At 33.3% G+C, this 488,848-nt stretch overlaps 5 protein-coding genes across 8 annotated transcripts; 4 read left to right on the top strand and 1 right to left on the bottom strand.

Annotated features, from left to right (window-relative positions):
* The first annotated feature begins 1,835 nt into the window (after positions 1–1,835).
* LKRSDH (lysine ketoglutarate reductase/saccharopine dehydrogenase) lies at positions 1,836–420,693 on the top strand. Of its 2 annotated transcripts, none has more exons than XM_089635917.1 (21): positions 1,836–2,085; positions 42,178–42,324; positions 50,095–50,271; positions 57,298–57,450; positions 61,945–62,026; positions 65,935–65,999; positions 80,198–80,276; positions 81,694–81,821; positions 160,577–160,728; positions 182,820–182,942; positions 211,041–211,212; positions 280,396–280,466; positions 293,301–293,434; positions 347,990–348,230; positions 371,399–371,535; positions 380,534–380,646; positions 387,731–387,902; positions 407,732–407,826; positions 414,823–415,024; positions 415,898–416,083; positions 419,710–420,693. In XM_089635917.1, exons 1-21 carry the CDS (start codon positions 2,011–2,013, stop codon positions 419,826–419,828), a joined length of 2,823 nt encoding a protein of 940 aa, XP_089492043.1. In that variant the 5' UTR covers positions 1,836–2,010; the 3' UTR covers positions 419,829–420,693. The 2 variants fall into 2 exon arrangements, with proteins under 2 accessions (XP_089492043.1, XP_089492044.1); XM_089635918.1 differs by lacking the exon at positions 1,836–2,085 and adding an exon at positions 27,648–27,733.
* Positions 138,040–142,079, bottom strand: LOC149421271 (uncharacterized). 2 transcript variants are annotated; one of them, XM_089635454.1, is made up of 9 exons: positions 141,707–142,079; positions 141,310–141,409; positions 141,059–141,189; positions 140,818–140,945; positions 140,039–140,217; positions 139,696–139,934; positions 139,437–139,578; positions 139,177–139,310; positions 138,040–138,694 (listed from the first exon to the last, which is right to left on the bottom strand). In XM_089635454.1, the coding sequence occupies exons 1-6, from the start codon at positions 141,815–141,817 to the stop codon at positions 139,696–139,698; spliced, it is 888 nt and encodes a 295-aa protein (XP_089491580.1). In that variant the 5' UTR covers positions 141,818–142,079; the 3' UTR covers positions 138,040–138,694; positions 139,177–139,310; positions 139,437–139,578. The 2 variants fall into 2 exon arrangements, with proteins under 2 accessions (XP_089491580.1, XP_089491581.1); XM_089635455.1 differs by having other exon boundaries at positions 141,310–141,403.
* Positions 219,265–223,997, top strand: LOC149421270 (uncharacterized). 2 transcript variants are annotated; one of them, XM_089635453.1, is made up of 3 exons: positions 219,265–219,713; positions 220,410–222,811; positions 222,912–223,997. In XM_089635453.1, exons 2-3 carry the CDS (start codon positions 220,412–220,414, stop codon positions 223,737–223,739), a joined length of 3,228 nt encoding a protein of 1,075 aa, XP_089491579.1. In that variant the 5' UTR covers positions 219,265–219,713; positions 220,410–220,411; the 3' UTR covers positions 223,740–223,997. The 2 variants fall into 2 exon arrangements, with proteins under 2 accessions (XP_089491579.1, XP_089491578.1); XM_089635452.1 differs by having other exon boundaries at positions 219,265–219,924.
* A 1,408-nt stretch (positions 420,694–422,101) lies between the features above and the next one.
* LOC149421268 (maltase A1-like) lies at positions 422,102–442,971 on the top strand. The gene is made up of 13 exons (XM_089635919.1): positions 422,102–422,406; positions 429,776–429,955; positions 430,170–430,318; positions 430,586–430,711; positions 431,738–431,873; positions 434,539–434,656; positions 435,071–435,266; positions 436,298–436,405; positions 437,291–437,438; positions 438,552–438,649; positions 438,743–438,840; positions 441,089–441,235; positions 442,790–442,971. Exons 1-13 carry the CDS (start codon positions 422,250–422,252, stop codon positions 442,848–442,850), a joined length of 1,722 nt encoding a protein of 573 aa, XP_089492045.1. The 5' UTR covers positions 422,102–422,249; the 3' UTR covers positions 442,851–442,971.
* Positions 442,972–453,186: 10,215 nt separating this feature from the next.
* On the top strand, positions 453,187–478,611 carry LOC149421267 (salivary alpha-glucosidase-like). The gene is made up of 12 exons (XM_089635451.1): positions 453,187–453,304; positions 455,462–455,610; positions 456,452–456,577; positions 458,162–458,297; positions 467,966–468,089; positions 470,355–470,550; positions 473,821–473,928; positions 474,214–474,361; positions 475,476–475,570; positions 477,202–477,299; positions 477,547–477,690; positions 478,347–478,611. Exons 1-12 carry the CDS (start codon positions 453,202–453,204, stop codon positions 478,477–478,479), a joined length of 1,560 nt encoding a protein of 519 aa, XP_089491577.1. The 5' UTR covers positions 453,187–453,201; the 3' UTR covers positions 478,480–478,611.
* Positions 478,612–488,848: the final 10,237 nt, after the last annotated feature.

The raw sequence follows: 488,848 nt of genomic DNA, 5'->3' as shown, positions 1-488,848 counted from the left end.
ATAGCAGAGAAATATATCGAAGCACAAATGATATATTAGGATTAAAAAAAACAATATTCAAATCTCCCAGAAATTTTAAGTCCGGTTATATTAATTTTCGTGTTCTCTCTAATAATACAGTGTACCGAGTTAATAATACTACCAACTGCTTTGGGTCTATTCCAAGGCTATATTATTTTTATAAACTGTATCTTGTTCTTATTCGTAAAATATTTGGAAGGTTTTGTATTTTTCTCAATAATTAAAATTTATGAAACTGTCGTGATTATAAGAATTTATTTTTCCTAAACTTAGAATTTATTTCGCATAAACTCTAAATTGGTTGCAAATGATTTAAACATGCTGGCAGAAAACACAATTTATGTGATATTTCCATTTTTATTTGTTCCTTACAAAAGAAGTTCAGCAGGTTTAACATGTTAATAAAGAAGAAAAAAGACGAAAATTAAAACAAAATAATTGAAATTTTTCACGTAGTATTGCTTATGATTCTTGTGAATAAGAGTTTCAACGCTAGAATCGGATGAACAATGCAATTCTGTATCCGAGAAGCAAAACTTCATAACTATCCGACAGATGTTATAGAAGCTAAAATCCTTGCTGCTTTTCGTGGGTTATGTCTAAATACTATAAATAATAAGTTTTAGATGTAGTGTAAAGTGTGCCTAAATGTCATATAAATAAGTTGTTTATACCAGATATAAAAATGTAATTCTTTATTACTAAATAAAAAATACGAAAAACTGATATGTCGGTAATGATATCATTATCTCTACTTGTAATCAAAAGGAATACAATAAAACATTTCCTATTTATACCTACGGATGTATCTCTAAAACACAAAATGGAGAGCAGAAAACCGTGTTGTTTTAGCAAATATCTTCTAAATTCCTCAAATATTTTGAAAGCTAATATTAAAAGAAGTATATATTTTTGCAATTATCTATTTTAATATTAGGTACTTGCGGAAGTTAAAAGAGATTTGCTAAAAAAAACATAGATTTTCAGCTTTCTGAATTCTAAAATTTCAACGTACGCTTCTCGGGTACAGCATATACCCTTGCATAAATTATAAATATTTAAAGAATTGTAACTGCACTTTGAAATTTCACTAAATTAGGTACCTACCTACCCTATTAAAAACATGTATTTTTGAAATATGAAATGTTTTGTTCGTCTGCACAAAAATCATGATCGCATAAAGGCATGACCTGTGCGAAAATGTCCTTGAAAACGACTTTTAAAGTCTCTTGCAAGAAGCGATGCAAGTAAGCCTCAAAAACTACATTGTCCATATTAACTTACATATACCATAAAATAACGAAAAATGATTGTTATTTACGTGTTCAAATTCATTACCGGGGAATATTCATACGGCAACGAAAGTCGATAACACCTCAGTCCGTTTTATCCACGAGATTTATTTGAATTTTTAATAGTAATACAAAGCATAAGATATTAACTATATTAAAACAAAATTTTGTAATGATTTCCCATTGCATAAAACTAGTACAAAAAAAACACGATGAAAAACCTTTATATACGCGTATCAATGTTTCGCTTGGGATAATTCAATTATAGCAATATCCACACATTACCACGAAATTAAACAATTATAAATCACTGACCGTAAAAAATTACGTTAACGGCACGGGCTAAAAACACAGGGACTATGCATACACGTAAGTAGGTACGCTACTAGTATTTAGGGCAGGTTGATTCTATTTAAGCGTGTCATAATAATCTCATATTTCGCATCGAAAACATTTTGTTTGCCCCGTTTTTGACGCAAACAATAATTGAGATAAAGTAAAATTTGCGTCGCGTGTCGACGAGCAACTTCCATTGATGTAATGCTAGTATACATCGCACGGTAGTCAAATTCTCCAACACGAATATTTAGTTCTTCACGTAACGTATCATATACAAACTAAGCAAATGTAAGCGCCGTTTTACTGGTGAATTAAGTTTTGTTATATTATACTCACCCGGAAGGTGTATCGTGAAGTTATGATGCTCCCTTTAATAAAGTTCCTGCGGGATGAGTCAAGAAGGGTGACCAGTTTTTGGTGCAGATCAAAACATGTGAGTAACTATAAATCGAGTTTGTTGCCAGCCAACAAGAATAATATGCTGTCATTAATTAGGTATCTATCTACCTACTGTAACTTAGAGAGAATAATTAATAACCACTCAGGAGTCAGGGAGAATTTTAATAAATTCACTTAGAGATAGTCATTATAATTCCTGGCAACGACTTAATAATTTATTGAGCATTTTAGTTTGTGCATTAGTAGTTGATAAAGTACTAGTATTACTAGTACCCAGTATTTAGATTATGTAAGATATTGTTTTACGATAAATTAGAAAAAAGGAAAGTGTTTAAATTATAAGTAGAACAGATTTTGTAAAGTTGTAGTTATTGAATCAATTCGAAAAGAGAACACAGTGAAATAATTCAGTTTTTTTTTAGTCAGTGTGGCTTATTAGATACCTGCTTACAGGTTATGAGTTTGTAAAGTTAAAATGAGCAGAGTTCCTGGGCATGGAATTGGGCGTTGATTGTCAAATTGTAATTTTTAGAATCCTCAAAAATACGTTTGCAGGAAAATTATATACAGCTATAGTGACCATATATGTTTTTGAATATCGTTGAGCACGTTGCGAGAGAAACCCGTAAAATCAATCAAGTTACCAGATTACCAGATGTATAGGTACACAAGTACCTATGTAGGTATTGTTAAAATAGTAAGCAAACATAAACAAATATGATATCTATTCGTATGTAGATACTTAATTTTTCATTTCATTTATGTCTTGGTATGCCTGTAAATTATTTTCTAACCACATTTTACAGGAAGAATTTATTGCTGGAAAAACACGGAGAAAAATGACTATTGGTAATTTATTTAGAATCTCCCAAATTATTGGTTATTTCGGTTAAAAACGGGATTGTAGGTCCAAGGAATTAATTAACAGTACCTGTTAAAATTTTAGTATGCTTTGTCGGATAGCAACTACAACTGATATTATCGTACATATGTATAACACGTTATCAACGGTTGATATTTTGCCGTTATTTCTTATTTCAAAGTCGGAATTTTGTATACCATATTAAGACCGGGGTACCCCAGTAAGGTCATATGCTTTTAAACAAATGTTTAACAAAAAATTAGATAAAAAGAATAAAAAAGACGTCGTCATACGTATGATCGAAATTTTGTGATAGAAACAAAAAATGGCAAGCTGACAGGTCGCTTGCTGTAAATGGCCCATAGAGCCAAAACCTTCTAGATGTAATCTAGGAGGTTTTGGTAGAATGCGTTTGACGACCCGAGTGCTAATCGCTGCGTCAAAATGTTTCGACGTCGAATCTTTTTACGCTCGTCTAAATGCGGCTTGGTGAATAAAAATTAACAATTAACGCAATATGTGTTAATTTTTTCATATTATGTATACGTGGCGTTAAGAAATTAGAAAAAAATGCCGACTTTTAGTTCCACTGTATGAAATTTATACATGATAATTGTACTGGACACCTACGCCAGTGACATTGAATGTAAATGCCGCTTTCCTCTGGGGGTACCTTGGGTAAGGATTTGAATAGAAACACAACTTGCGAAAGTCGTCGGACAACTGAACTGGTTGAGCCAGTTCTTTGCGTATTTATTGGGTTCGAATTCTTAATTTCTACACGTGTTAATGTGGAGTAATTATTCTTAAATCTAAACATATACTGAAGTCCCACGGTTTGTCGTGCGAGTAATTCATCCTTGAACTGGCGATATGACACGTGTACGGTGCTTTAAATTCTTAGCAAGATGACTCATCGTGCGAGATAAACCACAAAGGATTCTTCATCGTAAAATGTGTGATATCAGAATATTCATTTTCTTAATTATTAATCAATTATTAGGTACACCCATCTGCTGTCCGGTACAATAATATTGTAAAACTGATTTTCCTTTTATATATATTTTATTTTATGTGAAAGTGCAAAATAGTCCCAATTGCTCCCAACCATCTGTAGCCAGTGAGACTATGATATACCCGATGGGCATATGGCATCCCCAATATCCCCAATGTTTGTTCTGAGGCTGAAGGTAATTGGGGATGGGAAGGCGATGGGGAGGGGGAAGATGGTAAATTCCTGGTGAATCAGATCTGGTGACAAACACGGCCAAAGCCATTTCAAGCAACGTTTCAATTCCAAATGGTCTTACACTCTGAAACGTGCCGCAAATATACTATATACTATTTTTAATTATTATTTTGTCAAATAGCACACATTATTCAACTAAAAAGAACCCGCGACCTACAGCTTGCTAGTCGAGAGCCTTACCCCTCAACAACGGAGGCCTGTACAGTGACAAAATATTATCAGGTACAAATTTAGTATAGTAGAACTAAAAGTCGGCATTTTGTATACCTATTTATCACATATGCGTACATGGTGTTCAGAAATTAGAGGCGCTCATATTTTAAGCAATTTCAATATAAAAAAATGTTTTTTCATTTTTGAAAGGGACATTTAAATAACGCTATTTAAAAGGCGCGTTTTTTCAGCAAAAATATATGAAATTAGTTACGTTAATTTTTCAAAAATCAGTTTGCCAGAACTATTTTCATCCCAGATGAAAAGATATTGAATTGAAGCCCACTTTACATGATAAAATAAATAAATAAATATTGGACAATTTTTATAGCGCCGCTTTTGTGAGTTATCACCTCAGGGGCGCTTTACAGTTGATGCACGTATTAAAAAATATACAAATATTACCAAAATAAAGTGAAGTTAAGTAAAGTAAAATAAAGAATAGGAACAGGTGACATGAAGATAGAAGATGGAGACTCTTCAGCAAGAATCCTAGGTGGTGAAGAAACTGGACCAGCTGCTGCAGCGAAAGAGTCCACCAACAGTGCCAACATGAGGTTCGTCATCCATCCAGGTATATGTCTGCTGCTAATAAAGCGCTGACACAATATCCTCACATAGATAACAGACCTTGGCAGCACCACTGAAACTCGGCTGCAAGAATCCTAGGTGGTGAAGGAACTGCACCAACTGCTGCATCGAGATAGACTACCGCGTCCACCAACAGTGCCAGCACGAGGTTCGTCATCCGTTCAGGTATGTGTCTGCTGCTAATATAGCGCTGACATGTGTCTGCTGCTAATAAAGAGCGCTGACACAATATCCTCACATAGATAACAGACCTTGGCAGCACCGCTGTGACGTTCGATGAAGATAGAAGATGGAGACTCTGCTGCAAGAATCCTAGGTGGTGAAGGAACTGTACCAGCTGCTGCTGCGAGAGAGACTACCCCGTCCACCAACAGTGCCAGCACGAGGTTCGTCATCCGTTCAGGTATGTCTGCTGCTAATAAAGAGCGCTGACACAATATCCTCACATAGATAACAGACCTTGGCAGCACCGCTGTAACGTTCGACGAGTCCATCATAGTCTCTATCAATAATAATATTTGGACGATTTATACAGCGCCGCTCTTGTGCAAAATCACCTCATCTCTCCTAGTCTATTTTAGTCTCTCTAGTCACTTCTTAGCTATCCATGCCACTTAGTACATCTTCTCGACCCTTTTAGACTCTTTCCTGGCTCTAATACCTAAACAAAATCCAACAAAAAAATTATTTTTTCTATTGTCGTGATCCGACGATTTCATACCTCTGTCTCAGACCTATAGGCTATCATAAACAAAATCTTGAACCAAAGTCAAAGTGAAGTGTATGTGTGTCATCTGAAATAAAAAAAATAACCAACAAATTTAAAAGATGCATTTATCTTATTACTTGTAATAAAATGTACTGTGCGTGTCCTATCTATCTTCAAGATAAATAAAAATGTTCATTGATCAAAATGTTGATTGTTGAATTACGCGTTAGTTTTTATGTACCTATATTAAATAGGGTGACCGGATAAATCATCACAATGATAATTCATCACATCTTTAAAAAGTTATATAAAGTCATAGAAAGTGATGAAAGAAAAACTTCATTAAGTGGGTTAAGTAGGTTTGGCTAGGTTAGGTTAGGTTAAGTTAGGTTAAACAAAAAAAAATTTTCATCGTTTCTAATGACTTTGTATTACTTTTTAAAAGTGTGTTGAATTGTCACTGTGTTGAGTTATCATGGAACCATTAAATAGGTGTTACCTGTGAAAGGTAGAAACATTTTTTTAAACAGGGTCTGTACAGACAGACTGAGTCACAGCAAGGCGTAGTTGGGTACAGTTAGTGTCTACATAAATAAATGAATACTTTTAGTTTCACTATATTAAATTTATACATGATAATATTGTCAAATTATTTTCAACTAGCTTCAGTGCTCCAAGTAATAAGTATCTTTGGTACTTATACAGGGTGTTAAGGAACGTACTTGACTTTATTAAACTAGTAATTCCTGAAATTTATCGGGAGTAAAAAATGTTAATTTAATTTTGGTCTCCGGTGACAATTTAGCTGTTTTGTTTCAACTAAAAACATAAGATATAATAAAAACACATAAATTTGTTTTTGACCACGATAGTTTTATTTTCACTCTACCGGTTTCGGAAGATCCCTTCCTTCGTCAGGAGAATATTTAAAACTAATCTACTACACAAAATATTGACACATAAATACAAAAATGTTAAGTGTTTGAGAGAGATGTCGACAAAGTGGAAGGGGTAATTACGGGAATTCCAGGAAGAACAGAGCGGTTAACTGGAAATATGTCAAGAATAGGACTATAAGACAGATTAATTTGGTTATTTATTATACTGGAGTTATTATTGATGGCTTTTCTGATTTCAAGTGCTTCTAAATTATCTAATTTTTTGCCTTTATTACTACGGTGAAGAATTTTAACCCCTGTATCTTTACTAAAAGTATGATCGGTGGAAATGAGATGATTGGCAAACTCTGAAAAATTATTGTTATTTAAACATCTTAAATGTTCGGTGATTCTAATATTTATATTTCTAGTTGTCTTACCTATGTAGAACGATTGACAATCATTGCAACATAGTTGGTAAATGCCTGAGTGGCTAAATTTGTGATCTTTATCTTTAGTATTTTTAAGTAATTTTCCCAAGTTGTTATCAGTATAGAACGCGGGTTTAATGTGGGTAGGCAAATTTTTTGTACTAAGTGAAGAAAAATTGGATATGTATAAGATTTTACGCCATTGAAAGGGATTTATGATTTTATTATTAGTTTCAGGTGTACCAAATAAAAATGTATTCGTCGAAATGAGTTTAAGTTTCTTATTCAGGATTTTATCAAATAAGTGTGTCGAGTAACCATTATTTAGAGCAATTTGTTTTATTTTTGACAGTTCAATTTCGAAATTAACAGCTGATAGTGGGATTTTTACTAAGCGGTGTACCATTGAATGATAGGCAGAATGTTTGTGTGATATCGGGTGGTTTGACGTGTTATGTATAGTTATATCCGTGAATGTCGGTTTACGATAGATGTTAAATTCAATTGTATTATTTATTGAAGTTAGTGTTAAATCTAGAAAATTAATCGATGCATTACTGCCTACCTCTACAGTGAATTGAATTTTTTTATGAAATGAATTTATAAGAAGAAGGAATTTAGTTAGTTGCCGCTCTGTTCCCGTCCAGATACAAAAAATATCGTCTACATATCGTTTCCAAGTGAGAACATTATTTAAGAGTGATGACTTACAATTAAAAATCTTATTTTCTAAGTTATTCATAAAAATATCTGCCAAAAGTGGGCTAGTAGGAGCTCCCATAGGTAGCCCTTGGCTCTGTTGGAAGACGCAGTTGTTATACTGGAAATAATTTTGATTAAGGCACATATTGAATAAACGAGACAGGTCATCAATCATATCTTTATCTAAATTAGAGGATTTTAACATATCTACAATTATTTGTTTGCAATCAGTAGTTGGAACATTTGGAAATAAGTTAATTACATCAAACGAAATTAGCTTAGCATTATTGGGAATGAACAAGTCCTTAACTGAATTTATTAAATCAAATGAGTTTTTAATGGTATATTTGGGTGAAAACACATTAAAATTGTTGAAGACATTAGTGATATGAGAAGCTATTATGAAATTCGGGGAAGCACAGCATGACACGACAGGACGAATAGGTTCATTGATTTTATGTATTTTTAAAAACCCGTACAACTTGGGAATTTTAGGATTAGACTGCAAGAATTTATTCTGGTTAGGATAATCATCTTTAAAGATTTGGGATTTGCATGCATTTATTGAATTTTTTATATCTATTTGAAATTTATTAGTCGGATCTTTTTTTATAATAACGAAGTCGTCACTTTTTACGAAGTCTTCCATTTTTTCGTGGTAGGCCATTTTGTTCATTATGATCACAGTGTTTCCTTTGTCTGCCCTAGTAAGCACTAAATCCTTTTCAGCCAACGTTTTGCGAATTTTATTGGTGCATAAAATTTCTGGATGTATGACCTTTTTAATTTTATCTTTTGTTATTAGATTTTTAATTGTCTCAGCACTTTTGTACAGAAACGGTCTAGGTTGGTACGATAGAGCCGTTTCAATGTCCACTGCCACATTTTCAATAGCACTTTGTATGTTATTTTTATTGTAATTTAAATTATATTTTAGTCCTTTAGATAGTAAATTCATCTCTTCCGGGAGGAACACGTGGGAAGAGAGATTCTTCACTCGATCAAAAAATGTATGTTCTGGTTTATCTGGACACTGGTTACTGATGTTAGGTTTACAAAGATTTTGAAGTTTTTTATTTAATTTCCCTTGTTTTTTGAACGCCTTTTCCGAGGTATACATCCTTATTTTATCGTCGAATAAAACCCACTCGACTGGATGTAAATCGTGTACTAGTTCAGTGTGTAGTAGCATGATTTTAAGTTTAATTTCGTTTCTCTGTTTAAAAGCACCTTTCAAATCTTCTTTTAACCGATAAAATAAGGATGTATACCTCGGAAAAGGCGTTCAAAAAACAGGGGAAATTAAATAAAAAACTTCAAAATCTTTGTAAACCTAACATCAGTAACCAGTGTCCAGATAAACCAGAACATACATTTTTTGATCGAGTGAAGAATCTCTCTTCCCACGTGTTCCTCCCGGAAGAGATGAATTTACTATCTAAAGGACTAAAATATAATTTAAATTACAATAAAAATAACATACAAAGTGCTATTGAAAATGTGGCAGTGGACATTGAAACGGCTCTATCGTACCAACCTAGACCGTTTCTGTACAAAAGTGCTGAGACAATTAAAAATCTAATAACAAAAGATAAAATTAAAAAGGTCATACATCCAGAAATTTTATGCACCAATAAAATTCGCAAAACGTTGGCTGAAAAGGATTTAGTGCTTACTAGGGCAGACAAAGGAAACACTGTGATCATAATGAACAAAATGGCCTACCACGAAAAAATGGAAGACTTCGTAAAAAGTGACGACTTCGTTATTATAAAAAAAGATCCGACTAATAAATTTCAAATAGATATAAAAAATTCAATAAATGCATGCAAATCCCAAATCTTTAAAGATGATTATCCTAACCAGAATAAATTCTTGCAGTCTAATCCTAAAATTCCCAAGTTGTACGGGTTTTTAAAAATACATAAAATCAATGAACCTATTCGTCCTGTCGTGTCATGCTGTGCTTCCCCGAATTTCATAATAGCTTCTCATATCACTAATGTCTTCAACAATTTTAATGTGTTTTCACCCAAATATACCATTAAAAACTCATTTGATTTAATAAATTCAGTTAAGGACTTGTTCATTCCCAATAATGCTAAGCTAATTTCGTTTGATGTAATTAACTTATTTCCAAATGTTCCAACTACTGATTGCAAACAAATAATTGTAGATATGTTAAAATCCTCTAATTTAGATAAAGATATGATTGATGACCTGTCTCGTTTATTCAATATGTGCCTTAATCAAAATTATTTCCAGTATAACAACTGCGTCTTCCAACAGAGCCAAGGGCTACCTATGGGAGCTCCTACTAGCCCACTTTTGGCAGATATTTTTATGAATAACTTAGAAAATAAGATTTTTAATTGTAAGTCATCACTCTTAAATAATGTTCTCACTTGGAAACGATATGTAGACGATATTTTTTGTATCTGGACGGGAACAGAGCGGCAACTAACTAAATTCCTTCTTCTTATAAATTCATTTCATAAAAAAATTCAATTCACTGTAGAGGTAGGCAGTAATGCATCGATTAATTTTCTAGATTTAACACTAACTTCAATAAATAATACAATTGAATTTAACATCTATCGTAAACCGACATTCACGGATATAACTATACATAACACATACAATATATAACACAATAACTACATTTACAAAGGCATAATATATTTTAATAGTCTTCCCGAAGAAGTGAAAAAAATACCAGATTTTATTTTATTCAAAAAGAAGGTCAAATTTATCTTTAAAAAAAATTAATATCACCTATCAAATGTTATAACTTCAATTCATGTTTCAACCAAAATTAACGTCACAATCCTCTTTTAAGTTTATATTTATTGTACTGTAATAATGTTAATTACTGATATAAACATGAAATAATTGTCAAATAACTCCTACGCCAAGCTCAAGAGCTAGCACTCTTCATTGGAGTAGAAATTCAACAACATATGTTTTACACTATTACTTATTTTTAACTTATTTTATGTACAATGTAACAATGTTATAAGTTAAACAATAAAAAAAAAAAAAAAAAAAAAAAAAAAAAAAAACACGTCAAACCACCCGATATCACACAAACATTCTGCCTATCATTCAATGGTACACCGCTTAGTAAAAATCCCACTATCAGCTGTTAATTTCGAAATTGAACTGTCAAAAATAAAACAAATTGCTCTAAATAATGGTTACTCGACACACTTATTTGATAAAATCCTGAATAAGAAACTTAAACTCATTTCGACGAATACATTTTTATTTGGTACACCTGAAACTAATAATAAAATCATAAATCCCTTTCAATGGCGTAAAATCTTATACATATCCAATTTTTCTTCACTTAGTACAAAAAATTTGCCTACCCACATTAAACCCGCGTTCTATACTGATAACAACTTGGGAAAATTACTTAAAAATACTAAAGATAAAGATCACAAATTTAGCCACTCAGGCATTTACCAACTATGTTGCAATGATTGTCAATCGTTCTACATAGGTAAGACAACTAGAAATATAAATATTAGAATCACCGAACATTTAAGATGTTTAAATAACAATAATTTTTCAGAGTTTGCCAATCATCTCATTTCCACCGATCATACTTTTAGTAAAGATACAGGGGTTAAAATTCTTCACCGTAGTAATAAAGGCAAAAAATTAGATAATTTAGAAGCACTTGAAATCAGAAAAGCCATCAATAATAACTCCAGTATAATAAATAACCAAATTAATCTGTCTTATAGTCCTTTGACGGCCGGCGTGGTCTAGTGGTATACGCTTTTGACTACAGATCCGAAGGTCGCGGGTTCGAACCCGGCGTGCGCAAATAAATTTTATTTGATTAATTTGTGTTATTTCACAATTAATTCATTTAAAATAATATATAGTATATTTGCGGCACGTTCCAGAGTGGAAGATACTCTCAGTATCGCCCTGGTGTAAGACCACCATTCAGAATTGAAACGTTGCTTGAAATGGCTTTAGCCGTGTTTGGTGACCAGATCTGAATAGCCAGGTACTTCCCCACCTTCCTCTTCCCCATCTCCCTCCCCTCCCCAATACCCTCAGCCTCACAACATACCCCAATTGGGGATGCCATAGTCTCACTGGCTCCAGACGGGAGCAGTTGGGACTCTTGTGCGGTATTACTGTAAAAAAAAAAAAAAAAAGTCCTATTCTTGACATATTTCCAGTTAACCGCTCTGTTCTTCCTGGAATTCCCGTAATTACCCCTTCCACTTTGTCGACATCTCTCTCAAACACTTAACATTTTTGTATTTATGTGTCAATATTTTGTGTAGTAGATTAGTTTTAAATATTCTCCTGACGAAGGAAGGGATCTTCCGAAACCGGTAGAGTGAAAATAAAACTATCGTGGTCAAAAACAAATTTATGTGTTTTTATTATAAATTATGATGAGCCACAAAGTGAATGCTTTTTACAATTACGTAAAAACATAAGAAATCAGCAGATATTGGATAGCTAGGTTCGAGCGAGGAGTTCGGTGGTTATTCGGTTGAGTGATCAGTGATGACATCATCAAAAAAATATCAACAGCAACAATGTCACCGGAGACCAAATTTTCTATTTTAAATTTATTACTCCAAATAAGTAAGTCAAATACGTCCCTTAACACCGTGTATATTAAATATAGGAAATATTCTAATTGAAAAAAAACATCAGAGGCAAATAGCCGAAATCGCATCTCACTGAAAATTCGTCCCTCTATATTGACCTCATACATTTTTGTTATATATTGCCTAGTATAGTGGCACAGCAGTAGAAACAAGCGCCTAGAGGCTTTGGGACTCTGGTTTACCAAATAAAGTGGAATGTTGCTTGGTAAAAGTAAAGAGGGAGGGGAAAGGGACACAGAAAAAGGTTGAGAGAACCCGACTCATCAATTCAATTCTGGGCACTAAATATATACAGACCCATTTCAAGAAACGTGTCAATTCTGAGTGGTGTCCTTTTATATGGCGCTGCTATATATTATGGCGGTACCTACCTGGATGACGCCTTTATTTTATTTGAGAAATAATTAGTTATTTATACAATTTACTGTACATATAATTACACTCTTGTTGTGTATAATGTATTGTGATAGTGTCTGTATGCTCGAAGTTCAAATCTACCTTACTTTGTTATTTTCGCCAGTATATCATTTACTTATTTAAAAAAAAAGTAAACATTCTTTCGGTTATACCTTGCTATACTGGTAATTCAATGGAGCATTTGTACACGGTTGACATTATCACATGAGATCGGGTCGTTTTTACGACTAGTTCTTGAGTTCAACAGTTCGGTTGTGGAACGATTTATGTTGAAGTGTTTGATCCCTCTTACAACATGGGTCTCTTTAATACCCATGTTTACTCCTTCCTCTCCTCAAAAAGTCCCTCCACCCAATACCACCCCAAAGATGACATAGGCCCCTAGGGAAAATATTTTCCTCGATGCCTCCTGTGTGGAGTTTATGTAAAAAAAACACGTTTTCAATCGCAATAATTTTTTTCGAAATTTTATCGAATAGTGAGATGGCCTGGTAAAATCAATTGTGTGTGATTTTTTCCTTATTGACAAATTAATTTGTTTTGCATTTCGGTCCCTTGTTTGTGTCTCGTGATTGTAAATTATTTATCTTAGACATTATCCCTCATCACGTTAATTTTATGCATAAAATGTTGCGCTCTAGTATTATTCGCATTGTTAAATTTATTTCTAGTGGTAATTATAATAAGTTATTTATTAAAAAAACATGTATTACAGAATATGACATGACAACCACTCGATGATAGAATTAAAATTATTAAAACTCTCAGATAAATTAATCGTTTCCGACTTGAACTTAAATGTTACAATTGTTAATGGAATTATAGACAGCCCTAATTTGCAGAGACTTATCAACTTCAACATATCGACTAGAAAATTCTTTTTAATCGCATCAACAATAGCAGGACTAAGTCATTTAGGTACTATCTTGTACCTATTATTCAGTTGGCAATACTTTCGCAGAAATTGTAGATATGTTCAACCACGAGGAATACAGTTATAAGAAGGCTATAATAACATATCTCAATAATAGTTAAGGTTAGCATTATAATATTCTACTGCGTAAGTTCTATATAATTTTAATAGAAAAAAATTACTTTATGATTACTGTTGAGATAATGATTATGTATACCACATGTTTGTTAAAGCCCACATGGGCATTAAATAAATAAATAATGATTGCAAGTTGATTGTCAGTCAGTTCTCTGAGCCATGTTTTGACGTTAGTTATAAATATACTAGTTTTTATAGTTTTTGTCTGATTTGGTAGGGCATTATACAGTTTCGTTTGGCTAAGTGAAGTTTTATTTACTTTGAAAAATATGATGCTCAAATAATGGCAACATTCAGGTTCAACATTAATGTCGATATTCATTATTTTAGCAGAACTTTTTTATTAATACTTAGAATAAAATAACTTTTTTCTAACCCTTCACGTTTTTAAATATTTTTACCAACAAGACCCAACGACATGGTGAATTTTCTTGGAATTTTAGAATGATTCCTAAGCATCTAAAATGTGCTACATATCACTTATTTTTTAAGTTAAAAAAATACTGTTTTAGAAAATAGATAAAATTTTATTTGAAATATTTGCATTTAAAAAAAACATTGATCTTCCTAAACAATATTTTTTAATATCAAACATAAAAATGTTAACAAAAAAACCTACCAGGACGTTTTGAATTGGATTGTCCGTAATTTTGAAAGAATTCAATATTTATAAAACATATTCCTTTTGTATAGGAAAGCAGTAATAAAATTGTCATTTCACTTTTTATGCCGTTTATACAATAAATTGTTTAAAATTTTTTTTTTTTTACTTTCAACTATCAATGAAAAAATGACGCCAATTCGTAATCATAAACTTTGAAAATTAAAAAAAAAATGATTCATGTAATAATGTAAAAAGTATTTGAAACAAACTGTGAAGAATACTTTTTTATCTTTCCAACGACGAACATATCAAATATCTAAGAATTATAGAAAAAAAGATAAAAATAATTTTATAATGTGTTGACACCCCGGTCAGATCTGTCCTTCAAAGGCTATAATAGAATTTGATGTTTGTGGCTAGAAATGTCCTTCCGAAGCCTGAAGGGTTAATACCACTTTATTGTATATATTTTCAATATATAATATTAAACTAAGTAAATAAATGTTTTTGAAGCAATATTAGGGCGGCAATATACTGCCGCAAACCAACGCCCACAGGCCACAAATAATCCATTTCACTGGGTATTTGAAGGTTATTAGTAAATTAAAATAATTTTATACAAATAATATTATACAAACCCTTAATTTTCAGCATTTTTATTCACATATTTGAATTTTGATTTTGTTTTCTTGTTGAATGAATGAAGTGGAATCTTGGAAGTGGAAATTAACCCCTTTCCCGACATCAGATCTAGCTGAAACTCGGCCGATAGACTCGTTATCGAAGAGAATGCATGCTATCAACTTTTTTGGTGAACAAAATTATTTTTTTGAATGAATTAAGAAAATAGATGAAATAAACATTGTTTTTTTCGGGATTTTTTTTGAGAACTTGGTTGAATCGATATGCTCGGTTAAAGGGAAGGCAATCTCTGGTTGTCTCTCTAAAAACATTTTTCATATGTCATCAATGGTCACTCTTCCGAGTAACCGCCCAAATCCCTGACTACACCTCGAGAGAAATAATATTGTTAAAATATTGTTATTGTCTAAGCCTAGCCCTAACCCAAACTCTCTAAAATCTTCTGATTTTTTATGTTTTCAGTTGAAAAAAAGTAATCATTGAAGACCAAAATGGCATCTTTTATTTATTTTTTATTTGTTATTATTATTTTTTTATATTAGCTCCACACATGAGGAATCTTCTTCATCTTTTTCATCTTCTAGTTATCTTTGAAGATGCTTTATGTATGGTATTTTTAGAGAAAGGAAGGAGAAGAAGTTTTGGGAAGAAAAGAGGTATGAGGGGAAGTAATAATTTGGGGTAAATGTGTCCAAGAAAGACGGATGTTTGGATCCATCTCTTCTATTAAGGCGCAGGACGATGGGTCGTAAGAGTCCAGTTGGAGAAAGTCAAAAGGTCTCCTTCAACCAGTCTCTCAGTAAGTGCAACCACGCAGAAGGTGGGCAAATGCATCCGCTAGTAAGATCTAGACCAGAGGTTTCCAAAGTGATCTATATAGACCCCCAGGGGTGGATATCGGCTTGCTGGGGGTCTATGTCAGTGAGAAAAAAATTTGGGGGTCCACGAGATTCAAATGGGGGTACATACAAGCGGACCCCCATTTATCTTAAGTCAACATTTTGGACTTCCGTAGATGACACCATACAAATAACACAGTTTACGTAATACTTGATATTTGTATTTTTATATTTGGTAAAGTTGTTTATTGAGGTATATAAATAAAATTACACGTTCCTTTTCTCGTCAGTATTAATATATTGAAGCAAAACATTGCACATCGGAAGCTGCGAATTTTCGTAGATTCCCAACTTGTTGTTCAACATTTAAATGTACTTCAGACAGATTTAAAAACTAAGTTTGAGGACATTCTGACTGTGGAAGTGGAATGTTGAAGAATCGGATATCATATGACAAGAAGAACTGATCGGAATAAGCACTGACAAAGAACTTAAGGGGTAGTTCTGTAGGGCCAGCTACAGAAAGGAATTCCCGTTGCTTATCCTGCTCCATTTTCATTTGGTGTAATACCATCACAAGGGTGCCCCTGTCTGCAAAATGTAAGGACAGAAGAACTATCCCACCAGCCGGTTGTTGGACAAGCAAGGGAAGGGAATCTTTTTACGAAAAAAATAAATAATTATCACATGGGACGTTAATAGTTTTAAGAAAATTTAATTCAAGGCGGTCCGTCCTCTCTGCCTACCCCTGCGGGGAAACGGCGTGATGGTTAGTTAGTTAGTTAGTTAATTCAAGGCAGGCTGGGGGTCTAGACAAACCTCACCTCATGAAGCCGGACACCCCTGCCATGTCAACAAACGTAGTAAACCTCTTGGAGTGACCTATGGCGGCGGTGTTGGTATAAATGGTTCCCAGGGCGGCAGTACGAATACCCGCCTCCCAAATTGATCTATATTAATACTACAAATAATACTAGGAATTACTGGTTTATAGTGAATAATATATTAAGGTATGTGAGTATTCTTGTTTTTTTATTCCTTATGCAAGTACACATAACCATTCGACGAAGAAGAATATTCAACCCCTCTGTTTAGAATACGAATAGATCCACATTTCTATCATTCGTATCTACACTTGGTTTGTTGACCAGATTTCCTCGCAAAATTGAAGAATAGAGATGATTCATAAGTTCAGGATATTTAGATGAGACGAATCCCATTTATCGATAGCCCAACTTCAGAGAATCAGTTTATATTTTCCCGTTAAAAATACACGCACCTTCTGAACACACTAAGGAAATTGATTCATTTTCGAATTGAAACCATTTTGAACTTTGCCTAATATTACGTATCTATATTACGCTCAGATGCGCCCGGGTAAAGAGTAGTAAAATACCAGTTCGGAGAATAATATTTTAAGTCTGATTATTTATCTCTTCAAATGATTATTAATAAAATTGTCGATGACTCCACATTAAAAACGTGGCCCTTATTCTGTGATTGACATTTTAAAACAAAGAATACTTTTTACTGTGTAAATCTGCCTTCTAAATAAGGGTATAACAAACATTTTTGCTTCTTTTCAGAAAAAAGATTCAGAATAAAACGTAAATAACTAAAGTAACAATTTAATCTCGTTATTTTGTTGACGATGTTTTTCAGAGAATAACAATTTAGTGTATATTCTGTCTGAAAAATAATTCGCGCGTAATAACGTAGGAAGTAATTAGTTCGGAGAAAATTATTTATAACGTTCATTCTTTGTATAAAACGAAAAGCGCTATAATTCCTGTTACTATTGATAACATTTTTGCACCTCGATGAACCAAACCTTACACAAAGGGTCTTACACAAATACGTTTTCTGGGAAAACTCCACTAATTACTGTTTTTCGAAAAAAAACGGTTAAAATCGTTAAACCATTATGAAAGTGAGTATTTCTTCTATCTTTAAATATGAACCAATTGAAAAATAGGCAGAGACAGTAAAAGATGTTGATGTAGTTATCACTGTGTTTATTATACGTAGACAGTAATGGTAGTATGCATGGTTCCATGATAACTCAACACAGTGACTATTCAACACACTTTTAAAGTGATATAAAGTCATTAAAAACGATGAAAAAAAATTTAAATCTAAACTATAAAGTTTTTGTTTCATCACTTTCCATGACTTTATATAACTTTTTGAAGATGTGATGACTTATATTTTGATGATTTATCCGGTCACCGTATGCATCATGTTGGGATGCATGTCAGCTAGGTCACATCACGTCGGGATGTGGATCTGTGCTCATTGATGTTGTGGTCAGCTGGTGCTGAATATCACTGATCTTCCTGGAGATTCTTACGGATTCCGTTACGGATTCCTCCACGCCAATGCGCACGGTGGCGAATTCCACAGGCCGATGCTGTACACCGTAGGAAGTGGAGATTAACGGTGGCGAATTCCTCCCTGCTGATGCTGATGCTGAATAAGAAACTTAAACTCATTTCGACGAATACATTTTTATTTGGTACACCTGAAACTAATAATAAAATCATAAATCCCTTTCAATGGCGTAAAATCTTATACATATCCAATTTTTCTTCACTTAGTACAAAAAATTTGCCTACCCACATTAAACCCGCGTTCTATACTGATAACAACTTGGGAAAATTACTTAAAAATACTAAAGATAAAGATCACAAATTTAGCCACTCAGGCATTTACCAACTATGTTGCAATGATTGTCAATCGTTCTACATAGGTAAGACAACTAGAAATATAAATATTAGAATCACCGAACATTTAAGATGTTTAAATAACAATAATTTTTCAGAGTTTGCCAATCATCTCATTTCCACCGATCATACTTTTAGTAAAGATACAGGGGTTAAAATTCTTCACCGTAGTAATAAAGGCAAAAAATTAGATAATTTAGAAGCACTTGAAATCAGAAAAGCCATCAATAATAACTCCAGTATAATAAATAACCAAATTAATCTGTCTTATAGTCCTTTGACGGCCGGCGTGGTCTAGTGGTATACGCTTTTGACTACAGATCCGAAGGTCGCGGGTTCGAACCCGGCGTGCGCAAATAAATTTTATTTGATTAATTTGTGTTATTTCACAATTAATTCATTTAAAATAATATATAGTATATTTGCGGCACGTTCCAGAGTGGAAGATACTCTCAGTATCGCCCTGGTGTAAGACCACCATTCAGAATTGAAACGTTGCTTGAAATGGCTTTAGCCGTGTTTGGTGACCAGATCTGAATAGCCAGGTACTTCCCCACCTTCCTCTTCCCCATCTCCCTCCCCTCCCCAATACCCTCAGCCTCACAACATACCCCAATTGGGGATGCCATAGTCTCACTGGCTCCAGACGGGAGCAGTTGGGACTCTTGTGCGGTATTACTGTAAAAAAAAAAAAGTCCTATTCTTGACATATTTCCAGTTAACCGCTCTGTTCTTCCTGGAATTCCCGTAATTACCCCTTCCACTTTGTCGACATCTCTCTCAAACACTTAACATTTTTGTATTTATGTGTCAATATTTTGTGTAGTAGATTAGTTTTAAATATTCTCCTGACGAAGGAAGGGATCTTCCGAAACCGGTAGAGTGAAAATAAAACTATCGTGGTCAAAAACAAATTTATGTGTTTTTATTATAAATTATGATGAGCCACAAAGTGAATGCTTTTTACAATTACGTAAAAACATAAGAAATCAGCAGATATTGGATAGCTAGGTTCGAGCGAGGAGTTCGGTGGTTATTCGGTTGAGTGATCAGTGATGACATCATCAAAAAAATATCAACAGCAACAATGTCACCGGAGACCAAATTTTCTATTTTAAATTTATTACTCCAAATAAGTAAGTCAAATACGTCCCTTAACACCGTGTATATTAAATATAGGAAATATTCTAATTGAAAAAAAACATCAGAGGCAAATAGCCGAAATCGCATCTCACTGAAAATTCGTCCCTCTATATTGACCTCATACATTTTTGTTATATATTGCCTAGTATAGTGGCACAGCAGTAGAAACAAGCGCCTAGAGGCTTTGGGACTCTGGTTTACCAAATAAAGTGGAATGTTGCTTGGTAAAAGTAAAGAGGGAGGGGAAAGGGACACAGAAAAAGGTTGAGAGAACCCGACTCATCAATTCAATTCTGGGCACTAAATATATACAGACCCATTTCAAGAAACGTGTCAATTCTGAGTGGTGTCCTTTTATATGGCGCTGCTATATATTATGGCGGTACCTACCTGGATGACGCCTTTATTTTATTTGAGAAATAATTAGTTATTTATACAATTTACTGTACATATAATTACACTCTTGTTGTGTATAATGTATTGTGATAGTGTCTGTATGCTCGAAGTTCAAATCTACCTTACTTTGTTATTTTCGCCAGTATATCATTTACTTATTTAAAAAAAAAGTAAACATTCTTTCGGTTATACCTTGCTATACTGGTAATTCAATGGAGCATTTGTACACGGTTGACATTATCACATGAGATCGGGTCGTTTTTACGACTAGTTCTTGAGTTCAACAGTTCGGTTGTGGAACGATTTATGTTGAAGTGTTTGATCCCTCTTACAACATGGGTCTCTTTAATACCCATGTTTACTCCTTCCTCTCCTCAAAAAGTCCCTCCACCCAATACCACCCCAAAGATGACATAGGCCCCTAGGGAAAATATTTTCCTCGATGCCTCCTGTGTGGAGTTTATGTAAAAAAAACACGTTTTCAATCGCAATAATTTTTTTCGAAATTTTATCGAATAGTGAGATGGCCTGGTAAAATCAATTGTGTGTGATTTTTTCCTTATTGACAAATTAATTTGTTTTGCATTTCGGTCCCTTGTTTGTGTCTCGTGATTGTAAATTATTTATCTTAGACATTATCCCTCATCACGTTAATTTTATGCATAAAATGTTGCGCTCTAGTATTATTCGCATTGTTAAATTTATTTCTAGTGGTAATTATAATAAGTTATTTATTAAAAAAACATGTATTACAGAATATGACATGACAACCACTGGATGATAGAATTAAAATTATTAAAACTCTCAGATAAATTAATCGTTTCCGACTTGAACTTTATTGTCAAAATTGTAAATGGAATTATAGACAGGCTTAATTTGCAGAGACTAATCAACATCAACATATCGACTAGAAAATTATTTTTAATCGCACCAACAATAGCAGGACTAAGTCATTTAGATACTATCTTGTACCTATTATACAGTTGGCAATACTTTCGCAGAAATTGTAGATATGTTCAACTACAAGGAATACAGTTATAAGAAGGCTATAATAACATATCTCAATAATAGTTAAGGTTAGCATTATAATATTCTAGTGCAAAAGTTCTATATATAATTTTGATAGCAAAAATTAACTTTATGATTACTGTTCAGATAATGATTATGTATACCACATGTTTGTTAATGCCCGCGTGGGTATATAATAAATAAATAAATAATGATTGCAAGTTGATTGTCAGTCAGTTCTCTGAGCCATGTTTTGACTTTAGTTATAAATATACTAGTTTTTATAGTTTTTGTCTGATTTGGTAGGGCATTATACAGTTTCGTTTGGCTAAGTGAAGTTTTATTTACTTTGAAAAATATGATGCTCAAATAATGGCAACATTCAGGTTTAACATTAATGTCGGTATTCATTATTTTAGCAAAACTTTTTTATTAATACTTAGAATAAAATAACTTTTTCTAACCCTTCACGTTTTTAAGTATTTGTACCAACAAGACACAACGACATGGTGAATTTTCTTGGAATTTTAGAATGATTCCTAAGCATCTAAAATGTGCAACATATTAGTTATTTTTTAAGTTAAAAAAATACTGTTTTAGAAACTAGATAAAATTTTATTTGAAATATTTGCATTTAAAAAAACATTGGTCTTCCTCAACAATATAATTTTAATATCAAACATGAAAATGTTAACAAAAAAACCTACAAGGACGTTTTGACTTGGATCTTCCATAATTTTGAAAGAATTCAATATTTATAAAACATATTCCTTTTGAGTAGGAAAGTAGTAATAAAGTTGCCACTTCACTTTTAATGCCGTTTATACAATTAAAAAAATATATAAATAATTGTTTTACTTTCAACTGTAAATGAAAAAAGGACGCCAATTCGTAATCATGAACTTTGAAAATTAAAAAAAAATTATTCATGTAATAATGTAAAAATATTTGAAGCAAACTATGAAGAATAATTTTTTATCTTTCCAACGACGAACATATCAAATATCTAAGAATTATAGAAAAAAAGATAAAAATAATTTTATAATGTGTTGACACCCCGGTCAGATCTGTCCTTCAAAGGCTATAATAGAATATGATGTTTGTGGCTAGTAATGTCCTTCCGAAGCCTGAAGGGTTAATACCACTTTATTGTATATATTTTCAATATATAATATTAAACTAAGTAAATAAATGTTTTTGAAGCAATATTAGGGCGGCAATATACTGCCGCAAAACAAACGCCCACAGGCCACAAATAATCCATTTCACTGGGTATTTGAAGGTTATTAGTAAATTAAAATAATTTTATACAAATAATATTATACAATCCCTTAATTTTCAGCATTTTTATTCACATATTTGAATTTCGATTTTGTTTTCTTGTTGAATGAATGAAGTGGAATCTTGGAATTGGAAATTAACCCCTTTCCCGACATCAGATCTAGCCGAAACTCGGCCGATAGACTCGTTATAGAAGAGAATGTATGCTATCAACTTTTTTGGTGAACAAAATTATTTTTTTAATGAATTAAAAAAATAGATGAAATAAAACTGTGTTTTTTTCGGGATTTTTTTTGCGAACTTGTGTTGAATCGATATGCTCGGTTAACGGGAAGGCAATCTCTGGTTCTCTCTCTAAAAACTTTTTTAATATGTCATCAATGGTCACTCTGCCAAGTAACCGCCCAAATCCCTGACTACACCCTAAGAGAAATAATATTGTTACTCTAAGCCTAGCTCTAACCCAAACTCTCTAAAATCTTCTGATTTTTTATGTTTTCAGTTGAAAAAAAATAATCATTGAAGACCAAAATGGCATCTTTTATTCTTTTTTTATTTATTATTATTATTATTTTTTTTATATTAGCTCCACACATGAGGAATCTTCTTCATCTTTTTCATCTTCTAGTTATCTTTGAAGATGCTTTATGTATGGTATTTTTAGAGAAAGGAAGGAGAAGAAGTTTTGGGAAGAAAAGAGGTATGAGGGGAAGTAATAATTTGGGGTAAATGTGTCCAAGAAAGACGGATGTTTGGATCCATCTCTTCTATTAAGGTGCAGGACGATGGGTCGTAAGAGTCCAGTTGGAGAAAGTCAAAAGGTCTCCTTCAACCAGTCTCTCAGTAAGTGCAACCACGCAGAAGGTGGGCAAATGCATCCGCTAGTAAGATCTAGACCAGAGGTTCCCAAAGTGGTCTATATAGACCCCCAGGGGTCGATATCGGCTTGCTGGGGGTCTATGTCAGTGAGAAAAAAATTTGGGGGTCCACGAGATTCAAATGGGGGTACATACAAGCGGACCCCCATTTACCTTAAGTCAACATTTTGGACTTCCGTAGATGACACCATACAAATAACACAGTTTACGTAATACTTGATATTTGTATTTTTATATTTGGTAAAGTTGTTTATTGAGGTATATAAATAAAATTACACGTTCCTTTTCTCGTCAGTATTAATATATTGAAGCAAAACATTGCACATCGGAAGCTGCGAATTTTCCTAGATTCCCAACTTGTTGTTCAACATTTAAATGTACTTCACACAGATTTCAAAACTAAGTTTGAGGACATTCTGACTGTGGAAGTGGAATGTTGAAGAATCGGATATCATATGACAAGAAGAACTGATCGGAATAAGCACTGACAAAGAACTTAAGGGGTAGTTCTGTAGGGCCAGCTACAGAAAGGAATTCCCGTTGCTTATCCTGCTCCATTTTCATTTGGTGTAATACCATCACAAGGGTGCCCCTGTCTGCAAAATGTAAGGACAGAAGAACTATACCACCAGCCGGTTGTTGGACAAGCAAGGGAAGGGAATCTTTTTACGAAAAAAATAAATAATTATCACATGGGACGTTAATAGTTTTAATAAAATTTAATTCAAGGCGGTCCGTCCTCTCTGCCTACCCCTGCGGGGAAACGGCGTGATGGTTAGTTAGTTAGTTAGTTAATTCAAGGCAGGCAGGGGGTCTAGACAAACCTCACCTCATGAAGCCGGACACCCCTGCCATGTCAACAAACGTAGTAAACCTCTTGGAGTGACCTATGGCGGGGGTGTTGGTATAAATGGTTCCCAGGGCGGCAGTACGAATACCCGCCTCCCAAATCGATCTATATTAATACTACAAATAATACTAGGAATTACTGGTTTATAGTGAATAATATATTAAGGTATGTGAGTATTCTTGTTTTTTTATTCCTTATGCAAGTACACATAACCATTCGACGAAGAAGAATATTCAACCCCTCTGTTTAGAATACGAATAGATCCACATTTCTATCATTCGTATCTACACTTGGTTTGTTGACCAGATTTCCTCGCAAAATTGAAGAATAGAGATGATTCATAAGTTCAGGATATTTAGATGAGACGAATCCCATTTGTCGATAGCCCAACTTCAGAGAATCAGTTTATATTTTCCCGTTAAAAATACACGCACCTACTGAACACACTAAGGAAATTGATTCATTTTCGAATTGAAACCATTTTGAACTTTGCCTAATATTACGTATCTATATTACGCTCAGATGCGCCCGGGTAAAGAGTAGTAAAATACCAGTTCGGAGAATAATATTTTAAGTCTGATTATTTATCTCTTCAAATGATTATTAATAATATTGTCGATGACCCCACATTAAAAACGTGGCCCTTATTCTGTGATTGACATTTTAAAACAAAGAATACTTCTTACTGTGTAAATCTGCCTTCTAAATAAGGGTATAACAAACATTTTTGCTTCTTTTCAGAAAAAAGATTCAGAATAAAACGTAAATAACTAAAGTAACAATTTAATCTCGTTATTTTGTTGACGATGTTTTTCGGAGAATAACAATTTAGTGTATATTCTGTCTGAAAAATAATTCGCGCGTAATAACGTAGGAAGTAATTAGTTCGGAGAAAATTATTTATAACGTTCATTCTTTGTATAAAACGAAAAGCGCTATAATTCCAGTTACTATTGATAACATTTTTGCACCTCGATGAACCAAACCTTACACAAAGGGTCTTACACAAATACGTTTTCTGGGAAAACTCCACTAATTACTGTTTTTCGAAAAAAAACGGTTAAAATCGTTAAACCATTATGAAAGTGAGTATTTCTTCTATCTTTAAATATGAACCAATTGAAAAATAGGCAGAGACAGTAAAAGATGTTGATGTAGTTATCACTGTGTTTATTATACGTAGACAGTAATGGTAGTATGCATGGTTCCATGATAACTCAACACAGTGACTATTCAACACACTTTTAAAGTGATATAAAGTCATTAAAAACGATGAAAAAAAAATTAAATCTAAACTAACCTACTTAACTCATTTAATAAAGTTTTTGTTTCATCACTTTCCATGACTTTATATAACTTTTTGAAGATGTGATGACTTTTCATTTTGATGATTTATCCGGTCACCGTATGCATCATGTTGGGATGCATGTCAGCTAGGTCACATCACGTCGGGATGTGGATCTGTGCTCATTGATGTTGTGGTCAGCTGGTGCTGAATATCACTGATCTTCCTGGAGATTCTTACGGATTCCGTTACGGATTCCTCCACGCCAATGCGCACGGTGGCGAATTCCACAGGCCGATGCTGTACACCGTAGGAAGTGGAGATTAACGGTGGCGAATTCATCCCTGCTGATGCTCTGCACCGTGGATGGTGGAGATAAACAGTGTTTAATTTCGGAGTGTGGTTGAATCGATGAGTTGATGCTCACGCAGTCGAAGGGCCGGCGACGCGAGTATCTCCGGTCGCAAGTATCGGTGAGCTATAAACTGAGTGTATTAGAGTACTTGACTACCTAACTAAGTAGCCGGCGGCAGACTTGGTGTTTATGTAGGCGCGCTGTTCAGTAGAGTGGTCCCAATACTTATAGAAACTCTGGGAAAGCTGGCGCCGGTTTTGGGGAAAGCTAATTCCTAATGTAGTTTTCAAAATTCTACACTGGAGCTGCCCATTTCACGTACATATTTTGATACCGTGATACTAAAAATGCTTCATATTTGAAACATAGGTACATGAAAACGAAATAATAGATACCGATGTATTGTTTTTTTAGTTTGTTTCGGTTTTTCTTTGATTGCTTCTTAATGACATAAATCTTGAATGGCGTTTTTTGTTGGCGTCCTCCTTTTTCCTCCATTGCAGGGATGTACTTATTTTAAATATTGATTTATGATTCCATGATAACCCAACACAGTGACAATTCTGGACACTATTACAAAATAACATAAAGTCATTAAAAGTGATGAAAAAAATTAACCCCCAATATTTTCATCATTTTTTCATGATTTTATAACACTTTTTAATGGTTCATTAACGTGTAATTTTTATGAGTTGTCCGGTCTTAAGTATAAACGGAAGCTAGCGTATGCACGCATGAAAAGTTTTAACATAGAACTGATATACAACATCATAGGTATACGCTGTACCTTCATAGGAGAATATCTGCATTATATAGTAAATAATAATGATGCGGGTAGATTTATATAATTATAAATAGGTTCAAAACAGGCATATGAATACGAATGAAGATTGAACTTTCCCCGGTGGACTGGAGTCAACTGTGCTAACAACTGAACCAAATCCCGATCGGGTACGACCTGCGTTTATTTCGTACATTAACTGACACCTTGCTACCAAAATTTGTTTACCAAAGTTTCATAGCATGCTGACGGGAATATCCACTTCCAAGATTTACTTTTATTCATTCACGAAAACAAAATGGAAATTCAAGAATACGTATTTAAAAAAGACTGAAATGATACAAATTATCACAGAATTGTGAAAAAACTGCCCGGAGCTGGTGTTAGGTACATATAATGGTACGTATACATTTGCGAACTTAAACTCGAACTGAGCCACGAATTACGGGAAAGGAACGATGCAACTGCAAGCGGCGTTTGGCGCCATTAAGTTGAGGTTCAGTTCGGCAGTTCGGCTCCCGTATGTATACGTAGAATTAGGTATGGTGCAGCGTCCCCAAATTGGAGAATTTTTAAGTCTGCAGGAAGTGGCGGCGGGGACGGTGTAGATGTAGGTTAGAATGTGCTCAACTATTCAGATCAAGTCACATAAAATATAGCTCATGCTATTTCAAGCAACGTGCAGTGTATTGATTCTAAATGGTGTTCTTTCACCGAATGATACTAGTCTTCCTACCACCAACCTACTTGTTTGCTGTTCAAACGTCAAATAACTTATCAACAATGAACAGGATTAACAAAAAATGAGGACAACACGATATCAATGAATACCAAATTATAATTACCTACTTCACATACGTCAATCTACAATGCTCTACAATAATTGTTGTTTTCAAGAGACGCAAACAAAATATTATTACGTTATATATTTTTCAGTTCATCTGACAACCAAAACGGAAGAAATTGTTTTCGATATTTTCGTTCAATTTAAAAACAAAATTATCATTTATTTATTTCTATGACGTCAGCCAAAAGAGTCGGTTGCAGTAACATCAAATGACCGTCAGACGCCCGAGCAAGCGCCAAATGCGTGTGAAAAGCAGAAAGTTAATGGCGTTCGGGCCATACTCTGGAATACTGGAATTCTGGTATGTCGCTTGCCCATATTAAACTGTAAGCTTAGCAAAAAACAATTTTTGTTGAAACTATTTGAAAAGTTTCAACTTGATCCGAGAAAGACAAAAATAAATCATGGTGAACAAAAAATTCACATTAGGTAGGTATATTTATTTACTGTTGAATATTTTCAATTCAAATATATATTTTAATATTTCGGTAATTCCCATGATTCGCAAAGAGTTTTTTCGAAATCAGATGTGGATAGTAAATTTTCTCTTATTTTGAATGTCAAGTGTGTAAAATTAATCAATTATGAAGTAAAATTGTAAATTTATCTGCAGATCTCCGTCCCGCCCGCTACATACACTCATTATACATACTTATAGATAACGATAAAATTCAATAATTTAATATTTACAATCTATCAAGAGTGGTAGATAGAAATTCTCATTATCAACCGTAACGTATAATAAAATTAATTTATTAACTAGCTCATGTGTACCCGGCGTTGTTCGGGGTTATGAATGTTTTGCGGTTGTGAATTCCTGTGCATAGAAAACTGGGTTCATTTTTGAAGTGGCAATAATATTATCGTATTTGTTGTGTTCCCACAAACAGTTTTCCAACTCGTCGTGGAAAGAGATTATGAATAATTGGATCTTTGTGATAAATCAGGGCATTTATTAATACTTCGCGAATTACAATGGTGACTCGATAGTCGACCTAACTAAAAGCTGGCTAATTGAGATCTGAAACAATAAGTTTGTTTGGGAGCGTTCCCACTGGCCCTGGCGACTACTGGCCACTGGCTGCCATCTTGCGGACTTTCACGCAAGCTCTATGCACTGCCCTCTATGAGTGCATCTGTGAAGCTCTTACTTCTCAACAGTATTAACAAAAAATACTTTTAAAAGTATTTATTTTTATTGATCGTGCCATTTCTACCTTGGGTGTCCTTTTTTCTTCCACATTTCACTATCACTTCATACACTCTACTTACATACCTTTTATTCTTCATCACAAATGACACATTTTACCACACTGAGTATTTGATTAATCTGATCAGGGTGTCCCTGACTTTGTCTACCTTCACCAGTGTATACCACGTGGTCACTACAAAAAACTACATCATATCGATTTTTATTCGACTCTTTTTCTCATTGTGTTAAGTCTTCCTAAAATTCTAAACAATCCTGGCACTAATAAGAACACAAATATTTTTTGAGTGTATAAGGAACAAATAAAGAAACATTCATTTTTACATACATATAGATTTTATTTTTACAAAAACGTGTTTAAATGGTTATTTATTGTTTTTGTGTTTAATTCGTAGAACTCCATTTAATTTTTTTATAAATTTAATTTAGATTAAATTTGATAATATTATTATTAAGTTCTGCAAGTGTTTTAGTTTTTTATTATTGTGACAGCTGTTTCGGCTTACAAGGCCATTTTCAAACTGTGGTTAGTCCACATTGAGACGACGTTTTTATACTATTTCAAATGTAAATTTTGAAGGTGCATACATTGATTTATTACTGGTTACACCGAAGACATGATCTATTGTTGGTTAAACCAATCTATGTTTTCCCCTCAGTAAATGGTAATGGGTTCTTAATTATTTACTAATGACTTTATTGCTATGAATTATTTGGGTGCATTATACTGCTTGGGTTTTGTGAAAATACTAAGAAGTGGTGAGTAAATTATTTTCCGTACTTTATTAATTAGTGTTAAATTTGGGTCATTCGTTCGTTTATTGATTTCTAATTGTTCAAGTAAATTTAATCTAATGCCCTTTTTTTCTATATGCAATGGTTTAGGACCCTTGTTGTTAAGTGGGGTATGATTATTCACCAAGAGATGTTCTGCGAATTTTGAGGATGTGTTTTTATTATTATAACATCGTATATGTTCTTGGAATCTAGTTGAGAATGCCCTCCCCGTTTGTCCGATGTAAGTGGCGTTACAATCGGCGTGGTCACATTTTAATTCATATATGCCACTGTTATTGAGTATAGGGATTTTACTTTTAGAGTTTTTAAGGCTTGTTCCTAAATTATTGTTTGTTCGAAAAGCTATATTTAAACCACATTTTTTAATTTCTTTTGCAATTTTTTCAGATATTGGGCCGAGGAATTCGAGACATGCAAATTTTTCTATATTTTTGTTATTTACCGGATATATTAAATTGATTTTATTTTTATATTTCTTATTTTTTATTATTTTTTCAATGTTATTTGCCTCATAGCCGTTATTAATCGCGATCGTTTTTATCGTTTCCTTTTCTTTTACATAAGCTTTATTGTCTAAGGGAATGTTAATGAGTCTATGTACCATTGAATGGTACGCTGATAATTTATGAGACCAAGGATGATTTGAATTTGAATTTATTGTTGTATCTGTAAAAGTTGGTTTTCTAAATATTTCAAAGGTATGTTTATTATTACTTTTACCAATTGTCAGATCTAAAAAGTTTATTTTACCTTCAATCTCATGTTCAACTGTGAAGCAGATTTTATTATTAACGGTGTTGGCCCAATTAGTAAAGATATCTAACTGTCGGTTGGTACCATTCCAACATATAAGGATGTCGTCTACGTATCGGACATAATATACTATATGTTTAGCTAAGGGAGATTTAAGAATTATATTTTCAATATAATCCATAAATATCTCCGCTAGAAGTGGACTTAATGGTGACCCCATGGGGAGACCATCATGTTGTTGGTAATATATATCATTGAAAAGGAAATAATTTGTATCTACGCAGATTTTTATGAGCTGGAATAACTCTTTTCTTATTACCGGATTGATGTTGCATTTTTCCAAGATATTTTCAATTATTATTAGGCATTCTTTAATGGGGATGTTGGTAAATAGGGATTTTACGTCTAGAGAAATGAATTTACAGTTATGCGGGAGATTAAATTTTTTTATTTTATTAACTAGTTCTATCGAGTTTTTGACACTGTAACGTGGTGAAAAATTTGTTAATTTTTTGAAGATGAAGTTAAGTCTTTTAGCCAGGTTTGATGTAGGGGCGTTAATAAAAGATACTACGGGCCTTATTGGATTATTCGCTTTATGGAGCTTAGGTTGGCCATACAGAGCTGGGGCTCTTGGGTTCATGACCCTTACGTTTTTCTTTGACCATTCGGTGGGAAATATGGCATTGCAATTATTTATAAGGATGTTGACGTTATTGACAATTTTATTGGTTGGATCCTTAGTTAAAATTTTAAAATCTTCTGGTAACAAGAAGTCTTCCACCTTACTGATGTAATCAATTCTATCTAAAATAACGATTGAGTTACCTTTGTCAGCTTTGGTTATAGTTAGATTATTATTTTTAATTTTATCTCTAATTTCTTTCAATGTTCGGGTTTCTGTACTGACAGCATATTTATTTTTATTGTTTATCGATTTTAGTGTTTTTTCTAAAATAACTGCCGTGACGTGTTTTGTTAAATTATTATTTTCCACTTTACGTAGAGAAATTTCAGTGTCGATAGCTAATGATTCTATTTGTTTGGGTGTTACTTCGCTAGGGATTTTATATTTAAAGCCTTTATCTAATAAATTATTTTCATCCGTTTCAAATGCAGTGTTTGACAAATTCACAGTTTTTTTTTATAAAATTCTATATTTTTCCTGGTGGGAATCTTAGTTATTTTCGAACTTTTATTTTTGTTATCAATCAAATTTTGAAGTTTATTTTGTTGTGTTTTAAATTTTTCAAATATAATTCCGTTAATATGTTCACGTGTATCAAAATCTAGGGTATCAAATTCCCATGCGTGAAGTTTAAATGTTAATTCTGAATGGATCACCTTTATGTAGTGAAGCAATGTGTCCCGTTTCCGACAGCACTCCTTTGTTTCTTCCTTCAGCCATATCCTCTGTGCTCTCACCACAGTGGCTATGGCTGCCGTAGATGTACTTTTGATGGAGATCTGCACGAACTTCGGAATCACATTACACTTCAAGCACTCTTGGTTAAACCACAAATTTTGAACTATTTTTCGATGTTTGAGTTTAAGTCGTCTATATAAGATCACAAGGGTAGCTATATCAACTACCTTTAATTTATTTATTGTTTTTGTGTTTAATTCGTAGAACTCCATTTAATTTTTTTATAAATTTAATTTAGATTAAATTTGATAATATTATTATTAAGTTCTGCAAGTGTTTTAGTTTTTTATTATTGTGACAGCTGTTTCGGCTTACAAGGCCATTTTCAAACTGTGGTTAGTCCACATTGAGACGACGTTTTTATACTATTTCAAATGTAAATTTTGAAGGTGCATACATTGATTTATTACTGGTTACACCGATGACATGATCTATTGTTGGTTAAACCAATCTATGTTTTCCCCTCAGTAAATGGTAATGGGTTCTTAATTATTTACTAATGATTTTATTGCTATGAATTATTTGGGTGCATTATACTGCTTGGGTTTTGTGAAAATACTAAGAAGTGGTGAGTAAATTATTTTCCGTACTTTATTAATTAGTGTTAAATTTGGGTCATTCGTTCGTTTATTGATTTCTAATTGTTCAAGTAAATTTAATCTAATGCCCTTTTTTTCTATATGCAATGGTTTAGGACCCTTGTTGTTAAGTGGGGTATGATTATTCACCAAGAGATGTTCTGCGAATTTTGAGGATGTGTTTTTATTATTATAACATCGTATATGTTCTTGTAATCTAGTTGAGAATGCCCTCCCCGTTTGTCCGATGTAAGTGGCGTTACAATCGGCGTGGTCACATTTTAATTCATATATGCCACTGTCATCGGTGTAACCAGTAATAAATCAATGTATGCACCTTCAAAATTTACATTTGAAATAGTATAAAAACGTCGTCTCAATGTGGACTAACCACAGTTTGAAAATGGCCTTGTAAGCCTGTAATGATCAGCCCTTTCTACTTCAAACTTTTCCTTCTCTTCTTTCTACGATACATTTTCCTTAAGTCCCGTAGGTAACTTTTCCATAAGGCTTTGGTTATATATATATCCGGGGTAGGAAGGTCCTCCCTGCCGTCTTTTCTTTATTACACACCCCTTCAAGTGTGTACATCCTAGTTTGTCTACGTGACGTACGACCTTGAACGTACTCATTTCACGTGACGGTTCAGTATAAAAAGGCTTCACCGAACGTTGTGTTGGGTTTTTGTTTCTCGGTTTAGAAACCTAGTTATTTATGTTTTGTGTGGTATCCCTTGGTTCTTTTGAGATAGAGTGAGTTGAATCCATTACCGCTGTTTTTCAAAACCATTTTATAAACCTTATCTTCTAAGTCGCCTGCTCACCCCCCCCTAGCTACTCGATTCTACCTATCGTAGGGTAATGTGAATAAAATAAAGTGTTAGATTTTATATATGTGATATACATACGATAAATTTATGGTGTTAGTTGTCGGCGCCATCCATGTATATATCTTGGGAGGGGAAGGAGAGGAAAGGAAATGAATTTTTTTCAAGTTAAGATTGGCTCCTCCGCTTACCAAACAAAACTGATGGATGATAATTTGAGCAAGGCGATCGATATCTGCGTGTCTGGATATCACAACCGGCCGGGTCTCCCCTTGTTCCAAATCGGCAACCTTCACGCCAGAATAAAGAAAACCAGGTCTCTTCACCAATTTCAGAATTGCCCCAATCTCAAACACCTCCAGGATAAACTACTTTACTGAGTGTAGAAGGGGAAAACCATAACATCCCTTTATCACGAATCTAGTCGCGAAAATGTGACACGTAAGGTCCTAAGTTACGTGCCACCTCTAGAAAACGTTGTAACTCCCACGTCGTCGGGGATTTACATCCCTTTCTAGGTCAATACATAGATAACACACGACAATCTTGTCGACATTTTGCCTGCTTATTAACGATAGGTTGTGTGCCTACCCATTCAGCCAATTATCATGTGAGATATATGTAAGGTCTACTCGAAATGCCAAATTTGGGATGAGGACTGTCTGTATTTTAATATTTGGTTCCAGTATTTATTTTATGAGGTTACTAGCATCCTCGTGTATTAGGTATGGGTAACTTCTACTGAATACCTATCCTCTCAGGTAAGGTATAAACGGATAATTGGTTTGATTTTTTGCATTTAATTTAAAGAGGCTGCCTACCTCTCGAAAGATACCTGTTGAGAAAAGTTGTTCGGTTGGTAGTTTTATTTCGGAGATTACCATCTCCCTCTTTCGACTTTAGATTTGTTTTTGTGCATCCCAATTCGTAACTTAGGAAGTCAAATAATAGATGAAAAGTATTAAATTAGAAAGTCAAATAACAGAAGAAAAGTTTTCATTTTGTTCCGTCTGGTCGCATCCGATCGCTTTCAATTTGGGACGGCATACGCTAGCAAAACTTCCCCTTTGACTGACTGTACTCCGCGCCTCTCGGCCTATATATGAAAAGGTCGTTGACTCGTCTCTCGCTCACAGCTGATTGACAATGCGTCTAGCGTATCCCTACTTATGGGAAGATTATTTGGGTTGCAGGCGTTGCAAACTCGGTTCCTGTACCTCGGTTGTATCCTATTATTATTAAAAGGGTCCTCTGAAATTTAATAAATAATATAAAAAAACTCACCCTGTTAGTCACCTCCAAATCCTCGTGTGAAACTTACCTGGTTACACTATATAGCTAAATCACTTTAATTTTCGACCTCCTCCCTACGCTTATAAAAGGGTAATTAAATATTCCTGTAAATAAAATTGTACCTCCCTAATCTGTTAGGATTCGAACCCACAGTTAATAATCTATTTGATTCTCTGGTTTTCGGTCTCCGTGGATAGAATGCCATCTCGCCAAATCAATAACTTAGCCCGATTAAACACTTCCTGCCTTTAAGTACATTCACTCTATTTTAAAACGCAATCAATGTTTTTATTATTTTCATGTTTTTAAGACAAGCAATCTAGTTCGAACTGTATACGAAATCACGTTTAAATCAACACAACTTTATAACACAATCGCGATTGCACAACACCTGGCGCCCCTGAGGTGGGTTTTTACAAAACGGCGCTCTACAAATTATCCAATTATTATTATTGTCATTATTATTAATTGTTTTCCCACTGAGTCGAATCACTTTCACTTCACACAACCACCGGATCAATAATCTTTCACTTTAATTCAATATTCCGCAATATTCTCTAATACCATTTGAATTCAATAATTAACTGCAATTTCAAACAACACTTCTGATTTGTATCCCTTTCTCGGGGCTGTCAATCCACCCAAGTTCAAACCTCGACTGTCCTCCGGTCTCTCCTTTCCCGTGGGAATCTGTTTACTCAAGGCCTGTCTGTCAATAAATCTTCCGTCGTTGTTTAAACAAAAAAAATTTTAGAGCACGTTATTTTATTATTTATCGTTTATTTTTGTGGATGTCCAAAACATCACAGAAAACATCACAAGCCGAAACAGCTGTCACAATAATAAAAAACTAAAACACTTGCAGAACTTAATAATAATATTATCAAATTTAATCTAAATTAAATTTATAAAAAAATTAAATGGAGTTCTACGAATTAAACACAAAAACAATAAATAAATTAAAGGTAGTTGATATAGCTACCCTTGTGATCTTATATAGACGACTTAAACTCAAACATCGAAAAATAGTTCAAAATTTGTGGTTTAACCAAGAGTGCTTGAAGTGTAATGTGATTCCGAAGTTCGTGCAGATCTCCATCAAAAGTACATCTACGGCAGCCATAGCCACTGTGGTGAGAGCACAGAGGATATGGCTGAAGGAAGAAACAAAGGAGTGCTGTCGGAAACGGGACACATTGCTTCACTACATAAAGGTGATCCATTCAGAATTAACATTTAAACTTCACGCATGGGAATTTGATACCCTAGATTTTGATACACGTGAACATATTAACGGAATTATATTTGAAAAATTTAAAACACAACAAAATAAACTTCAAAATTTGATTGATAACAAAAATAAAAGTTCGAAAATAACTAAGATTCCCACCAGGAAAAATATAGAATTTTATAAAAAAAAACTGTGAATTTGTCAAACACTGCATTTGAAACGGATGAAAATAATTTATTAGATAAAGGCTTTAAATATAAAATCCCTAGCGAAGTAACACCCAAACAAATAGAATCATTAGCTATCGACACTGAAATTTCTCTACGTAAAGTGGAAAATAATAATTTAACAAAACACGTCACGGCAGTTATTTTAGAAAAAACACTAAAATCGATAAACAATAAAAATAAATATGCTGTCAGTACAGAAACCCGAACATTGAAAGAAATTAGAGATAAAATTAAAAATAATAATCTAACTATAACCAAAGCTGACAAAGGTAACTCAATCGTTATTTTAGATAGAATTGATTACATCAGTAAGGTGGAAGACTTCTTGTTACCAGAAGATTTTAAAATTTTAACTAAGGATCCAACCAATAAAATTGTCAATAACGTCAACATCCTTATAAATAATTGCAATGCCATATTTCCCACCGAATGGTCAAAGAAAAACGTAAGGGTCATGAACCCAAGAGCCCCAGCTCTGTATGGCCAACCTAAGCTCCATAAAGCGAATAATCCAATAAGGCCCGTAGTATCTTTTATTAACGCCCCTACATCAAACCTGGCTAAAAGACTTAACTTCATCTTCAAAAAATTAACAAATTTTTCACCACGTTACAGTGTCAAAAACTCGATAGAACTAGTTAATAAAATAAAAAAATTTAATCTCCCGCATAACTGTAAATTCATTTCTCTAGACGTAAAATCCCTATTTACCAACATCCCCATTAAAGAATGCCTAATAATAATTGAAAATATCTTGGAAAAATGCAACATCAATCCGGTAATAAGAAAAGAGTTATTCCAGCTCATAAAAATCTGCGTAGATACAAATTATTTCCTTTTCAATGATATATATTACCAACAACATGATGGTCTCCCCATGGGGTCACCATTAAGTCCACTTCTAGCGGAGATATTTATGGATTATATTGAAAATATAATTCTTAAATCTCCCTTAGCTAAACATATAGTATATTATGTCCGATACGTAGACGACATCCTTATATGTTGGAATGGTACCAACCGACAGTTGGATATCTTTACTAATTGGGCCAACACCGTTAATAATAAAATCTGCTTCACAGTTGAACATGAGATTGAAGGTAAAATAAACTTTTTAGATCTGACAATTGGTAAAAGTAATAATAAACATACCTTTGAAATATTTAGAAAACCAACTTTTACAGATACAACAATAAATTCAAATTCAAATCATCCTTGGTCTCATAAATTATCAGCGTACCATTCAATGGTACATAGACTCATTAACATTCCCTTAGACAATAAAGCTTATGTAAAAGAAAAGGAAACGATAAAAACGATCGCGATTAATAACGGCTATGAGGCAAATAACATTGAAAAAATAATAAAAAATAAGAAATATAAAAATAAAATCAATTTAATATATCCGGTAAATAACAAAAATATAGAAAAATTTGCATGTCTCGAATTCCTCGGCCCAATATCTGAAAAAATTGCAAAAGAAATTAAAAAATGTGGTTTAAATATAGCTTTTCGAACAAACAATAATTTAGGAACAAGCCTTAAAAACTCTAAAAGTAAAATCCCTATACTCAATAACAGTGGCATATATGAATTAAAATGTGACCACGCCGATTGTAACGCCACTTACATCGGACAAACGGGGAGGGCATTCTCAACTAGATTCCAAGAACATATACGATGTTATAATAATAAAAACACATCCTCAAAATTCGCAGAACATCTCTTGGTGAATAATCATACCCCACTTAACAACAAGGGTCCTAAACCATTGCATATAGAAAAAAAGGGCATTAGATTAAATTTACTTGAACAATTAGAAATCAATAAACGAACGAATGACCCAAATTTAACACTAATTAATAAAGTACGGAAAATAATTTACTCGCCACTTCTTAGTATTTTCACAAAACCCAAGCAGTATAATGCACCCAAATAATTCATAGCAATAAAGTCATTAGTAAATAATTAAGAACCCATTACCATTTACTGAGGGGAAAACATAGATTGGTTTAACCAACAATAGATCATGTCATCGGTGTAACCAGTAATAAATCAATGTATGCACCTTCAAAATTTACATTTGAAATAGTATAAAAACGTCGTCTCAATGTGGACTAACCACAGTTTGAAAATGGCCTTGTAAGCCGAAACAGCTGTCACAATAATAAAAAACTAAAACACTTGCAGAACTTAATAATAATATTATCAAATTTAATCTAAATTAAATTTATAAAAAAATTTAAATAGTTAGTTTAATTTTCTTTGCAATAACAATATAATTATTAGTATTATATTAGGTAACGTAAAAAATTTGGAGAAAACCTTTTCAAAATTTACTTCGATTAAATTTATTTTCGATCCAGGGGTAGTGCTAAATAAATATATATCTTGGGTAAAGGGACTAATTGCTGACTAATGACCACTGGCCACGGTTAACAGCAAATCGATGATGATGAATTGATTTGTTCACTTCATTAATAATGCTTTCATTCAATTACTGTTCTGTTTATACAAGTTCATATTTCATTGGGAAATAAATTAGGATAATCGATTTTTATCACCGTGTCAGAATTTATTTGTTATACTAATAATAATAAAAATAAATCTTAATGTGCCTTCTAAACAATTTTGACAGAATTAAATGTTTCATTTAGGCTAGTAACCTAGCACTCTGTCTCACTTCCACTCACCTGACATCATAGATCACCATCCCATTTGAATATTGTAAAAAGTTTTGAAAATTTAAGCCACTATTTAGATCACAAAACACATATATAGGGCACTTCTTGTGTCGTTTTTCATACTATGGTTCGCGCCAATAGAATAGGAAGACAGAACAATACCCTAAAATAAAGTCGAAATCTAAACGACATAAGTGAAGAAGTCGTGTCAAAAGATATTCGGCGCCCGGCCCGTCGTAATGGATGGACCTACTGTTGAATTTGCCCTAACAGGCCTAGAAAAACAATTCTTTCCGTGGGGTTTAGTTTAATTATTTATGAAAAACGCATTACAAAATCTGTAATGTTTCTAGAAGAATACCCTGGGAAATTACTAATTCATCGTCTAGAAAATATATTCTGGTGCTTACCGCAAATTTTATAGTTGAAAAACGTTTATACAATTTTCAAACGTTTTACATAAATATTTTGATCGTAAGGTACTCTTTTATTAATCGCAAATTAAAATAACTTTCTTATCGTTACGAATTCGTAAAACTGCTGTTATTCGAGTCTTGTGTCGTCTTAATACGAGGGTTGTTAGAAAAGTAACCACCGTATATAAATATAAAACCCGTAAACATACAATTTTTGTATTTATTGCGAGACTCTTAAAACTATAGCCTTCCGCGATTTTTCAACAGCGTTTTACCAATAATTTTGAAATTTACTCCGCATAAAACACGGCCGACTATGAATGTAGCCAACCTGTGACAGGAGTTTGAAGATTGCCATCGTCTTTGGACTGCTGAGCCCAAAGTCACTCCTTCGTGTAAGGAAAGATTGAGCCAATACTCTGAGATGATTTTCATCTGTTCACCCAGTATCATATTTATTGTATTGTGCAGTATTGAGTCTAGTGGCCATCATCCGAAATTGAACATTTAACTAGGTTGACTGTTCAGTGATCAAGCCTGAAAAGGCTTCTTCCAAACATTTCAAAATTGGGATAACATAGTCTCACTAGCTTCAAGCAATTGACACTCTTACGCTCGATAATTATACATCCTAATGTTGGTTGTTGGTACATGGGTACATGCGTGATTTGAAATTAAATACGTGTGTAATACGTAGAATTATCAAATTCAATGAAATTTTAATATTCAAAACTGGAAGCTATTAACTATAAATCATATCAGTCAAGCGATAAAGTAGGTACCAACATTATTTTATTAATTAATAATATATTTTAGTGGATTTATTTTTGGGTATTTCTGTTTGATATGAAAAATCGAACAATGTTATAAACAAAATTAACAATATTTGGTTTTGATGGGTAATGAACCTGAGGAAAATTTAATATTTTATAAACACGTTCGGCTTCTCAATCCTACAATTATGATATCCCGTGAATTTTACGGAATTTGGCTTCGGTGTGGTGATTTGGAAAGAAATGGTCATTTCCAAATACGTACCAATTACCTTACCAACATCCGTCAGAACAGCATATGATTAAAAACAAATTAGTGGAGACCGAGGGGAGTTGAAACAATTTTCACGTTTTGTTTCATAAACCAAATACTGTAGACAGAAATCGTATGATATTAGTACCAATCGATAGGTCATTCTATACACTTGCGAATGACTAACATAAAAAAATTGTAAGTGTTAAATATTGTGGTTAAAAATCGACTTAACCGTAACAAGTCAACTTGTTTCAACTCCCCTCACACCGAAGTAAGATGAAACAGGGGTCGAGGAGAGTTGAAACATATGATTTTTGAGAAGTATTAAGGCCTGAAAAATAAAAATGATGATATAATTTAAAGGTATTTATTAAAATTAAACTTTTCAAGTGGGTAAACTTCAGATATCGCCAGATCAGGTGAATTCTTATCAGAGTTTTCTGCAGACTTGGGTACGTCTTCTGTTTCGTAGCTGATTTGAGGAGGAGTAGCCGGTAAATTGAAGATTTAAAAAACGGTCTTTTCGGGATATCCAACCGTTGGAGCCATTTCCTTAGCTTCATAAGCAGTTTTTTTTAAGATACCTGTAGAGGGAGGTATGGTTCAGGTTGTAACTCGAAGCCGCGTCTCGGAGACTTTTCTGTCGCAAAGTTACTTCTTCTGCTGCGAGATCATATATTTCGAGACTCGTCATACCTCTGTCAGTCTTTCTTTTATAAAAAGTAGGCATTCTGAAACAAAATAAACAAATTAAATCAACAAAAAAAACATTTTATTTTGTGCCCGTAAAATAATTAAAAAATAAAATTGAAAACGAGGAGAGTTGAAACAGTCTGTTTCAAATCTCCTCAGTACGAAAAAACCTCCCATTTTTATTTAATCCACAATCAATAAGCAAATACACAAAAATCAATTGTACCAAACATATGTAATAAATCGTTAGTTAATGAGCTTTCAAAACACATATAACTTAAACCAAAATACAAAAACATTATCAAAATACAGGCATCGTAAAAAAACGTTAAAAACTTACTTTTGACGATTTTTGAGACACGGCACGCACAACTCCACAACCGCTCGACTCGCGGCACCGAAGCGAACTGACGAGCCAGCAGGCGAAGGTAAACGGTTGAAAAGCGACGTTGCCAATTCGCCAACGGTTTTAAGTTCGGAGAAATCGGTACTGTTTCAACTCACATTTGTTTCAAAACCCCTCGGTCTCCCCTACTAGACGTTCACAATCTATTCATTAGGAAAATAATCTACAAAACCTGTATAAAAACATCACCTCACCACATATCTTACTTGCAAAATACAAGAGCAACAATAAACACACACTTTCAAGCACCCAATATAAAATATGTTTTCGCCAAAAACATCAATCAATCTGGCGCCATATATATTTAATATCTTCCTCACATAAAACAAAACTTAAAACATCCCAAATAATTTGAATACATAGGTTGTTCAAAAGATTTGTAATGCGGCAGACTAAAAAAATACGAACAGACATTGAAAGTATTCTAAATAACTAACACTACTTATTATAGACACACTTCATGCAATTTCTAACCAAATATATAATTTTTTGTAAAAAAAGTTAATGAGTAAAACCTCGAATTGTAATATTTAATAATCGAAGACAATATTAGCAATTCCTAAACGACTATTTGAAACAGAAAAATATACGGTTACATCTAGGACTCGAACTCAGGACCCTTGCCTTGCCGGGCACCGCTCTACCAACTGACCTAATGGGACCCCTCCTTCGGTCATATTTAACTGTATCATACTTCGAATAAGAACTAACGATATTGCCTTCATTTTTCTCACCGTACATTTTTATTGGCTGCTATCTTTATATATGATCGCAAGATTCAATTCGAACTGAATGCTATTTAGACAGTGTCTTAGATAAATATACCTATCTTATTTTAATTTTAATGTGCGACATCTATTGATTTTATCTGCAAGTCTAGGATGAATATTTTTTTTATTTTTTGGAATAACTTAATAATAAGTAAAACCGCAAATTGCAACATTTAATTATTGAAGACAATATTCGTTTAGGAATTGGCAATATTGTCTTCAATAATAAGAAATTATATAATGTTACAGTATAATAATATATAAAGTGAACGGCTTGTTTGTAATGTTTATTATCACGTTCTTACTATATTTACATATTTTTTATTTCGTAGATATAATATGTTAGCTATGTACGCAATTGTGTTAAATAATAAAACATAATAATGATTTTTGTTGTTCCAGGGAGGAAGGGTGATAGCCATAAGACGGGAGGACCAGTCAGTATGGGAGAGAAGAGCGCCATTTTCTCCAACCAACGTCATGAAACTCACCAGACAGAATGTCAAGGTCATAGTTCAGCCCTCCAACAGAAGGGCTTATCCGATGCAGGTACAGGCAAACCATTTTAAAAAGCTCACGTTTGAAGTTTGATGTATTTGTGCACACTGACAGTTGTTCAAATTGGTTTGAAATAGTTCGGTACACCCACACACAGCCCCTATTACCCCGCAGTGGCCCTTCGGTACAATACACCACTCGACAACTAGACGAGCAAGAATCTCTTTAAAATGATTTCATTAAAATTGAAGTTCAGTTTCCATTTAAACAACGTTAATTACAAATTAAGTTCGATATTCCTAGTAATTCTTTTAAATGTTTACTCTCTCCTCTAGGGATAAAATAAATTGATTACAATTTAAATACGAACACGCTTATAATTTCTGTAATAATTAAGCCTCGAAGGCGTAGGAGTTTAAGAGGTTATCTTGTTCGAGTTGTACTTGAACATAAGTTTGTTTTATGAATATGGTTTTGCTGTCGTTTTTTGTTGGTTTTTGTTTTCTTTCTTGTTTATTTCAGATCTCGGGGAGGGTGTTCCATAAGTTCCATGTAATTTTAGATGTTCCATGTATGAAAGTAATAATTAAAAATTGTAAGATGATGCGTAGAAAACAAAAAAAATAAAAACCCAAAAAGCATTCGGTACGAGTTGTTGTATTGTATGTACTTCAATACTTTATAGAGACGATTTATTAAATTGATCCACAGCTCCGAGGTATATAAGGTGGTGCAATGTGTGTTACAGAGTTGCTTTTGCTTCTGAGCTACATTTTGAGATCTAAAATCATCGGTAAATCATGTTTGCTCTAATGCAGAGTGATCTTCTCTGTCGCTCAATAACCCCATCATCATTGAGCTCCGCTGTTATATGTCCTAAGTACTTGACCTCGGATTTTGCTGTTATTTTGGTATCTTTTAGGCTCACGGATAATACTTGTAGGGCCTTCGTCCGACTTGAATACTAACAACACAGATTTAGTGGGTTGTAGACCATGTCATCCTCAGCTGCACATTTTTCGCATATCTTTAACAGCTTTCTCGTGTTTTAATAGTTGGCGACAAAATGACCATGTCATTTGCATACACAATGTTATTGACGTATGTGTTTCCCAGGTGACAACCTACATTTGCCGAGGTGAGGTTTATCGCTTAATCGTTCGTTGTGGACTTGTGGACTGGTTGGTTCTCTTGTAGATGATGCCAGACTGCAAGCATTTAATTACACATAACCTAATCGATAGTCCTGATCTTCTTCAATGCCTATTATTCCATGTTCTTAATCGCAACCGCAGACAGTCGCTTACTTTTAATCTCCCTCTTTGTAAGACCAATTCCAAACGAAACTCATTTATATACAGATCCACACATTCATTTAACTTAAATTATTACCATATTGACATTTTTAACTCGACTTTAACTTTAACTCAAACTAGAAATTCAATCCCTATATATTCCCGTCCTTTCTCCTCTTAATCCTAATCCTATGTTTCCTCCTCCCCCCTCCTTTATTTTCATATTTTGTAACTAAAAAAGAAATTAATTTAAGAAAACACCTCTATGACATTGTACATCTTATCATTAACTATTCATCAGTGGAAAGTTCGTAATTGGCATAATGAATTATGTCACTATTGTATTGTTGTATAGTTACAGATTTGCTGTCAACTTTTCCTAAAATATATAAATTTTTTCCAAATCAGTGCATGAGATACCCAATCAAAGGCTTTACTTATGTCTAAAAACAAAGCACACACCTTTGATCTATTTGCCTTATAAATAATATTAAAGGTACTCCGTTTCAATATGAATATTGCCATACATGTACCATCTGTAGATAATTTAGATTCAAAACAAAATTGATTGTATATGAGTTTGTATAACCCTTTCAAATATTCTGGATATTATTGTAACAATATATATTGGCCTACATTTGGAAACACTGGATATCTCTTCTTGTCTGGATTTAACTAATGGTTCTATAATTGTCCGTGAAAAGTTACGTTGTTCGTTGGCATGTGCGTGTTTGAAGAATCCGTGCAAACAACCTTACTAAAAGCTCGTATATTTTTTCACAGGCATTTCTAATATTTCTAATTCCCATTCCGTCGATTTTCCAGCTATCTATCATTAGTTTGACAGCTGTTTTGACAATATCTTCTCTAACGATTAGTTTTCTCATCTTTGCACAGGTTTTTCTAAAAATTTTGTTTTGTTTCTATCCGATGTTTTTGCAAAGATAGTTGTGAAAATATTAGAAATCTTTTCTGCGTCCGATTCTCCTTCATTATGGTTATCTGTGATTTAGATTTTAAGACGTTGGTTTTGTCGAAATTCTTTAAAATCATTATCCTCAATTGCACCTGATGTTTCGTCAATTTTTATTCCGCTGTTTTTTGACAGCTTAATTCAGATTTAATTTTTTTTTTCAATAGTTTTTTGTTTTCTGCCAAAGGACCTAACCAGGGTTTCCCATTTTCAATCTATTGCTTCATAATGAACCGATACATTGTCGTTCCATCCAGAATATTCCTGGATTAAATGTCAATGTATTGTAAATATTTCTGAAAGGTAATTTATGTCAGTTGGTAATGGTCATGTTCCTTGCAATAAAACTAAAACAAATTTTTATATATATGTTGTGAATGACTTTCACCGTCCTTCTCACTGATCTGCATTGATGGTAATAATTTAAAGAGGATCCATTATGTGCATTGTTTTATCTTTTGTCTGGGCTACAATTTATTTCTACGAAGATTGTGTACACTATTTTTTCTGGCCAAAAATCTTTCTCCATAAATAAACTGATTTATTTAAACGCGAGGATTGTTACTTTGGATGGGGTCGGTTTAAATGGTTTGATCCATCGATACATCCATAGAAGAAGATTCAAGAATCATCTTGGAAGAAATATTTGTTTTTAAGTCATCAGCACTCAACTTTACAATTAGGGAGATTTTGACCTCTCCAACGGTCTCTCGACCCATCGCATTGCATCACACTGATCCCTAGATTCCTACCCACCCCTAATACCATTTGCCTTCCCAGAAATTCCTCTCCTTAAAAAGACCCTCCACCCAGCATCACCAAAATTTACATAGACCTTGAGAGAAATTATTTTCTTCAGGGCCTCCTGTGTGGGGTTAATGATAAAAACTCGTTTCTGAGTCAAATATTGAAGCATACTCGTATATTGCCTTTCTTAGGGCAACCGCCTTGATATTTGACGTGGGTCCTGTACCCTTGTCAATTTTATATATTTAACGTTGGTAAAATAAATAATATCATTATTTTTCTAATTCCGAATTATCCTGAGATCGGACCGCGATCCGTTGTCTAACAATTTCTGGATTCCACGCTTTGCTTTCTGACCAATATATTGGAGTATGTGTTTTGTAGGTACCCTCATTTTATTTGCTCAATCTATATTTTTGCTCTGCTCAGTGACCTTGACATTGACCAAGGGTGATTCTTCCGTATGGTTGGAGATACAAATAAGGTTTCGAAAAGGTTAATTAATACATAATTTGAATTCAAAAGTAATTTAATAAAATATGGTTTTGAAAAGGTTATAATTTGGTTGATTATAAAGCACCCTTGACGAAAATTGAGCAATGTTAGTATTATAATAATTAATTTTTACTTTGAAAAAATAAAAACAAACACTTATAGATAACGAAAAGACAAATAATATGCAACCTACCTAAAATATACAACCTGAAAAGAACCCAACTGCTCACAATCATCCGGAGCCGGTGAGGCTATGGCATCCCCAATTGGGGGTATGTTATGAGGCTGAAGGTAGTGGGGAGTGAAATGAGATGAGGGAAGAAGAAGATAGGGAAGTAACTGGCTATTCAGATCTGGCCAGCCAACACGACCAAAACCTTTTCAAGTAATGTTTTAATTCTAAATGGTGGTCTTACACCAGAGCGATAATAGGAGTATATTTCACTCTGGAACGTGCCGCAAATATACTATTTATTATTGTTAATAAGTAAACGCGACCTCCGGCTTGCTAGTCGAGAACCTCATCCTCGACCACGGAGGCCGTCAATCATAATAAGAGCACAATGATGTTTGTATATTGTGCATTGATGGAGAATTTAGCTAGCAGAAGACTGAACCCGCTATGATTTCTTTTCACAGATATATTCCTTGTAAAAAAATTGGGAATTTTATATGAAATGACTATTTAATGGTCATATTTCACGTTATGAGTATGAAGATTGTGACTTGGGTTTCTCACTATATGAGTATGATGATTGTGACTTGGGTTTCTCACGTTATGAGTATAATGATTGTGACTTGGGTTTCTCACGTTATGAGTTTGATGATTGTGACTAGGGTTTCTCACGTTATGAGTATGATGATTGTGACTTGGGTTTCTCACGTTATGAGTATAATGATTGTGACTTGGGTTTCTCACGTTATGAGTTTGATGATTGTGACTAGGGTTTCTCACGTTATGAGTATGATGATTGTGACTTGGGTTTCTCATGTTATGAGTATGATGATTGTGACTTGGGTTTATCACGTTATGAGTATGATGATTGTGACTCGGGTTTCTCACGTTATAAGTATGATGATTGTGACTTGAGTTTCTCACGTTATGAGTATGATGATTGTGACTCAGGTTTCTCACGTTATGAGTATGATGATTGTGACTGGGGTTTCTCACGTTATGAGTATGATGATTGTGACTTGGGTTTCTCATGTTATGAGTATGATGATTGTGACTTGGGTTTCTCACGTTATGAGTATGATGATTGTGACTTGGGTTTCTCACGTTATGAGTATGATGATTGTGACTTGGGTTTCTCATGTTATGAGTATGATGATTGTGACTTGGGTTTCTCACGTTATGAGTATGATGATTGTGACTTGGGTTTCTCATGTTATGAGTATGATGATTGTGACTTGGGTTTCTCACGTTATGAGTATAATGATTGTGACTTGGGTTTCTCACGTTATGAGTTTGATGATTGTAATTTGGATTTCACATTTCTCGGTAAACCCGTTAATTTAAACATTAATTGGATAACCAACACTTGTGGGTCGCTACGTTTTGTGACTTATCAGATGCCAGAGTTCATGGGATGAGGTTGTCTAGTTCAGTGGATGGGTTCGCCTACAAGATCCAGAACCCGGATCGAAAGAAATCGGTTGATGGAGACCCTTTGACATCTTATAGAAGTTTTTTCTGTTCCGATTTCGAAGAAGACCGATGTCACCTCCGTGGTTGAGGGGTAAAATTCTCGACCATCAAGCTGGAGGTCATGAGTTCAAATCTCTGTGTGCGCAAGTAAAGATAGTTAGTTAGTAGATTAATTTGTGATATTTTTCATTTTACTAATTAAAAATAATATATATTATATTTGAGGCACGTTTCACAGTGGAAGCTACTCCTAGGGTACAGACGGATCAATGGATTTGGTTAAATGTTTAAGAAGTAAGTGAAAATTAATATTGATTCGGGCACGCATGCACGCCCAGTAAACTCTTCCAAGGGTTTATCTATTCAGTGAGTACACGTAAAATAATGAGTGTTGCTGATTTATTAAAAATCTTTTTAAATTATTCGCAATCCGTTTAAAAATGGGATTGCAGGCTGTTTCCTGATAAGCTTTTAGTAAATTCTTAATCTTTCGGAACACGTGTTCGTGCACTTGTATCTGCCTTAATGATATATAACAACGAAATACGAAAATATTATGATTTTTGTGAACTCGTGTTTCGACATCGTGATAGTAAATTCCTCTTTTACTAAAAAATAAATAGGAAACCATTCCATTCATTCGTTATTAACCAGATTATGAAAAAATTGAATAGATTCATATAAATAAGCAATAATCATTTTTCGCCGTTTAGTTGAAAAATCACATCTTGTCAAATTGTATACAACCGGTTCAAAGATTTTTTTATTAAAGATTGTTTATTCCTGTATCTCTGGAAACTGCAAGGCTGTCAGAAACCCGCTCAAAACATTATTTTTCAAACTTATGTATAGGAATACTATAAAAGGTGTATGTTTTATAGAATGTTGTGAATGCTCTAATCTTGAATGTGCCTGTGTTATTTGGTCTCCATTCTATGATGTTCTAATCTTGAATGTGCCTGTGTTATTTGGTCTCCATTCTTTGATGTTCACATTAATCATATCGAATCCGTGCAGCTTCTCATGGAGAATTGCTCGGGGGTTAGGTCTAGAAAAAGGCGATCACTCATACGATGAACTTGACGTAAAATTAAACCTTTCTTCTTTAAAAAAACGTAAAAAGGACTTTGATTTCATATGTATTTTAAAATTTATTAACAGTATGATGGACTCACCTACTTTGTTGCAACTCATCTCTTTCAATATCCCTTCTCGTAGAAACAGAAATGATGAATTGCTTTTCCTCAATCAATACGGATTAAAAAATTATGGATTCCATGCACCAATGTTAAGAATGGCCAGAGTTGTCAACTCAAGTGAAGACCTTGAATTTTTTGGTGTAAGTCTTAATGATTTTAGTCAGTCATTACGCAAGTAATATTATTGATATGGCATAACTTGTTCCTGTCTTGCCCTGACATTATCTTTATTGTTTTTGTGCCCTATTTTGGTCATAGCTGTAGTTTTTATAAAATTGTCTTATATTGTAACATTTCTCTTTGTATTAATTTCGTGTAATATGTTATGTGTTGTAATTGGACATGGTCCGTTAAAAATAAATAAAGAATGTTACGAGATACGGTCGTGTATCTTGTGTGTTATGCATCAAAACTTAAAGTAAAATTATATTTTAATTTTAAATAATTAGGAAACAAACAGTCGTTTATACATTTAGCATACACAGTAATTAAGTAGAAGTAAGTAGACCAGTAAAATTCCATCACGTTTAGTTGTTGATTTAGTATTTGTACCTCCACAATATATTTATTAATGACAAAGAAATATAAAAATAAATAAACATTATAGGGAATTACACATTGTTATAAAACAAGTAAAGACAGTTAGCAGTAATAGAGTTTTCGAATGTTTATACTAAAAACAGTAAAAAAACTAAAATCATAGAATTATTTCACAAAATAAAAAATTAAGTTATCAGTTTAGTAAGCTGCATTTTATATGTTTTCAAGTTACAGTTGAACATGTGTACATCTCTAGAGGCATTGTGAGTTTATATTAAAGATACGTCTTATTAAAGAGTTTTGCGGATATTTAGATTAACAGTGTGGTGTTCTACATAAGTCGTTCGATCTGGTGTTGTGTTCAGTGGAACGAAATGCAATCTTTTCTAACACGTATGACGAATCAACAAGATTGTTCACGATTTTGTATTAGAATAGGGCATCAGAATTTTTTCTACGTTTATATAATGTGATAGGATCAAACCGATGACCACTAAAGCGATACGATAGGTGTTTAATAAATTTGTATTGGATATTTTCAATACAATCAATGTATGTTTGATATTGAGGATTCCAAATAACTGAGGCACACTCGAGTTTGTGACCTTACATATGACATATATCAGAATTAGTGTGCTACAGTGAAAGGCTTTGTAATGAATATAAGCGTTTATAAGGTTTTTCTAAAATATGTTCAATATGGTCATTAAATAATATTTTAGAATCTAGCAGTACTCCAAATCTCTGATTGATTCTACTCGTTGTAGAGGTACATGGTTTGATTTGTGGTACATGGTTTAGTTTAAGTATAATTAATTGGCTGTTTTTTACGTGTAAAGGTGATAACATTGTTTTGTACATTAGGTTTTTACTCCTTGCCACATTTTACACAATCATATTAACATTAGTGTTAAAATGTTGCAGCAATACATAAACGCAGGCGCCATAATACAGGAGGACATCAGCGAGGCTTCAGTCATCTTCGGGGTGAAACAGACCCCGGTGGACGCGCTCATCCCCAACAAGACCTACTGCTTCTTCTCACACACTATCAAGGCCCAGGAAGTTAACATGCCGCTACTGGATGCCATCTTGGAAAAGGTAAATTATTGGAATCATAAACAATTACTAATAATAATGAATTTTAAACAATAACATCGACTGTACCGAACTTCTGTCCCTTATTAATTTTAAAATACCTTTGAGACGTACACGACATACTATTTCGTTCTATAGTACTATTTCGTTCGCTTAAATTATAAAACAAATGCAGCATCTAATTCGCCAACTAACCGAGCTCTTCATACTCTAAATAATATTTGGCTAAAATCTAACATTGACATTTTTTCAGATTCACTGCCCAAATTCAAACGTGGCATCATGTCAATAATTTAACCTGTTCAGTGCGCATACATACAGACACACACACACATACACACTCACACACTCACACAAACACTCACTTATACAATACACACACACCTATATACTACACACGTCATCTGGTAATTAAGGAATAAACGTACCACCTAGCAGACATTACAAGGAAACATATCATAGGTACCCAACATGAAGTATCTTATTCCTGTAAATTGTTTCATAATATAAAACACTGTTTGTTTCTATAATATAAAATTATATAAATTAAAAATTTATAAAAAAAAAAGTTCGTTCCTTGAAACAACTGCCATATATTTTTTTAATTTCTTATGGAAATTTTTTGAAGCCCTACATCAAGGCCCAGGAGGTTAACATGTCGTTACTGAATGCCATCTTGGAAAAGGTAATTGATCGGAATGATAATAATGAGTGCGTTTCGTAAAAGACTGATATAATTAAAAAAAAAATCTTATTGACATTTTTCGAAGTCTTATACCTCATAGTGTCTTAAATCTTGGGATGAATTACAATTTGGAAGATAAATCTGACCAAATCCTTGTATTTTTATACCACCCATTAAAAAATGTTTTTCTTTCCCAAAACACGATCATTAAAGAATATAAATACATATATTTACTAAAATAAATACAAGTAATTTATGTATTTGTAATAATAGCTTTTCCAATTGCACGTATTTCAAATTATGTTCTCTGCGTGGAATGGTATCTAAATTTCTCTAATAAACAACACACAGTGATAATATTAAGTTACCTCCTGGTAAGTATGTATTGTGTCCTGTATATAAACTGCCTGTAGAGCATATAAATAAATAATAATATGTACATTATTTTAACGCAGCATCACTTTCACCGGTCAAAAGCATTGTACACATAGTTGTATATTATTGATCGAAGATTCGTTGGATCCAATCTGTTAGCCATGGTTGTTTATAATAAGATCGAGCATTATAGAAATATTTTATACATTTGTACAGCCTTTAGGTGCTTTCTCGCAAAAACGAGGCTATAAAAATCGTAAAAATATCGCTATATTATATGTATAGATTTTACGATAGATCGCTGAAAAAATAAAACACAACCCGGAATTTTTGTCTCCGAGTAGATTTCTTAATATAAATTGAATAACTCAAAGCTCTACATCATGCCAAGTCCGAATACAGTACAGGACTAGGCGCGCTGTGCAAATTTTGAAGTGTCAATGCTGTCGTGATCAAGTTAGTGCCATCGAGCAATGACAGATTGCAAATGTAGCGATTGATACACGTTGGTACTACTGAAATGTGTGTTGTTTTGCCGCAAGCGTATCAAATGAACAGTGTGATTGGACGTACTTAGCGACAGCACTGACTTCGTAATGTGGCGGTTGCGCGCCTGGCCTGTACTCTAGTAATCCTTGGCATCAAGCAATATAGCGTCATGTTTTTTTGACAGGTAAATTGAAATTCAAAAACTCTATAGCTAATGATGGAATTGACGCTGACTGCTGAACATATGTTAACGTAGATATTCCATATAGAAAAACATTTTTAATTTTCCTGATTTAAAACCTTCTCACTTGCACCACTTGAGAGCTTAAGACACCCTTTATGCCTAATAAGGAACTTGAGTGAACAATAATATGACTTAAAAAACACCTATTCTCAAATATAACCAAACGCAATATAATAAGTATAAGAATTTCGTGCAAAGTTGCGCTGCGTAGACTACTCGCAAACGGGTTACCACTGCGGGAAACAAATTATTTTCAAATAATTTAGGTTTTTTGAAAATCTTGCTAGATATTTAAATCGGGATTTGTTGATTTCATACCGACCTGACTGGGATTGACCTCACTGTTGACCGACAAAATCGAGGTACATAAGACATCACGCGTACTACGTCACAAGAAGTTACCTACAAAGTTTAAAGAAGCAACTATAATCCCTATTCATAAAACAGGTTCTAAAAGCAACATTGTAAACTACCGCCCAATCTCAATTCTAACTGTATTTAGTAAACTCTTTGAAAAAATTGTCTACGATCAAATTTATACAACAATTGTTCGCAACATACAAAACCAACAACACGGATTTCTACAAAAAAGATCGGTACTAACAAATTTGGTAAATTTCACGGAATATTTAACGAGCAATATGGACAATAGAAACCAAGTAGATGTAATCTACACTGATTACTCTAAGGCCTTCGATAAAGTAAACCATTTCATTTTAATTAAAAAATTAAGTCAAATAGGCATCCATGGTGATTTACTTCGGTGGCTCACTTCATACCTTCGGTGCAGACTTCAATGTGTATCAGTTGCGGGAACTAAGTCCAGTTTCTTTTCCGTGCCCTCCGGTGTACCTCAAGGTTCTCATTTAGGGCCATTATTATTTAATGTGTATATTTATGATATTCACAAATGTTTTTTACATGCCAATTACCTAGCATATGCAGACGATAAAAAAATCTACTTAGTTATCAAATCAATCGAAGATTGCATTAAACTTCAAGAGGATCTCAATCGTCTTTTTAACTACTGTGAATCAAATAAACTTGTAGTAAATACCTCAAAGTGCAATAAATTATCATTTACACGTAACAAAAATAAAATTTCCTTTGATTATACATTAAACGGGACACAAATCAAAGAAGTAGATTCTATCAGAGACCTTGGGGTAATACTGGATGTGAAATTAAACTTCATTCAACACACTGATGCAATCATCAACAAAGCCAACAAAATGCTAGGATTTATAATACGTTTAACGAAACCTTTCCGCAACCTTAAAACTCTATATTCCCTTTACACAGCGTTCATCCGTCCCCACCTAGAACACTGCACACCGATCTGGACTCCTTTTTACCAAGCCCACATTGAAAGAATCGAAAGAATTCAAAAAAAAATTTTTAAACACATTAATTATAAACAAAACTTACATTTCTCAAATTACGCCGATTCTATTAATTACCACAAATTCAACTCACTTCATACACGACGTTTGGTTTTTGACCAAATTTTATTATTTAAAATTCTTAACAATGGCCTCGACTCACCAGAGCTAATGAATTTAATAAATATTCATATTCCAACAAGATCAACACGGCAATCCCATTTGTTTCATTTACCTACATGTAGAACTAACTTTAGAAAAAATTCACCAATTCCACGTATATGTGCCCAATATAATACTAAATTTCAAAACATAGATATTTTTAGCAATACACTTCACAAATATCGAATAGAAGTAACTCGTACGATCGAAAATTAATACTATAGTATGGAATGTATCCAGAGCATCTCCTATCCTCATCCTAAATTCCTATTCCTCCCCTCCTCACCTAAAATATATATATATATTTTTTTATTTTTATTTTTTTTTATGCAATAAAACTCCATCTCCAATCAATATTAATATAGGAGACTTTTTTGGCTTGACTGTTTTTAACATGTATATATTTATATTTGTATTTTATGTATAAGCTGTTTGTCTCTTACCTTTACCAATAAATAAATAAATAAATAAAGATTTCGATCATTTTGTCGGGTTTTGAAAAAAGCAATCTTTGAAAATTATTTTAACTATGAAATTGATATTAATTAAAATAATTAAAAAAAAACTGGTATTAACGTTAGAACGTGAACACTCAGAGTTTTATTTTAAAAATTTGACTAGAATTTCTCATTGCAAAGTTTTCCTAATTCTTAAGCTTACCCAAAGCAAACTTCGTCAACTGATAATATAATTTCCTGGGAAAGTTAACATAGTAATGAGTTATAAGTTAGTTATAAGCTGCAAACTACATTTATGTATAAATTAACTCTCTAATATTATGAATAAATTCATTTGAGTTGTCACAATTATGTTAATAATCACACACAAATATAAAATATCTGTAATACACTAATAAAGCATTGTAAAGATTTTTGGATCGTGGGTAATATCACTAGAAAGTTCACTTTATCTGTTCGAACATCTCTTGTTTACTACACAATTCCTATTATTCCAGTAATATTTTCAGACAGGAATGAAATGCTTTTTCCTCGCGTTATTCTGCAGTAGACAGAAGTATAAAAACTGCCCGGAAACACAGAACATGACCTATATTTATTTCTTGGATGCCAAGAGCAAGTGAAATAATGTAGCATACGTTAGTTTTGTGTTTCAACAACGCGTTTACATATTTGAAATAATTCCTTGAAATATTTGAAAGGCTAATGAAATTAAATTTGCTAGGATAAGTTGCTAACAGTGTTGTTACGATAATTTTTAGAAATGTTCCGGAATTAAAAATACAAATTTCGGTTGCGAATCTGTTTCTAACTCCAGTTCAAACTCTAAAACTAAGTATAGACTTAATATAAACTTAAGTGTCATCCTTTTAAAAATTAGAAGCCCTACCCATAATAGTATGTGTTAAATAGAAAATTATTTTATTTGCAATTTTCAAAATTGACACTGATTCGTCAAGAATTCAGAATATTCAGTATGAAGACACGAATCTAGGGGGTATAACTTCGATCGAAAATTGGAACCGAAATATTGTGACGTCGTCGTATGATTGCCTAACTTTATCCACCAATAAAAAACTCTGAAAGTCTACGGAATAAACTTTCAGAGTTTTTCATTGGTGTATAGTTTAATAAGTAGGCTCCGAATGACAATTGTACAGTCTGTATATTGGCATATCTATGTTTTTTTAGTACCAATTTGTTTCATACAAAAAGCCCAAAGATATCGATCTAGTGAGTGGTTTATTTATGCACGAAGCAAAAGAATTGGTTTCACTTTTTTACATCCAATAAGTCTAATTTGACCTCTAACGCTCATAACTCTCTTAAAATGAATGACCGGAAACTAATTAATCCGGTTCCCTCGCACTGCTACTCGCGCGATAATACGTTTCGGAGGTATAAGTACGGAAAAGCGCCTCTTTGGCTATCCCATGACTTTTCACGGGTCTGCGCCAGTACTATAATAAATAAGACTAGTTGCTGCTTTAATGTAATGAATTTATAATTGGTACACGCTGAAATCACATTGCTCGTTGCAAGTAAGTACCTACCAACCAACGGGGTCGGTCTTGTGCAGGGGTAAATAATTAAATATGTATTTGGATAGGTCATTTTGCGCCCAAGAGCAGATTGAATATAAATACAGGCTTTTCCAATATAAGGTGTTGTTTTGAATAGCCCGCTATTTCGGTAGATGTTACTTTTGAAGCTGTAATTTTTTGACATTTGACAAGTAAAAACTTCGCCATTAATAAAAATGGAACGATACACGCTTCAACAACGCATTGAAATTATTAAAATTCACTTGAGTGAATCAAATGCAAATCATCTTGAGTGATGAGGCCCATTTCCACCTCGGTGGCTTCGTCGACAAGCAAAATTGTCGCATCTGGGGCTCGGAAAACCCAAGAATTATTGTTGAAAAGCCTCTTTATTCTCAACGTGTGACTGTTTGATACGGTTTATGGTCCGGATTTGGACATTTAGAGTCATTGGACCTTACTTTTTCGAAAATGAGGCTGGAGCAACAGTTTTGGACAACGTTTACTTTCAACAAGACGGCGCTACGTGCCACACAAGCAACGAAACCATTGATCTTTTACGATTGAATATCAAAATAGCACCTCTTATTGGAAAACCCTGTATAATCACAACGGTATGGTTGTGCTTACCCGGCACATATATATTTTTTAATTTATCAATCAAACTTGAATCTATAAACAAGTGGGAACTTTGAAGTTTTCGGCTGCACATAATAATATTGGAATTCTTTGTATTGTAAACTGTTTTGTCTATTGGCTTTGTCCTCTTTTGGTAGTCTAATTTAATTTCACGTTCTTGTGTTATGTCTTCACGGAGAAATACTTTATGATACGAAACATTGGTAATTGATTAAAAATTCGGTCTAATTATTCAGTTTCCTGTTAAAAACGGGACTGGAGGCCTATTACGAATGAATTTACAAAATTCTATCAGGAAAGCAGGAATGTGTTATGGGGAAGTCGGAACACGTGGTTTTAAAAATTATAATATTTTCGAATCTCGTCCATTATTTTTATTCCGACAAGGCCACCTGCGTGAACACGTGTACAGATATATTCCGTATGACTAATATTTTACAAAGAAACATTTTTAACAGTATTTTGATAAAAAAAAGCCGTACGTACTATTTTTTCACTGTTTTTGTTTTCTCCTTGTTGTTTAATTTTGTTTAAAAAGTATTTTAGTGATAGGTTATTTATTATTTTAAGTACAAATATCATCGCGTTCATATGGGTTAAGTGTACGCAATCGAAATAATAATAATTTTTTTCATATAATTTTGTGATTTATGAACCGTACGAGGTTTTTATGTTTGTTTGAGATACCTAACTTTTTAATCAATCATATACAAAAAATTGTATAAAATATCGATAGAATTTTAATATAAAAATTGTGTACGCTTACCCCACCAATGACTCAAAGAACGGATTGTTCCACAGAATTTGAACAATTCGTCAAATTTCAAAGTTGATTTGCAAGTTATGTGAAGGTTTTATTAAAGTTCTGTCTTGATTTCAGTTTTGTGAAACAACTGGCCAGTGATAAGCTACAGGACTTGCAAATCAACTTTGAAAGATGAATTGTTGAAATTCCGTTCGACAACCCGTCCTTAGTTATTAGGTGTTTTTGTATACGGTTAGTAACAGTTGATTGCAGGGATATAAATTAATGATTGTAACTGTGTTTCAGAATATTCGACTGATAGATTACGAGAAACTGGTTGATGAGAAGGGAAATAGGGTGGTGGCTTTCGGGAAGTACGCTGGAGTTGCTGGGATGGTCAACATCCTGCATGGACTCGGCCTGCGACTTCTGGCCCTTGGACATCATACTCCGTTCATGGTGAGGACAGATCTGATACACCAACTCTCAAATCAAGGTTGTTACAACCTAAACGAAATCGATGACTTCCCAGGAATATACATGACATGACCTAAATAATCAAATTCTTAACCATTTCTTTAAACCACCGGAAAAAAAATCATTGATATTCTGAAATCTGTAATAGTGTCCATCTTTTCGCCATTCTTTTATTTGTTTAAAACAATATAAAATTTTCTTCTCTCTTAGCTATGACCGATATTTAATTTTTTTTTCTAAGGCTTTGCATATGTGTTCGCAGGGATGGAAAATTCCTCCCCTACAACACATAAGCCTCCATGAAAATTGGACCCTCAATTTCTTTGATATCTACAGAAAGCTACTTAAAGCTCTCTTGTACTATACATCCTTATAGACATATGTACTTAACTAATTAAAACGTCATTTACGAACTTGAACGCAAATATTTCCGTATTTATATTGTAATTAAATTCCATCAAACGTTGTGTAATTTTTTGATTTATGATATAGGATTTTAATTACTTTCATTTTGTGGTAACCCTCTTGGTTCTGATCGACTGACTGTCCCAAAACTGGTGTGCACCTTTATTTTATACCCCTCTCAGGTTCCAAAAGACGTATCTGAATTTCCTTTGATAATCAATTCTATCTTTTAACAACTCGCAAATCCGAACACACCTTCCCCTAATTTCAATTGTGCCTACATACGATCTTCTGTTTTCCGGCTCTGGGCGGTGGTTAGTTTTTATCTCACGACTCTAAATCGATAGGGTCCGAGTCGGGTAAGTCAGCGTTAATCGCCCAAGCTTCCTTTGTCCTCTGTTCATACAAAATGTAGTTAAAATCTCATGATTTTGCGTTCCTTTTTTTTCTCAATTCGTGATAGGTCCGTCCTCAATAACATATATATAGATCTCAATTTTATGCATCTCGTGCGAAAATTGTTAAAATCCATGTCGAAATCTTTACTACGCATTTTTGAATTTCGATTTGTCTAAATTCTACTTAATTTTATTGTCACTTATATGAACTTTTCCATTTCCACCCGTACTTTCTCTCTTTATGTCGCAGATTTGAGTTTTCCCTTTTTCTTTGAATTTTATTTTATTCGCGACGTTTTCCTCCACAAATTTCTTCTTTATTCTTATGTTATTTCTCATAACTCTATAACTAATCATTTTTCAAGTCGTATTTATTTATTTCACGGATAAATTTGAATTGTATCGCTTTTCTCCACTTGGATCATTCCTTATCACCGTTCTTTACCCTTTCTTTTATCTTTTCTCCACTTTTTCCGATGTGTGTGGTCTCCAGGAAAATTTCATACTTCATTTATTATTAATTAATATATAGTTTTCCACACTTCCATGGGAGATATACCTAATTTGACTCTGGGATATCTGTCACTTTTATTGCCTTACTCGATCTCCGCCCAATCTTCTATCTCTTACATACAAGATTTCACATATATCATACGTCTGGACATCTGTTTACGTCTCGAATTTATGTACTACGGCCGTAAATTTAATTTAATTTTAGAGCCATTAGTTTTAATCTCTTTTGCTTTATCTAAATATCCCATAAGCCCTACGTTAAATTTTATTGGTTTTCTAATCGTTTATTACCTTAACGTAAATAAGAATCATGTTCAAATTTCGATTGTTTATCCTTTAAAATACACATGAGACCGCCAACCTTTTATCTTGTTTCGATCCCTCTGTAATCTTGTGTAACTCTAATATCTATCTACCCTGATAATTATGTAAAATGTCTACTTTTCCTGAATCTAATCTATCGCTATATGTTTAACTTTACTGCCTTCCTATGGTACCCTATTTTCATGTCCCTAGGACCTTTGTAGCGGCTCAAAGTCTCTGTATTATCCTTCCGTTCAGTCGCTGCACTTTTCTAAAATGTCTATTTTTTCGCGAGATTTTCATTCAAAATTGATTTACCAATATGTCCGCTTCATCTTAAATTGATAACGATTAGTTTCCATTGTTTCCAACACTCTCACCTCTCTTTAGTACGATTTTTATCGAACTTGACACCCTGTCTCTATCATAAATAATTGCACTACAGTTGAAAATTCTGCCAGCAACTTTCTTTCGTTTTACCGTCATTCTTTTATACTATCACGTTTATAATTTTTCCATTGCATTTTCGCGTGTGTGTTTTTCAACTTGTAAAAACTTCAAAGCACTTGATTTCTATGGTTCGCTATCTCATAAATGTCTCAGTTATTGTAAACATTCCCAGGATTCGTTCCCTTGAACGTCGATTGTTTACTCTATAGTGCGTTCGCCTCTAATTTCTGTGGGAATGGAAATGTAATTAATTATCTATTTTAATGTCGGGTCCAAAGTTCATTCCTTTGTCTTTCGTAGACACACGCCTTTCCGTTCACTGATTGGTTACTCAAAATTTTATAGCTTTTTGTTCAGATCTATTGGTTGTCAAAATTCAATGTTTAATTTTTAGGCCTAGACAGGGGATTCCTTTTTCGTGCTAGACGATTTTACGACCTCTCTGCTTTCGTCCCAGAACCTCGATTTAATTCCAACTATTACAGGTGCCTACTGCAAACAAACTGAATCAATTTTTAAATCAACAGATGTCGCTAGAATGACGGTTTTCATAAATAATTTGCATATTTTTAGCAGCTATGGTTTATCTGTTTTTTCATTGTGATTTAAGCCTTTTATCACAAATCTAATCCTAGAATAAAAAAAAAACATAAACCATTTAGCGAATATCACAAAAATAAACATTTTTAACAATAAGTGTAAAATGTAATCCAAATTATCCTAAGCATGAGATTAATCCCGTCTTTAGATTTTGGAAAATAATCGTGATACGTGATAAAAGTTTCTAGAAAATAGAGAAATTCATTAATAATTTAGGATTTATCTCTTAGAAAATTACTGGAGTATTCCAGAAAGAACTAAAGATCCTTTTTTAAAATACGAAAAAATAATTTTTATAGGCTATGTCAGCTTATGTGAGTAAGGCCAAACTAAAAGAGTCAACTATGTATGATTACTTTTTTAATGATAAACTAAGGTTTATAAGATAAGGTTTTTATGCACAGCACAAAGGATAATAAATTATTATAAGCAATAATTAGTCGCCTGTAATATCAATACAAATTGAAAATATCTCCCGAGTAAAAATAAATGCCGACGACGGGAATTGAACCCTCGTCTTCTGATGTCCGGGATATATATCCAATATTTCACCAAATATGTAGATATAATAAAGCTCGAAGCCATCTAGTGGGAAATATAGCACCAACAAAGCCTTTCCTACAAACATAAAGTTGGTTGAAAAAAATATAATAAGCAGTAATTGTTGATTGAAGTACTAGTACATATTGAATTATTTGGCGTGTTGGAAATAAGCCGACGTGACTAAGTGGTCCAGAGCGTCTAACCGGACATCAGAAGGCGCGGGTTCAATTACCGTCAGCGGCATTTATTTTTAATCGGGAGATATTTTCAATTTGTATTGATATTACAGGCGACTTATTATTGCTTATAATAATTTAACTATGTCTGAAATCAATATGAGTAAGTCTCCTTCAGGGTCGGAAAAATCACATATAATATCAACATAGTGTGTATTTTCACCGCATTCAAGAATGAAAAATATTCTTTATGTTATATCGCAACTAGAGTCGAACATAGTACTCTCATTTGCTTTCAAACAATTATGAAGAAAAAGTTCATTTTTACAATAATATAAATCTCAAACCGTAAAAGGATGCGAAAAATTTCAAAAATTTTTCGAATGTTCAAATTCGAAACCACGTAAATAATAATAGTTGTCCTCTTTCTCGCTAATAACAATACCACGTCTTATTCCCTTCACACATCTTTCAGCTTTGCAGAGTCTTCTAAGATGGGGTATAGCCATGTTCATTGCTAAGACCTAAGAGTCATGTAGTCCTATTTATTTACCTTGCCTTCACACATCTTTTAGCCTTACAGAGTCCTTTAAAATGTGGATAGGTGTGTTAATTGATAAGACCTAAGAGTCATGTAGTCCTATTTATTTACCTTGCTTTCACACATCTTTTAGCCTTACAGAGTTCTAGTCCTATTCATTTACCATGCCTTCACACATCTTTCAGCTTTACAGAGTCCTCTAAGATGGGGTATAGCCATGTACATTGCTAAGACCCAAGAGTCATGTAGTCCTATTTATTTACCTTGCCTTCACACATCTTTTAGCCTAACAGAATCCTTTAAAATGTGGATAGGTGTGTTAATTGATAAGACCTAAGAGTCATGTAGTCCTATTTATTTATCTTGCCTTCACACATATTTTAGCTTTACAGAGTCTTCTAAAATGAGGACGCAATATCTGATTGGCTACGGGCAGTCGATACTTTTATGCGTTCATCACACAAAAAAAGACAACCTTCTCATTATTTTGATTATACATATTTATTAAATCAAAATTTCCTAATGATAAAATTGATTTCTTTTCCAGCATATTGGCCCGGCGCACAACTACAGAAATTCAATGATGGCGCGACAGGCAATCCGTGACACGGGCTACGAAATTTCATTAGGTTTGTTCTTTTAATATGAATAATGTATTCCGGAATGTTATATGAACGAATATCCCTCGCTTAGCATACATAAAACAATGTTGAATGATATTTATTGAGCGGGGGCAAAGCGACCAAATTTATGCAGAGAAATACAAAAGTGGAGCGAAGCGAGGTTTTTACAATGGAATATTTAGACCTTTCTGTCGGAATTTTTTATTGTTTCATATTATGGATTCTTAGTTAGGAGGTCTTCTTGATACTTGATATGACCTACAGTTTTTCGTGATGTTACAAGTCAGCCAACTCGTTACTAATAATAATTAGCATTTTTTTCAGAATAATTTATCATACGGTAAACAAGTAGGGCAGCTTCAATAATTTAAACATTGTTTAAATTTTATGTTTGATTTTTACGCCCAGCATGGCTTTCTCACTAAGTATATTAGAATAGAATTCTATTCTAATATACTTAGTGAGCTATCGAAAATTATATACAAAGTTTTTAAAGCATTACATAACGTTAAACAGATAAAATAAATATGAAACAATATTAGTAAAACATCAACATAAAAAATAAATAAAAACTAATATGTATAAGATAAATGACTAAAACTACATTACCAACGCTACTATAATTTGTAGGATTCAATAAAGTACTGGTATAGATTACTCTTAGTTCTATAAATGGATATCCCATATCATGCATCCTATTGGTTAGTGAGTGTGTCTGATATTAGGTTGTGTATGTATTACAGAAGAATGTTACATTTTGTCTTGTGTTCCTAGTCGGCACATGGGATTTAATAGCGGCGACGATGGCAGGGCTCTCAATTAAGTTGTCCATTACTCTGTAATACACACAGGTCTAATATAATTAACAATTTTGCTGAATCCATAAGTAAGTACGAAGAAAACATGTGCTGAATCTAAAATAGGGATTTGATTATAATTAATAGAAAAGTAAAACAACTTTGAAGGTTAGATATATTATCAAAGCAGATTTTTTTAGAAATATACCAACTCAATGTTTTAATTAAAATTGTAATTGAACGCAGACCTCTTCAGAGCCTTACCGATTCTACGGGGTTACACTGTTTCACTGTTTTTTTCCGAATTTTTTTTTATAATAATCAACCATTACGTTCTAGTTGTGTTTGTGATGATTTACTTATATTTTTACAGCATAAATCTCATATTTTATATTTGATATTTCTAGACTGACAATATAACCTTTTTATTTAGATTTCGTAAGGAAAGAGTTTTTATGAAAAACATTATATAAGATTCCTTGTTCGAGGGGTAAGGCTCTTGACTAGCAATCCGGAGGTCGTGGGTTCAAATTCCGGCGTACGCAAGTAAATTTTATTTGATTAATTTTTGTTATTAGACACTTAAATGATTTAAAACAATACAAAGTATATTTGCGGCATGTTCCAAAGTTGAATATACTCTTAGTATCGCCTTGGTTTAAGATCACCATTCAAAATTGAAACATTGTTTGAAATGGCTTTAGCGTTGTTGATGAGCAGATCTGAATAGCCAGGTTCCAGCCCCACCTTCCTCTTCCCTATCTCCTTCCCCTCCCTACCACCGTCAGCCTCACAACATACCCCAATTGAGGATGCCATAACCTCACTGGCTCCAGACGGTTGGAGGCAGTTGGGACTCTTGTGCGGTATTCACATAAAATTTTCGATTTTCGATTTCGCATTTTCGAAAATAAATTCGTTTTCAGCTACAACAACATCAGTAATGCAATCTTTTGTAATATTATCACTCTAGTACACCTAAAAGGCTAACTGACTTTTTTGTTAAATTAAAAAGGTAGCTGCTAAAAATATGGAAGAAAATAGTTGCAAGATGATGTTGTTAATTCGGAATTTGAACTATGAGATCAACAAATACGAAATTTAATAAATATTTCCCAATGGTCGAGTGGATAAGACACCTGTCCGGCAAGACGAGAGATCCTGGGTTCGTTTCCTAGTTGTGACAGTTATTTTTTTGTCTTGTTCTGTATCATGTTTTGTACAGGTTTATTATTATTATCTTCTCCCTCAATGATATATTACATTGTTGGGTATAACATTAAATAAAGTTTTTCCTCAAACGGAAGAACACCTGGAGAATAGTAATGAAAGCTTCAAATGCAGAGAACAAAAGATTTTCTCGTAAAAAGCAAATATTAAAAAAAACTGATGGCCTAATATCCGTTAGTATGGTCGTAGACTAGCTAAATATTTGACTGCGAATATTCATATTTATGAACATATAAAACGGTACCGTATTACGGTAACGTGGAGTGAACTACGTACATACGGGGTGGTTTAATATGTAGACTGTCCCAAGGCAAATGGGCGTAAGTGACAAAACAAAACTCGCAAAACAAGGAAAAAAAATAACGATATAACCTGCGAATTTTTTAATTATTATTAACTTTTTTATTATTATTTTATGAATGTAAAATTTAGTTTAAAATAATTGTGAATATTTTATTTTCTGTTTTTTTTTCACCACTCAATATTTTCATAACATTTGCAGGGAATTAAAAAAATAAGAAATAAAATAAATATCTAAAACAACAGTTTCTGTACAGAAAATTTTATTAAGAAAAATAACAATTATTTTATAAACTATCAGAGATATAATAATTTATTAAGAAGTTATTGAAGTTATAGTAATTTATTTTTTTTAAATTATATAATTTCTATAATAATAATTTTAAAAAAACTTAGTGAGAACACGCTCTGAAAACTCACTAAGTTTTTTTAAAATTATTATTATAGAAATTATATAATTAAAAAAAAAAAAAATTACTGTAACTTCAATAACTTCTTAATAAATTATTATATCTCTGATAGTTTATAAAATAATTGTTATTTTTCTTAATAAAATTTTCTGTACAAATTATAATATCTAAAATGAGATTAAAAGAATTTGGCATTCTCAGACTATAAAAATATTACCATTCGTTATTTCGGCTACTGGCATTATACCTAGCTCTCTCATTAAAAATGGAGGCGTATTAGATCTATCAAAAAATTATGTATAAACATGCAAAAGTCGGTCATTTTTAATACATGTAGGATAACGAAAGATTTTTTAAATATTTATGTTGAGGAATCAGTAGGATTTATAGGAGTTCTACCGAGCCGAACGCTCTGATATGAAAATATCTGGAGTCGGTGAATTATTTTCCCATTTGATCTCTGGTGAGTTGACGTGTTGTTTTTGTATTGTTTTGTATTTATTTTGCTTATATATTGCACTTGCATAATGTTGATTGACTAGATGATCATTTGTGGAAAAGTGTGTGGAAGGGTTTAGTTTTTCCTATGGGGAAGATTTAACCCGGACATAAATTCGGAAACATAGTAAGAATACAATATAAGCGACTGTAAAACGAAAATTAGGAACAGAAAAATCAGAAAATGATTCGGTCTCATCTAGGAACCCAGGACCTCAGCCTTGCCAGGACTTTACTCTACTGAGCCAATCAAAACTACTAACATGATCTTCAATTTCTTAATATTTTTATTGGCTGCTATCTTTATTATTACAAGATTCTTCCCAAACTAAATGCAATCTAGATGGCGTCTTTGATAAATATATCCATGTTTCACTTTATTTGCGACATCTATTGACTTTTTTAAAAGTCTAAGATGAATATATACATTTTTTTAATGAGTAAAACCTCAAATTGTAATATTTAATCATTGAAGATGACATAAGCAAATCTCATATTTCAATGTTTCATGTTCGCTAATATTGTCATCAATGATTAAAATTATTTTTTCTCTCTTTGACCATCCTAAAATCCTACAACTTTTGTGGTACACCCCTTTGGCTTGGATCAGTCATTTTGTAGCAGGAACATGTGAACAATATTTGAAATATTAATATAAGTTTATTACTTTTGGTTTCAGGAATGATGCCAAAGTCCATAGGACCGCTGACTTTCATTTTTACGGGATCTGGCAACGTGTCGCAGGTCAGTTGGTTTGAATGGGACTTATTAAATACAATTCGGCGATATTCCGGCCGCTTGACTGGGCTGTGAGAGCAAGTAATTCAGAACACATGTGGCGATAAAAGCTCTTCTATACAAGATAGAACTTTTAATATTTGATTTCAAAGCTGCGGTGTTAATTTTAGCGTCATAACCAAGTGTTCATTAAACGCTGTTATGCTCTGTAAATTAGATCAACATACACAAGGGTGTTAAGAGACGTATCTGATTTGCTTTAACCAATTCATGGGGTTATTTGAAGTAAAAAATTTAGATGACATTTTGGTCTCATATTGTCCTGTAGGGGTCTAGTGGTGGGGGGGGGGGTATAATGTAAAGGAATCACAGGTTAAAGTAAGACAGGTACTTCTCTTAACACCTGTATAAACTGAGTTCAGTATGTGACATTACTGGCATTCATTTGCAATACTGAGGTGAGCCATGATAAATGTATAGTAGTATTGTTACTCTTGGGTAAAGTCATTTAATACTAATTCAAATGTTCACGTCATTGACTCTACTGTTGAATTTGGTATCCATCTCTAGTATCGAATCTCGGATACCTGAACAATTCCTGACTGTGCAAAAACAGGTATTTGCCACGGTGGCTGTATTCCCCTGTCTAAACTGGCAAATTGCAACTTTGAAATAATATAGTCGTCAAATGAGAACTCAGGATAGTGACAACTTTACCCACTTTTGAAAAATGATATAAACTCAATTAGTGTATAAATAAAGTTCACTAATTTTTCTTCTTAACTCCTCGCGCACCATTCACAAAGATTCCCGATGAGAAGATCAAAGGCATTCGCAGCGTACTGTAAAGAAGTTATAATTGTGTGATGCCAATACAGTTTGATACCAGGTAAACTATCAAAGTGGGTTAGAACTGCGAGAATTATTTATCAGCATGAAATTGAACATAAACCGTGCAGCATGCATTTAACTTAAGCTTAGGGGAGATATGAAGTGAAGCGATCGATAGCTGCAGTTGAACTACATTCAGTTTTCAGATGGTTCAGCCATATTATACCAATAGTTTACCAGAAGTTAATCTGCATTATTGAACCAAATAGAAGAGTTCTACACTTCTGCAGCCGGCGCCGTAAGGAATTTTCAATTACTTACATGTTTATCGCCGCGTCAGTTGCTTTCAAACTTTATCAGTTTCTTCGGAAAGTTTCCAGGAAACTTTTCATATTGCACAAGTTATGTAAATTTTTCCAATTATGTAAGAATTAATTGGCTAACCTTAGTAAGCTCTAGATTTTTCAAGTAATTATTACACACGTGAAGTCGAAATGATTTAGTAAAAGTGCGTCGGTAAGCCTGAAGGACGGGTTGTTTCACAGAATGACAATTCATAAAATATCAAAGTTGATTGACAAGTTCTGTTTATTATTTATTACATCATTTAGGGACAGTTGCTTCACAGAACTGAAATTATACTAGTTCTTGAATAGATCATTCAGAAATTTGATGAATTGTCCAATTTGATGAATTGTTCAAATTGATGAATTGTTAAATTTGATGAATTGTTCAATTTGATGAATTGTTCAATTTGATGAATTTTTCAATTTGATGAATTGTTCATTTTGATGAATTGTTCAAATTTTGTGAATCCTAAGATGGATTGTTTTAGAAAATTTGAACAATACATCATGTGTCGAAGTTGATTTTCAAGTTCTGTGAAGGAGAAGGAGAAGGGGGAAGAAGGTAGGAAAGTAGTTGACAATTCTAACCTCGTAACCGAACACAGATAAATGGTTCTGATTGGTGGTCTTTCACTAAGCTGACACTTAGAGGACACAGGATGTATCAGCACGTACCCGAAAGACTTTTCTGAGCATAAATAGAGTGAAAAAATGTAAATGTCGTTTTGCTGTCCGTTGAAATTTATTCAATTAGTAAAAATATTAATTTATTTATTCCGGAACGTTGAGAAGTTAGTGCGATCCCACACTCCCCATAGAGAGTGTAAATACATAATAATACGAGTATATGCAATATATGCATACAAGTTGTCCTGGACGCTCACGCCAGTGACATCGACTGTAAATTGCCGGCTTCCTCTTAAGTGTACTTTGGGTAAGGATTTGCAAATAAAACACAGAATTCACGAATGTCGTCGGACAACTGACTGATTGCGCCAGTTACTTCCCTATTTATTGGGCTTAAAGTGTACAGTGTCTACACGTGTTAATAGGGTTAGTTATTTCTGAGAAGGAGTGCATGGGTCTAGCACAGAAATAAATTAATCAAGTCCCACGGTTGAGGGTATCCGCCCACGCGAAAGGTTATACAAATCAAAGAAGAGTCATCTTATGTGAGAACAGATAAACAATTATTTTAATTGTAACATTAATTTCAAATGAGCCTCTGCTCTCTGATACACAGGTAATAAAATAAATTTAATAGAATAATAATAATAATATTTGGCTAATTTATATAGCGCCGTTTTCGTAATAAATCACCTCAAGGGCGCTCTGCAATTTTTTTTTTTTTATTTTTTATTTTTTATTGTTTAACTTATAACATTGTTACATTGTACATAAAATTAGTTAAAAATAAGTAATAGTGTAAAACATATGTTGTTGAATTTCTACTCCAATGAAGAGTGCTAGCTCTTGAGCTTGGCGTAGGAGTTATTTGACAATTATTTCATGTTTATATCAGTAATTAACATTATTACAGTACAATAAATATAAACTTAAAAGAGGATTGTGACGTTAATTTTGGTTGAAACATGAATTGAAGTTATAACATTTGATAGGTGATATTAATTTTTTTTAAAGATAAATTTAACCTTCTTTTTGAATAAAATAAAATCTGGTATTTTTTTCACTTCTTCGGGAAGACTATTAAAATATATTATGCCTTTGTAAATGTAGTTATTGTGCATTTGTTGTGTTGAAAATAGAGGAATTTGGATGTTAAAATTATGCCTTAAGGATGAGTTAAATTTAAGTTTTTTTACTACAGTTTCTTTATATATTTGTAATATTGCATCTTTTTTATAGAGGTCTTCAATTTTTGGTACTTCGAAAATTTTGAACAATGATGCTGAAGAGAAAGTTGGTTTTTTTTTCAAAATTACTTTGATAATTAGTTTTTGTACCACTTTAACAGAGCTTAAAAATTTTTCATATGCACCTCCCCACCCAATGATTCCATACTGAAGTAATGATTGGACTAGTGCGTAATAGACTTTTTTCAGGTTGTTTATCTTGAGAACATTTCTTAATCTAATGAATATATAGATACATTTTCTAATGCGTTTAACAAGTTCACATATGTGTCTGTTCCATTTCATATGTTGGTCTACAATTACACCGAGGTATTTTATTTCAGTTGTTTGGTTTAGTATGGTACATGATTCATTACAAACATCTTTGTTACATTTTTTGTTGTGTATTATTATATGAATGTTGGGGTTAGTTTTGAATTTATTTATTGTGAATGGTATATAAACTGTTTTTTTTGCGTTAATTGTAAGTAGATTTGTATCGAACCAGTTTTTTAGGATTTGGATGTCATTATTTGCATTTTCATTTACAATTTTCCAGTCATTACCCTTAATTATGATAATTGTATCATCTGCGTAAGATATAACTGTTCCACTGAGGTTTTGTTTGAAAATATCGTTTACGTACATGATAAAAAGTAAAGGACCCAAAACAGTACCTTGTGGTATCCCAAAATCACTTGTGAGTGGTAGACTAGATGCGTGATTAATTTTTACAACTTGTGTTCTTTGGTGAAGATAACTTTTTAGCCAACTTAATGCTGTGTCATTAAAACCTACGATCTTTAATTTTTGTATTAGTTTGACATGAGATATGCTGTCGAAGGCTTTTTGGAGATCAACAAAAATACCAACACATTTTAATGATTTGTCTAAAGCGTCTTGTATGGTACTAGATAATTTAGCAATGGCGTCTTTTGTGCTTTTGTTTTCCATGAATCCAAACTGATTTTCGTGAATTATATTATTAATCTTTATGAACTGAGTTATTCTTTTTTTGGCAATTTTTTCAAATATTTTTGCAATGTTTGATAGTAAAGAAATAGGGCGGTAATTGGTTGGTTCTTCCGGATTGCCGGTTTTAAATATTGGTATAATTACAGATTGTTTGTACATGGATGGAAAAACTCCGCTTTGAAAACTTGTATTGATTATATGAGTTAATGGTTTTGATACTTGTGATTTTATACATTTCAGTGTTTGTATTGTGACCCCATCAAAACCAGGGGCAGAACCTCCTTTCATACCTGTAATAATTTGTTCAATTTCTTCTGGTGTTGTTGGTTGAAATAATTCAAATTTATGCTCATTATTTACTGTAGTATTTGGGTCATTTGGGGTAAGGCCTTTTGGATTTTTTTAGCGAGGTTTTTTCCTACATTAGCAAAAAAATTGTTAAATACATTTGCGGCTTCTAGAGGTTTATCTTTACAGCAGATTTTTGAATCATTATGATTTACATTGTTGATTGTTTTATTTTTTAAATGTTTTTTATCGACAATTTCATTTATGATGGACCAAATCCTTTTACTGTCATTTCCAGATAATTCAAGTTTTTGTTTGTAGTAGTCATCCTTTGTGTTTTTTATTAGATATGTAAGTTTTTTTTTATAAGCTTTGAAATGTTTTTGTAATGTTATATTTTCCGGTTGTTTTGTATATTGTTTGTAGAGTGTTTCTTTGTGTCTAATTGAGATGATTAATCCGTGAGTTATCCATGGTTTGATTGGCTTTAGTTTTGAAGATGTTTTGTTAGATTTAATATTTCTACAAGCATTTATGTGAAAACTCAGTTTTTTATCAAATATTTTGCAGCATTCTTCTACATCGTTACATTGATATATTTCTTGCCATTCTTTTTCGTTACTTAATATTTTAGTGAGAGAATTTATATTAATACTATAGTTGTATTTATCAGTATTATTAACGGCCGTTGTGGTTGGTAATGAGAGGTTTTGATGTTTGTAGTCATATTTAAATATACATGCAAAATGATCCGTTACAGATGTTTTAATTATATATTTATTAAATAGTTAATACTAGAACTACTGACTTAAAACTAGTGACTTACGTCTGAGACTTATATCTAGAGACTTACGACTAAGATCTATAAACTTAAAAACAAAAACAAAAAATCTTTGCCACTGGATATAACCTAGTGCATCTTATATATATATATATATATATATATATACGCATGTGTGATACGCATTCCGTCTCGCTCCAGCAGCATCGTACAGACGAGACAGAGCACGTATCACGTGATCCATTGAGACGTGTAGCAGTGTTATCAGCAGCTTTTCATTTTTTTATAATAACGTATACATTAAAAATTTATATAAAAATTAATTTTAAAATCATTATAATTTAATATATATAAAAAAATGTTAATATTCAAAAAAATAGTCCAAAAAGTAATCGTAAGTAAGGTCTGAAAATATTTGCCAACAATTTAAATTTACAAACAAAACAAATAAAAACGTACACATTTAAATGCAAAAAAATCTTTTATTAAAAAATTAAAAACATTTTTCAATATTAAATAAAATGCGGGAGACCTAAATGTTGCAAAGGAGTAATTTTAACTCTTTTATTTCAGACCGTATTGTGTATTTTTTATATTGAAAAAATCGTTTAATCTTTCGTTACAACAAAAAATATATATAAAAAAGAAAATTATTAAAAACATTAGGCCTCTTGCAGGAGCTCTATTTATTATTTAATGATTTTCAAAATTTATCTAATTTTTTATTTAGCAATTTTTGTTGTCTTCGTGGGTGAACAGAAACAAATTTTTATAAACTTTAAATTTGGAATTTCCATTTTTTTTTTCGATGCACCCTATTGTACATTGTTCGTATTTACGAGTAGGTACGTACTATATTTTGTATCATGCTGTGTCTAGTCGATTTGGAGAAGGATTTATTTTTTCTGTCCTCGATGATAAATAATCTGAAGACAGCATCCATCTTCCTCCGTGACAGGTTCTTTTATCGTGTTAGTAAAAAAGTTTTGTATGAACCCGCCTGGGGACTTTGATTTTAAATATCAAATAGTAGTATGAAATAGATTGACGATTTGACATACAATTCTGGAGAGTATTTTCAAAATTGTTATACAAAGGTTAAACAATGTAGAAAAACAAATGCCTCAAGGGAATAGTTTAAAAATAGAGGCTTCCACAACGGAATGACAGGCGTGAATTTCACGTACCAATTTACTCCGCCAGAATTACGCACGGACAGAATTATATATGGAAGATATGGTACATGGAAAAAATTACACATGCTTGAAAAACCCAACTAAATTTGTAAAAAAATATATATAATTCACTTGTGTCTCAAAGACACAAGTGAATAATAATATACGTAAAACTCTTTTTGATTTTTTTTCATATGATGATGATCGTGATTACCTTTTTTTGAGCAACTCTCGTGATAAAAAAATAAAAATAAAATAAAGCGGATGAATTTACAAATATATTTTTTTTAAATACATTTTAATAGGATCTTAATAGAGATTGTTGAAGAATATTAAATTAATTTTACAAAGAATAATAATAGGGAATTTTTTTTTGTTACTTTGAATTTTTTTATAATTTGTTTCCAATCTTATATTAATAGGTTATTTCAATCCAATATATTTGTAATATTTTTGTGCTGTGGTGGTGTTACTGCTGTTCGAATTAAGTGTTAAGTTATAATTGTTGAAACAATGTTTTGAAATTTGTAAAAGAGCTATTTTTATAAATAATTTGCAGTTTTTTTTTTTAATAATATTCATTGGATAATTTCTAGTGGCAAGAGATATGTTTCGAAAGCACCACCTCATCAAAAATTCAACACTGCAATACAGATTGAATAACTATCTATAATTAAACCAAAGTATTTTACGTTCGTTTTAATGGTAAAAACAGAGCAGTCCGGCTTACATAGATTTGAATATAAAATACAATTTCATGAAATGTAATTAAAAAACAACTATTAAAAAGTTACATGAGCGACAGAACACAACAAGTCAAAATTAATAACTATACTAGCAAACCACTGCCGATTACACACAGAGTTCCACAAGGAAGCATACTAGGGCCAGTTCTTTTCATAATTTACATAAATGAACTTTGCAGCATGGAAATAGATGGAGAAATAATTAGTTACGCAGACGACACAGTTTTACTATTTAAATCTAAGGATTGGAATAAGGTTTATAACATAGCGAATCTAGGAATCACGCAAGTGAAAAAATGGTTGGACTCAAATACACTCACACTAAACATATCGAAAACAAAATTCACAACGTACAGCATAACTAACACAGGACAGCCAAAAAACAATACAAACACCATAAAAATACACGAATGCATAAACACCAACATCTGCGATTGCCCCCCTCTAGAAAAAACAGAACAAATAAAGTATCTAGGAATCGTAATTGACCATAATCTTAGATGGACACATCACATCAAACAAATCACAAATGGACTCCTCAGAACAATACACATTTTCCTAAACATAAGAAACATATATAAAATAAAACAATTGAAAACAATATATTATGCACTATGCCAATCAATAATAGAATATGGAATAATTGCTTGGGGAGGAGCAACAAACGCAGCTATCGCTCAAATAGAAATCGCACAGAAAACGATATTAAAGGTAATACTCAAAAAACATAAACTAACCGACACAGACCAAATATTTAAAAGCTGTGACGTACTTGATATACGCCAATTATATGTTAAAACACTACTAAACTACATTTTCGACCAAAAAACAAACCCCAACAAACACAAAATATCACTAATAGACCGGTCAGACAAGCGTACAAAGAAAACATAAAAACTCCGACGGTAAACACTACCTTTGGACAAAGACACCATAACTACCACGCTATTAAAGCATTCAACAGTCTTCCACTTGAAACAAAAATTGAGGAAAATAAAAATAAACTCAAACACAAAATAAAAAAAATGGGTTAAAGAACAAAAAGACAATATTACAAAAATTCTATAACATAAAAGAATAAAACATATACACGCAACACAAAAAAATATATAAAACACGCAACACGCACAAACACATATATCATTATAAATGCCGATTTACATTCTCTTTTGATATTTTTCTCTTATTTTTAATTTTTATTTTAAATTTATCTTTATTTTAATGTTGTTTTTCTTTTATTTTTAAATGTATAAATTCTTAAATTATAAAATGGGGGCCTCAGCACGGGTAAACAACAGAGTGAGGCCAACATTACTGAATTGAAATATGAAATATTGTAAAAAAAAATGTATCAACAATAAAAAAAAATTAAGTATCTCAGGGACAGCATTTTTATTAGGAGTGAAAGTTTTTAGCGATAATAATTTATATCGAACTAATTTTTTATCAAGTTTACGTCTAATTCAGTCATTCTCGGAGTTTTTTTCCAGCTTAAATCCTCAGTTGATATTCCTGTGTCATCAGCGTATGGGATAAGTTTAGACTTAATGGGGATTTCAAAAATATATCGTTGACATGTATTAAAAATAATATAGGTCACAGAACAGTTCCCTGTGGGATGCCAAAATCTTTTGCTTTTTCGAATATGATACTTAAAACAGATATCTGAGTCAGAGTGTAATTCCAGTGGGTGTAATTCTCTAAATGTGTAATTTCGTTCTAGTGTCATTCCGAGAAGGAGAGAATTCCTGTATGGAGACCGGATAACTCATCAAAATGATAATTCATCACATCTTTAAAAAGTTACATAAAGTCATGGAAAGTGATGAAACAACAACTTTATTAAGTGGGTTAAGTAGGTTAGGTTAGGTTTAAATTTTTTTCAATCGTTACTAATGACTTTATAGCACTTTTTAAAAGTGTGTTGAATTGTCACTGTGTTGAGTTATCGTGGAACCTTCCCGTGTACAGCTAGGGGTACTAGGTTTTGGTCGTTGGATATTTATGACACTACAAAACGAACTTCTAGTTACCGTTTTAACCAATAACATTTATGTTAGATGAAAATATTGTAAATAATTTAATATGTAGTAATATAAGTCGTTAATTCAATACGGAATTATTGGATGGGGGGGGTCATACAATAAGATTCTGACCCCTATCAAAGTGGTCCAGAAGCTAATCCTCAAAGTAATCCTAAAAAAACCCTCCACGTATCCAACAGAAACGTTATTTACAGATTTCGGGGTGCCCGAGTCGAAGATATATTCAAGAAAAATGCAATTATCCAAATTTATAAAGATAATATAATCAAAAAATTTGAAACCCACTTATCTAAAAGATATCAATACAATATCAAAATTCCAAAATGTAATACCAAACATATGCAAAATAACTATAAATATTTAGGAATAAAGTATTTCAACAACCTTCCGATTGAAATAAAGAAATTAAAGGACATTAACAAACTTAAACTAAAACTAAAGTTACTCTTTAAGAAATAATCAACTAAATAATTGCCTGTTTTTCCCTTCATTGATATTTATTATCAGTCTATACTCATCTCCACTGTATTTAGATTTTGTCTCTTTATATATTGTTCCTATCATATATATACTTACTTATAGCATAATGATTTTATTTTTCTTATAATTAGTGTAACTCTCTCACCAAGCACAAGAACCAGTTTCTTCATTGGTGAGATTGCGAACATAAATATATTTTGTAATGTAAATATATTCTTTATGTACTCATATTATATCCTGTACCCACTTTATATATATTAAATAAAAAAATGAAGGCACATTAACGATATCGCAAAAAATTGCACAATCTTATCTTCACTCAGTGACTGGTCACTTGATTCACAATCGTTTGTTATTGTCTACATGTTTACGCACCGTTCTGCCGTCTTCATAATCTTATTTCAAATTATTTTATTCAATTACCTGTTACAAAAATGGTACCCTTATAATAGAACCTGTGAGTCAGTTTGACGATGATAAGATAATGATATTCACCGTGAAGGCTGTAATTGCAAAAACTGAAATCTGTAAGGCTGACAGTGTTCTAAACTACAAATTACTAAAAGCTACATGGCTTATTTAATGTGTGCAAAGATCATGCACCACATTTCGCGCATCTTTGCAGCACTCGGTTTTTGTCGATTTCTTACCGACTCGTGGGACGACTGCCTAAGTTCGCCATAGTAAGTTTCAGTGTGGAACTTTTCTGCGCAGGGTCTTACAGCATTTGGTTTGTGTCGATTGCTTACCGACCCGTGGGACATACTTATAATAACATTCTCGCAGACGAAACAAAATTTTGAAGCCTGCCTGGCAAATAAAACCACGTTTCTTTTTAATGGGTTAGTTCAGTAGTTCAAATAGAATTGAAATAATATGAAAATCCCTTAGTAATAATAATGATTGTAATGGATTTAGTTTTGTTTAGTCACAGAATGACGAAGAGAATTTGCACAGAAAAGTTCTTCCCAACCTTCCTCTACCCATTCTTCTCTTCTTGTCACACAATTACTAAAATCTGGGACCATAGAGACTATAACTATGGGCAAATGGATCTCTTGTGCGACATTCTAAAATTTACTTGGAATTTAGGTGTCATTTTCAAATTTAGAACGGATTGTTGAAACAATCGATAGATAAATTACATACCTACCTATATTTTTAAATCTGATTTGTCAACAAAATATGATTATATAATTAAAAAAATGCCAATTTTTTTATAAAAGGCACTGCCGGGTGAAGCAAATATTTTTTACAAAATACCCTCACAGTCTCAAAATCTATGCTTATAAATAATATCCCGTGATTTTCACGGGCCTGTGCTAGTGATTTAATAAAAGCTGACGTACCTTAAAATCATTCATATTTAAGTTCCTGTGGTAATTTGGAGCATAATTTTAAATACAGTTTTGGCTGACGCTTAATTTTTTTTTATTTAACAAGAACAACAAAACGTTTATTATTCCAAATTATCCCAGAAATCACTGATAAAAGTATGTAGGGTACTTCGAAAATATTCCACGTATTGGCGAAAAGTTACACAACATATCTACGAAACACAAATAAATAAAACGTGAAAAACTAGGGTTCAGTATTCCCATAAGTAGATTTGTAAGTTGTGTTGGCTGGTGTCGAGTGTAACAAATTGTAAGATGGAACGGCCCGCACTGAGATGGATGCGGCCCGATCTATCAACGAACTGAGCGCTTACTTTAACAATTTAGGAGGTGCTAAAACTGATATTTATTAAAACGCAATCTGACATTTTCCCTCTTCCTAATTGCTTCTCAAAATTTGTCAGATTAATTAATATATTCCGACAGATCTCCGCAATACTCAATCCATTAGAATAATGAATCTCACCCGTTTCTTCGCAGAATTCAAGACATTTACTTGATCGCAGTTTCTGCTCACAATTGAGCACTTTATACTCAACTTAAGATTTTATCGCACAGGCCTTGTTTTGCGGAGTAATATTTTTTTAGCGGAAGATAATAACAATTTTATGAGCATCCTGGCAGCTGTAGTAAAAATACCCAAGAAGATAACAATTAAATTAGATTCGCGAGATGTAAGGAATTAGTTTTAAAGTGTTTTATAACGAGGGAGTGATAAATATTTTAATATTAATATTATTTTTTGTGTGTAAGGACATTGTCAGCTTCCAGAATTCACTGTTTGTAATGGACGCAGCTCGTCGTTATGAATGCCAAGTCTAATTTAGCTTATGACACTTCTTGCTTAATCTGCATGATAAACCTTTGTTTAATAACGTCCACATAAACTTAAATGTTATCTAACTTTTCAGTGTTGCTTCCAAAATATTAAATTAATTTATTCTGGAGAGTGTTTAGGGCGAATATAAATTAAGGATTCTGATGTTTTTTCGGCAATAAAATGGGTCCCTAAATGATAATTTTTGAGCTACAAAGAGAAGACATTAATTTTGCACGTTTCAGTAAGATAAAGTAGCTGGTGTATTAAAATTTAGGGTTTTTAAAAAATGTGAATACCACACTCGAGTACCATTGCATCGCCTGGAAAAAGTTGGACTATTATTGCTAACGATTTGGTTTTCACCGGTGAAGCCACCGCGAAGAAAGGTGCTGCATTCGGCAGTAGTTACCTTAAGTCAAGCCCATTGTTCGTTCCATTCAAACATGCTTATTTAAAAACTGCATGTAAGTCTAGTGTGTATAGAGGTAGCTTATGATATCCCCAAAGACTGGGGGATGATGCGAGTAGTATTAAAATTGGGGATGGGAAGTAGAGTCGTGCAAACAAAAAGATTTTTGGAAGATCACAAGTTTAAAAAAATATTATAAACAGTCTTAATCTTAATCTTAATAAATGTTCAAAGAAAATAAAATATACGTCACGGGACGGTGAAAATTAAAATAAACAAGTCTTCATATTGTTGCACATAAAACTATTATTTTATTATTACTAAAATATAAAGGTACAAGCTAAAAATATAAACAATCATACAATGCAGTTAAGTTGAATCATGTTAATGATTTTAGTGAACATTTTGATATTGAAGAAAGCCTTACTGTAACAAGCGTTTAAATCTCTAACAACAAGCTTTACTTTGGAATTAAGAAAATATTTGAGTTAAGGTTCAGGACAACAATATCCTTCGATGAGCCTTCCCCGCACAGTGTTTTGGCGGCCGGGCAGAAAGAGCCGATGAATCACGTGGCTGGCCGAATGAAGTGTCATTGCCTGCAAGAGCGTAGTTCCATATTTCCACGCTTGATATGCAAGAGATGGTTTTCTATAAAAAAATACTGAATTTCAACAAAAAGGAAAATGTCACTAATGGTTCTACAAAGTTGTACAAAGTATAATATTAGTTCAACTACAGACAAAGTTGCTGTCGATTAAGTCACAAATTGGTGACGAAGTGTTGTGGGATTAAATTTTTTTTTATTATTTGGTAGGTAAAAAAATATATTCGACTACTGCAAAAACATGTTTTATGTATTTAACTAGGAAGATTTTCCCGTTTAAGGCGATGCACCAAGTCGTGTAACATTTGGAATCGGGCCGCTAAAAACAATATTCCTTGTGATGGTGAAAAGGTTTAAATTCGCACTGACGCCAGCCGCCCGTTTTGATTTATGGAAGAAAAAAAGCCAAAAAGTGTGTTTTATTTTATTTTGCGAAGTTTATGCACAAGTATTTATATGTTTTACGATCATTTTCTTAATAAATTAATTTTTCATAAAATACGATAAAACAATAATCGAAATAGTAGATTTTGAAATTTAAATATTTTTTTATAAATATCAAATGTTCAAATTTTTTGTGCTTATAAAAATACTAATCCAAAAACTGTACGATTATTTCAGAGGCCAAGATTTTTACTTGCATTTTTTTAAATTAAAGCACATAAAATATTTTTAAGCGACCAAATTTTTAAACCAAAAACTCATGATTTTGCGTTAATACTCTGTTGAACACGTACATTAAAAAATCAACTCCTAATGCGTACTGTAGGTAGCACGTACATTGTCGTACACAAGGTAAATAATGATGGGTTTTAAAATGGAAAATAATAGAATTAAGGTAGGGTGCAGGAGTGCCAACCAACTGCCCAGCGGGCCGGATAGGAGAGGCCAGTTTTGGTAGACCCTTTGGCATCTCCAGCTGGTTTTTTCGATTCCTCATACCATTTTTCTTCCTTTCCTATCCTTCATTTCCTTAAAAAGACCCTCCACACAGAATTCTCATAGATGACATAATCCTCGAGGGAAATATTTACCTCAGGGCCTCCTGATGGATACCAAAGGAAGTCTTCTACCAAAATTCATGATGTTTCCAAGTTAATTTTCAAGTTCTATGAAAGTTCTGTTATTATTTCAGTTCTATGAAGCAACTGACCTATAATGATATAAAAACAGAACTTGAATAGGACATTCATAGAACTTAAAAATGAAAGTTTGAAATTGATGAAATTTTTCAAATCCTGAAACCCGTCTTTAATAATTACTTTCGGTTTTAGTAAATTTTTTGGCTAATTCTGTTAAAAAATGGCTCATTTTGCTATCCGTCAAAGGGAATGGTTATTTTAAGAAGAAAATTTTTCATACACTTACGAATAAATAATAATTATAACGACCATATTAAAGATACATTTGTTGTAAAGTTAAAATAATTAGCGAAATGCCTTTTTTTCAGGGAGGACAAGAGGTGTTCCAAGAACTTCCTCACGAGTATGTTCCCCCAGAGATGCTGAGGAAAGTTGCAGAACATGGCAGTTAGTAAACTAGTTTAATAAAAATCGAAATTATTTATTTACTTTGTCACTTTAAACTTTAAAAATTCAACTTTTACATGTGTATAACAGACTGGGTCCATTTACTTTTGTACATGCGAACAGTAACTTAAAAAATAATTAGATATTTCAACATAAAAGTTAACAAAGGTGGTAAGTTCTTAAGGAAAGACTGCGCCGCTTTTTTCATTCAAATCTAAGCTATTCTTTTTATTCAAATAGTTTAGCAAATATTTACAAGTACGGATACATGCTACTTTATTTTGTATGTATTTAAATATTAAATATAAGCAATCAAATAATTCAATTTTTCATGATTTTAAGCATTTTTTGGGAGCTAATAATAATAATTTTAATATATTTACTATAATAAACTTGAAAAAAAAAGATGGAAGTAAATGTAAATTACAAACGACTGATTTACACTGGAACACAAATATATCGAATATAAATAAATACAAATTGCCAAAAAAACTGTTTCTAGAAATTTAATTTTTTTTATTTTATTTTCATGATATTACACACAGTAAGTAGGGCAAGATTATTTTGGTAATAATTACAATTGACTCAAAAAAAAAATTACCAAAGTTGCCTCCAAAATCAGTTAAAATTGTTTTTTTTTAATGACTTACATATCATAATTGAAAACAAAAATAAATAATGTCTAATTTGCTAAGGTTTTTGAGAAAAAAAAGTTTGGTTAAATGGTCTTAAATACAAATTTAAGTTTTATATGAAAAGGGCCGCGCAGTCTCTCCTCTTAAGCATAATACAAAACAAAAGTGTAAAATGAATAAATATTTGCATGTCTCTTGAATATATTATCAAGAGATATGTTGTTTAGTAGCACTGTACCCCGTGTCATGCTGTACTGAGCCATTACGTAGCATTGCTCGAAATTACTTGCCGTGCTTGATTTGGTGACCAGATCTGAATAGACGAGTACTTCCCGGACTTCTTCTTGCTCATCTTTTTCCCTTCCCCGGTTCAATAAGCGTCACAACATATATCCAACTAGGGGGTGCCATTGTTCTACTGGTTTTGGACAGTAGGTAGCCGTTTCTACTCTCATGCGGTAATCACATTAAAAAAACTAAAATAAAACTGCATGCAAATATCACGCTGTGAAATTAATAATGCAGCAAAAAATCACGGGAGCGAATCGGAAGTCGTTTAAAATTGGAAATTGAAACGAAAGATAGTGGTTCAATTGCCGACAGTTTTTTTTAATCTTTTATTTACATTTAATTTTTTTCCTTTTTAATAATATTTTTGTATGTTGGTTAGAGCGAACTATGATTTATATTAGTTGGGTATGTTTGTGAACTATGTCTACGTTCTAAGTATGTATTTTTAAACAAAATACCAAATAAAATAATGCATGTAATACTTGTCACAGATCCAAGCAAGGTGTACGGCTGTGAGGTGGGAAGACGTCACCATCTGGAGAGGAAGGACGGAGGAGGATACGATAACAAGGAGTACGAGGAACACCCTGAGAGATATATCTCCACTTTCAGCAAAAAGGTAGGACTTTATGATTTTCTATACTTATAACCATGATATATATAAGCTTACATATATATTAAACTTATATGTAAGCTTATGTGTATTGTTGTAGACAAGTATAATAAACTAATATATATATAAACTTCACCCGCCATAATACAGGGCATCCCTAGCATTACGGTTGAAATAACATTTAAAATGTGATTCAATGTAAATTTTCTTTAAAATAAAATTTAAAAAATATAAATACATCCATATTTAGAGGCAGTGGCAGCTCGAACACTTCTAAGATGGTGGGGACCGACATTTTTTACGTTTACTGTACTGAAATCTTTAAAATTTCTCACAAAAAAATGAACAAGCGCGCCTAATCAGATGCCTAAACACAAATATATTCTAATCTCTGTAGGTAGGTATATACCAATGTAGTATTACAATAAAAATAACTCAATATCTTGCAAGATTATTTTCGAACTTCTGTAATTTGATTACGCGTGATTCCCGTCCGAAACTATGAAATCCACATACGAAAATGGATTTTGTCAAATCACATAAGGTCTTTCGAATCCCTGGCCTCAGACTTACAAATCAAATTGATTATCTTTCCAAGACAGAATAATCTGTTTGAATAATTTTAAAAAAATAAAAAGATTGAACTTATTTAAATCACATGGATATATAAAGAAGAGTGTCTGTGGTGGGTGGACGGCGTGGATTTGATTTTTATACAAATCAATGATGAAATTTTGCACACTTGACCTTAAAACAAGAGAAAAGTGTTCATTATTCGGAAAACTCTCCGTAAATCCAGGATAACGCGCGGAATTTCAGCTAATTATTGTTTTTCGCTTTTATAAACATTTTATTGAGCTTTCGATTACTAATCATTTTAATGTAATTATGTCTACTTTATGGTAAATGTATTGCATTTCTTTACTTTGACGAGTTGTATATTACATACATACACCCCGCAAAAGAACTCTGGCAAAATCATAATTATTGTAGAAATTTTACGTTAATATTACACTGAGAATTAGGATAGCCGAGTAATAATCAAGTTACTTTAATAAACATAATGTATTATATCGAGTAACAGTGATATAAAAGAGATATAGGACAATCGTATAGTCCTTTTCTTCTCGCTATATCGTGTCATTTCTTTCAACCTAGAACACGCTCGTTAAAGTAATTATTTTAAGAAATAATTGTTGGCTGACGATTTTCTGCCATTAATTTAAGAGTTCAAGACGTCTTCTAATAAGCGACCTATGCTGAATGAATAATGGAAACGATAAACATTATGAATGTTCCAAGAATATACAATCAAAATGTCGAGCGTTATAAGAACGGAGCGGAGGTTCCCGTTAGTGAAATCGGAAACGAATTGATGACACATGCCAGGTCGTTTTCTCCTTCAGAAGGTTTCTATAGTTCCCTTTATCACTAAGCCCGTTCGGAAATAGTCCAATAAAGAAGGTAGCCGATCATCCTATCCTTTTACTTGACAAGTAAAGAAGACCACCAGAATAAGTCAAATATTTGAATTCTTAGGAAGGGTTGTTTCGCAGAATTTGAACAATTTATTAAAGTTCTGTGAAAGTCCTATTCATGTTCTGTTACTATCCAAATACTATGAAACAACCGGGCCATGATAAAATCATAACAAAACTTTCACAGATATCGAAATATATTTAAAGAATTGTTCATTCTGTGAAAAAACCCGTCCTTGCTGTTAATATCCTCGTGTTTAACAAACTAGTAGTTCTGTAAACTGTAGGTAGTACCTGACGTTAAAAAAAGAATATTTCTAATTTTCTCTTATTTAATAAATCTATGCCAAGATTTGTATTTAGATACAAATACCTACCTATTTAATTATAAACTATGCAGTTTGTTTTATTATTTTTAAATAACGAATCATGCAACTTATCCAAAGAAACGTCACTTTACTCAATGAAATTAAAATTTTCAAAACTTTCGCCAAGAAAGTAAGTACCATAATATTTTAAAAAATATGTATGAAATTCCAATCAAGCTAGACGATTTAACATTTGAAAAAAGAATATTTAATGAAACTTAAAAACGGCTGCCATCTTGAATTTACAAATAAACGAAATGCAATAATATCGGGTTAAATCAGGACTTCGCTACACTCAACCAACAATACAAATTTTAACTATAAAGTACAAATCGGTTTTATGAAACTTTTTTCCGGAAATTCTAGCTGCAGTTTGCATTGTGGAATTTGTGCATACATGTAGAAAAATGAGTACGGCTATATTATATACTATTAAAAATGTGACTGCATGACCATTTCCTAATAAAATATAAGTAATTCAGAATATATCTGAACACGAAGGTGCTCTTGTCCAAATAAATATAATGAACGAGATGCGAAAACATTGTTGTTTTGAAGAACACGTTTTCCGACTGACTTCCTCATAACATATTAGTGCTTTACTGAAAGTTAAGAAATTTGTTAAAATATGCCTCTAGTCCCGTTTTTAACAGAAAATGAATAATTTGAACAGATTTTTGAATAAATTAACAATATTTCATATCAGTAAGTTTTCTCCGTGTCTGTAGAAACCCTCTTGCAGTGCACTATGTAAATTGTACGCCTCGAGCTTTTATTTAGACTAACCATACAAAACGCTTTTTCATTTAGAATAGTAGGGAATTAAAGTTGTACAAACTAAAGCTAACATTTAAATTGTTTTCAATTCTTATAACTGATATAGCGTGAATAATGTCAGACAGGTTCTTAGTGGTCAGTCGTCGTTTCAGGAATGAATTTACGAGCGCCGTTCCCCATATATCCCTGCTTGACCCGTTGTGGCTCGTGGGTAGATACCGTCTACTGCCACTGATATTAGTAGGCAGTACCTTACGTGAATAGCGGACAATGGTGGTCACATTTCTTGGTAGTCCTAAGTATGTTGACGTCAGAGGCAGCCTTAGGAGGTTCTTCCTTAGAGGTAGCGCTCAAAGAGATTCTCTTATGGTTCTAGAATACATGTTATAATAATGTAAAGCTGTCCAACACAATTTTAATACAAAAATTAAATAATTGATCAAACGTCCAGTGAGAGATTTTATGTATTTTTTTAAGAAATGCTTGTCTCTAAATTTTACATTTAATAGGCTTCCTCACATTTAATTGGTATTGAATGCAACAACCCTTACTACCTACCATCTTGATCAGCAGAGCCTTCAGATTATCATTAATTAATTATTTTTATTTTTTTAAAAGAATTAATGTGTGGTATTTTTATGATGTTTAGTATCTATGGTGTGTTTTTAAGCATGGCGGTCGAAAAATTCTAAATGACTGTAATATACAATGCAAACAAATAAAAAGTAAAAACAAATTATAAAATAGAATTTTCGTCAAGTTTTTACATATTAGGAGATTTGAATACTACTCTTCAAGGAAGCGTTAGCTCGTGGTTGGAAGAGTAAATTACTGAAGATATTTTTTAGTTATTAATAATATTATAGGTACATGTATTATGTGCTGTAATAAGTAAATTGAAGTAATAAAGTAAAAAATTGTTACTATTAGTAGTTATAATGTATCTAAAACAATGTTAATAATAATAATAATAATAATAATAATAAAAGTAAGTAGGGGTAAAAGCTAGTAGATTAAAAAGATATAATTATACGTATAATAAAAAAAAAATAATAGATTATTCCAGAAAAATGAACAAATATTTTATTCCAAACTTGACGATAAACAAAATATTATTTCGAATAATAATATTCCATTGCCATCTGAATCAGAAATGCGCGATTTTTGGACTAAAATTTGGAGTAAAGATATAAAACATAACGAGTCAACTCCCTGTATAGAAAATGAAGAACTCAATTTTTCAGGTATTGAACAAATGAGTTTTTCTAATATATCGGTTGAATTGTTAACCAAAATTATTAAAAATACTCATAATTGGAAAGCCACGGGTTGCGATTGGATACATAATTTTTGGTACAAACGTCTGACTACTTTACATCCTCTTTTGGCAAAAAATCTTTCAAAATTTGTCAGTCAACCTCAAAATTTTCCAAATTTTCTAACTAAGGGCATTACTTATATGTTACCCAAAAGCGAAAATATTAATAATCCCTCTCAGTACAGACCCATTACATGTTTACCGACAATATACAAAATTTTGACCTCTTGTTTAACAGATTTAATATATACTCATTTAGATGAAAAAAATATTTTATCTGAACAACAAAAAGGTTGTCGCAGAAAACATATGGGATGTAAAGAACAATTAGTTATTGATTCTGTAATTCTAAAACAGATTCAAACTCGAAAACGTAATTTACATACTTGCTATATAGACTACCAAAAGGCTTTCGATAGTGTCCCGCACTCGTGGCTGATCAAAATATTAAATATATATAAAATTAACCCCATTATTATTAACTTTTTGGAAAATATTATGTCCTTTTGGAATACCAATTTACTTATCAATTTAAAAGGTAAGAAAATAGTAATACCGGGCATTTCAATTAAAAGAGGAATTTTTCAAGGAGACTCATTGAGTCCTCTTTGGTTTTGCTTAGCATTGAATCCTCTATCTAAAATGTTAATTAAAAGCAAGTTTGGAATAAAAGTTAAGGGTAATACAGGGGAGAGTAGTACAATTTCGCATTTATTATTTATGGATGACATAAAATTATTTTCGAATTCTGAACAAAATTTAGAGAAAATGATTGAGGTAGTTAAAAACTTTTCAGATGATATCAAAATGACTTTTGGTTTAGATAAATGTAGAACGATCCATATAGAGAAAGGCAAAATTGTAGATGGGGACGAGAGTATATTAAGAAATTTTCAAATTACTAGTATGAAAAGGGATGAGGTTTATAAATATTTAGGATACCCACAATCAAATAGATTAGACCATATTTTATTTTTTTTTTTTATTTTTTTATTTTTTTTTATTGAATAAATAGTTAATACATAATATCAACAAACAAGTCCTGCTAAGCCGATTGAATTGGCTTGTCAACAGGTGCTTAAATTTAGTTTCAAATACATTTTTTTAAGTTATAATTTACATCTTATATCTACAGAATTAACAATTTTTCATACAATTTTTCATACATAATTAAAATAAATATTTTTTTTCCGATAGCCAATTTTTCACCATATATTTAACCTTATTCATAGATTTACATTGCTTTATAGTGTCAGGTAATAAATTAAATATCTTCGGTATGTTGTATTCAAACGTTCTCTGTCCGTATTTATTATTAAATTTCGGAACTATTAACCCGTCATTGCGCGTGAATCTAGTACTGTATTTATGTTCTAATTTTTCTTTATGCTGCGGGGTAAATATATACTGAATTATGATTTTTTGCCATAGTATAGCCTTAACAGGTAAAATTTTGGCACTCTGAAACAGCAACGGTGTATTATGTCTCTGTTTAAAAATATTAGGGACGACTAGTAATTTTACAATTGCGTTTTGTACAACTTGGACTTGTTTCAGATTGGTTATACTAGTATTTCCCCATATGGTTAATCCATATCTTATAATAGATTCTGCCATTGACATATATATTATTTTAAGTGTTTCAATTGATAGGAAAAAATTTAATGTGTACATTCTGCCAGCAATTGATCTGAGTCTTTTACAGGTTTTTTTAATATGTTTGTCCCATTTGAAAAAGCAATCTACTGTAACACCAAGATAGACATATTCTGTAACTAATTCTAAGCTTTCACATTTACAATTAGTCGGGATATTTTTATGGATGCAATTAAAACTATGAGAAATAATATTAGGATTAAATTGAAATCTGGCATTAGGTGATCTTATATGCATAACTTTGGTTTTTTTAGCATTTATTAATAGTCCTGCATCATGTGACCATTTACAAAGTTGATTAAAGTCAATTTGCATGAGTTCAATTGCAATTTTTAGATCTTTATGTGATATGACCAATGCCGTATCATCTGCAAATACAAAATGTTTAACAAAAGAGAAAAGTTTTTTCATTATAGTTACATAAATTATATATAGTGTAGGTCCCAATATGGAACCTTGTGGAACTCCTGCAGATACATTCTTTGTTTTACTAAAAGTATTATTTATTTTGGTACATATTTTTCTATTTCTAAGATAATCTTTAAATAAATTTAACACATTTCCTCTTATTCCAATTTTTTCTAAGGTTTCTATCAGTTTTTTAGAGTTAATTGTGTCAAAAGCTTTAGAGTTATCGATAAATAACACAATAACATGTAATTTATTATTTAATTGATTATTTATGTAATTGGAAAAATCTTGCAGTAATTTTTCAGTATTTTTTTTTCTTTGAAAGCCATATTGATTTGGATCTATGATAGCGAATTTTTCAATGTAATTATTTAATTTATTTGATAAAAATTTTTCGAGAATTTTTTCTAACGCAGGTAGTATACTAATAGGCCTATAATTTCCCAGTTCAATGTGTTTTCCACCTTTAAATATTGGTCTAGTAATGCTACATTTAAATTCTTGTGGAATTTTTGCTTGCTTTATTATCGTATTGATTAAATGAGTAATTATTGGCCCAAGAGTTTTTATATTTCTTTTTAAATCAAACATTCTTATATTGTCAATACCTGTGCTTTTAGAGTTTTTCATTTTTTTAACAATGTTTTCAATATCAGTTATAGTAGCTCTTGGTATAAATAAACTGTGAGGCAGTTCTTCCAGTACAATATTAGTAGCTTTGTGATTGCATTTATGTAACATGTTGCTGATGCTATCCGAGAAGTAATTCACAAAATCATTTGACACAGAATCCTCAGTTCTATCTTTTAACATATATCGTGTTATTGTTTCATCACAATCGTTTTTGGGTTTACGTCCTAAAATATTATTTATCACATCCCAGGTTTTTTTTGTATCATTAAAACAGTTTTTAAATTTATTATTATAGTAGTTAGTTTTATCTTTATTTATAAGTTTATTGACAAGGTTTCGTGATTTTTTGTATTCTGTTTCATATGTTTTGTTTGTTGGTGTACTTTTCCATTTTTTATATTGTTTATCCCTTTTATTTATTTGACATAATAATTCACTGCTTACCCATTCATTTATTGCATAAGGTCGTGTTTTCGGTTTTTGCACTATCGTTTTAGAACTGCTCTTGTAAAATTTATTAAATAAAGATTTTATTTTTTCATATAATGAAATACAATCCTCATCCTCTATAAGTTTACTCCAGTTATAATCTCTGATATGTCTATCAATATCCTTTTGTGAGATGATTTGAATATACTTATTTGCAAAGTCTACCTGACGTTTATGACATTTTATATTAATAGCAGTGATAAAATGATCGGCAATATTATTTTCACAGACGCAAGCTGTTATTTTCTTGCCTCTAAATTTGGCAAATATATGGTCAATACACGTGCGAGTAATTTGTCCATTTGATACAGCTTCTCTGGTTACTACATTGATGCATTTAGTTAAATAATGGTTAGTAAGTAAGTTTTCATACGAAGTTACAATATTATCTTGTTCATCAAGCAAATTAATATTTATATCTCCAAGTAAGATAATATTTTCCTTACTATTATTTGTCTCAAGATATGATGATAATTCCGTCAGAAATGAAGATTTACTGAAATTAGGAGGTCTATAGATAGCTATTATATTGACTTTAGTTTTGTCCTGGAGTATGAGCTTTCCTGATATATTTTCAAAATGTATTGATTTTAATGTTTTTAGTCTAAATTCAAATTTGTTTCTTATATACAATATAATACCTCCTCCTGACTTATCAGTCCTGCAGTAGTTATATGCATTATATCCAGGAATATTGTAAATACACATACTTTCAGTTTGAACAGATGTTTCACATAGCATCAGAATGTCAATATGCTTCAAACAATTAATTAAATATATATGCAATACATCCCAATATTTTTGTATAGATCTAATATTTAATTGAATACAAACAAGATTATCAGACGAATTTATGTTTTGTTTTTTTATCCAATCTTCTAAATTATTTACTGTACTACTTTCTATTTCATTATCATTATCTATATAAGAAAAATTATTCTGCGCCATTTAATTCGTGATGGTAATTAATTATTTTCTTGTTTTGTTTAACAGACATATTTTGAGTATAAATTGAAGAATTTAATGTTAAATATTTAACAAAATAAAAGTGATTGTATTTGAAGCTAATTGGTACAAGTAATTTTTGATAAAGGCTTAATAAATATAAAATAAACTGTATGTTCACATCTAGTGTTATCTCAGAATATTTTTCATATTTAAAAAAAATTTTAAAAGCTGTTTTTATAATTATGAATGTGAAATGTAGTACACAGTGAAAAAATGCATGTTTAAGTAAACAAAAAAATGTTGTTGAAGGTGACGTTATGATATTACTATTAAAAAAATAATGTAATATAATAATGTTATTTTTGTTAGTTAATTTGTGATTTTTTATAATTTTTATAACGATATTTATGTAATAAAATGTAATAACACTAAATCTACTTTGAGACAGGTTTAATCTTATTTCTAGTCAATATTCTATTTTTTCTTTTGCTAAAAAGCTCATTTTTTTATACACAATACATTTCGTTTTATCGTTTGCAGAATGCCTGATGTCAATATTCCAGTTCATTTTTTTATTTTTTTTATCACAATTTTTACATTTAGGTTCTTTATCTTTGTTAGCACAATCTTTGTAGGAATGATCACCAGCACAGTGTGTACACAATGGTTTGTCCTTTTCTTTATGAAGACACCTGACAGAAGTATGTCCAAAGCCCAGGCAGTGATAGCATTGCACTAGAGGATGGGCATCCTCTACTTGTATTCTCTGGTATCCCACATAGATTTTACCGGTATATACTAGCCTTCTTCTTATTTCAGTACTAACTTCTATTATGTAATTAGATGTGTTATTATATTTGTTTTTCAAGATCTTTTTTAACGTCATCTCAATTTCTGGTTTATCTATCATCACATCCTTGATATCTTCATTCTGTTCGATTATATCTTGTATTATATCATCCTTATTATAGTCATTAGCAATGCCCTTAAGTATTATAGTTGGTCTTTTCTTTTTAATTTCTGTAGCACTGATGTCTTTGAACTCGTCTCCGATAGCTTTACTCATTTTTTCCGCATCGTACTTTGTCGAACATTTTATAAGTATTCTATTTTTAGATATCGCATTAACACCAATCACTTTGGCACCAATCTTACTTAAGTTAATTTTCTTCCTGATTTTATTTTGTATATTTTCTGAAGATTCGTCAGCATTGTTCGATGAAACTATTAATTTGTAATCACTTTCCAATATTTTATTTTGGTTTTCAGCTACTTTCCCGTATCCAAATGTTGGTTCGATTATTTTTTCCTTTGCTTCAGATAACTGAAGAGTTAGATGTCCCATCCAGTTAAATATAGCACTTGTTTTCGTTGTAATTAAGTTAATTTGTTCTTTATTAAATTTATTCACTTTATCTTGAACACAATTCAATAAATCATCAATTGCCTCCTTCGCAGAATCCATGAATTGATGTGGATTCATATTTATTTTGTGGATTATCATTAAAAATGATATTAGGATTAAATTTCAAACTAGGATCAGGAAAATTTTAAAATGCAATCTATCTGCTAAAAATTTAGTAAAAGCAATAAATACTTGGGCAATACCTCTATTAACATACTCATTTGGCATAATTCAATGGTCTAATACAGATTTAGATAACTTAGAAAGATTAATTAGAACTACGCTAACAAAGTTTAATTGCCATCATCCAAATTCAGCTATAGAACGAGTTAATTTACCTAGAAATTTAGGAGGTAGAGGTATAGTCAAAATAACTTCTTTAAAACATAATCAGGTAGAAATTCTAAGAACTTTTTTCCATAGGAAAGCTCATAGCTCAGAAATGCACAAAATAATTTGCAAGGCAGATAGAAATATTACACCTTTAAATTTATACGATGAGAATGCCAACATTTTTATAAATCCCAACCAGGAATTATTAGATTCCTGGTCAAATAAAATTTTACACGCAAAACACTTCAATTATCTCAACCAAACATATGTTGACAAATTTTCGTCAAACAAATGGTTGAGTATTGGAGAGTTGAGCGCAGAAATAGAAGGATTTATGCTTGCCATTCAGGATAGAGTCATTAATACTAAAAATTATAGAAAGCATATAATCAAAGATACAAATCAAATTGATGATTTGTGTAGAAAATGTTTGGCTTTTCCGGAAACTATAGAACATATTATATCTGGATGTTCTATATTAGCACCGTCCGAGTATACATTTAGGCACAATCAAGTTTTAAAAATAATTCACCAAAATTTGGTAATTAAACATAACTTGATTGACTGCCGTAATATAGTACCATACTATGAATACGAACCAAATTCATTTTTAGAAAACGAATTTTATAAAATATATTATGATAAAACTATACTAACAGACCGAACGATTAGTCATAATAGACCCGATATAGTTTTACATGACAAAATTAAAAAAATAACTTATATCATTGATGTCGCTATTCCAAATTCCTGTAACATTCAAAAATCTGTTAATGAAAAAATTAGAAAATACACAGATTTAGGAAACGAAATAAAAAGAATTTGGCATTCTCAGACTATAAAAATATTACCATTCGTTATTTCGGCTACTGGCATTATACCTAGCTCTCTCATTAAAAATTTAGGCGTATTAGATCTATCAAAAAATTTATATATAAAGATGCAAAAGTCGGTCATTTTGAATACATGTAGGATAACGAAAGATTTTTTAAATATTTATGTTGAGGGATCAGTAGGATTTATAGGCCCTGTTAGAAGTACTACCGAGCCGAACCCTCTGATATGAAAATATCTGGAGTCGGTGAATTTTTTTTTCCCATTTGATCTCTGGTGAGTTGACGTGTTGTTGTTCTTGTATTGTTTTGTATTTATTTTACTTATATAATGCACTTGCATAGTGTTGATTGACTAGCTGATCATTTGTGGAAAAGTGAGTGGAAGGGTTTAGTTTTTCCTATGGGGAAGATTTAACCCGGACAACAAAATCGGAAGCATAAAAAAAATAATTAATATAATATAATATAATATAAATATAATACCATTCGTTATTTCGGCTACTGGCATTATACCTAGCTCTCTAATTAAAAATTTAGGCGTATTAGATCTATCAAAAAAATTATATATAAAGATGCAAAAGTCGGTCATTTTGAATACATGTAGGATAACAAAAGATTTTTTAAATATTTATGTTGAGGGATCAGTAGGATTTATAGGCCCTGTTAGAAGTTCTACCGAGCCGAACCCTCTGATATGAAAATATCTGGAGACGGTGAATTATTTTCCCATTTGATCTCTGGTGATTTGACATGTTGTTCTTGTATTGTTTTGTATTTATTTTGCTTATATAATGCACTTACATAATGTTGATTGACTAGATGATCATTTGTGGAAAAGTGAGTGGAAGGGTTAAGTTTTTCCTTTGGGGAAGATTTAACCCGGACAACTAAATCGGAAGTTTAAAAAAATTATAATTGGATAATTTGTAGAGCGCCGTTTTTGTGAAAAATCACCTCAGGGCGCTGTACAATTTGTTTCCTAGGATCTACATTTGTTATTTGTTATTTATACACAAAATTTAGTCTACATTTGGAGAAGAAATTATCACTTATGGAAAATAAATGAGCTATCGGTTATTTTAGGATGCATTCAAATGGTAACAGTTTTCTTGATGTGATTGTCTTTAAAATATTTTTTCAAACAAATGTTTGGATTTTGTGTTTAATACTTCTAATATCTTCCGATATTCGACTGGAAAAGTTCTTCCTATATACATAAGTTAAATAATTTTTATTAAATGGAGTTTTTAATTTTGGGCATGGAAAAATATGTTTAGGTCGACTAAAGTTTTGAGTTAAAAAAAAAGTATTTTTCTTTTTTTATGATTTGAATTATTGAAATTTTAATGTATGGCACTTTAAATTAAGAAATCTACGAATAAGCAAGCCTTATATATTTGAGCAAAACACTAAAATTCCAAGCATTCCTCCAGAGTCCAGAAGTTTTACCTTTAAGGAACTTCATAAAACAAATGACAAAATAATTTGATAATATTTCAAATAAGTAATAAAGTAGTCGCTCTGAAGATTCATTAATAAAACGATGTTTTATTCTATTCAATATTAAGAACAGCAGATTATAAAAAAGAGGAGATAAACAAGTAAAAGCATATCCGGCAAACAGGAAGTGATTGACGGTTTATAAATACCCACAACAGTTTGCTGTATCCAAAGAGACTCAGCTTAACCTAACTCAACCAAAACTTACTCAGAGAAATAACTTAACTGTGATTTATTTGAGTCGACTTATAAAGTGTTCGTTCGTTTTAATCCATTTTACAAAACCTACATTTTAATATATATTTTTCACTTCCCGACGTTATTTAGAAGGTTTTCTTTCCAAGGTTTTCATAAAGTTAATATATTCAAAGACAGCGACAAATTACGGATAAAAAACTTATTTTTGCAAAGCGAGATAATAACAAAATTTTAATATTGAAGAACGCTGGGTAAAATGTTAGCATCTCTTCACTACAGTTATTGTACTCTACCAACGTGCAAAAATACGTCCGTGATAATTCAGTATTGAAAAACCTGCATTATTATGATAAAATTGTACAACCCCATCAAGCCAACCGAAAAGAAAAATGCTCCTGTAATCACTAAAATTAGTTGTTTATGCAAGTACAATAGTTAAATTCAAGTGAAATAATAAATGTTTGCTACAAATTTTATCTATATTGTGCTTGTAGGTTTGATAACACCTCGATGTTAAGAGTAGTTATATACTTGAAAATCCCTTGAATCTGTGTAAAATCAGGCAACTCTGAAAGTTTAAAGTATTTCTAAGCTTTGAATCGTAGGAAAAGTTGCCACAGGTTGGAATGATATTGGTTTTAAAGTTATTTTTTGTTATGTTCTTCATCATTCTCAATCAGTGCACAGTCGGAAAACACGATATGCTCATAATTTATACATGATTGAAATTTTACCTCCTTCCTTTTAATGATTCTCATTCTTATGCTCATTCACAATATTTGTGAGCCAAAACGCGAGCTGAGCATCGAATTATAGAAAAGTTGTGAAAATTGAACTGAAAATTATGTTTCTTCGTTCCTTTCCCATAATTTGAGGCTCGGTTAACAAATGTATCCGTACCTTTATACTATCACGTCCTATCAAACAATCAAACACGTATTATTTTATAACGTTGGAAGCTGGAAGAGAGTTGCTAATACCTACCTACTACCTACAGTATTTATTTGCACAGGTCGTTAAAAAAATGTAATAAAAGATCTCCGTACTGGCCAGTAAAGTTCTGCCGAATATTTATGTCTGTCCGCCGAAATAATTACAAGTCTTCAACAGATATTCTCAGAGAATTAAAAAATATATATATTTAGCAAATAACAAATACCGACTCTAACTGGTTACATTTTGTTTTATTTATATAATAAGTATCTAACTATATGTACTTATGATAAAGAAGAGTTTCTGTGGTGGTTTTTTTTTTATACAAATCTACAAGTTCTAATTCGAGCTTCATGAAAGTTACATACTACTTGAGATATTGAAAATCCACCCCATCCCCCACCCCAGATAATGATAATTAAGCTCAGACAGTGCTTTTTTTACACTAACCCCTCACAGAAGGCCCTGAGGTAATTAATTTCCCTCGTGGCCTAAGTCATCTTTTGGGATGCTGTGTGGAGGGTCTTTTTTTAAGAAAAGGAACGAGATTAAGTTCTGGGAAGGTAAAGGGTATGAGGGTTGGGTAGCAATTTAGGGATTAGTGTATCCAGGAGTGATTATCTTCGATCCTAGATCATGATTCTCTTCAAGACTAAGGTTTATTTATTTAAAAACAAGTACAGTTTTACAATTATTATTATTATTATTATTGAGGTATGTTATTATAGCCTTCTTGTTACTATATTCCGTGCAGTCATATATATCTACTACTTCTGGGAAAGTTTTGCCAACTCCATTTTTAAGAACTTATTTCTAGTAATTGTCCGTCTATGGGTTTTATTTTTCCTGGAATTTTCTATTTGATTCACCGGTCAGTGGCTGAATTGGCATCACGTTTAAGTCCCACCCAGGACTCGTGTGTTCAATTCCTCGATTGGCTCAGTCCTCACTCACAACACAAGCAACATTTTCCGCTTACTGTGGTGGTAGTAGGAGATTTTTTTCGGGTTATTCACAATCCGGGAATGTTTTTCGTTCGTTTTAAAAAAATCCTCCGTAAATCCAATTCGTGGGTTAAACATCGATCTATTTATTATCTTTTAAGTTATTTTCCCCAATCGCGTTAAAATGATCGTTAAATATAAACGATTCTAGAATCTAACATAAATTAGATAGGTGAGAATGAGAATTGAAATGTTTACTAATCCAACAAATTTATATAACTTATCTAACTGTTTTACAGTATTACTGTGTAAAACATGGACAATAATTTATTTCACCATGAATAATTGTCACTGAAATGTAAAGTAAGTGGTTTTGAATTACCTAAGTAAACCAGTTTAGGTAATTAAAATTACACACGAGCGACCCTTCTCAAATAGCTAAATGAACTTCTAACAATATATTTTTAGGAAATTCCGTGATATAATAGGTATGTCATGTTCACAATGGGCTCTATTATCATAAGACGAACAAAAGAAAGTTGATTAAGCGTGAATTCGTTCGTTCCTACCATCGACATAGAGAGGAGACTAGATAATATGTTCCAACACTTGTAAGAAATTACAAACTTATCTACTAATAAATATTTTGTAAACAACAAGATAGTAGCAAGTAGAAACAATAGCTTTGATTCCATGTTCAAAAATTCTACAACTTCTTCTTAGTGAGTCTTCTGGTCTCTAGTCATTAGCATAGACCACTCTCATATACGCATCTCATCTCATCTACTCCGGGGGGTATCTGCTCTATAAAATGTCACAAATAGAAAAGACATATAACTTATTTCGAAATATTAATGTTTGGTGTAGTTAGAATTGTTCATATGGAAAAAAATAAAATTCTTCCTCGAAAAAATATAATGAAATGGAATTTTTTTTTTTTACTTCGGACCTTTTGTTTATTCAGTTTTGCCGATTAAAAACCTGAAATCTCATCCAAATGCGACCTTTGTTTCTCTGTTCTAACCGAGAACCCCATCAATAAATTTGAGTTATTTTAATGAATGAATATGATACACAGTACATACAATAATAGTATATTCACGGTTCTCCTCGGTAGAAATTCTTGTTCAGTGGCGGATTGCATGTTACTTAAAATTTTTATCGTCTTCATGCTTGTACACCTCATCTTCGTGTTTGTTGATTTCCTCATCCTCATGTTTGTTGATTTTATCATCTTCAGGTTTGTTGATTTCCTCATATTCATGTTGTTGATTTTCTCATCTTCATGTTTATTGCTTTACTCACTTCCATGTTTGGACAACTAATCTTTATTTTTCATGTTTGTTGTCTGCAGGTTGTTGTGGTAATGTTATTTCAAAACTTTATGATTTCCTCATCTTCATATTTACTTCAGTAGTTTAGTCATATTTCGATGTTGTTTTTTAACTTATTTATTTCGACGATATTTTAAATTTGATTTGAAAGGGTATTATATAATTTTGTGGATTTTTTGGTCAAAGATGTATTTAATTTATGAATGTTATGTAAATTTGACGTAGGTGTTTGGTTATTGTTGATTTGTAACAGATTTTTGAGTTTTTATCAAATATATCAGGGTTGATGATAGACACTGCAATGTTGTCGAAGCTCAAATTAATTCATGTGTGAGTATTAAAATTTCTCCTCCTTGTGATCACGTTTCGGATGACCTTGCAGTTTCCATTATTAGGGCAGATGCCATTCGTAAAATGATTAAAAACCCTCTTTCTCTTTATTGCCCGTGAGAATCTTAATTCATGTTCTGAGTAAAATCGTCAAACATTGTAGTTTTTTACCCGGCAAGGGCTAATCTCGTACGTTTTGAATCGCTGTTCTATCCTTTGTGCTTTACTCAAACCTTCTGCACTTTATGTACGGTTATTTGTTAGGAAAGTATCCTGGCTGTAATTTGTCCGAATGTACCACAGCGCGATAATAATAATAATACGGGAAAGGAAAACGACAAGTGTGAGTGTGAGCTGCCGAAATGAGCGAGAGTCGCCGACGCCGACGCCGACGCCCGGGATTGTAGCTACATACAAGTACATCCGCCGCGTGAATTACGACAACAATCCCGGCCCGGCCCGGCGCATAAAGACCACGATGTATAATTCATACGACTGCCTGTAACACGTTCTGTGTGGTCGGGGTCTTGTAGGGCTGGCTTTTCGGGTTTGACCCTTATTCTGTGTGGTTCGAGCCTTGTTCGATTATGACGCGTTTTGTTGATATCTGAGCCCGGTACGATGACTTGTTTGCAAAAGTATGTTGTGTGTTGTGTTGATCAATGTTGATGTTGAAAAAGACACAAGTTAAACACGAAGTAATAAAAATATACGTGTTCATAGTCAGGAAACTGTTACGTGAATAATTTTCTTTGCACGATTTTTTATTTAATTTTGACATAGGTGTTTATACTACCATCGTGAGTTAAAAGACACCTGAAAATTTTCAATGGTTATATTTTGATATATGAGACATTTCATGTTTATCAACAATATATAGTAAAAAGTATATCAGAATGTGACCATCGAAAATTTCCAGCTTCCATTTTACTTATGGCGGTAGTATAGCTCGGTAGTGGCAATGTGTGGTCCGAATTAGCCGATTAAGGATTCGTATTATACGTCACATCACGTCCATTTAGTCGCTACTTGATATCATTATCGTGACAGCGCCCTTGGAGTGATTTTTCGCTAAAATGGTGCTATACGAAACATCCAAGAACTATTATTATTGTTTCCTTATTTGGATTGTTTAGACGCATTACATTGATATCGATAGAATGTAGAAGATGGTTAACATTTGCTGAATGATTTTATTATCTTCAGTAATTAAATATGAAAATATGAGGTTTTACTCATTAAGATATACCAATAATAAAAAATATTCATCTTAGACATACAGAAAAAAGTCAATAGATGTCGCGCATTAAAATATTAAAATGATATATTAATCTTTCGATCATTCATAAAGATAGCAGCCAGTAAAAATGTGAGGTGAGAAAAGATGAAGATAATGCGAATAATTCTTATTTGAAGTATGATACAGTTAAATATGACCGAAGGAAATAGGGTCCCATTAGCGCAGTTAGTAGAGCAGTGCCCGGCAAGACAATGGACCTGGGTTCAAGTCCTAGATAAGATGGTATCTTTTTCTGATTTTTCTGTTTCAAATTTTAGTTTAAAAGTCGATATTACTATCTTCAATAGATACAAATGGTTTAATTATAATAGGTTTGACTTTTGCACAAGAAAGAAAAACGACCAAACATCTAGACATATTTCCAAAGAACCGATAAATAAAACCGTCAGCCCCAATGTATACTTGATGGTTTTCTATTCGATTCCACTAAAATCTGAAATGCCGCAATCCAATGTTTTAATGAGAACCTATATGTTGTTACACTACACCCCTGTTTGCAGTTCCGTGAATGTAATAAAACCGAGCCGAGAGTAATGTAATGTAATGTAACGAGAGCCTTGAACAGTGACACAGAGGGCATGAAGGGCAAATTCATTGCTATATAATTACAAAACAATCAAGGTGAAAGAATGATTTTTTTAATACTAATGTTAATTACATTCAAGTAATAGAAAAGAAGAACAAAACGAATCAACATAATACAACAAATCAAAATAAAATAAGTGAAGATACCTAAAATAAATGGCAAAGTAAAAGAAATATTAAGTAAAGAAAACTACAATAAATATTAAAAATAGTAAGTATAGATACCTACAGTAAATAGCAAAATAAACAATAAAATAAGTAAAGGCACCTACAATAAATAGCAAAATAAAACATAACATAAGTGAAGGTATCTAAATAGCAAAATAAAAAAATAAGAAAATAAAGATACCTACAATAAATAGCAAAATAGAATAAGTAAAGGTATCTAAAATAAATATGAAAGTCAATGTTGAAAGAAAAGATTAACTGAGAGTAAAAATCAATACAAAAATTTAGTTATTACATTACATGAGTGAAAGAAAAGTCAGATATTTCTTATTTATGTTTTAATGCGGAATAAATGAAAATATCTACATGACGGAAATAATTTTCAAGCCTTATTAGACAGTTTGTTTTCGTCGATTTAACAACGAACAACCCCGGAAGTCACGTGTTGCGATTTGGCCATTGAGCCATTAACTAATTTGTTTCAAGTTTTCAAGTCATTATTTTTTCCAATAGCGCAAAAGACAAATACAATACAACAATTTACAATACAATATTGCGCAATATTACCAATTTACAATTAGGTCCAACTTGGTTATTAGTGTTGTTACGCATTCTTATAATAATCTGATTAGTAATTTGCATTGGTTTTAATCATATTTTCTGTTCATTCATTATTTCACACTGTTATTTAAGTGTTAGTGTTACGATACGGGGATCAAAGTGAGAACGTAATTTTTTTTAACCCCCCCACGTTAAAAAAAACTTTTTAATACTACCTACATCCAGCAAATGCACAGTAAGATAAGATAATATCGTAATAATAGGTTTTGTACAGTTCGTTCATGCCTAAGATAGATATTTTGGAATGATCCGTTCATTCCTATGTCAGAGATTTTGGTATGGTCTGTTCATTCGTAAGATAGAGATTTTGGTATGGTCCCTTCATTTCCAAGTTGGAGATTTTAGTATGGTTTGTTCATTCCCAAGTTGGAGATTTTGGTATTATCCGTTCATTCCCAAGTTGGAGATTTTGGTATTGTCCATTCATTTCTAAGTTGAATATTTTGGAATGGTCCGTTCATTCCTATGTTGAATATTTTGGAATGTTCTGTTCATTCCCAAGTTGGAGATTTTGGTATGGTCCGTTCATTCCTAAGTTGAAGATTCTGGAATGGTGCGTTCATTCCTTGTATTATAATACCTTTGGTTCATTCCCAAGTTAGGGATATTGGTATGGTCCGTTCATTTGCCATATTTTTATTGTTCAAAACGAATTTATTAGGTTTCTCCACTGGGTACAGCGGGCAAACTTTCAGCTATGAGCTCCATTGTTTTGAATAATTGAACAATGTTTTCACTAACTAGTGATTCCGATTTTACCCCGCGGTTAGCAAGCAGACGACCAGTTATGTACTTTACGTAACTACGCGTAATTGAATGCTCAACTAACTAGACTTTACGGTGATTCGAACATTCGAAGCAATATAAAAAGCGTTGTTTAAAACACAAACAAAAGATTTTTTCTTTATTACGTTCTAATTGTATTATGACAATTTTTAATTCACAAGATTGTTGACAAGCAAACGGGATAAACGAACTTCTTATTGTAATGCTACTTTTACTGTACACAATAGAATATTTTCAGTGTTTTTTTACTCGATAAAAATTACGATTATGAAGTTAATTAATTTCAAATTTATATTCAAGTTTTTATTTTTTATAAAGATTTAAAATGAAAGATTTTCTGTTTGCCACCAAAACGACATGTTCATTTTTATTCGTGAATTCGGTGTTGACGTCACGCCGGGCGAGTGACAACCGTCTTACGATCGTCTTACTAGCCAGTGGCGGTTTCTGTGTTATAATGACGTTATAGCAGTTAGTTGGAACCATATCGAAAGGTGCAGTTTTAAAATAAACAACAATATTCATAGTTTGTGAAAATACCCCATTGTAATAACGCGACTATCATATTATATAATTTGCAAGTGCCTAGTTTGGCAGTCGCATGGCAGTCGTATGGCGGTCGCATAGCAGACGCATGGCAGTCGCATGGCAGTCGCCAGATACTGAAAAACTATGTGAGCTGTAAAAAATAGAGAAAGGACAGAAAAAAAACTTTCAATTGTAACTTTCCATGAGTCGAAAGGTAGTGGACTATATTACTTAGCAAAACACAACTTTTGTTATTGATGGTTTTGTACAATTTCCTACCTAAATTTTGAAAAGGATTTTCAATGAAAAAACGTTAAAATATTGAAAGAGTAATTTAAGAAGATACCTAAGTCATTTTTAGTGCTCACCTATATCAGAAAGCCAGACGACCCCCTAGGGGGGAGTTTAAATATTGAGGTGTATAAATCTATGCATACAAATACAAATTTGTGCGACTGGCTCGACAAAATTGAACTTTTATAGCGTTTTGAGTGTAAAATTCTGGCACCAAAAATATTTTTGGATTCAAATTTGACTGTTTTGTGTCTCACATTTCAAATATTAAAGAGATGCTAACCGATTGAGAAGAAATAATAATTATAATCTTTGATTATATTTACCATGTAAAATGTTTTTAAAATTAAATTGTGGAGTAATATTCTATATACTGGGGAAGAACCGACATAGATGGATAACTTGGCGAGACTTCTGATCTGTTTTCGTAAATTGAAAAACGTCCAGTTTTTTGAAGTAGTACAAAATACATACTTTTGAACTTGGTATCTGAAGTACACATTGTAGATCCATCGTTATGGTCAAACACGCTGATTCTTGGCTTGATCTTTCTTTGTTCGCTGCTTTGGTTGCTTCAAATTCAGTTTTTCTTCAAATTTGATTATAAAATTTTTCTTTTAATCCCAACTTCTCATCTTCGTTTGCCTTTTCATAGATACTATATATGGCGCATTGATCTTTTATGACACATAAATATACATATTGTAATTGGTGGCAAACATTCAATGATTGACATGATACTGATGGTTTTGAGCCCTGAAGGAGTAACCATCTGTTACTTATACCAGGGCGGGTAAGCGGTGGATAACCTGTGATACCCCTGAAGGAGTAACCATCTGTTACTTATACCAGGGCGGGTAAGCGGTGGATAACCTGTGATACCCCTGAAGGAGTAACCATCTGTTACTTATACCAGGGCGGGTAAGCGGTGGATAACCTCCAGTTATAGTTTTCAACACATCTTTCTTTGTAGAGATCATACATTTTTGATATAGTCAACTTGCTATCAAGATACGAACGTTTAGAAGACTTCCTACAATAATGGCATTCAACTCGAGGAAAGCTGCCAATGTGAGCTTCCGCCCTTTTGATATCTTCATTACAAGTTACTCTATTTTTTATTCACGGAACCTGCCGTAAACTGCAAAGAAAAAATTTTGTTAAGCAAATTTTAGACGCTTTTGAACGTTGTGTTACATAAATTAAAATGGTTTAATCTTTCTTATGATTAACTTTTTAAATGCCTTTGTTGGAAATCTTCAAAACAGACTTATACATATTATGACACGTACATGTTATGACCATTTTTTGACTGTTCAACAATAGGGGTTTTTTGAATGGACCACCACCTTTACGATAATTTGTAAAGGGGTAACTTGGTAAGCCGCCCGATAACTTTTTGGAAGATAGAAAAGTTTGATGCGAGATGAATTTTATGGAAAACTGAGCAGAGTTTATTGCTCTTTGCAAAATAAATGTCGAGCGTTTTGATAGTGTTCTAGTAATGTTTTTGCACAAAGATCAACTTGTGATGTAAGTCCTTCTGAAAATTAATAAGGTCTGATTTTCAGTATTCCGAAATTCGCGAAATAATAACATAATTCTTACAAAGGGTCGGCAATTTCAAGACCAAATAAAATAGAATTAAGCTGGTTTTTTGAGCAATATGCTTTGGGATTTACAGCAAGTATTTTTGAAACGATAATATTTTATGGGTGAAATATAAAATAAGATCGACACCAAAGTTACTTACAGGTATATTTACAATCAATTAATAAACATAATTTAATAATGATATTTAAACAAGAAGGTGGTCAGCGAACATAGAAGCACCTAGCGGAGTGCGGTAACCATAAATAAACCAGTTACTAGAACTTAGAAACTTAGAACTTTTTGTATTGAAAAAGTCCAATATTTAACCATTGATCTGCCAATATTTAGACAGATTTTAGATAAGACTTAGACACAATACAATCGACGAGGATATAGGAAACAACAAATAAAGGGGTAACAATAGACAATATGATATTCCCTCGGAGCCTAAACCATTCATCAGCCTAAAATATTATGTTACAAAAAAAAACATAAAAATGTATATATGTAAAAGTAAAATGTTTGAAATGTCAAAACTTTCTTTCTTCATTCAGGACAACAAGGCTCCATCTCACTAAGTGCGGTCCTAGGAAGAAGAGCTTTCCTTATAGCACATTTTCTCAGACGGAAACCTTTCGTCCTGAGAAGCCGTCGTAAAAATACCTTGAAATTTCGATTCCTTTACTTTAAATAAAGAAAAAACATTTTCGAATAATGATTGTGATTTTCTCCGACAGCATTGAATGTTGACATTTCTCTGCTTACCAGAAAATTTAAAAAAAACTTAGTTACGTGCTGTGGAGTACTTTTTTATTTTACTAAGATAACAGAAATAAGAAATACAAATAAATTTACTAGCACAAAACATATTTTAAATGTGTACAAAGACTGAGAGCGGAATACTGAAGACTAACAAAATGAGATTCCTACCTGTATTTTCGTTACAATTATTTCGAGTCAAATGTTGTTGTACATCCGGATATTTACCGATGCCGTGAAGATTTAACGTTGGCAGCGCGTAATTTCTTAGTGATTCATTCGCCCTTTTGCTTCAGATCGAGAAATTGGAGTCACAAACAGATACTAAAAACTATTAAAGTTCGCGACACGAGTATGGATAACAATCTACACAACAATTATAAGAGTCACTTCAATGGAAATGGCGGTGGTATCGTTTCCGGGGAAGTGGAATGGGTAGCCTCTCTTTCTGTTACACGGGTCTTATAATAAAGAGATCGAAAGATGAAACCATAACAGTTTTGCATTGGCAGATAGCCAAGTGCTGTGAAGATGTCACTAAACAACCATGAAAGTTTCCGTGTCTTTTCTTCGGTTCCAAATTTGGTTCGAAGTGTTATCTCTTCCTGGTGGTAACCTCGGCAGTCAGGAATAGAATGAATCGGTTTGAGTTTGCTTGGACTTAGTGCTGAGACCGTGACAGTTATCCCGTCCGATATTGGTGGATGAGTCGCCAATAGAAGGTACTCTATTGTGAGATCGCAGCTGTTCCGTTTGCCACAATTTATCACCCTACGGGTTGCAATATTTTAAGTGACTCAATAATACAGGTACCAAGAAATATAACGAATTATTTAATGATGGAGAAGGAACAAAAGCAGTTCCAAAAATACCTTCATAATTAAGACGCCCCGAGTTCCTTGCGTAACACCACTTTCTGGAATGTTTGTTATTAATGGGTCTTCTACCAGCTGACGGAAACTCCTTTGTAATAATCCCACAAAACCTGTTGAACTTATATTTCTTGGACTGTATTTTATGAAATATAAATAGATCTAATCTTTCGTTATATTATTATTATCAGAAAATGCTTCTGAGAAAAACAAATATGGAAGTTATCGATAAATAATCACTAATTACGGACGATTGATGACTGATGACTTTAATGGTGATTTCGAAAGTTTCCTTATGAACGACGTAAGACAGATGCTAAAATAATAATATAAAGGGCTCCATGATCGTAGGGTAAGGTTCTTGACTACATATCCCGAGGTAGTGGGTTCAAATCCCAGTATAATAAATTGAAAATAATATATTTTATACATTAGCTTCACACAGAAGGCCCCGAGGAGAATGATTTCCCTCATGGCCGGCGTAATCTTTGCGGATTCTGTGCGGAAGGTCTTGCAAATAAAGGAGATACTCTCAGTATCACTCTGGTGAAAGACCACAGTTGAGAATTAAAAAAATCGCTTGAAATAGCATTATCCGTGAATGGTGACCATAATTGAATAACCAGGTACTTCCCCACCTTTATTTTCCACATCTCTTTCCCCTCGCCATTACCTTAAGTTTCAACACATTACCAAATTGAGGGAATAGTCTCATTGGCTCCAGGCGACTGGAAGCAGTTGGAACACTTGTACGGTTGGTCGCTGTAGGGTAGTGGGAAACGCATTACACCTTGAGAATGAGGAGCAAATCATAAAAAGTTCACATTATTACTTGTAGATGCTGCCACGTTTGCAAAGGTACAATATGCTTTATATATTTTTTAACCCATTCAATTAATTTTCACATTACACTGGAAATAAAATAGCATGTTATTTTTAAGCGTGCATAACATACTTTTTATCCATATATTGTTATTAATGGAAAGAAACTTGCGTTCTAATGAAAATTGCAAAGAAGCAATTTCTATTACCGCGGCCGTTCCATTAGCGTAGTTGGTAGCTAAATGCGTGGTATGAGCTTTCAGTATTTTTAATCAAGCGTCTCATTAATTTAAAGCGTTAACGACCCATAAACCCACTTCCACTTATCCCCATGCGGCTATTTCACGAGTTTTGAATTTTAATATTGTCAGAACGACCAATGCATGTAAGAATTGAAACAGAAATGTCTGTATTATTCATTCTGGACTTGCAAAAAGTCAACAGATGTCGCATATTAAAATAAAAATAGTTTTTATTTATCAAAGATACACTAGACTACAATTAATCTAGATTACAATTTTTATTTTTTTTTATTTATTAAAGGAAAAAGTACATATAAGTAATAAGGTTTACAATTTACAATGACAATATTTAATAAAACTCTTCCAGAGAAGTATTAGCTTGTGGTTGGAAGAGGAGTGTACATTATATTATTGTAGATATTACATAATATATAAGTATTTTACGCAAAATCAAGAGAAGTAGGAAAAAATATTATAAGTAAAATGTACTACTATTAGCTATAATATATATAATATAAACATGATGTAATTAGTTTCTGGAATAAAGACCATTATGATTATTATTATTTGTATTAATATGTATACTATGTTTGGAGAAGAAGTTGCTTCTTAAGTAGAATATTTATTAGTAATTTTTTTTTTGATATTTTATCTTTAAAATATTTTTTGAAAATGCTCAAAGCTTGGCTTGTGTCGTTTATGATTCGAATTTTCTCAGAGAGTTGATTGAAAAAGGTTCTTCCTTGTTATGTTTAGTAATTTTTTGCAAAGGAAGTGTTTAATTTTGGACATGGAAAATGTATTTAAGTCGATTACGGTTTTCAGTTAGAAATTGGTACTTTTATTTTTCTTTTATGATTTGAAATAATGAATTTTTAATGTACAGATCTTTAAAAGGAGGTACTTGAAATTCTTCGAATAAGCGGTCTGTTGGGTAGTGAGAAGGTTTTTTTAATATGATTTTAATAATTATTCTCTCCACGACTTCTATTGGATTATATGCGGATCTTCAACTAATGATGGCATATTGTAAAAATGATTGAACCAGAAAAATATATTTAATATAGGTTTTTTTTCGACAAAAAATTTCTGATTCTTAAGAATATATATATTAGTTTTCTAATCTTTTTTACAACTTGACATATTAGTTCGGGAAGAATCTTGCGATCATATATAAATATAGCAGCTAGTAAAAATATGCTTTAAAAAAATGAAGATAATGGTCATAGTTCTTAGTCGAATTAAAATTCAATATGATCGAAGGAAATCAGGTCGAATTAGCTCAGTGGTAGAGCAGCGCTCCGGCAAAGCTAAGGTCCTGGATTCATTTTCTAGATGCGACCGAATCTTTTTCTGATCTTTCTGTTTTAAATTTTCACATTCGCTGATTTGGTTTTCAATGATAAGAAATTTCTGTATTAATTTATTGCCTTGTTGACATAAAAACATCCCGGGTAATAGTATAATGATGAATATACGGATTTAGTAAGACGGCCTTCGTGTCGAGGAGTAAAGTTCTCGTTAGAAAGCCGAAGGTCGCTGGTTCAAATCCCAGCCTGCGCAAGTAAATGTTATTTGATTAATTTGTGTTATTTTATTGATTGAAAATAATACATAGAATGCTTGCGGCACGTTCCAGAGTGGAAGATACTCTCAGTGTTGCCATGGTGTAAGACCACCAAACACAATTGAAAAGTTGCTTGAAATGGCTTTAGTCGTGTTTGGTAACCTGATCTGAATAGCCAGGTAATACACCACCTTCCTCTTCCCCCCACTATATTCAGCCTCACAACATACATCAATTTGTGATGGCATAGTCTCACTGGCTCCAGACGGTTTGAAACATTTGGGACTATTGGGCGGTAATCACGTAAAAAAAATAACACAATTTAATTTAATGATATTTTTCTTCAAATCGTAGTGTATCGTAGTCAATGCGTAGTGGATGACATTACTTCTCGTTAACGGAGGCGGTCGATGACGATGGATGGCACTTAAAATATTGTTTTATTTATGTTTAAAGGAAAACTTAAATATCAAGCCCTATGAGATTAACCCAAAAATCAAAAAATGATCACAGAAGCTTTTCGAAAAAACTGACCTACAAAACTAACCATCACGCTGTTTTCCGCAGGGGTAGACAGATGCAATAGACTGCCACAAAACTCTGTCTTCTTTATGTTTCATTCGAATTCACATAATGTCGTCTCACGCGCACTGTTATGAAGAGTTTATTAAGAAGATTCTACTCTGGAACTTGGGTTTTATTAGTAGCCATAGGCCATATATACCTTCATAGGCTGTCTCAGATAAGGTTAACATTGCTTTATCGCGTCAACCGACTGCCTCAATTCCGCAAAAAATAGCAGATTTTTTTTTGTATTAAACATCTTCAGGCGAAGCTTAATGCTAAATCACTATTTTGATTAATCTTTAAAACGAATTGGTTTACATTGAGAATACCAAAAAATATGATTTAGATAAATTGAAAGTTTTCCTATCGTTTTGCTTGAGTAGAATACAAATAAAAAAATAAATTACTCAATAAAAAATATAAATGTAAACTACTAAAAAATATATTTTTTCAATAGAAATGTATGAAAGCGTAAAGGAAACAACTTTAAAAAAATAAAGTATTATAGCTAATATTATCTGTGACATTTTCACTTGATTAATTTATTTGATTTCTTTTAAAATTTTTTACAAAAAAAATTAAAAATCAGTTTTGTGCTTGAAATTGAACGTTTCTAGACTCCGTTTGTCAAGTGATTTTAATTGGCTTGTAGCTTCCTCTTCAGAAGGGCGATAACTAATTTTGTTCTCAACTAATTAAAGATTTTAATTTTTTTATCAGAATTTAGGCCAATATGGGTCCTACTTTCAATATTTTATAATAAAATCTACTTTTACTATTCTCGATATGGATCAGGCATTTCAAAAAGTTCTACAAAACTCGTTAGTCTTTTAAACATTAATATCACGTCAAAAATTCTGTTGGTACTAGGAAAATAAAACATGCATAAAGCATATTTAATGTTCTTGAATTTTATAAGAGTTTAAAAAGAAAAATATTTATCACATGAGGCTGAAATTTCACGGACTTTCGCAGAAAACGCGTAAAGAGAATATCATTTTCCAATTTATATTCCTTAATGAGTTTGTACAAAATCCCATTTAGAAGTGTTTGCACAATAAATAAGCTCCTAAAATAATTTGTTATGAATATGTACGCTTTAATTAATATCAAACAATGCAGGGAATTTCATCAAGATCATAACTGAAGCTGGCTAATGGTATAATTATGAAAATGCGTTATATAATCTGAAGGAGTATAATGCCACTATACAAATATACTTGTTCCTAAACGCGTGTCTCCGAAAGATAATGATGAAAGAATAGTGTATGTACTAATATTTCAGCAGTAACGTCTAATCTAACCAAAACACATTTCATCATACAGTTGTTATCGTTGGCTATCCGCGGGAAATAATTCCTTGAAAAGCGACGCGGGAAGCAAAACCGTGAAAACAGAGTACATGTTGTCTAGAAGATAACACCAATAATTTTTGGTTAGTAAATTGATTTCAATTCTTTGCCTGCAACCTTAATTACTTTATTTTTCCTTGAACACATAATAATGCAGGTAATCATGTATGTTCATAATAATAGTATGTTCATCTCATGAAATCGTTTTGTGGAGAAACTTTGATAAAAGTTGAAATTAAGGTTCAGAAGAGTAATACCGCAGACACATGCTAGTAACTCGCATAAAAGCATGCCAGTAGCGGTCTTTAGCTTGCTTGTGGCATGAAATGTGTGTCGTGTTGCTGCTAGTAACAAGCATGCCAGTAGCGGTCTTCAGCGTGCCTGTGGCGTGAAATGTGTATGGTGTCGCTGCTAGCACTAACTACCACGCCAGTAGCTCGTATGACGAGTCTGATTTTTCGTGTGCCAGTAGCACGCGGTGTGTGGTGAAGAAAGTGGTGGCGGACCTTTGCAAGTACTCCCAGTAGTAGCCAGTAGCTAGCGTATAATACTATTCAGTTCGTTTCTTATGTTTACCGGGACCTGCTTCTCAGCCAGCTACGCGCACGGAACCGGATAGTAACTAGCATGCCATATACTCCCCAAAAGCATGTTTTTAACTGGGATATATATCTGCAGGAGTACGCAATGTTAACGGTAGATTAACTTGGTGAAATGGCTTGCTATAAAACATTGCTTTCTTTTCCTTTCAAGATATTTCTGCACTTCGGCAAATGATTTCAGTTAACTTTTAATTCCTGAAGAACCTTAAAATTATTTACTTTGTGTCAAAACAACAGATGGGTTTAAAAGATGTAACTCGTGGGGTTGTCTTATTTCTCATTATTATTATTTCACCTACGATATATATAAAACACATTAATATAAATAACGCAGGGTCATTAGCACGATTGTTGTCATATTTGCGGTGAGTAGGAACTCTTTCAAACGTTTAACCATTTCATATTTCCTATGACTTAGCTATACTACAATTGACTTACTTTTTTTTTAATATCAACCGCGGATAAGCGAAACTATACATTAAATTAAAACCGCTTATGATAAGGGATATGACTGATATTTATGTAGGCAGTAATCATTATTGCGCAGAACTATTGTGACTGAAACTCGACAAACAAGTTTTTCGTATACTTTTAAGTGAATTGCCACAAAATTTTCTGAAAAACTTGATGGGAGAGCTAATAAATTGAAGGGTAAAAATACAACTTTTCTCAGGAGAAAAAACAAAGCGAAACAAATTAACTGTGAACTTATGACCTTACTAAAATATGAAAATCGTACATGTTGCACAGACGTAATCGAAAAATAAGATTATCTTTGAGTTATTAGTTTCAGTAGGTACATACACTTCATGGGAGTATTCCGTTTGAAACTCAAAGGTCACGTATTTTTGTTGGATCTAGAGATGATCTGCTTAGTAAGCTACTTACTATCTTCTATTTGATACATGCTTCGGTGCTTTACTTAAGCAACCGAAAAAATTCATGCTTTATGTGTTAATATAAAGCCTCTGTTTTGATTTCATTACTCGGAGTGTAAGACAACGACAGTTTAATCTATAAATGAAACAGTCTCACTCACCCTCCTTTAATAAATTTAAGTAAAGAATGGTCAGACTTCGGGATCACGAAAGACGTCCGTATCGCATTTGTTATTCGCTATTATATGCCCTGTAAAGATCACAATTGATTTAAGATTTCACAACATTTTGCCGTGTTGCGCTTCCTCCTTCTTTTGGCAACGTTTCGGACAGAGTAACAGTGTTAATCATCAGGGCCGATGTCTAGATTGTCGTGAAGTGTGTTTTTATGTACGTTAAACTGATACCCTGCTGAAAGTGTTGATCCCCTTGATGTGGGTTTCTGCGTTTAGTTATGGTGTAGCCATATAAAACCGGATACCAAATCGTAACGTAGTATGAGAACGATTGTTTTTACAATGCCGGTCATCGCCATAGAGCTATATAATTAGAGGCTCTATTGCATCCTGATATCTCGTCGAAAAGTGTTCCGCTATTATAATGCGATAATTTGGTAGTCTTAGAAGGCGTAAGTTATTTATATTTAAGATGAATAAAAACATTACTTTACTATTAAAATATTTTATGTAAAACGGTTTGATCATTTTATAAAACATTTTTCAATTATAAAATTAGTGGTAGGCACAAGATTTTTTAGATGATGAAGTAGTGATTTCCCGAAGAATCCTTCTAGAAATAATTGAGATGTTAGTAACACGTTCATCAGAAATAATTAAGATAAAGTTAAGGAAAGATCGATTCTCTAGGTCTACTAAGGCAAAATTGACTGTAGATCCGTCCACGCGCCGAATTTTAATTTAACACGACGTCATGACTTATGTCGATAAGATTCGCACTTTATTTTCGAGATTTGATAAGGCAAATTTAACCGCATGTCTGTTCAATACACCAGGGCCGGGCGTCGCATATTTCTGTACACGGCTGCATCACTTACGTCGTTAATATTCTGGAATTATTTTAGGGTGTCTCGTCTTAAGAGCGTTTGGAGCGTTGGAGGGAAAAAAGTGGAACGTATTTTAAAATGTAATATATATCTAAATATAATACATCAATGGTCATCGCAAATGAATATATAACATGATTATATAATATGCATCTCATAAAAAAAACATAATGTCGGCACAACACACATTATATTTTATCGTTCTCAGATGAAAATAACAGAAATCTGATGAAGTATTCATGACCTCGTAAAATATGATTTCTATGATGCACTCCGGATCTGAAATCCCACTCTGATGTTTATTTTATGACGAAAGCATAAAACCTCACTGCTTGCGTGAATAACAAAATGACCTTCCTTTTAGAGCTGTTTATGAACCTATGTGGATATTTATATTATGTAAGTTGTTCACGCAAATACGTTTAAAACATATATGTTTATAAGTAAGTCGTCCGGGATTGAAAAAAAAACTTTTACTATTTTTTATTTATTTATTAAGTTAAAAGAAATTTACATTTCACTTTCTTAACTTAAATAAGTAGTTTTCTAATATTGTTCTAGTAACTTAAGATTAAAAAGTTGTTTTTTAAATACATTTATACTCTCTGTTTTAAGTTTATCTGGAAGGAGATTGTATATTTGTACACCCTCGTGGCCAATGCCTCTTTTGCCACTTTCAGTCCTTACAGCATGTGTGTATAATTTGTTATGCTGCCTAGTATAATGTTCGTGTACTTGTGACGTTTGTTTAAATGTTGTGTTTGTGTGTATAAGTCCATTTTGGATTTTGTAGATTAGGAGGTATATGTTGTATTCGTACAATTTTCTTATTTTCAAAAGTTTCATTTCCTAATACAGTTTTTTTGTGGGAGTGTCCGGGTTATAATTGAAGAGTTTTTTAATAACTTTGTTCTGTATTGTTTGTAAATCATTTAGGTATGTAATGTATGTGTTTTCCCATATTTCTATTTAATAATTTAGATGGGACTGGATTAAACTAAAGTATAAGCCCCTCTTTACCTCTGTTGGTAGGAGATGGGCAATTCTACCAAACACACCAATTAGTGGGATGATTTTTGCTTTTAATTTTTCTACTATCGCCCTGACGAGAGCTTTTCATTGATAATCCAAAGGTTTTTTAGTTAAATTTATTTATTCGTCACTACCTGTACCCCGTCACGCGTTGCTGTAGCGCAGTCCGTATGTGCAGATAGAGAGACGAAACGCGTGTTGCGTGTTGATTACGCAATTTAAAAAAATATTTTTACTTGTCACAGGTGACATATATACGAGTATATATAGGTATATAAAAAACAAACGTATTCAAATGTAACGTTGTGTCAAAATTTCAAAGCAATCCTTGTAGAACTTTCGGATATTTAATATTTTGAATAATCGAAAATTAATATTTTTATTTAAAGTAGATATAGATCGATATATTATAAACACCCGCCAAACTGCCAAAGCAGTTCGTCAGGTTTAAATTGTTGCTTTAAATTGTTTTAGCTAAGTTTAATAACCAGGTTTGATGAGTTTAGTATTTAACTGACCTTGAATAAATTACAACTTTTTTTGGACAGATTTAAAAAAAAACTGTTTTATTTCTTAATATAATTTTATTGAAAACAAATTTAATGGTATTCAAAATCTTGAAAAAAATTATGGAAAGCTGGAGTAATTTAATCGCTTTAATGTATGTGGTTAGGTTACAAAAACGACACGTGTTGACCTCCTAGCAGATATCTAGCTAAACGTGAGTTTTATCGCCATTATTTTTCAAAGAAATCTTCTGTTTAAAACAATGATTATTTTGACATTTTGAATACATAGCGAGATAAAGTAGAGCCAATTACTTGTTAAATCAATATTTTTTTATCATAAATATCCCAATTATTCAAACAAAAACCTTTTTTTTAAACTTGAATGAATCCTTAAAAACCAAACCTTCTAGTGACCTCGTCATGGCTCGCACGCTCGATGAATTCAGTAACGAACAAGGATCCAATAGAACTTGAATCTCGATACATGTACTCAAGAACTTGGGTTAACGACAAACGAGATCCATTTAAAGAAATAAGGGTGCCTTTTGACGTGGCTAAAAGAAGTTACATCTCCAGAAATACGGATTACCACCGATTTGATCTCATTTCAAGATGAAGGAACTGAGTTGTAACAGTGACATGAAACCAAAATTGAGAATACGAATGATTCGTGGTTAGATATTATGTTTTTACTTTCCTTTCCTTTGGTTGTTGTCCTTTAAATGAAACCTGAAAACCAAATTTAATGTTTCCAATGAACTCTGCCCTAGAGGTTGGAGTGAAATCAAATTATTTAAAAGCATGACAGTTCTATATACAGGTTTCTTTAATAGTATGGTAGTTCCACGTACAGGTTTCTTTCTACGCTAATGTTTTCTTATATTCAAATCATGAAAATCATCATTTCCTTAAAAGAAAAATAAATCTTCTATTTTTCCGTAAGAGCACATTCCTATAAAATACTAATACATATAGCCAGCATAAAGAAACATAGAATTACTGTACAAAAGTAGGCACCACTAACCTACAGGTATTGCTGGGGAATAGATGGAAATGGAAAATACTTATTACCGAAACATATCCAATTTCCAAGACAATGCCTTGTTTAACCAAATAATACGGTTTACATTTGAAATATATACGAGTACAAGGAACGTTTTCTTTGCTTGTACTCACTGAATTTAAATTCATGGAGATCGCTGGATTTAATGCTGGAATCTTATTCCTCCATGGCTGGAATAATAAAATACCAAGGGCCAGTTGTTTCACAGAAGTTAATTTTCAAGTTCCAAGAAAGTTCTATTTATGTAAGAAATACAAACATTCATTTTATATTATGTTACATTCTGAAACACGACTGGCAACACTACTAAAAAGATAAGCCAATAGAAATGTTTTTCTGGTGTGGCCGAAGAAAGATATATCTGTATCTGTAATCACACAAGTTAACTAAACATAGCTTTTGCCATTTCAAACAAAGAAACTTTTTTGAATGGTGGTTTTTTGGTGTCTAGATGTGCTATATTTGAAATATTCGATTTTATTCGCAAAAAATCTCATATAATCTCGATGTTGTGAGCAAAAGATCTTACTTCTTTGCCGTAGAGGTAGTCGAATGATTATAAGCGGTGACCTTCGAAGCATTGCCAACACGATTGAAATGAGGTTTAGAGGAGTTTATAAAGTTATATATTCCACTATATGTTACTTTTTTCATTGGTACAAGTTCCATTTTTTCTTCGTTTGTGGTTTTAAACCTGAATTGTGTGTTAAATGCTTAATCTTTGTGGAAGTTTATGGAAATTAATCGAGCGCGAGTTTTCTCATAACAATTACGAACCATTTTGTCCCCATACGAGTGTAAATAGTACGTGCCTGCCACGAATCTTCCCTTTAATGGAGGGATAATTGCAGTCATTAGGGGGTAGTTTTTACGGGTTTGAATGAGCTTTAAAAAAGTTCTTAGACTGGCTAAATTATGAAAGAAACAGATTTAAAAATGAGTGTAACGTTAACATTTTTCATAATAATGTGTTGTAACTTTGTTTATGTATACTAGGTTCTTACTGATTTTTCACTCCCGCTAGAAAAATCCAGTTATAAAAACAAAGTCATTAAAAAAATGCTACATAAAATTACAAAAACCTGCTCAGTCAGAGGATAGGTAAATAATATTTTTTTAAATATGTACAAAACTCTTTTAAATGACAAATAATACAGCGAGAGGCAAGATAGACAAGAGCCTAAAAGAGAGACACAAGTGATATATAATGAGGTACGGTTAGCTCATTTTCTGATTTTCTTTAAATTAAAGACTAAAATGTCTACTTCAGCACACTCTAAATATGAACATATATTATTTATAAATATGATATCGCGTCTTAAACAATGGGGCTAATTCTAATAAACTATTTTAAAACTATACACAACTGATAAATAAACGTTTATCATACATAAATCATTATTTATCAGTCGTGTAAAATTAAAAACACATTTATTAGTAAGCGGGTAAGAATTGGGAAAATTTACCTAAACACTGCTAAGACGTAGTGGAGTATCGAGATGACAGCCAATAATTATATTAACTAAAAATATATATTAAATCAATCACCTCCTAATTTTAAATAGCCTTCAAGCCGTACATCATTTAATCTAAGATTCAAATTTGAAAGTTATCAATCTTACCATTTTTTCATATTTGCAGTAACGTGGATTCTAAATACGGCTTCCATATTCCTTGTAGGAAAATAAATTTAAAAAAATGTATTTCTGATTTATAAACACCGCTTGGTTTAAGACATACACAATTAACATTTTTTCCTTATAAACAAAAACAGCAAATGACAGACATAAACATAACATAAAAATAACATAAACATAACATTAACATAACATTAACATAACATTAACATAACATTAACACAACATAAACATAACATAAACATAAGCGGGAAACTGATTAATCCATGTAACATAGAGAACTCAAAAAAAAAAAATTCTTCCATCCGAGAATTTTTTTTCGGTCACTAAAGGGATAAAAAACTTTTGGAGCAGGGTCTCCAAGAAACTTTTGTGATGTTTTTCGCTCTTATGAAATATTACGTTGATTTTTGAAGAGATATAAATTTCACTTATTTGCAGAAGTTGCACGGAGAAAAATGAGTATTTATTTATTTTATTAATACATGTTTTAGTGGGTACATATGGTTTTTGTGATATTTCACCCGCCATGCTAGTCATCCCTAGCATGGAGGGTGTAATATACAGTTTTGTACAGAATAAATAAGTATAACTAATTTAATCAAGTCTCTCGTAAAATTAATGGTAATCCGTTGAAAAAAGAGATTGCAGGCCCTTAACGAATGCATAAATAGGTTTCCTGAAAAAAATTTCGTAAAATACGAATTTATTATCACGATGTCGGAACAAGTAATCATAAAAATGCCAATATTTTCACATTTCGTTTTTGGGTATCTGGTAGTGAGACATTGAAAGATAGGCGGTTGTAGTGTCACAGCATTTATTTGGGGTGAGTCAGTGGCGTAGTTGTGAGATCTGATGACTCAGGACCGATGACTATGTTACCAGATGTAAGCGGCGATGACAGTGGTGGAGTAGTCGAGGCGGTACCCACTGACGGGTCGACACCGCACAGTCTGGACCGGACTCGTGGATGTATTCAGCACTGGGGATGACTTGTAGTCTTCCGGGTAGGTACTCCAATTGGGTACTCGGTCGGCAGATGTGCGAAAGATGCAGGACAGCGAAAGTGGTTCATTTATTAATTATTTGTTTTGACGACTGAGCGTAGCGACGTCCTGTTTTAACTCGACCTTTTTGCATTTCGTCTGTCTCTAAACTTATTTGTACGTTTCCGTCTCAAGATGGTGGCCGTTTTAATGGTTCAGTAAAGTTTATTTTCTAAATGTGATATCGTCGTGTTTGTATAGACATACATGTTCGCATTATTTTCAATATAATTGTGGGTATATACCTACCTCAAAAAATATGAAAAAAATAATTGTCATTGCAGGCGTATGAAGAAAGGATGGACCACCAAACAACTCGGTCTTGACGCAGACTTCTTGCCTCATTCACATTCATACATACTCTTCTATTATTATGACTCTTGACATGGCCCGACTCAAGTATCTGACTCACTTGATCGTGCCATGTCTTCCTCAGGCATCGCCGAATTCTGCTGCCATTTAAATTTGCTCATATATTTTCCTTCAATCCTTTCTTTACTCATTTGCTCTACGTGTCCAAACCATTTGAGCGTCCCTTTCTTAATCTTACTCATCACGATTACATCAGCCATTCAGTATTTGCTGATCTCAACATTTCTAACACGATGATACATGGTTTTACCACACATACGCTTCAGGGATCTCATTTCTAGAGCATTAAATTTGGAAACTAATTTTTTAGAACTACTGGTTTTCTCAAAACTAGAAACTGGTAAAATGCTTCTAAAACTCAATACATTAGAATGATTTCAACCCATCTGCAATCTGCATCTATCTGGATTATTTGCATACGAGCGACGAGATTAGTATGAATTCTCTTGATAACCCACTGGGGCAGGGGCGCAGAAGTGCATTCCCGGCAATCGCCCCGGAATTAAGTGAGTACTTTATTATGCGCTGCGTCTGCCGGGATAAACTCCGTGGCCAGGATAAACTTCCCGGCTGTTTCGGGCTAAATGCATTCCGACCCGGCAAATTACTACACGGTTAGGCGGATTGTTGTGAGACGTTAGTTATATATATTGTATCTATGCTCAATGCTTCCACTATACAATCCGAGCACTCGGCGACGCCGACTTTATCAATAGCGTAAACTTACGAATATGTCGTGCAAGTTTTAAATAGGCCCAACCCTGCTCTCGTGGACAGTCGTATTTTAAGTGTAATTTTGCATTTCTGTTCTTTTCACAATATCTTATGTATACTTTATTCTGAGTGTGCTATTTCTGTTACAAAGGTCTTGTGCTGTTGAAGAATACTTCAAATGTTTTGTTTTGTTTATTGTTTCTTTACATTGTATTTTTTATGTTAGAATTTTAACCTCATAAGAACAAGCCTAGGTGAGATAATAATTGTACAAAATAATAAAATACAGTGTGTGGCAAGCCTACGCACGAAGTGAAACTTTTAGTATTCTTCTCTCTCTCTTTTCATTTCATTCTCTCTTTTTTTCTGTCTATTAACATATTTATAAGTAAAAAACAAATCGTTGATAAAAAAAAATTAAAAGTTATAAAAATATAGGATTCGAACCCGGGTCCTGCATAACGAGTGTCGAACGCTCTGCCTCTAGACCGCGAGGAGATATATTTTGCGTGACGCGGCGTTATCGGCCTTGATTAGTAATTTTAATGATTCAAAATAAAAATAATTAATCAAAATACCGAGCGGCTCTACCGGCACAACTTTTTTATTTTATTTTATTTATTTAATATTTGTATGTTTTTTACAATAAATATACAATTATACATATTTAAGTAATTTAAGTATTTTGTAAGCTAGATTTCGACCAAAATAACATATAGGTACCGTAAAGTAAATTAAATTTAAATTAACAAATTTATCTATTTTTTTACTACATTATTACAAATCGTTGATAAAAAAAAATTAAAAGTTATAAAAATATGGGATTCAAACCCGGGTCCATAACGAGTGTCGAACGCTCTGCCTCTAGACCGCGGTTATTACGTATTCGACCAAAATATCATACAGTCAAAATATCTAAAAGTCGCAGGACGAGAGCATTTTATCACTTTAAAAAAATATATATTATTAAAAAAATCACAAAAAGAAAAAAAAAATTGTAAAAGCGGGGATCGAACCTCGGTTCTTCACGACGACAATCGGGAGCTTTGCCTCTAGACCGCGAAGCTGAGTTTGGAGAGCGATCGAAAGTACGTTATAATATTGGCTAGGCTCCTATAGCGAAATGATCACGGTTTTTGATGACGGTCATGAGTTGGTTTTACTCCGGTCCTCGAAATTGCATAACGCGCGTAAAGAAGTTTCACTTCAATAAAAATAACACTAAGATTATATATTGAGAAAACAATATTGTTAAATTAATGTTTCTACAAATTCGGTACCTTCATGGTACTTATTAAGTTAATTCCAACCAATTCATTCCAATATAATGTACTTAACATGTAAGGTGACCATATGTTGATAATTTGATTGTAAAAAAACATAATTAAATATTTATTTAAAAAGGACCAAAAAGAAGAAAATAAAAAAGAGTTACATTATAAAAGGACAAGGATGAAAAAATATACATGTACAACATATTATGAAATTAATTTAAAAGGACAAAGATACAAAAATGTTTCTCAGTCCTCGACTAGCACAAATAAATTAACAATATTTTTAAAAGTAAACCAGAAATTAGACGACTTATATGTGCCTAATACATGACATAGATAATTCCAGGCTTACAAAATTTGAAAAGTTTTAGAACATCGAAAGGCATACGAAGAAGAAGAAATTAATATAAATGGTCAATAAAGGAATTTGAATGAACTCGTAGTGACATTAAAGTTGTTTATTAGTAGATTTGAAAACAGTGATATTTAAAATTTTTTTTAGTATGAAAAGTGATGAGTCAGCGGCTTCCAGCGGCCAGGCCGGCTGCTGACTTAGGATTTGAGGGATAAAAAAATGATAAGAATCCCTTTGTTAACTGTTTCAGTAAGGTAATATTGGGTTAGGTTAGACAAAGAGACCCAAAGGTAATCCAGTTAAACACGGGATTACAGGCCTTAAACGAATGAATTAACAGGTTTTTAACAGGTTTACTTTTCGTAAATTTCGGATAAATTATCATGTTTTTGGAACACGTGTTCAAACACATGTTCCGATATCATTTACTGTTAAACGGATTATCAATAATTTGAAGAGATTCTTAATAAAGTAGCAATACTCATTTTTCTCCGTATGTAAAATAACATAATTCTTGTCGCCTCCTTTCCGTGTGCGGGGTATGTAAAACTATTTTTCACACGTGAAAAGTTTAAAGTTTTTTTTTCTATTATTAGTAAGCCGGTAAGCTGTTCCTCGGGTTCATTTTAAAAATGGAGGTTGAGGAAGATATTTTTAAACTACTTCAGAAGGTCCATAGAATATTTTGACGATTTGATTCTACGGATAAGAGAAAATATAGCAAGTGAGGAAAATCTCTATTTTATCTGAAGAAAAACTGGCCATTATTCTGAGGCAAGAAAATAAACACTTGAATAATTAAGTTTCATAAATTATTGGTATCCCAAATCCATTGTACTGTGCGTCCGAATTATCCTATGGAGCTGTGGTACCCAGCGGCGATGTGATGGTTGCTGAGGTCGGTGATAACACGCCATTTGCGGATAATTTAGTGCCACATTAAATGTCAATTTTATGTTTGCAGTCGTCTGTTATCGGGACAATTTTCTTTGTTCATTGTACAGCGACAAGCAAAACATTGGATATGAAGCTATGGAAAGGTTGACTTGACATCTAAACCGCTTAGCAAACGCGCGGTGACTGAATACTCCCATAGCTCTCCATATACCTCGAGTCGCTCGGCAAACGCGCGTAAAATGAGCGCACTGAGAATCTCAGTGGTCGCTCGGCGGTAGCTCGGCGGTCGCTCGGCTGTCGCTCGGCGGTCGCTCAGCGGCCGCTAAGACTTCGCTCGACGGTCGCTCGGCAGTCGCTCGGAGGCAAACGATCGTTTTCAGAACTACGTGGTTTCGTGTGAATGCCAGAATGAAGATCCATACACCTCGACAAACGAGCGGGAAACGCATGACACAAACGCCCTGTCTGAAACAGCTCTTAAACTAAGGTTTTGCTACCGGTTTTTCTTCAGTAGAATTAGATTATCGCATAATTGAGTTTAACTTATTGTAAAACTATGCTTTATTCAAGGTAGGTACTTATATTTCATAATATTTTTTTGCAGAAAAGGCCGAATATAAATGATATTTAAGTCAGGCTATAGGAACGACAGTTATAAAACTACCCAACTGATAAATCAGGTCCTCGTTTTAATAATATTATTTTGTAGCGCTTTCTTTTTAAATACACCTATTTTAATTTCAATTTTGTTTTCATGAATGCAAATCTTGGAAGTGGAAATTAACCCCTTTCTCGGCATCCGATCGAGCTGAAACTCGGCAGATAGATTCGTTGTCGAACATAATGCATTCTATCTGGCTGTTAATCACTCATACACACGCGAACAAATACACATTTCTCTGAGATTAGACCACATTACAGCAGTTAATACACGAAATAAATGTTGGTCCTACCCAATGAGGATTTGGCTCAATTGTTAGCGAAGTTGACTCCAATCCCCTGGGAGAAAGGTTAAATCCTCAATTTTAATACATATTTTAATAAAAATCGTTTAGTTTATCGCAAAAAGACTTTGTGTTTTACGGGTTGATTTTTTTAATGAATACAAATAATTCAAACAAGTGAGATTGTCATAAAGTTGCAATGGAAGTTTTTTGAATGCAGTTCGCAAGCTGCAAAAACATGAACAATAAAAATCACCATGATAATTCAAGCCACACTGTGGCAGTAAATTTGATGGATTTGGTTGCCTGGGGATGCACGGGGAGATGTTAAAGTTCGCCGCTATCATGAGAAATCCCCCGCGAGTATGTCACATTATCTGTTTATAACACAGATAAACACAAGACCATCTAAAACTGGTGTCGTGAATCTCTATGGCCCTGGTGCTGAACCTCACCATGGAGATAATCACAACATTAATAATATACTCCTAATAAACACATGTTAACGAACCGGGATGCATAAACTTTGATGGTGTACTCGTAACAATGCATTAAAGTTTTCCATAAAATGATGTTTTATTTTGGTGAACACATGAAAATGAGAATCATACATCTACGATACGAGACTTCATGAACCGTCGTTGGTTCCGGCTTCTTTTTGGGGTACCTCGTTTGAGAGAGTTGTGATTTTGCGAAAGAAATCAATCCACATTTATTTTAGAAGTTGGTAAATAGTTGATTTGGATACAATTAAACTAATGTCAGTTGTCCATCATATTATGTTTACTCTGTTTAAGGCGACACAATAATCTGCAAATTTCATAACGATAAAATATATTTTTGACCGCTATCTACGAAGGTAAGTTTTTTATATTTAAGATTAATAAAAACAATATAAATTTAAAAAAAAAAATAATTTCTTTAAATTTAAAAAAAAAATTTTTTTTAAAAAAGAAAGACAAATATTCTCGGGTTACGATAACCTGACAATATTTGAAAATCTCCTACTACCGCCACAGTAAGCTGAAAATGTTGCTTGTGTTGTGATGGAGGAATTGAACACACTACGCCTGAGTGGGACCCAAGCGCGATGTCAACTCGGCCATTGACCGGTCAAATATCTTATAATAATAATATTTTATAATGATTGAAATAAAATAACTTTGTTTGAATACCACTTTATTGTATATATTTATAACCAACCGGTTTCAGTTCAACCCAAAGTGGTATTCCAACAAATTTATTTTATTTTAATTATTATTATTATGTATAACCACAAAAAATTTGCTACAAGTAAAAAAAAATAAAATATGTATATATATATATTTTATGTAAAACGGTTTGAAAATTTTATTAAATAAGCGGCAAACACCAGATTTTATTTTTCTAGACAATGAATTAGTAACTTCCCGAGGTATTCGCTTAGAAATATCAGAGATTTTTGTAATGACTAATCAGAAATAATTAAAATAAACCTCACGGATAGATCAATTTTCTAGGCCTGCTAGGGAAAATTCGACCGTATGTCCGTCCATTACACCGGAGCGCGCGCTGAATATTGTTTTACACGAATTCTTCACTTACGTCGTTAAGATTCCCACTTTATTTAAAGGTATTGTCTCTTCTTAAATAAATTAATTCGACGAGCAAAAATGTTCAAAACGGAACGAATTATCACACTGAAATGTAACAGGTTGTGGAACCTTCTTTCAGAGTGTTGAGGTTTTGTGAAACACATGATTCTTAAGGATATTAATTGTTTTTTTAACGATGAGATATAATAATATATGTCATGTTATTTTATTTTGATAATAAAGGTAGAATCATTATTGCTTGATAAAGTTACGCTAGTGTTGGTACTGTGAGAGAAAAGAAAAGCTCCTATTTTTTATATTAACTCTACATAAATAATTTCCCTCGTGACCTTTGATATAAACATTCAGATTAATGCATAGTAGTCCGTATTTGACGTTGGAAATAATAAGCAAAATTTTTTCAAAATTTTTGTAAAATTTGATTTTACCTGTGATTGTTTTTAATTCAATTATTTCTGTAGAAATGATACGTTGTCGATATTGTCGAAATCAGTCAGAATTCTTAAGGCGATACCATACGTAGTAATGCAAAATCATGTGTTTTTGGTTTGAAAATTTGGTCGCCTAGAAATGTTTCAGATGCTTTAATTAAATACTGCGAGTAATCGAGTATTTTTTAGATAAATCTATTTATAAGCCCAGAAAAAATAATGTATAAGGCCTATGAAAACTGCTTTAAAGTTCAAAATCTCTTACTTAGAACCCATTTTCGGTTATGATTTTATTGTATAATATGGCAAGTTAAGTTGTTTATGAAATGATCGAAAAAAAATTAAATATTTATGCCTGAACATCCACAAAATAAAATAAAAGGCACTTTTTTGCCACGTTTTTTTCTTGCATAAATCAAAACAGGCGGATGGTGTTAAGCGGGAATTTAAACCTTATCGCCATCTACGTAAGGGTTGTTTGTTATTGATAGCGGCCCAATTTAAAATATTACACGACGTAGTGCATCGCCTTAAGTATTCTTAGTTTAAATAACAAAGAGTACCTATCTTATAGTAAATAAAACTGCTTGAGACAACAAAGAACTTACTTCATAAAAAAATATTTAACAAAAAAAATTTCTCAAAAAACTGACTACTTGATAAGATAAAAGTACTGGGCTTTTAAAATATAAGATGAAACGGATGAACTAATGACATTATTTTTATAAGTATTAGATCTTTAAAATTTATATTCGATTTATTTCGATATCTTTAAAATTTATATTTATATTCATGTAGTGTTATTGAAGCTTCTCAAACGAAGAAAAGTTAAAATCACATTATGTTCCCAAGAGGCACATTATATAATATAAAATTACAATATAATTGTGAACAAAATGCTAAGAAAAATTAAAATCATTTCAAATTTCTAAGAACCACTTGATATAATTTATCATGTTTATAATATATTTGTGAACATAACAACAGTGCCTAATTCAGATAGGTAATACGTGATTTTGTGGTTGATGTTTAATTTATTTAATTATTTATTACTAGAAAGAATAGCAAGAGAATGAATGAATGTGGGTAATGTTATGGAGAGACTTGTAAGGAGGTAAAAAATACTATATTTATAGGTCCATAAAAATATAGCCAATGGAAGAAAATACTATAAATGGGAAAGATGAGTAATTTTTTTTTCATACCTATATCTACGAGAACTACACGTTTCAAAATGTAAGAATATTAGGACTGAGCATTTTAAATACTTATACATACATTACATGAAGTTAGTAATAAAGTACGCAGGTATTTAACTGCACAGAATGTAAATACAAGAAGAGTTACTGTTCATTTTATATTTTCTAATGTCACTGTATATGATTTATTGTTTATGGTATATTTATAATAATAAATACAACTTAAGTATTTAACTAACTAACCAACTCATAATCACATCGTTTCCCCGGAGAGATTGGGTTGGGTTGTGTAACGTGAAGTCATAATAATCATTCTTTCTCGACTCATTCTTATAAAATCAAGTACAGTAACTATATTGAAAACCAACGACTTTACACTGAAACACAAAAGGCTGGTTTCACGGTTATCACACAAGAACTTGTAATAACACTTTGTATTCTGCATAAAAGTTGAGATTGCTCCGCCGCGGAAGCCCCCTAATGCCCCCCACCGCAAATATGGTCGCAGCTGCACAAGCTACAATTAACCGCTAGTCAACACGAGCGTGAAATAAAACTTCGGAAAAAATCCAGCGCGGAAAATGGAGCCGGAAAATCTGGACGGTGACAAGTGTAAAATTGCGGTGGCCTTTGTTGCAGGCTGGAAAAAAATGTCACGTTTTGTTGAACTGCGCGGCCACAACCATTCTCTGTTCTCCTGCTCTTCGCGGGAGGAAAACAGTCACATTTTTCAAATAAATATTAAAGAATATCAACATTTTCTGAAACATTTTTTTTTAAAGTTTCGTTGGGTCGCGGGTATGTTTTCTTGCACTCTATGAACAAATGCTGGGTACAGTAGCTTCACCTCTCGGCCGCTATCATTTGAATACCGTTCAAGAGTCATCACTACTCCCGACTATCCGGTAGCATTCCCAATTACGTACGTTGTAAGGCTCAAGAAAGTAAGGATGCGAAGGAGATGGGGAAGAGGAAAATAAGGAAGCGTCTGACTACACAGATGGCTAAAGCCATTTCAATCAACGTTTGGAATCTGACAAATTGCTTTAAGAATCGGAGAAAAATTAGTAATTGCTAATTTATTAAAAATATTTTGAAATTATTTATAATCCGGTTGAAAACGGGATTGCATACCATTTCCTGATAAAATTTTAGTAAATTCGTAATATTTTCGGTAAATGTATGTAGTGTAGCGCCCTTCGTGGCAGCAGGCCGCGTTCTAACGCGTCTGCGTAATAATCGTCAACCGCTTTGTGTTTTTTTAGTATTTTCAAGGGAAATGAGGCAATATACCTTTGAAATTATTTTAAAATCAATCAATCAACATTTTAAATAAACTTATCAACCATTTATTACAACTTTATAATATGTGATTTTGAAAACAGTGTGTTAAAAGTTAATGATCGAATATTTTGCTCAAAATATTTGACATTCGAAAGGAACGTCGATCGGTAAATGCACCCAGATGTTTTCAACAAAATTCTCGGAAACTCTGAAGAGCCTAGCAAGTGTTAGCAAGCTAAGCCCAGGGTAATTTATTATCCTGACCGTTGCCTTTTATTGCGGGCAGAATGCACTGCCTCAATAATCACCAGGATGAACTCGCCGAACGTCTATGTGAGGTGTCTGCGCTTTATTAGCAGCAGACACATACCTGGACGGATGAAGAACCTCGTGCTGGTACTGTTGGTGGACTCTCTCCCTGCAGCAGCTGGTCCAGTTTCTTCACCACCTAGGATTCTTGCTGCAGAGTCTCCATCTTCTATCTTCGTATCACATGTTCCTATACTTCATTTTATTTAACTTAACTTCACTTTATTTTTGTAATATTTATATTGTTTGTAATACCTGCGTCAACTGTAAAGCGCCCCTGAGGTGATAACTCACACAAGCGGCGCTATACAAATTGTCCAATAAATAAATAAATGCATGCACCTGTGTTTGTATTGATAATATATATAATGAGAAAAAAAAGATTGTCATGAATATATGTTCCGACGACGTGAAAATACATTAGTATTTTACTAAAAGTTTATGAGGAAACCTATCAAGTCATTCGTTAAGGACCTGCAATGTCATTTTAACAAATTAAAGAATAATTTTAAGAGATTTTAAAAAGGTTAACACTATTTTTTATCTGAAATATTTTCCCGCGTAAATTGTATACTGAAGAACTGACCACCGGTTTTAAAAAAAATTGTAAGTTATTAAACGGTTTTCAAAATAAAGTGTCTTATATTATTTAATAATTATTTTTCATAAATTTAAGTAATAAACAATGAAAAATTGGATAAGATAAAATTACCAGGAGAGTTTCTTGTAAGTTGAGAAAGGAGACTTGAGGGATACGCTTGTTTGTGTGCGGTTTCAACGCCCTAAAGTTTCGCCGCAGCAGCTGCCGACGTCTGACATATTTTGCGTGATATGCGACGTTTTGCGCTACTTTGAGACTTAATGCCACCAATTAGCGGTGTAGTATTTGCACGGAGTAACGCCTTTACCCGGAGTTAACTAGAGTCTGAGATATAACCTACAAGAGCAATATTAAATGCTGCTTATCAGGCTTTTGAATAGTAACATTTAGCTTTTAATGGACTGAATAAACTTAGACTAACACTAAACATTGTCATCAGAACTCAAAGTTGTTACAATATATGAATAATTCTTGTAATTTTTAATTGATACGAACTTGTGGGAAATGAATCTTATTGATGAATCCCTTGCTTTTCTGGAAAAATAATTGGAAAACGGAAAGGGTGATTATTATGGTAGTAAGATTTTGAACCTGGGCCGAACCTTAAACATAGAAAATACATCATGATAATATTATAGTTTGTAAAAACTCCTTTTAAGACTCCTTATCTACAAATGGAGGTCATTGTAGATTTTCAATTGGACACGTAGCTCACAGTTCACCAAACAGTGGCTATCCCGTTACATACCTTAAAGTTAAGTTACCGAAGATGTATCAAGGGCGGTCTATAAAAGTGGGTGCATGGCCTTGAACCAAGCAGAGTTCCCGAGTCAGTCGTAGTGCTCAAGACCGGATACTGGTAGCGAAATATGTCGTCCCTTCTTGCGAAGCCTTAGATAAATCCTAGACTGAATACCTGATACCGATAGCGAGATGTATCGTCCCTTAAATAAGGTAAAAGAGAGCCTAGATGAAATCTTTATCTTTCGTGTCTGGTCCGGAGTTGACGCGATGTGTCGGCTCTACAGCGTTGATATATTGTATTAGTTATAACTGATTACTATTGTTTAGAAACTTTAAAGCGCCCAACGTTGGGCTGTAATAGAAAAAAAAGCTGTTATAAGTTCCAATATTACATTCAGATTAAAAACATATTATAAAAAGATGGAAAAATTAAGTTATTAGAGAAGACAATGTTGTGGTGCATAATACAAAAATAATACGAAAGAAACATAAGATACTTTCAACAAAGCACTTTAAATAAAATATTTTATTTGAACGAAGTAAAACTTAGACATCTACCGAATAAAACCCATTACAAAGTCCACGCAGTCTTTTAATAATCTTCTATATGTTAAGAAACTACAGTACTATACAACATTACATAGTGCCAATTGTGTACAGTGGTTAAAATCATTACTTTAATGTTAGTTTTACTCCACACTTTGAGAAAGGACAAAGAGAAACTTGGCATTCATGTCCTTAACTTGCTTAGAATTATACTTGCGTAAACATGTATTCAAACCAAGCAATTTGGTGGTGAGCAACTTCAACAACAATCAATAGTGTTTTCCGTTCTCTTGAAAGAAACAAAAGCGACGTGTGTTTGCGTCTATCATGACAGATTCTTTGCAAAATGAACTTTAACAGTTCGTTTATTTATTTATTTAATAATAAAAACGGTATAAATATACCATAAACAATAAATCAAATACAATGACATCAGAAAGTATAAAATGATACTAAGAACTCTATAATGATATTAATGTAAGAGATGCAGGTACACGCAAACCTTCTAAGTAGACTTTCTAGGTTTAATTAATAATTATTGAAAATATATGATATTATAGCCTTCTTGCAGTTAAATAGATCCGCAAAATTTGCTTATCTATTAATAACTTCATGTAATTTAGGTATAAGTGAGTATTTTCAATGCTCAACCCTGGTATTGATGCATTTAAACATTATTTTGGAACGAGTAGCTCGCGCAAGTACATGAAATTCATTGAGGTTAAGAAAATTAGGGCTGTCTATACTACCAATTACGATTTTGAACATATACATATATTAAGTCAGAGAGTTTTAATTATTTTAATTCTTTCATTAAATATTTATTTATTTATTCACGTCTTGAAGGCTTTTACACGCAAACATTATTGTAGGTAAGTTGTTCAGGAGTACGATAATGTAGGTACATTAAATTTATATATTTATATAGTTCATGTGAAGTATCCACTTTAATAGTATAAATGCACATATTAATTGATATTATTACTTTATTATTTTATTAAATTCAGTACTCCATGTTATTTCTTGTGTTCATTTGTGCTTCAGTCAACCCACTCTACATGTCACGTAATTTACACCTATGACTAATTAATAATATATATTGTTTGCGTATTTAGTTTTTTACGTCGTGTAGCATTTGGAATCGGGCCGCTAACAATAACAGTCTTTATGTAGATGGCGATACGGTTTAAATTACCGCATAACACTAGCCAACTTTTATGATTAATGTATTTTTTTTTGAAAAGTGTGTTATATTTTATTTTGCGAAGTTCATGCATTCATATTAATATGATCATTTTAAAAAGAACTTAATTTGCCATTTTATCTTTACAATAAAACCATAACCGAAAGGAGTTTTTGGGCATAAATACAAAAAAAAATCGAATCACACAATAAACTATGATAGAAAATGCTCGATTATTTCAAAGGCTAAAACGTGCTGTACTCATAGTTTGTAATTTAATTACATTAAATTGTATTTTTGTTGTGGTACGAGTACATCGCGTAAAATTGGAAAATAACCTCTTACAACAATAATCTGATAACGGGTACGATTATGGGTGTTGGTTTTAATTAGAATTTTTCAGTCCTTATGTTGTTTTACACCGAACCCAGAGCAAATTAATTCTTATTTTTTTCTATTTTTTTTATGCGACACCTTACAAGAGCGTCCCTGCCTGTGCAGTGTACAGACAGGGGAACTAAGTATATCTTATGCTTTGTGTAACAATATACTACAACAATGGTACAAAAACAATAATATCCTCACACGGGTGCTGCTAATTTAACGACCAGAATTTCAATTGCTTACGCCAGTTAATGCTTGCAGGCCAGCGTAAAGCATATTCCTCTAAACATGCTCCGGCTTGCATTCACCCACTACCTACATAGTAGAGAACGCGCCCGTTTAAGTGCAATGTACAGTTCGGAGAGAATGTGTCTCAGAGCAAATGATATGTGCATTCAAGCCATGCATTTTATCAGATGTGACACTGCTCCCGCCTGGCTGGCGGGGCGCTTTGTCATAATTAGTGAAACGCGCGAACAAGGAATTCCTCGAACTTTCAAACTGCCTCGCCTATAAATCACAAGAACCCCAATCTCTTCCTATTACAGTTTTCGCATGCATTCTGAATTCATTGGTCCGTGTAAAGTGCTCGTCGTTCCGATTTCACGAGAATGAGGCATTGCGTAGTTTCTACCCGACGATAAATTAAATTATTTACTTATTACCTTTACGTTATTTAATAAATTCTAGCGGGTTCTGTTTGTTTTTGTTTACCCTCTTGACCATAAGCCGACAGTTTATTTGTGTGATACAATAAGCACCAAAAGCTCTCAAAGTGTGAGATCTTTTATCATAAAATATGGGCAGTTTTCTTTCTTGAACGTCTAGATCAGCATTTCCCAAAGTGATGTATATCGACACGCAGGGGTACATTTCAACCCATTGAAAATATCGAAATATAAAAATTTTCTCCTCGTTGATTTGAAAATATTGTGGGGAATTGAAGAATTAGTGTCTCGAATTCTCTAGCCACCTCCCTCCATGGATTTGAAAATATTGTGTAGGGAAGTGGTGGATCCAAAAATATTGTGGAGAATCCAGTACCAACTGAGCAATCTAGAATACCTCGTACATACAAAGCCATTCTGAAATCTATGGAAATTTCGGTCTAAAAAATCAATATTATGAAAGCAGACAAAAAAATTGGAACGTGGCCTACGGGACATAAAAGTTTGGGGACCTCTAGTCTAGATCAACGGCTGGCTAAGTCCTCCGTCACAACACAAGCAACATTTACCGCTTACTGTGGTAGTAGTATGAGATTTTCAAATATTGTCAGGTAATTCGTAACCCGGGAATATTTGTATTTTCTATAAAAAACATTAAAATGAGAGAAACCAAATATACATTATCCATTTGAACGCGTCGAAACCTGCTCAACTACGCAAAAAAAATTCAAACAATTTTGTAAGAGAGACCACCATGATTTTCAAAATAAAATATATTATTTGAGCTTCTTGATTGGAAGGGAAGTCACCATAGAATATAATAGATGCAAGAACCATTATTTAAACTCTCGAATTTTGTCCTGATAGTTCAGCTAATGCGAAAACTTGAATACCGCCGCCTTCTCGTGTCTCTATTTAAAAAAAAGTTATTTAAACTTCGAAAGATCGTCAAACCCTAATTGCCAACCGTAAAAAAAGAAGCATCCGAAGTTACGTGCGTAAGTACCTACTATTTTTGTTTGTCGCAAGAGAAATCCTTGGTTACAATTCGATGAGCAAAAGGTTGTTTTTAAACACAAAAAATCTTTACGCTGTGCCAAAATGGCAGGATAAATAATAAAAAAATCTCAAATAACTTTCAAAAATATTTTTATGAAAGTTATTTGAGTAATATTGATTTTTTTAAGTGTCCCAGGAGCCAGTGAGACTATTGCATCCCACTGGCATAAAGCTGGAGGTAATGAGGAGGTGACGGAGACGGGAAAATGGAATATTCAGATCTGGTGACCGCGTCTAAAGCCATTTCAAGCAATGTTTCAATTCCGAATGGTGGTCTTACACCAGAGCAATACCCTCTGAAAGTATTTTTCACTCTCGAATGTGCCGCAGGTGTACTATATTAAATTAATCATTTTTAAATGACTCAAATTGATCAAATAAAATTTTATTGTGCGCGCCGAGTTTTTAACCCGTGACCTTCGGATTATAAATGTATACGTATGATTAATTTGTAATGTTTGTTTCCCACACAAAAAAAGTTATAAATATTGTATAAATGTGTGACTTTCGGTAAACCACAGAAAAGTGTTATTAGATAATTAATTTTAAAACACATAAAAATACATTATAAGTACGAAAAAAACACATTTTCACAATCATAGGTTTTTTCTCCACAAATATGCAGACTGGTGATAATTTGAATTTACATAAATTTTTAGACGTTTTTTCTATGGTAGTTCGTAATTAAGGGAGAAACAGAAGCGTGTTTCGTGATGCAAAAGTCTGACCATTCATTCATTTAAATTTCGCAATTTTGCGGAACTGTGTTACATCATTTGCCGCCGCCACGGGAACCATTTATTGAATAAACAACACCTTGGTCAAAGTTCACCCCAAGTGGTTCACTGTTTTTGGTGATTTGACAGGGGTGCATCCGGGTTCATCGGGTGAGGTGCGTCCGGGATGCGCCTGCTCACTTAATCGGGGGAGGCTGGTTTGGAGAAACCGCTTGACCACTCAAAGTGGTCTTCGACCCATCACTTTGCGCCACGGAGGGAGGGATACATTAATATGTCCGTCACTCTCCGACAAATTAATCCCTAGATTCCTTCCCAACCCTCACTCCTTTTACCTTCTCAAAACTTATTCTCCTTCCTTTCCTTGAAAAAGACCCTCTACACAGCAACCTAGCAGGCAGATTGCATATGCCCTGAGGGAAATTGTTATCTTCAGGGCCTCCCGTGTGGGGTTAATGTAAAAAATTCAATCAAAATGAATTAATTAAAAATGTGTCGGAGCATTATTTTTATTATTTATTCAAAATTGTTTTTACAAGGATACAATGGTTGAAGGTTGTTATCAAGCTGTTTTTTTTAATAATAATAATATTCAGTATTTATTTGAGTGCATTATATATATTTTTTATCAATTTAATGATTTTTCACTTGTATCAAACACTTTGTGGGTAAACATAATTTTAATAATTAAAATAAAATAACTTTGTTTGAATACCACTTTATTGTATATATGTATAACCTACCGGTTTCAGTTCAACCCGAACCTTCATCAGGGTTAATAAAATATTAACCCTGTGAATAATACAATCATACTAGGCTCATGCCCATTTAATAATGTTAATGATAAGGCATGCAGATAGCAATGAAACGATAAATTATTGTGAAAGAAATACAAGGGAACATAAAATATTTTTAGGGGCAGCGTTTTTTTATTTTATGTAAAGTTAATTAATGGTGTGATGTAATTTGATGAGAATTAATCCAAAGAACATCTGTATAAACACGTTCGCGGTTAATTAATTGTTCTTGTAGTTTTAGTTTGTTATCAGTTAATAATTTTTATTTTTTTTTTATTAGTTTCTATTTAATTACTGGTTCGATGAGAGTTACAATATATGATAATCTATAATATTTCATCTGTTTGTTCTTAGTCCTCCTCACTAGGTAGTCCTGTGCTGAGGCGGACTGGTAAATTTCTTTGGTTTTCTGTTATTTAGTTTCTATGATGTTTTTAATACATTTTCTAGTATGTCTGCATTAATTTCTTTCACCCATGTTTTGATTTTTTCCTTAAGCTTATTAACCGTTTCTATCTTTTTCAAACTTGGAGGAAGGATGTTGTAAAGTTTGGTTGCCAGATATATGTGGTTTCTTTGGCTAAAACTTGTCTTGAATTTTGGAACATCTCGTATATCCCTTTTTGAGGCTCTTGTATCATGCATCCGAGTTTCATTAGGAGATTTTCTGTTTTTAAAATGATGCATTCAAATATTCTTGGCATATATTTGTTTTAAATTTAGAATGTCAAAACACTTAAAAATATCTTTTTAGGGGGTTCTGATGGGTAATTATAGTATGGTTTTTATAATGCTCTTCTGGGCAATATCTAAGTGGTTAATATTATTTGCTGTAGCAGATCCCCATACTAGAATTCCGTACTCAAGACGGGAATGACATAAAGAATAAAATACTTTTTTGATATCTTTCCTAGGTAGTATGTTTCTTAGGTTTTATGCGGAGAAAATGATAACGATGTTGAACCGTAGTGGTTCTCAACACTGGTATGGATATTAATCCCTTTCTCTTAAATCTATCGCTAATCGATTCCAATGGTTATTTTTAAATGAAGTATTCTTTGTAGATTTGGAGAATGGAAGTTTTTTTGAATATTTTATAACTAATGTTTTAAGATCTTCTTGAGTAAACCTTTTTTAAGTACACCAGAGAGATATAGATTGTACGAAGTTCAGAGTGAAATAGTGACAAAATTAAAGTGTAATCGTTAATGTTGAAACCTTAATATCTAAATTTAGTCAATATTCTCGGTAATGTGCACTGGTCACTACTTGAAAATACCCTTTAAAGCACCGGCAAAGCCGCTTAATGTTAATAGGGTGCTTATGGATTTCAATCGCCTTTATAATTAGACGAGCCCGATATATTTTAAGCCTTCCTAGTTAACACTTTTGGCAGAAATTGACAATACTTAGGAAAAGTATCGCGGATTCATCCGGCTGACATATAAATAAATACCTTTAAAACCCCTTCAGCATTTGAGCGTCATATATGACCAGGAGTTCATAGTTTATAAAGTTTTTTTCTTTCATGCAAAAATACTTAATTTTTTTTTTAAATTAGAAGGAGAAATAATAATTCTTTCCAGTTTGCTTCAAATATTTATACTGGAATCCATAAATAAAATCCTTAAAATAGCAAAAATGAATAATTCATATTTTGCGCCGCTATCGTAACTATCGGCTTAATTTAAAAAAATATTTCTTATTTTTAATATATATGAACGAATTAAAAGTGAGGTACAGTTTTCTTACGAATTCCCCAAAAATAACGAACGTGTTATATCGTAAATATCGATTTCTCTCAATTTTTCTATTATATAGTTTGTATTCGCATTTACATATATTAGAAAATCTATAATGGAAGTCGTTAGAAAATTGTATTCATGTTAGGGAAACAGGCCTGCGTTATTTAAATTATATATATGCTGAGCGGAGCGGAGCAGCGCAATTTGAATTCATGTGAAGGAAGCAGAGCTGCGTTATTTAAATTGTATTTATGTTAGGGTGGCAGAGCTGCGTTAATTAAATTGTATTCATGTTAGGAAAGCAGAGCTGCGTTATTACAATTGTATTTATGTTAGGGTGGTAGAGCTGCGTTAATTAAATTGGATTCATGTTAGGGAAGCAGAGCTGCGTTATTTAAATTGTATTTATGTTAAGGTGGCAGAGCTGCGTTAATTAAATTGTATTCATGTTAGGGAAACTGAGCTGCGTTATTTAAATTGTATTTATGTTAGGGTGGCAGAGCTGCGTTATTTAAATTGTATTTATGTAGTGCTGCATAATTAAATTTTGGCGATAAAGGGCTAAATAATCTGCAATTTTGTAATAGTTACATGCAAAATGTTGGTCGCTACTGTAGAAGGACGACACTTATGCGATTAACCCTTCAAATCCTGCACAGAGAGAAATAAAGTCTAACTTATTGCTAAAATAGCAAAAGGTTTTGCTGCTGGTGCAAACCAGAGCATGACCATTTGGACACACTAACCTTTTGCAGAATTAGCAAAACTCGTATTGCAAACAAGGTGCAATATGTATTGCAGCTTTAGCAAAACCTTTTGCACGTACTGCAAAATACGTATTGCTAATGTTACAGAATGGTTTGGTAGTTTAGCAAAACCTTTTGCACGTACTGCAAAATACGTATTGCTAATGTTGCAGAATGGTTTGGTAGTTTAGCAAGACATATTGCACGTACTGCAAAATACGTTTTGCTAATGTTGCAGAATGGTTTGGTAGTTTAGCAAGACATATTGCACGTACTGCAAAATACGTTTTGCTAATGTTGCAGAATGGTTTGGTAGTTTAGCAAGACATATTGCAAACCTTCAAATACTTTATTGCTAAAGACCAGCTAAACATTATGCAGCTCCTGAAGAACAATCTTTAAGACCTGCACAACATATTGCTACTCCTTTATCTTGTCCATGGATGCTGTACAGAAAACATTTTAATACATTTATGTACAGGTCAACATTACAATTACAACAATGGCAAAATTATAACAGCTTGGCTCATCAAGACAATTAAGGATTAATATTTATTGAGATACAACAAGAAACATCTGCTAAAATGTAGTAAAATGTGGACTCTGTACTAAATGACTGGGTATTGCATGTATTATTAGTAAAACAGATTTATTTATTTTGTTTATTTATTTTTTTGAAGAAAATCTACAGGTATTATTACATATATAAATACATGAAATACAACTTGTACACGCCGGCATGGGACCCTAGGGGGTTGCCTGTTTCATATTCATCAAAATACAAAAATATAGGGATCACAATATCCTCCGCTTGGAAGTTTAGTTTTTTTTTTCTCCATAAGGGCCCTTGAACGAAGTTAAGGTTAAACGCAACGCTTGTTATATTCTACGAGTTCATAGATGGCGTTAATTAAATAATTTTATTAAAATACGCTTTTGCAAAGTATTTCTTTACAATATTAAGAAAAATCATTTGTTTGCGCCCGTATATACGCAATATGAATATGAATCAATAGTTTTGTTCGTTTAAAAACTCAATTCTTTCGAGAAAGGCGTACAAATACAATATTGTACCGATTATTCAATCCAATATTGTATTTGCATGCCTTTCTCGATAGAATTGAGTTTTTATATAGACAAAACTATTTATTCATATTCATATTGCGTATATGCGGGCGCAAACATATAATTTGTCTTAATACTGTAAAGCAATACCTTGCAAAAAGCGAATTTTGATCAAATTAATTAATTACGCCATCTATGAGCACGTAGAATATAACTAGCGTCGCGTTTAACCTTAACATAAATTCTTAAATCATTTGACACTGCATGCATGTACGAAGTAGTCAAAGTTAAGACATTGGGCATTTCAAAAAGCTTTTTGAGAACTTTGCGCATGGGAATAAAACTGCCATTTATGAGAGTTTTTACAGCAAACCCACTTTTGTCGGGTAACATTCGGTGACCTAAAATATACTTTTCTGGTGGTATGTAAGTGCCAAGAAGTTTAAAATGCTCCAATCTCAAATATTCTGTAGATAAATGCTCAAAAGGATTGCTTAAATGGTTAAACATAATGTTAATGCTGTCAATATCAACATTTGACGCCCCAGCCCTATCAAGTACTGTACAAACTGAATTTTTAAGTAATTCTAATGGATTTCTCAACAGTTCCGTTATGTTAGTTATGATTGCCTGTACCTGAGTTCTAGCCAATGTGGATTCGTTATAAAGACCTGCCACTGATAAATTAATACTACGACTCAACGAACTATAAAAGTCTATTGGTATTCTATTCTCTGCAGGTAATTGTTGAGTTTCTACTATGTTGGGAACGGGAGCCTCACGTCTGTTTTCATTTTCATACTCCGGGGTGTCCTCTTGCTCATTCTCGCCATTGATAGGTGGAATATTTCCGGGGTTTGGAATGTTATTTGAGTGCCGCTCGACATGCTTACGAAAAGAATTTAGTGTTTTGAAACTCCGCGCACATGAATCCTGGACACATCTGTAATCCGTGCTAAATTCGTGAACGTTATGAATGGCCGTTAAATGGCGCAAAAGAAGTTTAAACGATGTGTGGATTGACTTACACACAAAACACGTAGGCATTATATTTACGAGTTATAGTAAATAGTATTATAGATATAGATAGATATTATAGTTACACGTTCGGTACTGCAGATTGAACACCTTCTATGTCAGCAATAAGTGCGTTTACTGCAGGACACTCTCTATCGTAAGTTGTACGTATTTTGTAAACGTACTGTTGCAGCCACAACCACACAGAGTTGGACTCAATTGGGTAACAAGCATGTAGGGCCTGGAAACATTTAAATGCTACATCTACGGCACGTACCGCCGAACTTAACTTGTACATAAGTTCGTGGTTGATGACTACATAGAACGCTTTTTCGGTGTCACCAACGACGAGGACGAAAGGCTGAATTGTCTGCTTCCACTTCCTCATGTTGGCCATTTTTTGGTCGAGTTTGGATTGAAACTCGCCCATTACCTGCAAACAAAGTAATAGAGGGTATTATTTTAGGAAAGAAGGAACTAGGATTAAAAGAATAAATTAGAGCTCAGAGTATGTTGCTACAAATTGGAAGAAGGAATATTTTATACATAGGACCAATTCTGTATAATAAGCTCCCAAAGGTTTTAAAAGAAGTGACTAAAAGTAGAAACAGTTTTAAAAGAGAGATAAAGGATTTTTTTAAATCACGTTGTTTTTATAGTTTGGACGAATTTATAGTCAGAAAGGATTGCACTTGTAAATATTGTGGGAATGTAGGTTAGGATATATGCAATAAATGTGTATTTATAGAATGACTAGTTTCAAAGCCTGTAAATCTAGAAAGAATTTACAAAAGGGCGTGTACTTGTACAATGAAACAAAAAAAAAATAAATGAAATGAAATGAAATTTTGTTAAGACAAGTGTCTATTCTCTCCAGCCGTGTACCCGCAGATAGAAATTGTGTTTAAAACTCACGCGAATGTGAAGCAGGAAGCCCTCCTGCGACTCCAACTGGCTTGGCCGCCATGACGTCTTGGCCTTCGATTTTTTTAAAGAGAGGACAGGGAACATGTACGCCAAAAGTTTCAACGAGGTGATCTCGGTGCCCACTGTAACAAAATAAAACCGAAAATGATTTGCAATTCAAAATGTTTAGTTAAACTTTAATCTTTCAGCTAAAGCTGTAAAAATACTTTCATAGTAGGTATAATAGGTGTACTATAGTTACTACTTACAGTTGCTGTCAGCAAGGATTGCCTGAATCTGCTCGGACCTTTTCGATGAAGCAAACTTCAACACGGCTTCGGAAAGCTGCGGCCACCCTACAAGAAGCTTGTCCCCCTGCTTCGGGTATAAGTAATTAAAGTCGTCTTCAAGCTGAAATAAGTAAGGTCGTGATTAGTCCCGTGTTGTAGATATTGTAATCTAGGTACGTCAAATGAGGTTTCATCAATTTCTGGAAACATTAATTTAATATACAGAATATTATCTTACTTAAGCGTATCCAAGTGGGGATTTTAGCGGCGGGTACTTGCTAAAGTACTCGGAGATTGTTTCAACCTCAGAAAGTCTTTCCTTTGAGGTATTCTTCCAATAGGCTTTGACTTTTCCCCAAGGCTCGCTTGAAACTTGGAGGAATCCAAGAAACTCTTTCACCTCATCGTCGCTGAACTCAGATACAGCTATGTCAGCTGTCACTTCTGTTGCAGTTTTAGCGGCAGAAACAGAGGATGCTGTAACAGACATTGAAATAGGTATTAAAAAATAACATTTCTTGTCCACAATTAGATTTTTGCGAAGGTAATGATTTACCTATGAACTATAGTTATAAACTCACCCTCCTGCTTTTCTTGTTTTAAGGTTCGTTTTAGGCTGTGCACCTTGTTTACGAGCTTTCCTCTCGCAGCCAATTTTGGTGGCCCTTTGCAGTATGGTATGTAATATATTTCTTGTTGTTCGCATGGGAACAAGTGGCATATCTCCTTGATCCAGGCTAAATATTCGCTTTCCCCAATGCTGGAAATAAGTATACGATTATAAATAACTATACATGTATATATTGGTAAACGATACAGCTAACATGTAGCGTTAAATGACCGAGCGGCGAACAAAGACAGCTGCAGATTATGGGGATGACTGTGTTTTTATAATTTTTATTATAAAAACCGATCAACTGAAATTAACATTAAAAGGATGGAATTTATATTTAAAATTTTTTTATCATGATTGGTCAAATCTGGTGACCTGTACTACCTACTGGGCTGACAAAAAATCAAAACAACAGTGCATTAGAGTTGAATGGAGATGCTTCGTTTGCTTGATGATCTTCAATACTCAGATCGATATCTATACTTTAAATAGGATAGGTATAGAACTGTATTTGCTAGAGATCTATCATTTTCAGTTAATGCATGAAGCCATTAGGTACTACTTAACCATGTAGAGATCTACCAGTTATATCTTAATTAACTTGAAAAATGTCATGTCTGCAGTTATAAAGTTAGTCGGTATCTATACATAGCAACAATGTGGCATCCGTAGACCAGGGTTCAAGTTCTCGACAAGCCAGACATTTTTGAAGGGAAATCAACATTTAAAAATCTGATGTGTGCTTACATTCGATTGTTGTCTGCGTGGAGAATGTGTGCCCCGATCGCGATGCACAGCTTTGACCTAGCCTTCGGACTCAGTGTCCTGTTGCTTATGCAGGCTGGGATAATCTTTCCACAGATGTTGGATAGTTCCTGAAATCAGTAGCAGCCGGTTTTATAGGGCAGTATAGATTCTGTAGGGTCTAATTGAGTTATTCACAGTGTGAATTTTGGCAGAGAGAAATATTGGATTATTTATTATTTACCTTTGCAATGCAGGTTGAGTTGTTGTCGCTTGATCGCTGACGCTTATGCGATGAGCTCAGGTCACATATACCAGCAAATGTTGTATCAGCCTCCAAAACGTCCAAAACCTCATGGTCGTCTTTGCTTTGGTCTAAAATATAAACAAAAGAAAGCAAATTGGATTAGAAATGTCACACAAAACTAAAACTTATGTAAGTAGGTAAGTAAGTGTGGTAGTATAGGTCAAATAAAGTAACTATTAAATGCTTACGCAATGACGATGGCGGCAGAAATTCCTCCGATGAGTTGATAATGCTGCTTACATTTACATATGAAAACGAAGTTGACGTAGAGGGTCTTGACAGCTGTAACTAAGAAAAAAACAATTATGAAGTATTGACCTGTATTCGAATGTCTTCTCACTCAAAACTACCTTGAAATAAAGGTGAATATGATCTACAGAAGAATTGACTTTATTATAGGAAATAGATTTTTAAAAAATATATGCAAATACCATGATAAAAGTTAGGTATTGAAAGTTAGTGGGTCCCAATTCCCAATACCAACCTCGTGGCTTCTTTTCTTGGCTGGACTGGAATAGGTGTATTATATTATGTAACTGTATAGGGTATGATGATTCTGTGATTATATTATAACGATCCACATACCTTCAAAGTTATCGAGCGTCGCAGAGTCGTATCCCCACATTGATAAAGTATCTCGAACAAACTTGTCGGCCAGTCGGCCATGATGAAAAACGCACTATGCGCGCGCACCATATTCAAACAGCTGACCGGACGAGCAATGCCGATAACGGCCGAAGTGGGCCGAAGTCGAACGAACACCCGAAGTCCAGCAAAACGTATTGCTAAATTTGGCGGCAATATGGAATCTGCTAAATGTTTTGCACCGTCTGCAATACGTTTGTCTCTCTGTTAATCTCCAAAACATTTGGCAGATTTAGACAAACTAGTTTGCTAAACATTAACTTGGAGTCTAGCAAAACATGTTCTTCAGTTCGTGATGCTCCGCTTTGCTAAAAATACCATAACTATTGCTAAAACAGCAAAACTTTTTTTTGCAAAGCTGGTTTGGTTTTTATTTCTCTCCGTGTGGAAAGACATTACTAGCCACAAACATTATATTCCATTAGAGGCTCTGAAGGACAGATCTGACCTGTCCATACATTATAAAAGTTTTTTTAAATCTCTTTTTCTATAATGCATAGAAATGTGATATATTCGTCGTTGGAAAGATAAATAATTGTTCTTCTCAGTTTGTCTCAAATATTTATACATGATTACATGGATACAATCTAAAATATTGTCATAGTGTATGATTTCAAACTGGCTGGAACTTTTCACTGACAATTGTAAGCTTAAAAATTGTTAATATTTTTTTATTTTATAAACGGCGTCAAGAGTGAAGTTAAAATTTTCTAGCTAATTTCATGTACCAAAGTAATGTGTTTTATAAATATCGAATAATTTCAAATTATGGACGTATCAAGTCAAAATGTCACGGTTAATTTTTTCGTTATAATTAACATATTTGATATTAAATTTTTTTTTTTCTAAAATTTAATTTTAATTGATAAAATTTAAAGTTTCCAAAATTATCTCTTTTTACATGAAATTTCACGGGGTAGTTGGGATTCGTAAGTAAAAAAAATAATACTTGAAAGGTTAACTTGCATATTACCAAGTCTAAGGACGGGTTGTTTCGGAGAATTTGAACAATTCTTCAAATTTCAAAGTTAATTTTCAGGTTTTGTGAAAGATTTTTTCAAATTCTGTTTTTATTTCAATTTTGTCAAGCAACTACCCGATGCTAATATAATAACAGAACTTGAATAAGACTTTCACAGAACCCGGAAATCAACATTGAAATTCGATGAATTGTTCAAATCCTCCGAAACAACCCGTTCGGGTGTTTCAAGTGTTTCGAAGTCCATATAACATCCTTGACTCGGCCCACAGAAACGTAAACCAAATTTTCATAAGTATATAAAATAATTTTCCTTGTGGATTGGAGCGTGACATGCGGGGACGTTTTACCCCCGATCACGTAAGAAGAGCGCCGCACATAAAGCCCTCATTGACGAGCTTTTTACGTGGGGTCGGGCATTACGCGCGGACGTGTTTTGATTTGACGGGGAATACGCACCAAACCCCGCCTGGTGCGGGTGTTGCGCCAGACAGACGTAGACGCCGATGAAACGAGTTAAGGGGAAATAATTATATTGTTATCGGGAGAATTGTTATTACTGAGCATTGAAGAAAAAGGCAAAAGATTGCACGACCTTCTCAAATTGTATTATAATATTAACGTATATGCGTACGGTCATCTCCGGAAACATAACAAAAACGTAATGCGAGATTTACGCAAAACTTAATATAACAAATATAATACTTTTTCAAAAGGACCTTACTTATATTTCATGGCAAACATATAATCTATCACAAGCATCAAACATGTAAAGGAATCATATTTAAATTTAACAGCGATGTCAAGAAAAGACTTACTGAGACCTGCAAAAGCCAAGTTTTTTCTTGAAACAGATGGAGTTTATAAAGTATGTAGGCCAGACAGAACGGGCGATCTCCAAACGAATATCAGAACACTTTCAAGCACGTAAACTCGGCCACCCTGACAAATCGGCAATTACCGAACATTTAACTGAAAGCAGTCATTACTTTGTATTTGTTCCTGAAATTCTGGGAAGACATAAAACACAAAAACCATGCCTTATTAGGGAGGTAATTGAAATTCATAAAAAATACCATAAACATCAATAAAGACGACGGAGCGAAGCCCAATAGTTCTTGTTATTCGATCATTGACGGCAACACCAAAAACATCTTAAATTATAACGTATTACCAGCTCTCAGAGGATTTGGCGATATAGTATCATATCTACAAACTTAAGCACACACTTTATACATCTGCTCAGATGATGGACAGTGTAATGCTGTCCAAAACGTTGTCTAAAGAAGGAGGTAGCGCAACACGGCATAATACTCCAAAAATGACAAAAATTATTCCAATGAAAATTGAATAATAATTTAGATTTTTCGAACGAGTCAATAGGTGTCCCATTTAAACAAAAATCGGATATGTTTATTGGAAACACTCTCTAGGTTACAAACTAGTTCCTTAGAACTTTTGTAATCATTCAAAAATATAGCGATAGGATGGACAAAATGACATATAATAATTAAATCCCAATGGAAAAATTGTTAGAAGCGTTGTCCCCGTAAAACAAAGATTCTGGGTTCGATTCCCAGTTGAGACTGTTACTTTTTTATTTTTCTGTGTATTGTTCTGTTTCGTTTAGATTTATCAGTATTGTCTTCTTCTTCAATAATTAAAATAAAGACAAAGTGAATAAAAACCCGTTTCGGGCTACGTCAATATTATTTATTTATTTATTCACGCCTCGAAGACTATTACACGTTGATAATTGTTAGAGGTAAGTTGTAGAAAGGAGTATAATAGTACATAACATAAAACATGTTTGTTGGGTGTATTATGCATTGAATTTATGTTTTAATGTGATTGAAGCAAATAGCATGCGTCAAGATAGAATTGTATGGCGGTCTACTTTCTCTGCTTGCGGGGAAGCGATGTGAAATTCAGTTAGTTAAAATAACTACCATCACCTAAACTTAAGTTAAAACTGAAAACTTTTTTAGTTTCTACCTGGTTTAGACAGAGTTTCAAAACTACCCTTTCGAAAACATTTGTTAACTTACATAAATATGGAGTTTTATCGCGTTATACTTTCACTGCCGACCCCTGTGGGGAAACGATGTGATGTTTAGTTAGTTAAAATAACTACCACTATCTATATTTTAAGAAAAAACTGAAAACTTTTTTAGCTTCTACCTGGTTTGGACGGAGTTTAAGAACTACCCTTTCGAAATCCCTTGTCCCATTGAACGTACATATGTAAAATATGGCGTCTTCCTTTTCATATAGCACTTAACTATACCGTATTGTATAGTGAAGCCAAACTGTACAACTGATAAACTACAACCAATGACATAACAATAATTTATGTATTTACTAATGGATTACACACACTAATCCATTAAGAAATAAAAACAATCACAGTGTGAAAAACTGTATTGTTATTCGCTTACAGCCAGCCTAATAATTTTTTTTTTCAAGCTGTCAAGTCTTCAAGTTCATCGAACATCAGTTTTATTATCAAAAAGATAAATCATTGGGGCCTTCTTGCTTACTTATTTCATCAACGTTGATACATCAATATTATTGTGTATTATCTTGGCAATAAACTAGCTTCTGTTCACAATAAGTGAAACGTGGAAAAATAAATATTGTAGTCTTTCTATGCCTCTTTCTATTCTAATGGAAAATTACGAGCGCTGAGTAATGAATTAACGCGAAACAGTAATTGAACACTACTAGGAAATATTAAATCGTTATACAAAAACTAATACTATTAAAGCGAGTTTATCAATAAGCACTGTTGATATGAAAATGCTATCGTAATATTGACAGTGTAAATACGAGCGCTCATAAAGCGCTGAAAGCTACTCGTAAAGTTGATGGTTATTTTTAGTTCAATCCTAGTTATTTCAGAAAAAAATACCTAATTTACTGCTTTGTGTAATTTATTTGTGTTGTTGGGTCACCAAGCCCAAACTTGGCTATTTTTGTCTTTACGCAAAATTTCATGTTAAGTAAGTATTGAATAGCTAATATTTACGGCAATTTGTTTATTTACAACATGCATGATTTTTTTTAAAACATTTACAAGGCATTTATACATTGAATCACCATACTAGGCAACTGCCTGTTTCATGGTGACCAATTAAAAATAAATGAGAAATTTGTGCTTTATGCTCTCTGCGATCGATCATTTAATGTAAAATAATTGCATGAGGTGATGCAAAACTTTCGGCCATTAATTAAGTATCAAAGTTGCAACAATCAATCCTTAAATTCCCTTTAAAACAGGCACTGACATACATTCTTTTTTTAACGATAAACTAATGTTTATACGATAAGGTCTTTTATGCATAGTACAAAGGATAACAAATTATTAGAAGAAATAATTAGTCGCTTGGAATATCTATACAATTTTAAAATACCTCCCGAGTAAAAATAACCAAGCAACTAATTATTTCTTATAATAATTTGTTAACTGACATACATAATATATTTAACAAACTGTTAAGTACTAGATATTCGACAAATTTTCGCCAAATCGATCGTAACTCATATCTTTTAAAATAAATAAAGCATATATTTAGAAAATACTCAAAACACGCGATACAACTGCCCAAGGAATACATATCATATCCCAAAAAAATGACATTTTTTAAAACTCCTCACAGGAGGCCCCGAGGTAAACAATTTGCCCCTGCTGCTTTGTGGAGGTTTTTTTGAGAAAAAGAAGGAGAAAACACCGAGGCCATAAGAGAATTATTTCACAGCCGAGCGCAGAAAATACCCATTCTCACAATTCGAGAAATGACAACTGTGTACAAATGTTTGTAGCGCGTTTAGCTTGTTTTCCGACTGTACACTGGTGCCAAAGAGATCAATGATGCTAGTTCCTGGGAACATCTTCCACTTAAATACCGGTCAAACAAGGACAACATTCCCATCAATCATGCCTATGCTCTAAATATTAACCAGAATCCATCAAACGTTTTTTCACGTATTTTGCAGCGCAAATTTCGAATTTATAGAAACCTACAGACTTAAAAACAGTTTGTTTGATGGTTCTTTGACGCCCTTCTTTACCCGCCTGCAAGGTTAAGGGTGTCAAACTGTAGATTGGTAATGTTAATTAATCGAAAGGTGCTGAAAATTTTGAAGTAACTCAAATTTGTGTTTTAAAATGATTGATTTCAACATACGACTTACGACTTTATTTTTTTAGTTATGACGTGAGTGTCAGGGAATTTAACCCTTCAGGTTTTTTAAAAAAACATTGATCTTTCTAAAAAATACATTTTTAATATCAAACATGAAGATGTTCATAAATTATTAATTATTTATCTTTCCAATGACGGATAAATTAAATATCTACATATTATAAAAAAAAAACTTTCATAATGTATTGTCACCCCGGTCAGATCTGTCCTTCAGAGGCTATAATAGAATATGGTGTTTGTGGCTAGTAATGTCCTTTCGAGGCCTAAAGGGTTAAACATTTAATAGTTTCAAAGACAGAAAAGCTGTCCAACTTATTCTGCGGATGACTCAGATCGGAAAGAAATAAATATTAATGTTTTAATTATGTCATTATATACGATTTACATTTTTATTGAAAGAGAGATCTTGACAGAATATAAAAATATACATTCATATTCAAGCATGTGAATGTATATTAACATATCTATATCTCATTCCTGAAGCGTGTTTGTAAAACAAAAACATTCTTTGACATTCTAACGTCCTTTGTTATGTCAAAACAGTGACTAGAAAGCCACTTCATTTTTGACATTAGCTAAATGTGCCTGCCACTCACTTTATTATTGTTTCTTCAATCATAAAAAAATATAAGCTGCTTTAGCGAAGCATTTTCTTTTATGTATAGAGTTCCGAAGTTGATATTTATTGCAATATCTAACGTTTTAAAATATGAAATCTTGTCTTTGCTTTTAGAATTCTTTGTCGTTAGTAATGTAATATATTTTTCATAATTTAATTGCTTTTGTTTAGTGGTAAGCAACTCAGTTCTTTGTCAAATATTCATTGTACTAATATGTAAAGCATATAATTTATATGTGGAAGCAGTAAAAACATTCAAACATTAAGCTCATTGAGATAAACTTATATAAATGTCTTTTGCGCGTATATGGTGTGTTCGTAGTAAGGTCAAGTTTCACTCACTTCAGCTTACTTTGATAATTTTTTTAATTTTCGTATTTTTGGTAGTCGTGTCCAAATCGTGTAAATCGTGTCTGGTACCTAAGAGTCGAAAGGTCTTCTGAATTAAATGAGTTCACAAAATTTGCTAATATGCAATTATTTCCGCGCGCAGTAATTTTTGATCAATGAAGTTTTAGGTAGGCACCTACTTTGCGACAGTAATTTTCACCATTCTTCTAGAAAATATTAAGCAAAGTGAATCCCATAAAAATGAACAGATAGTAATTATATAGTTTTTATCGCTTCTACGTACTTACACAAGCTCAATGTGATTGAACGTATATAACATACAATCACGGAACATATTATTACCTACACCCTATCCAAATCCTAACTCACACAATAATAGTTTACTATTCACCATACTGAATCAAATAGCAAATATAAAGTTAATTGTTTTCAGGTGAAAAAAATTAAAAAGCAATAACTCTTGAGTGAAATACTAGTATTTATTGAATTATTTGTCGGTTAAAAATAAGCCGACGTAGCGCAGTTGTACCGTGCACCTGACTGGCAATCAGAAGGTGGGCGTTCGATTCCCGTCGGCAGCATTTATTTTTTCTAAGGAAGATTTTTTCAGGCTAATAATTTGTTATCAATATTATTTAATAATTTTGCATAAAAACCTTGTCTTGTAAACATAGTAAGTTTACCTTAATAAAAATGTTTATTAATTATTATTGCATGTAACTCTGGAAACTTCTTAAAAATCTTATGTATTTAATTATTTTTGCAATTGAAAAACAAACACTACACCGCGGGATATGGTGGCAACGGTTCCATGATAACTCAACACAGTGAAAATTCAACACACTTTTAAAAAGTGATATAAAGTCATTAGAAACGATGAGAATTTTTTTTAACCTAACCTAACCTAACCTACTTAACCCAGTTAATAAAGTTTTTGTTTCATCACTTTCCATGACTTATATAACTTTTTAAAGATGTGATGAATTATCATTGTGGTGATTTGTCTGGTCATCGGTGGCAACAATTAAAAAAATTGATTTAAAAAAATCTAAGGCCCTGTAAATGATGTGGTTTTCTTAACGGATTCTTAACAACGTAAGCGAAGATGCCATGCAAAAAAATTATGTATTGGACAGACCTGCGGTTTTGAATTTTCCCTAGTCTAAGATAAAGTGGGAATCGACATAATTGATGAACTCGTGTAAAAAAAATATTCGGCGGGCGGCCCGGCGTAATACGGTAGACTTTGATTTCGCCTAGAAAATCGATCTTTCCGTGGGGTTTATTTTAATTATATCTGATGAACGTATTACTGAATTCTCAAATGTTTCTGGAGGAATCTCTTGGAAAGTTACTGATTCATCGTTTAGAAAAATAAAATCTGGTGCTTACCGCTAATTTTATACTTCAAAAACTTTTCATAAAATTTTAAACCCGTTTTAGAGAAAATATTTTGATGGTAAGGCACTGTTTTTATTAATTTTAAATATAAATTACTTACATCTGTAGGGATCTCTGCAGAAATATTTAATAGATTTTAGTAATACGTTCATCAGAAATAATAAACATGTGAGCGTCGAGCAAACCCCCGTTATTAGAGTCTTATGTCGCCTCATACTAAATTAAACTATATGGCAAAAAGGGGCTTGTTTAAGTATGGTATGTGATACCAAATACAGCCTGGTTGAAGTTGACGGCCGGCATAGTCCAGTGGTAACGCATTGGACTGCCATTCCGAAGGTCGCGGGTTCGAACCCGGCGTGCGCAAATAAATTTTATTTGATTAATTTGTGTTATTTCACAATTAATTAATTAAAATAAAATATAGTATATTTGCGGCACGTTCCAGAGTGGAAGATACTACCAGTATCGCCCTGGTGTAAGACCACCATTCAGAATTGAAACGTTGCTCCAAATGGCTTTAGCCGTGTTTAGTGACTAGATCTGAATAGCCAGGTACTTCCCCACCTTGCTCTTTCCCTTCCCCACTTACCTTCAGCCTCACAACATCCCCCAATCGGGGATGCCATAGTCTCACTGGCTCCAGACGGGAGCAGTTGGGACTCTTGTGAGGTATTCACTATAAAAAAAAAAGCTTATGGCAGAAACTCATCTCGGCTTGGAAATGCAGCAAATAATCTCCTCGTCAGTTCTACTCGTAGAATCGCCTAGTCAATGTTGTCCCCAAGATAAAAAAAACGTGATAGTACGTGATAGGGTTAAAAAATGCAATACAATTCCTAGTCTTCCAAAGATGAAGACTGCAGCATTAAATTAATGATGGAAACTTAAAATATCCGACTGTGGGCGTATAAAAAAATAACTAACATTGTTGTAATGCGTGGTTGAATCTCGGGCAGAACCGGATCATAAATATAATATTTTAGCATGTCAATCAATGTTAATTAATTTTTAATTTGATGGCTTGGAAATTAATAAGCAGAAATTGGCAGAAATCCATAAATTTAATTGTGTTAGCTAGCGTCTGCACGAACCTTGAATCAGACGAACTTCATAAGATTGATTGTTCCCAGAAATTATACCATCTAGAAGCACTTCAATTTGAAAAGCAATAATATTACGCAAAAATAATCATTTTCACTCGAATTCCTAAGTACCTTCGTACTACTTGAAATCTGTCAAATTAAAGAATATGTAATTATTTTCTTCGAGGCCAACTTAGCAACTACCTAATTCATTTAAAATAGTGAAATCGAGTGTCTGGTTTAAACATTGATAATAGATTGATTTATATTTTTATTTTCAAAAATTTCTATTTTTACTTTTGATGGATGCTTTCCACGCTTACAAAAATGGGTGCCGATTGAGCATAAGTTCTACCTTTAAATTGAAGTGATATATTAAAATAATAATGGGAAACAAAACGCAGTCCGTGTAACTACTAAGTTCTTGAGTAGAACAAAAGTATAAACAAATTAAAGGAGAAATCATCTTCCGAAAAAATATACAAATTTAAATATGATGTAATGTTAAAAGTTATTTCTCTTTACAACATTTTAAATTATTCTTGAGAGTAATGCGTAACTAATATTTTATTGGAATTCTTTCACAGCCAACGAGATAAGTACATTTTATTCCAAGTGTCCTTTAATTAATCTTTGAAGAAGACAGTGCTTTTAAGGTGCGTAATTTACCCGCGGTATTTATCCTCAAATATTGTTTTATTATCAGGATTTGTCATTTTTTGTGTAGTGGAATAAATAACTCGTTGTATAATGCACACGCCTTTGCTGTCCTTCGCATGTTTCCAGGAAATCCCTATAAAAAGCTTAGATTCAGGGAAGAGGGTGGATGGAACTTTTCTTATCGGTTTGTTTTTCCGCTTAAATAAATATTAGTTTAAACTAGTGTAGCATTAACTAGAACTTGTTTAGTCATAGTTTCAATCAGAGTTTACGAGCTAGTTTAAGAGCTTTCTGTAGAACAGAACAAAACTCTAGACAAGAAATTCGAATCGATTACAGTGCCAATTTACTAACAAGATTTAAGTAGTTTACTGTAGTTATATACAGAAGTAGGTATACACTGTACACTGTTCATGTAATAATATTTATTTTTGTATATAATAATATGTCACTGGGTGAAACACCAGTCTTCTATCTGTGATTTCAGAGAAGGTAAGATCTTCAGTAATCAAAAAAAATTTGTTATTATGACGTATATAAACATTGGCCTAACAGAGTGAGAGTTTAAAAAACATTTCTGTAATGAGTTTATAAGTCTCAGTGTTGTCCATTAACCATTTTGAAACAGGCGTATTTTCAGATTTTTTCTTTTAAATGTCGAGCACTCAATAGTCATATTACGTTGTAGATTATTATTTAGATAAATGTGAGCTATATATTTATTGGTTTTCGTTATACGTACATTAGCCTCTTTCGCGACTTTCGCAAAGAAATTAGATCGAATGAAAATACTTATTTACTATTAATAAATTCCAAGGTATCTACTTCCTTGTTTTCAATGAATTGCGGATTTATCACAATTTATAGTGAAGCTTGACCTTTTAGAAGGCTATTGGAGAATAACCACCTCATTGGCAAACTTGCAGCAGTATGCTTACTACAAAATGTCATAATGTGGAGCTACAAACCATAAGCATTATCAATAGTCAAAAAGCGTGATTTAATAAAAAAAAACTGAGAATTACAACCGCAGCTATCAATGATACTTAGTCAGTTTAGTACAGGTAAAATAGCATAAAAATGCACAAAAATGACGAAATTCATGCATTCATGATATTATACTCATTCTTTGCGGTCGAAAGAAAGATCAAAAGAGTTCTCTCAAAACAAAGTCATGAAATACCCGTCTAGGGGATTATCAACTTGTAATTTACCGTTTCTTTACTAAAAACCTAGTTTATCTCGCCAAATATCGATACCATCGACTTGGGAGTAATCTTTTTTTTCTATTTAATACGAATGAATACATAGTAAAAGATACCTTACTCGATATAGTTTGTAAATATGTATTTTTCAAAATATCCCCCCGCCCTCTTCCCCCAAGAGGGTTGTTTCACCACTTTTTTTGAGTGGAATCTGCAGATCTTCATTTATTTCCAAAATTATTGTATGTTAAAAGTTTTACGAATGTATAAAAGTTTCAAATTTTGTCATTTATCAAACCCTATTTTACCTGTACTAGTTGGACGTTAGAGCTTTGCGAGTTTGTCGTGTTTCGAAGAAAGTTTGTCCAGACGTCTGCAAAAAAATTTGATAAATACTTTAAATTGGAGTTTTTGAATTTATCTCTCAGCAAAAACCTACTAATATATTTCATTATAACCTATAAAAGTACCTGAATATTTGTAATTCTTTCATTATCTTTCTATTATAGTATTTAAAAACGCGGAGGTCCCAACCGGACTCTAGTATATTATTTACCACTTAGTTTTTCGAAAAGAAAGTCAAAAATAATTCCTTATTTTAAAATTCTATTGAAAATATTTAGATAATTGCAGCCTCGATCAGGTTTTCCAAAGGGTTTATTCCCATGCCTTTAATAATCTGTTTACTATTTAAAATAAGGTTTCTCCGAGAATGATAAGAGGAATTTGACGTGGTTTTATATCTTTGAAGGGGTCACAAAATTGAGCTTACAAAGAAATTTCCTTTGGCAATTTCCCTTGTACGTGATTCTTCCTAAATACTTGTCTGGTCCGTTTCCTCCACATGGTTGCATTCCTGGGGCTATGGGCGCACGTTTAAGGGCTAAGGGCCTTTCAAATATAAAGAAATCGTGCACTGGAGTAGCAATATAGCTTCATTCAGAAATTCATCCACCTTTCGAATTTCCCCAAAAATAGAGAGAGTGTTAATAGAATGGCGCATTCTTAACAAAAGTATTTTTATTTAGATGAAAAAAACAAGATTTCAATTACTAACACACTGGCGCAGACCCGTGAAAAATTACGAGTAAACATATATATGATGTAAAAATTTGAAATAAAATGCAAAATAGCTGACCATTACGCCATCAAATATTGTAAAAACGGCGACATAAATTCATTTTATGGACTGAAATTAATAAAAAATATTTATATTAGAATGTTATGAACCTTCATAGTATTAGAAATTGTATTGCTATATTGAGTTTAGAGTATGAATAAAGTTTTTACACAATACCTATGAACAAAAGTCTAAGCAAAGTACAAACAAAGCGTACACAAAGTATGGATTTAACGATTTGACCCAACATGAACTACGGGTTAACGAAGTATAAAGAATGTATGAACAAAATATTATAAACGAATCCATTGATATCCGCGACTCATTCATCCATCACTTGCAAGTTATATATTCTACTGTCACTTCTTTTTCTGTCTAACCGTATGTAAGGACTTTTTCGACAAAGCTTGTTAATATTTTAAAAATATTTTTATGCTTTCCAATCCGTTACTTTTCATTTATAAGTTTCCACTAATATCAGATTACTAGAAGTCAGGATTTTTTTCAAGTGCGAAAATTCTGGGACTAACTACCATAATAGACATATTAACTGAGATTTTCTGCACTGAAAAAAAAACCCTGTATAGTAGTAATACAATTGTATGTTTATTATATGTATATACGTTAAAGCTTCTAAAAAGGTCGTCAATACAATAATAAATATAGTCACGGAATGGAAATATTGAATTCCACATCACAAATGTTAAGGCGCAAAAAACAGTATATTTCTACCAATATATTATCTGGATGTGAGCTATGTAAGACACCAATAATTTAATCTTTCATCCAAAAATATTTTTTGATATCAGAATGTCACCGTTGTTTTTCAATCTTTACATGGATAGTTAAATAGGTGGGATTGGGTGCGAAATTAAGTAATCTGACAGCATATTGCCTATTGTATGCTGATGATGCGGTGCTGATTTCTAACAGTTTGTAGAAATAAATGGATCTACAGTCTATGTGTCTCGGGTGAATGACGTGTATGTGAAGAATCAGCTAATGGTGAATGTAAATATTTCAAAAGTCATGGTGTTTGACAGAGAGAGAGAGAGTACGAAAACTGTATGCAATATAGTTGCGAATAACTGATACTTGGAACAGATTGTGTATTTGTAGGTATGCTTACGAGAGATGGGAAGGCCGATAGAGACGTTGATTAAATGCAGTTAAATGCAGACGTTGGTTAAATGCAGGTAAGCCTTTAAGATTTCCTGAGTAGTTTGTGTGATATGAACACCGGTTCTACAGTTAAGATAAAGTAAATTAATAAAAAGTTCATGTAAAAATATTTAAATTTAAAATGATAATAAAAAAACGATTAAAATCATACATGACTAAACCCAATGCACAAACTTTGGCGAAAATGCCCATAAGATACCTTCGATAAATAAATATATTTATATCGGGCTTGCTTCCTTTTCGGTTTGCCATGGGTGGCCATGAACCAAGCGGCGCATGTCAGTAAGTAAAATCCTCAAAGGCTGTGTTAGATATTATGTTATTATCAGCGCCTTAGCTCCTTAACCCGAAGCCCACTGCTCCAATTGCGCCCGCACAGGACCAGGCATTTGCAGTATGGTTGAATATTACGGTTTTACACAACGATCACATTTATATTATCATTTCAACACGAAAAAACCAAAATTAAGTCAAACAAGAGTTAATAATATCGAGGAAGACCTTTGTTATATTTCACGAACTCATTTTTACACCGAAACAAGTATAAAGTTTGCTATTTCAATGTGCCAAGTGCTCAATTTTATTTTCCCCACCTTCAGAATCCAGCGATTCAAATTTCTCACGGGAATTATTGAACCCTTGAATAGGAAATTTTATTGTTTGTTTTTAAGGAAGTCTAAAAAAGATCTGTAGTAAGAAGTCCGCGATGAATAGTATGAAATTTTACGAACTCGTTATCTGGTTTTTATGCCGAAATAAAATCCAACTTTATTTACTTTTCCATTCATAAGAAAGAAGTTCAATAGTAAATAATATTATGTATGAAGAAAGTATTGAATGACATGAAAAATCTTTTGTTTTTTTGATAACTCGATCGTGGATATAGCCACTTTAATATTTATAGGTAATATTCTCATTTTGATCAAATATTACCGATGTATTTTGACGAACTCTGCGAAGAGCTGTAAAAGCTAAGGCTTTGAATTAGAAGATTCGCGGGTTCAAATCCCAGCGTGCGCAAGTAAATATATATATTATATATATATAACTTCCGATTTTATTGTCCGGGTTAAATCCTCCCCGTAGGAAACCAAACCCTTCCACACACTTTTCCAAAAATGATCATCTAGTCAATCAACATTATGCAAGTGCATTATATAAGCAAAATAAATACAAAAAAATACAAGAACAACACGTCAACTCACCAGAGATCAAATGGGAAAATAATTCACCGACTCCAGATATTTTCATATCAGAGGGTTCGGCTCGGTAGAACTTCTAACAGGGCCTATAAATCCTACTGATCCCTCAGCATAAATATTTTAAAAATCTTTCGTTATCCTACATGTATTCAAAATGACCGACGTTTGCATCTTTATATAATTTTTTTTTGATAGATCTAATACGCCTAAATTTTTAATGAGAGAGCTAGGTATAATGCCAGTAGCCGAAATAACGAATAGTAATATTTTTATAGTCTGAGAATGCCAAATTCTTTTTATTTCATTTCCTAAATCTCTGAATTATTTATTATATTTATAATTCTTATTTTTTCATTAACAGATTTTTGAATATTACAGGAATTTGGAATAGCGAAATCAATGATTTAAGTTATTTTTTTAATTTTGTCATGTAAAACTATATCGGGTCTATTATGACTAATTTTTCGATCTGTTTAGTATAGTTTTATCATAATATATTTTAAAAATTCGTTTTCTAAAAATGAATTCGGTTCGTATTCATAATATGGTAGTATATTACGGCAGTCAATCAAGTTATGTTTAATTACCAAATTTTGGTGAATTATTCTTAAAACTTGATTGTGCCTAAATGTATACTCGGACGGTGCTAATATAGAACATCCCGATATAATATGTTCTATAGTTTCCGGAAAAGCCAAACATTTTCTACACAAATCATCAATTTGATTTGTATCTTTGATTATATGCTTCCTATAATTTTTAGTATTAATGACTCTATCCTGAATGGCAAGCATAAATCCTTCTATTTCTGCGCTCAACTCTCCAATACTCAACCATTTGTTTGATGAAAATTTGTCAACACAGGTATGGTTGAAATAATTGAAGTGTTTTGCGTGTAAAATTTTATTTGACCAGGAATCTAATAATTCCTTATTTATAAAAATGTTGGCATTCTCATCGTATAAATTTAAAGGTGTAATATTTCTATCTGTCTTGCAAATTATTTTGTGCATTTCTGAGCTATGAGCTTTCCTATGGAAAAAAGTTCTTAGCATTTCTACCTGATTATGTTTCAAAGAAGTTATTTTGACTATACCTCTACCTCCTAAATTTCTAGGTAAATTAACTCGTTCTATAGCTGAATTTGGATGATGGCAATTAAACTTTGTTATTATTATTTTATTTTATTATTTTGTGTCCTTACACAATTCACAAGTTCCGGAGTGGGAGAGTGGAAGATACTCTTAGCATCACCCTGGTAAATGACCACCATTCAAATGAAACGTTCCTTGAAATGGCTTTAGCCGTTTTTGTCACCAGATCTGAATAGTACAGTACTTCCCCAACTTCTCCAACTCATCTCCTTCGCGTTCCGTTACCTTCTGCCTCGTGACATACCCCAATATTTGGGGATACCATTGTCAACTCGCTCTAAACGCTTTGGAGCCGTTGGAACTATTGTGCTGTATTCAAATTTAAAAAAAAATAATATTGCGAGGGTAAAAAATAATTGTATAAGATAGGGAGTATATTGTATATTATATAAGCATAAAGATCGTTTCCATTCTGATTTTTGGCGATACTCAAAGTATCTCCATTAAAAACACGCACCTGCAGTACAATTTTCTAAGATTTCGATGGTTATAATGTACATTTATATATAGTTATATTATATAGACAACTTGAATAAAACAAGAAAAATTAGAAAATAATAAAAAACGTGAACTGAATTATTTCTGTACTTGGGTAAATATGAGTCCACTAGAATCAAAAGCGGTCAAAATCAGTTGAAAATGCAGTTTTATAGAAAAAAAGTTAATTTTTATGTTCGTAATATAAACGTTGTTAATCCATAGCATTTTGGCTTAAGAGTTTTGCTGTTGTAACAAAAACGGTTTTTCAATTAACCAATCGGGACGCCTTATTCATAACGGCCGCCTTACCTTATTCTCCATACAAACTAGTGCGGCAGTGTTAATCATGCATTAATTAGTGTTGCTTGGGTTGCAATAACCATTTATTTTGAGTGAACGTCACATTTTCGAAGAATCAAAACTTTAAACGACATTTTGCCACTAGAATCAACAAAGAAACGTGTAAAACAACCACACAAATGAAGGGCAAACATAGCCAGAAAAAAGTAAACCACTATCATTTTGTAGGGAAATGTCCAAATATGTCATTTATCTGAATTTGTAAGGTTTCGGGTCTAGTCGGCTGGGCCACGTATTTTGACAACTGGGCCCAAGTAAATATTATTTAATTTAATATTAATAATAATTGCTTATTTATAGTTTAAGGTACGGAGGTGGAAGTAAGCGAATGGAAAAAAAACTTTGCAACCTATTTTGAAGCATACATCATCATAGGTAGTTCGATTTTCAGAGACAAAAAGATTTATTTTGAAAAGAAACAAAACTAACATTCATTTCAGAGGATAAAGAAATTATAGATGTGACCTGTCAACTTTCAATAATATCTGCAAGAGGAACTCAACTGCAATAAAGATAAATCGTAGATTGATTGAAGCTCTTCAAATTTCAGATAATCCTTTACAATTACGATTATCCAGTTTCGCGATGACTGGAGTAACATTTATGTCCTGAAATAAATTGTACTCCAAATTAATTCCCAATATTTTTTTTGTACCTCAAGAGGAAGAAGATGATTGTATCGAAATAAAATAGTAAATGATAGGCAGAAACCGTGTCGGACTATTTAATGATTTAATTCACTTTTCTATTATTTTATTTTTTATTAGTGCATATAATTTTACCACAAAAAAATCTTTCTATGTCTAAATTCTATTTCTCGGCATTTATGAAGATTTCTCAAAATGATTACATATAAAATCCTGATATGAGTGGCTAGAATTTTAACCATTTACTGTTCGCAAATACTAGGTAGGTACTATTTTGGCCACATTATAAATATAAATAAAATAATTTTATGATATTTAAATTTTCCGACTTTATGTCCGGGTTAAATCTTCCCCATAGGAAAAACTAAACCCTTCCACAAATGATCATCTAGTCAATCCAGATTATGCAAGTCCATTATACAAGCAAAGTAAAGCCAAAACAATACAAGAACAACACGTCGACTCACCAGAGATCAAATGGGAAAATAATTCACCGACTTCAAATATTTTCATATCAGAGGGTTCGGCTCGGTAGAACTCCTAACAGGGCCTATAAATCCTAGGGATCCTTTAACATAAAACTTTAAAAAGCGCATAAATTATTTATATTTAGATATTATAATTATAGTTATTTTTTTATTTAACCTAATCTATAATAGCCCAACCTAACCAAACCTAACCTATGATAATCCAACCTAACCTAACCTATAACAATCCAACCTAACCTAACCTATATCCTAACCTAACCTATAATAACCCAACCCAACCTAACCTTACCTAACCTGTAATAATCAAACCTAACCTAACCTATCCTATTTCCTAACCTAACCTATAATAATCCAACCTAACCTAACCTAACCTATTTTAATCCAACCTAACCTATACCTCAACCTAACCTATAATAATCCAGTCTAAACTAACCTAACTTATTTCCAATCCTAACCTATAATAACCCAATATAATCTATATCCTAACCAAACCTAAAACATAATAACCCTAACTAACCTAACCTGAACTATTCTAACCTAACCTTTCCTAAAATATAATAATCCAACCTAACCTAACCTAACCTATATACTAACCTAACATATATACTAACCAAACCTATAATAACCCAACTTAACGTAACCTAATCTAGCATAACACAACGTAACCTAACCTATCATAACCCAGCCTAACTCATCCTTAACTAATTTATCCTAACCTTTAATAACCCAGCCTAACCTATAATTACCTTACCTTTTTTAAATTTTTCTTTATTTTTAAAACATACCTAATAATCTAAATATTTTTCGAGTTTGGCCAAAATAGTTCCTTACCTAGTATTTACATAGGGTAAATGGTTAAAATTCTAGCCACTCATATCAGAAATACCAATAAAAGAAAATGTCATCAACACAAATCATTGCAGCTGTCATTCCAGATAACGAAAGTGAATTTTCGATTTATGTCAAAAATTAAAATGCTAAAATTAAACATTTCCCAAATGCAGTCAGATTCCTTTTATAGTAATTGAGGTAAATCAGAAGGTTTTATTTAAAAATATTTCGTATAATCCATGTCCGGCGATTACGAATAATTACCATATATTTTTAATATAAAAGTTTTTATTCTTGTTTTCTTATATTTTATAGCAGAAGTCGGGGTCTGGGACGGGGTTTAAGTGAATCAGATACTTGAGTCGGGCCATGTCAAGAGTCAGAATAAAAAAAGAGTATGCATGTGTGCCAAGACCAAGTTGTTTGGCGGTCGGTCCTCTCTGCCTACCCCTGCAGTAAAAAACGTGATGTTTAGTTAGTTTGTTAGACTGCAACATCTCCAAAATTGTCATTCAAATCAAAACCAGCAGCTTCCAACTGTTTGTGAAAGTGTCCAAAGGCAAACAACAAAAACGGAAGTGTCCACCAAAAAATGCATATTTTAAGGAAACCGGGTCATTCAGAAATATAAATGATTTGAAATATTAATCTTGAGCCGGATTACTTAATAATATTAAATTTTAACTTCGCATTGATGAAAAAAGATCTGTAAAAACTTTTTTTTTTTTAGATTGTGAACTTTTTAAGAAAATGGACAATGCCCCCTTTGTTTCTAGGGGCCTCATATATTATATTATAATATATTTTGATCGTAAAAAATAAAACAATGATATGTTTTCAGATTGCCCCCTATGCCTCCGTGATCGTGAATGGAATCTACTGGGCGGTGGACAGTCCAAAGCTGCTCACCATTCCTGACGCCAAGTTCCTGCTCAGGCCTGCGGATACTCCTTGGCTGCCTATCAGTGTGGGTTCACCGGCGCTACCTCACAGGTTAGTCAACGGTGAAAATAAAAAATTATAGTTTTTTTTTAACGAATTAAACCGTAAAGGTCATTTTGCGCCACCCTGTACACTAGCACATACTACAACTATACATCATAGTGCTTGCATTAAAATGATGAAAAGTTTGGTATCCACGGAGACATTTTAACATTTGCATATATCGGAAAAGCCTTGATGAAACAGATTATTGGTTTACATAGTTACAAACGTAGGTACATATTATTAAAACACATTGTAGTCGGGCGCTTCGAACAATAGAATCTAGCCTATAGCGGGTGTTTTTCGCGAATAGTGCAAAAATATATCGCTTCAGCTAAATCTTCACCAGAATGGGCAGACAAATTATAGGCGAATATTTCCTCATAACTTTCGTTATTATCTGAAGACATTTTTGAAGGGTAAAAGAAAATATCAATTAAATAAATTCCACTAAAAAACACGTCTGTTTTGTAACTCTGTATATCATGACTAAAGCACGTGTATATTAGCGCCACTCTATCTTCACATATAACGAGTGCCGGGAAAAGTCATTCAGGAAATTTATTTATTTATTTTTATTTATTTATTTATATTTTACATGTATATTTACAGAATAAAAATATCCATTAACAAACATACATTATACAATCATAATTGCCTAATTAGCAATTTAAATTTAGTGATGCGCAGGTGGAAAATGTCGATGTCAGAGGCTAGTGAGTTAAGAAGGCCTATCATTCTTCCGAGAGGCATTGCTGATGGTAAGTTAGTCCTACATCTCGGAAGAATGAATGGTTTGTGTCTACGCGCTCTTGCGAAGTTATCAGGGACGTAAAATAAAATTTTATTCAAAATTTCTGGATTGTTGATGTGACCGTTCAACAAGTTATAGGCCATCATCAGCAACGCAGCTTTCCGCCTGTTGACAAGACTATCGATACCTAGCATTCCGGAAAGGAAGGCTGATGGGTATAAATAGGGATAGTACCCGAAGTCTCTAAGATAAAGATAACGTAGAAACTTCTTTTGTACTTTCTCTACCATAGAAGTGTACGTTGCATCCCCTGGACCCCATATTATTGAGCCACTTTCCAAAATACTACGTACTAGGCTAAAATATAGCAAGCGAACCACGGTAGAGCTGCAGAAATGCCTGGAGTTACATAGCACAAATCCAAGCATTCTCAAAGCCCTGCTGCATATCGTTTCAATATGAACGTGAAATGTTAAGTGTGGGTCAAAGGTTATTCCCAAATCTTTCGGTTCAGAAATATGTTTAAGAGAACATTGGGACATCCTATAGTTGTAATAAATCACAGTGTTTGCTCTAGTATAGCACATTATGGCGCATTTCTTAAAATTAAAACCTAATTTGTTAATTGATAAAATGATTATTGTAATAACATCCTCGGGATTATCTCATAAGAGTAAAGGTCCAATGAATTTATAACACTTCATAAAAATAGGTACTCGTATTCCCAGTACAACTAACAAACAATCTTTGAAATTTAACACGATAAAATTGCCTAATTATTGCAAGGGTATGTGTGTACATAAAAGAAACAACGGCTTATCTTTTTTTGTTATATGTGTGTGTAGTTTGTAATGTCTTCAAGCGTTTAGATTAAATAATCACGGGAAATAATAATAATAATTTACCTTCCTCGCCTTTGAAGTGGAGCCGGGGTAAAGAGTATTTTTACCCGTCCCGCCGATAAGCACCAGTCGGCCGCGCGGGTAAAAATACCATTCCCGCTCATAGTGTGTTAAATGTTTTTTTTTAGTTAAATCTTAAAACTAAATTTTTTGTTTTTAAATTTAATGTAAATAAGGTTAAGCAAGTATTTTATTTTTTTATTATTGTGACAGCTGTTTCTGCGTTCAAGGCCATTTTAAAACTTTGTTTATTTATGTCATTCTATCTACCCCCGCCCAATTATTTTTTTTTGCTGTCTAACATTATTTATTACCGATCAAACCGTTTTACAGAGAAAGTAAGTGTGACAATAGATTATCTATTCAGTGGGGTACTTTTGAATCGGTTCTTGAAATTGTAATTTATATATTAACCTTAAAGCACATGCGGCGGGTGGAAAAGATCTCCCAGTCCTATCGGTATATTTCGGTTCCATGATAACTCAACACAGTGACAATTCAACACACTTTTAAAAAGTGATATAAAGTCATTAGAAACGATGAAAAAAAAAATTAAACCTAACCTAACCTAACCTACTTAACCCAGTTAATAAAGTTTTTGTTTCATCACTTTCCATGACTTTATATAACATTTTAAAGATGTGATTAATTATCATTTTGATGAGTTATCCGGTCACCAGATACAATTAACACATTGACAATTCAACACATTTTAAAGAGTGATATAAAGTCATTAGAAACGATGAAAAACAATAATTTTAACCTAACCTAACCTAACTTACTTAACCCAGTTAATAAAGTTTTTGTTTCATCACTTTCCATGACTTTATATAATTTTTTAAAGATGTGATGAATTATCATTTTGATGATTTATCCGGTCACCAGATACAATATTGTATCGGTGATTCAATTCAATATTGTATTTATATGCCTCTCTTGGAAGAATTGAATTTTTATACGGAATAAAATATTTATTCAAGTTCATATTGAATATTTGTGACATATAATTCGTATTAATATTTTGAAGAATAACTTGCAAAACGTGTATTTAAGTGAAATAAATAAATTAGCACCATATATGAAAGAGCAGATTATGGATACTTTTAAGTTAACCTTTAATGTTTTTTTACACATTTTCTAGTTTTTGAATATTGCAATGAATAAATAGGTCACATTGCATTACACAATCCATGCACGAATCTAGAAATAAAATAATTCTATTAAAACAAAAAGATTGATATCTTAAAATATTCGCCAGAAAATTTAATCAAACATGAATAATTTATTCATTCACTCCTTGAAATGAAATATCCACGGGTCGGGGAATACTCACTATATGGTGTATAACTCACCGATGTATTGGCTCGTGGCGAGTTGGATGCAGTGGCTGACTGTTGGGTCCATTGTGAAGCTAATTTAATCCCCTTACGTACTCTCTATATTTTTGTGGTGGCCTGCGGTTGAATCTGAACCTACTTTATTAGGTTATGCACCTACTGCAGATGTAGAAGTATGTATTGATGGAAATCCAGCACAACTGTCCTGAACCAGCAGGATAAATACAGCCCAGCATTTGAAAATACCGTGAAAGCAATTTATGATTGATAAAGATGGGTTGGGAAAACCAAGGTTTTACGGATCGAAAATCTATGGGAATTAAAAGAAATTCTTACGAATACATCGAATCGTGGTATTCTTTAAAAAAATGAGACATGAATTCCGTGGAAGAGCATTTTGCTACTGGTTCCAGATATAGATGTAGTTATTTTCAGATACACATTACTAAACTACATTTTTAAACCAGTTAGACAACACAAAAACTCCGGCGGTTAACACAAGCTTTGGACAAAGTCACCACAAATACCAATGAGAGAACAATCAACAATCTATGAGGAAAAAAAACGTTTCACACAAAATTTAAATTTAAATAAAAGAAAAAAAAGGAAGTATTACAAAAACATTTAAAACGGAAGAGAATGAAGCATATATACGTAATACAGGATTTTAACCAGTTCCATACGTGTATTTAGTATTTTCGGTATAGATATTTTGAATAATTAATTCAGTAGTATTTTTGTCAAAAGGGTGTGCACGCCTTGTCCTTTACATACTACGTACCTATTACCTTTTAAAACCTTTCCCGTTTTTAATGAGATTCATCTAAACATGATAACGTTTTTCCTGTTGGGAAATAAGAACTCTCATGTTTCAAAGAAACTGGAACAAATAATGAATCGTATAAGAGAAGAAGCTTTTGACATTCCCGTGGAGATTTGGTAAAACCTGACCTCCCTACAAACCACTCGATAAATTATTTATAAGAACTGTTTCAAGTTGGAAGAAAGGCTCTGTTTTTCTTTATAAGTAATATAAGCATCTAGGAGAGTACCACATAAATTTTCAGTAAAATAAAATAAAAAGTTAAAATATGCCATGCTTTTTAGTAGTTGTTAGAGTTGGAGGCTGGTAATTTACATCGGTATTGCCCAGGTGAATTACCTTCTTTTCATTAAATTGGAATTAATCTCAGTAAATTGTACCCTTGTTTGGTGTTTACAGATAAATATACATTTCTGAATTGAATACAATACTTTTGGACAGTGGTAATAAAGAGAGAAAAGGCTTCAATGCAAAAAAATAATTTCATTAATTTATCAACAGTTTGTTTTCAAAGAACAAAGAATATATCTTAAATTAAATCCAAGAATAAATTTAATTGAGAACGTCGACAAACAATATTACGCCTAATTCTAACACAGTAAATAAAAACATTTCCATTCAATTCCTACCTTTATTCAGCGACAGAGACAAACGACTACACGATGATCATTAAAAAAGTAATTTTGTCCAAACATCCGTGAACTTTTGGACTATTTTCCCGATTTAGTTCTGAAATGTAAACGGTTTCATGCCTCTGAAATATTTTCCCAAAACATTTTGATCTGACAACGTTTTAAACAAGGAACTTTTAGTCTAATGTATTCGCGTATACTTTGTATTCCATTAAAATAATGTGAAAAGACAATGATATATTGCGAGTACATTAAACATTTCGTCCTTGTAGAGTTTCAAATAAAAGAAAAAAGACAGGAACAGGGATGATCTACCTGGCAAAGGGGTTGGACGTGTAGACGTTTAAATAAAAAGGGCTTTCATATTAGTAATCAAGGAAATGGATTGAATAGAGTGAATGACATTTTCTGGAAAGGGCCTCATTATGAAGAAGGTTGGAACACTAAAGAAACCACATAAATTCTTGTACAGAAAATTCTTTTTTATAAGGCGGTCGGGAGAGGTTTGAAGTAAGGCATTTGGAAAAACCAACTAACGAATGTCAGAGTAGAAGAGATATCCCTTGGGAGAAAGGGGCTTTAGCAATATAATGTAGTAAATTATTGAACGTTTTCCGTGAATAAACTACAAATAACATTTATTTGAAATTTTTATTGTTTAAAAATAGCTGAACAAAATAATTTAACAAGGGAAAGAGTATGATGGGTAAGATAAAACAAAACATAACACTTAATATTTTTACGTTTACCTTGAACAGTTGACCTCCCGTCCAATAAAGGATGTTGTTGATTTTCTCTTTTTTCTTTTGAAAAGGAAGACAAGCATTCCCGAATTACGAATAACCTGACGGAAAATGTTGCTTGTGTTGTGATGGAGGACTTAACCAACCGAAGAATTGAACACACTATGCTTGGGTGGGACCTAAACGCAAAGCCAACTCAGCCACAATTTAACGAAAATTTCGTCTGACATAATAAAATTTGTCAGAAAGTACTTAAATGCCCACTTCTCAATTTAAAACCATAAATTTTTAATGTAAAATACAAAAAAAATCAAATAAGCAAATATACAATTTTGACGAAAAATGTCATTCTCGCAATAACTATTATTTTTTTAACATTCTTCAAGCCCCATTATGTTTAACCCCTCCAGCGTTTAAGGGTTATTAAACTAAATTATGTATGACAATGCGTCCATATTTTATAAAAGTATTTTTTATCTTTTTTTCTATCAAGCGGAAATACATAATTTTGTTGACGATAATACGGACATGTTTCTTGCCTGGTAGTCAAAAAGCATGTAAAAACCTGTATTCAAATATATTTTATGAATAAAGAAAAAAAATATATAAATATATATAATAAAAATATATACATATATATAATATTTATACTGTAATCCAAAAATAAAATCCTAAAAATAAAAGTCGGTTTATATTTAAAAATTATTTTTTATTTTTTATTATATCAACGAGATAAAAGTGAAGGTTCTGTTTTCTTACAAATATTCCCAAACAAAACTAATGTGTTTTCTAAATATCGAAATCTCTCAATGTTTCTATCATTGAAATAAAAAAATTAAGTTAAAATGTGGTTAGCATTTTTGACAACATTTTTCACGGTTTATATTATTTTTTTTATTAAGAGATATTTATGTTTATTTAAAATGCCTACACCAGAAGAATACATTTATTTTATTTCCAAAACAGTTTTTGATTTTACGGATAAAGAAAAATTTACATATTTCAAATTCTTAAAAAATATTAAAAACATAAAAATTAAATAATTTTCTGATTATAGGTAAGTACCTACTTTATCGGAAGTCTAAATTCTCACAATAATTTCCAATTTTGAAAATTTATAAGCAAATTTGAGTTTGTCGATGAGGCTCGCTATCCATCACATCGCCAACCCTTCGGTGGCGCAAAGAGGAGGAAGGAACTCGAACAATGTCGAATTGGTACGTGGAATATTAGAGGAGGTATGGAAAGAAAGATGAATGAATTGTGTGACACGATGGTTAGCAAATATTTGGACATACTTTGTGTAACAGAGAGTATGAAAAAAGGGAGCGGTACAATGCAGCATAATGATAGGCTCGTCATTTGGTCTGGGAGACCAGATACAGAGAGGGCTTGTCAAGGTGTTGCAGCGCTACTGTCTCCCAGAATGATTGAATGTATGTTGCAGTGTGAATGTGTAAGTCCGAGAATAATGTGGATTAGGTTCAAAATCGGTTTGACAAGGGTGTTTCTTGTTGTTTGTTATGCCCCTGTCAATTCTGAGAGTGACGAAGAGAAAGATGATTTTTGGACTGGTGTGAATGATGTGATGAGACTGAAAAATATTAATGAAAGGATTGTAATGGCAGGCGATTTGAATGGGTGGGTAGGAATTAGACGTGTCGGATTTGAATCGGCCTTAGGTATGTTTGGGGATAAAAGAACGAATGACAACGGGAACAGAATACTTGAAGTATGTTTGGAGTGCAACCTGTTTGTGTCCAATACTTTTTTCGATCATAAAGGTATCCACCAATATACGTGGGAAAGAGGAAATGAGAGGTCAATTATCGATTTTGTAGTAATTGACTCTAGGTTGAGAGCCGTTACCGAGGACACGAGAGTTTTCAGAGGGGCAGAGGTTGAAACTGACCACTTTCTGGTGGTGTCGAGAGTAAACCTCTTTCGCGGTTGGCGCTATAAAGTGAAAACGGTACTAACTCCAACAAGAATCAAAATAGAAAAACTACAAAACGATAATGAGAGAAGTAAGTATGTGAATTGTGCAGAGATGAGATTGAATGAGAAAAAAATGGATGGTCTAAGCATAGACGAAACATGGAACCACATAAAAGTGAGTCTTTGTGAATCTGCAAGAGAGGTGTGTGGAATAAGTACGCAAGGTAGAAAGAAAGGTGATGCATGGTGGGATGATGATATTAAAGCACTGGTCTCAGAGAAGAAGAAAGCATGGTTATGTCTGATTGCGGCTGGCAGTGCTTCCAGCAAAGAGAAGGATCGAGCGAAAGAAGTATATAAGGAATGTAAAAAAAAAGTAAGAGTTGGAGTGAAAGAACGAAAGAAACGCCTGGAAGAGGAAGAAGGAATGAAAATGACAAACCATTTCCAAGAAAACATTAAGTTGTTTTGGAAGGAAGTCAAAAGGTCCCGGTGTGGCCCTGAAACCGGAAGCATGAAAGTAATAAAATCGAAAGATTGAAAAATGTTGACGAATGAGGAAAAAATAAAAGAGAGATGGATGAAGTATTTCGAGGAAGTCTTTGAAAGCGAAGTGAGTGACAGTGATTCTAGTGGCGAATCAGATATGAACGATGATGGACTGAATGTTACCGAAATTAGCATGGATGAGATACAAAGATCAATTAAGTGTATGAAGAATGGTAAGGCTGTCGGTTTCGACAATATTGCTGCTGAATATTTTAAAGGAGGTAGCCGTATAATTCTCACATGGTTGTGCAATCTTTTTAACCAATGTTTAAAGGAAGGTTACACGCCTTTAGATTGGAGAAGGGCAGTGATCATGCCATTATACAAAGGTAAAGGGTCACGTATGGAATGTGGGAATCATAGGGCTATTAGCCTGCTAAGTTCAGTTGGCAAGCTGTATGGTAGAATTTTGATTGAAAGGGTAAGAAAGGAAACAAAGGATAAAATATGGGATGTGCAAGGTGCTTTTATGAGTGGAAGGGGGTGCATGGACCAGATCTTCTCATTGCGTATGCTCACCGAGAAGTTTCTGGCAAAAAACCAGAAACTTTTCTGTGCCTTTGTAGATCTACAAAAAGCATACGACCGAGTCGACAGGAAAAAGCTATGGAAGGTGTTGTCCAAGTATGGAGTGAATGCGAATCTGACTCAGGCAATTGCGTCTCTATATGAGGGAAGCGTTGCATGTGTTGGGGTGAACGGTGGTTTTACGGGGTGGTTTGATATCACAAAAGGTGTTAAGGGCCTTCCTTACTAGCGATCTCAATCGTTGTATGAAGAATCATGAATTGTCAGATTCAAACGACAATCTAAGTTATTAATCGTCAAAATATCGATAATGTAGCCACGCTAGGCTATCATAAATACATTTTTCTGTCGAGATATATGTTTTTACTAACAATTTATTTTCGTTAAATACTATATAATGAACATCGAAGAATTCTCCTACTCATTCGGCTCTATGAGGTGGCCGTGAATGCACGCTTTCTACGGTCCGTCGTGTCAATATTTTTTCAAAGTTCGAAATTCCGCGTAATTATTACACTTCCATGAGACGTTTCAACAATATTCCACTCTATGCGTTGCGCGTAGGGACTATAATAGTGTGTCGCCTTTTTTTATGTTTCATCTGTGCGTTTCCGTCGAAGCTGTGTAGTGTCAAATAGTATTATTAAGAATCAATTTATTGTTAACATTTTTTTAGGTTTCTAGGTAATAAACAATTTAATATTATTAAGAATTAATATATTGTTAACATTTTTTCGGGTTTCTAGGTAATAAACAATTTCATATTATTAAGAATTAATTTATTGTTAACTTTTTTTCGGGTTTCTAATAAATATAGTAATAAACAATTTGATGTTTTTAAAATATAAAAGTATATAAAATATTCCAGCACTTACAATAAAATAAAAGAAGCACATCGTATAAAAATGTTTCAGTCGAAAAGATCGAATGCCGAAATCACTTACTTCGAAATTATTGCAAAAAACTTAAATCACTGTTAGAAGTATCCCTTAGCATTGAGGAAGATTGTGTCAAGCCGTATTTTACGCCTGAGAACGGCTGTACGTTGTGCAATAACGTACCGGAAGACTTTGAATTAGGAAAAATAAAACAGTTTTATTTGGATATATTGAATGGTCCAAAACATGTATTTGGAGACCACTCACTATGCAAGGAACGGGCATACTTTTGCAAACGGGATACTGTCGACACTAATTACGTACCCAAAATGACTTCGAGCTTGATAATGTCAAGAAACGCTTTTACAATTTTTGCATGCTACCCGAATTAATTGATCTTCGACACAATCGCTGCATGCCTATTAGAAATCCTGAGTGTTTAGAAAAGTGCATAATAGCGAAAAGAAACAAAGTAAAATTGGTTTCAGCTAAAACCAAAACATGTAAAAAGGAATTGTTTCGAAGAAATCAATAACATTTTATTTCATTGAAGTGTCTTCAGAAGAAATTTCATTTATATTCCTAATGTATGTAGTCCACATTTTTAGAAATAGGGAAAAGGAGGGTTGGAAAGTTCCTGGCTATTCAGATCTAGTCACTAAACAACTAAAGAAACAAACTTCCTTAACCCATATTTCGCTGACGGTTCAAAAACGCACCATCCTGGTTGCTTGGTCATATTTTGATAACTTGATATGGATTCACCGTTATTCTTTTAGGTATTTATAGAAAAGGTTTGAATTTACCGTTAAAACTAAACAGGTAGAAATATTTTTGCTTCAGTCGCATTGTAGACGCCCCCAAAGTCGGACAAAATACGACACTCAGGTAAGCAATTTTTAAATAATTATTATATTTAACATATGACTAAAATTCTTAATATATTCTAGCATTTTTTGATACAGAATTGACTCGTATTTAATAATTTGAACCCTTTAAAAAAATAAAAATTTCAAAGGTACTTATTTTACATAGTTTATTTAAGTGGTGCATTAACGCACCGTCGCGCGTCGGCGAAATACGGGGGTAAAAACCTCGGCATTATTTTATTCATAATTACCGGCATCAATCGCTAATACTGTGTTTTTTCTTCTGAATAGGATGAATCCAAAGGACTTTTTTACCGCATAAGAGGCTGCTGACTTTATCACAGAGAATTGGAATGTCAACGATGAAGACGGCGAAGAAGATATTCCAGATGTGGTCGTTTTACCACCTGAAGTCACCGAAGTTACTGATGAAGAGGATTTTGATGACAATGATTTACATGAAGACGCTGCATTTAGCCAGACTTTCGGAGATACGGCAGGAACTTTGGAAATCCACTCCAAGAGGCTGATGAGTGAACCTTCAACAACTCCATCCCAATCCCAACCATCAACATCTTCGTCATCAATGCCAAGGGAAATGCGTTGGAAGAAATCTAAACCTAGTTATTCGCGAGTGCCAAACAACGTTGAGAATAGAAGCGTCGAAGATGTGAAAAGAAAATTAGTGGGTAAATCTTGTACCGAGTTCTTTGAACTATTTTTTAATGATGATCTTATTAACTTAATTGTAGAACAATCAAATGGTTACGCTCTATTAAAAAACAAAGTAGCCACATCGTTGAAGATCAATAATATAAAAACATTTATAGGATTTTTATTATACACTGGGTATCATAGGTTACCTCGTGAAGAAATGTATTGGTCTCTAGATGAGGACATTACAAATCCTTTTGTAAGGTCATGCATGACCAGAAAAACCTATCGAGTCGTGGACATTGGCTTCTGCAGATGGATATATTTATGAATTTGATATATATACGGGAAAAAACAAAGTGCCGTGAAATACTAATAATTTGGGTATGGGAGGCAACGTTGTGAAGGATCTTCTGAAAAGTGTAGACACTCCAGGAAATCACATTGTTTATTTCGATAACTTATTTACATCGATCCCACTTTTGAAATATTTAAGTGATTATTTGTTTTTCGGTACTGGTACGATAAGAGAAAATCGACTAAAGAACATCGGTACACTAAAAACGACCAAACAAATTAATAAATTAGAAAGAGGGCAATATGATTATAGATTCGAAAAAAACAATGAGATACTGGTCGTTAGATGGAAAGATAGTGCTGTAGTTACAGTGGCATCTAATTTTGATAACGTAGAGCCCATTAAAAACGTATCGAGGTATTCAAATATTAAAAAAAGATATATAAATGTCACTCAACTCAGCGCTCTTACCCAGTATAATCGTTTTATGGGAGGTGTTGATTTAGCGGATAATTTCGTTTCAAACTATAGAATAAGGGTTCGTGGTAAAAAGTGGTGGTGGGCAATATTCTCCAACTTCTGTGATGTGGCGCTTTGTAATGCATGGAAACTATACCAAATGGTTCATCCAGAAGAAAATATGAGCCTTTTGAATTTTAGAAGAAGTGTGGCCACCGCTCTCATGAAGTCGTCAAAAGTAAATTCTTCTTCTATTGGCAGACCCAGTAGATTTGCGACAACATCGAGGTCAAGTATAACAGGGAGTAGTCATTTTTTAAATAAGGGGAAAAATAGAAAAAGATGTCGCATATGTCATTCACACACATATTTTATGTGTCCAGAGTGTAATGTGGCATTGCACCATAAATGTAACGAATTATAGCATACCGGAAAATAGTGTTTATTATAATATTTGTGTATGCTAATTTCTTATTATGTCTTTTAGAAAGGTGCACTTTCCTACCTATATATACAATATCTTTTATTTTAGTTAATATTAGTAATATGATTTATAAATGAAGAGAAATAAATCCACTTTCAAATAAACTTGTTTGGTTTCATACATTTACTTTTTACCCCCCTATTTCGCTGACGGTGCGAAAACGCACCACCTCATATTTTTGTAAGTATAAGTTTTTTCATTTTTCTTAATTTTTTATTTTCTTAATTGTGTGTTTATATACCACATATCCAAATTTCATCAAAATTTGACCACGGGAACTGATAGCGGCGAAATATGGGTTAAAAAAATGAAAATTAATAGTATTATTACTTCAATAGAAGAGAGTCCAAATATAATTACTAATCATATAAATTACTTCTTCAGTGACATTGGTCCAAGCTTCGCTAGTAATTTGTGCAGTGCTAATAAAACTATTGAGATGTGTCTGGTGAATGATTTTAAATCTGAACTTCACGTTACAGGGGACAATTTTTATTTTAAACCAACTAGCATTTCTGAAGTCACAAATGTGATAAATGATTTAAAAATGTCTTTCTCGTGCGGTATTGATTCTTTAAGTGTTATGGTGTATAAAATGCATGTATCCGAATTAGCTTGTCTCATATCTCACCTTGTAAATACAGGAGTTTTCCAATAAGATGTGTAATTTTGATATTTAATCGTAAAATATCAATGGTTTCGTTGCTTGTGTGGCACGTAGCGCCGTCTTGTTGAAAGTAAACGTTGTCCAGATTAATACCATCCGATTCCGGCCATAAAACATCATTCATTTTTTTTCGGTAGCGCAGTCCATTCACTGTTGTCCATTCTGTTGCTCCAGCCTCATTTTCAAAAAAGTAAGGTCCAATGACTCCGCCGGACCATAAACCGCACCAAACAGTCACACGTTGAGTGTGAAGAGGCTTTTTAACAATAACTCTTGGGTTTTTCGAGCCTCAGATGCGACGATTTTGCGTGTTGACGAAGCCACCGAGGTGGAAATGGGCCTCATCACTCAAAATGATTTGCTTTTTATTCACTCAAGTGAATTTTAATAAGTTCAATGCGTTGTTGAAGCGTGTATCGTTCCATTTTATTAATGGCGTTGTTTCTACTTGTCAAATGTCAAAAAATGACAGCTTCAAAAGTAACATCTACCGAAATAGAGGGGTATTCAAAATAACACCTCTTATTGGAAAACACTGTATTAGCTTCGAGAGTGGGATGTTCCCTTCTCATTGTAAGAAAGCTAAAGTAATTCCCCTTTTTAAATATGGAGATCGTCTAGATGTTAATAATTACAGACCTACATTCTTACTCAATACTCTTTCAAAAGTAATAGAGAGATTAGCTATGTCGAGATTGGTATCATTCTTAGAAACATATAATATACTCTCTAGCAATCAGTTTGGTTTCAGAGAGAATACAGGAACAAGTGATGTAGTGTTGAGGGTATTGTCCAAAGTCAAAGTCAAACATGAATACAATGTCCTGAAGGAGCTTGCAGAACTAGAAAGCATTACCATAAAAAAGTGTGGTCTTTTCATACATGAAGAGTATCCGTATATGGGTGCGACACCAGATGGAATTTCTTCTGAATACACCGTGATTGAAATTAAATGTCCTTTCGCAGCACGCAGCATGCTCATATAAGAAGCAGTAAAATCCAAAAAAATTATGTTAGCGAAAATGGAGAAATTCTGGTAAATACATCTCACGATTGGTTTTACCAGGTTCAGGGCCAATTACATGTAACAAAAAAAGCTATTTGTATGTTTGTTGTATGGACTGAACTCGGATAAAAATCGAAAAAATTTTACGGGATGACGAATTTCGGCAGAATAATATGGTTGAACAGCTGAATCGCTTTTACAATTTTTGCATGCTACCCGAATTAATTGATCCTGGACATAATCGCTGCATGCCTATTATATATCCTGAGTAATTCAAAGTGCATAATACCGAAAAGAAGTAAAGTAAAATTGGTTTCAGCTAAAACCAAAACATGTAAGAATTTTTAAGAAGATCAATAACATTTTCATTGAAGTGTCCTCAAAAGAAATTTCATTTATATTCCTTATGTATGTGGTCTACATTTTTAGAGATAGGGAAGATGGGGGTTTGGAAAGTTCCAGGCTATTCAGATCTAGTCACTAAACATATCTACGCCGTTCTCAAGCAACTTTCAATCCTGAATTATGGTCTCTCACCAGGGTGATACTGAACGTATCTTCCACTTTTGAACGAGGTACAGATTCATTATATGTAACTAAATAAAATTTATTTTAATTCTATAATATGACATACTTATATAAATTAAATTAAATTTGTTTTGTCCTCGCCGGCTTTTGAACCCGTGACCTCAAATTAAACTATACAATTTAGTATTAACAGTGCCCCGCCGTACTGCGAAACCAGGCTGGAACAAAGGGAAGCCTTTTGTAACTCTTTATAATTGTATTTATCAAAACAAAAATCCAAATAAAAAGTTATATTAAATGTTGTTACTGAGAACCTCCTCCATGAATCAAGCTATTGTAATATTGCATTACATTCTAAAATATATTTTAACATAATTTTCATAATCACAATATCTTTAACTAATAATAATTTGTTTTGCTCTGTGCGTGTCTTGTATTGAATGGAACGCACCGGCCAGCTGCCAGGTGCAGCGAGTTAGATATTCGAATTCGCGCTAGAAACATTTAGTAGCGAGGGCCGTTAAACAAGGCTGCGTAATGTCACCGTGGTTATTCAATCTATACATGGATAATTGTATGCAAGAATTGAAAGATGTGGGATTGGGTGCGAATTTGAGTAATCTGAAAGTATGTTGCCTGTTGTATGCTGATGATGCGGTGCTGATTACTAATAGTATGGATGATCTGCAGTCTCTCGTGTCTAGGATGAACGAAGTATGCGTGAAGAATGAGTTAATGATGAATGTAAGTAAGTCTAAAGTAATGGTGTTTGAAAGAGAAAGTACGAAAACAGTGTGCAATATAGCTGTGAATGAGGAATACTTGGAGCAGGTGGATGAATTTGTGTATTTAGGAAGCATGTTTACGAGAGATGGGAAGGCTGACAGAGATATTGAAAGAAGAGTAAATGCAGGTAACTCCATTAATGGAGGACTGAACGCAGTTGGCGCTAGCAAAAAAATTGTCCAAAGAAGCGAAGTTAGCAGTCCACAATGGAGTGCTGGTACCTACCCTGATGTATGGAAGTGAGGCATGGAACTGGCAAAGAAAGGATGAAAGTAGATTGAATGCTGTTGAAATGAGATCCCTGAGGCGTATGTGTGGTAAAACCATGTATGATCGTGTGAGGAATGTGGATATCAGCAAAGAGTGCAAGGCTGATGTAAGCGTAATGAGTAAGATCAAGAAAGGGACGCTTAGATGGTTTGGGCTTGTAGAGCGAATGAGCGAAGAAAGAAGTGTAAGGAGAATATACGATGCAAATGTGAATGGTAGCAGAAGTCGGGGACGCCCGAGGAAGACATGGCACGACCAAGTGAATCAGATACTTGAGTCAGGCCATGTCAAGAGTCAGAACAATAGAAGAGTATGTATGAGACGATGTATGAATGTGAATGAGGCACGGAGTGTGTGCCAAGACCGAGTTGTTTGGCGGTCCGTCCTCTCTGCCTACCCCTGCGGGGAAACGGCGTGATGGTTAGTTAGTTATGTCAACCAACTAATCAAATTAGCATTTTTGATTAAAAGAAGTTTGTTATAGAAATTTATATGTTTTTAATAAATAAATAATAAAAGCATATAATAAGTAGGTACTTTATTGATTTATCGCTTTATTACAAAAAGTTTCACATATATGTAACATTTTTTTAAATAAATACACATAAAAAAACAGTAAATTAAAATTATCAGAATTTTCGACTCACTTTTATACAATTCGTTTTCTAATGTGTGATCTCAATATTCATCACATGTCCCATTTCCAAACGGAGTTCTTATTGTATTCACCTCAGAGGGAACTCCACTTAGGGCACAAAACAATTGGGTCATTACTTGAAACAATCTCCCTTAAGTTTGACCAAGTATCGTGGTTTGGTATTATGGCTCATTAGGGTCCGACGAACGACTAACTCATTTCATATTCATTGAAAAAATTTGAATACAGATTCATCTTCCGGAATAATGTACATTTGTGGGAGAAAAGCGAACACGAGATGTTTATGGAGTGACTCGCCTCTTTTGTGTTCATGAAAAATTAATTCCATCCTTTTGTACAGTATTTTGAAGGCTCCAAAGAAGGCCTACGCAAGACAATGACTGATCTATTATTGTTGGCAGGCCCTGCCGAGATGCTAAAATTCATGGCGTCTTCGTCTTTGCCAGCGCAACGTACATACACGTTATCAACAGGGATGACACTTTCATATTATATTGAAAAATAAATACATTTTAATTCTACTTTAGTAAAACGAAATTAATTTTGTATCTACATACCATATTATTGTTCAACTATATTTTGTATGGCCAGTATTCCATTCAAAGTACCTCAATAATTCAAAAGAATTAATCAGAAATATGTTTTTTTAATAAAAATAAAGAAATTTTCTAAATTTATTAAAAAAACGGGTTAACTTTTTTTAATTAATAATAATGTGTATTACTATAAAAAACTTAAAACAGTAAAAGAGAATAAAATGTTTAAATCAATGCATGTAATATTGAACATTCAACGCATTAACACAATAAGAAAAAAAACTTTTAGAACTGGTCATTATTTATGTAATAAAACCTGCAATTTTATAATATCTTTTACATTAAGAGTTCGCCTCTGTTGTGAAGGAAATTCGATACAAATAACGAATCTACACATGTTGCGCAGCTTCTTTTATTTTAGAAATTTCATAATGGAAACTGCCAAAACTCTAAAACCCCATTAAACGGTTAGTTAATAATGTTTGTTGAAAACTTATCTATCTTTTTATGAAAAGTTTTCCTAAAAATAATCTTCAAACTCGAGTGGAGTAGCTCCGCGCGTAGTCAAACTACAATTATACTTTAGTAGAGCCCCGCGGGTAGTCAAACTATAATTAAACTTGAGTGGAGCCCCGCGCGTAGTTAAACTACAATTAATAGTGGAGCCCCGCGCGTAGTCAAACTATAATTTAACTTGAGTGGAGCCCAGCGGGTAGTTAAAATACAATTAAACTTTAGTGGAGCCCCGCGGGTAGTCAAACTACAATTAAACTTGAGTGGAGCCCCGCGCGTAGTCAAACTACAATTAAGCTTGAGTTGAGCCCCGCGGATAGTTAAAATACAATTAAGTCATATTTGGATTGTTTAATGGTTACAAACAATTTAAACATTTCGGAAATAATATTGTTAGTGAACAATTTAATGGTAATATTTCAATTGAACAGTAAATAATTTATCATTTTCGCGAACATAAAATCAATACATTTTGTAATTGACGGTATTTGGGAAAATATTTTTAATTGAAATGAAACAGAGTAGCAACCCTGTTTCACAAAGGCAGGAAGAAGAATAGGGGTGTAATCCCTCATAGAAGTAATAAATCAACGATATGGTTAACGAGTCGTGAACTCAAAATTTGGTGGTGGGAACTAATAGACACGCGTCGATATTTTGAATTATATCTCGAAAGATGATTCAATTCTGAGAAAAAATATTTTGCCTGAGATGATTTTAATATTGTTGTCCGGAATTTTCATGAGAAGATATATCAATAGAATTTTTTTGGAAATATTAACTTTGAAGCGTTTTTCTTTTCATTATATACCTACCTGCTTGAAATAATTAGATCTGCCCTAATTTTAATATTTCATTTTTTATTAAAAATTCCGTAGTTCATTATTGAAATATTATTTTAAGTTGAAATAAAAATTGTGTTTAGCTAGGATTTTCATAAAGAAAATTATTCACTTTTTAGTGTTGCCAAAGCTAGTTACCCATGGTATTTTTTTATTGATTAAAAAGTCAGATAAACAAAAGAGATAATGCTATACCTACTGTTAAGGTGAATACGAAAATAACAAGTAAAACCAACATCAAATTAGTAGACTGGCTCTAACATGAAATCTGGGTATTATTTCGACGACCTTTAGGGAAACCACGTGACTATATTTTTGGCACCAGTAGGGTTCGAGAATACTTTGAATAATCTGTGATATCATTCTTACATTGACCACCGAAGAGCGCACATTGAAATAACCAGACAATGCGCAGAAAAGTAAAGTTCGTTAGAGTAAGGCAAAGATTTGCAGCGCGGTCCATTGAAGGACGTTTCTGCGCAGGATCTGAATGTTCGTTCTTAAACGAATCGCCTGTCGTGGCGACGTTAAAATAGATTGTGGTGGGTAAATTATAACATGTTTGTAAAAATGTCTAACTAAATAGTGTAACCAAATATTGAATTTGGATAACAAGCCCGAACTTCTGTTAAGTTGTTTAGTTTTTTATAAAGTAGGTATCAACATTATTTTATTTTAATTAATTGATTAGTAATTCTTTATTTGACATGTGTATTTCGTTTGTTAAAATTTTTGACAGATATCGCGATTTCTTATATAAAAAAAATTATATTCATTCAAAAGATAAATTTCTGATTGTTTCTAAAATTGGCAATGTTTTTTTTGAGGGACGATGATCCTGAGGAAAATATTTTTTAATAATTGCTTTCAGTTTCATAAATCCTACAATACCGCGTAATTTTTCACGGGTCTGGCTTAGCAATATATTTTACTTGAAATAATAAATTTACAGGAAATTTTGTATTTTATCCATACTTACGGCAAATATGAGAGTTCAAATGAGATAAACAATATTTTTTCAGAACATTTGACGGTAGGAAAGTTTTTATGGGAACCAACTGATTTTAAAAAGCAAATATAATATTTATTTGGGAAATAAATGTGTTTTAAAAAAAATGTACCTTCATTTGGACACTAATGAAGTTTACCTATGGGAGAAAATGACGGTTAATGGTGTTTTTTCAATGCTATTGCTGGATTGAAGCAATTTCGTAAAAATTTTATAATATACATACGTTTAACAGAGTAAAAATAACTCTCCTGCAATTTGTATTATCAACTGCTGTCGTTCTGGTTGTTTTACGATTTAAAGCTTGAAAAAATATATTTTCAAAGCAGTTTCAATAAAAAACGTTTAAAGGAAAGCGGAAAATTTGAAAATCTGATAAACCAAATGCAGCAGAATAGGGCGGACGTAAATTAACTTCACATTAAGCTCTTGAATAGCAAATTTTTTAATGTCAGCCGTTCAATGGTTCTAGTTGATTCAGTTGCCTTAACCATAATTTGTACTCAAGGAAAGGGATTTAAAACATCGAATAAAATGTGACATTTATCCAAAAAAACAGTTTAAATAGTTATTATATTATTTAAAATAGTTAAAAAATAAATAAATAGATAAAAGATCAATAGTTTCGTTGCTTGGCATGTAGTGCCGTCTTGTTGAAAGTAAACGTTTTCCAAATCAATACCATCCAATTCCGGCTATAAAAATCTTTAATCACATCTCGATAGCGCAATCCATTGACCGTAACTGTTGCTCCAGCCTTATTTTCGAAAAGTATGGTCCAACGACTTCGTCGGACCACAAACCGCACGAAACAGTCACACGTTGAGGATAGAGGGGCTTTTCAACAATAACTCTTGGGTTTTCCGAGCCCCAGATGCGACAATTTTGCTTGTTGACGAAGCCACCGAGGTGGAAATGGGCCTTATCACTCAAGATGATTTGCATTTGATTCACTCAAGTGAATTTTAATCATTTCAATGCGTTGTTGAAGCGTGTATCGTTCTATTTTTTATTAATGGCGTAGTTTCTACTTGTCAAATGTCAAAAAATGACAATTTCAAAAGTAACATCTACTGAAATAGCGGGCTATTCAAAATAACACCTCTTATTGGAAAGCCCTGTACTTATTATCATAGAAAAAAAGTTATAAAACTGTGTTTTTACAGTTGCACACACATTTAGGACGGATGGTTTCGAAGAATTAGAAAAATTCTTTAAATTTAAAAGTTAAATTTCAAGTTCTGTGAAATATTTTTTCAAGTTCTGTTATAATTTCAGTTCTGTCAAGCAACTATCCTATAATGATATAATAACAGAACTTGAATAGACTAAGGAAAATGAACCGCAATTGTAGATTTTGTGGATACTAGAGCAGAATAAGTTAGCACTTCGTTCGTTAAAACCACATTGAACATAAGATCTAAATTACATGCCGTTAAAAAAGTATTCGTAAACGATGAAATAAAACAAACTATAGGTGAACATAATGTGAAAAATCATAAAATATAATCATGTGATATTAATTGGATAAACTGTACAGCTCCGTTTTTGTATAAAATCAGCTCAAAGGTACTGTTCGTAAGTTTATTGATAAAAATATGTACATGATAACCTTGATGGTTCTGATTGAAAATTATAGAAGCCGCCACTTCCGTTCGCCTCAGTACGAATACGACATATTTAAGCTTAATAATATAACATTCATGCTATTGTATCGCACCTCCCAGCCATTTCAATTAAATATCCATTATTACGAGGTAGGATCAGGCAGTTTGAATGTGAATTGGAACGATGCTCTGTCAAAGCTAACCCACTGTTTCGCCGTCATTTAACCCGCGTTGGAGCTTCAAAGCGCAAAGGACTATTATTTGCTGGCGTCAAAGGAACGAACGGTCGTACAAAGATCAACTGTTGATAATTTCTCCTGACATAATGGGTGCTGCGATGTATCATCACACGGGTCATGGCCAATTTCAATGAAACGTTCATTATTATTACATTAATTTAATACAAGTGTTGGAATATCAATGTACTAAAAAGATCAGTTATGTAGCTCAAAAATTGTTAATTACTAGATTAACGTTACTAACCGGTGTGGCCCATTTTAATGCAAAAATTTGACTCCGGATGATTTTTTTCTCTCGAACAACTTATTTTATCTTTCTTATATATTTAAGAATAATTGAAAATATTGTGTCATTTTATTTTTTATTTAGTTTCATATGTTTCAAAGTGCCATAGCAAGTGATCAAAATTTAAAGAAATTGTGAGATAAAATAGAAATTACAATTTATTTTTTATTTTTATCAAATATACAAACACATTCAAATAATTAAAAATGTAGATATTTCGAGGCTGATTGCGAAAAACAATTTTTTTAACGAAACTGAGAAGTTATTTCTCGTGTTTTAGTTGCAGAGTGGCGTCATTATGGTTTATAACATAAAAAATTTCATTAATTGATGTAGCTAAAAATTAAAAAATAGTTACAAACCTAGATGATAAATTTAATAACACAATATAATTAAGAAAATAAAAAAGTTAATTACAAACCTAAAAAAATATAACTTAAATATTATAATAATTATTAAACTTAGAACACATAAATTGTTCAAAAACCGAGCTGGCAATATTGTATGAAATAGTTACTTAATAAAATGCAACAATAATAAAATCAATCAATAAAACTCCCAGGAAAATGCTTGAGATCATTGTTTTATGCGTTCTGTTGCAATATTATTTTTACACTTCAGTGATTATTGCAATTGATTTTGGGTTAAGGGTTATTGTTGTATCGTTCGTCAGTTTTTATGCTTTTTCTATGGTAATGACGAATATGGCACATAAGACTAAAGGAACACTTTATTCTCATTAAAAACCATAAACATACAACTAGTTATAAACCTGCTCCGCGGGTTTTTGCTGCTATGCCCTGCGGGGGCACTTGGTTGGGCTTCGCCCAGTTTAAGTGATACTAACAACAGTTACATTTAATAGGTAGATATTAGGTCATTCACTGAGAGAGGGTGAGTACCTATATATTTTTAAAACACGGAAAGGAAGGAGTTAATGAATAATAACATGTTCAATTTAGATATAATAAGAATGACAGTTGTTTGGGTAAAACTTTACCTAAACTACCGTTTTTAATACGTATTTAAAAAAACATGATTCTACTTAATGCCAATAAAAAAAAAATTTTTGCATTTACGATGTTGAAAATATCGATATTTGATATTAGCAGGATTTATTTATTTGCGCGAATGCAGAATTTACTCGAAACATGAGAATTGAATTTGACCAATCAGAGGGCCAAATCCGTCCAGACGTTGGCGTAGTAGTACTATCAGATTAATTTTCTTAATTAAAATAAGTTTTTTTGTTTATTTTATTGATCGCTGAACAGAACATATTAAAAGTTTTTCTATTTTTTTCAGAATGCTGGCCATCTGCGATATATCTGCCGACCCTGGTGGCTCTATAGAATTTATGAATGAATGTACAACCATTGACACTCCCTTTTGCCTTTACGATGCTGACAGAAACAAAGACACGAAAAGGTTAGTTGAATATTTATTTCTATAACATACTCACCATCTTCTAGAATAGAAATACCGTATCTACACAAGGCAGGTAAGTCTATACATGAAAACTACTTCAACGTTTTACTTGGCCCGCACGCCGTAGTGGAAGTAACATTTTGGAGAAAGCCGTTGAAAAATGTATTGGAAACCGACATATTTGAAAAATAAGAAGTAAAGGTCGTTGACACTACCTGGTTTATTGGCTCCACGCCAGACACCATTAGTACCCATCCGTTAGTTGGGCTGGAATACTAGAAAAATTGTGGCCTTACGTACTAGTCAGTTTAGACGTAAGGGGTGTTTAACATTTTAGCCAAATCAAGTACCATTTCGTCTCTAAAAATGTATAAATATTATCTTCAAAAATAAGTTATATTTTTCAAGAATTTTTTCTAGTTATATTTAAAGTGTTCAAGAGAAATATGTTATATATCTGTAGAAATTCTGAATGATAATTACGTTAAAATACGTTATTCAATGAGTAACACTATTCGTTATTCAATGAGTAATACTATTCGGCAATTTACTCAACCACGGCAAAACACCCCCGAATCCTAGAAAAGTGCCTCAAGAGAGTCCCAACTACTCTCAGCCGTCTAGAGCCCAGTGATACTACAGCATACCCAAGTGGGATATGTTATGAGGTTAAAAGTAGTGGGAGGAGGAAAAGAGGAAAGAGTAGTTACCAAAATCGGCTAAAGCCATTTCAAGAAAATTTGCTTTTTTTAATGGTGGTCTTTCACCAGGGTGATACTGAAATTATCTACCACTCTAGAAAGTACTGTGTGAATGTAAATAATGAAATAACACACATTAATCAAATGAAATTTACTAGAGTACGCCGGCATTTAAACCAGCGACCTCTGGATTTGTAGCCACTAAACCTCGGAGAGCGTCTAATGTTATCACTACTTCTATTATTCTGACTCTTGACATGACTCGACGAAAGTATCTGATTCACTTAATCGTGTCGTCTCTTCCTCGGGCTTCCCCGACTAACTTATTTAAACTCGATTTAAATCACTGACGAGATCAATTAATAGAAATGTGTTAAAGACGTGACCATATGCCCTATGTAAGCTCAAATTTTCCTTAGAATAAACTTTGATGAAATTCTATATGATTTGAGATTTTCACGGTTAAAATAATTATTGTGATATGTTTTCGGGGTAACTCTTTCTTCAGCCAACTTTTCGGATAGCATTACAGTGCCCATCATCTGTCCGATATCTGCCCTGAAATCATCTCAACGAAGTTATTGTCAGCTCTAGACGACAGATTTTCGATGTCTGAAAATGTTTGATCATTTTCCTAAAATTGTAGTGATTTATTTTCGGGGTATTATGCCGTTTTGCGCTATATCTCTTTTAGCCAACGATTTGAACAGTATTACAGTGTCCATCATCGGGGCAGCTGTCGGACAGATGATGGAACTGTAATGCTGTCCTAAATGTTGCCAAAGAATGAGGTAGCAAAAAAGGTATTATAACCCAAAAATAAATCACTATAAAAAGGTTCTATCTGATTATTATATTTTTTTGAACGCCATGTTTTTTTTCAAAGAATGTGAAAAAAATTCAATTGCAATAGCTGGTGCATTCTGCATATTCACCCTTTTACATGTGTTATTTTTAAATATATTTCCTCAGTTTCACGCAATTGGCAGATGGAAACTTATTTCGCAATTGCTTGGTATGAAGTACAACGCAGATGAAACCATGTTGCTCCAAAAATATATAACTTATGGCAGATTAAATTGCCCGTATTTTTCTTCTTTCGTATGGTGGGGGGGTCAGAGGGGGACATTTAGGTCTGCGAGCAATTCTAGGGCCTCAGGCGTCGCCATGTGAACCTAATCCAGCCGGGGAATGAATTGAGCGGGCATTCGTTGACCACATGCCCGTTAAATTTCTAAATGCAAAGTTGTTCTAAAAAAAAAATTAAATTTAAAAACAAAAATTTGCTCAATCTTAAACATATTGTAGATAGGGTTTTGAAGCGAACAATGAAATGTTAGATGGAACCTTGTTGTTCCAAGGCCACTATAGTTGGAAAATTTGACTCAAGCTCGTGAAATTTTACGCTCTAAGCCATAGAATAATCACATTTGATAATTAAATTTTGGATTAAACACATCCAAATAAAATTAGAGTAATCCCCTTATAAGCAACCTAAGCGTCTCATAATAATTTTGCATAATTTCATATCGTGCCATTGCGAATTAGTTAATTTCGGCAGGTGTTTGAGACGGATGAGCATTAGTTGATAATCCGGTCTTTTGTCATACTTAAGGGGTGCAAAGGTGTGTATTGCCTCTCACTAATTCCAGGGAACTCACTAACTTTAAATTAACGGTTTATTAAAGGAATTAGATAGATTAAGGGAAGAATAATATATTGCTGTGTGCGTTGAGTTAATCTTGACTGCTTAATATATATTCATTCTTCAGCAAATAGTTTACTGATCGCGAAAACCTTATTTGCATAACAAACCTTGCCAGTATTATTATAAACGTATTTAAAATGTTATTTTATTTACAGAGAAAACTTTAACATGAAGTTATCTGTGTTAAAAAAATTCGTTAAAGGATGAAAGTGCCATCCAAGATCTAATGTTTTATTAAATGAGATTGAAACGGTTTATTTTTTATAGTGGCATCTGGTGTTTTTATGCTTTATAAATAATAAACTCGGAGAGAAAAAAAAACCTTTCCGGATAGCTTACTATGAAAGTCTATTAAGATATTGAGGTTTTTTTTAATTTTTATCAAAAATAAGAAAAAAGTTACGAAAGTGAACATATATCAATTTTTTCGATTTAAAATTTGCCATGATTTGCCGCCAAAAATTAATGTTGATTTTTATTCGCGAATTCGGCCGCGTTACCTATACCTTGATGGTAAAGCCTACCTATATTGATGGTTTATATGTCATAATCTTGTTGTAGTCAGTTGGTAACGTTTCGGATTGTGCGGTTTTAGATCATTTTTCAAATCATTAATTATGATTGAAAATATTAAAATTACATATTTTTAGTATGATAATCATAATCAGAAAAATAAACTTTAAGGACCAATTTCATAGAAGGTTCTATTCAAGTTCCGTTATTATATCATTATTGGCCAGTTGTTTAACAAAACTGAAATAGTCACTTGAATATAACCTTTGCAGATCTTGAAAATTAACTTTGAAATATGATGAATTGTTCAAATTCCGAGAAACAACCCGTTCTTAATCTTTTACACATTTTAACGGTATTCGTATTTGCAAAAATACCCCATTATCAGACTCATACTGTGTTACTTTAAGAGTTATATTTAACAATTTTTGAACAACATGCTCAACATTATGAAATGTAGCGGTAGCTACTTCCTTTATGTAGGTTTTCTGCGAAAGGATCACTTCTGCACATAAGATTTTGAAAAGGGTAGAATAAAAGATATTATGGCTTCGTTGGCTTGGATACGTGGAATGAATTAATGAAGCAGAATGTTAGAACTATAGGGCTATTGAAAGTAGAAGGATAAAATAGTAGGAAGAATAATAAACTTTCTTTAATATTTATAAATAATAATAATGACTTAGTGACGTAATAAAGTGTTACATTTTTTATTATTTACCATTTTAAGAATACAAAATAATGCAATTTCTTCACAGTCGTCATCACTAGCGATTCCTGTTCCGAGGCGGACTGTAGGTAGTTATATGGGTGTTTCATCATGATTTCCCCATCTTCATGAATGTTGATTAATGAAAAATAAATAAATTCTTCATGCTTGTCGAATGGAATTATATTTTCTCTTTTTTTTCAAAAAAAGAAGACAAAGATTTCAGGATTATGAATAACCTGACAATATTTGAAAATCTCTTACTACCACTACAGAAAGCCGAAAATGTTTTTTTTTATTGTGATGGAGGACTTAGTCAGCCAAGGAATTAAACACACAACTTCTGGGTGCGACCCAAACGCGATGCCAACTTAGCCACTGACCGATGTATCATGAAAATTTTTGTTTTTCTGGCCAAAAGATGTATTTAATTTCCGAATGTTCAGTAGATTTAAGGTTTTCATCCTTGTGGTGTGGGCGTGCTGATCAGCAAAATACTCATTTTTTTCCTTTAGATTTGAGTAGAGCATTCTCAACAAGAGTTTTTTAACAGTGAAAAGATTAAAGTACTTTCAGGTTTATTTTTACTATTGCTTTTTGTGTTTTAATGATCTGCTTGGTGTGGGTGTTTGAAGCAGATCGCCGTCCAATAATTCCACTTTCTATTTTTATATATTAAAGCTTTTACAATTATTATACACAATATTATAAACAATTATAAGATGAGGTCATAAATCTTTTTCTCACCATACCTATACCTATACATAGATGCTACGTGAGATTTGTGTACCAAGTGTAAATAATGTTGGAATGATGAAATATGTTTTTTTAAATTTCGTTAATGGTAAAAATGATAGTAAAATCTAAATAAAAAATGAAATAGAAAGTATTGGAATTAATCGAGGATAATATTGGTATTCCATTGAAAATATGTGATCTGTAAAAAGGAAGGTCTCAGTAACTCAGTAGTTAGAATTACCTTCAAAACTTATTCCAATAAATTAATAATCGTTACAAAAGTGTGATATTTTTCTTAAATAATGAGCAAACTACCGTATCTTATACTTTGACACAAATAGGTTTTTATTTACCACAACCCATGGATAAATTATCACGTGGTTCTTTTGTTAACAAAATTGAGTGGGTAAACAGAACCATCGAGTTGCATAACCAAGCACGAGAAGTAAACAAAGAAAATAGGTGAAGATACATGCGGTAAATGGGGGTGCTCTAAGGCCGAAGGTGGCGAGCAATATTTTATATTTCCTAAAAGGAAAGTTGTAAACCTAAAGGGTGGTAAAGGGGGGGCAATCGCTGTGCTTGTCAACAACTACCGGTTGAGCACAATAAATCACATAATCTCGCCCTCACTCGAGAGGGTTGTCACAATTTTGTGCTTAGTATTCACCCCAAAGCATATCTGACTCAAACTTACCCTCGATGCGATGGATGTAGTATTTTTCTGGAGCAATAACACGTTGAACTGCAAATTTGTGCGGGACTTTTGTCGTTACGATGCCGAGATGTTTTTGCTTCGGAAAAGTATCAGGAGCTTATCGATAGGTTTTTAGTAAGTACCTACTTGTTCACGGCAAAACAAAACATAAAAAATAATGTATTTTTTACTTGCACATACAGATGTTTAAATCACTTGGTCGTGCCATTTCTACTTCGGGTGTCTCCGACTTATTTTACCATCCACTTTCACGCCATGAATTCTTCCTCACTGTAAATCCGCTCCACATGTTCACACCATCGTAACTTCCTTTTCGTAATATTTTCACAACGCTTTCGTCATGCATTCTTTTCTAATTGTTAACCGTAGAATCGGCTCCCCGTTTCGTAAAACGCTAGTGGGCGCATGGAAAACATTTTGCCGGCCATAATTGAATACTTTTTTTTACACAATTCTCTAGGATTAGTAAAAAAACGACGAAAAAATAATTTTACTAAAAAACAAAAAACAAAAAAATTGTTTCTTTTATTATAATTTTAAGGAACTTTAAGAGAACTTGTAACAATTTGAAAAAAAAATAGAAGAAATATAGTTTTTTTGTTCGTTTATTCGTCAGATTGAGCACAAATCTTAAATCATTATCCAGACTCGCAAAGAAATAATCGTAAAGTAGGCAAATTATCTCGTTTGGCATGACTAAACATTTCAGAAAATATTATCATTTTTCGATAACGGAAATTAATAAAAAAGAATTTTGATCTCAATAACGATATATTTGTTCCAACACAATTTGAAGAACATATTGCATTTTTTGAGCTTAATAATCCATAAAAAATTTCACAATTAACTCCTCAGGTTTATTTGTTCGATTTTGCGAATAAACAGCTATTACTCGTAGAGTTCATTTAATCGCTTTTGCGAACAGCTCATACAAATTGTTGTTTACTTTACCGTCATGGTTACAAATATGATCTAGACGGCGTTAGAAAGAAAATAACTCTACGCTTTATATGCAAATCTTGAAGTTAACCACAGGGGATTAAAAATTGATACGTCTATGAAACCAAAGGTTCCTACCACAATTTGAGAAAAAAATACGAAACTTTTTTTAGATGGACATAATAATTATAATATATTTGTAGATAATATTTATACTAAAAATATATATATTTTGTTCATTATAAGTAATATTAGTTCAGTTTTTAAATGTAAAACGAGCCATTTTAAAACTATTTTTGTTTAATTTCAATATTTTAATATTTAAAAAATAACTTTTTTATTTCAAATAATATTTAGAAAGAGTATTTCATCACCTTTCAAAAACAGTTTTCAGTTTTCGGATAGGTTCAGAAATATTAAGTTTGTTTGGATTTGTTGCAAAGTGGAAATACACACAAATCCTCCGACTTTCTGGTAGCATCTTTAACAAATATAATATTCAATCTGCCAAAGCCCTGACGGGTTAAATTTAAATAATTTAATGGTTTGATAATTTGGAAGAACGGACATTCAAGAAAGCAGCAAATTACTTGACATAATTGTACATCCTTGACTAAATTACATAAGGTAATTATTATGCTGTCTGCCCTTTTCAACAAGTTACCCATTTAAATATGAAAGGAGTTAAAGTTTTTGTTCCTTAATCAAATTCAGTCTACTTTGATTAATGACTGCTAATTAAATTTTTGGACGCGCTGTGTGCGTGCCAAAAGTTTTCAAGGAAATTTAACTGTCACCTGCTTGGACACCCTTCTAATAATTTTAATAAGGCCTTAATAATATTTTAGTTTAAATACATTAAAAAAATAACTTTTCGAAGGATATTATTGTAAACTGGAAGAAATAAAATAAGGGTCGGTCAGATAAACTATACTAACGGCCATTGATCCTAACTTTTTGAACGGTCAATTTCAAGCTCCGATCAGCCAAGTGATTTGTTCAGTAACGTTCGATTCGTCTGTTTCCAAATATCTTTACCGTTGATAATCTTAAGTGGCCCCTCTCACTTTCATCGGCAATAAAATGACATCAAAGTAAAAACTTTCAATTTTAAATTAATATTGAAAAATTAATTATAGTATTAATTATTAATGCATATAATTTTTTTTAAATACTGAAATACATAAACCGATATTTTATATATTTTAAACAGACGTATGTAATATGTTAAAAATATAGTATTTTCTTGACTTTAATGATACCGTGTTTCTGTCGACACTTTTTATAACCAGTAATTTACTGAGGTAGGCTTAGTCTAGTAGTTTGGCTTCCTTAAATTGGTTGATTGCACAGTCGTCAACTTTCCGTTGGAAAGAACATAGTTGCGCGATTGAGCAGTGTTGAGCCAAAATTTTGGTTCATCTGTTAATCAGTAGGATTGGGAACAACGGCCGTAACTAACTAGTTGACTAAATATCATGCCATTTCCTTGTAAAGAGTAGCAGATACTCTCGGTATCGCAATGGTAAAAGATCACAATTTGGAATCGAAACGTTGCTTGAAATTAATCTAGCTGTGTTTGGTGACCAGATCTGAATAGCCAGGTACTTTACAACCTTACCCTTTTCCATCTTCTTACTTTCACTATTCTCTTCTTCTACTCTTCTTCTATCACGTCATACGCCGATTGAGAATGCTATAGTACCACTAGCTAACAGTTGGAACTATCATGCATTAGCGTAAAAAAAAAAAACAAAAAATATTTATTTATAGGCTCCAAACAGTTGGGAGCAGTTGCGACAGTTAAAACATTCTATTTTCGGTTGTCTGTGATATGCGTTAGTTATCTGCGTGAAATTTGGATAAATTAATTTAAATTTGTGTGAATTTAAGTGTTATTTTTAAAATTGAAACTGATTATTGCTTGAAGAATTCAGACGAACCATAGAGTAGGTACTCGTACCTACGTGTAAAGGTAGAATGGAAGATACTTTCACTATCGCCGTATCAGCAGACCACCACTCAGAATTGAAACTTTGCCTGAAATGGCTTTGGCTGTCTCTGGTGACCAAATCTTTCAGCCAGGTACTTTCCCACCTTCTTCTTCCCAATCTGCTTTCCCTCCCCGCTACTTTAAGTCTCACAACATACCCCAGTTGGGGATGCCATAGTCTCACTGGCTCTTTACGATTGGGAGTAGATGGGTGTCTTTATACGGTGTCACACATACATTTTTTTTTATAGAAAATTGCCACTATCAAAATTGGAACTGATTATTGGAACACACTATTCAGTGATAAATAAAAGTTGTGTAATATATGTTAATTTTATAGATAATTATAAAATGGGTAATTTAGTTAACAAACTACTTAAGAGTAAACATTTCTCGTGTTTGGGTTGGGGAGTAGGGCCATTCTATTTAATCAGATAGGTATGTAAATTAACCAATACCATTTACCCTTATGTTTTCTTTGTTACACAGAGCTTATTTTGTTGAAAATATAAAAAAAAACATTTATTAAAACATGATAATGATAAAATAAGTAGAAATGAGTTTTTGATTAAAAGTATATCTAAAAACTTTTATTTGTGTGTATCCATTCTGTCTTTGTGTTTTCTTGTTTCCAGAATCAATTATTCCAAAGGCTTTGTCTTAAGTATCTCTTGTTGTTGTAACTTGTGTTTGTAAGCAATGTAAATTGTGTCCATTGAGACCTTTCATTTGAGCAAACGCAAAACGGAGTTTTCCCCTGACTGCTTCTTAGTAGTCGAGGCGAAGGTCTTATTTGGTTCTGCCTCACTAAATATCCTGACCTTCTGCAGGGTCGCTGGTAGTTGATACGATAAATGTATAGATTATTTATAGAGGAGACATTTTCTTGCCAAATGTTATGTAAACATATTTGTGAAATGTAAACAATATTATGATGTTAAAAAGTACAACGTATCGCCGCAGAAGAAGCGATTCAAGCGTGATGTTTCCTATAGTTACCTAACCTACTATTACAATCAGAAGGTTTACTTGTGTTTTCTCATTGAGAAATACTTCTTATTATTATCTGCTTTACTGTTTTACTGCTTTACCTTAAACTTAAAATGTCATTGATGATACAAAAGTCCAATTGCATACAAGCCTGCACACTTAACTATAATTAGTAAGTAATATAATAATAAAGTAATTTGTTCCACAGTATATAAGTTAAGTGTAAATGGCTACAAGTCTTCCATCAAACAAACATGTAAACACGCTATAATGACATTTCCGTGATGGATGATTTGTATCCATGGAAACGTGAAATTCCCTTAGAAAAACATATATTGGCTGTAATAAAACTGGCATTTTTTAAATCAATGACTACACGTAATTCTGTAAACATATCGCGTTTTTTTTAAGTTTGAATTTACGTAAACAAAGTCTACAGCAAGCGGACGGACCAGCAACAATGATTATTCCGTTATCTAACGCATTCAGAGATACTGAGATATCTCTATATAACACTGAACTCTTTAAACATTTCCCATGAAATACCAGTCACGCTGTATCTTCAGCAACTTCCACAGTATAAAACAAGAACACTTATAAAAAAAATTGTATTTAAAATATTGACCCAACCTACCTAGGCACGGTAACTCACTTTTGTTTATTTTACAAGCGGGACTTAACTAACTTGGATTCCCTCAAGAAATCACAAAAAAGCCGTGCGGAATTAAGTTTTGTATGAAAATACATACCTAGTAAATAATATATTTTCTTTACGTCGCTGATTTATTGAGCACACAGATGGTACCTTCGTCCACGATGAAAAAAATTCCAACTGGAATTGACTGAATGAACAGTAAGGCAGTGAGTCACTTATAGCCACAGAATAAAGAAATGCTTTATGGACGTGTATCGTTATCCAAATATTTGGCCAATCGGGCTTTGAATTTCCAATACAAAATGGTATTTGAAGGGGATTGGGTAATAGTGCACGGAAAAAAATGAGTTTTGCTAATTTATTGAAAATCTTCAAATTATTGAAAACGTGATTCCTGATTAACTATGAGTGAATTCCACATTTATCGGAACACGTGTTCAAACATCTGCATTTGACTTGTTAATATACAATGACGAAATGCTGAAAAATTAGGATTTTTATGAACACGTGTTCTGACTCATAATGCGTTCTTATTTTACTAACAGTTTATTAAGAAACCTATCAATTCATTCGTTAAGGGCCTGCGATCCCGTTTTTAACCGGATAGCGAATAATTTGAACAGATTCTTAAAGAATTTGAAATTTTTATATCAATTTGTTATTGTTGTACACAAAATTTATATTCGGATTTCTATATAATAATATATTCAATTTCAATAATAATGATAAAATGTTCAATTTTTAGTGTTGAGAGATGCTGAAGAAGTTATTTAAAATATCTGTTCAAAAATGCTTATGATTACAATAAACTTGAATTGTGTTTTTAGATTCTCACGGCCAAAAGCATTTTTATTGTTTGTTTTTGGGGTGTTATGCCGTGTTGCGCTAACTCCTTCTTTAGCCGACATTTTGGACAGCGTTGCAGTGTCCATCATCAGGGCAGATCCGAAGATCCGAAGATGATCACATCTTCGGATCTGCCCTGATGATGGACACTGCAACGCTTTCCGAAACGTCGGCTAAAGAAGGAGTTAGCGCAACACGGCATAACACACCAAAAACAAACAATAAAAATTGAATTGTGTTGTTGAACGGTGAGAGAATCAATACATTATTTTAAAAAATCGTTGAACTTTATAACTTACCAGTATTTATAATATTTTTATAGGTGTATCTACTTGACGGTGAGCTGTTGTTTTCACCGCTCCGCAAGTATATTTATGGAGGTATACGATAAATTATTGATTAAATGTAACAAACGAAAGCGAAACAGGGTTTTGTTCGCCAAGGGCGGCGGGTTGGTTTACAAAGGGATGTGATGAGCACTCGGGGGTTGAATAATGCCCTCGAATATTTTCAATACAGGGTCGTTAATGTGATTTGTGGAGTGCGGTAGCCTTACTTTTCCGGCGCGGGAATAAAAAGGGATTGTTTTTGATATTTCAACACCGAAAATCTATTGTTTTCATTTATAATTTTTTTGCTGCTATTACTTTATGTAAATGACGCATTTTTAAATAAGTGAATGGAGGTCAAAAACATCTCGCTAAGAATGATCAGTATAATTCGGAACGTTGGCTCGATAAATTTGCAGATTGCAAACCGTAATTGTAAATTTTAAGTTTCTTTGGATTGTTTCAATAATTATTCATGAATATATCCCAAGAAACCTAAAACTAACAGATAGACTTCAACTCTATTTATCTTAAAAAATACATTTATATAATTATTAGTTTTGTCGTATTTCTTGATATAGTGTATTTATTATTACTTCAATCTTTCCATTACTATTTTTGATATGTCTAACTAATGCCTAACATTTTCTAAAGCCAATAAAAAAATAATTAATTAATTTCAATAAATAGTTATATAGTATTACAAAAAAACTAACAATTTACTTCAGTAATGTCATTTTATACTCCTCAGTATTGACAGATATGTAATTTTATGGTCGAGAGGTACAAAGATGTTAAAACGAACTTAATAAAACCAAAAACTGCCCACGCGTTTGAAATTTAATCAAAAGGTAGCAAGTAATACTCTTGTGTTTAATTTTTGAGATACCATATCGTGTTGCGCTTCCTTCTTATTAAGCCAACGTATCTTACAGCGCCCATAATTAGAGCAGATGTATTGTGATGTTTATTGTTCGGTGTAATGTTACTATCTTAAAGTTGTCTTGAGTTAAAATTGGGAAAACATTCATACGGTAGAAAGCTTTTAGGTTTTTAGATAGGTCGAATAAATCATAATTATAAAGTAACCCCTTGAAATAACTAATTTCCATTTTTTTGTTAAACCGTTATAATCTTGTTAGGTTCAGCTCTTCCGAGCACGTCTCATACGCGGAAGTCTTGGTTGAGATAAATAGAAAACTTCACTACGTGTTCGGGGTTATTCGCGGGGTAAAAACAACCCTAAGGTGCACAGCCATTGTTTTAACGTTCATTTTAAAAGCAGAATTTATGATTATCACAGCTGACTACAATTTCTTCAGTAAAAAAGCAAAAGAAAAAATAAAAAACAGGTACGTGGAAAAACATTGCTGGAAATTTGTTGGAAATAATTCTTACTTCATTCCTGGTTATTTGTGTCTTGTTTCTAAAGACCAAATAAAGGTAAGCTAAGAAAAAAATATGACAAATCTGTTTGCCCTTTTCAAAAAAATTATGTTCTTTTCAAAAGATTTTTGGCCAACTAATTAAAAATATTGACATTGTTGATGATCCAATAAATAAAGCCGTTTTGGTAAAGATTGGCCAGGGGCGGCGCAATGAATGTCATAAACCATGTTATAAATCATACTTTGCTTTTTCTGTCCTCTTTTGTGGAGGGGGTCTGCCGGGTCATTGCCAGGCAAAACAACGTAAGACGAATAAAGCTTCATTCACGCTATGAGTTTTATAACGCTTTGCAATATTAATAATCGCTTACGAATAATATGTAGGTTGTGGACATACGATTTTGACAAGGGTGATCTTAATAAGGCTACTAAACACGTAACAAGTACATTAATACAACTTTATGCAAATTACTTCTTATAAATGGCTGATTTTTATTTATATATTTTTAATGTGATACCTCACAAGACCGCCTCTTTCTGTACAGTGTAAAGGCATGGAGCTACGGCGCCGCCCGGTTGGGCAGCGTTGTGAGGCGGGTCTTGAAAAGGCCCGGATTATATAAAGGAGGAAAACAGAGGACGGCAACTCGTTCCACATACGAGCCAATTTACACAAAAACGAGTTGAAGAAGCGGCCTGTTCTCAAGAAGCCAACTGTAAACGGGTGTTTTGGTCGTGTACGTCGAGTTTATCCCACGTGCACCGGGGATCAATGCTGTTAATTGATGATATTATTAAATTGTTGTTACGTTTGATTTCTAAACTAAACTTTCACGAAAGTCGTGCCTATAATCGGAGAGTAAAATTGTCTCGTTTACAAACTGTTGAAAGATATTGCAACCTGGTAAAGATCACCATTCAGAATCGAAACGTTGTTTGAAATGGGTTAAGTCGTGTTTGGTGACTACATCTGACTAGTTGGGTACATCTCCATCTTTCTTTTTTCCGTCTACACTTCCTCCCCATTCCTTCAGCCTCACGATATGAATACCTCGAGTGAGGATGCCGTGTCTCACAAGCGACGGCAGACTCCTACTCGGTTATTGTAATGCGATAATGACAAAGCAACTGCAAGAAGTCTATGCGCCGAACATTTAGCATCCTTGTGAACAAGGCTTTGGGAGAAACTTTTACTCACAGAATAGACGTAATGGGAGCTTTGTTAGGCTGGAATTACAATACGCGCATAAAATGAGATGTCACTGGCAGATAATTAGAATTACGGAAATTGAATGTTAGATGGGGACGCGTTTTAACTGATGGCTTCATAAAATTTTATTGAGTCATTATTAACGGTTGAACGACCTGAAACCTTCCATCAACATCATTTACAAAAATCGATCGAATAGCTTGTCATTATGATTTTATCGTTTTGCGCGATATATCTGACGTTTTTTTCTAACTGAATACCTAGAGTGATGTAATTTGTACTTTGAAATTGATTTCTCTCGCTGAAAGATAATTGCCAGACTGTTTTTTTGTAACAAAAAAGGAATAATAACATTTTCTATGTACAAACATATGAAGCTGCTAGTTCGAAAAAACTCACGAAAGTCCTATATTGTATTCGAACTATCGTTCGCAACTATTGTGTGGAGCTATTGTTTGCAACTATTGTTTAAAATTAGTATTACATCTACCTATATTGTTTGCTCTAATTGTTTATCAAAAAATCTGTTATGCATTCGTTTATCATTGATTTGCCAGTTTTTAAAAATCAGATGCAGACAACAATGTTTCCTCTTATTTTGAAATCTCATTAACACGGTAACCTTCGTCTTGTTTCGAAAGTGAAGAGTGCTAAATTTCATCAAGCTAGTAATAAAACTCTATAAAAAACAAAACAATGCCACCACAGACTCTTCTTTACATATCATTATGTAAGTATATAATATAATATTTACATAATAAATATATTGAAAGATTATGAATCTGTACTTTATCTAACTATTTTTGTCCTATTATATCATATTTAGAACAATGTAAACCCTTAATTTTATACATAATTTGTATGCAGACATCCATCATTGTCTAAAGTAGTGTTTTTCATTCTCTTTAAGGGGAAGGTCTCAATTCTTTTGTTATATTTTAGAGGTGGTGTAAAATTTACGTCAAACTCTCTTGTTTACACATCGTGAGAAGAAATTCACAAAAAATTATGCCTTGCCACCCCACTTCACTGGATCAAAAAATGGATTTTATCTTTAGAAGAATATTCCTCCATGAGTTTTTAGATAAATTGTAAAACTTTGTGGAAAGGAAGTGAAAACAATGGCAGCCATTAGTTTTATTTTCCCGCTGATTGAATCAAAAATGAAATTAAGTTTGTTCATATGAAGGTCTCTAAATATGAACTCTTGAATAAGTGAATTGATTGTATGAATTTTTTGACCGACAATTTGAAGTTACATTAAATTTAGTTTTCCAAGATAAAAATTGCACTAGTTTTAATTTGACGATCAAAATTGTTTTTTTAAAAGTGGCTTATATTAATGTGTGTAGAAGCTTATTATGCTTAGTATAAGATTTCAACTCTGCAGCCCGCAGGTGAAAAGGACGCTATTCTCAGCTTTCTGCACTACCTTGTATACTTGCGAGCTGTGGGCCAATTTCAAAAAACGAACCATGGAAAGGCTACGGATTCAATATAACAATGCTTACCGCATAATGTTCGGACTTCCAAGTTTTGCAGCCCTAATGAGAACCAGAGTAGCAGGAACGAGGGGAAGGATCAACAACTCCAGAAACGTCCCCATCATCGAATCCCGCCAGACCTCAGGATCGAGCATCGAAAAACATTTGAGAAAAATATTGGCCCCCATAATTATCGCTCCGATATACCAATAAGCTTACAAGAAATGTAAATGATTTATGATATCACTCTCCATTCTATATATTTCCTTTTAATTTTTCTTATGTTTTATTTGCTTTATCAAACTGACATTTTATATTTTATTTTATTTGTACTTACTTGAATCTCTGTATATAACATTGTAGTTATATTTTATGGAATGTGTGGGATTGCACTCACCTCTCCACATTCTGGAATAAACTTTTTAAACTTCCGATTTAGTTGTCCGGGTTAAATCTTCCCCAAAGGAAAAGCTTAACCCTTCCACTCACTTTTCCACAAATGATCATCTAGTCAATCAACATTATGTAAGTGCATTATATAAGCAAAATAAATACAAAACAATACAAGAACAACACGTCAAATCACCAGAGATCAAATGGGAAAATAATTCACCGTCTCCAGATATTTTCATATCAGAGGGTTCGGCTCGGTAGAACTTCTAACAGCGCCTATAAATCCTACTGATCCCTCAACATAAATATTTAAAAAATCTTTTGTTATCCTACATGTATCCAAATTGACCAAAATGACCGACTTTTGCATCTTTATATATAATTTTTTTGATAGATCTAATACGCCTAAATTTTTAATTAGAGAGCTAGGTATAATGCCAGTAGCCGAAATAACGAATGGTAATATTTTTATAGTCTGAGAATGCCAAATTCTTTTTATTTCATTTCCTAAATCTGTGTATTTTCTTATTTTTTCACTAACAGATTTTTGAATATTACAGGAATTTGGAATAGCGACATCAATGATATAAGTTATTTTTTTAATTTTGTCATGTAAAACTATATATTATTATTATTATTATTAAATATATACTTTTGATTAAGACGTGTTAAGAAGTTTCAATAAACTGTTTTAGAGTGGGTTTAGTAAGTAGCATATTAATAACTTAACTCGTAAGTTAAAATACAGCTTCGTTTTCAACGCTTAAAATTGTTGAAATGGCAATGCTAAAGATTCACATTGAAGTTTCACAATGGAAAACTTTTCATAAATTATTCAAAGTAGTTGAAGAAATACAAAACTAGAGAGATGCTTCATACGCCAACCTTTTCATAAATACGGAGAAGTTATAAATACTGACGTTCAGATTAGGAAACGTTTTACAATTATTCAACCTTTTTCACAAAGGCACAGCATAAGCTTAAGAAAGTAAAATGGTAAAATGTTTTTGTTTTTTATTTATGTCAACCTTGAAAGTGAAAAATGCAAAGTAGTGAAAGAAAGAGAACGCCGAGGAAATAAAGAATTTTATCGGAAATGTGGAAGCCTTTTCATAATGTTAATGCAAAGTAATTTAAGAAATACTAGTTTTATTATAAGTAGACGACGCTTGGGTCTTCCAAATGCGATGCCAATTTAGCCACTGACCGTTTAATTTACATACGTCGAATTGCAAAAATGAATTATGTTTCTGCATCTACAATCGGTAGCCTTTAGTAAAACATTGTATATTTTTATACTTAACTGAAAACACGAGAATTCTTGTTTTTTTACTTAAAAAATAAAGAGAAAATGCTTTCACGGAACGCCTGGCAGATGTGACACAACGAAATTGATTATTTTTAGTGTAAATGAAAGTAAACATTTCTTTGATGACAAAACAATATATTCATTGTTATTAAAATTAGTATTCACGAACAAAAATATTACAAATTATAAATCATTATCGTTTAGAATAAATCCACTGCCAATTTTAGTGAGAATAGAAGCAAATATACCACACAGAGTTTTGGTGGCCGAGAGGAAAAAAGCCGACGAGTTTCGTGCAAGAGCGGTTTTACCGTCCTGTGCGAGCCAAAATATGTTTCCAATCAAAAACTTTACGATTCCCGAAGATGAAGAAATGTATGCCACGGTACTAACTATACACGGAGAAAAGTTAATTTATTGAAAATCTCTTAAAATGTTGGTAATCCGGTTTAAAACGGGATTACAGCCCGTTTCCTGATAAACTTTTTGTAAATTTATAGTCTTATATCAGAAGACGTGTTCTGCCATTGTGATTATATTTCTTCTTTTTTTTTCTTTATTAAAAGAAAGACAAACATTCCCGGGTACGATTTATCTGACAATATTTGAAAATCTCCTACTACCACCACAGTAAGCGGAAAATGTTGCGTGTGTTGTGATGGAGGACTTAGCCGGCCGAGGAATTGAACACACTACGCCTGAGTGGGACCCAAGCGCGATGTCAACTCGGCCACCGACCTGTCGTATAATATGTTAAATATGTTCGTATTTTACTAAAAGTTTATCAGGAAACCGATTTTTAAGGGTCTAAAATCCCGTTCTTAACCAGATTATGAATAATTTGAGGATATTTTTAATAAATTATTAATACTAATATTTTTATATTTTATTAAAGGTAAACTTGTGTTTTCAAGACAAGGTTTTTATCCAAAAGGACAAAAGATTACATATTACTGTAAGCAATAATTATTAGCCTGAAACACAAACACAAATTTAAAAAACTTCCGAGAAAAAATAAATGCCGCTGACGGGAATGGTTTCATTTAAAAAATAATAACATTTGACAAGTCAAAAATTTCACCATTTAATGAAGATATAATATATCTACGCCACCTAGTGAGAAATTAAGTATTTAGCAATAAATTTCCTACAAATATGAAGCTAGTTGTTTTCAGGCGAAAAAGATCAAAAAGCAATAATTGTTGAATGAAGTACTAGTATATATTGAATTATTTGGTGGTTAAAAATAAGCCAACGTAGCACAGTGGTGCCGTTCACCTGACCGAAGGTGCGGGTTCATTTTCCGCTGGCGGCATTTATTTTTTCTCGAAATTTGTTTCAATTTATATTTGTGTTTTAGGCTTATAATAATTTGTAATAATCATTTTTCTCCGTGTATAGTAAGTACGGTGGCAAACATTTCTTCATCTTCAGGGGGCTGGGGTAGATTTAGTGAGTCGCTACGTTTGATATATGAAATCGTGGGGTCTGAAATAAGAGTGATATATCAAAAGGCACGGTAAAAACTCGGGTTTTATCGGTGGAACAAGTTTAGTTTCCCTGGCCCGGTCGGCTATCTTGCTGCTGCGAGTAGGAAGTTGGGAACTTTTGGGCAATTTGTCAGAGTGGTGGGGAGGGGCGGGAGGATAGGGTGGAGGAATGAAGCGACCCCAACAGTTTCACGTTATTCTTACAATTTCATTTCGGATCCGCGTGACAGGACCTTTAAATCGTTCCTCCATTTGCTGACCGCTCTCGAAGAGTAATGCCAGTATTTATTATTATTTAAACAACGGTACTCTTTATTCCGCTTTATTTTAGTAATACTGGGAGGAAAATAGTGTAATATTATATACTGGCAAACGTGTAATCGGCGTTGCTCTACTTTTCTCTACTTTCAATTAATATGACATCCATGTATTATATATATAAACCTTCCAGAAGGAATTCTCTAAAAGTTAGTGAAAACCCTATCAAATCCGTTGCACAGTTTAGAAGAACTAAGCGCACAAACAGACAGACGCGGATAGTGACTTTGTTTTATACTATTTAAAGATACCGATGTATTGTCACGATTGGGAATTCACTAAAAGTTTATCAGGAAACGACTTGTAATCCCGTTTTTAGTTCATTATGATCTGGGATGTTCCGGGATGTTTCCCAACTTTCCAGACTATTCCAAATGAATGTTACGGGATGTTCTGGAATGTTTTGGAATGCTTTCGAATACTCTCAAATGTTTTTGACTGTTCTATAAATTTCTAGATAGTGAAACTTCCAGCCCTTATATCTTCAAAAACACGCCCTTTAGGTAAAAACGTGAACCTTCTTCATTGATGGGGGATAGAGGGCTATCAAACCATATAACTCCATTGAGCGTACCGGGACGCGTTTCTGAGTTTGAGTAGGTACTCTTAAAGTTCTGTGAATGTTGATCTTAAATTTTAGTTTTGTGAAAAACCGGTCAATAATAACATAGTAACGGAACTTGAATAGAACCTTCACAGAACTTAAAAATCAACATTAAAATTTCAAGATCGTTAGTTGGTCGAGTGGTCCGAGCGTCTGCTTCCAATACTCAGCTTTCTAAGTAAGTCATTATTAATATGTAGAAGGGATTAAAATATTGTCATAAGTTGTTGTGTTTTTAGTGCCTTATGCGTATTTAAAAACATTTATTTAAATTTATAAAAACAATAGATGGTTAACTACTATTGCTTACATAAAAAGTTTCTAGCTATAGTCATTTTTTAACACTATATTATGGAGATTTTCTGCAATATTATTAACAAGAATTGACTTGTTGCGATTCTAGCAGTGCGAATGTTCGTGTTCCGGAAAGTCGATTTCAAAGCAAGCCATGTCCCACTTTTACATTAGACCAGGATATAGAATAGTAGGATCAGATGTTTATATGTGCTCAAAGGTAAAAATGAAATAAAATCACATGTGTGATATTGAATTCTTTTGAACAGGTTTCCAATGACCTAGTTAGGTGAACAAGGAAAAATGCAGGTCTCAAATAAATACGCAGCACAAAATATTTAAGGACGTCTCAAAAATCTCAAAATTTCATTTTCATCATGGAAAATATATATTATTAATAAGTTGAATCATTGAAAAATATCGGAAAAACAACGCTCTCTCCCTCTTTTTTATACGTCCATGGGGATGTTACATTTCGGTACATTGAAATGTTTACAATTTCGTACATAAGGTTTATAAACAATGATTGCAAAAAAAAAATTTCATTACAGGGTTTAACAATTTGATTAAATAAATAAAATATTAATTGAAATTATTAATAAACAATTTTGACGTAAACACAATGTTTCGTTATTCTTTTAACACAGAATTTGTTGAATTAAAAATATCAATATCATTGGTAAATTCATTTGCTAAACTATGTAGGCGAGGAATTGGCGAGATTGCTACATAATTTGCTTGTGAATGGTGACATTAAAATAGGTCTTAATGTTTAGTGTGTCATGTAGGCACTCTTAAATTGACTAGACTGAATAGTCCGTAAGTGATTCACTCAGTATCATTAAAAAACTATTTTGATATCAATCAATTATTTGATCCGTACCGTAAAGCAAAATTTTTTTATGGATTATGCCCAATAAATACTCTCAAAGAATAAGTTGATCTTTGACATGAAACTTTCAGAGCTTTCTATTTAGGAAATCTCTAGGCCAATGCACTCACTGTCGCACATCGATTTTTCTATGGACCGTATGGAGTATTGCACATAACAATGTATTTTCAATTGAAATATTTTCAAGAGAATTCTAGAGAAGAGATTCTGATATATTACATAAGCATATTGACTTTATTGACTTGACTGAATTTCAAACTCCGAGCTTGTTATAATGAATTTTGCACAGATTTTTATTTCCGTAATTTCTAGACCAACGTTACAATATTTAACCCAAATCATCATTTCTATCATGAAACGAGTAAAATAAAGCATGATGTAATTTAGTTCGATCCATATATTCAAAATGTTCGATAAGAAAAAAAAATATCGAAAAAGAGAAAGATAAATCTCGTGCGAATCCGGCAAGTGACCAGCTTTGCTACGTTTGGTGACTTAGCAGGGTTGCCTAGCTTCATGAAGTGAGGTTTGTTCAGGTCATTGCGATAGGTGGCGGGCCGGGCCGATTGTGTAGCGGGCCGAATCGGAAAAGGCTGGTTGAGGGAGACTTTTGCATCTTTCCAGCCGGAATGCCTCAACACACAGACCGTCAGATTCCTACCCACCCCTCACATCTTTCTCCTTCCCGGAACCTCCCCTTCTTTATTTCCTTTAAAGAACCTGCACACAGCATTCTCAATCCTTTATGGAGCGTAGGTGAAAAAAAAAACAGGAAAAAAAAATACACACTTCACGTCCAGGGCCGTCTTAAGCTCCTGGGTACGCTGGCTTTAGCAGTCCCTCATTTTGGTAGGGGTTGCTAAAGATTTTCAAAGATAAAAATGCACTAAGTTTCAGGGCCATGCAATAAGTTTAGGGGTCCTTTTTGAAAGTAAAAAACCCACAGGAAAACAACAAAAACAAAAAATAATGTTTCTGTACTATGAGTTCCGGGGGCCCTTCTGGCCGGGGCCCTGGGCTCGTGCCCCGCGTGCCCGTAAGACAAAGACAGAACTGTTCACGTCTAACAAACAGAAGGGTGGATAGTATTTATTTTTTGTTGTTCTCCATAAAACGGTTATATAGTTATATTACAAAGAAGATTACATTATGTGTGTACCACCATCGTTGAAAGTGTTAAATATACGTTAAAATGTTAATAATTTTATTTGCAGTTCAAATAGTGAAGTATAAACTTAAATAGCTTCAAGAAAGTCTTTTTAGCATTTTATGTTATGAATAGGATAGCGCATTTTAATGAAATATGTTTTAAAAGATTCGCTGTACGTTATGCAGAGCAGATTGTCCCAGGAGTATTAATGAAAGCGTGCATAAATGATGTTTCAACAATATAATCCAATTAGTCCGCTACGTGCCGCTAGTCACGTCACGGGCTATTTTCTTCCAGTACCTACCATATCAACACTGGAGGCTTTTAGGTCACAGCTAGTTCATATTAAAATTAAGAGTAGGTAGTTCCTTAGAAAGCAGTAGGTAGAAACACAACTCAATCAGAGTCAGGAGCAGGTATTTTAATCAAATGCAAAACCTTAGATATATTCAAGCTCCCAAGAGTTTGCTGTATTCTGAGTATTTCTCAAGGAATTTAACTGGATATAAACTTTTGTAACGCAATTAAAATAAAATTGTGTTTTTCACTCAAATAAAGTCAGGTCTCTAACGACGAAACAAAAACATCACACAAAAACAAAAACATTTGGTTGGGCTACAACGTTTTTTTGTTTTTCATTGGCCACAGAATTTCCATGGCCCTGTCCTAATGTTTCGCGTTCGCACAAACATTTGGTTGTATGTTTATGGTAAAATTGTCGCTGGAGATACAGACTCATACGTATTATGAAATATCTTGGCAAATTACTTCCATTTTAAAAATACGAAAGGTATCCGGTGCTTAAAAATTCTAAACCCAAGATGAACTGATCGGGGTGGCAGCACGGCTAAGAAATTTCCGACCGAACTGCAATATTATGTGATGGCGTCTTTGATTTGAAAAAGGGAAAAAACATATTGTTCACGGACAAGCTAGCGATCTAAAGACGTCTGCAGGTATCAGACATTTAACGGAGGCTTTTGGCTTAGGATAATAGTTTGCCATGGATAAATTCCGTTTGTTACCCCTTTACAAAAAAAAGTTCTGTTATTCTGTTATTGTTCTGGAAAGGAGATTAGTTAAGCCCTATCTACTGGGTTATCGTCAACACGATTTAATATTATTATTCTGGAAAAGGGGCAAGTCAAGCCCTATCCACTGGGCTATGGTCAACACGATTTAATACTATTGTTCTGGAAAGGGAATTAGTCAAGCCCTATCTACTGGGCTATCGTTAACATGATTTAATACTTTTGTTCTTCAAAGGGAATTAGTCAAGCCCTATCCACTGGGCTATCGTTAACACGATTTAATACATTTGTTGTTCTTTAATGATATTGAAAATAAAAGTTTATACTTTGTGATTCCTCGGCTGGCTAAGTCCTCCATCACAACACAAGCAACATTTTCGGCTTTCTGTGGTGGTAGTAGGAGATTTTCAAACATTGTTGGGTTATTCGTAACCTGGGAATGTTTGTCTTTCTTTTTAAAAAAAAAAAAAAAAATTATTTTTCGAGTAGAAGGTTAGTGTATATTTATAATCTTAAAAGTGCGAGGGGTATGGTTTTTTTATATTGACATCAATATGTAAATGGTTTCGTTAACTTCACTACTGATACTACCTTTAAACATATAAAAAATACTGTTAAGTAAACGAAGAGTATTAGTTGAAAGCTTTATGATAAAAATTATGGCCATGTTTGAGCACTTTCGGTACACCTACTTTAAAGACATTTCTTTAATTTCGATGCTTTAGATATATTTAGCTCAAAATTGTTCTAATAGAAGTTGGCTGTATGACTTCAAATGGAAATGATTCATTTGGTGAAATGTAAGCAATTATACACCAGAGTTAAGTGTATTATGTATAATATATGTACTCTGGATGTGCAAAATGTAGTTGGTCGATTTATTGTATTTAATGATATTTATTATATTTACTAAGGTATTAAATGTATGCTTAATTTTATCTGTATTTTGTATGTAATCTGTTGGACATAAAAGCAGCACGCGCTATTGTTTCTCTATCTGCAGGCAGACTGGACAGCAACGCGTGGCGCAGTACAGCTAGTAAATAAATAAAAATAAAATAAATATTTAAGGCGATGCCATACGTAGTAATGCAAAATCATGTGGTTTTGGTAAGAAAATTTGGTCGCCTAGAAATGTTTCAGATGCTTTAATTAAATACTGCGAGTAGAATACATCTTGGCCTTTGAAATAATCGAATATTTTTTTATTTATGTCTTTTTATAAGCCCAGAAAAAAACAACGTAAAGGCCTATGAAAACTGCTTTAAAGTTCAAAATCTCCTACTTACGAACCCATTTTCGGTTATGATTTTATTTTATAATGTAGCAAATTACGTTATTTATAAAATTATCGAAAAAAATATATTTATGCCTGAACATCCACAAAATAAAATAAAAGGCAATTTTTGGCCATGTTTTTTTCTTGCATAAATCAAAACAGGCGGATGGTGTTAAGCGGGAATTTTAACCTTATCGCCATCTACGTAAGGGTTATTATTGATAGCGGCTCAATTTAAAATATTACACGACGTAGTGCATCGCCTTAATCCAAAATGAAAGATTCCTAAACGATGTTTGCTGTCGAATGACTTCGTGGTATAGTTCATTTTTTTAACCACGTAAACGTAGAAAGGTCTTTGCTTTTTTAGTGCAGTACGCGGAAAATAATTAAAAAATTAATTACTTTCAGCATGTAGGTAAGTAGTAGGCTGATAGATGTAGACCCATTGCAGCGCAATATCATATCTGGGTACGCAGATCTGAAAGAATTGTGAGTTCCAACCAGTCGGGACAAGTAAAGTTTAACCTTTGTGATGTTTTGAATATCCACAAAAATAAACGATAAATAATAAACGAACGTGCTCAAAAAAATTTTTTTGTTTAGACAACGACGGAAGATTTATTGACAGACAGGCCTGGAGTAAACAGATTCCCACGGGAAAGGAGAGACCGGAGGAACAGTCGAGTTTTGAACTTGGGTGCATTGACAGCCCCGAGAAAGGGATACAAATCAGAAGTGTTGTTTGAAATTGCAGTTAATTATTGAATTCAAATGGTATTAGAGAATATTGCGGAATATTGAATTAAAGTGAAAGATTATTGATCCGGTGTTTGTGTGAAGTGAAAGTGGTTCGACTCAGTGAGAGAACAATTAATAATAATTACAATAATAATAATTGGATAATTTGTAGAGCGCCGTTTTGTAAAAACCCACCTCAGGGGCGCCAGGTGTTGTGCAATCGCGATTGTGTTATAAAGTTGTGTTGATTTAAACGTGATTTCGTATACAGTTCGAACTAGATTGCTTGTCTTAAAAACATGAAAATAATAAAAATATTGATTGCGTTTTTAAAACAGAGTGAATGTACTTAAAGGCAGGAAGTGTTTAATCGGGCTAAGTTATTGATTTGGCGAGATGGCATTCTATCCACGGAGACCGAAAACCAGAGAATCAAATAGATTATTAACTGTGGGTTCGAATCCTAACAGATTAGGGAGGTACAATTTTATTTACAGGAATATTTAATTACCCTTTTATAAGCGTAGGGAGGAGGTCGAAAATTAAAGTGATTTAGCTATATAGTGTAACCAGGTAAGCTTCACGCTGAGAATGAGAGGTGACTAACTGGGTGAGTTTTTTATATTATTTATTAAATTTCAGAGGACCTTTTTAAAAGACGGATGCAACCGAGGTACAGGAACTAAGTTTACGACACCTGCCGCCCAAATAATGTTATCATTAACAGGGATGTGCTAGGCGAACCGTCAATCAGCTGTGAGCGAGAGACGAGTCAACGACCTTTTCATATATAGGACAAGACGCAGGTACAGTCAGTCAAAGGGGGAAGTTTTGCTAGCGTATGCCGTCCCAAATTGAAAGCGATCGGATGCAACCAGACGGAACAAAATGAAAACTTTTCTTCTGTTATTTGACTTTCTAATTTAATACTTTTCATCTATTGTTTGACTTTCTAAGTTACGAATTGGGATGCACAAAAACAAATCTAAAGTCAAAAGAGGGAGATGGTAATCTCCGAAATAAAACTACCAACCGAACAACTTTTCTCAACAGGTACCTTTCGAGAGGTAGGCAGCCTCTTTAAATTAAATGCAAAAATCAAACCAATTATCCGTTTATACCTACCTGAGAGGATAGGTATTCAGTAGGAGTTACCCATACCTAATACACGAGGATGCTAGTAACCTCATAAAATAATTACTAGAACCGAATATTAAAATACAGACAGTCCTCATCCTAAATTTGGCATTTCGAGTAGACCTTACATATATCTCACATGATAATTGGCTGAATGGGTAGGCACACAACCTATCGTTAAAAAGCGGGCTAAATGTCGACAAGATCGTCGTGTGTTATCTATGTATTGACCTAGAAAGCGATGTAAATCCCCGACGGCGTGGGAGTTACAACGTTTTCTGGAGGTGGCACGTAACTTAGGACCTTGCGTGTCACATTTTCGCGACTAGATTCGTGACAAGGGATGTCATGGTTTTCCCCTTCTACACTCAGTAAAGTAGATTTTCCTGGAGGTGTTTGAGATTGGGGCAATTCTGAAATTGGTGATGAGACCTGGTTTTCTTTATTCTGGCGTGAAGGTTGCCGATTTGGAACAAGGGGAGACCCGGCCGGTTGTGATATCCAGACACGCAGATATCGATCGCCTTGCTCAAATTATCATCCATCAGTTTTGTTTGGTAAGAGGAGGAGTCAATCTTAGCTTGAAAAAAATTCATTTCCTTTCCTCTCCTTCCCCTCCCAAAATATATACATGGATGGCGCCGACAACTAACACCATAAACTTATCGTATGTATATCACATATATAAAATCTAACACTTTATTATATTCACATTACCCTACGATAGGTAGAATCGAGTAGCTAGTGGGGGGGGGAGCAGGCGACTTAGAAGATAAGGTTTATAAAATGGTTTTAAAACACAGCGGTAATGGATTCAACTCACTCTATCTCAAAAGAACCAAGGGATACCACACATACATAAATAACTAGGTTTCTAAACCGAGAAACAAAAACCCAACACAACGTTCGGTGAAGCCTTTTTATACTGAACCGTCACGTGAAATGAGTACGTTCAAGGTCGTACGTCACGTAGACAAACTAGGATGTACACACTTGAAGGGGTGTGTAATAAAGAAAAGACGGCAGGGAGGACCTTCCTACCCCGGATATATATATAACCAAAGCCTTATGGAAAAGTTACCTACGGGACTTAAGGAAAATTATCGTAGAAAGAAGAGAAGGAAAAGTTTGAAGTAAAAAGGGCAGATCATTACACCTTGTTATAGAAAGGCGACATTTTTATACACGTTCTTTTTCTTTATGAAGGGTTACATTAAGGACGGGTGGTTTCGCAGAATTTAAACAATTCATCAAATTTCAACGTCAATTTTCAGGTCCTGTGAAAGTTTAAGTTCTGTAATTATAACACTATGGTCGAGAAGCTTCACAGAACTGAATAATACAAGAATTAAAATAGAACTTCCAATAAAATTGAAAAAGAAATTTCAATGAACTTGAAAATTAGCTTTGAAATTTAATGAGTTTTTCAAATTTCTAAAAACAACCCGTCCCTAGAAAGTAAATTTAAAAAAAAGTTTTTTTGTGAAAATTTTTATCATTTGCATTCTATTATTTTATGAACTATTCATAAAAATGTAAACTAAAAATGAAAACAAAAATAGGTAACGCGTAAGGTCAGGCAGATAAAATATATTCAAATATAAAAATAAAGAGAACTCTTTGATCGCGTCAAAAACAAGAATCATAAACTCCTGAGACATTTTAAAAAAATATTTGTTATTCGTGAACAATATTTATTCTGAAATTGAATATTTTGGAAAACCATGATTTTTTTTTTTTTTTTTTTATATTTACTCCACACAGGAGGCCCTGAAGAAAATAATTTCCCTCGGGGCCTATGTCATCTTTGGGGATGCTGTGTGGAGGGTCTTTTTTTGGAGAGGAAGGAGTGAACATGGGTCTTGAAGAGTCCCATGTTGTAGGAGGGAGGAAATACAGAGGCCGGCAGTTCATTCCACAGCCGAGCTGTTGAACTTAAGAACGAATCGTAGAAGCGACCCGTTCTCATGTGACAAGTGTCAACTGTGTACAAATTATTGAATGATTAATTTTCATGTACAACAATTCTGATATTAAAGCATGTACCATGCTTATTTTGTTTTGATGAGGGGGAAGAGAGGTCACAATTACATATTATTATTGTTAAAACTGTTGATTTGTGTAAGTTTAATTATCAAATCATTAATAATTAGTGTGAGGAAAACTTAGTAATTTACGAATATGTTATCACGATGTCGGAACCCGTGTTCGTGAAAATTGGATAAAAACAAGGAATTTCATCTTGATAATATGGATGTAATATACTAAAAGTTTATCAGGAAACCTCAGAAATCAGGATCAAATAAGAAATAGATTTTCATGAACACGTGTTCCGACATATATTCGAAATTTAATAAAATCAGGAAACCTGTTAATTCATTCGTAATACCTGCAATCCCGTTTTAAAACACTCATTTTTCTACTTGTAGCGGACATAATCCACCAAGGGCATTGTCAGAAGGAAGTTTCGTTATTATTATTAGATAAAAGAAAACAATTGACAAAGTCGAATAGTAAAAAATTTTCTTTTTCGTTTCAGTTTCAAAGGTCCAGGAGTTCTAGTATGTTCCATAGACAACATGCCTACCCAGTTGCCTCGTGAAGCCACGGATTTCTTCGGAGATCTCCTGATCCCCTTCGCCATGAACATCATGCAATCTGATGCCACAAAGCCTCTAGCTGACCACAAATTCTCTCCAGCCGTCGAATCGGTAAGTTCAAACATTATATTTGAATAGCTTATGGTGACAGAACGTAATCGTAAAAAACGTGATCTTAATACTTGATGATATTTTATTTGAGAGATTATCCGTCAATAGTAAATGAAGCTAATAAAAGAATATATCTCAAATATTAATGGATCTCTCACGAGTATACTTGTTATACAAATAATATGCTTCGTAAACTTCACGGCATACCTACCAGATGAAGGTATTTAATATTCACATCGAAGTATATTGGTATGATGTTAAAAATATCTCAAAACACATGACATTACAATGTCATTGAAACGAGTTTCATTATCAATACACCTACGTTTTAACCGTCACGTCGCGTCAGCTAAGTATAATAAATGAAAATAGATTTCAGTCTGAAATAAGTTTGCATTAACAGCAAAATCGGCGCGCAGCGCAAAACAGCCGTTTCAGTTCCAAAGTTTAGACAAATTATGTTCTGTTTATCATAAAATAAAATATATTTTTAAATACATAATTTGTTATTCTATACTTTGGGGGATAAAAATGCGTAACAATATTTAAAACAATAGCGTAAAAAAATATTTACAACACCAGTAGAACTTGCTTAAAGTTCAATTGTATCCTTTGATTCTTAATACGGGAGACGTATAAAAACATTCATTTTCACAACACCGACGATGTCTTAACCTCCTATTATTTTAATTACTTTAATAGGCACTTATACATTCCTGAAATAAATAAATTAAGTGTTAATGTAAAACTTTCCGCATAATATGCAGTCAGTGCAGTTAATGGTTTATTTGTGCGTCAGTGCAAGTCAGTGTTTGTTTGAATGTCGAAGGGAGAGGTTATTCATTTTTTGCTGCAAAAAAGTTTTGTAAACATGAAAACATCCGAAAAAAAGTCAAAGTAATGGTAAGTAGTTATAATTATAAGCATCGTCGCATAGCCAAGTTGATTTTTTGACAACATCCACCGTGTCGGCTAGCGAACACATATAACAAACGGTGTAAAATATTATAGAAACCTTCACCTGTATCGGATTCCAAAGCGTTTTACACATGTGATTCCATATAGATTCGGTATGGAAAATAGGACTATTTTTGATACCGATTATGTTCATTGTGAAGTAGGCACCATTGTTGGAGTAATTTCAAATAAATACCTACAATATTAAATATTTTAAGGATATAGGTAAATGTATTGTTATATGATAAACACATGCAGTGAAATTTCACAAAACAATGATAAGATCGATAAACTTCCCAAAATAGATAATTGAAAGTATTGTACTAATTAATAATAAATATTTTACTGAAAACACCACTCAAATAAACACTTCAAAGTTCAATGATTCCTGGAAAATAATTATAATGGACAGTTAAATTATTTAAATTTCCCAAGATTTAGTTGTAAATAAATCATTAGTATTTTAGCGAACCGTTGTATAAAATAGATATACTAGCTAGAGTATTTACCAAATAACTGGAAATTGACTGATAAATGCCTCAACAATTAGCATCGAAAATTCCACCAACTACATTAATATTCACGGCCTTTGAAATTATATTATATAAATTATTTTTAAATAAAGCCTAGCCACTAAGATCAAAAATTTCAAGATGTTCCGGTAATAGAAAATATTTGCAATGAAAAATAAACAATTATTGGGGTATGAGAATACAACGCAAAATCGGCAATGAAAAATAAAGATATACGCACATCCCGTATAGCGCTGTCCTTTTTTGTCGCTAGCTTAGTTGAGGGTTTTTCTAGATAAATAATAATAAACGTTAAATTTTTGATAATGTTATATTGCTGTCAAGACACCGGAGAGCCATTCTTTTGATTTTGGATGCGATAAGAACAGGATGTCCTTGCCTTTAACTCGAGATTTGCATAACAAAACAGTTGAAAGTGTTAAAATAACTAAAGTGATTCAAGTATTCATCTGGGTCCCCTTAATCTCCTCGCCCAAAATCTACACTACTTTGGTATCGTTATATTTTATTGTTACAGTTTATTATGTGCTTTCAATCTGACCTAATTTACTTCAAAAAGCTTTTGTTCAAACAATCAATTCTATTATAAATGCGTCCACACAGAGATTAAAAGCTTTTTACAGGAGTGTGGATTCGATTGATAGGAGATTCGACGTTGGGTGCCAATTGATAAAGATTTAGATAAGGACTTTAAGCGCGTATGTTGTGATTGTGTAGTTAATATTGTAATAAACTTAGAAGTCTCCGGATAAGCAGCTTTGTTTATAAGGGCGCCAAAATTCAGGGTTTATCACTCTACCGGGCAGAGACGAGATTCTCAACATTTCTGATGTTCTCAGCTCTGATAGGGGACTGTTTTCGTGACATACCAGGGAAAGAGATGACCCTTAACAGAATTAAACAAATAGTTTACAGTAGGTTATTGCTCCAGGAAAGGAGTAGGTAGATATATAAATATTTCTTACCCGGAGACCCACGATTACTAATATAGCTAAGCTAATTCTGTTCGTTAAACATACGTCCACATTGGAGGGTCTCATCAGGCGAACGATGATGTTGAGAGAGAGAGGTCATGGGCAACTCCTGGAGTTAATCCATTATGAGGCCCCGTGTGGGCCTTTCAAGGCTGAAATCAACCCCAAAACAAGTAAATGGATTTTTAGAGCGTCACTCGGATCATCACCAGGATCAAAACAGCCGCGGAATAACGAGATCCCGGATTCAGGATTAGTATATCACACCTGCTTAAGATCGGGGAAGGTGCCGCATTCATATACCGAAGCGCGAACCATCGGATGACCGCGATGCCAGTCGCTAACACCGGGTAGTCAAAACACGACACGTGATTTTCAAAGGATCTTCCATTATTTATTAGCTCTTTCAATACAAGCACGAATCTCCAATTCTTATCAAAACAGTGCATTCCGGAGGTTAAATTAAAACATAGTCCACGGTTATTTAATCCACCAGGATCATGTTAGATTACAATAAATATTACAAAGCGTTGAAGTACAGCAGTCCATTCTGTACCTCCACAAAAAATCCGGAATCAGAAAGCAACCATCTTTACTGCCATGCGGAGCTCTGCCTTCAATCCGGTGTTACCAATAATTTAAAAAGAAAAGCAATAAAACACCAATTTTCAATACGAATCGATCCTACAATTACTAAGTCGGATTTAAGTCGGTAAATATTAAGTAATTATTAAGTCGGGATCAAAAAACTGCATTTTCATGAAATTAATTATTTCATAGCAATTCGCTTCCGATATGAGGTATTTTTCATAGCAGAGCGAAAAATTTTCAGTTTTGGTCAACTAATCATTACAAAAAAATTCCAAGTAAAAGTAATTCGTATTTCTTTTCCAGTTGAGGATATTAATTATTAAGAATAGGTTACAAATACAAGAAGAAGAGATATCCGCTATTAGACATATCACGCTGTAAAAACATGCAAGAAGTGCTTGCTTCTGGATTCAGCAATACTTTACCACCTCTACAATTATTGCAGCAGTTAGTTCACGCCCTTCATATAATGTCAGAGGGACCTAGTCTACCTAGGACCTAGAGGGACGATATCGTCTAGGAAAAAAATTAAACATGTTGTAACTGATGACATATTATTTATTTAAGAACTACAGTCGTAAAAAGACATACAAATGCATACTTTCCATAGATATTTGCTCTCAACTGGTATCAATTATGTTAAAATTTTGTTTATACAGGAAAAGTAAAATTTCGCAGCACGACTCCCTTTTTCAACAGAAACAATTTTGATTCAAAATTTAATATGTTCTTGAAGTCGTTTAGTATTTTTAATTGCGAAGATGTGAAAGATTATGTAAATATTATTAATGGTTTCTGGAATAGTTAGTATTGGTGCTGGCTATTCTAATCTAAAGGAACTAACGGCCGTAGCAAGAATCCCTCGTATGAATAGCAAATCACATGAAAGGATATGTGGATGGTAGTTAAGCTAGCCAAAATTGCCGGTGATGTTGACTGGAACGAGGTTCTAAAGATTACAGTTTGGGTGCTGGTCATAGAGATCTCATAAGACGAACCATGCTGCTTTGTCTGGCGCAGCAATTATTGGATACGAAACAAAGAGAATTTTAAATATTGAAGACAATATTAGTGATTTTTAAACGAAAATCTGAAACAGAAAAATCACTAATATTGTCTTCAATATTTAAATATTACAATTTGAGGTTTTACTCAATAAAGTTATTCCGAAAAATAAATAAAGAGAATTTTGTTTATGGGTGGCAAAAATAAGTTGTGTATGACTTGCTATCGGGTCTCTAACAAAAGTGTGTTCTAACCAAAACGTTAGTGCTATTAGAATTTTGTAGGCTCTTCAAGCGGCATAGAATCCCAAATCATTGTTGAAGGGTTCTAAAGGTCAACAACTTCATACGGATTAATATATTCCAAGTTTATTAACTAATAGCGGATAGCGATAGTAGTGTGAATGAGAAAACATTAGAAACTCTACCCTATTCCAATAAAACCGTAGAGAAAATCGAAAGTCGGATAACCCTTGACACAATTATATAACTAATATAAGTCGATTAACTTTCAACAGATACCTCGTACGTTTACGCAAAATTATTAGTGGATTAAAGATTACTTCGTTTGCCGTAATTATAAATCTATATTTTATAACTATCAACCATTATGACAGCAAGTAAATGTAGGATTTCAGAAATTATATCAAAAGGGACAACAACATCGGAAATTTAATATTCTAAACAGTATTAAACACGTACAGTGGTCAACTTTTTACGATGCCATATGAAAAATGCCATAAAACTATTATTACTTATGGTTGACTTGTGTGTCAACAACAGTAGACCTTGCTTATAATAAAGTATGTTTCATTTTTTTTAATTTAACAAATCATCACAAAATTTTTTGCAAGATCTTAAGATATGTAAGTAGGTACTTAAATACCTAGCTACTAATATAAACCATAATTATATATATATTTTTTTTAAATTTCAAATAAGGAATTATTCACTTATCCACTATCGTTTTTGTGGCGATACAATGATTATATTAGGCAAAAAATACCGAACAAATACAAAACATAATTATGTTCCATTACTAGAGGGTACATACTATATTATAGTATTTCTTTCTCCCCCCTTGTCCTTATGCCCCCCCCCCCCGGCCCCGTAGCCAGTTACTTCATTCCTTGAGAGATGGTGAGCCACCGAAATATTATATCTATCTTCATGAAGATGGCCTAACAAAAGAAGTCTTATTTGTACACATTTGTTGTATTGTTATTTGTAATTAATATGAATTTATCATACTTACAAACGTGAAGAGTTAAAGGTTCACACGTTGTGTGGCAGTTTTCTCGAAAGTGCTTTTGTGTTGTAAGCCCCCGTAAAAATTTAAGAAAATAATAAGTAATAAACATTAATCTATATAATAGTCTAAGTCTAAATTAATAAAAGTACAGTCGAACTCAGTTATAGCGATCACGGAAATAGCGAGTTCACGGCTATTATGAGCAATTACAAAACGATATTTTAGTTCAGCCTTATCTTGATATAATTGTTGACCGTTATAACGAGGTCGATTCACTGATATACCGAGTAAATAATTTTGTCAACACAATTTCTGAATACATGAATTTGAAGTTGGGTTTGAAAAAATAGTTGGGAATTATTCTCGAAGTAAGCATTGACAAAGGGGTGGCATAGCGCGATGGAATTTCCTATCCCGTCAAGAAAAGTGTTAAGTGTTGATACTAGTGCAAAGCTGGGTAGTATGTCTAAATTTTAAAAATAACCCTGAAATATTATGTCGCAAGGTTCCAGTCTTAACGAAATACTTACACGCGAAATTAATTTAATCCATTCTGTTTCAACTGAAGTACCTAGTTTGGATGCAGGTTTCATCGGTGGTTCGCAGAATATACCTAGTTGCAGTTTTAGTAACCCGTAGTCAGTGAACTACATATTGTTTTCCTGCTGCAGATTTCGGAGTTTACATATTAAAATTTTGTATCAAAGTTTTAAACCACAAACACAGGCAGCTAGAACAACATTTGCGGGCAAATAGAAAGCTGAACAAAATTAACTATCAACAGGGATCTAATTCCGATGGTTAGATGAGAAAATAATTATATTATTTCTTCTCAAACTCTCGAATTTAGTTTACAACCTCAGTTTGCAAGCGTCCCTTTGATTGTTCCATTGAAAACAACAACTTTATAAGTTCGTTTAAGCTATGTAGTAGTTCTGCGAAAAGAGGACCTCGCTTCCAAAAAACACGTTTCTGTATATCTCTTGTTTTAAATCAAAACAAAAAAATCCTCTGAAACATCAGATTTTTAAGTAGGTATTTAAATAACTATCTTCTTAATTGATGGGCACGACAAAAACACCTTTGAAAAAAATTAATGAACCCGTCGTATGCTTACGCTAAATTTTCCCCGTACACCAGCTGATTATATTTTCGCAAGAACTGTTGTTGATTGATGTTGTTAATTTTTTAAATTGTACCGCTGTACCAGATAATGCATTTATATATTTACTTTATGTAGTTTCTTGAGGTTACCTACTTATATTCAGGGAATGTTTTTTTTCTCTGATGTAACAAAAAAATATTATGTTATACAGACGTACGGAAATCTTCTTAAGGTATATTATAATTTCCTGCTAAATAAGCGCTATTTACAATAAAAATGTCACTTTTGTGTAAATAAATAAATAATGACTTTTGATAATCAGAATTATGTCATTTAACTTGGAATTTTGCGACCTGTCGGTTCTCAATAAAGTCATTCCACTCGAACAACGAGTGGTTTGACCTACTCTTTGTTCTAGTGGAATGACTTTTGACGTTTGGCACATGTAATTATGTACCTTTGACGAGATCAAAAATATGAATGTCGACCAATAAATGTACTTTCGACAGCGATTGCGAGCGGCCTGGATTTGAGAATTGATACCCTGCTCTATCACAGATAAAATAAGTATATTTGCAAGTGACGAAATGACAAACTAGAATAATGTTAATATAGAATATTTCTTTGCCTAGTGAATAAAATATACTTTTCTTGCAAGTAAAATTTTTCAAATTACCATAAAATGGAGGAAAGTGCGGCAAGCTAATGGTACTTACTATCAATTCCATGGTTCAATCAAATCAAGACTTTTTTCTTCGTGAATAACTCTTTACACTTAAACATCATTATGTAAACTTTAATTAGGTATTATTATTCTCATAAAATACTTTACGCGTGAGTAATTTTATTGCTTTCGGTTTTGCACAACTATACAAGCACATCTCGAAGAGCCTATAAGATATATGTGAATGATTATTTCAGACGTTTATAGTTGTCACTACGGGGCTCCTCTCTCAACCTGTCAATTACCCCGCTACACGTGGAGTTGTCACCCCTTCGTTAAGGACATGGAGAATATACAAGAGGTGCTCTATTTAATATCACATGTCATCATCGTTTGAAACTTATCATTCGAAACGAAAACTCTGAAGCTTTTGAAGACATGACTCATTAGAATTTTGATCTAAACTTTATTTTTAAATCCGCTTACAAAAGTAACATTATAATACAAATTTCCATTCTTTACTCTATATAATATGCTGAATTGGGGGATCGATAATGCCCTTGAATGTTAATAATGTAAGTAAGAAGAAGAAAAAAAAACAATCCCATTAAAAATTTTTAACAACCACACAAGATCATACTTACTTTTGAATTATCCCTAAGTGACCATTTTTTGAGTTTTAAAAAAAATTACGCTTTCCTAATACTACGAAGTGTTATACCGATTTGAAGGGAAACTGATGTCACCAATTAACGTAAGACCTTTTTACTCATGAGCTCTATCCTTGAAGAGTATTTCTCAAAAAAAGTGTACATTTTGGAAAAATAAAGTGTGCCTAGAAACAGTTCAAAAATTACACATGTTTTTAATTAATCATACAAAAAAAATATGCACCATTTTGTAGAATAAATATTACACTTTAACATATCGAAGAATAAACATTACAATCGTATTAATTCGCAAATATTTTAATTTTTTTAAAAATATCGATTTTTACCTTCCATACAAAATAAAATTGCCACCCTACCCACCTCATTTGTTTATACTTCATAAAATGCGATAATAACGTTATAATTTGTGATTTTTTGTAAGTTTTAGGGTCTTAATTAAATGTAGTTTCTGTACAAAGTAATTTTCTATGGGGTTTCATAATAAATTAATAATTTATGCACAAAAAACAAAATGAGACATAGTCATTTACTTTTTAGTAACTACTCTTTAGTTACGTTTTATTAGTACTTCCACCGTAATTTTTGAACCCATTTGTAAAATTTAACATGGGCAACACTAGCCTCTTTCTGATTAGTTGTTGGTCTGACTTCTCCGCCATAACATTAATTGTTAAAATCAGTAACAACGTGTTTCTTTAGTGGGACCACTATTTCGTAACAGGAAATATTATAGCCTTTTTTCACAAAACGGTAAGTCTTTTTCTACTCATCTTTTTGTAATATGTGCGGAACGAACATTGCTAAGCTTACATATTAACACTTTTAAATTTTATCAAACCATTGACTTTTTATAACATAAATTCTTATTACAATTTCGTAACGTTTGTTATGAATTTCGTAACGTAACGAAAAAGTTCAATGTAAAGCTGAGTGTACACAGTTACAACGTGATTAAGAAAACGTAAGTATATTGTTAGTGTGTCTAGCATTTTTATGAAAGTCTTATCTAAGTTTGGTAATAATGTAATATATTATGCACAATGCACAAATATACATATGTATTTAGATATAATAGGAAAAAAATAAAATTTATTATACCATAGAGCAGATCTGTTGATGGCGCTGGAAAGTAGGTAGGTTGTAATACATAGGATGCGCTGGAAATTCCTGATGGTCAATGGCAGAGCAGGTTTCGTCGGACTTGTATGTTTTATCATCGCGATTATATGGCATTATACATAATGACAAGTACTTGAAGATCAAGCTGAGCCGTCCAATACTGGTTTTATTTTAAATAAGCTTTAGGCACTCATACACACTATCCGTTCTACAGGCGCTCTATACAATATTTATAAGTGCCTTAAGTTTTTTATAAAAGCTTATTTAAATATAAATTTATTTTTATTTACTCTGATAAAACCATAACTACAGCATAACTTTTTTTAGGAATGCCCCCAAAAACGAATGCCGAAAGGCAAAAAGCTTACAGAGAAAGACTGAAAAAGGAAAAGCCAAATAAATATGAGGAAATCCGAATTAAGCATTTAACAAAAGTTAAAGAAAATATCAAAAAGAAAAAAGAAATTCTTACAGAAGAAGAAAAAGAAGAGCTACGAGCAAAGTGGAGACAAGCCAATGATAAAAGAGCTGAAAGAAAGAAAATGGCTAATCCTATGACACAAGACAATAATACATTTGAAGATAGAAAAAATGATAAAAAAATCCTAAAGGAAAGACTACAAAAGCTGACTGAAGAAAATACTCGATTAAAAAGTCGAAATAAGAATTTAAGACAGTGCTGTAATCGGATGAAAAGGCAAGTGAACATTCTGAAAATATTATTGCATAAACAAACTAAAACTAATAATGATGCTATTTCCATTGAAACTACTGAAACTCCACGGTGTGACGATACACCATTAACGAAATCAAATAGTTTTTTAGAAGAAACTTTACCAAATGTGTCCACGCCAGAAAAAGATAAGGTGAAAAGAAAGCTAATTTTGCTAAATACAATTACAGATTCTTTAAAGACAGAGTTCAATAAAGCAGATCCCAGAGAAAAGAAAGTACTAAAAAAAGTAGCTACAAACCAAATAGTAAATAAACACAAATTAAAAACAGCTATTTCTAATGTTCTTGGGCTGAAAGGAAGAATTAGAATGACGAAATCAAGTAACCAAATTAAAAAGAAATACCAGAAAGAAATCAAAGATTTCTTTGAAAGAGAAGATGTAAGTAGATCTAGCGCGGGAAAAAACGAGTGCATAACGAGAAACAAAGAAAAAGTACAAAAGCGATATTTAATTGAACCAATATACAAGCTCTACAGAAAATACAGGACAGAAGGTGGTAAAGCATCTATACAAACTTTTTATCGGTTCCGACCGTTCTCCGTTGTGAAACCAAGACTTCAAGATAGGAATACTTGTGCTTGCATAAAGCATTGCAATTTATCTTTCAAAGCAAAATCGTTGAAGAAGCTAGGTTTGCTTCAAACATCTGACATTGATGAACTTATGAAAAATGTCACTTGCAGCAAATGTTTCAAATGCATGTACTCCGAGTGTTCTGAATGCAAAGATAAGAAACCAGATATTGATTTGACCATAAATGAAGATAGTCCCGTGCAGTGGCTTCAATGGAAAATGGGAATACATATCTATACTAAAATTGGAATAAAGAAATCTGAAGAAAAGCAGACAAAGAAGTATTCAAAACAAGTAGTGAAAGGAACTGTGATTACATTAGTTAAAGAATTTCAAGATGATGTACAAAAATTTAAAACTCATTACTTCAATGTTTTGCATCAGTACCTAGCATGGAAAAAGTGTATTGAAAACCTTGATGAAGACGAAGCTGCATTGATTTGTGATTTTTCAGAAAACTTTTCATGCAAGCAGTCGGAAGAAATTCAGGCTGTACACTTCGGAGGATCCAGGAATCAGGTCACATTGCACACTTGCGTACTTTACAGAAAAAATGTGAATCCCAAATCCATATGCTCCATATCCCCAAATAATGAACATGGTCCTGGAGCAATCTGGGCTCATTTGGATCCAATAATGAAACTATGCAAATACTTTAACATTAAAAAGATTCATATCTTTTCTGATAGTCCTGCAACTCAGTACCGCCAAAAACATAATTTCTTTTTGTTCCAAAAAAATATAAAAGATTACGGATTTAAATATGCAACTTGGAATTTCTTTGAAGCCTCTCATGGAAAAGGCCCAGCTGATGGGGTTGGTGGAGCATTGAAACGACAACTTGACAATCATATTTCACACGGCAATGATATAACCAACGCAAAAGAAGCATATGACTATTTAATGGTTAATAGCAAAGTAAAAATGTTTTATATAAATGAAAACGACATTCAAAAGATGACCAAAATGATACCTGAAAACATTGTTCCTATAAAAGGTACAATGAAGCTGCATCAAATTTCAACGGATGGCAACACGTCAATTAAATATAAATTGCTGAGCTGCTTTGATTGCAATAAAAATATCTGTTGCAATTGTTACTACACAAAAGAACACGAACTTCTATCCAACACCCTATCAGAACCAAAAGCACAATGTAGTTACATACGTCAAGCCTTGAAAAAACAATACCCACCAGCTAAAAGATTCAAAAGAACAAATAGTTCTACTACGACCGAAAGTGATATCAGTTTAATTTTACGTAGTGATTCAAATCTAATAGATATGGAATTTGAGAATGAAGGTCATTTAAAGATAACAGATGACGGAGAGAGTTTTAAAAACATAGGAGTGAAAGTTGATTTGAGATTAGATATTAAAGAGAAAACGCATTTTAGGATCAAAGACAAGGAAACGCAGGTAAAAATCTAATAATACCCCTTAGAATTCTGAAATTTCGAATAGTATCAATGGGATTATTAATAAAATACACTTCAATGATTATTTTTTTAATTTTTAGGACTCATCAAATAAGGAAAAAGGCAAGAAACGAAAACCCACAGAAAAAGAAAAAGCAACAATGTCATCTTCATCAAAACTTATATCTGCAAACCGTACTTTCTATGATACTGAAATAAAATGCCTCAAAGAAGAAGGATTAATAACTGAAGACGAAACATATTCTACACAACACGATGAAGAAAAAATAAAAAATAAAGGAAAAGGAAAAGGAAAAACAACAGTAAAACACCAACAAGTTATAGAAGAACAAAAATATCCCATTGATATAATACAAACAGATGACACAGAAAAACAAAGTAAAGAAATAAAAAGTCATATGATAGAAGGGTTAACCACTGATTTAAATTCAATGCCAATAATTTTTTTCGACGATTTAGTAACTGACGAAGTTATAATTACAGTTGATAAATATTTGTCGGATGCAATAACATTTAATGAAGCAGAATTTAATTTCAATAATTTTGATGACAACATCGGAGATGTTATAATAGGAAATAATAATGCCATAGAAAATAACACTGATATTGAAAATATGAATAATGAAAATGAAATTGAAGATTCTCACAAAATCAAAGATAAACCATGTGGAGTGACTATTCTTAAAAACGAAAAACTGGAAAATATCCATACAAAAAAGAAAGTGGTTCGTAAGGGCCTTATCTCTAAATCTCTATCACTAAATGACTATATTCATGCGCCAAAGCGGAGTGATAAACCAAAGACTGAAAAACTGACTGTGAAACCAAATGTGTCTTGGAAAGATTTCAATTATTATAAAGATGAGGAAGAAATTTATAAAACGCTAATGGATAGTGATTCAAACTAAATAATTGTATGTTATTAAATTTTTAATAGTTTAAACAGTGCCTGTTCTTTAACTTCTTAAGATTTGTTGAATATCGTGTTAGGTACTTAAATTTGGGAGCTGATAATTTGATTAAAAAAAAAATATTTGTACTCCCTTGTTTTTTTTAAGCCCCTTACAACGGGTATAACAAAATACAAGTATTTGGGTCGTGAGTTTATGTATGTTTGTAGTATGTACAATAAATAAAAAAGTAAAGGATAATTACTTACATTTAAAAAAGACGAAAACAAATTAAATTTAATAAATAATAAAAAAAGTAAAATAAAATTTGCCATTGTGTAAACAAGCCTTATGTTTACTATTTAGTTACGTCTTATGACTATTTCGTAACACTATTTCGTAACTACATTTTCGTTACGTACATTTATTTTGAGAAATACTCCCATGCCAATAAAAACGACCATGTTTTCAATATCGTAGTGGCAGTATCGTAGTACCATTAAGAATTGAAATGTTGCCTCAAATGGCTTTGGCCGTGTTTTGGTGACTAAATCTGAATATCCAGGTACTTCCCCACCTTCCTCTTCCCATCTTCTTCATTTCAATACACCCTTCAGTCTCACATCTTACCCCAATTAGGGATTCTATTTGCGTGAATATTTTTTTTAGAGGCTCCGAACAGTTGAGAGCAGCTGTGACATTTGAAACATTCTAATTTCGGTTGTCTGCGATGTGCGTTAGTTATTCCCACGTGAAATCTGGTTCAATGAACTTAAATTTGTTTTGAATTGAATAATCATTTTTAAAAATGGAATTGATTATTGTTTGAAGAATTCAGATGAGTCATAAAGTAGATACTCGTACCTACGTGTATAATTAGAGTGGGAAATACTCTCAGTATCGCTCTGGTGTAAGACCACCTTGAAATGGCTTTGGCTGTGTTTGATGACCAGATCTGATTAACCAGGTACTTTCCCACCTTCTTCTCCCCCATCTCCTTCGCCACCAGTCCCCACTACCTTCAGCCTCAAAACAAACCTCAATTGGGGATGTCATGGTCGTACTTGCTCCAGCTGGTTGGGAGCAGCTGTTTTTTCTTCATAAGCTTATCTCATAAACGGATTCCAAACGCCTCCCTCATAGATTATGTTTTTTTGTATCAGTCTCCTAGTGATGAAGCTCAGTCTATGGGTGTCTGGATTGAGTTTTGCCAAAGTCATACATCTGAAGCCTCAAGTCAGTATCAGCAGTGCCTGCTACCTCGGTTGCCTTAGACGTAAAATATATCAAACTAGCGCAGACCGAATCACAGGAAAGTCGTAGAGAATTGCAATCGTAATTGTAATCATAATTATACTCTTATTGTCTCGAATCGTAACCACTATCACGCAAGTAGCAGAGTGCGGAATCGAATTCTTTAGATCGTTGGAGGTTAAATTGGACTAATTGGATGTAAAAAGATTGGAACCATTTTTGACGGTCTGAATTCTCGACGAATTAGTTCCAATTTTGAAAATGGCAAATAATATAATTTTCCGTTAAAAATATTATATTATAGGTAAGTACTTTATTCTTTATCTTATGCTTGTTGAATTCTCCATACAAACACTTCTTATTTTGAAAATTAGAAGTGTTGAGACAAAAAGCAAAGGTTCTAGAGCTTCTGTCAGTCACAATCGAAATCATTTAAAAAAAATGTTTTGACCATTTAGATGGACATTACATCTGCCCCGGAATCGCAAATAGTATCATACTATTTTAGTATCGTAGATGTGTTGCCTACCTAGTACCGATGTAGGTTAGTAAGTTTCATCTCGCCACTTATCTGGATATGTGGCTACCTTCACTCCTCATCTGGTTTAACCCTCTGTATGCCAGGTAGGGTCTGATAGACTTAGGATATTTTAAAACAGCTGTAACCATTTTAAAAAAATTTATCACGAACGTCATGCCTTTCAATAAGTCACACTAGCATTACATGTAGGTAAGTTAGTTGTGGTGATATGCAAGTACTGCAAAAGCAGTGGCAGCAAACGCAACCGCTCTGCGATGTGAAAGACAATTGACATTCAATTAGAACGCCCAGATAGAATAAGTTAGTTCTACTCACGCTGCCTTCGGAAGCAAAAGTCCGCGCGGGTCACACATACACTACCAGATATACGAAGTAGTTAATTTGTAAATAGCTATCATTTTTCTATTTTTTAGTTTTTAAGATTTGCGCTATTCAAAATGTCTTTTTAACTAAGCGCAGATGACATTGTAGCACTATTGAGTGAATAATGAACTATAATAATAATAATATTTGGGTAATTTGTTAAGCCCCATTTTTGTGCAAAATGACCTCAAATATATAACACGTGTCTATATTAATATATGTTATTACTAACTATAGACTAGTCAAACTATTATCAATTTATGTCAACAGTTGCATCGATCGGTTCGTCGATCACTAATACAAAGGTATATGTATAATGCATTGATTGATGAACGTGTGTTATTAATTAAGTGAGTTCAAGTGGATTATGATTTACCCATTTGTTTCACTTTGTATAAAGTTCACTCTAATAATATAGAAAGAGTTGAGCACAAATGTACGTAAATTTAAGTTCATAATTCCATTTATTATTTTTTCAATGATAAACTAATGTTTATAAGACAAGGTTTTTATGCATAGCACAAAGGATAATACATTATTTCATAATTCTATTTGAACACTTTAATTTTGTTAGTTTGATGAATCAATTACGACTAATAACACTGTCCTACAGGAAAATTACGTCAGATCTGCTTGTGTTACATAGTCATTAACAAATTAATTGACAGTCCTGCCATCGTTGACACTATTAAATTCCATTTTCCGACTAGGAACACAAGACAAAATGTCAAATTTATCAGACGCACTCACTAACCACTAGGATGCATGATCTGGGCAAAGAGTTTGTGGGTACTATTAAAATATTTATTGACTCCATTCATAAAACTAAGCGTTAGCTATACCAGCACTTTGTTGAATCCTACAAATTATAGTGGCGTTGGTAATGCATTTTTAGTAATTTGTCTAATATGTAGTGTTGTTCTAGTTTCTACAATGTTTGATGTTACTGTTACACGTTTTAATCTTATCGTTTCTTATTATTTATAATTTTTAATGGCATGTAAAAGTAAAATTAAAATTAAATAAAATTGTGATTCCGAATAAATTGTTAAGTTTGATTCACTCACATCCTCATCCTATTTTTTTACATGTTGTCACGATGACTATCAACCACCCTTCTGATATACAACATGTCGTAACACAAAATATCGTCAAAGCATCTATGTCTTTTACGTTACTCATATTTGTTTAGAGCAGTGGTCCCCAAACTTTTTAATGAAACGTTTGATAATTTTAATTTTAATTCAATTGCATTTAAATACGCCCTCAAAATAAAATACAGTTACACCAAAATACGTAAATATCTCATAAAATATAGTATATAGAATTCAGATTTTGGCAAATCCCTCACTATACGTTTGCGAATTTATTAAAATAAGCATGCGGGGGGTTAACCGATCAGTTGAGATCGTTTTCAGGGGTTGGCAGGTGTAACCACATGTGCTGACCGCTCAATGGGGACCAGTTTCTAAGAACATCTCCCCAAAGTTGCCCAAAGGTCGGTCTAACATTGAGTCAAAGCTCTGTCCGGGCTCGTTTCATTTCTAAGAAATTATACTAATCAAAAATAGTAGATTTCGACTTAACATGATTAACCTGAAATCAATTGATTGATACTAATAAATAATTACTGATTTATTTGAAGTCATTTTTTTTAAATCACCAGATAAATTTGAAGATACGATATTTTCGCAGATAGGGTTGACCTGTAAGAAGATTTGTAATAAATAATTATAAAATGTCTTTTCATTTTGTTTTCCAACATAATATTACAAAACATCAACTACTTTAACTGAAAACTGATAACTTCTAACGGCTTACCTAACTTTAGCACGCTTAGTAAAAAAAAATTGTAATAAAATAAAGCAGAATTTTATAAATTATTACGAATAAATAATGTAAACAAGAAGAATTTAAATCTAAACAGTTTTTTCCCCGAAGCTATTAAATTACTCATTTACTTTTTACAGCTTATGACTTATGTTAGTCTCACACGAGCGCTATATTCTCATAATATACGTTGGCCTGGTAAGTTTTTAGATTCTCACGGCCAAAAGCATTTTTGTTGTTTGTTTTTGGGGTGTTATACCGTGTTGCGCTAACTCCTTCTTTAGCCGACGTTTCGGACAGCGTTGTCTGCCCTGATGATAGACACTGCAACGCTGTCCGAAACGTCGGCTAAAGAAGGAGTTAGCGCAACACGGCATAACACCCCAAAAACAAACAACAAAAATACGTTGGCCTGGCCTATTTCACCGTATGCAAATATGAGAGAATAGCTTTATAACCTAATCACTATAATAACAAATAATAATCTCCAATAAACACTTCTACTAACCAGGGGTAGGCAGAGTGGACAAACCGCCAAACAACTCGGTATTGGCACACACTTCTTGCCTCATTCACATTCATACATCGTCTCATAGACACTCTACTATTATTCTGACTCTTGACTGGACTCGAGTATCTGATTCACACGATCGTGCCATCTTTTCCTCGGGCGTCTCCGACTTCTGCTACCATTCGGATTTGCATCATATATTCTCTAAACCTCTGATAATTCATAAACACAGACACAAAACAATTCCAATAAACGCAAAACCAAATTAATATAAAAAAAACGAATAAATGGATGGTACATTTGTCCACAATTCTAATATGATGTTGTCTTAAATAATAAAAGATGTTTTAAAATATCTCGAGACATTTAATTAATAAGGCAAATATAAATAATTTGAAAAGTATATCCTTTTCCGAGAGAGCTTTCGAGGGTACTTATATATAAAGAGGCGCTTATGTTAACATAATGCGGTAAAAAAATGCATGTCGCGGAAACGGGAGAACTTTAGGCAAACTTCTTAAGTTGCGATATTGCTTTCCTAAGCCAAGGCTTACCAGCTTGATAATACCCAAGCTATTTTATCGAATTTCCACAACACCGAAACAATCTTTTGTGATATAAAAAAAATGTTTTATAGCCCACCATTGTAACGGCTAGTAACCGTCCACCTTGTGTACATATTTTTGATTAGAATTGAAAACTCATTTGCTTGGACTTTGGAGACATTATATCAACATAATTTATATATTTATTGAACGCCCGTTGGGCTTTTAGAATCTTAATATAGGTAAAAAAATTAACAAAAAATATACAGAAATAACAGATATGTATGTTACGGTTCCATGCTAACTCAACACAGTGACTATTCAACACACTTTTAAAAAGTGATATAAAGTCATTAAAAACGATGATTTTTTTTTAACCTAACCTTACCTAACCTAACCTAACCTACTTAACCCAGATAATAAAGTTTTTGCTTCATCACTTTCCATAACTTTATATAACTTTTCAAATAAGTGATGAATTATCATTTTGATGATTTATCCGGTCACCGTATGTTACATATTAGTACAAGATCCGATCACTGAAAAGCGCTGCCAAAGTCTTCAGTCGAGGAGCAGTGAGGCAATCGTACAATCATAATTTACAATTTCATAGATAGCCCATGCCTCTCGGAGTGTTATAAGTTGTTCGTACCGAACAACTACAGCCATGGACTGCACCATGATCTGCAATGTATCGCACATAGCAGAACGGACGTGCTGGCATGGCGTAGAATGACATAATATTACTTTATTTAAGAGAACTTTTAAATGAAGTCTCAAAGACTTGCATAACCTCTTCGAATACCTATTTATGTAATAGTTCTTCTTTTTTAAAGAATGTTTATAAAAATATGTTGTTTATGTATACTTGTGTATTGTAAACGGACAAACAGTCAGTATTACAATAAAAAACATACTTTTTACGAACATAATACGCAAACATGTCAATTAGATTCACAATTAATTATTATTGCGTTGATGTAATGACGTAGAGATGTTTTAAATATATCGAAAAGGTTTGTAAAAGTATTGGCAATTTGGTGAAATTACGCTATTGGGAGTGATGTGAATAGTTAGTGCTATGGTTGTCAAAGTGGAAAAGATGGTGGAGTCGTGAAGGTTTGACAGGGATACGGATATTCATAACACTTAACATTTGGGGGTAGTTGACGAAGTTATTCCGGGTAGGAAGTAGCGGTAGTTTTAGATTAGACATTAATGTTTTGTTTACAGGTTGTTTCAGCTTATATTAAACTTATCTAAGAAACTTTTTGGTTCTTTCTCCAAGCGGTGTAAGTATGTGTTTTGTAACTGTTTTTTCAGTTCCCTTCAGGGCCTATGACGTTTTTGGGGATGCTGTGTGGAAGGTCTTTTTAGGGAGAGCTAGGAGAGGAAGTTCTGGGAAGGAAAAAGGTACGAGGGATGGGTAGGAATCTGGGGGTCAATGTGTCCAGGAGTGACAGACATATGAATCAATCCATCCCACTGAGGTACAAGGCAATGATGGTTCGAGAGAGTCCAGCTGGAGTCTCCCTCAACTAGTCTCTCCTGATCCGGCCCGCCACTAGTAGGTAGGTAAGCGCATCCGCCACCAAGACCTAGACAAACCTCACCCCTTGAACCTGGGCACCCCTGTTAAGTCACCAAACGTAGCAAACCACTTGGGGTGACCTTCGGCAGGAGTTTTGATTATCCAATACATGGTTTCCGGGGCAGCGGTACCCATATCTGCCTCTTAAATTGAAACTTACTATTTGTTTAACATGATTTAATTCGAGTGAAATCAATGAAAGAACTTTAAAGATCAAATCTTTTGGAAAAATAAAATATATTTATTTATACGCCTAAAAAGGCTTTTACATAAAATTGATACAAAATTCAGTGTACATGGGAGAATATATGTATTATATAGGAAATACTAACAGTATATAGATGTAATCCAATATACTCGTAAACTAGATACAAAATAGGGTGACCGGATAAATCATCAAAATGATAATTCATCACATCTTTAAAAAGTTATATAAAGTCATGGAAAGTGATGAAAATAAAACTTTATTAACTTGGTTAAGTAGGTTAGGTAAGGTAAGGTTAGGTTAGGTTAGGTAAGGTAACACTATATATAAGACAAAACACTAAAACTACATTATCAACGTTTCTATAATTTTTCTCCAACTTCATCCACCATTCACTACTGTATACAACAATGTTACTGTTAAAAACTACATTACATCCACTCCGTATCTCATTCCAGTGCAGAGATAATGCGTTAATTATTCTTTGGGCGTCCCCGACTTTTTCTACTATTCAAAGCACTCTCTAAACACTGAAACCAATTAAATCAAATTTGAAATTCAGTGAAATCGGATGAATGGTATAGGAACGCGTATGGAACAAACAAAGAATCATTAATTTTTCAAAATTTCAGCGATGTCGGTTGACTTCTTTTAAAGTTTTGCGAGCACAAACATACTCAGGCTGAATATTTATACATTATCTAACGTTTACCCGGCGTTGCTCGGGTATTTATAAATGCTTTGTGCGAAAGTTTTGAGATTGTGAGGCCGTTTTGAGATATTCAATTCCGAAGGATATTTATTTTTTTATTATTTTTTTTATTAACAAAATTTTTGATACATATACAATTCAGGTACATACATAGTAATATAGAATGAAAGAGTAACAAAAAAATCCCACAAAGGCGAAGCCTGAGCGTGGGTATTATAGTGTAAGGATAAAACAGTGGTGTTTAAAATATATTTTTTAAACTTGTAAAAAGTATCTATAGAGATCAATGTGATTGGTTTTTTTTTAACAGAAGTTTCTATTTTTTTTATTTTATTTATTTTTTTATTTTATTTATTTTTTAATTTACAAATATACACACACACACACACACACACATACACACCCTCACACACACACACACACATAAAGCATAGATGGATGTATATTTCTTTGATTTACAGAAATTAATCTTTAATTTACAGAAAGACATGTGGTATTTTAGTTATTTAGAAACAGATTTATATTAACAGAATTATAGAAAAAAGTTACTCGTTTCGAAATTATTTCTTATCCAACTTTTAACATTTTTCTTATATAAGTTCAGGTTTCGACACATGTTGATGGAATTGGGTAAAGAATTGAACAATTTGGGGCAATATAGTTGATATGCCTTTGGCCCAGCCTAGTTTAGCAGTGAGGGACTGTGAACACGCATGTGGTATGTCTCTGGCTCGAGCGATTTGTGTTTTTGGTGAAATTGATAGGACGTGTGAATATAAATTTGAGACATTGAATACAATAGATCCGTCTTAGTTCCATAATTTCAGTTTCGTGAAATAACTGGTTGGTGGGATATGTCTTGGTCCTTTGGTACATTATTTTAATGATGGACTTCTGAGCAATTTCTAAGGGTTTTACGTGGTTATTGTAAGTTCCTCCCCAGGAAATTATTCCATAGGAAATAGATGAAAGCACGAACGCGTCATAAACAAGTTTCATGGTTCTTATATTGACAATGTTGCTCATTCGTTTGAATATGTAACTTAGGTATCTGAGTTTATTGACCGTCTTTTCTATATGGTAAGTCTATTTGAGTTGGCAGTCTATAGTTACAACTAAATACTTGATATATTGTCCGAATTTCACGTCTTCGCAATTTGAGCATGTCGCAAAGTTACAATTAGGGTTGTGGAACTTCAGATTAAGATTATTTTTAGGGGATGACTTTTGGGAATTATAAAAGGGAATAAAGATAGTTTATCATAATTTAGACTGAGGAGATTTCTATCAAGCCAATCTTTGACTGTTGCAATACATTTGTTGGCCTTACGGGTTGTTTCTTCCCACGTTTTACCTTGTACTGTTATTGCAGTATCATCGGCAAAAGAGAGAATTTTACCTGGTATTGCAATATTGCATAGGTCATTGATGTAGATTAGAAAAAGTAGTAGCCCTAAGACAGTTCCTTGAGGAATACCATGTTTTGTCAAGTCATAGGTGCTTAAGCTTGTTCCTATTTTTGTGCGTTGTTGGCGATTCAATATATAGCTTTTTAATAACATTGTAATGATCTGCCCTTTCTACTTCAAACTTTTCCTTCTCTTCTTTCTACGATAATTTTCCTTAAGTCCCGTAGGTAACTTTTCCATAAGGCTTTGGTTATATATATATCCGGGGAGGGAAGGTCCTCCCTGCCGTCTTTTCTTTATTACACACCCCTTCAAGAGTGTACATCCTAGTTTGTCTACGTGACGTACGACCTTGAACGTACTCATTTCACGTGACGGTTCAGTATAAAAAGGCTTCACCGAACGTTGTGTTGGTTTTTTGTTTCTCGGTTTAGAAACCTAGTTATTTATGTATGTGTGGTATCCCTTGGTTCTTTTGAGATAGAGTGAGTTGAATCCATTACCGCTGTGTTTTAAAACCATTTTATAAACCTTATCTTCTAAGTCGCCTGCTCCCCCCCCCCCCACTAGCTACTCGATTCTACCTATCGTAGGGTAATGTGAATATAATAAAGTGTTAGATTTTATATATGTGATATACATACGATAAATTTATGGTGTTAGTTGTCGGCGCCATCCATGTATATATTTTAGGAGGGGAAGGAGAGGAAAGGAAATGAATTTTTTTCAAGCTAAGATTGACTCCTCCTCTTACCAAACAAAACTGATGGATGATAATTTGAGCAAGGCGATCGATATCTGCGTGTCTGGATATCACAACCGGCCGGGTCTCCCCTTGTTCCAAATCGGCAACCGTCACGCCAGAATAAAGAAAACCAGGTCTCATCACCAATTTCAGAATTGCCCCAATCTCATACACCTCCAGGATAACCTACTTTACTGAGTGTAGAAGGGGAAAGCCATGACATCCCTTGTCACGAATCTAGTTGCGAAAATGTGACACGTAAGGTCCTAAGTTACGAGCCACCTCTAGAAAACATTGTAACTCCCACGCCGTCGGGGATTTAAATCCCTTTCTAGGTCAATACATAGATAACACACGACGATCTTGTCGACATTTAGCCTGTTTTTTAACGATAGGTTGTGTGCCTACCCATTCAGCCAATTATCATGTGAGATATATGTAAGGTCTACTCGAAATGCCAAATTTAGGATGAGGACTGTCTGTATTTTTATATTCGGTTCTAGTAATTATTTTATGAGGTTACTAGCATCCTCGTGTATTAGGTATGGGTAACTCCTACTGAATACCTATCCTCTCAGGTAGGTATAAACGGATAATTGGTTTGATTTTTGCATTTAATTTAAAGAGGCTGCCTACCTCTCGAAAGGTACCTGTTGAGAAAAGTTGTTCGGTTGGTAGTTTTATTTCGGAGATTACCATCTCCCTCTTTCGACTTTAGATTTGTTTTTGTGCATCCCAATTCGTAACTTAGAAAGTCAAACAATAGATGAAAAGTATTAAATTAGAAAGTCAAATAACAGAAGAAAAGTTTTCATTCTGTTTTGTCTGGTTGCATCCGATCGCTTTCTATTTGGGCGGTCATACGCTAGCAAAACTTCCCCTTTGACTGACTGTACCTGCGTCTTGTCCTATATATGAAAAGGTCGTTGACTCGTCTCTCGCTCACAGCTGATTGACGGTTCGCCTAGCACATCCCTGTTAATGATAACATTATTTGGGCGGCAGGTGTCGTAAACTTAGTTCCTGTACCTCGGTTGTATCCGTCTTTTAAAAAGGTCCTCTGAAATTTAATAAATAATATAAAAACTCACCCAGTTAGTCACCTCTCATTCTCAGCGTGAAGCTTACCTGGTTACACTATATAGCTAAATCACTTTAATTTTCGACCTCCTCCCTACGCTTATAAAAGGGTAATTAAATATTCCTGTAAATAAATTGTACCTCCCTAATCTGTCAGGATTCGAACCCACAGTTAATAATTTATTTGATTCTCTGGTTTTCGGTCTCCGTGGATAGAATGCCATCTCGCCAAATCTATAACTTAGCCCGATTAAACACTCCCTGCCTTTATACGTTCACTCTGTTTTAAAAACTTAATCATTATTTTTATTATTTTCATGTTTTTAAGACAAGCAATCTAGTTCGAACTGTATACGAAATCACGTTTAAATCAACACAACTTTATAACACAATCGCGATTGCACAACACCTGGCGCCCCTGAGGTGGGTTTTTACAAAACGGCGCTCTACAAATTATCCAATTATTATTATTGTCATTATTATTAATTGTTTTCCCACTGAGTCGAACCACTTTCACTTCACACAAACACCGGATCAATAATCTTTCACTTTAATTCAATATTCCATAATATTCTCTAATACCATTTGAATTCAATAATTAACTGTAATTTCAAACAACACTTCTGATTTGTATCCATTTCTCGGGGCTGTCAATGCACCCAAGTTCAAGACTCGACTGTCTCATCGATCTCTGCTCCTTTCCCGTGGGAACATGGCACTTCTAGCCCGTCTGTCAACAAATCCCATCTGTTAGCCCAAACAAAAAAAATTTTAGAGCACGTTCGTTTATTTTTGTGGATATTCAAAACATCACAGTCTCCCTTTAGTTCTAAGCCCAGCGGGTAATCTCGCTTCCACGTGTTAGTCGATGGGATTAGAAATAACTATAGGTAATTTACGTTTCTCGAATACCTCTGTATTTATTTTTTTTATTTTTATTTTAAATTTTATTTTAATTCTTCCAAAATGTTGAGCGCCCCTGTTCTTCGTTTCTAACCTAGCATCTGTTTATTTTTTGGTTCCCGTGATTATCGGCTTGTTCTACTGGTGAGTTTTTTTCCGCCCTCAGCTTTTTCAAGTGTTTTTGTGTCTCTATGGGAAGAAATTCAATATGTCATGTCACACTTGTTTATTTTCGAATTTTAAACTCCGAGTTTTGTTTAAACAGTGTTGTTTCATCTCAATACGTTATTTGTATTATGTTCGAGTGTTATTTATTTTCATGTTGATTTGTTTTTATTTTGTGTCCTCGGCGGTGATCCGATGGTTTTTTTCCGTCTTTTTATTTATGACTTAAACATTCTCTGCCTTTTAGATCTGGAATAAACAATAATTGTTTACAGTTATTCTAATATCAACGGTATAAAATATGCCATATACTTCACGATATCCGAATGCAATGTTTATTTTAGATTTGTCCCAGCTATCTTATTCTTGTGTTATAATTAATCCGATTTCGATGTTTGTTTATCCTTTGGCTTCGTTGTTTATGAACATTTTAGATGTTTTTTGTCGTCACAATGAATTAAATGTTTTCCGGGTCTGTCTGTTTATTCTATTTTGCCTTTGAAGTACGATGTCTCTGTTATCATTTTTGACGATAGGTACCATTTATTTTGCTGTTAATGTGAATTAATAAGGTTTATGAAATCCATTTTTTTCTCAACAACAGTAATGAACTCAAGCCAGCTTTTAAATCTATCTCTCCTGGTTTGCGGCATCAGATGTAATGATCTGCCCTTTCTACTTCAAACTTTTCCTTCTCTTCTTTCTACGATAATTTTCCTTAAGTCCCGTAGGTAACTTTTCCATAAGGCTTTGGTTATATATATATATCCGGGGAGGGAAGGTCCTCCCTGCCGTCTTTTCTTTATTACACACCCCTTCAAGAGTGTACATCCTAGTTTGTCTACGTGACGTACGACCTTGAACGTACTCATTTCACGTGACGGTTCAGTATAAAAAGGCTTCACCGAACGTTGTGTTGGTTTTTTGTTTCTCGGTTTAGAAACCTAGTTATTTATGTATGTGTGGTATCCCTTGGTTCTTTTGAGATAGAGTGAGTTGAATCCATTACCGCTGTGTTTTAAAACCATTTTATAAACCTTATCTTCTAAGTCGCCTGCTCCCCCCCCCACTAGCTACTCGATTCTACCTATCGTAGGGTAATGTGAATATAATAAAGTGTTAGATTTTATATATGTGATATACATACGATAAATTTATGGTGTTAGTTGTCGGCGCCATCCATGTATATATTTTAGGAGGGGAAGGAGAGGAAAGGAAATTAATTTTTTTCAAGCTAAGATTGACTCCTCCTCTTACCAAACAAAACTGATGGATGATAATTTGAGCAAGGCGATCGATATCTGCGTGTCTGGATATCACAACCGGCCGGGTCTCCCCTTGTTCCAAATCGGCAACCGTCACGCCAGAATAAAGAAAACCAGGTCTCATCACCAATTTCAGAATTGCCCCAATCTCATACACCTCCAGGATAACATACTTTACTGAGTGTAGAAGGGGAAAGCCATGACATCCCTTGTCACGAATCTAGTCGCGAAAATGTGACACGTAAGGTCCTAAGTTACGAGCCACCTCTAGAAAACATTGTAACTCCCACGCCGTCGGGGATTTACATCCCTTTCTAGGTCAATACATAGATAACACACGACGATCTTGTCGACATTTAGCCTGCTTTTTAACGATAGGTTGTGTGCCTACCCATTCAGCCAATTATCATGTGAGATATATGTAAGGTCTACTCGAAATGCCAAATTTAGGATGAGGACTGTCTGTATTTTTATATTCGGTTCTAGTAATTATTTTATGAGGTTACTAGCATCCTCGTGTATTAGGTATGGGTAACTCCTACTGAATACCTATCCTCTCAGGTAGGTATAAACGGATAATTGGTTTGATTTTTGCATTTAATTTAAAGAGGCTGCCTACCTCTCGAAAGGTACCTGTTGAGAAAAGTTGTTCGGTTGGTAGTTTTATTTCGGAGATTACCATCTCCCTCTTTCGACTTTAGATTTGTTTTTGTGCATCCCAATTCGTAACTTAGAAAGTCAAACAATAGATGAAAAGTATTAAATTAGAAAGTCAAATAACAGAAGAAAAGTTTTCATTCTGTTTTGTCTGGTTGCATCCGATCGCTTTCTATTTGGGCGGTCATACGCTAGCAAAACTTCCCCTTTGACTGACTGTACCTGCGTCTTGTCCTATATATGAAAAGGTCGTTGACTCGTCTCTCGCTCACAGCTGATTGACGGTTCGCCTAGCACATCCCTGTTAATGATAACATTATTTGGGCGGCAGGTGTCGTAAACTTAGTTCCTGTACCTCGGTTGTATCCGTCTTTTAAAAAGGTCCTCTGAAATTTAATAAATAATATAAAAACTCACCCAGTTAGTCACCTCTCATTCTCAGCGTGAAGCTTACCTGGTTACACTATATAGCTAAATCACTTTAATTTTCGACCTCCTCCCTACGCTTATAAAAGGGTAATTAAATATTCCTGTAAATAAATTGTACCTCCCTAATCTGTCAGGATTCGAACCCACAGTTAATAATTTATTTGATTCTCTGGTTTTCGGTCTCCGTGGATAGAATGCCATCTCGCCAAATCTATAACTTAGCCCGATTAAACACTCCCTGTCTTTATACGTTCACTCTGTTTTAAAAACTTAATCATTATTTTTATTATTTTCATGTTTTTAAGACAAGCAATCTAGTTCGAACTGTATACGAAATCACGTTTAAATCAACACAACTTTATAACACAATCGCGATTGCACAACACCTGGCGCCCCTGAGGTGGGTTTTTACAAAACGGCGCTCTACAAATTATCCAATTATTATTATTGTCATTATTATTAATTGTTTTCCCACTGAGTCGAACCACTTTCACTTCACACAAACACCGGATCAATAATCTTTCACTTTAATTCAATATTCCACAATATTCTCTAATACCATTTGAATTCAATAATTAACTGTAATTTCAAACAACACTTCTGATTTGTATCCATTTCTCGGGGCTGTCAATGCACCCAAGTTCAAGACTCGACTGTCTCATCGATCTCTGCTCCTTTCCCGTGGGAACATGGCACTTCTAGCCCGTCTGTCAACAAATCCCATCTGTTAGCCCAAACAAAAAAAATTTTAGAGCACGTTCGTTTATTATTTATCGTTTATTTTTGTGGATATTCAAAACATCACAACATGAAACTTTTGTTTTTAATGCCGACTTTAGAGATTTTTTTTAATAAAATTCTGTGGTTGACTGTGTCAAACGCTTTCTTTAAATCCAAGAAAATGGTTAGCGTTTAAGTGTTAGAGTCAAGGTTAGAGTATATGTTTTTGGTTAAGCTAAAGTCATCGGTGCACAGTTTGGTTCTAAAGCCGTATTGATTAGCTGAGAGGATTGCATTATATATATTGTCCTCTTCCCGTATTATGTTGATCCAGTAAGAAGTTGTTAGACTAAGTTGATCCACCTTTAACACCATATAACTTGGCTATTATGGAATACATCTGAATGAATTGACAACAGTGGTACAATAATTATCAATGTTGCCAGTTTGCCAGAAAAACCATTTGATATACTGTTAGTAAAATTTTCAAAATTTGTATGGAAATCGGATGCATAATTTATGTTGATCTACCCAAATTGGCATACTTATGTTGATCTCATATATATTGATCTATTCCCGTAGTATGTTGATCTACCCAAATTGGCATACTTATGTTGATCTCATATATATTGATCTATTCCCGTTGTATGTTGATCCAGGTAAGAAGTTATTAGACAAAGTTGATCTGTGTCCCTATATATGGTTTTACTAAATGAACCAATCAAGGGGCAATCGGTGGACTGTTCATCACAAGGTTTTATGTGATTCCGTAATCTTTTGTGATATTGAACTCAAAGTATTAGTCTCTAGAGTCGAATATCGCATGAAATGACTGTGAAATGGTACCGTTTCAAATCAAAATGACGTGTGTTGCTTGAATTGTTTATAAGAAATGTATGCGTATTTAGATCGAAACGAAAATTTCGCAAAAACAAATCCATAAAAAAATCATAACTTAGCAAGGGGAACACGGGTTCATAGGGTGAGGTTTGTCTAGGTCCTGGTGGCGGATGCGTTTTCCCATCTACTGCGTGGCGGGCCGGATCGAAATAAACTGGTTGAGGGATACCTTTCGACCATAAAAATCCAAAATGGCGGCATAAGGAATAATGTTATGTAGGAAATTTTGAACCTGTATCTTTTACCATCTCTCCTGATTACGCTTCGTGACTTAGTAGGGGAGGCCGGGTTCTTGGTTATAATGGGTAATTAATGGATGATTGGACGCAGTTGGAGCTAACTAAAAACTGTCCAAAGAAGCGAAGCTAGCAGTCCACAATGGAGTGCTGGTACCTACCCTAATATATGTTGCTTGAATTGTTTATAAGAAATGTATGTGTATTCAGATTGAAACGAAACTTTCGCAAAAATCAAATCAATAAAAAATACCTACTGCGTGGCGGGCCGGATCGAAAGAGACTGGTTGAGGGATACCTTTTGACCATCAAAATCCAAAATGGCGGCAAAAGGCATAATGTTATATGGGAAATTTTGAACTTGCATCTATTACCATCTCTCCTGATTACGCTTCGTGACTTAGTAGGGGTGGCCGGGTTCTTGGTTATAATGGGTAATTAGTGGATGATTGGACGAGGTTGGAGCTAACAAAAAACTGTCCAAAGAAGCGAAGCTAGCAGTCCACAATGGAGTGCTGGTACCTACCCTAATATATGGAAGTGAGGCATGGAACTGGCAGAAGAAGGCTGAAAGTAGACTGAATACTGTAGAAATGAGATCCCTGAGGCATATGTACGGTAAAATAAGTTGATGGTATATCTGGTGCAATATCGCACCAGAGTCCCAACTGCTACCGTCTGGAGCCAGTGAGACTATGGCATCCCCAATTGGGGTTGTTGTGAGACTGAAGATATTGTGAACCTCGAAGGAGATGACGGGGAGAAAGTTGGGAGAGTACCTGGCTATTCAGATCTGGTTGCCAAACACTAATTGTAAAATAGTACAAATTTATTTTAGTAAAATTTATTTGAGCCCGCGACCTTCGGATTGCTAGTCGATAGCCTTACCCCTCGATAACGGAGGCCGTCATTTAGGTACGTTTTAAATTATGTTTTACATTTGAAAGTAGAAGTTTATCACAATTTGGGAGGAGGGTATGTGTACCGCCGCCCCGGGAACCATTTATTTGATAACCCACACTTCTGCCATAGGTCTCCCCAAGTTGTTTGATATGTTTGGTGACTTATCAGGAGTGCCCGAGTTTATGGGGTGAGGTATGTGAGGGGCTTGGCGGCGGATGCGCCTGCCTAATAACTGCGTGGTGGGCCGGATCGATTAGTCCTCTTTCAACGCATCGCCTTGCAACGCAGTAGGAGAGTTAGATTCTTATGTATATCACTCGAACACACTGAACCCCAGATTACTACCCACCCATCAAACCTATTTAGTTCCCAGAACTCACTCTCCTTCGTTTCCTTCAAAATTCCCCCAGCACAGCATTCACAAAGATGACATAGGCCCTGAGGGTTGCGATTTTCCTCAGGGCCTCCTGTGTGGATATGATGTAAAAAATATAAGAAATAAACAACAATCTCGCTAAACGTTGGCGGTGACCTATGGTAGGGGTTTTGGTTATCTAATAAATGGTTCCCGGGGCGGCGGTACACATAATTGTAATAGTTCTCGAGGGCTCTGATGTACAGACATTATGGCTCCTGTTGATAGACGAACATATACTAAAATATCGTTGGTTGGAATCGTAGCTTGAAATGACTTTAGCCATGTTTAGTAATAAACAAATTAGAATAAATTTTTTAACAATCATAATTTAAAATTTGAAAAATTTAATTCTCACCAATCTAATCGCCGCAATTTTAATAGGCACATATTATGGATATTACGCTTTGTTTCAACTTAATCATTACAAGAAACTTACGTCGGGAGAAATGATAAAAGATACATTAAAATAAAATTTTATTCAATCAATGTTCAAAATTTCTCTTATAAAATGACTTAGACAAATCTCACCCCATGAACCCGGGCACCCCTGCTAAGTCACGAAACGTAGTAAATGATGCATTAAAGTTACATTTTTGTTTAATCAAGTTCAAAAGATTTTGTTGATCTCATATATATTGATCTATTCCCGTAGTATGTTGATCCAGGTAAGAAGTTATTAGACAAAGTTGATCTGTGTCCCTATATATGGTTTTACTAAATGAACCAATCAAGGGGCAATCGGTGGACTGTTCATCACAAGGTTTTATGTGATTCCGTAATCTTTTGTGATATTGAACTCAAAGTATTAGTCTCTAGAGTCGAATATCGCATGAAATGACTGTGAGATGGTACCGTTTCAAATCAAAATGACGTGTGTTTCTTGAATTGTTTATAAGAAATATATGCGTATTTAGATTGAAACGAAAATTTCGCAAAAACAAATCCATAAAAAAATCATAACTTAGCAGGGGTACACGGGTTCATAGGGTGAGGTTTGTCTAAGTCCTGGCGGCGGATGCGTTTTCCCATCTACTGCGTGGCGGGCCGGATCGAAAGAAACTGGTTGAGGGATACCTTTCGACCATAAAAATCCAAAATGGCGGCAAAAGGAATAATGTTGTGTAGGAAATTTTGAACCTGTATCTTTTACCATCTCTCCTGATTACGCTTCGTGACTTAGTAGGGGAGGCCGGGTTCTTGGTTATAATGGGTAATTAATGGATGATTGGACGCGGTTGGAGCTAACTAAAAACTGTCCAAAGAAGCGAAGCTAGCAGTCCACAATGTAGTGCTGGTACCTACCCTAATATATGGAAATGAGGCATGGAATTGGCAGAAGAAGGCTGAAAGTAGACAGAATACTGTAGAAATGAAATCCCTGAGGCATATGTGCAGTAAAATCATGTATGACGAAATGTGCGTATGCTGTGTCTATTCTACAGGTATTTTATAAGAGCCTGTTAAAAGAAGCTAGCAGCATTGATCCCCGGTGCACAGTGCACGTGCGTGATACTCGACGGACACATAAAAAAATCATACCGCCGAATTTGAATATAGAGACTTACAAAAACTTCCGTCTGGAGCCAGTGAGACTATGGCATCCTCAAAGGAGACCTCAAAGGAGATGACGAGGAGGAAGGTGGGAGAGTACCTGGCTATTCAGATATAACCAAACACTAATTGTAAAATAGTGCAAATTAATTTTAATAAAATTTATTTGAACCCGCGACCTACGGATTGCTAGTCGAGAGCCACCTCAAGTAGTTTGATATGTTTGGTGACTTAGCAGGAGTGCCCGGGTTTATGGGGTGAGGTTTGTTCGGTTCTTGGCGGCGGATGCGCTTGCCTACCAAATGCGTGGTGGGCCGGATCGATTAATCCTATTTGAACGCATCGCCTTGCAACGCAGTAGGAGAGTTGGAATCTTATGTTTATCACTCGAACACACTGACCTCCAGAATACTACCCACCCATCCATACCTATTTCCTTCCCAGAACTCACTGACCTTCCTTTCTTTCAAAATACCCCCAACACAGCATTCACAAAGATGACATAGGCCTTGAGAGTTACGATTTTCCTTAGGGCCTCCTGTGTGGAGACGATGTAAAAAAATAAACAACTATCTCGCTAAATCGTTGGCGGTGACTAATGGTAGGTGTATTGGTTATCTAATAAATGGCTCCCGGGGCGGCGGTACACATAATTGTAATAATTCTCGAGGGCTCTGATGTACAGACATTATGGCTCCTGTTGATTGACGAACATATACTAAAACATCGTTGGTTGGAATCGGTGCTTGAAATGACTTTAGCCATGTTTAGTAAAAAACAAATTGGAATAAATTTTTCAGCAATTTCAATTTAAAATTTGAAAAATTAAATTCTCACCAATCTAATCACCGCAATTTTAATAGGCACATATTATGGATATTACGCTTTGTTTCAACTTAATCATTACAAGAAACTTACGTCGGGAGAGATGGTAAAAGATACATTAAAATAAAATTTTATTCAATCAATGTTCAAAATTTCTCTTATAAAATGACTTAGACAAATCTCACCCCATGAACCCGGGCACCCCTGCTAAGTCACGAAACGTAGTAAATGATGCATTAAAATTACATTTTTGTTTAATCAAGTTCAAAAGATTTTTTAAGCATGGATTTGACGTTTTTGAAAGTTCCATTTCAATATAAATACGCGTGAGGCAGTCTATCCTCTTTAAGTACAGAGTCATTTTCATAGAATATGGATGTTCTAACGGAATCTAAAAAGTACCACAACGCGCGCGAAATTGGCGGTTACAAGTTACAACACATGCAAGCGGTCAAGTTTGTCAGAAATATATAGATCAACAAAATAAATCGTGTAAAATGTATATGCGACCGAAAAATGGGCGTGGCTTACAGCAAAATCTCGATGACACAAGTTGATCTGTAGGGATTTACATATGTATGCCAGCTTGGGTAGTGGATCAACATATCCGGGGTGGATCAACAAATGCAAACGGATCAACATATACCTGGCGTACCGTCGCGCGAGATCAACATAGTACGAGAGGGGATAAATATATATATATATATATATATATATAATATATATATATAAATATATATTATATGATTTGAGATTTAGCAAGAAGAAGCAAAAGTATTATAGTGACTTATTTTTGGGATATTATGTCGTGTTGCGCTACCTCCTTCTTCAAGCCAACGTTTTGGACAGCAAAGCAGTGTCCATCATACAAAACTTTGGCTTAAGAAAGAGGTAGAGCGACACGGGAAAATTTCAAAGAATAAATCACTATAAAATTCCGTAAGACGTTATTTTGATGTATCTCAAGAGGTTTAGCCAGCGTTAGCGAATGTAAGCGCTCGAAAATAATTTGTTTACGACTTGATTAGAAAATATCGACTTTTCTCTACTTTCTATAAATATAATATGCTTGTATTATATATGTAAACCTGCCAGAAGAAATTCTCTAAGTAATAATGAAAATCCTATCAAAATCCTATCAATGGAGACTTTTTTTTATACTATTTATAGATTAGAAAAGATTTTGTTAGTTAAGGCGATGCCATACGTAGTAATGCAAAATCATGTGTTTTTGGTTTGAAAATTTGGTCGCCTAGAAATGTTTCAGATGCTTCAATTAAATACTGCGAGTAGAATACATCTTGGCCTTTGAAATAATCGAGTATTTTTTAAAGTCTTTTTATAAGTCCTGAAAAAAATAGTGTAAAGGCCTATGAAAACTGCTTTAAAGTTCAAAATCTCCTACTTACGAACCTATTTTCGATTATAATTTTATTGTACAATGTGGCAAATTAAGTGATTTATAAAATGATCGAAAAAAAATTTAATATTAATGCCTGAACATCCACAAAATAAAATAAAAGGCACTTTTTGGCCATGTTTTTTTCCTGCATAAATCAAAACAGGCGGATGGTGTTAAGCGGGAATTTAAACCTTATCGCCATCTACGTAAGGGTTGTTATTAATAGCGGCTCAATTTAAAATATTACACAACGTAGTGCATCGCCTTAATAAATATCGCAGTTAAGTGATAATTGAAAGAATATTCAGATGCAAAATATTTATTTTTAAAATCTAAATTAATCAGTTTTTTCTTCTTCTTTTCTTCACAATAAAAACCAGGGTTTAACGGCATTCAGAAAATAGACCGGAAGATTTCAATATTAAAGTTTATCTATTATAATCCTTGTACCGTTTATAAATTGTAAGGACAGTTACCACAATATAATACAGGCCAACTGCCTTCCTTAATACCTTCGGGGAACTTTTATATCCTGCGCAAGGCACCGCGGAGCGCAGCTTATGTAACACAGCTTTCAAATTATTCGCTTGCTTCGGGCAAATCCTACTCAGGACGGGTTGTGTTCCCGTTCCTCCGTCCCACGATCCACGGCAATCTGAAAGTTTTATGTAATGCGTTCATTTTCAGGACTTTTCTTCGTGCATGCGGCTGAAGGGGATATTGTTTTCAGGACTTAGCTTGGTGTATTAGCGGTTGCTCGTGGAATATTTTTATTTAATGTTTTGGTTGAGTTTTGGACTAGTGTTTAAAGTTATTTACATTAAGTTAGAAATCAAGAAAGATTTTGAAAGTTAAATTATAGTGTTTAATAATATTCAAGAGACTCCCGTTTCTTGTATTTATTAAAACGCCCATTACATACGTAGATAGATACAATTTTTTAAATATTTTTATAATGAACATAAGTATATAATAGTTGTAATAATCTTACAATCATAAAAAATAAATAATACTTAATAAGAAACAATAAAATAATGTTAAGGAATTTTGCTTATTTGCATATGCGTTTGATGTTTAAAGAAATCAATGGTATTAAAATACAATAAATATTTATACTATTTTTTAAGCACAGTTGTTATAAGTTTTGTTAACACCTCATTAAGAGAACCCGTGCTGAAGTGTTCGCACGTATTGAGAAAGTAAAAGTGCATAAGTAAAAATAAATTACAGTCCTTGAGGTATTCAAGGAGGATACTGTTGTTTCATCCATGGCGGAAATAATGTATACGTAATAGGTTAACAGTGTTAATATGTCGACAGTGTTTCATTTCACACACGATGCAAGAACAACAATTATTGTAGGTACATAAAATTACAGAAACTACACGGAGAAAAATGTTCCTGTTAAAAAGTGACAGCTTGCCAACTTCCTGATAAAATATTAGTCATTCAGAATATATCGTGAGCCCGTGTACTTTTTCTATTACATATCATGTGATGGAATTCGACAATATCAGTATGTAAATATCAATATCAGTATTTGTGTGACTCATACTTTATTAGGAACTCTTTTAATCCATTCGTTATAGGCCTGCAATCCTACTTTTAACGGAAAAACAAATAATTAAACCAGATTTTTAATAAATCAGCAGTATTTCATATCGGTAAGTTTTCTTCGTGTAGTGTTGTATTTCTTGGGTTCGCAACAACTAATCATATTTACTAGGTCAGGGCTGTCCGAGTGTTCGTTATTGATTTTATATAATGATAAAACATCGCAAATTTTATTCCCTGTGACAATTGGCGTAGTTGTGACAATTGCATTAAATTGCTATAATTTATATTATTAATTCAAATCTGTATTTTGTAATTTATGTGCTTTCAAAATGTATGCTGCACTTTTTCAATTTTATGCGTAGTGCACGATTTATAACCTCCATACGAATGTGAACATAAGTCTGAAATCTAAGTAAAAACAAGCATGCGATATAACACTGTTTGGACTACCACGCTATTGCAGCGCTTCAAAAAAGTTTGCCTATGGATGCATCTACTGGAATCATCGAGTTACTTGCTTCGAGGATTAATAATGAGATACTTCTTATTAACTGAGAATGACAACTACTACAATCAAGTTTTAAGTATAGAAGATAAAATATGAGCCAATGGGTATTTTCCAGTTCATTCATTTTTTAAACAACGTCCTTGTCTTTTTTAAATCTACTTACACGGAGAAAATGAGTATTGCTGATTCAATAAAAATCTCTTTAAATTATTGGTAATCCAGTTTAAAATGGGACTGCAGGCTGCTTACGTTTAGTAAATTTCTAATAATATCGGAACACGTGTTCATTCACCTGCGTTTGTCTTATTAATAATTTTCTGGGATTTCTTATACATTTTGTTAAACAACACGTTCTTCCCGGTAGTAAGAATATGATTTAAATTTACCTTATAATTTGCATGAAATTCTTACGTTCCACAGAAAAAAAACCAATTTATCTTGGATTTTATTTCTGTACTGTACAAGGCACGCTTTGATTGATATTTAAACAGTCGTAACTGCTAAAAATAACGACATCCACCTGACGACATTAACTCCGTAACCAACGCAAGTCATAAGACAAATTTATATAATGACGAAATGCGAAAATGGTAGGATTTTTATGAACACGTGTTTCCGACATCATGTCAATTCATTGGTATTTTACTAATAGTTTATCAGGAAATCTATGAATTCTTTCGTTAAGGGATAGCGAATAATTTGAAGAGATTCTAAAAAATTGGCAATTTACATCATAAACCTATGTATATTTTTGGGGGTAGTGCGAACTGAACGCAATATTAGAAAATTAAAATGAAATATGTACTATTCATCAGGAACTCATAAATTCTTTTCCGTTTCATTTCGCATTTACTCGATGGCTTTACTTCACCGTCAGATAAGTATAAACCGCAAGTGCAGCAAGCAGCGAACCGGCAGCCTGCAGCTTGCACCATGCACACCACACAGATAAATGCAATCTGCGCAAGTTTCCGTACAGGAATAAACACCTCAATGAATCCGCAACGCATACATTCGGAGGGTGCACAACTGATGAATGTTTGATGTTATTAATTCGGCAGCCATTGTTCCCGGGTGCCATGTTGCCAGCTTTCTGAATCACAATCACTGTGATGCACCACTTTCTGGATTACTATGATTCTATACACAATGTTTCAGGGCAGTACCGCTAAAATCAGGCCGTTTTTGGTTGAGTTGACTAATTATGCATCTCGTTCCCACCCCGCAGCTTCAATTCCTCTGCTAGTTAAGTCATTATTTGGTTTTCATTATTCTAGAAAGATGGTAATATTAATGCATGAATTACACCTGCTGAGTAATCAGCCGAGACAGTGCATGTTATTGATGGATTGCTCGGCTGATGTGATTAGTACAGTCAGTACTCGGCGTAGAAGCGGGCGAGTGATTCAGGCGAGACAGTGGATGACAGGCCTAATGACTCGGTCGCGTAGGCACCCCCTCCACCTATATACTCAACTCGGCTCTTCGCTCGCTCGAGACTCGGTCAGTGCAATCAGCCGAGTCAGTCAGTTAGAGAAAATTAAAAATTCATAAACATTTCGAGTTCATCGCGAAACCATGTTCACAGCACTTTAAATCAATCACAATGAACTGACTCGCCCACTGTCTCTTCTATATGTTGTCACCTCTACTCTACAATATGTTGTTTGGCGAGAAACTAAGCGAATGACTCGGCCGAGCACTCGGCAGGTGTAATTCGGTCTTAGATATATACAAAATATAATCTTGCGTAAAATTGATGAATTAACTATTATTAACTTTATTTTTGTTTTTATTCCTTCATATAATCCGGGTCTTTTCCATATCCACAAAGGTAAATCCTTTCTTACAGCGCCAAACTTAAACCCTTCTCACAACGCTGCTCAACCGGGTAGCAAAATAGTTCCCCTGCACTGTACAGACGCTCTTGTGAAGTATCACATAAAAAGATGTTGACTATTGTAACGTTAAAATGTCTAATAGGTATTATATTTTACTTGTAGTTAAATAAAACAACTTATATAAATTGTTTTGTATTACTGTTGTTTATTATGTGAAAAATGTGCCGAAATCTATAAACTTCCCAAAAAACTAATTGAAGACAACTTCAATTAATTTTTATCAAAAATCAAATATCAAAAACCGACAGTTTTGAAACAGTGTGAAAGTTACGCTCTCTTCATATAACTTGTTCGCACTTAGTGAACGATGCACTTGCCTTTCTTCTTATTATGTTGGGGAATATGTACAGATAGTACGCATTTTAGGAACACGTTCTTCTGGAATGTCTTCTGGTAGTTAGAGACGTCTTTTGATAATTATGACAATAATATATAAAATCATAAAGTCACTTTAAAGATAATCAGACGTCATTTGCACTGACAAGTTAGTTATATTTTAAGAAATATATATTCCCACAGTTAAAACCAATTAAGACAAGCGCTGCACCGGGATTACGGTGCTGGTAAAGGTCCGGGATTTTTTGAATCCCAGTTCTCAATATCCCGGGATTGAAAGCTCTAACTAGGATGTCACGAATGCACGGCGCGTGATTCGCAATGTTTAGAAAGAGAGTGTTATATTTCGGTCGCCCAGGCGTCAATTTTACGCAGACCATCTTTGTGGGGTTAAGGACAAAATGAAAAAAGTTGTGTTAAACTTACGGTAAAAAACGTTTGTGTACCAGTTCCTTTATATTACAAATAAGCATAGGTACCGTTATTGCCACGCTAAATACAAAATCTGTTTGACCTACGACTGAATGACCTACGCAAATGGGCGGATATGTATGAGGGTGTTTTAAAACTAACAGCACAATTCCTACATCTTCTAAGCTAAATTTATTTTTTTAAAGTAGATGGTTCAAAAACTTTAATATTGTTATATTCTCGTATATCGTTTATAATCATCTCCTTAAGTTTCACGGTACTCCCCTGGTAAATGGAGAACTAATAATAACCCCCGATGCGCTCAGTATCGTCTGTGTAGAGCCGCAATCCTATAGTTGGATGATTCTGGGAACAGCGGGAAGAGATTCAGGTGCGTTTGATTATGCAAAACGCTTTGCACCACCGGCTGGTGTTTGTTTAAATATTCGGAACAAACTAATGTTTGCCGTAATGATGCAGGCGTTAGTTATGCAGTTTCTCAAATGGTAATGAAGCACGATTGTTCCGAGATAGTATAAAGCAGCGCATTAACAGAAATAAAACGGTTAGTGTGTTCATGAAAACCATGTAAAGAAAACGAAGTTACAATATTCATTTTAATTACATTCCGCAACAAAGTAACAATTTTATAAGGTTAGTTTACCTTCAATTTGATGAATGCTTTGTTGTAAATAGTCTAAATTAAACTGTAATAATATATTGAAAGAATTGAAACTGGGACATTCTTTTGTTGACACCCGGTATTATCAATAAGGAACTCAAGAGATAATTAGTTTGGCTTAAACAATATTTATTCAAATAGATCAACAAACGCTGATTCAAAATACATAAGTATTATTATATATTATTATTCGTAGAATTTATAAGTCGTCATTTAAAAACGAAAAAACACCATCTGATTTAAACACACCTTTTGGTTGGTACGTCTACATCACAATCAGTCTACCCGAGTAATGTATTAATGGTCTAAAATTACACGAAAGAGAAAATAGAAAACGAACAAAATAAATGGTGATGAAATGACAATTTTGATAAAAGTGAAAAAACACTAGGTTACGTTAGGTTAAGTTTATATCCACTTTTTCATCACTTTCAAACTTTTCAAATGTGTTGAATTGCCACTGTCCTAATTTGCCGTGGAACCTTAAGGACATTAAACAAGGGGTGTTTCATAAAATTTGAACAATTCATCAAATTTAATATTCAACTTCTGTTACGATTAAAGTACTGTAAAACAACCGGCTATGATTAAATAATAACAGAACCCGAATAAAACTTTGACAGAACTTAAATTTTGAAATTTGATGAATTATTCACATTTTGTAACACAACCCGTCCTAACTTATTGTTATCACAAATACTGCATCCCATGAAAGGTCCATGCTCATTTAATAAACCTATTTTACTGAAAGCGGTTCGATAGACGATGATGCACAAATAAATATGAAAATTCTATTCGAATTAAAAAATAATCCTTTCCTTTCCAATAGAATTGTTTTTCTTTCAAGCTTATCCTAATGTGTTTTTCATTGAATTATTTCGCTCTCTAATCTAGTCTAATTTCACTTTCTGATTCAGTTTAAAAAATAGTTAACGTTGAATTTATGAAGATTGATAGCAATGCTTGGAACGTTTGAAATAAAATATTTTCTAAAACCAACAAGCCATAAAAATACACAAAAGTTCCAGATGCTCCCACAGGATTATAACGTCTGGTCGAAATTATATTTTTCCTAGTATGGCATCACTACAATTCAAGTGAGTTAAATCATTGATCCGAGAAAATTAAGCTACTTCTTTCAGTTTAACTATTAAACATAAATACATAGCTTTTGATCGAAATGACGTTGTCAATAACAAGTTGTGAAAATTTCATAAAATTTGAGCATAGCTTCAAGAGTTTTTTTTGCATCACATAATCGGAATATATATTTAAAGCCATCTAGAGATTATTTACATGTAATAATCTATAAATATACCAAATATGTCAAGAATAAGCAATATCTGCCTGAGAATCGACAAACCAAAATTTACCTGTCAAATAAAACCGTTAGAAAACTTTGAAAATCTGATTCAGTTTTAGATCTGTAAAAAATTTAAATAATAGACATTTAAAAAAAATAATTTCGGTTTCCACAAGGTATCTAGAACGGTCGATCGATAAAAGTTTTATCGATTATGTCGGTAACTTCGCTCTCACGACTGCAGATCGCCTACAAACAAACAAACAAACTATTCAAAACGGCAAAATGCTATTAAGTAAACTATTGTTTGTACGTTACCGATCTGCAGTGGTGCTCCTGAACGATGACAAGTTACCGACACTATCGATAAAACCTTTATCGATCAAAAAGTTGGCGCTTGAATAAGTTTTCACTTTACAAAAAGCAGGAATATTTCACATAATGCACATCATCACAGACAATCGAAATTAGAACGTTGATTATAGGAATTTTATAGTATTTTAAGCAGCTACAACAATTCAATTTCTTGGGATGAATCATACCTCTTGTTAAACAACATATTCTTCCGGGTAAGTGCTCAAAAGAACATGAATTAAATTTACCTGCTAATTTACATGATAATCTTACGTACCACAGAAGGAAACATTCAATTTATCTTGCATTTTATTTCTTTACTGAATAATCCACGTTTTCATTGAGATTTAATAGGTCTCAACTGCAAAAAATAACGACATTCACCTGACGATATTCACTCCGTAACCAACACAAGTCATTAGAGAAATGCTTTATATTTGAAACATGCTGTAATTTCTAAATAATTAATTAAGTACCAACGTATATTTAAGAAAATAAATTGCTTTTATTACAGAAATATACATAGTATATTGGTTACGGTGAGGAACAAATTATAGATATTAAATATTACGTATTCTTCCTGTGACATATTTCCTTGTAATATCTTATTTTTGGAAGGTACTGTGGTGATCTCAACTGCACAAACTTTAACCTTTAATATTAATTAATAAGCTTTTATAGCAAAGCTTCAAGTATTTGCATGCATTTGAAATACTGCATTTCAAGATATTGTGCTGGACCCCAGGATGGGTAGAATTAATATAATAATAGAGTTTAGGTACACTAATTACTTTTTATTGTCACACTACTGGTACAAATTAACTGAAGAAAGCTTACTGGTAAAAATACCTGATATGTACTAAAGTAGACATACTCATTTATACAAGTAGGCATACTTAGCTATTTCATTCACATACCGATGTTTCTTACAAAAATTTAGACCTACGTTCACTACAGGTACTACAGGTACAGGTATATTAAGTAATTACAAGGTGACGTATGTAGAGTATAAGTGTGTGAATGTGTTTATAGGTGTGCGAAGTGGTTGACCGTATACTTGTCATTTCTTCAAGTTTACCACAGTATATCCTTTTTGCTTACTTAAAATTTAATATAGCAACAATATATTATATTCTTTAAAAGCCTCACAGAAAAATCCAGAGAGAAAGTCATTCCACTCAGTTAATAGCCCATGCAGTTCATTTTCGTATTCAAATACCTAACAGCCTCGTAATGCCAGTTATTTCCACGTCTCAAACTTGTTGAATACGAACGGAGGAGCACAGCCGCACAGTGGCTCATCTGTCTATAAGTAATATGAGAAACTCTTTCGAGGGGATAATATTATCCAGCTTCTGCAGAGATGCAATGCTTTGAATTTTATGAATCCGGAAGATTTATTGTACTGTAGTGCCTTGAATTGCATATGTAAGTTCAATGAACGCGAGGCTTGTGAAATGTATGTTCTCGACGACAATTCAAATAGACATATTAATTTTAGTAAATAAATAATTTACCGTAATGGGATCACTAACTTCTATTTTGACATTCTCAAGAATCGCCAGTGTTATGTGAAAGTAGTTATAGCTCACTGAGGTGGTAGGAATGAATATTGCTTTAGTTATTGACGTATAAAGATATATTTTCTTACAGAACCATTTCTTAACATTGCATTTTGAGTAGGTATATTTTTACGTTAGATAATTAAATAAGTATGAGGCTTTTGATCATTTAAGGCCCAGCGTGTACAGAATTAAAGATACATGTTGATTCATTATCGGACGTAGGTATACTAGGTGAGTCAAGTCAAAAGCTAGTCGACAAGTTTCGCACTGAAGACCCTCCGACTGGTTACCAATGCGTTACTGACTGGTTAGTGACTGCAATGGGCTGGTTAGTGATTTGCGCCAGTTGTCAGTTACTTTTGAGTAGCTCCGTGTACACAGGACCTAACACAGTTAAAACCAAATCAGGAAAATTTAAGATTCTTATTTAGGTGGTCTTTGCATCGAATATCTTCATTCCTGGAAAGAGGTAAAAGCATACAGTGAAAAATTAAATATTAAAAAAATATAAAATAAAAATACATTACAATTACCAGATACACGGATACGGGATGAGAAATGCAAAGCAAATTAGATTGCCAACAAGGAAAAAATCAAGCACCCGAAAACATAAATCTAAAAAAAAACACAATCCCGAATGAAATTACCGAGATTGAAAATTTGATTAATTTTAAAAAAGAATTAAAAAAAAGTATATCTACCTCAAATAATGATGCTTTGTTTATGATTGAATATTCTTAAAATTAAAATATTTACAGATATATTACATTGCCAAATAATATAAATTTTTATATGTAAACGGTTTTTAAAAAATATTGGCACAACCGACGATTTTTTTTATTTATTCATCAATATAAAGTTTTATTACATAAATTTTTCGACATCTGTCTCACTAGGGTTCACCTGTGTCGAGACAGACGTATTCAGGTACATAAAGATTATTTACAAAGGGCTATTATAAAATTATTGAATATATTATTTTATTTTATTAGTGAATTGTTGTTACTGTTTACGTGTAATTTGGTACACATATTTTTGTGATAGTGGGACGCCCAATACTTGTTATCTATTTCTTTATTTCATGTTTGAATTTGGTCGTTGACTCTGTTCGTCTAATAGTGGCTGGTAGTATATTGTATAATTTGCAAGCTATGTATTTGAAATGTCTTTGCCCAAAGGTGGTTTTAACAAAAGGAGTTTGGAGAAGTTCTTTGTTTTTGGCTCGGGTATTGTGTATCGTTTGAGTTGGTTTGTATAGTGTTTTGCTGTTTTGGTGAAAATTAATCAAGATGGATCTTGCAAAGAGCTGTTTTATGTCCATAACGTTGATAGTATTGAAGATAGTATCAGTGCTGGTAGAAAGAGGAAGTTTGAGAAATATTTTTATGAATAATATTTGTGCTTTAATAATGGGGTTGAGGGCACTAGAAGAAGTATTACCCCAAGCTAAAATTCCGTATTATATGTGTGGTACGATGTGAGCTATATAGCCGTATACGATGTGAGCTAACTTAAGATAAATATATATTTTTTACATGTTTATAGTTATCCTTTAAACTACGGCTTTTGATTCCAGAGTAAATTAATTTATCACGGATTGAAATGTGGATCCTTGATTAAAAATATAAATTAATAAGATTTTATAGCTAAACTTCAAATATTTGCATGCATTTAAAAAACTGCGTTTCAATATAAATCTGATGATACAACAAAGGAATGATTACTTATACTAGATTTCAGCAAAAGTGGATTAACTCACAGAACAATCGGTTTGTTCGAGTGGTATTGCGCAACTTTCGTCCGTGTAATTTTAGCAATTAATTTTATCTGGATTGTGCAGAACGGGCGACTTATCGCCGCGAGTCCGCCATCCCGTCAGTTCGGTTCAGAGAGTCACGTGCCTTACGTACATTGTCGGTAACTAGTTTCCTGAACTAAACTCTGAATCGCAATGGGACTAAAGTTTTTCTCGTTACACATGACTCTGTAATGCCCCCCGGCGAACACTCTACAATCTATTCCGCGTTCTGGTGGGTGGATCTGGTCAAAATAAACCGCTTTAAGATGCACCACAAAAAAAGCGGAACCTACGTGCAGTTACATTATTTGCTAAAAAGGTTTACCCCTCGCTAATAATGTGAAGAAGATTAATTTATATTTCTTTATTTAAAATTCACGGTCATTAACAGTGTCAAGTACATGATATAATTATAAAAAATGAAAATTAACTATTTCATTTTAACGTAAAAAAACTACAGAAAGTATAACATTTATACATGCTCTAGAAAGGAACAAAAGTACACAGAATATAGTATAGACTAAGCTTAAATTAATATTTATTGAAAGATTTTATAATATTGTTAGTATAGCCTTCTTGTACCAAAGCTCCGTGCAGTTCAAGTTATCTATTACCAACTTCAAGTTATCTAAGTGACTGTTTAAAATATTGCATTTAAACTGAATTTTATGAACTTCGCTTCTTTGAAGTGCGAAAATTGTACATAGTTTGCAAAAGCTCTATTAATAATTGAGTAAAATATTTCCTGATATTATTTAATATTATTGTTGTGGTGAAAAAAGACCAGTCTTTATTAGCAAGATATTGTTTCATTTTAGGATAGTCAGCTTTGGAAAATTATAAGTAAGGCTTAATTTAAATATATTGGTGCTTGTACGGTGGTGTACTGTATCGTACTACTACTGCGGGGTAAAAGAGTACTACGGGCGGTGTTTCAAACTATTTTGAAACAATTTGATACACCAATAAGGCTTAATTTAAATAAATTCGTGCTTGTATGGTGATGTACCGTATTGTACGACTAGTGCCGGTTAAGAGAGGACTACGGGCGTGTGTTTCAAACTATTTCGAAACAATTTGACACACTATTTTCGTATGGTGGGCAGAAATATATTAAACCTGGCGCTCTTTAAATGATTTGCCTGTATATGATTAGAAAAAAGAATTATACTTGGGTGCATTAAATTCAATTTCAATTATAGAATACCATTGAAGACCTGTGAAAAATCACGGTATAGTCTGAATTCTTGACACATCACTTCTAATTTTGAAAATTACAATCAAAATAATTTTGCGACAAAGTATTATATTTTAGGTATGTACTTCATTGCTTTTTTGAATTCTTGACAAAATCAGAATTACTCACGAGTTCATTGAACCACAGTTACAACCAAAAATTTAAATGAAATTAGCACGCTTCGTTAGGTAAGGTTACTTCAAAGTCTTGATGAACATCAAATGGTTGATCAACCGCCTTTTGAATTTTCGACAATTGCACGGTCCCCGTTATTCTAATTAATCGTGCGCTTCAACTTTAGATCAAATTATGATCAGCTATCAAGCAAAACGATCATATCATTACTTTCATCAGCTTATCATAATTTGTTCAAAAAATCTGAAAAGCACGGAAAATCGTCGTTCAAGGAGAGCCATTCAAAAGTCTAAAAATCAAAATCGCTCCGATTGAGAGTTTGATGTTCATCAAATGTGACGGATGTTTGAAATAACCCAACTTCAGTATCATTTAATCGTTTAAATTTTATATGACCAAATAAACCTTACTCTCTAGTTTTTTCTCACAGTAACGAACATTTCAAAGTTCTATAAATGATGAAGCGAATGCATTTGAATTGTTTTGAAAATTAATGGGCATGCTTAGATATCGATGGCCTAGCGCACACATGTGTTAAGTGCAATTTGAATATTCAGTTTATATAAGTAGTCCAAGTTAATTGTGATGTTCAAATATCCTCCATAAACGGCTGCTTGCACACATTTTTCACTTTTATTCAACGTCGCCTATCTATCTATTCTTATCGTTTGGTTGTTATTTTAAAATACGGAATACATTGCATTGCACTACCCCTGCATACATTCTGGAAGAAACTATTATTATTATATGATTAATGTGAATATCCGCATTTTATCCATTCTAGGTAAAATAAGTCGTGTAAATTTCTCACGAAAAATCTATCAATAAATTAATATATCTTGATAAATGCTTTTCAAGACATGTGATTATTTTTAGTTAAAACTGCGTTTAGACGTGTGCGCTAGGCTATACGATATTGTAGACATAATAAGATGTGTAAATTCGTGACACATGAGCTACCGTTTCAGAGTTTTTATTATTAACTACAAATTTCTCTTTTAAAGATAAAGAAATGCTTTGAAATATGTTTTGTTAGTTGAAAATAGATTCGCTTATCCAGAAATCACAGAACAAGACAATTTCAATAAAACAATACAATACGCGTAGGTTTTATGAATGTTTCCACCCCAGCTTTTGTTTTCTCCAAATTAAAAGAAAAAAATTCAAAATTAAATCGTTTTTTTCGCTTCGGAAATAGAGATTTTTTTTGTTATCTACCGCCAATACTTTATCCAGTTTCCACAAATCGCAATTCAAAAATAAATCATTTCCTGATACAAATGCTTAATCCCGTTTCAACCAACAATTGGCGACTTTGCGACGGTAAAGGATATTTCTCCCCGACATAAATTCAAGTGATGAAATCGGCTAATCTCCTTCAGGCTGATTAGTTTTACTCTCATTTATCAGCTACGCTTTTAGTGAGTCTTTGCAAAAGTAAATTCACGTTTAGTTTGAGGGCAATAAGTAAAAGAGGTCCTAATCATTTTAGGTTGTTTTACCATATTCGTGAAAAGTTGTTTTTTTGAGTTCGTCATAACTATATAGAAATAGTTATTAAAAGTAAAACAACAAATTATATGTTATTTCAAATCTAGCAGAAAATAGGTTTTTCAATCAGATTTAATCCCGAGTTACCACAGTTACAACCAAAGACATATAAATGAAATTAGCAGGCTTGATTAGGTAGGGGTGCTTCAAAGTCTCATCACATAGTACTTTAGGATTCATATATCTTATACTGATTTATAAATGTGGAAATTCTAATTATATAATTGTAAATGTTCTTCAAAATGCCCTGGAAAGAATCTCAGACTTGTGATGTCCCGAAAGAAACCATTCATCTGTTCTGAATGCAATTACTAATGTTATCCAAATTGACCCTGGTAATAATTTTTCTTTGCGATTTTTTCAAGGATAATGAAATCATCCCATCACTTCGAATGCAATCAACAATGTTCCCAAAATTTGTTTTGACAGCATCGCTATTCTATTGTTAGAATATTATGTACTAAATACACAATTTGGCTGTCCTGAAACGGGAATCCTTCCCAGTTGGACGAAGGTTAATTTTGTTTTGTATTGTTTCGTTTTGTATTGTTATATATATATATATATATATATATATGTATATATAAATAAAATAAATAAATAAAAAAATGTAATTTGATGAAAATCAAATGGTCGATCAACTCCATTTTGAATTTTCGACAGTTGCAAGGTCCCTATAAAATTCAAATTAAACGTGGACTTCAGCTTTAGATAAAATTATGATCAGCTGTCACGCAAAACGATCATATTATTACTTACATCAGCTGATCATAATTTGTTCAAAAATGCTGTAAAGCACGGAAAATCGGCGTTCAAAGAGAACCATTCAAAAGTCTAAGATTCAAAATGGCTCCGTATATCTAAGGCATATCGATGGCCTAGCGCACACATGTGTTTAGTGCAATTTTAAAATTCAGTTTATAAGACTAGTCCAAGTTAATTATGTTAGTTTGGGTTATTTTAATAATTTGTGCCTATTTTGTTAAACATCAAACATAACTTTGAAAATCGAACATTAATGCATCTTTTACCATTTTCCCCGACATAAATAGTTAATTTTTGTAGTAATTAAGTTGAAATCATTTGCTGTTTATATATTCTTTTGTGTGTTAAGCATGAAGCAAAATTCGCCAATTTTATCTTTAATTTGACCGTTTTTGTGCTTTTTTACACAAGGCCTAAAATTAACCAAATAGTTTGGGTAAAGTAAATCTTCTACAGGAGAGATTGCTACGATTCCAAAGGTTCACATTAAACTTGAATCAAAACCAAAATCATCAAAGGATTAAGAAACGTATTTAAATACCTGATTTACTTAGCTTATTTATCAAATATTTTATTACGGTAAAAAAATTAAGCTTCCTTTTTTCATAAGTGGCATTAAAAACCGATCCAGATAAAATTGACAAGTAGATCGCTACACTTCACAAACTCAAATAACATTAACTATATAAATACGTATCAAATCAGTTAATTAATTTTTACACATCATAAAATCAGTGAACAAATTAAGACGCTAACCTAACATATCTATTATATTGTAAACATGAAAGTAATTTCCACAACGTTATAAATTTAATATTATGTAAAAAAGTAATTTCTCCAATGCTATGAATTTTATTGGCATGCACTTCTGTTACATTACCTAAATAATATGAACTAAGCCTATCAATTCAGGGCAGCTGGACAGTCAAAGCTTCATTATTCTGTAATTGTATTTTTAGTATCTAATAAATAAATAAATGTACAATAATCAATGTAATTTCTTATGTGATGTACGTAATATTAAACTCTTTTAACTTAAATTAATATGCCTAAATTTTCTAACAGAAGGATTTTTAATGACTTTGTATTTCTTCTAAATCCTAAATGAAGATTGGATTCCTCTACGTAATAAAAGAAGTCGGGATTTATTTCAGTGCAAAACTTTTGGTACTAACTACCATATGTATTCTTCACTGTCCAGAATACTTAAGAAGGGAAATAATTATACCGAGTCAGTGGACATTTTTAATTTATCACTAACGAATATATTAAAGATTGTTACTTAGACAGTTATGTCATGTATAATAAATATGTACTGTATTAATAAATTATTTTTACTTTATGTAAAAGAACCTAAAAATGGCCTTAATAAAGTAATAAATAACACATAGATATATTTTCTAGGCAAATATCGCAAAATAATCCTAATTGCTCCCAACCATCTAATAGTGCCATCTATTGAAGCCGTGAGACTATGACATCCCTAATTGGGGTGTGTTGTATGGCTGAAGGTATTGGGGAGGGGAAAGAGATATGGAAGAGGAAAGTGGGGAACTACCTGGCTATTCGAAACTGGTCACCGAACACGGCCAAAGCCATTTCAAGCATCGTTTCAATTCAGAATGGTGGTCTTACACCGGGGCGATACTAATAGTATTTTACACTCTGGAACGTAGCGCAAATTTACAATATATTATTTTTAATGGATAAATGAATTATTGTAAAAAAACACACATCTGAAATAAAATTTATTTGCGCTCGTCAGGATTTGAACCCGCGGCCTCAGGATTGCTAGTCGAGAGCCTTACCCCTCGACCGCGGATGCGGTCAAATATATTATGAATTTATGCCGCCGTTTTTACAATAGTTGGTGGTGTAATGGTCAGCAAAATTGCTTACCAAGCAGTTAATCGGGTTCGATTATCGCTACTGGCATTTTATTTATTTTATATATTTCAACATTTAATTTAACATTTATTTAAATTTAAAAAAAATGTTTCTTATTTCACGATTTTTACGGATCTGGGTAGTAAATATGTAAACTTTATTTTTAATGTTACATTTCAAATATGAAGTTCAATAACTAGGTCCCAATGGTCAAGTGGTTAAGACGCTGTCCCGGTAAGACAAGAGATCCTGGGTTCGATTCCTAGTTGTGTCCGTTATATTTTTATTTTCTGTGTCTTGTTCTCTTTCATGTTTCGTTTAGATTTGTTAGTATTATCTTCTTCTTTAATGATAGGTTACTTTTCAGTATATTTTAAACTAGCTGACGTGTACATGGCATTGCTGGGAGTTATCCTTAGGAGGTAGACAAACCACGGCGGACCTTTCTGTAGACCTTTAGAGATATACAATTCCGTAGTACATTATTTTAAGGTATTTCATAAAGAGTAGCCAGCGTTAGCTATGTAAGCTTCCAAAAACATATTTTTTGACTTGTACAAAACATCGACTTTTCTCCACATTCTATAAATATAATACGCATGGATTATATGTATAAACCTTCCGGGAAAATTCTCTAAATGATAGCGAAACTCAATAAATCACAATACGTTGCGTAGGTTATAAAAACTAAGCGCGCAAATAGACGGACACGGATAGCGAATTTATATTGTACTATTTAGAGAAGCAATATTTCAAATAGATGAATTCAAAAATACTAATAATAATACAAATATATACAGAAATACATATCAGTACAATTAATAATTGTCTTTTCACAAACATAAAACAGAAAGACATCAATTTCATTGACTACTAATTATTTTTGTTTTGATGCATGACGGAGAGTTTTTGAATATGTCGAAAAGATATATTTATATATTGGCAGTTCGATGAAATCGCTCTAGTTTTGAGTGATATTAACAGTCAGTGCTATGGTTGTCTCAGTGGAAAAGATGGTAGAGCCGGGTAGATTCAAAAAATCTTTTTATCTTGGGGTAGATTTAACAGGACACGCATAATTAAAACACTAAGGACGGGTTGTGTCGGAGAATTTGAAAAATTCATCAAATTTCAATGTTCATTTTCAGGTTCTGTGAAAGTTCTATTCAAGTTCTATTATTATATCATTGTAGGCTAGTTGCTTGACAAAACTGAAATAAAAACAGAACTTGAAAAAATCTTTCACAGAACTTGAAAATGAACGTTGAAATTTGATGAATTGTTCAAATTCTCCGAAACAACCCGTCCTAAGGAGGGGGTTTTTCACAGAATTTGAAGAATTCATCAAATTTATAAGTTGATTTTCAAGTTGTAATATTATATCATAATTGACCAGTTGTTTCACAACACTGAAATATAAAAAGAACTTGAATAGAACCATCACAGAACTTTAAAATTAAATTTTGAAATTTGGTGAATTGTTCAAACTCTGTGAAACAAGCCGTCCATATCATTTGAGGGCAATCTGTGAAGTTATTCAGTAATTTAAAAAGTGATAGAAAATCATTAATAGTTCATGAAAAGTTCTCGTTTTGTAGCAGATATTAATTACACGATGTTACAACTTGTATTGAAAATTATCTAAGAAACTTACTTTGTACTTTCTCAACGCGGTGTAAGTTACAAGGATACATAGGAGACCATACAGAATATGCTTACTCTAGTTTCCTTCGAGTCTTGGCTGTCGAAAAACACAATTCCATTCTAAGTTTTTAGTACGTTGCTTATCTGTTTATCAGAGTTCAGTTTTTATGAAAACACACTTGAGTTAAACAATCAATCATATTCAAACTATTTGTTTAACCTCTGGGCAATTTTGGGAGATATCCTTTACAGACAACAAACAGCCGTAGAGTACTTTTAGGAGATATATGTATATCCTAGCCGGTCTCACAAAAGTTATGCTATTTCATTTTATATTATGGTGACAAATATGATTATAACTGTATTAGAAAGAAAAAAATACTCGCTTTCAGGTGATATTAAAACATTTACCATAAACTCGACCCAAAAAATTATAAAATAATTCTATAAAGCAACATTTACTATTTTTAAAATATCTGTCAAGGTTTGCAAATTGCAGAGACAATAACTTTTAAAATACCTTTATCTAATTAAAAATGTTTTGAATTTCGTGTAAAGTTATAATTAAAGTTTGCACGATAAAAAACCACCGGTAAGCGACTTTAAAAACATTTTCTTTGTATTTCATTCGTCTATTCATAATACTATAATCTGAAAAAGTTTTTTACTTGCGTTCAAGAACAGTTTATTTGGAAATTATATTGAGTTTATCTGAAATTAAATGCAATGTGAAAATATTTTCCGCAGAATCTGGAATCTGACAGTTCTCATATAAGAAGCACATTGCAAAATACTAGTGGCTTTAGGAGTTACTGTGCTTTATTATAGCTATAAAACATAACATCAAAAAGTGGTAAGTTAAAATAATTTCAAATTAAGATCAAAAAGATACTTTTTTTTTCAACAAGAAAATTATTAAAGAAATCATTCTGGTCTCTGAAAAATGATTTATGCAATGGCACCATTTTTACTTTACGGCAACATCCGGACTTCCGAACAAAGCGGAACCTAAGCCGGATGCCGCCCGTAACTACCTTCACTCCATTCCCTTACAGCATGGTTTTTGGTTTATTTCGTCTTTAAAAATTACCCGTAAATACTTCCGTCCAAAAAATAATATACTGCCCTGATAAATGGTTTGAAAGTATAATTTTCATGTTGAAAACACAACATTTTTTAATTATTAACTGTACCCCGCCACGCGTTGCTATGGTACAGTCTGTCTGTGCAGATAGAAAAACAATAGCGCGTGTTGCTTTTATATCGAACAGATGACGCTGTTTTAAAAAAAAGCATGTTTGTCCAATAGATGGCGCTGTTTTTCACAAAAAGCATGTTTTTATCTGTCACAGGTAACATATATATAACACCCGTTTATAAAGACACGAGCGTATTTGAATGCAAAGTTGTGTCAAAATTTTAAACCAATCGGTGAAGAACTTTTGGAGATTTAAGATTTTGAACAAACGAAGATTCAAATTTTTATTAATATAGATTATCATATATTGTTGGGTATTTAGTTTTATTCCAAATATATTTTCCTCAACAAAATATAGGGTGAGAACACATTATATGTTATAGACGATAAAAAGCATGATCTATGTTCGACGAAGTGCTATCGACGACAAAGTTAGGCCTGGAGTCTATTTACAATTATTAAAATCTTGAACAATTTTCATTTTAATTGACGTTCAATTGAACATGCTACTCGTAACAAGTTGTTGAAACTTGGAGGCACTTGCAAAATTGAATTAATATACCAAAAATAAGTCCACTTTACATGGTTACTAATAATTATTATTAACGACTTCAATGTTACATTAAAAACTGAATATATACATATGAGATTACGAGGATTTCAGTGAGTCGAAAGAATTAAGGTATGTAAATTAGCGATAAATTAAACAGTTTTTTTAATCGGTTTAAATCACGCTTTCGTCGATTTTTTTCACTGATTTTATACATATGGTGAAAATAAAGTGATGAAAATATATACATATATTTTTTTAATTATTTTTAAGATAAATGATTTCTTAGTTACAGTTTGATATTTCCCTTGAATGCCGTAACAAATGTCACAATAATGAGAACTAAAATACATGCCAAATTCTATTAAAATTGTGACACTCGGTATGGGCATGTAATTACAAATAAAAAAAACTTACTTTAAAACCACTTTATTTGATTTTTACACATCGACTGGTTTCGGTTGCTCTCAGCCTTCTTCAGGACAATAAACATATAAACTAAATCACAGTATGAGAAAAACAAAAGAGATAGAACAAACATATAAGAGGGGGAGAGAGCATCAGAGGCAGGCTGGTAGAGGTTTAGGTAGATGGGTAGGGGAAGGGTTATTACACAGCTAGAAGGGAACAACTTTAAAATCGGACTTTCGGTTTATTCTAACCTAATTTTAAAAATTACCAAGGCGTATTCCTATTTTATTTTAACGTATTACTTGGAATCCTGAATTTGTATTAAATGTATGGTTAGTATCAATGAAATTTCGTTACGTGATTTAAATTGAAAAAAATAATAATTGATTTCGACGAAAAACACAATAACAAAATCAAAAAAACGTATCTTGCTGGTAAAGTGAAGTCATTCTGTCTGTTTTCTCTTTGTAATGTTATGTTTAAAACACGTTTCACGGAGAATTCTTAGAATAAAAAGCTCAAGAAAACATAATCCTTAATTCCTTGTATTTTTAACCTTTCCTTAGCTGCAACTGAAAATTCGAGATCGGGTTATAAGTCATACAGATGTTTCTGACAAGTGAGTGGTCTGGGGTATGGGGTAAGGGAACGGGTTGGGCTGAGGGAGTGGGGGAATGAGGGTGGGTGTTGGCGAATCCGAGCATAAAGCCGATTAAAGGACGATACGCCTCCTTAAGGGAGTGTTTCTGGCCCAAAGGGTTCTCACGGAAATATAAAGAAATAATAATAACCAACAGGAAGCCAACAGTTAGCAAAAGTAGCGGAAAGAATTTACAGTACAAGCTGATGCTTTTAACGGAATGGGTTGAGATAAAAGATAATAATGTTTTGTTACCGTAAGTGAGTTTATAATCGCGCTTAGCTTAGCTTTTGGGCTAGCCCAATATCTAGATAAATACTTTTTACAGATATTAATTAAGGACAAAGAGCTCATCAAAAAGCTTTATTACTGAGAAATCATTTTTTCTGTGATGAGAACGCAAAAAGGTTTTTTTTTCAAATTTATAGAAGGTGTTTTAAAATTTCCTTTAACTTCTAACACCGCCATCTTCTTTAGGTATTCTTTCTTACGGGTGGTTGGCGTTTACTAATACATTACACCACGAAATACTTTTTTTTACATTACCTCTACGCAAGAGGCCCCGTGAAAAATAATTCTCGGCCTATGCCGTGTTTGGGGATGCTGTGTAGAAGATCTTTTTTTTGAAGGAATGGAGAAGAAGTTGTGCAAAAAAACAAGGCGTATCGGGAACCGGGATCCCGGGAATCACGGACATTTTCAGCACCGTAATCCCGGTGCTGCACCTGTCTTAATCCTTGGAGAGCGGGATTTTTTCTTGTTTCACAACCTAGTTTCAACGGCGGGAATATTTTGTCTTACGGCATGTCGTTTATTGCACAATATTGAAACTTAGGATACAGATCATAAAAAAATTGGGGTAGTTTATATATATTGCGCTGTTCATTAGAAGTAAGGAAAGAATTATTGGAGCCTGAATAACCTTCGGTATTTAGTGTCGTGACATCACTAAAATGGAATTGTTCAGGCAGATTTCTCCTTGTTTCACATCTCCACCTAAATCCTCAACTGACTACAGAAATAAAGACAACAGACGGTTGCTGACATATCGAAATCAGTCGAAAAAAATATGTCTTTCTCTGTGTCGGAATTAGGGGCATTGAAATTGTAGAGGAAGTCGATGTAAATCTGTCTGTACATATCGATACTGTCGATAGAGCTATTGATCATGGACTTCATTTCAAAATCTTTTAAAATATATGAACGGTTGTAGGTATAAAAAAATCTTATGGAAAGGAAACTGGTTACCGATAGAAACTGATAACTGACAAATTTCGAATTCGAAACGCAGCGTGAAGTAAATCTAGGAAAATGCTAAAATGATTTAAAATCAATACCACCTGCCAGAGTGGAATCCGAACGGGTTTGTCAATATGGAGGGGGAATAGCGACTAAAACAAGTTTATCACTAAATGTTGAAACCTTACCATGATCTTATTAAGGTCACATTTTAAGTCTCAGTTTTTAAAAATTATGTTTGTTTATTTCGGTATCACCCTGGGGCCTTAGCATAGGAAGTATATATAGCCCTATAGCAATACGGTATCGTTAAAATACGTCATCAATGAGCACTTAACGACATATGCTAGCACGATCAAAATATAACAACCGACGGTTGTTAAAATTCCTTGTCTATGGTCAAAGTAGCGACGGTATCGTTAAAATTGCGAGCATGAGAATGTATCGATAGGATAACTTCCGACCGACGGTTGCTAAAAGCCCGCCGAATATAACGTGGGGTCTTGAGTGTCAGTTAAAACTTTGGTTGGCTGTCGATATACGTATTTTTTTAATAATGTCGTTCATTATGCAAAATTTCTGGTTCAGTGAAAGGAGGCAGGTTAGGGAAGATCGTAGGATTGAAAGGCGTCGTTTACGCGATCAATTGAATCCGTTCGAACTTGCAGAGACGGAATTCAGACAATTGTTTCGAATATCTCGTATTATGGCTAAAGATCTCATTGATCAATTAACTCCTTTTCTAGTGTCAAAAAATACATTAGGACTTCCAGTATACAATAAAGTGAGAGTATTAAATATTATTGATATCTTAGTAAAACAAAAACACAATATAAATCTATCCACCACTGGAACGACCACGTGAAATAAATAAATTTGCTTCGATTGCTAGAGATTTCTAGATGATAATTTTTCGCCGACATTTAAAAAATCATAACTTCGAATTTTAACATGGAAACATAAAAACTTATTAAAGTGCTATATAGTCATTATTTATTGACTATATAGCACTTTACCTGTATTTATCATAATATCAGCATTTTGAATATCTTAAAATACTGCGTATGATTGAAATGTTAGTAAAAATAACTTCAAAATTTTGACACAATAGAATGTAAGTATATCTCTTTGATAATAATGGAAATTCTTTCACATAAAAAGATAAATAAATAACTTACCCAGCTACCATTGCTTGCGACATCGTAGAATATTAAAAAAACACGGCGGTTACAATGGTCACGCTTGAAATCTGACGTTTGACGTCTATCCAATTCATAGACAATTCCGTCCCAGTATTGCCAGCGTATATCGATTTGTATTTATTGCCTTATCGATGTCGTTAGAGATATCAATAGCGTTCTCATGCTAGGGAAGTCGTTATAAAATCGTCGGTAGATACGCTTAGCAATCCGATATCGTTAAGTTCGATCGATTCTCATGCTAAGGCCCCTGGTGTGAGACCAATTGGGGATACCATAGTCGCACTGGTTCCAGGGAGTTGCCAGCAGATGTGACTCTTGTGCGGCATTTACATAAAAAAATACAGAGCACGCTTGAGGTGATTTTGCACAAAGACGGGGCCATACAAATCAACCAAATATTATTATTATTAAAAAAAGATTAAATCGGTGATTCCCGAAAATGATGTCGTCTAATAGACTCATATTATTTATTTGAAAACATTTTGGCCTTGCATAATAACATGAAATTATTTCCCTCTGAAGATTTTTTCCTCTGAGAATATTCTAATAAATCCTTTTTATTCAAGAATTTTTCTAATATTCGCGGTAACACAGCCCTATTTTCTTCGGATGATTTGGACTAATAAAGACTCCTTATTAGATCTCACTTATCCGAATATTGATTTGGAAAATAATTTATAGTTTAAATTATCTTTAAAAAGTAGAATTCTCGGAAAATTACTCCAACAAAGAAACGTAATTTAAAAGATTAGAAAAATATGATAGCTCGAATATTCTTTGACCTTGATATAATATGACTTGGAAAAGTTCTAACATCCTTTCTGCGGGCTTTTCAAAACTAACCCGCTACTGCCGCTGGCCATTTTATTACAAAGTTAATGCATCGGAAAAATGAACGATGTAATAAAAACAATGAGCTTCAAACGGGTATGAATATGAAAATACTTGACCTAGAGGAAAACAACATTAAATTTTATTTGTTTCTTTTAAGGTTTTTCGTAAAGTAAAAAAATGCACTGTAAAATGTGTTGCGCTAACTCCTTCTTTAGAAAGAAGGAGTTAGCGCAACACGGCATAACACCCCAAAAACAAACAACAAAAACTATTAAATTTTATTTAAAAAAAACAAGCTTAACCACACAAAATTCTTGTAAATGAAGTAAATGTTAGCATTATATTGAAGAATTTATGATAATAAACATAAATTTTTATTTTATTTTAGAAATAAACACGAGTAAATGTACAGTATTATTAGTAACTAGCAGTTAAAAACCCGCTCCGCGGGTTTTTTTCTGCTAGGCCCTGCGGGCGGCTCTTGCTTGGGCTTCGCCCATTTTAAGTGATATTAACAACAGTTACATTTAATAGATAGATATTAGAACATTCACAGAGAGAGGGTGAGTATATATATTGTTAAAACACGGAACAGGAAGGAGTTAATTAATAATAACATTCTAAATTTACGCATAATAAGAATGACAGTTGTTTGAGTAAATGAAATTTTACGTATTTGTGATGGATTATTTCAAATGAAACACTATTATTGACTACATGTCTACAACTGATATTAACTGTTATCGTACCTAATATAATTAGCTCATAGGAGACTTGCAGTGCTTAAATATGTGTTCGTCAATGTCTATAAGTTGAATCAATATCGTTTAGTTTGTCACAATTAAAGACAGTTTTAACAAAGTTGACTTAAATAATAGATTATTACATATTGATTAATTGTACCAGTGTTTATGAATAAAAGGAGGGTAATTGTGCGATGACATTAGCAGTCGGTTTAATTAAAAGGTGTTAATTTTACTCCAACTGGTGGTAATTCTTTACCTACAACTGTTACTGTATCTAATAAAGTTTAAAGCTAGATTATATATACACCTTCATCAGGAGAGTAAAAATCTATAAATAAAGGTAGATTATTACAATATAGCGCCCCTGAGGTGATATCTCACAAAAGCGGCGCTATGCAAATTGTCCAATAAATAAATAAATATAATGTTTACATTTTATTGTGTATACACCGAAGTCAAAAATTAAATATAGATTGCAATTGGGAAAGAAGAAGTGGAAGGAGGGGGGAGGAGTAAGAGTAGGCTGGGTTTATAATAATTAGGAATTACAATATCGTTAGACGGGAAAGACCAGTTGAGTGGGAAAATATTTAAAAGAGAGTTTATAAAAAAATTCTTGTTAATTATATCTGCTTTTATATTAATATGTTTCCTCATTTCTAAAATTTAAAAATTATTTATAGTGAAGTATTTTAAGACCTGAAAAAAACAAATAGCATATAACCATAAAACAATATATTCATAAGACAAATAGCATTTAATAACGGTTATTCTAATAAATTGATAGTTGAAATCATAATAAAAAAATTAAACACATTCTCTTCAAACGGTCTTTCTAAAGATAGAAATAAACAATGGCGTAGAATTCTGTTTGTGGATAGCGATACTTCTAAAATTATATATATATAAACAATCCTGGTACCATTCAACTGGCGTTTTACACTAATAACAATGAAGAAATATATTCTTAATAATAATGATAGCAAAATTCAAACAAAAAAAACAGGAGTTTAAAAACTCAATTGAGATGATTGTAATTTCTTTTACAAAGGTAGAACCAATAGAAACTTTGAAGTCAGAACTAAAGAATATCGCAGGGCTATAAATGGAAATAGTGAATCTGAGTTAATCTTTTAAATAATGATCACACTTTCGATAAAAATTCAGGTCTTAAAATACTTCACTCAGGATATAAAGCATCGCAAATAAATAATTTTGCAATTTTAGAAATTAGAAAACATGCCAATATAAAATCAGATATAATTAATAAGAAAAAAAATATAAAAAATAATGATAAATGCCATTACAAAGTGATAAGCTTCCAGAAGAAATCTTCTTATAAAACGCTTGTTAATGGTAAGTAGTCAAGTATTGTTAGCTGCATATTTAAATATTCGCGCCAGGCATTTGGTTCGTTTTCCAGAGGTGCGCTCTGTCGGCCATCTTGAAGAAACGCGTGAATTTTTATAAACGTCAAACATAATCACGTAACTGTGGAGAATTTTCATTGTAATGTAATTAATCCAATGGATTATGAACTTTCTAAAACATATTTTCTTCGATATTATCCAAAAATTATATGAGCAGAAACGATGCTTATGAAGAAATCTCGTATTATTATGAGGCGATCCTATTTTAGTATGGAATTGTGTCTTAATATTCAAGTTACCCGAAACAGACAATTTAAATTTGACCAATCAGAGGGCCTACACCGTCCAGACGCTGGGACAATAATACTATCAGATGGTGACCGGAAAAATCATCAAAATGATAATTCATCACATCTTTAAAAAAATTATAAAAAGTCATGGAAAGTGATAAAACAGAAACTTTACTAACCGGCTTAAGTAGGTTAGGTTAATTTTTTTTTCATCGTTTTTAATGACTTTATATCACTTTTTAAAGATGTGTTGAATAGTCACTGTGTTGAGTTAGCATGGAAGCATTAAGTGTGAAACAACATTTAATTTACAATACCTTAATATTTATATTTAAGATCAAAATTGAGATGCTCCGGAAATACATTTTTAAGAGAGTAAATTTTTATTTTGAAATAAATGGCTACTCCAGGAGAAGCTGTGGAGATTTTCAACTTCGGTAAACAAATTTGTCGAGAGCAAAAAATACTTCTATTTTAAACGATTCAAAATTTTCCGTAAAAAATCGGCGGATGTTAAGGAAGCTAAAAGCCTTCCAGTTTTTATTGGGTTATGCTTAAATCCTATTAAGAATATGTAGTACATTCAAGTTATTTTAAAGGCTTATACTAGATATAAAAATGTATTTTTTTATAAGTAGATTAAAACATGAAAGAAATAAGTTACATTAAAGGATAGTAAAATATTACGTACCCACAGAAAAAAAAAATAATATTTATTTATTTTATTGATACATGACTTGTACATGTGGTTTTTTGTGATAGTTAACCCTCCATGCTAGGGGTGACCCTGTGTTATGGCGGTTGAAGTTTACAGTTTGCGGACATAGAATCTATACATTACTACAATATAAAAAAGAAAAATGATGTATAGCTAGTTTGGGTTGCAAGAAGAGGATGGAGAAGTAAAGAATTATAAGAAGATGAAAAATTTGAGAAATTATTAGTAAATAAATCACACTAATTAATTATGTGTATACTATACCACTAAGTTAGGGATTAAGGATATATTATGTTTTGTCTGAAATTTGATTAAATTGAAAGAGTGTAGAATGAATGTTATTGTAGTTTTAATGTATTCCGTGTGTAAGGATCCATTTCGTTATTTGTTTTTTAAAGGAATGGAGTTGACTCACGGTTTTTAGGTTTTCAGGGATAAGGTTAAAGATTTTAGGAGCTAGGAAGAAAAATTATCTTTGAGCTGACGTGGTCTGTAGTGAAGGTACTTTGTAGTGACTGTTGGTTATTTTTATGGTGGTGTAGTTGTGTTGTAAGAGAGTTTTGTTTTTATATTTGAACAGGAAATGTATAAGCCAAAATTTTAGGTGGAGTTGTCGTATGTTTAAGACCTAATACTCTACGAGGAGTCGAATGGAGGGGTATCTTATCGGTCGCTTGTTAATGACACGTATTATCATTTTTTGGGCATTTATTAGAGGTTCGATGGTAGATTGTGCAATATGATATGAGTACAAATCATGTCTCGAAATTACTTACACCAACTTTAAACTGATGTTTCCATTTTAGTGAGGGCACGCTTGTGGGCCAGTTGGATCTGTTAGATTACAAAAATATGACTGAAGGTTTTGTTATTATTTCTTGTCAAATTGATAAATATATGAAATTGATTGCTGAAAAACATGAGCTTTCCATAATAATTCAACGATAAATATTAAATGTATAAATAACTTTACAAGAGTTTCCGGGTATGCGCATAATGCTTACGACGAGCTTTTGAGAGAAATACTCGTGGGGAAAATGTTGTTCTTTTTTTTAAATATTACGTAATAACGAGAAAAATATGTTTGAGTCGATGTGTGTTCAGAAAATATTGAATAAACTACACACTTTGAAATATTTGAAACGAAATGAATTTGGTCAGTTGTTTCACAAAACTGAAATAATGACAGAACTTGAATAGAACCTTCACAGAACAATAATATTTCAATTTAAAAATTTTCGTTTCTGTGATACAACCGGTCCTAAGTGTATCGCCGCGTAAAATCCCTATTATGGTTTAATCAACAAAGTGCATATTTCTACAACTTTATTCTTTTGCAAGAAACTCGAATGAGAGGGCGGTGAATGGGTGAGGGGTAGTGTTGTAGGAGAGACAGTTGTGCGCCTCCCTTATCGAATTAGTTACCCGGCAAACAGGCACGGACTGGCAACGCCGCCATATTTCTGAGTTAGGAGGGTGGATAGGGGAGGTGCGGTACCTGCCCGGGATACCTAGTGAACAGTGAACCTGTCGACCCATCGCAATAACAAAACCGCAACCATTGATATTAAAGAACAAAGATCTTCCTCCGAAACCAAAAAAATTGTAGATATCTTAAATTGTGATAGCTTTGCAAATATATTATGAAGACATGTTGTTTGAACTCCCATTATATTTGACATTGTCATTGAATCATAAGTAGCGTGCGCTGTTTTAAAATGTTAATATTTGAACGATATCCATTGAGAACCGATTCTTTTCCTGTCAGTTTTCGTTAAGATCAGAAGTTTCCAACCCCTTTGGGCTCATTGCCCACTTTTCGATATATTTTTCTTCAGCGCCCCCCTCTCCAAATTTTACAAGTCCCAACGACAATTTAATAAATGCAGTTGATTCTTATCATTCGGCAAATCATATTCCAATGAAAATTTTTGTCTCGAAATATTTTGGAATTTATTAAAATTTTAATCAACAAAAAACGTTGCATTAAAAACAGTGTTTATAATAATATAAGTGCGCAAAGTATGTCCATCGCTCGTCAAACTATATAAAAACGTATTCCAAAGCACTTTTAGGCTTGAAATAGTTTTAGCCGTGTTTGATGACCAGATCTAAATAGCCAGGTACCTCCCCACCTCCATTTTTGCCATCGCTTTTCTCTTCTCCCTACCTTCAGCCTTATAATACACCTCAATTGGAGATGCCATAATCTCACTGGCTCCACACTATTGGTAGCAGTTGGGACTTTTAAACTACTCACAGGTACTCACTCAAAGGTATTCACATAAAAAAAACCTTTTGTTATTTGGTATCTACTAAAATCAAAAAAATCTTTATATGTATTAAAAATTTAATATTTAGACCATTGACTACGGAGTGCTGAAACGAGTGAGGTAAAAGTATTTTGTTTTAATAAAAAAAGGGTACATCTAGTAAAATCTATTTCAACAAGCAAATTGAAAAACAAAACACTCTAAAATAAGTTGAAAATTGTCACTAAATTGAATCTGGCAAGAGCAGGCAGTCACCCGGAAAAGGAACAAATAGAATAATCAAACAACCCAACATTTGTTGGAATACATTGGTGGTATCATGGATGTGGGCTAAAAAGCACAAAACCATTTCAAATTGTTATCAATTTTTATGTTTGTAAAAATCCATGGTTCTGCGCAAACTATCAGGAAATGAGGAAATCCAACAAATAAAAACTGTTCTAGTTATTAATGTTTACAATAAATCAGTAAACTAAGTTTAAAAAAAATATTACTCTTAACCTATGTTTATAATTATCTGATGTTCCAGTTTAGATTCATTGATGTGAAGATTTAATCTTTATTAGAGGACATTATTATTAAACGTCATTTTTTTATAATCATAAGATAGAGTGTGCTGAAGTAGACATTTTCGTTGATAAATTATACGGATTCAGAAAAAATGTTCTGATATTGCTAAAAAATACGTTTCACTGATTATATTATGTTTTGTTTTGCATCTCTATTTCTGTCTCTCTTGTCTCTTATTTTTTGTACTATTTGTCTTTCAAATAATTTTGTGTTTTTAGTTGTTTTATATTTTAAGCTTCATTTAGATGTGTGAAAATTAATGTATTCTATGTTTGAGTAGATTTTTGTAATTGTTGAACCGATTTGTATATTTACTGGATTGTTCTCACGTTCTTTACGTAATAAAGTAAATAAATAAATAAATTAAACTGATTGGTTAGACTCTGTATAGTTAGAGGCGTAGTCCTGGTAAGATAGAGCTTCTGGGTTCGATTTCGCGTTGAGACCGTTACCTTGTAATTTGTCTAATTCTGTTTCATGTTTCTTTTAGGTTTATTAGTATTATATTCCCCTTCAATGATTTAAAATATTATAAAAAAATAATAATATTTAATAATATTAATATTATTAAATATATAAATATATATATTTTTTTAATGCTTCCGATTTTGTTGTCCGGGTTAAATCTTCCCCATAGGAAAAACTAAACCCTTCCACTCACTTTTCCACAAATGATCAGCTAGTCAATCAACACTATGCAAGTGCATTATATAAGTAAAATAAATACAAAACAATACAAGAACAACAACACGTCAACTCACCAGAGATCAAATGGGAAAAAAAAATTCACCGACTCAAGATATTTTCATATCAGAGGGTTCGGCTTGGTAGAACTTCTAGCAGGGCCTATAAATCCTACTGATCCCTCAACATAAATATTTAAAAAATCTTTCGTTATCCTACATGTATTTAAAATGACCGACTTTTTCATTTTTATATATAAATTTTTTGATAGATCTAATACGCCTAAATTTTTAACGAGAGAGCTAGGTATAATGCCAGTAGCCGAAATAACGAATGGTAATATTTTTATAGTCTGAGAATGCCAAATTCTTTTATTTCGTTTCCTAAATCTGTGTATTTTCTTATTTTTTGATTCATTAACAGATTTTTGAATGTTACAGGAATTTGGAATAGCGACATCAATGATATAAGTTATTTTTTTAATTTTGTTTTTTTTTAATATTACTATTGAATGTTACAGGAATTTGGAATAGCGACATCAATGATATAAGTTATTTTTTTAATTTTGTTTTCTAATATTACTATTTTTTATTTATTTTTTATTATTATTTTTATTTTCTTTTTACATTGATAAAACTATTACATTGGGTTTAGCTATTAAAGTTATTAAAAGAAAAATTATTCTAATAAAAATTGATTTTTATTTAATTCAACGAACGGTGTCGTTCTATAAAATTCAGGCGCTATGTTAAACTTCTTAGTAAAAATACAAGTAGGTAAGGTACTCGTACATATCAAGAAGGAAGCAAATAAAATTTGTAATATTATTTTTTGATTACTCTCGACTGATTTTTCTCTAAAATAAAATGCTATTAAAAATCTTTAAAGTATGTAGGTGAACAATTAACAGTATTGATATTATTTTCATAAAACGACGTTGTATAAATTAGCCATTTATTATTGAAAGTAAGGGGGTACCATGCTTAAAAGTATACGACTTTTTAAGGGTTTAACGTATCTGTTAGCAACGACCCTGTAACAGCATAAGCGTGTAGGCTCATAAAGTTTAAATGTTATAATTCATCCCCGAAGCATCTTTCAGCCAACCTTAGTGTAGTTTGTGGTGGCTAATTAACCTAACCATTAAAAGAGCCAACTTTGTGGAGAATACCCACGTATTTTTGGGGTGTTTTTAAAAGGGGTCGAGTTGTTAAAACTCAAATATTTTGAGTAATGGCTTACATTCTTTTGATTTATTTTAAGAAAGGGCAATTTATAACAAAGACCACAGTTACAGGGCTGCAAAGCTTTTTGTAAGGTTCATTAAAGTAATAAAACACTTCATATGTGTGATTTAATTTTTTATTGCGCTGACACTCGAGCCCACTTCACATAAGCTCAAATAACTAACCAATAAATCAGAAATCTGTTTGCCTAAAGCAGAAAAACTCGTAAGCTGTGAGCTTTGTCGTTTAGAAATCGAACAATACGTCGAAGTGTTTTTAATATATTTTCAATTATTGTTAAAATATTTAAAAAAAACATAAAACAGTGCTGTGGGGTAGTAAAACCAGAAACCCTAAACATTGTAAAAACATTCATATGCTTGTTATTTTACGACCATTCTGAGATGGGCACTTGAAGTTGACAACTTTCAAGTCGTCTTCAATTTTTTACATCTTAAATATTCTCAGAAAAGAGCTTAAACATTGTCATAAAAACGTATTTTGCAGACGCTATCAACTTTCAATACATTCCAGGTCGCGAATGTGGCTGATGATATTCCCATAAGAAAAAGCATTCCGCTACGCCATATGTTCCATCGTTGGGAAAAACGTAAAGAACGAGGTGCTTTCTATACCAACATCGTATATGTGGACTGTTTTATGGGAACGTTTCCTTTATTTCTGAGTCACGTTGTCGTGTCGACTCAGTTTGAAAAGAACAGATATACCCTACAAAGAAAAACGGTTTGACCTGAAAGTTTGATACATAAGAACTCCCTTTATCATTAATGTAAGTTGTTTATTTTGTTTTTGAGTTTGGAATTGGGGCGTTAATTCCAAAGTCTTTTATTCTTGAAGTTCAATTTCAAATGGAGAAGCCTTTTGTTCCCTAAAAAGGTTCTTCTGTCAAAATTTTGCAAACACAAATTAAAAAAATCACTTAGAATATAACGGAGACAAAAACAGCAGTAATCTCTATATAATAAGGATATTAATATCTGCAGCTTAAGTGTAGTGAAAATGAATAAGTATTGTTAACAATTTACCATTTTAATTAATAAATACCATTCCTCAGAGTATTAATATGGTATATTTGTAGTAAGCATTAACTTTGTGGCTTCGCTATAATTTACAATGTTTTAATACACTTTCATCTTAATTACACTCTACCGGATTCTGAAGCACCCTTCCTAAACTAACCTTTGATTTTTTGACTTTTGATTTACTTTATTTTACAGAGTTCCTAAACATGAGATTACTGACTCTAACATAATTATATTTGATTATCTTTAGATACTTCACTGTTATTTTTATTATTATATTGGTGTTGAACAAGAGCTTAAAAATTATACAGCGGCTGAAGGCAGGTTATTATTCCTTCCGGAGGACTATCTTGGGTTTTTTAAATTTAAATTTATCGTTTTCACTATATTTGGAAAGTGAATTTATTGTCGGATTAGTGTGGCAACTAACCTTTGATACAAAATATTGATAGGGTGACTTGGTCAACAGTGTTTCACTTTTTTTTGGAGGCATATAACTTCAACATCAGATGAGGTATCGTAATGAAAACTTTCACAATGGTTCATTATTTATCATTCTTGTAAATTGTAATAGTTTAAACTCCGCCATTAAATGGGAAGGAAAGTAATATGTACTTATTTGCGATGAGGGAAAATGATCCACTGTGGAACTTGGTGGTACACAGTGGATCAACCTATATTTAACAGTGGATCAAGGATGGGATTTCTTTTAAATAAAAAAAAATTAATACTAGAAACAAATCAGTTTTTTATTATTGAAAAAGAAGAACAAACACAATAGCCCATGGCTAGATAAAAAAAATAACTGGATTTAAAAAGAAAAAAGAGAACGAAAACAATAATCTAAAGAAGCAAAATAATTTTTTAAAACTCTTGAAATAATTTTTGAGAATTTCTTCTTGTTCCTTAGAGAACATCATATTCGCTTCATAGTTAGGAACAAATCGCATATTTACTACATTGGGTGAATTATTATTTTTTTTTATACCGCTGTAACGTAGTAAAGGCAATTTTTGTATGCTTTGCCGCTCCACGGATGCTTGAGCCTTCTGAAATTAGCTTTAATGCCTCTTCTATTTCCGCCTGTGTATGTTTGCCTATTTTTCTTTCTTTCGTCCCTTTTCGAGGCATCCTATAAAACAAAAAAAAAACAAGCAATCAAGACAAATCAGGCATCAGTAGTACACAGTGGATCATGATCCACTGTGTAAGGTGATCCACTGATCCACTGTAGAACAACACTGCATTTTGAACTAAACATATTATTCTGACTTTATTCTTTTGAATAAGACATATTTCTGGGTGTTAACACATGTTGTAATAACTACTGATAACAACTAAAATATGCAAAAATGTATCATGGAAAAAATAATGAAATGGTACGCAAAAATATACTTACGTGATTTTTTTTCTCCTACCACAAAAACACTAAATACAGCACCACACGTCTATTCGCCTGCGGAGCCGGACAAGTACCGACTTGTTTAGTAGCATGAAGGAACACCTACCTAATAGCCGAACACACATGCAAACACACTAAGAACTTTCGAGATATTGGAGTGATCCACTGTACCATACCGATCCACTGTAGACCAGGTCACACTATATATAAATAAAATTTTTTTTTTAGGTGTTTGAGTGAAAAGTTAACAAAGGAGAGGAATAATTGCGGGAATTCCGGCAATAACAGAACGGTTTACTGGAAATATTTCTAGAATGGGACTAAACGATAAATTAATTTGGTTTTTCAATATACTAGCAATATTATTTAGGGATTTTAAGCTATCTAATTTTTTGCTTTTATTATTACGGTGAAGAGTTCTAACCCCTGTGTCCTTATTAAAAGTTTGATTGGTGGTAATAAGATGATTGGCAAACTCTGAAAAATTATTGTTATTTAAACATCTTGATGTTCCGTGATTCTAATATTTATATTTTTGGTTGTCTTACCTACGTAGAACGATGGACAATCATTGCAACATAGTTGGTAAATGCCTGAGTGGCTTAACTTATAATATTTATCTTAAGAGTAAAAAAAAAATTGTATATATATGTAAATATTTTGTATCATAGGTTAGTTTTAATATTCTCCTGGCAAAGGAAGGGTGCTTCCAAAACCGGTAGAGTGTTATTAAAATTAAAATGGTCTAAAAAAATGTATATATTTTTTGTATATTAATATGGATTCATATAAAACTGCTTCTGTTTTTTAAAGCCAATGAATTCACCTAGATTTCTTTGTTTTTTCAAAATTTTTAAGTTCTACCAATTTGGCATATTATGGCAAACGATCGCACAAGAAGTTTTTGCCAACTTGGCATAATATTACAAAAAATGATTATATGAAAAAGTGGTTATATTCTTTTATACATTCGTGCGTTATATTAAAAATTTGTTTATTTTTTTAAGTTAAAATTCTTTAACTTACAGTTAAAAAATATTTTTATTTATTAAATGTCAAAAATCTCTTGCCCTGGCTCCAATGTACAAAAACAAGCTTTTTAAAACTGTTTTATAATTTTGTTTCAAAGAAGGACTAACGTTTCCGAGTTACAAATAACCTGGCTAAATTTGAAAATCTTCTAATATCATCACAGTAAACGGAAAATGTTGCTAGTGTCGTGGTAAAGGACCAGCCGAGATGCGATGGCAACTCAGCAAGTGTCAAACCGTTTTGCTGTCAATATTAAAATTTATATGAATCTTTGATCTTCTTTGAATGTTTATGGCTTTATTTTTTTGATGATCTGCATAGATATACTAGTACTAGATATCACAAAGTTACAAAATGCATAAAAAATAGTATCCTGATAGGTGTTGGAAAACAACAACACATGAATGTAAAAATGATAAAATTGTAATATTTTTGTTGTTGTGTGATTTCAGGCCATCATCGCAAGCAATGGGAGGCTAACTCCGTCCTACGAGTACATCAACGACCTGCGCAACGCTAACAGGTACCATCTATCGATATAATCCTACAGCTGCGCGGGCTCAGCTAATGCACTGAGTCTAATACTCATTTATTTGCGGTTCTCTCGTATTTACACTTAGCAGTATAAGCACCGCGGAATTTACTACAGGGTTCCAAAAACTTGTTTGACTTTCCATAAAGTTTTTTCAAAATCATAATTCATTCTCTTTGAACATTCCAAAATTTACTGTACACCAATTTTTTATTTGCTTTTAGACTTAATATACAATATGACTATCTATTGTTTAATAACTGCGGTAGCGGTTCGTGCAGTGAGGCAGGGGAGGCTGTGTCTCACTTCGAAAATACAGGAGAAAACGGAAAAAAAGATAAACAAATACGTATTAATTTATCAAAAATATAATTTATCTTCAATTTTAATATAACCAATTTTATATATATATATATATATATATATATATATATATATATATATATATATATATATATATATATATATATATATATATATATATATTAGCTCTAAACAGAGAACCCTCAGGAAGATAATTTTCCTCAACAACTATGTCATCTTTGGGGATACTGTGAGGAGGGTTTTTAAGGAGAGGAAGATCTGGGAAGGAAAAAAGGTATGAAGGGTGGGTAGGAATCTGAGGGTTGGTGTATCCAGGAGTGATGGACATTTGAACTCATCCCTCCCACAATGGTACACAAGGCGATGGGTCGAGAGAGTTCTGCTGGAGAGGTAAAAAGATCTTCCTCAACCAGTCGCTCCACATTCAACCCGCCGCATATTAGGTGGGGAGACGCATCCGTCGCCAACACATAAACAACCCTCACCCTATAAACCCGGGCACCCCTTCCAGGTCACCAAACGCAGCGAACCACTTGGTTGACTTATGGCAGAGATGTTGGTTATACAATTAATGGTTTTCGGAGTGGCGGTACCCACACCCTAATTGTATACCTAAACCTTAAACAAAAGCCCTAAATTTAAATATTACCCATTAATATTTTCGCATTTCACTAGAACTGGTTGTGTATATGTAACTCATAATGCCAATGTGACGCGACTGGCCACGCATGGATTTTCGCTCGCCCAGCTACTATAAAACGCCAATTGAATAATATGCTAGTGAGGCAGATATAAGGCCCGCCTCCGAGCCCGCTGATTCCTCCTTCCGTATGAGGGAGAGGGTGGGGAAGTCACATGGAACGATTGCTGACGTGGTCGCGCGTTGTTTAGTTTGAGACGCTTTAGGCGAAATAGAACCGATCATTTATGATTATCTCGAGTGACAAAGATGTTTCGTTTTATGAATTACGCGGCAGCGCCTACGGAGTAAGGCTATTGTTTGTATCTATTTAGTATGGCAAATTTGCATTTAACGGGTCTACCTTGTGTTTAAATCTAGTAATAAATTTGATCATGTTCGCACATTATTATTATTGCAGATAATACCCCAAAATAATTAACGATATAAATCCGTTTGTTTACCTGGAGCAACAAAACTACAGCTCGGGCGACATGAAATCATTCCAGTAATTTCAGTGATAAACAAGGACAGGTCATATATGAGAATTCATAATATAAGAGAATTCCTATTTGAGTTCATGGTGCACTCAACATTTGCACGCGACTCTCCGTTTGCGAAAGCATGCTCTTTTTGGTATTGTTTATAATCCTAATTGTTTCATCCATTGATAATATTATTATTGGTCGATGGATTCAACAGATGAAAGGTTTCCACGACAGTGATCAACCAATAATAATCAGAGCGCATTTTGGAAGGATTATTATTTATGCATTGGTTTTCGATAACAATGCAATAAGCCTGTTGAATTTCCACGGCAATTTAAACAACAGTTTTAAAAAAATTATTTCAGATTTCAACAGTAGAGAGATTAAACAACAAATCCATTATAAATAAATATAAATGTTTTATTTTCTTCTTTCTATTCAGTGTAAAAAATACATTTAATTCATACGCTTCAGAACAGAAATCTTCTAGTCAGGTTACTTACTTGTTTGTATATGATAATGTTATTTCAATAAACGCCCGGGTAGCCGGCAATAATTTTTTTTTATAGATATTGCGAATATTTCCAAAATATATTGACAACTATTTAGTATGGACCACAAAACTGGTTGCTTTATCTATGAGTTTTATATTTTATTAATATTATGACTTTTTCATTATGTCTGTTAGTGAGATTTCATTTCATCACGAGATTAACCCTGCTAAGCGTTGCTGTGGCTAAGTCTGTCTGTGCAGTTAGAGAAACGATGGCGCATTTTGCTTTTAAGTCCATCATATAGAACTGTTTTAAAAAATATATTATTTTACCTGTCACAGGTGACATCTATTGGTTTATTATATAAACACACGCGTATTCAAATGCAGCGATGTGACAAAATTTCAAAGCAATCGGTGAATAACTTAAGGAGATTTAAGATTTTGAACAAACAAACAGTTATGAGTTTAAATATTGAAGACAATATTAGTGATTTCTAAACGAAAATCTGAAACAGAAAAATCAGAAAAGGATACGGTCACATCTAGGACTCGAACCCAAGACCCTTGTCTTTCCGGGACACCGCTCTACCACTGAGCTAATGGGACCCTATCCCCCTCGGTCACTTTTAACTGTATCATACTTCGAATAAGAACTACCAACATTGTCTTTTTATTTTTAATGTGCGACATCTATTGACTTTTCTGCAAGTCTAGAATGAATATTTATTTTTCGGAAAATCTTTATTGAGTAAAACTAAAAAAAATAAAAAAATAAGATAGGTTTATCTAAAAAAGACGCTGTCTAGATTGCATTTAGTTCGGGTTGAATCTTGCGATCATACTAAAAGGTAGTTGCCAATAAAATGTGCGGTGAAAAAATGAAGACAATGTTGGTAGTTCTTATTCGAAGTATGATACAGTTAAAAGTGACCGATGGGGATAGGGTCCCATTAGCTCAGTGGTAGAGCGGTGTCCAGGAAAGACAAGGGTCCTGGGTTCGACTCCTAGATGTTACCGTATCCTTTTCTGATTTTTCTGTTTCAGATTTTCGTTTAGAAATCACTTATATTGTCTTCAACATTTAAATATTACACTTTGAGATTTTACTCAATAAAGTTATTCCGAAAAATAAATAGTTATTTGTATAGATAGAGAGTTTACCTTCTATAAAAAATACTATACGTTTTTATTTATCAATATTTTTCAGCATTTTTTCACTAGAGTTTTGTGTTTTTAACTATTATCTGTCAGTCGTAACGTAATATCCAAGATAAGCTAAATAGTTCAAAAGTATTATAAATTTCATATAATAAGACCCTAATTAATTATCCATATTGTCAATTACAAACATGTTTAAATAAATGTATGAGAACTACATTTTTGTTGATCACTAAAGCGTATACTATTCAGACCCGTAAAAAAATTACCGGATATTATAATAATAAGACTTGTACAGACTTTTGTATTAAAGTTTAGAAAAACTATTTGGGTAAGGATTATTGTCTTTCAAAAGACAGTAAAAAATAACAATGAGAGGCGTTAGTAAACTTTAAAAAATTACGTCAACTTGCAAATATAGAATTATAAATTAATAAAATAATCTTTGTAGCTACTTTATCACTTCTCTAGGTCCGTCCATTATGACTTCTTCACTTTTATCGTGAGACTATATTTTGATTTGATAGGGAAAATTCAACCATAGGTTTGATCAATACAACAGGGCTGAGCGTCGCATATGTTTGTTCACGACTGCTACACTTACTTCGTGAAGATTTTGGCTTTATTTTAGGGTATTGTCTCGTCTTAATCGTATCGCAAGTCGCAACCCTAATTCAGATGTCAGTCGTGTGAATTCCGTCATTCATAAAGTCGTCCATCACGTCGGAAACATACTTTGATTATGGACCTCGCCGGGCGGCCATCGCACCGGAGACGGAAATGCGGTAAAGATAGCAAAGCCAATTTCCACACGCCCGCGCCCTTCACTCGGGTTCGGGCCAATTCTCTGATAAAAAGATTTCCTACATTTCAACGCCGAAATTGGGAATAAGCTAATATGAAAAGTTTTATCTTTCATTGGGACCAGGGCGAATGTGGAAATTTTTGTATGAATTATATAAAATATTTTCGAAGGCTGTTTAATATCTTTTACGAGTAGGAAATCATTATGCTTAAATTTTATTAATAAGAAACTAATATTAATTGCTTTCATAATTTATTCTTATAAAACTCAGCAAAAGTGTTAAGAAATATCGCGTTGTGGGTGAATTCAAAGCTTAGAAAGTGAAGTTTGCTTTCATCAAACAATGGTTTAACGAAAACAGACTAACCCTTTTTACAAAAAAACAAAATTTATGACTCACAGTATAACACAAAGAAACACCCTCCTTGCATCTTTGTTCGGAAAATAGATGACTGCTCACACCCTTCCTCACCATGGCATTGCAAAAGTATAGAAAATTTTAAATAAACCTTATATCTTGGCATCATATTTGATGAAAACCTACGATGGACTGATCACATTAACTCGTTAACATCCAAACTACAATGGATTGACCACATTAATTCAATAACGTTCAAATTACAATGGACTGACCACGTAAACTCGTTAATTAACATCCAAACTACGATGGACTGACCAAATTATTTATTTATTTATTTATTTATTTATTTAGACGCCGTAAAAGGCTTTTACAATATACATGATTTATGTTTACAGTGGTTCACAGGAGCGAAACAGTATTATGTTAAACAGAATAATTACTGAGAAATTATGTTGAAAATTAAACAAGAATAACATCTGGTATACATAGGTACAATAGCATTTTTATTTTCAATCCGTACAGTAGTTTAGTATTGAGGTTATTGTTACCTTCAATATTGGATTTGGTTGAATTTGCTGAGAACTAAGAGTTAGCTCTATTGAAACAGGGCTGTCAGTAAGACATCTCATAACAATTTTGGGAAAAATTATAGTTTTGATTAAGTATATAAAATTATTAGATAAGACTCTTCTGTCTGATATCTGATGTGCATAGTTTAGGTTCTGTGATAACTTATGAATAGAATGGTATTATGCCTAATAACTTTGATAATTACGACAGAGGTATGTTATTATAGCCTTCTTATAACTATATTCCGTGCAGTTGAACACATCTACTACTTCTGAGAAAGCATTGCCAACTGCATGCAATCTAGGTATAAGCGAGTTTCTAAATGACTCAGTCCTGATATTGTTATTGAAATTAAAAAGAATTTTGGATCGAGTGGTTCTAGTGGGTATATGGAAGGTAATTAGGCTTAATATATCAGGGCTGTCTATAATACCATTGACAATTTTAAAAATAAAAGTCAAATCGGAAATAAGTCTTCTATCTGAGAGTTTAAGTAAGTTTAATTCTTTCATCAAGTGATTGTAATTTATTGATTCTATAGGTAGACCGAGTTTATAGTTAATGTATCTTAGGAATTTATGCTGAATTTTTTCAATAGAGTCGGAGTGGATTTTAAAGTAAGGACACCAAATAGGAGAATTATATTCGATTTGACTTCGAACAAGTGAGGAATATAAGATTTTTAGTGTTGAAATATTTTTAAAGTCTCTGCCATTTCGGAGAATGAAGCCGAGCATTTTTAGTTCTTTGTTGGTGACTGTTTCTACATGTGAAAGAAAGTTAAATTTTGAATCGAAAATAATGCTGAGATCGTTAATTTCACTTACAGAGGCGAGAGAAACATTATTAATTTTGTATTGATAGTTAAGGGGTTGTGTTGTTCTAAAAAATCTTATAATGTGGCATTTACTAATATTGAGATAAAGTTTGTTAGTTTTGCACCAATCTTGAAGTTTATTTAAATTTAATTGAATTTGAATACAGTCATTTATTGTTTTTATAATTTTAAATAGTTTAAGGTCATCGGCAAAAAGTAGCACTTCAACATTTTTATCAAATACAGTAACAATATCGTTTATGAAAAGGAGAAACAGTATTGGGCCTAAATGTGACCCTTGGGGTACACCGCTAGTAGCTATGAATTTGTGTGAAAGGTTAGAATTATTTTTTACTTGTAGATTTCTATTTGTTAAGTAGCTTTTTATCCATTCCAATAGTTTACCCTCAATTCCGATTTGACTAAGTTTATTAAGAAGAATTTTATGGTTAACTTTGTCAAACGCTTTTACAAAGTCTGTATATATTGAGTCGACTTGGGTTTTGTTTTCGAGTGAACATGCTATAAAATTTTCATATAAGGAGAGATTTGTTAGTGTGGATCTGCCTGGCATAAATCCATGTTGATTAGTTACAATGATGTTGTTAATATGTATGGAGATTTTATCGAGGATAAGTTTTTCAAACAGTTTGGGGATAGTTGAGAGCATGCAGATGGGTCGGTAATTAGTGACATCATGAATATCGCCTTTTTTAAATACAGGTGTTAGATAGCAATTTTTCCATAGGTCGGGGAAGCATCCAGAATTTAATGATTGGTTAAATATATGACATAGTGGATTGGCTATTATTGATGCACAGTTAATTAGAAAGGCAGGACTAATTTTATCAGGACCCGCTTTTTTCTTTAAGTCGAGTGTTTTTATTTTGCGTATAACATCAGGAACATTTATATGTAAAGCGGGAATGTGGACCGATTCCTTTGGATGAAAGGGTGGAAGTTGAACATTTGGGATATCATTATCGTAAACATTTTTGAAGAAGTCGGCAAACAAATTAACGATGTCATTAGTATCACTACTACTTTTCCATTCGAAATACATGTATGTTGGTAGGCTAGGTTTGTTTTTTCTTAGTGAGTTTACATGTGTAAAAAAGTTTTTGGTATTTGAAGGAATAGACTTTTCTGTGTTGAGTATGTATGTTTGATATAATTTTTTGGAGAGCTTTTTACAGTCAGTTCTATATTTATGAAATATTTTGTAGTCTGAGATAGAGTTGCTCTCTTTGAAATTTTTGTGCCAGATTTTTTTGTTAATTATTAAGTGTTTTAAGTCATTATTAAACCATTTGGGGAACTTTGATGGTTTGAATTGAATTAAGGGAACATATTTTTCAATAGCCGTGTTGATGATGGAGTAAAAAAATTCTAGATTTTGGTTAACATTTGTGTTTTTGTCTAAAAATGACCAGTCTGTACTTTCTAAGTATTTTGTTATGAGTGGATAATCTGCCCTTGCAAAATTGTATGAATATTTAGGAACACTATTAGAGTAAATGTTTAGGAAGTTGTTAGTAATGGTGATGTTTAAGGGAGGATGGTGGGAATCTTCGGGAAGAAGGGGGTCTATGGATTTACATAATTTTACTGAAGGATCGCTACTAAATGCAAGATCTAGTAAATGGTGATTAGAGTTGTATACGTTATTAATTTGTTTAAGACCTAGGAAATTTGACATATTTATAATTTCACGAGCATTAGCAGATGTATTAAAATGAGTTGTTGAGTTATCGCTATGGGTAATCCAGTCTGTATTGGGAGTATTGTAGTCGCCGATTAGCAGCATTCTAGCTTCCGGATATTTGAGCTTGAGGGCCTCTACATCTTCAATGTGGTTTACGTAAATTTGTGTAATTGATCCGGGAGGAATATAAACACATCCAAGAATGATTTTTCCTAGGTTCGTCTTGAGTAGTAGGAAAATTTGTTCTATATTTTTGTGTTTGCATTTTAGCCTGGATGAAGTTATAGATTTGGTGACTGATATTAATACACCTCCTCCTCTTGATTTGGTGCTGGTGGCGGTACTTCTATCTAAGCGGTAGGTGTTGTGTGAAATGAAGCCTAGTTCTTCTGTGTTAAAGGACGGATCTAACCAAGTTTCAGTCAGGAAATATATATGAAAGGGATGGATTGGAATCGATGATCTTAGCTCATTAAGTTTTGTGCGGCAGCCTCTGATATTCTGATAGTAAGCCATGATAGGTTTTAGTTTTTTGAGTTACTATTTACAATAACAGGTTTATTATTTTTGTATTTTATTGTGAGTCCAATCTCACCATCTTTGGTTCTTTGTTCTAGTGTTAAACGTAGCTTGGTGAGATAGTTTCTTTGAGCTGGGGTTTGGTCTGAATAAATTTTAATACCGGGGTATTCGGTTATGTTGTTCTTTTTCTTTAGTATGTCTATGGCTTGGATGGAACTGTCAAGGATGACTTTAAGAGGTCGAGGTTTGTCAGGTTTTGTGATTCCCAGACGAAAAGTTGTTATGTTGGCTCGGGTGATGGATGAGTTAAGAGTTGTTAGTGTGGTTAAGATTCTCGTTGTATCATCAGTATTTTTTTCTATATGGGAACTGGCTGAGCTTTCAGGGAAGTTAAAAATAATTATGTTTTTTGACCGTTTTTTCCTCTCTTCGAGCTCATCGGCAGCTTCACACATTGATACAGTTGATGAGTTTGTGGATTCTTGTGATGAGTTTGAATCTATCAATTTTGAAGAGACCATGTGCTCGTACGACTTGACCTGTCCCTCGAGAATTCCAACTTTTACACCTACATCCAACATAGTGCCAGAGAGGTTGGACAGTTTATTGAGTAGTTTGGTCATCTGATCTTTAGTTAGTTTTAAAGCGGGATCCGTTATGTTACTGTATAGAGCACTAATTTCTTCTTTCGCTTTATTGATATAAGAAAGAGCATCTGTGGCACTCATCTTGCAAGTTAGAATTTATAAAATTATTTTAATTTTATTTTATATAATATAGCGGTGACAACCCTGCACTTGAGTTGTCTGTGACAAGTTAGATGGGCAATTCACTTGCACACTTCGATACTCTGAATGTGTATGTCAGTAGTACTTCCTTCTGTATGACGTTTGTTTGTGTGTGTCTAATGCGCTCTGGTGACAGTTGAGATTTGAGATATTAAGTTATAAATAAAGAGTTACCAGTTAGGCAGCTGTAACTATTATTTCACTGTTTAAGTTTAGATTTAAGTTGAGTTTTTGTAATAAAAATCACTACATAGAGTCCTTAGATTAATGTTTAATGTTAAATTTTGTGGAGCAAAAAAAGTATGTGTTCACTGTGACACTTGGTATTGTTGTGTGTAAATTAACTCGTTAACATCCAAACTACAATGGACTGACCACATAAACTCGTTCATTAACATCCAAACTACGTGTACTGACCACATTAACTCGTTAACATCCAAACTACAATGGACTGACCACATAAACTCGTTCATTAACATCCAAACTACGTGGACTGACCACATTAACTCGTTAACATCCAAACTACAATGGACTGACCACATAAAATCGTTAATTAACATCCAAACTACGATGGACTGACCACATTAACTCGTCAACATCCAAACTGCGATGGACTGACCACATTAACTCGTCAACATCCAAACTGCGATGGACTGACTACATTAACTCGTTAAAATCGAAACTCGAAAAATGATGCAGCTTCATTTATATTCTCATTTCATTTCTTCGAGTAATTCGCCAATTGTATTCATTGCTTCCTACGTCTTTAGACTTTTTTCTTTCTGAATGGGATCTAATTTAATTTATTTTCTCATGTTTGTGGTTGTGCTGAATTTTTAAAATTTTTCTTTGAAATTCAATGGCATTAATTATTTTGTAGATTCAAATTAAAATATTGAAGTAAATATTTTTTTTAATTGGACAACATATTTAACTTCTTCAACATTGCATATTTTTCTGCAGTATAATTCTAATTATCATTGGTCTATTTTTATCACTATTTAACTTTTTGCTACTGAGATTAAACTTGGTTAAACAGGTTAATCAGGTTAAACTTGGTGTTACTCAGGTTAATTAATTAATTAAACACTCAGTGTTAATCAGATTGCAAAAACATTTTGACTAAGGTGTTGAATTTTCCTTAACTGGTGTGCTTATGGCTAATTTTTTGATAAGAATCAATTCATAAATTTAGAAAAATTTCAGAACAACGTTTAAAACTATTACATATTAACCAGCTTTGTGAAAATTAAACAATTACTCGTAGTTAGTTTTAAGGTGCTACATAATATATGAACCAGTAGCTAATGAGTTATTACTTTATTACAATAAAAATATATAAATTTGTTTTAGACCACTTTAATTTTAATTACACTCTACCGGTTTCGGAAGCACCCTTCCTTCGTCAGTAGAATATAAAAACTAACCTATGATACAAAATATTGACAAATACATATAATTTTTTTTTCGTTAGGTAGGTAAGAAAAACTAGTAGGTAGATAGGTAAGATAACCAGAAATATAAAAATAAGAATCACGGAACATTTAAGATGTTTAAATAACAATAATTTTTCGGAGTTTGCCAATCACCATAGGTTAGTTTTAATATTCATCTGACGAAGGAAGGGTGCTTCCGAAACCGGTAGAGTGTAATTAAAATCAAAGTTGTGTAAAAAAAAAATTTATAGCTTTATTGTAAATTATGGCGAGCCACAAAGTTAATGCTTATTACAAATATGTATTACTTTATTATTCATGCATTTGTATTTATTTATGTATTACAAGGGAAAATGCTGAAATGCCTCAAAAGCTTAAATTATTTTAAGTTCGTGTCGTATCGGATTTCAACACTGGTTTAATGTTTAACATATTTCACTTTAAGCCTTTGTAACCCCTTTGAAACATCGCGAGATAGCTCCCGACTCAAAGTTGCCGAGCTGCCTGTACTGTACTGTAAAGAATGTTCATAATCATCTACAAAACCTTCATGAATGATGACGTGATAAGCAAAATGGGAACTTGTACAGATTTTGAGTGGAGGCTCTCAGGTTCAATTTGTAAATACACAATGAAGGCAGACAACATGCTCGTTGTGATATTCTGTGAAGAATTTTTATTTATTATTATACAAAGTGGTAGGTACCTGGGAGTACTATCTTTCTTTTCTTATGTTTTAACGCATAATGTCTTGAAAATTAACCCCATATTTTAAGTTATTTGTTATTTAATGACATAAATAATTTAAATTTTGATGTAAATAACAGAAATGAAGCAAAACAACAACTTATTAATAACAAGGAAGCAGATCTCACTGGCAGAGATAGTTGCCATTATCTAAAATGCGTCGTGGTCATTTAGTATGGTCGCTAAACCATTTGTAAAAGTGGGGAGGCATACATTTTTTAAGTAAGTGTTATGTTTTTTCCATACCTAACTATACCAAGAAAAAAAGAAACTATTGTCAAAGTAAATAAATAAAAATATATTAATAATATGAAAGCACGAAGTTAAATACTAGACACACAAACACAAAACAGACCGTCAACTGCAAATTCTCCTTACTACTTTAATCCAAATAGCCATATTCCATAGATCACTATCATCATCACAATCGTACTATAATCACAAATTATCACAAAACCAAACAAAACTTAGTAAATAGAGCGCGAGTGCTAATCGTAAATGATCGGTTCTACCTGTGTTCGTTGTCTGAGGCGCGCCTCAAACAAAACAACGTGCGACCATGTCAGCTTTCGTTCCATGTGACTTCCCCACCCCCTTCATCCTACATAAAATCAGCTGCTTTCGGAGGCGGGTCCTATCCCCGCCTCACTAGAGTATACTTGTACTGCGTTGCGTAGTAATCCATGAAATAAGTGTGTGGCCGCATTGCACTGCGTTGTTACGAGTATATAATATAAAGATAATTAATTCTAGTGGATCACAAAAATATTAATGGCTTATATTCAAACTGAAAATACTTAAAGGCTTGTATAATTTATAAACTGAAAACATTTAAATAAACGTTGTACTCTATTTCGGATGTATTGATAAGTGTATCTTTTTCTCCTTTTCTTCTCAATAGTTTTAGGGGAGGCACATACTCCCCTGCCTCATTCCACGAATTGTTACGTGGTTTGTACGTAGTGGTGAGAATGCACAGATCGATGCAGCATCGTTAATCAGCTGAATGTTAATTAATATCCACGTTCTGATTGCTATTGAAATTGTTGTGCATATAACAGAAATCTCGTGACCTCTCACGAGTACTCACAGTTATTTTAAACATAAGAAAACTGTTGCCGACCCGTAAAAAAAACACGGGATAATATAATTATAATATATCTGAAGCTTAAAGTATATATAAAACAAATATTTGCCTCAGGATCATTTCCTTTCAAAATATCATCTTTGGGGATGCTTTGTATGGAGGATTTTGAGGAGAGGAAGGAGTGAACACGGGTCTTGAAGAGAACTATGTTGCAGAAGAAAGGAAACACAGAAGCTTATAAATTGTTCCACAGCCAATCTGTTGAACTCAAGGTACGAGTCGTAAAAACGACCTGTTCTCACGTGACAAATTTCAACCGTGTATAAACGTTAAGTGCGTGTTTGGCGTTTTTCCCGTTTATGCACCGGTGCCGAAAGGATCAATGAAGCTAGTTCCTCGGTGCATTTTTCATTGTAATACCGGTAGAACAAAAAAAGCATTCCTTCCTGACGCCTGTGCTTAAAAAAACGGATCATCTATTTATAAAACTAATATTGACATATTTTTTAGCTTGTTTGAATCGTTCCCAAAGGTAATTCCAATTTTGAAGATCAAAGCAAATCCCAGTTCTAGAGTTCATTGAACCATAGTTGCTAGTAGACGCAGATATACTACCGAAATTATTATGTTCAATAAACTTTTTCGGATTCTAGTCCGAAGAAGCAGTGATAAGAAATACCAAGTTAACAATATTCCTCACATTTTTCTATATTGTTTTAGAAATCACTAATTTTATTATTATTCAATTGATTATCAAAATTATCCGGTTGTTGGCATGAAATACAGGTATTTTATACAAATATTTAAATTTTTTATAGAAATTCGTATTTTTTTGTTTGCAGTGGGAGATCTCGACAGAAGACTGAGGGTGAGTTCACGGATCCAGAGAAGCACGTGTTAGTGCTGGGCGCAGGGTTCGTTTCCGCTCCCTTGGTGGAGTACCTACACAGGGAAAAGAATATTGCCATCACTGTTGGTAAGTTAGGAAAATAACATTAAATTATTTATTCATAAGATTTTAATAAAATTGATTTCTTTTAATGTATTGATGTTCACCGCAAGAAAAAAAAAATAGGGGCACGGATAATAAGCAATTTATAAGAAACATCAGTTAGATAACAATAAAAAGTAAGTATTTCAGTTTTCGAAAATGGAAAATAATTTATTTTTTGTAGCTATTTCATACAAAAAACGGATAATTTGACGTTTTTTTGATAGATTTTAATTATTCATGTTTTGATTAAACCCAATCTGACAATCTGAGAACCTATTTTAAGGTCACACGTTCATATATTGGTTTAAATACAAGAAGAAAAAAAATAACTTTAAAACTTAGGTACCAATAACAATGGCCGCTAAGAAACATTCGATTTTAATTTTAACGGAAGAACTATTAAAATGCATTATTTTCTATTTTTGGGAACCGAAATACTTACTTCTCACCAAATACAGATGGGGTAGGACCGAATTTTATTTCGTGTATTAACTGCTGCAATGTCATACAATTTCAGAGCACCACTTGTTTGCCACCAAAAGATTGATATACTATCTGCCGAGTTTACTTCGAGCGGATGTCGAGAAATGGGTTGATTTCCGCTTCTAAGATTTGCAATAATTCATTCATTCATTTCCAACGGTTTTATTCTCGACCGTGGCAAATAAAAAGTGCGATTGTTTAAAAAAATCATATTTAAAAAAAAACTTTCAAACGTTTTTGAAGTTATTTGCAAAAAAAATTATTTTACAGTTTATTGAGGTTTTCAATCCCTGACCTCTGGGCCCAGAGCCAAAAAGCTTACGACTCATCCCCGGAGATTGTCTAAATTCTGGAGACTTAACTGTTTTCGTTTCAGTAATCAATGAGGCTTTCACGTGACCCTAAGTTTCATCAATTTGTAGGACCAAAGATAAATTCGGCCAAGTGAGAATAAAACGTTTTAGGGATAGCATTATTCTTAAGCCACCGATAAGATGTCATGTCATTTATTTAAATCCATAAAGCCCGATGTCCTCCGGTCATGCTCCATCCTGCGTATAACCATTGGTTTCATCTGATGCCAAAATATCCCCGATTACTTTCCAAGAATCCTTTTTAAAATATATTTAACTAACGCTATCTTATGCATCACGTATTCATGCATAAATTTGGAGTAGTAAGGAAATTTTACAGACCATATTTCGTCATTTATTGCAAAGTTTATAGTACACTGGCAAAGTCAAAATCACACCTTAAAAAAAAGGTACAACAAAATGGGAGTATAAAAATTTTAAATAAAAAAAATTTAATCAAACCCCGATCAACTGCTTGGAAGGCAATTATGCTCACTGCTCACCGTTACACCAACTTTTTTAAGAATGGCGACAAAAATTTATGGTATTTACTTAAAATAAGATTTAAGCATTTTTAAAATTAATGTATTTCAGAATGTTACGTACAGACAAACGAAAAAATATTTTTGTTATTTGTTTTTGTTATTTATTTAAATAACACATCTGCCCTAATGATGGACACTGAAATGCTGTCCGAAACGTTGGCTAAAGAAGGAGTTAGCGCAACACGGCATAACACCCCAAAAACAAATAACAAAAATACTTTTGCCCGTGAAAATCTTAAATCATATTCGAAAAAATATTGTTTATATGACGAGTCCGTCGAAAGTGAAAATTTATAATATTTAATATGACTGCTCTCTGAACCTAAAATAATAAAAAAAATCGATTTTAAAATGATGAAGAAAATTGTACTTTAGCAAAACAATAGTCGGTTCAAAAAAATGAAAGCAAATTGGTGGTAAGCAACAGTTACCGTACGATTAATGAAAGATGTGAGCGTTTATTGTACACTGCACACGCACACGTGTTACAACTGCCTGAAGCCTACGATCTATGGTTACATTTGGTATGTTACGAAGCTAAGGATGTGGGGAAGAGAGTGAGATGAGGAAAAATAAATGGGGAGAAGTAGGATAATAGCGAATTACCTTTCAAGATGACAACAGACTGTACTTACTGTAAAATTTTTTTAATATCATTCCTTATTTTGAACCCGTTACCTCTGGATCCAGTGAAAAGGAGCTCATGAAGGTCGTCTGTGTTGGCAGTTGAATAATCTCCACAACGTGGCATATTGCGTTATGCACATTTTACCACCCTAAAAAGTAAAACGTTTTTCGTCTCGTAGAATAAATTTAATAATAATTAACGAATGAAAAACTTCCGATATGCAATAAAATCCCTATAAATCTAGACAAAACGAAACGATGTATTTCGTTGTGAACCAAAAAATTGTCTGGTTTGTAGATTTGGAGAGGGGTTAATTGAAAAAAAATGGCTTAGCGGAAACTCGTACCAAAGAGATATGCATTATGCATGGGTAATCTATTTTCGGTAAGCCCTTACGATGTGAATTTTTTTAACGAAGAAAATTTTAACGAGGCTTGTAGAATTTACTACGTTGCCAGAAGTCGTCGAGTCACCATTAGTGGTTTTGAAGTAATAGTATTTAAGAATATGTATGTCTATGCAGTTCAATCAAATGTCTCTACCATAGACATATGAATATTAGTAGACCTGCCCTAAGTGATTAAAAGCGTATTATCCCCACTCCCCATACCGGTTCCATTGGAGCCGGCTGTGCTCGCGTATGGCCTCAAGTGAAATTTGAAAACGTGACGTCATCATTCTTGTGCAAACTATGGTCGAGGCATCATCGGTTCATTTTACGAAATAACACGGCAAAATGTTGACTTGTGATATGAAAACTTGTAAAAATAGATGTGAAAAAGAGAATAAACCCAATTGTCGTATTACATTCCATAAGTAAGCATTATTTTACTTTATTTTAAGCTTATTCACACCGTATTATATGGATCAGTTTTAGAAACATATACTATCACATTACAATGTAGCGATTCTCAAGTGTGCTCATCGTTGTTTACTGGGGTAAGTAAATTATGAAACATTTGTAAAAGTGTCTTAACTAAATACTCTGAAACTAACTACGACTCTGCAAACAGAAGAAATTTACTTTGCCGAATTTGGACTTCGCAAATTAGTTCATAACGTGGCGAGTAATTTGCGCTCCCATGTAAAAATGTCTATTCATTCAAAAGCAGATTTTACTTTTAAGAACTAAATGGTGATATTATAATGCGAGATGCCTATTTACTGTCAGATTGATTTATTGACGAATTACAGTCAGCTTAACCCCCTTCGTTCTTCAACAGTTGATTTTACCCCTCGCCATTATCTTCTCGTCTATTAATTCCTATGTCTGTGGTCTCTACTCATATCTCAGTGACGTACATAAAAATTTGAATCAGGGTAGGCAGTACGAAAAACAGTGAATTCGTTGACATTAATTCAAACAAACTTACCACTGAAAAGTTCGTACAAGTTTTCGCTAAGAATGGCTAAGCTGTTGGTTGTAGCCGATGTTGTTTGGGATTGCCTAAGTTTCAATATATGTATGTCTATATTATTAACCAGAATAAATATTATTATGAAATAAAGCCAACCTTGTTAACACAATTAATATAATATTATCGTTATTACGTTACTCATACTAATTAACAGAGGCACCAAGATGTTGCACTGATCGCAGCATTTGGCAGTGGCCGTATATTATTGTTTGTACCAAAAAGGCACATCCCTTTTCGGCACTAAAACGAAAGAATCGTTTTTGAATGCACATCGCACAATAGCATGTTGTTTTTCATGTAGAATAACAATGAACACTCGAATATGATGTGTACGTCATTTCGCATACATAGTCCCTGCTTTTAACAACTTATAGTAACTGTTGTGCGTTGCGATACGTGTTGGTACTTCGCACATATTTTTGAAAAATGTATATATGTAGATTAATTTTTTGAAATATTTTGAATATTTTTAATAATATTTAAATTTTTATGTAAATAAGGTAGGGTAGGCAGCGCTTATATGCCTATGTGAAATGCACGTCTCTGCCATTTCTTGTTGTCTTAAAATGTTAAAGCGTTAGTCTTATTTTTTCACGTAATTTATGTGGTAATGTAGGTACTGTCGCAGAAAACCTATAACGTCTATGTAAGAGCGGGAAGATCCTTGGCCCTGTGCCCAATAACAGCAGATTCAAAACTTGGTGTGAAAAAATATTAATGTAATTAAAAGGGAATCGGTTTTCCAGCTCAATTTAAAACACATTAAGAAATGCGTGGGCATTCGGGCTCGTCATGACCATTTTCTGATAAAAAAAATAATCATTCAGAATATATCTGAACACGTGTTCAATGCAGGTGACCTTGTCCGAATAAATACAAAGGACGAGATGCGAAAATATTATTATTTTTCCGACTTCCTCAAAACGGTGAACGGGTAACTCATCAAAATGATAATTTATCACATCTTTAAAAAGTTATTTTAAGTCATGGAAAATGATGAAACAAAAACTTTTTTAACTGGGTTAAGTAGGTTAGGTTAGGTTTAAAAAAAATTTTCATCGTTTCTAATGACTGTATATCACTTTTTAAAAGTGTGTTGAATTGTCACTGTGTTGAGTTATCATGGAACCCCTCAAAACATATTCGTGCTTTACTGAAAGTTTGTTTTGAAATATGTCAAATCATTCGTTATAAGCCTCTAGTCCCGTTTTTGACAGGAAAAGGAATAATTTGACCAGATTTAATAACTAACAATATTTCATATCAGTAAGTTCTGGTGAGCGATAGTATTCAGTGTTTAAAGGTCAACGCTATTTTCACCAGATTTTAACTGCCTGGTACTTATTAACCATCCTATTTCTCATTATTTTTTAATATTCAATATATTTCAATATAACAGGAGTATTCATAAATCATATTCAAAAGTCTGTATTTTTTCAACAAAGCTCTTCAGTGTGCTTTCATAGCCAATGTCACCTTTGGGGAGACTATTCTTTGGTTTTATATAAAGAGGTGGCTGAAAGGTAAGCGCGTTAAGAAGTTTTATGAAGTGTTATTAACTAAAAAACATATTTTCTCAAAGTAACAATGAGTAGACCTACGTATCGAAATAATATTATATAAGTCGAGACGCCTCTGGGACCCAAACAATAATAAATTCATAGGATCTCAGTGTCCTTGTCTCGATTCTCACTGGACTTACACCCGCATTTAAGACTCATCACGACGGTAAAAGAAGCCCTACTTTGAATAATATTTTATCTTGTAAACTCTTTTAAGCCCCCGTAATTCAAAGTCACATTAATGCCCTTCAGACAAAAGGGTATATGATACCTCCAACCTAAGTACACCTGTTTTATGCGTATCGATACAGCCTACGTTGAAATTGTAGTTCTCCTGACATCAAGTTTTAGAGTGTAGGACTTAGTGCAAAATAATAAATTTTAAGTTTAATACCAAAGCCATTTAAATAAAATATTTGTAATTTGTTAAAATGGAGTATGAAATGGGATGGCAACGTGAATTTTTAATATTAACTAAAACCACGAGAGTAATTAATCAGAGAGAGCTTGAAACAATAAAATTATTTATTCATTTACATTATTTTATTTATACTTTCAATTTTTTGCAATCCAACAGTGGCGTAAAGTTCATAAAGGTTGAACAGCTGTGCATACCCCAAGAAAAATGAACCATGTAAAAGAAAATATAAAAAATTTCTTTTACATTTTTCTCTGATTTGGTATGGAACTTGTACGCTCATTTATTCAGTTGACGACAACAATCATACTAACAATAAAAGAACTTGCAGACTACATTTTATCATAGAGCAATATACGCAACTGCAATATAAATTTATTTATTTATTTGTTGGACAATTTGTATAGCGCCGCTTTTGTGAGATATCACATCAGGGGCGCTTTACTGTTGATGCAGGTATTACAAAAAATATAAATATTACAAAAATAAAGTGAAGTTAAGTTAAGTAAAATGAAGTACAGGAATAGGTGACACGAAGATAGGAGATGGAAGGAAGGAATTCATAATTTTGAAGGTTGTCAATGGGTACCGCCGCCCCGGGAACCATACTCTGGGTTACCAACACCTCTGCCACAGGTCACCTGAAGTGGTTCGCTACGTTTGGTGACTTAGCAGGGGTGCCCGGGCTCATGGAGGGTTGTGCGTTCTGGATCACACTGATGAATGGGTCGGCCTACTCACTGCGGGCGGGCCGGGCTGGGAGAGGCCGGTTGAGGGAGATCTAGTAAACCGGTTATCGCTGTCCGGGCCGCTGGATAGTACAGGGGCCCGACCCTTGGGCTCACGACCAAGGGTGGGCTGCCCCATCAGCCAGCGAAAAAACCCTGCCGCTGATGTTGTGCCGGTTCGTGACCGGTGAGGACCCAGAATCTAGCGTTTGGGGCGCACTGGGCGACCTCCACAGCCGGACTCTCCTGCCCATTGCCTAGAACCGCAGTCAGAAGAACATACCTTACATTTGGTGTATCCAGTTGCTCCACTCTCCAACTCCCCACCCAACCTTTTTAACCTAATCCTTCCCAACCCATCCTAAACCCCACAAACAAATAAAACAAACTTAAAAACTATGAACTTACAACAAATTAATATAAACTCAGCGACAGCGAACAGTAGGAGTCCTCAGTGTGGACCGAGGATGAAGGTGAATTTCGCTAACATTCGCGGTCTGCACACCAACCTAACTCCCATCCACCACCACCTTCTCTCACAAAATCCCCATCTCCTCTTCCTTACGGAAACACAGATTGCCGAGCCCCCAGATACCTCCTATCTGAACTGCCCAGGATATCATCTGGAAAGCCTTTTCAGGCCCAAAGGCGGGGGTCTGCCTTAACAGCCGTGCTGACATCAGCTGCGCTCGTCTCGCAAATATCGAGAGCGCAAAACACGAAGTGTTATGGGTACGTGTGGATCTCACCGGTATGATGAGAATTTATGCGTGCCTATATCGCTCACCAAACCTTGCCGAATCAGACACTGTTGAGTTGTTTAAATACTTGAGTGACACTGTAGATATTCTCTTGCCCCGTTACCCATCGGCCGAATTTGTAATCCTGGGGGACTTCAATGTTCATAATGAACAATGGCTGAAGTTCTCGGGCCCAACAAACTCTGCCGGTAGATCAGCGGAATCCTTTGCCCTTATCCATGGACTAAGCCAACTCGTAGAATCTCCGACCAGAATACCAGACATCCCATCACATCGAGCCAACCTACTCGATTTGTTTCTCACTAGTGAGCCACTCGGGTACAAAGTGGAGGTGACAGCGCCCTTAGGATCCTCTGACCACTGCCTGATTACCACCTCTGTCCCATCCTCCATGAACCGTCAACCCGACAAACATGTAAAGAGGAAGGTATGGCACTACAGGGCAGCAAAATGGGACGGCATGCGGTCTTTCTTCGGCGCCTTTTCTTGGAGTACTGTATGCTTTAGCTCCGAGGACCCATCAATTTGTGCACGCGAGGTAGAAGAAGTAATCACATCAGCAATGGATTGCTACATTCCCTTCTCCGTCAAATCCTCTGGAGCGGGCACAAAACCGTGGTCAGACAGCTTCAGCACAGCGATGGTTACATCGCTGTGCTGAAGCTGTCAGACTCAAAAATACGGCTTTTAATGCACTCCGGAAGATTAGCTCCATGAATAACCTTTCGGAATACCGAAAACGGGCAAGGGATTGTAAGAGAGTTCTAAATAGAGCTAAGAGCGATCACGACCAGAGAATTGCGAAAAAGCTGGCTGACTGCCCCACTAGTAGCCGTGCTTTCTGGTCACTCGCTGGCTCGATCGGAAGAAATTTCTGCAGAACCACTTTCCCACCTCTGACCAAGCCTGATGGTCGGCTGGCTAACTCGGCCCGCGAGAAAGCTGAATTATTAGGCAAAATTTTCGCGGAAAACTCAACTCTTCAAGATAACGGAGAGACTCCCCCTTCCATTCCGCACTGCGGTTTTCAAATGGAGGAACCGAAGATCCGGAACAGAGAGGTTCTCCGAGTCTTGAACGAGCTGAAAGTCGACAAAGCCAGTGGGCCGGACGGAATACCTGCCTTGGTCCTCAAGAAGTGTTCTGCAGAAATGACTCCAGTGCTCGCGAAATTATTTAGGCTCTCTCTCAAAGGTGGAAAGGTGCCAGATCTTTGGAAAAAGGCAATCGTCCACCCAATCCCAAAAAAGGGGGACCGTTCCGACCCTTCTAACTACCGCCCCATAGCCATCACTTCCATACTCTCGAAGGTATTAGAAAGGGTGGTTAACAACAAATTGCTCACATATCTCGAGAATAACAATATCCTAAGCGATCGGCAATATGGATTTCGTCGAAACCGATCGTGTGGCGATCTACTCGGATATGTAACGCATATTTGGGGGCGGTACATGGAACGTTTTGGTGAAACCCAAACCGTTGGGTTGGATATCTCCAAAGCCTTTGACAGAGTCTGGCACCGGGCGCTTATCGGGAAATTACCATCGTATGGGATCCACCCAACCCTGCATAGTTGGATTGCGGACTTTCTGAGGGGAAGAACAATTCAAACCGTGGTTGACGGCTCTTCTTCCTCACCGCACCAAATCAATGCGGGGGTGCCACAAGGAGCTGTGCTGTCTCCGACGCTGTTTTTATTGCACATCAATGATCTCGTTGAATGTGCACCAATTCACTGCTACGCTGATGACAGCACCGTTCACGAGGGTTATCTTTTTGACAGGCCCCCTTCCATCTATGATGTCCGAACAGCTCGGGAAGTTTTGAAGCGAAAAATTGACCACCACCTAGAGATGGTTCGTGCCTGGGGTAAGGCCAACTTGGTCAGTTTCAACGTCTCAAAAACCCAAGCGTGTCTGATTTCGGCAAAGAGGCAGATCAATGACTGTCTGGTGCAATTTGATGGGAGCACTCTCCCCAATAAAGACTCCATTGAAATGCTTGGAGTTACTATTTCAGACCAGCTCAAGTATCGGGGATCCATAGAAGCCCGAGTAAATCAGGCCTCCAAAAAGTTGGGCGTCTTGTACAGGGCTAGGAGATTCTTCAACAGTGACCAGCTGCTGACCCTGTACAAGTCTCAAGTCCGCCCAACTATTGAATTTGGGAGCCACCTTTGGGCTGGTGCCCCAAAATACTTGATAAACCTGCTTGAGTCTGTGCAAAGGAGAGCGATCCGTCTGATTGACAATCCATTGTTAACAGACCGATTGCCTTCTCTGATGCATAGACGCAATGTAGGCATGCTGTGTCTGTTCTACAGGTATTTCAATGGAGCCTGCTCCAAGGAGCTAGCAGCATTGATTCCTGATGCACCGGTGCACGAGCGTGAAACTCGACGGACACGAACTGAACACCCGTTCACGGTTGACGTTGGCTTCATGAGAACGGGCCGTTTTTACGACTCGTTTTTGTGTAAGTCGGCTCGTATGTGGAACGAGCTACCGGCATCTGTTTTTCCTCCCTCCTATAATCCGAGCCTCTTCAAGGCCCGCATTAACAAATCCCTTCTTACAGCCCCTACCTTACTCCGCCTCACAACGCCACCCAACCGGGTGGTGACATAGTTTCCCTGTCTGTGCACTGCACAGGCAGGGACACTCTTGTGAGGTGTCACATAAAAAAAAAAAAAAAAAAAAAGATGGAGACTCTGCAGCAAGAATTCTAGGTGGTGAGGAAACTGGTCCAGTTGCTGCAGCGAAAGAGTCCACCAACAGTGACAGCACAAAGTTCGTCATCCGTCCAGGTATATGTCTGCTGCTAACGAAGCGCTGACACAATATCCTCTCACAGATACCAGATCTTGGCAGCACCGCTGTGACGTTCTACGAAGATAGAAAATGGAGACGCTGCAGCAAGAATATTTAGTGGTGAAGAAACTGGACCAGCTGCTGCAGCGAAAGAGTCCACCGCATGCACCAACAGTACCAGCACGAGGTTTGTCATCCGTCCAGGTATGTGTCTGCTGCTTATAAAGCGCTGACACCTCACATAGATAAGAAACCCTGACAGCACTGCTGTGACGTTCGGCAAGTCCATCATTCATCTCCATGCAATCCTGTTCCTGGTGATTGTTGAAGTGGTGCATTCTGCCCGCAATAAAAAGCGACGGTCAGGATAATAAATTACCCTAGGCTTAGCAAAACACTTGCCTTCAGAGTTTCCGAGAAATCCGTTGAAAACATCTTGGTCTGCATTTACCGATCGACGTTCGTTTCGAATATCGAATATTTTTGAGCAAAATTTCCAAATATTTACTTTCAAAACACTGCACCCAAATCACATACTATAAAGTTCTAATAACTGGTTGTTAAGTTTATTTTTATTTATATTAAAATGTTGTTTGATTGATTTTAAAAATAATTTCAAAGGGATTTTGCCTCATTTCCCTTGAAAATATTAAAAAAAACACAAAGCGGTTGGAGGACCTGTTAGGATGCGTCCTGCTGCCACGAAGGGCGCTATACATATCGAAATCTCGATTCATGTTAATACGATATCAAAGTGAGGAAATTTTCCCAATGTACACATTTTGACTTACTGCAGTGTGTTGCTGGTGTGTGATATAACGTGCTAATGGATGAAACTATAAACAAACAATACTTGGCTAAAGTCGTGAAAAGAAGAAATTATAAAAAATATTGTGTTTTCGTACGAACCGTCCACTTTATGGTTTGGCATATTATTAAATGAAAGCAACTATTTGATTTAAACTAATAATTTATTTAAATTTTTTTACCAACCGTGTTCGTTTGAATTAATATTCATCAGAATAACAATTAACTGAAGTAAGAGTTTATATTCAGCCAAGCAAAACCGGTTGGTGAATACATTTATGTAAATAATTAATGCCTTAAAATAAATTGTTTGTTTTATTTGTGTTTTAAATTCAATGTATGAGCAAGATATAATTTAATGTATCAGCAAAATAACATTAAAATTCCAAAATTGAACAACCAAGCATTATCAAAATACCTACCATCTAGGAATAACTTATTTTAACAACGTTCCTTTATGGGATATGATTTGAGATTGAAAGTATTTTAGTGATTTATTTTTGGTGTATTATTTTGCCGTCTTTCGCTACCTCATTCTTTAGCCAACATTTCGAACAGCATTACAGTGTCAATCATCAAAATGTATAATATACTATAAATCTTCTTTTATATTTAAAAAAAATATCGAAAATATTCATGAGTTATATTGAATAAATAATCATGCTTATATTGAAAACTTACTCAAAATTGCTGAGTCCATCGATATTATGTATATAAAAAATTATTTTTTTCTGTTTTTGATACATCTTAGTACGAATTCCCCCACCAAACACAAGATCCTTGTATTTTTATTGTGCGGAAAAGCTTATATTATTTCTACTTTGTCACTTATAACATTTAATAAGTGGCATATTAACTGTAAAAAATACAAATTTACCTTGAAAAAATAAACATATTTGTTCCAGATTTACTATACTCTACGTAAAGATGTATTTCTTACCAATTATATTATGTCTTTGCGACAGTTCCAAATAGTAGAGTTAATTGTTCCAAATTAGCAAAGTTTCCTTTTGAGGAGAACTCATATTATTTTGTTGAATATGAATAACTGTACTAAATTGTTAGTCAAAAATTATTTCGAAATCGGGAGGGGCCTAGCATTTTATGAGGGGTTATAAAATACTTGGAAAGACTTTACTAGACTTAAGAACCAATAAAAAAAGCCCCCGTACAACTGTAGAACTCATAGTCTACTGTAAAATTTGATAAATGGTAGTAACACTTTCTACGAATCAAACCGTCGTAATTCATAGAATGTGTTACTTTTATCCAATCAAATTTTCAAATTTTATCATCTCTCAATCAAATTTACAGTAGGCGCAAAAAAACTTTTATGAATTTTAATATTTAGTGGGTAATTCAAAAAAATATATATTTGACCTCTGTCTATGTAAATACGGGGGAGCTATATCGGCACCGGTTTGGCAGCGTTGTGGAGCGGGTTAAGGAAGGGGTTGAAGGAAGAGATTTATTAATGTCTGTTTTGAAGAGGTCCGAGGTACGTGAAGTAGGTATAACAGTTTCCGGTAGCTCGTTCCAAATACGAGCTGACTTACACAAAAAAAACAATCGAATAAACGGCCCGTTATCTTGAACCAAGATCGACTGTGCATCACCCGTGCACAGGGGATCGATGCTGGTTGTTATTTATAGCAAACTCCATTGAAATACCTGTAAGTCAGACTCACCATGCCTACAGCTCGTATTTGGAACGAGCTGACTTATACAAAAAAAACAATCGAATAAACGGCCCGTTATCTTGAACCAAGATCGACTGTGCATCACCCGTGCACAGTGGATCGATGCTGGTTGTTATTTATAGCAAACTCCATTGAAATACCTGTAAGTCAGACTCACCATGCCTACACTGCGGCTGTGCATTAGACATGGCATTCGGTCTGTTTATATCGGAAGGATACCTCAAAAATCGTCTGCTGTGACATCGATCACTGAAACGATACTAATTTAAAGGAAACTGAAAGCCTTGTAATGGTGTGAAGTCAAATTTTGAGAACATTTGTCAGATTAGTAAGAATAGATAAAAGTAATTATACACTGTTATAGCAGATTAATAAAAGTAAAATACCAGATTTAATGGGACTAGATGCGTTCTACTTGTAGTATTTAAGTAAAGCGTCTATAATATTTCCAAAGGAACAAATTTTCAAACCAAAAACACATGATTTTGCATTAATTCCGACTTTAGAGAGAACGCAACCATAAATTTATTAATGGTAGAGAGAACAAACTCATAAATGATTTACTTCTGCACAAAATAAAACAAGTTGAACTTTAGAAGAGAGGATTCGATTTTGCACGTAAAATATGTACATATTATTACTTTTAGTAGCCCTAAAAAATTAACCAAGAATACAAAACAGGTCTTTAATGTGATTACATTTTCACAGTAAATTAGGAATAACTACGTGAAAAATCACGGGATATTATAGTAATTGTAGGATTTGTGAATAATCTATGAAGACTTGAATGAATATAAATTATTGCCTCGCGAACATTACCTTTCAATAACAAAGAAAGTCAATTTTCTGTATAGTCAACAAATTAGAGAGGCAAACAGAAATTTGGAATTCGAAAGAACACTGTTGGTTAGCTTAAAATCATAAATTCAAACAAAAGAAATGCACAATTCAAATATACAGGGTGTCCGGGAGTAAAGTGTGATAACTTTGGGGGTGGTTCTAGAAAATAGCACAAGTAAATAAAATAAACAACTTTTTTCAAAATTTCAACGACTTCGGGTGAAAAATTGATTTGTTTGCATGGGAAAATTAATTTTCCTCTGTATGGAAAAATTAACGTTGGAATTTCAACATGTTTTAAATCACTTACTGAAGTTAGCGCACTTTACCATCGGATACCCTGTAGAATTATTAAGAATCATTTTCTGATTATCGGTAGCTTCATTCTTTATTGATTGTATGAAAAATCAGTTCCAATGATTTCGAAGGAATTGAAGGAATAATAAGTAACATTTCATGCACAGATAACCGAAATGAGTATTTTTATGATTATAGAAATTGATGAGAAATAGATGGATATTTGGTTTTTTCTGGGAACGAGGATCATGTCTACTGTTATTTTGGAGAGTGTTTTAATAGCCCTAATGAAGTCTGCTCCCCTTGGAAGCATTATGAATCATTGGGGGAAAACCCACCCACGATGTCATTACCAAACGAATCATAAACTTTCTATCACAAAAGGGAATATAATAGAGCACTTTTATAAGATAATGTCAATTTGAAAAATGTCAACCAAAAGCATTCAGTAGGTGAGAATAGGGCGGGGGGGGAGGGGGATGTATAGATTTATTTATATTTAAGATATAGGAGTTATTTATATTTAAACTTAATAAAAATATGACCTTATTATTAAAATAGTTTATGTAATACGGTTTGAAAATGTTATAAAACGTTTTTCAATTATTAAATTAGCGGTAAGCACCAGATATTATTTTTTTAGAAGATGAATCAGTAACTTCCTGAGGGATCACTCTTGAAAAAATTGAGATTTTAGTAATACGTTCTTCAAAAATGATTAAAATACATCGATTTTCTAGGCCTGCTAGGGCAAAGTCGACAGTAGGTCCGTTCATTAAGCCGGGTCGCGCGCCGAGTATTGTTTTAGACGACTTCATCACTTATGTCATTAGGATTCCCACTTTATTTTAGAGATTTGATAGGGAAAATTGAACTGGAGGACTATCTAGACAGCGCGTCGCATATTTTTGTACACGGCTACTGTACTTAGGTACAAAAGATTCTGTCTTTATTTTATGGTATTGCCTCGTCTTAAGCGCATTATAAATAAAATTGTTCAAAAGAAATCTTACGTACGAAATTATATTTCATCAGTGCATGAGATATAATAAATCGATAATTTTTTATAAAACCTGCGATAAATAGTTTATCTCACTCTATTATTGTTGATTGAATTTAAATAGAAAGTAAAATTTCATTTGTACAAATATAGTTTACATTTAACATATAATTAAAACACAAGAATCAAATATTATAATTTGCTGCAACACAATGAATTCAGCTGGGCGTTTTTAAAAAATATTTTTAGTTTTTGCTCGAAAATATAGATTTTATTTCTGTGTCTTAAGAAGATCTTTGAATAATTTTATACATTTACATACAAAATTATTTTCCTTAAATACCCGAAAATGCGCCCTACTCTACACTTTTCCGAAAAAGTAATCACTTTTGCAGCCTAATGAATACCATCAACATTTAATTTATATAATCTGAGCTGATAAACCAAAATTCTAATCCCCGAAACGGAGAGAAATAAAATGATAATTTTTGTTTTTTATTGAAGAAGTAGTAACATTTTTAAATGAATATGTGTTTAAAGTAAATGGTATAATCGGTGACAGTTACATAATATCTTGAAAAAAAGATGAAAAAATTAGGTATGGAATTTGCTATTTTGGAGTAAATAGCATAATGACGCATACCCCACAATTGATATTTGTTGGTGTTATAATAATGCTAATTATAAACTACAGAAATCAACAACAGCTGAATTATAAATGGTGTTATAATATAGTTGCTAATTATAAACTACAAAAATCAACAACAGCTGAATTATAAATGGTGTTATAATATCAATAAAAAAAAATAATACAAAAATACAATAAATTACACAAAATCAATATAAACACACATCACTCACAAACACACAAGATTATATATTAAATGTATTATTTTATCTTATATTGTAGATTGTATTTAGATTATATTTTCGTATTATAAAATGAAGGCCTCAGCACGGGCAAGCCACCCAGTGAGGCCAACATTACTGGAAAACTTTGAAATGTAAAAAAAATATTGTACCAAATAAAAAAAAAAAAAATGCTAATTATAAACTACAGAAATCGACAACAGCAGAATTGTAAATGGTGTTTTAATATCAATGCTAATTATAAACTTGTGATGTTTTGAATATCCACAAAAATAAACGATAAATAATAAACGAACGTGCTCAAAAAAATTTTTTGTTTAGACAACGACGGAAGATTTATTGACAGACAGGCCTGGAGTAAACAGATTCCCACGGGAAAGGAGAGACCGGAGGGACAGTCGAGCCTTGAACTTGGGTGCATTGACAGCCCCGAGAAATGGATACAAATCAGAAGTGTTGTTTGAAATTACAGTTAATTATTGAATTCAAATGGTATTAGAGAATATTGTGGAATATTGAATTAAAGTGAAAGATTATTGATCCGGTGTTTGTGTGAAGTGAAAGTGGTTCGACTCAGTGAGAAAACAATTAATAATAATGACAATAATAATAATTGGATAATTTGTAGAGCGCCGTTTTGTAAAAACCCTCCTCAGGGGCGCCCGGTGTTGTGCAATCGCGATTGTGTTATAAAGTTGTGTTGATTTAAATGTGTAGTTCAAACTAAATTACTTGTCTTAAAAACATGAAAATAATAATAATAATGATTTCGTTTTAAAAACAGAGTGACCGTATATAAAGGCAGCAAGTTTTTAATCGGGCTAGGTTATTGATTTGGCGAGATGGCATTCTATCCACGGAGACCGAAAACCAGAGAATCAAATAGATCATTAACTGTGGGTTCGAATCCTGACAGATTAGGGAGGTACAATTTTATTTACAGGAATATTTAATTACCCTTTTATAAGCGTAGGGAGGAGGTCGAAAATTAAAGTGATTTAGCTATAGAGTGTAACCAGGTAAGCTTCACGCTGAGAATGAGAGGTGACTAACTGGGTGAGTTTTATATTATTTATTAAATTTCAGAGGACCTTTTTAAAAAGACGGATACAACCGAGGTACAGGAACTAAGTTTACGACACCTGCCGCCCAAATAATGTTATCATTAACAGGGATGTGCTAGGCGAACCGTCAATCAGCTGTGAGCGAGAGACGAGTCAACGACCTTTTCATATATAGGCCGAGAGGCGCGGTGTACAGTCAGTCAAAGGGGAAGTTTTGCTAGCGTATGCCGTCCCAAATTGAAAGCGATCGGATGCAACCAGACGGAACAAAATGAAAACTTTTCTTCTGTTATTTGACTTTCTAATTTAATACCTTTCATCTATTGTTTGACTTTCTAAGTTACGAATTGGGATGCACAAAAACAAATCTAAAGTCTAAAGAGGGAGATGGTAATCTCCGAAATAAAACTACCAACCGAACAACTTTTCTCAACAGGTACCTTTCGAGAGGTAGGCAGCCTCTTTAAATTAAATGCAAAAATCAAACCAATTATCCGTTTATACCTACCTGAGAGGATAGGTATTCAGTAGGAGTTATCCATACCTAATACACGAGGATGCTAGTAACCTCATAAAATAATTACTAGAACCGAATATTAAAATACAGACAGTCCTCATCCTAAATTTGGCATTTCGAGTAGACCTTACATATATCTCACATGATAATTGGCTGAATGGGTAGGCACACAACCTATCGTTAAAAAGCAGGCTAAATGTCGACAAGATCGTCGTGTGTTATCTATGTATTGACCTAGAAAGCGATGTAAATCCCCGACGGCGTGGGAGTTACAATGTTTTCTAGAGGTGGCTCGTAACTTAGGACCTTACGTGTCACATTTTCGCGACTAGATTCGTGACAAGGGATGTCATGGCTTTCCCCTTCTACACTCAGTAAAGTAGATTTCCTGGAGGTGTTTGAGATTGGGGCAATTCTGAAATTGGTGATGAGACCTGGTTTTCTTTATTCTGGCGTGACGGTTGCCGATTTGGAACAAGGGGAGACCCGGCCGGTTGTGATATCCAGACACGCAGATATCGATCGCCTTGCTCAAATTATCATCCATCAGTTTTGTTTGGTAAGAGGAGGAGTCAATCTTAGCTTGAAAAAAATTCATTTCCTTTCCTCTCCTTCCCCTCCCAAAATATATACATGGATGGCGCCGACAACTAACACCATAAACTTATCGTATGTATATCACATATATAAAATCTAACACTTTATTATATTCACATTACCCTACGATAGGTAGAATCGAGTAGCTAGTGGAGGGAGAGCAGGCGACTTAGAAGATAAGGTTTATAAAATGGTTTTAAAACACAGCAGTAATGGATTCAACTCACTCTATCTCAAAAGAACCAAGGGATACCACACATATATAGATAACTAGGTTTCTAAACCGAGAAACAAAAACCCAACACAACGTTCGGTGAAGCCTTTTTATACTGAACCGTCACGTGAAATGAGTACGTTCAAGGTCGTACGTCACGTAGACAAACTAGGATGTACACACTTGAAGAGGTGTGTAATAAAGAAAAGACGGCAGGGAGGACCTTCCTACCCCGGATATATATATAACCAAAGCCTTATGGAAAAGTTACCTACGGGACTTAAGGAAAATTTATCGTAGAAAGAAGAGAAGGAAAAGTTTGAAGTAGAAAGGGCAGATCATTACAAACTACAGAAATCAACAACAGCTGAATTATAAATGGTGTTATAATATCAATGCTAATTATAAACTACATAAATCAACAACAGCTGAATTTTAAATGGGCTGGTGTTATATCAAAGATACGAAAATAGCTGAAAATTCAACGAGAAACTTTACGACCCGGAATCACTTTAATTTTAAATATGGCGTTGATTTCAAATATGTTTGTATGTAAGTCAGTTTCGATAGGTTTCGATCTTGCTCCTACTGTATTGTGGGTTGGGCTTATATTGGTTGAAACAGCACATATATTCCGTGCCTACCTTAATAATAAAGGAAACTCGAATGAACAATTTTATGACATATATAATAATGTTTTATTCAGATTCCTACTTAATAAATATCGATTCTAAATGTAGATTATTGAGATCTCGCAAAGATTAGCTCTGGCGATATGAAATCAGCGAAAATTCTGGAATTTGTATAGCAAATCAACCATTTTCAGCTTACAATATTATTTTCGCCATGAGCTGCAGAACCATGAAACATTTTTTGTGTCAAAAAGTAAGACAATATTATAAAATATATTTTGTTTCATATTATTTTTCAATATAAGGAATTGTTAATTGGGATAATTAGTATTTTAAAACTCTGGCAAAACCGGGTACTTTGTAAGTAACTACAAGAAAATAAAGTAATTTATTAACGTCGAATTTGGACGAAAGTAGATAGATTATTTTACAATTTCCTCTATCCCGAACAATTTATAAAGTTTGACAACCGACCTTTGCTTTCTTAGTACATAAATAGAAACTTCTTGAGAAATATATTTTGTAAATTAAAGAAAATCAATTTATTGTTAATCAATCAGTATTTGCAATCAGCCATCTACTTGGATAAAATTATTGACAATGAATTAACGGATTTTATCTAGTACTTAGAATTTGTTGAATATCTTTGTTATTATAAGGACTTTGAGTATAACCTTAATGATTAATAATTGTGCCTTCGGTAAGGAATCTATGGCTGATAGTGTTGCGTACCCCCACGCGATTATTCCATATTCAATGGTAGATTGGCAAAGTGATTATGATAAGTACAACATTCGTCCTTTTTATGTAGAGTATATTATTAAAGAATTCAAAAGATTTGTAAGTTTTCTATATATAAGCGAACAACGTGTATTTCAGTTAAGATGTGCATCAAATGTAAGACCAAGGGTATTCAACATGGTCTGTTCCATCTAGGCAATGACATTGACAGTATACACTATAAATTAATACAGTCATGTACATACTATAATTTGAAGATCTTGACTAGTTTAGCCGACGATATTAATACTAGAAGTTATGTACCTATTTAGTTTTCGCGATATAACAGTCGAAAATTGATCATGATATAATTAAAATGGCTTAGAAATTACGGAAATGAACAGGTTTGCGAATTTCACCTCAAAGCTCACCGATCGAAAGTTTTTTCTGTACCACACCAACTGGTTTTATGCTTTGTAGTAAAGATACCAATGTTTAAATGGATTAATAGTCAATTATTAAAACTGTTTTAAAAAAATAAGGTTATTTTTTGATTGCCTGATTAAAGAAAATGTTATATATTTTTCCCGTACCACGCACTAATAGTGTCTTTCTTGCAGTTTCATTTGAGGAAGATTATTTATAGTCCTTTAAGATTTATATCTTCAAGAATTTCATTGTAGAGTCCATCTGAACTCATTACTGCCCCATGTTTCTAGATTATCGAACAAATCGTGTTAGGGGAAGAGCCATTTCAGACCACGGAATGAATAATGTAATGGTCTGCTACTAAAACGAACAAGCCTCGATGCAAAACAGATTGTAATGTTTATCTTTTCGGTTCACGTAACCTTAGAATTTATCTATTTTTTTTTACTATTCACCCTATAAATTTAAGTGGTGAGAAGTGTAATTGGAAAACAGTAGAATGAATTACTTTTAAGCAAACAAGGAGCAACATATCAAGGTAAGTCAACAAGTTTAATTCAATAAGTTGAACAAATTTAATTTTTTGGACAGTTTTAACCTTGTTTTACAGATACAGTTAAAAAAGTTAAAAACTGTAAATTGTTCAAATAACTGTTATTTGAACAGTTTTACAGGCTGTTTTTTTTTCAAATATTTATTTTGAAAAAAAAAATTATTATTTTGGTTTTACATGATTTTAGAAGCAGAAAAGACAAATAACTTTTTAGAAATTCTAACGTTTTAAGGTAGTTTTAGGTAAAAAAAAGTTGAATTGTTTGTATGGGAAAATAAATATTTAAAAAATGAACCTTTTCAAATTCACTGGAATATTTTTTCTGAAGTCATATAATATGTTTGACACATGCTTTGAGCAAGTAATATTTACTATATTAATCACTAAAAACGCATATTTTGTCAGACAAACTATTATAAATGTGTTGACATTTCACGTTGTTTTTGATGTAAAAATAATTACAAAAAAATTTGGCAAGCCTTGACCGGGTAAACTGTTTGGAGGTTTTTGTTTTATGGAATTATTTCTAATTTTATGGGGACTTCTATGGAAATCTTTAAAATGCAATTATAAATTATGGTATTCAATCTTTATAAATTGGTTTTATATTATACGTGTAACCATAGTAGAAGAAGAGATTTATTATTTATATAACGAGTTTTATTAGGGCGTGTCGTTTGGTAACAAATATGAAATAACGTGATCCGAGTGGTTTTAAATGATTTGGTTGAATGCCATCCACTTCAGGACTAATATTATTTGGTTAAATCGATTGTACTGCAGAAGTTTCAGGATGTGGATTGTAGATCGCCATGAATACTTACTCGTGTTAGCAGGGCCATTGACTCGGAGAAGTAAAAGAAATTTCCACGTTCAATTATTTATTCAACGGAAGGTTATGTTTAACATTTAAGAGCGAAAGTGATTTTACAAAGGTAACGACGTGCTGGCTCTAAGACGCCCAAAAACAGAGTAGCGCTCGAGTTACCAGCGTGTCCAGTCGGACCTCAAGCGGCCGGTGTTGCCATTAAATAAAAGGTGACCATCTTATAAATAATAATCACAATATTGGGGTGCTTTCTTAGATCACGACAGTACAAAGAGATTCCTCTCTTCTGAAAACAATTTCTTAGGATTTTAACTGACACGAAGTGGTGAATGTGCCTTGTGCTGCTGAAAATGAAAAAGATAGTAAAATAACAAGCTTACATAGATCCACTGTTGCTTGATGTCACACGTACTGGGTATCGATGAATTAAAGACAACGCCAGCCATTGTTAGGAAAAGGACCAAATTGACAAAATTCTGAATTAACAGCATAGTACAAGTAAGTACTTCTTGGAAGCTTGGCTGTTCAAATTTAGAAATGTTTGACTGGACCTCGAGTGGACAGTAGCGAACTTCTTCGTATTTCTTTATCTTTGTACTTCTTCGTATCTCTGCGTAGAATTTTAATTTTCACTTAAAATGGATCTTATTTTCAGGCTAATTTGAGAACATACTTAATTTAAGTACGTTTTTAGTTTTTTTCTGGATAGTCATAATTATAATGCCTCACAAGTAAAATTCGTAGCATTGGAAACCGATAATAAGTAGTTAAAACAAGTAGGAAAACGTTAAAACAAGTAGGAAAACGTTAAAACAAGTAAGAAAACGTTAAAAACCGGTATTCATTATACGTAAGAGAATAAAAGGTGCTATCATATTTAATTATTGCTAATGGAAACGCAAAAAGCGGCTGGAGACAAATCAGTGTTATATTTTGAGCAAACCGCTTTTCTCAGATTCCGCGTCTCTCCTGTATTATTTCCCGGAGACAGTCGGAGTAAAGCGACCGTGATTATATTGTCTTGAATCCCCCCTCTCCTGGGGGCTAACGACTCGGAAAAAGGAATTGGGGAGGCATAAAAACTTTCCAAATGCCGCTCATATCGTTCGAAAAACATAAAAAAACAAATACCCCCTAGCAGAGAAAAAACAGACCATTTTTGGATCATTGAAAACAGATGATGTAAATATTTATTCTTCTTTAGAATATTCGAACTTCGTACATAATATACGTTTGTTATTAGGTTAGAGAAAAATATTGTTTCTAAATCACACTAATAATACCATGGTTCAGATTAGATACATTCAAGTTGGACCTTCTCTAATCCATTAACTACCTACTGTTGTTCGAGTACGACTAATTATAACAGACAGGTCGCCTGGATGCCCTACTTTTAGATAATCTTCCGTAGCGTGTCGTTCTTTATTAATGTAACCGTAGCATCTCCGTAGCATCTGCGTAGTGTCTCAGTAACGTCTTCGTGGTGTCTTCAAAGCGTTTTCTTGTCGTCCCCGATGACGTAAAATCGGCAGAATATTCATTCGTGTTCAAGAGGTTGAAAATTAGTTTCCATGCTTAGCTCAAACACGTATTGAAGAAGAAAAAACTCACTTATCCATAGTTGAAAACATTCATAAATAAATCATGTCGATTATTAAAAATGTATGAAGAGAAACAATAAATCTTAGGCAGTCATGTCTGCTTTCCAGCAGGAAAATAACGCAAGTCAAAAGTACTTCTTTGAGTAATTAAGATTAATGGTTGAGCACCTTTTTTATACGTTATTAACCACCTTGCCACGGGCTTCTTATTTATTCTATCCGAGCACGCACGGATGACATCTTTATTAGCACGTAATTTTATGAAATGGAGTAAAAATCTGCATCTACTGCATTGATTTTATTGAACATTTCAGTAAAAAACAATAATATCATTTTGAAAATTCTTGTTCTCACACCGCAAAAAATAACAAATCTCTGACAAATAACGTAGAATTTTTGTCACGCAGTAGAACGTGACAGTAATATTTGTATTTTTACTTTCGTGATAAGGGCGTCCTAAGAATTATAAATTTAATTTTAATATTTACGTCATTGCTAACTGCGCAAAGATAACAAAGGCATTATAAGCCCTTTGAGTTTGAAGATTTATTGCTCACGATAAGAAATAATTAGTACCCTTACGGCCTGTTACAATCTCACAGAATTCTAAGTATGGTCCTAGGTCAATAGAGATGACTGATATTAGGCACGGCTATTGTTAAAGGATGGGATTGGATTTTAGGTTATATAATATTATTTGAAAGTCCGTTTATCTTATAGGATTTTTATCGTTGATTCAATCATGTCATAAACCTATTATAATTTCTCATCACTTAGAATTTACGTTGTATTTTATTGTTGATTCCATCATGTCATAAGCCAATTATAATTTCTCATCACTTAGAATAAAAGTTGTGTTTTGGGGTTATCTAAGGTCAATAATGCGCTATTTTACTAACCGTTTTCCAATAAACTGTTTCCATGTGAAAATTTAGGTGCACATACCTTTTCAAGCAAAGATAATAATTGAACTAGGTACAATAACACTTTTATAATGTATTTATTAACTTGTGGGTGTCGCAGAAAGCTAAAAAGCTTCATACACGAAACATAATAATCTAAAAATAAATCAACCCGTTTAAAACAAAGATTTTTTAATCTATTTGAAAACGTCTTTTAAAACATGAACTATTTTCTTCTTTGGTTTGATTGAGTATTGAATCTTATTTCACTGTTTATCATCTATCAACCTTGCCAAATGCTGATCAACTAGGACTGACATTTATTTCGTATATTAACTCTTTAAATTTGTAATGTCATCCGATTTCAGATAAATGTGTATAACGAGTATATATATATACAAGTGTATAACGAGTTTATCTGCCAACTTTCAGCTCGATCGAATATTGGGAAGCGGGTTAGTTTCTGCTTCCAAGATTGTTTCCTGATTCATTGATTCCCGAAAAAAAATTGAAATTCAAATGGGTTTATTTGAAAATAAAAAAAATCTACAAAGATTAAGCGAATAAAACTTGAACTAACATAATATTTGTTGATGTCTCGGGCTGTGAAAAAGAGCGAAATTGTTGAAATTAGTAAAAATTAAGACACAAAAGGTGATTCTATAATTTTAGCATGATCTACAATATTAGTGTCCGGATAGCGTTTTTGCGATTTAAGTTTCATGGTGAATTCAGTTTATAATTCAGCATGTAATAATCTGTTTACTGCCAAAATCAAAGTTATAAATGTGTTAGCACATTTATCGCACAAACTTTGAATCCATTCATTATGTTTGACCAAATACAAGTTGGTCGACCATGAAATTGTGGCCTTTAAGCTTTTATTAAATGATCTCTAATTTTAGTTTATAAATAAGAATTATGCGATAGGGACAGTCAACAACCGAATATGTGAAATAATGTATAATTATATTAATTAATAGTAGCAATAATTTTGCTTGAGTAATTATATACAGCCATTAATTTTTAAAAAAAAATTTGGAAAAAACAGATAGCATACTAGACAGAAATTTTATTAGAAAAAATAACTAAGTTGAGATTTTTTAAGAATACTTGCTACAAGGTTCAAGCAAACTCAAAATTCCACTCAAACTGCCACAATCTAACAATTTGCCAACGGAATAGGCACAATTCAAATATTTGTGATTTTAGATTGTCGTTCCTTATTTTGTAACGGTCGTAGTGAAAAAAATATATTTAAACCAGTTTTTTTATTCATTCCCGAATTTTTTTACGAAAATAATACTTTTTTGACTCCAGATTTGTCTCATAAACTCTTTAAACAAAGACTATTGGGTCAAAAATACATTTAAAACTTTATTTATGATAAATAACAATGAATCTTTATTTAGCAAGCGCGTGGTAGGAATTATTCCGGGCCTCGACCTTGAGGTTGTAATATTACAAATTAATCTCAACAATCCCTGCATTATTGACAGCTATGTGCCATCTATGTATAATTTCTCAAACTACTATTTAGTGCCATCTATGAGTAACCTCTTAAACTATTCTCTAGGATATCACAAAATAAGAGAGAAAATATTGTTTTGAGGAGCCGTGTACTCCTTAAAAAGTGTTCGTCCACTTTCAAATATCCATCTCTGAACACCAACGGCAAATTGGAACAAACTTCTGGATTATCTGACGTCAGTGTACAGTGCACTGAACATTTTGGAGGCGAAGAATCAGAATCGACGATGAGCGAATGTGGTCCTTGTCTTGGAGATAATGCATCCAATGTTCGATGAGCAGCGCATGTGGCTTTGGTTTAGTAGGCGGTTTTCGTCAATACATAATGTGTCTATTCCGCCGGCAAACGTGGCGAAATTATGCCGTTGGACTTGCTGCTTCCTTCTCCGTCGGTACAGTACTTGGTCGTCTTTTAAACACGTTGACACGTCTTCGTCGACTGAATTCGATAAGCAGGTGCCCCTGCCAGTAGCAAGCAGATGTTTCGGGTCTGAAAACGTGATCAGAGCGACAACAACCTGTTTTGGAATAAAACCATGGCGCCAACGGCAAGAAGAAAATAAAAAGATTTGTTGTATAAAAGGTAATTTTGCAGAGCTTCAGTTAAATTTGGGAGTATTTTATTTTTAATACTAAATATATGTGTACTTTAGAACACTTCTCAGTATACACATATTATTATTATTATTCTGAGAGAAGGCATTTCAAACAATTCAATGCAAGGAAATGCCTTTTTAATGAAAAAAAAGTTTTAATTATGAACAATGTTTATTCAACAAATCATATCATTCGGCTTCTTCTTCTTCTTCAATGGCGCTACAGCCCATTTCGAGCCTTGGCCTCCTTTAACATGAGCCTCCACCGCCCTCTGTCCTCGGCCGTCGTCTTCCAATCTGCAACATGGAGTAGTTCTCTGGCATCTTTCCTGACATCGTCCTCCCATCTCAGCCTAGGTCTGCCCGCTTTTTGTTTGCCTCCCGGGTGTCCTGTTAGAACCTTCTTTGGTACACGTGTGCTTGGCATTCGGTGCACATGTCCGGCCCATCTTAGTCTTTGGAGCCGTAAATGAGTAGAGAGTCTGGGAGCTTGGTAGATGTCATATAGCTCCTTATTGTGGGGGATTCTCCATGCCTCTCCCTCTCGCACCGCTCCTAAGATTCTTCGAAGTACCTTTCTTTCGAAGGTGTCCAGCCGTTCCGCAGACTTTGCTGTCAGTGTTCCTCACATCCATAGGCCAAGACCGTTCTAATAATTGTTTTATACAGGGTTATTTTGGTTTTCCTATGGACGTTTCGGGATTTGAACACTGGCAGCAACGCGAAGTAAGTGTTGTTAGCGGCTGTGATGCGCTTTCTTACTTCTACTGGGTCTTCGTTGTCCTGCGTTATGATGGAGCCCAGGTAGGCAAACTCTTCGACCACTTCAAAGTTATAAGAGTTTTTAAAATTCACTTTATCTTTTATTCTGCGGTGTGGGGTTCTGGTTTGCATCATGATTTTAGTTTTGTTCTCATTGATTTGCAAGCCCACCTCTTTTGCTGCAGTCTCCAAAGGGCATATCATTAAATATAATATCATTCGGCTATCACATGATAATATATTTAATTGATATAATGAAAAACTATTGAAAATCCCAATGCTTGGCTATTGCTAATGTCTTTCTCGAGTGTCCCCGACTTCTTCCACCATTCACTACTGTATACCATAGTGTTACTGTTAAAAAACTTAATTTCATCGACTTTCATTCAAGTCCCTGGAAAACACCCCAGGAACTATTAAGAACAAACTCTAAAATTTTCAGAGATATCGGCGATTACTTTTAGAATTTTTATTCATATATTAAGAATACGTAAAACTCATAAAAATTTGAGCTCCGTTCGTCAGCAAAGCTAAGATTTTCGCTATAAACAATGCAAGTAAACGTAAAACAAAACTTATTGTTACCATGCACGATATGACATATTAATATTATTGTTACCATGTGAATACATGTCTAGGTTTATTGAAGATGAGTAACGCCCAAAGGAATTAATTTATGCTGGCGAGCAAGATCACACGTGTAAATACAAGGTCTATCACCTATCCAATAATGCATGGATTCATCATTGTGCCCTTTGTTTAGGGTTGAAGGCTTTGACGCCACGACACTATTTATAACCATCGTTATGTGAAATGTCTGCACCCTACATACAACACAATATATACTACGTGGTAATGGAATATATTTACAGTAAAACGGGAAACGTCAAATTTGTCCAACGAAGTTCAGAGACGGGTGTGATAATCGTTAATCTTTTTTTTGTAAAGGAATATTTCAAACTGAATTTTAAAAAAATTTTTACAAACATTGAGACCCAAACGCAATCAAATCGATAATTAAGTGGAATGATTAAGATACAATAAGCTGTCAACCTTTGTTTATCGATAACCGTAGCACAAACGATGGTGCTCAATACATCGATAATTTAATCAATGTCTGGAAAAAGGTGCCTTACGATGGCAATACCGACGAATATTATTTTTTGAGTAGACTTTGAAAACATCCAAATTAAACCTACTCAAAAATTCGTTTTGAAAGATATTTTATTATTTTATTTAAGCCATTACCGATTCTTTTTTGACTAAAAGTTATTACCCATGATATCATGAATAACTCGCAAACTCCGTTTCATCAGATTCAAATCTATTCCCGTTCGTTAAAACACAACCCGTGCATGTTTAGTTCTCGTGAAAATTTAGCAGTAATATTTGTGGATATGTAGACAAGTTTATCCATGAACTGACCTCGACAAATGAAGCAGATTTAGTCTACGTTGATTGTCATAAAATGTTGACGATTACTAATATTTCTGACAAAACTTTGTGCTAAGGGGCGCACGGTATTTTCTTTCTTAAGTAAACTGGCATGTCTCTGTTTACGAGCAACCATCACTATATTATATATGAAATATCCGCACGCTACAATTGCATAATGTTACACACAATACAATATCTTTTAATTAATCAGATCAATTCATACACTGTGCTGAAAGTGCTATATTTCAACGAATAAAAACAATAATATATTTTTCTTATCTACCTTTTTTCTCACGTGCTGAGGATTTCATTAACAAATTATTTTATTTGGTTTGATGCCAAGCTGGGCTTTTACTTGGATTCTAAGAACAGAATACACCTAGGGATAATATATATAGATATATATATTTTAATAAAATAAGATGCTAGGTAGTTAGAAGGCATATATACATGTTTCCTAGTCCAGATGTTGGACTGTCAAACCCCGTTCACGTCTCTGAGTATGTAATACCAATTGAGCCGTGGTGCAATTTTCCTGGAGCCGTAAAAATGAGCCTCATAAAAATGACCTAACTGAATTGTGCGGCTCGCTCATGAACGACTCATCTCTATTTTGAAATTACAAAATGTACCCATATTTACATGAGGTTATACGAAGTGGATCCATTCTAAATGTAATAAAAATCAACAGCAGTATAAAGTAATAATATATAGTAATGGAACACACTGCCAACTGCAAGAGGAAAGTGTTATATTTGTAATGTTTTCGCCTTTTCCCCATTTTCTTTTATTTTTATTTGTTTAAAACAATATAAAATTTTCTTCTCTCTTGGCTATGACCGATATTTAATTTTTTCTCTAAGGCTTTGCATATGTGTTCGCAGGGATGGAAAATTCCTCCCCTACAACACATAAGCCTCCATGAAAATTGGACCCTTTTCTTTGATATCTACAGAAAGCTACTTAAAGCTCTCTTGTACTATATATCTTCATAGACATATGTACTCAACTAATTAATACGTTATTTACGAACTTGAACGCAAATAATTTTCGTATTTATATTGTAATTAAATTCCATCAAACGTTGTGTAATTTTTTGATTTATGATAAAGGATTTTAATTACCTTCATTTTGTGGTAACCCCCTTGGTTCTGATCGAGGTGTTGAGTTAAACAATTTTTGGTCTTTCCATTGCAAACCTAGACTTAAATGAATTCCCTGAATGAGCTAACTTTCCTAATGTAATTATTCTGATTCCCTGCACCCTAACAAAGTCGTAGTTAAACGCTGATAAAAGATATTATACATGTTTATTTGGACAGGTAATTAAATATAACTCAAATGGTTAATTGTTAGTAAATTTGATTTTGGTAAACTCTTGTGTCTGTCTGGTGCCACTCCTTTATGATTCTGCTGCTATAAGGTACATGTAAAGATTGATTTGGTAGGTTAATGTAATTAGTTAATTGCATATTTGACGAACTCGGAATAGCCCATTTGCTGGCATAATTTGGCTCCAAATCCTCCTGCAAGTAAACGAGATGATCGTGAGTCAACAAGAAATTTGCACAATCCTTTGACACGGCTCTTTGATTGATACCTAAGTTATCGCGTCCCAAAAAGCCTTCCACATCATCATGTACTGCATTCAAGTTTCCCCTCGAGTCCCGATACCCCCAAATTCCGACCCCTCCTTGGACTACAATTTACTTAGGGCGAACCGGTTTCGTCCTATATACAATCATATACTCACGGTTGGTGTGGACTTACGGGTCGTGAATCCTCATTCCACGTTTAAGAGAAAATGCGAGAGTAGTCTATAAGACCTAAAATGCAAGCTGTATGCAGGTCCGCATTCTCCAGTAAACAGTACATACGAATAAATATATGTATACATACAGTTTGGGAAAGGTTTATAACTCACAATACGAGGCTATCTACCTCGCATCCCGAGCTCGGATCTCGCGCCAAGAACTCTGCGAAGCTCTAGGTCTGGTAACCGAATATATACGTACTAATAAGGTGATACTAATAAATACTAGTAGAATAAGGTCATATTTGATAGTTTGTTTTGGAGAGCTATCGAACTCCAGGCTTTTGTTTGTTTGGTTTTGACGTTTTTATTTAAGAGAATCGCCATCTCTATTTGATTTGGTTAATGGTCTTGTTATAGGAGCGACCACTGCCTCCTATTGATGAACTGTATTTGTTTTAAATTTTACCTCCAGGGTTCAACATTAATTTTTGTTCATCCTATCCCGTGATTTTCCAATTGTTTCAAGTGGTTGATTGCCACATTAGAGAGTACTCGACCCTCAAATATCTCAGGCAACTGATGGGGTTTTGTATGAGCACCCAATCAATAAAATTCAAATGTTTCGTATAATTATTCGATATAATCCTACTAGCCCGTGATTTTTCAATTGTCGATTGTGACTGATAGGTATTTGAGAGCACGCATCTTCCAGCTGTTTCGGGTAATTAATAAAAATCTATGCGACTATCTAATCAATGATATTTAAATGTTTCATGTAATTTTTTGATATAAATCTGGCTAACCCGTGATTTTTCAATTGTCGTTTGTGATTGATAAGTATTTGAGAACACGCATCTTCCTGCTGTTTCGGGTAATTAATAAAATCCTTTGTGACTAACTAATTTTGGCCAAGGTCGTTTTCAAACTATGCGGTTGACCCAATTCTCCAGTGATCCTTTGTTTTGTAAACAAATAATATAAACATCTCCTGACACACTAACCTAAATGTGAGATTTGTTTATTTTAAAATTCCTTAGAAGTCATTTGTGCCTCTTTACTTTTATTGCGCACTATTTATTAAAATATTTTTAAATCCTTTATTGAAGTTAAACTATTTATTTCATTTCCCGAATTTAGTAAATTTACTAGGTTTAATTGAAGAATAAATATACATATATAAGTACACATATCTCGATTATCAAAATATGTTAACTAAGATTACATATATTAATAAATAAATATAAGGTATATGATTCTACATGGTCTTGAATATTAATAAATACATATTTTCTTTTTCAATAATATAGATATGTCCTCGGGTAGGTATTAAAAAATCGCTACCATTTCGATGCTTCGATTAATAAATAAAATACATATATATAATTACATTACTCATATATATATTCTTTATATACAATATTTTACTTTATATTTATAAATATATATACAAATATACAATATACATATATTAATGTGTAATTCTTTGTTTTGTTGTTTTAATTTAATATTCAATTGATATACTTCCACTTCACAGCCCTTCTGTGTCTCCTGGGACCTGAAAATTATTTATAAAAGGAAAACTCACCCACGTCAAGGTATTTCCGGTCGGGTAGTACACAACAACCTTGATGAAGAAATCCTACCTAATTAATTGTATTTTTCAACTAATTTCAAAATAAATCTTTTCGACTATTTATTCCTATTTAATTTTTTATTCTCGCTTGAATCGTATAAATTAGCTGATATTTAATTTTTCTTCCGAACGAAATCCTAATTCAGAAAACCCGTTGATTTAATAACACTTTTCTAGTTTAAGCTTTTGAATGATAGCTGTTAAAATACTTTTTTCGAAATGATAGACTGATGATTAAAATTCCGGTTAAAACGACAAACACTTTTAACACTGTCGCTATACGCACGATGGATTTTAATTGAACAATTTATTAATTCTAAATTTCTTTTTATATAAATTGATAAGAAAATTTATTCCAAATTGGGCAAACTTTTAATTTACTCGACTATTAATAAATTAATTTTTTTCTAACTGTTAATTTTAGAACAAAGATTTAAACGTTTATTATTATCGAATCCTTTTTTTTGTTTTTGTGTTTCTTTTAACCTAAGATGAAGTATTTATTACTATTATTATTATTTTTTAACCAAATTGACGTTAAATTATAATCTATTTTTAAATATCAATACGCGATCACGTTCACTTTAGATTAACGATAACAAACTCTTAAATTTAATTTGAATGTTTTCACTTTGAATGAAATAATTATTTTTAAATTTTTAATTAATTCACAATTCACTTTTTGCACTTCACTTAACACTTTTAAGCACTGAGTTTAAATTATATTTATTTTCACTGTTTAACCAAATTAAACTGATTTAAAAAAACTTCACTGGTGGGGTTTTCAGAATTTAGAAACTGAATTTAAGACTTTTTACAAAACTTTCTAAGTCCAGGGACTTGTTCAGAATTTAACACTTAGATTATTTCACTAGAATTTTACCAATAGACGTAGTACTGCCATGTAACAACTTTTCAAACCCTCGGCGCGACTGACTCCTGACTGATGTGTTCCATCTTTTATACCCCTCTCAGGTTCCAAAAGACGTATCTGAATTTCTCTTGATGCTTAATTCTATCTCCTATCAACTCGTAAATCCGAACATCCCTCCCATCAATATCGATTGTGCTTCTATAAGATGTTCTGCTTTCCGGCTCTGGGCGGTAGTTTTTATCTCACAAATCTAAGTCGATAGGGTCCGAATCGGGTAAGTCTGTGTTAATCGCCTAAGCTCCCTTTGTCCTCTGTTCATACAAAAATGTAGTTAAAATCTCATGATTTTGCGTTCCTTTTTTTTCTCAATTCGCGATAGGTCCGTCCTCAATAACATATATACAGATCTCAATTTTATGCATCTCGTGCGAAATTGTTTTAATCCATGTCGAAATCTTTACTACGCATTTTTGAATTTCGATTTGTTTAAATTCTACTTAATTTTATTGTTACTTATATGAGCTTTTCCATTTCCACCCGTACTTTCTATCTCCATGACGCAGATTTGAGTTATTCCTTTATCTTTGAATTTTATTTTTATCCGCGACGTTTTCTTGCACAATTTCTTCTTGATTCTTATGTCATTTCTCATAACTCTTATAATTACTCATTTTCCAAGTCGTATTTATTTATTTCACGGATAAATTTGAATTGTATCACTTTTTTCCACTTGGATTATTCTTTATCTCCGTTCTTTACCCTTCCTTTTATCTTTTCTCCACTTTTCCCGATGTGTGTGGTCTGCTGGGAAATTTCATACTTCATTTATTATTAATTAATATATAGTTTTCCACACTTCTATGGGAGATATACCTAATTAGACTCTGGGATATCTGTCATTTTTATTGCCTGACCCAATCTCCGCCCATTCTCCATCCCTCACTTACAAGATTTCACATAAAACATATGCATTGACATCTGTTTACGTTTAAAATTTTGGTACTAGACTCGTAAATTTAGTTTAATTTCAAACCTATTAATTTTAATCTCTTTTGACTAATCTAAATACTTCCATAAGGTCCACGTTAAAGTTAATCGCTTTTCTAATCGTTTATTACCTTAACGTAAATAAAAATCATGTTCGGATTTTGATTGTTTATCCTTCAAAATATACATGAGACCGCCAACCTTTTATCTTGTTTCGATCCCTCCGTAATATTGGGTAACTCTAATATATATCTAACCTAATAATCATGAAAATGTCTACTTTTCCTGAATCTAATCTATTGATATATGTTTAGTTTTACTGTCTTCTTCTGATACTCGATTTTCACGTCCCTAGGACCTTCGTAGCAGTCCAAAATATCTGTATTAACCTTCCATTCGATCGCCGCACTTTTCTAAAATGTGTATTTTTTTTGCGAGATTTTCATTCAAGATTGATTTACCAATATGTCCGTTTCATCTTAAATTGATAACGATTAATTTCCATTGTTTCCAACACTCACTCCTCTCTTTAGTACGATTTTTATCGAAGATGACACCCTCCTTCTATCATAAATAATTGCACTACAGTTGAAATTCCGCCAGTAACTTTCCTTCGCTTTTCCGTCCTTTTTTTATACTATCGCGTTTATAATTTTTTTCATTGCATTTTTGTGTGTGCGCTTTACAATTTGTAAAATCTTCAAAGCACTCGATTTCAACGGTTCGATACCCCATAAATGTCCCAGTTATTGTAAACATTCCCAGGAGTTTGTCACCTTGAAAGTCGATGTTGACCCTAAAGTGCGTTCACCTCTAATTTCTGTGGGAAAGAAGAAGCCATTAATTATCTTTTTTCATTGCCCGATCCAAAGTTTATTCCTTTGTCCGTCGTAGACACACCTCCCTCCGCTCACTGATTGGTTACTCAAAATTTTATAGCTCTTTGTTCAGATCTATTGGTTGACAAAATTCAATAATTATTTATAGGCCTAGGAAAAGGGGAAGTACCAGTCGTCCTAGACGATTTTACGACCTCTCTGCTTAAGTCCCGGAACCTTGATTTAATTTCAACTATTACAGGTGTCTACTGCAAGCAAGCTGGATCAATTCTTTCTCCGCCAGATGTCGTTAGCATGTCCGTTTTCATAAATAATTTGCATATTTTCTTGCAGCTATGGTTTATCTGTTTTTCTTTCACTGTGATTTAAAGCCTTTCATCACAGTTCCCCCCTCTGAACTCAATTTGCTGTGGCTAACGTTGTATACTACTTTAGACATCGAAATTGTGTTCAAAATGTAGTCTAGCTTTTCTCCCCCCTTCGTTCTGTTATTCCTTTTCCTACATCACTTCCTGTTATTTCCTTTCTCTACCTCACTCTATCATTCCCTATCTCTCTCTCCATTCTGTTATTTCCTTTCTCCCCCCCCCTCATTCTGTTATTCCCTATCTCTCTTTCCATTCTGTTATTTCCTTTCTCCCCCCCCCCTCATTCTGTTACTCCCTATCACTCTTTCCATTCTGTTATTTCCTTTCTCCCCCCCCCCCCCTCATTCTGTTATTCCCTATCTCTCTCTCCATCCTGTTTGGATTGTTAACAACCTTGACTTTGAATCACATTGTATTTTCTATTTTCTTTTCGCGTAGATTTTATTTTATGGAATTTTCTCTAATTTTGATAAACTCAAAATTAATCTCTTTTTTTTTTTCTGGGAAAAACACGCCCCTCGACTCGCGTGTTTGGGTGGTCCTCAACCTGGTTGGACTAAGACCTCCCTTACAATGATTCAGGTAAAGATTGTTTGCAATCTCGCGGTCTATTGACCAACTGAAGGGCGGGTGGTCTCTTGGTGTGCAAATAATCGTTTGTTTTGGTTTTGTAAGTATTATATTTTTGTGAAATGTATATCTTTGCACGACCTCACCCAATCCGACAATCAGTGGTATACATGTTTCATTTAAACTTTTCCAGCATTTTGTTTTTTTTTTTTTTTTTTTCTCTTATTCGCTAAAATTTTTTTTTGTGTAATTTCTAATTGTCTTTTCATAGATCATTCAAACAAGTTGTTCAAGCCTAGGTGTTGTCCATCCTAATTTTTTTTATTTCATAAATGTTCTTAACTAACCTCCAATTTTCTCATCGTTCCTGTTTCCTTTTAAATTTTTTTTTTTTTGAAAATTTAACCTAACCATATCGTAATTTCTAATGTTCCCTTTTTATCTTTACCTAATGTCTACTCTAAATCTATAGTTAACCTTATTTCAAGTTTCCAAAAAAAATTCTAACTCTATGCATTGTCAATTTAAAATCTTGTTTTATAAAACGTACCCTATCCTATTTATAATATATATATTTTTTAAAGTTCCTTTTGTGGGTATATAGCTCCTATACGTTTTCCTTCTGTGTTCTTACTTATCTAACAAAATTTTCCTACACACTAACACACAAATTTTTTTCTAAACTAGAAAATCAATATTATCGAAAAAATTTTCTCTTACTCTATTAGTAAATTAGAATATGATTGTCGCTTATTAAGAAATTTGTTCACTCAACCTTAAAGACTTAAGGACGACCCGCCCCTCGCAAACAAACTGATAGTCTAATATTTTAGTAATTTTCTTTCTCCCTCCCTCCTTAAATTATACCGTATTCTAACATATTCTTATTGGTATTTCTCAATCGTTTGTTTATTTAAAGTTTCAAATATTTGTAAATTTCGCATTTTATTCGTTGATTTCCACTATCTCTAAACTCGGTTTTCGTTCCTTATTACATGTATAATATTTCGCTAGATGAATTGCGCTATAATCTCCTTTTATTTCCCGAGTTACCGGATCAATTAGCGTATACGTGTTACTATAAACTTCTGACCCAATTACATAAGGTCCATCGTAAAGCAGATTGAATTTTTTTATTTCCTTTTTGAGTAGGTTTGATTGTGTAAATTTTTTCAACTTGACCAGGGTCCCAATCTCATAAGTTATTAATCTTTTGTTGAGATTATAGTATTTCTGTCGATTTGCAGCGCTTTTCTCTAAATTTTTCCGTGCTGCTAATCTTATTTCATTTATTGTTTTCGTAGATTTTCCGCAGCCTTGAGTATACCTGTCTAAACTATAAGTTGGTGATTTCCCAAAAGCTATTTCATTAGGTGAGAATCCTGTTGAACAGTGTATCGAATTATTGTAGGTTTGTTCTATTTCTTTAAGGAAAGCCGCCCACTTGGTATGTTTTTCGTGACAATAAATACGGAAAATTCTACCTAATTCTTTATTCACGCGCTCTGTTATGTTCGGTCCGGGATTTCGTATTGAAGTATGTACGATTCGTATGCCCATCCTATTTAAGTTGCTTTCCCATTTCTTCGATGTAAATTGAGATCCGTTGTCAGTTAACAAAGCATCTATTTGTATTGTTTTATTAAAATCCTCTACACAATTTAACACGGTCTTAGTACTTGCTATCCTCAATTTATATAATTTTACAAATCTACTGAATGAATCTTGGATCACGAAAATGAATCTAACCCCTCCTATTCCTCTCGGTAAAGGTCCGTATAAATCTGCCATAGCTAATTGTCCTACTTCTTTGGTAATTATGGATTTACTCGGCCCTACAGTTGGTCGAATTTCGCGCTTCGCCAGCTGACATAGGTGACACCCTCTCACTATGCGTTTTATATCTCGGTGCATGCCTGGCCAATAATACCTATCTCCCAAAGCTGTCCCTGATTTAAAAACTCCTCCGTGTCCAATTTCTAAATGTATCATTTTTATTAGTTCTTCAGTCAACTCTTGTGGTACTGCTAACACCGTTTTGTTTAGTCCTGTTGTGTAATATAAAGTCTTGCCTATTTTTTTGTAATTTTTCAAATACCTATTAACATCTTTTGTCGGCGGCCCAAATTTTCCCTTGCGCAAATATCCGGAAATTTCTCCCAAAAATGTGTCTTGTTTTTGTAGTTTAGTTATATTTTCTAAGTGTTTTCGAATCTGTTGTCTACCTTTCACTGCAAAAGCTGCTATCTCTGGGCACGTGTTTTTCTCCTCCTGTACATTTTTTGCATCACAAGAATAACGAGATAAAATATCAGGCCCTATATTTTCCTTCCCTTTGACGTACTCTACAGTGAAGTTAAATTGATTTAAATACAAAATCCACCGTGTTAGTCGGCCACTGTACATCTTCCAGCTCTTTAAAAATGTCAATGCTTGATGATCCGTTCTAATTATTAAGTGTACTCCTCTTAAATATGTCTCAAATTTATGTAAAGCATATATTATCGCCCATAACTCTTGTTCTGACGTGGTCCATTTCAACTCCGGTCCTCTTAAAGCTTTGCTAATAAATCCAATAACGTGGTGATTCCCTTCCTCATCCAACTGATATAATTCTCCTCCTATGGCGAACCCCGAACTATCTGTCTGTAAATAATAAGTACTATTTGGGTCATGATGATGTAAAATAACTGTCTCTAAAAATAATGTTTTCACTCTCTCAAATGCGCGCTGTTCTGAGTCACCCCATCGCCAGGTTCTATTTTTCTGAAGTAAATCGCACAAAACCCGTGTTGTTTCCCCATATTTATTCGCGAATCTACGGTAATAATTACAAAGTCCAAGAAAGGCTCTAACTTGTTTTATTTTCTTGGGTACCGGAAAATTTTTTATGGCGTCAATCTTTTCCGGATCCATTTGAACTCCCAAAGGCGTTATAATATGTCCTAACATACGTACTTCTGTGAATAAAAATTGACATTTTTCGAGTTTACAAGTCATGTTTGCTTCCTTTAACCTTTCAAGCACTGCGTTTACATGTTCAAAATGATCTTCTTGACTACCACACGTATATATTATTAAATCATCTAAGTAATTAGCGCAGAATTCCCTCACCCCTGGTCCTAGAATTTTGTCCATTCCTCTTGAAAAACTCCCTACTGATGTTTTTAACCCCTGCGGTAATACCTTGTATACGTAAGATTTTCCATTGTATACAAACCCAGTATACTTGCGACTTTCTGGACTGATAGGTATTTGAAAGTAAGCTGAATTTAGATCTATTGTGGTTATGAATTTTACACCATGAAAACGCTGTATAATTTCTGAAGTTAATGGTGGTTTTTCTACTTCCGCCTGCATTCTGGTGTTTAAGAATCTAGCATCTAAGAGTATCCTAACCGTCCCATCTTTTTTCAAGGTAAATGTTAGAGGACTAGAAAACTGCGTGGCCTCTCTACTGATGATTCCTAATGACTCCAATTCTCTAATTTTTTCATCAATCTTATCTCTGTAAGCAAATGGTACTGGGTAGGATCGCTTAACGAAAGGCGTCTCGTCCGTCATCCTTATTTCGTGAGTGTACAAAGTAGTTAGACCCGGTTTGTCTATAAATACATTCTTATGTTTAATTAAAATCTTTTCTAACCCTTCTTTTCCTTTTGAATCTAAATTTAACTCGGACACAAAGGTCGTTATTCTACGCTCGAGGCACGCCGTATTATTTATTTCAGGGTTTACTTCAATACTAATTATTTTTCCACTTGTGAAATTTTGATTTCTAACCTCCTGTTTAGGTTTCCTATGAATTACGGTTGAATTTACTAACTCTATTTCCTTCTTCCCATTTCCTGTTTTTATTTTTAACTTTCTGTTTTCTCCACATTTAAATTCAGCTGTATATTCGTCTAACCAGTTGATACCCAATATAATTGGCCTAATTAACTTTGGTATTATTAAACACGGCGTATTTATTATAACATCTCCAAATCGCAATGGTACTAGAACCAACCTAGATATTCTCTGACTTTTATGTCCTATCGCTACTTTAATCTGTATAGTCGTTACAGGCATAATAGGATAAATTGTTTGATCATTTAAATAAGTTTCATAAAACTCTTGAGAAACGCACGTGATTTGACTTTCGGTATCTATTAAACAGTGAACTTCCGTGTTATCTATCTGTGCTTTGGCTTCCGGTAATAACGGTAAAGTGCTACCTTTTTCTACTTCCTCATAATCTCTGTCTTCGAAAATGTTGTTGAACCCCCTAATTTCCCTGCTTGTTTTCTCTTCGTTCACTTTCAATTGATTCCATTCATCCGTTATTTGTTGTAAAGAATTGACACATACTTCCACATCTATTTCCGCTTCCGTTCTCGTTTCTTCCGCTCCATCCTTTCGTCTTCTCACATTCCTTTCTGCTTTTATTGGGGCAATCATACCTTGTTCATTTTTTCCCAGTCCTTTCATTGGATTCCACCCCCATTTCATCATAATCTTCAATGCAGTGTTGTGTTTTGGTGCCGGCGTCCCTCTCCCTGTGTGAGTCGTATTCATGAGGGCTAATGAATCAACCCTCGGCCGTTTCCCGAATTGTTCGCGATGACTAGCTCCTTGCCGCTTGTAGTTATTGTAGAACCTCCCTTTGAAGATGTCGTAGTTTCGGCACACTTGCTGCAGCTAGCGCCTCCTTCCACACTCTCTATTGCGTGAATTCTCTTCTTTATAGCGTGGTAACGGTCACGGTATTTGTCCTTCTTGGCGAACTCCTCCCCACTCCTTTTCTTTGTATTCCGTTCTTCCGGTGTGCAAACCATTGTATCTAGTTTTCGAAGAAACTCAGCAGCGACAATCTCATCTCCTGACTGCCCTGAAAACCATAGCGATTGAACTTCTTTAGGGTAATGTCTCATAATTTCGTCAACTACGCTTAACGGTGCTTCTGTGATTTTTAATGTTTTCGCTAAATCCCAATAATTCGCGAAATGAGTGAGCATGGATATATCTCTCTTGGCATCATATACCCCTTCTGCAAGACGACGGCGAACCTCATTCTTCTTTATGTCTCCCCAATAGGTAGCTAAAAAATCTCTTTCGAAATCCAACATTGTTTCCCATCGCTTGTTGTATAACTTGGCCCACGTTTTTGCTTCTCCCTTCAAATTTTCCCGTACGACAATTAATGGATCTGTACGTTTAACTTTTCTAGTGTATTCTTTTAAATCTTCTAAGAAACTTATGGGGTTTTGATTTCCACCGGAAAATGAAGGTCGTTCCTGCTGCGGTAGCATTTCCACTACTTGGAGAACGTTTTTCGGCGCACTATCCTCTCCTGTCACCGCCACTGTTGTTGGTCTTCCTAATTGTTTCTCAAGTTCCTGCATTTTATCAACAAGCGGTGCTAAGGCTGCTTGAATTATTGTAGTAATATCTCCAATGTTCACTGCTGACGTCCCAGCTGTAGCATTTTCCTCGATTGCCGTCACTAAAGCTTCTGTTTGCCTCCCCATTCCACGTTTTCCCACCATTTTCTTAGCTCTTCCGAGTGTTACCGGCTTATGTATCTATATTTTTTTTCTTACTAAGCGACAACCTTAATATTCCTAATTTAATTTCCTTAATTATTTATATATATGTTGCCTTTCTTATTCTATATTTTTTTTTTTTCCAATTTTCTCGTTTTTCTTATTTTTTTTGTTTTTTTTTTTGTTTTTCTAGATTTTTTTCTGTGTTTTGTCACCTGGCTGTTCCTGTAAAATTTCAAGTTCGTTTATGATTTTCACATCACTCTCTTGTATACCCTCGTCTTGTTTGATATCCGAATATGTTCTAGCCTCCCCCTCTGACTGACCCATATTTTCAGGTGCCTTCAAATTCTCGACTTGTAACGAACTTTTTCGCGATCGTTTGAATATTTCTCTTAGTTCATCAACTATAGGAAGTGTCTCGGTGCTTACCTTCGCGTCATCGATTTTTCTTTTCTCCGCCATATTGATTTATTGTTGAGTTCAAATCTATATTCAATTTGCAAAATTTGCAAATTCTATTATGATTTTTTTTGAAATACCTAACATGATTTTTTTTCAATACCTAACATGAATTTCTTTTCAATAGGTATATATATACACATATATATATATCCCATCATAAACATTCGTCAACGACATTAAAATCTCGAGCCAACTCTGAATTGTTTTTTTTTTTCTTTGAAATTGAAACTCGAATTCTCAACTAACACTTTGTCTTTTCAAAACAACGTTTATTTGTTTGGCCTATACTTGAATTCTTTATCGAATCCATTGACTGGGTTCTCTGTGTCTTAAAATATGTCTTAATAGTCAACAACCTGATCCGAATGTCAACAAAATTATCATGAGTAAATCTTACGTTATTTCAACTTACCCGTTTATATGGTAAATTATATTATGTAAGATTAATCTTACCTCACAAAACAAAACATCAAATGTTTCACCCTCATTAATGTCTCTGCCGATTATCGAGATTTGTGATCCTGACAACAAGTATCTACATTGGCGGCACGTAGCGCGACCATTTGAATCTAACACGTGGTCCTAATGAGTAACTATGATGTAATACAATTACACTTTTCTATTTTGATATTATTGTTATTATAGATCTATCTATCACATGATATGGGTGTAATATTTCCGCTATTTATTATGTTACAACATGATCATAATAGATTACACCCCAACATATCAAAATAATTGTTTTTCTTTTGTTTTATAATGATATTGATGTTAATCAAAAAAAAATATATATATATCATTTTTTTGTTAATCAATTGATATTAATCAATTTTATATTTTTCGTAATTATTATTTTTGCAAAACCAATGATATCTAGTAAGGTACATTGGATATTGCAAAACATTAAATCAATTTAATTTGTCTAAACCTTTCTATTCTTCTAATAAATCTGTCGAATGTCTAACGATGAAATAATAATTTCTTTTCCTGACTTTGTGAATAATTTGTTAAGTACCACGGCCCGCCGCTGGTCTGTATTTTCGGATATAAGAGAAACAATAATTGTTTACGTTAATACTTCACGATATCCAAATGCAATGTTTATGTTATATTTGTTCCAGCTATCTCGTTTTGTGTCATTGTTTATTTAATCTCGAAGTTTGTTATTTAATTTTTTGTTCCTCGGAGTGATACGTATTATTCAACGATGTTTCCGACTTTTAAAATCTCGATGTTTATCTTATCAATTTTTAGATGTTCTTTGTTGTCCCAATAAGTTCGATGTTTTTCGGGTTTGTCTGTTTATTAAACTTGCTTCATATCAACATTCCAATTCGTTCGGTGAACCCAAAACATAAACAATGTTTTTGTTTACGGAACGCATTCCTCTCGAGTGAATGACATCATTAACCTACTTCTTTCATATTGTTTATATTATCGTATGAAAAGAATTTTTATTGACTCTAAAGTTCACGGTCATTTGAATTAACACATTTTTTATTTATAAGGACACTTTTTGTATTATAAGATTTATTCGTTTACACTTTCTTTTTGGATTATTGTTTGTTTACGTTAATCTATTATTATTTTTAAATTTTACTGTATATTTATGTAATGTCGCACTTTTCTGATAAATTTTTTTTTTTGTTAACTCTTTAATTAATTTCGTCCTATTTATTATTATTATTTTCTCCGTTTTTGCAATAGGTTGACCAATAACTTTGTTTTTTTCTCTCTCAAAGACTTATAAAACCTGAACCTCCTGGACACGGCTATGCAGTTGTAATATTTTCGCCTTTTCCCCATTTTCTTTTATTTTTATTTGTTTAAAACAATATAAAATTTTCTTCTCTCTTGGCTATGACCGATATTTAATTTTTTCTCTAAGGCTTTGCATATGTGTTCGCAGGGATGGAAAATTCCTCCCCTACAACACATAAGCCTCCATGAAAATTGGACCCTTTTCTTTGATATCTACAGAAAGCTACTTAAAGCTCTCTTGTACTATATATCTTCATAGACATATGTACTCAACTAATTAATACGTTATTTACGAACTTGAACGCAAATAATTTTCGTATTTATATTGTAATTAAATTCCATCAAACGTTGTGTAATTTTTTGATTTATGATATAGGATTTTAATTACCTTCATTTTGTGGTAACCCCCTTGGTTCTGATCGAGGTGTTGAGTTAAACAATTTTTGGTCTTTCCATTGCAAACCTAGACTTAAATGAATTCCCTGAATGAGCTAACTTTCCTAATGTAATTATTCTGATTCCCTGCACCCTAACAAAGTCGTAGTTAAACGCTGATAAAAGATATTATACATGTTTATTTGGACAGGTAATTAAATATAACTCAAATGGTTAATTGTTAGTAAATTTGATTTTGGTAAACTCTTGTGTCTGTCTGGTGCCACTCCTTTATGATTCTGCTGCTATAAGGTACATGTAAAGATTGATTTGGTAGGTTAATGTAATTAGTTAATTGCATATTTGACGAACTCGGAATAGCCCATTTGCTGGCATAATTTGGCTCCAAATCCTCCTGCAAGTAAACGAGATGATCGTGAGTCAACAAGAAATTTGCACAATCCTTTGACACGGCTCTTTGATTGATACCTAAGTTATCGCGTCCCAAAAAGCCTTCCACATCATCATGTACTGCATTCAAGTTTCCCCTCGAGTCCCGATACCCCCAAATTCCGACCCCTCCTTGGACTACAATTTACTTAGGGCGAACCGGTTTCGTCCTATATACAATCATATACTCACGGTTGGTGTGGACTTACGGGTCGTGAATCCTCATTCCACGTTTAAGAGAAAATGCGAGAGTAGTCTATAAGACCTAAAATGCAAGCTGTATGCAGGTCCGCATTCTCCAGTAAACAGTACATACGAATAAATATATGTATACATACAGTTTGGGAAAGGTTTATAACTCACAATACGAGGCTATCTACCTCGCATCCCGAGCTCGGATCTCGCGCCAAGAACTCTGCGAAGCTCTAGGTCTGGTAACCGAATATATACGTACTAATAAGGTGATACTAATAAATACTAGTAGAATAAGGTCATATTTGATAGTTTGTTTTGGAGAGCTATCGAACTCCAGGCTTTTGTTTGTTTGGTTTTGACGTTTTTATTTAAGAGAATCGCCATCTCTATTTGATTTGGTTAATGGTCTTGTTATAGGAGCGACCACTGCCTCCTATTGATGAACTGTATTTGTTTTAAATTTTACCTCCAGGGTTCAACATTAATTTTTGTTCATCCTATCCCGTGATTTTCCAATTGTTTCAAGTGGTTGATTGCCACATTAGAGAGTACTCGACCCTCAAATATCTCAGGCAACTGATGGGGTTTTGTATGAGCACCCAATCAATAAAATTCAAATGTTTCGTATAATTATTCGATATAATCCTACTAGCCCGTGATTTTTCAATTGTCGATTGTGACTGATAGGTATTTGAGAGCACGCATCTTCCAGCTGTTTCGGGTAATTAATAAAAATCTATGCGACTATCTAATCAATGATATTTAAATGTTTCATGTAATTTTTTGATATAAATCTGGCTAACCCGTGATTTTTCAATTGTCGTTTGTGATTGATAAGTATTTGAGAACACGCATCTTCCTGCTGTTTCGGGTAATTAATAAAATCCTTTGTGACTAACTAATTTTGGCCAAGGTCGTTTTCAAACTATGCGGTTGACCCAATTCTCCAGTGATCCTTTGTTTTGTAAACAAATAATATAAACATCTCCTGACACACTAACCTAAATGTGAGATTTGTTTATTTTAAAATTCCTTAGAAGTCATTTGTGCCTCTTTACTTTTATTGCGCACTATTTATTAAAATATTTTTAAATCCTTTATTGAAGTTAAACTATTTATTTCATTTCCCGAATTTAGTAAATTTACTAGGTTTAATTGAAGAATAAATATACATATATAAGTACACATATCTCGATTATCAAAATATGTTAACTAAGATTACATATATTAATAAATAAATATAAGGTATATGATTCTACATGGTCTTGAATATTAATAAATACATATTTTCTTTTTCAATAATATAGATATGTCCTCGGGTAGGTATTAAAAAATCGCTACCATTTCGATGCTTCGATTAATAAATAAAATACATATATATAATTACATTACTCATATATATATTCTTTATATACAATATTTTACTTTATATTTATAAATATATATACAAATATACAATATACATATATTAATGTGTAATTCTTTGTTTTGTTGTTTTAATTTAATATTCAATTGATATACTTCCACTTCACAGCCCTTCTGTGTCTCCTGGGACCTGAAAATTATTTATAAAAGGAAAACTCACCCACGTCAAGGTATTTCCGGTCGGGTAGTACACAACAACCTTGATGAAGAAATCCTACCTAATTAATTGTATTTTTCAACTAATTTCAAAATAAATCTTTTCGACTATTTATTCCTATTTAATTTTTTATTCTCGCTTGAATCGTATAAATTAGCTGATATTTAATTTTTCTTCCGAACGAAATCCTAATTCAGAAAACCCGTTGATTTAATAACACTTTTCTAGTTTAAGCTTTTGAATGATAGCTGTTAAAATACTTTTTTCGAAATGATAGACTGATGATTAAAATTCCGGTTAAAACGACAAACACTTTTAACACTGTCGCTATACGCACGATGGATTTTAATTGAACAATTTATTAATTCTAAATTTCTTTTTATATAAATTGATAAGAAAATTTATTCCAAATTGGGCAAACTTTTAATTTACTCGACTATTAATAAATTAATTTTTTTCTAACTGTTAATTTTAGAACAAAGATTTAAACGTTTATTATTATCGAATCCTTTTTTTTTGTTTTTGTGTTTCTTTTAACCTAAGATGAAGTATTTATTACTATTATTATTATTTTTTAACCAAATTGACGTTAAATTATAATCTATTTTTAAATATCAATACGCGATCACGTTCAATTTAGATTAACGATAACAAACTCTTAAATTTAATTTGAATGTTTTCACTTTGAATGAAATAATTATTTTTAAATTTTTAATTAATTCACAATTCACTTTTTGCACTTCACTTAACACTTTTAAGCACTGAGTTTAAATTATATTTATTTTCACTGTTTAACCAAATTAAACTGATTTAACAAAACTTCACTGGTGGGGTTTTCAGAATTTAGAAACTGAATTTAAGACTTTTTACAAAACTTTCTAAGTCCAGGGACTTGTTCAGAATTTAACACTTAGATTATTTCACTAGAATTTTACCAATAGACGTAGTACTGCCATGTAACAACTTTTCAAACCCTCGGCGCGACTGACTCCTGACTGATGTGTTCCATCTTTTATACCCCTCTCAGGTTCCAAAAGACGTATCTGAATTTCTCTTGATGCTTAATTCTATCTCCTATCAACTCGTAAATCCGAACATCCCTCCCATCAATATCGATTGTGCTTCTATAAGATGTTCTGCTTTCCGGCTCTGGGCGGTAGTTAGTTTTTATCTCACAAATCTAAGTCGATAGGGTCCGAATCGGGTAAGTCTGTGTTAATCGCCTAAGCTCCCTTTGTCCTCTGTTCATACAAAAATGTAGTTAAAATCTCATGATTTTGCGTTCCTTTTTTTTCTCAATTCGCGATAGGTCCGTCCTCAATAACATATATACAGATCTCAATTTTATGCATCTCGTGCGAAATTGTTTAAATCCATGTCGAAATCTTTACTACGCATTTTTGAATTTCGATTTGTTTAAATTCTACTTAATTTTATTGTTACTTATATGAGCTTTTCCATTTCCACCCGTACTTTCTATCTCCATGACGCAGATTTGAGTTTTTCCTTTATCTTTGAATTTTATTTTTATCCGCGACGTTTTCTTGCACAATTTCTTCTTGATTCTTATGTCATTTCTCATAACTCTTATAATTACTCATTTTCCAAGTCGTATTTATTTATTTCACGGATAAATTTGAATTGTATCACTTTTTTCCACTTGGATTATTCTTTATCTCCGTTCTTTACCCTTCCTTTTATCTTTTCTCCACTTTTCCCGATGTGTGTGGTCTGCTGGGAAATTTCATACTTCATTTATTATTAATTAATATATAGTTTTCCACACTTCTATGGGAGATATACCTAATTAGACTCTGGGATATCTGTCATTTTTATTGCCTGACCCAATCTCCGCCCATTCTCCATCCCTCACTTACAAGATTTCACATAAAACATATGCATTGACATCTGTTTACGTTTAAAATTTTGGTACTAGACTCGTAAATTTAGTTTAATTTCAAACCTATTAATTTTAATCTCTTTTGACTAATCTAAATACTTCCATAAGGTCCACGTTAAAGTTAATCGCTTTTCTAATCGTTTATTACCTTAACTTAAATAAAAATCATGTTCGGATTTTGATTGTTTATCCTTCAAAATATACATGAGACCGCCAACCTTTTATCTTGTTTCGATCCCTCCGTAATATTGGGTAACTCTAATATATATCTAACCTAATAATCATGAAAATGTCTACTTTTCCTGAATCTAATCTATCGATATATGTTTAGTTTTACTGTCTTCTTCTGATACTCGATTTTCACGTCCCTAGGACCTTCGTAGCAGTCCAAAATATCTGTATTAACCTTCCATTCGATCGCCGCACTTTTCTAAAATGTGTATTTTTTTTGCGAGATTTTCATTCAAGATTGATTTACCAATATGTCCGTTTCATCTTAAATTGATAACGATTAATTTCCATTGTTTCCAACACTCACTCCTCTCTTTAGTACGATTTTTATCGAACATGACACCCTCCTTCTATCATAAATAATTGCACTACAGTTGAAATTCCGCCAGTAACTTTCCTTCGCTTTTCCGTCCTTTTTTTATACTATCGCGTTTATAATTTTTTTCATTGCATTTTTGTGTGTGCGCTTTACAATTTGTAAAATCTTCAAAGCACTCGATTTCAACGGTTCGATACCCCATAAATGTCCCAGTTATTGTAAACATTCCCAGGAGTTTGTCACCTTGAAAGTCGATGTTGACCCTAAAGTGCGTTCACCTCTAATTTCTGTGGGAAAGAAGAAGCCATTAATTATCTTTTTTCATTGCCCGATCCAAAGTTTATTCCTTTGTCCGTCGTAGACACACCTCCCTCCGCTCACTGATTGGTTACTCAAAATTTTATAGCTCTTTGTTCAGATCTATTGGTTGACAAAATTCAATATTTATTTATAGGCCTAGGAAAAGGGGAAGTACCAGTCGTCCTAGACGATTTTACGACCTCTCTGCTTAAGTCCCGGAACCTTGATTTAATTTCAACTATTACAGGTGTCTACTGCAAGCAAGCTGGATCAATTCTTTCTCCGCCAGATGTCGTTAGCATGTCCGTTTTCATAAATAATTTGCATATTTTCTTGCAGCTATGGTTTATCTGTTTTTCTTTCACTGTGATTTAAAGCCTTTCATCACATATTTCAAGGAATGCGGTCGATTTAGCCGAGGGGCCGGGCGTTGGCGTTATAACTGAAATGGAATCAATGTAGTGTCAGAGTTGAAACGCTCCTCAGTTAATCCTTTCACACCCGCATTATTGTTTCCACACATATAAAATATGTAATTCTTGAATATTCCTCAGAAAATTATTTGAAAATTTTTGGCATTTAATTTTTTTTTTTTTTTAGAAAATTTTCTATGTTAATTTGGATTAACATTGGACGTCAGAGGGTATTTTTTAAATAGAAACGTAAAATAAACATAACACAAAAATAATACAAATAACTGTTTCATGTCAAAAATGCACATTGACAATGTAGTGATAATCTCTAAGGTACAAACAAATAACATTTTAACTAAAATTCATTCATAAATAAATAAATAATCTAGGACAATAAATCTTTAAAAATTCGCCATACTAGTCGAAAACATGTCCGTCACTACCAGTGTTAATTTGAATGAACATTGAAATTCATTTACAATATTCTGACAAATGACTGTGAACAGTGAATTGAACTGATGTTATTATTATAGAACACATCTTAATGCGTTGAAATATTTGTAATTTGAGTAGAAAATATTGATATCTCACCTTAAATGAAGTAATCAATGACGGCAGAAATTCGATGAAACTCACAATCAGCAGATGTCAAAATATTTATCGTTTTTGTGGCGGGAATAAGGATTTCAACCGAGCGGAAAAAATAGACGCCACGGAAAAGACTACAAGCTTTAAGAAAACGAAAACATGGCTTTTCTAAAAAGCTACAGTTAAGGTAAAAAATTCACAAAGTTCATATTAATTTGAATTAACACTGGGGGTGAAAGGGTTAAGTCCGTTAATCTAATAAATTTATTTCTACTGCATTACGGTTGGTATCAGATTTGTTTCCAGTGTAACTCTCGGCTTTGGTTTTGAGCTTAGCGTTGAAATGATTGCTGTTAGTATTTATTTTTTTTAGAAAAAAAAGAAACAATAAGGTACTTGAGTTTAAAATATTATGACTTAAAAAACAGATCAACAAACGCTGTTTTTGAATATATTAGTTTTATATTGTGTATTTAAACTTAGAGGGTTGTGACAGATCTTACACTTTTACCTCAATGGTCGTTCGGCCACATGGCATTAAAATGTGGACAAGTTTGTACTAAGTCGCTGCGTAGACTCTCACAAGGGAATTTATTTTTTGAAAATCTTGTTAAAATTAAAATTGAAATTTGTTGATTTCACCCAAACCCGAGTGGGATTGACCCTACTGTAAACTGACACAACCGAGATACCTATGACGTCACACGCACCCCTTTATATTTTACTGGGTAGCTGTGATGGCAGGCTTTGAAAAATGCAAATTTTAATAATTATTTGAACTGTGAAATCAAAAATACTGGTATTCAAGTAACAAGGTGAGGATTGAGGAGTGAGTTTTATGAAAATATGTTGTTCTTAAATTACTGGAATTCTTTATTGCATAATAAATAATTTTAATTCTTTTACAGTAATTAGGAAGGCGAGTATTCGCTTAATTTAATCCAAAAATTATGAAAATTTTCAAAATTACTGAAACGTGAAAAAGTTTACACAATTAATGTATTTTTAAAATCATTATATTTTGGGTTTGAACATATGTACTTTTATTTTATAACCACATGAAATAGGAACAGATTTGCGAGAGCCTTACTCTGATGCTTATCAACTTAATTATATGGTTTTAATCAGTTTAAAATGAAATAGGAGAAGATTTGCGAGAACCTATGTCTGATGATTACTAACCTAATAATATGGTTTTAGTAAATGTATAATGAAATATGAAAAGATTTGCGAGAGCCTAACTCTGATGATTACTAACTTAATAATATAGTTTTAGTCAGTGTATAATGAAATATGACAAGATTTGCGAGAGCCTAACTCTGATGCTTACTAACTTAATAATACGGTTTGAATCACTTTATGATGAAAAAAGAGAAGATTTGGTATGATATAATAAGGTTTTGTTCAGTTTATAATCCGTTTTTTCTTTATCATTATAAATAAGATGCTTTATTTGTTTTCTGACCATTAGCTATGGAATGGCTCTGAAAAGCTCTGGCATTACGAAATAAGAGGGATTTATTTATCTGGAGTAAACGCGATAATTAGCTATGAAGTTTTGATGAATTTATTTTGGTTTCTATTGTGTTCGTACAAACAGGTCTCCAACTCTTCTTGGAAAGAGTTTATAAATAATGGTTCTTTTAGATTAATCAGGGATTTATTAATACTCCGCGTAATATAATGGCGACTATATAGTCGACCTAACTATAAGCTGGCTAACTAGAATCTGTAACAGTAAGTTTCTCTGGAAACCTTCTCACTGGCCCTGGCGACTACTGGCCACTGGTTCCACCTTGCGGACTTCCACGCAAGCTCTATGCACTGCCATCTGTGGGTGGATCTATGAAGCTCTTACTTCCCAACATTTTCTGAATACAAAAATTTACTCAAGTTGACATATTGTGCTTATTCCATATTTCTAACAAAAACTAGTAAATAAGTTATACAGGTTGTTAAGGGACGTACATGACTTACGTTAACCAGTGAAACCAGACATTATTTGGAATAAAAATGGAAAAGAAATCTTGGTCTCCGGTGACTTTTGATGTTGAAAAATTGTTAAATTTTATAGATGTTTAAGAGATAAGGCTTTGAATTCAATGTAAAAGACAATATTTACATTATTAATCACATATTCAATTAAGGAAAGCATATAATTCGTTCCCGATTACGTATTACGTATTAAAGACGACATTTTCCAGCTGAAACCGTTAATAAACCGGGGCGGAAGGGGCAGGAGATGTATAGTCCAGGGCCGGGGCCAGAGTTGGGGTCGGTTTATTTATGAACCCCTTGCTCAATAATGTACGGCGCCACACCAGTCGTAAGTGAATACAGCCAGGGATACACAATCTACACGTGCATCGGGCCGAGCGCAATCCCACAGTGGTTTGCCTAGAAACAAATCGCCGATATGTCAGACAAATGGCGCAGGGGTATCAAAGCTTGGAGCTTTGCAGATTATATTTCAGCGGAGTTATATTTTATAATTTCTTTTAAAATTATTTTACAAAATTTAATATAAAAAAACGCTCTTCACGTTAATTTAGCCAACTTAGGGGATGATTTTTTAGGAAAACTAATAATTTAAGCTTTCGTCTGGTTGGCAAAGAATTTTTTTAGACGTACCTTTATAACTAGTGAATTTCTTCAAAAGGGTTTGTAAAATATGATGTAACATTTTATGGAATAAATTTTGAGCATTTGAATTTTTAATTTTATTTAATTACTGTATTATAATTTAAAAAAAAATAGGTAAATTAATTATAAAAAAGATGTAAATTTTTTCTTAGTTTTATTCATTAGGTAATCCTGTGCTGATGGGAACTAGGTTTAGAAAATAGGGTATTTAGAGACAATAGAGTACTTCATAGCTTGGGTATGGTTTTAAGTAACTTCTCCGACTGTGTTTTTAAAATACTTGTCAGTTCTTTATGCGATGATTTCCTAAGCCAATTGATGAATTTTGTGTAAAAAAATTTTTGTTTTAATTTCTTTGATACTGGGTGGGAGTTTGCAATATATAACTATCCAGCAAAAAAATATTAAAGATATTTTTATTTGTTTTTAACTAAACACTTAATTGTTTGATGCGCATTATTTACGTACACAAAAACATAGTCTTTTCAATAGTAATATATTTAAAAAAGAACTGCTTTGTGTAATTTTTTGTTGTTGTTTTAATTTGTTTGATACTAGGGGGAGTTTGATATGTGTATATATGCAGCATTATTGAGATTTTTTACTTTCGTTTTTTTTTTAACAAAACGCTAAATTATTTAATATCAAAAAGTACATAAAAAATACTAACACTTAGTCTTTTCAACAGTAATATATTTAAAAAATAGCTGCTTAGTGTAAAAAAATACTGGGTACGACACTGAAATTCGGTGTATTTTCCGTCGAAGGAAGACAAAATTTTGACCTTCGAGTCTTTTGTTGTTTCCAAATGACCCAAAGATTCTACTTATGTACTCTGAAGTAGACCGGAAGAAACACACCGCCGGGAGCTGAACCCCAATCTATTCCAATTTAAAATACAATTACATTTTTTTCTCCTTTTGTTGCCGTCCAAACTTAGCAACCCCATTTATATCAATTGATTCCTTCCCACAGTTCTGCTTATTACTTGTTAGCAATTAAATAAGAAACCACCGTAATTTGTAGAGGAATAAACATAAATAAATGAAACTAAAAGTATTAAAATTTATTTGAGCTCAATGTATCTACCGGTACCGTACACTGTAATACATTAAATTGCGAATAGCGGCACATAGCATACCTACTTCTACTGAAGGGTATAATTTGAATAGTAAATTGCATACGGGCTGTATTTTAGGATCGCTAAGTACACCATAAACATCGGTACTTGCAAAGTGAATTTGAGAACACGAAAGCCATGCTAACATTTTTATTTTGTGATATTTACCTGCGACAACTGAACAAAATATAATATGAAATTTGCAGTACGTATCGCAGTGAAGTGAACGTAATTGCATAGAATTACGCTTGTTTCTGAAATTGCTTCGGATTTCTTGATACGGATAGCTAAATAACACACGTTTTCATACAACCATCTACCATGCAATAGTTTTAGTATTCATTTAAAATTGAAGGCTTTAAAAATGTTTAAACATCGGGTTAGAATGAATAAAGCAAAATTCAGGCCAGGCGTCATAAAACGATCAATTTTTTTAATTTAATAAAAAAACATAACACCAGAGGCACTGAGGAAGATGATTTCCTTCATGTCATGCCTATACTATTTCTATAATACTGTAATTACCTATTATTACCAGCTCTGTATTGTTTTTGTTAAGCTATGTTTATGTTACACCCATGTTATGTTTATGGTAGGGTTATGTTTATGATATGTTATGTTCATGTTATGTTATGATATGTTTATGTTATGTTCATGGCATGTTTGTGTTATGTTTATCTTTATGTTTTATAACCACATTTGTTTACTCCCATATGCTGTGTTTGTTTATAAGATTGCCAATTTCATAATTCTGTTTAAAAAAAAACGCTCCTAATTTTAGAAAAATCTTTGGTTAAATAACGAAAAGCGCCCACTTATATTGTACACAGGTTCCTATTTTTATAATTTTGTGATAATCTACTGTTACCAGCTCTGTACCATTTATGTTAAGTATGTTATGTTATGTTATGTTTATGTTTATGTTATGTTAGGTTATGTTTATGTTATGTTATGTTATGTTTATGTTATTTTTATGTTATGTTTTTGTTGTGTTTATGTTGTGTTATGTTTATGCTATGTTAAGTTATGTTATGTTATGTAATCAATTTTATCCTGTAATTTGTTGTATTTATTAATAAGAATAATGTTGAAATGTATGGCCAAGATCACTCTTAATGGGTGAAAGCCAATATAAAGAATAATAAAATAATAATATGTCATCTTTGGGAATGTTGTGTAAAGTTTCTTTTTGAGGAGAAAAATGATGATTATGGATCTTGAAGTTGAAGATGAACAAGTCGTAGAAACGATCTGTTTTCGTGTGAGAAAATATCAACCGTGTACAAATATTTAGCGCGCGTTTGGCGTGTTTCGTAACTATGCACAGGTGCCAAAGAGATCCATGCCGCTAGTTTGCAGTATTGAAATACTGGTAGAGTAAGAAAAATATTCCCACTTGAGGTCTGTGCTCAAAAGATTGAAATCCGTTAGTAAGATAGTGGAATCTATCAAACGGACCACCCGTTTTTGAAGAGAGTTATGGTTTTTTTTTCAAGTGTCGTATGACTTCAGACTAGAGGTTGTTGCAATAATCATATTAGATATTACTTATTTCGTATATTCTTATTTTTAGTTTCCCATTTCATATCAAATAACTGTTGTTTTGTCTTTTTTGTTCAAGAGAACAAAAAATCGAGAACTCAAAAAATCAAGTAAAATTCCTTGAAAGATGATGCACAATATATTTATTGCCCTTGTAAATTCCTTCCCCATTTTAACACATCATTAAAAAAGAGATAAAAAAGATTAAAATTGTTTACACAAATGCTAATATGGTCGTTTATTTGCCCAAGAAATAAATTTGACGTTTCATAAATGTTTTGTTATTTTTTTTTAATTGTGAATAAATTTTTTTATCTTAAATTGTTTTTCACTCCCAGCTGAGCGCTTAACACGGAATTATAGAAAAAAAAATTGCATTCCGTTGATAGGACGCTACAATTTGGGTGGAGCACGTGTTCGAATGTCTTGTTAAGTGTGAACCGCCTTCGCAACCCAATCAGAATGAATCACTCCATTAATCGTAACGTTTTTTCTCAGCCTCTCACTTGAAAGAAGAAGCAGACGCACTAGCCGTGCGCTACCCCGGCGTGGAGTCCATCTATCTGAGCGTAGGCGAAGTGGCCGGCTCCTTGGACGCTCTGGCCAGTCGTAATCACGCTGTGGTGTCCCTGCTGCCCTATCACCTCCACGTCACGGTAGCCAAAGCGTGCATCAGCGCTGGGGCACACCTCATCACGGCATCGTACAATTCTCCTGGCATCACGGAGCTGCATAAAGCGTAAGTTCTTTAATACCTACCAAATAGTGCAGAATTCCCAAATGTGATTTTCGAAAAAAATTCCATCCCAACAGATTATATTTATTGCAGACATATTAGCGATTCTCAAACGAAAATTTCAACCTTGACTTGCAGAAAAGTCAATAGATGTCGCGAATTAAAATAAAATTAAGATATTTTTTATGTAAGACACTATATAGATTGCATTTACTTCGAGTTGAATCTTGCGATCATACTTAAAGATAGCAGCCAATAAAAATATGTGTTAAGAAAATGAAGATAATTTTGTGTTTTATTATCTTTTTTTGTCGTAACAAATGGATATAATGATATCCTCACTGAGATCTCCCGTGCTAAGGATTTCATTTACATATGATTAAAATTTAGTAGTATGGATAATATAAAGTAATTTTAGATATATATTGGTGTTTTTTTTCTGAAAAAATTATAAATATATTACAACGAGTTTTTTGTTGCTGTTCAGTTAAGTAGTTTATTAGTGCAGTTGGCAGAACACCGACCCGGCAAGACGAAGGTCCTGTCCCAGAAGCCCCCGTATTTTTTTCTAATTTTTCTGTTTTAATTTATTGTTTGAGAATTTCTAATATTGTCTTCAACAATTAAATACTATAATTTGTGGTTTTTCTCATAAAGTTATTCAAAAAAATAAAAATAATATTATTTGCCATTGAAGGCCGACATTTTTCATGCAATATGGCAGTCTCCTCTAAGGTTTTCTATGGTTTCCCTTATTTGCAAAGGTGATTGCGGAGGAATTTATAAAAATAGGCCATAGCCGAAACCCTCCCAATTCTCACACAATACAAACAGACAAAATATGCGTTTATGGCCGAAACTGTTTGTTGTATGCTGGTAAAACATGCAATTTTGTAGGGTTTTTAGAAACATTTTTTCCTTACCCAGAATACAGAGGGCAAGAAGCAGCAAGATTTTTTTTTACACCTATTGAGTTATAAAAAGTCAGGCTCAAATGATGCCTTTATTTTTAAATAAAGAACAAGTAGGGTAAAATTCAGTATATTTAGATGATTCCCACTTTATGGCAAATAAAAATCTTGGTGGCACTTTGGAATTAACAATTTGGAATATTTTGTGATACTGAGTGATGTGAAAAGGGGAATGAGATGGAGAAGATGAAGGCGTTGAAGTATCTGACTATTCAGATATCAGATTTCAAGCATGAAGAAAACGTTTTAAAAGAGTATAATATATTGTTTGGATACAAATAGCGAATGGAGTACCAATAAAGTAAAATTCCCACGACATTATGACACGTCACGAGTTAAACAAATATTTGTGTAAGGTCTTCGTAATACTCGCAATAGCAGAACAGCCCAAGAGACTATGGAATGATTTTTTTTTAAATGTGAAACCGAAAAAGAGTCCCAACTGTCCCCAACCGTTTGGAACTAGTGAGACTATGGCAGGCCCAATTGGGGTATGTTGTGAGGCAGAAGGTAATGGAGAGAGAAACGAGATTGGGTACAGGAAAGTGGAAAAGTTTCTGGCTATTGAGATGTGGTCACCAAGCATTGCCAAAGTCATTCCAAGCAACGTAATGTTACACCAGGGAGATACTGAGAGTTTTTTCCACAGTAGAACGTGCCGTAAATGTACTATGTATTATTTTAAATAAGTAAATTGTGGAATAATACAATTAATCAAATAAAATTTACTTGCACACGCCTGGATTTGAACCCGCGACCTCTCGCTTGCTAGTCAAGAGCCTTACCACTCGACAAAGGACAGTCGTCAAAGGGTTGTAATTAAGTGGCAGTAGATCGTTTGGTAGGGACTTCAGTCCTATTAAGACTAGAACTAGAGGATATCGATGTCAGGCCCAGTTGTAGTTGCTCACTTTTTTGTTTTAAGTCTTTTTATTTTGATTGAGAGTTGTTGATAATTTATTTATTTATAAGTACATTGTGAAGGGCCGCAATATTCCCTACGGGGGGTCCATCGTAAAAAGGGTGCCTTGGAACAAATCGGCGTTAGCTCAGGTGGTAGAAATTGAGTTCCGTGTCATCAGGGGTTAGGTCAGCCAATTGGGCTTTTACACAAGGGACTAAAGGCCAAACAACCACTCCATATTCGTCAAAGGAAACGCAAAGATGGGATATGAAAGTATATTCACAAAGCACATTTACATAACAGATACACAACTGAAAAGAGTCATAAACATCCTAAACATTTCTAGCTTTTCGTAGGAACAATCTCTCTCGGTATTTTAGGTTCTGGCTGGCAAGCTTTGTAGGTGAGCAAGATTCAACATAAAAGGCACATAAAGGGAAATGATAGTTATCAGCTTACATGGGTTTTGCAGGAAGGATCTCGTACTTGTTGAACCACAACTGGCGGTTATCGGCTGTACTGTACGCGCCATGGCGCGCACAGTTCTCCATCGTGAATTGGCACAAAATAGATACAGGTTTTATAAAGTACTTGTGCAAAATAGTCGTTAATTTAGGCGCGCTTATGGTAGTGTCTGTGTTGGTGGCAACGCTTACGTGTTGACAAGGCCGAGGTCAGATGGCGAGAGGGGCCGTTGGAGAATCTGCCCGCGTGTAGAGCGCTGGGCAGTGCTACCAACCTCGCTGTGCACGCATGCGCACAGCGAACAATGGTTACAACTGCAGCTACTAATTTGAATTCGCGGGAGTTTTGAACGTGTCAATTCGTTACGTGACACATCCCCGCCCGCCCGAGAAAAAGCGACGTGGCAATGAAGCAATAGGCTTAAAGAATCCTCTTTTACTTAAAACATGCCACGGGCTTCTCAGAGAGATGGCTTGCGAGAGAGAGAGATTGAGAGAGATTGACTGGGTGTGCTAGCTAATTGATGACAAACATAGAACACATAGTGACAAGACAAGACAAAACATAGTAACATATGACATGACATGACAAGACAAGACAAAACATAGTAACATAGTACATGACATTATGGAAAAAAAAATGACTCTAAGTTTATCATTGGTCCGGGAAGCTAAGATTTGAGCAGCGTAGTTTGTTTGTTTGCGTAGCGGTCGGAGTTTGCTTTGCACTTGTTATTTTCACTAACACATGACCCGTTGAGATTACACTCAAATGAACACTAGGGTCTGAGAAAAGAACACGGAGTGGAACTTTGTTGTTGCGGAGGGGATGTACTATCACAGAGGTCAAAAATAGGTGCTTCAGGTTTGTAGAAATGCCAGAGTGGATCCATGCTGGCAGTAAGCAAGGTTGTATTGGTTATTAAAGCGTGCAGGGCTGCGAATAACATGGGTTGGTGCCAAGTGGAGATCGGTGGTGAGTATGCACAAACGGCATTTGGTGGGTCTGCGTGAACGGCATTTGGTGAGTCTGCACGAACGGCATTTGGTGAGTCTGCGCGAACGGCATTTGGTGAGTCTGCACGAACGGCATTTGGTTGGTCTGCGTGTTTTAGTATTTGCAGGACAATGCTTTTGTCAGTGCTTGATGGAGCAAAAGACAACAGTTGATTGGCAGGAACGGACAACTAACCTGGAGCTGACATGCTCGGGGGTTGTTGTTTGGAAAGTGTCATTATATTGTGAGACAACTTTGTTCGCAACTGCACAAACGGCTCACACTTAATGAGTTGGGTGTGGTCGGGTGCTTTTTGTATGACGAGGCTGAAGAGAGGGGACCTCCGTGACGGTAGTGAAGGCGGCAATGGAGAGGGCTCAGCTGGTGGTGAGGGAGGCTGCTGGGCTTCTTTTTAGTCCAGGGGTAAATTATTATTAGAACAAAATTCTTGAAGTTTACCTGCCTGGTAGACCAATGATGAAAAAATGGTTGGAGAGAAACAAATGTGCCTTAGGGAGAAGAAAGAGATTTGCTTGCCAGAAACCAGAGAAAGAGAAAGATAGAGATGTTCCTAACTAATTGAGATTTTACAAATGTGAAAAATTATGTTTTCGTATCAAGAGGTGACTCTGTATAGTCCATTCAGTGCAATAGTGCTGAATACAAATCCCCTGATACAAGAACATGTTTGTGCGATGAGACAGAAAATAACTTCCTTGAAAACAATTGACCTTTCATGGTCAATGTTATCGCTAAAGCGGTAACAACGTAAGGCTTTCAAAGAAGAGAACATAGTGAATATATTTCATTGAAGGGTGAAGAGATGATGGAAGAAGGGGTGAGAAAAAAAGATTCGTGGATGAGGTTTGTCTTATTTGACAGACGATAAGCCAATGCTTATCGTACTATTTCCAAATCCGCGAATAATTTTCTACAATATGTACATGGTGAAAGTGATGACGAAAGAAACGGTTGAGTGTAGAAATCTGCTGAAAACAGGCTAGAGTCCAGATTCGATCTTCAGGAGAGAGCGAAATATATTTGACAGCAGGTTTCCTGACTCATTACATTTACAAGAAAGTGTGATGAAACATAACATACAACATAATACAGTTCTAGTCTTTCGTGTGTATTGGATGAAAGACTAGGGGTCGTTTTAATCTTCTACAAGTTTGTGAGGAAATGACAGACCCTTGCTCAAATTTCACAAACCTGGGAGTTTTCTTATTCGTTTCCCAGTCGACGAGTTAGGTGTTTTTGTGTCGTGTCCCGATTGACCTCCTACGACACGATACCTCATAATCAAAAGTGAAGCCGATGATTAGTCCATGGTCAATGGATAGTAGATAGTTCTTGGGTTTAGTTACAAGAAGTCCATAGGCATCAATTCGACCAAAATTTGCTGAATGCACAGCTTCAATGTTATTTTTTAAAATTTCTCTTTCAAGAGGGAAATTTCCTGCTGTTTGGCAAGTTTAACAAAGGTGTCAAATGTTTTTAAAAATGACAAGACATATCCGGGTAAAATGATCTACGTCAGGTAGTTCAAGTATAAACAGGTGGCAATCTTATTTAAGAAAAACCAATTGATATTATATCGTTCACACGAATCACGGTAAGTTTTATGACGTCTTCACGTATCATGTAAAAATTTGAACGATTTGAAAAAGGACGAGCCCAGTATTGAAAGGGTATAAGACAGTAGGTATTTATATCAAAATATTGAGACAAATTACTTATTCGCTGCATTGGCGAAAAAATAAGTGATTATGACGAACTTCTCGTATAGCATTGGATTTTATAACGTTCGCACGTATCATGGTGGATTTTATAACGATCTCTCGTATCATGGTTGAAAGACAAATTTACGTTCAAGTTGATACAGAAGTTTCCATTTCAATACATAGGGCATGTACACAAAATACACAATAAACATATACGGTGATGTCGATAGTTATTGGTACCAGCATAATACAAAAGTAACATGACAAGCAGATACAATTGTACAAGACATGTGATGTGATAGTAGTAATTACTTACACAGCGCACAAATATAGCGAAAGAGACCTATTGGTTTTACTTACTCTTTGCTTACAATATACTGTGATGACACAACCATAAGTTGAGTTTACACGGTTTGTGATGACACAAGCATAAGTTGAGTTTACACGATGTGTGATGACACAAACTTATGCTGAGTTTACACGGAAGGTTGGCAATAATACAAGACATATGTCAACAAGGATGTTTTATGTAAGACAAAAAAAAAATGTGAATATAGCAAAAGAGACCTATTTGGTTTTACTTACTCTTTGCTTACAATAGAGAGGTTTGTAGTGGTTTATTTAAGACCTGATTGGGTTTTACCTACTTAAAATGACCACACAAAATGAGCAAGGAAACACACTTGGTGTTACCACAATTGCCACAAACACGAATGTTGTGAACTATACATGTTATACATTTTTATATACAAAAGGGGGGCACCTTGAGACACAGGGTAACTTAATATGAGTGACCTGGCTTGGTGTATTTTAACAAGGCAAATTAATGTCATTCAAGACAAAATAAAGTGCGACAATATAACAGGTTTAGGTCAGTAAGTTGAGATCCTATGATTTTACATACTCAATGTGACCGAAAGGTGTTATGCATGGTACAATGTTATTGATGAGGAAGACAAATTGCAATTTGTTTTTCTTTACAACAACTATTTTCAGAAATGACGTGTCAATATCAAATTCTGAAAAAGACAAGAGCAAATGGGATAGTTGAGCGCCATTCAATTTTGGGAAAACTGAAAAAACTTTAACATGGTAATTGTAACTTATATTTGTTACACCTGTGTAACTTGAATCAAATGACGATACCTAACTGGAATTACACACGCATTATGATTACAAATTACAGGGGTAGAACATTCACCTCGATTGGGTGTATGTTGCAAAGGGTCATTGTTTTATGTACGATGAAACCCACTAGAACAAATATGAAGGACAATTGCAAGAACGTGAGCAAAAAACAATATAAAATGATATGACAAGAGAACTTGGTGTGTTGGGAACAGGGAATGGAGAACATTTTTGAGCATCGCGCGTACCAAAAAATACAAACCGACATTGAGGAGGTGTCTCTTTTCTGAAATGATCAGTTTCAAAAAAGGTGTATACATGAGAAAAGGTGAAATGTGAGAAAAAGAATAGGAACAAAAGTTTATATACAATGAAATAGTGTACCGAGGTCAAGGTTACAATTGACACTTATTGTACCTTGTCGTGTAAGATTTACTTACGACAAACCATAATGGATGATTAATTTATGAAAATCAAGAACATTATGGTCAAAAAGGCTAATGATTTCAACAAAAAACGAATAACACTTTGGTAGACGGCTTGTGAGATCAATAGTAAAAGTCATAAATAGTTGTTTATGCAAAGTTTGTAGTGTATGACAGTGGTTGTTTCTGCCAATGAGGTACAAACGTAGGGACAGGAGTGATGGTTTCTATTGTTTCCATTTTTCCAGCCTTGACAATGTCCTTTATGTGGTAGTTGCCTATGTGCTTACCAGAAATGTCGGACAGGGTGTACACCAAATCTGAGATTTTTCTCAGTACTTTAGCCTTGATAAAGCGGGGTGCCAATTTGGCAGAGAAGTACATGGCACCTTGTGACAATGTGTTATTTTTTCTCCAGACAATATCTTCTTTATTAAAAGTGACATGTTTCCTGCGTAAGTTGTATCTGTCCGCACTTTTTTGGTGGGCCAGTAATAAAGCGTCTGTTACTTCGCTGTAGATAGCAGAGAGTTCTTCTAAACGGTGGGCATATGTTTCTACAGGGTCTTCAGATGAGGGGACTGATTATGGAAAATCAATATTCCGATGTAGAGAGCCATGAACAATTTGTTCCATGCCGTGTTTGAGGAAGAATGGGGTGTAACCGGTTGTAAGATTTACCGTGTTGTTCATAGCTGCTTGAATTTTTTCCAAGTTTTTACACCAAGTGCGTTGGTCTTTATCAACTAGGATAGCCAGGGCAGTATTGATGTTTTGGTTATAACGCTCTACAGTGTTGTTCTGTGGTGTGTAGAGAGTGTTATAAAAAATGTCCTTTATGCCGTATTTGGACAGGAACTCCTTAAATTCAGTTGCGATGAACTGTTTTCCGTTATCCACAATAATTGTACGGGGGGTTCCGTAAGGTATAAATATGTGTTTTTCCAAAAGGCTTACGACTGCAGATGCGGTGGCTCTTTTTAAAGAAAAAATCCAACAATATTTGGTGAAAATGTCCACTACACTGAGTTTATGCATGTGTCCGGCATAACTTCTGGGGAAAGGTCCAATAAGATCCATTGACAGAGATTGCAGTGGTCTATCGGCGCGTTTGGGTTTACCCATAAGACCAGCAGGGGGTGCGGTGCTGTGTTTATAAGCTTTGCAAGTGTTGCATTTAGAAATATAATTTCGCACTTGTTTGAAAAGACCGGGCCAATAATATTTCAAGGATATTTTCTTATATGTCTTGAAGGTTCCGGGGTGTATGGATTCCGGGGCACTGTGGTTGTAGAATATTATTTGTTCTCTCTCTTCAGGAGGAACAACCAGTTTCCAAGCATGGTCTTCGAGGATAGACAAAGGAGGTTTGCAATTACGGTACAATTGTCCTTCTTTTATGATGAAATTGGGGAACTGTTGAGGAGAGTTAATGCAACCGTTGAATATCTTTAGATACCAGGTGTCCTTAGTAGAAGAGATGGGGGCAGTTGGTTCGGTGTTTAGGAGAGCAAGCTCGATTCTTGAGAGTGCGTCAGGTACAATGTTGTCGGCGCCTTTGCGGTGTATGACATCGAAAGTGTATTGAGACAAACGTGATGACCAACGAGCGAGTCTACCGGATGGATTGTTCAAGGAGATTAGCCATTTTAGGCTACTGTGGTCAGTAATTACAGTGAATTTGCTACCGTCTATGTATCCTCGAAAGTGGTGAATAGAATCCATTACTGCCAGTAATTCTGTTTCCGTTATTCCGTAGTTCTTTTCGTGTTTGTTTAAGCTTCGGGAAAAGTAAGCTACAGGGTGTTCGCCATCGGAAAATTCCTGAGTTAGTACTCCGCCGATTCCGACATTAGAAGCGTCCGTATGGAGCGTGAAAGGAAGTGTAAAATCAGGACAGTTCAGCACGGGTGCTGTTTGTAGAGCAGATTTCAAAGTGATGAAGGCTTTTTCGGTTTCAGGGGACCATAGGAAATTACTGATGCCTTTGCGTGTACCAGTGATTTTGTTGAGGGGTGCTGCAATGTTGCAGAAGTCTTTGATGAACCTTCTATAATAACCGGCAAGTCCTAGAAAACCTTTGACTTCTTTGGCGTTTTTGGGTCTGGGGAAATTTGCCATGGCTTCGACTTTAGCTGGGTCCGTTCTCAGACATTTTTCGTCGACAATAAAGCCTAAATAACGCAAGCGGGACTTGCAGAATTCTGATTTCTTCAAATTGATGGTGAGACCGGCGAGCTTGAGTTGTTGGAAGACTTACCAGCATTTCAATGTATTTTTCGAAAGTGTCAGTTATGATGATGAGGTCGTCTAGGTAACAAAATAAGTTGTTATCCGATTCTGGGCCGAATAGTTTGTCCATTAACCTTTGTAGTTCGGCAGGGCTGTTTTTGAGGCCGAATGGTAACCTTTTAAAGTGAAACATACCTCTACCTGGTATGACGAATGCAGTTTTTTCACAAGATGCAGCGTCTAATGGTATTTGCCAAAAAGCTTTGCTTAGATCAATTGAAGATATAAACTTGGCGTTTCGTAGTTTGTCGAGGATGGCGTGAACAAATGGAAGTGGGTAGGCGTCAGCCTCAGTGCGAGCATTAAGTCTTCTACTGTCGATGCAGAATCGTGCAGAGCCGTCCTTTTTTGATACAAGTAGAGTTGGGTTGGTCCAAGCGCTTCTGCTAGGAACTACCACGCCTAAACTCAACATTTCGTCTAACTCTTTTTCCAATTGTTTAAGTTTCTGGGGAGCTAGGTTATAATACCTTTGTTTGATGGGTGGCCCAGTGGTTTTGATGTGGTGTTTGACCAGGTTAGTTAGTCCTAAACCGCATTTTTCGAAAGATATTGATTCGAATTTGCTGATCATTCCTTTTAATTGTTGTGATTGGGCAGAACTTAGATTTTCGTAAGGTATTACTGTACGAATCTCACTAACTTGAGTGGAGTGAGAGGTGTTGTTGCAAGTGTTAAATACCTGGGGGGCGACATTAAAGGCCTTACAGAAGTCTAAACCGAGGATGAAGTTCTGGGTTATCGAAGGAATCACTAAGAAGTTGATCGTGATTGTTTTGTTTCCGCAACTGACAGGTAGTGCTAGAGAACCTGTGACAGTTTGTGCTGTGTTGTCTGCGGTTGTAACGTGTGTAGAATGCATTTTGATTCTAAATCCGCAATTGACGAAAGGTATGTGTGCATTATTGCCGAGGCAACTAATAGATGCGCCACTATCCATAAGTCCCGAAAAGGTGACATTATTGACGGAGAATTGAGCGTAGGGTCTTCCGTCTTGAGCTTCTTTGCAACTAACCGTAGAAAGATGTAAGGCCTGGTTGAAGTATTTTACGTGTCGCAACCACTCTATCCATTCCCTAGGCCTTGGAGTGAAATGGATTCCCGAGAGGTTGGGTATTAGTTTTTTTGTTTCTTGTTTACCCAATTTGGAGGGGGTTTCGAAAAGTCCGGAGGAGGTTTGACAACTTTATTGGGAGCGTGTAATCTCTCGTGATTGTGTCTTGATTTTTTGAAAATTTCTCGTAGATTGTCACGAGGTGGAGAGCGGTTTTGGGAAGAATACCTCTTAGGTGCTCTGGTGTCCCGGGGTTCTTGGAGATTAGCTTGCTTAAAACAAGTAGTTTGAGAATGACCGGTTTTCTTGCAGAATGAGCAGATTTTTCTTTCATTATATTCCGGTTTGATACCAGAGGATCTGCTTGGTTTGGTGATTTCGTTTGCATCGTTAGAGTCTTTTCTTCTGTTTTGGTATGTTTCCAATAGAAGGCAAACGTCGTTAAGTTGGTTTATGCTGAGGATTTTTTGTGATGTAATGATGTTCTCATATTTATGGAGGAGACCATCAATTATAACCGGCAAAAGTTCGTCGTCCGAAACAGGTGAAGAGAGCCTGGCGTTTGTGAATTCAGCTCTTTGTATGTAGTTGGCAACTGATTCATTCGAAAGTTGCTTGATTGCAAACAGCGATAGTTTTATTTTGTTCTGTGCTTCCTTTTTTCCAAAATTGTTGATGAGGGCTGATTTTAGTTTGGGCCAAGAATCTGCCCTTTTTTGTGTAATTTGTGCCACGAGAGTAATTCGGGTGCAATGAGATCGATAAAGTTGCGATGCAGGATCTCTATGGGAATTCCTCTGACTTGGGCAGTTTCTTCTATTCTGTCAATAAAATTTTCCACATCGGAGCGACCGTTGAACTTAATTTTCCAGGATGTTAGGTCGTAACTTTTATTTTGTGGAATGACCGGTGCTGGTATGTTTTTAGACTCGGGTGGTACTGGTGTAATTATTTTTGCTTCCAAAGGTTCGGGGCAATTGAAATGTAAATTCCTGATGTATTTCTTGTTGAAATACAAGGCGTAATTTATGAGCGACTTCTTTGATTTGTTAGTTGGCGACAGGTCCCTTTTACGAAGAGCTTGGAGTAATATTTCTCTTTTTGATTGGAAAATGTTGGTGATTACACCAAATGTAATTCCTGTAGATGCAGTGGGTGAATCCATTTTGAAGGTTTGCTTGAAGTTTGAAAAGAAAGAAGACGATTGTGTTCCGGAATTTTTGAAGTGTTTTGAATTTTTGAAAATTTGGCCAGGACTTTGCTTTGTAAAACTGTGTTTTTTAGTTTTACTAGTCACTTTCACTTGTTGAGAAAAAAAATTGGCCAGGACTTTGCTTTGTAAAACTGTGTTTTTTAGTTTCACTAGTCACTTTCACTTGTTGAGAAAAAAATTGGCCAGGACTTTGCTTTGTAAAACTGTGTTTTTTAGTTTCACTAGTCACTTTCACTTGTTGAGAAAAAAAATTGGCCAGGATTTTGCTTTGTAAAACTGTGTTTTTTAGTTTCACTAGTCCCTTTCACTTGTTGAGAAAAAAATTGGCCAGGACTTTGCTTTGTAATTGAGAATTTTGAAGAAAAGGAATGAATTTATATCACTTTTCACGTCACTTGCTGTAAGGTTAACACTTGTCGAAGGCACTGTTGGAAGGTTAACACTTGTCGAAGGCACTGTTGGAAGGTTAACACTTGTATTTGCACACTAGAGGAAAAAACAGTTGTACCTATAATTTATTAGGAATAAATGTGTAATTAATGTTGAGACAAACCCGTGTTTTTATTTAAACTAGTTGAAGGAAGGTGATTTGTCTGTTGGTAATGTTCACTATGCAAGAGACATTACGATTTTGAAGTGAGCTTGGAAAAGAAAAATAAACAAACACGAATTCGTGATGTTTATACTTGCTGAGAAACAAAAACAACTCTGTTGTGTTCGTTTGTGGTTGTCGTGTGTGTTTTCGTGACGCGGCAAAGTGTGAACACGAAGGACCACCATTTTGTAAAGCGAGTTTGCGAGCGCGCCAAAAAAAAACGGTTTGTGGACATTTGCTGAGAAGGAAATCACATGTTGTTACAAGAATAAAGTACATGAAGAGAATTTAAATTGACGAACATGAGGAAGTCTGTTGTTGGCTTGAAGGGATGACAAAAAAAAAATTGCCCCATGTTAGGCGACAGTGTGAAGGGCCGCAATATTCCCTACGGGGGGTCCATCGTAAAAAGGGTGCCTTGGAACAAATCGGCGTTAGCTCAGGTGGTAGAAATTGAGTTCCGTGTCATCAGGGGTTAGGTCAGCCAATTGGGCTTTTACACGAGGGACTAAAGGCCAAACAACCACTCCATATTCGTCAAAGGAAACGCAAAGATGGGATATGAAAGTATATTCACAAAGCACATTTACATAACAGATACACAACTGAAAAGAGTCATAAACATCCTAAACATTTCTAGCTTTTCGTAGGAACAATCTCTCTCGGTATTTTAGGTTCTGGCTGGCAAGCTTTGTAGGTGAGCAAGATTCAACATAAAAGGCACATAAAGGGAAATGATAGTTATCAGCTTACATGGGTTTTGCAGGAAGGATCTCGTACTTGTTGAACCACAACTGGCGGTTATCGGCTGTACTGTACGCGCCATGGCGCGCACAGTTCTCCATCGTGAATTGGCACAAAATAGATACAGGTTTTATAAAGTACTTGTGCAAAATAGTCGTTAATTTAGGCGCGCTTATGGTAGTGTCTGTGTTGGTGGCAACGCTTACGTGTTGACAAGGCCGAGGTCAGATGGCGAGAGGGGCCGTTGGAGAATCTGCCCGCGTGTAGAGCGCTGGGCAGTGCTACCAACCTCGCTGTGCACGCATGCGCACAGCGAACAATGGTTACAACTGCAGCTAATAATTTGAATTCGCGGGAGTTTTGAACGTGTCAATTCGTTACGTGACAACATGTTAGATGATTAATACATTTATTTAGAAAATATACATTAGAGCACCATGCTAGGCAGCTGCCTGTTTCATGGTGACCAATGGAACAATAGTTAATTTGAATTTAAGTCTAGTGTACACATATTTTGGTGGAATTATAAAGAAATTTTGAAAATTGGTAAAGAAATGTTTTCAATAACTATAAAATAAACACAAATAAATAAAGTAGTACAAATATGTACATACATAAATACACATACACATGCACATATATACATACATACATGCATATATAAATATACATATACATTCATACACACACATACATATAAAACTGTCGTATTTGGCAATTGACTTTATTTCTATTGGTAAATTGTTGAAGATTTTAGGAGCAAGAAAATTAAATTGTGACTGTGCCATTGAGGTTCTTGTTGCTGGAATTATATAGTTGAATTGGTTGAAATATCTTGAGTTATTATATAGTAAGTCACTGGCTCAAGTGCCCTAAAAGAATCCAGTACAAATTGTGATGGATGGTGTTTAAATCCATCAATGAAATGGCCCCACCCTACATCTCTGAACTATGCGTCCCGGAAAATACTGATTTGATGCAGTCAACTCTTAGATCAGCAACCGCGCCTACTGAAGCGATTTTGCACAAAAACGGCGCTATAAAAATCATCCAAATATATATATATATATATGTTTTTTTTTTTTTTTGTTTCCGATTTTGTTGTCCAGGTTAAATCTTCCCCATAGGAAAAAATAAACCCTTCCACTCACTTTTTTTTTAGTCAATCAACACTATGCAAGTGCACTATATAAGTAAAATAAATACAAAACAATACAAGAACAACAACACGTCAACTCACCAGAGATCAAATGGGGAAAAAAATTTACCGACTCCAGATATTTTCATATCAGAGGGTTCGGCTCGGTAGAACTTCTAACAGGGCCTATAAATCCTACTAACCCCTCAACATAAATTTATTATTATTATTTAATATTATTATCGTTGATTCAAAAATATTTTTTTATTGAACCTATATTATGATATATTATCTTCTTCAATGGTTTGTGTCCCCTGAATTGTCATATTTTAAAATAAATCTATTCACATTTTATCCCTTTCGAAGTATAATTTTTGCTCAGTACGTGCGGATCCCGCGGGTCGTCAGTATTTGGTTGCATGTTTGAATGGAATGAAATAATGCAAAGCTGGCTTAATTGAATAACCCACATAAAGCTTCTGAAATAACTCTCGGCAATTCTAGAATAATCCAGATTATTCCCTTATATCTCCCGCCTTAGACAAAATATGATAAATACCCGAAAGATACCTCATGATAAAATAATATTATTCTTATATTTTATGTGAATTTCAAATAAATATTACTATTGGAAATTAATAACATTTTTTGCAATAAAGTCTCTAACAACTATTATTTTATGAATCATGATTTTCATTCTTACCGGGTATTGATTGTATTACGGTTTGCTTCATCAGAATTTAGTATTTAATAAATTCAGTTATGAAAATGTACATTCAGTTAACCGGATAACAGTAGATAAAACAAAGTGATTCAAGTCCTTTCGTAAACAGAGATGCTTACAGGCTACGTGACTGCTATGCAAACATACGTCGCCTACTGATATGTCACTTTTTAATGCTGGTTTCCGCACACGGCGCTACCTGAATTATACGGTACTTGGTAATTTTTTCACGTGAATCCATGGAATTTATACGATGTCAAGTGACTCATGATGTCAAGAGACGAAGACACTATTGTTCTTCTTTTTATTTATTATACATAAGTATGCCCAACATATAAGATCACCTGATGCCAGATTTAAATTTAATCCTAATATTATTTCTCATAATTTTAATTGCATCCATAAAAATAACCCGACTAATTGTAAATGTGAAAACTTAGAATTAGTTACGGAATATGTCTATCTTGGTGTAACAGTAGATTGCTTTTTCAAATGGGACAAACATATTAAAAAAACCTGTAAAAGACTCAGATCAATTGCTGGCAGAATGTACACATTAAATTTTTTCCTATCAATTGAAACACTTAAAATAATTTATATGTCAATGGCAGAATCTATTATAAGATATGGATTAACCATATGGGGAAATACTACTACAACCAATCTGAAACAAGTCCAAGTTGTACAAAACGCAATTGTAAAATTACTAGTCTTCCCTAATATTCTTAAACAGAGACATAATACACCGTTGCTGTTTCAGAGTGCCAAAATTTTACCTGTTAAGGCAATTCTATGGTAAAAAATCACAATCCAGTATATATTTACCCCGCAGCATAAAGAAAAATTAGCACATAAATACAGTACTAAATTCACGCGCAATGATGGGTTAATAGTTCCGAAATTTAATAATAAATACGGACAGAGAACGTTTGAGTACAACATACCGAAGATATTTAATTTATAACCTGACACTATAAAGCAATGTAAGTCTATGAATGAGGTTAAATATATGGTGAAAAATTGGCTATCGGAAAAAATATATTTACTTTAATATATATAAAAAATTGCATGAAAAAATTGTTGATTCTGTAGATATAAGATGAAAATTATAACTTATTTTTTTTTTATATTAACTCCACACAGGAGGCCCTGTGTCATCTTTGGGGATGCTGTGTGGAGGGTCTTTTTGTGGAGAGGAAGGAGTGAACATGGGTCTTGAAGAGTCCCATGTTGTAGGAGGGAGGAAACACAGAGGACGGCAGTTCGTTCCACAGCCGAGCTGTTGAACTTAAGAACGAATCGTAGAAGCGACCCGATCTCATGTGACAAATGTCAACCGTGTACAAATGTTGGGCGCGCGTTTGGCGTGTATCCCGACTACGCACCGGTGCCGAAGGGATCAATGACGCTAGTTCCTCAGAGCATCTTCCATTGTAATACCGATAGAACAAGGACAGCATACCTACCTGACGCCTGTGCTCTAAAGATTGCAGTCCGTTTGTTAAGATTGGGGAATCTATCAAACGGCCCGCCCGTTTTTGCACAGAGTCAAGGGTTTTTTTCAGGTATTTAGGGGCTCCGGACCAGAGATGGCTGCCAAATTCGACAGTAGGGCGCACTTGCGATTTGTACAGGGTCAGCAGTTGTGTACTTTTAAAGTATCTGCGGGCCTTGTACAGTACGCCCAGCTTCTGAGAGGCCAGCTTTACTCTGGCTTCGATGTATTATATCGGGGATTATTAAAAATAAAAGACTGTTGACTCAGACCTATGACGTTTATCGACACTGCGCACACTCGTTATAATCTCCCACGTGACGCATCAGGACTGCCAACATGGCCATACATAACATCTTTTCCTCCCTTATTTTTTTTTTTATTTTCAAACAATTTACAATACCAAATAAAACTTAAACATAATCACTATGACTAAATCTGACAGGAGGTTTCACCAATCTGCCAGCCCTAGTTACTACATCAGTTTTCCCACTAGTGCTGGGTAAAGGCTCACTATCATTTTTATTTTCTTGACTTCCCAAGTCATACCATTTATCGGGATTTTCATAATTTGATTTTAACTTAATGCAACTTTTTTTTATTTGGTTAACATGGACCTTTTTTACCTCTCCTCCGATTAAAAGAATTAAATACACCCATGAACTTAATTTTAACTTAATAGTTCCCTGAACCCATTTCATAGGACCTTTCAAATGTCTTAAGTATACCAATACATTATCATTTTCCTCATACTCTGTCAATGCATTTTTACTTGATTGCTTACTTTTATTTACATTATTTTCTTCTGTCAAAACATGAAGAGGTGTACGTGGCTCATACGAAAATATTTTAGCCATAGGAGACAAACCCGTGACAGAAGTAGGGGTGGAACGATAAGTATACAAACAATCTATTAGACGTTGAGCTGGTGACAAAAATTTAGAGATTTTTGAAAACATAAATTTAATTAAAATCTTTTTGAATGTTTGAACAGATCGTTCTGCTAATCCATTTGACTCGGGATTATATGGTGGAGAAAATAATAATTTAATAGATTTTTCTTTACAAAAAATAGAAAATTCTTTACATGAAAATGGAGGACCGTTATCACAAACAATAGTTTTCGGAAACGCAAATCTGGAAAAAAACTTCACTTAATTTTGATAACAAATCCGAATACTTAGTATTTTTCATATAAAAACATTCTATCCACTTTGAATATGAATCGCAAACTAACAAGTATTTGGAACCTTTTAAGTCAAAAAAATCCAAATGGACTCTTTCCCATGGACTTTCAGCAATAAGCCAATTATGACGCACATTTTTGTTAGATTTTTGTACCGACTGACACATTTCACATCTAGAAATAATATCTTCAATATCTTGATTCATACCTAACCACCAAACATAAGAACGAGCAAGAATTTTTGATCTGACTATACCAGGATGACCATAATGTATTAAATTTAAGACTTTAGACTTAAGAGATTCTGGTATTACAATTCTGTCACCAAATAAAAGACATTTTCCCTTGACCGACAGTAAATTTCTGAACTTGAAATATTTTTTAATTTCTGGACTTGACAAGTTTTCAATCCAACCGATTGAAACATACTTAATGACTTTAGATAGCATTTCATCTTTTTCAGAATGACTTTCAACTTCTGAAAATGGAATTAAGGGTGTTGACATGTATACAAAATTACATTCCTCTACATTAAATTGTTGTTCACTTGGCAAACGTGACATCACATCAGCTTGAGGAATTTTCAGTCCATTTTTAAAAACTAATTTATAATTGTACGCGGACAATATTATAGACATAGACCATCTTATGAGACGTGATGCAGCTAAAACGGGGACTTTTTTATCTTCGGCAAATAAAGACAAAATGGAGCATGATCAGTATATATAGTAAAATGACGACCAATTAAATATTTATGAAATTTTTTGATTCCAAAAATAACAGCAAGGGCTTCCTTGTGCAATTGGCTATAATTTCTTTGAGCTGAATTTAACGTTGCAGACTCAAAAGCTATAGGAAATTCTTGATTCTTTACGACATGACTTAAGACACATCCGACACCGTATGCACTGGAGTCGACTGTAAGACACAATGGTTTTGACGGATCAAATAAAACTAACATAGTTTTATCTGACAAGAGAGACTTACTATTTATAAATGCTTTTTCGCATTCATCAGACCAACACCATTCTACATTCTTTCTTAATAAATTATGGAGTGGTTCTAGTACAGTAGGACACATAGGAATAAAATTCCTATAAGAATTCAACATTGACAAATACGATTTTAGTTGAGTAAAATTTTCTGGACACCCAGTAGACTTAATTTTCTCAACTTTCGACAAAGACGGACTTTTGCCTTGACCTGACAAAGTAAAACCTAAAAATTCAAAAGAAGATACAAAAAATTCACTTTTTGACACATTCATTTTTATATTAAACTCATTTAACTTTGACAAAACTTTTTCTAAAGTATTACAACACTCCGTTTCATCTTTACCACCTACACAAATATCATCAATGTATGCAGCACAGTTTTTTATGCCTCCCAAGACGGTATCAATGACCATTTGAAATGTGGCAGGAGCCGATGACAACCCAAAAGGTAAACGATTGTAAACATATAAACCATTACATGTATTAATTGTAAGTAATTCTTTACTAGAATCTGACACAGACAACTGTAAATATGCATTTGTTAAGTCTAATTTACAAAATACTTGACAACCTGAAAATTTATTAAAAATATCCTCTGGACGTGGAATAGGATATTGATCAATTCTCAATTGTTGATTGACTGTAGATTTTAAATCTGCACATAAACGTATTTTTCCATTTTGTTTTGGTACACAAACTATTGGAGAAGACCAAGTACTATATTTAACTTTAGAAATTATGCCTTCGCTTTCAAGACGATCTAGCTCTTGGCATACTTCTGCACGCAGTGCATAAGGGACCTCATATGCTTTGTGGAAAACAGGAGTTGAATAATTTTTAAACTTAAATTTACCGAAAACTCTTTAATTGGTATGTCGTTATTCGTTTTAGAAAAAGAATTTAAATATTTTTGTGACAATTTTTCGACAATGTTTGATTTATTTTTTCCACTGACAGACACTGAATTTACAGTATTATCATTACCAATATTTGACATAAAAGAATTTATAAATGTATTTTCCCAAGACGGATTCAAAATATTTATCCAATTCCTTCCAAGAATAGCTTCAGACGATAGATTTTTAATAACTAATACTGGTAAATCCACGACCAATTTAGAATCATCTTTTACACTTACTTTTGCAATAAAAAATCCAAAACAATATAAATTTTGACTATTTGCTGTAAACAAATTACCATAGAACTGACTTAATTTACAAGTTTTGAAAAATTTTATGTACATTTTGTGACTTATCAAGGTCGATGAACTCCCTGTGTCAATCATGAAGGACATTTTCCTACCGTTTACAAACAAATCAATATTAGCTGTTTCAGACACGGACATATTTAAAACATTTATATTACCCACACATTTTACATGATTAATAACAATTGATTTTACACTAGAACAAAATTTTGACGTATGACCGTATGTATTACACTTGTAACATTTCCAATTCCTTGACGGACATGACTCTGGTTGATGACTGATAAAACACCTCTCGCATCTTTTTCTGGGATTTCCACGTGATGGAGATGAAAGACGACTAGATGACATTGAACTCCTTTGACCTTGTTGCGGACTAGTACTCCTTTGACGTGACGTTTTCGGCTTTACTTCGAAAACTCCCGATGAAAGATCTTCTTTGTGTAATATTTCTGCAGAACAACTTACTGTCTCCATATTCTTCACAATTTTTTTTGCTTTTTCGAAACTCAGCGATTCATCTTCAGACAGTAATCTTATAGTCATGGCTTCATTTTTCACACCGCACACCAATTTATCCCTCAAGGCTTCATCCAGTAATGCTCCAAAATTACATGATATTGACAGACTTTTTATTTCTGAAATGTAATCATCAATTCCCTCGTTCGACTGTTGCTGACAATTATAAAATTTATATCTTTGGGCGATCGTACATTTTTTTTCTTCATATTTATTTTGAAGTGTTGTTACAATCTCGTTATAAGTTAACTCTTCAATATTTTTCGGATGAACTGTTTCTTTTAAAATTTTATATTTTTCCGCACCAATAATCATACAAAGATATCCAATTTTCTCTTTGTCCGTAATATTAATTACTTTTAAATAAATTTGAACACGTTCTAAAAACATTCCGAAGGTTTCACAACTCGACTCGTATTGCGGCACTGGCAAAGTACTCGTAGACATGTTAAAATGATTGAAAAAACAAAGAAGAAATCACTGTTTTACACTGGACTTAATATTACTCATTATTAATTTAACTTTTTCGATTATCCTTGTCGCCAATTATTATATCGGGGATTATTAAAAATAAAAGACTGTTGACTCAGACCTATGACGTTTATTGACACTGCGCACACTCGTTATAAACTCCCACGTGACGCATCAGGACTGCCAACATGGCCATACATAACACGATGGAGCCCCCATACTTGAGCTGGTCACTTATAGTTACACCAAGCATATCAATGGAAGGCCTGTTCGGAAGATTGCTTCCGTTGAAGGAGAATAGATTATCATTTAGATCCCTTTTAGACGTAATCAGACAGGATTGGGTCTTTGAAACATTAAATTCGACGAGATTATTTTTACCCCCGGAGGAAATACTCTCGAGATAACCGTCCTTTCTCTGCTTCAAAGCCCTCCGAGCCGTTGGAGTTTGTGTGCCCTTTGGGGGCTTGTCAAACAAAAAGCTATCATGAACTGTACTGTCATCCGCGTAACAATGAATCGGTGCACATGTCAAAAGGTCATTGATGTGCAACAAAAACAAAGTCGGAGACAGAACCGATCCCTGTGGGACGCCAGCATTTATAGAGTGTGAGGATGAGGTGAAACCGTCAGCAACTGCCTAAATCGACCTATCCCTTAAAAAGTCAGCAATCCACGTACACAGGGATGCGGGAAGTCCGTAAGAAGGCAATTTGTTGACAAGTCCTCGGTGCCAGACCCGGTCAAAGGCCTTGGATATGTCTAGTGCGACCGTTTGGGTCTCACCGTGACGTTCCAGGCACCGCCCCCAAACATGCGACACATACGTGAGAAGATCGCCGCACGAGCGGTTCCGCCGGAATCCGTATTGACGGTCGTTGATAATTTTGTTCTTCTCGAGGTATGTGACCAGTTTGTCGTTGATCACACGTTCCATCACTTTGGACAGAACTGATGTGATCGCTATGGGGCGGTCGTTGGCCGTGTTGGAGCGGTCACCTTTCTTGGGAATAGGGTGAATGACCGCTTTTTTCCAACCAGAGAGCACAGTGCCACACTTCAGGAACATTTTAAAGAGCTTTGTCAAAACTGGAACTATTTCCGCAGCACACCTCTGCAATACCAGGTCCACTAGCTTTGTTAACATCGAGCCCCCGTATAACGTGGAGTACATCCCGATGCCGGATCCTCAGCTTTTTCATATAGAAGCCGCAGTGAGGAACTGACGGTGGAACAGCACCTCCGTCATCGAGGGTCGAGTTTTCCGCAAACACTTTCCCTAATAAGTTAGCCTTTTCGGTGGCGGTGTTTGCTAGTGAGCCGTCAGGTCTGGTAAGAGGTGGCAAACTGGGTTTGAAAAAATTCCGACCAATTGAGCCGCAAGTGACCAGAATGCTCTGCTGCCATGCGGGCAGGCAGCCAGCTTTTTGCTGATCTGCAGGTCGTGTTCGAATTTCGACCTATTAATGATTCTCTTGCATTCCTTTAAAAATGTATATGTAACTAAACTTTAAGCACCTGTTGACAAGCCAATTCAATTGGCTTTACAGGACTTGTTTGTTGATATGTATTAACTATATATTCAATAAAAAAAAATATAAAAAAAATTGCATTTGAGAACCACCTCTGGGCTGGAGCCCACCCATACTTAATAAACCTACTTGATTCTGTGCAAACGAGGTTAGTTTTGCTCAGTCAGTCATGCTGGGTCTATTATACAGATATTTTCATAAAAACTGCTCTAAGGAGTTAGCACCATTGATCCCCGGTACACGTAAGTAAAACTCGATGGATACAAGCGGAACACCCGTTGGTTCATAGTTGATTCTTTGAGAACGTTTTTGAGTAGGTTGGCTCGTATGTAGAACTTGCTACCGGCAACTGTTTTCCAAATTCATATAATCCGAGCCTCTTCAATACCAGTATTAATAAATCCTTTCCTACAACCCCTATCTTAACCCGCCTTACAAAGCTGTCCAACATGGTGGCGACATAGTTCCCTTGACTTTACACTGTACAGACAAGGGCGCTCTTGTGAAAAAAGCATAAAAAACGATCTAACAGAAGATTTAGGGTTCACCCATACAACGGAATAAATATTAACTGTAGGGATTTCATCGCCACCAAGCAAATATTTTTTTAACCCAATCCACGCCTCTTCGCTTCATCCTTTATCATATATTCCGATAAATTATAGTCATATCCCATATTCAGAACAAATTTATCAATCAAATAATGATCGGGCGCTATTATTTTATCGAGTAGTTGATGCGTATGCAACTAGCGTAGCGAGCCATGGAACAAATATCAATATCTCTTGGGTGCAAACGCTAGCAAAATGTGGCGGATACCGACGTGCGACACGTATGCTACGCGCACAAAACTCGAGTCGCTTGCAAGTCTCTTCCTGTACGAGAGGTTAGGTGATGCTAAGGAAATTTATTTAGGCTGTACCGGGAAACATTTGGCACATTTAAACATTTATTTTGGTTTATAACTGTAATGTTTTTATCATTTGTCGGTCTTCATTTCTAGGGAGTATTAATCATAATATATGTACGCGCTCACTTATTACACACATCCAAATGATTTTTTGTAGTTGGACTTCATCATATTAAATATTGTATCCCCATGCTTGTAAATACATTGTAAGTTGCCTCCAAACGCGCCACACAACACACTTGAGCCGATCTCATATAGCAAGTAAGTTAATGAATACCTGAACATTGATGGGCAAGCACGATTGCACTATTATAGTCACAAATGGTTTGGAAACATTTCATTTTGGGGTTTTAACTTAATTATTTGTTTGTTTGTGGTGAGCGGTGGCAACTTTACTATTAATGAATCTCAGATGCAGCGTTTTGTTTTCCTTAAAAAAATCATAAAATTAATTCTCATATGCTTATTGTTCTATTATTTTAGCGCCTCAGATGCAGGGGTCACCATTCTGAATGAAATTGGATTGGATCCTGGAATAGATCATCTCTTGGCTATGGAGTGCATAGACGAAGTCAAAAATGCTGGAGGACGGATTGAATCATTCATTTCATACTGCGGAGGTAATACTTTCAAAATCTATTCAAATTTATTCCAAATTTAGATCCACCCACGTCGACAGAACTAGCAATTCACAAAAATGGTTCTTGCGTGTTTACTTTACGTGCGAACGTCCTAAAACATTCAAAACTTAGTTTGGTAAAAGTTGAATAAGTTCTATTCCCGTAAAGGCGTAAAAACATAGAATAAATAACACTCCCACAAGCAGTACCTCGTTGGAGTGTTTTGTGATTCGATTCCATGACAGTTGATCTCCCGTACAGTTGACCCCCCCGAGCAGTTGACCCCCTCCGTACAGTTGATCCCTCTACCAGTTTATTATTCGGACAGTTCATCCCCTAAAAGTTTATTTATTTTATACGTCCTCTTCGGTAAGTATGTAGAGAAAAAATACTACGGTACACTAAACGTCGAAATACATATATCTGCGTGACTCTCGAGTGGAAATATTTTTGATAACAATAATGCCGTGTCCTGAAAAGGATCCAATGAGGATATATGGCAGAGTAAAAAAAATACGACACACTTATATACGTCATCAAAAATATTTCCGTTCAACACACCTGCAGACGTATATCGATCTTTGTTGTACAGCTGTATAATATCGCAGCATATTAACTTAACCGAAGAGGACGTACAGAAGAAAAACATATTTATGGGATCAGCTGTCCGAGACATCAACTGGCAAAGGAATCAACTGTCCGGGGGATCAATCGGTTGATGAATCAGCTGTCCGGGGGGTCAACTGCCCGGGGGGTCAACTATCGGGGGATCAACTATCGGGTCACTAAATTTACAATACAAAACTGCGTTGACGAAATTCAATGGAAGATGTTAGAGTGTAAGTGAGGCAGCTATAGGTCTATATCAAACACATGTTTCCATTCAAATTTGTATGGAAGGCACTTCTAGTATTTTTATTTATTTTATGTGTAAAAATAACTATCTACATACTTCGTTTTAGTATTTGTATTTCTAAGGCTCCGAGGATCCGAAAATAAACACCTGCGTTTAACGAAGGTAAACATGGAGAGTATGTGGCAGTCGTCAACTACTATAAAATATATTAGAAACCTTCCTATATTTCGAGTTTCGTGATATTTATCGGACTCGCAAATACCTTATTAATGTTCCAGGTCTCCTTTCAGTTCAACTCATTGAACCATAACTTTATTTAAAGGTCCGGCCCTTATTGTATTTCGAATGAACCCTTTTCAACGAGGCCAAAGTTACGAATTCTAAAATATATACACATAAAATATTTGGCGAAGCCCAGATTTTTAATATCGACTAATTAACTTTAAATTATCTGATGTTATGCGAGTAGCCCCCGAATTTATTTTCGTAAATAACGTGGAAGTTATTTTCAATAAATCTCCTATCCGGTGAATTTCGACCTTAAAATTATACACATTAAATAGATGGATATGGTTTTTGGTAGTTTTGAAACATGCCAGTGGCGTAAGTAGCTATTGACAAAAGATTAACGAAACATGAAACAACAAAAAACAGAAAATAAAAAGATAACCATTTCAACTGGGAATCGAACAGAGGATATCTGTCTTGTTATTTGTCAAATAAAGTGTGCTTGTGTGTTTTTTTTGTCATCAGTAAATCAGTAATTTAAATCCTTAATTTTAACTTAAGGTGAGCCATTTTCAATAAGTCTTAATGTTTACACAGCCATACTATACCTTACAGCATAAAAAAAGGTTAAATAAACACACTACGTTTTAAAAAAAATACATTGATGATATTCGCACTACTGATAGATTTTTTTTTATTATCCCAGATATACGTAAATATGTGAACAAAAAAGTCGCAGTTGGGCTTATTGATACATTAAAAATATGTATCCCAAGTAAACAAAGTCACATTAATAATGACATTCTAAACAAATATTAAGAAGAATGAAAACCAACTGCATGTTTGATTTGAACTTTTGCGGAAATTTCTGGTGAACAAATATAATTAGGTAGGTGTCCAGGGTTGGAGTCTCCGTCATAAAAAATACGTGATCTGTTGTATCGAAAAATTGTGTAATTAATTGCAACAAACAAAAATTCTAAATAAATGGTTTTAACCTAAAAATACCTACCTGAAATAATAACAACAATGTTTTACTAAATTGTCTTTGCTGGAGTGGCATAAAAGTAAAACTGTAATTAAATTTTGAAATATGCTCTAATAGCTTATCTGTGTAGCTACAGTAAAATTATTGAAGTTTGTCTTTAGTTATTTGTAGATCCCAAAAGAAATTATATATAGTCTTTGTAATCCGAACAATTAAAATCGTGCTGTTAGGTTTTTGAATTTTTCTGTGTTTGGGGAGAATTTTAAGGCGAAGCTTAGTGTTAAATCACTATTTTGATTAATCTTTATAGCAAATTGGTATACATTATGAATACCAAAAAATATGCTTTAGATAGATTGAGGGTTTTCTAGTCCCCGTCAACGAATGGTTCAGATTATGGGTTTGGATTACAGATACTAAAATGTAGTACACTCCAGGTAGGTAGGTATACTGTATTATTACAAAACTTTCTATGCAAGTTTTCCAGAAAATCATACGAATTTTTTTTAAACAATTTATTTGCACCTAGATCTATATTTGCTTGAAAACACACAATATGGGTGGATGATTGTATAAATTGCCAAAAATATCTACTCAATGAAATAATACATACGTAAAATTAAGTAAATTTCAAAGGTATTTAATTTTTTTTTTAGAATATTCTAAAAATCAAACTACCAATATTTAAGATATGCATGACAAACATGTCTCTAAAGGGTTTTTTTAAGGTCTTCAAGAGTATTTACAGAAGATTTCTTCACCAAACGAAAATAACCAGAATGAAACTAACTCACTAACTAATCATCACGAGGTTTCCTCGCAGGAGGAGGCAGAGAGGACGGACAAAACAAATCGGTCTTGGCACACACTTCTTGCCTTATTCACATTCATACATCGTCTCATACATGCAGTTCTATTATTCTGTTATATTATTCTTCCAGAAAGAACTTTGAGATATCGAGGCTACAATGAAAACAAAAATCTTTGCAACCTTTTTTCTATGAAATCCGCACAAGGGTCTCAACTGCCCGGATTATGTGAAACTATGGCATCCCCGTTTGAAGTAATAGCATTTATATGTAGCGGGGAGGTAAATTTTGACGGCTTCCGTGGTCGGGGGGTAAGGCTCTTGACTAGAAAGCCGAAGGTCGCTGGTTCAAATTCCAGCGTGCGAAAGATTTTATAAGAGTAATTTGTGTTATTTCACAATTTATTAATAAAAAATAATATATTGTATACTTGCAAGACATTTCAGAGAGGAAGATACTCTCAGTATCGCCCTAGTGTAAGACCACTATTCAGAATTGAAACGTTGCTTGAAATGCCTTAAGCCGTGTTTGGTGACCGGATCTCAATAGCCAGGTACTCTCCACTACATGCAGCATCATAAAATACCCTAATTGGGGATGCCATAGTCTCACTGGGTCGAGACGATTGGGAGCAGTTGGGACTCTTGTGCGGTAGTCACATAGGAACAAAAAGGACATGGGAAAAGGAAGCCGGAGAAGTGATTAGTATGATATAAGAACCAACATGATAAATAAAATATTATTGTATTACCTTACTTGCATATATTCGTTTTTGAATAGTATTATATTGCACTAAAGCACACCTGAAACCAATTATTATGAATAAATTGTCACTTTTTACTTATTTGTGAATTAAATTACTAAGATTTATATTATTTATTTATTATATGGGTATGTAAAAAGAGTAGTTTTTGATCATGGATCTATGTTAAACAGTTATCGTGACGAGAATCATATAATTAACAATATCAGATTCATATAATTAATAATATCAGATTCATATAATTAATAATATCAGATTCTATAATTAATAACATCAAATTCATATTATTTATAAAATATCAGATTCATATACCTAATTAATAATATCAGATTCATATAATTAATAATATCAGATTCATATAATTAATAATATCAGATTCATATAATTAATAAAATATCAGATTCATATAATTAATTATATCACATTCATATTATTAATAAAACATCAGATTAATATAATTAATAATATTAGATTCTATAATTAATAATATCAGATTCATATATAGTTAATAAAGTCAAAATCAAAATAAAGTCAAATCTTCATCAACATCTAAAACTTTAAAGGGTGGTGCTTGGAAAACTTTCATATTTCACACCTAATCCTTTCTTACTACTGATTGTCGATACCCTAACGACTCTCAGCTGAAATAGGTTATCAATGCGTAGAGCATAACTTTCAGATCAGAACAATGATTTCATAAGACTAGGTTGTATACAGACTGTCCCCGAAACAGTTTTTTTTACATTAACTCCATACAGGAGGCCCTGAGGAACATAATTTCCCTATGGGTCTATGTCATCTTTTGGGATGCGGTGTGGGGAGTTTTTTTTAAAGAAAGGAAGGAGATTAAGTTGTTGGAAGCTAAAAGGTATGGAGATTGGGTAGAGATCTAGGGATCAGTATGTCCAGTAGTGACTGACATATGAATTTATCCCTCCCAAAGCGGCGCAAGGCGATGGGTCGAGGGACCAGTTGGAGAGATCAAAGGTCTCCCTAAACAGGCCTCTTCCAATCTGGCACGCCATGTTGGTGGTGGGCAGGAGCATCCTGAACACACCTCACCCGATGAACCCGGGCACCCCTACTATTAACCAAACGTAGCAAACTACTTGGGGTAATCCATGGCAGAAGTGTTTGTTGTCCAATAAATCGGGTTAGACAGTTCTCAGAGCCAATGGGACTATGGCGTCCTCAATTGGAGCATATTTTGAGACTGAAGGGGGTGGGGAGTGGAAGGTAGTGTGTATTTGTTGTGTAAGCTGGAAGAAATAAGATGTAACCTATAAGCTATACTCTTTGTAATCTGTATTTTTGTGCAATAAATATTTTTTGAATTTTGAAAAGGTGGTAGAAAAGAGGAAAGCTCAAAAATACCTGGCTTATAGCACAAAAGCAACCTTTGATTTACCATACCAAATAAATAAAATAAAATACATTTACACAAGTACAAAAGACATGGGAAAAATTTTCTCTGTGTTTGTTATATTTATATCATGTTGTCACCCTCAAATTTTTTTATATATAAGCTCACACTTTTTACTTCTTGTCTATTAATAATTTGTACCCTGAAGATGCTTGAGTAAAGCGAAACCGGTCGGCTCTAAAAAATATTAAAAACTCGTGGTTTTAAAACAAAAAGTATTTTATTTTATTAAATATGTCAAACCACAAAGTGATTGCTTTTTACAATAATAGAAAAATTGTAAATTAAGTAGACAGTGTGGAAAGAAAATATATTTGTAAGCAGTTTACATAAAAGTACAAAAATTGTAAGTTAAATAGATAATGGAAAAAATATTTGTATGCAGTTTAAATTTAAGTAGAAAATTTTTAAATTTAAATAGATAGTGTGGAAATAACGATATTTGTGTGCAGGTACGTGTTTTATTTTAAATATTATATGACGTGTACATAATGTATTCGTTACTCTTAGTCTTTAAAAGACAAAATGGTTTCGTTCGTAAATAAATTGCTCGTCGAATTCTGGTGGTGGCAGGTTATATCGGATCACACAATATGCCAGCGCGAAGAATTTGTTAGCTTTACCGACTACCGAAACTCTATGCCGCGCGGAAAACGCGCTTTTACATATAACAGCGGACTGTGAACAGATTGGCCGAACCGTGGAACCATGTAATATCCATACTCTTGGGCCGAACATTGCGGGAGACCACAAACATAATTACTTCTCCGACCTCAGTTTGTGACCCCGCGTTTTCGAAGCATCAGGCCCTAAAACTTGACTATTACAAGTGTTCGAGCAAAATCGCAATGGGTTGGCTGGTAAAAATTTCCGCCAGTCAATAAGCGTGCCTACTAAACATTTTAATAAGTCATTATAAATAACTAAGGACAAAAGATTTTCGATCTGAATATAAAGCGCATCTTTTTTTTTAGAGCAGCGTTTGTAATATTCATTAAATAAAACAAACTGCTTTCTACCAAAATATACAACACATCCGTTCAACTTTCAACAAAACATATGTTCAACTGTCAATCGAATATCTGTTCAACTGTCAACAAAATATCTGTTCAACTATCAACAAAAATATGTTCAACTGTCAACCTAAAATCTGTTCAACTGTCAATAAAATATATCAATTTAACTGTCAACAAAATATCTGTTCAACGAAAATACTATCTCCTTTATGTTTAAACCTTAAACCAATATAAAATATGCATAATAACATTTGAACTCGAGCGTGACTGTGTAGTTACAATGTGCCAGACAGAAGTGTATGACACACAAGACTGTAAATAGGGCCGGTGATCCCAATCCGTGGAGGCAGAAGGCGTCTTCCTTCAGTGGCGTCGGGGCGTCGAGCGGGGCGTCTCTGTAGCCGTTGTAGCTGGTCCGATGCTAGTACTCGTCCTTGCTGTAGAGTCCGGGTCTTGTCGTAGGGGCAGAGAGGTCCGGGGTGAGGCGAGGGTCAGAAGAAGAAGAGAAGGCGAGTAGAGTCAGAAGTCGGAGCGAGGTAGAAGGCAGAGCAGAGAGAAGTGTAGAGCTGGTGGAGGTTGCTGGCTATCTGCCTTTCCAAGGGACTGTTGCCCGTTTTATAGGACCCCGGCGGCCTTCGCTGGCCGAGCGACGTTCACACGGGCCCGCTTTCTCTTTGATTCCTGGAATCAAAGCCCGTGTTTGTGACGCGCCCGCGGCCCGCCGCCGGGTTGGCTACCGCCTCTCGGCCGGTAATTTCGGGCTCGTGGTCGAACGCGACCACGGCCTCTCTTTGATCAGGCACGATCCTCAGAATCGCGCTTGTGGAAAGTTCTGACGGCGAATCACCTCGCACGCCACGACGGCGCACGGCCCCTTGCTTCGGGCCGGGGCCGAACGTTTCCTCTCGTATAAGCACGACTCTAATAATCGTGCCCGAATTAAATGCTCTCATGATTGTACCAGCTCTAACAACACTTCTCTGCCCGTATACCTCTATCCAAGCTCCGACGTTTCATTTATTGATTACTTTTTACATTTTCATACATAGTAACATTTACATTTCAGTTACATACATTTTATACATTTCTTAATTTAGGATTTATTTTATTCTATAATTCTATATTCTCTAAATTTATCTTATAATCCTAACGTGGGTGACTGCGGCCGAGCCCGGAGCAGTACGTCCGTCACATACAAGTTTGCATGCAAATAACCCCTTTTGGAAATAATTTCACTCAAAGGGATAAGCGATTATTCACTTATTAATATTTAGTATGTCTAATGCATTATGCTACGTAATACCCAAGCCGAACTACCGAGCTGAATCTCAACTTATCGGAAAGGAACGAAGCAACCGAAAATGTCGCGAAACGCCACTTGCAGATTCTTCGTTCCTTTACCGTAATTCGTGGCTCAGCTCGCGTTTATTAGGGCCGGGCTGATCTGATCACTTCGACGATTCTTAAAAACTGCCGATATCCGCGAATCTAAACAAATGCGATGAGAAAGTCGCCTCGTCTGAAAGCAGCCTAAGAACTGTAAACCGCACGCCATTGTAATTTAGGCCCGGGGCTACATTTGCTTTCACAAAATCTAGTAACTTGTAGCATCCCAGTGTTTAATTAATAAGTTGTAGAGAAGGTTATTGAATAAGCAATATCAGTACTGAAGATAAACCCCGCAATATGCCTTCAGGGTTTCAAAAGACAAGATCCGCAATACGCAAGTACCCTGATATTGTAAGTAAAATATAGTTACTGAGGGACATAAATATCATTTTACAAGGCTCGGAAATTGTTGAAGAAAGTTATTTTCTTGCGTCTTTTTAATTCCAATGTAATTTTTAAGTATAATATTTTATTTATTTATTTACCCCCTTATCGCTTTTAAATCTACGGTTATTTCGAACTAATGACTACCACAAATTATAATTAACTGAAGCATACAAACACGACCGTTGTTCTTTACAGCTTATCACCATTTGATCAAAAGCTGAAACGGAACAATAATCGTCGTTTAAAGACCAGTCAAATGTCAATATTTCAAAAAGTGCTAAGCATCGATCATCAAAAATGTGAGATGAGTTTTTAATTTTTTTTCGCTTTATTTCATTTTAAAATTTTAGTAAGTTAGGAGTTTCAAAAATGTTCTTTTTCTGATTTATTTATTATGTTTTTATTTCAAATAAAAATATACATTTTTCGCCATCTAACTAAATATACAAATCAAAGCTTTATAATATTAATATGACAAAAATACGTAACTTTAATCTTTAAAAAAATCTACATTAAAGTAGTACATATTAATTTGGTTCACCTATCCTTAAATTGAAGAGTAAAAAATATATATTTATTCGATTCTTTGTTATGAGTCAATTAGGAAGGAGATTTTAAATGTGTATACATGCATTCCCTAGTGGTCTATGCTTCTTTTATCAATTTCAGTCTTTACTGTATTATTGTATTATTGTGTTGTCTTGAATAGCTTTCTTGTACTTGTGACGTTTTTACAAACGTTGTGTTCGTGTGTAAAAGTCCATTCTATATTTTGTAAAAGGAATTAAAAGGCATAATATGTTATATTCGTATAATTTTATAATTTTTAATTTTACTTTCTTGGTATCTCGATAATCTGGGGGTATCTGGGTTATAATTTAAGTTTTTTTAAATACAATGAATGTGTAAAATTTTATTAAATTAAATTGATTTTCACAGTAAAGTTGCAATTTCATAAAATTTTTTGTCCATTTATAATATTAAAATCTAAATTTGTTTTTCTTCTGACACCACTTTTCCTTTAACTAATAAATATGAGGAGAAACAGTTGATCTGTATTAAGATTCATCCACTTTAGGAGTATTTGGTACGCGTGGAGTTATTTTTAACACCGATTATTGATAAACGTTTTTTTCTAGGTTTGCCCGCACCCGAACACAGCGACAATCCTTTGCGATACAAGTTTTCGTGGTCACCGCGAGGGGCGCTCTTGGCTACCATGGCACCTGCAAAATACCTCAGCAGTGGACAGGTAACCAATGAACCTTATCTAGATTGAGTGGATCAACAACCAATTACATTATGGTCAATCAGCCGTAAAATCAATGTAATTAGTTATGGCTTGTCAGGTCCTTAGGCAATTGTTTGAACTGTTTGATATTAAAGGAGGTTATACACTGACATAAGTGTAATAAGAATAACAGTAACCAAAATATTTTAAAAATTGAAATTCAAAAATGCAAAATAGGCATGTGAGTAAAATGTTGAGGCACTCAATTGTTTCGGTACTTCATTATTATCAAACTAACACAATGATGGGTAGGTTCAGTCAGATTTTTTAAACTTTTACCAGTCGAACGATAGCTACCCGTTCTTTAGTTCTGTGCCAAAATTTGGGTAAACGATTTTTTCAAATTTATTAAAAAAATTCAGCAAATAGCACAATTATAAAACGTTAAAATATGGGATAGTTGATGGAATGTAGATGGATTCATTGGATTTAAACCACAGTTATGTTTCGATAGTAATATTCGGAGTTATGATTTTTGAACGAGCGCTGCCGATTCCAAAACCAAATGCCTGGAAATCTCTATCGCTCAAGGCATTTATTTTGTAAATACCCCATCGGTCGAGTGGTTAGTAATAATATTGGCATATTTCTACGTCAATTATCGGAACAATGAACATTTATTAGTTGGAATGGCAGAGTTGGAATGCGTTATTTCCGGACTACGGATATATACAGAGTGTAATAACACGTACAAAATAATTTTAACCAGCGATTCCTGAAAATATTTGAGGGGTAGAAAAATGTACATGGCATGTCATAAAAATAAGAATATATAATTTAATTCCATCATACATTGTAATTGAGTAGTTCGATATAGCCCGGCGGGTCACGTGATATGCGCTCCGTCTCGTTCTAGCAGCACGGCAACAGAGGAGAGAGAGCGCGCATCACGTGATCCCGTCGCGACGTGCAGCAGTGCATAGTTACGTGTGGGAGAAACATATTTAGAAACATATGAATTGCTGGTTAAAATCATTTGGTACGTGATGTTAAAACATGTGTGTATTAGATGGATCATGCGAACATATTTTTAAGAAAAAAAAAATTTACAATGACTTCATTTTTTATATTTAAATATTTTACCGATTGGATATTTTTTTATGTGTTATATTATTTGAATGTTGGCAAAACTGGGTGGTTTACCAGCGTATTTGAAATTTTATATTTAAAAATGAAGAAATGACAAAAAATGCAGTAGCTGATTTGGCATCGCGTTTAGGTCCCTCCCAGGCGTAGTGTATTCAAGTCTTCGGCTGGCTGTGGGTGGTAGTAGGAGATTTTCAAATATTGTCAGGTTAGTCGTAACCCGGGAATTTTTGTCTTTCTTTTTAAAAAATATATAAATATCGAATTTTATTTTATTTAAATCTGAAATTTTGAATATATAAACACTTTTCATAATAAACTATGTTTTAATGCAGCCATTTGAGGTAGACAACAGTTCATCAAAAAAACACAATAAAGTATTAACTTAACTTTTTAACTAACTAACTAACTAACTAACCATCACGCCGTTTCCCCGCAGGGGTAGGCAGAGAGGACGGACCGCCAAACAACTCTGTCTTGGCACACACTCCTTGCCTCATTCACATTCATACATCGTCTCATACATACTCTTCTATTGTTCTGACTCTTGACATGGCCCGACTCAAGTATCTGATTCACTTGGTCGTGCCATGTCTTCCTCGGGCGCCCCCGACTTCTGCTACCATTCACATTTGCATCGTATATTCTCCTTACACTCCTTTCTTCGCTCATTCGCTCTACATGCCCAAACCATCTAAGCGTCCCTTTCTTGATCTTACTCATTACGCTTACATCAGCCTTGCACTCTTTGCGGATATCCACATTCCTCACACGATCATACATGGTTTTACCACACATACGCCTCAGGGATCTCATTTCAACAGCATTCAATCTACTTTCATCCTTTCTTTGCCAGTTCCATGCCTCACTTCCATACATCAGGGTAGGTACCAGCACTCCATTGTGGACTGCTAACTTCGCTTCTTTGGACAATTTTTTGTTAGCGCCAACTGCGTTCAGTCCTCCATTAATGGAGTTACCTGCATTTACTCTTCTTTCAATATCTCTGTCAGCCTTCCCATCATTCGTAAACATGCTTCCTAAATACACAAATTCATCCACCTGCTCCAAGTATTCCTCATTCACAGCTATATTACACACTGTTTTCGTACTTTCTCTTTCAAACACCATTACTTTAGACTTACTTACATTCATCATTAACTCATTCTTCACGCATACTTCGTTCATCCTAGACACGAGAGACTGCAGATCATCCATACTATTAGCAATCAGCACCGCATCATCAGCATACAACAGGCAACATACTTTCAGATTACTCAAATTCGCGCCCAATCCCACATCTTTCAATTCTTGCATACAATTATCCATGTATAGATTGAATAACCACGGTGACATTACGCAGCCTTGTTTAACACCTTTTGTGATATCAAACCACTCCGTAAAACCACCGTTCACCCTAACACATGCAACGCTTCCCTCATATAGAGACGCAATTGCCTGAGTCAGATTCGCATTCACTCCATACTTGGACAACACCTTCCATAGCTTTTTCCTGTCGACTCGGTCGTATGCTTTTTGTAGATCTACAAAGGCACAGAAAAGTTTCTGGTTTTTTGCCAGAAACTTCTCGGTGAGCATACGCAATGAGAAGATCTGGTCCATGCACCCCCTTCCACTCATAAAAGCACCTTGCACATCCCATATTTTATCCTTTGTTTCCTTTCTTACCCTTTCAATCAAAATTCTACCATACAGCTTGCCAACTGAACTTAGCAGGCTAATAGCCCTATGATTCCCACATTCCATACGTGACCCTTTACCTTTGTATAATGGCATGATCACTGCTCTTCTCCAATCTAAAGGCGTGTAACCTTCCTTTAAACATTGGTTAAAAAGATTGCACAACCATGTGAGAATTATACGGCTACCTCCTTTAAAATATTCAGCAGCAATATTGTCGAAACCGACAGCCTTACCATTCTTCATATACTTAATTGATCTTTCTATCTCATCCATGCTAATTTCGGTAACATTCAGTCCATCATCGTTCATATCTGATTCGCCGCTAGAATCACTGTCACTCACTTCGCTTTCAAAGACTTCCTCGAAATACTTCATCCATCTCTCTTTTATTTTTTCCTCATTCGTCAACATTTTTCCATCTTTCGATTTTATTACTTTCATGCTTCCGGTTTCAGGGCCACACCGGGACCTTTTGACTTCCTTCCAAAACAACTTAATGTTTTCTTGGAAATGGTTTGTCATTTTCATTCCTTCTTCCTCTTCCAGGCGTTTCTTTCCTTCTTTCACTCCAACTCTTACTTTTTTCTTACATTCCTTATATACTTCTTTCGCTCGATCCTTCTCTTCGCTGGAAGCACTGCCAGCCGCAATCAGACATAACCATGCTTTCTTCTTCTCTGAGACCAGTGCTTTAATATCATCATCCCACCATGCATCACCTTTCTTTCTACCTTGCGTACTTATTCCACACACCTCTCTAGCAGATTCACAAAGACTCACTTTTATGTGGTTCCATGTTTCGTCTATGCTTAGACCATCCATTTTTTTCTCATTCAATCTCATCTCTGCACAATTCACATACTTACTCCTCTCATTATCGTTTTGTAGTTTTTCTATTTTGATTCTTGTTGGAGTTAGTACCGTTTTCACTTTAGAGCGCCAACCGCGAAAGAGGTTTACTCTCGACACCACCAGAAAGTGGTCAGTTTCAACCTCTGCCCCTCTGAAAACTCTCGTGTCCTCGGTAACGGCTCTCAACCTAGAGTCAATTACTACAAAATCGATAATTGACCTCTCATTTCCTCTTTCCCACGTATATTGGTGGATACCTTTATGATCGAAAAAAGTATTGGACACAAAAAGGTTCCACTCTAAACATACTTCAAGTATTCTGTTCCCGTTGTCATTCGTTCTTTTATCCCCAAACATACCTAAGGCCGATTCAAATCCGTCACGTCTAATTCCTACCCACCCATTCAAATCGCCTGCCATTATAATCCTTTCATTAATATTTTTCAGTCTCATCACATCATTCACACCAGTCCAAAAATCATCTTTCTCTTCGTCACTCTCAGAATTGACAGGGGCATAACAAACAACAAGAAACACCCTTGTCAAACCGATTTTGAACCTAATCCACATTATTCTCGGACTTACACATTCATACTGCAACATACATTCAATCATTCTGGGAGACAGTAGTGCTGCAACACCCTGACACGCCCTCTCTGTATCTGGTCTCCCAGACCAAATGACGAGCCTATCGTTATGCTGCATTGTACCGCTCCCTTTTTTCATACTCTCTGTTACACAAAGTATGTCCAAACATTTGCTAACCATCGTGTCACACAATTCATTCATCTTTCTTTCCATACCTCCTCTAATATTCCACGTACCAATTCGACATTGTTCGAGTTCCTTCCTCCTCTTTGCGCCACCGAAGGGTTGGCGATGTGATGGATAGCGAGCCTCATCGACACCTGTGTCGGCCATTCCCTTCTACAAACTGCTTATCTAGTCTAACATAATGATACTTAGGTATAAATCACTAACATACAAATTAGTAAAATATTTAACTTAATCCTAACGCCATCAAAACTATTCCAGATGTCCAAATGAAAAAAACTTAATTCTAAAACAAAAAGTATTATAATCACTATAACAATACACTAATCACTGCATAATTGTTTGTACTAGTTCATATTGGCAGAAGACAAAAGACGCGGCTTCATTTCGATTTCGTCCTTCCTAGGGCGTAGGGGCACGGGGCGGTGCAGCGGGGGTGTAGAAATTGCCAGATGATTGTTTTTTATGGGTCATCTTGTAGGGGCGATGGTCGTGAGCGAATCAGTGACCGACCCACGGACAGGTCGTATAGCCGACAGACGTCTATAACGGAGCCGGTAAAGGTAACGGCAAGCATGGTGGCGGCAGCGGGGGTGGAAATATCGGTATGTGACGGTCGATGAGGTCTCCACATCTGGTAGAAATTATCAAATGCCAAACTCGGGCTCACTGACACTGCATTTTTTTGCGGCACCGGGGGTTGACGTATCGGTACGGGGTGACGAGAGACACGGGTTGCTGCGACCGCCGATGAGATGTCCACATCTGGTAAAAATTCCGGACTCGGGCTCACTAACACTGAATTACACTATCCCTTGGGATAAACAATCTTGCTAATTATTCTTAAACTCGTAATTCTTCCAACTTTTTATGTTTGTTATAAAATAACTTCTAATTATGCATTTCGTAAATATGCCATAATCTATCAGTCCAGAAATAGATTCCGGTCTACTAAAGATAACGAATTGTACTTAAATTAAAATTTAAAAGTTTTGACTGTCATCCGAGAAAGCGTATGATCGTGTGAGAAATGTGGAGATCCGTAAAGAGTGTAATGAGTAAGATTAAGAAGATTGAGAAAGAATGATTAAAGAAAGTAGTATAAGGAGAATATATGACGCAAATGTGAATGGTAGCAGAAGTCGGAGACGCCCGAGGAAGACATGGCACGAACAAGTGAATCAGATACTGGAGTCGGGCCATGTCAAGAGTCAGAATAATAACAGAGTATGTACGAGACGATGCATGAATGTGAAAGGGCAAGGAGTGTGTGACAAGACCGAGTTGTTTAGAGGTCAGTCCTCTCTGCCTACCCCTGCGGGGAAACGGCGTGATGGTTAGTTAGTTAGTTAGATAGTCATTCGATAAAATCGCAGATAGCGAAAAAGTCGTTAATTTTAAGGTTACTGACGATTCTGCTGTCATTTTTTAATTTTTTTTATTGAATAAATAGTTAATACATAATATCAACAAACAAGTCCTGCTAAGCCGATTGAATTGGCTTGTCAACAGGTGCTTAAAGTTAGTTTCAAATACATTTTTTAAATTTAAAATTAAACAGTAACTTTGTAAACATCACTTATGGGTAAATACTTAATGCCGACCGGGTTTCGCTACAACCGTAGCCTCATCAGGGCAGTATAATACTAAAAATCTAAAAATTAAATTAACATGTGTAGATATCACGGTATCACATTTTTTTAAGTTATAATTTACATCTTATATCTACAGAATTAATAATTTTTCATACAATTTTTCATACATATTAAAATAAATATTTTTTTTCCGATAACCAATTTTTCACCATATATTTAGATTATTTCACCATTTATTTATTATATAGGAATCGTAGTGCAAGTAAAAGTCGTTAATTTCATCCTCTTAACCTTAGTAGAAATGTAATCGACTCTTACGATAAGCGTTAAACACGGAGCGTACAAATTTCGAATAATTTCAATATGAGAGATGGCAGTTGATATTATTCAAAGATTGGTTCCGTTCGTTCCCACAACTCTGTAATATCTTTGAAGAAAGGCTATCGGAACTAAGATCGGAAGAATTTCCAGACCTTGGGGAAATTGAGTTAATTCAATTGGATAAACAATGCCGAGAAACGATTATTAGCGATAAACTAACTCCATTGCCGCAATCCATTTATAACACAGGGATTGCGCGAAGGGTACTTCTATGTGAAGTCATTTTTCTGGTAATGTCATAGTGATTTTATGAAAGTGACCAAGATTATTAACAAAATGTTTTAATCATTTTATTTCAGTAAAATCGTTTACAAACGTTATAAAATTCATACATTATAACTTTTAATTAACAGTTTTGACAAAATATAAATCACTTGATTTTCTAAATTTTATTGAACATACTGTGTTAAATATATTATAATTAAATTAATTAGTGTTACTTTGTCTTCCGTATTGGAGTTTGACTTAGTTTTAATATATTTTTTTTAAATTTCATTACCGGTAAACCGGGCGCTCATCATCTTTATTTATACATTTAAGTAATCCCCCTCACTAGATTCTGTTCTGATTGGTTAAAACTTTTGCCAAGGGATTCTTCAATTCATGTTGTGGACTTTTTTTTGCTAACTTAATTCTTCGTGGTTTAATGACAGATTGTAGAAATAGCTGGTGGTGGAGAATTGATGTCCAGTCCCAAGGCCCTCGACTTCTTGCCAGGATTCAATCTGGAAGGCTTCCCCAACAGGGATAGTACCCTTTACGCTGACCTCTACGGAATCAAGTCTGAGGTGCACACTGTCAAGAGAGGAACTCTTCGATTCAAAGGTAAAACACATTATTACTTATTACTCTGTTAGATCCACAGTGGAAGATACATCAACTCAATATCAGCGTTCAGATTCAAAATATTGCATAAAATGTTTTTTTTTCACAGTTAACGTCGGCTCTACGAGAAAAGTTTACTTTTTTCGACTCATTCATATTATGTGAAACAAGCTACCGGCATTTATTTTTCATCCTTCATCTCAATACATAAACTCCTTTCACAGCCAATTCCCTGGCTGTTTTATTTCGGATCGCTCTGAACATCACCTCATTGAGTAATGATATTATATTATATAGTTCACGGAAAGATGTCACATAAAATTTAAACAAATTTCTGAAACACTTCCCAATCAATCTCTTCCCCCTTGTCTTTCTTTCACCAACTTCCTTCAGATTCACAACAAGCTCCATATTGGATTCACCACATTTTACTGCTTATGGATTTTTGGGACTTTTGTAAAACTTAAAAAAAAATTGAAATCCCTGGAAAACCATTTGGAATAATTAATCACCAATAATTGCCCCCAGAAGAGTCCTAACGCATTTGAGCCGCTCTCAATATGCAAGCAAGTTGATGAATACCTTCTTGAAAAAATTGACAATTCCCTTTGTGGCGTCATTTTTATAAAATTAAAATAACAAACTTTGTTAATTAAACAAAATAAATACAATTATTTAAAAAAAATATATTGTATGGATACATTAATTTAACAAATACCTTTTGAAAAATTATAATAAATACCACTTTAGATTCACCATTATTGATTTTACATATTTCGCCTATTGATTGCTAAACTATTTATTTGCCAGTTGAGAGTGACTCACTTTGCGGCCCATCGGAGGCAACTAATGACATCAAATTGATTGAATCAACTTCAAACGACGCAATGTCTGGAGTTATTCCAGTGAATTAAATCCACTGATGAATCTCAGCCTTTCTCGGTTTTATATTGATTAAATATCTAATAAGTAGTAAGTATCTGTACTTTGTCACATGTCTTCAGGAATAAGCTGTGTTCCCAGTGATTTTCAATATATCTTTTATCAGAGGTTTGCGATTGCGTCGAATGAAATTTCATCCATCGGAGCAATCTTACCAATAAAATCTATCTAATCTATTATTGTTCACATGTTATAAAAAAGATGGCGATTGAGTTGTTATTTCTATCTATCTAGATAAAAAAATGTTAATTTATTTGACAATAAACTACGATGGGAAGATCACGTAATAAATGTTACAAACCGTATACGGAAACTGGCATATATCTTCAGGTCATTACGAAATATTCTAAATAAAAATACACTAAAAATGGTATACTATTCTTTATGCCAATCAATTATATCTTACGGTATAGTAGTCTGGGCCACTGGGGAGGATGCTCTAACACGATATTAGATCCATTAATTAAAAAAGCAAAAATTGATAATGCGGACTATTTACAAAGTAGACTATATTCACCCCAAGAAGGACTTATTTAATGACTTCAAAGTACTCAACATAAAATCCTTATACGTCAAAAACATATCCTCCTACTATAAATTCAAACATACGAAAAAAAATATTTTTGAATCGACCCATAATACAAGATATTCCAACAAATCCAATTATACTATTCCCCCAATAAAAACCTCAATGGCACAAAGACAATTTAACTTTCTTGCTCCAAAAATATTCAATAATTTAACGTTAGAAATAAAATCAATAGCCAAATACGACAGTTTCAGGAAAGCGCTCGGGGATTTTTTGATGTGTGATTGTTATAGTGTTAGTAGCCTATTCCAAGTACTCAGATAGAGGTGTATATATTGTTTATATGCGTGAGGATGCGTCATATGGGTGTATGTATACATGTGTTGTTATATGTATATAGGTATGTCTGCTGCTATATACACATGTGTGCTTGCATCCACATATATAAAAAATTATATATAGAATTATGTACATTTTTACAATCTAATGCTAATTTACTTCTTTCTCCTTTCTAATTTCTATCTTCTACTTTTTATTACATTTTTTCCAAAATTTTAGCTTCATCTATAGTTACTAATTTCATATGTTTACACTAGATTTCATATTTCATACAAAGTAATTACACTCAATCGGTCACCATGAAACAGGCAGCCGTGTAGTATGGTGATTCATTATATCTACTTTATGTAAATTTCAAAATAATGTAACATGTATTAAATAAATAAATAAAATCTTCACTTACTCAAAATCTTTTGAAATTTTGACACAACACGCGTGGTTTTAGTATCTTAATATATAAAAATTACGTGTCACTATGTTCGTACACACTAATTTCTAAAACCACCCAACTGATTTCAATGAAATTTTGTGAATTTATTTGTTGGTTTCAGCTTGAAATACAGGATAGTTTTGGATTATACAATGCATTTTAAATAGTTGACTTAAATTCTAACAGGTTTCTAATCATCTTACATATAAGAATTCAGCCTGCCTATATTTATGCTCGCAAAACTCGATAAGTAGTCGAACGATATCGCTGAAAATTTAAAAGTTTGTTGTTATTAGTGCCGAGAGTTTAGAGATGGTAGAAAAAGTAGGGCAAGCCTGAGAAATACTTAACGCAAAATCTTTGCACTTTAATAAGATGCGGAATAAAATTTATGTAGTTTACACATATATGTAATGTAGTTTTTTTTAACGGTAATGTTGTGGTATACAGTAGTGAATGGTGGAAGAAGTTGGAGGCGTTCGAGAAAGACATTAGCAATAGCAAAGCATTGCAAAGGATCCAATAGTATTATAAAGATGTCACCTGTGACAAGTTAAAACACGTTTTTTCGAAAAACAGCGCCATGTGTTGGATGTAAAGCAACACGCGCTATTTTTTTCTCCATCTGCACAGACATAATGAGGCACAGCAACGTGCAGTGAGGCACAGCTAGTTTTTAATAAATAAACACGCTTCATGTAAAGATTTAGAAATTTCCCAGACTAGCTCACAGACCTAGATATCCCCCCCTAACCCCCAACCACCATACGACAGACGAAAATGTAAGAATAAAAATCTTAATCCAAAAATTCCAATTTATTTCAGTAAACCAATGTTACATAATATATTGCTTATATTGACTTTGAATATCCCTTTGTTAGGATATTGAATAAGTTTCTCAGTTTATATATTTATACGATTTGAAAACAAATGTACCTATCTCAAATCACAATCTACATTAAATAGTGTTGTGGTTTATTAACTGCTCAAACTGCGAAGATTTAAAATTAGGAAATTGTATCAAATACCTAGGTGTAACTATTGACTGTCAACTCAAATGGACTTATCACATAGAAAAAACTGTCAATAAACTGAGGCACCTAATTTACATATTCAAAAGCATGAGCAATATCGTTAACATAAGAACTATGAGGCTCGTTTATGATGCATTGGTACTTTCATCCATTTCCTACGGAATAATCGCCTGGGGAGGAACATTCAATAACCATGTGAAACCTCTAGAAATTATTCAGAAGTCTATCATTAAGATAATGCACCAGAAGACCAAGACATATCCCACCGATAAATTGTTTAAGGAAACTGACATTATGGAACTAAGGCAGATCTACTGTGTCCATTGTCTTAAATTTGTATACACTCGTCCTTATAATTTCTGTAAAAATCGAAATCGTTCTAGCCAGAGACACAACATATGCGTGTACACAGTGCCTCACTGCAAAACTAGGCTAGCCCAAAGACACATTAACTATATTGGCCCAAAATTGTTTAATTCCTTTTCGAGTTCCATCAAGATGTGCCAAAACCTAAACTCGTATAAAATAAATGTCAAAAGCTGGGTAAAAAAGTATCTGGAAGTGAGAGAATTTTTTCTATAAGTTATACAAATATGACACCTATATATGATAATATGTTACCATCTAAATTAAAAAAAAAAAAGTTTAACTTCTTTTAAACTGTTTTTTTATTAAAATAACCAAATGTACTATATGATTTATTTTTTATTCTTTATTCATATCTCTTTTTTCATTTAAACCATAGATAATATAACCACCACTATTTTGATTTTCACCTTATAATGCCCACGCACAGGCTTCGCCTTTGTGGGATTTTTTTGTTACTCTTTATATTTTGTATAATTATATATATACCTGTATGTATCAAAAAAATTGACAATAAATAAAAAAAAAAAAAAATACCGAGTAATACTAATGAAATATTTTGAATCCAAGTATATTCGTTAAAATTATTGTTATTGAAACAGACTAATTATAATTATTCTCTTACGACATATTGCTAGAGCCAGACAACCATTAATTTATAAATGAAGACAAAGTGAAACAATACCAATATTTATTAAGTGTTTCTTTACATGCGATACACTATTCACATTTTAATTACTAACCTTACTAAGACTAGCCTGTGTCGAGGTTAATAATTTTACGTTAATATTGTTGCATAAATAATGGTACCTACTAAGCTGAAGGAACCTATTCCAATAAAATCTACAAATATAGGGTGACCATGTGGAATAACACATTTTGCTAATAATTTAAAAGAAAAAGATGAAACCTAGAAGAAAAAAATGATATATATGGCGATTAATTAAGGACGATGTGAGAAAAAAACATATAAAATAAATTTTAACATAACTACTATAAACAACTTTCCACACTCATTTATTAAACTTTTTTTTTGCAGCAGAATTAACATTTTGAGATGACAGTACTTCCGTGATTCCTCCTTTAATTTACTGTGACGGTTATTATTTTTTCATTTTAAATGGCTTTTTTCTTTAATCAAAACTCATTAATTTCAGCAATATTGCACCATGATCTTTAATATTAGTAGTGAAGACAGTTCCCTGTGGCTCAAATTAAGATTATTATAATTTGATCGATACAGCTTGAAATGGTAGTAGAAACTTTTGCAGGTGAAAGTATGATTGGCTTCAAAACCATGACAAGCCAAAAGTGAGATGATTTTTGAGTTTTCATATTACTTAAATCCAAAGTATTAATATTTATGTCCTCACATGAAATGACTTATTTTGTATAAATGTAGAATAAAGCAGTGCACTCAATGATTCAAGGGAATTATCTGTGTGAGCCAGGGACGGAGGTTTTATATAGTTAATGAATCTTTAATAAATAAATTATGTTCTGTATTGTTATGTTCTGTATTTTTTTCTTAAACCAATATCCATTTTTAATGCTATTAATATTTTCGATGCTTTTTACTATTCAAACAATATAATAAGTATAAAAAAGTATTTTTTGTGTATTTTAGAATGTTGAAAGCGCACAGTTGTGTTTTTCGTAAGTTATATTTACTGGATAAAACTGTCAATAGTGTTGTTAAGAGCTTTAATCAATTTCTGCTAGAAGCTATATTATATTTTATGCATTCGTATATCTTCTTCTGTGCTGTATTTAAAAATAAATAGATTTTTCATAAATTCGCCATTGAATTCCTCAAAAAACTTTATGTATGTGAACTCTTTCTGAACCTTCATTTGATTCTTGAAGTTGATCAACATAAAAAATGAATAATTATCTTTGGATACAAACTTATATGGTAACTTTGTTTAAGAAATCTAATTTTATGTATATTTCTTAAATATCTAAATACCAATTTGTTAGAGACATTTAAAAAGCCGTTGTATCCTTAAAACCATAAAATTGTTATACACATCTCTGGTATGGTATGGTGAGAAGTGAGGTAAAATATATTTCATCCATTTGGTCTCGTCATTGTTCTCATTGCTTGCAAATTGAAAAAAAAAGTGATTTTTTACATTTTTCAAAAAGTTATTCCTATAAATGAAATCAATAATGTGAATTTACGAAGTATACTCAATTTATCGAAACTCTCATCAACAGTTATTTGATCTTCTATTATTTTATAAATTTGTTAATTCTAAATTGGATTGCCCTGATGCTAATAATTCGTTGTCATTACATAAACCTTCAAAGCATTCTAGATGGAACATATTGTTTCATTAATTAATCACTTTTTAGTCAGTAACGACATATCTTAATTTATGAATATGCTTAAGTATTAATCTTTTTTTTATTTTTTATTATTTATTAACCAATAAATTAACATACATTTTTTTGGTATAATCCACCTCACTAGGCTGAGCCTGTTCTGAGGTGGCGGGAGTTTGATTTAATTTTAGATAATGCGAATTTACATAGAATCAAAGATGTAGATAAAAAGATATACATAAAATATAAATATATATCATATCTTAAATTTAATTTTTATTTGATTTTAAAGGTTTTTCAGTTACCGTTCTGTTTATTAACTTACCAGTTATATTGTATAATTTTATGTTATATTTTTTAATTTATTTATGTTATATTGTTGTTATTTATAAATTACTGTTATTAAGTTTAAGTTTGAGTTATTTTAATTTAATTCACAATCTTATTGTAAATGCCCAATAGGGCGTTAAAAAAAGGGCAAAATAATATATGTGAAATCAATTTATTGCGCTTAATGTTTTATTCGGACTCTCCAGCCGTTCTAAGGACATCACCATCTATTTTATCTGTGCCAAGCAAATTTATAGAATGGCACATCGAACGTACTGTCAGTCTCGGGGGGCCTCATACGTTCCTTTGACCCTTTGCCGCAACTGAGTGCAGCTGCTCTGAGGAAGCGAATACTTCGTACCTTACTCCGGAAAGGCCAAAGTATAGGTGTTTCTTTAGAAGCTACATGCGTTAATGGCGGGGGATCGAAGGAATATATGAGGTGATTCGTGACTGATGTATATTAATTTTGGATGCCCAAATGATTGCTTGGCGCGGGGAGTATTTTTTGTTAGTGATCTCGTCAGAAGGTGCTCGAAAACAGTATTATAATGATAATTGATTTCATACATATCGTTTTTTTTGTTGGATGTTTAATTTAATTGTTTATTTGCAAGTTGGGGGTGGATCTTGTCAATGATGTAGCCAATGATTCAACAACAGCTATATATATATATATTGTATTTGTCCACATTAACCGAATGCACAGCTAGATTAGTTAGTTAGAATATGGAGAGTAATGAATTTCGGAATGTTTTCACATTTTTTCACCCAGATATAGAAGGAATAAAATAATCGTGACAACTCACAAATGCAGGTATTTACCGTTGATAAAAAAAATGATTTTGATGAATGCGCCCCATCAGTACGCAACGTTGCAATTTATTATTAGAAATTTTGTTTGATGTAAACACGTTTGAGGTTGATAAACGGAACCGTGATTAAACACAAATATGTCAACAGCGGTGCTAATAAACAATTAAACTAAAGCTACATTCTGTTTGACAAATAATTTATTGAGCAGCGTATGGCAGGTTCGATATATTTTATCTATTGGGTAGTGGAATTTTTAGAGTTTTGGAATGTTCAGATGTTTTTGTAGCTGGCTGTATTTATATAATTTTAAGTAGGAACACCTACGTAGAAACACTACGCTATTTATTATGTTTAGATATTAGTCTTATCTGGTAATACATTATCGTAAATCTAGAAGCATAGTGAGACAAGTCAAGTAGAAGCATATTTTTGTTGAACGTAAAATATTGTTATTTTTTATATAAGTATGATTTAACTATAAACATAATTATAATTATATTTAGACGGCCTCCATGGTCAATGGGGCTAGACATTTGACTAGAAATCCGAAGGTCGTGGGTTCAAATCCCGACGTGCCGAGTTAATTTTATTTGGTGAATTTGTGCAATTTCACAATTTATTCATAGAAAACTTGCGGCAAGTTCCAGAGTAAAATATACTCTTAGTTTCTCCCTGGTGTAAGAACACTATTCAGAATTGAAAAGTTGCTTTATGACCAGATCTGAAAAACCAGGTACTCCCTCATTTACTCCTTCCATATATTCTTTCCTATCTGAATCTCTTCAGTGAAAGGAAATTCCTAAGCCTAAAGGGAGTAGGAAGGGGGTTAAGATGAAGTAAAGGAAGTGGGAAGTATCCTGATATTCAGATGTAATAACTAAATACAACTGAAGCCATTTCAAGCAACGCTTAATTCTAAACTGTGTTCTTTCACCAGGGCGATACTGAGAGTATCTATCACTCTCAAATAAACAAACAAAATCTTTACACGAAGCGAAAACATTTTCAATGGATGCCCACTGACCCTCGTAAAACCTGTGTGAATTTGTTGGTTAGCACCTAGGTACAACACTACTTTAAGATGATTTAGAAAAAAATAATGAATTAAACGTTAATTAAAAATAAATAATATTAATTCTAATGTTCACATGTTGTGTGAGTGAGTGTGTTTATATGTGAGCACGACTTTTGTAAAGACAGCGTCGTGTTTCATTGGTATTCTGGGTTACACGTGAGATGTTGAGTGTGTCATATATTAAGTTAATAAAAGTGCGTAGTTTTCGGTTGTTAATATAGATTAAAAATCGGAGCTTGACGCATAAATTTACTTCATCCCGATATGAAATCATAGTCAAATAATTGAATGTGACACGAAATTCATTAATTAACTGATTTTAAGATCACTCAATATTAGTTTATTTTGACTTATTGCGCTCTTGTTCTAGGACTACCATCGTAGGGCACGTTTGAAGATAGGAGAACGGTTAACGTATGAAGGCACGTTTGCATTTGTCATCTGATAAACCAGGAAAATCGTTACGTGGAACATATATACCTCATTATGTCATAAAAATTATAAGCACACTTCCAAAGATAAAATAAAATATAAGAACCTAATTCATGAAGTACATAAGTTAAAACCACGTTTTTATAGAAAAAAAATAATATTCGACCTGAAATTCGTGTAATAGATATTACCAGTTTTGCCCTCGTGAAAGACCATGGTTCAGAATCGAAACATTGCTTGAAATGGGGCTGGCCATATTTGGTGACCAGATCGGAGTAGCTAGGTATTTCTTTACTTACCTCTTCCCCATCTTCTTCCTCATTCAACTCCGTTCAGCTTCGTAACTTAACCCAATTATTGGGTATACCAGTTTTCCGGGCAAAACTCTTCTAATAACTCTTTGAAAATTCATTCACCTGCAGAAAAATTAATAATGCTGGTTTATTGCAATTCTGTTAAAACGTAATGGTAATCCATTTCGTGATAAAATATGTCGATTCAGAATATTATTGGAACACCTGTTTATATATTTAGGTGTCTTTTTACTGATAAATATAATGACGAAGTTCGAAAATTTTAGAATTTTTAGGAACACGTGTTCCGACATCTTTATAATACATTTGTATTTTACTGTGTGTTAGGAAAACTTTAGATTAATTTGTTAAATGCCTGCAGTCCCGTTTGTAACAGGAACACGAATAATTGACCAGATTTTTAGAGGATTAATATTAGTATTTTTCCTCATAACATGTTTGCGTCTTACTATACTTTGAAAGGAAATCTGTCAATTCTTTCGTTAAAGACAAATTATTTTGGTTGAATAATTTGACCAGATTTTTTAATAAATTAGCAATATTTTATATTAGTAAATTTTATCCATGCGTTAGTAAAAAATGGGCAGTTAGTTAAAATGTAATTAAAAAATAAAAATAAAGGATTTTGATATTCATCTTGCCAAGATTTTTTTAAAATTATTGATTGCCTACTCCAAACTGTACAAAGAAATCATTAGCACTTCTTGAAGTAAATCAATGTGATTGATCATTTCTCCGAAAACCCCCACGAGCAGTGATCACTGATAAGTAAATCTCTAGAAGTGATAATACATCAACATGAAACAATATACAAGACCTGTGGATCACTACACGGAGAATACTTTTATCATACCAGATCCGCTCACAACACACTCCTATCGGTTTTATCTTTACAGTGCTTATTAGTATGTATGTCTGGATTAGCATTATTACGCAAAATGGAAAAGAAAACCTTTAAGAAAAACAAATATATCTGCCAAAAATGAATTGCATGTTTTATGCCGATGATGTAGATCTTATATCTCCCTCCATAGACACTTTGCAGTTTCTCCTGCTGAATCATCACTCTGCGTACATACAACGAACGGTATTTGTAGATTCGAATAGTGATATAAGTATGTAAAAATTCACACACTAATAAAATTTCACCCAACTAGGGAATGAATACAGAAGTAAATTCTAATTTCTTTTTAAATCGTTAAATACTTTTCTCCGTTTACCTCTAGTAACCGCTTTCTGGAAAGAACTAAATCTATATGGCGGTAGAGCCTTAATTTCGAAACATTAACCGTTTTCTTAGGCTCTAAGAGGGGCAGTATTCAAATTTTCAGATTAGTTTGCTGATAGAAAAAAGCTCCTTAGCCCAGTATGTTCAATAAGTGTCGATATCATTTCCAGTTCGATAGCACAGTACAATAATAATATTCTTTTGATATGTAATGCTACGTATACATACGCGAGCCCAACTGAAAAACTAAACTTATGGGAAAGAAACCAAGAAAATCAAATGGCGCGAAACGCGCCGCTTGCAGTTACTTCGTTCCTTTCCCGTAATTCGTGGCTCAGTTCGCTTTTTGGTCCGCAAATGTATACGTACCATAACAGTCACGTAAGTGGCCGATATCACTGTCGGGAACTTTATTTAATCGAAATGCAGTTGTTATGCTTAAAGTACGAGTAATTCTCTTTTCTAGAACATAGGTTAAGTATCGGTTTGTTATTACATCTACGAGTTAGTCAATAGAAAACACTGACTAAAAATACCTCCCACGTGTATTTGAATAGTTACCATTGGAGGGGACCCACCCTTTGCCGACGGCTGTGTGAGGAAACTGATTGTTTAACCTCCTTAGCCGCACACGTCAGGACTCTAATTTTTTTGTAAAAAGAAGCTAAATTTATTTTAAAACGATTCTAAACCCTCCAATGTCCCTGCATGCATGATTGTTAGTAACATAAAAATATATAAGCCGCGTATCGAGGGCAGTTTACCCCACTATCACGGGGCAGTCCCGGCAAGAATGAGCGTGGCAAGCGGCCTGGCCACAACGATCCCAAGCACCCGCGTCCCTTAGCCAGTTTTCCGAGAGTACCCTCGAAGAAATGTAAATGGGGGGAGGGGGGGGGGGAGATACTCCCAAAGACCCTAGGGAATGAAGTGAGCCTCAGGACACCGGAGGCAGGACGGAAGGGGACCGGGCTCGCGCAAACATTCCCCAGGCCCGCTCATGATGCCGGGGGAGGCACCCGTGGTTCGTGGGATAGCCGCACCGGATTAATGTCACCTTACTGGATGCAGGAACAGGGTATATCCGCCCCCATGGTAGGGAAATGAACAACACAGTACGATAGAGTTCAGTTCGACAACCTATTCATAAACCAATTTGTTAGTAACAAATAAGAAGGCAAATAACAAACGTAGAAAATAAGTTGTGATCTATTGAATAGTTACCAGTATCGGCACTGACTCGATACCTTTTATTCCGGTCAATTTAGCACACACTCTGTCTTTCTTACACTTTTCTGACATCGTATGTCGCCATCTTATTTGAATATCGTAATGATGATCACAATTTTGTGCTGGAAATTTAAGGCCCGATTGGCCAGACTTTTCGATCACGAAACACGCCCATTTCTTGTATTCTTCTTTGTTCTATAGTAGCAGTATTATAATAATCTACACATGTTATTTAATATAAACACACTAAACCTACAACCAAAAACCACGGAATACTTAAGTCTATTTACTCACTACGGACTTAAATCGACAATTAACTCACCAACAATAATTACGTCACACACTGAATCCTGCATAGATCATATATTTGCTAAAACAAAAAAAAAACATCTTCATCCATTATTCGCTCAACAGTCACAGATCATTTCACAACTACACTAAGCATACATCACAACAAGAAACAAAAAGAAGAAAAAAACAACACCGTGCAAGACAAAACAAATTTTAAGTCCTTAATAGCGGACATACAAAATGAATCTTGGTCAAATGTTATAAATGAACTAGACCCAAACAATGCCCTGAACACATTTATGAATACGCTTGAAACCTATATAACTACACATACCACAAAAAATCCCCCCAAAATCTACACACACAATGAGATTAAGATAACCCCATGGATCACGAAAGGATAAGTCAACAGTATTCATAAAAGAGACACGATGCACATGCAAGTGCGCAAATACCCAAATGATAACAAACTAAAAAATGACTACCTATTATATAGAAACCTATGTAATACTTTAATTAAACAAGCCAAATACAAATATTACAAAAAAGAAATAAAATCCGCCAAAAATGATCCCAAGAAAATCTGGAAAATCGTAAAAGATATTACTTATTCCAATCCGAAAAAAGACTCAAACATCAAAGAACTGTCAATAAATGGAAAAAAAACCTTAGCAAAGAATGAACCTAGTAAAATAGCAAATTTCATTAACTCACAATTTGCAAAACTTGGCGCTACCCTGGCTGAAAAAATTCTTCTATAAAACGGCACGTCAGAAGATCAGCTAAAAAATATATACTTTGCACTTTGTCAAAGTATTCTAATGTATGGTATTTCAGTATGGGGAGTAGCAGCAGACACTCATCTCAAATCCCTTAAAATTAACCATAAATCAATAATTCGAATTATGTTCAGAAAGCCTTATCAACATCCGACAGAACAGCTAATGATTGAAAATAACTTATTAGACATAGATAAACTATTCATAAAAAAGATCATCTACAAAAACTGCATAAAAAAATTACCACATCACATAACTCACTCGCAAAACACGAGAGCAATTACACACAAACAATTACAAGTACCGTATATCAAATCAAATTTCGCTAAAAGACATGAATCTTACCTGGCTCCTCACATATTCAACATGTTCCTAACCCAAACTAAAACTTACGTCTTACCAAATAATTTGAATTGGGTGTTCAAAAGATTTGTAAACTGGTTGATGATAAAACAAAGAACAGATATTAGAAATATTCTAAAAATCTAATGCATTTTACAAACCATACGGCACACAAATTCTAACAAAATTACAAAATTTTACAATTTATTATAATACGAAATACTCATTTCATATTTTTATACATAATTCTTCAACACATATAGTACTACACTTATTTTTCTTTTTTTATATTACTCATTTCTTTACTTCTATTTTTTCTTATTATTTTTAAATATTTTTTACTAAACATTTAGTTTATATATAAATTGTTAATTACCAGCCTCAGAACAGACTATGTCTAGTGAGGAGGGTAATGAAAAAAAAAACATCTGTACAGAACCAACCTTAAATAAACGCCCGGGTTGCCGGCACTGAAACTGAAACTGAATATTATGTTTTAAAATACGCATTGACATCAAACGAGAGATCATTTTATTTTTATTTTTTTCACTTAAATTACTGTTACGTAATGTTTCTGGAGTTTGCAGTATGTATGCATACTTTTTTTATTATACAATAAACTACAAAGTCAGTCAAGGAGAAACTATTACACACAAAAATAAAGTTATCACCTATCGTTTTGAAAATAAATCTTATCCAAATCTTAGTAGCTTTCTTCCACATCTGTTTTTAACCTCACGATAAGTACACATGCCTTATTAAGGAAGTTTTATCGATTATCCCTGATAATAGATATATCATGACGATAAAAGGAAGAATACAAATTTGATGACTAATAATTTATTCATACAATTTCCTAATAAGGTTTCCCTACAAAATCAAAATAATTCATTTTATTCGAATACTCCGTTATTTAACGAGACATTGTGATAATTATGTAACATACTTTTTCTTTAATTAAGTGACTAATTAGATATGAAAATTGCCCTAAGGTATCTTCGTTTTCTGTTAAATTATTCGTGAAGGCTGTAATCTTATGGTGACGTTGTTCCCAATATAATATGATGCCGTATTCCTCACATTTCTAAGGGAAATTACCCAATCAATATTAATAAGTTGACTGATAATGAACGAACCGAATTATCGCAAGCGAATAAGAGATGGCGCGACTTCCGTTCACAGCTGTAGCACGGAATGGCAGGTGTTTATAAGCCCAGATTTGCAGGGGTTAAATTCTATTACTATAACTTGCTAAAAAACCCAATAGAAACTTTTAATGTATCTCTCTGTATTTCTAAGATTAATCTTTTCTTATCAGCTTTATTATAAATTATATTACTTATTATTATTGTAGTGATGTTGGTATTTGTAAATACTGATAAATTATAAGGAATTTCTTCTAGAGTATTGAGTATTCTCTTGAAGGATTTTTGACAAAAACGGCGCTATATACATATTCCAAATATAATAGGTTAGAAAGCACTGATAAAATATCGTATAGGCAAATAAAATACAAGTTGTTTACCTTGAAATTATCAGGAAGATTCGTATCGTAATGCAAACATATTAGGATTTTCATGAAGAAGTCTTTCGACATCATGTTAATATATTCTTAATTTAATAAAATTTATCAGAAAATCCTGATAATTCACGTCTTGACATTTATTAGGCTACCACTTCCTGTCCAATCATTCGTAAAGCTAGAAATCCTGTTTTTAACCGGAATTACCAATACTTTAAAGAGAATTCCTAATAAATTAGCAACACATTTATTTCCGTGCATAAATTGGTTAAAATTGACATCATGAAAAATTAGTAACAAGAATAAAATATGCCTTTAAACATTTTTTCTTTCATCCCCTATCAAAGAAATTTCAACAGTTTGTAAATGGCTCATTCTACCTTCTATCAGTCATGTTTTCAAAATAAATTTACTGAGAATTTTATTTTAGGAATTAAAAAAAAAAGATGAATGCGATGAAAATAATAAGCCAGTTTTCAATATGGCTGTAAGGCTTTCTTCTGCAGGACTATGCTTGATTATGATGTAAATACAGCAGGGGTTGTCGAGTCAAACTTTATCGCGGGACGCATTGAACAGCCCGTTATCTCAGTTGCTAGTTCAAAAAAGCATTTTTTCTACAAGAAATAATTTTTTTTTGTAGCTTTTGAACAATGTTAGACTTCATCACTTTTATTATTATTGCTGTATATATAATTTGTCAAAAGCAGAAATTAAGTGCGTAAAATGACGCACACGTCATATTCAGTGCTGTCTTTATGAAAGTGTACATCTGTGCACAAAGCGCATTTAAGGAAAGACTCATCGTAGTCGACTCATTTGTGTTGAAAAGGGTCGTGCCTCTCGGTACAAATCACAAATGTAGTAAATCAATGCCATCTCTCGGTAGTTAGTTAATTAGTTCATCTTGACTAGTGAAATAATTATCTCTGAACCAGTAAATATTATTAATAATGTAATACAAAGTTTAATGATGGTTTACAGTACAAAGGGAATTTTTTTTTTAATTAATGCAAAAATTAACGTGCTTTAAAATTTTGAAGTAATTTTTTTAAAAACATTCTTAATAACGTATACTTTGGAAAATATCATATGTTTTCTTTGGCCTTGGGTCCTGGTTGGACAGCCCTGCTGAAGAGGAGCACTGATGTTCACAAAAGGAATAATTAATTACGTTTACATTGGAACACATCATATGTTTTTTCGGCCGTGGGTTCTGGTTGGACAGCCCTGTTGCAGAGGAGCGCTGATGTCCACAAAGGGAATAATTAATCAAATAATGAAAGGGACATTGGAACTATTTCTGAAAAAGCTGAATTACTGAATCCATGGAATGCCATAATAATTCACTTCATTTGCATTGCATTTACACTAGTTACTTCAATGTCTGCGAACTTAAGTTGATTGAATTCAATTGATTTTCTTCTTGCGTCTATTATTATCATAAGAACGGAGATGAATTTCGAAAAATTAAAACAAAAAAACACTTACCCTAAATCGTTTAATAAATTTTATTATACTCATATGTAATGCATAAATTTTGTTATTTTTTAATGATAAACTAATGTTTATAAGACAAGGTTTTTTATGCATAGCACAAAGGAAGTGGTTCAGAAGTGCTCTTACTTCATCAAGATAATATAAAGGTTTTAATAGTCTTCTGATGAAGGAAGGGCACTTGGAAGGCACACGGGCAGGATGAACCGTCCAAATAGGCGCATAAACACTGCATATCCTACCTTACTCGCATAAAATTTGAAATCATTTTTAAAATTGTTGTAAGAAATCAATATACAATTTGAAAAATACTCACCCACCGCACTACTATAAGGTATCAAAGGCAGGAACAATAAGAATGCAAAATTACGCACAATCTTTTTCAAATATTATCTTCATTCGACATAAACATGTACATGTGTACACGTTGCTCATTTAAGAGACGATTTGTTTGTGTTAGTGTCGAAAAAGGCCGTGCCTTTCTGTACAAACTAAGAATACAGCAATCAGTGACATCTGTTGGCACTTTTATTAAGTAGTACAGCTTTGGATGGTAATTAAATAATTTTCATATTTTTTGCAATAATTGTGCGGTCGAAAAAATGGAAATTTTGTTCAAAGCATGTAAAAGTATTGGATAAAATGTTGGATTAGGGCATTCCGACACACTGGTCCAATTAATTCATTTTGTTTATAGGCAGTGTTTTTCCTACTGCCTACCCTGATTAAAAACTCGTGCACACCACTGCATACGAATGGAAAGTTTTTTTTTTCTTCATTATAATGGTATTCAAAATTTGTGTACATAATTGTACTCCTAGTAATTGTTAAATATACTGTTTTATTGAATACAAGGTATTACTATAGTGAAGAAATCTATAATTAGTTTCTCAGTTAAGTAAATTACACTTGTACAAACCAACCTTAGTGTTAATTGGTGGTTTCACTTAATTAAAATAAATTACTTTACTTGTTGAAAGAATGGAAACATAGATTTACAAAAAAAAAATTAGAAGTCAAAAATGAATGATAAATTCAACTTATTTTAATGATGTTAGCCATCTTTTAAAATAGTTCCTTTCCTTTATAAACGACTAATTCGGAATGCTTGCGTTAAAATAAAGTCGTTTAACACAAATGTAAGTGTTTATATTGTACCTACTAGTATTTTTTCACAATATTCTTTTCAGACAAATCACGATACGTAAATATAAACCAGAAAGAAAACACAATTTTTATAAAAGCAATAATAAGTCGCCTGAAATATCCATTAAAATTGAAAATTTCTCCTGAGTAAAAATAAATACCGTCGACGGGATTTGAACCCGCACCATCTGATATCCGGTCAGTTGCTCTGGACCACTGGGCTACGTCGGCTTATTTCAAACCCGCCAAATAATTCAATATGTACTAGTACTTCAATAAAAAATTACGGCTTATTATATTTATTCACATGTAAACAACCAACTTTTTTTATTTTTGCAGGAAAGGCTTTGCTAGTGCTAAATTTCCCACTAGATGGCGTTAGTTCAATTCCCGTCGGCGGCATTTATTTTTACTCGGCAGATATTTTCAATTTGAAATATTTCAGGATATTTCATGCGACTAATTATTGCTTATAATAATTTGTCATATATTTTGCTTTCAAATGTCTGTGTTGAAATGTGAGTTGTAAATAAGTCTACTATGTTTGGATTGTACTTAAAACGGTGCGCGTAAGATTTATTTTAAGATATTTCATTGTATTAATCACGAATTAATTATCTATGAAGAAAGAATATATTACACAATACAGTAATAATAATATTTACCGTTGTGAAGGGAAGGAAAACTCGTTAATATAAAGCGCGGTTCAATGCAAACAACGGTTAATGTTAAGAGGAAATTAAAAATAAAAATTATAAAACGAGGGTAAATATATGGAAACATGAATAACAATTTTCATAATTACTAAGGGTGGGTTGTTTCACAGAATTTTAACATTTCATCAAATTTCCAAGATCTGTGAAGATTCTGTTCTTATATCATTATTGGTCAGTTGTTTACACAAAACTATAATAATAACTCGAATTTAATCTTCACAGAACTTGAAAATCAACTTTGAATTTTGATGAATAGTTGGAATTCAGTGAAACAACCCGCCCTTAGTAATAATTAAAATTAAAATTCATGTCTCCATATATTTATCCTAAGTTTATAATTTTTATTTTAAATCCACCCCAGTGATTATATTCGCTGCGTTAAGTATATTCATGTCATTGAATTGCAACACCAGCCCATTGTGCGATTCACTTAAAAACACCAAATTCCAGATCCCCATTTAATCTTTTATTTGGATATTTTATAAATCATGCTCAATTATAACATTTTAATGAACATGTTCACTTAACATTGAAACTAGTTCTAAAATGAATAAAAAATAAAAATTCAGTTTATTTTAAAACCTTTATTAATAATTTCCAAGTTTTTACGATTATGCCTTTGGTGCTCTTATAGGTCACTAAACACAATTTTTTATTAAAAACAGGTTCAAATAATAAAGGAATTTGCGCAAATATACTAAAACTACTAAGCCATGTAATCGTGTCTAGACGATAGAAGTGGTTAGAACTTTTTCTATATGCCTTGGAAATTTGATATTAATTTCATCTTCCAGATCAGAATACTAATTCCTGGGACTATGAATAGTGTCTTGGAATTGAAATTTGATATTACTATACTGCTCCAGTAAACAATTGTTGGTAAATTTAATGAGAACACGAATAAATAATTTCGAATATTAATATCATATTTCAAAGTCAAATGATGTCGAGGTTATCGTTCGTAATATCTTCAGTCTTCGGTGGAAAAATGCACTACAAATTTACTTGAAACATTAAAGCAATGTCCTACAAAAACGGGGTTAGATCGCAGTTCAGCAACATTTAACTACAGTCATTAAATGAACAATAAGTCTGCAAAGGGAATCCGTTTCACAGTTTTCATAACAGTTAATTCAACTGAGAAAATTAACCAGTTTCATGAAGTAGTAAAATCAATTTTTCGACAGATTTGTGTAACTGGCAAACAGCGAAAGTTTTCAGTTTTCTAAATTAACTGCAAGTTTGTTGGTAATCCGGTTAAAAAGCTGTATAGTGCAGCTATAACTTTGTAGTTATTCATTACAAATAAATGAAACAATGCTTCTTTGTTTGAACTATTTTTATATGTATATATATATTTTTTAAATATTTTTTTTTATATATTTTTTTTATGTACGGGATTTTAAAACAGTAACATTGTTTAATTTTATTTATTTTTACTTCGGTTTGCTATTGTGTTCAGATTTTCTGATTTTTTCTTTTATATTATAAACTGCATTGTTATTTTTTTCTTTGTATATCAATAACTTTATGTTGATTTTAATAAATAACTCACAAAAATAAGAAGTTCAAAGTTCAGCTACGAAAATAATGGTGACCGGATAAATCATCACAATGATAATTATTTATTTATTTATTTATTTTTTTATTTATAGAATACATGATAATACAATAACTTATTTCACATCCTGATGAAGCTCGAATGTAGCGAAACCGGTAGATGTACTAATAAAAAAGTCGTGGTTAATAAACAAAGTGTTTTATTTGATTTAATATATAATGTCTAACCACAAAGTGATTGCTTCCTACGAAAAAACAATGATAATTCATTACATCTTTAAAAAGTTATATAAAGTCATGGAAAGTGATGATACACAAACTTTATTAACTGGGTTAAGTAGTTTAGGTTAGGTTAGGTTAGATTGAAAAAAAAAAATCATCGTTTCTGATGACTTTATATCACTTTTTAAAAGTGTGTTGAGTTATCATGGAACCGAAAATAATATAAAGATATTTCTTTGACTTGTACCTGCAACTCCTGCAAGCATGCTGTATTACAACCATAAAGCCTCCTTTACATAATAGTTTACTTCTACGAGCGATTAATATAAATAACATATTGAATGATTTGCTTTTTTAACAGGTTATGCAGAGTGCGTCCGGTGCATGCAACTTCTCGGTCTCATCGACATCAATCCCCACCCCATGCTGCATCCCGATGGACCGGAAATAACTTGGGTAAATATAATTTCGTTTCACTGCTGTCTGTGCAACTAGTCATCCTGGCCGTATATCCGGAATGAACACGAATGTATGGGTTATATTGGTCCACTATGGTACATCGCGCCACTTTTCCGGGGTTTTTCTTTCAATTCATGCGAAAATCAAAGTTACACTCGTACTACATTGCTTTTCACAAATAAGAATCATATTTGAAAGATTGAAAAAAAGGAGTTATAAATATATCGGTAGCTGTAAAAACTTACAGGTAGGGCATATTAAATATTTGTTTATTTATAAGATAAGGTATGCGTTTAATTACTGGGATTTCAAAAATAAGTTTATAACACATTTCTTCCACGAAAATGTTCGTGGATGAAATGTGTTTTGGTACAGTAGTAAAATCCATCCATTATCACTATTATATCATCCCCTGTTAAGGATAGGAAGTGATTGCACCCGACTAGTAAATTAAACCCCTGATGGTTCTTATGGCAGACTTGAGTCCTCATAAAATACATTATGTACCCCTTTCTATGAATATTTTCGAAATAAAATGCAATCGTTGAACAATGATTATCTTACAATATATAAATGAGGGTACCTTTTAGCTCCAATGACCCAGTAAAGTACCTCAGGCAAGCAGGTCGCAGAAACTTATGTCTTGATGTTTTATTAGTTACCGGCTTGTAGTTTCTGCCCGGCGTCATTCGAAATTTAGCACTCCTTTTAAAAATCATTTTCCTGATTGAATACTTGATAAATACTACGTAAGCGAGATAAAATACAGGTTTTGGATCGTTTCACTATGACAATTTAATTAATATTCCAAAACGATACAAAAATGATACTGTAGGCTGAATACAATACTAATTGTTACTTGACCTGCTGTTCCACAATTTACATAAACAGATTCCTAATTTATGGTCAAAATATATATTAAGCGCTTCTTTGTGAGAATTTATTCAAATTAATCCTTCTTTCCATCATTACAAAACACAACTCACTTGAAAAACACCGAAGTAATTCAGAAATAGCATAATGTTTACGTCCGACGTCCAACGAGGAAACACGCAATATATGGCACCGAGTAAACGATAAGGTCAGAGACTGTCTGACTATTCGGGATAATTTGTAAAGTTCTCTCGAGGGATCGCAATGATGACCGTTATTTGGGACCTTTGCAACTTACGCGGCGACACTCGGGGGGAGGAAAATTAGTGAAATTATAATCCTCGGACGTCAACTGACATTTCGGATGGGGTTATTAAGCTTGGTTCTAAAATGCCCCAGATTCAACATCCGTACTTTCAAGGAGATACCGAATTATTACTTTCTGCTTCTTTTGTCATTGTTGTTTTTAATAATTTTGCTATGAGTGTGAACCCCAAATCTTACAGAATAAAATGAAGTAAAATTAGTGAAATTATAATCCTCGGACGTCAACTTTTTTTTTTTATTTTTTTATATTTACTCCACACAGGAGGCCCTGAAGAAAATAATTTCCCTCAGGGCCTATGTCATCTTTGGGGATGCTGTGTGGAGGGTCTTTTTGTGGAGAGGAAGGAGTGAACATGGGTCTTGAAGAGTCCCATGTTGTAGGAGGGAGGAAACACAGAGGCCGGCAGTTCGTTCCACAGCCGAGCTGTTGAACTTAAAAACGAATCGTAGAAGCGACCCGTTCTCATGTGACAAGTGTCAACTGTGTACAAATGTTGGGCGCGCGTTTGGCGTGTATCCCGACTACGCACCGGTGCCGAAGGGATCAATGACGCTAGTTCTTCAGAGCATCTTCCATTGTAATACCGATAGAACAAGGACAGCATACCTACCTGCCGCCTGTGCTCTAAAGATTGCAGTCCGTTTGTTAAGATTGGGGAATCTATCAAACGGACCGCCCGTTTCTGCACAGAGTCAAGGGTTTTTTTCAGGTATTTTGGGGCTCCAGACCAGAGATGGCTGCCAAATTCGACAGTAGGGCGCACTTGCGATTTGTACAGGGTGAGCAGTTGTGTACTATTAAAGTATCTGCGGGCCCTGTACAGTACGCCCAGCTTCTGAGAGGCCAACTTTACTCTAGCTTCGATGGAGCCCCCGTACCTGAGCTGGTCACTAAACTAAACTGACATTTCAGATGAGGTTATTAAGCTTGGTTCTAAAATGCCCCAGATTCAACATCCGTACTTTCAAGGAGATACCGAATTATTACTTTCTGCTTCTTTTTTCATTGTTGTTTTTAATAATTTTGCAATGAGTGTGAACCCCAAATCTTACAGAATAAAATGAAGTACTTTGTTGTGAAAAAGCAATGAAAGGGTAAATGGTAAGCGGGTAATTGATTGACTCATTCGACTACAAGTTAAGAATCCCATCCACAAGGTTGATTCCACCTCAGTTAATGGTGGCTAAATTAAAAACATTTCTATCGAATACAATAAAAAATCCGGATTCGTGGCTTTCAGCATCGATGTGTCCTCAGAGAACTGATATAGTAAACACTATTTAAAAGTGTTTCGCGTTTTGAATCTGGCCGCGTTTAAACAATGCAAAGGCTTTAAGTCATCGTTTGTGTATTAAGTTCGCATAGCGGTTTGACTGCAGTAGGTGCTGTTTTATTATCCCAGCTCTTTGAGAGAAAAAACACTACAAACAAGATGGTGAGATCAGGCATTAAACACATATTTCATGGTTGTGTTTGTAGGAAGTATACCGCTGGTTTCGCCACAATTCCTCAGGGAGATATTTTGACTGAGTAGCCTTTCAAATTCACTCCTGGACTGGATGTGGGCGGAGATCAGGTGGTTTTGTATTGATTTTTTTTATTTTTTATTAACATTTTTCTCTGTAACTAAGATACCTATAAGAAACAGAAACAATATCTTTATTTTTGCTTTATCTTGTTACGTTTTACGCAAAGTTTAACAAAGTAATAATTGGTTTGTACGTGAAAACTACAAAGCATCTAATTATTCAACGTAAATAACAAAGAAACAATGCGGCTAAATTGCTCAGTGTAAATTAAATTAAGGTCGAGTGTTTAATTTTTAATTGAATCACCGGTCAATGCGATTCAAACTCGTTAGAAACGAAACAAAAAGTGTGGAAATAGCGAATGCGGAATTTCCCGGAAGGGTAGAACAGGAAAATGCTCGGCTGAAACATTTTTGTAGATTCTTTTATCTTAATTGACTTTACGTCCAGAAATGCTAGTTCTAGTTACGTTTAGTTTATTTTTCTCTAGAATTTAAGAGTGAAATACTTATTTTGCGAATGAGTCTAAGCAACTGACTATTTTTAAAATCACTTTTTTTATATTTTGTTTTATTTGGAGATTATTTGGTAGAAAATTTATGTAAAGAGCCATGATTTTTTTGTATCCCAACTGCTCCCAACCGTCTGGAGCCTGTGAGACTATGGCATCCCCAATTGGGGTATGTTGTGAGGCTGAAAGTATTGGGAGAGAGAAGAAGATGGGGAAGAGGAAGATCGATGAGTTTTTGGCGATTCATATCTGGTCACCAAACACGGCTAAAGCCATTTCAATCCTTAAAGGTGGTCTTACACCAGGGCGATACTGAGATTATTTTTCACTCTAGAATTACAGCAAGGATTTCAATACTTATACATATACTAATTTTAATTTAATAAATTGTGAAGTAACACAAATTAAGCAAATAAAATTTATCAGCGCACGCTGGTATTTGAACCCCCCACCACGGAGGACGCCATTTATCGAATAACTAAGTATTTTAAAAGTGTACAAGATATTTATGAATAGAAGAAAACTACAATATATTGAATACCGAATGAAAAGCTGATGGAAAGAATTGATCAACGCAAAGATTTATGAAATACATGAATTGGATGACGCTGTTCTTCATGGCATTGGAACGTGGCTGGCACGAGTGCAGTTACAGATATTTAGTTATCATAGACTGCACAATTCATGGAGAAAATTACCCTGACGATGTCCAATTTTCAGCAGAATAAGTACCAGATAAAGAACATTTGACGTAAATTCACTATTTTTTTATTTATTTCTTTATTCATAAAAATATATTTGGATACAGGTTTTTTACATGCTTTTCGACTACCACACTAGACACATGTCCGTATTATATACTATAGTATGGAATGTATACAGAGCATCTCCTATCCTCATTCTAAATTCCTATTCCTCCCCTCCTCACCTAAAATATATATATTTTTTTTTATGCAATAAAACTCCATCTCCAATCAATATTAATATAGGAGACTTTTTTGGCTTGACTGTTTTTAACATGTATATATTTATATTTATATTTTATGTATAAGCTGTTTGTCTCTTACCTTTACCAATAAATAAATTAATAAATTATGGTAGTCGAAATTTGTGTATAATTATATAAATGTAATACATGATTCATTCAGTTGTAAAATAGATATAGGTTAAATAGGTTTAACTGAAAATAAGAAAGCGATGAAAATAAAGATAAATTAAATAATTATTTTAAAATGAAATTTTAAACAGAATTGAAATGAAAAAAAAGAATAAGAAAGCAAATGAACTTATTTAATGATGTCAGGTATTCTTTAAAATAGTTCTTTCCCTTCATAAATAACCAATACAGAATATATAATATTATGTACATGATGATCACATACAGGAAAGGAATTGGAGTAGGTGAATCTTGTAAACATAAAGATAAAAATAAAAATAATCGCATCAGCGTAATATAAGTTTTTTGTTGAAAGTTAATTTAGAGATAAAATTTTTACTCGAAAAATAAGAACACTATGCATCATTACAATAAAACTAAACTATATTAGGTATTCAAAATAATTCGTTTCTGTTTTCCACTGACAGAGTTTAGCGATGTATCACTTTGATACAATTTTTGGGTGGACAATATTTAAAAAAATTATGAATATTTATTAGCTTGTTTTCTGAAAAAGACCTGCAAATCCCAAATTATAAAATTTGAATGATATAAGGTTCCTAGGAACAAGTTAGCGTTCGTTTAACATAAATTAGTGCTTCCTCAGTTGACACAGTTCTACTGTTCGAAGGAAATTGCTGGAATGAAACTCACTGCACAGCGGAAACTTGGCATAAAACTAGTCAAGCGATGACTTTATGAAAACATTACTTTTAAGCACCACTAGAATGAGGTAATTTATTCAGTACCACTAAGGCTGGGCAGCCGAGAACGCCACAAATAATAATAAAAATAAACAAACACAACTATACATGTTGACGCAACTATATGAATCTCCCTTTAACATATGTTACTACATTCCTCCACCTAATTACCTGTCTCTGATAATAGTACTTATATTACATACTGGAGTACCTCAGTAAGGTTGCAACAAGTTACTATGCATTACAAGTCTGTTAAGAAAACCCGCGCAGTGTACACGTTAAGGCGATGCCATACGCAGTAATTCATGTGTTTTTGGTTTGAAAATTTGGTCGCCTAGAAATGTTTCAGATGCTTTAATTAAATACTGCAAGTACAATACATCTTAGCCTTTGAAACAATAGAGTATTTTTTAGATAAATCTTTTTATAAGCCCAGAAAAAAAAAATGTAAAGTCCTTTGAAAACTGCTTTAAAGTTCAAAATCTCATACTTACGAACCCATTTTCGGTTATGATTTTATTGTATAATGTGGCAAATTAAGTTATTTATAAAATGATCGAAAAAAACTTAAATATTTATACCTGAACATCCACAAAATAAAATAAAAGACACTTTTTGGCCATGTTTTTTTTTGCATTATTCAAAACAGGCGGATGGTGTTAAGCGGGAATTTAAACCTTATCGCCATCTACGTAAGGGTTATTATTGATAGCGGCTCAATTTAAAATATAACATGATGTAGTGCATCGCCTTAAGTGTTCCCTCATTGCGTTTAATTCGGGTATATATTACTTCTAACTGTTATACACAGCTTCTCGATACTTGTGTCAAATATTGATTACAGTCCGCAATAAAATCACAAACTGATTCACATCCAATATTTGCGACTCCAGTACACAATTGTATGTTTTACATACAATTGTGTACTGATTTTAATACTTGAAGTATTTTTGATGTTTTTCCGATGCATTATCGAGGAGACATCCGCAATAACCCTTGAAATGTGCAGAAAAGCAGCCCAAAACTTTAAAAATAGACCACATAAGTGTATTGCTTCTGAAGGCCGCCATCTTGATGAAGTGGTACTCGAAACTTAATGAAAAAAATTAATATTAAATAAATAAGTTTTTTTAATACCTCCGCAAAACCGGGTCATTACTTCTGCTTCACTCTGTATATAAAATACTCAATATTTTATTACCCAGCATGTATACTTAATTCCTTGGAATAGGCAATAGATATGTCGAGTTATGATTTAATCTCGGACTAGGACAAATAAAATAATGGCATTCTCAACTTAAAACTCGATTTGTTATACAAATGTAACGTAAATAATTAATTTAAAAAACAATACAAATTCACTTAAAAACTAAATTAATTTATATGTATTTTTAGTCTGGTAAGAGTATTTAACTAAATAGAAAAATAAATTAAATAAAACACCTGTCTCCCCTTCAAAGATAATATAACTAAACAACTGGCAATTTCTTCTGAAAGAATAGCTGCTTTTACCAAGTGTAAAAAAATGTACGCAAAGTAGAAGTAAAAGAAGTTAAATAATGCTTAAGTTTAACTTAATTTAAAATATATTCCCACAGACATACAATAAACGAACATAAAATATTTACTGCTTATTCATAATTACAAAAAATTATATTTTCTCCTTCAAATTTTTAATTCGTGGTGGAAATCTGAGAAAATACTTTGATTATAAACCGCACAACTTTCTAAAAAATAACATTTTTTAAGGAACACACTGTTTACATAACTATTTGTTGATTCGAATTTTGATGTAACCCTCCTCTGAAAACTGTTGTTGTAAAAAATTAGTTTTTGAAACCATTCACGAATAAATAAATGCATTATATTATATGTTAACCTTTCTATTTCAGCGCCAGTATATCTGCGAGCTACTCGGTCTTGCTGACAGCAACATCTTCTACGAGAACCTGAAGACGCGCGCGACCGAGAGAGGTGGTGCAGAGGGAGTGGCTGCCCTCGAGAGCCTCGGCCTGCTGGACGAGAAGCCCGTGCATAAGCTGGGCTCACCGCTTGACACCATCAGCCACTACCTGTCCAAGAGGCTGGCTTTAGGTAATACCATTAATATACCTTTCTACTACTACGAAAACCCGAATACTCTAAATGAAAGGGTCAGACGGAAGAAGACTGATGATTAGCTTCCCCAACTTACTAATAGCATCACATTCCGTATAAACCACATGAAAAATATGTTTTAAATTCATATTGTGTAAAAACGACAGCTTCAGATCAGAGCCGCAGCGTGACGTCGTCAATACATACACAGGAGTCAATACATTTGTCTGATTGTTTTAAAAATTAATACAAAATATAAGATGTTTTGTTTAGACTGAGTGACCTTATTATTTAAGAAGAACAAAAAAAGATTAAGAAGACTGAAATTTTCAAGAATGTGTAAGAAGAGTCCAGGATGTTAAGAAATTCCCAAGAATGTGTAAGACCAGAAGTGGCAAGAAAATGACAAGAAAATTTCAGAAACTCGAAGCAAGAAGAAACGATAAACAAAAACTAATGCTCAGTCAAATCCTTTATTCCTACCTACCCTAAATTCTATTATTGGCTAGTTAAGTTGCCAGATATACCAGTCGATTAAATTCCAACCTACCTCCAATCCTCGGAACACGTGTTCCAAGTCCTTACAAAACAGTACCCCCAGGAGTACCGGCCTCACCGGGATAGGAGTGCTCCTGGCCGGGGTGGTACAATCGAATCGTATCTTTCGTCTTATATCTAACGTCTTTCAATGTATTTTATTACCTTTTTACATGAAAGTATAACTGGTGAAAATAATTAGATTATAACCATAATTTGATGAATCTGTTTCCACTATTTATTTAATTTGATACAATACCATCGTAATATACGTCTAAAATTGCGTGTATAAAATCAAACTTAAAAAAACGTTTTCATTGTTTTGGTACTTAGGAAAAGACGAGCGTGACCTTGTGATTCTGCGACATGTCGTTGACATCATTTGGCCAGACAGCAGAAGGGAACAGAGGGGCATCAACTTGGTGGTGTATGGAGAGCTGGCTGCCAATGGGGGGCATTCTGCAATGGCCAAGACTGTAGGACTACCCACTGCTATTGCTACGAAGATGATCCTTGATGGTAAACTATATTATAACTGTAAACTGTATACAATGTGATCTGATGAAAATGACTATTGGATAGCTGACCAGCTTACGGTATTAGATTTAGAGATGACACAATAAAATAACCGTATCCTCAGAGAAATAATATACCCGTTCCTCTCCTGTCACTGAAATCCCTTGTAAATGGGACAGGAATGTAGACCTTCTCTAGTTAGACTTCGCGCGCTCTGGTGCTACGAGATAAACTCAGTTAACTTCAGGGCCTTACAAATAAACGTGTTTAAAATTCTACAACTTATATACAAACATAAATGCTGGATAAATGTTATTTATCAGTTGTATAAAATTTAAAACATGTTAGTGGGTAAGAATTTTGTTATTTTTGAAGTGGGATAAATGAATGTGAAAAGTTCACATGAATAACTTTGATTATTATTCATTACGACAAGAAAATATATATGCAAATGTCAAACAAATGACATTACCGGAAAGAAGAGGTTTTCATTTATTTTCAATATTTTTATTTATTTGATATAACACAGATACAGACAGTAATCAACATGACAGTAAAAAACATTGATTATAGAAATCGCCTGCATCCTAACTATTTCTCACAGATTAAAATGTCAGCCTTTAAAAATAATAATAATAAGCCATTACAAATATAATATTACAAAGCAAGTTATACTCATAATTGTTAATTAAAAAAATAGAAGAAAGTGCACAATATATTTTAACAAATGTTTACAAATAATTTTTAGAGAATAGAAAAAGTCAATTAATTCGAAAATGTTATTCAACAGAAAGTGAGTATGTCAAGGTTGTTGTTTCAATAGGAAAACAGCTTATAATTTTCTACTAAAGGTAATAAATGTATTAAAAAAATATGTCGGAATCTTCAGGTTTTGATATTGATTAAGCAATTCACACATTATTGTGATTGGATTCCTGACACATCCCTGACAGGTTAACGAGAAGATAGTGAGTGTGGCTGTACGCTATTGCCACCCGAATGACTCCTGATGTTTATAATTTTTTTTAAAACAGTACAGAGACTACTGAAAAAAACCAGCATTACTATCATAGAGTACAGAAAGCCGGTTGCCGAAATGCTATGGCCATTTATCTCTTTCAGACCGTACATAAACCGTATAGTACAGTGCGCAAAAATAATCTAGAAATGTATTCAAATGGTACATTTTTTTTGCATTCCTATGGCAACACCTATTCATGCTATTCACTTTTTTATTGAAATATACGAGTTTAATAGTGCGTTGTAAACAAACACCAATGTTCAGATGAAAATCAATATAACTCGATTGTTTTATTTTGTTTACAACGCACTGTTAAACTCGTATATTTTAATAAAAAAAATCCGAGTTTAACAGTGCGTTGTAAACCAATACCAATGTCCAGATGAAAATGAACCTAACTCGATTGTTTAGTTTGACTTTTGACCTAGCTCGAAGGAAATATTTTAACGTAGTAGTCATGTTTAGATTTTGAAAAAAGAAAGTAAAACGACAAGATAGCTGGAAAAAAATTATTAACAATGATATAATGACGCTATGTAGCATTTTTTTGTTAGAAAATCGACTGTTGGGAAGGTTGAAGATGTTTTCGGTGTTGAAAGTAAACCATGTAATATTTTATAGTTAAAATGATTTATTACAGCAAGGTTTATTTAAGTAATCGCGGCGCGGAAGGAGTACGTAATTTTTATTAGCGCATTAAAACGTAGCGCGTAGTAGACTGACTGAGTACCATCCCGCTATCGTTTATCTCTAAGGTGTTTATACGATTCAAGTCATACCTAAGAACGTTCCTGATCATTCTAGTTGCTATGGTTACAAACATTGCCACCCGTAACGCTGAGCAACGGTCGAAATTTCCAGTATGTTCCATGATGGCCTAGGTACCTTAGCGCTTGATACTGTCTACTAACTATTACTTGAAACCGTCCGACTCGAGTAGTGGCGTACCACTACAAGACCAAGAAAGAGATGCTTCTCACATTTTATTACAAAAAGGAACAAAAAAAGAGGAAGCTTTTCACGTTTTGTGAAAAAATAGACAAAGAAGGAGATGCTTCTCACGTATTGTTACAAAATTGACCATGAAAGAGATGATTTTCACATTTTTTACAAAATAGACAAAGAAAGAGATGTTTCTCAATTTTGTTACAAAATAGACCTAAAGAGCAATGCTTTTCACGTTTTGTTACAAACTAGATTAAGAAAAAATGTTTTTAATTTTTTTTTCTTTTAGAACCTAGTTTTTCCCTAACACTCTTTTCAAAAGTAGTGATGTTAGTATTTTAAAAAATATTGAATTGACCTTTTTGTCCTTCTCATATTATAATCTCAGATTTTACAACATCCTTAACAATTTTTCCCTAGTATAAAACGTTCCGTTTTATTTTAGTTTGCAAAAAACCCAGCATTTTCGAGTTCTATGAATTTTCGAGAGTTTCATCACACATTTTCTGCTCTATATGAACAGTTTTGTCTTAATTTTAATTTCACAATTTTATTCTAAAGATATGATAATTAAATCTATGCATATATAAACGGAGAAAACTTATAGATGCAAAATAATGCAAATTTATAAAGAATCTCTTAAAATTATTCGTTATTCAGTTAAAAATGGGTTTGGAGGCCCTTAACGAATCAATTAATAGGTTTCCTGATAAACCCTAAATAATTGTCTTGATGTCGGAACACATGGTCATAAGAATACTAATATTTTTGCATTTAGGCATTTTTCTGCATTATCAAGACAAACGCAGGTACATGAAAACGTATTACGATATTATTACGAATTTACTAAGTGCCATTTTTAACCGGAATACCAATAATTTGAAGAGATTCATAATAAATCAGCAATTCTCAGATTTCTCCGTTTAATTGTTCAATGTGTATTGAACTTTTAGATTTCAATAAAATTAGATAAACTTTGACGTCATTATTTACTTGTTTTGCAACAACTCTTGTTGCACAAATAAACCAAGAAACAAACACTCGTAAATACAAGTTATATGCCAGATTATTTTTATTTAGCTAGTTCGTATCAACTTATGAAACGGTAAGCTGTGGTGATAGAGCGTCTTTGATAGGAATTATGCTAATCCACTGATCATCTTTACTTGACCATTGTTCATTTTTAGTATTATTTATATGATATTTTATGTTACGTAAAAAAAAAGTGGTTGTCGAGTCAAAGTATGAATAATTCTTAAGTATTTTGTTTTCGACGAAGCCACGTAACGTCTAGATCTATTATCTTGCGAGTTTATAAAAAACAATATTATATCTAAATTACATTCTATCCACCTGTTGGCATATCTACGTTCAGATTTACATCATGATAAAAACAACACTATGTACCTACAACGTACCCAGGTCTATCTCAGAACAGAATATTTTAGTCAAGAGGACTTAAAAATATAGCATGTTTTAATGCAATTTCTCCATAAAATGTAACCTATTCAAAATAACACAATTTTGAAAAGTCCGTACATTTATAACCCGTGGTTCAAGCATTTAAATTTGATTTTCAAACGTAAATGGTTGCGAGTGTACAACACAGACATATCAACCCACTGCAATGTGACTAATATGTGTAAATTTATTTTAATTCCAGGAGAAATCCAACAAAGAGGCGTGGTGCTACCCTTCACGCCAGACATCTACAGACCCATCTTGTCGAGGCTGAGAGCGGAAGGAATCAAAGAAACAACCACATCCACTTGGAGCGAATAGAACTAACATCACCAATAATTAATAAAATATATAAACTCCCGCACCTAAAAATCACAGAATTGAAACACGATAAACTCAACCCAGGATAAAGATCTGGGAAGCTTTTCTGTCTTTTGAACATTTATATTTTTTAGGTTCACTTCAAGTAGTAGTTCTGTATGTGTCAGTCCAAAGGACTATTTAACTTTATTGATCCTATCAACTCCATGTACAGTCGGAAGACGCATTAAACGCATAGGATACATCAATATTCGTTCACGATTGAAATTTGCAGCTTGCTATGGTACTAGTTATTTTACTGAACAGATTAGCAAACGAATATCTTTGATAGCTTTTATGTTTCCTTCATCTTTCAACCCTCATCGTGAATCCTCTGACCCTCCGTACAGCATCTCCAAAACAGGAAAGAATTCATGCTTGAAGCCTCAAAATCTCATTTGTGGAAATATTATTTTAATTAAACCAGCATTTCAATATTCAAACCTCATCTAAAGTTGTGTTAAATTGTAAAAGAGAAGGTTTTAAACAGTAACATTTTGATAGTTTACACAACATTATTGGAAATAACAAATACTTAACTTGTTTTATTACTGATGCGTACAAGGCTATCAGAAGCCAAATCACAATGGTTTAATTTAAATTAAAAGTTTAAAATCAATGAGTGATTCATATTCTTTGAAAAATAAATATTGGGAAATAAACCAACTAATTCAACTACAATTCTTTCCTCATCCGTGTGTTGATGTTATTAAATAGAGAGATTATTTTTTTTGTGTTTCATTAAAATATACCAGCCGTATTAGTTTTAGCTAAAAAGCTAAGTTGATTTTTAAATAAGCTTATACAATGTAATTGTGCCTAACGTTGTATTTTTACTTGTAGTAATTGTTATTTTATATTTAAAAAAATCAATTATATGAATATGATGTTGTCAATTATTATTACTTACTAGCTGTACCCCGCCACGCCAGCGATCCCGAATAATTACTAGATATTCATTTGAGGATCGCTAATATGTATTAAAAAATATATATTTCTCTGAATATAACTAGCTACTCTGGGGAAACTGCTTATGGTACATTATGCACTATTTTATAAATATACTAGTTGTACCCGCCACGCGTTGTTTGCAGATAGATAAACAATAGCGCGTGTTTCTTTTACGTCCAACAGATTGCTATGTTTTTTTTTAAATAATCTTTAAACCTGTCACAGGTTACATCTATAAAATATGGGCATATTAAATTTACGCGCATTCGAATGCAATATTGTGTCGAATTTTCTGAGCAATCGGTAAAGAACTTTTGGGAATTTATGATTTTGAGCAAACGAACATTTTTATTCATTTAGATAGATTTTCTATTTTGCTCACCACACTCTCGATTTTTGATAATAACTTAATTTCAATCGTTTTAATATTTTTAATTAAATAGGGAACGTCTTAAAATGAACATTTGTGGTTATAGTGCACATTATTAGACTCATTGGAACCCAAAATTATTTTTAATATTTTCACAACCTCTGTTTCATACTTGTATCTGGGCAAAGATATCGTAAACATATTTCACTAAAACATTTCATACAATCAAATCGGTTTTAACAATTTTAGAAAAATCAATTGAATTAAAAGAATTACTACCAACTAACAAAACTTCTTTCTATATTTGTGAACACTTCACTATAAAGTGAGATGGGAGATTCTGGCATTTGATCAACGAACTGAAAAAATCTTTTCGAAATACGCCAGAGTTATGTTTATAAATGTGAATCATGTAAGAAAATGTTTGAATGAAGCAAAACAGGACAAAATGACGGTTCAGTATTATAGATCTTATCACTAGAAGCGTAGTTACAGATCGCGCAATTAGAGTTGACCCAAACAGGGCAAACTTTGAATAATTGTGTGTATTCGCGTATAAATAATAAACTTTTAGAAGACGAACAGCAAATTTAAAACATACTCTATGCAAGCATGCAATGTTGCGATACCCATAAAAGCAGAAGAAAATAGGAACTGTTGAAAAAAAAATTATATAACATGTACCTACTCTGCATTGGGTGACAACACCAGTTCAGGACAAGCAAAAAATTTTATCTTTAAAAAGTAAATTTAAAATGAGTGATTAACAAAGATTTATTTTTTTGATTAAAATGTGGTGCAATAATGTGTTCCATCAACTCGGCGATAAGAATTAAGATAACATATATATTAGATAAATTATTAACAATATTATCTATAATCGTCGTAAGATTGACACCACCCAAGGCCAAGCGTGATATAATATCATTTGTTACTATATATATAAGCAAATATCATAAGTGGTCAAGCAATAAGTTTCAAATCGAACGTCTCAAGTAACAAACGGATTGTAGAAATACTTAAATTTCTTTTGAAATTTGTTGTTAAAATAACCTTCCAAGATGAAAGGATTCTTGGCTATTGCCTTAGTGCTGTCTGTCCTCTCAGGGTACTCCTGTGATTTAGAAGATGAAGACTGGTGGAAGCATATGCAGCTGTACCAGATTTACCCCAGGTCCTTCAAAGACAGCGACGGTGATGGCATCGGGGATATTAATGGTAAGAAATTTTTATACGTTTTTCATAATGTAAAAGTGAATTGATATTCTTGCAAAACACGTGCAGGCGACAGAATTGTTATTATTTTTTTTATTTTTTACATCCACGGTAGTTAATTTACCAACATAATTTTTATGATCTGTTATGGATTAGACGAGCAAGATAAGAATAATTTTTATTTTATTTATTTATTGGTGGTTTACTTCTGGGTTATAAAATAGATTATTAAATATCTTTAAATGCAACTAAAGATTTTGTCGAGAGATTTTTGCTCTATTTCAAATGAATCGTGTTTTATTAAATATTTTCACAGCGGTCGCTTACGTCTGTTCATTCCAATCGTTTTAAATATTAGCGCGCTCTCTCTAACATTCGGATTTACATAAGTCCATTTCAAACAATCGTCATTCGCCGCGCAGACGGCATGCATGCCTATTGGACCTGTGCTAGTATTTTCAGCATCTAAAATTACGTGATTTATTTTAAATAATATTTAATATCAAATATTTTAATAACTTATTTTATGTGTATATAGCTTTTATCGGTTAAATAATATTGTTTTTAAAAAATGGTAAGTAAATAACAAACATAAATTAAATCTCATAAATAAAGTCACACATGCTGCGATTAGGAAGTTAGATTCTTGCTACTGAGCGCGGATAAGCCCATTTTGCATAGTCCCGTATATTTATTATTGAATCAATATTAATTAATTTATTTATTTAACACCCAGAGGGCTTTACTTGTAGGTGGTACAATTTTAATGACAGTTTTAAAATAATAATAAAAAAATTAAAAATTATATATGCAAGAAAAAAAATTTAAAATAACAAGAACATAAATTAAAAAATACAGCGATTTGACTGGTTTACAAAAATATAACTTCCATTTAGGAATAGTGTTGAAATAAGTCTTTTACGAAATCCAAAAAATTCGCAATGTTAATATTAAATATATCGACATCACCTAAGTATTGGTTTCCCATAGTGTGAAACCGTTGTATTGGGAAGTTCGCAATGTAATTGCGCTTATGTGTGTTGCAGTGGAATAGTGTATTTTGTCGTGTTGTTATTGTAGGCATTCGTAAGTATTCGTATTTATAATATTAATATATTTTAAACAATATATTATTTTCTTATATTATGTTGCCATACGTTTTTTATTCCAAATAAATACTACTTGTTTTTTTTAATTGTAAAACGAAAGTTTTACTTGCAAAATTTTGGTGTCCGATTCTCAGTACCATGAAAGGGAATAATAATAATAATATTGTTTTATATAGCGTAGATGTGACATTTAACTTTAAGTGCCATTTACTATAGCAAACTTAAAAACGGTAATTTTGTATTAGTGGTTTTGTATACTCAACCATTTTTTTGACGAAAATTTGTCAACATACGTTTGGTTGAGATAATTGAAGTGTTTTGCGTGTAAAATTTTATTTGACCAGGAATCTAATATTTCCTGGTTGGGATTTATAAAAATGTTGGCATTCTCATCGTATAAATTTAAAGGTGTAATATTTCTATCTGCCTTGCAAATTATTTTGTGCATTTCTGAGCTATGAGCTTTCCTATGGAAAAAAGTTCTTAGCATTTCTACCTGATTATGTTTTAAAGAAGTTATTTTGACTATACCTCTACCTCCTAAATTTCTAGGTAAATAGACTCGATCTATAGCTGAATTGGGATGATGGCAATTCAACTTTGTTGGCGTAGTTCTAATTAATCTTTCTAAGTTATCTAAATCTGTATTAGACCATTTAATTATGCCAAATGAGTACGTTAATAGAGGTATTGCCCAGGTATTTATTGCTTTTACTAAATTTTTAGCAGATAGATTGCAATTTAAAAGTTTCCTGATCCCAGTTAGAAATTTAATCCTAATATCATTTTTAATACTAGTATGGTCTAATCTATTTGATTGTGGGTATCCTAAATATTTATAAACCTCATCCCTTTTCATACTAGTAATTTGGAAATTTCTAAATATACTCTCGTCCCCATCTATAATTTTGCCCTTCTCTATATGGATCGTTCTACATTTATCCAAACCAAAAGTCATTTTGATATCATCTGAAAAGTTTTTAACTACCTCAATCATTTTCTCTAAATTTTGTTCAGAATTCGAAAATAATTTTATGTCATCCATAAATAATAAATGCGAAATTGTACTACTCTCCCTTGTATTACCCTAAACTTTTATTCCAAACTTGCTTTTAATTAACATTTTAATTAAGATAGAGGATTCAATGCTAAGCAAAACCAAAGAGGACCCAATGAGTCTCCCTGAAAAATTCCTCTTTTAATTGAAATGCCCGGTATTACTATTTTCTTACCTTTTAAATTGATAAGTAAATTGGTATTCCAAAAGGACATAATATTTTCCAAAAAGCTAATAAAAATGTGGTTAGTTTTATATATATTTAATACTTTGATCAGCCACGAGTGCGAGACACTATCGAAAGCCTTTTGGTAGTCTATATAGCAAGTATGTAAATTATGTTTTCGAGTTTGAATCTGTTTTAGAATTACAGAATCATTAAATAATTATTCTTTACATCCCATATGTTTTCTGCGACAACCTTTTTGTTGTTCAGATAAAATATTTTTTTCATCTAAATGAGTATATATTAAATCTGTCAAGCAAGAGGTTAAAATTGTTGTAATGTAATGGATCAGTACTGAGAGGGATTATTAATATTTTCGCTTTTGGGCAACATATAAGTTATGCCCTTAGTTAGAAAATTTGGAAAATTTTGTGGTTGACTGACAAATTTTGAAAGATTTTTTGCCAAAAGAGGATGTAAAGTAGTCGGACGTTTGTACCAAAAATTATGTATCCAATCGCAATCCGTGTCTTGACAAATGATAAGTATTTTTAATAATTTTGGTTAACAATTCAACCGATATATTAGAAAAACCCATTTGTTCAATGCCTGAAAAATTGAGTTCTTCATTTTCTATCCAGGGACTTGACTCGTTATGTTTTATATCTTTACTCCAAATTTTAGTCCGAAAATCGCGCATATCTGATTCAGATGGCAACGGAATATTATTATTCGAAATAATATTTTGTTTATCGTTAAGTTTGGAATAAAATATATTTTTTATTTTTCTGGAATAATCTGTGAATATTTTTTTTACTATACGTATAATTATATCTTTTTAATCTCCTAGCTTTTACGCCTAATTTTTATTTTAATAAATCCAAGAAGTCATTGATTATATTTTCATTATTATGACTATCTATGTTATAACCAAATTTTCTCCCATTTCATCTACATGTCTCAAAATTTTCCTACTTCTATTCCCATTTTTATATTCTATTACTCTAGCTATGTTACTTCTTAAAATACTACATCATATGATCTATCATCAAAGGATGATAATTTGATTCCTAACTTATTACAAACAGTAACAGCACTAGCAAATACTATTGTATAAAGATCTAAAAAACTAATTTCGTCAAATATGATTTTTGGTAAAATTATGTTATGTAATAATTTTACTAATAATACTATTATTTGAGCATTAATTCCTTCACTAAACACAAGAGCCTTTTCTATTTAAAGCAAAGAAAAACTCTCATTATTTTTGCTGTATCATATTGTAACATATTATCTTTTGTATATTTATTAAAAAAATACATAAAACGTTGAATGAATATTTTTATTTTATTTAATATTTTAAATAAGAAAACAATCATTTTCGTGAAAACCTTTTTGAAATAATTTATTCAGTCTTCCGGAGTAAACATTTGAATTCCTGAAAAGTTGGCATTTTCAATTGAATTAAAACCTTACTTTAATACAATTACAAATAAAATCCAAAAACGAGAATTTATGCAAGTTCCGAGCAGCCCAGCTTAGGTAATATAAAGAAGTGAAGCTTAAAAAATAGGGAAGTGAATATATTTCCACCCCATCCCACCGCAAGTACCGGGAACAACTGGAGAAAAGCTTACAGAAAATGATTGTATTTTACGGCATTTTGCACCGAGTAAGTTTCTTCAACGAGCCGAGAACGCGGAAAGAGTTGTGGCGATAATAACGGAGAATAATAGTTACAGCTACCCGCAATTGCCGCCGCGATATAATGGTAATCAGTTGTTGCAATTCAATGTTACCAGCTTAGCACAATGGTCGCACAGTGGGCTCACCAACAAGGGTGACGGAACAAAAGTGCAGGGGAACTTTGGAGTTACTTTCAGGGGCCAGTCGTCAATTGGTAGTTGAAAGTTTTTACAATTTATACTTTCAGTTTAACTCGTTCGCTGGATAAATTTTAACAAACTCTGCTGATTAATGGTTTATTATTTTAATTTTTAATCTGTTGCGCTTTTCATTTTCTCCACATGCTAAAAATATGTACAGTGATATTATTATATAAAATGTCATTCATGCGTAAACAGAATTAATTCACATTAGTCATTTTAAAAACACGTTAATTTAAGCATTTATAACTAAAAATAAAATTCCTATTATGTGGATATAAAGGCATTAAGCCCACGCATTCCCAATTTCTACCGATTGGTAATAACTTAGTTTTAAGTTGCAAAAAAATGTTATTTTTGAAGATAATATATGAAATTCCCTGGATAGAAAAAAAATTGCAAAATAATCTTCGAAAATTATTTGAAACACTTTTTTTTCTTTTATTTAATACGTTATATGAGTGAAAAAACACAGTGTATCTTTAAATGCAAATTAAGGATCTGTCAAGATATTTTTGCTCTATTTCAAACCAGTATTTATTGGAGTTTTATTAAATATTTTCACCATTTTCGCTTAATGGCTACCGTTTTTTTATATTTGTGCACTCCTTTTATCATTCGTTTTCATATATCTTCCCATCAAACGATCTTTGGACGCTTACCACGGAGCCTTCAGTCCGTTGTCCCTACCGCTATGAAAATTAAAACTTAAACATACACAATTCACACCAAAACCATATTAAAAATGCATAGGACATAAATTATTATGTTTCTAAACGTTGAGTAACGATACAATCAGGTAAAATTTGATATTCTGTTTCTCCACTCGAGCGATCGGTGTTATATATACCATTATGGTGATTTGTTTTTGGGATATTATGCCGTGTTGCTTGTCCTTCTTTAGACAACGTTTCGGATAGAATTTCAGTGTCCATCATCAGGGCAGATGTGTTATCTGCCATGTAATCTGATTACACGTCTGCCCTGATAATGGACACTGCAATGCTGTCCAAAACGTTGGCTAAAGAAGGAGGTAGCGCAACACGCCTTTTTCCCCAAAACTAATCACTATAATACTTTTGGCCGTGAAAATCTCAAATCATACCATACGTTTAGTATATCCTCAAAATATAAATATGGAAACATATGAAACTGCTTACTGCGGTTTAAAGCCAATTAATCCACCTGTATTTGACTTTCTTTTCCATATTTTAAGGATCTATAGATTTTGCACATTATAGCAAACATTTGCTTAAGACGTTTTTGCAAACTTGGTTTAATACGCCAAAATAGATGGGCTATCATCTGGGCAATATTTACACAGCAACAAACAACAGTTTTGAACAAAAAAAAATAATTATTGGTTTGGCAGGATGAAAACAATATTGTTTTTCGCTGAACTGCTCTTTTCTCTTTGCACACCCTTTTCTTATCTCATCTCCTGGTGTAATTTTTTCCCGATTAATCATGATTTACAAAAATAAATGTTTACTACAAAAATAATATAATCTAAATCTGGTCGACAAATAATTAACTGAAGTACATTTTTAACAGATTAGATAATACTCCTGTAATACTAACACGAACCACCGTCTGACCTTCATTTGAAAAAAAAAGTTTTATTGACATTTATCGTTGGAAATAAATTCAACGGTGTAAAATTAATAAGATTAGAGTAAACACCAATTAATATTTACGACTAATAATGATTGTAAATATTTTGAACACGATGAAGTAATTATGCATATTAACAACCTACTAATTATAGGTACTTAATAAATACAAATCATAAATGATCTTATCTTACAACAACAACTTGATAGCATAACGATTTGTAATATTCGTGTATATTGTAAGATCATCCTTACAATTCTTTTATAGTGAAGTTTTTATTATAAGTAAGTACGAATACCTACCCGGCTTCGCACGGGTTTTGAAAAATGGTGGAATTGATCGATTTCACATTCTTTCGACCAGTAGATTTAAGCACATTTTTTTTTTAAATTTCCATTAATCAAAAAAGCGGGTCAAACAACACGATCATAAATGATATTATAAATTCGACTACACGTAACGAGTCTAGACTGCCACGGTGCACGATCTCATTAGAGGGACTAAGAAAAATCAACCGTATTCGAGCTTAAACCCAACTTAAAAACTCTGTTATTTGTGTTGTTGATCATGTAGCTCCAATTACTCTCGTTTTAAATGTTTATACATTTATTATAAAGAATACAGACATCACAGAGTCTTTACTAGTTGACAGTTGGTAGGTGAGGGGGGCTGAAATATCTACAGTTTCTTTTTTACGTTCAAAAGCATTTAAAGTATTGTCATAAAGTTGCTGACTAAACATTGTTCACTTTGATATAGAAACTTTATATATGAACAGCTTAGTGTAAATTATTTGCAACAAATTTGTCGAAACTTTCAATTTCAATTTCAAAGCGAATAACTCTCTCCAATAATGTATTTGCAATATCCTCAAGAGAAATAATATCGACGACTTGGGGAATACATATTGATCTTGACAAACCATTATTAAATTAAACCATTATCTTCTATCTATATAAATAAAAATGTAAATGCTCATTTGTTCAAAATCTTAAATCTCCTAAAGTTCTTCACCGATTGCTTTGAAATTTTGACACTAGGTTGCATTTTATCATATATTGTTCCCTACTTTCAGTTTCTTAGTTGAAAACCTTTACCCCTCGACTACGGAGGTCGTCTAGTTTAAGTTTAGACTTAAATAATTCAATACTTTGTTTGTGTGCCTGAATACCCTATTTATCAATAAAATGATGTACCTTTGCTTTCCCTATCTTCTCCAGTACGATTTTTACAATATCTTACCATGCTTGTCGGCATTTTGAAGTTACCGCCGGAGACCTACGCTGACGGAGCGCTTATAATCGTCTGAAGCCAGTGATATCTCACAGCGGACAATTAGCTGATGTTCGTGGCCAATAATTGTAACGCCAATGATAGCTATTTCAGTATACACCTCAAAAGTGTACAGATTTGCCATATTTTTTTATCTAACGCACTCTACACCATTTTAGTAGGCAATACCTTCTTTTTTTCTCCAATCAAAGACAAAATATTTATTTTATTATAAAAAATCTAAAATAAATCTAACATTTTTATGCAGGAATCCGCTCCAAGCTTCAGCACTTAGCCGATATCGGAATCAACGCTACGTGGCTATCACCTGTCTACCCTTCGCCTATGGTAGATTTTGGATACGACATCGCTGACTACTACAATATTGCTGAAGAATACGGAACTATCGCTGATTTGGAAGCTCTGATCGCTGAGGCGAAGGAAAAGAGTAAGTAATTGTGCTCAATTTTCAAAAACTTTGGGTGTATACTTTTACAAGTTTAGATTTCAAGAGTCGGTATAATGAACGGGAGGAGATTCCACGAGTCGATGCATAAATTTAAATAAAGCAGCAAGTGTTGCCAAGATAGAAATCCGTGATAAGATGAAATGGAAAGACGATTAGTTACTTGGTTTTATCAGGATGTTTTCCCTTTCTCCAGACATTCGCATCCTCCTCGACTTCGTGCCAAACCACACTTCTGACAAAAACGAATGGTTCATCAAATCTGTAAACCGTGAGCCCGGATTCGAGGATTTCTACGTGTGGCACGATGGACGTGATGGAGGAGTCAGCCCCCCAAGCAACTGGGTCGGTACTTTTCTGATATTTTAATCTTAATCCCCACTGTTATCTTTCAAATGCATTTTCTTAAGCCAGTTCTTGACCGTGTGTAAGTATCAACATCCACATATCATCCATTTCAGTTCTTGACCTTGTATAATTACCAATAGGTAATCTACAAGTAATGTTGTGAGTTCTTCATCATCCGTATTTTATTCCTTTTCTTTTAATTATATCATGGTATTTTTAGATAGTTTAGATTTTTAGAAAATCCAACTCTTGTTTTTATTTCAGATATCAGTTTTCCGTGGACCAGCATGGACCTTCCACCCAATCAGGAAGCAGTGGTATCTCCATCAGTTTGCCAAGGAACAGCCAGACCTCAACTACAGGGATCCCCTTGTCGTTGAAGAAATGAAGGTTTTTTATACTTTTATACAATCTGATTTTTTATTTTTTTCTGAAATTCTTTTTTATTAACAAATAATGAGTAAAACCTCAAAATGTAATATTTAATTATTGAGACAATATTAGCGATTCCTAAACGAAAATTTGAAACAGAAAAATCAGAAAAAGATACGGTCACATCTATGACTCGAACTCTGGACCCTTGCCTTGCCGGGGCACCGCTCTACCAGCTGAGCTAACGGGACCCTATCGTTTAACAGTATTATACTTCGAATAAGAACTACCAACATTGTCTTCATTTTTTCTCACCGCACATTTTTATTGGCAGCTATCTTTATAGATAGATATGATAGCAAGATTCAACCCAAACTAAATGCAATCTAGACAGTGCCTTAATTTAATAAAATCTATATCTTACTTTAATTTTAATGTGCGACATCTTTTGAATTTATTTAAATGATACAACTTAAAGACGTTTCAATTTTTGTTCAGGGTAACAACATAGTTACCCGATTGGCAGTGTTGGAAATAGGACAGGATTTTTTAGAATGTCTATTTTTTTTAAATGTTACCTACTTGGTGGAACTATATCGTATTAATAAATAATAGTAAAATAAATTGTTCGGTAATGTAAATACACATAAATATTTCCACAACACCTGGAAATACAATAGTAAGCAACAATGTAAACCATTGTAAGGAGACTACAATAAAATATAATGTTGCAAAAATATTATTGTATACCTAAGTGAATAATAAAGAATACTTGTTGGTATTATAGTATAATACTTTAATTATAAGGAAAGTATTAGTCAATGTGAGTTTTTTTATGAAACCCGGATTTTAGACGAATTCCAGCAGTAAGTTTCATGTGCGTGTCATTTTACAAAAGAACGAGCTCTCGTAGCATCACTAGTTATTGCACACAGGTTTAGTGTTCTTCTGAGTGCACTTAAAAAATGAATGAACTTTATCAATCCATTAATAGGTTTGGTCACGGTTACAATTAAGCTCTGTAATAATATTGTGTTTCTCTAGAACGTACTGAAGTTCTGGCTCGCTAAGGGGGTACGAGGGTTCCGTGTTGATGCCATCCCCCACTTGGTTGAGGTCGATGTTGATGCCAGCGGTAACTACCCAGATGAACCCCTCTCCGGAAACTCAGATGACCCAGGTAAATTATATATCTATATTCATTTTAAAGGCAAAAATTCAGAAATGTTCATGTACGATTGCTGTACGCAATTTTTTTGGAACAACGTATCTTTTCCAATTACACAAATAAAACGAATAATCCAATATACGTTTTTTCGATCTTAAAGCGGTTTGATCTTAAATCATTTTAGTATATTTATTTGATTAAACGTTCAGCTGGGTTTAAATATATATTATAAGAATAGAATATTCTTACGATTGATCCATATTATTACGTTATTTAAATGGTATTCAATTGCACCAAACGTTCATATGGTGATAGGTGACAGCAGTAAGGCCAATGAGCTGATATAATATTATGTTAGTTATTAAACGAACGGATATTTATACAATTGTAAGTCCTTACTTGTTAGATTTTTTATTAATATATTCTCTTATTAAAGGTAAAGTCATAAGGAGAAATCCATAATTGGTTTTATTTACTTTCCAGCTGGTGTGAAATAAATAAATTATTCCTTTTTTTTATTTTTTTTTATTTTTTTTTTTTTTTTTTTTTTTTTTATATATAAAATAATATTATTATTGGGTTTATAAAAACAGTTTATATTTAAACAAGTTCTGCTGTGTAATTATTATTACGCGTGACAGCTGTTTCGCCCTCTAAAGGCATTATCAAACTGTGGGTAGCCCACTTACAGACGATACATTTATATTATTTCTATGTAGGTATTTTAATTTAAATTACTCATTTCTGAATTGTTAAATTGTTAAACTCAATAAATTCTATCAACAAAACGACGGATTACCAATGGAATCGCCCCTCAGTCCACTTCTTGCAGAAATATTCATGGATTACATTGAAAAACAAATTTTAAATTCAATCTTTAGCAAACACATCATTTACTATGTTCGTTATGTTGACGACATTTTGGTCTGTTGGAAAGGCACCAACAGACAATTAGATCTTTTTGTCACATTTGCTAACTTCATCAACCGTAAAATCTGCTTTACGGTTGAAAGAGAGTGTAATAATAAAATTAATTTTTTAGACCTAACAATCGGTAGAGAAAATAATAAACATACGTTCGAAATTTTCCGTAAGCCTACGTTTACAGATACAACCATTAATTATAAATCTTTACATCCATGGTCACATAAATTATCTGCCTACCACTCAATGGTATATAGGCTTACTAACATCCCACTCGACAAGAAAGCATACGAGAAGGAAAAAAATACAATCCTAACTATTGCTAAAAATAATGGCTTCAAGGGTAGAGACATCGAAAAAATAATTAATAATAATAAACACAAAAATAACCTTAAATTAATTTACCCAGCGACTAATAATAAGACGAATAATAAATTCGGGTGTTTAGAATTCATCGGACAGACATCTAATAAAATTGCCAAAGTCCTCAAAAAATGTGGCTTAGATATTGCCTTCCGCACAAATAACAACTTAGGATCATCTCTTAAAAACTCAAAAAGTAAGGTACTCAAATTACAAAATAGTGGCATTTATAAACTCCAGTGTGACGAATGCAACGCTGTTTATGTTGGACAAACGGGTCGGTCCTTTAACACTAGGTTCAAAGAACATATAAGATCTTTTAAAAATAATAATAAAATGCAATCTCAATTTGCCAAACATCTCCTAGATGAAAATCACTCACTTAATGATAATAATAAACCAACTCCGTTACACGTACAAAATAAAGGCCGTAAACTGAATCTTTTAGAGCAGTTAGAAATTAACAAAAATTCTAATAATCCGAAAGCTATTCTAATTAATGAACAAACCAATATAATTCGTTCACCCCTACTAGATATCTTCAAACCTAGTGCAAATACAAGTGCACATTGAAGTACTTAATTATACTATTAAAATAACCCTATGAGTCATCGTTTGGGAATAACTAACATTAAGACATTCAGTCAAATTTAAACATTACACTAATTGGGGAAACTTTACTAGGGTAATAACCATCAATAATTTCTAACATTTTAACACAGAAATCAATTAAGAAATCAGTAATTTAAATTAAAATACCTACATAGAAATAATATAAATGTATCGTCTGTAAGTGGGCTACCCACAGTTTGATAATGCCTTTAGAGGGAGAAACAGCTGTCACGCGTAATAATAACTACACAGCAGAACTTGTTTAAATATAAACTGTTTTTATAAACCCAATAATAATATTATTGTATATATAAAAAAATAAAATGGAGTTCTACAAATTAAACTTAATAACAATAAATATATTATTCCTGAACGTAAAAAAATGTTTATAGAAATCTAATATTTAATTCAATTAATAATGACGAAATGTATTAGCACCAATCATCAAAGATCTTAGTAAACTTATCTTTGATAGTCACTGCGGAACAATTTTCTGTTTCCTTTTTGGTTTCTTCTTGTCGGTTCTACTTAACCTTCCTTTTTCTATTTCTGTACTGTTTTGTATGTGAACCGGGTTTCGTTACAACCGTAACTTTTTCAGGGTAGTATAATAACTCAACTAAAATCTGTAGATGTGTTACTGAAGCGTTAACAGTATGTTACAAAATACGAACTGAGGCCCAGGGGAGGAAGGTGGAGGAACGGACGTGAATGTTCTTTGTCAATAGAGAACAACTTTAGTATCGGACTTTTATTGAACTTTATTTTTTTATGACAGAGAGCTATGATTACTTGGAACACATCTACACCAGGGAGAGGGATCTGACCTACCAGATTGTTTACGATTGGAGGGCCACCTTTGACCAATTTGCAGAAGACACCGAATCAGAGACTATGTATGCCAAAGATATTTTTTTCACATTATTTTCCTAAAGTTTCCCAATTATATAAAAAAAAATTAATACTTGTACGAGGGGTCGAAGAAAAGAACAGTAACTTCGGGAAGTGATCTACATGATACGAATAATTTTTTTCTACAATTCCATTGTATTTGTTCCCAACAAAGTCATACCTTCTAAGGTAACATTACCTAATAAATATGTCAAAAATAATGAGTGGCAACGTACTATATTTATATTTATCTGGTCTGAAACAATTTAAATGGAAGATAAACAATAATAAACAGCGAGAATTTAGAAGTTTACAAGTGCAAAATAAATATAAAATATTGTTCCACCCATTTAGGTTGGATTTTGAATATATCTCTCTTCAATGAGTACATTATAACTACATTTTGTTCTTTTGTGCAGTGTATTGCTGATGGAAGCCATGAGTTCCGTGGACCTCGTGATGAAGTACTACGGCAACGGAACCAGCGAGGGAGCACACTTCCCTTTCAACTTCAACCTCGCCTTCCTTGACAAGAGCGCCAACGCCCGCGTCCTCGAAGACAATATCGTGGGCTGGTTCAACAACTTGCCGGAGGGACGTGTCACTAACTGGGTGGTTAGTTCAACAAAACCATTTTTCTTTGATTATGAAGGATTCTAAAAGAGGGTAGTCAGAAATCTGCAAGTTGAATGTTTGAGTTCTGATGTTTTGTTTTGGAGTTCACGTGATCAGTTTGAGAGTTCTGATCAGCTTGGGAGTTCTGATCAGTTTTTAAGTTCTGATCAGTTTGGGAGTTCTAATCATTTTGGGAATTCTGATTAGTTTGGTAAGTCTGCACTAAATTTGGGGACCCTTTTCGGGATAGTCAAAAAACATACAGAAAAACAACAAAAACACAAAATAATATTTCAATGCAATGAATTCCAGGAGGACCCTTAAGACCCCGGGCCCCTGGGTGTGGTGCCCTCACACGGTTAAAAACAGGAATACGAATATTTAACGAATGATTTGATAGGTGTCCTAAAAAACTTAGTAAAGTAAATTACCAATGTTTTGTCACGATGTCTGAACACGTGCTCATAAAAGTCCTCACATATTTGCATTTCATCCTAATATATTATTAAGATCAACGCGGGTGGATGAACACGTGTTCAGATAGTATTACGAATTTAACACTTTATCTGGAAGCGGATAAAGCGGATATATTATATTACAGTCCCGTTTCAAACAGGATGACTAATTTTCTGAAGAGAAATCAGTATTACTCATCTTTCTCGGTACGCGTACCCTTAGGGTGAAGACGGTACTGACGGCAATAAAACATGAAATTGGCAGAGGAAAGATTGACTCCAATAGGTAGAATTGATAGCATTGAGGTTAGCGTGAACGTGATGGTTGGGAGTTAGCTATAGATAATAGGTACTATAAAACGAATGGATGGAGAAAAGAGCGTCAAAGAATATAAATTGACGAGTAAGTGGATAAAATATGATATCAGGGACAAATTCATGCCAGGATCACGTAAGTCAAATACTTCAGCTGAGGCATATGAAAAGGCAATTCAAACTTGATAATTTTAAGATATACAATGATGTATGATTGCAGATTAATTGAGACATTATGCACATACTTTTCTTATGTTTTAGGTTGGTAATCACGATCAGCCTAGGACGGCTACTCGTTTCGGACCAGCGAGATCTGACGGAATCCTAATGATTGCTATGCTCCTTCCAGGAGTCGCCGTTACCTACAATGTAAGTGATGAATCTTTCTACCAAATAATCTTTGTTTAATCTTTACTTACAAAAAGCAATATGGAAATCAATTCGCATTTCAACCAATTTCCATCTCCAATAGTGGATGATGGTCTCACCATAGGCCTTGTTAGAGATAAGTACACCATTATGAATTAAACGTTTTTTTAATGGTTGTGGCTATCTATTTCTAATAACAAGATCTAATTTCAACCTGTATTTAACTCCACGATAGACTTTTATAATAATAATAATAATTTCACTATTCCGGAATGTGGGAAGGTTGATGCAATACCACACGTACCAAAGAGAGTGTAAATATATAATATTAGAGAGTAACAATAAACGAAAGAAAAATAATACACTAAGAATATGAATAAAAGTTAATGTAAACGAGGAAAAGTATTTGATTTTGCTTTTCTTCAATTTATTAATTCTTTGAGCTATTGATTAAAAGGATTGAAGACTATTGGGGCAATATATTTCTCCGATTTGCTTCAATACTCTAACTTGAACTCTGACAGGATTCAATGATGAGCACATTTGTGGAGTTATTGATCCTTTCCCTCATTCCTGCAACCATTGTTTGTATTAATGCTGCAAACCCGGCGAACTTAGAAAAGGCACTCCAAACAGCATGCGGTATGCATTATTATATTGCACTCGAAGCCTTTTCATGTTTCTATTTGTTTAATTGGCCCAGAAGTAGCATGTGTACAGGTCAAGCCGTTCAATAATAAAAATTTCTAGCAGTATCTAGTATCTAGCCGTCGTTGATTTCTACATGAAGAAGCGATGTAGACTGTGATTTCCTACAAAATAAATAATTCTTTCGAAAAAGTAGAACGAAGCGAGCTAATATTTTTATCATATATTTTTTGTCAGGGTGAAGAGATTGCCATGGAAAACTTTTACCTGAGCTGGGAGGACACGGTGGATCCACAAGGCTGCAATGCCGGCATCGACCTGTTTAACAGTACATCGCGAGACCCAGAGAGAACCCCCTTCCAATGGGATGGCTCCAAGAACTCTGGTAACATTCTGAAAGCATGCTAAAATACGTGTATCGGACATGAAAAAAAAAAAATTTAGAACTGTTACATATATCAAGAAGGTTTTAAATAATGGCACTCTAAAGGAAACTTAGTATAAAAATAAAACAATATTATAATTATACACGTTTGTGGGTTACGACAATCCATGAATCTTGAATCTAACTTAATTTTTTTGTTGTATTAATTGTTTTTTTTGGCACAAAGATGTAAATAATGAGCACATGAAATATGGGACAACTTTGCAAAAACAAATGTCTACCTGCACAAATTGTTTCACAAACTCAACATTAGCAAATAATGTAGGTAAAATTTTCATAACATTGGTCCTTCTGTGATATTATGTGCTCTATTGGGCTTCTTGTTTTGTTTTCCGTGCACTTCATTTAAATATATAATACTGAATTAGTTGTAAGATATATATGATACATTGTTATTTGATAGAGATAAAAAGGTTGATAGAGATATTGAAGGGTAAATACGGGAAACTCCATTAATGTGGGACTTTAATGAGAGGTATGGGACTGGCAGAGGAAGGATGAAAGTAGGCTGTTACTTACCCTAATGTGTAGCAGAGAGGCATGGAACTGGCATAGGAAGGATTTAAGTAGGCTGAATGCTGTCAAAGTGAGATCCCTGAGACGTGCCTTTGTGTAGTAAAACCATGTATGGTTGTATGAAAAATGCGAAGAATCACAAATAATGCGAGGCGTAAGCGTAATTAGTAAGATTAAGAAAGGAACGCTTAGATAATTTGGGCATGTAGAGCGATTGAACGAAGAAAGGAAAATATATGACGCTAATGTGTATAGTAGAAGATCGCAGACACCCGAGAAAGACACGGCACGATCAAGTGAACCAAATACTTAAGTCAGGCCATGTTAAGAGTCACAATAACAGAAGAGTATGTATGAGACGATGTATGAATGTCAATGGGGTAAGGAGTGTGTGCAAGATCAAGTTGTTTGGCGGTCTGTCCTCTCTGCCTTCCCCTGTGGAGAAACGGCATGATGGTAGTTAGTTAATCCATCTGCGAATAATATTTTTTATGCCCCGTAACGAGTTTTCAAATAACAATTTAAATATCTTTTCAGGTTTTTCAACATCTGATAAGACTTGGCTTCCAGTCGCCAGCAACTTCTTGGAATTGAATCTGGCCAAACAAACCAGCGACGAAAGGAGTGCCTACAAAGTAAATATTTCAATCAGTTAAATCTTTTAGGAATGATGAAATAATTTCGTAGTGGGGAAACCTTCAAATATATAATTTAATTACTTTTTCTAGTTCTACAAGGATCTCTCAATTCTTAGGCAAGAAGAAGTTATGCACCATGGTGACCTGACTGTGAAGGCTCTCAGTGACGATATTCTCGCTTTCACCAGGTACAATTTATTATTTAACAAAATATTATTACTTATTGATTGACTGTGAAGGCTCTCAGTGACGATATTTTCGCTTTCACCAGGTACAATTTATTATTTAAACAAAATATTAATACTTATTGATTGACTGTGAAAGCTCTTAGTGACGATATTCTCGCTTTCGCCAGGTACAATTTATTATTTCATCAAAATATTAATACTTATTGATTGACTGTGAAGGCTGTTGGTGACAATATTCTCGCTTTTACCGGGTAGAATTCATTATTTAACAAATTATGAATACTTGTTGATTAATATGCATATTAAAAAAAAATCCCGAAAACCATATAAAAACCATTTATAAAATCAAAAATTAATACTTCAATCCAAAATTCACGTACTATACTCAATTATTGCTGAATCATTGTGATATCAGTCAGATCAGAGCGTATCAGCTAAATACTGCATGCTCATCAAATAATAATAATACCACCTAAAAAACTTACTGATATGAAATATTGTTAATTAATTCAAATTCTGGTAAAATTATTCGTTTTTTTGTTAAAAATGGAACTAGAGGCCTAAAACGAATGATATGAAAAATTTCATAACAAACTATCAGTGAAGCACGATTATGTTAGGAGGAAGCCGGAACACGTATTCTTCAAAATAGTTATATTTTTGCATCTCGGCCATTATATAGAAGAATGACTAACGTTTTATTAGGAAATGGTCATGCAGTCATTCATTAATCAAGCCACATTCGTTTTTTCAGTGTTTATATAAAGTGTTTTTTCGGGCACTCTGAATTTAGTCAAAGGAATACATTTTTCGGCTATGTGAAAAAAAACATATTTTTTGAAACATTTTTTTAATAAAAATCCGCAAAATTGTGGTTGGTGAACGCTATTATTGTAAGATTTAAAAAAACTAGGTCATTCCTCGCTAAGCCATCCGACATTATTTGAAACACCTCTGTACCTTTTCCACTGATTTTTATTTAAACGCACCAAATAATTTACTTCCAGAGATAACATAAAAATCCAATTTTTCAGATTTTAATCTGCAATGGTTTATACGGTACGGTTCTCAGAATTCCTAAACGAAAAACTAAATTTTCAACTGACACGCAAACACATATAAAAATTATACTAATGTTGGAAAAATAAAGATTAAAAAAAAAATAGGTATATAATTTGTATAATTATAACTATAATGCGTGAGGTGTAACATCATTATACATTTTAATGGCAGCGTTATTTCAGGATTGGCTTTTGATATAACATCTTTTTGTGATTGTTACTTATCGGTGGTTATTTCGAGATAACCGAGAATGAAATTACTTTATCCTCAAATATTTCATAACTAAGCATATATTTGCAATATTTTACATAAAATTTTGAAAAATAAATTAAAAATTTAATTTTCAAAACTTCTTCAATGGTCGTAAAATAATTATTTATTTTAATTATATGATATAATTATATTAAATACATTTAATTTTCAGTATCCTGACAAAGAAGCCATTGACTTTGTACAAGTAGATTATTATTGATTAAAAGCGGTGTATACAAAGTATTTCATTTTCATATAAACTTAATTTTTAGTTCATTATATGAATTTATTAAAAACTTTTTGTTGTTTCCTATAAAGTTTTCGTTTTGTGGCTTACGGCGATGCCATACGTAGTAATTCAAAATCATGTGTTTTTGGTTTGAAAATTTGGTCGCCTAGAAATGTTTTAGATGCTTTAATTGAATACTGCGAGTAGAATACATCTTGGCCTTTGAAATAATCAGCCTTTGAATCAAGTATTTTTTAGATAAGTCTTTTTATAAGCTGAGAAAAAATAATGTAAAGGCTTATGAAAACTGCTGTAAAGTTCAAAATCTCCTACTTACGAACCCATTTTCGGTTATGATTTTATTGTATAATGTGGCAAATTAAGTTACTTATTTTTTCCTGAACATCCACAAAAGAAAATAAAAGTCACTTTTTGGCCCCTTTTTTTCTTGCATAAATCAAAACAGGCGGATGGTGTTAAGCGGGAATTTAAACCTTATCGCATCTACGTAAGAGTTGTTATTGATAGCGGCTCAATTTAAAATATTACCTTAAAAGTTTTACCAAACCACAGTCAAAATTTAAGAAAGTGATGCTTAGATATTTTGGATATTGAGTTAGATCGGTTAGGGATAAATGGAGAAATGATAGCCATAGCAGTAATGATTTTTGGCAGCCTCTTGAAGTACCATTATTTGTGTTTCAGGGTCATGGAAGGCGAAGATACAGTCGTGGTGGTGGTCAACAACGGTGGTAGCGCTGCTTCAGGAGTCAATCTTCAGAACAGCTTCCAAGGAGTTAATGACAACCTATCAGTAATCGTTTCGAGCGTCAGCTCAGCAAGAAGGCCAGGGTAAGAAAATAACAATTTTTCTATACATTTCAACAGCTCTAGCTGCTCGAGGCTAGTTGAACTATGACCACTGATTTGGAGTATGTTGTGAGGCTGTAGAAACTAGGAAAGGAAAAAAAAAAAATTGAACCTTAGAAAGACGTTCGTTATTCAAATACAGACATAAACAATAAAGGTAAAGCAATTTTAAACAACGTTTCATTTCTATTTCTAAATTGTGGTTTTCTACTGGGACAATACTGACAGTATTTCCACCCTAGAATTAGTATCTACTATATAAATCCGAGTAAATGAGGTGAGAAACTTAAACACCGACTGTAAGGTGGGTATCAAATACCCATATACTCGTATGTTTCTTTTATATAATAACGATCTGTAATAAAGTTTTGTAGCATTTTCCTGGATCTTCTGTTCGCATAAACGTAATAAGAACACAATTTTGTATGGAATATATATTTATTATTTGTCTCAAATCTGTCAAGTAAACAAATTATTTTAATGAGTTGCAACTAGTAACTTTCGTGACATATTACCACGAAATCACTTAATATTGTTCAAAGAATGAAAATAAAAACAATATTACGTCTTCTTTTGTAAAATAAACCGACGCAACACGGTATTATGTATGACGGGTTCGCGAGCGTGTATTTCGAATCGCAGTTTCCGTAAAACTGACCACTGTACTGTATAAATTCCGTTTTATCTAGCTACTGCGATGCCGGAGCTCCAAGCGCCACAATATTATTAATCTAAAATATTTGATTTTAAAATGTTCGGGTATGAGATACCCGACCTCATTCTCGTCGGGTTAAAAATGAAAGCAAATACGTTCAATGGTAATGTGTGTATTTAACCCTATCTCGCGTACAAGTGGTAATATATGTTCAAATAGCGTTTTTCAGCACCTCCAATCTCTTTATTTCATTTCGTTATCAAGAAAAGCGCCCTCTCTTGTTTTCTCACTACACTCTTACTTAAATTTATTTTCTGTTCAATGCGTAAAATATGTTTCGATTAATTGATTTTAACTAAAAAATCTTAGTTGCCCCGTTTGTAAGTTTAATAATTAATCCAAGTAGCTAATTTTTCATGCAATTAATTAATTTTTTTTATATAATTTATTATTATTAGTTACTTATTTCTTATTGTGGATGCTACTAAATACGGAAATTTAATTTAATTTAACAGAATCGTTTCATAGCTAAAAATTACGGTCTTTCATGGCCAATTAGATATTTTTATTAACTGAATGTTTCGAAATGAAATCATTATTTTTAATGGTTTCTTTTTGCTATCATTATGATGCTTTCCGCTTGGTTTGTTTCATCTCTACATTATAAAACAGAAAAAAATGCACTTGAAAAATACACAATATTATTTTTCTTTCAGATATATTTTTTTATTATTTATGCAAATTACTTTACATTTAAATAACAAAAAAATCAAGGAAAAAAATCCTGATTAGGATAAAAGTTTTGTCGGTAAGATGTGATTCGTCACTTATTTTCTTTCAATATATAAAAGAAATATTTAATTTGATTTGTTTTTTTCCAGACAAACGCTTCAATCCAGCAACTTTGTTCTGCAGCCATACGAAGCCTTGGCACTTCACTGAAGAAGATTTTCTAATGCTCAAGTCAAAGAAAAACCATTTTCTTAATACCTAGCTAGGTATAGAGATATATATGTAGAGTGTTCACATTTACATCAAATATATTATAATGTGGAAAAACGTATTTTATTTAATTTCATTTATATACCACCATTTACATTTTAATACGAAATTATATTGAGTGTTCGAAAAAAATCTACACTTTAGTAAAAAGAGTTTTACGTCTGCTTTTATCAAAAGATGTGTTTATTTTAATAGGACTGAGAATTGAACGTCCCTCAACAGGAACTAGCTCTAAACTGCTGTGAACTTTTGTTAGTTCTTTTAAAATATATATTTTTTGGTTTAAAGCCCCGTAAAAAATGGTTTGAAGGGGAGATTTGTAAATACTTACGTTAGAGGGAGCGCTCTAATATTAAATACTTACGTTAGAGGGAGCGCTCTAATATTAAAAAACAATAATAATTCGGCGAAAATATTTAGTAAAACACGACTCGTTTAAAATAGAGCAAAAATCTGTTGAAAAATTCTTTAGTTGCATTAAAAGATACACTGTGAATTTTCTCATGCCTATGACATATTTAATAACAGAAAAATACGTGTTTTTATTAATTTTTGTAGCTAAATTTGCGTTTTTTTTCTATCGAGGGAATTTCATATAATTAATATTTCGGCATAACAAATGTGAATATACTATCTTCAAAAATAACATATACATATTTCTTTTGAAACTTAAGAATTTAAAGAGTTAACGAGAAACTTGTTATAAATCGGTAGAAATTGGGTACGGGGGCTTAACTGAAGATTGAACCTTCCTCTCCAGGGACTGTCTAAAACAGTGGTTCTTAACCTGGGTTCGATCGAATCCCAAGGGTTCGGTGAGTCAGTCTCGGGGGTTCGGTGGATACGATTCGTGGTGATTCGTGGTGATTCGTGGTGACACGCCCCGCTTGTCCATCATTGGCTGCAGGTGATCACGCAGCGCCACGCACTTAAATGAGCTTGCAAACTCTCTCGATGGATACTTCCCTACAAGAGAGTCATATCCAGCATGGGTTTAACAGCAACTCTTCAGAACAACATCGCTCTCAAAATTTTGGTGTCAACAAATGGAAACATACCCTGTTATTGCTAAGAAAGCTCTGGAGATTTTTATACCGTATGTTACAACATATCTTTGCGAGCAATCCTTTTCGAAGATGCTGGATATAAAAACGAAGAAGAGGAATAGACTTTGTTGTGAAAATGACATGAGAGTGGCACTTGCCAAGGTAAAGCCGCGAATTTCTGAATTGGTTTCTGAAAGACAACAGCCGAAGTCACACTGATTTAAAATAAATAATAATTAATATGTTGCATATTTTGATTTAACCTTTAAAATTTAATGTTTTGATCTTTGTTTTTATTTTTTTTCATTTTGTACACCTATATATAAATGTATACCATGTTTTGAATTAGTAAAAATCTAATTTTATTTTTCAAATTAGAAGGGGTTCGGTGAATGCGCATATGTAACTGGCGGGGTTCGGTACCTCCAAAAAGGTCAAGAACCACTGGTCTAAAATGAGTAAACCGCGCTGTCACTGAAGCGAAATCCCAATTGTATGGTACCGAGATTTATTTTGTATGCTAACAACTGTATTTTTTACTAATATATTAGTAACAATAGTTATTCCAGGATTTGAGGAAGTAAGTGTAATCTCATAAGAAGAAGTAAGTGTTATACACATTGAAAATGATAAAAGTAATATTTTTAACACATACAAGTAAATCTAAAAATATTATCCAATTTCAGAGAAATACGTATGTGCGTGAGTGTCACCAAATTTTAATAGAATGATCGATTCGGTTGGATGTCAGGAAGTGGGTTTATTTTCAGTTCCAAGATTTCTTTCCATGCATACAAAAAAACAAAATCGAAATTCAAATTTATGTATTTAAAAAAAGCGGGAAAACTTATGCAAGTGAAAATTGGAGTATTGCATTTCATTATTATAAGAAAAATAGAAAAATATGAGTCAAGTATAAATCATAAAATATATGTGGGAATTTTTTTTGTTGTATTGCTATTAAATTTTAATATCCAACGCGTTCATTTTTTACAAAATAAAAAAAATATTTTATTATTAGCAAATATCTTGTTGGATTGAACTTGTTGTCATTCTACACAGATAACATTAATATTAATAATTTTGCGTTGCTATTAATTATTATTTTTTTAAAGAACATATTTTATGTACGTCCTCGCCATACCGTTTCAGGTCTTCAGATTTTCAGAAAAACATAGAGTACGCATTATTACGGAGGCAATCGAATTTCTAAAAAAATCCCATAAATATCAATATAGACGACGGGGCTAAGCTCAATAGTTCTTCGTATCCGATAATTGATGCCTACGCCAAAACTAAACGCAAAAATCCATCTGAAATATAATACGTTACCAGCTCTTGGAGTCAGAGGATTGGAGTTGGCGACACGGTATATAATCTACGGTGACTGGATAAATCATCAAAATGATAATTCATCACATCTTTAAAAAGTTATATAAAGTCATGTAAAGTAATGAAACAAAAACTTTATTAACTGGGTTAAGTAGGTTAGGTTAGATTAGGTTAGGTTAGGTTTAATTTTTTTTATCGTTTCTAATGGCTTTTTAAAAGTGTGTTAAATTGTCACTGTGTTGAGTTATCATGGAACCATAATCTACATACATAAGCACAATTTTTACACGTCTGAACCTGATCTCCTGATGGACCACGACCAGACCTGGTATGATTCAGATTCGGACACGGACGAATAAGTAACGAGCTGTAGATATTTCCTAATCTCCCAAATATATTACTTTTATATTTCTACTTATATAATATTTTTTTATGTTTATTCTCTCTCTTCAAGAGGATCATATATCGATATTACTGAACATGTTACGATGTTGACAGACGGCCGTTTCTTCCTGAATATGGTTTTGTGCGATTTCCTTTATCTCCACAAGCAAATGCGGAGGAATTCCCTATAATAAAGCGTAACACAAACAGACATGTATGCAGTATATAGCCGCAGTTGATTGCTGGTGATGCTGAAGCTGAAGAATATGATGCTCGGAAACATGCAATTTTAGTAGGGTTTATAGGTATCAATTTTTTCCCAGAAAATACAAGGCCTCTAAGTCTATAATAGCCAGGTAACATTTAAAACACCCATTTAAGGTAAACATTGTGAAGTTCAATGACGTCGTTCAATTTGTATACAGAAAATTAACTTTAAATTCAGTAAACTTAATTTTTTTTTTTTTTTTTAAAAAGAAAGACAAACATTCCCGGGTTACGAATAACCTGACAATATTTGAAAATCTCCTACTACCACCACAGTAAGCTGAAAATGTTGCTTGTGTTGTGATGGAGGACTTAGCCAGCCGAGGAATTGAACACACTACGCCCGAAATGATTTAAATGATTTAACCACTTCATGGAAAATAAGAATATAGAAAAAAAAACATCAGCACCTGATGATGGACACTGTAATGCTGTCCAAAACGTTGGCTAAAGAAGGAGGAAGTGCAATACGGTATAATACGCCAAAAATAAATCACTATTACTACAAAAGTATTAATCATCTACAATCAGTTCAAAATGCATTACTTAAATTATTAGCTCATTAAAGTTTATACGAACAAAGGCATAATATTCCATACTTTTATCAGAATCTCAACATTTTCTCAGTAAGAGCAATTCTATGTTATAAAATTATATTTCAACATAGACCTACATACATAGATAGACTGGACCACACTTATAATACTCGTTTTACGTTATATGAAGGACTAATCGGACATAAGCATTTACACGAATATGGGTAAAGAACACTGGAATAATTGACATAATTGCTTAAATATGCCAAAATTTAAAAAAATCTCAAATTAAATTTTATTTCGAAGTGTTGATTCGCTGAAAGAAATAGTTCGTATTAGACTATTATCTCTTTCTATATAATGGTATATCTTTTTAGGCTCTACCTTTAATGCATGAATATATAGTTTTTATTGTTGTTAAATAATATTTAAATTATTATAAGCAATAATTAGCCGCCTGTAATATCATTACAAATTCAAAATTTCTCCCGAGAAATAATAAATGCCGCAAACGGGAATTGAGCCAGCACCTTCTGGTGTCCAGTCAGACGCTCTGGACCACTGAGCCACGTCGGCTTATTTGCAGCACGCCAAATAATTCAAAATGTACTAGTACTTCATTCGGACAAGACACGGTTTTTATGCATAAAATAAAATTAAAATATATAATAAACAGTAATCGTTGATTGAAGTACCTACTAGTACATATGGAATTATTTGGTGTGTTGGAAATAAGCCGACGTGGCTCAGTGGTCCAGAGCGTCTAACCGGACACCAGAAGGTGCGGGTTCACCCGTCGGCGGCATTTATTTTTACTCGGGAGATATTTTCAATTTGTAGTGATATTACAGGCGACTAATTATTGCCTATAATAATTTATTATCCTTTGTGCTATGCTTAAAAACCTTGTCTATTAAAAATTAATTTATCATTAAAAAAAATAAAAATACCATTTCCTTTAATGCATGAATATATAACTATAACTTATTGTTGATTACCATTTCCTTTTATGCATGAATATGTAGATTTTATTGTTGTTAAATTCTATCACTGTTAACAATTATTTTTTTTATCTCTGTGTTAATATTATTGTTATTTTATATTGTGCATGGATGTCTAGGTATGTCATAATGTATTTGTATAAACAAGTAAATTATACATTACGTACATTGACATTTAAGTTATATGTACAAGCATGTAAAGATCTCCTTTAAACCATGTAAAATGATTTATTTTTTTCAACGTTAAAAACACGTTTCTATTTTATGTATCATTTTTTTATTATTTATATTGTAACATTTTAATGTTTTTTGTATTTTGTTTACATCGTATTTTTATAACTATTATTTAAATATGAAAGTAAAACTTTTTGTCACCAGACAAACTATTTATGTTTAGAATATTAAAACGCCTACGAATTGCTGCTTTTTTAGCAGGCCAGTGCCGAAAACGGAATTAATATTATAATTTTAAATAAAATCATTTATTATAATATTCTTATCCAACGTTGTTTCATCGAAAAAACTTTACTTAAAGAAATATAATTTTTTAATAATAATATTTGGATAAATTATAAAGCGCCGTTTTTGTGTAAAATAACCACAAGGACAGTTTTCGATAATTGTTGGATAAATAAATAACGTCGGGCTTAGAAAGATATTTCAAAATATATAATCACACTTATAATCTTGTTTCGATAGGTGTTTTTCCTAGGTTTCAGAAATGTTTGTATTAAAACCTTTCCTATGACTGCATTTCAAAGTTTCTGAAGTGAAATTCTCCATAAATTAATTAAGTAGTGCAATAGGCTTCAGGTTACAGATGTTATTAAAAGAGAGATAATTTTCCAGGAAATTGCAACATTAATTAATACAAACATTTGCGTCATTCGGTTCTCAATCAATTTAAAACATAAATGACATATCTTAAAATTTATTTCCTTATCATTTGTTTCTATTATTCTCATGAATATATCCTTTCTATAAGTCTCATGTTAATCATAATTATCTTATGGATATCATGTTTAAATTAACATACTTTAACTCTACAAGAATGGTTCTTTATTTCGAAGCAATGGGGTATTTTCACAAATTATGAACTCCGTTTAAAATGTGTGAAGATTTAATTTATTTTTCGGATTATGATTATCGTACTAAAAATACGTAATTAAAGTATTTTCAATAATAATTAATGATTTCAAAAAGATATAAAATTGGCTACAGCGTCGTTGTGACATAGAAAACGCCAATATCTCGTAAAACGGCTGTCTCCAACGTCACCCGGGGTGACGTCACTGCCGCCGAATTCACGAATAAAAACGAATATGGCGTTTTGGTGACATAACGAAAATGCCAATTTTTTACAGAAAATTTATAGGTCAACATAAAAATAAAATAAATATAACTTAATTAACGTATTTTTTCGAGATTACAAAAAAACTTTGAAAATACGCTGTAGGTAATTAAATACAGTGTAATTCGAAACAGAATACTATTCCACAATATTAAAAGGAAAAGGAAAAAAAGTTTTCACTAATTTTATTGTTAAAATTAAAAATTGAAATTTGTGGTTGTACTGTATTTATGAGCCGTTTATGTTATAATTTTTTTCTCAGTCCACCTCAAGCTCGCGGCTGGTAAATTCGGGTGTCTAAAGAAGTCAGCATTTATCAAAATTAGATAGGCGAAACCTTTGGTTGGTAGGGTAATGATTTCGGAAATTTACTAGGGTTGAACTACAAACGGTTGGATCCGCAGTTTAATCTTGCCAATACCATCTCCATTTATTTTGTCACTCATTGCATCATACCCAAAAAAATCTTCAATTGGGTGACTTTATAAAACCTCTCATAAATATAAATATAATAAAGTTTTTTATGTATGTATCCGGATGACGTATTACGAACATAAGATTATAGGTATTTCTATGTATTGACTAAGCCAAACGATCGTCTGAAATACATCTCACGGCTGGTAAAAAATAAAAAATCGTCACTTTTCTTAAAGCCAGTGACAAAGTGTGTAAAAATCTACTACTTTTGTGTGAAAGTTTGAAATTTTTTTTTTTAAATTAACAGTAACAGAGTGCATCTCTTTTGGGTTGATAGGACTACCTTGCGTTATCTCGGTCAATGTATTTTTATGTTTAATACCAATGAATTGTAAATGTATCAAGCTTTTCTGTTGAAATTATAGATACGAAGTGTATTTAAGTCATTAATAGCTCAACTGTCCAACGGAACAGTATATGTTTGTTGTAAGTGAAATAGTTAATAGTGACAATTCCGGTAATTTTCCACAATGTCAGGAAAGGTTTTTCTGGCTCTGGCAATCCTGCTAGGAGTGTTTTCGGAATTTTCCTGTGACGATGATTGGTGGAAACATATGCAACTCTATCAGATCTACCCCAGGTCCTTCAAAGACAGTGATGGCGACGGTGTTGGAGATATTAAAGGCAAGTAGATTTTTTTACCGATGGTTACAGATCGAAATCCAAATCTTATTAGTCGGGGGCAATCGTATTTTAGGTACTTTGAATAACAAACTAGATTTGTTCCTCTTTTGGCGGCCTGCAAAGAAAAAAAAACCACTTTTTCTTGATGCTATTCAGCTTCGTCCGAAGTTTAATTTTTTGAGATATTTTATTATTGAAGAAAATGCAGTATTTTTTTTCAGTCGCCACTCCTCCACTCAGGAGGCCCCGAGAAAAATATATTCTTTCGGGGATTATGTTATCTTTGGATATGCTGTGTGGAGGGTCTTTAAGGGGATAAAGGAAGGAGCAGAAGTTCTGGGAAGGAAATGGATAAGGGGTGGGTAACAATCTGGGAGTCAGTATGTCTGGTAGTGGTGGATGTATCAATCATCCCTCCGATTGCCGTGCAAGGCGATGGGTCAGGAGAGTCCGGTTGGAGAGGTCAAATGGTCTCCCTCAATCAGCTTTTCCCGATCCGGCCACAACAAAGTTGGGGGGCGGAATCATTTGCCGCCAAGACCCGGAAAAACCTAACCCCCATGAATACCTGCTAAGTCATTTGAGGTGACCTTGGGCAGAGGAGTTGGTTATAGAATGAATTGTTTTAATTTATTTTTTTATTCATTATAAGTAAATTATTTAACAAATGATAACAATATGCAGACTTATATATTTTTCGTTATTATTCTACTACTTCAGAAGTTGAGCTCCAGGAGCTCGTGTTTATGGGAGGAGTTTACCTTTAGATTAAAATAATGTTCTAATGATTTTTTTAAACAATAATCAAAAACTTATGAAATAAATACAAACGTAATATTAACACAGGAATATATTATAATATTAAGTACTGTAATACGTAAACCGATATTTAATATTTAAGCGTATGAAATATGTTAAAAATAAAGTATTAGCTTGACTTTAATGCCACCGTGCCTTGACCTCACAAATATGTTTCACTCTGTTGACACTTTTTATAAGTAGTCATTTACTGAGGCAAGCTTAATCCAGTAGTTTGGCTTCCTTAAATTGGTTGATCACTCAGTTGTCACTTTTCCGTTGGAAATAGCATAGTTGTGCGTTTGAGCAGTGTTGAGCCAAAATTTCGGCTCAGCAGTTGATCAGTAGGATTGGGAAGAACGGCCGTTAATATCAATAATACAAATCGGCTGTGTTTTAGTAAAACCCTTTAAGCCACATTTTATGGGAATATAACATCAAAGTCTTTAAGGTACAACATTGTTAAATTTCCTTATCAAGCCTTTTTTAATACTTAAAAACTAAATTAAAGCTTTCAAGTTTTTTTAATGTTATTTTGAGAAAACCATAGATAAAATTACTCAACCTTCGAATTTTTCATACTTATAAATGGAATCAATGTTAATAATTAATATTAATAATAATTACTAATAATTATAAATTAATTATTTTACTTCAAATTTAGAATAGTAAATAACCACTTTCTTCAAAACTTCAAGATTTTTAATTCGTTTTACGATTTTGTAAATATTCGTTTTTGAGGTCTCCTATCATAGAGATATCAATGTTTCTTATAAAGTTTTCATTTTGTGGCTTGAAATATTTTGGAAAACCACAGTCAACATGTTAATTTTTTTTTTAATAAACCATTTCATACATTTTCGATAAGAATTGGATTATAAGATTTAAATTTAAAGAAAAATATGTTTTCAATTTTTTTCAACCATTTAAGCGATTTATGCTGTCAAGACATCTTCGATTGCGTTATCGTCCATGTTATCATATGTGTAATAGAACAGTAAATTACCTGATACAAATAGTGAGTTTATTTTAAATTTTATGTCTGGCCGGATTACGAATCAAGAGATTGGAAAATAATTTGATGTAGAAAGTTCGACAAATAATTATTTGGTAAACACATCGCATATCGATTTTATTATAATGATTGTAATAAAATAAGGCGATTTTCCGATTAGGTACGGAGTATTTACTTAAACAATATGTTGTAAATGCGGCTTTGCAAGATAGAGCAAAAGAAGATAAAGACATCAAAAATAATCGTAAAGAATTAGGAATTTTTTGTGGTTATTGCATTAGTCAGAGGCTCTGTCCGAGTTCCGCGATGATTAAATGAGAGAATATTTATTCCATAAAAATAATCGTCATCAAACAATAAAAAAATTAATAACATATGGGATTTTGTGTGAAACAAACTAAAACTAAAGAAATTTTTAAATTCCTAGAAAATTACATATATAATCTCTATACATATGTTGAGTTGAAAAAGTAATTCCCTCCTTAGAAATAAAATTGCAAAGTGTGCTCCGGAAATTATAAAAAAATACACCTGTTCTGTAATTTAACATGTTGCATGTATGAAAAATGCACAGTTACTCTTTTTTTTTTTTTTTTATAGTGAATACCTCACAAGAGTCCCAACTGCTCCCGTCTGGAGCCAGTGAGACTATGGCATCTCCAATTGGGGGATGTTGTGAGGCTGAAGGTAAGTGGGGAAGGGAAAGAGGAAGGTGGGGAAGTACTTGGTTATTCAGATCTAGTCACTAAACACGGCTAAAGCCATTTGGAGCAACGTTTCAATTCTGAATGGTGGTCTTACACCAGGGCGATACTGGTAGTATCTTCCACTCTGGAACGTGCCGCAAATATACTATATATTATTTTATAATTAATTAATTGTGAAATAACACAAATTAATCAAATAAAATTTATTTGCGCACGCCGGGTTCGAACCCGCGACCTTCGGAATGGCAGTCCAATGCGTTACCACTGGACTATGCCGGCCGTCAAATGCTACTTCAACATTTATCGAAAGATTTTTTATTTTGTTAGTGCTTTTTTAAAATATTTTCGCCCACGCCTATTAATTGAAATCATTTTTTGTATAATAATTTCAATCCGTTGTTGAAGCGTGTATCGTTCCATTTTTATTAATAACGTAGTTTTTACTTGTCAAATGTCAAAAAATGACAGCATTAAAAGTAACATCTACCGAAATAGCGTGCTATTTAAAATGAAACCTCTTATTGGAAAACCCTGTATTTAACACCTCTTATTGGAAAACCCTGTATATCGACAAACTGTTTGCTAAATGTTAAAATTTTAATTTTGTTAAATATATCGTATTACTAAGGACTTAAGTTTCCACAAGTGAGCATAATAATTAAATGTATTTTTTAAGGAATTATCGAAAAACTGCCACATTTGAAAAACATTGGTGTTGATGCCACGTGGCTTTCTCCTATCTTTCCTTCTCCGATGAAGGATTTTGGGTACGACATCTCCAACTACTACGACATTGCCGAAGAATATGGAACGATCGCAGATTTGGAGAAATTGATTGCTGATGCAAAAGCGTTGGGTAAGTAAACACATAAAAATAATAGTTTGTAATGTTACTTTTTTTATGCAAATTAAAATATTTGACAGTGCATAAATTCACAGATTATTTTCTATTGCATTTTAATAGTTTTAATTGTAACCGGGCAACCCATGACGGTAACAATTCAACACACTCTTGAAAAATGATGTAGAATCACGAAAATTGATGAAAATTTTTTTTTTTTTAAATCAGGAAATCTATAAACAGTAACTTGTCAGACCATTTATTAAATACACAAATTAACTTATCTAATCAAAAAAACACATTCTATAGTCCTATATTTAACATGTTTCCCACAATCCATTCCACTCCTTAATAATATGTTTATGTTTTTTCTTATGTCTTTAAAATGTATTATTATATGTATAATTCATGTAAAATTGCTTTTTTGTACTTTGTTATTATATATCTTTAATTCACTATGCCTATGTAATATTTGACTCCTCCCACTTTTATAATGTGTTATATTCTGTCTCCCTCTGCTTTCTTATAAATATGCATGAAATCTGTCTTAGTTTTTAGTTAAATTTAACATCCTGATGAAGCTCGACTGTAGCGAAACCGGTAGATGTAATAATAAAAAAGTCGTGGTTAATAAACAAAGTGTTTTATTTGAAAAAAATATAGTTTAGGTTTATAGGCAACTTTTTCATCGCTTTTAATTACAAAAGTGTATTGCCACTTTCTTTAGTTACCGTGTTACAATTTTATTAAATAGGCCTTGAATTTATCATAATTTATTTTCACATACGTAGTTTATTTCACTATTAGAAAAATTCAGAAATGAGAAAAAATGCATGCAATTCCAACAAAACTATATAGAGATCTCGCGATGTTCTTATTTCAATTCTTATGATCTTACTTAATGTATTTTTTACTCATTACTTTTGAAACATCGTTAATTTCCCATACTAAGCCTGACACGTTAGTGTGTGTGAGAGAACTTCCCATGCTAAGCCTGAGAAACTTGTGTGAGAGAGCTTCCCATGCTAAGCCTGACACGCTAGTTAGAAAAAATGGTGTTCAAAAATACGTATAATTTACAGGTATTTTTGCAAAACTAACTTACTCCATCCGAAAGTTTTGTTGGGAAGTCACTTAAAACTGATACATGTTTAAAATGTGTAATTTTATTACCTTTTTTTGGATTATATTATGTACTTTAATCATAAAATATTGAAAAGTAATAAGATCTAATAAGTCTGTTTTGCAAGACAATCTTGTGATAATCCAGTTTTGCAACCAACAGTCTTGGAATAAGCTGATTTTGAAATGCCTTTAAACATTGACGGCAACTTTCTTATAAATCAATTAGGCGGCCATTTTGTCACGGTCGTGACCAAATGCTGTATTTGTTTGGCTGAGATGGGATAAGCCTGTTTTTAAAGTAACATTGGATGGAATAAGACGAGTTTGCAAGAAATATTTATTTCAAAGTTATTTCTATGGGAAGTCAAGCAACATTGTATTGTAAAAATGTTGTGCAGAAAAAAGAAACATATTTAGAAAGATATCGTAATTAAAGGTCAAATTTGATAAAAAATGGTCCAAATTAAAAATCTATTTCGCTCGATTTCCGATACAAATATGATGAAATTAAAATCAAAATGATTAAGTAAAGATATTTTGATGGGCCTAATGCAAATGACTGATTTACGTTGGAACACGGATTTGTTGTACATATAATATAATTTCTATCCAACAACACCCATTCTAACGATATTTAATATTTCATTGTTAAATCACAGTAGGTGAATAAGCCAAAATTATTTTTTCAATAAGAACAATTAACTCTCAAAAAAGCCTAATTTTCCTATAAAATTATGCAAAGTTGAAATATTTAATATCATAATTTAAAGCAAAAAAATAATAAAATAGTACAAAACCGTATTTGATAAAAAATATTTTTTTCAGTTTGATTGAGTATTTTGGCGTCAATTCCAAATTTAAGTCTTGTATAAAAAAAAGGGAGGGCAGATGTTCCTCACTCGGCGATGCGCTCGATTACTCGCTCACAACAATCGCTCGTTTATAATATACCTAACTTACTTTGTTTCAAACTATTTTAGTGTTATTCCTATGTAAATTATTAAACAGTAACATGTCAAATGGTTTTGCTACTTATTTTATTTCAAGGTATCAAAATCCTCCTTGACTTTGTTCCAAATCATACATCTGACCAGTGCGAGTGGTTCAAGAAGTCAGTGCAGCGCGACCCAGAATACGAGGATTACTATGTGTGGCACAATGGCCGGGAAAATGGCCTTCAACCACCAAGTAATTGGGTTAGTACATTATGATACAATTTCTTTATTAATTCCACACCAGTTGAGAATTTTTTTGTAAATAAGTATGGCATCAATAAATCGATGCGCTGGACTGATTTGAGTTTCATGCGCTTCGCTTCTAAAAACATTAGCGACTGTTTGTTTAAACGGAAGCCGCTAGAAATATATTAAATTGTTATATTTTGCCTATTACTAAGAAGTCAACTTGAGTACAATTCTCCTGTCTATATAATATACATGTACAAGCTGTTGAAAGAATACAAAACCAATGCATATTTTTAATGAATTTTAAAATGGGTCCCAGCAATTATGTTGAACTACAACACTCTGTTAAATTATATGAATATGCTCAAATTGTCAGAAACGAATTTTCACTGACTTGGTATTACTATATAAAATTCTAAATGATTTAGTTGACAGTCCGGTATTGCTAGAGTTGATAAGCTTCCGGATTCCACAACGCAATACTAGAAGTCGGGATTTATTTCAGTCCAGAAATTCTGGGACTAACTACCATTTGTATTCCTCTTTGCCCTGAATACATGGAGAAAACAATTTAACCAAGTCATTGGACATCTTCAACTTATATTTAAATAAATATAAAATGCTATTAATGAAGCAATTCAGTTATGTAAAATAAATAATGAATATTTATTAATATTCATATGTAAAAGCCCCAAAAAGGCCGTTAATAAATAAATGAATGAAGGAGGCTCACAGGTTTCTTTCAAACTTTTGAATGTCTATTTGAGAAGTTTTTTAAAATAATATATTCAAAATGCTAAATAAAATCACTATACACTGCTCATTGATATGCCGATTTCATTATTTTTTTTAGATTTCAGTCTTCCGTGGCCCAGCCTGGACTTATAATGAAGATAGGAAACAGTGGTACTTGCATCAGTTCCTGAAAGAACAACCTGATCTCAACTTCCGGAACCCTAAAGTTGTTGCAGAAATGAACGTAAGTATTTTTTAAACGCTTATCACAAAAATGTTTTTGTTTGTTTTAAAACAACTCAACAATAAATTTAACCATTATGAGGATCGGATAGTGTAAGGAAAAAATCTACACTTTGAAACATACTGAATAAGATTGAACTGAAATTGCAATCCAATCAATGGACTTGGTTCTAGGTGAACCGCTTATATAAAATAAATTATTTGCTGTCAAATATAATCAAATAATAAAAATGTTGGTACATCGTTAACTTTTTTTGGTACATTATAATTTATAACATTTATATCTAATGGAGGTACATCATAACATTTATATAGGTACAATATAACTTATATCCTATGTATGTACATTATAAATTGTAACCTATATAGGTACAATATAACTTATAACCTTTGTAGGGAAATCGTAACCCATGTAGATACATTATAACATATGAATGTACATTATAAATTATAACCCATGTAGGTACAATATAACTTATAACCTACGTAGGAACATCTTAACCCATGTAGGTACATTATAACCTATGGAGTACGTAGTAATCTACAGTAGGTACATTATAATAAATGACCTATGTATGTAAGTACATTATAACCTATGTAGGTACATAGAAACCTATGCAGGTACATTGTGACCTAAGTAGGTACATTACATCCCATGTAGGTACATTATAACTAGAGTTGGCAAAATTGAGCATTAATTTTCAGATTTTTTAGCTTTAACAATTGGAAATTTAGCGTTTTATAGCATTTTGAGGCATAATTTAGCGTTTTGTAGCAAAATAGAAAAACGTTTTTAGCGCATATTTTAAGTATTTTTGGTAAAATATATGTTTAACCTTCATTTGCAAGTATTTCCATGTGAAAGATTATAAATAATTAATTTTAATATTAAATTAATAAGGAAGGAAACTCTTAGTACGGTTCGAACACAAACACAACAAATACAGATTGCGATTAACATCAATAGGCGTAATTTATTTCGCACAATTTGTGTAATGTCAAAAGGCAACGACTGACGGAATGCGGCGATGAGCCAGCGAAAAAGTAATGAAAACCCGAGCTTACGCACACAGTCGGGGGAGCGCGAGCTGAAGTTAGAGATGATTTTTAATCACTTATTTCCGCTGATAAATATCGATTTTTTGAAATTCTCACATATTATTTTAATACCCCGTATTTTCGGGAAATTTGCACCTATTTCGCTAAATAGAATAATTTAGCTGGAATACGGCCAAAATCACATTTTTCGCGTTAATTCGCGAAATTGAAATTACTGGAAACACTTTCAAATGCCTTGAAACGCAAAGAAAACTTATAAATGCTCTATTTTCAAACCATAAATATTGTTTCGCGTTTTTAGTTAAAACGAAATTTTGCCATCTCTAATTATAACATATGTGGATACGTCATAGCCTATGCAGGTACACTGTAACTTATGTAGATACATTATAATCCATGTAGGTACATTGTAACCTTTGAAGGTATATTGTTGACAATGTAGGTTCATCCCGCACTGCCAAAGATTTGATTTTTTGGTTACACATATCTACTATTATTATTTTCTTTTATATTACTTTTCTTTCAGAAAATTCTTAGTTTCTGGCTTGCCAAAGGAATAGCAGGATTTCGAGTGGATGCCATCCCTCACTTGATTGAGTCTGACGTATTTTCAGATGGAAATTATATCGATGAACCACGATCTGAAACCACTGATGATCCTGGTGAGTACAAAATTATGTTAAAGTATTTTAAAAAATCAAGAAAGACTCACAGCAATTTACTACTTTTTTACCAATCTCTTCAAATAGTTAATTAACTTCACGAACCAATCTCCCCAACCCAAACTAATTGCCTTAATTATTCTTTGTTAATACATATTCAACTTCATACCGATTCCTGGCTCAAGGACCTTTGATTCACTACTTCCATTCTGTTTAACTTTATATGTATTTCTCTGAAAGTCCTTAAGTGGGTATTATCTTTTAGATGCTTTTAGTATTCCTACGGAAACGGCACGATGACGGCACAAAAAGGTAATAAACATACGTTCCTTATCACAGTAACGCTGCAGCTCTTTCTTGCACGCTAACAAAATGGTGAGACAAACGATGAGACTAACGATGCACTTCTGTCTGTTTCAATCAAAGGAGAAACTCATTATCATACATCTCCCTCTCCCGTGTTTAAGAAATGAGATGCCGCGTGACGTTGCCGTCGCCGTGTTGTTGCCGTGGTAATTTTAAAATCAGCCTGCCTGGGCATTTAATATTCTCACGGCAACGGCTCAAAAAGTAATAAACATACGTTTCTCACAATAATGCAGCAGGAATTTTTTACACAATATATAATAGTGAGACAAACGATGGATGAACAATGTACTTCTCTCTGATTCCAACAAAGTATATTCTATTTCCTTCACTCATATTTATTATATCGGGGATTATTAAAAATAAAAGACTGTTGACTCAGACCTATGACGTTTATTGACACTACGCACACTCGTTATAATCTCACACGTGACGCATCAGGACTGCCAACATGGCCATACATAACATCCTTTCCTCCTTTAATTTATTTTTATTTTCAAACAATTTACAATACCAAATAAAACTTAAACATAATCACTTTGACTAAATTTGACAGGAGGTTTCACCAATCTGCCAGCCCTAGTTACTACATCAGTTTTCCCACTAGTGCTGGGTAAAGGCTCACTACCATTTTTATTTTCTTGGCTTCCCAAGTCAAACCATTTATCGGGATTTTCATAATTTGATTTTAACTTTATACAACTTTTTTTTATTTGGTTAACATGGACCCTTTTTACCTCTCCTCCGATTAAAAGAATTAAATACACCCATGAACTTAATTTTAACTTAATAGTTCCCTGAACCCATTTCATAGGACCTTTCAAATGTCTTAAGTATACCAATACATTATCATTTTCCTCATACTCTTTCAATGCATTTTTACTTGACTGCTTACTTTTATTTACATTATTTTCTTCTGTCAAAATATGAAGAGGTGTACGTGGCTCATACGAAAATATTTTAGCCATAGGAGACAAACCGATGACAGAAGTAGGGGTGGAACGATAAGTATACAAACAATCTACTAGACGTTGAGCTGGTGACAAAAATTTAGAATTTTTTGAAAACATAAATTTAAATAAAATCTTTTTGAATGTTTGAACAGATCGTTCTGCTAATCCATTTGACTCGGGATTATATGGTGGAGAAAATAATAATTTAATAGATTTTTCTTTACAAAAAATAGAAAATTCTTTACATGAAAATGGAGGACCGTTATCACAAACAATAGTTTTCGGAAACGCAAATCTGGAAAAAACTTCACTTAATTTTGATAACAAATCCGAATAAGTAGAATTTTTCATATAAAAACATTCTATCCACTTTGAATATGAATCACAAACTAATAAGTATTTGGAACCTTTCAATTCAAAAAAATCCAAATGGACTCTTTCCCATGGACTTTCAGCAATAAGCCAATTATGACGCACATTTTTGTTAGCTTTTTGTACCGACTGACACATTTCACATCTAGAAATAATATCTTCAATATCTTGATTCATACCTAACCACCAAACATAAGAACGAGCTAGAATTTTTGATCTGACTATACCAGGATGACAATAATGTATTAAATTTAAGACTTTAGACTTAAGAGATTCTGGTATTGCAATTCTGTCACCAAATAAAAGACATTTTCCCTTGACCGACAGTAAATTTCTGAACTTGAAATATTTTTTAATTTCTGGACTTGACAAGTTTTCAATCCAACCGATTGAAACATACTTAATGACTTTAGATAACATTTCATCTTTTTCAGAATGACTTTCAACTTCTGAAAATGGAATTAAGGGTGTTGACATGTATACAAAATTACATTCCTCTACATTAAATTGTTGTTTACTTGGCAAACGTGACATTACATCAGCTTGAGGAATTTTCAGTCCATTTTTAAAAACTAATTTATAATTGTACGCGGACAATATTATAGACCATCTTATGAGACGTGATGCAGCTAAAACGGGGACTTTTTTATCTTCGGCAAATAAAGACAACAATGGAGCATGATCAGTATATATAGTAAAATGACGACCAATTAAATATTTATGAAATTTCTTGATTCCAAAAATAACAGCAAGGGCTTCCTTGTGCAATTGGCTATAATTTCTTTGAGCTGAATTTAACGTTGCAGACTCAAAAGCTATAGGAAATTCTTGATTCTTTACGACATGACTTAGGACACATCCGACACCGTATGCACTGGAGTCGACTGTAAGACACAATGGTTTTGACAGATCATATAAAACTAACATAGTTTTATCTGACAAGAGAGACTTACTATTTATAAATGCTTTTTCGCATTCATCAGACCAACACCATTCTACGTTCTTTCTTAATAGATTATGGAGTGGTTCTAGTACAGTAGGACACATAGGAATAAAATTCCTATAAAAATTCAACATTGACAAATTCAATTTTAGATGAGTAACATTTTCTGGACACCCAGTAGACTTAATTTTCTCAACTTTCTACCAAGACGGACTTTTGCCTTGACCTGACAAAGTAAAACCTAAAAATTCAAAAGAAAATACAAAAAATTCACTTTTCGACACATTAATTTTTATATTAAACTCATTTAACTTTGACAAAACTTTTTCTAAAGTATTACAACACTCCGTTTCATCTTTACCACCTACACAAATATCATCAATGTATGCAGCACAGTTTTTTATGCCTCCCAAGACTGTATCAATGACCATTTGAAATGTGGCAGGAGCCGATGACAACCCAAAAGGTAAACGATTGTAAACATATAAACCATTACATGTATTAATTGTAAGTAATTCTTTACTAGAATCTGACACAGACAACTGTAAATATGCATTTGTTTAGTCTAATTTACAAAATACTTGACAACCTGAAAATTTATTAAAAATATCCTCTGGACGTGGAATAGGATATTGATCAATTCTCAATTGTGGATTGACTGTAGATTTTAAATCTGCACATAAACGTATTTTTCCATTTTGTTTTGGTACACAAACTATTGGAGAAGACCAAGTACTATATTTAACTTTAGAAATTATGCCTTCGCTTTCAAGACGATCTAGCTCTTGGCATACTTCTGCACGCAGTGCATAAGGGACCTTATATGCTTTGTGGAAAACAGGAGTTGAATTATTTTTTAAACTTAAATTTACCGAAAACTCTTTAATTGGTATGTCGTTATTCGTTTTAGAAAAAGAATTTAAATATTTTTGTGACAATTTTTCGACAATGTTTGATTTATTTTTTCCACTGACAGACACTGAATTTACAGTATTATCATTACCAATATTTGACATAAAAGAATTTATAAATGTATTTTCCCAAGACGGATTCAAAACATTTATCCAATTCCTACCAAGAATAGCTTCAGACGATAGATTTTTAATAACTAAAACTGGTAAATCCACGACCAAATTAGAATCATCTTTTACACTTACTTTTGCAATAAAAAATCCAAAAAAATATAAATTTTGACTATTTGCTGTAAACAAATTACCATAGAACTGACTTAATTTACAAGTTTTGAAAAATTTTATGTACATTTTGTGACTTATCAAGGTCGATGAACTCCCTGTGTCAATCATGAAGGACATTTTCCTACCGTTTACAAACAAATCAATATTAACTGTTTCAGACACGGACATATTTAAAACATTTATATTACTCACACATTTTACATGATTAATAACAATTGATTTTACACTAGAACAAAATTTTGACGTATGACCGTATGTATTACACTTGTAACATTTCCAACTCCTTGACGGACATGACTCTGGTTGATGACTGATAAAACACCTCTCGCATCTTTTTCTGGGGTTTCCACGTGATGGAGATGAAAAACGACTTAATGACATTGAACTCCTTTGACCGTGTTGCGGACTAGTACTCCTTTGACGTGACGTTTTCGGCTTTACTTCGAAAACTCCCGATGAAAGATCTTCTTTGTGTAATATTTCTGCAGAACAACTTACTGTCTCCATATTCTTGACAATTTTGTTTGCTTTTTCGAAACTCAGCGATTCATCTTCAGACAGTAATCTTATAGTCATGGCTTCATTTTTCACACCGCACACCAATTTATCCCTCAAGGCTTCATCCAGAAATGCTCCAAAATTACATGATATTGACAGACTTTTTATTTCTGAAATGTAATCATCAATTCCCTCGTTCGACTGTTGCTGACGATTATAAAATTTATATCTTTGGGCGATCGTACATTTTTTTCTTCATATTTATTTTGAAGTGTTGTTACAATCTCGTTATAAGTTAACTCTTCAATATTTTTCGGATGAACTGTTTCTTTTAAAATTTTATATTTCTCCGCACCAATAATTATACAAAGATATCCAATTTTCTTTTTGTCCGTAATATTAATTACTTTTAAATAAATTTGAACACGTTCTAAAAACATTCCGAAGGTTTCACAACTCGACTCGTATTGCGGCACTGGCAAAGTACTCTTAGACATATTAAAATGATTGAAAAAACAAAGACGAAATCACTGTTTTACACTGGACTTAATATTACTCGTTTTTAATTTAACTTTTTCGATTATCCTCGTCGCCAATTATGATATCGGGGATTATTAAAAATAAAAGACTGTTGACTCAGACCTATGACGTTTATTGACACTACGCACACTCGTTATAATCTCCCACGTGACGCATCAGGACTGCCAACATGGCCATACATAACAATATTAAAAAAAAGAGATGCCGCGTGCCGTTGCCGTTGCCGTGCCGTTACCGTGGGGATATTAAAAGCAGTCATTTTGTGCGTGAAACAGTAATAACTATCTGCAATTTTTATCTGCTCAACGGGCTTGCGTTGCTCACAATGTGTGTTTAAATATAGCTTATTTAAACTTGACCTGTTAACAGATTTAACTTTAGAAAAAATGTTTACATTTAAAAGCAAATTTGCATGCGGATCCTTAACAATCCTTAACAATCCTTAACTGTATCAGATTGTTTTTATGATTATTTATTTATTTAGAATTTACGGCACAAGTGCCATTTACATACAAAGTTTTTATTTTATTTTTTTACATATACATAGTGCAGTATTAAATTTTGATGATAAAAAAATTAAAGAAAAATTTAGTAAAAACATAACAAATAAAATGACAGCAAAAAAAGAAGCAATGACAATAGCCTGTTATGTAGTGACCTCATTAAAATAAGTGGCGTTAAAATGTGATATTAGTGCAGCTTTATATTTTACAAGGGGAATATTAAAAGTATCTGCGATTTTAGCATAAAAGTTCCCAAGTGTGTTCAATCTGTTTATAACTGAGTTATATCCTGAGATTGTGGTATAATTGTCACAATAATACATACTAGAGGACCTTGATCTAATGGTAGGTACATGAAATTGAATCAACATTAATATGTCAGGGCTGTCCAACTGATAATTTATAATTTTGTATAAGAATATAAGATCAAAAATTTTTCTTCTATCACTTAACTTAAGCAATTTCAATGAATATAATAAGAAATCATAATCTATTGTTTCTAAAGGAATTCCAAGCCTAAAATGAATACATCTCAAAAATTTGCGTTGGACTCTTTCAATGGTATTAATGTGATTATTAAAGACAGGTGACCAAATTGTACAGTTGTATTCTAGAATACTTCTAACGAGAGATGTGAACAGAATTTTTAATGTGTTGATATTTTAAAAATCCTTGGAAATTCTTACTATAAAACCTAACATTTTCATAGCCCTGTTAGCGATAGAAGTTATGTGAGATACAAAGCAGAGTTTTCGATCAAACATTATGCCTAGGTCAAGTATTTCGATTACAGAGATTAAGTCAACATTACACAATGAATAATTATACATTATTGGGTGTTTGATTTTGTGGAACCTCATAACTTGGCATTTGTTAATATTTAGTTGCAGTTTATTACTAGAACACCATTTGAAAAAGTTGTTAAGGTTCTCTTGCAAGATTATGCAGTCGTACACATCATTAATGACCCTAAACAGCTTCATATCGTCAGCAAAAAGTAAAACTTCGACATTGTAGAAAATGCTGGTAGCGTCATTGATGAAGAGGATAAATAATAAAGGTCCCAGGTGTGAACCTTGTGGGACTCCACTGGTAGCAATAAATTCATAGGATAGACAGTCATTAATCTTAACAAAAAGTGATCTATCAGATAAGTAACTGATCAACCATGCCAGTAAATTACCACTTATCCCATATTTTACAAGTTTATTGATTAGTATTTTATGGCAGACCTTATCGAACGCCTTGGAAAAATCTGTATATACGGAGTCTACCTGTTTCCTGTTAGAAAATGCTGAATTTATGTAGTTTACATATACTGTAAGGTTTGTGAGAGTAGATCTAGATGAGACAAATCCATGTTGGCAATTGGTAATAACGTGTTTAATGTTAGAGGATATTTTGTTAAGAATGATTTTTTCAAAGAGCTTAGGTATACTAGATAGAATACAAATAGGTCTATAATTGCATACATCATTTTTTGAACCCTTTTTGAACACTGGAGTGAGATAGCTAGATTTTCAGCTATTGGGGAATTGTCCTGTTTTAAGAGATTTATTAAAGATTAAGTACAATGGATAGGATAGACTATTTTCACATTTTTTTATAAATATGGGTGGGATATTATCGGGACCAGAACTTGTTTTTGGTTCCAAGAGTTTAATATAGGCTATGATATTACTGCGTTCAATTAATAGATCAGATAGTTGCAAGTTAATATCAGTGAAAAATGCAGGAACACTGTCAACAGAGATATCATCCTCATATACGCTTTTGAAAAAGTCAGCGAATAGATTAACAATATCCTCAGTTTTGGAACAAGTCTTACCACCATAGTTTATAATGCTAGGAATGGATGCATAGTTGTTTTGTAATGATTTAGAATAGTTAAAGAAAGATTTAACATTAGATTTTATGGAGGTTTCAACTTCTTTTATATAATTCTTGTAACATTTATCTGAAATTACAGCGCACTGCTTACGCAATTTGTGAAATTCAGTATAATCATCGAGTGTTCTCATTGTTTTGAATTTATGGTGAGCAATCTTTTTTTTTAAAACTAAGTTAATAAGATCATTGGTGAACCATTTAGGAAAAGTTGATGTATTACGTGAAGTAACAGGTACATAACTATTAATAGCTTGTTTTAAGATACAGTAAAATTTTTCGATATTGTCATTTAATTCGCGATCATTCAGAAATGTCCAATCAACATTTAGTAGGAAGTTACAAATTTCAGTGTAATTTGCTTTATGAAAGTTATGCGACATTAATTTGATTTTAGGATTTACACATATGGTGTTGTTTATAGTTATATCTAAGGATGGATGGTATTTGTCCAAGGGAAGAAGAATTTTTGAGGATTTAGTTACAGTAACAGATTTGATATTAGAAAAAACTAGATCCAGGATTCGGTCGTTGCTATTTTTGTTAACATTTAATTGATTTAAGTTTAAAAAATTGGACATTTCGAGTATTTCTCTTTCGATGTCAGATATGCTGGAGTTATTATTACTAGATAAATCTGAGGATAATGGATCCCAATTAATGTTTGGTAGATTATAGTCGTATGCAATGATTATTTTTGTTTCGGGATATTTAGATATTAGTATTTGAATTTCATCCATATGGTTTCTGTAAATAATTTGATCAGATGAAGGAGGAATATAAACACAACCTAGAATGATTTTATTGTTTTTGTTTGTGTTAACCACACTAAAAATATGTTCCACGTTTTTGTAAGTTGTAGTTAGCTTCCTGGAGACTAATGTCTTAGAGATTGCTAACAAAACACCACCACCTCTTGATTTAGAACTGGTATTCTTGTTTCTATCCAATCTGTATATATTGTGAGTAGGTAGCCCTAGTTCTGCTGTGTTGATATTCGAGTCAAGCCAAGTTTCAGTTAAGAAAAGGACATCGTGTGGAAGAGTTGGTGCAGTTGTTGAAAATTGATGAAGTTTAGTACGCATCCCACGTACGTTCTGATAGAAGCTATTTATTGTTTGTTGCGACCTTAGTTTTTTGGCGTCGTAGTTATTATTTTTAGTGAGGAGTTTATATATTTGATAGTTAAATTCACTTCACCATTGTTCGTGCGGTCTTCCAATTCCTTCCTTAGGTCTGCCAATTGCCTTCGCTGTAATGGGGTTTGATCAGATTTGATCTTTATTTGATCAGGAACAGTTATGCTGGTTTTTTTTCTCAGTATATCAATGGCTTGGGCGGGGTTGTCAAGTATAACTTTTAGGGGTCTGGGTTTGGCCGTTTTATTGATCCCCAAACGAAAGGTTGTGATGTTGTCTTTAGTGATGGTTGAGTTTAAGGCTGTTAATGTGTTAAATATTCTTGTCGTATCGTCAGTAATTTTATCAATTTGGGAACAGGCCAAGCTTTCTGGAAAGTTGAAAATAATAATATTTTTCGAACGTTTTTTTCTCTCCTCGAGCTCGTCAGCAGCTTCGCACGTGGATAAAATTGGTAAGTTTGAAGATTCATGCAGTGATTTAGATTCTAACAATTTTGATGAGACCATGTGTTCATAAGACTTCACCTGTCCCTCGAGGATTCCAACTTTGACACCAACATCCAGCATGGTGCCAGACAGGTTGGAAAGTTTGTTGAGTAATTTAGTCATCTGATCTTTAGTTAGTTTTAGTGCCGGATCAGTAATATTACTATATAAATCACTTATTTCCTCCTTAGCCTTGTTGATATATGATATTGCATCAGTAGTACTCATCTTGCAATTGGATTTTGTATATTAATAATTTGTATAAGATGCAGTGACAACCCTGTTCGTGCGTTGTCTATGGCGAGAAGTGGGTGGGCGTTTCACATGTAGGTACTCTACGAAACTTTGATTGTATTAGTATTCTTCCTTCTATTTGGCTTTGTGTGTATGTGTCTATTGCAATCCGGTGACAGTTGAAATTTTAAAATTAATAATAAAGAATTACCGGTTATGCAGCTTCAACTGTTGGTACACAATGTTAAATTTGATTGTGGTAAAGTACTCGTGGTTGAAAAACACTACTATAAGTTCTTAATTTTAATATAATCGTTAATTTTTGTGGAGCAAAAAATTTACGTTTTGACTGTGACACTTAGTATTGTTGATTTGATGATTTGATTTATAAGATCATTATAACTATTATGAAATTAAATTCATTATAAATAATATGTTTTTTTTTTGTAAAAGCATAATGGGCGTTTAAATAAAAAAAATCCTCTTCGTTATGTTCTCGATAATTGAGTTAAGTGTCGTAACTAATTAGGATTTTGTTCTTAATTACAGAAAGCTATGATTTCTTAGAACACACTCAGACAAGGGAACGAAAAGAAACTTACGATACAGTTTTTGGATGGAGGGCCACCCTTGATGCATTCTCAAATGCACAAAATAATACTATAGGAACAAGGTAAGATTTTGAAAAATTTGTATTATTTCACAATTTATTTCATACAAATATAGTAAGTATGTTTGCGGTACGTTCAAGAGTGGCAGATACTTTCAGCACAGACCTGGCGAAAAACCATCATTCAGAACTGAATTGTTGCTTGAAATGGCTCTAGCCATGTTCGGTAACCAGATCTGAATAATCAGGTTTCCCCAAATTTCTCTTCCCCATTTCCATCCCTTCTTCATTATCTTGAGTCTCACAATATACCCCAATTGGGGACGCCATAATCTCACTGACTCAAGACGGTTCAGACTCTTGTGCAGTCATAAAAAATAATAAATAATTTTACTGGTCGTTCACAAGTCAACTGTTTTCTCTTTCCAATCCTTTACAAATAATACCAAAAAATTTATCGCCATCATTTTATGGTTACTTCTATATGAAAAATACTTTTATACGCATATGTTTTGTAATAATCTCAAAATTCCTGGAATATTAATTTATTTTATTTTATTTATGTATATAAAACAGGCAAATACCCAAAAATGTATACACATGGATAGTTTATTAACTTGGATGTTGTAATAAAATAAAAATTCTAACAAAAATAATTAGTTAAGTAAAACTTACTCTTATTATTATTTCCTTCAAATCTTGAAACTGTATTATTGATAAATCTTGCCTATTTCTTACTTATCCCTTTGGTTTTGCAAATATATTATTTACTTACTTACATGATTCCATATAATTGAGCTAGGATTCACTCACCAAACACAAGAGCCTTGTCTCTTTATGGTGAGGAAAAGCTATTATTATTTACCTTGACAACACTGTATAATATGTATAATTGTATATTTATTGTAAAAAACATACAAATATTAAATAAAAAAAAATTAAAAAAAAATAAAATAAAAAAAGTAAAAGACAAACAAGAATAGGAAAATGGTAGAATATATATATTTAAATGAACAATTTATCAATATCATCTGTACCGATGAGACACTGATTTAGTAGGTACTATTGTACTTTATTGGACAATACCTATGAGACAATGATTTGGTAGTTACTATTATACTTTATTGGACAATACCAATGCGACCCTGATTTCGTAGGTACTATTGTACTTTATTGGACAATACCTATGAGACAATGATTTGGTAGTTACTATTATACTTTATTGGACAATACCAATGCGACCCTGATTTCGTAGGTACAATTGTACTTTATTGGACAATACCTATGAGACAATGATTTGGTAGTTACTATTATACTTTATTGGACAATACCAATGCGACCCTGATTTCGTAGGTACAATTGTACTTTATTGGACAATACCAATTCAACCCTGATTTCGTAGGTACAATTGTACTTTATTGGACAATACCTATGAGACAATGATTTGGTAGTTACTATTATACTTTATTGGACAATACCAATGCGACCCTGATTTCGTAGGTACAATTGTACTTTATTGGACAATACCAATTTAACCCTGATTTCGTAGGTACAATTGTACTTTATTGGACAAAACCTATGAGACAATGATTTGGTAGTTACTATTATACTTTATTGGACAATACCAATGCGACCCTGATTTCATAGGTACTATTGTACTTTATTGGACAATACCTATGAGACAATGATTCGGTAGATACTATTGTGCTGTATTGTACAATATTTTGCCTGTGTTGAAATAAAAGGCTTCATTACAATATCAGCTCGAAATGAATGAATTGGTAATTTTTAAAAAGTTTTTAAATCGGTCATTAAAAATATCGTGTTCATTATAAAAGCAGTGAGTGTATAGTTATATATATTTTTATTATTTTCGCAGTAGAGGGGAAAAATACCCTAGAAATATCCAGTGTGGTAGGCTTTCATGTTTAAATTATCTTTTATCCTCCTTATTGTTTTTTTTATGGTTTGTTGATGTTAATTTGGGATAAAATATTTGGTGTATATAACTGATGGATGTATATTTTACTTAGAAGCAATAAATCAGAAAGTTTGCTGTCAGAGAGTGTAGCAACTCGGTCACTGTACGTTACAAATTGATCAGATAAACCTTCACAATAAGCAATTATATAAAATAAACTATTGCACTCTATACACAAAATATATCTCTACAATTTTATACATTTTTTGAATTAACTATCTATTCAGTGGTCTCTGCGAATCATTTTTTTAAATTCGGTTGTAGATGTTTTCAAACCCTTTATATGTTTTCAGATAATTATGTACATAATTATAAACTCCAAGTAACATTTCTTGATTTGTTTCCAGGGTACTATTGATGGAAGCCATGAGCAGTACAGATCTGGTAATACAGTACTACGGCGATGGAATCAGTGAAGGAGCACACTTCCCATTCAACTTCAACCTCGCCTTCCTCAATAAAGGTGCCAACGCTATCAAACTAAGAGATGATATCAAGAACTGGCTGGATGTTGTTCCCGTTGGCAGGGTTACAAACTGGGTGGTATGTAACTATTATAATGTTTAAATAAATTAGAAAAGGAGGTCACATCGCTTTCAATTTCAACCTCACCTTCTTCAACAAAGAAGCCAATGCTTGCCTGTGGGAGGGTTACAAACTGGGTGGTATATTACAATGTTAAATGTTATTTCAATTTCTTATTTATATTTTTTGGCAAGTCATGTTGGTTGTAACAGGAGACAAAGGTTCTTCAGCCATTCACTGGTATCCGTATCTGTGTTGCGTGGTGCAGTATCGTTTTTCCCCAATGTTCTCTTTTTTTATTTATTCTTTAGTATATTTGTTATACAATGGTATAGTATATTGTCCTCCACGCTAGGAGTTCACCTGTGTTGTGGAGGACTTTTTCAATTGTAAAGTTATATAATTCTAAAACAATACAGTGGAGTTGGTTACACAGAGAAAAATTAAAATATAAAATCGATTTTTCCATAGTTATAACAGTAGTTTTTCCATAGTTATTCCAAAAAAGTAAAATATAAAAAATTAAATATTAAAAGGATTGAAGCCAGTTCCGTATGTGTTTTTTGTATTCTGTAAGATTAGATGTTTTATATTGTGTTGGAAGTGAATTGTATAGTTTTATAGCCTGGAATCTGTAGTGTTTCTGTCCAAAGGATGTGTTGGTTTTTGGTATTAGTAGTTGGTGTGCATGTCTTGTTCTGGTATTGCGAGAAGTTTGTGAAGTTTTAAATGTGTTTAGGTTCTTGTAAAGGAAAGTAAGTATTTGTTTTGAATATAATTTTTGAATCTTCAACATTGGGAATTTTTGAAATATGGTTGAAGTGGGTGTTAGTATTGCTACTTTAAGTATTACTTTTATTAAGGTTTTCTGAGCTTTATACAGTGTGTCTATGTATTTTTTACTGGCATAGCCCCAGGCAATAATGCCGTATTCCATTAAAGATTGTGCTATTGCGAGGTATATATTCTTAATATCATATATGTTTAGTATATTTCTCACGTTTTTGAAAAAGTAAATCAACTTGTTTATCTTTCCTTTAACCGACTCAATATGTCTGTCCCATTTTAAATAACGGTCGAAGCATATACCAAGATATTTGATATTTTCGGTTTGTGTGATTGGAGGACAATTGCTTGGGGTGCTCGCTGAGTGACAGGAATGTATTTTAAGGTAGATGTTTTTAGAGGGTTGGCCTTTCAAGTTTATGCTAAAGGTTATGAATTTAGTCTTATCTATATTTAAAGTTAATAAGTTAGAGTCAAGCCATTTTTTTGTAATATTTAGGCCAACTTCAGCTTTTGTGATTAGTGTGTTCCAGTCAGTGGCCTTAAAAAGTAACACAGTGTCATCAGCAAAGCTTATAATTTCCCCGTCTATTTGGAGGTGACATAGATCGTTAATATAAATAAGAAATAGGATTGGGCCAAGTACGCTGCCTTGTGGTACTCCGTAGGATACTTGTTCCTTGTCACTACATGTGTTTTCTATTGAGGTATATTGGGTGAGATTTTCCATGTAGCTTTCAATTAATTTGAGTTCTGTTCCCGTGATTCCGAAATATTTAAGTTTATTGAACAGGTTTTGGTGGTGAATTGTGTCAAACGCTTTTGCCAGGTCTAGGAATATTCCAAGGCATTTATTACCCTGATCTATATTTGTTTTGAGGAAGTCTGTTACTGAGGCTATGGCATGTGAGGTACTCATATTTTCCCTGAATCCAAATTGATTTGGTGATAGTATATTTTTTTTGTTAAGAAAAATTAAAAGGTGGTTTTTGATATGTTTCTCGAGAATTTTTGAAAGCGTGTTTAGAATTGTAATTGGTCTGTAATTATTAATTTCTTCCTTGTTTCCTTTTTTGTGGATTGGAATTACTATGCCCGTTTTCAAAATAGTTGGGATCACTCCTTCTTTAATGGACCGATTTATAAGTATAGTAAATGGGATAAGAAGTGCTGATTTTATTATTTTTATGTCATGGGTGATATTTTGTCGCTACCCTGAGAGTTTGTATTTTTTATTTCGTTTATAAGTTTAAGTGTTTGTATTTGGGTAATGTATGGAATTTTAAAGGAAAAAATACTAGTGTGTGTATAGTGGGTTGAGAATTCTGGGATATCGTCATTTGTAGTGATTCTGTTTGCTAATACCTTGCCGACGTTAGCGAAATAGTTATTCACAAAATTACATACTTTTAGTGGTTGTTCTGATGTCTTAATAATCTCGTTATCTATTTTAATCTCGGTTATGGAATCGCTTTTCTTTGAAGATGTGTGGGATATTTCTTTTAGGATTTGCCAAATTTTTTTGGGGTCCTTGTTGCATTTATCTAATTTATTTTTTAATATATTTCTTTCGATATACGTGCAAGTCGTGTGCATAAGTTTCGATATCGTTTATAGAAATTTATGAGATAGATGTCATATGGGTTAGATTTGCATTGTTTGTGGAGTTTGTCTCTTTTACTGAAACTTGTTATGAGTCCTTTTGATATCCACGGTTTTAGAAGTTTATGTTTAGTTGGAGAACTTTTTTCGGACGCGATGGTATTTTTTTAAATTCGTCTTGAAAACATTCTATAAAAAGTGACCATGCTTCATTAATTTTATTATTTTCTACGAGTTCTTCCCATTTTTTATTAAGTAGTATGTCATTTAGTTTTTTTTGGGGTTCAAACATGTCTAAATTCACATGATGCAAAGCCCATTAGCGTATCATATACGCACGGTGGTTTTGACTGTACCACGTGATATTTGGCACAGTCCAACACATTTAATATTGACCATTTTATCGTTCACGATGAAATGTATATTTTTGACAACGGAAGTTTGCCACCGAGCTCGCCAGTGTCTGAAAAAGTCACGGAAATACATAATCAAAATGACGTGAGTATCTTGACTCTTTTTCATCGTTTAGCGGAGGTGTTTGTGTTAAGACTGATGGTTTATAGAATTTGAAAAATTAAGGCAATTTCAAAATTAGTTTTGAAATTTGATGAAAGTTCTATTCAAGTTCTCTTATTATTTCAGTTCTGTGAAGTAACTAGTCCATAATGATATAAAACAGAACTTTCACAAAACGTGATTATTAACTTTGAAATTTGATGAATTCTTCAATTTCTGTGTAACATCTCGTCCTTAGCGTTTCTTCTAAAAACTTTACTCACACAACAAAAAGGTTGTTATCAGGTTCTGTAACGAATTCTGAATTTGACGTAATATTTATTCTTGTTCACTATGTAGGCGAAATTAATGCACACGTTCAGTAAATAAATGTTTATTTTTCAGGTTGGAAATCATGACCAGCCGAGGGTTGCTTCGCGGTTTGGATCCAATTTATCCGATGGAATTATTATGTTGGGAATGCTGCTTCCTGGTGTTGCTGTCACATATAATGTAAGATAACGCTATAACCCAACTGTCATTCAATACTGATAACCATAATAAAACATATTTTTAATAATGATATGATGAAACCACCAGCAACATTTTTATAGCATGTTAATCGATATAATGGGTTCAATTATTTCTACATAGTCTAACTCACAATCTGATTCACTTGGCATTCCTCACCTTCTTGTAATGTCTTTGAGTACATTTTTAATTAGAGATTGTTATATATAGCTTTCGAAAATCTGAATGTCTCTTTAGTCTTTGAATCTGAAAACACTTTTTTCATAGGGAGAAGAAATCGGGATGGAAAACTTTTACTTATCTTATAACGAAACAGTGGACCCTCAAGGTTGTAACGCCGGCCCTGCGTTGTTTAATTCTACCTCTAGAGACCCCGCAAGAACGCCTTTCCAGTGGGACGATACATCGTTTGCTGGTATTTTTTATTATTATTTAATAACAAATTTCAATTTGGGAGGCAGTATGGATACCGTCTCCCCGGGAACCATTTATTGGATAACCAACACCCCTGTCATAGACCACCCCAAATGGTTCTCTACATTTGGTAACTTAGCAGGGCTGCCCTGGTCCATGGGGTGAGGTATGGCTAAGTGTTGGCGGTGGATGCGCTTGTCTAGAAAGAAACTGGTTGAGGGAGACCTTTTGACCTCTCCAGCCGGACTCTCTCGGCCTACCACCTTACACCGCAGTGGGAGGGATGGATTCATAAGTCTATCACTCCTGGACACGTTGACCCCCCAAACCTTTTCCCTTCTCAGAACTTCCTCTACTTTCTATCCATAAAAAACCTCCACACAGAATCCCAAGATGACATAGACCCGGAGAAAAAAGTTTTTTCCTCAGGGCCTCCTGTTAATTTTAAGAATTAACAAATGAAAGTTTATAAAAAAACCTTCTTGTGATATTTATTCGATGAAAAAATTGATGTTATATTCTGATACTATCTCATTTTGTGTAATGGTGAGAAATATGAATTAAAAACGGTGTTAGAAAGAGAGAATAAATACCGCACGATTTAAAATTTACGGTAAACGCTCTAGAAAAATTAAGAATATTAACACTAAGCATTTTAAAAAAGGTTTGTAAATTTTGTAATAAACGAAAAAATGAAAGTGACTGAAACTTTTATGCTTCTTTTACTTATTTTTTTTTAGTTTCATGTAAAACAGTAATTACAGTTTACACGATAAAAACCATCGGTCAGAAAATTTGAAAACATCATCTTTTCTTGCCTTCAAAATATTAATCTTTTTAATTGCATACGTCGATTTGTAATACTAAAATCTGAAAGAGTTTTTTATCTGCTTTCTAGTTCTTCATCCTGACAGTTATCATTTGAGACGTACATTACAAAATGTCAGAAGCTTTAGGGGTTAATTTATATTAAAAAACTGGAAAACCAAGAGAACCGCTCTGCGCTGGGCGCTGGTCTGATAATTTTAGACGAGATGAAAATTACTGTTAACGTCAGAAAATAATATTTCTATTCAAAATGAGTCAAATGAGAAAATAATATAAAATAATTTCAGGTTTCTCCACAAATAGTTCGTGGCTGCCAGTGGCTACCAACTACAAAGAGTTGAATTTGCTGAAGCAGTCCAGTGATGAAAAAAGTCCTTATAAGGTAAGAAAGTGATTAAATTAGAGAATTGATTATAATAGAAAAAATCGTTGTTCAGACACTTGCTTGCATTTTATGATTTGAAAAAAAATGTGTGGATAGATTTTTCTACTAAGATTTCAAAATAATAGTTTTAGAATAATAATAGAAACGAATAGTTTTTGAATACTAAAAAAACTTTGTTTTTCTTTGCTTTTTGCGTTCTATATAAAATATTCAGTTATCCATTGCCTTTATTTATTTTTATAAAATTCGACACTGTGTTTATTTTTTTTAAGCATCATTACTGGGATATCGGATGACTTTGACGTTTTGTATTTGAGATAATTTACCTGATAGCCAGCCCTAGCTTGCAAACGTTGTTTTACGAAATTATAAAGTAATTTTACGTTTTGAAATATGGATGGAATTGGTTTTGGTAATTATTCAGGATCGCTGGCCACTGGCCACGCTTAATAGGATTTTTTAAAAATAAATCTTTTGATTAACCTTAATTACTATAAAAGGAAACTGTCTGCATTTAGTTTTTTTTTTATTTTAGCATTTTTATTCGTTGTATGGGATGACAGCCAAAATAATTTCTGTTGATAACATTTTCTTATTGTGGTATTCCTGACACCATACGAGTGGCAAAGAAGAGAAGAGAGTTATTACCATTATGCAAATTAGATAGGTTGTATTTTGGCCAAACTCTGAACATAATATAAAGGTATTTAGGCATGTTTTATAAATACAAAATTGTTTTAAAAAAGGTTAGGTTATTATAGGTTATGTTAGGTTAGGTAAGGTCAGTATAAGTTAGGTTGGGATAATTTAATTTTAGGTTAGGTTAAGATAGGTTTGGATAGGTTCGGTAAAGTAAGATCAGGTTAGGTTAGGTCAGGTAGGGAGAAGAAAGGATATTATCAGTGTTCCGCCAAAATAGTGCCTACCAAATATGCATGAATTAATTGGTACTAACGTTTCTTTTAGCTTAATCGGGAATACCAACATATGAAAATATCGTTGACACTTGACAGAAATTATTGGAAATGGTTGTCATCCCATACAAATTTAATTACACGTAATTAAAAATTTGAACGTAAAAAATAAAAATTCCCCAAATGCAGATAGTTTCCTTTTTTATCAATTTAGGTGAATAAAAAACTTATATTTAGCGTTTTAAAGTTCGTATTAAGCGTGACCAGCGATCTCGAATAATTACCAAAAGGTTCATTCATGTTGGCTGATATAACTGAATCTTTGAAAAACCGTAAACTTTATATATATTTAATGTTTCAAATGTGATATAAGGGGCCATAAAGTTGTTTTTTTAAATGTGATACCAGTGGCCTTAAAGGTGTTTTTTTCGGAAATAATAAAAAAAATACTTCCAATTACATATGACAAAGACACGGAAGATACTCTCAGTATAGCCACGGTGAAAGACAACCATACAGAATTGTAACGTTGGTGCTTGGAATGGATTTTATTTTATGGTGTTTAAATCTTAATAGCCAGGTACTTTCTTACTTTAGATATACCGTAATAGAATATCATGGTCTCACTGGTTCCGGATGGTCGGGAGCAGTTTTCACCCTGTTTCATATTTTGTTGCTTATTTTATAATTATTTCAAGTCGTTATATATTTCAGTTGTACGTATCGCTATCAGAATTGAGGAAGAAAGAAGTCGTTAAAAGCGGTGAAATCGAGATTAAAGCCATAACCGACAATATCTTCGCATTCCGCAGGTGAGTGAATTATAATTACTAAGGTAAAAATATCTTTTAGGTAATCAAGATAAGGATACACTTTGTTGAATGTTTTTAAATTCTGCAAGTTTTCGGAACATCGTTAATTTTTTTTTTTGAACCTTTTGTTAAATATACCAAATTTTATAATGATTCTTTGAGATATTTTGCCAATTTATTTTTAATTTTATTGGTACGTAAGAAATTAAGGCCTGTGTAATTTCGTTTTGACATCGTTAATTTTCAGGTTTTTGCCTGGACAGGATCCTATCGTCACCATCATTAACACACGGGCAGACAATGTACCAGTTAATATGGCACAACATTTTGCAGACTTGCCTAATGATTTGAAGGTATTGGCAGCAAGTCGTTCATCTACAAGAAACACGCTGTAAGTCGTTTATAACTTCCTAATCATGTTTTGCTTTCTCTTTATTACATCTAGGAAGCGAAGACAGCTGTGGTATTGCTTGCATAAACTGAAAACAAATCATGTTTTTCCAAATCATGAAAATCCGGTCTAATTATTCGTATTTCTATTGCAAACGAGACTGCAGGCAACAAATGAATTGATAGATTTCCTAAGAACTAGGAACTCAGGAAAACAGGAATTTTTTATGAGGATGTCGTAACACTTGTTCATAAAAATTATAATATTTTCGCATTTTGTCCTTTATTAATTAGGATAAGCGCAGCTGCAAGAACACGTGTTCCGATGTATTCTGAATTTACTGATATTTTATTGAGAAATGGCGTGCCATCACTTTTTTAAAAGAATTTTAATAAATCAGCAGTTCTCATTGTTCTCGTGTATATGTAGCAAAACTGAATGCAGTACCTATAAAAAAGGCGTCTACAGACGGCTTTTTGGCCCAGGTACTGACTGAAGTCACTGCGTCGAAAGTCAAGCTTATTGTTCTACCTCTTACCACATATTTTTTTAAACCACTTGGCAAACCAGTCGTCTGTAGCGGACCATAGTATTTGTGAAAGCCTTTTGAACACTTTTTTATCTTAATTTTTAATTTTGAATGTTTTTTTTTTCAGTGTCAACGTTCCCTCCACCTTTACTTTAAATGCGTATGAATCGTTGGTCCTGACAAACGGAGTTAACGGATTATTATTCTCACGCTTTCTTGTGGTCACGATCACTCTTTTATCATTTTTTAAATTACTGTAGATAAATAAATGCAAAATACGTATCTTTAAATACGAAAACTTAAATTTTAATGTTTACGTTTTTCTAATCCATTAAAAAATACATAGTATAGCCTTCGAGTTGTTTTTGAACGTTAATCTATTTGTAAATCAATTTATTATTATGTCCAATCTTACAAAAAAAACTTTCATAACATGTAAATATAACCTTCATTCTTAAACCTGGTTTTTAAATTGTTTGATGTTAAAATAAATATTGTTTCCACGAAAAGACAGAATTTTATTTCCTTATATAGAACTAAGGATGGGTTGTTTTACAGAATTTGAACAATTCATTAAATTTCAACGTTGATTTTCATGTTCTGTGAAGGTTCTACACAAAACGGAAATAATTTCAGAACTTTGAAATTCGGTAAATTGTTCGAATTTTGTGAAATAACTTGTCCTTAATCTTAAACAGTAATGAGTATTTCATGCAGGTAATGCAATTCAATTCATTCAATTTCCTTTGTCTGGAAATTTAAATAAATGGCAAATAATAGTACACATTTTACGAGCATATTTCGATAACCAATGAAATAAATAATAAAAAATATTCTTTCTTGCGTAAATCCGAATTGTTTTGGTTTTGATCAGTGAACAGAAAATCTCTATATTATTTATCCATCCTAATTTGTAAGATATCGGTAGACGCTAGTTCTAAAATGAAATCAAAGGATCATTTACAGTCATAGTACTTATAGAACGAAAAAGTGTAAAAAATTATATAATCATTTAAGTTAGCAAAACGAAAGCAAAAGAATCTACATGAGATCAAATCAGTACCCTATAAAATTAATACTACTTCCAACTTTGACGTTTTCCAAACATTCTGATGGCAACATGTTACACTAACGCCTACACTAATGCGGCACGAGTTGTGCGACTTGGTTCTCTTTCAAACATTTAAATGGATTTTTTGTGAAATAAAAAATAATTTATTTTACATTAATGAATTATAGAAATCTAAAATATATCTTTTCTAATATATATTAGGTAACCTACATCGGACTTACTGCTTCATTTTGCTCTTACATAAACAAAAAATATTAAAGCGGCTATTAACTCAGTATTTTATGGTTTTGGTAATAAAATAATTATATAATTATTATAATTGAGAGAAATTTTACAAAAAAAATGAATGAGGAATATTTGATAATATGAAATGTAATATCAATATATTTAATATATTCAAATTTTAAAAAATCAACATTGACGAAGATTTAAAACTTCAGCATGAAATTGGATGAATTAACTTTAACATTTTAATAATTATATTTTTCATTTAAGTCATGCACTTTTTACGTAATCAAGAACATTTTATATGCTAGGATTTAATGAACTCAAATTATATTTGTCCTGAACGACTTGGAGTGTTTTTGTTGTTTGTAATTATTATTACGTCTGTAACTGCATCCACATAACCTACTTTTTGGGACATTTTTATGAATATTTTTTATCATTAATCAATAATAATTTAATCAACAATACAAATTAGAAAGCGCAAAACACTGCCAATAAGAAAAATAATTCAATTTGCTGCCATTTAAAAAAATATCAAAGTCAATTTGCTACACAAGCGCCAGTAATGCCACTATTTCACTGAAGTTGGACGTTATATTAATATTAAGTATGTATGTAATGATGGTCGTAGGAGGTTTTAAAAAACTCTAAAGTTAATTACTCGTATGACGCAATGTTTGCTTTATAATATTTTTTTTAAAAAGTTGAATATTTGACAAAAAATTCTGTTAGGAAAGAATTAATGCAGGTTTGGTGCGCATTTCGGGAGATCAACACAAATATTTTTTGAGGATTTTAAGTTGTTATTGTTATTAAAATATAAACATAGGAAAGTGTGGAAGCAAAAAAATAGCTTCCGCTTTTTGACTTCCAGCTGTCCTCCAACTCCCCCACCGTTCTTACTAAAACTACCGATTCCTTTCTTCGTGCAACGTTTGTTCTAATAGTGGAACAAGTTTCAACGAGATATTAGCACGCAGTAGCACTTCGAATTATAACTATATGGATGCAAAACGTACTGAAAAATGAAAATAATATAAGCAAAGACAGAAAGTAAAGGAACAAAATACAACAAATAGTGGTGAGAAAGATTATTATTTAAGTGTTATTAAAATGTACATTAAATTAAACATATCTATGATTTCATTTCTGCAAGGCCAGATATAAATTTCGATTTGAATATTACCGTTATCAAACAGGTAAATTGATGTTTTTACAGTAAATAAAGAGGCACGTGCCTATTATTTCAAAATAAGAGATAAATGATAAAGAAACAAAGTCGTAAAGAAAGAGTAGCAACCCATTTTCTCAAAACCACTTTTGTTTTAAGGTACCTACATAAAACCATATTCAGAAGGTAATGGAAACTTGTGTGCAAACAATGAGCGGTGCTCGAAACAAAAATATGTAATCTGTGGCGTTTTGGAAAAGGGAGACGAGTCAATAATTATACCTGTCAATTGTATTTAGGTGATCTGATTTTGTCAGATCTAGATAGAACTTTGTCGAATACTGTCGAATAAAAGCACTTTTAAAATTAGGGGGCCACTGGAACCATCGGAAGCTTGTAGGAGATCCCAGTAAATATGACGACTTTCAGGTGCATTATCCCAGTGGTTCCTGGGTTTTTTTTTTGTGAAGGCCACTAATAGTCAACGCCAATGAAGGGAGCAACTGCTTAGTGATTTACCCTTAATAACACATTTAAATAAATTAATAACTGCTTCATCATTATTAAACAATTAAAATAACATTAATGTGGGGAAAACAGACTTCAAAATACCCCCACAGAATACGAAATCTATTGTCAAAACTATTTTATCAGTAAATTGGTTTAACCGGTAATAAATCATTTTAAATTGTGAGGGGGTAAAATAGAATCATATTAATAAGTCGTCTAAACGTGGCTAAAACCACAGTTTGGTAATGGCATTGAAAGCCGAAAGAGCTGTTACAATAATAACAAAAAAATACTTGCAGAACTTAATAATTATATTTTAATTAAATTTTTAACATAAGTAAATGATCAGGGTATCGATTCTCCAATCAAGGCCGCTCGCAATCGCCGTCGAAAGTACATACATTGATCGAAAGTCTTATTCGAAGGTACATATTTACATACGCCAAACGTCAAAAGTCGTTCCAGTCGAACAACGAGTGGGTTGAACCACTCGATGTTCGAGTGACTTCGTCGAGAATCGAGGCCTAGACTACTGCGAGGAGTTTGTCTGTGGCATCTATGCTCTCAATAACCAAATTGCAACTATTGTTAATTGCATATATGACTTAAATTGAATACTTACTAATATGTAATAAAAAAGTATTCATTATGTCGACCATAAAAAATTCTTAAAATAAAAACTATATTTTTCAATTTTATATGACTTATCCCTCTATTCCATGCTCCAGTTAGACCTTATTGAAAATAATTCACGAGTTAGTTAGTTATTCAGTAAAGAAGATTTAGGACAAATCTCTTAATAAATATATATATTATATATATATATTTATTAAGAGATTTAAAAAAAAAACGGCGTCATTTAAACATAGCCCGTAACGAAACATACAAACACGGAATACAGCAATGTCTTAAAATGTCTCCGTTTTCTTTAAAAATATATTTTTATAAGACAATAAATATTTTTTTATCAATATTAAAAAAAAAAATTAAATTTACAGAGACAACTTCAACCATCTCTAAGCGAGTTTCAATTTATTACACATTTGTGATGTATCTCTATAGATATATCAGCATTTAAAATCTCGGAATTATATTTTTGTAGCGGACTAGTATCGCTTTTCCATGAATAACAAACAAAAGAATTCGTTTGGCATACTTCATATCGCATTTTTTACCTTCTCACTTTTTCAAAACACCGCTGAAATATCAAAGAGCGTAATAATATTATGTTACTTGAAAGCCGCTGAGTCTTGTCACTCACTAAATTACGTGCCCACCGTACTGAGCGATATAAATCCTCAATAAAAACTTTTTCATATTTGCGGAGGGTTAAATATTGCTATAAAAATCTCTAGAAAAAAATATTCTGAACGTTTTCGCTAGGCTATCGAGTGGATTCATATATTGCTGACAATTTATTTTTTATTTATTTATTTAATACATGTTACATTATTATGAAATTTACATAAAGTAGATATAATGAATCACCATACTAGGCGGCTGCCTGTTTCATGGTGACCAATTGAGTGTAATTAATTTGTATGAAATATGAAATCTAGTGTAAACATATGAAATTAGTAACTATAGATGAAGCTAAAATTTTGGAAAAATTGTAATAAAAAGTAGAAGATAGAAATTAGAAAGGAGAAAGAAGTAAATTAGCATTAGATTGTAAAAATGTACATAATTATATATATAATTTTTAATATGTGTGCATGCAAGCACACATGTGTATATAGCAGCAGACATACCTATATACATATAACAGCACATGTATACATACACCCATATGACGCATCCTCACGCATATAAACAATATATACACCTCTATCTGAGTACTTGGAATAGGCTACTAACACTATAACAATCACACATCAAAAAATCCCCGAGCGCTTTCCTGAAACTGTCGTATTTGGCTATTGATTTTATTTCTAACGTTAAATTATTGAATATTTTTGGAGCAAGAAAGTTAAATTGTCTTTGTGCCATTGAGGTTTTTATTGGTGGAATAGTATAATTCGATTTGTTGGAATATCTTGTATTATGGGTCGATTCAAAAATATTTTTTTTCGTATGTTTGAATTTATAGTAGGAGGATATGTTTTTGACGTATAAGGATTTTATGTTGAGTACTTTGAAGTCGTTAAATAAGTCCTTCGTGGGGTGAATATAGTGTACTTTGTAAATAGTCCGCATTATCAATTTTTGAGCTTTAATTAATGGATCTAATATCGTGTTAGAGCATCCTCCCCAGACTATTATACCGTAAGATATAATTGATTGGCATAAAGAAAAGTATACCGTTTTTAGTGTATTTTTATTAAGAATATTTCGTAATGACCTGAAGATATATGCCAGTTTCCGTATACGGTTTGTAACATTTATTACGTGATCTTCCCATCGTAGTTTATTGTCAATTATTACACCCAAATATTTAATGGAATCTACTCGTTCTAGTGGATTGCACAGACAACTAGAGTTATCTCTACAAGAATGTATTTTTAGTGTATGATTGATTGAAGGCTGACTCGGAATATTAAGACTAAACGTTATATATTTCGTTTTAGTTATGTTTAAGGTGAGTAGATTATCATCCAACCACTGTTTAATAATTTGCAATGTTAGATCCGCTCTGTGAAATGTTTCTTCCCATGTCTTACTTTTTAGTACTAGGGCAGTGTCATCGGCGAAAGTGATTATATTGCCATCAATAATAGATAGTTTACATAAGTCATTGATATAAATGAGAAAAAGTGTGGGACCGAGTACACTGCCCTGTGGCACACCAAAGTTAATGCTAGTTGAATGGGATGGTTTATGCGATGGTAGCTTAACACATTGCTTTCTGTCTGTGAGGTACGATTTGAACCAATCAAATGCCTTATTCTTTATTCCGATTTTTTTGAGCTTGGCTAGAAGGATTGGATGAGATACTGTATCAAATGCCTTAGCTAAATCCAGAAATATTGCCAGACATTTATCACCTTTGTCTAAGGCTTGTGTTATATGTGATGTTAGTTCTAAAATAGCTGAATCTGTATTGAGTCCTTCTCTAAAGCCATACTGGTTTGACGAGAGTATGTTATATTTTGTAAGATGGTCGATAAGTCTTTTTTTTACTATTTTTTCAATAATTTTTGATAGTGATGATAATAAAGAAATTGGTCTGTAGTTTGTTATGTCAGTAGGATTTCCGGACTTAAAAATTGGTTGAACTAGGGCAAGTTTGAGTTTGTTTGGGAATTCACCTTTAGTGAGACTGAGGTTTATGATATGTACTAATGGATGGATTATAAAGGGTTCAACTGTTTTTAGTATAATTGAGGAAATTTTGTCATGATTGCACGAATGAGAGGGCTTTAACTGTCTAATGGTTTGAGAAATTTCATCGTAGTTGGTCGGGTTTAAGGTGAGTATATTATCTGTTTCACTGGCACATTGATTGATAATGTCGGCAAGGACATTTTCATCGGTTGATGTCTTATTTAAAATCTTTGATGCTAGATTTTTACCGATATTGCAAAAGTATTCATTTATGTGATTGGTCACAGTGTCTGGATGGTCATTTAGGGAGGTGTCTTGGCCGTTGATGTTTAATTTATTGATTGGTTGTACTGGGTGATCAGTGTTAGATATTTCTTTGACGATATTCCAAATTTGTTTGTTATTATTACCGACTCTGGACAGTTTTTCTTTGTAGTAGTTTTCTTTTGTGGTTTTAATGATATTATTACATATATTTCTGTACTTTTTATAAAATATTTGGGCTTGAATGTCTGGATTATTGAGTAAGTTTTTGTGAAGCTTGTCCCGTTTTTTAATACAAAAAATTAGGCCATCTGTTATCCATGGTTTCAGTTTTTTATTTTTTGAATTATTCACATGGGATTCTTCAGTTACATCCTCAATATGTTGCAAGAGAGTTTCAGAGAAGGTATTAAAAGCAATGTCTACGTCTGTGGAGTTTAGAGTGGAGAGCCAATTTTCTAAAATAATTTTAGAAGTTAGTTTCTCGAGATTAATGTGTTTCTTTTTTATATTACTACGTGACGTTCCGGTAGTGGGTTTATTATGCATAAGACCAATTGCTATTGAGAAATGGTCCGTTATGGTTGATTGATATATAATTCCCTTTGCATTTTTTTTTGTTCGTAGAAATATGTGATCAATACATGAGTTACTAGTATCAGTTACTCTAGTAGGAGCATTAATATAAGAAATAAGCCCGTGTTGAGTCATGAGATTTTTATAGTCGAGAGTTTGTGATGCTTTTGGTTTAAGTAAATCTATGTTAATGTCGCCGATCACCATTAGCTCTTCATTTGGTGTACAGTTAAATAAGGCCAAGTCTAAGGATTTAAGGAAGGATGAAATATTTTGGTGTTTAGGTGACCTGTATAGTGCAAGAATTGTGGTTTGGATGGTTTTTATTTTAAGGCAGTTGGCATTATCAATGATTAATTCAGAGATAATCGGGTCCAGCTCAGATTTTACATAGACAATTACTCCATCTGACTGAGTCTTATTATTTTGTGTATTGAAAACTGTAAATCCTGTAATGTTTTTGTGAGTGTAATTTGATTTGATCCAACATTCAGTTAAAATTATTATGTCAAAAATATTATTCAAATCGGCAAGTGTTACAAGAAGGTCATTATAGTTCTTATCAATGCTTCGAATGTTTGTTGAGAATATTTTTAATCGTTTATAGGGTTTTAGAATATTTATGCACTTTGAGGCATCATTGGTTTCAGGAGAAATCACGTTACCGTGGTTTTCTATTTGTAGATTAATATCAATCATTTCGTTTGACTAGTACCAGCTAATTGTATCACGAGCATGTATGAAGAGTATGGGTAAGTGTGATGAATAGATAAGAACAAGGTTGTGAACAAAGATGTAATTAAAACAGAGTTAGAGCATTTCCAGTAACTTTCTTTCCAAGATTTAAATAGTATTGAGGTAAATGTATTAAGTGTTGTCAAGAAACAACCGCAAATATTAATACTGGTGAGAAATATTCGTGTTAATAAAAGTGGTATTATTTGTTTATATGGTGAGAATGTCGAAAGATAGGGTAAAACATTAGAATTTGTGACAGTAGTTATGTCAAAACTAGAGGAATCTGTTAAGGAAGGTATGAACACATTATTTTGGGTAAATACATTATTGATGATGGTGTAAATCATATAAAAACATGTGAGTAGGACAATACGTATGGAATGATCTACTGTTTTCTTATAGAATATTAAAGAGTCTTTAGTTTTTATCAAAATTAATAAACTATGGTAAGAGTAATTACAAGATAGATTAGCAATTTTTGCAATAGTTATGCTGTTACAAGAAAGTACGAATATGTTAATTTGAATGGTTAATAAATGGAAAATAGTTGTATGGATCATACAAAAACATGTTAGGAAAAAAATATTTACAGAATGATCTATTTTTTTCTTGAATAATGTTAAAAAATATTGTGTTTGGATGATAAGAAGTAAAATATGGTGAAAATGTTTAACAACAATATTAGCAGTGATTACAAAAATTATGTTCATACAAGAGAAATCTACTAAAGAAGGTAAGAATACATTATTTAGAGTATTTAAATTGTTAAGAGTGATACGAGACAAAGAGAAACTTGCAAGGAAAATAATATTTACGGGGTTATTTACAATGGGTTCATACGTTACATGATGAAGGGTTCCTCACTTATTATATACTCCTCACACATATTTATTATTCGCTGTACAATTTTCCCCTGATGTATTATATCCCACAGCCCGCTGAACAGATTATCCCTAGAAGTGCCATCAACACTTTTGAAAAAAAATATTTGAAGAAAAACTAACTAAAAAATGTTTGTTTTCATTTAGAACATATATTAGATTTTTATATCTATACTTATATGTATAAACCTTTACTAACTACTAACAACGTATTTCTATGAAATTTACGCCCAAAACTTATTCTTTATGGCATTTAGGATAACCCACGAAAAACAACAAGGCTTTAAGCTTCTTTTAACATCTATCGGTAGTTCTTTGAAAATCATAAATCCTTTAAAATAGAGATTATTTTGTCTTCCCGACAAACTTGTTTTCGGAAGTCTAAAACCTCCACAGCTTCTTCTGTGGTACACGTGTTTTTCGAAATTAAAATTTACTTTCTTAAACATGTATTTCAGGAGCATCTTATTTTTGAGCTTAAATATAAATATTAGGGTATTGTAAATCATACGTTGTCTCACACTTAACATGCCTATTTTTTCTCCATATTAATTATCTTAGAATACATACTAAAATTGAATATTGCTTGCATGTATCTTTTTTGAATGCCTTTTGAAAAATAAAAACAATTTATCTGTGGTTTGACTGAGTATTGAACTTTTCTACCCAGGAACTGCAGTCGATAACTCTTTCATCCTTACCAAATGCCGATCGGGTAGGATAAACATTTATTTCGTGCATTAACTGCTGAAATGACATCCGATTTCTCGCTGATACGTACGTAGGTATGTGTCAGCGAGAGTGTATCTGATTGTCACCAAAAATGATTTGTCATCGATAATGCTGAATTTCAGGGCGATTGAATGTTGTGAAACGGGTTAATTTTCGCTTCCAGATTTACATTAATTCATTCCGGAAAACAAAAATGAAATTGGAACATGTGTATTTAAAAAAAGTGGGTGTGTCAAGCCTACGCAAGACAGAAGTGAAACTTCTAGTATTCCTCTCTCTCTATTTTCATTTCATCATCTCTATTTTCTCTCTTAGGTTAGTTTGAAAATTAGAGGTTAAATAATTCAACGACGAAGCATGGATTTGCTTTTTCTAATATTTTCTTATAGATGAATGACGTTCGATTAATGTATAGTTCCAAAAATTTTCAATTTATTCACAAGTATACAATATTACATAAATAACAATATTACAATTAAAAATTACAAAGAAATTACAATGACAATGATGTGTTCATCACCTCTATCTCGTCACTACTCATTTTTAACACTGAAATTCTGTACCAAACCGTATGAACCACAATCAATTACGTATTTCACTCGTATTACACTCACGACGCAGTATACTAACCAAGCAGCTGATGCTTGGCGTGGCGCAGTTCGCTGGTGTCTGAGAGAGAGGAAAGAAGAGAAGAGAGAGAACGTTCGTGAGCGGCTCCCCCACCTCAACAAGCGCATATGGTGAGAGAGGGACAGTGAACGGTGAGCGGTGGTGGGGGTACCCGCATTTTCGTGTCGATCCTGACTCGGTTTTACTCCGTCCCCGAAAATCCATTACGCGCCTAAAGAAGTTTCACTTCAAAAATTATAATTCCACCCGTGGAGGGCCTTTCTTAAGAAAATATGTAGTACCTACCTATGCATAGATCTTGAAGGGACCCATATTGTACGAGGAAGGAAACACAAAATTCGTTCTCATGTTGCGATCGTAAACTGAGTAGAAATATTGGGCGCAGAAAGAATTTAGGTATTTTAAATTAAAAGTTTGATAAATTTTCCTATAAATAAGAAAAATTAGCTTACTTCGGGCACACGGACACACCTATAACATGATTTTCTTGGTTTATCCCTTCAGTTCCCGGATACAAATAATGTTATTTTATAGAACATTCAATAACGCAGAACCTACACGCG

This window comes from Hesperophylax consimilis, chromosome 9 (genome assembly GCF_061612785.1).
Source record: "Hesperophylax consimilis isolate HC1 chromosome 9, BYU_Hcon_1.0, whole genome shotgun sequence".
NCBI classification, from domain to species: Eukaryota; Metazoa; Arthropoda; class Insecta; order Trichoptera; family Limnephilidae; genus Hesperophylax; species Hesperophylax consimilis.
The sequence above is the reverse complement of the archived record's forward strand: the minus strand, read 5'-3'. Positions and strand labels throughout refer to the sequence as shown.

Coding starts and splice junctions, on each gene's coding strand:
- LKRSDH (XM_089635917.1), top strand. CDS start 2,011: ATGATGCTCCCTTTAATAAAGTTCCTGCGGGATGAGTCAAGAAGGGTG. Junction 50,272..57,297: donor TGGATGCCATCTTGGAAAAG/GTAAATTATTGG, acceptor ACTGTGTTTCAG/AATATTCGACTGATAGATTA. Junction 293,435..347,989: donor GAATATTGCCATCACTGTTG/GTAAGTTAGGAA, acceptor GTTTTTTCTCAG/CCTCTCACTTGAAAGAAGAA.
- LOC149421271 (XM_089635454.1), bottom strand. CDS start 141,817: ATGGTGCGCGCGCATAGTGCGTTTTTCATCATGGCCGACTGGCCGACA. Junction 140,218..140,817: donor CACGCAGACAACAATCGAAT/GTAAGCACACAT, acceptor ACTTATTTCCAG/CATTGGGGAAAGCGAATATT. Junction 139,935..140,038: donor AAAACAAGAAAAGCAGGAGG/GTGAGTTTATAA, acceptor TGTCTGTTACAG/CATCCTCTGTTTCTGCCGCT.
- LOC149421270 (XM_089635453.1), top strand. CDS start 220,412: ATGCCCCCAAAAACGAATGCCGAAAGGCAAAAAGCTTACAGAGAAAGA. Junction 222,812..222,911: donor TCAAAGACAAGGAAACGCAG/GTAAAAATCTAA, acceptor TTTAATTTTTAG/GACTCATCAAATAAGGAAAA.
- LOC149421268 (XM_089635919.1), top strand. CDS start 422,250: ATGAAAGGATTCTTGGCTATTGCCTTAGTGCTGTCTGTCCTCTCAGGG. Junction 422,407..429,775: donor TGGCATCGGGGATATTAATG/GTAAGAAATTTT, acceptor ATTTTTATGCAG/GAATCCGCTCCAAGCTTCAG. Junction 435,267..436,297: donor GACGTGTCACTAACTGGGTG/GTTAGTTCAACA, acceptor CTTATGTTTTAG/GTTGGTAATCACGATCAGCC.
- LOC149421267 (XM_089635451.1), top strand. CDS start 453,202: ATGAAGGATTTTGGGTACGACATCTCCAACTACTACGACATTGCCGAA. Junction 456,578..458,161: donor AAGTTGTTGCAGAAATGAAC/GTAAGTATTTTT, acceptor CTTTTCTTTCAG/AAAATTCTTAGTTTCTGGCT. Junction 468,090..470,354: donor AATAATACTATAGGAACAAG/GTAAGATTTTGA, acceptor ATTTGTTTCCAG/GGTACTATTGATGGAAGCCA.